The sequence below is a fragment of the Schistocerca cancellata genome, chromosome 1 (genome assembly GCF_023864275.1).
Source record: "Schistocerca cancellata isolate TAMUIC-IGC-003103 chromosome 1, iqSchCanc2.1, whole genome shotgun sequence".
Lineage (NCBI taxonomy): Eukaryota > Metazoa > Arthropoda > Insecta > Orthoptera > Acrididae > Schistocerca > Schistocerca cancellata.
The window spans coordinates 830,056,201-830,632,916 of NC_064626.1; the positions used below are offsets into that span (position 1 = coordinate 830,056,201).

General features: G+C 42.3%; 1 protein-coding gene across 5 annotated transcripts; it reads left to right on the top strand.

Annotated features, from left to right (window-relative positions):
• Positions 1 to 2,388: 2,388 nt before the first annotated feature.
• LOC126188723 (uncharacterized) lies at positions 2,389 to 344,460 on the top strand. 5 transcript variants are annotated; one of them, XM_049930334.1, is made up of 11 exons: positions 2,389 to 2,513; positions 222,183 to 222,306; positions 263,227 to 263,324; positions 263,571 to 264,579; positions 283,251 to 283,525; positions 292,426 to 292,548; positions 298,552 to 298,809; positions 321,605 to 321,871; positions 329,329 to 329,559; positions 340,204 to 340,318; positions 343,088 to 344,460. In XM_049930334.1, exons 1-11 carry the CDS (start codon positions 2,441 to 2,443, stop codon positions 343,251 to 343,253), a joined length of 2,739 nt encoding a protein of 912 aa, XP_049786291.1. In that variant the 5' UTR covers positions 2,389 to 2,440; the 3' UTR covers positions 343,254 to 344,460. The 5 variants fall into 5 exon arrangements, with proteins under 5 accessions (XP_049786291.1, XP_049786299.1, XP_049786307.1 ...); XM_049930342.1 differs by having other exon boundaries at positions 222,183 to 222,302; positions 263,253 to 263,324; XM_049930350.1 differs by lacking the exon at positions 329,329 to 329,559.
• The last annotated feature ends 232,256 nt before the right edge of the window (positions 344,461 to 576,716 follow it).

Sequence of the window (576,716 nt, forward strand, 5' to 3'; positions counted from 1 at the left end):
TTGTTTCTCCCCATATTTCTCTCGCAGTATCTTGTTAGACTGTGATATCATGACTGTGATATCTGTGACTGGAGAACTGTCTTTTCTTGGCGGAGCAGTAAATAATAATTATTAATCTTCGTTTGGTTATTTTTCGTTTTGTATTATCGTGTTTTCATTATCTGTCAACGCGGGTGTCATCCAATAATAATACTCACCTAACATAATCTAAGGTTTTTAATCAACGTAACTGTTGTGGATGAAAGCATCTAGTCCTTAAAAGGAAACCCTATCTGCATCTGATCACGAAGAACTATATAGTAACTTAAACGTATATTCATCCAAATTTACGTCTGGAAGATACACTTCCTGTAGAAACGGGATAATGTGGTTTACTAGTAAACTGTTGTGCACTAAATATATAGGAGGTACCGCAATTGAACATCGGCTGATTCGGGTGTTCATTTGGTATTGTGTCTTCGTCACTGATTTGCGGTGCAATATGCGAAGGGATGTCTGATTTAAAGAAAGTGATTTCCATTTGGACTGTTCTCCTGTGTTTTTAGCATAAATCCAGTTTGCTTACTGTGCTCTGTCGCTCGCACTTCGCCTGTTCACCTCTGGCGTCTTACCAAAGAAAAAAATCGACACTGCCATGACAATATTTCTGATTTTTTTTTTTTTTGCCTACTTGAAATCACGACAGAATTATAAAGTTTACACGCAATTGTTATTTCCTTGCACTTTTCGCAGTGACGGAGAAACAACTATCTTACAGCAAAATTATTCAGATCGCATTAGAGACAATCAAATTCAGTATTTCTCGGCTTCTTTCACACCTCTAGAGAAGATATTCCATCTTTGCTCCTCATCACCATTGCCTTACTTTTCGTTAGTTTGTGAACATGATCTACCGTCTATTATATCGAAACTCTTCCATATCTTGTTCTATTCGCCTTTTAACTTGGCAACGGTATCATCAAATTCTATTAACTATTCGCAACTGTTAAAGTATTATGTGCTTCAACCGCGATAACAACGACCACCATTTTGTACTTGAATACGTCTATACCTTGCTCGTCACGTTCCTGCTACTACCTGGTACATGCTACACTTTCTCAGGTAATACTGGATTGCCGCACGACAGACTATTGACCCGTTAAATTTTGTCTGTAACAGGGATGCGTTGTGAAGCTGGCGAAGTAACGAGTATAGAGAAAATACGTGCCCTTCATTTCACGTAATTCTGAAGATAGTAAAGTTCAGATAATCCCAAAGCAGGACTGCTGATGCAGTACGGGCTTAATTGACTTTGAACCTTTCGTACTTCCGTTTCATCAATAATGGTAACTGTCCTATGTGTGACTGTACCAACAAATCCAGAATCCTCTTTGTTCACTAATTTACAAAGCGCCATTTGTTTACTTATTAGCACAGAGCTAATACAGTTTAACATACATTCAAGGATTCAGTGAACAAGCGAATTACTCCTCTAACGGATAATTATAGAGGTGAGATGATTGGGGACATAATGTTGAAAGATATTGAAGGACAAGCATGGAGGAAGCGGTATGGAACAAACTATTTATCACTCTAAGCGATATGGGGGAACCATTTGTTGCTAGTTGAGGTTTATCAGTATCTGAGTGACTCTCCTTGAAATTAAAGTTCCTGAAGTGTTTCACGTTCGTTGTCCCCTAAAGCCTAGGCTGGTATGGATCTTATACCCTTGATTAATATGCCAGAACAAATCCTCTCATTTAATAACGACGAACTAGCAATAGACTTTCGAAAGGACAAAATTTAGATTTTTGTTAGGGACCTTAAAAGTATAAAAACAGCAATTAGCTATATGAAAACATCTTCATTCACTATTGTTTGTTGCTCAATTATGTCTGACGCGTTTAGCAGCAAAATTCTATTCTCGAAAACCACAATCTATGTTTTTCCGGCTTGCATTTTCGTCAGTTTTCCACATTCCTTTTGCCTTTGCATTTTTCTCGCCTTCCTAGGAGGAAAATCTCACGCATATCTTAAGTTCAAATTTTCGCAATTTTCAAATATTGCCGCATTTTAAACCACGAAAAATATAAACAAACTGGGTGGATACTTTTGTCTCTCGTTGTCTTCTGGAAGAGACGTAACGAAATGCTGAAGACCCTTGGTAACTACAATTTCTCCAAGGTAGTTACAGATCTACGCGAAAGTGGCAGCATTTGTCAGGAGTCGGTCATCGGAATCGCATGTAATATGCCGATAAAAGGGAATCTGCCTTACCGGCGACCACCGCAGCTGCCGCTAGCGAGTTCCTTATAGTTGGGATTTCGGCCGCTAGGGGCGCTGCGATCGCGAACCTCCTGGCGGGCGCCTCGAGTTGTGGACGCCACGAGAGCGAGGCATTGTTGCATGCGGCCGCGCATCGCGAGGTCCACCTGGAAGGTAGCAGAAGTCCCAGGACAGCATGGACTGGCCTGTGTGTCTGCGGCTGCTGTTGCTGCTCACGGCTGCGGCGCTAGTAGGTGTCGCAGCGGAAGGTGAGTTACAGGCCATCAACTTCTGTGTGATTCTTGCCAGCTGTGTAGTACACAGTTAACATCGTGTTCGCGCGTTACAATTTACTGATTGCGGTTCCGTGTTAAGCTTGTTATTCTGAATCCATTTTCAAAGTGTTTAATACCGTGTACAGGTAAAGGGTCTGTGAACTAACCTTATACTATCTGATCGTTTTGTGAATAGTGTAGATTGCAGTTGTTGCATCAAACTCTGGCGCCTGTGTTTTAAGAGAAGAGCTTGTAAACATATCGCAGTAGTTTTCAGCGCTGTTTCTGGCTTGGAATACAGATATATGAACCAGTTCACGAAACGTTGTGGTGTCCTATAAGCTGATTACGTCAAACTGACGTTTGTTTTTCGAATTTCTGGCAACAATTAATTCGATACATCAAATATTCTTAAAGTAAATTTTCGCTGTTCGTGAAATAACGCCTGGTAAACGAATTAATATATCGAATATAGCATACATAAAGTAGCAAAACTTCGCAAACTGATTTTATGGGAAATAGTAAGCATAGATATTAGGTACTGTTTTGTTTGTCGTTGGAGGAAGTTTCATCCATCCAGTATACAGTACTGTAATACACGAGTTTCACGCTAAGGGCATAGATATAGTCCCATATTTCTATGCAGACATCTTTATACAGGCATCGAATCATTCAGAGGACACTTGTCTCCAACATCCGATGGACGGCGTTATTCATTAACAGCAGTCGGCTTTACGACTGTATTGAATGAATGGATAAGTTGTGAACTTGCCGATGTATCTGTGTATACTGTTAATATGTAACACTTAATCAATTACATTTCTTGTTCAGCATTACCGAATGAACAAAAAAAGGTTCTTGCAGCTCTGTGACAGTCACACAGATCTTTTACACAGAAGTTATCTTTATTCATTGCTCTTAAAGTTTTCTACAAAAATTTTGGATATTGTTTCTGATGCGTATGATGGTCGTTCCGATGTTTTTTTGAATGTTGGCTTGAGCCGAGTACTCGGGAAGTCACTTGGCCCTGGCATTTTTGAAGGAAGCATTTCAATATCGCCGGCCGAGATGGCCGAGCGGTTCTTGGCGCTACAGTCAGGAACCGCGCGACCACAACGGTCGCAGGTTCGAATCCTGCCACGGGCTTGGATGAGTGTGATGTCCTTAGGTTAGTTAGGTTTAAGTAGTTCTAAGTTCTAGGGGACTGATGACCTCAGAAGTTAAGTCCCATAGTGCTCAGAGCCATTTGAACCACTTCAATATTCACTTCAAATAATGCCACGTCGAGCTTAAATTTTCCGAGTGGATTATAATCCTGGATCCTTAAAACAGTTTACAGATGACCTAGCACGGCCTGGATAATTGATAGTGTAAAGAAATCAGAAGTACTCACACAGCGAGCGCGAAACCCCGATCGCTGCAGACCTTACAGACATTTGATGATGAATTTGACGAGTAATGACTGTATTATGTAGTAACAACAGTCGGGTGTTTTAGAAAATAGCAAGAGCCATTATTTTCATTTCTTTTTTGACACTAGTCAAGAGCCAGGTTATCGAAACATAAATTACCATGGTAAATGCATTTTATTGATACTAGAGGACTACGTCATTATCTGTTAGTGTCATGTGAACTATAGGGGGTTGCTTACTGTTAACGATGTTTCTAAGACGTATGTTTAGGTGTGCATCACCTCGGCGTCTCATAAGCGCTATCGCTCAAATATATATCCACAGCTTCAACTGTACTCTGCAAGTCACGTTGCAGTGTGTGCCACGAAAACTGCTTCTTGTTATCGCTTCCCTGTTTAGTTTGCTATAGGTGCGTGGGCAAAACGATTTTCAGTGAACCTCCGGGTGAGCTCTGATTTCTCGGATTCTGTCGAGTGATCACTTCGCGAGACATATATGGGAGGAACCAGCAGAACCCACTACTTTATCCTCCGCGGAGAGTGTTCATCAGAGACAAGAGTATCGGCGGGACTGTCCCAGGAGTCACTCTTATTCTCTATACACGCTGAAAAGTCAAATAAGCTGGTACACCTGTCTAATATTGTGTAGGGCCCCGCGAACACGCAGAACTGCCGCAACACGACGTGGCATGGACTCGGCTAATGTCTGCAGTAGTGCTGGAGGGATTTGACACCATGAATCCTGCAGCGCTGTCCATAAATCCATAAGAGTAATAGGGGGTGGAGACTTGTTCTGAAGAGCACATTGCAAGACATCGCAGATATGCTCAGTAATGTTCATGTCTGGGGAGTTTGGTGGCGAGCGAAAGCATCTAAGCGCAGAAGAGTGTTCCTGGAGCCACTCTGTAGCAATTCTGGACGTGTGGGATGTCGCATTGTCCTGCTAGAATTGCTCAAGTTCGTCTGAATGCACAATGGACACGAATGAATGCAGGTGATCAGACAGGATGCTTACGTACCTGTCACCTGTTAGTCGTATCTAGAAGTATCAGGGGTCCCATATCACTCCAACTGCAGAGCCTCTACCAGCTGGAACAGTCGCCTACTGACATGGAGGGTCCATGCATTCATGATGTTGTCTCCAAACCCGCACATGTCCATCCGCTCGATACAATTTGAAATGAGACTCGTCCGACCACGCAATATGTTTCCAAGCATCAACAGTCCAATTTTGGTGTTGACGTGCCCAGGAGAGGCGTAAAGCTTTGTGCCGTGCAGTTATTAAAAGTACACGAGTGGGCTTTCGGCTCCGAAAACTCGTACCGATGATGTTTCGTTGAATGGTTTGCACGCTAACACTTTTTGACGGCTCAGCATTGAAATATGCATCAATTTGCGGCGTCACGTTGAACGATTCTCTTCAGTCGTCGTTGGTTGCGTTCTGGCAGAATCTTTTTCCGGACGCAGCGATGTCGGACATTTGATGTTTTACGGGATTCCTGGTATTCACGGTACACTCGTGAAATGGTCGTATGGGAAAATCCCCACTTCATAGCTACCTCGGAGATGCTGTGTCGCATCGCTCGTGCGCCGAATATAACATCACGTTCGAATTTACTTAAATCTTGATAAGTTCCGTTTATAGCAGCAATAACAGATCGAACAACTGAGCTAGACACTTCTTGCCATACATAGGCGTTGCCGATCGCAGCGGCGTATTCTGCCTGTTTACATAACACTGTATTTAAATACATACGCCTATACCAGTTTCTTGGTTGTTTCAGTTTATAAAGGGTCAGACAAATATAAACGAAATAAGAAAAAAGTAAGTAAATTGTTTATTGTACCAATAGTAATGGGCATAACTGTTAATACATTTGAGCGGTTCTAGGCGCTTCAGTCCGGAACCGCGCTGCTGCTACGGTCGCAGGTTCGAATCCTGCCTAGGGCGTGGATGTGTGTGATGCCCTTAGGTTAGTTAGGCTTAAGTAGTTCTAAGTCTAGGGAACTGATGATGTCAGGTGTTAAATCCCATAGTGCTTAGAGCCATTTGAACCATTTGTTAATACATTATCCCACTGTGAGACAAGACGGCCAATGCCTTCATGGAAAGATGTTTCCGGTTGCCTACGAAACCAGGACTGTACCAACGCGAGCACCTCCTTGCCTGAAGCAAATCGACGGCCACGAATGTCTTTCTTCATATGTTGGTAAGACTGTTTAGACTGCGCTGCAGAAGCTTCGCTGGGAAGCCCTTACGTCTTCCATACAGTCCTGATCTCTCCCCAAGCTATTTCCATATTTCTGGAGCCCCGAAGAAAGACATTCGTGGTCGTCGGTTTACTTCGAAGAAGTGCACGACTGGGTACAATCATTGTTCCGTAGGCAACCGCCAACATTTTTTCCATGAAGGTATTGACAGTCTTGTCTCACAGTGGGATGAATGAATTAACATTTACGGCGATTACTAGGTAAATAGTAAATAGTTCACTTACTTTTTTCTATCTGTCTTCTTTTCATTGGACTGCTCCTTGTACATAAATGATATGACGGACAGGGTTCGCACCAATCTGTCGCTGTTTGCTGATGATGCTGCTGTGCACGGGAAGGTGTCGTCCTTGGGCGATACAGGATGACTTAGACAACACTGCTAGTCGTTGTGATGAATGGGAGCTTGCTCTAAATGTAAGCACTGAAAATTAATGCAGATAAGTAGGAGAAACGATCCCTTATCGTTAGAATACAATTTTAATACATTTACGTCGATTAAGTATCTAGGCGCAACGTTGCAAAGCGATATGAAATGGAGCGAGAACGTAAGGACGGTAGTAGGGATGGCGAACGGTCGACTTAAGTTTACTGGTGGAATTAATGAAAGTGGTTCATCTGGAAGGAGACCGCGTATGAAACAATAGTGCGACCCTTTCTTGACTACTACTCGAGTGTTTGGTTTCTCCAGCATGACGGATTAAAGGTAAACATCGACGCAATTCAGAGGTGTGCTGTTAGGTTTGTTACAGTAGGTTTTGTCAACACGCGATCGTTACGGAGATGTTTCGTGAATTCATGGGGGAATCTCTGAAGCGAAGGGAACTGGCATTTGAAGCTGACTGCAGAACAGTTCTGCTGCCGCCAACGTAGGCCTACATTTCGCGTAAGGACCACAAATGTAAGAGAATTTAGGGTTCGTGCGGAGACATGTGAATAGTTCCTTTTCCCTCCTTTTATTTCCAAGTGGGACAGGAGAGGAAATGATTAGTAGTGAAACAAGGTAAACATCGTGGCTTGTATGAAGATGAACATTCAGATGAAGTAATCCGTTGCGCGACTTTTCCCTGAAAGTACCTTTTGGGTGCTTGCAGTAGAATAGATTTGCCGGCCGGTGTGGCGGAGCGGTTCTAGGCGCTACAGTCTGGAACCGCGCGACCGCTACGGTCGCAGGTTCGAATCCTGCCTCGGGCATGGATGTGTGTGATGTCCTTAGGTTAGTTAGGTTTAAGTAGTTCTAAGTTCTAGGGGACTGATGACCTCAGAAGTAAAGTTCCATAGTGCTCAGAGCCATTTAGAATAGATTTGTTACATTCTAACGAACATGTTTCTTTGCCTCGTGATGACTGGGTGTTGTGTGATGTCCTTAGGTTAGTTAGGTTTAAGTAGCTCTAAGTTCTAGGGGACTGATGACCATAGATGTTAAGTCCCATAGTGCTCAGAGCCATTTGATTTGTAACGAACATGAAGTGCTCATAGCTCTTACGGAATGCATTTAGAGCCTTTATTTACTGAACTATTTTGCTTATAATGATCGTTCCTGTTACATCCTACAATATTGACCATTTCTCTGCTGCAACAATTTACGTGTAAAAGTGACATAGTAAGTCTAACAGAAAACCTAACTGTATGTTCATCACTTCTGAAAATAAATAACACTCTGTCAACTTTATCAAATATTTGTATGCTTCTAGTAGTATCATTCACGCTAAAATCATGTACTCCCCAAATACTTCGGGACGGTTCATTATAGCTGGTTCAACATTCAACAGAATGAAACAATTATAACCATCTACGAGAGAAGCCAAGGGGTAAGAGGACCACAGTGAAACAAAGATGCAGAACAACGATATTAAAGGAGGTTAGAGTTTAGCGTTGCCTCTACGTCGACATCACTAGAAACGGAGCAGTATGTCGGTTGTGATAGGAAATCGACCTTGGCTTCTTAATGGCACCCCACATATGCTGAACACGGTTACATTTTGTGTGGCCACGGCGCCACCGCTCTCGATCTGGAGCTTCAACGACAATAGTAATCTGAATTATTACTCGCTTGAGTTGTCATGTTGCGCCGACAGGCTAATACTGATATACCACTTACGCGTTTTTCGAAGCAGAAAATAATGCCTATGAAAAAAAGTCACTTCTACAAGGTGTATGGCGGTCACTCATAGAGCTATTTCCATCTGCTCTTTTTGACTGTGCGGAACGGCTATGAGTCTAATGTACAGCACACTTTCTCCCCTCCCGAACAACCTGATAATTACCAGCTAACTCCTTTTTCTGTCTTAACGTGTAGAAGAGAAGTGGGCGGTAAAGGAACACGTGTGCATTAAGATGGTTCTGCCTTCCAAGCTTCTTCACGTACTGGGGAAATTTCACGTCAGCACTGAACGTAGCATACGATGCGGCTTCTGTGAGCTTTCCCAGCATTCGTTTTCACTGTTTACAGAAGTTGCAGACGACAGTCCGTTTTTAATCACGTTCGGTCAGAAGTAACCGTTCATTATCGAGAAGCCGAAACAGCTTGAGAGAGTCTTTTGTCACAGAAGTAATGGGAAAGCTGACTGTAAACTGTAATCAGAAATTACCAGCGAACTGTGTCTGTTTGGAACAGCGGCCGAGTCGCCATAATAACACACAGACTGCTGCGTTCACATGCGTCTTGATTACATCTGCCATTATAATCATGCACGCTATTTTAAGGGGCTACAACATGTTACTTACTATGGAAGCATGTCCTTGCAGGATAACAATCCTTAACTGTTGATTTTATGAATACATCGCAGATTTAGAATGCATTCGCTCTAATATCCAGTTCTCCCCTTTTATTTCACTAGGTAATTCTTATACCAACAAAAATCTGCAGCTACAATACGAACATCTTTCTTCGCCCAAGGATTACTTTTCTCTTAAATATAGGGGAACAGGTCAAATGTTTGTTAGCAGTGTTCAGCGGCTATTTCTGCATCCACACTCTCCACAACTTGCCGCAAAACAGGTTTAATGCCTATTTTAACAGTGATAAGTTGCAGCTCCAAATATTTTTATTGTGTTTTCAAAACATCTACGATTTTTCGTTTTTAGGAGGTGTTAGAATCTTTTTCATGCAATAAATGTCATATACAAGGCTTTCCGTCACCGTAAATAGTTTTATCACAATATTAAATTTTTTTAAAAGACAAAGCCAATAAGCTGGCTCGGCTAAGTGAAATAGAACGATACAGGCAGCTAAACAAAGTTACTTTCAACTGTTATACTGTAGATTGATCTTTTTACCTTTTTGCGTGTGTGTGTGTATGTGTGTGGTGTGTGTGTGTGTGTGTGTGTGTGTGTGTGTTCAAATGGTTTAAATGGCTCTGGGCACTATGGGACTTAACTTCTGAGATCATCAGTCCCCTAGAACTTAGAACTACTTAAACTAACTAACCTAAGGACATCACACACACCCATGCCCGAGGCAGGATTCGAACCTGCGACCGTAGCGAGTGTGTGAGTGAATGTGGTGTGTGTGTGTGTGTGTGTGTGTGTGTGTGTGTGTGTGTGTGTGTGTGTGTGTGTGTCTTTGTGTGTGTCATGTGAAACTTCTTGGTTGCTACGCTCTACCAGGAAATGTCAAAACCTAATCAATTTTCACTAGTGGCTGATCAAGTTTTATTGTATCGTAATTCTTACATGCTAATATACACTGGGGTGACAAAAGTCAGCCGGCCTTTGTGGCCGAGCGGTTCTAGGCGCTTCATTTCGGAACCGCGCTGTTGCTACAGTCGCAGGTTCGAATCCTGCCTAGGGCATGGATGTGTGTGATGTCCTTAGGTTAGTTAGGTTTAAGTAGTTCTAAGTTCTAGGGGACTGGTGACCTCAAATGTTAAGTCCCATAGTGCTCAGAGCCATTTGAACCATTTGAAAAAAGCCATGGGACAGCGATATGCACATATACAGATGGCGGTAGTGCCGCGTACACAAAGTTTAAAAGGGCAATGCCTTGGCGGAGCTGTCATTTGTACTGAGATGATTCACGTGAAAAGATTTCCGACGTGATTCTGGCCGCACGATGGGAATTAACAGACTTGGAACGCGGATTGGCATTTGAAGCTCGATGCATGGGACATTCAATTTCTGAAATCGTTAGGGAAATCAACATTTCCAGATACACAGTCTCAAGAGCGTGCCGTGAATGCCAGATTTCAAGCATTAACTCTCACCACGGACAAGCCAGCGGCTGAAGGCCTTCAGTTAACGTCCGAGAGTAGTGGCATTTGCGTAGAGATGTGAGTGCTAACAGACAAGCAACACTACGTGAAAGAACAGCAGAAATCAATACTTTGGGACAATGCGGCGAAATTTGGCGTTAATGGACTGCGGCAGCAGACAACCGATGCCACGACATCGCCTGCAGCGCCTCTCCTGGGCTCGTGATAACGTCGGCTGGACTATGTACGACTGGAAAATCGTGGCCTGCTCAGATAAGTCCCGATTTCAGTTGGTAAGTGCTGACGGTAGGGCTAGAATGTGTTGCAGACCTCACGAAGCCATGGACCCAAGTTGTCAACAAGGCACTGTACTCGCTGGTGATGGCTCCATAATGGTGTGGACTGTGTTTACATGGAATGGGTTGGGTACTCCGCCCCAAGTGAATCGATCATTGACTCAAAATGGTTGTGCTCGACTACTTGGAGACAATTTGCAGCCAGCCATAAACTTCACACTCCCAAGCAACGATACAATTTTTATGGGCGACAATGCGTCCTGTCACCGGGCCACAGCCGTTCGCGAGTGGTTTGAAGAATATTCTGCACAGTCCGAGCGAATTTTTTGACCATCCAGATCGCCAGACGTTAACTCCATCAAACATTTATGGGGATAATCGAGGGGTCAGTTCGTGCACAAAATACTGCACCGGCAACATTTCCGCTATTATGGGTGGCTATACAGGCGGCGTGGCTCAGTATTTCTGCAGCAGACTTGCAACGACTTGTTGAGCCCATGCACTTCGCGTTGCTGTATTACGGCGGGCAAAAGGGGCTGCGACATGATATTAGCAGCTGTCCCATGGCTCTTCACATCATTGTATCCTTTGTGTTTTATGGTCCAGTAACATTATTTTTTGACAATAAGCAGGACATACGTAAGCATAGCAGTTGAATACCGAGCTACATTGTCAGAATCATCGTCAATGATACTCCATAACGATTAAGCGATTGGAAGAAACTACGAACAATATTAATCTGGCAAGAGTTTGTCATTTATGTTTATCTGTTTTTCTTCCAGTCGATATCAATAACATTAGAGAAACAGCACAAGATCTGTGTAGGGGAGGGAGAGAGGGAGGGGTGGACCGTATTTTTGCTCATGGAACCATTGCAGATTTCACATAGAGTTACTTATGGAAACCTTGGAAAACGTAAATCACGTTAACCGGACGACTATTTCAACACATTTCCTCCCGGGTACAATTCTCGTGTCGGTCTGCTGCTCTTCTGAGCACGCGTGTTGCCGCTTACCAACAATGTATTGTCATGAGATCAATGAGCGAATAGCAATACTGGTTATTCCTTTCGCCGATGTTCGTGGTTCAACACGCTGACAATTGTGAAAAGTGAATGTAAATACTCACTGTCAAATTAATAGTAACAGACTAAGCCGTTCTTTTCATGTGTAACTTTCAGTAAGGTGGTCGTCAGAAAGCTTTCATATTCAGACTCTTCGTAATTGTGCAAGCAAAGCCATATTAGGGGGAACATCCTTTCTTTTCTTTACAAGTGAAATGCTATCTGACTGATCCCACTTGAAGCTCTGCTGCACACAAAGTTGCAGAGATCTTTGTTAAATAATGGAGTTCAGTTGTTCACCGAACTGTATGATCGTACCGCTGTATGACCGGAGATCTCATCTGAAAACTTTCTCCGTTCTTCATTAAAAGCTAACCAGCGTTCCATCTTGAATGAAATCACATTCTACGAGATTTCCGCAGCTCATGGCCTAGTGGTGCCGGCACGGTAGCTCAGCGTATTCGGGCGTAAAGTTAGCGGCCCTCTGTAATAAAAAAAACCTGAGTGAATGGATCAACGCAGAACTTGAACGGGTGTCATAGGACGTCCACTCCGGACAAGAGCAACGAACATCAACGAAACAAAATGAGAAAAAAGCGCAGCTACCTCTGATCACGAAGTCCTGGGTTGGGGATTTTCTTCGCCGGGAACTTGATGATTGTCTTATCCTCATTATAATTCCGGAAATAGCGAGAGTGGAAAGTGGCAAGATTGGGAATTCGTATGGGCCCTGATAACCACGCCGCTGAGCGCCTCATAAACCAAAATCATCATCAATCTGCGGATTCAAATGGTTCAAATGGCTCTAAACACTATGGGACTTAACATCTAAGGTCATCAATCCCCTAGACTTAGAACTACTTAAACCTAACTAATCTAAGGACATCACACACATCCATGCCCGAGGCAGGATTCGAACCTGCGACCGTAGCAACAGCGTGGTTCCGGACTGAAGCGCCTAGAACCGCTTGGCTACACCGGCCAGCCACTCTGCGGGACTTGTTATCCTGTTAAGTGTATTTTACTACTGGTCAGAATTACTGTACGCTCTCCGTTCAAATCTGCGCTGGTCCATAGCTAATGGAGTACGGATGTAGATGGGGCTGGGACGACGTTGGAAGTTACTATATCAAGAACATGAATCTGATACGCTTCTATTAAGATGAGAGTGCAGTAAGTTGTATGTTACTTAGCTTTGGTTCCCATTTTCTAGAATTTAGTTGCAAACGACAATATTCAAAGAACTTGGTCGAGAAGGGAAAGATCAGCAAATCATAAAGTTTATTTGCGGTCAAGTTTGGAGAACGGTTGTGAACTTGAAAGACGTTGTGAATGAATTCGTAGAATAAACGATTCTTCCAACAGCTTAGGCCTCCTTAATTTTTTCATTAACAGATGGTCGATAATATACGGGGTGAGGCAGCTAGGATATTCCACCCCAAATATATCCAGAATGAATAAATAAATCGCGGTGCTGTTTTCGTCCAGTTATAGCGGACAATATGGCGAATTTCCTGACCTACTCAAATAATTTTTATCGTTTATAGTTTCCCAGCACCAAATTTGTCATTTTCTAATGGGACAATATGCTTTTATCTGTGGCATTTGAATGAAGCTCCTAAGAGAAGTTCAACGACGTATCTTGTGTGGGACTCGATCAAATGGTATCAAGATAACAGTGCCGCAATCCATTGTTCCGCCGTCACGAGAATAGGTTCCGTATTACACCAAATGTAAGCTAACACGTAACTCGGGTGTGGGTCGTGTATATATTATGACGGCTGTCATAACAAGTGCCCAAAGCTTGACCCTGAGCATTGCTATACGCTATAAATAAAGTGGTTATGGAGAAACAATACTACAGGACGAATTTCAAGTGGAGTTAATGATCTCACAGGCCCGTTTTATAAGGCACTATTTTCGTGCCTTCGGGAGTTTTCGGTGTTTCCTAATAGACGCCTTGTTTTAATTTCCCGCTACAGGAAAAAGATTATAGTTGTTAAACCTGGTCAGCATGCAGAAAATTTTGAGTTTCCTGAAAGGCTGTTAAACTGCTCTCTAAATGTCCTCTTAACGAAATGGGAGGGACATTCGTCATGTTGGTACCACATTGTTTGCCGTTTGTCCAGCATACAGCCGCTCCGATGCTCTAACAGTTTGGTGACATTCGTCATAAACGATATTTACGTTTTCGACTGAAGTATACATCTTGAATCTCTGACTAACTTTACGAGCAACTTATCTGACTGCTACAACAGCAGAACGCAATCTCATTGGCTTCAAGCACGCAGGCAAATACATGAAATATACCTGAGCTGTGTATTTGCTTACATTTGGTATAACAGGTCAGACGTTTGTGGAGCGTCTTCCCTGTCCGGGGACTGTGGTTTCCTGCGTTGTTATATTGATATTATTTGATCAAGTTCCATACAAGTTATCTCGTTGAAGTTCTCCTATAAGTTTCTTGCAAATTCGACGACTATAAACGATGAAAATTACTTGCAAAAGTCTAGAAATTCGCCATATTGTCCGCTGTAACTTGGCGAAAACCACAGCTCGATTTATTTATTAATTCTGGATTTATTTGGAATTGCCCGTTTTAGCTGCTTGACCGTATAAGACCCGTCATGCGCATTTTCTCTGGTGTTTTGGCAGATATTTCAAATTCTGTTTTTACGATGTTGGGGCGTGAGCGGAAGACGGCCTAACGGTGTGCGGGACCGTAGCCCAGCTTCATGGAGACGGTTGCGAATGGTCCTCGCCGATACCCCAGGAGCAACAGTGTCCCTAATTTACTGGGAAGTGGCGGTGCGGTCCCCTACGGCACTGCGTAGGATCCTACGGTCTTGGCGTGCATCCGTGCGTCGCTGCGGTCCGGTCCCAGGTCGACGGGCACGTGCACCTTCCGCCGACCACTGGCGACAACATCGATGTACTGTGGAGACCTCACGCCCCACGTGTTGAGCAATTCGGCGGTACGTCCACCCGGCCTCCCGCATGCCCACTATACGCCCTCGCTCAAAGTCCGTCAACTGCACATACGGTTCACGTCCACGCTGTCGCGGCATGCTACCAGTGTTAAAGACTGCGATGGAGCTCCGTATGCCACGGCAAACTGGCTGACACTGACGGCGGCGGTGCACAAATGCTGCGCAGCTAGCGCCATTCGACGGCCAACACCGCGGTTCCTGGTGTGTCCGCTGTGCCGTGCGTGTGATCATTGCTTGTACAGCCCTCTCGCAGTGTCCGGAGCAAGTATGGTGGGTCTGACACACCGGTGTCAATGTGTTCTTTTTTCCATTTCCAGGAGTGTATGATTACACTGCAGCACAATGTGCACTCGATGTAGACATACGATTATCCTCGCAAGGCAGTGTCTGACGAGAAGCGCGAGTTGCTGTCTTGAATTGACACTAACTATCGTACACAATGAACCGATGAAAATATAACACACTATGTTATGTTATGTTGCAAATAGATTATCGACGGACGTGATCGCTAGACCGCCACATTGCACATTATTCTTATGTGTCTTCTTTTTCGGGGTTTCCCCCTGGAGTAAGACATTCGCTACCTCCACAGGCCTCATTCGTTCCAGTCATCAGGTCTGATATCTATCTTCCATTGTTTCCTGTAAATATTTTTCCCATCTTATTGCTGGCCTTCCTCTCCTTCTTCCGGGTGGCTCCCAGCTTAAAATCTGTGGCTAGATATTCTGTGTACGTGTCATAACACTGCAGCGCTCTATACTCCAAAACTTTTGTTATAGAGCACGTTGTCTCCGTACCTCCTCAATCCAATTCCAATCTTGCCTCGGTAACTGGAGACATCTTCTCTTATAGTCCGTTCCCACTGTTCCAATTTCCTCCATAAGTTTCCTTAACTGAGGGTGCATACCAGCTCCATACAGAACAATGAAATATTCTTCTCTTAGTTTCCTGCCGAATGTCATAAACTCATATTTTCCCACCCAGATCTTCAGTATCCCTCTTTCCCATTGCTATTCTGGAACAAATAATTATACAATGCTGGTCATTAAAACTGCCTACACCAAGAAGAAATGCAGATGATAAACGGGTATTCATTGGACAAATATATTATACTAGAACTGACATGTGATTACATTTTCACGCAATTTGGGTGCATAGATCCTGAGAAATCAGTACCCAGAACAACCACCTCTGGCCGTAATAACGGCCTTGATACGCCTGGGCAATCAAACAGAGCTTGGCTGGCGTGTACAGGTACAGCTGCCCTTGCAGCTTAAACACGATAACACAGTTCATCAAGAGTAGTGACTGGCGTCGTGTGACGAGCCAGTTGCTCGGCCACCATTGACCAGACGTTTTCAATTGGTGAGCGATCTGAAGAATGTGCTGGCCAGGGCAGCAGTCGAACATTTTCTGTATCCAGAAAGGCTTGTACAGGACCTGCAACATGCGGTCGTGGATTATCCTGCTGATATGTAGGGTTTCGCATGGATCGAATGATGAACAGAGCCACGGGTCGTAACACATCTGAAATGTAACGTCCACTGTTCAAAGTGCCGTCAATGTGAACAAGAGGTGACCAAGACGTGTAACCAATCGCACGCCGTACCATTACGCCGGGTAATACGCCAGTATGGCGATGACGAATACACGCTTCCAATGTGCGTTCACTGCGATGTCACCAAACTCGGATGCGACCATCATGATGTCGTAAACGGAACCTGGATTCATCCGAAAAAATGACGTTTTGCCATACGTGCACCCAGGTTCGTCGTTGAGTACACCATCGCAGGCGCTCCTGTCTGTGATGCAGCGTCAAAGGTAATCGCAGCCATGGTCTCCGAGTTGATAGTCCATGCTGCTGCAAACGCCATCGAACTGTTCGTGCAGATGGTTGTTGTCTTTCAAACGTCCCCATCTGTCGACTCAGGGATCGAGACGTGGCTGCACTATCCGTTACAGCCATGCGGATAAGATGCTTGTCATCTCGACTGCTAGTGGTACGAGGCCGTTGGGATCCAGCATGGCGTTCCGTATTACCCTCCTAAACCCACCGATTCCATATTCTGCTAACAGTCATTGGATCTCGACCAACGCGAGCAGTAATGTCGCGATACGTTAAACTGCATTCGCGATAGGCTACAATGCGACCTTTATCAAAGTCGGAAACGTGATGGTACGCATTTATCCTCCTTACACGAGGCATCACAACAATGTTTCACCAGGCAACGCCGGTCAACTGCTGTTTGTGTATGAGAAATCGGTTGGAAAGTTTCTCATGTCAGCACGTTGTACGCCACCGGTGCCAACCTTGTGTGAATGCTCTGTAAAGCTAACCATTGGCATATCACAGCATCTTCTTCCTGTCGGTTAAATTTCGCATCTGTAGCACGTCATCTTCGTGGTGTAATAATTTTAATGTCCAGTAGTGTATATGTATATAATTTCATTCTAACGAGTTGCATGGTCGGATATATAACGATATTAGTATGTACAATACAATGAAATGATTACCTCCAGCCGCATACAGGCGTTGATATAAGACAACGGGGACAATTGAAAATGTGTGCCCCGACCGGGACTCGATCCCTTGATCTCCTACTTACAGGGCAGACGCTCTATCTAGCTGAGCCACCGAAGACACAAGGATAGTGCTACTGCAGGAACTTATTTCTGGAGCGCCTCCCGCGAGACCCACATTCGCATCTTATTGTCCCACACTATATTCTTAGTGCCCCTGCCAATTATACTCATTACTAGCGGGATTACTGCCGATTTCAGTCAGCTTTCGGGTACTGTTTGTGCATCCGCACAGAAGAAGATGGTCAAATGGCCGGTGAGCCAAGATGGTATGTATTCTTTCGGACAAGCAGTAAACATTCTACAAGGTTGTTCTTGTGATAGATTATCATGGCGTCCATTAAAAATTATTTAAATATATCTTACCAATAGTCAAGCAGCGGTCCTCATCACTGTCAATCTGAATGCTGCCAAGGGATCCACGACCGTGCGATAGTTGATGCGTAAGGGACACACATATAGAAGACGTGAAGTGAGTGGAAAGAACATCCGCGACGTGAACATAATCTGGACATGTCCAACTGCAATACTCGCATGAAATCTCTGGCTGTTAGAACCACCTTACGGGGGCTGGACAAAAATACGGAACCGGAGGGAGAAATGTTGCAAGTATCAGTCGTGGTCAGGGAAGTGTCCTGTGTAGTTGTGAGTGCATTATGTCGGAGCTGATAGTAAGTCAAGTAGAACGTGGGTGTGTTGTTGGTGCTGGTATGGTTCAAGTGGCTCTGAGCACTATGGGTCTTAACATCTATGGTCATCAGTCCCCTAGAACTTAGAACTACTTAACCCTAACTAACCTAAGGACAACACGCAACACCCAGTCATCACGAGGCAGAGAAAATCCCTGACCCCGCCGGGAATCGAACCCGGGAACCCGGGTGGCGCTGGTATGATGGGGACTTCTGTTACCAAGATAGCCGGAGTGTTTGGTATTTCAAGAGGTACCGTATCGAAGATTCATACCGCACACAGGGAAAGCAGGAAAACATCACCCAGTACATCACGATAGAGGCAAAAGTTAGTGTTGAGTGACTGCGACAGACGGAGAGTGTTGTGACAACAAGTAAGTCATAGCAGAACTGAATGTTGCACTCGTGAACCCTGTCGGCACCGAAACAACACGAAAGGAGCTCAACAAGCACGGAATTGCAGTGCGAATGGGAACTCCAGAGCCACTGATCAGCGATGCAAATGCCCGTAATCGGCCTAAGGCATAAAACATGGGCTATGAGGCAATGGAAGGAAGTTGTTTGGTCGGATGAGTCATATTTCATACTGTTTGCATCTTCTGACCGAAAGTGAAACACGGCGGGAGTTCGATGATGGTTTGGGCAGCTAGAGAGTGGTGTTCATGGGCCCATGGTTACTCTGCAAGGTCGCATTACTGTCAAGAATTATGTGACCATTTTGCGTAACTAAGTCCATCCCTGTTCAGAGATGATAAAGTCCGTGTCCACAGCATCGCTCAGGACTGGTTTTGTGAGCACGAGGATGAATTGTCGCATCTCCCGTGACCACCACTGTCGCCAGATCTCAATATTACTGAACCTTCGTGGTCTACATTGGAGAGAAAAGGACGTGGTAGCTATCCATCATTGTTACGTGAACTCACCTTTATTCTGCAATACTAATGGTATGATATTCCCTTGAAAATCAAACAAGATCTGTGTTTATCCATTCCGAGACGACAGGGAGCTGTCCAGAATGTTGACGGGTGTCCTACATCGTATAAAGCATGATAATGTGCCGTGTTTTTGGCGTTGGCTTGTTTTTGTCCACCCTATGCAGCTCGTTTTTCGGCAGTGTGGCGCTGTTGCATATTCAGCCCCGTCGTGTGCCCAAATTGTCACTACTTTACTTGTACTGGCTAAAGCCGCTAGCACACGGACCGCATTCGAATGTTGAGTGTGCCGACTTTCTGACGTCAAAACATGGAAAAAGCACATTTGAGACTCTTTCCAGAATGTGCAGAGCAGTATCTGACATAACAGATATTCTGAAGGTGCGTTTGAACGTTGACCAATGGGATGGAAGAACTTGTGTCACAATCGCGCCATCTGTCTTCAGTACAGACTCGCGAGACGCCATATTGGCTTTCAGTTGAAGCCCATATGTACTGTGTATATGCCGTTTGTGAGGATCAGAAAAGTGATGATCTCTCGAAAACCGTCGTTAATTGAGTGATTTCTTTTAACAAGATGACTGGAAACGCCATATTGGTGGTTAACAATTATTGTAATTTGTGTACCATGAAAGTGTGCCGCTGCAAGGCAGCGGCACACTGAGGATCCTTAAGAATGTTCTTGGTACAATTTGTTATAAGTAGATGCCAGTTAATAACATATCTACAATTTAAGCTTTCTGTAGACGTAAGATGCAAAGAATGGCCGTTCGACAATCACGGTCGGTATAGCGCAGTGAGTAGAGTTGCAGAGCAGCAAGGTAACGGTTCACGTGTTGCTGGTGTTTTCTAACAGGTTCTGATACTGTCCTGTTAGTTTGATGAAATTATATTCTATAACATTCGATGTTCTGTGAGTATAAGTGCGTTCTTTCTTGAGGAGTGAGGTAGCTAGACTGGATCAATCTACAAAACAGCTTGCACTACTTGCAGTAAGATATTCTGCACTCTCGTTTCAAGTTTCTTATTTCACATGTTATGAAGACTTCGCTGCAGTCTTCAAGTAAGAATTTACATCGCACTATTTGTAATAAACCTTTTATAAGCCGATGTCCTTACTGACTGGATATGGAACCTTCCTTTCGCCCTATAACACGTCCATGGATACTGAAGTTTTTATTTACACAGACAGAACAACATGACTAGCTTATGGACAAGGATGCAAATGTGCGTTTTAATAGATCTAACGTAGCAGTTTTACGCCCGTCCTTTCGTAAAGAGTGTGATGTGCGAGCCAGATACAGTCGACAACTGCTGCTGGAGCGCGCTGCGATCGCGTATACCACATTGAGAACACGTGCCTTATGCACGAGTCGCTGAGCGTTCACCAGGACGTTGCACTCGGTACACCAACGTTGGCGTTCGATAGCACGTCCAAGAACGAGTGAGTTTGTGGCGTCCTGAGAATGAAAATATCATAATTTGGATATAGTTCGTAATGTCTGCCCTGAAGTCGCAGGTTTCTGTGGAACCTCAAATAGGCTACATCTTCATTCGAAATTTTAGGCATAGATTATAACCTCAGAAAACAATTTGTTCAAGTGCGAAGGGTGGAATATCTTAAGTGCTTATAGATACTGTACTGGATATTTTTTGAGGTAGGTTGTCATTATTTGTCTACAAATTATCATTACTGCTTACCGGCGTTTTATTCCAGTGGGGTAGTGATTTTGTTAACATGACCCACCAGGGTAGCCGAGAGCGCTAACGCGCTGCTTCCTGGACTCCGGTAGGCGCGCCGGCCCCAGATCGACGAGGCCTGGATGTGGTTTTTAGGCGGTTTTCCACATCCCGCTAACTGAATACCGGGCTGGTCCCCATGTTCCGCCTCAGTTACAGGGCTCGCAGACATCTGAACACATTCGCACTATTCCATGGATTCCACCTGACGCAGAAAGTTGGGGTACACTATTTCCGTCCCGGGGCGTATGGGGTGGTGGCAGGAAGGGCATCCGGCCACCCCTTACAGATTAACAAATCCGATTAACTATGGCTGACCCTGCGTAACTGCGGGGCAAGGATCAAAGCGATAGATAGATAGATAGTGATTTTGTTAATATGAAGTGGTTTGCAAATGTGGTGTACGGTATGTATTTCCACTTTTAAGTGTTGAAGGTTATCAGAGTATCTTATGCTACACCTTATGCTAGTCTTTCACTCGTGTGGTAAATGATAGTCATTGAAGGTTAATTGACGTACATCTGGACAACTTTAAAAGAAATGCAGCGAAACACAGTGGTTTATAACTTGCTTATTATGTAACAGAAAGTTCCTTCCGTCATCTCATATATTCGGTTATTCCAATAACTCAGGACAGAGTGTATAGTACTCAGCAACTTCTTTACGGGACAGGAAAGCTCTTTAATAGCAGAAGCCGATATGCAGCATTCGTATCCAAGCACAAAGACGTCGTGATATCCACCTCATTCTAAGAGGTTAAAAGCGGGCCGGTGTGGCCGCGCCGTTCTAGGCGCTTCGGATGGAACCGCGCAACCACTACGGTCGCAGTTTCGAATCCTGCCTCGGGCATGGATGTGTGTGATGTCCTTAGGTTAGTTAGGTTTAAGTAGTTCTAAGTTCTAGGGGACTGATGACTTCCGATGTTAAGTCCCATAGTGCTCAGAGCCATTTGAACCGTTTGAGGTTAAAATCTAACCTACTTCATTCATAGATTCTAGCCTAACCTAACCTCTTTTGACTGTGCCAAAAACTCACGAAGGGGATCTGACGAACCATGACCACGCTATAGGCCGATGTTATTGGCCGATTTTATCGGCCGATGTTATCGGGCGATCTGTGGCGACGGTATATGACGACCGCTGTCAGTGCCACTGTGGACGCAGCCTTAACCCTCTGCTACTCGGACTTTCGGCGTGTCTGACCTCACAGACGCCGCGAGCGCTGTCACTAAGCAGAGCCCTGCCGCGCGGTCCCACACAGTTCCCACAGTGCGACGTGCCGCTGCCAGACGGCCGTGCGGCTGACGCAGTGCCGCGGCGCATGCTGGGGGACAGCGCCCGCCTTGAGGCGCCCGCGGAGCTAATTGGGCAGCGTGCAAGCAGGGCCCGGCGTGCAGCGTGCAGCGTGGAGCGTGACGAGCAAAACGAAAGGCCGCGGTGGTCCGCGCACGCCACGCCACGCCGCGGGCTCCGCGCCTGCTCTCTGCTCGGCTTCCCCTCCCCCACTCCTGTGTATGTGTGTGTGTGTGTTTTACTCCCTGGCTGCAGCGGCAGGAATGCCTCGCGCGTCCAGAACGAATGCGGACCGGACTTGCCCCCGAAGGCCACGCACTCCTCGGCAGTCGGCTAAGCTGAAACACAGGTGGATTCTGCGGTCCTCCCACCGCAACATAAAACCTGGCATTACGGCAGCGGGTGTTCCCTTGCTCCTGCCACTAGCAGTGGCGTCCCCGCATGCGCACTCTACTCGTTGGCTGGTGGGTGTACATCAGTAGAGAAAATCGAAATATGATGGTTAATAATGAATAACTTATGATCGCTGTCAACTTGACCTTAAGCCGTCGGCACACGGACCGTGCTGTCGGACGTTAACGTTGAGCGTGCCAAGTTCAACGAGCTGCTGAACGCTCAGGAACGATGCAACTTGTGCACACGGTACGTGGGCCCCAGCGTGCTATACGCGATCGCAACGCACTCCAGCGGCAGTTGAGGGATGTTTCTAGTTCGTAAATCACACTGTTTACTCAACGGGCGCGCGTGAAATTCCCACGTTAGCTCTATTAAAACACACGTTTCCTCCATCGTCCACTATAAGGAAAGTACCTTGTCCAATCAATAAGGAGACGAACTTATAGAATTTCCATTAAAAACAGTGCGGTGCAAATGTGGAATATTTCTCCGCATAAGATAAACATTATTTCATCATTCCCACATTTTAGTAAAACCCCAAGACTAGTCTTTTGATCACTGTTTCTACCCAGTAGCAGAATCTTTGCAACATGTGAATTACGAAGCTTAAAAGAAAAAGGAGCAACATATCTTTATACAAGTAGCGCAAGTTGTCCTGTAGATTAAGCCAAAGTCACCCCTCAAAAAAAGGTGAACTTATATTTACATAACATCAATTATTATAGCATACACTTACATTAAACTAATAACAAAGTATCAGTACCTAATAAAAACGCGAATGTTAGGAAAAAACGTTAATTGTAGATAATTATGTTACTAACTGAAATTTAATTATAACAAATTGTACCATTAACAATGCGTTTTGGGTGGATCTTCAGTGTGTCGCTGCCTTCAAATAGTCTACTCTCATAATATGCAAGTTACAATCATTCTTTTGCTACAAATATATGATGTTTCTCATTATTTTATTGGTACGAATCACACAACTAACAACGGGTTTTCCAGTGATTCTCAATTTTATGGTGCTCAGAAACGGCATATATACATATAGGCTTGAAATGAATGCCAATATGGCGTCTTACAACTCTGTACTGAAGGGAGACAGCGTGCGTGTGACGTAGGTGGCGTTGTGCCATCTCGTTGGTCAACGCTCAGACGCACGAGAATATCTGACATGCCAGATCTTGCTCTGCACGTTCGGAAGGACTCCCGAAAGTGCTATTCCACGCTATGACGTCAGAAACTCGGCACACTCAACGCCCAACGCTCGGATGCACGGTCCGTGTGCCGACGGCTTTATGGACAACACAGTGTTTAATTCGCCCAACATGTCACTTAATAAAATGATTCCAAATAGACTCATTAAACACGGTGTTACCTGATAGTTAATGTTAGCGATAACACCAGTCGACGTCATTCGCTTGCTGTCGACTGAGTCAGTCCCATTAATCTTATCACCGAGAATCTTCTTAGACTCCGCTTGGAAGTCGAGTGCTATGTTGGAAACAAAATTACACATGAGGGACGTATTAATGAGAGTATAGGAAGCAGAATGGTACAGACAAAGACGGCATTCTTTGCAAAGACAAATCTGTTAGCATCAAACACAGGACTTGACTTGAGGAAGGAATTTCTGAGACCATACGTTTGGAGCGCAGCATTGTGTGCAAGTGAATCATGGACTATGACACCACCTGGAAAGAGAAGACTCGAAACAGTTGAGACATGGTTTTATACAGTGATCTTGAAAACTGCAAGCACTGATGAGATAAGAAATGAGGTTTCCAACAGAATCGTCAAGGGCAGGATTCTGTGGAAAACACAGACGAGAAAATGATACAAGATGACGGGAGTTCCATGATACTGGAGCATGAAATCTGTAGGGAACGACAAAGATTGAAATGTACCCAATATAGCAAAAAAAAAAAAAAAAATTGAGGTCTTTCTATGCAAGTGTTACACTGAGGTAAAGAGGTTGGCACAGCAGAGGAATTCATGGAGGCTCGCATAAAAACAGTCTGAAGATTTACGATCAAAGCGGGCGCCATTCATGCGATAATCAGAGACACGTGGTCGCGCTACGTCCTTTAGCCTCATGCCCCAGCAGCACCCAGTACACGGGTGTTGAAAGGACGCGCATTGTTTCATTTACTGGCGCAGACGTGCCTTTACACGTAGCGTAGAACTGACGTGAAACCTCCTTCATTTGCAACTCACTGTGATCGATTGAATACACAGAATAAACGTCTACGGGCGAGAGCGCAAGACTGTAGCCTACCGCACATACTGTTCTACGTGTAAACTCACCGACAACATTTTATTCATCCTATTCAAATAGTGCACTGGTTGTTGTGGAGCGCTGCACATGGTGTAAAACTGGTGCTAGACAGTAATGCAACCATCCACCGGCGAAGTGGGCGACCAGATTGGACTGGACACAAGTGTGGTGCCTTCGCATTGAAAATAGGTTTCAAGCGCGACTGGAACTGTTCTGTCGCTAAATGGAGGACCATCTCAACCAATTTTGCGAGCGAACATTGCGAAGTGAACTGCATGCAGTGGGTGTTTGGAATCAGGTACGCGGCGACACCATTAGCAACAACAGTACATAAAGCTGCACGTCGCCAATGGGCGCAACAACACAGCTACCGTACAGTAGCTGACTGGACGCGTATAGTATACTCCGCAGAGTCGCTATTTTGCCTCTTTTGAAAAGATGCAAGGCGTCGAATGCACCGGTGGTCCAATGACGCGTTTAACACACTACGTTGGAGAATGTAGTTCAGGTCGGGGGTAATTTCGGGAGTGCTTTTCGTATCACGACAGTCGCATTCATTTAGGTTACCATGTACACGAACCGGAATGTTTATGTCAGCAATCTAGGAAACTAACTGTTGCCCTTTCTTCCATATCCAATCAATCAAATGGAATGGACACCGTCTTCAAAAGGAGGACAGCTTTCTCTTCTTCACGTGTTACACAAAAAAGATCGTTACGTATAAGACTGTATTTACAGATACCAATATCGATTCATAAATATTTGATATTTCGATGAAGATAAGCTTCTGGCATTTTTTCCCAAATAATTTCCTTAAAATCCCAAGGAAATGCCTGCACAGCAAAGAAGTAAAGCCAATAAAAATGTGGATGTTTTAATTTTTATGCAGTAAGTAAAATGTTATCAAAAATGGTTCAAATGGCTCTGAGCACTATGGGACTCAACATCTGAGGTCATCAGTTCCCTAGAACTTAGAACTACTTAAACCTAACTAACCTAAGGACATCACACACATCCATGCCCGAGGCAGGATTCGAACCTGCGACCGTAACAGTCACGCGGTTCCGGACTGAAGTGCCTAGAACCGCACGGCCACGGCGGCCGGCGAAATGTTATCCAAAAAGCTAGGTTTTGAAAACGGATATAGTTTTCTTTACTTTACATGAAACTACTTTCTTTAGGAACGCAAATATGACATGAAATTCCACGTTTTCGAAGGAGCTTGACAGAAACACCTCTGAGAATCGAGAACTTTCTCAAGGCGCCCGGGTCAGTGGCTGAAAGTACGGTGCCCCTAGGAGGTATAAAGCTGTCAAAATTACTTTACGACTGACAGTTACGAATGAGGTCGTGGGATCACTTTCACGAGAAAGGTACGGCACTAATTCAGCCAGTACTACGAGAGCCGTAGCTGCACCAGAGACCAGCGGTTGCCTGACCATGAGCCCCAGACCGCTCGTACTTTGCTGAAGTATCAGGCGGACTGTTGTCCTGCGGAATCGTTCGTTGCGCTCTCAGATTTTGTCTGTTTTCACTTCTAATTATTGACGAGTTCACATTTCGTCAGTTATTAATCCTGCTTGGAACGTGTTGCGTGACACTGTACAACGTCACTCTCTTGGCCAGTGGTTTGCCATAACGAAGAAAGTCGACAGAAATGATTAGCGCGTTACGCGCCTGCACGGTCGGCAAATGTTCTTGATAATTCTACCAACCATTGTGTTGTTGACAAGATGCCTACCACTGAAAAGTGAAAGGAGGAGGTGATTGGTTTCAGCATCGAAGTAAGGAAAAACTTCAAAAAATGTGCTTACGGCTTTAATATTTCTCCATAAACAAGAGCTGGCATACAATAATTAATCTTCCACCTCGTCAATGCCAATCCACGAGAACTGATATGGACCCACATTAAATAATACGTTGACAGCAATGGGTATAATAACAAAAAAATACGCTTTCTGCAGTCTAGGCATTCAGCAACAGAGTTATTAGGAAAGCAGCCCCTGAAGCTTGGAAGAAAGCAGTGCATGATAGAGAAAGCATGCCAGAATGATGCTACTGAAAAAAAAATCCCCATATTTTGTGATAGTGCTGGCTTTCTTTCGTGTGATTCTATGGTGGAACTGGAGAAATTGGGCCCTGTATCTGACATACGTTAATTAATCACTTACCAAAACTACGAATTAGGAATTAAATGATTACTAAGTGAAACAAGAATAACAATTAATTCGGTTTATTCTGTTAAATAAATTTGACAAGCAATGATATTATTACGAGTACATCCTTGGCACATCTGATAAAAGGGCTCTGAGGCCAATATCTAATAATTGTGTATGTGAAACAATTACTGTTGCAAAGTTGTACTGTGATTGTCGTGATGTCAGTAGAAAAGACAGATAGCACTAAATAAGGGAATGCATTGTACTTGTGGTCAGTGATGAAAGCAGGCTGGTAACTGAATCTGAATGCAAGTCTTGAAAGTGAAGCTTTAAAGTTATGAAATTGCATAAAATGGCTTTAATATCCCTAAGCACCATCTCGTGGTTGCTGCCCGATATCACCGTAGTAATTTTAGGTAGAGACTGAAGCTGCAGAGACGGTCGTTGGCGACACACCGACGAACCTCGCCAATGACTAAGTGCAGATCTGTCCGAAATATCTCTTTCTTCAGTACATCCGTTCTGACAGTGTCGCAGTACGGTGTTGGTGAAGTGTGACGGCGGAGGCTCCGGGAGAAATAAGATAAAGCGATGAAGGCACTCTACGAAAATGAAGTAAGAAGAAATAGGCTCGTACAGAGTGTTAGCTGAAAGGAAACTTGAATTTCCGCGTTTTCGCTCTTCAATCTATTGGGATTCGCTGGGCTACAGATATACCAAGTACTGACTTGGGAAAATATTCCTTAGAAAATACTGCTCGCCTTTCCTGGGCTATTGTTTATGCAGTTAACCAGTAACCGTCTTCCCATTTAACACTCAAAAATGTCATCTCGCTCTCTTTCCCTTTATCTCTGTGGCCAGTGCGGTGGGTCCTCGTCAGCACAGTCGAGTTTCTCTGTCTAACCTCTAGTTCATTCATATTAGCCAATCCTGGCAGTTCTTACTTGCATAAATGTTTGGTTTTCGTCAAGTCAGCATCCAGCGGCATCTCCTTCAAAAGCATCCCAAAACTGTCGGCTCCCAATCTATTCGATAGCATCTGTACTATCCAGCGCTTTCTGGAGAAAACACAGTTTTCTAGGTTCTGTGGACGACAGTGTCTTCTTGGACTGCACTAAAAACATCGTCCCTTCTTATTCCACTTCTGTGTTGTAAAAGGGGTCATGCCTGGAGGCTTCATACATCAGGAGACCTTCCCTACGTTTGCCTGAGGTGCTCCAGGCGCCCAGTGGCGGTAACACAAAAGATTGTCCTGTTGCCTGTAGGCCATTGACTTGTGCACCTCCGGGCGCTCTCTTCCAAGAACCGCTCCAAGGGTGATGGCCTACATGACTCCACAGCTTTATCGCCTCGTCCCAGTCTTCTTGCAGCATCTTATTATGAATAAATGAAGAGTAAGTTACATTAGTCAGCTACCAACAATTATTAGTGCTGTTATGTATCACATTTCTCGGTGTCGATTAATCATTCAAATTTAATGGATCCTTGTCTTATGATTTTACGTACATTATGGGACTTTTGGCAAGAAGAAAAGAAATCTCTTAACATCGAACATTGGTTTAAGTGTTAGGAAGCCTTTTCTGAAAGTGTTTGTAAGGAGTGTAGCCCCGTATGGAAGTGAAATACGGACGGTAAACAGTTTGGTCTAGAAGAGGATAGAAGCTTTTGAAACGTGGTGCTGAAGAAGAATACTGAAGATTAAATGGGTAGATCACGTAACTAATGAAGAGTGTTGGAAAGAATTTAGGAGAAAAGAAATTTATGCCACAACTTGACTAGATATAGGGATCAGTTGATAAACATATTTGGAGATAACAATGGATCATCAATGTAGTACTGGAGGAAAGTGTGGGGGGGTAAAAATTTTAGAGGGAGACCGAGAGATGGATACATTAAGCAGATTCAGAAGGATGTTAGTTGCAGTAGTTATTCAAAGATGAAGAGGTCTGGGCAGGATAGAGTAGCATGGAGAGTCTACAGACTGAAGACAACAACCTAGGATTGTTTCTGAAGAAAGTAGTCACGTAACAGTACTGCCATTAAACAACGGCAGTAATAGCGTCACTTCAAGCATGAGTGATGGCGATGAGTCAGTAGAGTTTTTCCGTTGTCACCACAAAAAAGATGCACAAGCTGAGTATTTGTCATGTGTGGTTTATGTACCTGCATAACAAATTACATTTTCTTAAGTTTTGACTATTAGTAAGAAGACTGTTTTCTGCAACTGAGTCCGAATGAAGTTCATTTCAGGAACTCGGTCTCAATCCTACAAAAGAAATCCTTTTCACTGTTTGCATTATAATTGTTGCAGTACTGTGGTAATGAAGTAATGAACTATTCTTTTTACTTCCAAACAGTTAAATTTCCCTGCCTACATTAACAAATTGGTTCAAATGGCTCTGAGCACTATGGGACTAACATCTGAGGTCATCAGTCCCCTAGAACTTAGAACTACATAAACCTAACTAACCTAAGGACATCACACACATCCATGCCCGAGGTAGGATTCGAACCTGCGACCGTAGCGGTCACGCGGATCCAGACTGAAGCGCCTAGAACTGCTCGGCCACACTGGCCGGCTACATTAACAGGCTTAGTATCTTTTTCTATGTTGGAAAGACGAAGAAAGTTCGAAATGAAGACATAATAACGTGTTAATTACAGAACAAGCGTTCCATTTCTCGCAGTGAAACCAAATGGGCAACTGCTGATGTTTTCAAGCAAGAACGCATTCTCATCCGTCACATTCGAATCAAATTATATCGTGTTAGAGATCTCCGACAAACTTCCGGTTTTGAACAATTGGAAATGTAATGTGTTCTTAAGATTTCGTCCACATAATGTGACTACCTAAAATCAATAACAAAAAGGGTTTCCAGATCTCGAAAATTTTAGTAATATCAGGAAACGCATTTTCATAAACTTTGTGTATATAGTCCCAAAAATGTTCTACTACAAATAGACAAATAAACAAATAGTGCAGCTATTCTAGGAGAGACTGATATCAATTTTATCTTTGTACATCGAAAAATATGCGAGTCTGACCAAATTGAATGAAATGTAAGGCCGCGACGGACGTGTCAATTCTGGTCCGCGCCTCCACGTGTTCCTGCCGAAGTCTCAACCCTGAAATATATGAGAGCGAGCTGAAAAGTAATGCCTCAAAATTATTTTTTGTGTAAGCCCTTAAAGATTTTTTAATAAAACAAACATTACTAACATTCTTCGTCTTTATTGTTCATGTCCAGACATTTATTTCTCAACATAGTCACCCCGGCGACGAACACAGTTCTTCCAAAGAGAGACCAGTTTGTTGATACTGTCACTGTAGAATGTTTGAGTCTGTGATGGCGCCACAACGTCACCTCTTCTTGCACCGCTTCGTCACTATAAAAGAGGAGTTGTCGGAGATGTTCCTTAAGTTTTGGAAATAGATGAAAATCGGATGGGGCCAAGTCGGGACTGTATGGTTGACAGTGAGTCCAAGGCGCCGGATTGTTGCAGATATCGCAGCGCTCGTGTGTGGTCTGGTATTGTCATGCTGAAGAAGAGGATGCTTCATTTGCGGACGAACTCTTCTAATTCGTGCTTTCAGTTTTATGGTTGTACCTTGTAGAGTTTATCGTGTCTTTAGGTGTTAATTTCTAATGTACCAAACCTCGAACATCTCAGAACGCTGTGAGCATGTCTTTACCAGCTGATGGCATGACCTTGAACATTTCTGGCATCGGTGAATCTTAGTGGGGGAACTCCATTGGTGCTCTCTTGTTCTTGGGCTCAAAGTAGGGAATCCAGTTTCCATCACTTGCCACAGTATTGTTAAAGAACCCATCACCCTCACGCTCAAAAAGTAAAAGAAATTGTTGACAGACATCCAATCTAGCATTCTGTTTCTGACTCTCCGACATGCTACGTTACACATTGCCTTGTTACACGCTACAAGCCGGAGCCCTCTCGCGGCGGAGGGTTGCAAAGTGCGTCAGCGAAGGGTGAAAGTCGACCGAGTAATATGTATGACATGTAATACCTCAACCGATATTGAGAACAGAATAAAAAAAACTATGAGAAATTATTTTTAGCACGCCCTCGTATTCTTTATTTATCCCTCCCTTTCCTACTAGTTACCCCTTGTTTCTTGCGGATCGAGACGTTGTCTGTTGCAGTAATACACTACTGGCCATTAAAATTGCTACACCAAGAAGAAACGCAGATGATAAACGGGTATTCATTGCACAAATACATTATACTAGAACTGACATGTGATTACATTTTCACGCAATTTGGGTCCATAGATGCTGAGAAATCAGTACCCAGAACAACTACCTCTGGCCGTAATAACGGCCTTGATACGCCCTGGGCATTGAGTCAAACAGAGATTCGATGGCGTGTACAGGTACAGCTGCCCATGTAGCTTCAACACGATACTATAGTTCATCAAGAGTAGTGATTGGCGTCTTGTGACGAACCAGTTGCTCGGCCACCATTGACCAGACGTTTTCAATTGCTGAGAGACCTGGAGAATGTGCTGGGCAGGGCAGCAATCGAATATTTCTTATCCAGAAAGGTCCGTACAGAACCTGCAACATGCGGTCGTGCATTATCCTGCTGAATTGTAGGGTTTCGCAGAGATCGAATGAAGGGTAGAGCCACGGGTCGTAACACATCTGATATGTAACGTCCACTGTTCAAAGTGCCGTCAATGCGAACAAGAGGTGACCGAGACGTGTAACCCATGGCACCCCATACCATCACGCCGGGTGATACGCCAGTATGGCGATGACGAGTACACGCTTCCAACGTGCGTTCACCGCGATGTCGCCAAACACGGATGCGACCATCATGATGCTGTAAACAGAACATGGATACATCCGAAAAAACGACGTTTTGCTATTCGTGCACCCAGGTTCGTCGTTGAGTACACAATCGCAGGCGCTCCTGACTGTGATGTAGCGTCAAGGGTAACCGCAGCCATGGTCTCCGAGCTGATAGTCCATGCTGCTGCAAACGTCGTAGAACTGTTCGTGCCGATGGTTGTTGTCTTGCAAACGTCCCCATCTGTTGACTCGGGGATCGAGACGTGGCTGCCCGATCCGTTACAGCCATGCGGATAAGATGCCTGTCATCTCGACTGCTAGTGATTCGAGGCCGTTGGTCCAGTATGGCGTTCTGTATTACACTCCTGAACCAGCCGATTCCATATTCCGCTAATAGTCATTGGATCTCGACCAAAGCGAGCAGCAATGTCGCGATACGATAAACCGCAATCGTGATAGGCTGCAATCCGACCTTTATCAAAGTCGGAAAGAAGATGGTACGCATTTCTCCTGCTTACAGGAGGCATCACAACAACGTTTCACCAGGAAACTCCGGTAAACTGCTGTTTGTGTATGTGAAATCGGTTGGAAACTTTCCTCATGTCAGCACGTTGTACGCCACCGGCGCCAACCTTGTGTGAATGCTCTGAAAAGCTAATCATTTGCATATCACAGCATCTTCTTCCTGTCGGCTAAATTTCGTGTCTGTAGCACGTCATCTTCGTGATGTAGCAATTTTAATGGCCAGTAGTGTATAATAACGTGTCACTGAGTATGTTTGATGGGACAGGATTGTATGTGTAATGTAATTGTCCTTTGGTCCGTTGACTTTACAATTTGAGAGAGATCTGTTGCAGTCTTAAGGTACATGACTAACAATAAGATACATTTCTGTTTCCAATCATTTTTTCTCACTTTTTTAATAGATGGACAGCTGATTTCAATGTACTATGCAACACCTTGTCGATATTGTGACACTTCGACCTTTACACAGACATCAAAGAATTCAGACAAAAGCCCTGTAAAGAACTTCAATTACTGATCACGACGACGCATCGTTGTATGTCATTTGCAGGCGCCTAAAGTTGCTTCCTTCACGATAAATGACTAATTCCTTATCTGATGGAATTATTAAAAGTGCAGTCGCAGAATAAATCCAACGAAGAGTCGTAGTTACCAGATATTACACAGTCCACTTTCAAAATTATTGATTCATAATGGAAGACGGCGTCAGACCCTATCTGCGTTACCAACATTCCCCCTAGACGAGTTGCGGCAAAGGGTGGAAGTAGCGTGTGACACTATTTCCCATTATGACGTCGGACGTTTGTGCATTTTCGTGCCACCACTGACGGCCGCATGTATGGTAGTGGAGGCTGTGTAAGATACTGAAATTGTTATTCAAACAGTCTGTGCAGAAGTGAATAATCCTGAGAATCAGAGCATAATATAGTGTACGGTCTTTCGTTGCGTTAATCCTATTGTAAGGGATCCGGTGTTTTGATGATTTGTCAAATTAATTTTATTCAGCTTTGTGGCCCGATGCCCCCTGCTTGCCGCGCGGGATTAGCCGAGCGGTCTAAGGCGCTGCAGTCATGGACTGTGCGGCTGGTCCCGGCTGAGGTTAAAGTCCTCCCTCGGGCAGGTGTGTGTGTGTTTGTCCTTAGGATAATTTAGGTTAAGTAGTATGTAAGCTTCGGGACTGATGATCTTCGCAGTTGAGTCCCATAAGATTTCACACACATTTGAACATTTTGCCCCCTGCTTTCATCAAGTACGCCGGCTAATCTTTTGGAACGGAGTAGTAGGTTTGGGACCAGCCCAGTATTTGCCTAAACGAGTATTGAAAACCGCGTAAAAACATTAAGGGGGGGGGGGGGGGACGGCCTCTCTCCACAGCGCTAGTTCGATCCGGGGTTGGCTCACATCTGTGTCTCAGAACTTGCGCACTGCGCTGTAAGCTGTACGGGGAGGTTGAAGTAAAACGTGTTGCATAATCTGAGAATAAAACTTCACCTAATTGAGACGATTTCTTCATAGGAGGAATTTTTTTTTTAACTTTCTGCGGGACATTCATTTTTGGTATCGACGTCCTCACAGTTATTTCAGCCGGCCGAAGTGGCCGTGCGGTTCTAGGCGCTGCAGTCTGGAACCGCGAGACCGCTACGGTCGCAGGTTCGAATCCTGCCTCGGGTATGGATGTGTGTGATGTTCTTAGATTAGTTAGGTTTAATTAGTTGTATGTTCTAGGTGACTAATGACCTCAGAAGTTGAGTCCCATGGTGCTCAGAGCCATTTGAACCATTTGAACAGTTATTTCAACGGCATTGCCGACTTCCGGCAATCTGCCAACATGTAACAGTAAACCTGTGCGAACGCCCAGGTGAGTTAACTGCAGCCTACGTTGCTACGCAGCAACACCGCTATTACGTACAACTTACTACACGAGGTGTAATGTGGCCGGATACAGCATTTTGTCGTACAGTACGGTGACGACTCGGCACTTATGAGATCGGTGCCACCGCTGAAGTGAATGTCTGCTGCACAAACGCTGTTTTCTTGAGCCAGAGGTGCTGTGCTGGCAGCCCCGGCAGACAAAGGGCGAGGCGCCGGCCCAGCGCCGCCCACGCGGCGCCGCCCTATCTGCCACTAACGCCGCGTGACGCGACACGGCGCCTCACAGGCGCTAGGCCGCTGCCGCTGCTGACGCCGCCACCCACGCAGCCGCGCCCTGCGACCTGGCAGCGGCCCACCCTGACCGTTAATCCGACACTTGATTCTCTCTGTCCTCAACCTATTTACTACGTCCGCATCTTATTGCGACGCATGATAACTGTCAAAGGGCAATCATACTGTATCTGATCAAATGTAGCCAGATTCCTATTAGTGGACATTAATACGGGTTTGTCCACCCTTTGAGTTCATGACCGCTTGGTCTCTACTGGGGATACTTTGTGTCTGAATGTCTTTGGAGGGACAGTAGCTCATTCTTCCTTAAGAGCCGAAACCAGAGAAGGTAGTCATGATGGACCCTGGGATGTGGAACGAAATCGACGTTCTAACTCATGCCAAGTGTGTTCCATTGGATTCAGATCGGGACTCTGGGCAGGCCAACCCACTTTAGGAATGTTATTGTCCTCAGATAAATGCCTCCCAGATACTACGATAGGACGCATTGCCATGCTGATACAGACATCTTTCCTCTAATATACGCAGTATAAAATTCTATAAAATGTTTTCATACTATTCCGCATTTAGTGTTTTCTCAAAGGCAATAAGCGAACCACGAGAAACACTTCCAAAAAGTAACACCATCTCTTCGTACCTAAATGTTGACACGACATGTGATAGCACGTCATGTTCGCCAGGCGTTCACCGAACCCAAACCCTCTCCAAATGGCGGAAATTTCGTTCAAAAAATTCAACATGACTGTGGTCCTTACGGAGGAAAGATCACCAATCCCTTTCATCGGAGCCACAGGGGAGAGCGTGATTCATCACTTCAAATGACTCGTTTCTAGTCATCCATTGTCCAGTGTTGTCGTTCTTTGCATCGGCACAAGTATCGCCTAGCACTGATTGCAGAAATGCGTGGCTCATGAGGAGCTGCTCAACAATTGTGACGCATTATTTAACTCCGTACGTCCAATTGTGTTAGTTGGAGTACCGGCAGAACTCTGGAACTCACTCTTGATTGCCGGCCGGAGTGGCCGAGCGGTTCTAGGCGTTACAGCCTGGAACCGCGCGACCGCTACGGTCACAGGTTCGAATCCTGCCTCGGGCATGGATGTGTGTGATGTCCTTAGGTTAGTTAGGTTTAAGTAGTTCTAAGTTCTAGGGGACTGATGACCTCCGATGTTAAGTCCCATAGTGCTCAGAGCCATTTGAACCATTTCACTCCTGATTGTGATTTAATTAATGAAAACAGCAACAGTTACTTAATTTTTGCTGCTTAACGCAACGCGTTTTGAGAATTTACTCACATTTTCAATTGCATTTGTTTAGATGAATATGTTTGGCGATGTTTGCGTGGGTGATTTTCTTCCTCTCTTGCGTTGATTCAAATGGCTCTGAGCACTATGGGACTTAACATCTGAGGTCACCAGTCTTCTAGAACTTAGAAATACTTAAACCTAACTAACCTATGGACATCACACACATCCATACCCGAGGCAGGAGTCGAACCTGCGACCGTAGCGGTCCCGCGGTTCCAGACTGAAGCGCGTACAACCGCTCGGCCTCACCGGCCGGCCTCTCTTGCGTCTTTTAGAAGTAAATGATGATTGGCGTGTGTGTGATATTCTGTATAATGGAGAAGGCACAATACCTACTAACTTCTAAAAGACGCAAGACAGGCAGAAAATCACACATGCAAACATCACGAAACATATTCATGTAAACAAAAGCACTTGAAAATGAGAATAAATTCTCATCGTGTTGTGCCAAGCAGCAAAAAATAAGGAACTGATGCAGTTTTAACTATTTAAATCGTGAATGACACAGTTTCAGGCTTTCCCAGAACATCTAATGTCACGAGCGATTCCTGTCGCTGATTTCATACTTGCGTTTATAACCAACCTCAACAACTCTCGAAGGCCGCTGTACGTTAGTACGTCAGGTCTACCAGATGTAGATTTAGCTGTGTTGCCTTATCGCGTTTCAACTTCACTGTGTCTTCACCAACAGTCCATTTTGGCAGATTAATAGAGTTTTAAATGTCCCTGATGTATTTCTAACTCAGGCGATGTCCAATGACTCGCCCACGTTTCAAGGCACCGACCCATTCTGCTGTTACTCTTCTCTGCTGACAATTCAATACTCTCCCCTCAAATGGTTCAAATGGCTCTGAGCACTATGGGACTTAACATCTATGGTCATCAGTCCCCTAGAACTTAGAACTACTTAAACCTAACTAACCTAAGGACAGCGTACAACACCCAGCCATCACGAGGCAGAGAAAATCCCTGACCCCGCCGGGAATCGAACCCGGGAACCCGGGCGTGGGAAGCGAGAACGCTACCGCACGACCACGAGATGCGGGCACTCTCCCCTCCCCCTCCTTTTATACTGGCGAGCCCGCCTCTCCTGACATCTAGTGGTTAATTCCGCATAACATACGACTGTCCGGATTCTTTTGATCAATGATCCGCGATTTATCAAACTTTCATGGTGTGACTGATAATCCACACTCGGATGCCCAGCAGAGCGAAGACGTTAATGTATAATAAGCACGTCGGGCAAAAAAAAAAAAAAAATTAGTACCCCCTGGATATCACGCTTATACCATGTAACATCATCTGTAGTTTTCATAATGGTCTCAATCTGACAACGAAAACAGTATGCTAGTTTCTTTAGATATGTCATATCCAACTGAAGCAACTCATTTGTGATTAGATGACGTCTAGCTACAAATATGTGAAGATCTTGATTGCTACGTTTCAACCACTTTTCCAAGTAGTTCCAGAAACTTTCTATGAGACTAAGTGATTTAAAGAACTAGGCGAGGTGAAAGAGGGTGTCTTAGCGTCCATCAAGCCAGCAAAGTATGTCTACACCCTTGTGAACATCGCTCTTGTCATTTTGGAAGACGGGAGTGCCCTGAGCATACTCACCATTAAAACTGAAAAGAAAGGGCAATAAATGGTCACCAAAATGTTGAGATAAACATCCTGCTTCATGTTAATGGTGTCCTGAATAAATGGGCCCAAGTCATGGTATGAAAAACACTCTTTCCCACCGCCAAAGAAGATCACAGACCAACCTCTGCCCCGACGTACAATTTCCAAACATGGAGGCCTCATTGGGCCGTCAGTGCACTTGACGCCTTTCAACATTTAAAAACAGTCACAATCGTAACACATCGGATCACATGATACGCCTCCAGCCAGTTACTGTCCAAGCTCTCCTTAGAGCAGCTTAGAACGTCGCTGTGGGCAATGTCCTTTTGCGACTGCAAATGTCTGTTGCACGCAGTGATCTCTGCAATGATCGCTTGGAAACTGGTGGAGATTGACCTGCACTCATTGAGATGGAAATTCCTGTCGGTCGTAAAGCTGATCGTCCCTGTCGGCTATTGATCTTTTTACTACCACTGCCCGTACACCGTGTTACACCATTGCTTTTAGACGCACTGGACAGTGTGCGTTGACACACCAACAAATCTGACGACTTCACTCACGGTGACCATCGATACGCCCAAACATAAGCTATTTTCTGTCATTCTGTCACGTTTCCATGTCGATCAGTCTTAGAGCTCTGATTCCATTCTACTCATTGACACACACACCACTTCGTTGGCATGACTTACGCCATCGGTGGATCTTCACGTAATCGCCGGGTAACAGTTCTATACCATCGGCAGAATTTGTCCTTTTAAAGATGTGATTAATGTTTTGTCCGTTGAACATAATCCGAGGAAAGGCCTCGTCGACCATCATGGGCTGCGAGCGTTGGTCCTAAGTGCTCACTGTCTGGATTTCATAATTTGATGTATTGGTGGTGATGTACTGTTATCAATACTCGAGTTCATTCCATTGCCTGGTAGGTCTTTCGATGTGCATTTGCTTTTAGACAACCTCTCTGGCATTCCATGAAATTTACATCCCGTTGGTAATCACAGTTCTATTCGACGCAATGGTCGGCAGGACATCATAAACTGAGTACTAGATCCAGAGCCTTACTTAAACTGAAGAGGTCATTTCTGTTAATTTGATCTCTGTAAAGTCTCAGATCAGGTAACTCCTTAATTACAATGTACCAGTAATTAGGAACTTGTAGCTCGACACTGGCCTTCTTAACATTATATTTCAAGTAGTGCTCGGTGGTTACTGAACATTACTTTAGTCGAGTGTGTAGCCGATGTTTCTTGAATCGTATTCGAACTATTCTAGACCAGTATCCAGAAGCACCATCAAGCAATAGGGGGAATACTTCATCGACAAGATTTGCAGTAATGGGTAGAGCTTATTCACAAGAAATTTGGAATACGAGTACTAATTGCCCGTAACTTGGTGTTAAAGGACCAAAGATGCGAATTTATTTATTTATTTATTTTTAAGGGTCGACAGACGATTTCATTATATAGAAACAGTTATACGAAGTTTTGGAAAGGTTCTTGATGATTGCTGTTCATGTTCGCTGTGCATCCTAAACATGCTCTAGAAGATTCATATCTAGAGACCCCGATGAATAGTTCATTTGGTGGGTATATTGATCTGCAGGAAATTATTTTTGCAGATCACTTCGATGTGGAAGGGAATTTTCGTAGACAAATGTGCGACGAGAATCATTCTCAAAACAGAAGCGGCATTCACCTGTGAAGAGCACACACATGCCTTCATTTATGCTGCACCTTTGTGTTTCCGACTCTAGGGCTGGCAGCCTCATTTGGCGGACGTGTGGCACTGGGACCGACTGCTCCCAGCCTACAACACTAGAGTGCCGTAAGTTTCGCAGACAGTTTGTTCACAGATGTTGTTGCAATAAAGGAAGATTATGGTCTAACGTACAGTCGATGACGAAGGCATTAATGACAGAGCAGAAATCGGATCATAAAAGGATAGGGAAGTAAATTAGTTCACTTTCAAAGGATCTGTCCATGCAGTTGTCGTAAGTGATTTGGGGAAGCCATCGTAAACCTAAATCTGTTTTGCTAGACAGAGGTACGAAATGTCCTGTCTGACGACAAACAGTTTTATGTCTCGGAACATTTACGAAATTCTTGAAATGTCATTTGATCTTTTGTGTGTTTCGCTTAAAGGCTCCTGAAGATACCTCGGAAAAGGAACCATCCCAGCTTTCACCTTTAGAAAGTCACAGATACCCTAAATAGGGACGACGAGACGTGGATATGAACCGTCGTGCTCCCAAATTCGAGTCGAATGTCTCAGCACAGCGCCATCGATCACGGTGAGTAAATTGTGCGATCAACGTAGATGGTTTCATGACTGACTTTGTGAGTGAAAGCTTGCATTCTCAAATGATGACTTCTTGTTTGCGATCCTAAAAAACACTTACAACAAGGAATTAATCATTTGAAAGGAAAGAATGATTCGGGAGGAGCAATGTTCAAGTTCCCATCTTCCCATTATCGTTTAAGTATCTCGTGTTTTTCCTAAATCTGTCAAGGCGAATGTCGGGATAAGTCATTAGAAAAAGTTTCGACCCATTTTCTGCCCATAACCTGTAGCGCATTTGCAGTTTCTAATTAGCATACTGCAGCTCTTCCAAGATAAAGTGAGGTGTAAAGTAGTCTATAATTCCAATTATAACATTTTAATGACTTCGACCACAAATGAATTAAGCGTATGCCGTAGACTTTCCAAACCAAGCCGACAACTTCGTTCAGATAACGTGTGACGCGTGGGATTAGCCGAGCGGTCTAAGGCGCTGCAGTCATGTCTTTGTGGCTGGTCCCGGCGGAGGTTCGCGTCCTCCCTCGGGCATGGATGTGTGTGTTTGTCCTTAGGATAATTTAAGTTAAGTAGTGTGTAAGTTTAGGGACTGATGACCTTAGCAGTTCCAGGAAGAGTCAACTAGCCACCATACTGATTCTCGAAATATATATTACTTCCTAGTTACTAAGAATTCTAATAATAAATGAAATACTTTTGATTCCATGGTACTTGCAGATCTTTTCATCGACCTCACGATGTGACCCTCAATCCTTGACATAAATCATCTTAACGCGAACGCACGCGTGGTGCAAAGAGAGGGGATGGATGCATACATTTCCTCATCAACATATTTTCCGTCTTATTAGCAGACTTTCCACCAATCTCCTGGGTTCAGTTGCATACGCCTCTTCAATGTCTGAGGGAGTGACAGATTATGATGTTCACTCCGGTGATTACTCATTGCGGTGATCAGCCCATCAAATGCGGCAGCTAAGCTTAGCTGCGCCTGCTCGAAATTAGTAGGCGATGTGTTGGAACCGGTTTTATGGCTTTCTGTCTCTATGGAAGACAGAGAGAGAAGTCCTCAGATTAAAAAGTGCGTAAGGCAAAGCTGCAGCCTATCTTCCCTACAGTTCAAAACATGCGTATACAAAGCAATGATGGAAATTTATGTGTATATCAAGATTGACGAGAACTTGAGAAAGAGGTCGAGCGGTTACTACAGCACACGTAAAACATTAGTCCATTTTAGTAAAACACTTTAATCTCTGACTCTTAACTTAGATACATTCCAGATCCACTTAAAGTGACAATATACGTTTATTAAGTGCTGATGTAGACCGTAATTCTCACGGGAGTCTCCAAAACGGCAGCAAAAATGTCACCGACGATTGTCGTGCTTCCGTATCAAGCAAACTCCCGTTCACTTCTGTGTCAGCAAGGACGCACCGTCGCGTCCTTTTCACCACTCCTGTCTCAACCAAGAAACTTTCTCGTTGGTCGGTTGTTGTCCACTTCTTTACTTAACGTTATTATAGCAGTATAAGGCTCAAATTACTACAGAAACTTAACACGTATTTTCTGTCTTTAAGACAGGACATGGCATACTTATTTGAGTATAAATGTAACATTTCACGGATTTATAAAATAACGTAAAGAGGTTTCCACCGATGACGGGCTTCTTGTCTGATCTTGGAGACCCTCGCTTTCTACATCTCTGGTTGGTATGCAACATTGAGAAAAAATGTTACACCGACATATCAGAACTGTTATAATCTCCACTTCCCGTTGCTGACAAAATATGTCGTGGCAGTAATCTCCACTACCGGATTATAATTGTTAACCTTCCAGTTCTTTTACACCATTTTATTTATTTATCCAGTACAGTTAACAAAATTATTATCTATTCAGTAATACTTTCATAGTTATTGTCTAACAGAACGGATACTTGTCTTTAACATTGTTATTAACTAAAAATATTCCATAAGACAATGAGTAGAAAATTGGCAAATTCTTCCTTACAGTTTCTCACCCATTGAAGCTGATGGTGCTCTGTTGCGAGGCATGCCCAAAAGTCAGGTTCACTGTTTTCTCCATTTGCCAGAATGTAATACACAGTGTGACCTTTTAGCCAGTTCACTGCATTCCTCTTCACTTTGAGTCTGGACTGAGAAAATCCACTGCTGTTACTGCGTGGGGTGAAGTCCTCTTTATACTCGCCAGCTTCTTTCTGAGTCCATATTGATGTCGCATTTAAACCAATCAATCCATGTTCCTCACTGTTGACAAGGTTACATGTGAAGCACAACACTGAGTCGTGAGGTATATTGTGTATAATTTGGAATTCGATGGAATTTTCACTGATTGCGGGTCCTCACACGCGTCTGTAAATGTCGGCTTGCCAGTTTGTGCATCTATTTTTTTTCCTATAATGTTCCCAGCTTTGTGATCCGTTAATTTATGGTATATTTTCTTTACGTGTGTCAGTTTGTTGTGCGGTGTTCTCACTCGTATACAACAATATTCAACAAGAAAATGCATTCACTGATAGAATACGTGCGGTATATGGTTAGTTGATAGGTGGAATGAGGCTAACCTGTGATATTTCATTTAACTAACGCGCGGCTAGGCTAGTAGGCATATGTCTCCACTGCTTAAGCGTGTTGCTGGTATACAAGTCCACCGCTTTTCTGTTGACATCGGTGAAGCGGAGACCGCATGTTTCAGTTGCTAGTGTAGCGTCTTATAGTGGCCTTTAAAAATGTGGCAGCAGCTTATATCCTAGAGCTGATGTCATTCTTTTGGTGATGTCGTGAGTTGGTGGGAGGAACTGTACCACATAGTTAATTTTGAATATTAGCAGTGGCGGCTCGTGAGTATACATTCGGTGTGTTCACAAATTTTTAGATTCAGATAAATGTGAGAGTTTAAAATTAATAGCGTCTGCTGTATAACAGATGTGCTTATCAACGTATTTATACGACAGCCACAGCCAATAATAATAATAATATGCACGCCTTGTTAGAAAAAGAAAGAATTGTTTTTGTGGAATTTTGTTATTTTGTACATAATTAATTACTGTTTAAGGCAAGAACGAAATAATTTTTAAGGTTTCACTACTATCCATTTAAAATTTTTGTTTAAATTGGAGCTTTTTATTTTTTCGGACAAATGTGCTATATCCCTAACTCATTTATTAGTTAACGAATTAACTTACGGGCTGGAAATCAATCTTACGTTGCACCCACACGGCACCTTAGGCTTATTACACACTTCATTGTGAAATGTTCGGTTGTAGAGACGCTTTGTTGATTTCGTTACTTTCTCTGTCAACAGATCTGATCTGGGAGGCCCCAGTTACTTCGCCGCTAACTTTTCCTGTAATTTTCTTTTCTGTTAGTACTTAAAATAGATAAAGAGAGTTCATGTTGACACTTCACACGACAGCCGATTCCTGCACAGTAAACAACCAACACCAAAAACAAACTGCGGTTTGTGTAAATGATTAACTTCACGTATTACTGTCTGCTAACATGGCCACTTGACTACAATACAAGTGAGGCTCTCAGAACCTGAAAGGCCAGAAGCACGCCGTTGTTGATCCCACATTATGTGAATATCATAGAAACCCATTAGACAGCTTTTCATGAATGGTCATGTATATAATGTGGGGCTACAATATAGACAAACCTGACGCACCATAAGATCAACGGATTTCAGAAGCATGAATAAATGCTACTGTCTCACAATCGACGATGATGTGCTTCGTGGTTCTCAGCGCTGAGGCGATTACTGTATGATAAAATCCAAAACTTAATATACCACATCTCATTCAGAATGCCACAAAACAGATTTTTCTATCAGGCAAAAAGGAATACAAACCTCTCAAAAATGAGATCGACAGGAAGTGCAAAATGGCTAAGCAGGGATGGCTAGAGGACAAATGTAAGGATGTAGAGGCTCATCTCACTAGGGGCAAGATAGATACTGCCTAAAGGAAAATTAAAGAGACCTTTGGAGAAAGGAGAACCACTTGCTTGAATATCAACAGCTTTGATGGAAACCCAGTTCTAAGCAAAGAAGGGAAAGCAGAAAGGTGGAAGGAGTATATAGAGGGTCTGTACAAGGGCGATGTACTTTAGGACAATATTATGGAAATGGAAAAGGATGTAGATAAAGATGAAATGAAAGATACGATACTGCGTGAAGAGTTTGATAGAGCTCTGAAAGGCCTGAGTCGAAAAAAAGGCCCCGGGGGTAGACAACATTCCAATAAAACTACTGACGGCCTTGGGAGAGCCAGTCCTGACAAAACTCCACCATCTGGTGAGCAAGATGTATGAGACAGGCCAAATACCATCAGACTTCAAGAAGAATATAATAATTCCAATCCCAAAGAAAGCAGGTGTTGACAGGTGTGAAAATTACCGAACTATCAGTTTAATAAGTCACAACTGCAAAATACTAACGCGAAATCTTTACAGACGAATGGAAAAACTGGTAGAAGCCGATCTCGGGGCCCGGCCAGTGTGGCCGACGGGTTCTAGGCGCTTCAGTCTGGAACCGCGCGACCGCTACGGTCGCAGGTTCGAATCCTGCCTCGGGCATGGATGTGTGTGATGTCCTTAGGTTTTGTGAATGTATGCTTTCCCGGCGTATACAGCTGGCCAGAAGATGACGAGTATGTCACTCGTCGAAACGTCGCAGTTTGAAGACACCGCCACCCGGCTGGAAGCCAGAGAACTCTTCGCCAGTCCTTAGGTTAGTTAGGTTTAAGTAGTTCTAAGTTCTAGGGGACTGATGACCTCAGATGTTAAGTCCCATAGTGCTCAGAGCCATTTGAACCGACCTCGGGGAAGATTAGTTTGGATTCCGTATAAATGTTGGAACACGTGAGGCAATACTGACCTTACGACTTATCTTAGAAGAAAGATTAAGGAAAGGCAAACCTACGTTTCTAGCATTTGTAGAGTTAGAGAAAGCTTTTGACAATGTTTACTTAAATACTCTCTTTCAAATTCTAAAGGTGGCAGGGGTAAAATACAGGGAGCGAAAGGCTATTTACAATTTGTACAGAAACCAGATGGCAGTTATAATAGTCGAGGGGCACGAAAGGGAAGTAGTGGTTAGGAAGGGAGTGAGAAAGGGTTGTAGCCTCTCCCCAATGTTATTCAATCTGTATATTGAGCAAGTAGTAAAGGAAACAAAAGAAAAATTCGGAGTAGGTATTAAAATGCACTGAGGGTGTGCTCGCGATCCTGATGCCAAGTTTCATGTAGTGTAGAGGAGTAGCAATGTAGCACAGCGTGGCAGCTTTAGAGCCGTGTGTGTCAAACTACTGCCTCTACATTACCTTTAACAGAAAAAAAGACAATAAATATGATGCAAGGTCTCAAATGTTAGGGTGTTCATGTGATCTTGTGCTCTTATACAACAGCCCCGCCACTGAATATTAGATACACATTCACGAGATGTATTGTTTTGTAATTATGATGCTGTGATTTTTGATGGACACAGTTGTGTTATTCAGTAACTTCCCGTAATCTTCAGAATCAATGAGGCAGCACTATACTAGGGCGCATTAGCATCGGGTACGGAAGCTATTTATTTCGTGGCTGAAGGAGACAAATTTTGGTACGGAAGAGTCTGTGACGTTCGTGATGACAATATGTGTCGGCGTGGCCCCTCGTGAGCAGGCACTCTGGAGCACAGTGGAGCCGCCGGCTGGGCGAGCAGGGAGCGGCCGCTGCCGCCGTGACGAACCGTGATGGCTGGCCGCCGGCTGCTCTCCGCGTGCGGCCAGAAGCGGACGGCACGTGCGCAGCTGCAGCCGCGCCCTCTGGGACCCGTCTCCAACGTTCGAGAGAGCCACGCTCGTCTCAGCTACGCCGTAACGTGGTGCTGGAGCTCGTCGCCACGGATGTTTCACAGATATATGAGCGGCTCGAAGAATTCATAAGTAGTAGAACACACTATGTTGTCCTCGACGGCGAGTGTTCATCAGAAGTGGCCCAGTGAAGTGCGATAGGACCACTGTTGTTTTCTGTATACATAAATAAATTAGCTGGCAGGTTGGCCAGCTGTCTGCAGTTGTTTGCTGATGCTGCCGTGGTGTACGCTATGTTGTCGAAGCTGAGTCAGTGAAGGAAGATACAAAACAAACAAAAAAAAAAGGTTTAAATGCCTCTAAGCGCTATGGGATTTAACATTGGAGGTCATCAGTCCCCTAGACTTAGAATTACACCACTGGCCATTAAAATTGCTACACCACGAAGATGACGTGCTACAGACGCGAAATTTAACCGACAGGAAGAAGATGCTGTGATATGCAAATGATTAGTTTTTCAGAGCATTCACAAAAGGTTGGCGCCGGTGGCGACACCTACAACATGCTGACATGAGAAAAGTTTACAACGGATTTCTCATACACAAACAGCAGTTGACCGGCGTTGCCTGGTGAAACGTTGTTGTGATGCCTCGTGTAAGGAGGAGAACTGCGTACCATCACGTTTCTGACTTTGATAAAGGTCGGATTGTAGCCTATCGTGATTGCGGTTTATCGTATCGCGACATTGCTGCTCGCGTTCGTCGAGATCCAATGACTGTTAGCAGAATATGGAATCGGTGGGTTCAGGAGGGTAATACGGAAGGCCGTGCTGGATCCCAACGGCCTCGTATCACTAGCAGTCGTGATGACAGGCATCTTATCCGCATGGCTGTAACGGGTCGTGCAGCCACGTCACGATCCCTGAGTCAACAAATGGGGATGTTTGCAAGACAACAAGCATCTGCACGAACAGTTCGACGACGTTTGCAGCAGCATGGACTATCAGCTCGGAGACCGTGTCTGCGGTTACCCTTGACGCTGCATCACAGACAGGAGCGCCTGCGATGGTGTACTCAACGACGAACCTGGGTGCACGAATGGCAAAACGTCATTTTTTCGGATGAATCCAGGTTCCGTTTACGACATCATGATGGTCGCATCCGAGTTTGGCGACATCGCGGTGAACGCACATTGGAAGCGTGTATTCGTCATCGCCATGCTGGCGTATCACCCGGCGTGATGGTATGGGGTGCCATTGGTTACACGTCTCGGTTACCTCTTGTTCGCACTGACGGCGCTTTGAACAGTGAACGTTACATTTCAAATGTGTTACGACCCGTGGCTCTACCCTTCATTCGATCCCTGTGAAACCCTACATTTCAGCAGGATAATGGAAGCCCGCATGTTGCAGGTCCCGTGCGGGCCTTTCTGGATACAGAAAATCTTCGACTGCTGGCCTGGCCAGCACATTCTCCAGATCTCTCACCAATTGAAAACGTCTGGTCAATGGTGGCCGAGCAACTGGCTCGTCACAATACGCCAGTCACTACTCTTGATGAACTGTGGCAGCTGTACCTGTACACGCCATCCAAGCTCTGTTTGACTCAATGCCTAGGCGTATCAAGGCCGTTATTACGGCCAGAGGTGGTTGTTCTGGGTATTGATTTCTCAGGATCTATGCACCAAAATTGCGTTAAAATGTAATCACATGTCAGTTCTAGTATAATATATTTGTCCAATGAATACCCGTTTATCATCTGCATTTCTTCTCGGTGTAGCGATTTTAATGGCCAAGAGTAGACTTTAACCTAACCAACCTAAGGACATCACACACATCCATGTCCGAGGCAGGATTCGAACCTGCAACCGTAGCAGCAGCGCGGTTCCGGACTGAAGCGCCTAGAACCGTCCGGCCACAGCGGCCTGCAAGATACAAGACGACTTAGACAAAATTTCTAGTTGGTGTGATGAATGGCAGCTAGCGCTAAATGTGGAAAAATGTAAGTTAATGAGGATGAGTAGGAAGATCAAACCTTTAATGTTCGGACTCAGTATTAACAGTGTCCTGCTTGACACAGTCAAGTCTTTCACAAATCTGATCGTATCGTTGCAGAGCAGTTTGAGGTGGAACGAGCATGTGAGAACTGTGTTAGGGAAAACAAGTGGTTGACTTTGGTTTATTAGGAGAATTTTACGAAAGAGTCGTTCACCTGTTAAGGAGACCGCATATAGCACGCTGGTGCGATCTGTTCTTGAGTACTGCTCGAGTGTTTGAGATCCGTACCAGGTCACATAGAAGTAAGACATCGAAGCAATTCAGAGAAGGGCTGCTGGATTTGTTACCGGCGGTTTCGAACAACACGTAGTGTTACGGAGCCGCTTTGGGAACTCAAATGGGAATCCCCGGAGGGAAGACGACGCTCTTTTCGAGAAACACTATTGAGAAAATTTAGAGAACAGGCATTTGAAGCTGACTGACGAACGATTATACTGCCGCCAACAAACATTGCGCGTATGGGCCACGAAGATAAGATACGAAAAACTAGGGCTCATACGGAAGTGCACAGACAGTCGTTTTCCTCTCGCTCTGTTTGCGAATGGAAAGGAGGGGAAATGATAAGTATTGGTACATGGTACCCTTCGCCACGCAACGTACGGTTTTCCGAATTATCAATGTAGGTGTAGGTGTAGATGTTTAATTTTCAGTAAGGATTCTTGCCCCACCTCTACTTCTAGCTGTGATACCTTTTCCAAGTCTCGTTGTTGTTCATGAGGCAAGATATATTAAAGTGCAGGGCGATCCAAAAAGGCCCAGTGGATTTGACTATGCACTGTTGTTCCCTGAGTGCAAATTATGGGGACACATGACATTTGTTTTGCGCCTGGTTATCTACTAGTGGAATTTTCATAATCTGCTAACATGTATGGGAAGTTACCCTCTCATTCGTCGGAAGTCCCAGAACTCGTCTAGGAACTGTCTGACTGGACTTATATACCAACCTACCAATCGGTACGTATGCGATAGCATGTGTTACCTAATGCGGGGCGTATTCCAAAACTAAGCTCCGTTTGGTCATAAGATAATAGCCTCACGAGAAAAGATTTTTATTGGCAGTAATATTTTACTACATATGTACTTTCTATTTTTCGACATAATCGCAGTTACCGTCTATACATTTTCTGTAAAGCTGCACCACTTTCTTCAAGCCCTCTGCATAGAAGTCTGCCACCTGCGAACTGAACCAGGTAGTAACGCCAATATTGAGTTCAACGTCGTTTCGAAATCGTTGTACACCCAGTCACTTTTTTAAATCCAAGAAGAGGAAATAGTCGCTTGGCGCAATGTCGGGACTGGTCGGAGGGTGATCAAAAAGTTCCAACGAAAATCTTGGATCTTCTCCCTGGTTTTGGCAGCGCTGAGAGGGCGCGTGTTGTCGTGAAGGAGGATTATGTCAGACGACAGTTTCCGACGGCGTCGATTTGGATCGCACCTCTTAGTCTGGTTAGCATTTCACAGCATACATCAGCCGTCCTTTTTAAATTTGAGAGTGGAGACTGCGTAAATTTGTAGGTTGGGTAGATTTGAATGGTGCCATGCATTGACTGTTATTCGATTCTGCGTTGGTGTACGATATCCACGGTTCCTCACCCAGAACAATGTGGGAAAACAGATCGTCTCTATCTTGTCTATTGCGCTCCAAAAAACTGTCGTGCACTACGCATTCTTTGCTCTCTGTGCTGATCAGTCAGTATTTGTGGAACCCATCTCATACACCATTTGTGATATCCAAGCTGTTCTGTGCTAATCGAGTAAACTGAAGTTCCAGCAAGATTTTGGAATTCATTGACCACACCACTAATCGTCAGTCGGTGATCACTCCCAAATTTCTGGTTTGGTTGATCAACGATGACGTCGGTCCGAATACTGCACCTGCCACTCCGCTGTTCGTCATGAACATTTGTGCCCCAATTTGAAATTCTCGACGCCATTTTCGAACTAGGTGGTCACTCATTATTTCAGGCCCATATGCTAGGATTCATTCACTATGTATTTCAGCAGCTGAAGATCCTTTTGCCAGCAAAACTCCGATCACACCGCGCTCAGCCATTACGATCTGCTCTCACTGACTACAACCATAAAGACTGGAGTTTTCCGGGGCTCATACCTCGGATTCTATTGGTGGTAGAGAGGTAGGCTCAAGTGCTTCGGATAGCCGTTGGGCTAGGGATCATTTGCATACATAACAGAAGGATCGTCTTACGGTAAGTATCCTATAGTATAGGGGCACATTTTGAATACTACGCAGTCCCTCCAGTTGAGGTAAATGGAACAGATCGGTTGGTTCTTTTTGCATTAGGCGTAGTCTACGGTGCTCCTTAAGGAGCTACTGGAGACACCATTTATTTCATGAGCAATTCCTGAGAAATCCCGAAAAACGTGGTTTTGGGGTACCAAAACCGAGCCGCTGATTCCGAGACGGCTATGCACAGCAAATGACTGAAATTTTTGCGATATATTCCTAAGATCGAGAGCTCGAATAACTTTGAAAATTTTCTTGGTATCTTTGTCCGTTTCCGAGATACAGAATAACCCTACCTGTACACGTGAAAAACGTAGGTAAAATCCTGTGAGAGGCGAAAACTTAGTTTATAAAGTGGCGTAACACGAAGAAATATGCTGCAAAGTGTCTCCGTTATCACCAGAAGGGTTCTGGAAACCCCATGCTTTTTTAGTACTGAAGCACATGGAAAACTTCTGTGCATCTAAAATCTGGTCTGAAGTGTAAAATTACATATTTTACGTTATGTCAATCTCACGTAAGTAAACTATCAAAATGACTATAAAATTATTTTCATAATAGTTACTTGTACTGATGTAGGTGGAAAAAGAAGGGAACCAGAGGAAAAATGCTGCTATCGTATAACAAAAAAAAGCAAATATGCCCCTGTTTATTAAAACTGTTTAATAAACTCTTGATTGAAAAGTGGGGTACCAGCTGCATCATTCTACCTGCCTCAGTACTTTTAAAAATATTCCCAAAAATTTTGGCCTGCGAACATATTCGCGCTTTTTTATGCTGAGAGAGAAGGAGACAGAGACAGTGCGACAGAGACGGAAAAGTAATATATATTGGAAGATGATAGACAGTGGCTGTGGTATAGAAAGAGGAAAGCTGCAGTGGCAATGTGGAAGAAAGAGAGGGATGAGAGAAAGAGAGGGACCAGTGGCAGTAGAACCTAACTGACAGTGAGAGAACAGAGGTAGGAAAAGTGAGAAGGAGACGCTGCCAGTGGGAGAGGAATACAGCGAACGAGAAAGTGGAAGTAGGTGAAAGCCAATGATAGTGAGAGAGAGAGTCTCTGACAATGACAACAAGGAAGAGAGAGAGAGAGAGTGACAGCGAGAAGAGACAGCAGCAGTAGGAAGAAATGAATGAGACAGTAGCTGTAAAAGGGAACAAGGGGGAGACAGTGACGATAGAGGAAACAGTAGTAGTAGTACAGAACGATGGAGACTATGGATACGAGGCAGGGGACAGTGACAGTTAGAGAAATACGAAGAGAGAATGACGGTGAGTTGGGTTGAATGCGTGAGTGAGAATGAGCAAGTGGGAGAGGATAGGTAAGAGAGACTTAACAGCGGTCAACGAATGTGTGCGCGCGATTTACAGTTAAGGGAGCTTGGTTGAGTTAGAGCTGAGTTGCACGTTAAAAAGAGCACGAATCTGTTGGCATGCCAAAACTTTGGTAAATTTGTTAAAGGTGCTGAGGAAGGTAGAATGTGGCAGCTGGTACTCCACTTTACTGTCAAAGCCTTTTAATAAACAGGAGAATTTTCGTCTTTTTTGTGTTCCGTTATGAACATTTTTCCAGTGGTAAAAAAAATGAAACAATATTTTAGGACGCGGAGAAAATTCCAAGTAGGTAAATATCAGAAAAAACTAGCATTCTGTAGACTTGTGAAGAGCCTACTTCGCTGTTATTATGTTTGTACGTTCCTTAGGCTGTTCAACAGGTGGATGTGTAATCCTGCTTCCCAAACTCTCTGTGGTTTTCTCTCTTTTAAATGGTAGACTGATACATTACATGCAGCTTCGAAAATTGCACTTAGTGTCTCACAAAACACTTTATGTTTACTCTGGTCCAATCCTGCTCACGTGCTATGCTCTTCAGGCCTACAGTAACAAACTGGAGCAAACAAGAGTGACACAGAGTTATAGCTCGTAAACGCCGGCGGCCTTCTGCGAGCAGTAAACGATCTCCGGAAAATTAGCTATGCAGCCGTTACTTGTCGGAGCGCTAGACTGCAATAGGGGGCAGTAAAATCTGCCCACGTGTTGGACTTCGTGCTGCTAGGCCTCACGCGTCAGACATTTGCGCGTAACGAGCTCGCAACATTGACACACGCCTTCCGCTTGTCGATGGCGGCATCGCCTGGCGTCACACAACACGGCCCTCAGACGCGCAATCTTTGCCGGATAAGCATCCCGTATCAGAGGCAGAAATAGGACATCGCGGGCGGGGCAGCGAGAGTGTGCGCTGTTTGTCTTGTGCTTCACAAATACAGTTCTTACTCAACGTGCTGGCAGTGGTGACTTAACCGCGTATGATTTGACCATATAGTTTCATTTCAGTTTGAACAAAATTCTTTCTGGTGTTTGGGGCAAGTTACAGATTAAAGTAAATCTTACTCCTAAAGATCGTTTAGGTGTCATACAATCCGTTTGTAACAACATTTGCAAAGACTGTTTGTTGTTTTCAACAGACTTTTACAATTATACAAAAGGTAACTGTCTACTGTTAATCGTCATATCGCCGCACTTATATTCAGACTCGAGTAATGCACTAGCTGATGTGTTTGCGCTATAGCCTTCTCGAGTCTCATATTTTGTGGTTGTTACGGCGTGGGCCGTTCACTAATTGTCGAGCTCCTGCGGTTAAACTGTTGCGCAGCCTCTTGATGCGGAATGCTATGTGAATAAACGTCGTCCTACTCGCACTGAAAGCTACAATCCGTACATAATCACACCCTCGCCTCGACTCCCCTTCTGTGCCTTCGTGAATGGTACCTGGACTTAATGGACTGTTGAAATCTCTCAATATTAGCCAGAAGTTTGCGAATTTTATTGTTATGAGGATTACATGAATTACTTGTACGTTAAGAGGAAGCCTTTATATAATGCACAAAGACATTCATACTGCGTCTCTCCCACAATGTAGTTTTGATCCGTAGAGCGCTCTAGAAATATTCTAAGAAAGCCATGGTTCAAATGGCTCTGAGCACTATGGGACTTAATATCTGAGGTCATCAGTCCCCTATAACTTAGAACTACTTAAATCTAACTAACCTAAAGACATCACACACATCCACGCCCGAGGCAGGATTCGAACCTGCGACCGTAGCTGTCGCGCGTTTCCAGACTGAAGCGCCTAGAACCGCTCGACCACACCGGCCGGTCTAACAAAGCCATGATCAAGAGAGTAATTCATCTCTGAATCTTCTCACTGTTGTGTTAATCCCAATTTGGTAAATTAATACAGTGAACCAGTACGTGAGAATCTAATCAGAACAAATTATAACAAAGACATCTTAACACATTCATTCAAACTGAAAATGAAATGTCCTTAATTTGCTCAAACGGAAGGAAAGAACTGTAGGATTCCACTTGCCATAGACAATGAAGTCAGAGACAGAAAACAGATTGGGCACCTATCGGGAACGAAATTGTTTACTCTTCAAAGGAACCACCCCAATGTTTACTTTAGCTTTTCTCTGATTTCCTAAGTCATCAAAGACGAGATGGCTAAAAATGAATTTGAATCCCGATCCTCCATTGCCATAACCACTCTGTCACTGCTCACGGTATTTTGTATAATTCGTTTGATTTACTCTAATGTGGAAATGGAAAACTGCGCAGGAAGTCATACTTTTACGCCTATGCTGTTGGAAAACTGTAATCTTTTGCGTTCCTCGTCTTGTTAACGTATAGCTTCATTTAGATGCCGTGATGTGTATCTCATGCTTGATCACCGTTATCATAGGTCTAGACAACATACACTGATAGAACAAATTGCAACGCCAAAAAATAATTAACGTAGAGTAATGAAATTTTGGGAGTACATTTGTCTAGGTGAGACATTTAAAAGATCAAGATTGCAAGATCACAGGTAACTGTAAGCGCGAGATAAGGCATTGCAGATGCGAAATGCTGTTGCTTTAATACCCGGTGTAACCACCAGAATGTTGATGTATGCGTTGCGTTGTACAGTTGTCGGATGTCAGTTTGTGAAATGTAGTTCCATGCCTGTCGTACTTGATCGGTCAATAAAGGGGCGGTTAATGCTGTTTGTGGATGATGCTTCATTTGTCATCCGATGATGTCCGATATGTGCTCAATTGGAGACAGATCTGGTGATCGAATAGGCCAAGGCAACATCTCGACAGTCTGTAGAGCACATTGGGCTACAACGGCGGTGTGTCGGCAAGCGTTATCCAGTTGGAAAACATCCCCTCGAATGGTGTTCATGGACGGTACCATAACAGGTCGAATCATCAGATTGACATACAAATGCGCTGTCAGGGGGCGTGAGATAACCAATCGCAAACCAGAACATAACTCCAGGTGTAAGTCCAGTGTATCTAGCACGCAGACAAGTTGGTTGCAGGCCCTCAACTGCCCTCCTTCTAATCAACACACACCCATCTCTAGCACCGAGGCAGAACCAGCTTTCATCAGAAAACACAACAGACATCCACCGTGCCCTCCAGTGAGCTCTCGTTTGAGGCCGCAGAAGTCACTAATGGAGTTGGTTTGGGGTCAGTGGAATGAAGGCTACAGTGCGTCTGTCTCGGAACAGTCATCGAAGTAACCGGTTTGTAAACAGAATGAGATTTTCACTCTGCAGCGGAGTGTGCGCTGATATGAAACTTCCTGGCAGATTAAAACTGTGTGCCCGACCGAGACTAGAACTCGGGACCTTTGCCTTTCACGGGCAATTGCTCTACCATCTGAGCTACCGAAGCACGACTCACGCCCGGTACTCACAAATAAAGGAGACGAGATACTGGCAGAAGTAAAGCTGTGAGTACCGGGCGTGAGTCGTGCTTCGGTAGCTCAGATGGTAGAGCACTTGCCCGCGAAAGGCAAAGGTCCCGAGTTCGAGTCTCGGTCGGGCACACAGTTTTAATCTGCCAGGAAGTTTCGGTTTGTAACCGTTTGTTATATCATTGTGGTGCCAACTGCTGCTCATACTGCTGCTGCAGATGCAGTACGACGCACCAGACTCACACGCCGGACAAGGTGGTCTTCCCACTCGTTATTACCGTCAGGAGTCGAGTCTTCTTCCGACCATACCTTTTCGTGACCACTGCTGCCAGCAATCTTGTAAACTGGCTACATTCCTGCCATGCCTTTCTGCAGTACCGCAGAAGTAACATCCAGCTTGTCGTAGCCCTATCAAACGACCAAGTTCAAACTCAGTACGATGATATAATGGCGTTCTTGACTAACATCAACTCACCACGTCCAATCTCAGAGGTAACTAACGCTCACTACCGTTACGGCGTGTAGCGTCATTGGCGCCATTCTTATGCGACTGGTGCGAAATTTGAATTAACGTCACCTGTCAGATGTAGATACATGCCTACCAATTTTCCTTTATATCGTACAACTTCTTAGTGTTGAGATTTTTTTTCCCGGCAGTGTACGTAAGTTTCGAGTTGTGATACTCGATCGACGTGTGGTAATTTTAGTAGAGAAATATTCTGGTGCCTTTTCAGAAACGTGTACTACGTACTTCGGTACTCTGAATTTTCGCTCCCATCTCACACAGGAAAATAAAGGAAGTCAAGTTAGAGGCGAGCGTTCCGTTGACGGCATCCTCAGTTTTATACGACGCACGAGGATCACCTACAAAACATGACAGAAGCACCTTCGGTCTGAACTGCACCTTCCGTACACACTGGGGTTAAACGTCTCATCGGACAGTCGGTGCATTTGACGCCTTTCGCCAGTTGAAAAGAACCAAAATCGTGACTCCTCTGATCGCACTCCACGCCCACAGTCAGCTACTGTCCAGTTTCTGTGTCAATTAGCCCGTTGAAGACGTGCAGTTATATGCGACGCAGTGTGTAATTCCCTTTTCCGTGGTACACGACTCCAAAACTCCATTGGACGCACCTCCCTTCGCAATGTCCGGTCGGAAACTGGTTGAGACGGACCTGCATTCGCTGACGGTAGCAGTTCCTGTCGAGTTAGAAACCAATTCTCACAGGCAAGCCTTGCTCTCGCCTCTGGTTCCTGTCGGTTATGATGTTTTTATGACCGCTGTTCTAAGGGCGTGGTACACTACTCTTTGTAGACACCTTGATTCACCATCAGATCGAGAAACTTGATTTAAGGTCTCGTCTTGGACACGCCCATTTTGGATGACTCATTTCTGCCTTTCTGCCACGTCTCTACCGTGATCCATCTCACTGCAGTGATTCCGTACAAGCGACTGGCACGTACAATCCACTTACTTCAGTAACTCTCGTCAGCGCTGGGGGGCAGATGGCCGTCTGGTACCAGTTGTACGTTATCTACAGCATTGCAGAGCGACCAGAGTGCTGTTTTAAGGAACTGACTAATATTTTGTCCAAGGAGCTTATTTTCGCTTCTTTAAACCAACAGAGTTCGAGTTGTGCTGTAAGCCTGTGAAGAATATACTGGCATTATCTACTGAGGTATAGTTATGAATTGTCTATGTGAGCACTATTCGTACGTATACGAGGTGTTTCCAGAGAGTGAAGTCCGATCGCGTCCAGAGATGGCATGAGCAGTTGGATAGGAATGTGCATGGAGGAGTGAAGAGGAGGTATGTCGGAATAGTGCAGTGCAGTTTGTCTTGAGACGGGGGTCATTACTGCATAGTGCTAGGACAAAATGGCTGCTTTGATTTTGTTTCCCGCCAGCTGCGAGGTTCGTTCTCAAAACTGGTTGAAATGGCTCTGATCACTATGGGACTCAACATCTGAGGTCATCCGTCCCCTAGAACTAGTTAAACCTAACTAACCTAAGGACATCACACACATCCATGGCCGAGGCAGGATTGGAAACTGCGACCATAGCTGTCGCGCGGTTCCAGACTGAAGTGCTAGAACCGCTCGGCCACACCGGCCGGCGGGTTCGTGCAGTTATCCGATTTTTGCATGCCCAGAAGCAATCTTCAGAAGAGATTCATTGCTAGTTGTGGCACATATATGGACACGACATTACGAGCGACGTTATGGTCAGACGATGGTGCAGGCAGTTCGCTGAACGACGAACCAATACTCGCGACGAAGACGTAGTGGCCGGCCGTCCCTAGTGACACCAGAACTGATGGAAAGTGTGCGACAAACAAAGCTGCAGAACTGGCGCCTCACAATTCCAGAACTTTCTCGTCAAGTAACACAGACGTCTCACTCACTGTAGCATGAAACTGTCTCCCCGTTACTCGGTTTCGATAAAGTGTGCCCAAGCTGGCTGCCAAGGTAGCTGAAAGATGAACACCGAACCGAAAGTCTGGCTGCAGAGTTGACATTCCTTCACAGAGGAAGGAGACGAGTGTCCAGACCATAATGACATTGAGGATAAAAGATGGGTATCATATGCAACACCAGAAACAAAAAATCAATCCATACACTGGCAGTACAATTGTTCACCTGTGAGGCCCAAATTCAAGCAGTCTCTGTAAAGAAGAAAAGAAGAAAAGAAGAAAAAATGTGCACTGTCTTCTGGGATGGACGTGGTGTCCTCCTGTGCATGTTTTCACCGCGAGGGCGTACAGTAAAAGTTGATCGGTATTATCCGACTTTGAAAAACATGAGAAGGGCGATCCAGAACAAGAGACATGACTTGTTGACAAGAGGCAATAGGCTCGTCCACAAACAAAGCGAGAGCCAACGCCACACGAAATGTGTGAATCAGTTTGGATGAGAGATCTTCGACCATACATCATACAGCCCCGACCTCGCCCCAAGTGAATTTTTTCTCTTCCGTCTCGTGCGGCGTTTTCTGTCAGGGAAACATTTCCACAACGACGCTGAGGTGGAGACTGAAGTTGCTTCGTGGCTCCGGATGTTGGCGGCAGACTCCTATGACATGAGAAGACAACTTATGGTGCATCGTTACGATAAATACCTCATCTATGGTGGTGACTATGTTGAGAAGCAGCCAGTGAATGTACGTAAATATTCCACAAAAAATTTCTTACTTAGTCGTATTTTTATTTTATTTATCGGTCATCGGTACTTTCTCGATGCACCTCGTATCATATTAAAATACCGTATTCTTCTGTGAAAAAGAATTGTCACCTATGGTGGAGAAACATGGACAATGACAGGAAGGGACTGGAGCAGACTGCAAGCAGGGGAAATGAAATTTCTCAGAGCAGTTAAGGGAAAAACAAGAATCGACAGAGTAAGGAATGTAGAGATTATAAAGGACCTTGAACAAGAAAGTATGAGAGAAGAAATTGAAAAAAAGAGATTAAGATGGTATGGGCAGAGACTCCCCAAAATTATGGAAGAACTAAAGATGGATGGGGAAAGACCTAGAGGGCGCCCAAGAACACGGTGGAAAACGGGAGTGAGAATATCTGCAGAAAGGAGAGGTGTGACCTGGCAACAAGTGGAGGAAGAAAAGTGGTGGGAGGACCGAGCCAAATAGAGAGGACTCCTCAGCACCCGGACCCGGCAGTAGCTGGAGCGGCATTCGGATATAGATAGATTCTTCTGTGAAAAGCTTACAAATGTCCATTTTTGCTTATCAATCGTAAAAACATGCAATGTCAGTTGTGCCAGTATTCGAATTTCATTTTCTTGCAGCAGTGCATTGTACGGACGTGATGGATGTGTTGTGAGCGGCGAGTAAAACACTCCGCGAGTGCTGTTCTGTCACGTCGATGCAGTGCGACGCGGCGGCTGCAGCGCGTGCAGCTGTCGGCGAATCTGAAGGAGGTTGATATACGGCGCGGTCGGGCTTTGACAGCGGGAGTGGCCTGTGTACTCGGCCTCGTTCCTTCCAGCTGCCACGGCGTGCGATTCGGCGGACTATTTATTGCTGTGTACACGCAGACCTGGGTGCAAACAGTTCTTTCCCTGGAAGTCTGTCCCAGCTGACGTCTGTAAGGGGGCGCCATAAAACCTCTGCTAGCTACCCATTCCGTGCACGAATGGACGCGTGCTATTTCCTTGTTCGTATATATATCACTGCGTGAATGTGTGTGCCTTCCTGTCTGCCATCGAGCGCGCACGTTTGTCATCTCTTAAAACTTCGTCTCACTCCAGAGAATGCTCTGCAAGAAAATACGGAACGTATAAAATCCCATCGTACTGACCTCTTTGCCATACGAGGGCAGCGACTTAGCTAGACACTGGCCACACAACGACAGAAGCTCGTCCTTGACTCTCTCCGTGGGGTAGCTTACAACAGTAACTTGTGCCAGTCTGTGGTGTTAGGTATGCTGTTCGTTGTGATAAAAATGAGAGGTAGGGCAGGTGATCAACTTTGACCTGTAAAAAGGCACTGCATTAATAATTTAGAAAATTATGTATTGCAACGAAAGTACCAAGCAAAACCTTACTATTTCGCAACTTAAGCGACTGTGTTTCATGGTAACTAAAACATGCCATTAATGGGATGACTGTTCATATTGTTTTAGTCGCTATAAACGTCAATAAAATCAATCCAAGGGATATCAAAACACCAAATAAGTTATTATTCATAGAAGGTCAAAACAATATACAAGGTGAGTCAGAAAGAACGCGCCTTTCCAGTTACCTACTGTGATGCGAGTGCACCGACAGGTAGTCGGTAAAATTGGAAATGAGCGTTTGGCGTCATTGGCCGTCAGGCCCCTTACGGGGCAGGTCCGGCCGCCTTGGTGTAGTTCTTATTACATTCGAGCCCACACTGGGCGACCTGCTCGCCGGAGGGGGATGAAATGAAATGATGATGAAGACAACAAACACCCAGTCCCTGAGCGGAGAAAATCCCCGACCCAGCCGGGAATCGAACCCGGGGCCGTAGGACGGCAATCCGTCAAGCTGACCACTGTTTTTCCCCTCATTTTGTTCGATGTTGTTCGTTGCATTTGTTCGGTGCAGATGTCCCAGGACACCCGTTCAAGTTCAGTGTTGAGCCATTGACTCAGTTTTTTTATTACAACGGGCAGCTAACCGTCTGACCGAACATGCTGAGCTACCGTGCCGGCTACCACTCAGCTATCGGGGTGGACAAGTAGTAGGTGACACGCTTGTAGCATTGCAAGGGAGTAGGAAATTCATTTACGATGGAAAATAGTATGTGTAAGACCGTATCTGTGTGGTAGAGCTGCGCACAAAAAGGAAGTCAATATTAGTGACCCAAAGAGCTTTACGCAAATTAGACCATAGCAGAGATGTCCCAGATGGTCATACTATACGGAGTTGGATAGCTTAGCAGCGCAGGCATGAGGCAGTGCATGACAGGAAGTCTCCCGGACGACCCCGAAATGTGGGGACACTGGAAAATATCGGTCGCGTTCGGGCGTTAATTCAAACAAGCCGCAGATCGCAAAGGTGAGCTACGGAAGTATTTACAATGAGATTTACATGGACAGATCAACAAGATGCAGGTGTTGCAACGCTTAAGGCGCATCGAAAAGGTCACATGTGTTGGATTTTGCGACAAATTTTTGGAAATGTGTGCAGCTAATGCATGAATTCTTGACGGCTTGATGATGACTGACCAGGCACACTTCCTATTGTCAGGGACAGTTAACAAGCAACATTGTCGTTTTCGGGACACAGAGAACCCACAGCAAGTCCATGAACAGCCCGAAATTGTCGGTGTAGTGTGTACTGCGATCGTCGGTCTATATTTCTCTTGGAACATGTAGTATGACTTCCGAGCGATATGTGTCCATGATTCGGAATTTTACCGTCCGTGCGCCACAATAGTATCCGCATCCAATCACGTGGTATCAATAGGACGGTGCAACTGCACATACAACCCGGCTGTCAATGGACGAACGGTTTCCTGGATGTCTAATCTTCAGATTTGTTGATGTGGGTTTGTCTGCATAGTCACCCGATCTGACAGCTGCCGATTTCTTCCTCTGGCAGTATCTTTTTTAAATCCAGAGTGTTCGAAAATGACTCTTCAGACCTCCAGGCGCAGGAGGCCAATATCCGTAAAGAAGTCGCCGGTATTCCTGTTACTGTACTGGAGAACACTATGCGCAGCAGTTTCATAGGTGCTCCGATAAAGACGGTGCTTTTCTGAGTAATGTGATCTTTAAGAAGTGAGTGCTGTATTCCGTATGAAACTCCAAAGACTTATTAACATGTCTGCATTTGTAAATCATGAAGGCGTGAGTTAAGAGCCAACGTGCAGTGGTAACACCAGTAACCATCGGGTTACGGAAGTTAAGCGCTGTCGGACTTGGCTATCACTTGAATGGGTGACCATCCGGTTCTGCCAAGCGCTGTTGGTAAGGGGCTGCACTCAGCCCTCGTGAGACCTTTGAGAAGCTAGTTGATGGAGAAGTTTTTGTCCGATCACGAAAGCTGGCAACGACCAAGATAGCGGTGTCTGACTATGTACTCCTTCATATCCGCATCCAGTGACGCCTATAGTCTGAGGATGACACGGCGGTAGGTCGGTACCGTTGTGCCTACCGAAGCCACTTCGGATGGAGATTAGTTTAATTTAGAAGATCTGTCATAATAAAGTTTTGGGTGTCGACAGTTGAAAAGGGGCCTTCTTCTCCATCATGCTGCATTTTACTGGCCAGCATAGGCGCCAATGAATTAAAATGAAGATTAATAATAAACAACAAACTAAATTATTAAATTATCCACGTTGAACTGATGCCTGCTCAGTGATGTAACATTGGTGGAATTGAAACAGTAATTACAGAGGAAAAAAAAACTCCTCTGTCTGTAAAATTTGTACCCACACAGTGTCTTTCTTTGCTGGACGTCTGGCACTTCGTTCAAGGGCTGGATAAGTAGTAGTACATTACTCAGGTGCGAGTGTACGTAGAATGTGAGGTCGATGCGTCCACAAATTACTGTTGACATCTTGACAGCTCTGTTCTCTATCAACGACGACAGCCAATTCTAGATAACTTTGTGCAGGAGGAGAAAAAGTCCAGTTACAAAGATTCTTCTAAAAGTTTTCAAGTGTGCGCGCGAATTTCATATTTTTCCTTATAGAAATTTGGAGTGCAGGGGTGGCGACAGGAAGGGCATCCGCCCAGCCCTTAAATTAAGCAAGCCATATCAGTTCATAACCGTGCCGACCCCTCGTAGATGCGGGACAAAGTCAAAGGAGAAAGAAGGGTGTAGCAAAGATACTCTTATTATTTTTAGTTGTGGATATTGACCAAACCCACATTATTCACAGATATAGAAGATCGTCCGATGAATTTTTAATAGAGTTATGAATTACTAACGAACAATTTAAACATCACTGGTGCAGTTGTTTCTCTTATTGTTGCATTTTAGGAGATTTGAGTTAGCTCCAGAGAGAGGATCTGTGACTGTAAATCTGAAGTGGGTGTGTGAATTTTAGATGTGGAAACCTGTCAACGACGTGTCTGACAACGACTGCTCGATAACACGAGCCCATTGCAACAGTGCACCGTGAAATCCCGGTGAGCGAAATTTCAATAACTCCTGAGTCATGCTCTTCCTCCACGTTTCTGAGTTCCATCGCCGCACTTTCGTTAAGTACTCTGTTTCACATTGGCGATACTTCTTGGCTTGTGTGTACGTACGAAGCGATTCCGGTAGTAACTGATACAAATTAATCACTTCTTTAAAATCATGACATTTTTTGGCGAAGTATAAAATAACAGTGAATGAAATCTGACATATTGGATACAGTTAACTTTTGCGAGGGAGTAAACTGAGAAATTTAAGGACTTTTTTTTTTTTTTCAAAGGGAGGCTCAGAGCATAATTTTCATTGGTCTGAGGTTTATGAAGCTATAGTTCATAGTGGTCTGTAATTTGGAAGTGTTTTAGAACAGATCGCACTGTATCTATAAATTCTTCAGCAATCTGCATAACTTTCCAACACCCAAACTGTCCATGGTAGTTCGCCGGAAGCATAAATGGTAGAAGTCTGCACTATTATCACATCAGGGGTATTAAGAATTACACTGTGAGGTGATTGTACAGTGATTGTGTTAAATCATCTTCTTTACACGTGTACACACAACTGAAAGTGACAGCTGAATTGGTACTAAAATTCATAATAACGTATCATTTATAGTTTCTCTCTCTCTCTTGGTTACAAAGGGAAATACGACAAAAATATTTCAAATATCCACCTGCTGTCAAAGAATCTAAGATACACACTGTCAACAGCAAGAAAAGCATTCCTAAAAAAGAGGAGTATGTTCACAGCTAAGATAAATTTAAGTGTTAGGAAGTCTTCTCTGATGGTATCTGCCTGGAGTATAGCCTCGTGCGCAAGTGAACGACAAACACTTCAGATAAGCAGAGAATAGAAGCTACAGGAGATTAGGTTCGTAGATCGAGTAACTAATGAAGAGGTACTGAATCGAAACCCGGGAAAAAAAGAAATTTGTGGCACAACTTAAAGGCGGGAGACCAAGGCTTTGTACAATACGAAGGTTCTGATGGATGTAGGTTATGGTAGTCACGCTGAGTTGAAGGCGCTTGCACAGTATAGACAAGCGTCGCGAACTGCAGCAATCAGTCCTCTCACTGAAGAGCACAACAGCAACAGCAACAAGAACAACAACAACAACAACAACAAGAATTAATTAAAACAGCAATGTAAAAACTTTGATTACTTTTGATCCACGTTGCCTAAAGAAAACATAATTCCAAATTCAATTTATTTCAGGTAATGCACCATTGTTGGATATGCATGAGAACAACATTCCATTTAATTTTAATTTTGGTAAATTTATTTTCACGATATTTCAGGACTTCAAGATAATGGAAAACTCTATTTTTCATATTTCCAGCAGTACGCAGGTGGAGAGATAGTGACTATGTGGAGGGCGTGCAAGGGCTTCCCAGCGAAACTTTTGCATTGGCAACATATGGGCGAGCATTTTGTCGGGCGATTGTTGCGACTTCGCTGGACAAGTTGTCCAGCGAAGCCCTTACATACATTCCATACAGTCCCGATATCCATATATTTGGACCCCTGAAGAAAGAGATTCGTGGCAGTCGGTTTCCTTCGGACGAAGAGGAGCGCCCGTGGGTACAATCATGGTTCCGTGGGCAACCGCAAACATTTTTCCATGAAGGGATTCACCATCTTGTCTCATAGTGGCGTAAATGTATTAAAAGCTACGAACATTATTTTTGAAAGAGTGAACAGTTTACATTCTTTCTCCATCTGTCTCTTTTGTCATTTGACTACCTCTTATATCTCACCCGACGCTTGAGCAGGAGACAGAGTAACCAGAGCTGCCTTGACTGAAAATGGAAAAATTGGGGTACACCGTCTTGCACACGTACTACTTGTGAAGCTGTAAGTGTGCATGAACAAACAGACATCATTAGTCGACAACACTGGTTTCAGTCAGTTTTCACAGTGTTAGTGTTAGCGTACGTTTTGTTTGAAAATTCTAAATAAACATGGAGATCATCGAAAGTTCACAATTTACTTTATTCATTGGCTGTATATGTAAAACAACATCAAAACCTGAAGAGTGCACAGAGATCTTTACCTTCAGACTCAATGAGATTAAAATTTTGTCGTATATGTATGGTAACCACAAAGTCATGAATTTGTCGGCTAGGTACACTACTGGCCATTAAAATTGCTACACCACGAAGATGACGTGCTACAGACGCGAAATTTAACCGACAGGAAGAACATGCTATAATATGAAAATGATTAGCTTTTCAGAGAATTCACACAAGGTTGGCGCTAGTGGCGACACCTACAACGTGCTGACATGAGGAAAGTTTCCAACGAATTTCTCATACACAAATAGCAGTTGACCGGCGTTGCCTGGCGAAACGTTGTTGTGGTGCCTCGTGTAAGGAGGAGAAATGCGTACCATCACGTTTCCGACTTTGATAAAGGTCGGATTGTAGCCTATTGCGATTGCGGTTTATCGTATCGCGACGTTGCTGCTCGCGTTGGTCGAGATCCAATGACTGTTAGCAGAATATGGAATCGGTGGGTTCAGGAGAGGGTAATACGGAACGCCGCGCTGGATCCCAACGGCCTCGTATCATTAGCAGTCGAGATGACAGGCATCTTATCCGCATGGCTGTAACGGATCGTGCAGCCACGTCTCGATCCCTGAGTCATCAGATGGGGACGTTTGCAAGACAATAACCATCTAGACGAACAGTTCGACGACGTTTGCAGCAGCATGGACTATCAGCTCGGAGACCATGGCTACGGTTACCCTTGACGCTGTATCACAGACAGGAGCGCCTGCGATGGCGTACTCAACGACGAACCTGGGTGCACGAATGGCGAAACGTAATTTTTTCGGATGAATCCAGGTTCTGTTGACAGCGTCATGATGGTCGCATTCGTGTTTGACGACATCGCGGTGAACGCACATTGGAAGCGTGTATTCGTCATCGCCATACTGGCGTGTCACCCGGCGTGATGGTGTGGGGTGCCATTGGTTTCACGTCTCAGTCACCTTTTGTGTCGAACCTCTGCCGGGACCAGCCGCACAGTTCATGACTGTAGCGCCTAAGACCGCTCGGCTAATCCCGCGCGGCTAAGTTCTACCCTTCATTCGATCCCTACGAAACCCTACATTTCAGCAGGACAATGCACGACCGCATGTTTAATTTATAATTAGATTAGTACTGTAATTTTTTTGAGTCATCCGTCTTCTGACTAGTTTGATGCGACCCGCCACGAATTCCTCTCATGTGGCAATCTCTTCATCTCAGAGCAGCACTTGCAAGCTACATTCTCAGTTATTTGCTGGATGTATTCCTGTCTCTGTTTTCCTACACAGTTTTTACACTTTATAGCTCCCTCTACTATCATGGAAGCTATTCCGTGAAGTATTACTATATGTGATACCATCCTGCCCCTTCTTGTGAGTCTTTTACACATATTGTTTTTCTCGCGGATTCATCAGGGAAACTCCTCATTCCTTACCTTATCAGTCGACCAAATTTTAAAAATTATTCTGTAACACACCATTCTGTTCCAGTTCTCCCACAGTCCAAGTTCCACTCCAGACGTACATTCCCAGACATTTATTCCTCAAATGAAGTTCTATGTTTGACTCTAGTAGACTTCTCTTGTGGAATGTCCTTTCTGCCAGTCCTAGTCTGCTTTTCACGTCCTCCTTGCTCCGTTCGTCATAGGTTATTTTGCTGCCTAGGTAGCAGAATTCCTTAACTTCATCTACTTCCTGATCACAAATCTTGATAATTTTCTCGATGTTCTGATTTCTGCTACTTATCATTACTTTTCTTTCTTCAACTGACTCTCAGTCCATATTCTGTATTCATCTGGCGGTTCATTCCATTCAGGAGCTCCTATAATTCTTCTTCTTTTTCTCTGAGGATAGCAACGTCGTCAGCAAATCTCATCGTTGATATCCTTTCGCACTGAATTTTAATTCCACTCTTGGACCTTTTTCTTAAATCCAGCATCGCCTCTCCGGTGTGTAGACTGAACAGTAGGAGCGAAAGACTGTATCCCTGTCTTACATCCTTTTTAATCAGAGCTCGTCGTTCCTGGTCTTCTACTCTTTTTCTTCCCTCTTGGGTCTTGTACTTGATTTTCTTTCCAATTTCTGTGATTGCCCTTTTTAGAGATGTCCATTCCTCTTCAACTATACTGCCTACTGAGGTATTCCTTATCGCAGTGTCTAGAGCCTCAGAAAACGTCAAGTGTATCTCTTCATTCCTCAGTACTTCCGTATCACACTGCTATGCGCATTGATTCTTCCTGACTAGTCTCTTGATCTTCAGCCTACTCCTCATCATTACTAAACTGTGATCTGAGTCTATACCTGGTCTTGCGTACGCCTTACAATCCAATATCTGATTTCTGTCTCTCTGTCAGACCACGATGTAATCTAACTGACATCTTCCCTTATCTCTCAGCTTTTCCACGTATACGTTCTCCTCTTCAGATTCTAGAACAGAGTATTTGCTATTACTGACTGATATTTATGGGAGAACTCAATTAGTCTTTCTCCTCTTTCATTTCTAATACCAATCCCATATTCTTGCGTACCCGTTCTTGTATTCTTTCCCCTACAACCGCATTTCGATTCCCCATAAATATTAGATTTTCATCTCGCTGTACGTATTGAATTACCCATTCAGTATCCTGATACTTCCGTATCACACTGCTATGCGCATTGATTCTTCCTGACTAGTCTCTTGATCTTCAGCCTATTCTTCTTCGTTACTAAACTGTGATCAGAGTCTATATCTGGTCCTGCGTACGCCTTACAATCCAATATCTGATTTCTGTCTCTCTGTCAGACCACGATGTAATCTAACTGAAATCTTCCCTTATCTCTCAGCTTTTCCACGTATACGTTCTCCTCTTCAGATTCTAGAACAGAGTATTTGCTATTACTGACTGATATTTATGGGAGAACTCAATTAGTCTTCCTCCTCTTTCATTTCTAATACCAATCCCATATTCTTGCGTACCCTTTCTTGTATTCTTTCCCCTATAACCGCATTTCGATTCCCCATAAATATTAGATTTTCATATCGCTGTACGTATTGAATTACCCATTTAGTATCCTGATACACTTTATTTCTTCTTCACCTGCAGGTTGAGACGTCGGCATGTATACCTGAACTATGGTTGTCGGTGTTGGTTTGCCGTCGTTTCTGATGAGAATAACAAAAGTTCAACGCAATTCATTCTCTGCCCTACCTTCCTGTTCATGAGGAATCCTACTTCTGTTACATCATTTTCTCCCGATGTTGATATTACCCTGTACTCATCTGACCAGGAAGCCTTGTCTTCTTCCCATTTCATTTCACTGATCCCCACCATGTCTGGATTGAGCCTTTGCATTTCCCTTTTCAGATTCTGTAGCTTCCCTACCACGTCCAGACTTCCAGCATTCCCCGTCTCGTCTTGTAGAACGTTATCCTTCCGTTGTTTATTCAGTCTTTTTCTCGTGGTCACCTCCTCCATGGCAGTCCCGTCCCAGAAGTTCGAATGGGAAACTAGTCCAGAATCTTTTATCAATAGGGAGATCGTCATTACACTCAGTTGTCATGTACTGCAGATACACATTATGTCTCATTAATGCATTGGTTTCCATTGTTTTCTACATCCTCATAGCGTTGATCAGTGCTGATTCTTCCGCCTTTACCGTCAGTTTCGGACACCAAGGGCGAGAGAGTGCCGTGAAGCTCTGTCCTCTCCTCCGCCCTCTTCGACAAGGCCCTTGGCTGAATGATGATGACTTTTTGTGCCGGAAGTCTTCGGCCGTCATTTCTAATGATTTTTTTATTCAAAATTTAAACGGTGGCAGAGTTCAAGCGCGGCACCGAGGACGCCTCGATTACTAATCGAAGTCACTACCCCTTGACCATTTCACTGTTTTGCACTAAAATACAATGTACGCCTCTGATTTCTTTCCACATCTCAGAGACCACTGTCCGTGGCGTCCATGGAACATATCTAGTGTAGCCGAATGTGAAAGTATTTTGGACGCGCCACTGCATGCGTTGCATCGCTCAGGGGAACGCGGAAGGCGAAAGGCGTCAGCCACGAGAGCTGCGTGACTCACACAGGAGTGCGACCGCCCACCGGCCAGCGGCCTGCTGGCCCGCAGCCGCCTTGAGTGCGTTTATTCTGGACGGCCGCGGAACACACTGAGTCACGGTACGCACGCTGATTCTCGCAGTGACCCAGCGAGCGTCAGAGAGTGTAACTACTTACAGTTTACTGTAACTATTATTCTATAATGTTATTTTGCAACTATTTTTAAAGAATTAACAGTTCCCACATATGAAACTTCCTGGCAGATTAAAACTGTGTGCCGGACCGAGACTCGAACTCGGGACCTTTGCCTTCCGCAGGCAAGTGCTCTACCAACTGAGCTACCCACGCACGACTCACGACCCACCTTCACAACTTTAATTCGGCCAGTACCTCGTCTCCTACCTTCCAAACTTCACAGAAGCTCTCCTGCAGAGCTATCACACAACTTTAATTCGGCCAGTACCTCGTCTTCTACCTTCCAAACTTCACAGAAGCTCTCCTGCAGAACTATCACACAACTTTAATTCGGCCAGTACCTCGTCTCCTACCTTCCAAACTTCACAGAAGCTCTCCTGCAGAACTATCACTCCTGGAAGAAAGGTACTTTTAATCTTCCAGGAAGTTTCATATCAGCGCACACTCGGCTGCAGAGTGGAAATCTCATTCTGGAAACATCACCCAGGCTGTGGCTAAGCCATGTCTCCGGTTCAAATGGTTCAAATGGCTCTGAGCACCATGCGACTTAACTTCTGAGGTCATCAGTCGCCTAGAACTTAGAACTAATTAAACCTAACTAACCTAAGGACATCACACACATCCATGCCCGAGGCAGGATTCGAACCTGCGACCGTAGCGGTCGCTCGGTTCCAGACTGTAGCGCCCAGAACCGCACGGCCACTCCGGCCGGCGCCATGTCTCCGCAATATCCTTTCTTCCAGGAGTGCTATGACAAAACCACACACAGCTCAACTCATGTCTACATGGCAGTCGTCATTTAAATGCATTTATAAAGGACGTTAAAAAATAAATTCCATATTTCGAGAGGTTTTAATATGGACCAAACAAATACAAAAATGTCCACTAAACATGAGCTCAAAAAAAAAAAAAAAATGTGTGCGAAATCTAATGGGACTTAACTGCTAAGGTCATCAGTCCCTAAGCTTACACAGTACTTAACCTAAATTATCCTAAGGACATACACACACATCCATGCCCGAGAGAGGACTCGAACCTCCGCCGGGACCAACCGCACAGTCCATGACTGCAGCGCCTAAGACCGCTCGGCTAATCCCGCGCGGCTAAACATGAGCTCTAAGTTAATACGTTAAGGGCTTGAGCCCTTGTTTATCTTCGCTACTGTGAGACACATCTCTTCTTCTCCAAGATATTTGCTATTATGAACGACCTACAGAATGCAGTAAACAAACGAGGTCACATTCCTCCGTTATTGCTCAAGCATACGACATATAGTAAACATCTGATACTGTTGTTACTGTGAACCGTATTCTCAATTGCCGTGAGGGGTTAGCCGAGCGATCTAAGGCGCTGCAGTCATGGACTGTGCGGCTGGTCCCGGCGGAGGTTCGAGTCCTCCCTCGGGCATGGGTGTGTGCGTTTATCCTTAGGATAATTTAGGTTAAGTAGTGTGTAAGCTTAGGGACTGATGACCTTAGCAGTTAAGTCCCATAAGTTTTCACACACAATGGAGCATATTCTCAATTCTGGGTAAGTGCAGCGTATACATTAGTTATAATGCAACCAGTTCGTGTTTTGATAGGTTTGTGAAACGCTTTTATACTGTAGCTTCATCTTTGCACTCCACGCCATAATAGAAGCCTATTATTCCATACGGGAGATGAGAGACACGCTGTTAGATCCGTGGGCGAAGCGGCCGGTGGCTGTAATGCACACTTTCCTATGATACTTCTTACCGTGGGTGCAGTATATGCTTCTACTCGCATTTTTATGCACGGTACATCTTTTGGGAAATATGCAGTGTACGATAAGTTCTTACATTTTAAAAAAGTTCCGCGAAATGTTGCAGAAAACCAGTTCGAGGCTCTTTCTAGAACAGAAAAGGTCTAGTCTCCCGTAATAAAAGACAAGACTGCCACATTTAGATATCGCGTTTCCCTGTAACAACGATGCTTTCGTAAAGTGAAGTACCATAAACCCCAAGTGCTAATAAAGACATTTAACGGCAGTTACTTTATGTTGTAGCCTTTAGAGATACGACTCTCACTCTTCGGCGATGAGTGGTTATATAGATATTAGTCTGGGATCATTCCTTGTGAAACTCGTAGGTACTGTTTATTTATCTGTTTACAATTGACGCCAAACGACGCTCATTCGGAAACTATCTACGTTACTGAAACTGAACCGCAAGGAATGGACGATTTTGTCGATGCTCGTTGTGCAAGTTGTTTTCCCTGAGGCAGATCCGAAACTTTTTGCATCTTTTCGCAGCTAGTAAGCCTCTACGGGATATATTCTTTGGCTCACTTGATTGTTGGACTGTTTTCTCATTTAGACCAAGTACCATTATTGCTGGCAGAATGAGATTTTCACTCTGCAGCGGAGTGTGCGCTGATATGAAACTTCCTGGCAGATTAAAAGTGTGTGCTGGACCGAGACTCGAACTCTGGACCTTTTCCTTTCGCGGGCAAGTGCTCTACCAACTGAGCTACTCAAGCACGACTCATCCCCGTCCTCACAACTTTACTTCTGCCAGTATCTCGTATCCTAGCTTCCAAACTTTACAGAAGCTCTTCTGCGAACTGCCAGGAAGTTTCATATCAGCGCACACTCCACTGCAGAGTGAAAATCTCATTCTGGAGACATCCCCCAGGCTGTGGCTAAGCCATGTCTCCGCAATATCCTTTCTTTCAGGAGTGCTAGTTCTGCAAGGTTCGCAGGAGAGCTTCTGTAAATTTTGGAAGGTAGGAGACGAGATACTGGCAGAAGTAAAGCTGTGAGGACGGGGCGTGAGTCGTGCTTGGGTGGCTCAGTTGGTAGAGCACTTGCCCGCGAAAGGCAAAGGTTCCGAGTTCGAGTCTCGGTCTGGCACACAGTTTTAATATGCCAGGAAGTTTCATCCCATCATTGTTGTTTGCATCGTCGGAGCATTAGCTGCAGTAGGTACCATACAACATCTTTAAGAATAGTTTGTCTAGACGCATTTAAATTAAGGCCATCTTCCCATGGTTGGCGCCGAAAGCTGTAACTTAAAGTACGTATTAAGATATGAAATGCTGAGTTGTATGTGGTCATGACTGGTTTCTTTTCAAAAGAAAGTAAATTACGAAGTCTGACTTCAGTAGATGAAATTTTAGTTCAGTGACAAGCCTGCCACCAGATCACCGGCGTACCAAAGGGATTAAAATGGAATGCAAAACTTCAGTATCTGCAGATCTCGTTTGTCCTATATATGCAGGCCTCTATTAGCAGACCTCATGCGGTAGAAGTAGAGCGCAGAACAATGGGAGTATTACCACTGCCGTCGGCACCGGCGGCTCCTGTCGGCGAGGGAGTGCTGTGCGTGTCTGCAGGCCACGCAGTGCGTGGGCGGCGGCGCTGAGTGCCGACCGGTCCAGCCGCCTTCCCCCCTCCTCTGCCCCCGCCGCCTCCGGGGCCTGCGGCTTGGCTTCTAGGAGCTGGCGAGGCGGCGTGCAGAAAGGAGAAGCGACCGGCTGGCTCACTGCGCTGTGCGCGGGCCCAGAGCTCCGCTCGTGGCCGGCCGCCAGCCTGTTTGATCTCCGCACCGTCTGCTGAAGACACTGCCTGCCTCACTGTTTTCACAACCAAAACGCAAAGTATAAATTCTCTCACTCCGTGGCTATAGTGCAGCAACCTCAGTGGTACATTTTCAGTAAGAAAAAATGTCGGTTGCAAATGACAGCAGAAGCTTCATTAACGCGTTTCGCCTTTTTGAGGCATCTTCGGAATTTGTTTGGGAATTGCGGGTAACGCATTAGTCATAATTAACCAATTTTTGGCTGCACCTTCGGCGAAAGCATACAGCGATTCTTAATAGGGCCACACTTATAATGTTTCAAGATTATAAGAACCTTCAACATCGCAGCGCGTCAGCAATCGTTGGTTAATATATTAAAAAACTAGAAACCCGCCTCGATTGCGAAAAAAGCACCTAGTGTTAACCTGGGAGAAGAGCCGACTGCAGTTGTTAGTGAAAGGCACAGGCAAAGCTCTGGACAGTACATCTTGAGTAGTGGCGTCGCCCTTTCGTTTACAGGACGAACTGCATTATTCTCTGACTGCTGGTTTGTTTGAGGCAACTTTAGCTCAGACAGAGGTTCCCAGCTCGTTAAATATTCGTTTTTCTCTTATTCAAACCGTGTCGGGAAGAATTCTATTCGCATGTTTGGCAGTTAAGGAAACGAAGAAAGAAAGACTAAACGCTTCCGTCGACACAGAAGTGGTTAGAGCGTACAACTTCGATTTGTGCAAGGATGGGGAAGGAATTTGGTTGTAGACCTGTTTAATCAACCGGCCTGCGATTTGCTTTGAGTGCTTCAGGGAAGCCATGGAATACTTAAAACAATCAAACAAGAATTTGAAACCTACTCTTCCCGGATACAATCCCATTATATTAAACACTGTGCATCCTCGCACTGTTTCCTCGTCCAGAAGGTTCAGCTAAGATGACGCAAGGACTACGGTATGCACGGACGATAGAGATTTCCTGTTACGTGCTAGAACAGAACGCACCGCAAATCCGACCCAACTACTGCCCTCGTTGCAGACACTGGTAATAAAGCGGTGTAACCAGTCACTTGAGCACTGTAGACCGTTCGCCATGGGCACTATTAAGAAAGCCAAGTAACAACTGACGTTTTTGGACGTAGCGGTACTATGTAGCTCCTTATCTAACACATTTCGGTGTACGGTAAGTAATACCTTCGGATGAAGAATGCTTGTATGGTGTGTGGTCATTGTGAGTGGCACAAGTCAAACATCTCGTGATAGTATTTCCTTCCAGCATCGATGGACTAAAATGTTTGCACTGCAGGGCAGCTTTCTGTAAACAAAGTGGTGGCTAGCGTACGAGTTCTCAGTGTATGAGTGCATCTAAATTAAGGCTCTCTTGCACCTTTCTAAATTCCTATGTCTGACCATTCACTCCTTTGCACATTTGCGAACACTTTTCATTAATGAATATATAGAATTTTCTTTCAGCCAACAATAACTCAATTTTAAACTATGCACGATGATATTTCCCATTTTGTGAATGTAGGTTGACGTACTACACTTTTATAGGCTCAACATTGAGTGTTTTATATGATTTCTTGCTGTTGTTATAAAAAACCATCGTAATTTTTACACGTATAATGTGTAACGTCGATTTTCGCAATACCAGACATAAGGAATCACCTAAATGGACTAATTTATATGCTGTAAAAACGGGAGCACTTAAGCTGGATCCACGGTGTAGACACTGTCATCGTTCATAATAACTTACTCTGGGTAGAAGGAGGAATTCATATATACGTCAATCTGAAGTACTACAGTCGTTGTTTTTCAAAGTTAATAGACAAACAATTTAATTACAGAAAACGTGATGAACCGAGTGAGATGGCACAGTGGTTAGCACACTGGACTCGCATTCGGGAGGACGACGGTTCACACCCGCGTCCGAGCACTGTGATTTAGGTTTGCCGCCGGGATAGTTCCTTTCAAAGGGCACGGCCGACTCCCTTTCCTATCCTTCCCTAATCCGATGGGATCGATGACTTCACTATTTGGTCTCCTCACCCCCCCCCCCCCACCCAAAATCAACGAACCAACCAACCAGTCAAAACATGATACTGGTTCTATAATAAAATTTAGTCGTGGGTTATACATTTACAACATCAATGAAATTACATAAATTACAGTCCACACAGAACACGTTATGTTTGCTTTCAGAAGTTGTTTGTGTACACTCTCGATGGCAGTACTGTACTGTTCTGCTCTATACGTTGGCACCACACGTATTTGGAATTTAGAAACATGGGTATGTATTCTACCACAATGATTTAGGAGGAAAAAAATATTGCGTGTTGCGGCATTTCGTTCCAAGAAGAATCCGCTAGTTCTGGTACTGAAGTGCTGGGGCTATGGGCGTGTCAACTGCTGCATGTGACTCTGGAATTATTATATCGTTTATATATCTCAAACAAGAAAATATCACACATTTGACTGGTCAGAAAAAATGAATATATATAAGTTGGCAGTGATGAAAATATTAGAGACATGTCGTGGTCCTTATAGAGAGAATTATTGTACGAAATTAGGCCATGCTTCAAATGTACGAAGTGAGTGAACCAGCCTTTCAACTTGAATCGTGACTGTTGCGTTCAGCAATACATAGGTTACAGTGATGACCTATGGTATTAATTATAGGCATCCATCATGTTCATTCTTCTCATCAGACTGGTTTCAGTGTTCACATTCCTGCCCTCAATGCCGTGAGTGTCCAGGGAAAGGACTACTACCGGTAGTTCACGCCACTTCGGCGACTTGCGTGTCAATGATGATGAAATGATGGACACACAACACCCAGTACCCTGCCGGGAATCGAACCTGCGCCCCCCTGCGTAGTAGGCGGTAACGTTACCGTTGCGCTCCGGAGCCGGACACTACTACCCGTAACAGGCCGCTCATGAACATTCCAAGGATGATCTATGTGAATCAGACCTATATACTGAACTGGCCACGCTTTGTGTTGAATTGTGTATTGTGTAAGAAGTTCCTCTGAGACTAACGTTCAACGAGCGTTATCGCTTTTCACCCTGAAATCATGAAATATTGTACTGGCACAATTACGTATACGAGCATCGTGATCTCATTTTCATAAATATGAACTGCAAGAACTGCAACAGTTCAACTTGTGAATCATGGTGGTCTGTATATCTACTTCGGCGGAAACCACTTCCATCACACAAGCTTCCTCCTTCCGAGGACATAGCTGAGGTTTGATGAGTGGTTATAGTTTCCAAAAAATGGTTCAAATGGCTCTGAGCACTATGGGACTTAACATTTGACGTCATCAGTCCCCTATAACTTAGAACTACTTAAACCTAACTAACCTAAGGACATCACACACATCCATTCCCAAGGCAGGATTCGAACCTGCGCCCGTAGCGGTCGCGCGGTTCCAGACTGAAGCGCCTAGAACCGCTCGGCCACACTGGCCGGCTATAGCTTCCAGATACTTATAAAGTCTATATAGCGAACAATATAAATGGTAACGAGAAACGTACGTCAGTATGTCTGCGTCAGGCACTACATCTCACCAATGATCGACTGAGTTAATACATACGTCAAGAAAAGTTTTGCATCATCTCGGTTCTGAGAGTTCCGGAACCTGCACAGAAAATTGGAATAGAGATCAACATAAATATCATTTCCACCCTTTTTATCGCTCATGAAAATCACACATTGCACGCTGTACCACCATAAAGCGAGACCTTCCGAGATGGTGGTCCAGATTGCTGTACAGACAGGTACTTCTAATACCCAGTACCACGTCCCCTTGCATTGATGCTTGCCTGTATTTGTCGTGGCAAACTATCCACAAGTTCATCAAGGCACTTTTGGTCCAGATTGTCCCACTCCTCAATGGCGATTCGGCGTAGATATCTCAGAGTATTTGGTAGTCACGCTGTCCATAAACAGCCCTTTTCAATCTAACCCAAGCATGTTCGATAGGGTTCATGTCTGGAGAACATGCTGCCCACTCTAGTCGAGCGATGTCGTTATCCTGAAGGAAGTCATTCACAAGACGTGCACGCTGGGGGCGCGAATTGTCGTCAATAAAGACGAATGCCTCGTCAATACGCTGCCGATATGGTTGCACTATCGGTCGGAGCATGTCATTCACGTATCGTACAGCCGTTACGGCGCCTTCCATGACCACCAGCGGCGTACGTCGGCCCCACATAATGCCACCCCAAAACTGCAGGGAACGTCCACCTTGCTGCACTCGTTGAACAGTGTGTCTAAGGCGTTGAGCCTGCCTCGGTTGTCTAGTTGAAGGCTTATACGACACACATCGGTGGAGAGAACGTGATGTCAATCCTGAACAGTCCATTCGACATGTTGTGTCGTATTTGCAAAGATGGACATGGACGTCAGGAGTGAAGTTGCGCCTCATGAAGCCTATCGCGCACAGTTTGAGTCATTTTAACACGACATCCTGTGGCTGCACGAAAAGCATTATTTAACATGATGGCGTTGTTGTCAGGGCTCCTCCGAGCCATAATCCGTAGGTAGCAGTCATTCACTGTACTAGCAGCTCCAGGGTGGTCTGAGCGAGGCATGTCATCGACAATTCCTGTCTCTCGGTACCTCCTCCATGTCTGAACAACAGGGCTTCGGTTAATTCCGAGACGCCTGGACACTTCCTTTGTTAAGAGCCCTTCCTGGCACAAAGTAACAATGCGGGCGCGATCGAACCTCGGTATTAACCGTCTAGGCATGGTTGCACTACTGACAACATGAGCCATGCACTTCCTTCTTTGTGGAATGACTGGAACTGATCGGCTGTCGGACCCCCTCCGTCTAATAGGCGCTGCTCATGCATGGTTGTTTACATCTTTGAGCGGGTTTAGAGACATCTCTGAACAGCCAAAGGGACTGTGTCTGTGATAAAATACCCATAGTCAACGTCTATCTTCAGGAGTTCTAGGAACCGGGGTGATGTGTATTAAATAAATGTGGATGGCGATATATTGCTAGTTCGTATGGGTGCTTTTCTAAACTCAGTCTTCTAAGTGATTTTTCCTCCTGAAATATGTCTCCGGTTTGGTTGTACATGATCTGTATCAAGAAATGCAGATACCTACAATCTAGCCAGCATCAGGAGCAGGAAGTTCACTGAACGGATTTAATGTCACGAGTGAACAGGTCACCAACTGTACCTCATGCATAATCAGGATCACTGGTTTGTGAGACTTCCTGCACTCGGAAATCATACTACCAACACAACCAGTGGCATAACCCCTTTCCCTTTCTGTCGTTTTGGATTACTATATGCTCTGTTGAAGCTATCAAACACCTAACTACCTTTTCTGAAAATACCTGTATGTCTCTCGTGTTAGCTCGCTGATTGTTAGAGCATACCTGAAAACAGTCGCTGGACAGGATCAGAAATATCCTTGGTCTGTTCTCATTGGATGGTAATGGTGCCAGTTCAGTACTCACGATTCACATTTGATGCCTTGAATCGAAATATGTTGTAAGTCCACCCAGTGTAAACTCCCATGTTCTAGTTGCAGAGACGTATGTAATTACCTATGGAAAATAAACTAAATAATGGGAAACAAGATCTTCTTAAAAGTATCTAGCGTAAGGTAACACATTTTCGCAGACATAGTTTCACGCGAATTTCGTTCACGAGACGTTTGTTTTTCGTACCCTATGAAATGCAGATACTTCTCGCAGCACAGAAATGGAATATAATTCAAGTAAAAGTTTTTACCTTAGGTAGATAAAGAGGAAGTAGTAGTTAAAATGGGTTTCATTTTGGTTTTCATGTCGCAACCGATGGAGGGAGAGAGACAATCTGGGACAGATGAGAGTATTGCCTAATGTCTAATGTGTGTGAAATCTTATGGGACTTAACTGCTAAGATCATCAGTCCCTAAGCTTACACACTACTTAACCTAAATTATCCTAAGGACAAACACACACACCCATGCCCGAGGGAGGACTCGAACCTCCGCCGGGACCAGCCGCATAGAGAGTATTGCCATCTGTAGCGATTAAGAGGACTCGACAGAGAGGAAAGAGTGACATCTGTGTGTGAGTGTGAAAATCTAAACAGTGGAAGGAGTTTTTTTTTAAATGAGTGGCACAGACGTAACTATAATAATTACTAACTATTCTTTGATATGGAGATGTATTAATTTATTTTTCTTAAGAATGTTCAGGTGTTTCTTAGATGGAGAAATCAAATATGCTGTCTCCTTTATGAGAGGTTTAGTTGTGAAGTTTTAAGAAGTAAACTGCTTTGAGCGTCGAAGAACGTACGAGAATATACAAATAACGAATGTATACTAAATAACTAACTGGAATGGTAAAATAGAATAACCAAATTTTACTTTATTACACTTACCAGATTGCAGACGGTTTCTTTTCTTGTCAAACCTAAATCAAAGTCTTTTAGTTTTAAACGCAGATCAGTACAAGAGTGTTTTGCTAGTAACGTAAGAAAGCTGGAGCGAATCTGAAGCCCATTGCACTCACCTGGGACAGATTAAAACTTTATTTTCAGGAAGAAGGGCAGCACGACGTCTATTCTCCGAGTAGGTAAACTGAAAAGCCGTTGCACAAAATCAATCGCATTGTGGCATTTTGCATAATATTTTTACTGTATATCTACAACAGCGAGTGAGAGTGCTAGCTAGATGGTTTTAATTCGATCTATTCACTTAGCCTTTCGTTTATAGATAGTAATTTCAGCCTCCAGTCGGATAATGCGGAAAGTCTAAAGGTTTTTTCAACGAACCTGAATATATATTTTTATCTGTTACCTACGAGGGTAATCCCAAAAGTAAGGCCTCCTATTTTTTTAATAAGTAAATAGACCTGTTTATTTCTACAATGGTTTACATCAGTTTACAGCTTGAACATTTAGCCATTTTTCGACATAACCACCATTTCTTTCGATACATTTTTGTAGACGCTGTGGCAGTTTTTGTATGCCCATGTCATACCAGCTCGCCGCCAGCTCCGCGGCTTTGGCGAAGAAGGATGCCGCCACTGGCGTGATTGTTGCTTGATCTCAGGTGTAACGTGGTATGCCCAGATTTCGTCACCCATGACAACTGAGTCCAGAAAGTTGTCCTGTTCGGCTGCAAGGCGGTGAAGAAATGCGCGGGAAGCATCAACTCGTTGCCGCATGTGGTCCTCAGTCAGCATGCGTGGCACCCATCTTGCGCACACCTTCCAATAGTTCAATGTTTCCGTTAAAATTCTTTGAGCGGTCCTTCGAGAAACCTCAGGAACCAACGTGCAGAGATCATCCAGAGTGATCCACCGATCTTCACGCATGCTTTGCTCAACCTTCAACACTGTCTCCTCAGAAATTGATGGTCTCCCGCCCCTTCCTTCGTCGTGAATTTCGGTCCGACCGGCTGCAAACTCTCTACACCACTTACGAACATTTTTGACATCCATGCACGACTTACCATACACTTCCGTCGATTGGCGATGGATTTCAATCGCGCAGTGCCCTTTGCGTTCAAAACCGAATAACTGCACGCAATTCGCACTTGGCGGTAACACCCAATGGGAGCTCCCTTCTCAACGGCTGCCAAGCCAAGACAGCGCCTTAGCGCGGCGTGCGCATGTTTACACACATCACGTGAAGCGCTCTTCATAACAGTGTGGCCAAATGCCACACAGAGTTCTGTACTTGTAAGAAAACAGGAGACCATACTTTTGGGATTACCCTCGTAAGAACTGTAGCTTAGCACACTAAAAAGCTGGCACTGCAATTTCGAAAATGAAATACCGTGCGTCAAGTGAAATCCAAGTCTTAACTTTCTCTTTTATTACGTTACAGCAGCGAACCCCCTGTACATACTTTGGATACAGTTCTTGGCTCGGTATTCTGGCGACCGATATTGAATATAGACCATTCAAAAGGAATACTTCGTTCGCCTAACGGTCGAAGTCCGATGCACAGTTGTCATTCTGTGTACTAGCAACAATCTGTAGAAACGTAGTCTCTCTAAAGCAAGCAAGACGCGAGCAAAAGTAGATTGTTCAGAGCTATGAACAAAACACGAAAAGTGACTAAATGCGAGAAAGAATCTGCCTTCGCGCTATGCGACCGGAGGTGACTTTATGGAAGGAGATATTTTTCTTGGGAGTGAAGTTAATTTCGTTCCGAAGGCTGCTCGCGCCTCTTAACAGTCCGGACACACACACACACACACACGCACACACAAAAGCGCAGGCTCCTTCCGACAGACGCGATAAGAGGAGACCGCCTTTAATTGAATTCCAGGAGTTATGGCCTCAGCAGAGTAGTTTGGATGTCTCTCTTTCTCTTAAAGTCAGAGGAGATTACAGACAGCGATTTCCGCTTTTGAGTTCTCAGCCATAATGAACTTCGCTTCCTGCCTGAGAGAACCGTATGCGCTTTAGGCTCAGCCTCAAGAGTTGCCAAGATTGCGGGACAGACATTTTCATGTTCTTATTTTTCTTTTATATCGACTGTACCGCTCCGTCGACAGTCAAGTTGTTAGGTTCAGTGGTGTGCATAAATAAGCGACGACAGAGCGGCAAAAGCTTAGGATTTGCGTAAAAGTCGTTAAGGAAAAATACGATAACCCGAAACGCAACGAATATCATCATGGCTCGTTTCAGGTCCGTGTATGCTTCAGGCTATCAAGGTATTAATTTTATTCTTGTGGTATATTGAGCGCATGGTAGTTTACACCACTTTGAGTTATGACACTACGTCCAGACTAGTTGCATGCAGCATGAAGTGATATTTAATAGCAGCTCTTGGTGGTGTACGAAAATAATAGGATTTTCAATATTGTTGTAAGGTCTAAACAGTGTCCAGTCATACTAATGTGACCACCTGCCAATAACCTGAATAACCACCTTTAACAGCGTGGACCGCTGCGACACGTGCAATATGGTTCAAATGACACTGAGCACTTTGGGACTTAACATCTGAGGTCATCAGTCCCTTAGACTTAGAACTACTTAAACCTGACTAACCTAAGGACATCACACACAGCCATGCCCGAGGCAGGATTCGAACCTGCGACCGTAGCAGCAGCGCGGTTCCGGACTGAAGCGCCTAGAACCGCTCGGTCACAGCGCCCGGCTGCGACACGTGCAGGAAGAGAGTCAGTGAGGCTCTGGGAGGAACCGACAGGAATGTGGAGCCATGCCGACTCCAAGTGCAGTGCCCAGCTGTGCTACGGTTCTCGGCTGAGGATTCATGGCGCGAATAGTCTGATCGATGTGCTGTCACAGATTCTCAATTGTGCTTAGATTCGAGGAGTTTGATGGTCATGCGACTACAGTAAACTCGTCCTAGTGCTCTCCAAACAACACACGTATACAGAAAGCTGTGGGCACGTTGCATTGTCCTGCTGGTAGATGCCATCGTGACAAGGAAAAATAAACTGCACGTATGTGTGGACATGGTCCCCAAGGATATACGTGTACTTGTGTCGAGCCATTGTGCCGTTCAGAATAACGAGATCAGCCAGGAAACGCCACTAAAACATTTCCCAACCCGTACATGACGAAAAATGGTTCAAATGGCTCTGAGCACTATGGGACTCAACTGCTGTGGTCATAAGTCCTCTAGAACTACTTAAACCTAACTAACCTAAGGACATCACACACATCCATGCCCGAGGCTGGATTCGAACCTGCGACCGTAGCGGTCGTGCGGTTCCAGACTGTAGCGCCTTTAACCGCTCGGCCACTCTGGCCGGCCAACCCGTACATATTGCAGGGTGTATGCTTTCAGACGTCGCCACTCAGTGGACGTCCACTTGCGCTATTTTAGTGCAAATTCCAGCCTTCGTCGCTGATTGACCGGAGTCAACGTGGGTGCGTGAACCGTGCGCCTAGTGCAGAGGTTCATACACAGCATCGTTTCCTGAACAATCGTTAAGACAACTGTTGATAGTCCCATGGTTCATCTGGGCTGCCAGATACTCAACAGCTGCACGTCTATTCACCTACATACATCTCCGCAGACGTCGTTCATCCCTGTCATGTATGACCCGCGGTGCACCACAGTTGCCTCGGTGCCAGCTTTGGATAGCTCCATCCTGTCATGCATGGTATACTTTAACCACGGAGGCTGGCGAACAGTTTGCAAATTTCGCCGTTTCGGAAATGCTTCCACCCGTGGCCCCAAAGATAGATATCGTGCCCTTTTGGACGTAGGATAAATCGCTCCGTTTCTACTTTATGATAACGACTGCAGTTTTTCCCGCGTCCCCCCGACACGTTTTATAAACCTTCTACTGTTGGTGGTGCTACCTGTCGTCTGTGATTGGCTATTGCACGTTGACGTCGAACATAGGCGGCGGTACATTAATGTGACGGGACCGTGCAGTTCTCGTGTAAAAAGCGTCGATGGCCAATTGAGTAGTCCTGTATGAATGACTAGGTAACAGTAAGATACGTGCAACAAATTCGCTTTTCAAGAGGGTAGCTCGTCAAGACACTTGGTATTCTTAGTTTGTTGCACAGGGAATGAAGTAAAGTTCTAAGCGAGAAAGAACTGTTCGGCCTATAAGAGGACTTCTGCTAAATCTCGCAATTACTGTGGTAAGACACAAGCACCACTGGAAACCTAAATGTGGGTGGTTGGCCGCTACTCCAGCATACGAGCCCTTAACAAGTGGGCCATCTCGCACGGTGTGAAAATCTAGGACGAATAGTAATGAATCGGGCAGACTCTCAACAGGTGGTATCCACTTACTCAATAGAAGTTTTCATCTATACAGAATCCCCCAGTAACGTTTTCTATTCCACGCTTGTCAGCCGCTGCGCTCTGAAGCCCTTCAGAGTCAATATACAGTGAAGAGCCAAAGAAACTGGTACACCTGCCTCATATCGTGTCGCGCTGCGAGCACGCAGAAGTGCCGCGACACGACGTGGCATGGACTCGACTAATGTCTGAAGTAGTGCTGGAGGCAATTAACACTATGAAACCTCCAGGGCTGTCCATAAATCCGTAAGAGTACGAGGGGGTGGAGATCTCTTCCAAATAGCACATTGCAACGCATCCCAGATATGCTCAATGATATTCATGTCTGGAGAGTTTGGTGGCCAGCGAAAGTGTTTAAACTAAGAAGAGTGTTCCTGGAGCCACTATGTAGAAAATCTGGACTTGTAGAGTGTCGCACTGTCCTACTGGAATTGCCCACGTCCGTCGGAATGCATAATGGACATCAATAAATGCAGTGATCAGACAGGATGCTTGCGTACGTGTCACCTGTCAGAGTCGTATCTAGACATATCAGGGGGCACATATCACTCCAACTGCACACGCCCCATACCATTACAGAGACTCCACCAGCTTCAACAGTCCCCTGCTGACATGCAGGATCCATGGATTGAAGAGATTATTTCCATATCCGTACACATCCATCCACTCGATACAATTTGAAACTAGTCCGATCAGACAAAATGTTTCTACTCATCAACAGTCCAATGTCGGAGTTGATGGGCCCCTAGGCGAGGCGTAAAGCTTTGTGTCGTGCAGTTATCAAGGGTACACGAGTGGGTCTTCGGCTCCGAAAGCCAATATTGAAACCGTTTCGTTGAGCGGTTCGCACGCTGACACTTGTTGATGGCCCAGCATCGAAATCTGCAGCCATTTGCAGAAGTGTTGCATTTCTGTCACGTTGAACGATTCTCTTCAGTCGTCGTTGGTTCCACTCTTGCAGCATCTTTTTCCGGCGGCAGCGATGTCGGGGATTTGATGTTTTATTGGATTCCTGATATTCACGGTACACTTGTAAAATGATCTACGGGAAAATTCCCACTTCGTCGTTATCTTGGAAATGCTGTGTCCTATCGCTCATGCTTCGACTATAAAAATCACGTTAAAACTCACTTAAATCTTGATAACCTGCGATTGCAGCAGCAGTAACCGGACTATAACACCTCGTTCAGTCTCACTTAAATCTTGATAACCTGCCATTGTATCAGCAGTAACCGATCTAACAACTTCGCCTGACACTTTTTGGTTTATATAGGCGTTGCCGACCGCAGCGCCGTATTCTGCCTGTTTACATATCTCTGTATTTGAATATGCATGCCCATACCAGTTTCCTTACCGCTTTAGTGTAGATGCTGTTGATCTGGTCACGTGTATGTCTGAATACGGTTATCTTCCGTCTAGCAAAAGCAACAATGCGTGTTTTACGAAACTAGATCCTTTTTGACTATGTTCTTCATAACATACAGCCTGTTTAGAGGCGCCAAGTAATTCGTGTTTCTATGTACACTAGAAAGTTTTCTTTGTAGGAACACCAGTGCGTGGCCTTCTTTTATGGAACTATTTCTCTTTCCGCATAACTTCATAAAGCATTTTAAGTCTCATGCATTGATCAGAGCAGAAGGGACGCTATTCACAGATTACTGTGCTTCCACATAACAGCCAACACGCTCGAATGTGTGTAACATTCGTGAAGTTCAAACATGTCGTCAGCTGCTCGGCCATATGTTAGCAGCTGCCTAGCAAGTTAATTGCGTGTATTCTCATAAGCAAGCAAAAACCCTATCCAATCGTGAGGACACAAGCACTGACTCTTGTCCAGTACACTGCTTACTCACTATTCTTCGCGTTATCTTAAAGATCAAAAGTGGAGTTTTGAGCTGAAACAAAGACTTAAACCCTTTTGTAACATAGGTCAAAAAACACCCGTTAAATTTTCCGTTTGTTTTGAATGACGTCCCTTCATTGTATCGTACTGTTCGTAAAGTATACCATTTTAGGTGCCGGGATTTTCTGCAGTTATGTTAGTTTATTCGCTTCACGTCCGCCCCCGGTAGCTGAGTGGTCAAGCGCGATAGAATGTCAATCCTCAGGGCCCGGGTTCGATTCCCGGCTGGGTCGGAGATTATCTCCGCTCAGGGTTTGGGTGTTGTGTTGTCGTAATCATCATCATTTCATCCCCATCGACCCACAAGTCGCCGAAGTGGCGTCAAATCGGAAGACTTGAACCCGTCGAAAGGCCTACCCGACGGGACGCTCTAGTCACACGACATTATTATTATTCGCTTCACAAGAGCGCTGATTTTCGAGTGGTATCTAACCTAACGCTGTTCGTTCGATATAATTTATTCGTATGTTGGAAACGTATAGTACCCGGTACTTATAAGTTATTTCTTCTCCGTTCCTCTTAACGATAGCTATCAGTAACTTAACACGCACCACGGTACTGATTTTGTTGGACCAACGTGCAGTTGTCTTATGGTGTTTTAGTTTGTAATAAACTACCTATATATGTCCACTGTGTGTACCATGCGTTCCTTCTGGGTGATGCTATGATACAGTGGAGACATTTATTTGGAGTGTTATGTGTTCTTCATATTTTTTTTCTCCCGTTATGAACAACAGTAAAGAACATCTGGCGTTACTGTTGATTTGGTATACAGATAATACTGTTTGTGTATTCATGTCATTCCAACAGATTTGTGAAAAAAAGGTTCATTTATCTAAGTCTGTAGGCTTTTATGGCATTTTTTCTTCACTTTTTGCTTCAAGGAGTAGTGGTTCAAATGGCTCTAAGCACTATGGGACTTAACATCTGAAGTCATCAGTCCCCTAGACTTAGAACTACTTAAACCTAACTAACCTAAGGACATCACACACATCCATGCCCGAGGCAGGATTCGAACCTGCCACCGTAGCAGCAGCGCGGTTCTGGACTGAAGCGCCTAGAACCGCTCGGTCACAATGGCCGGCCAAGGGGTAGTGGAGCTACTCGAGTTTCGACGCATTATAGAGTCTAATTTCTTTTCAGGAACTGGATGTTAAGGGGGAAAGAGAGGGAGGGGATGTTGACAGTTCCAGCAATTGCCTCACAACCAAGGGAAACATGTCTAAAAACCTTCTTCGGAACCTGGGAATGGGAACTATCTCTCTCTCTCTCTCTCTCTCTCTCTTTGTGTGTGTGTGTGTGTGTGTGTGTGTGTGTGTGTGTGAGAGAGAGAGAGAGAGATGTTGATGCGCGGCTGATGCACTTTTCATTCCCTGCTCCGAAAGATAGGGTGCCGTTGGAGTTTTGACCCATTGGGGAGTGAGGGACTTTGCAGCCAAGTACCAGGTGAACTGGTAGTGACAAAGGGAGGCTATTTGGAGATAATTGGAAGGATGTTATCAGTTCCATCATTTGCCCTACAACCAAGGGAAAGACTTGGTCTTATACCAGACAAAAAACGAAACAAAACAGAAAAAAACATGAAAGCATAGTGTACGTAAAGGTGTAAGCGTAAAGTAAATGACTTGATCTACATTTTCGCGAAAGAAAGTGAATACTGTTACAAACAGTGTCTGTGGTCGAGTTACTTTAAATATAAAGAAGAATTTTATGAAAAATCTGCCGGTGTTGTTCATGGACTCACCTTTCTAATGAGTAGCAGATTAATCTTCTATGGGGCCATTTAAATACAGGCATGAAGTAATGCGACACTATTCTTTATCCGACCTACAATGAAAGCGCTTCTTCGGATCCATGCTATGGGAGTCTAGGAAGTGAAGTGGATGACACATTTGTTGTATGGCCGCACAGTACAGATTGCACAATTTCTTAAGAGGTATTAATCACCAAATTTACCTTGGAGGCAGAAAGTCAGGTCGGTCTCCCATTCCTTCTCGTCCTGGTCTATAAGAGACCTGGGAATACTCTAAGGCAGAGTATATAGGAAGCCTACTATCACCATCACTGGATGATTGACTGATCTGGCCTTGTAACAATAACCAAAACGGCCTTGCAGTGCTGGTACTGCGAACGGCCGAAAGCAAGGGAAAACTACAGCCGTAATTTTTCCCGAGGGCATGCAGCTTTACTGTATGATTAAATGATGATGGCGTCCTCTTGGGTAAAATATTCCGGAGGTAAAATAGTCCCCCATTCGGATCTCCGGGCGGGGACTACTCAAGAGGATGTCGTTATCAGGAGAAAGAAAACTGGCGTTCTACGGATCGGAGCGTGGAATGTCAGATCCCTTAATCGGGCAGGTAGGTTAGAAAATTTAAAAAGGGAAATTGATAGATTAAAGTTAGATATAGTGGGAATTAGTGAAGTTCGGTGGCAGGAGGAACAAGACTTCTGGTCAGGTGACTACAGGGTTATAAACACAAAGTCAAATAGGGGTAATGCAGGAGTAGGTTTAATAATGAATAGGAAAATAGGAATGCAGGTAAGCTACACAAACAGCATAGTGAACGCATTATTGTGGCCAAGATAGACACGAAGCCCACACCTACTACAGTAGTACAAGTTTATATGCCAACTAGCTCTGCAGATGACGAAAAAATTGAAGAAATGTATGATGAAATAAAAGAAATTATTCAGATAGTGAAGGGAGACGAAAATTTAATAAATGGTTCAAATGGCTCTGAGCACTATGGGACTTAACTGCTACGGTCATCAGTCCCCTAGAACTTAGAACTACTTAAACCTAACTAACCTAAGGACAGCACACAACACCCAGCCATCACGAGGCAGAGAAAATCCCTGACCCCGCCGGGAATCGAACCCGGGAACGCAGGCGTGGGAAGCGAGAACGCTACCGCACGACCACGAGATGCGGGCGAAAATTTAATAGTCATGGGTGACTGGAATTCGAGTGTAGGAAAAGGGAGAGAAGGAAACATAGTAGGTGAATACGGATTGGGGCTAAGAAATGAAAGAGGAAGCCGCCTGGTAGAATTTTGCACAGAGCACAACTTAATCATAGCTAACACTTGGTTTAAGAATCATGATAGAAGGTTGTATACATGGAAGAACCCTGGAGATACTAAAAGGTATCAGATAGATTATATAATGGTAAGACAGAGATTTAGGAACCAGGTTTTAAATTGTAAGACATTTCCAGGGGCAGATGTGACCTCTGACCACAATCTATTGGTAGATTAAAACTGAAGAAACTGCAAAAAGATGGGAATTTAAGGAGATGGGACCTGGATAAACTGAAAGAACCACAGGTTGTACAGAGTTTCAGGGAGAGCATAAGGGAACAATTGACAGGAATGGGGGAAAGAAATACAGTAGAAGAAGAATGGGTAGCTTTGAGGGATGAAGTAGTGAAGGCAGCAGAGGATCAAGTAGGTAAAAAGACGAGAGCTAGTAGAAATCCTTGGGTACACAAAGAAATATTGAATTTAATTGATGAAAAGAGAAAATATAAAAATGCAGTAAATGAAGCAGGCATAAAGGAATACAAACGTCTCAAAAATGAGATTGACAGGAAGTGCAAAATGGCTAAGCAGGGATGGCTAGAGGACAAATGTAAGGATGTAGAGGCTTATCTCACTAGGGGTAAGATAGATACTGCCTACAGGAAAATTAAAGAGACCTTTGGAGATAAGAGAACCACTTGTATGAACATCAAGAGCTCAGATGGAAACCCAGTTCTAAGCAAAGAAGGGAAAGCAGAAAGGTGGAAGGAGTATATAGAGGGTCTATACAAGGGCGATGCACTTGAGGACAATATTATGGAAATGGAAGAGGATGTAGATGAAAATGAAATGGAAGTTACGATACTGCGTGAAGAGATTGACAGAGCACTGAAAGACCTGAGTCGAAACAAGGCCCCCGGAGTAGACAACATTCCATTGGAACTACTGACGGCCTTGGGAGTGCCAGTCCTGTCAAAACTCTACCATCTGGTGAGCAAGATGTATGAAACAGGCGAAATACCCTCAGACATCAAGAAGAATATAACAATTCCAATCCCAAAGAAAGCAGGTGTTGAAAGATGTGAAAATTACCGAACAATCAGTTTAATAAGCCACAGCTGCAAAATACTAACACGAATTCTTTACAGACGAATGGAAAAACTAGTAGAAGCCGACCTCGGGGAAGATCAGTTTGGATTCCGTAGAAATACTGGAACACGTGAGGCAATACTGACCTTACGACTTATCTTAGAAGAAAGATTAAGGAAAGAGAGAAAGCTTTTGACAATGTTGAATGGAATACTCTCTTTCAAATTCTAAAGGTGGCAGGGGTAAAATACAGGGAGCGAAAGGCTATTTACAATTTGTACAGAAACCAGATGGCAGTTATAAGAGTCGATGGACATGAAAGGGAAGCAGTGGTTGGTAAGGGAGTAAGACAGGGTTGCAGCCTCTCCCCGATGTTATTCAACCTGTATATTGAGCAAGCAGTAAAGGAAACAAAAGAAAAATTCAGAGTAGGTATTAAAATCCATGGAGAAGAAATAAAAACTTTGAGGTTCGCCGATGACATTGTAATTCTGTCAGCGACAGCAAAGGACTTGGAAGAGCAGTTGAACGGAATGGATGGTGTCTTGAAGGGAGGATATAAGATGAACATCAACAAAAGCAAAACGAGGATAATGGAATGTAGTCGAATTAAGTCGGGTGATGTTGAGGCTATTAGATTAGGAAATGAGACACTTAAAGTGGTAAAGGAGTTTTGCTATTTGGGGAGCAAAGTAACTGATGATGGTCGAAGTAGAGAGGATATAAAATGTAGACTGGCAATGGCAAGGAAAGTGTTTCTGAAGAAGAGAAATTTGTTAACATCGAGTATAGATTTAAGTGTCAGGAAGTCATTTCTGAAAGTATTTGTATGGAGTGTAGCCATGTAAGGAAGTGAAACATGGACGGTAAATAGTTTGGACAAGAAGAGAATAGCTTTCGAAATGTGGTGCTACAGAAGAATGCTGAAGATTAGATGGGTAGATCACATAACTAATGAAGAGGTATTGAATAGGATTGGGGAGAAGAGAAGTTTGTGGCACAACTTGACCAGAAGAAGGGATCGGTTGGTAGGACATGTTCTGAGGCATCAAGGGATCACCAATTTAGTATTGGAGGGCAGCGTGGAGGGTAAAAATCGTAGGGGGAGACCAAGAGATCAATACACTAAGCAGATTCAGAAGGATGTAGATTGCAGTAGGTACTGGGAGATGAAGAAGCTTGCACAGGATAGAGTAGCGTGGAGAGCTGCATCAAACCAGTCTCAGGACTGAAGACCACAACAACAACAACAACAACTATCACCCCCAGGTATCTCGACTCCACTTCAGTCATCACTCGTCCCAGAAGCAGGCAGTGCTGAACACTCTTTTTTCATGTGCCTCCCGCACCAGTGACAATAGTGAATTGGAACGAGATATAAATTTCTTAAAGGACACACTCAAGGCCAACGACAGTAGTATTTTGGTAAACAGAGCTTTCGACTAATGTAGTATAAGATGGACATCGGTAACTGGAAGTCATGATAATTAATTTAGAGAGATCCGCTCCAGTTTTACTAGTATTTATTTAAACCACGACCGGACTCGAGATTTTAAAATCCCATTTCAGATGTATGGAATTACAGTATTCGGCAATACATAACAAGCGGTCGGGTCAGTCAGTGCGAGAGTTCTAATCACTGCAAGGGGGCGGAAACTGTCCGCCACTGGGCAGCCGCACTACAGTGTAGTGGCTGGCGTTCCTACTTTATATTCTGCGTCTGTATCTACGACGACTCTCCGCAAGCCACCTTATCGTATATAGCGAGTGTGGGGGGGGGGGGGGGGGGGGAGTGGTGTACTTTGTGTGGCACTGTTATTTTCCGCTATTCCTGTTCCAGTAGCGAATGGTCTGCGTGAGGAACAGTTGTAGGTACGCCTCCGTTAGAGCTCGAATCACACTGATGTAACCTTACTGTATTGGTTTCTCCCACCTAAGTATGCGCAAAGTTACATTTATTCACGTTGAGGGTCAACTACCGACCTTGCACCAAGCGTAGATCCTCTGCAGGTCCTCCAGCATTTCGCTACAATTTTACAGCGAAAATTAAAAATTCTGTGAAAATTAAAAATTCTATTGCGGTATGTCCGAGGTTACTATTACGTCTGAAGATTTCTCTCCTTTAGCAATGATATGCTGTGTTCTGTTTGCTATAAACTCTTCAATCCAATCACACAGTTGGACTGATATTGCGTACGCGTGTATTTTATCAGGCGACAGTGCGGAACTGTATCTAACGCTTTCCGGAAGTGAAGGAACACGACATCTACTTCGGCGTGGGTATTTACTGACTTCTGCGTTACGTGAACGGATAGAGGGAGCTAGGTTTCACACGATCGTTGTTTGCAGAATCCACGTTTATTCCTACAAAGAAGTTTCTCAATTTCCATGAATACTATAACACGCGAGCATAAAATGTATTCCAGAATCCAGAATTGTACAACATACTCTTGTAAGTGACATAATCCTATAATTTTAGGCATATATTCGACGACCTTTCTTGAAAATGTTACAACAGAAATTGATTGCATAACCAAAACTCTTCGGAAAAATAGTAAAGAGACTCCATTTCTCAGTCAGAGGCAAATAAATATTTTTAGGACCTACACAGAAACGACTGTTCGCCTTCACTCAGTGGAGTCTATGAAGCAACTTCTGGCTGTGGCAAAGTGTATATAGGCGAAACTGTGACCACAATAAAAAATGTATTAAAGAACATGAACGACACACGTTACTATAACAAAATGTGAAATATTCGGTAACAGAACACCTTGAAGATTGCGACCAAGATATAGATTTTAATGACATTCACCTACTAGTTAAACAGTGTCACATTTATAGAACGGGATCCAACAAGCAGTGCAGCTCTCTAAGAATGAAAGTAATTTCAATAGAGATGACAGCTAAAGGTTTCTAGCATCGTGGTTCCAAGCCATCAACGAAGTAGTTACCCAGCCACGGTACGCGGGGAATAGAAACAACTACCAAGAAGCCTCCTCTGCGACACGATAGTACCGGCCGGCCACGGCCCACCAGCAGTCTGAAGAATTTTACCTGGTAACTCCTCTCCACTGGAACAAGAGCGGGTGAAAATCCTCTATGTGTGAAGGGGGGCGACACTGGTTTTAGAAAGCGTTCAGCTAACTGTGAACATCAGTAGACTGCTGAAGAAAATCTTAGTTGAGAGGCGAAAAACTTGAAGATAAACAATACTAGAAAACAGCACAGCTCGAAAACATTGCGTCAACGAGTATTCAGTCATGGAACCTAAATGAGACAAATTACAGACACCATAAAAAAGCGATGGGAGGAGCGTGCAGACTGTATACGCCTTCTACAACCCATAAGATCTGTTAGCTTACTCATACTGAGTGTGAAGGGGGTAATCTGTACCTACTTACTTTCTTAGGATAAGAAAAACCTTTTAGCCAAGACAGCAATGAAACACTGTATTGTGGATAACCGGTTTCGGTAAACTATGTTACTATCATCCGATCTTCCTACAGGTTATTATAAACATCTTGTGCCAGACACACACAAAATCTTTCCATTAAATCTCCAGATGCACAACGGCCTTGTGGAGCCCTAGTAGGCATGACGTGTGTTTCTATGGATCCAGTGTTGTGGCGATTTGTGCACTTAGTAATTTTAACTTTTACTTTTGACGTGCCAACACATTCATGTCATATATTGTGCATCTGGAGATCTAATGGAAAGATTTTGTGTGCATCTGGCTCTAGATGTTTATAATAACCTGCACAAAGGTCTGATGATGGTAATATAGTTTACCGAAACAGATTACCCACAAAACAGTGTTTTTTTTTCGATGTTGGCTAAGAAGTTTTTCTTATCCTAAGAAACCACAAAATCTACTTTAGCTGGATGTTGCATCTGTTCTGGTCGTTCCACGGACTGCGGCAACGTTAAAAATTTGACTTAAGCCACTTATTTCTGATAAGGAAAAGTGGAATCCGACTGATCATTGGCTTACTCAAAAAATATTGCGGCTCTTGCAGCGATGAATTCCGAAACAGGTCACCCTCCTTAATTTATTTCCAGCGAAGACATTGCTACAACTATTAACAATACAGCTGCTGTTCTGATGTCCATTTTGTTTCAGGGCACCGTGGACGTCATAACAAATCAATTCAATACAAACAGATTTATTGTTTACACCTTTCAGTTCAAATATTAAATGCAACATAATAATCGTCTCATTGGAAACACATTGTATTCGTTGTGAAAAGACGATATGCTTATTTGAGAACAATTTTATGAACAGTCAATGATCGCAAATAATATTCATATTGCGGTTGCCGATTTCGGTCTTATAGGGCCATTTTCACAACAGTTGAAGTCCTAGATTTGTGGTGACCCAGCATACCGCTTTGTCACGTAATTTTTTTTTTCTCTCTAAGCAAAGTTCACAAGTAATCTCTAACGTAAAACTACCAAGTAACCTAGACTAGGTTAGTGCCAGTAATTTTTTATGTCTCTTATAGTTAATTTTTTACAGATACGCTATCTCTTGTAACCACACTGTAATGCACCATACTGACAATACTTTGCACCACACACTAATCTTAATTTGTGTGCGCAAAGAGTATTGTGAAAGGAGTGAATTAGCTTGTGAAAACAGTTAGTGAATAAGAATCGCTACTTTTGCTTTATAAGCCATTTATTGTCAAGAGAAGAGCCTTAGTCTTTGGCTCAAATAACGAGCTGAACATTTCTTAACTTTGGCTGCCGTTTGATCCGCCACGATTTGCGCAGCCTGTGTTCCCACATACTCTACAGTGTGTATCGGAAACGTTTATACGCTCCATTCGCCCTAGCACTTGTGTGTGTGTTTGTGTCTGTGTGAGTGCCCGTCGGTGATTTATGTAGTCTGAGGCAATAAACATCACACGTAACAAGCGATGCTTGGTACGAGTAGTTAACAATGAGAGACGCTTTCAGAATTCATAGACTTTAACGACTGCCGGGCATTGCGCCAACCTTGGAACCTACACAAGTTATTACGGAGAAGCGGAGAGAAATGTACGCAGTTGAGAAGTTGATGTCGTGACAGCTATAGTAATACATCCATCTAGTGACTGTACAACAAGGGGAAAAAACAGAAAACAGAAAAATTCGAATTTCTAGACCTTAATCCACCGAGAATTAATAAAACGCTTCATAAGTGATTAAATGCAATGCTGGAGGAGTGCCAGAACGGAAATTGTACATAATACCTCGACAATAAAAATAACAAATGAAGAGGGATTGCTCAAAATACTAAGAAACTATGTTGATTCTGAACTGTGTCCTTTCTCTGTGGAAAGTTCAATCGAATTCGGCCAGCTCAGTAGCAAAGGAGACGCACTTGAATTCAGATGTGTTCGTGTACTCCGCGATTAAACGTAAAACATCACGGAGACACGTGACAGAAGCTCCAAATTTGTGCACTTTATATTCATGTTCAGTTAGTGAAGGTCACTTGCAAATTAGGACTCACTTGAGTGCTGATTGTTGTTTCCAGTACTCAACACATTAATGGCTGTCATTGTCTGTGAGGCTGCGCAGAACTATGACTAACAAGGAGATCATCGAATCTGTTAATCACGGAACTCGATGAGTCGTAGGTATATTGAAGAGGGACCTATCCTGAATGCCTGGTTAGCAGCTTCTCGTGTGACGGCTCTAGTTTCCGAGAAAATCGATATCGAAGCTTAGTGCATATCTCCTAGACGTCATGTTTCGACGAAGCGAGCGTAGCACAACGGCTAAGGTTCCTGGCTACCACAATGGCAGTAATGGTTAAATTTTATTTTTTGGATCGTTCTTATGTCTCTTGATCGATAGTTTTTCTGTTATCAAAATGGGTTCCTCCTCGTTCAACATCCTCTTTCCACCAAGAGAGAGTTGCTCTGGATTTAAATTCTGAGAGATCGCACCGCTGTGAACGCTCCAGCTCCATTTTGGATGAGCTGTTGCGAGAGTGACTACCCTTATTTGTACGATAAAGGCTCATAAAGCCCCGGTTCCGATGCGAGTTCTTCGGCAACACAGTCGTCAGATCTCTCGAGCCCCGTCCATTGCAAGTAAATTTTCATACTTTTTCGGTTTGTCAGGAGAAAAAAAAATAGAGAACACTAAAACTCTCTGCCTCATACTCTTGCAGCTCGTCCGTTTCATCAGCGTCTTTTAGTTAATCCACAATGATGATTCGTTTTTCGGCAACAGATTTTGTGTTGCGCTGGAGATCGCGTCTGCAATTGTAATGGAATTAGCGGGAATCGTGCTCGGAGGTGTATTTGTAAGAAGTTTCAGATCGTGACGCCGTCTTTTGGTATATCCATCGTAACGCCCTTGGGTGTATCTGATGGCGTTAGTAAATTCGCCCTTCGATTGCTCATCACATTCCTCTACTTCTGATGGATATTCTTTTGGCTGTCCTTCTGTAGAGACGCTTGCTTCTTCCATTTAACTGTACGCTTTTGACACAAACTGCATTGACGAAGCGTTGCGAATAACTGATGCTGGCGAAAAATGCCAGCTGGCGGTTTACATGGCCTGAGGAATCCGTAACGGTCCATGAGGGAGAGAAGCCACCACAGGATACGAAGTCACGTGTACTAAACGCTTTAAGCGAACATTGTCCAAATACTAGGAATTTTAACTACGAACCACAAACAGAATACACATTTAAAGAAAGTCTAATATAATGATTGATTCATTAATGAAATTACTATGGTGAAAATGCCTATTTTTGGATAATTTTGAATGAAATATTTATTTTATTTTAGTAACATTCTGTTTGATGACGCTGAAGAAAAAAAAGTACACGGCTAGGTTTTGAACCCATGCCGCCATCGTGCTATCCATGAACGTTAACGTTAGCCCCTAGGCATTTACCCAGGGCAGATCCCTCTACAACATACCGAATGCTCCTCAAAGTGCTTGATTAACAGATCAGATGCCCCCCTTCTGACTGCAAGAACACGTCCGTAGTAAACTGCCCCATTAACTTTATAGATTTTGATGAAACTCCTCACAGCCTACGGACGCAATTCACGGTTGTGCATTATTAAGACGGCACCACAAATAAGTCTAAAGAAATGCGAATAATTTCGCTTGAGTTGTGTTCAATTAACGTACCTAACCCAAAGACAAGAAATCGTAAAGCTGTGCAAACGAGACGCGTAAAAACTTGATCTTTTTAACGCACTTCGTAAATGCTACCTAAATGGAAATATCTCAATGTTTGTCACGTTCTGTTCACCGAAGATTCAAGTGCTGTCTCTGAAGATTCACAAACGACAACATATATTTCGGTCACTTGTTAATCTTTGGAGAAAAGAGAAGCAGCCGTATGAACATCAAGAGCTCAGATTGAAAACCAGTCTTGAGCAAAGAAGGGAAAGCTAAAAGGTTGAAGGAGTATACAGAGGGTCTATACAAGGGAGATATATTTGAAGGTAATATTATAGAAGGGAAGTGGACGTAGATAAAGATGAGATAGACGATATGATACTGCGAGAAGAACTTGAAAAAGCTCTGAAAAATCTAAGTGAAAACAAGGTCCCGGAAGTAGGCGATATTGCCTCGGAACTACTGATAGCCTTCGAAGAGCCAGTCGTGACAAAATTCTCCCCACTGGTGTGCAAGTTATGTGAGACAGGCGAAATATCCCCAGACATCAAGAAGAATGTAATAATTCCAATTCCAAAGAAAGCAGTTGCTGACAGACGTGAAAATTACCGAACTATCAATTTAATAAGAAATGTTTGCAAAATACTAAAACGAATTGTTTACGGAAGAATGGAAAAAACTGGTAGAAGCTGACCTCGGGGGAAATCAGTATGCATTCCGGAGATATGTCGGAACACACGAGGCAGTACTTACCCTACGACTTATCTTAGAAGATAGGTTAGTAAAAGACAAACCCACTTTTATAGGACTTGTAGACTTAGAGAAAACTTTTGACAATGTCGACTGGAATACTCTGTTTGAAATTCTGAAGATAGCAGGGTTAAAATACAATGAAGGAAAGGCTATTTACAATTTGCACAGAAACCGGATGGCAGTTATAAGAGTCGAGGGGCATTAAAGGGAAGCAGTGGTTGGGAAGGAATGAGACAGGGTTGAAGCCTATCCACGATGTTATTCACCCTGTACATTGAACAAGCAGTAAAGGAACCAAAGAAGAATTTGGAGTAGGAATTGAAGTTCAGCGAAAAGAAATAAAAACTCTGAGGTTTGCCTTTGGCATTGTAATTCTCTGAGACAATAAAGGGCTTGGAAGAGCAATTGAAAGGAATGGAAATTATCTTGAAAGGGGAATAGTTGATGAAATTAACAAAAGCAAGACAAGGATAGTGTATTGTAGTCGAATTAAATCCGGTGATGCTGAGGGAATTAGCTTAGGAAACGAGACACTTAAAATATGAGACGAGTTTTGCTATATGTGAAGCACCATAAGGGTAGCCATGTATGGAAGTGAAACATGGACGATAAACAGTTTAGACAAGAAGAAAACAGATACTTTTGAAATGTGGGAAACAGAAAAATGTTGAAGATTAGACGGGTAGATCATTTAACTAGCGAGGAAGTATTGAATATAATTGGGGAGACGAGAAATTTTTGGCACAACTTGAGCAAAAGAAGGGATCGTATGGTAGGAAACATTCCGAGACATCAAGTGATCACCCATTTAGTAGGAGGGATGAGTGTGTGTGTGGGGGCGGGGAAGTAAAAATCATAGAGGGGGACCAAGAGAAGGATACAGTAAGAAGATTCAAAAGACGGTGGGTTGCAGCAGTTATTCGGAGATGAAGAGGCTCAGACAGGATAGAGTAGCATGGAGAGCTGCATCAAACCAGTCTTCGGATTAAAGACCACAACAACAATGTAAAACGGTTTGTTTGCTAGTGAAAACCCAACAATCAGTGGTGTCTTGACATCCATTACCCCACAGTCGTAATGTCTAAGGATTCTCGCATCAGTCAAGATTAGAAGATATTTGTGATGCAACAGAAGTTTGTATCGGGGCAATTAGTCGCGTTTTTGTTGAGTGATACTTGTAGCTTTTGAATAGAAATACTAAAAATTTATGTAATTACGGCCGTAGAATTCAGCCCTGTTCCTTTCTTACACCGATGTCTTAACGTCTCTGGCACCTCCTTTCGTGTACAAACGTCCAAGTCTTTTCATCCACCGTGTGGTCTGGCGTTGTACCTTAGAATCATATCGTACCTCGGAATTACAACACATTTTCGACCACTAGGAACAGAACATGTCATTCTTCTTCGGATTGTGTAATGCGTAGCTGCTAATGAACTCGACATAGACACGAGGACTCAATTATTTAGCTTCCATGACTCACACTGCAAAAATGGACGTTGCCATGCGCATTTCTACAGCGAAATGTACCTACTGAGCACAGACGGTTTACCATGGTTGTAACGGTAATATTACGTTGCGTATAGCCCAGAACATAAATTATTTTGGAGTTTCCTATATTATTTATGAAGCTCCCGAATAAATTTTAAATGGAGAACTGGATCTCGATCCATAGTTAACGTTACGCACTCCTGAGAAGTATTGGCAAATAATTTCTGAAACACATGTTAACCAACGTTCTTACCAGCGTATTTGCGTTTACGTAAATAAGAAATAAAAATACGACACTAACTATTGCTTCCCTTTCTATTACGATTACCCGGAAAACATAGCGCTACTGGATGTTTCTAGCTGATATGTACAAAAACTTAGACACACCAAAGATTTTGTATCACCTCCGTTCCGATAATTCCGGAACCTGTACAGAAAATTTGAATAAAGATCAACATAAACGGCATTTCCGCTCTTTTCATTGCTCATGAACACCACACATGGCATGTTGTACCACTATAAAGCGAGACATTCAGATGTGGTGGTCCATATTGCTGTACACACCGGTACCTCTAATACCCAGTAGCACGTCCTCTTGCATTGATGCACCATTTTATTCGTCGTGGCATACTATCCACAAGTTCATCAAGGCAGTGTTGGTCCAGATTGTCCTACTCCTCAACGGCGATTAGGCGTAGATCCCTCAGAGTGGTTGGTGGGTCATGTCGTCCATACCAACCCTTTTCAGTCTATCTTGGCATGTTCGATAAGGTTCATGTCTGGAGAACATGCTGGCCGCTCTAGTCGAGCGATGTCGTTATCCTAAAGGAAGTCATTCACAAGATGTGCACGATGGGGGCGCTCGGAGGATGGCATTCACGTATCGTACAGCCGTTACGGCGCCTTCCATGACCACTAGAAACGTACGTCGGCCCCACATAATGCCACCCCAAAACCTCAGGGAACTTCCACCTTGTGCACTCGCTGGACAGTTTGTCTAAAGCGTTCAGCCTGACCGGGTTGCCTCCAAACAAGTCTCCGACGATTGTCTGGTTGAAGGCATATGCGACACTCATCGGTGAAGAGAACGTGACGCCAATCCTGAGCTGTCCATTCGACACGTTGTTGGGCCCATGTGACCGTGCTGCATGGTGCCGTGGTTGCAAGGATGGACCTCGCCATGAACGTCGGGAGTAAAGTTGCGCATCATGCAGCCTATTGCGCACAGTTTGATTCGTAACACGACGTCCTATGGCTGCACAAAAATCATTATTAAACATGGTGGCGTGGCTGTCAGGGTTCCTCCGAGCCGTAATCCGTAGGTAGCGGTCATCCAATGCAGTAGTAGCACTTGGGTGGCCTGAGCGAAGCATGTCATCGACAGTTCCCGTCTGCCTGTATCTCCTCCATGTCCGAAAATCATCGCTTTCGTTCACTCCGAGACCCCTGAACACTTCCCTCGTTGAGAGCCCTTCCTGTCACAAGGTAACAATGCGGACACGATCGAACCGCGGTATTGACCATCTAGGCATGGTTGAACTACAGATAATACGAGCCATGTGCTTCCTTCCTGGTGGAATGACTGGAAGTGATCGGCTGTCGGACCCCCTCCCTCTAATAGGCGCTGCTCACGGATTGTTGTTTACATTTTTGGGCGGGTTTAGTGACATCTATGAATAGTCAAAGGGACTGTGTCTGTGATACAATATCCACAGTCATTCAGGAGTTCTGGGAACCGGGCTGATGCAAAACTTCTTTGATATGTGTATATGAAACAAAAAAATTATATACAATTGATCGGAGAACAGAAACAATTAGCTAGAATAAAGGAAAATGATCAATTAAATGACGCTTTCAGTGTCACGTTTTCCAGGCGCCCTATCAGGTACCGCACCTTTGACCAGTTCGCACAAAATACAAAACACATCCTCCAAAGCTGATTGTCAAAAATGTTCAAATGTGTGTGAAATCTTATGGGACTTAACTCTAAGGTCATCAGTCCCTAAGCTTACACACTACTTAAACTAAATTATCTTAAGGACAAACACACATGCCCGAGGGAGGACTCAAACCTCCGCCGGGACCAGCCTCACAGTACATGACTGCAGCGCCTGAGACCGCTCGGCTAGGCTGATTGTCATTCTTCGGTGTCACAACATGGCACAGAGCTATAATGCCCAGAATAGCTGTCAAAATGGACGGTGTCTGTACTCACGATCTTACGTAGTTTAAGCTAGAACGTCGATCACATCCCGTGGACTATGAGTACCTATTACATTGATTTAAATGTAATCACATTCGGGAAGACCACAGTAAAAATCCGTGTCCGCTCACCAAGACTAATGTCTCCGTGGTTCCGCAAAATCAGGATGCTGTGGGAATCGTTCCTTGAAAAAGGCTAAAAACACTCTTCTGCCTCAACATTTTCCAGTCTAAGCTTGTGCTCCACGGCCTAGTGGTGGACGGTACATTAAACCCTATCTTTTTTTCCGGCTGCTGCTTTCAGGAGACAATTATTTATATTGTGCGTTTAATAGTTTGTGTACCTTCTCGACTATACCTTATGATAATTGTGTACTATAACGCATATACAGTGTGTGATGGGTACAATTGCAGATATTTGTATTGGTGACGGAGGACGGTGTACTAAACAACATTACATCAGTATTTATGTCATTTGGAGATTAATAATTGTAGCTATTAAGAGTAGTATGTTACATACAGCGAGTCATCTATGATTATTTTCCCGTGGATCAGGTGCTTCAGTGTGAATGCATGGACGCAAAACGGTTAGTCTACACTGACAGGCGTAGTCCGATTACTGGTGCTGTTACGACTGCGAAGAAAATGTCAGGTCGTAAAGTCTGTGAAGGGTTTATGGGAAGACTGTTTGACACAGAGAAAAAAAAAACAACTAACACACTGATTTGTGTACATAGTAAGATACCATTTATAAGTGTGGAAAGTGTTGATCAACATTAACGAGCCACATATTACGAAGAAAAGGGAGCACTGTTGACCAAGTTTTGAGTGACACATATATTCCTGAAAGGTTTGCTGAGATTTTTCGACCACAACCAAGATTTGTGACATACGTTTCGTTGTCCCAATGGCTTTGCTTTTCTCTTACTTTATATTACATTGTGACCAATTAATGAACTTATGGCTCTGAATTTATTCATTTTACGTGCCTGTGTAATTAGGCTGATATTCTTAAATCGTTCGTTACTTAATTCGCTCAAGTGAGAGAAAGTACTCGTGGATTCAAATGATTCAAATGGCTCTGAGCACTATGGGACTTAACTTCTAAGGTCATCAGTCCCCTAGAACTTAGAACTACTTAAACCTAACTAACCTAAGGACATCACACACATCCATGTCCGGGGCAGGATTCGAACCTGCGACCGTAGCGGTCGCGCGGTTCCAGACAGTAGCGCCTTTAACCGCTTGGCCACCCCGGCCGGCAAAGTACTCGTGGAAAAATCTACAGCCATTGGATAGGAGTCAAGTCGGATGCATTTTCTGGGGGCGTTAAATGAGTAACGCAACACAATTTTTTCTGAAGGCTGGTTGGTTTATTCAGGATTCCAATACAAGATATTATTCCCCGCTCTCTTGGCTACAGAATCCTATGTTTCTTCGTAATCGCTGTTCACTGCAACGACCTTACGGCATATTGCTACGAGGGCATCTACACCGTCATCGTGCCATTACTGTTCTACGTCGAAGACAATGTCTTGTTGCATCAATAACCGCCCGATCATCGCCGTACTGCTTACCGCGGAGCTCATCCTTGGTTGGGACAAACAGATGGAAGTGGAAAGGTGCGAGATTTGGGCTGTAGGGTGGATGAGGAAGAACAGCGCAATGAAGTTTTGTGAGCTACTCTCAGGTGCGCAGACTTGTGTGAGGCCTGCGTTGTCATGGAGAAGCAGATGTTTGTTTGCATTTTTGTGCCGATGAACACGCTGAAGCCGTTTCTTCAACTTACTGAGGGTAGCCCATTACGCTTCAGAGTTGAATGTTGTACCATGATGGACGATATCAACAGGAAACCGCCTTCAGAGTCCCAGAAGACCATCGCCATGTGTTTGACTTTACCAGCTGAGCATGCGGCTATGAACTTTTTCTTCGGAGGAGAGGTGGTGTGGCTCCACTCCATGGACTGCTGCCTTGTTTCCGTTCCGAAGCGATGAACCCATGTTTCATCGCCTGTGACAAAAAATTGTCACGATCAGCTTCGTAACGCGCAAGCAGTTCCGCACAAATCCTTCGTTGCTCTTTGTGGTCTTCTGTTAGGCAGCGAGGAATCCAGCGGGCACACACCTTTGAATACCGCAACTTGTGGACGACAGTGACGTTCCGTTGAGCAGCGAAAAATTTTATTGTGATCTGTCGATCACCTCGAATGAGAGTGTCCGCACGTTCCAACATTGCAGGGTTCACGGCTGGCCGGCACGCGGGAGATCGGACACGGTTGCACGACCTTGAGCGATGATGACATACACCTCGCCCAACAACTCACTGTGCTTTTGTTCACTGTCAGGTCTCCGTTTACATTCTACAAGAAACTCAATGACAGCTCTCCGCTTGGAACACACCATTTGAAGGCTACGTATAGTAACGCCATATGTCGGAACTTCATGAAACCATAAGGGCTGAATCGGGAATAGTTCCCAATGTGCCATAAAAAATACCGCTCACTTTCAACCTAAATTGTCGGGGAAAATAATGTGTTGCATTACTAATTGAACGCCCCTCATAACAACAAGGCCATGTCTTCAGCTTTCATAATTACAATAATAATAATTACAATAATAATAATTACAATGTCGATAACGTTAAACAAGCTAGAGCAACCGCATACTCATTCTCCAACGATTCGTTTTAATCAGTTTCAGCACAAAAATGCAGAAGTAATTTTATTCATTTATTTATCGTATGATGATACAGAGCTTGGATCAAATACATAATTTTAAGAGTATATAGTGTAAGAAATGTCAAGCAAAATACTGGTAAAGAATCAAATGTCCAAAGTATTATACTAAATTATGTGCACAGTACACAAGTTCTTAGATTTCTATGTCCAATCTGTTGATCCAGTTGAGCCCTTCAGGTGATGCATGGTGGATGTCATTTATTGATCCCCCGAAGGCTCGTTGCGGGCATGCACCAACAATGTGATTTATTTGGAGATGTTGCCCAGCCCCATTTGTGCTTCAGATATCCGCAGTTCCCTTGTCCTGTTCGGATATACATCTACATCAATACTCCGCAAGCCACCTGACGGTGTGTGGCGGAGGGTACCCTGAGTACCTCTATCGGTTCTCACTTCTATTTCAGTCTCGTGTTGTTCGTGGAAATAAAGATTGTCGGTAGGCCTCTGTGTGGGCTCTAATCTCTCTGATTTTATCCTCATGCTCTCTTCGCGAGATATGCGTAGGAGGGAGCAATATACTGTTTGACTCTTCGGTGAAGGTATGTTCTCGAAACTTTAACAAAAGCCCGTACTGAGCGTCTCTCCTGCAGAGTCTTCCACTGGAGTTTATCTATCATCTCCGTAACGCTTTCGCGATTACTAAATGATCCTGTAACGAAGCGCGCTGCTCTCCGTCGGATCTTCTCTATCTCTTCTATCAACCCTATCTGGTACGGATCCCACACTGCTGAGCAGTATTCAAGCAGTGGGCGAACAAGCGTACTGTAACCTACTTCCTTTGTTTTCGGATTGCATTTCCTTAGGATTCTTCCAATCAATGTCAGTCTGGCATCTGCTTTACCGACGATCAACTTCATATGATCATTCCATTTTAAATCACTCCTAATGCGTACTCCCAGATAATTTATGGAATTAACTGCTTCCAGTTGCTGACCTGCTATTTTGTAGCTAAATGATAAAGGATCTATCTTTCTATGTATTCGCAGCACATTACACTTGTCTACATTGAGATTCAATTGCCATTCCCTGCACCATGCGTCAATTCGCTGCAGATCCTCCTGCATTTCAGTACAATTTTCCACTGTTACAACCTCTCGATACACCACAGCATCATCTGCAAAAAGCCTCAGTGAACTTCCGATGTCATCCACAAGGTCATTTATGTATATTGTGAATAGCAACGGTCCTATGACACTCCCCTGCGGCACACCTGAAATCACTCTTACTTCGGAAGACTTCTCTCCGTTGAGAATGACATGCTGCGTTCTGTTATCTAGGAACTCCTCAATCCAATCACACAATTGGTCTGATAGTCCATATGCTCTTACTTTGTTCATTAAACGACTGTGGGGAACTGTATCGAACGCCTTGCGGAAGTCAAGAAACACGGCATCTACCTGGGAACCCATGTCTATGGCCCTCTGAGTCTCATGGACGAATAGCGCGAGCTGGGTTTCACACGACCGTCTTTTTCGAAACCCATGCTGATTCCTACAGAGTAGATTTCTGATCTCCAGAAAAGTCATTATACTCGAACATAATACGTGTTCCAAAATTCTACAACTGATCGACGTTAGAGATATAGGTCTATAGTTCTACACATCTGTTCGACGTCCCTTCTTGAAAACGGGGATGACCTGTGCCCTTTTCCAATCCTTTGGAACGCTACGCTCTTCTAGAGACCTACGGTACACCTCTGCAAGAAGGGGGGCATGTTCCTTCGCGTACTCTGTGTAAAATCGAACTGGTATCCCATCAGATACAGCGGCCTTTCCTCTTTTGAGCGATTTTAATTGTTTCTCTATCCCTCTGTCGTCTATTTCGATATCTACCATTCTGTCATTTGTGCGACAATCTAGAGAAGGAACTACAGTGCAGTCTTCCTCTGTGAAACAACTTTGAAGAAAGACATTTAGTATTTCGGCCTTTAGTCTGTCATCCTCTGTTTCAGTACCATTTTGGTCACAGTGTCTGGACATTTTGTTTTGATCCACCTACCGCTTTGACATTAGACCAAAATTTCTTAGGATTTTCTGTTAAGTCAGTACATAGAACTTTACTTTCGAATTCATTGAACGCCTCTCGCATAGCCCTCCTCACACTACATTTCGCTTCGCGTAATTTTTGTTTGTCTGCAAGGCTTTGGCTATGTTTATGTTTGCTGTGAAGTTCCCTTTGCTTCCGCAGCAGTTTTCTAACTCGGTTGTTGTACCACTGTGGATCTTTCCATCTCTTACGATCTTGCTTGGCACATACTTATCTAACGCATTTTGTACGATGGTTTTGAACTTTGTCCACTGATCCTCAACACTATCTCTACTTAAAACAAAACTTTTGTGTTGAGCCGTCAGGTACTCTGAAATCTGCTTTTGTCACTTTTGCTAAACCGAAAAATCTTCCTACCCTTTTTAATATTTCTATTTACGGCTGAAATCATAGATGCCGTAACCGCTTTATGATCGCTGATTCCCTGTTCTGCGTTAAATAGTTCGGGTCTGTTTGTCACCAGAAGGTGTAATATGTTATCGCCACGAGTCGGTTCTCTGTTTAACTGCTCAAGGTAGTTTTCAGATAAAGCACTTAAAAAAATTTCACTGGATTCTTTGTCCCTGCCACCCGTTATGAACGTTTGAGTCTCCCAGTCTATATCCGGCAAATTAAAATCTCCACCCAGAACTATAACATGGTGGGGAAATCCACTCGAAATATTTCCCAAATTATCCTTCAGGTACTCAGCCACAACAGCTGCTGAGCCAGGGGGCCTATAGAGACATCCAATTACCATGTCTGAGCCTGCTTTAACCGTGAACTTCACCCAAATCATTTCACATTTCGGATCTCCGTCAATTTCCTTCGATACTATTGCACTTCTTATCGCTATAAACACGCCTCCCCCTTCACTGTTCAGCCTGTCTCTGCGGTATACATTCCAATCTGAGCTTAGGATTTCATTACTGTTTACGTCTGGTTTCAGCCAACTTTCTGTCTCTAGTACTATATGGGCGTTGTGACCGTTTATTAATGAGAGCAGTTCTGGGACCTTTCTATAGACGCTCCTGCAGTTTACTATTAGCACATTAATTCTCCTCTGGCGTCCGGGGAGTGTGAAACCTGGAACTCGCTTGGAAGGCTTTTCAACCAGATGACCGTTGAACACTGACGATTCTTCCCACTGACTGCTCCGTACTTCGTTGTTGTTAAAGTCGGAGGCTTCAAGATGTGCAGTTCGCCAGGAAGGTTTTCTTGACTTCAGACGCTGATGTTCTGTAATTGATATATCGCTGTGTACGGGTATCTGGGGGTTCTTCTGAATGTTTTTCCAGATCTTCAGGAGAGCATCTGATCTCCGTAGAGCTGGAGGTTGGATGTTACTTGAAACCGGTAGCCATGTTGTTTGAGTGCTACGTATGCAGCCTGTGATGAGTCGCATTGTCTGGTTGAGTTGCACATTTATCTTGCTACAGTGAGCACTGTTCATCGAAGTTGTCAACAGTATTCATCGACAGAGTATGATAGTGCCAAAGCGGTTGATCTCAGGGTTTGAGCACTGCAACCCCAGGAGGTACCAACAAGCTTCTGAATGATATTATTACGGGTCTTCACTTTTGCGGCCACGTTGGAGAGATGTTGACGCAATGTTAGGGACCTATCGAGTGTTATTCTGAGGTACTTCGGTGTGCTGCAGTACTGCAAGGTTTGTCCTCGGAGTACTGCAGCACACCGAAGTACCTCAGAATAACACTTCGGTGGATATGTCAGGTAGATCTCCAAAAAATGTAATTAACCCCTCTGGAACAGAGCAGTGCTGAATGAAGAAAGGCGCTACAGTCTGGAACTGCACGACCGCTACGGTCGCAGGTTCGAATCCTGCCTCGGGCATGGATGTGTGTGATGTCCTTAGGTTAGTTAGGTTTAAGTAGTTCTAAGTTCTAGGGGACTTATGACCACAGCAGTTGAGTCCCATAGTGCTCAGAGCCATTTGAACCATTTTTGAATGAAGAAACCATTGGCGTTGATTTCTTTACGTTCTTAAGTTTTCGGTTTTTAGCTGTGTTTAGCTGGCTTGTTGATAAGGCTCCGTATTCGTTATAAAAGCGCAATACTTGCGCACGTGGGGAACAATGTGCATATGCGTATGTAGCAGCCAAGGCCTTGTTGAAGAAATCATCCATGAATTCTTGATATGGTTTAGGAGAAGTAGTGACAGCATAAAATACGATTACTGCACGGAGCTTGGAAGCACGGTCCTTCTGAGTCCAGTGCCGCAGTACGTCGTCGCTCGCTGAGGCTCGAAGTGAGTCACCGTGACCTTGACCATAGACGGTTCGGTGACCTCGGATTTTGTTCCTCTGAACACCACACCGAGCATTTCACCGACAAGCCGCATCAGACGACGGCATCGAACCTGTTGATCCTAAATAAGGAGAGGGCAGGCTGTAAATAGCCCTGAAACGCACTCCTGGATGCGGCAGTAATGATCGCGCTCTTTCTTAGCGCCAGGGACGTGCAGTGGGAAGAGCGGCGCCTACCGGTTTTCCCCCCTTTTTGCAGCGTGTCCACTCCCTGGGCAGCGACTAAAGCGTTTCGGTCAATCAGGGTTAACCGGCGCCGCATCTTTCGCAACCGTGTCGCCGCTCGTGCTGTGGCTGTCGGCTCGCGGTTCTCACTCCGCCGCGCGATCCCTCACGCTGTATACACCGGCCAAAGCGCTGTTTGTTTCCCCGCTGCCGCCACAATGAATTCGGCTGCCAGATACGCGGAGGCCGACGACCCCGCGTGTGGCAGCTGCTGCCGGAATGGTGTTTGGTCTGTACTCGCAGTTCCGGCAACACCTCCTGTGACGTTGCACCTGCCTACCGGCGTACGTACGGTTCCCGTTAACAGAGCTTTTCATAGTGCAGTTTGTTTATAAATAGTTGCTTGATTAAGCCTAGTTCTAAATTAATGGTTAATTCTTATATTTTTCAGTGCAAATTTGTGTTTATTTTCTCTTGCCCTCTTCTACTGAGGATTTTGTGAGATTATAGGTTCTCGTGCAAACAAATGCGTATCATTATCTGAGCCTAAGTTACTGGTTCAGACTTCAAGAAGAATACAATAATTCCAAAGAAAGCAGGTGTTGACAGATGTGAAAATTACCGAACTATCAGTTTAATAAGCCACGGCTGCAAAATACTAACAAGAATTCTTTACAGACGAATGGGAAATTGGTAGAAGCCGACCTCGAGGAAGGTCAGTTTGGATTCCACAGAAATGTTGGAACACGTGAGACAATATGACACTACGACTTATCTTATAAAATAGATTAAGGAAAGGAAAACATACGTTTCTAGCACTTGTAGACTTAGAGAATGCTTTTGGCAATGTTGACTGGGCTACTCTCTTTCAAATTCTGAAGGTGGCAGGGGTAAAATACAGGGAGCGAAAGGCTATTTACATTTTGTACAGAAACCAGATGGCAGTTATAACAGTCGAGGGGCGTGAAAGGGAAGCAGTGGTTGGGAAGGGAGAGGTACAGGGTTGTAGCCTCTCCCCGATGTAATTTAATCTGCATATTGAGCAAGCAGTAAAGGAAACAAAAGAAAAATTCGGAGTATAAATTAAAATCCATGGAGAAGAAATAAAAACTTTGAGGTTCGCCGATGACATTGTAATTCTGTCAGAGACAGCAAAGGACCTGGAAGAGCAGTTGACCGGAATGGACAGTATCTTGAAAGGAGGATACAAGATAAACATCAACAAAAGTAAAAGGAGGATAATGGAATGTAGTCGAATAAAATCGGGTGATACTGAGGGTAGGACACGCTTAAATTAGTAAATGAGTTTTGCTATTTGGGGAGCAAAATAACTGATGATGGTCGAAGTAGAGAGGATATAAAATGTAGGCTGGCAATGTCAAGGAAAGCGTTTCTGAAGAAGAGAAATTTGTTAACATCGAGTATAGATTTAAGTGTCAGGAAGACTTTTATGAAAGTATTTGTGTGGAGTGTAGCCATGTATGGAAGTGAAAAGTGGACGATAAATAGATTGGACAAGAAGAGAATAGAAACTTTCGAAATGTGGTGCTACAGAAGAATGCTGAAGATTAGATGGGTAGATCACATAACTAATGAGGAGGTACTGAATAAAACTGGGGAGAAGAGAAATTTGTGGCACAACTTGACTAGAAGTAGGGATCGCTTCGTAGGACATATTCTGAGGCATCAGGGGATCACTAATTTAGTATTGGAGGGCAGCGTGGAGGGTAAAAATCGTAGAGGGACACCAAGAGATGAATACACTAAACAGATTCAAAAGGATGTAGGTTGCAGTAGGTACTGGGAGATGAAGAAGCTCGCACAGGATAGAGTAGCATGGAGAGCAGCATCAAACCAGTCTCTGGACTGAAGACAACAACAATTAACCGCTGTTAGTGAGGCATAGCGCTGGAGCTATGCAAAGAACTATAAAGGCTTTTTTCCCAGGTCCTATTCGCGGATGGAAGAGAGAAGGAAGAGACTGATAGTGGTACTAGAAGGACCCTCCTCCACACACCGTAAAGTGACGTGCGAAGTACAGTATCTGATCAAAAGTATCCGGACATCCCTATGTAATGCGGGATGGGCCACTACGAGTCACTAGAAGCGGACCCGCCAGTACAGAAGGAGGCGGGAAGTATTGTGTTGATAGTAGAGAAGCTGTAACTGCAGAACTGGTCCTTCAGGAGAGCTCACTGACTTCGAACGTGAACTAGTCATTGGACGTCACCTGAGTAAGAAATCCACCACGGATATTTGAACTTTTATAAAGGTGCCCAAGTCGACTGTTGCTGATGTGACTGCGAAGTGGGAATGTCAGAGAACAACCACAGCCAAACCAAGAGCAAGTAGAACTCATGTTCTGACAGGCAGGGCCATCGAATATCGTGGAAGGTGGTAGTACAAAAATCGCATGAAATCAACGGACCGACTCATTCGTGACTTCCAAAATGCTTCCAGCAAACAGCTAGCACAATGACTGTACATAGGAGTTAAGAAGAATGGGGTACAGTGGTCGAACAGTTCCTCATATACTACATTTCTGTAGCCATTTCTAAGCGAGGTTTAAGTTGGCGCGAGAGCAACGCCACTGTGCGGAGGATGACTGTAAAATAGTGATTTGGATTGAATCACACTCTATATCCTCTGGCAATCCGTGGGAAGGGTATGGATTGCGCGAATGCCTGTCTGGCGTCAACAGTGAAGTGCGGAGGAGGAGGAGGAGGAGGAGGAGGAGGAGGAATTACTGTATGCTTTTTTTTTCTTTTTTAGTGGTTGGGGTGTCGACATAGCAAAACACGTTGTCTACATGGGAAACTATCTTGTGCTCTTACTTCTGCCGTGACAGTTAATCCTCGAGCGGGCGCGCTTGTGTATAAAGTGCGACATTCAAAAATAAAATGATTTTGTGCGGTTCCTTTTTGTTGCACAACCGTAAACCTATACCTATTCCATCAGTATTGCTTCATGTAACACAGCGATAAATTGAATTGTCGTACGTCCACGTGAGCAGCAGTAATATAAAATACAAAGCGACCTAGGCGAGAAAAGATTTACGATCAGTTCAAAAAAATGACCTCAGTTACGAACTAGCAACATAATCCCACATTGAGGCAGTTGTCTACGAGATAGTTAGTGATCGAATAAGCAGCTGACCGAGATATGATACAACTGTACTGCTTAATGCTTCGAATGCGTCATTACTGTCTCTTTAACACCTGTCCTTGGCAAAAGAGAGTGATAGTGAAAATTTATTTAAGTATTGTTTAATAAAGCATTAGTTTAGCTCATATTACGTAAATTTATTTTCTTCTTGTTTAAATAAACTAAGATTAAACTGTGATTTTGATCATACTTGACTTACTTTGGTAACATAAGGAAAGCTATTCTTTCCATGTGTTACGAAAAACGGCACGCCCGCTCGCGGGTTAAGAAGGCAGCTCGAAAGTCTATTCTTTCCCAGTGTTCTATTGCAGTGGCTAATCAAGTTGTTAATACGCGGCAGAGATGAAATTCATTTCAACAAACTTCCTACGACAATCGTAATTTTTATTTCATCGAATACTTCATTCGCTGTGTTCTTCGGAAACATGTCATATGCTTTTTCTTGTGAGTACAAGGTTTCAAACTTTATTGTACTGACAGAAAACGCTACTGATGTTGACAATCATCTCTTTCTAGAACGTAGATTACTGTGTACTTTTTGAGTGCGCAGTCTATGGGGCCCATGGCGCTATATGTTGGTCAAAACAGTCATGCTGCTCCTACTGGCCTGGTACGGCCGTCCAATTTAGTGTTCCCGTCATTCCACGAATTTCCAGATCAGTTTCCTGGGTGTATACCTTTTGTTACTACTTCTCCCTGATGAGTTCATTTTTAAGAACACATTTTGTACAATTAAGTTACAATATGTAGTTGTTGTTGTTGTTGTTGTTGTGGTCTTCAGTCCTGAGACTGGTTTGATGCAGCTCTCCATGCCACTCTATCCTGTGCAAGCTTCTTCATCTCCCAGTACCAACTGCAACCTACATCCTTCTGAACCTGCTTAGTGTATTGATCTCTTGGTCTCCCTCTACGATTTTTACCCTCCACGCTGCCCTCCAATGCTAAATTTGTGATCCCTCGATGCCTCAGAACATGTCCTACCAACCAATCCCTTCTTCTAGTCAAGTTGTGCCACAAACTTCTCTTCTCCCCAATCCTATTCAATACCTCCTCATTAGTTACGTGATCTACCCACCTTATCTTCAGCATTCTTCTGTAGCACCACATTTCGAAAGCTTCTATTCTCTTCTTGTCCAAACTAGTTATCGTCCATGTCTCACTTCCATACATGGCTACACTCCATACAAATACTTTCAGAAACGACTTCCTGACACCTAAATCTATATTCGATGTTAACAAATTTCTCTTCTTGAGAAACGCTTTCCTTGCCATTGCCAGTCTACATTTTATATCCTCTCTACTTCGACCATCATCGGTTATTTTACTCCCTAAATAGCAAAACTCCTTTACTACTTTAAGTGTCTCATTTCCTAATCTAATTCCCTCAGCATCACCCGACTTAATTTGACTACATTCCATTATCCTCGTTTTGCTTTTGTTGATGTTCATCTTATATCCTCCTTTCAAGACACTGTCCATTCCGTTCAACTGCTCTTCCAAGTCCTTTGCTGTCTCTGACAGAATTACAATGTCATCGGCGAACCTCAAAGTTTTTACTTCTTCTCCATGAATTTTAATACCTACTCCGAATTTTTCTTTTGTTTCCTTTACTGCTTGCTCAATATACAGATTGAATAACATCGGGGAGAGGCTACAACCCTGTCTCACTCCTTTCCCAACCACTGCTTCCCTTTCATGCCCCTCGACTCTTATAACTGCCATCTGGTTTCTGTACAAATTGTAAATAGCCTTTCGCTCCCTGTATTTTACCCCTGACACCTTCAGAATTTGAAAGAGAGTATTCCAGTCAACATTGTCAAAAGCTTTCTCTAAGTCTACAAATGCTAGAAACGTAGGTTTGCCTTTTCTTAATCTTTCTTCCAAGATAAGTCGTAAGGTCAGTATTGCCTCACGTGTTCCAACATTTCCACGGAATCCAAACTGATCCTCCCCGAGGTCGGCTTCTACCAGTTTTTCCATTCGTCTGTAAAGAATTCGCGTTAGTATTTTGCAACTGTGACTTATTAAACTGATAGTTCGGTAACTTTCACATCTGTCAACACCTGCTTTCTTTGGGATTGGAATTATTATATTCTTCTTAAAGTCTGAGGGTATTTCGCCTGTCTCATACATCTTGCTCACCAGATGGTAGAGTTTTGTCATGACTGACTCTCCTGAGGCCATCAGTAGTTCTAATGGAATGTTGTCTACTCCCGGGGCCTTGTTTTGACTCAGGTCTTTCAGTGCTCTGTCAAACTCTTCACGCAGTATCTTATCTCCCATTTCATCTTCATCTACATCCTCTTCCATTTCCATAATATTGTCCTCAAGTACATCGCCCTTGTATAAACCCTCTATATACTCCTTCCACCTTTCTGCTTTCCCTTCTTTGCTTAGAACTGGGTTGCCATCTGAGCTCTTGATATTCATACAAGTGGTTCTCTTCTCTCCAAAGGTCTCTTTAATTTTCCTGTAGGCAGTATCTATCTTACCCCTAGTGAGACAAGCCTCTACATCCTTACATTTGTCCTCTAGCCATCCCTGCTTAGCCATTTTGCACTTCCTGTCGATTTCATTTTTGAGACGTTTGTATTCCTTTTTGCCTGCTTCATTTACTGCATTTTTATATTTTCTCCTTTCATCAATTAAATTCAATATTTCTTCTGTTACCCAAGGATTTCTATTAGCCCGCGTCTTTTTACCTACTTGATCGTCTGCTGCCTTCACCACTTCATCCCTCAGAGCTACCCATTCTTCTTCTACTGTATTTCTTTCCCCCATTCCTGTCAATTGTTCCCTAATGCTCTCCCTGAAACTCTCTACAACCTCTGGTTCTTTCAGTTTATCCAGGTCCCATCTCCTTAAATTCCCACCTTTTTGCAGTTTCTTCAGTTTCAATCTGCAGTTCATAACCAATAGATTGTGGTCAGAATCTACATCTGCCCCAGGAAATGTCTTACAATTTAATACCTGGTTCCTAAATCTCTGTCTTACCATTATATAATCTATCTGAAACCTGTCAGTATCTCCAGGCTTCTTCCATGTATACAGCCTCCTTTCATGATTCTTGAACCAAGTGTTAGCTATGATTAAGTTATGCTCTGTGCAAAATTCTACAAGGCGGCTTCCTCTTTCATTCCTTCCCCCCAATCCATATTCACCTACTATGTTTCCTTCTCTCCCTTTTCCTACTGACGAATTCCAGTCACCCATCACTATTAAATTTTCGTCTCCCTTCACTACCTGAATAATTTCTTTTATCTCGTCATACATTTCATCAATTTCTTCATCATCTGCAGAGCTAGTTGGCATATAAACTTGTACTACTGTAGTAGGCATGGGCTTTGTGTCTATCTTGGCCACAATAATGCGTTCACTATGCTGTTTGTAGTAGCTAACCCGCACTCCTATTTTTTTATTCATTATTAAACCTACTCCTGCATTACCCCTATTTGATTTTGTATTTATAACCCTGTAATCACCTGACCAAAAGTCTTGTTCCTCCTGCAACCGAACTTCATTACTCCCACTATATCTAACTTTAACCTATCCATCTCCCTTTTTAAATTTTCTAACCTACCTGCCCGATTAAGTGATCTGACATTCCACGCTCCGATCCGTAGAACGCCAGTTTTCTTTCTCCTGATAACGACGTCCTCTTGAGTAGTCCCCGCCCGGAGATCCGAATGGGGGACTATTTTACCTCCGGAATATTTTACCCAAGAGGACGCCATCATCATTTAACCATACAGTAGAGCTGCATGTCCTCGGGAAAAATTACGGCTGTAGTTTCCCCTTGCTTTCAGCCGTTCGCAGTACCAGCACAGCAAGGCCGTTTTGGTTAATGTTACAAGGCCAGATCAGTCAATCATCCAGACTGTTGCCCCTGCAACTACTGAAAAGGCTGCTGCCCCTCTTCAGGAACCACATGTTTGTCTGGCCTCTCAACAGATACCCCTCCGTTGTGGTTGCACCTACGGTACGGCCATCTGTATCGCTGAGGCACGCAAGCCTCCCCACCAACGGCAAGGTCCATGGTTCATGGGGGGGGACAATATGTAGTATCGGCACAAATTATCAACGTAAACGAAAACCACTTGCACGCCACCAGGTTGATATATTACAATCATTTTACGAAGTGCATTTTGAAGTTTTCCTCCCTGACAGTTTTTTGCAACTATTCAGTTTACTACGAGGGCTGTTCAATAGAGAATGATCATAATTTTTTATGGTCATAATTTCAAGCGCTAAAATTTAATCTTACGATATTCTGTTGGTTTAATGTGCAACAAACACGCCGTAGTAGAGTCATTGTTGGGACTCCTGGCTCCCGCCTGTGAGAGGTAGGCAGTTTCAGGCACGTTCAGTATGGCCTACCGCTGCAATGGAGGTAACACGCAAGGAACAATACGGCTTTCAAATTCTGCTTTTGTCTCAACAAATCTTCAGCCGAGGCCTATGCAGTGTTACAGGAGGCGTATGGTGAGTCTGTTTTTCCCTACAGCACAGCTCGAAGGTGGTTTAAAATGTGTAAAGAGGGGAGACAATCAATTTCAAAGGTAGGTGGACCCGGTGCTCCAGTTACTGCACTTACGGAAGAAAACATCAACACTGCTGCTGTCATTGTGAGAGTGGACCGAAGAATTACCGTAAGATCACTTTCTGAAATACTGAACATTTCATTGGGTGCTACCCATGCGTTGGTGACAGAAAAATTACACGACATTCGCGTGCAGGGCTGCATGCAATTAAAGTTGATGTTAGAGGAAGATCCGGAGTTTCTGTCAAACGTAATCACTGCTGATGAAACTTGGCTACATCATTTTAATCCTGAAATCGAACAGCAAGGTCAGTCTGGAAATCTCCTTCATCACCAACCCCCAAAAAAACAAAAGTGGTCGCTTCTGTTAGAAAACTTATGGTCATACATTCTTTGATATTCATGGAATGGTTTATCAGCATGTTGTACCTGCACACACATCAGTAACTGGACAATACTGCAGGGATGTCCTGAAAACAGTGCAAGTCCATACTGGGCGCAAAAGACCATATTTCCGCGAAGTAGGCTGGATGCTGCACCACGATAATGCGCGGCCTCATATTGCCAATATTGTTGCTGAATATCTTGCAAAAATCAACGTGAAGTGCATCCCTCACCCTCCCTATGGTCCGGATTTAGCCCCATCTGACGTTTTTCTATTCCATAACATGAAAAAACGCCTCCGTGGGAGGAATTATCAATCATCAAAAGCAGTGGCGAAGGCTGCAGAGGCCATTTGGAAAGACCTCTCAAAAAAAAAAAAAAAAAAAAAAAAAAAAAAAAAAAAAAAAAAAAAGTTTCCAGCACGTATCTGAAGACTGGCAGAAACGCTGGGAAAAGTGCATCGCATTCATGGGAGACTACTTTGAGTAGGACCATCAAAATTATGAGGATGAGTAAAGATATGTTGTCAAAAAAAAAAAAAGATCATTGAACAGCCCTCGTATATCCTGCACAAGTGGCCAATTCCGGCCCTACAGGCCATTTTCAATTGCAGTAGATGCCTATCTGTTGTAGAGTTATCCTGTAACTAAACGGGCGACATAGACGTCTGAAAGTGAACATGTTATGCTGATCTGATATATCCACCGTTTAGTAACAAGATAATTCTACGACACATAGACACCTACAGCACTTAAAAAGTTGGCCAATCGTGCAGGTTATAGTAAACAGAATACTCCAAAATACATTCAAAAAATATACGACTGTAGCACCCACATGAAGAAAATAATTGACAGTCATTTCATTTTTCATTGTAGTTACTGAGTTAGAATATTCGTTTTGAATTTCGTTTGGCTGCAATACATTTATGAGTTTGATAAAGCATCACTAATAGTTTATTGCACGGTTTTTCGTGCAAAGACATCCTACATTGAAAAATCATTTTCAGTACAAAAATGAGATAAATACACTAGAGTAAATATATTACTGACGTTCTTTGTAATAGCATAAGCTTCTTCGAAATGATATGTGAAGCTAAAATGTGATGTACTTTCAGCGATAGACTTCAAAAGTTTCCGGCTACATTCTGGAAAAGAGCCACATAAACATTTACAAAAACTAACAGTAGTATCTTGCAAAGTTCCTAATGAAAAGAAATTATTTAAAGAGGAACTGCAGAGAAAGATGATTTGGTATAAGAACCTCCAGGTACGGGATGACAAAGATATGCTGCCGGCAGTAGGGGCTACATTTACCTTCACGTAAATTCTTCCTTTACACTCGGTTTTGCGGGTACAGAGTATTGTGTGTGTGTGTGTGTGTGTGTGTGTGTGTGTGTACCGCTGTGGTGAAATCGGACTGATACAGAACTTTCGGTACCACGTATGTCAGCCTTGTGCAAAAGTTCTTTCAAAACAGAGAAGGAAGCATCGCCAGTCAGTTTGGGATGAACAAGCTACGGTCCGAGCAGTGTGTCAAGAAATCGTGCCCACGCTTTTACGCCAGAACTCCTTTGCAAACTTCTGGGTTAAACAGGAAGGGAATTCCGTTCTTTGTAAATTACGCTGGTTTATATGGTAGTCTACCTTAATTAATGTAGGGAATTAATACTCGAATCGGGAACTCATCCACACATTGCAGCAAGAATGATGTACAAATCTGGCCTTGCGGGGTAATTTTATCTGTATACTATGATGATGTAGAGTTGTTGTTGATCTACACATTAATATGACTCTTTGTGTGCTTGGAATGACTCGCAGACAGATTCCTGCCTGCTTCATAAAGCGTAACATCGTCAGTTAAAGGTACAGAACATCTTAGTTCACCATAATCTTCTCCGTTGAAACCATTAACTCTGACGTATCTGGATCACCAGGTGTGTGGAAACGTCTGGGAGACTTCATGCCGTACTGGTTACTACATAAGGCTGCAAACAAGGTAGGTAAGAGAATCAACAGAAAAGGGTATACAAGGGTAAGGCATAAGGTAAAGTCAATTTTTAAAACAAACATTTTATAGGAAAAATAACTTTCAAAGCAACATCATTTCTCTACCTAATTTCCCTCCACCACTGAGCACTTGGCCCACATCCTGACAAGATTCCTGAGCTCTCCCTGGGAAATGATTTGCGGCATGGAGCACATGCATTCTCGCACTTCCTCCATATCCTCGTTGTCTGACAAACACTTGGATTTATGGAGGTTCTCCTCTATTGAACAAAAAAAAAGGTGAAATTCACTTGGATCTAGGCCACGAATGTACGGTGCGTGCTTCAACAGCTCAAAATCAAGGTTCTGATTGCCATGGATTGGTTTCCTAACTGTTTGAGGGGGGAATTATCCTGAAGCAAAGTCTGTGCTCTTCGTTTTGATTTTAGGTTTAGACCTCACAGTAGCCCACGGTAGCTGTCAGTATTCACTGTTTGACCTTCAGGAATGTAATGAGTTAGCAGTGGACATTTCATGTCCCAACATACTTTCAACATAAATTTCCTAGCAGAAGTTCGGCTATTGAACTTTTTCGACATACGTGAAGTTGTTTCCACAACAAGTCCTGTCGTTTCCTCTGTGATTCTTGGTGACGGCCTCGTCTCATCAACGGTTACTGTGCGACTGAGAACGCCTTCTCCTTCTTTCCAAAATTTCTAAACGTGATTAAAACATTTGCAAACGTTCCTTTCAGTTGAGATAGCACCCAACGAGCACAAAAATGCGATTAGTTACTGATTCGTGAACGACTGAAAATTTGAAACGGTGGTCAATGTTTAACTCGTAGCCAGTATCACCAGCTCTGACACGATCGTCATCACAAATCATTCGCCAGCTGTCTCGATGTTCCTGTCCGTTTCCGAAGGGGATGACGTAACCGAACGCTCTTCGCTGCAGACAGATGATGTATTTTCAGTTCCCAGTGCCTCCACACCGCAGCTGCAAACAGCGAATAGTCTCCCCACATTTAGTGTCTAGAATAGGGAAAGCAAAAAACTGATTTCTTATTTTGTGAAGTGGAACGCGGGACACTGATAACAAAATACTCTTGAAATCATTACTAATACATTTATCGACTGACCAAACGGAACTAACGCATAAGAATAACAATGAGTTTAAATCAGGTCATTGTTGAGACAGTGTAGTCCGCCTATTCAGTATAAAAATAGTCTTTACTTTTTGATTTCCCCTCGTAGTTACAACCGTACAACATGGGGAGTCGGTCACTTGTTTGTCGGTTATACAGATGTCACAGAGATTTAGGAGTAGGGGCGTCCGCAGAATTTTGTCCAAGAAGAGGCAAAATTTCGAAAGTTCCATTTGTAATACAACTGTTCAGTTGAGCTTGACAATGCGTTGTACTCCATGAAATAAATTCGAGAGGATGTACACAAAGCTTGTTGTTATTGTGGTTTCCAGATCGAAAACTGGTTTGTTGGAGCTCTACATGCTACTCTATGCTGTTCAAGCCTCTTCATCTCCGAATAACTACTGCAACTTACATCCTTCTCCATTTGTGCCCCTCTCTTTACCCCCACACTTCCCTCTAAACACAGACCTTATCGTATTTTAACGTCTAATAGTTATCCTTTCAGTATTTCTTTGAAGGTAGAGTACGGTTATAACGTACCTTAAAGAGATCCATATTTCATTAGTATAGCGCATGTAAATCTTTCCATATTATTAATATGAATATAGATGTAGGAAATACTCGAAAACCACCATCATATTTGTCAGTAGAACCAGCTTTTAACACCCAGAAGTCAATCAAAATGGTCTTTGTCTCCCAGGTTTGGCACTTTATCGTGTACACGTGGCAACTGGACTACAGACTTCATAACTCTATGGCTGTATGCCATGCAGGGTAGCATATAGTTTAACAACCAGCTTTTAGACCTTGATATTTCACCATTTTTTCCTCTCGTAGGGCACAAAAATTTGTATTTTTTATGGACCCGGAGATGAAATACACTGAGGTGGCAAATGTCATGGCATACCACCTATCATCGTGTTCATTTTTTCCGGTGTAATGCAGCAGATCGACGTGGCATGGACTCAACAAGTCGTTGGGAGTCCCCTGCAGAAATACTGCGCCATGCTGCCTCTACAGCCACCCATAATAGCGAAAGTGTTGCCGGTGCAGGATTTGTGCGCGAATTGACCTCTGGATTATGTCCCATAAATGTTCGATGGGTTCTGGGTGGCCAAATCATTCTTTCAGGTTTCCCGAATATGCTTAAAACTAATGGCGAACAATTGTGACCCAGTGACATAGCGCATTCTTATCCATAAAAATTCCATTGTTGTTAGGGAACATGAAGTCCACGAATGGCTGCAGACGGTCTCTAAGTACGCAAGCATAACCATTTCCAGTCAAAGATCGGTTCAGTTCCACCAGAGTACGCAGTCCATTCCATGTGAGCACAGCCCACACCATTATGGACAAACCACCAGCTTGCACAGTGCCTTGTTGGCAATTTGGGTCTGCACCACACTCGAATCCTACCATCAGATCTTACCAACTGCAATCGTGACTCATCTGAACAGGCCGCGGATTTCCAGTAGTCTAGCGTCAAACCGATATGGTCACGAGCCAGGAGAAGTGTTGCAAGCGATGTCGCGCTGTTAGTCAAGGCACTCAAGTCGGCCGTCTGCTACCGTAACCCACTATCGCCAAATTTCGCCACACTGTCGTAACGGATACGATCGTCGTACGTCCCACATTGATTTCTGCAGTTATTTCACGCAGTGTTACTTTTCTATTAGCACTGACAACTGTAAGCAAACGCCGTTGCCCTCGGTCGTTAAGTGAAGGCCATCGGTCACTGCATTGTCCGTTGTGAGAGGTAATGCCTGAAATTTGATATTCTCGGTACGCCCTAGACACTGTGGATCTCGGAATACTGAGTTTCCTTACGATTTCTCGTACCTCTAGCTCCAACTACCATTCCACGTTGAAAGTCTTAATTCCTGTCGTGCGGCCATAATCACGTCGGGAACATTTTCCCATGAATGACCTGAGCACAAAAGACAGCTCCGCCAACGCACAGCCCGTTTGTACCTTGCCGCGCGGGAGTAGCCGAGCGGTCTCAGGCGCTGCGGTCATGGACTGTGCGGCTGGTCCCGGCGGAGGTTCGAGTCCTCCCTCGGGCATGGGTGTGTGTGTTTGTTCTTAGGGTAATTTAGGTTAAGTAGTGTGTAACCTTAGGGACTGATAACCTTAGCAGTCAAGTTCCATAAGATTTCACACACATTTGAACATTTGTATGTACTTCGTGTACGCGATACTACCACCATACGTATATGTCCTTATCGCTAACCATGACTTTTGTTACCTTTTTGCAGCATGACCTTATCAATCGTATTCTACTATAATTCCTCTGCCGTGTAAAACTGAATGTCTTAGCAAGTCCTGATGGGACAAATGCAAACTTTCTGTTGAGATTAAGAGGCACGCTGATGAAGAAGCTTTCTTATGGGAATTGGGGGCGGGTGTGTGGCGCCTCTACTGCAGTCATGTTTATACAGTGCCAGGTGTTGGAACTGTCCCTTTCTATAACTAGTTAAGGGTGCACGTGAAAGCGAGAGAGAAAAGATCGAGGATTTTATTTCAGCAATCTTTCGTAAAGATTGAGATCCCCCACATTTGCAAACCAATGCCGAAATTGCCGCCACGTCAAGAAAATGTTATAATTTCACATGAAGAACCTGATAAACAAATAATGTAATTTTTAGTAAAGACACTGTGTTACCTCTTGCATGTGGCTGAGCAGAATCAAAGACAAGTATTCCTAGAACTACAAGAGAATCTTAAAATTTTTAAAAAGTGTACCACGGATTCCACGAGATTAGCAAATGGGAATGTAAATACTTCATACGATTTTATTTGATTTCCTACTGTAATCTGCTTTGCGCTACAAATAATTGGAAATTCGTGTTCATGAACTAAGCCATCGCTCTAAAATACAACTTGTTTGTGGTTGCTGTATCACATTAATACTCCGTAGAAATGTACCTCCATAGAGAAGAAGCGCTGACAATAACGAAACTTTCGCTGCGTTGGTCTGAAGTGACATACGGAAACCATGGAAACTGTAAATCAGAGCAGTCGACAGGGGATGTGAATCCGGCGCCTCACAAACAAGAAAAGCCAATCGCCCTCAGAGAAAGCCTTTATATGGTTCCAGTGGAGTTTTGGTGAAGTTTATGCTCCTTTGTTTCGGTAGGTGGAAGATTTGGCACCCTCGCACATCGAGAGCATGTCAAGTCATAAAGAGCCGTGGGTGCCGCTGCGGACAAAAGCTTTTACATGCCGGACGGGTGCGACGTGCTATTCCGGGAGCGCAATATTTCGCTCCGTGTGCCGTGGCGCGCTGACTCAGAAGCCGCGGCCGGGCCACGCCGTCCATTCTCAACACGAGAGTGACCGGACCAGCGACCTCGCCGCTGATTCCCCCTCACTCACTTTCTTCCTATTTTGGGACGGAGCAGTAGACGCTTATTTACTCGAGTAATTCATGGCCTATTGCGAGGCATTCTAGTTGTCGCCACTTGGGTGGTTTGCGGGTCATGACTCATGAGTACTGAATTGTCCGACAGGTTACCGGGTGTACAGTGCAGAGACTTGTTTGTTTTGTTGAAGATGATGATACTGATAATGATAATTATGATGGCGAAGAGAGGAGGGAGAGGGTTAAGTCCAGCCCACCATATAGCCTACTGCCCGCATCTCGTGGTCGTGCGGTAGCGTTCTCGCTTCCCACGCCCGGGTTCCCGGGTTCGATTCCCGGCGGGGTCAGGGATTTTCTCTGCCTCGTGATGGCTGGGTATTGTGTGCTGTCCTTAGGTTAGTTAGGTTTAAGTAGTTCTAAGTTCTAGGGGACTTATGACCACAGCAGTTGAGTCCCATAGTGCTCAGAGCCATTTGAACCATATAGCCTACTCCTCTAGCACCTCTAGAATGATACCAAGGGGGAAGGTCAGAGCTACAACCGGGGTGCCCCGAGTTCTGGGTGTCCCGCCATGAGCACTCTAGTATTTGTTCTTACTTAATAAAAGTCTGGTTTTCTGCTAAAAAAGAAACTCCAAATTTAGAATTTTAACAGACTCCATTCACGCTAGTTCCGCTGTCGAGAGCACCCTCATTGCTGACCCTATTTTTTCTTAAACCGGGTAACTTTTATTAATACTGCGGCAGTCGTTCTGCCAGTGAAACGGCGAAAATATGGATTTTCATTTCCGTCCCAGTCGGTCGCCGGCCTGGGTGGAAATGCCAGAAACGTTTGATGTCGCTGACCGATGCGGTACGCCTTGCCTGCTAAATAAATTGCGCTGTGTAGTCCAGCGAGCGCTTTGGAATTTCCACAGCTAATCCACGTGCGGGCGCGTCCGAGTAAAGGGCGCTAATGTTTGGGTACCCTGGTTCAGTAACTCAGTCAGGTGAGAAGTACGAAGGTTCAAATGGCTCTGAGCACTATGGGACTTAACAGCTATGGTCATCAGTCCCCTAGAACTTAGAACTACTTAAACCTAACTAACCTAAGGACATCACACAACACCTAGCCATCACGAGGCAGAGAAAATCCCTGACCCCGCCGGGAATCGAACCCGGGAACCCGGGCGCGGGAAGCGAGAACGCTACCGCACGACCACGAGCTGCGGGCAAGTACGAAGGCGCTCTGTCGTCTCTGTCTGGTGATATCGGAGCCTGTGATTTGCTTTCTGCTGGAGTCTAGAATGAATCATAAATACTCGTCAGGTGCCAAAAATAGAAAACGTAGGGGTGATATTCTAAAAGAGCAGTTGCGGCAAAGGTATTCGTCAATAAATTTTGAAACCGAATTGACAGTGTTTCAGTGAATGTGTAGTGTGGTGTGAAAGAATGTAGTATTACTGATGCTTCGTCAGTTGATAAAGCTGAAGAATCGTACGCTTCGTGCAAGCAAGAGCCAGTGGCTGGTGAAATTGTTCCACTATCGGAAAGAACTAAGAATAATGTTGCTGTGCAACAAACCGGAGCAGCCCATCTCCAAAACGAAAGAAAATCATGTAAGGAAGGTAACGGTTCTCAAGTTGTCAATGATAGCTATGCGGGAACCTCGCCGGATATTATAAATGATAATTTTTCGAAAAGAGCAGTTAAGGAAGGCTCGAAAGACATTAGTGAAAAAGAGTCACATTTCATTTGGATAGCGAGACAAGAAGGTGTCTTACTGTTTTTCATCGGTTCCGTCATCTTTCAAATGATGAAAAAGTGAAGCGAAAGTGACATATATTCTTGAACAAAAGATGCTGTGTATTGTTTTCGTTGCAAGGTGTCCAATTCGAGTGTTGGCCCTGCCACAAGAAATAGTTTAAGAAACTGGCAAAGTTTATCAAAAGTTCTTTGTAAGTATGAACTATCCCTCAATCATATTACTGAAATGTGCAAGTGTAAAGAGCTTTCGCAGAGAATTAAAAACTCAAAATCCATTGATTAGGCATCTCAAGATCAAACTGATCAGGAATAAAAGAGGTGGAGATCGCTTGTCTTAAGGTTATTTTCCATAGTATGTTTCCTTACCGAAAATAATCTTCTTTTAAGATTCGACCATAATATGTTGGGAAATCTATGAAATGGAAACTTTTCGCGCCAAATAGAATTAATGGCACAGTTTGATCCTGTATTCAATTATATTAATTGTGTAGCTAAACCTGGAGGGTTGATTACTTACTTAAAGAAATGAAACCATTACCATAATTTCTGGCGAGATTGTATATATTGTGAAGGATACCACACTCAGAAATAAATATTATTTAATAATATTGGACTATATACCATATTTAAGTCACAAGGAACAATTAAGCGTGGATTTAAGAATGGTAGATGCGTTTTCTAAACCATTTGCAACTGAAGATAAAAATCGTAGAGAGAGATCAAGAGATGAACACACGAAGCAGATTTAGAAGGATGTAGACTGCAGTAGGTACTGGGAGATGAAGAAGCTTGCACAGGATAGAGTAGCATGGAGAGCTGCATCAAACCACTCTCAGGACTGAAGACCACAACAACAACATGACATTTCTGGAAAAGATATTACAGAATTGTTATTTCAGATACTATATGACCTAGGCATGACGGTTGCAGGTTGTAGGTGGCAATCTTAATACAACTGGAGCATCATGAAGGCAAGAATTATGGTACTCAAGCTCAAGGGCTCATTACATCCCTTGCCGTCCTCATAGCTTGAACTTGGTTGTTAGTGATGCAGTTAAATCTCAACATATAAAAGGCAATGTCCTGAATGCCTGACTGACTAATCATCGCCCAGCCCAATCTGTTAAGGACAGAAACTTGAAATTTGGAGAAGATGTGTATCTTACACTGTAGGCGTCGTTTAAAAATGGATTTTTCGAAATTCAAACCCTAATTGGGTGAAGTAGGGGATGAATGATTTTTAAATGTCGCTATTAAGGCAGTTTTGTAGATAGACCTACGAAAATTGGTATTTGGTTTCTCTGTCAGGAATAAAGAAACATGCGACTCAGAAATTTTGGAAACTTTCTTTTAAATATATCATTATTAAACAATTACTTAAGTATTTTTAAAGCTACATCTGTAAACATTGATATTTCACTTCTCGGATAGAAAGTAAAAAATACGTGTTTCGGTTTTTTTGGAAACTTAAGCCTAAGGGGGTGAGATTTTTTATGAAAATATTTTGTTACCACCCAAAGCATTTTTACAGTTAACTATATGAAAATTTAAATTTGGCTTCTCAGTTAGAAGTAAGTAAATATGTGTTTCACTGCTTTTGAAATTGAAGCCCTATGTGGATGAAGATTTTTATGGAAATTTTTCATTGTGCAAGCATTTTTTAAGTTAAATCTATCAAAATTTGTATTTGGGGTTGGGGGGTTGTTTTTGGGAGAGGAGGCCAAACAGCGAGGTCATCAGTCTCATCGGATTAGGGAACGACAGGGAAGGAAATCGGCCGTGCCCATCCAAAGGAACCACCGCGGCATTAGTTTGGAACGATTTAGGGAAATCACGGAAGACCCAAATCAGGATGGCCGGACGCAGGATTGAACCGTCGTCCTCCCGAATGCGAGTTCAGTATGCTAACCACTGCGCCACCTCGCTCGGTCAAATTTGTATTTGGCTTCTCTGCTAGATATAAAACATGCGCACGTCACGGTTTTCGGAAATTTAACCACTAGGGAAGTGAAATCGGGGGTGAAAACTTTTATGAAGATATTTCATTGCGAAAATATTTTTAAAGCCGAATATTTGAAAATTGAAGTTAGGCTTTTCGTTGGAGATGAAAAATACTTGTTTCACTGGTTTTGGAAATTCAACCCCTAAGGGGGCGAAATATGGTCGGACTGATTCACAGACTCGTCATCGTCTAGCCCGAACAGTTTAGGAAAGAAACTTGAAGTTTGGAGAGGATGTGGATCTTGTGTAGTAGGCAGCGTTTAAGAAGGGATTGTCCGAAATTCCACTCCTAAGGGAGTGAAATAGGGGATGGAAGGTTTTTTGAAAGTGTGTCCTTATTAAGGGAATTTTGAAAACTGGTATTTGGTTTTTCAATCAGAAAATAAAAAAAAATACGTGTTTCAATATTTCTGGAAATTCGATCACTACGGAGGTAAAATAGTGGATGAAAGATTTTTGAAGATAAATAATTACGAAAAAACTACTAGAAGAATTTTAAGGCAACATCTAGGACACTTTGTATTTGACTTCTCGGTTAGAAATAAAAAAAAAAGTGTTTCAGTGTTTCTGCGAATTCAACATGTAAGGGAGTGCAACAGGGGATGGAAATTCTTAAGAAAATATTTCTTTTCATTAAATGGAAAGCTTAGAAGGCGTTGTAGTTTGTGAACAATATAAAAATTCGATTAAACAAAAACAAAACAAAAAAATCTGTGCAGAGAACGCTAAGCTATTTATTTATAACAGAGCTAAAGTCTTTGTTGTAGGTGAAAGGTTGCTAATATTATTTTCTGCATCTATGAAGCGTTGGGAAGCACTCAAGAATCACGTAAATCTGACTCTGAAGCCGCTGTGTGATACAAGATGGGGGGGACTAGGACTGAAAGTGTTCGGGTTTTAAGATCTGAGCTTAATAACGTAAGACTTGCATTAAAAGATTTAAAGAACGCTTGAAACAATTTTCCGATGTGTTTTAGTGATATATTTAGTATCTTGAAAGAAATCTCAAAATTTAAGATATCTTTGTGCGCTGTAACATGGCATAACGTCCTTTGCCATGTTAACAGAGTCAATAAAGCAGTTCAGCAAGAAGGTATGCAATTACATACTACAATAAATTTAACAAAATCAACACTTACTGTTAGTGAAGAATATAGAACTGATAGTTTTCAAAAGGCTAACAAAGAAGCAGAGGAACTGGGTGCATCTATAGGAAATGCTGAGGTAGCAGAATCAAGACCTACGATTATTAAATGGCAGTTTTCATACGAAAGTAAGGATGAACCCACTCCAGGGGAAGAGAACCTCTTAAAGATAAATTGTTTCTATATTGTGGCAGACACGGCTATTATATCTTTGAAGGAAAAGTCTCAGCAGCTCAGTAACTGCTGTGACGTGTTCAGTCTTATTTTTGTTGTGCGGATGTCAACGGAACGCAGCGCACTAGTCTTCAGGTAAGCCGACCCGAGTGACCGTGCGGCTCTAGGCGCTACAGCGGTCGCAGGTTCGAATCCTGCCTCGGGCTTGGATGTGTGTGATGTTCTTAGGTTAGTTAGGTTTAATTAGTTCTAAGTTCTAGGCGACTGATGACCTCAGAAGTTAAGTCGCATAGTGCTCAGAGCCATTTGAACCATCTTCAGGTAAACAGACCACCCTCACGCAGTCGCTGCGCCACTGTGGAGAGTGAGATTGCTTGCTTTGCAGACCTGTTAAATGGGACTGCAATTATACCAGCTGTTTGGCGAGGGTCCTTTCTTGCCTGTTGCACAGCGTAGCGGTCATCTGCTGCCGTACTTGACTGTGGTCGAACACTTCTGTCCTTTGGGCAGCAGTACCTGTGGTTCGGAACACTCCCCACGCACATGAAACAATACTGTGAGCAGCACGAAACTCCTGGGTTACACTCGTTACACATCACCCTTCTTCCAGTTTCCTGATGATTCTTCGCCGTGTGGAATCATCCAAATGTTGCCTCCGGGCCATGTTTTAGCTGCTCGCTGCTTGACACGCACTACTTTTTCCCCGTTCCTTCAACGGCCCCGTATTGCTGAGCCAGCAGCCTTTGGCGCTATACACACACTGATCTCACGCCATGTGCATTCAGGCTTCCTGTGCAGGACTAGAGGACCACTGGTAACATACTCCTGCAGTTTAATTCATCTCCGTCAAGTTGTTAACATGTTATGTTATCTAGCTCTACCTTAAGTTTTCGAGAGTAGTGTATGTCCTATCAAATTTCTAGATGTTAAACAATTCACTCCACTACTTTTGCATCTCTTGTATTATTAAGAGTGTACATAAACACAAGATATATTTTGTCTCCGTAGGTTAAATACGAACGTCCTCGAACTACAGTTCTACATTTTTGAATAAGGTTGCACGCTTTCTGATGATGAGTAGAAAATCAGCGATGGCACATATAAGTGCACAATGAAGCACTGAGTGCCGTATCTAATAATTCTTTTATTCTGTTTTATGCTGGTGGCAATTGATGAGGCTGGTGGTCCACTAAATCTATACCGCTGAGTAGCTGACAGTGTCCTGCCTCAAGTGCACTATGCCGACGTACGTATCTGAATCACAAATATATTTTTGTGTGGATATAGAAAAGAAGTAGACTTACACGTGAATAACGACTAAAATGATGGTTCTCTTTATACACCACATTAAGCCAAAATACAGCAATCTGTGTATATAAACTTAATATTAGTTTCCCTCTAATGTCGTCCAACAAAAATAGTTTATTTACTTCAGACGCATCCCAGTATCGATGTGAAGCTTCATGACAGTATTACTAATTTCTATTCCTCATAGTACGTATGGGGGCAGTTTTCACTGCGCTCATTACAGTGCACTGTTTCTCTCTTTCTGACTACATTAAAAGGTGAGCAACAGCTGTAAAGATATCTAATGTTAGTATATGTAAATTCAGCTAAATAATCGTTACAGCCGGCCGCCGTGGCCGAGCGATTCTAGGCGCTTCAGTCTGGAACGCGCGACCGCTACGGTCGCAGGTTCGAGTCCTGCCTCGGGCATGGATGTGTGTGATGTCCTTAGGTTAGTTAGGTTTAAGTAGTTCTAAGTTCTAGGCGACTGATGACCTCAGATGTTAAGTCCCATAGTGCTCAGAGCCATTTGAACCATTTTTTTTAAATTCGTACCACTTACGAATGCTGAATCAGACGACTTAAGAACGTGAGGTCAGTTGGCGTAGAAGATCCCAGACAGGTGACAGCAGTGTTGCCATCTTTCAACAGCGAACTTCAGTAGGTGCAGACGAATTAACGCGGACCCGAATACAATTCCGCAGTGCAGAGTGCTCTTCTCGAAAGACCAAATGTCCACCTGTTCCACATTTCCATTTCAAAGAAGGCACACCAGCAACGTGGTGAAGAGTCGTCAATCCAAGTGAGACTTCGGAGAGGCATGGGAGTTAGTGCAGTTTTTGGTGTTCTGTCCTGCGATCATAGCCTGAACACTGCAGTCTTATACATGGTTAAATGGTTCAAATGGCTCTGAGCACTATGGGACTTAAATTCTGAGGTCATCGGTCCCCTAGAACTTAGAACTACTTAAACCTAACTAACCTAATGACAACACACACATCCATGCCCGAGGCAGGATTCGAACCTGCGACCGTCGCGGTCGCGCGGTTCCAGACTGTAGCGCCTAGAACCGCTCGTTTCACATGGTTAACTACATTCTTCTGACGGGAAGTCTTTGTAGCACATGAATTCAAAGTAGCAGTCTGTTGGCCGAGAGCATGATATAATTAAAAAAAAAATACGGAATACGAATTTTTGTTATTACATTTCCGTTAATTTAGTGATAGCAGACGATATTTTAATGTTTAGTGCTGATTCCGAATCAGCGTTTATGAGCAGTTCTAATTCGTTCCGTAAACGGCAGCTAAGCCCTTCCCATGATATTAAGATCATGTAGTTGTCACGTCGAACTTTCCTGGCCTATTTCGTGTCTGATAAGCCCTCACACCAGTCTGTCCCTAACCTCCGTCGCGCCAACACCGTAGCGGAGGCAGCGCTCCGGATGACCGCAAGTGTTAGTTTATGTGTTCAGCGATGCGTCACAAGGAGACCAGAATAATCCTCGTCAGTGCAAATACGAGGGATGGAACTTTAATAGTGGCAACTATTTATTTACAGCTCGTACAAAATAGATACGTGCTTCAAAGTTTTACTGGCCTTCAAAGTAGTCACCAGTATTGTGTATAACCCATTGCCAGCGATGTGGAAGTCGTAGGATACTCTTAGCAGTGCCAGTTGTGTTGACAGTTCGAGCGGTGCGGTCTATTGCCAGACGAATTTGTAGCAGTTCTGAAGCGAGGGGGTGTAGACAAAGGCAGTGAATTTGCGGAGAATCAGCAGAGTGCAATGCCAAAGGAACGACTAGGAATGAAAGTGGATGCGAAAAAGGTACGTTCCCATATTGTTTTAAATGAGATGTAGAAAAAGGTTAAGAAATGTAAATGTGACGTGGTAAACAGTAAGTCCGAACTTAATGTACGCAAAGTGGAGGGTATTAAAACTACTGTAGCATGTGAAGGGAGCCCAACAAAGTAGTTAGTCCAAAAACAACTGTCAACATCGACGGAAGAGGGGATCGAGGCAACTCGGGTCGTAAGGACGTGATGGAAATCGGTACAGACATCACTGAACACTACCCAGGGAACACTCACGAGACGGAAAAGCAACATAGCGAAAGAGAAAATAAAATGAACGAGACATGGAATCCACACGGCATCCACCACACGGCATCCTATTTCTCGCATAAGACGAATGTAATTATAGGCCGAAGATAATTCTGAGCCTCTCAAACAGCAAACACTGGTCGACCGCACCTCGTGTCAGTAGGCAAACTGATCCGTCAGGTTATGCTTGGACTAATGGATGGCATTTTCAGTATGTCTACAAAAAGTAAGAACTGCGTGCAGATAGAGTTCAAATCAGCGTAGTGGTCGAACAGGGTTGCAGCTATTGCAAGCCACAAGTCAGTGAAATTTTATGCGCCTCGTTTCTTTTTCGTCAAGGAGGATCTGATAAGAGACGTAGATTATAACATCACCGATACAGAACTGCCTCCAGAAGTGAAAATTCTTGATGTTCTCCGTTTCTCGAAAAGAAAAACTATTCGAGAAATGGAGAACTTAAATATGTCCCGTCTCAGTCAGTTAAAATTACGTTCGCTAGTCAGAGACTTTCGAAAGCGGTCTGCATTATGAATACGAGCTGCACTGTACATCCTTACGTTCAGAATGACCACACACAGAAACAGTGGCGCAGTAGTGTACGATGTGCAAATTGAATGCAATTTCGAGGGGTTTGTCCCCTACCTGGCCACGTACAAGAGTTCCAATGAATTTCTCACTCAGGAGCGGAATAAGTATAATATGGCGAATTATAACTTTAGAACAGGCGCTGTAGTTGGAAAACGGGAGCTCGTGCGCAGGACGTGCTGGTGACCCCTATCAGTCTTTTGTACCTCCGTCTTCCGCCCCATAGTAGGCTTTCTCGGAGCCGCTCACAACCACCCCACCTGAAACTTGAAGGCCGCCTCGACGCCGCCGCCACCGGGGTGTTATTCCAGCTCAGTTCCACCATTCTCAGCCTGAGATATTCACGGCACCGCTGGCTCGCGCACCCGCACCTGCAACATAAGGACTCCCTCGGCTGTGCCTATTTACATATTAAAAATAAAAATAGTAAACTATTTCGCCTACCATACGAGGATACTGAAAGGGTTCTAAGATACGGCATGATCGTAGCGGCTAACCACAATCATGGACTCGCTCTCCGCCGTGCAAAGTTGTCATCCATTGGTAAGGACAAAAGGAATAGTTATCTACCATACTGAATAGCTGCTGCTAATCACATCTGCACAGAAGCTGTACAGAGGTATCATTTGCGTGTGTCAAAAGCCATGCTGGGATTGTGGGCAATGAGAAAGCTGAGCTGTTGGCTAAGGACAAGACGACGAATGACCCATAAAACCGATGCAGTCCAGCGGATGATATAGTTGTGGTTAGAGACATGAACGAAAACGAATGGAACAAGGCGAGGAAGATCGAAGATCTGCATATGGGCGTCTGGCACAAATAAATCCACCAAACACCCAATGGTACACTCAAAAGTGGACTATGATGTGAAGTCGACTGGTATAGACTGGTATAACGAACGAGACACCGGTTATGACAATTATCGCCAGGTTGACATTCAATAATGGCTGCTACCTTCAATACCTCTATCGACTTCACACCATACTGTCGCTATATTGCGGCTGTGTGGGGGCATGATGTCGACCAGACTTACTTTGGCTGCCCTCGATACAGAAGGGAATCAGACTACTTACGGAGCTGTTCCACATGATTCAAGAACTTTCCGAGAATGTATCATTACATCTTATGAAATGAAAACCACAAGAAAGATTTACATTCAGAGCTGCGGTTGCCCGAAACACAAAGCTGTTAGCATTCGTGTGTACAACGAATACAGACAATTATAAATTTCTTGTGGATTTCGCTTTAATAGTTGGGATTAAATTGTAACACTTTCAGTTCGTGTAAGTGTGTTTGTGCGTGCGCGCGCGCTCGTGAGTAAGTGAGTGAGTGAGTGAGTGTGTGTGTGTGTGTGTGTGTGTGTGTGTGTGTGTGTTTATTTCGGTTTATTAGAAATCTGTTGGTTAACCTAAGGCACCACTGTGCTTATTTGTGTGTTATTTATTATGTCGTTGAATTTTGTTTCAGATTCCTCGAAAATCGTAAAAATATATTTATGCCTTCGAAGGACAGGTAGAACCGTAAATTTCGACTGGTTGTACTGATTTTCTCACCAGTCACGAAAACTGACAACGGCTGGGAGGGGGGTGTGCTGACCACATGCTCCTCCATATCCGCAACCGGAGACGCCTACCGCTGAGGATGACACGGCGGTCGGTCGGTACCGATGGGCCTACCGAGGCTTTTCGGACGGAGTTTAGTCTAGTTTTAGTACTGAAGTACACAAAGGCCAACAAAAAAAAAGTCCTCACATGTCAGATTCTTGAATGACTCCGTTGTAGCAAACATCGCTAAGCATCACCGATGCAGAGTAAGAGAACGAGGCCAGTCAAATAAGCAAGACACTCAAATGGACAGTCTTGTCTAATCCCCCATCTGAAGATGAGGATGATAAATTTCTGTAGAAAGCACTAGCGTAAATGGAAAACGTTACATGATAGACAAAGATTAAAAATCATCCTGATTTATGTTTTCCATGGTTCCAGTGAGTAACTTCAAAGAATAATCAGTGTCTTTTAGACAAAAATCGATCTTTCTGACATTATCTTCGTGACGCGGTGTACGTCCCTGCATAGTACGTCATTATGACAAAGATGTGCGAATGATCAATTTTCGCCTCGAAGACCTCGATTACTGATGAAAGTTACTCCCTGGAACCAGGGAAAAATTAAGTGAGGATGATTTATCATCTTAATTTATACTCACTTGTTCAACATTATTAGTAATGTAGATTAAGCATTACTTCGTCGGTCCAATTAACATTGTTTTGGATCGCATAATTACTCAAAATGTTAATGAAAAGGTCGGAAATACTGGAACAAAAGAAATTTTCATTATACGTCGTGGTAGCTTTGGGCGATTGTTGCCAGAACTCTGATAATAATCAATCGTTTTTTCAGCTATAATAAATATTAAAAACACACGCAGGAAGCAATGTATACATTACATTCTATTCAAAATTTTGGACTGCACATTAGAAAACAGTATTCGCAGTGTTCGTATCCCTGTACATTGAAAAGCAGTGGTATTTGCCAGTGTCTTCACGACTCGCTCTGAGTTGATCCTGATCGAGGAAAATATAACAACAAAGATTTTCTTCTTTTACAGTTTCTTCCGATTTCGTATGCTGAATCGTTTCCTAATAAGTGTTCCTTCAATGGACCACGGATGTGACTTGAGGTAACGGAATAATATCCCAATGGGGAAACAGGAATGGCCATGCCGGAATCGTTCCCTAAAATGCAGGGGCATCGAAATGAAAGAAAAATACGAGTACATATATGGAGTTGTCTGATTCGCAAGCTCTGTTGTCTAACGCAAGATAGCCACCAGCCTTCCGAACAGCAGCAGCGTCATCAGTACAGTATTAGCTTTTCCGCGTGTCTTTTTAGCTATAATAACGCTATAAATTCTATTACATTTATATAGAGAAACCAGGTACATTATTGCTACTCGGGCCATTCTTGAAACGGAAAAATGGTTCTCCTGAACTGCAGCAAGTTAGCCTGAGGAAAAGATAAACCGTAGGATTCGCAGTGCGGCCTATCGCAGAAATAAATGCTGAACGCATTGACCTTTGTGGTATACAGGTAAGCATAGAATGTGTTCTTTCAATCTTCTTTCTTCCGGTTGTAAGTATGTGATATAACGGGAAGGACTGACGCACCAGTCATGGAGCATTCCGTGCCAGATTGACACAGCGCGCCATGGATGAGTAATCTGCCGCTCTGAGTGTGAAAAATTGCCAGACAATTGGAGCAGACGGAATGAGACAACAAAGTGGAGGTCACCGTAAGTGCCAATTTACAGCGACCGAGCCGGAAATCAGGTCGAGTTACAAGCCATCTGCAGAGGCGTGATAGCCTTTTAACGAAACTGGAGGGAAAAAATACTGTACCCCAGATTCATTCAGCCTGTGCCGTGCTTCCGCATAGACGAGCAGCAATAACAGGCTAGAGTCGTGCTATAAAACTTAGTTTTGCTTATTATGATGCACGATAGATTTTGTCTGCATATTCGACATTTAATTCTTTTAAAATGCAGGTGTGAATTAGTAATTCCTGCCCGTTAAGTTTTATATATTACATAAAAAGAAATTCCTCTACGGAAGAGAAGAAGTTTCTGCCTTTCAGATTTTCTGTATCATCCTATAAGAAATCAAAACTTTTGGTGGCAGCTTTGTGCGCCCCTTTTTGTGCGTAAGTCAACCTTAAAGTCGAAGAATGAATGTCTTTTTTTCTTATGGTATTGTAATTAGAAACATCATTGTTCATTTGAACTGTAGTAGATTATTTACAACAAACTTGATTACGGTATAAACATACGGTGAAGCAGTAGTTAAAATATCTAACCCCTGAAAGCACCACATATTTCTCTTACAGCGCTACTTTGAGCAATGAAAATTTTGTTTCTTATAGACGAATTACCCCAGAAAATTATGCCATACGACATTACTCACTCGAAGTGCCAATGTCGCTTAACTGCGCAGTTTTAAGAGTTTAAAACTGGAAAACAGTTTAATTCTCATCGTTATGGAGATCCAGAAATTTTGAGGTTTCAGTTTCAGTTATTATTTACTCAGAATATGTTACCAGTACATTTATCTTCTGTATAATGCCTGTGCTTGTGCAAGTCTGACTATGGTCTGTCTTTTAGAAATTGAGAATGAGATCATTTGCAGGAAATCAGTCAATAATTCTTTTAAGAAACTTATTTACCGTGTCTAATGTTGCTATATTAATGTTGACTGATTACAGTTCTAGTGTCATCTGCAAAAGAAACTAATCCGGCTTGTTAAACATAATATTAAAAGTTACATGAATAAGAAACGACAGTGAATCTAAAATTGAGCCTTGTGAAATTGGTACCCCCTCCCCCCCCCCACTCAGTCAGAAGAATCTCCCATGATTAAACTGGCTACAGACTTTTTGTTATGTATCCCATCAATTCCAAACAACCTCGGTTTATCTAGGCGGATATTGTGATTCACATAGTCAAATGCTATAGGCAGGTCGCAGAAAATATCAACCGGTGCTATATTTGTTATTTAATGATTGTAGCGTTCGATGACTGAACGTGAAAGTGGCATTCTAGAATTGAGCAGCTCTTCTGATATCCGAACAGAGTATTATTGTTGCTCAGGGAGGATACTATTCTAGATTACATCACCTTTCCAAAAAAATTTGGAAATGGCCTCTGCAGCGAAATGCGGTGGTAGTTACGACAACTCTCCTATAGACAAGTAGGATATGAATTCCACGTGAAATCCGGGTATACTAACTGGGGCGCACTTGCACTAAGTACGGTGTAAAGCGATGGATGTTTACCATCATTCGAATATATTTTTGTAACAAAAAGAAATGAAGGATATGTCGTGACTGCCTTGTGCAAGTATATTACTATTCGCCTTTGGTAAGCTCTAGTGGGGGCGTGAAAGTAATTATGGATACGGCCCTTACTAACTTGTTGTTTGATGGTGAAGAACCTAAATGCTTTTCTGATCATAACAGCCGCGCAACATACGTCCGTGAATACAGGGCTATTACAAATGATTGAAGCGATTTCATAAATTCACTGTAGCTCCATTCATTGGCATATGGTCACGACACACTACAAAAAACTCAAAAAGTTTTGTTCGGCTGAAGCCGCACTTCAGGTTTCTGTCGCCAGAGCGCTCGAGAGCGCAGTGAGACAAAATGGCGACAGGAGCCGAGAAAGCGTATGTCGTGCTTGAAATGCACTCACATCAGTGAGTCATAACAGTGCAACGACACTTCAGGAGGAAGTTCAACAAAGATCCACCAACTGCTAACTCCATTCGGCGATGGTATGCGCAGTTTAAAGCTTCTGGATGCCTCTGTAAGGGGAAATCAACGGGTCGGCCTGCAGTGAGCGAGGAAACGGTTGAACGCGTGCGGGCAAGTTTCACGCGTAGCCCGCGGAAGTCGACGAATAAAGCAAGCAGGGAGCTAAACATACCACAGCCGACGGTTTGGAAAATCTTACGGAAAAGGCTAAAGCAGAAGCCTTACCGTTTACAATTGCTACAAGCCCTGACACCCGATGACAAAGTCAAACGCTTTGAATTTTCGGCGCGGTTGCAACAGCTCAGGGAAGAGGATGCGTTCAGTGCGAAACTTGTTTTCAATGATGAAGCAACATTTTTTCTTAATGGTGAAGTGAACAGACACAATGTGCGAATCTGGGTGGTAGAGAATCCTCACGCATTCGTGCAGCAAATTCGCAATTCACCAAAAGTTAACGTGTTTTGTGCAATCTCACGGTTTAAAGTTTACGACCCCTTTTTCTTCTGCGAAAAACACGTTACAGGACACGTGTATCTGGAGATGCTGGAAAATTGGCTCATGCCACAACTGGAGACCGACAGCGCCGACTTCATCTTTCAACAGGATGGTGCTCCACCGCACTTCCATCATGATGTTCGGCATTTCTTAAACAGGAGATTGGAAAACCGATGGATCGGTCGTGGTGGAGATCATGATCAGCAATTCATGTCATGGCCTCTACGCTCTCCCGACTTAACCCCATGCGATTTCTTTCTGTGGGGTTATGTGAAAGATTCAGTGTTTAAACCTCCTCTACCAAGAAACGTGCCAGAACTGCGAGCTCGCATCAACGATGCTTTCGAACTCATTGATGGGGACATGCTGCGCCGAGTGTGGGAGGAACTTGATTATCGGCTTGATGTCTGCCGAATCACTAAAGGGGCACATATCGAACATTTGTGAATGCCTAAAAAAACTTTTTGAGTTTTTGTATGTGTGTGCAAAGCATTGTGAAAATATCTCAAATAATAAAGTTATTGTAGAGCTGTGAAATCGCTTCAATCATTTGTAATAACCCTGTATAACGATTAAATGAAGGGTTCAGTACCACTAGAATCATCAGTTTTTGTAGGTGGTCAGTTTCCTTTCTTCCCGAAAGTCACTCTTCGCTCTGTGAGAAAATCTGAGATGAACGTTACGTCATAGGAAGGGGTGCAGACAGTCTTGAGAGAAACCTTGGCCTGACGACGGACCGTTTGTGCAGCATGTCATTAAGTTCTGCTGTTTTACGACAGTGCTGGCTGCGCTCAGGTAGAACCTGTACGGCCGCACAAAATAAACGTCAGCGCTTTTCCTGCAACGCGCGGCCGATCGCCTCGTTTCCTCCTGGGCGCGTCTTTATCTGTGTCCTCAGCAGCGGCGCCTCGCCTCTACCTCTGAAGCAATAAAGCAGAGATAAATTAATACCCTGACGAGTAATCCGGTCAGCGAAATGGACGCAACGAGGTCTCGAGACACGTTTACAATTTCCTGTCAAGATACTAATCTGAAGTTAACACCGTCTCGCTCCATCTATCCAAGGTCCTTATATCTATAATACGCCGGGTTGTGTCGAATGTAAATTCTTATTTCTGCTCGCATCCAAAGATCTATATTACTAAACGGCTAACCTCGTTCATGTTGCACGGTTTCCAGTTGCAGGTTACCTATCTAACGGACGCCAGGGACAACAAAAATCTGGTTTTCAGTATCTTATATAATTACCGACTGAACTTAAAAAGTGAAATGCTGTTATTATCTATGAGGTGTAATCTCATGTTAAAGACTTAACGCAGTAAAACAAATATTACAGTATGTGACTGTGTATATCATGGGGCAGAGTAACGGCGCGCAAATACATTATATTCATCTAATATTCGAGTATGAGAGCACTTAGTGACTCGCAACAAACTTTACATATAATTTACACTCACACAAAAAGATGAAAGGAAAAAAAAGAGTCGCTTAATACAGTTTCGCTATTAATGCGGTAACAGTGCCGCAGTAGGCATGACGATTTATTACTTCTTTACTACTAAACTCTATTTGCAACGTATTTTGTAAACGGTGTCCACATTCATCACTGAATGTACCGGCAAAATTATATCGTTGTATGACTAATTATTTTTGAGACATGACGTTATAAACATCGAGATGCGTGAGAAACTACTTTTCCCTCCAAACAGGCCTCGGGAGGTCCCAACGGTTCCGACCGATCGCCGTGTCATCCTCAGGCGATAGGCGTGACGGGATGCGGATTTGAAGAGGCATGTGGTCAGCACACACCGCTCTCCCGGCCGTTGTCAGTTTTCGTGACCGGAGCCGCTACTTGTGTATCAAGTCAGGTGGACTCACAAGGGCTGAGTGCACCACGCCTCCAACAACGCTCGGCAGACCCAGACGGTGAGACATCCAAGTGCAAGACAAGCCCGACAGCACTTAATGTCGGTGATCTGACGGGAACCGGTTTTGCCACTGTAGCAAGGTCATTGGGCGTGAAAAGCTAGTTTTTGTTTAAAACGGAGCTCAAATTACCCAGACTACATTCATCCAGAGTTTCACAATGAGAGCACTTAGCGGCATCCTGCAAACGTTAAACATAATTTCATATCTTTTCTAAATTTTACTCGCTTACATGCACAAGATGAAATATTTAACACAGTAACTCTTTTGTTAAATAATCAGTCATTTGGAGCTCATACATGGGAATTCGATTCTTTAAAGAATCAGGGGTTTATTGGTTTTATGCAAACTCACGGTTAAGTTGCTCTAAATGTATGCTGTTCACAGATACATACAACACTTTATTCGCTTATATGCGGAGGCAAAGCGCGACACGCATTCGGCCGTTGTCCCAGCTTCTTGATATGTCTACCAGGAGACGATGCACACCGGTACGACGTAATGGTGCCAGTTTGTTCCTTGCCTGTTACATTTTTTACGTCTCAACTGAAGTATCAGTTTAAATTTTGCTGTACTTTGCAAAATAGCTTGTTAAATTTTACAAGCAACACGTGGACTGTAAATACGCCACTGGGGAGTAACACTTATGAATGCGTTTCGTAGGAATCTGCAAGTGGAAAAACTACGACCTATACGAATCAGTTAATTTAGCTGTGGGTCCAGCCTTACTACTCCCTCCATTGTCTGTATCTCCACAAACTTGATGTTAAGAGGTCGAGGTAATACTCAAAATAAGAAATGATTCCATTAATACTCTGTCAATGTCGGCAATAGCGTGTTACACCAAGATATTTAAGCACAATATTAAACTACATTGCTATGAAAGGAAACAGTTATACAGCTGCGATATATCAGTCAGTTAATACCACAGAATCACCATGTTACCTCCTACAGTCAAAACATTTTTCAAAATTACGCCGCCTCTTGTCACACGAAGTACTTCAGAGGCAAAAACCTTGTAATTATTTAATAATACATCCTCAGCTGCAGTCGGAAGCCTTTGGACACTCTAAACTCAATATCGTTTTCAGTACATTAATGCAAAAAGTTATGAATAAGTTAAAAAATCGTGGTCCTGATCTCCAGAGGAGTTCCCTCGGGTTGCCATTGGCGCAAGTTCCCTTGTATGCAAAAGGTTTCTTGATGTTTAATTTCAGATATCTCTCTGCCTTACTAGATTATGTTATGAACGAAAATTCACATAGGACCCAGCTCTCCTGTCCCTCGACTGGAAACTGCAACAGTACACGGCTGGTGGTGTGGTCGTCTTAGGCAGCTACCGCTTCAGCTGCGGGAATGGCCACAGCTGCAGTTCTTCACGCTGTTTGCGGTAAATTCATACAAAAACCCGCGTTGTTGAATCAGCGCAGCCTGTTAACATGTTTTTAAAAATTAGCGAATGGTTGACGCTCCGTAAAGAAATTCGTTAATCGCATTTCCCATATAGTGCGATACCAAATATTCAAATGGTTCAAATGGCTCTGAGCACTATGGGACTTAAGATCTATGGTCATCAGTCCCATAGAACTTAGAATTACTTAAACCTAACTAACCTAAGGACATCACACAACACCCAGTCATCACGAGGCAGAGAAAATCCCTGACCCCGTCGGGAATCGAACCCGGGAACCCGGGCGCGGGAAGCGAGAACGCTACCGCACGACCATGAGCTGCGGACACCAAATATTCGCTGCTAGAGTTTATCTGTCCCGATTTAGGGGATTAGATGTACGTGAAAAAAAGTAGTCGACGATGGGCGGATAAGCTTGTGGTAGATCACTAGCAGGAAAGCTTCCTGCTGCTAAGAGTTATATACGAAGTGATCAATTGACCGGCTGGGTAGCTACGTCTCTGCACCATTTCTGAGAATATGAAAACGTGTTCGCAAAGTATTCGGCGTATAACGAGAATCTACACTTGGTAACTGGAGACTGAAAACGATTCAAACACCATATACCTGTAAAAACACGTTCATTTACTTAACACGTGGACTTTTCTGTATAGCATCTATTATCAACAAGCGGGTTTAACAGTAAATGTCTCACTACCTTATGTTCGTTTTTTGAAAACCTGCGATACTTGCAAGAAATGTAAGTAACTAAAACTGTCAGTGGACTATTCGACCAACTAACACGCTGGGAGAAAATGAAGAAACACATGAAAATAAAAGTTGTCTAGAGATGTGCTGTGTTTGGAGTACTCTGTTATTTCAAAAGTATTTACTGGGGCTTTTGCATGCCTTTTATGGTTACTTTAAGTTGCTATTCATCATCGAAATTATTAAAAGTAATCCGTGTCCCCCAGGTCTTGGCCACCTCGCCCAACCCCCTACAAATAATCACATGAGCGCACTTGCTCTCTTTCACCGCGTCAAAGGAAATAGCAACGATGGTCGCCGTCTTGACAGTCAGTGATGCTCCAGGATTCGTCGCACTGTCCGCGTGGATACTGCTACTGTTGCAAACACGACCATTTCCTGAGTCAATATCAGTGACGTGGCCGTACCATCCTGCAAGGACGACTGAACAACAGGTCTGTCCCGACACGTGGTTGTTGAGATCCTTCTTGGTGTTCTGTATGGCCCTCCTGAGCTCATCGATTCCATATTCTTCTGACAGTAGTGAGAGCCTCACCAACGCGGGTAGGAATATCGCGGAACCATAAAGCAGTCTCGGTGGGTCACGATCTGGTCGCTATTCGGGTTCCTCCGTACGCTAGTGGACGTTTCTCCTTCTAACACAAGGCGTAATACGATTTTCTCAAAATAACCAACATTAAGTTTCTGATTCAGACACACGCTCCGTAATACTAACCTACAAACGCTTATTCAGCTGCCCCTACCGATGTCGTTTTATGCATCCCCACACAACGGAACAATACTGTTGGCCAGTTCACTCTAGAGATGTGAAGAACATCGTCAAAATGTCTCAGGATAACTGGGTAAGTATACGAGGACATTTTGACCTATTGTACAAATTTTGTTTATGAAACTAGTTTACCGCATTGATGTACCGACTGATATATTAATATTTTTATTGGGTTATACTATGAAGAGCCAAAGAAACTGGTACATCTGCCTAATATCGTGTGAGGCCGCAACACGACGTCCGACTAATGTCTGAAGTACAGCTGGAGAGAACTGACACCATGAATCTTGCAGGGCTGCTCATAATTCCGTAAGAACACGAGGAAGGAGAGAATCTCATCTAAACGGCACGTTGCAAGGCATCCCAGATATACTCAATAATGTTCATGTCTGGGGAGTTTGGTGGACAGCGGAAGTGTTTGAACTCAGAAGAGTGTTCCTGAAGCCACACTGTAACAGTTCTGGACATGTGGGCTGTCGCATTGTCCTGCTGGAAATGCCCCAGTTCGTCGGAATACACAATGGAGGTGAATGGACGCAGGCGATCAGACACGATGCTTACGTACGTGCCACCTGTCAGAGTCGTATGTAGACGTATCAGGGGTCCCATATAACTCCAACTGCACACGCCCCACGCCATTACAGAGCCCCCACCAGCTTGAACAGTCTCCAGCTGACATGCAGGGTCCATGGATTCTTGAGGTTGTCTCCATACCCGTACACGTCCCTCCGCTCGGCACAATTTGAAACGAGATTCGTCTGACCAGGCAACATGTTTCAAATCATCAACAGTCCAATGTTAATGGTTCGCACGCTGACACTTGTTCATGGTGCAGCACTGAAATCTGCAACAATTTGCGGAAGGGTTGCACTTCTGCCACGCTGAACGATTCTCTTCAGTCGTCGTTGGCCCCGTTTTTGCAGGATTCTCATCTCTCGTTCGCCGACTGTAACACCACGTTCCAACTCACTTAAATCTTGATAACCTGCGATTGTAACAGCAGTAACCGATCCAACAACTTCCCCAGACACTTGTTGTCTTACATAGGCGTTGCCGACCGCAGCGCCGTATTCTGCCTGTTTATACGAGTAATTGGCAACTTTGTTGTTTCCGACGGTGAAACACACTTTATAAAACAAATGTTACTGAACTGACACCATGAATCCTGCAGGGCTGCTCATAATTCCGTAAGAACACGAGGAGGGGGAGAATCTCATCTAAACGGCACGTTGCAAGGCATCCCAGATATACTCAATAATGTTCATGTCTGGGGAATAAACGGAATAAACGGAATAAACTTAGAGACCCGTATGATTACACGGCTAATTACACAAAGAAAGAGTGGAGACTCTTGTACAAGTATGGCAGAAGTAAGATATACAGGGTCGAGGGGGGCGGGGGGAGCGGGAAGTAACTACCTGTTGAAATTGACGTATAACTTTTACCTTTGCAGAGTTATTTATTTCGAATTAATACACTATGTATACTGTTATAGGGGAATATGATTGCATATGTTAAAAGTCCCTTAAGTTTCGATCTAGCCACCTGTGGCGTCGACCATCTCCTCAAACGACCTGGAATGAAGCCTGCAGCTTTCTGGAGGAATTTGTGTGGGATGATGTTAAGAACTTCCCGAATCTGTGCTTCCAGTTCTGCACGACATTAGCAAAGTGAGGCGGTGCGCAGTCTTGCATGAAGATAATGTCGTCGGTATTTTCCCATCGGGATACCGTGAGCCAGGGTAGCATTCCTCGTCCATTGTGTCACGCAGGAGATGTGGACCAATGACATATGTAGCCGTCATTCCACACCACACAGTCACAGTTGGGCGAGAATGCATCTGCTTCACCGTACTTCCAGTATCCTGTTCAAAATGATTCAAATGGCTCTGGGCACTATGGGACTCAACTGCTGTGGTCATAAGTCCCCTAGAACTTAGGACTACTTAAACCTAACTAACCTAAGGACATCACACACATCCATGCCCGAGGCAGGATTCGAACCTGCGACCGTAGCGGTCGTGCGGTTCCAGACTGTAGCGCCTTTAACCGCTCGGCCACTTCGGCCGGCCTCCAGTATCCTGTGCCGGCCAGTAGTGGCAATGCTGTCGATTGACGATACCTCCCACATGGAATATGGCTTCGTCACGCCACAGGATGTTGTGATACTATTGAGGCTAATCTTAGTGCCATCCCAACACCAGCTCCCCATTTTCCATTCTGCGATCACAGTCTTCCGAAGTCGGTTGCTGCATGTAGTGGAGTTTCCATGCACGGAAGTTTCATTCTTTATGCAACACCTGATGCACAACGTGCCTTGTGGTGCACTCTGACGGGCTGTCTGGCGTGCTGATTTCCCTGAGCTACGATTGAACGTGTTCTGCACAATCGCCACATTCTCAGGAGAGCGAGCCATGGATGGGCTACGTGTTACTGCTCCATCTTTTACCGAACCTGTGGTCATTTCCTTCGTGTGACAGTTGTTTCTTCTCTACGGTCGAATTCTGGCACTCCTTCCCTTCACCGCACGCCACCATCCCTGTACAAGAAAGATCGAATTCCACACCTCATAGCATGAAGTAATCTGTGATCGTTCTCTAACAATGTAAGGCAATTGTCGATCTTGGATGTTGCTGACAAGGGAGACTGCTCATCGCATCCCCCTCCCCCCCTCCCCAAAGATTTATTGGTGAGATGGCCTCGCGAATAGCCAGTCAAAAACTGAACACAGATCAAGGATGAAAACAGGAAGAAGGTGTACTGAACTGTGAAAAAAGAAGCAAAATAGAAACCGTGAACGGTCCAAGCTCAAGATGTGCAACGTCGAGGGAGTTTGAAGCGCCACGGCGTCGTGGTTATGTGGTCACGGTGTTAGACTGCGAAGGAGAAGAACGGTGTTAGAAACTCCCTCGTGCAGCATATACATTTTTTTCACAAAATTATGAACTGTTCGTCCGGTCATTGACGCGTCTGTTCGTTGTATTCAAATTTCTGTCTGTGTCGTGGTTAGTCTGTTTGCAACAGCGACGTGTAGGGAAGCAACCTCCAGACGTATGTACAACATGTTATTACTCTTGTGTTACGCTTTGGAAGTTTTGACTCTTACGTTTTCTTGTTGTAACATAGTTCACACTCGTTTATTTGTTGTTTTCATTTCTGTGAGAGATCCATGAAGCATTTCACCTGCTCTCACTATTCATCGCATTTACTTGCGACGGTAATATATTCTCACCACATAACTTCTAAACCAATTCTATAACCAATGTACAGTATGACAATTGCTAATTCTACAGAAGGAGAAGACAAGTGAGTCACCGAACGGGAAGTTCATAATACCGTGATTTTTTTTTTAAAAAGAGAAAAGAGCACGAGGAGGGAGGTTTGAACACGGATCTGCTGCTTTGTAGTTCAAAACCGTGCCGCGCGGGATAGCCGTGCGCTCTAAGGCGCCTTGCCACGGTTCGCGCGGCTACCACCGTCGGAGGTTCGAGTCCTCCCTCGGGCACGGGTGTGTGTATTATTGTTAGCGTAATTTTGCTTAAGTTAGATTAAGTAGTGTGTAAGCCTATGGACCGCTGCCTTAGCAGTTTGGTCCGATAGGAACTTACCACAAATTTCCAATTTGTCAACTCCGTGACCACACAACCACCACGCCTTGACTCTGGAAATTTTCTCGACGTTGAGCTTGGACCGTTCACTGTTTCTATTTTGCTTATTTTTCACAGTTCATTACACCTTCTTCGTGTTTTCATGATTCATCTGTGTGCAGTTGTTGACAGGCTACCCATTGGGCCAATTTACCACTAAATCTGAGGATGATGCGATGGGGCGTTACCCTTGTGAATGTACCGCCTGTTGTGGCCACCATTGGTACTATGGGACATGAAAAATCAATATCGTGTTTGATGTTGTGTACGTTTGCGCTGTTTCCGATATTATTCCTCAAATATAAAAGCTTAACAGTCACATGCTTTTTTAACAGTATGGACCCGTTTGCTATTAGTCGCCCAAAGTACTGAGAGGGAACTTATAATCTAGAAAGAGATTTTCACTCTGCAGCGGAGTGTGCGCTGATATGAAACTTCCTGGCAGATTAAAACTACCTTTCTTCCAGGAGTGATAGTTCTGCAAGGTATGCAGGAGAGCTTCTGTGAAGTTTGGAAGATAGGAGACGAGGTACTGGCCGAATTAAAGTTGTGAAGACCGAGACTCGAACTCGGGACCTTTGCCTTTCGCGGGCAGGTGCTCTACCAACTGAGCTACCCAAGCACGGCTCACGCCTCGTCCTCACAGCTTTACTTCTGCCAGTCTCGGTCTCCGTCTGGCACACAGTTTTAATCTGCCAGGAAGTTTCAGGGAACTTATATTAATTGCATGGCTGTCACCTGCCTGGATAGCGTTCCTGGTACAGACGTAGTGCGGGTTGCATAAAACGACATCGGTAGGGGCAGCTTAATCAGCCTGTATACCGAAAGTAGATGGCGTCACTCCTACGTACTTCGTCCGGTTGCGCTGAAATGCTAATCATTTGCATATCCAGGCATGTAGTAGGTTTGATGCTTATCAAACGTTTATTGCATGCCGCCTTCACGCTGTTGCGTTTTTAACGGCCAGCAGAGTAAGCTCTGCAGAACGGCTGCGTCCCCTGCGATGCAGCGCGCCATGGCTGGGTACGCCAGCGCGTGGGCCGGTGCCGCTAATGCAAATGCTCGCCGGTGCCCGGTTTTACGACGACCCGACCCGCCGCACCGCACCGCGCCAGACCGCCTCACCGGATCCTCGCTCAGCTTTCGCCACGGCGCGGCGCGGGCCACTCGCGCACGTGCCCGGATCTTATCGCCGGGCACGTCCCTCGCCGGTCCTTTAAATCACGACTGGGCGGACATTATGACACCCGCGCCGAGAATCGCGTCGATTTATTCGTGTTTCGTCGTTCACGGGGATTTAAACCTACCAGATCTGACAACTCACGGTGCAAGAAGCTGCGCGGTTATTTCAATCCAGAAATTTATTTGTACTGCTTTGGTATAATGCGTCATTATTTTAAGACCTAGAAGATTGAATCTTGCACCGAATAAACCTGAATCGATTCCGCGGCACTTCTTCATTCCTTTCCCAGGTATCATCTACCACTTCCTGCGAACGTTTCTACAGCGTATATCAAAAGAAAATTTATATCAGTGATCGTGAGCAAAGGTTTCAGATTACGGACAGTGAAAATTTATTTCAGATATGTCCGCATCGGTAGCTGTGGCGTCAGTGTGGCTGAATGCCCACTGAACGCGTCCTCATTATTTGAGACTGCGTGTTGTGTTGTCCTCATAATCATTTCATCAGTCGCCTAAATGGTGTCACATAAAAAAGATTTGCAGCCGGCGGCACAGAGATTTCAGACGTGCATGTTTATGATTCATTCTCTTTTATGGTTTTCTTCCGCACCTTATCACCTTTGGCCAGGTGTGTTGTTCTCTTCTTACGCTGTCGTGCCACACTATTACGTCAGTCTCCAAGTATGCCATTATCGTTTCGTAGCGCACACAACAGGTAGACGAGCTGGACTCTATCATCCAGGTGCTGATAGGCTACTACTGATACCTGAAGCCTACATTATTTTTCGAAACCACTGAAGAGTGCGTGGCATAGAATTCTACGGTAGAGCTGGTTTCAGAGACGCTCTGTTAGGTTCCATCTGGGGAATACGGGGACAAGTGAAATGGTATGAAAAGTTGATAATCTTTTCATATTTTTGGACCACAGTCATGTAATAATATGTGAAGCGTTTTCCGCTGTTTAACTGTACAAACTTCTTTATTTTAGATTACTATGAGGGTCACTCCAACAGAAATGCACACTATTTTTGTAAAAATACAGTTTTCATTCTGCATGTGTGAAAGTTTTACAGCGTGTAGATACATCCTTCCCGCTTGTTTTCAAACTTGCTTCAACCTGTTCCCGTGAGTGGCGCCGTCACAGCATGTCTTCAAGATGGCTGCTACACTTGACGTTCGTCAGAAGCACCGTGCTGTCATAGAATTCCTGTGCTGTGAAAACGAGACAGTGGGAAACATCCACAAGAGGTTGAAAAAGGTGTATGGAGATGCTGCTGTCGATCGCAGTACAGTTAGTCGGTGGGCAAGCAGGTTACGCGATGAAAGCTGGCACGGCAATATTGAGGATTTTCCTTGCAGCGGCAGGCCTCGTACTGCACACACTCCAGACAATGTGCAGAGAGTTAACGAATTGGTGACTGCTGACAGACGCATCGCAGTGAACGAATTGTCACGCTCCGTTGGGATAGGGGAAGGAAGTGTTTGCAGAATACCTAAAGTTTTGGCGTTGAAAAAGGTTTGTGCCAGGTGGGTTCCAATGATGTTGACAGTGGCTCACAAAGAAACAAGAAAAACGGTATGCAGCGAACTTTTGGAACAGTACGAGAATGGTGGAGATAAATTTCTTGGAAGAATTGTGACAGGTGATGAAACATGGTTCCATCATTTTTCACCAGAGACGAAGAGGCAATCAATGGAGCGGCATCATGCAAATTCATCCAAGAAAAAAATTCAAAACCACACTTTCTGCTGGATATGTTATGGCTATGGTGTTTCTCGATTCCGAAGGACTCTTGATTGTGGACATCATGCCAAGTGGAACCACCATAAATTCTGATGCATATGTGACGACACTGAAGAAACTTCAAGCTCGACTGAGTCGTGTTCGACCACATCGGCAAAAGCAGGATGTTTTGCTGTCGCACGAAAATGCACGGCCACATGTCAGTAAAAAAAAACATGGAAGCGATCACAAAACTCGGATGGACAACACTGAAACACCCGCCTTACAGTCCTGACCTAACTCCATGAGACTATCATCTCTTTGGGAAACTGAAAGACTCTCTTCGTGGAACAAGGTTTGAAGATGATGACTCCCTTGTGCACGCTGCCAAACAGTGGCTCCAGCAGGTTGGTCCAGAATTTTACCGTGCGGGTATACAGGCGCTGGTTCCAAGATGGCGTAAGGCAGTTGAGAGGGATGGAAATTATGTGGAACAATGAAAATATTGTTCCTAAAGGATGTATCTACACACTGTAAAACTTTCAAACATGTAGAGTAAAAGATGGATTTAACAAAAATAGTGTGCATTTCTTTTGGAGTGACCCTCGTATCATGATTTCGGCCTTTAGCCGTTATCAAGTACAACACCGAAAACAAAATTTTGCAAATCCAGAGAAAGTGCAAAATTGCATATAAAAGCGAAAATTTATTATCAGTATGCCATTTCAGTGTCAATTTAAAAATTGATTGAAATAATAGTTTACATGTTGAGTATAATTAGACTTTGTTATGCGAAGTCATCGTCAAATTCTATTGAACTGGGTGTCCCAACGTGTAGATAAGTACAAAATCATCGAAATTTATGGCAGACAGGAAACAAAAATCTTTTCCAGCGATGAATCAGTTGAGCCGAGAATGAGCGTCAATACAGTAGTTACATGATCTGAAAATATACCATGGAAGTTGCTGATAAACTGGTAGGGTACTCCTTTCGGCATGATGTCATATTTTCGTGCTATAAACATATTGTTTACACTCGGTGTCACTGAAGCCAGCAGTTTCGAATAGAAATGTGTCGGCTAGCGCAAAGGATTTGTAAACAGCTGTCTATTTACTGATAAAACAGTAGTAAGAAACGAGGTAAACTGGTACAGCGACGTTACCTTTGGAGGTTTGACATAATGGTCAATACATGAGTCGTGTTTGGCTATAATTTTTAGTACAGCAGATGGAAGATAATTAGGAAAGGAACATGTCTCGACGCAAGCATAACTACAAACATCTTACGGATTTTTGCTTTTTTACTGTATGTAAGGCTAAATAATTACATTACAGTTTATCTTATCCGAAATACCGGTAGCATTTAAATAGCTTATGTTTATTTTAGGGGGTTTAATAATATAGTATTAACACAAGAAGCTTAATTATGTGCTTTTAGCCAGTTCTGATCGACTTCAGCTTTTCTTCAAATAGTGTACTCGTTATGTTTGCTACCTATCTGTCATACATTTCGATAATTTTTTAGTTATCTATACGCTGGGGCACACAGTTCAATAGATTTTGACGATAACTGCTTAACAAAGGCTAATTACACCCAACATGTTAGTCATATTATTTCGATAATTTTTTTAACTGCCAGTGGAATGGCATACCGATGTTAAATTTTAGTCCTTCCTATGCATCTGCACAAAAAACGTTTTCAGTATTGTATTTGATAACGGCTTAAGGCTGAAACTATGATATTAATATGAAAAGAAGTTTGTACAGTCAAACTACGTAACTACAGTCAGACGGTATGAATTGTGTTCATGCTCTTACAGACATGTGAGGACGCTTTCTAACAATGTGGAATAGGCACTGCTTGTTGAAAGGTGTCGTTCTTCGCAGGGGAGAGAGCCCTCAACTATGGGTGAAACAGATCTTCGGGATTGGATCCATGGGCAAATCGATGGATAGAGACTGCCATCCTACTAAATAGTTCTGCAGAAAGTCATTCAAACTTTTCTCAAGTTGTAACGCTGTTGCTCCTCAATAAGTGGTGACAGAGTCGGTCAGCAGCCGTTCATTTGATAATGACGAGACAGAAGATGTCTTTTTCCGTTGATGCATCGTCGCCAAACAGACATCTGAGGTTAACTAGTCCTCAAGTGCAGCAGCGCTCGCCGATCAGGTGATGCATACGATACTCTCTTTTGGACTGGTAGCATTGGCGCTTAGTGTAAAAAACACAAAATTTCCTAGCTTCAGATAAGATTTACGACTAGATTCAAGACACCCTTGCCTACAGAGCCCAACACGTCACTCTTCATGGAACAAAATCGGCAAATGTAAAGGTATTTTCCGGAGTAGCCGATCAGTTTGTCATTCTACCAGCAAGGAGGTGCACGGCTCGTGTTGTCTGTAGTTCAGCCATGCCTAGACGGTCAATACCGCGGTACGATCGCATCTGCATTGTTACTTTGTGCCAGGAAGGGCTCTCAACAAGAAAAGTGTCTAGGTGTCTTGGAGTGAACAAAGCTATGTTGTTCGGACGTGGAGGAGATACAGAGAAACAGGAACTGTCGATGACATGCCTCGCTCAGGCCGCCCAAGGGCTACTACTGGAGTTGGTGACCGCTACCTACGAATTATGGCTCTGACAGCAGCGCCATATGTTGAATAATGCTTTTTGTGCACCCACAGGACGTCGTGTTACGACTCAAACTGTACCGGTGAGTACAGGAATCTGGACAACCACCTCCGAATGTCTCGCTGTATGGTGGTACAACATGCAATGTGTGGTTTTCATGAGCAATAAAAAGGGCGGAAATGATGTTTACGTTGATATCTATTCCAACTTACTGTGCAGGATGTGTGTACATTTTTTTCATAGGCTGTGCAGTAAAACTCTAGAAAATATTCATATGTTGAAGTTACTAGCCAATGATTGTGGAGGACAAAATAAAAACCAAGTTATGATTGGCATGCTATGGACTTGGTTTGTTCTACAATGCCCACAAAACGTGAAATATGTCAGTCTTATTTTTTCAGTTGTCAGCCATTCATGCATTCCTCCAGACCGCATATTTGGCCAGACTGAAAAGAAAGTACATTCAAAAAGCACTCTTGAACCCCAATGATTATTATGACATTATCGGAAACTGGGATCAGTTTTACATGTTGCCGATTGGAAGACATCGCTTAAAGTTTCCATGACACCTTCCACTGCATTGCACTTTCAGATCAAGCCTTCAAAAAGGATATTATTTAAACATTAAGGTCAGAATACTATTACTATTAAAGGGCAACAAAGCTATAACACTGATATGGGATGTGGTAAAAGTATTTGCAAGAAGGTTAAATCCTGGCTGGTTGTAAAACCAGCATTGATATTTAAGGGTGTTATGAAAAAAAAAGACAAAAGTTAGAGATGTAACGGCCTTTTACGGAACCACTATGGACCAGGCAGGACGGACATTAATGAACTTTTATTCTACAAGAATGTCTGCAAACAGCAGTCTGGAGCTGAACTGGACGATGAATCTGATGTCAGAGAGCTACTTCATGAGGCTGAAGAGCAGATCGGTATCTGATGTAAAAAAGTAGTGGTCTCATAATGATGTTCTATTTTAATATAAAGTTGACGGCATTTGTTCAAAAAACTAATTAATAGGTATGTAGTATGTTATTATTTCTAGCGGTCGCTAATAATTTTGTAACAGAAATAAATATTATGAGATTCCCATGTCACTTTTCATTTGTACCCATCACTTTGAAACCAAAACATTTTTAGAAACCGTTATGTCCGTTGTGTCCATATTACAGTTTCACAAATAGTTATGTTCAAAGTAAAATGTTTATTTTAAATAAAAATATTGTGGAGTGATTTATGGGAAGTATAAATATAAATCGAGAAATAAAAGAATTGTTATAACTAAAAAATAACAATAAAAACTAAATAACAACTGAGTGACAGTCATTTGTCGTTTCTGAAAATTTTCGTTACATGAAGATAATGGATCCCGGAAAAGGTCGACTCAGTTGAAATTATTACATTGTCACTGCTAGGGAAACAGTTTATTCAGACTGCTGGATACTTCACTGGTTTCTGTAGATACTCGTGCTATGATATATTTTTTTCTGTTTTTCCTACATTTAAGTGTGGCGTCATCGCCAGGGTCGTTAAGACTGAAGAAGTGGTCTCGCCCTTGGCAGACAACTTAGGTAACTGTAGCTGACAACAGGAAGCCATTTACTTGTGAAAGGCGACTATTAATGTAAGCAATTTTACCGTTTGCAATAAACTGCACGCAAGAAGTTGTAGGATGTCATTAAGATACGCAAATGTGCCCTCTAAGTACCGACTGGGAGTATTAAAACGCCGGAAACATGGAATTAAGCAGTGCATGAAAGGATGCAGTCTTTTCTTTTTTTTTTTTTTCTTAAAATCTTGGATCTTCTGTCGACGTATTTAGTTCTGTCTCTGATGTGGTATAGAAATGAAACACTTTATAACAGCATGCACGCTATAGCTGTATTCATCTGTTTTCATAAGTATCACTCTCATAAAGAAAAGACTGCGACACTGTTTTATTTATTGAAATCCCTATTAATGTAAATGATTACCAGGTTGTTTATTTATCAACAGTTTGCTTTTTTCTGTTAATGTGAATTCAAACATATGTGGACATATCTGCAGGAAAGATAAATCGATAGGTATTATCTACGCCAGGCGTGTCCCACCCTTAAAATTCCGGGGCTACATTAGAAGAACGCGAGTTTTTTGATCCGCACGTAGCACATTTTACACAATCAATAAACACTGAAGGTGGGGAAAAAAAACAACGGAATGGACCAATGAGGCAACAGCTTCGTGTGGCTGGAGTTTCAAACTGAAAATAGTCAATTCATCATAACTTTACATAAACGTAAATTTATTTATCTTTCTCTATCGATCATGTGATAGATACTTACTTCTTGGCCCACACTGATACTTGCTGCACGCGGTCCGCGATCCGCAGGTTGGACACCCCTGGTCTACGCTATGATTTGGCTACAGAAAATATACGCATTCCTGATAAATATACATAAAAGAGGGACTTAAGGCAGTGAAGAGGGAGAGATTGAGAGACAGGCAAAGCAATAATAAATAAAATAAAGTAGAAAGAAAGGTTCTGGATGCAAGGAATTACGATATGTTCTACGTCGATATTTAATCGAATTGTCTTTTGTCTGTGGGTTCTTCTGTCTGTAACAGTCCTTTCTATGTTCAGTGGAGCGCTTCCTTTCATCTTCCGCTGGATGTATTTTATTAATTTCCTCATCAATTGTTTTAGCTGTTGCATCAGCCCGGTAACTTTGCAAATTTTGTGCTCAGCTGTTAAATATACTTCTTTAAATGTCTGCGACCATTTACTTTCTAACTTTCTTAACCTTCAGTGTAGTGATCTTCTTCTTCTATAGACAGTTTTATATTTGTACGATATTAGTTAATTGCATACAAATATCCTCCTTCTCGCATTGTTCCGCGTCCTGGTTGCTTCAAAGTCTCATCCATCCTCGTCCCAAACTATACCCATAGTTGTAGTTACTCCTTCCCTTTCCAACTCCTCTAGTTTCTCCAACCGTAGTCCAGCGAAAGTCATATTTACTTGCGTCTAGCTGTACACAGTTCTTTGGCAGTCCATACGCACTTAAAATGTTTAATATTCGATATCAAACATAAGCCATTTTTCTGTTCCATTCTCCTGATTAGCCTCACCAAAGCACATGGAACTCTTGACTCCACTCAACCTTTTGCCGTTTCCAACGACGTTTGTTGAAATTTACTCTTCTATTGGTCTTCTCTGCTGTGATTCTTAGCCCTATTTACCTAGCGATCTTTAGCAAGAGGTAGTTTTGTTTGCTCGTTCTTAGGGTTCTTCCGTCCAGTTCCACAAAGCCATCAACAAAAGGTACGCAGTTGATATTATTTCTTCCAGACTTTATGCATAAGCAAATTTGCTCTATTCTGTGACTAGCAAGTTTTGAGTTTCATATCCTCTCTATATGATCTCCAAAGATTCTGTGTTTCATGGAAGTATTGTTATTTTTACATAATCTAGTGAAAAAGAATATCCTGTACGATTCTAAAGAGTCGAGAAATGATCTTTGATGAAGTTCACACAAATGGACACTTTGCGCTATGTTATTGTACAATTACGGTCTTTTGTCTTCTAAGTATCGTACCATCAACGCCATTTCAGATTCAGCTCGTATGCCATCTTAATTTTAAGTGTAATCTCAAACTGCAAGAAACTTTTCTTCTTCTGTTCTTCGATGCTAACGACAGCTTTTTTTATTTAACTTTTCTTTGGGCAGTAACCACTGACGAAACTCGTGGAGTATATGATTTGGATCGTATATTGCTGAAATAAAAATGAATCTAGGAATGTTCCTTCGGTCCCAAATTTTCGCATTCGCTACTGTGAAGAGTGTGAACGTGGTTGTCTATTTTTAAGGTAATGTCGAGAAATGAATATTTCTTTTCATTGCCATGATGAGTAATACAGCAGCAAACAAGTTAATAACACACATTTCTTTGGAGCAGGTTTTTCCAAACTGTGTTCCGCGGAACACAAGTGTTCTGCAGCAGGTGAATAAGTGCTCAGTGACAACTGTTAATGATATGGCGTTTTTATTTCAACATTTTAGCGATACTAAATATTTTTATAGTGTTATGGTCATATCTGTGTTATTAGTTCTGATTTAAAACTGAATTGATTACTGAGTAAAACAAGATTTTTCATTTTTTTAAATTTTATTAATCTTCAAAATAAACAAGATGCTCCATCGAAGTAGCAGGATTCTCAAAATGTTCTGTCAGAGGAAAAGTTTGGGCACCCCTGCTCTAGGGTTGTCGATGACTTTTATAACTGTCTTCATTCAGTCTTGGAGCGTAGTGAAGTAATGATTGACGTGACAAAACAAAGAAAGAATACACCTGCTGAAAAATAATTTTTTTTTTCTTCCTCGCCACAGCTGGTTGAATTGGCGTGTGTGAGCAGAAAGAGAGGTGTTCAAGAATAATAACATTAACTTTTCTCGATATTTTACACTTAGTTCCATTTTTACTACTACCTCCGGCAAAAACACTCTTTAGAAGCAAATTTATCACATATTTATTTCCTTTCGATGAAATTGTTTCGACACAAATGACATTAAGAAGCAAAGTAACTATTTTATTCCTACATCCGAAATGATTATGTAATTGTCATGAGGTCTATTTCAGATATACGGCGGGTTGACAAAATATGGAAACAACAAAAACACAGGACACGACACTGCCTAATACATTGTAGAAAACCCGTTGGCGTTCAGAATAACTTTCAGTCGTCTCGGAATTGATAAATAAACGCCCTGTATGGTTTTCAACGGAATGTTATACCATTCTTCTGCAAAATAGTGGCAATTTCAGATAACAATGATGGAGGTGGATAACGATCACGCACTATTCTCTCCAAAATAGACCACGAACTCTCAATATTATGATATGGTAACTGTGCGGCCAGGGGATATATGAGAAATCTTACTCGTGCTCATGAAACCAGTCCTGGACGATGCGAGCTGTGTGATGAGGGCCCTTTAGTCTTGGAACGCACCATCACCATTGAGGAACAAACACTGTACAATGGTATGGACCTGATCAGTCTAAACGGTCACTTAATGCTTGGCAGTAATGCGTCCTTGCAGAGTAAGCATGGGACCCATGGAATCCCCACCATCTTTCACTCTCGGGACTTAAACTCGGCCAGAAGTTGTAAACAATGTGAAACAAGACTCATCCAAAGAAGCGACTTTCGTCCAATGTTCAACAGTCCAGGTTTTAAGGCTTCGGCGCTGCTTTTTCCTGTTACGGGCATTTGGGTCACTGATGAGTGATTTGGAATTGCACCTCCCCTTGTAGTTTCCTTCCTATAGAGCTCCCGTGTTTTGCTGGTGACATGGTACGCGAGTGCGACAGTCAGTCCTGCAGTGTCTTTTGCAGCTGTCGCCCTTTTTTATTTTTCGTCACGATCACTCAACACACACTTGCGTCCGCGTGGTGACCTAGAGGATGATGTTTTTCAGCATTAACTACATGCGGTATAAATCTCCGAAATGGTGCACCTCGAAACAGCAAAAACTTCGGCTACCTTGGTTACGGAAGCACCCACCACGCGAACACCAACAACTCGCCCACTTTCGAATCCACTTAGCGCTAACATAATTCACTCACAACTACAAAGAACGCTGTTCTGCGCACGAGTGACACGCTGTAATGTGGACACTGCAGAGGTTCCTGTCGAAGTCAAACAGAACAGCGCAACCTGCTGGCTTCGCTAGCACATGCATTTATTTTCAAGCGTGTATTTCTCGTGGTGTTTTCATAATTTTGTGCAACCCCTGTAACTCCCGTCGTCTCTTGTCTGCTATCACAGGCCGGTTACTGCTGCTGACAATTTACCTTTGCTGAGCTTTAATCTTCAAGAAAAAGTAATTTCACGGTACTGATGTTAGAAATTGCCATGACGATGCGTCCGTCACCTGGAGAGAATTACGCCAAGGAGAGTCATCTCGTACCTCGGTTTAGGTTTCGATCGCTCACACCGGAGCCTGTTTCTGCGCCACGCCTCTCCCACGGGTTCTGACGTTGGCTTAATTTATTTTGTCTACTAAGCGTGAAATTTGCTTGTGTCTTAGATTTCATTTATTCCTTCTATACTTGAGTTTAATAGCTTTTGAGCATGGTAATTACCAACAGTAAAGAAAATCCTATATCTATCTCCTAACGTGGAGCCGGCCGCGGTGGTCTAGCGGTTCTGGCGCTGCAGTCTGGAACCGCAGGACTGCTACGGTCGCAGGTTCGAATCCTGCCTCGGGCATGGGTGTGTGTGATGTCCTTAGGTTAGTTAGGTTTAAGTAGTTCTAAGTTCTAGGGGACTTATGACCTAAGATGTTGAGTCCCATAGTGCTCAGAGCCATTTGAACCATTCCTAACGTGGATTCTTCGACGCCAATCGTCTGCCGAATTTCCTTCCACTCAAGTTCCTGGAACGACCCCGTAAATCTTGTATCTAAGGAATACTAGATCAGCAGAGCGAGTTCTATCACTATATCTCTTCGAACTGGTCCCCCTTCCGCACGTGTAGCTGTACATTCTCCCTTCAGTGTCCGTTACGTGCTCTATATAGTATCCTAAATGCACTTCCCTGGTTATTTATCTCTGTCCGAAATGAAATACGTTCCGGCAACTCTTCATTCTAACGCGTTAAATTTCTCCTCGCATGTCTATCCCACCCATACCTTCACCTCTAATAATTACTCCATTATCTCCTAACCATTTCCCTCACTGATGTTCCACCCCTCAACCTCACATCATCTACTTTTGAAGCTTACACCGCAAGCCAGTACACATCCTAAACGTCCGTCATACATCTCAACATACATACATCTTTCTCTTATTTACTATATTCTAAGCACATTATCGATGTTGGCATCACACCACATCTCTCGACCCTCCAATAAGAACAGCACCATCGCCCTGATCATAAAGGAACAAATACTATTAGAGATTATCACAAGGTCACTGCCTACACTTTATGCCAGATGTCAGTAATTGTAACATTTTCACACTCTCGTGGTTTCAATAGTTTTTGAATACACTCTTTTACATTACACGGCTGAGAAACCGCCTCTACAAAGAAAGTCTGACATAACTCAATTAAGAAACGCAAAACCTCTGATTTTTCACGTTGTCTTTTGGTGATTGATTTACTGTGTGTGTTACCGAATGTTCTGCCGAGTTGTTGTTTCCATTTTATGCTCAATGTTTCAACGGGTGACCCAGCCATCTACTTCAGGTGCTGCGAGTTTCGCTGCCTGGGCTCCAACAGAATCTGAACTGTTGTTGTTCTCGCGATGGTACTCGCAAAAACTCCAGATACCCAGTACGCCTCTTGATGTTCTTTAGTTTTTCAGAGCCCTCAGTCATATTGCGTGGAGCGCAAATTCTCTGGTGAGCCCCGCGGGGTAGCCGCTTTGTCTGAGGCGTCTTGTCACGGGCATGCCTCGGGCATGGATGTGTGCGATGTCCTTAGGTTAGTTAGATTGAAGTAGTTCTAAGTTCTAGGGGACTGATGACCTCAGAAGTTAAGTCCCAAAGCGCTCAGAGCCATTTGAACCATTTTTTTTTTTTGGTCCCATAAGACCTTACCGTAAATTTCCAGTTTCCAGATCTGGTGAACGTGATTTCCAGCGAGATCTTAACTGAACATCAGATTCCAAGCTGGGTCAGTCGTCGAAATATTATGCATAAAATAGAAACAACAACTCGTCAGAACACCCGGAAGCACAACATTAAGGGGTAGTGCCTGCTACAAGAAATGTCCAAAGAAAATTATTTGATCGTACTTCTGTCTCAAATAGGTATGTTGGACCTAGTACAAGGAACTAGGGTTTGGAAAGTAAAATGCAGTGAATGCCATTCAACCATGCCGAGTCTACTTTTGACAGGAGACTTAATTACGACTACAGGAAATGGTTCCGTTCAATTTTTGAGTACATGAGGTGACATAGTTTCAAATTCTCCTCTAGCGTGGATGCAAGGGATGGGATTTTAACCGTGAAGTATAGAAAAAGGATGGCTGGACGATTGAAGAAATAGTTGGACAACAATTTGAAAAATATGTGATGGTTTCTATAGCATGCAGTCAGCTTCTCGCGTCTTTTCGCGACGCGATACCTCGCCAAAGTATCTCGTCGTCAACATTAGGTACACGTTTATGGGCTGGACTAAGATAAATACCCGAAAGCACACCATGCATCAGTAGCGACAGCAATACACGAGATTTTAATCCAGAATACTGTTAATCTATATTATACAGTCCAAGACAAAAAATAAAGAAAAAAATCGAAGCTCCAAGTAAGAATTATCCGAATGGGACAGTAATCGGTAGAGGTTACTTAAAAGTACGGACAAACAAATTATTACAGTTTCAGAAAAATTGGATGATTTTTGTCAAGAGAAAGAGCTCCACACATTGAGCAAGTCAGTAACGCATTGGTCCACCTCTGGACTTTATATAAGAAGTTATTCGGCTTGGCATTGATTGACAGAGGTGTTGGGTGTCCTCCTGAGAGATATCAAGCCAAATTATGTCCAACTCGCACGTTAGATCGTCAAAATTCTGAGATAGTTGGAGAGCGCTGCCTATAATGCACCAAGCGTTCTCAATTGGTCAACTGGGGAGAGGTCCGACGACCTTTCTAGCCAAAGCAGGTTTGGCAAGCACGAAGACAAGCAGTAGAAACTCTTGCTGTGTGCGGCGAGCATTGTCTTGTTGAAATGTAGGCCCAGGGTGGCTTGCCACGAAGAGCAACAAAGCGGGGTGTAGCATATCGTCGACGTAGCACTGTGCTGCGGATGGCAACAAGAGGGGTCATACTATGAAAAGAAATTGCACCTCAGACCTTCACTCCTGGTTGTCTGACCGTATGGCGGGCAACTGTCAGGTTGGTATCGCACTCCCATACGAGACATCTCCTGACACGTCTTCGGCCTGAATCGTACTGACTGGAGTAGAATTGTCTTCAATGCTGAGTCCTCTTTCGAACTGAGCCCCGATGGCAGCGAAGATGTGTTTAGAGTCGCCCCAGACTGACTGACGCCCGCCGTACGGTCCGCCAGCCCAGACTGATCATCTAGCGAGCCATTTCTTTTCACAGCAGTACCACTGTGGTTGGCATGTCGACGATATTTTAAGCCCCGTTTTGTTGCCCTTCATGGCAAGTCGTTTGGGATTATATTTCAGCAAGATAATGCCCCCCTGTACACGACGAGAGTTAGTACTGTTGTCTTCGTGCCGGCCGCGGTGGCCGTGCGGTTCTAGGCGCTCCAGTCCGGAGCCGCGCTGCTGCTACGGTCGCAGGTTCGAATCCTGCCTCGGGCGTGGGTGTGTGTGATGTTCTTAGGTTAGTTAGGTTTAAGTAGTTCTAAGTTCTAGGGGACTGATAACCACAGCAGTTGAGGCCCATAGTGCTCAGAGCCATTTGAACCATTTGTTGTCTTCGTGCCTGCCAGACACTACCTTGGTCAGCAAGGTCGCACGATCTCTTCCCAACTGTGGACGTTCGGAGAGTTATGGACAGTACATTCCAACCATTCGAAATTTGTATGTTCTAACGCGCCACTGGACAGAATTTGAAACTGTTTTACCAATGCCAAGCCGAATAACTGCTTGCATACGGTGCATAGGTGGACCAATGCTTTATTGACTTGCTCAATTTATGAAGCTCTTTCTCCTGAATAAATCATCCAGTTTTTCTCAAATTTTAGTAATTTGTTGGCTTCGTACATCACATCTACCGATTTCCGTCGCATTCGGATGACCCGTTCATGGTCTTTTTTGTTTTTTTTTTCTTTCTTCTTCTTCTTAGAGTATACTACACGATCACCTATCTCACTCAGCATCCTCTTCCTAAGTGGATCCGCCTCCCAGCTGAGTGGCAGGAATAACGCTGCTGGCTATGTGAAGCCAGTGTCCCACTTTTTCCCGCCGCTATCAGGTTAGCGCTATTTCGTCACGGCCTCCATCCGAGCTATTCTCTCTCCCACGATTAGCGTTCGGCCGCAGCGGCTTTAACGCCCAGTGCATGACAGAGGCCAGTCGTTGGCGCGCCGTGTTTTGGAACTCTTTTTTCCCCGGGCGGACACGACGGGTCGCGACCTGCTTACGGATTCTGCCGCAGCTCTGCAGACAATTGGTGCGTGCCGCAGCGTGGTGTCCCGTGCCGCGCCTGCCTCAGCTCACACCTCGTCAAACCGCCACATCGTCTAACCAGCGTCCCCGTTTCTGGCGTACCTATTCGCGCTGTCTCCTGCGTTACTGCCACTCCCAATCCTTTAATTACCGGTTGTATAAGCATCTGCCTCCACTAGCATGTGAATATACACTGACGCGTCCGAAAATTATGACCACCTGCTTAATAGCGTTTTAGTCTACCTTTTGAACTCAACACAGCAGCGATCCTACTTGGCATGGATTCGACAAGTCCTTGGGAAGGTTTCCAATTGTACGTAGCATCAGATAGATGTCTGCGCAAAGAGCAGGCAATTCCCACAAATTACGGACCGGTGCTTTGTGGGGCTTAGCTGGCGGCCAGTAACGTCCCAGATGTGTTGCATCGAGTAATGGTGAATTTGGGCATCAACATATCAACATAGTTCACTATCATCCCACTCCAATCCCTGTAGTACGATTCCAGTCTTGTCGCAAGACAGTCATCCTGCTGGAAGATGCTATGGCCGCTGGGGGAAACGTGTAGCAATTTTTTTAAAAATTATTTGTTATTGCTTACAATTTGGACTTCCGTCGCCAGGAATCCAACACAGGTCGTAATCTCACATAGCTACTGAAAGTTGTATACGACTGTTACTAACATTCTCTTCAAGATTTTCAACTTCAGCGTTTTTGATAATTACTGAAAATAATGATAAAGGAAACAGGAAAATTAAGAAATATATATATTAAATCAAAAAGAGCAGCCACAACCCTTAAACCATGCTACTATATTTATTAAACGTCTACACTACCATCTCAGCAGACGGCTTACTGGCAGTTACTTATCTTAACCACTGGGAAATGCAGGAAGATCTGCAGCGGATAGGCACTTGGTGCAGAGAGTGGCAACTGACCCTTAACATAGACAAATGTAATGTATTGCGAATACATAGAAAGAAGGATCCTTTATTGTATGATTATATGATAGCGGAACAATCACTGGTAGCAGTTACTTCTGTAAAATATCTGGGAGTATGCGTGCGGAACGATTTGAAGTGGAATGATCATATAAAATTAATTGTTGGTAAGGCGGGTACCAGGTTGAGATTCATTGGGAGAGTCCTTAGAAAATGTAGTCCATCAACAAAGGAGGTGGCTTACAAAACACTCGTTCGACCTATACTTGAGTATTGCTCATCAGTGTGGGATCCGTACCAGATCCGGTTGACGGAGGAGATAGAGAAGATCCAAAGAAGAGCGGCGCGTTTTGTCACAGGGTTATTTGGTAACCGTGATAGCGTTACGGAGATGTTTAACAAACTCAAGTGGCAGACTCTGCAAGAGAGGCGCTCTGCATCGCGGTGTAGTTTGCTCGCCAGGTTTCGAGAGGGTGCGTTTCTGGATGAGGTATCGAATATATTGCTTCCCCCTACTTATATCTCCCGAGGAGATCACGAATGTAAAATTAGAGAGATTAGAGCGCGCACGGAGGCTTTCAGACAGTCGTTCTTCCCGCGAACCATACGCGACTGGAACAGGAAAGGGAGGTAATGACAGTGGCACGTAAAGTGCCCTCCGCCACACACTGTTGTGTGGCTTGCGGAGTATAAATGTAGATGTAGATGTAGATCAGAGTTAAGGAAGATACATTCTTCAGGAAGTCCTCGTTGCGGAATTCTACATACATGACTCAATCTAGGATTGCTTACTTCCGAGTGAGGCCTCGATTGCCATGGACAGCGTACGAAATCTCTTGAACCGGACTACCAGGAATCCCACACTATCTCAAAACACTTGAGAACTAACCGCGCGTTAGCCCTGAGACAGGGCCACCGGTGAACAGGTGAGCTAGAGCCACAGCCCACAGTCCCAGTGGACTCAACCAATGGAATCTAACGGGTTCACTACATCATCCCTCACACTCTGCCCTTGCTGGGAGATCAACGTAAGTCACCTATAAGTTCCCATTCATTCTGTCAGTACTGCTATAGCTGGCATGTTGTCGGTCACATATCCATTGCTTCTGGTCGTCCTCTGTTATAAATTAATTACGGCGTCGGTGAATCCTCGGTGATATTCATTCAGTCACCCACATTATTCACTTCAGCCTCAGATTCTTTGTCTGTAACAATTTGACTAGTTTCCCAACGCCAGTTATTTGAATCTGCAAATCGTCATAGGTTGTACACTCTAGAACTTTGTGGTGTAGTAATGTATATATATTTTTTCTGGACGTTTCCTTATCCCGTATAAATACTCACGGTATGATCCACAGCCTACCAGGCAGCAAATAGTGTCTCTTGATGGATTTGCATGGCTCATAAGTATCCTCTGCTTGATGTCTGGAAATACGTCATATACCCTGCTACCTGTTGTGGTACTGCCCTAGTCTCTAGGCCACTCACGCACACTCCATAATTTTAATTCTTGTTTGGGTGTTATTTTTGCCCCGATATTTGTCTCACCCTGGGGAGATTTTCTTTCTGAAGCCAAATGTTCAAATGTGTGTGAATTCCTAAGGGATCAAACTGCTGAAGTCATCGGTCCCTAGACTTACACACTACTTAAACTAACTTACACTAACGTTTGCTGCGAACAACACACATACCCATGCCCGAGGGAAGACTCGAACCTCCGGCGGGAGGTGTCGCGCAATTAGTGACAGGGGGCCTCTAACCGCGCGGATTTGTGAATCCAGGGGAGCGGTATTGTATATCTGACAAAACTGACCATTGGGCACACGCCTAATATGACTAATAGTGCCTCCAGCGGTGTTGTCCCACACGCTCATGTGATACCCAGCAGCATACCCGTCTGTGTACGTCTTAGGACACAAAGCAAGAAAGGGTGCAATAGATACCCAATGAGGCCCACGTATTCCACAGCTGTCATAGTGTCTTCGATTACCACCATGGGCCCCATGGAAGCCCAGGTGAGTGTCCCCACGGCATAATACTGCCTCCACAAAAACTAGACCGCGTTTCTAATGCGAAGCGACTGCTGAGTTTTGCTACACACTTCGTATTTGGAATGTTGTAAATCTGTGCCATTTCACATTCAAGATGAAAACAATTTAGTTAGCCTGTGTTTGTTTCTTACACAATCGCCACCGTGTTACGTCCATTGTCCAAGTCGATATGCATTAACGCGATCTTTATATCCCGGTCCTTTTAGTGCCTATTTTGGCCTTAGGCCTTAGATTGAAACAGCGATGAAGGAGGCGCCATCAGTAGAAGTTTATTGCTGGTAATACAGAAGTTGCAGTGCTTTCCGGAAAGGAAAAAGGAAGGAACAACACAGTTTAACGTCCTGTCGGCAAGGAAGTCTTTAGATACAGAGCATCAGCTTACTTGGCCAACGATGAGGAAGGAAATGGGTCTTGACCTGTTCGATGAAATCAACGCGACATTCATATGCAGCGATTTAGCAATATACCGAAAAACCTAAATGTGGATAAGTGGGCTGGCATTTGGACTCCGCACCCCCGAAGAGAAGCTTTGTGCGCCCCGTCTCGTTCGATTAGTCCAGCACTGGCACAGATTCCTAATGATGTGTCGGCAAAAGTGCCAACACAGTTTTGTTTGAGGAGACCGAAATGCACGCTATAAGCTCACGCAGGCTGGCGTGAGGTCTGAAACAGGATACGTAATGAATGCTATAAAGAAAAGTACGTAGCTTCTGGAATACTTAACTTTAATCCACATTTGTAGAACATCGCTGTTGATGATACATTAAAAGAATCTGAATATTAATTGAATACGGCGCCTTGCTAGGTCGTAGCAAATGTAGCTGAAGGCTATGCTAACTATCGTCTCGGCAAATGAGAGCGTAATTCTCAGTGAACCATGGCTAGCAACGTCGGCTGTACAACTGGGGCGAGTGCTAGTACGTCTCTCTAGACCTGCCGTGTGGTGGCGCTCGGTCTGCAATTACTGACAGTGGCGATACGCGGGTCCGTCGTATACTAGCGGACCGCGGCCGATTTAAAAGCTACCACCTAGCAAGTGTGGTGTCTGGCGGTGACACCACACCTACACTACTAGACATAGCTTTCAGATGGAATAAGTCGTGAAACACGGTGTTCTGGCTTAGAAAAAGTGTCAGTATAAAGTGGTGCGATAAAAATATACTGTATAACGGAATACACGATATGTACGTTTCAAGGCGGTATAATAAGAATGGAAGACCAAGAGAGAAACAATCGCATTAAAAACAGAGTCGCCATGAATGCACTACTTTTCCTCTACTATTGAAAGCGTGTATGGAGAAACAGTGGTGAAAATAAAAGAATGATACAGAAGTTGGATTAAAATTCATTTTGAGAGAACATCAGTGATGAGATTTTAAGATGATACCGCTAATTCCTTGCGAAAATGAGGTAGAAATACAGAACCCCAACTGCCTACTGAGCAAAAAATATGGGGTGGCAGTAAGCCAAAGAATGGAGACCGTATTAAAGAGCAGCAGAAGTGAGTCTAGCGACAAACTTGACATCAAAATCGGGAAGCACGTAGTAAACGAAGTGAAAGAATTGGGCTATCTTGGGAGCATAATATCGCATGACTGACGAAACAAAGAGTACATAAGAAGCCAAACAGCTCAGGAACAGAGAACATTCGGGCCCAAATAAGGCTTCTTTAATTCGGTATAGGTCTTTACTCGGAGCAGGAATTGCTCACTATGTACTTCTGGACTCCAGTACTATATGAAAGTGACTCTGGAAAAGAAGACGAGCAAAGTGTTAGAGACGTGGTGTTGCAGAGGGATGCTGAAAATTAAACGGTCTTTTAAAATGAGAACTGAGGATGTTCCCCGGAGAATTGGCGAGCAAGAATATATTTGAAAAATATTAACTAGAAAAGAGACGAAGAATAATAGCATATGCGTTAAGACACCAGGGAAAGACTTCAGTGGAACTAGAGGGAGCCGTAGAAGACAAAGATCGTAGAAAAATACGGACATTAGAATATCTACATCATGTAATTGAGAACGTAGAGTGTATGTGTTTATTATTACATGACGAAGTTGGCACAGGAGAGTTAATAGTAGCAGGCCCCATCGCACCAGTCACGACAATGAAGTAAAAATAAATTACTAGCAAACCAACATTTGTGTCAACCGGGATACGCTGTCAAAATTAACTCGACCATTCCTCCAATTGTTACGAACAAACTGCCAGTTTCCTCTTTCGGAAACAGCACCACCAGACGAATGGATTGGGACGTATACTGAAGCGCCAAAGAAACTGGTACAGGCATGTGTATTCAAATACAGAGATATGTACAAATAGAATACGGCGCTGCGGTCGGTAACGCCTATGTAAGACAACAAGAGTCTGGCGCAGTTGTTAGATCCGTTACTGCTGCTTCAACGGCAGGTTATCAAGATTTAAACGAGTTTGAACGTGATGTTACAGTCAGCGCACAAGCGATGGGACGCAGCTTCTCTGAGGTAGATATGAAGTGGTAATTTTCCCGTGCAACCATTTCACTAATGTACCGCAAATATCAGGAATCCGGTAAAACATCAAAAGATCCTAGAAATTGGAAATTTGTGGTAAGTTCTATGCGACCAATCTGCTGAGGTCATCGGTCCCTAGGCTTACTCACTATTCGCCCTAACTTCAACTAACTTACGCTAAGGACAACACACACACACGCCCATTCCTGAGGGAGGACTCGAACGTCCAACGGGGGAGCCGTGCGAACCGTATCAAGACGCCAAAGACCGCGCGGCTACCCCGCGCGGCTAAAAGATCCTTCAAGAACGAAACCAACGACGACTGAAGAGAATCGTTCAACGTGACAAAAGTGCAACCCTTACGCAAATTGTTGCAGATTTCAATGCTGGGCACTCAACAACTGTCAGCGTGCTAATCATTCAAGGAAACACTCGCGTATCCTTGATGACTGCACGACAAGAAGCTTTACGCCTCGCCTGGGCCCGTCAACGCCGACTGATGATCACTATAAACATGTTGCCTGGTCGGACGAGTCTCGTTTCAAATTGTATCGAGCGAATGGACGCGTACGGGTATGGAGACAAACTCATGAATCCATGGACCCAGCAGGGGCTTTACAAGCTGGTGTGGGGCGTGTGCAATTGGAGAGATATGGGACTCCTGATACGTCTAGATACGACTCTGACAGGTGACACGTACATAAACATCCTCTCTGATCATCTACATCCATTCATGTCGATTGTGAATTCCGATGGATGTGGGCAATTCCAGCAGGACAATGCGACACCCCGCACGTCCAGAATTGCTACAGAGTGGCTCCGGAACACTCTTCTGAGTTTAAACACTTTCGCTGGCCACCAAACTCCCCATACATGAACATTATTGGGCATATCTGGGATGACTTGCAACGTGCTGTTCAGAAAAGATCTCCGCCCCGTCGTACTGTTACGGATTTATGGACAACCCTGCAGGATTCATGGTGTCAATTTCCTCCAGCACTGCTTCAGACATTAGTCGAATCGATGATACGTCATGTTGCGGCACTTCTGCGTGCTCGCGGCAGTCCTACATGATAACAGTTTCTTTGGTTCTTCAGTGTATATCTAATGAATTAAATGTACTGAAATGGAACGAATGGAACAAATGGGAATGAAATCAGTGAAATATAATATCAGCGAAATCCGTTCAAAAGTTTTAAACATGTCTGGGAATCAGCAACTGCGTAAATCTCAAGAAGTTGAAAAAATTAGCCAACTAGTTGTAAAACAAATATTTATTAGCCCTTGACCTAGGTTTCGATATCTCTAAAAATATTTTCCAAACAGACCAAAATATTAATTGAAAAATGTTTGTGAGGTAAGCATACTCACTTGTTACATCACGTGATGGTACATTAGAATAACTGAAGCTATGCGGCTATTGTCGTATATAAAATTGACAAGAACAAGAATCATCCCAAAACATGGCTTTGGACAACAGCCAGATTACACTTAGCGTACTTCAGAATGAATGCTCTCTGGTAAATGCCCATAGTTAGAGGCTCTTGCCAACATAAAATTATAACTGGACTCATAGGATAAAATATTTGCATACGTTAAGTGCACATCATGCCAAAGCACGGGGTCCTGGGTTCGATTCCCGGCGGGGTCAGGGATTTTCACCTGCCTCGAGATGACTGGGTGTTTGTGTTGTCCTCATCATTTCATCATCATCCAGGACAGTGGCGAAATTGGACTGAGCAAAGATTGGGTAACTGTACGGGCGCTGATAACCACGCAGTTGAGCGCCCCACAAACCAAACATCATCACATCATGCCAGAGACAGAGGCCAACTGTTATGAATATACAGGCTCAAGCGACCAGGGAAAATTGGGCTGCAGAGGGAGCTAAATACATGCGCGTAAGAACTGTGCCTTGATTGTGTTAAATGACAGCATTTTACATTAAAGTAAGCATGAAATTTCCTCTACAAGGCTACAAAAATGTAATAGATTCACTCGTATACATTACATATAAAATTACTAAAACATTTGTCATACGGCTGTAATGTAAAATTATGCTACTCTACACCAGCAAGACGCTGTGCTTACGCGCCTATATATAGCGCTCATTGCTTTCCCATTTTCCTTGTAGCTTAAGCTTCTGTAGTGTTAAGCGGAATTTTTTTTTTTCATTTCCCTTTTTCTTTTTAGTGACGTTGTTCAGCTTTTATCTGCTCTGCTTTCTCCATGCATTTGTAACACTGATCTTTTGTAAATAGATCTCTGCTTCTTGCACGCTGAATTTATGTACTGTATTACCGTCAGCAAATGTATTATTAGTTTTATATGTAATGTATACCAGTAAATCTATTATGCTTTTAGTACCTTTGTAGAGGAAATTACTTTAATGTAAAAAGTTGATGTTTAATACAAGCAAGGCGCATTTCTTACGCACATGGATTTAGCACTCTCTGCAGTCCAATTTTTCGTGGTCGCTTGAGCATATATATTCGTCAGTCATTACCTCACAAATATTTTTCCATTAATATTTTGTTATGTTTGTAAAAATAACTTTTGTAAACTTTTGTAACAGGTTATATACATTTTTAGGGTTCGCTCCTTCTGAGGAAGATATTTTTAGAAATATCGAAACCTAGGTTAAGGTTTAATAAACCTTTGTTTTGCAACTATTTGGCTGATTTTTTCAACCTCTTCCGTTCAGAAATGCTAAGAGGGCAAACTAATGATATGCTTGACGAATGAAAATTAGTTCCAAGTAGTCGCTATAACCGTCCGAACACGCTTCCTAGGCAGCCTCAAAAATTCACAGTCTGTTGAATAGTTCTTTTATTTTTTCGGGCAAACAATCGGGTAATGATACACATCTGGCGAAATACGAGTATATTCGCTGAAATGAAATGAATGCAGTCGGTGAGGATGGGATAAAAGAAATTACAGTGACATGAAATACCATCACTGAAATTAGTTGAGGATCGATAAACATGCAGCGTCGTGTATTCGTCGTAACATATGAAAACTTGTACCACACCGTAATTCCAACCGAATCTCGTGCTATAGCGAGCAGCTGCCTTAACCATGCTCACAACAACGTATCTTCAGCATTTCTGAACGGATTTCACTGACATAATTTATTGTCATTGATTTAATTTTCATTGGTTCTGTTTATTTCAGTGAATTTAATTCCGTTTTCATTGTAATTGTCCGCTAAAGAGAAGTTAAGGTAGCTGGGCATGTGATTAAAAAACCAGAGCAACTATAGTTAGAGGTTAAATAACGCTATTGAAGCGTTCAGAACTTGCTTCAGCATGAAACAGATTATGACGTCACCCGCTATCTTCAACAAGACGAATATCAAGGGATGTAATGCAATGTTAATTCCGTTGGTGTGTGTGTAGGGGACTGAGACCTCGAGTAGCCCTACGACTGACTAATAATTTTTGAGCGGATAACCCTCAGAAAGTTCTTTGATCTATTTAGAGATTCGGATGACCGGAGCAGTGAGTACATCCAAAAACTGTATGAAATATGGCAGCAGCCAACTATAAAAAAAAGAGTGCTGACTTCTTTGAAGTGTGTATGTGGCTCGCTTGCCTGCCCACCTCTGCGCTGAACCCGTAACTGTGGGAAGGCCAGACGGTGGAAGTCCACTGAAGCGATGGGTGGATAAGTCGTGAAAGCCGTATCTCAGTTGGGGATCGAGTGCAGCAGGATCGAAAACAATGAAGAACGAAGTTTCTCGTGGCAAATGGTGAAGCTGACACATGACCTTTAATGTTGGTAAATGGCGGCAGGAAGAGAAGAAGAAGAAAATTATGTAGGGGTGTGCCAGCTAAAACAGCATTCAATGGGAAGCAGTTTGTAATATCAGCCAATACTTGTTTGATTGTCAATAAACAGTACGTAAAAGGTATTGCGTTTAGCGTTGGCCTCTGTTCTGAGAAGCGTCTAATAGGGCAGATAAAAAAAAAGGTTTGATATACATTACGGCAGCTCTAAACACGAAACTGCCTGAAGAAGTAAACTAAGCACGTGGCAGTACGGAGGTCTATGAACTCTAAGGATTGATGCGCTAGACACCAGTATAGACATTGTCTTTTTATTTTGATTATTATAATGTCCTTCATCTCAAGAAAATAGTGCCAGATTTAAAGTTAGCAGAGGTCATTTCCATACTAAAGGTTACGTGCAGCAGCTTTCTGACACACCCCAAATCTCTTCCGTAAAACTTGTTATTTCGATTGGAAGTACTATTTTATGACAAGTTAGGTCGTAGCATCAAGATGTGAAAGGCATATCGCTATATGGTTTGGTACCACTATTTGGTTTGGTACTTCGAACTACCAAGAACCTTCGAGGAAATCTGTGGTTATCGACAGACTCTGATAATAACCCGATAAGATTTCATCATTCCGTACTCCTACATTCCTAGAGTCCAATACCTGTTGACAGGAAAAATATGCCATTTCATAACTATTAGAATCAGCAGAGTTACATTGTGTAGATTCCAAAAACTCAAGGGTAGGATAGTCATATGGGTGCGGGGAAATGGTGAGCGTCAGATAAGAAACACTCTTCGTGTTCACTTCTTGCCTCAATACGGCAGATCAACTGGGAAAACATTGAAACTTCTCGTGGCTTCTGATTAATCCCTGTCATGCTGTTCCTATGAAGGAAACATAGTACTATTAGATGCGACATTTCATCTTTTACAGAACTCAATGGAAGTTAATCTTATAGATTATCGAAGGGCATTTCACGAACCTACGAGATGATTCTCGTATGCCTTAGATCGCCGCCCGGAGGACGAGAAACCGTGAGCACTGAACTTTCTGCAGTATTCGACTAGTACTTGGATACTGTGTTTATTTTCTAGTGCTGATTAAGCTGCTTTTCTCAGAAACATCAGAGATGTAACTGTGCTGAGAGTTTCTCGCAAAACGTCCTGCTTGACGCGCATGTAAATGCGGTGGGGCAGGTTTAGACGCGAACGGCGCCGCGCCTCTCGTAATCAGGCGGTATATCTTCTCAGGTGAATGGGAAATGTCTCGCAGCAGACAGCTGCTGCCCCGAGGCCTACGTTTATCCTATATTACCACGTTTCAGACTCATTTATTGCACACTTTGGATCTAGAGAGCTTGTCCAGGTGACATGCTTATAATAAATTAGAAATGAAAACTTTAAACTGACTTTAAATAGTATCTTAATAACGCTCTGTGTCTTAGCCATTTTATCTAAACAATATCGTACTACCCCTCTGTCACACAGAGTTGTTTTAACTGCATATTTCCTGTAATGGGTAAAGTATAAATTTTCTCTTAAAATTTTTGATATTGTTTTATTCTCGACGTACGAGGGCACGGTGGGCTGTAGTGGAAATTCAATTATTTTAGCTAAATCTCATAGTGTTGGAAGTGGGTCAAAGACAGTTCCAAAAGTGAGTATTTGAGACGAAACTCTTGGTTCCGACGTTTGCCGGATAACGAAGGGAAACGTCTCGAGAACCTTGTAACCTTGTTCGGAACTCGGACACTCATAGATCACTTGAATGATAATTTAAATTTTATTTTTAGAAATGATGTGGGATGAGGCAGTTTACGGTATATGTAGGCTTATACGAGAACAGTTTTAACATAAATGATCATATATTACTTTTCTAATGATGCAACGACGTTTAAAAAGTAGAATTATTTATTTCTATTTTTTTACAGGCTACTACTTAACTAAAAGTTCCTTCATGGAGTAGGAGTTGTCCACAAGAACTGACTTAAGATTTAATACCTAGGTCCTTACTTATCAGCGGTTTTATGGTACTGGGCAAATAATCAAAAAATTGTTACTGCATATTGTACTCCTTCTTGAGGCAACAAAGGTCATTTTTTATCTGGCATCGTAGTACGGGAATCACCGTTCTTCTCAAATTGTCATGGATTATTTGCGACGAATTTCATTAGAGAATATATGTATTGTGATGGTCCAGTTAAAATGCCAAATTCCATGACGAGGTACCACGGGTGAACACCTGAGATTACTGATACAGCTCGCTTTTGTGCAATCAGAACTTCCTAAGTGATGAGCTACCACAGGAAATTATTCTATAAGGTATTGTTGAGTGTAAACATGTAGATGGTGTGAGGCTGATTCGTTAAATTCCAGGATTAGCATTTATACGAAGAGCAAAAGTAGCTGAACTGAATTGTTTCAGCAGCTCAGTAATAAGATTCGTGCAGTCCAACCTATCCAAAACTTCAATATGGACTGGAAAACTGGAACTATTGCCCATTCGTTGCATATATACTGTCGTGTTTACTACGAAATAGTTCCACAAAGCAGCAGTATTATGTAGTTGTTACTAGTAAAGCGAATGTCAGATGTATCAAGGTTAGTTTTTATATTACGTGTGTCAGCTAGCCTGGTGTAGCGAACATAACTGGCGCCCAGGACACGACACTTCGGCGCCTCCTCCACCAAATCGGCGCCCGGTGTACAACACTTTATTGGCTTATTGACGCTCCCCCCCCCCCCTCCCGCACCCTGTTGTCCACCCTCCTCGCGCCCAGGGTACGACATTACACTTATTAGAGCCCCTCTACCTCCAGAAACACACATAGTAATAAAATACGTAGAATTTACTCTAATAATAATAATAGTAACATGTTTTCTGGAAAATCTTGTTTGTCTTAGAGGGCATATGGCGCGCCTCTGCAAGTTGCGCCTGGACCATGAGAGACCCCCTTGTCTGCGACCCCACCCGCCCGCCACTGGCTTAATGCGCTACGCCATTGGCTTAGTGATTGGGACACATTATAATGCCCTCTTGGTCCTACTGCTGTTGAATGCTTGATACAGGATTTAAAGGTCCGAGTGTGATAATAACACTCTGAACTCTTAAACTGTAGTCCGAGGTGTAGGCTATGTTGAAAAGTGAATGCTTGGTTGTGAATTGTCAAAACCGATGCACGTGAATATGGCCGGCAGCGGTGGGCGTGCCCTGGTCGGGCACCTGGGGATGGGTAGGGTGGTCCGTGGGCGGGTCCAGAGGAGCACGGCCGGAGGTCGCGCGTCAACGACCTCGCCGCCTGCTCCCTGCACTGTGCGCCGGCTCCGCCTACAAGCGAGGCGGCCCTCCCGGGGTTCAGAGGTGAGGCCGTGGTGAACGAAGTACTTTCGCTGGCGCTTTCTCTCCTTAATAACCGTTCTCTAAACACTGTTCCCCGCCTCCGTAACCGAGGTCCTTGTGTACACTTGTGCGGTGGCCATTGATTCGTAAGTAGAGTACTCGGAGCTTGGTGGTGGGCAAAAAAGTCGCCAGTGTATGGTAGCCTGGAGGGAGGAAGTTTGTCATGGCTAGACCTTGCGCCAAAATCCTATGCTAAATCACAAAGCCTTCTGCAGCTTCTTATTGAACTAAAATATGCTGACACATTCGTCGTTCGGTCGGAGAAGAAATAGGCTGCCGACTTGCAGCTAGTAGACCAGAGTGGAATATATTCTGGGAACGTGTTTCACTTCATCACATACGTTCTTTCCATGCCGGTAAATGATAACATTAACACAACACAGCAATATACGAGCTTTCATCAGTCGTCGAGATGCCTCAGATACGTATATGACTCTTTGTAACAATAAGTTTTTTTATAAATAACTCATTTGCTAACATTCACGATTTTCTTTATTTTATTTTTCGCAAGACGCGTTTTGGGAAATGATTCCCATTTTCAAGTGCGTTTTTTGTGTTTGTTATGTCGTTATGTCAATCCTATGTGATGTCGAAGTGTGAGCTTCTGCTTCATTTGGCTGACTTTAAGTTTCTTTCAGTCCATTTGTCAGAGTGTCACATACACACTAAACATCGCACACAACTTGTTGTTCACTTTTTAAAACATCTAAAACATTTTACACGTCCGTGGACACTTCCCAGACTGAAGCCAAGTTCCATATGTCACATTTGCTGCATCCTTTTGTCATAGTCCACTAAACTCATTACCTAATGCTCGCAACAACTCCTTAATTCCTTAAATGCCCAGAATGAGACATGTACGTAAGTATTACGCGGGCACGCGACGGAATCAACACTGGCCTCGGTCATCGTCGTCTCATTCTCCCTGTCTGGGAATCCAGATAATGTTGCGAACATTAGGTGATGAATTTAGTGGACTGAGACAAACGGATGTAGTCAGTGTGACGTATTGACGTTTAGATCGGTCCGGCGAAAGTGCCCGGATAGCAGAAGTGTTTAAGGAGCTCCGGAACGCCCTATACTTGCAATGTTAAAATAACGCTTATAAATTACATCTTTCCTCACAAAGTATTTGAGGTAGGAAGTTGAACTTTTTACAGATTATTTATTGGAATATGGACTACAACTTAACACAGGGATTTTACAAAATTTTAGTTCAGTTATTAAAGATGATTTTTTTTCAATTGTAATGAAAATTCACAACATTTTCTTGCAATTTTTTATTTATATATTCAAAAATATACAGTTTTTTGGAAAAAGGCTGAGTTAAATTATGCAGAAGGTACTGTGTAACATTTACTGACAGTTTTAAACAAATATGTTTGGAAGATCCTTAGAAAACATGTAATTAGTATGAGAAAATAAAAGTTTTGGGAATCGAGCGACAAAGATTGGATTAACTTTTTAGTGCATTCCAGGTCCATAGGATGGATTATCTTTATCCTCTGCAAACTCCTCCTCCAGCTTCCTCTTGTTCCTCCTCCTGTTTACTCTTGCTTGTATTTCTAGACTTTTTATAGCCCTGTCTGCAGCCCGAAGGCGTTCCTTGTCTAAAGCAAGCATCGCTCGTACCATGTTAGAACCTATCTTCATTCCCATATTTCTAAATACCTTGCACCTTACAATGTTGCCATCATTGAAAGTCGCAACAGCATCATACACACCAAAGTGAAGTGTTTCTATTCCAACAAATACAGTCTTGGGGATTCTCGACCATATAACACTATTTACACTTTCATTGGGGTTTTGAGTTTTTCCGTGAATACACTTTTTCAACAGTTCAGGTGCTGCTAAGTCTCTGAAAATAGGTTAGCCACAACACATACTTTATCTCACATCACTAAAATGTACCTGATGAACACGGACGTTAATAATAACACCATTTGACAGCAGTTTAACAGCGCCACAGTGGGTCACGCCCATGTAGAACACATTTAAAAAAAAATTTAAAAATAGTTGTGGTCTTCGGAATTGAATAAATTATATATCTATTAAAAGGTAATAGTCTGCAGATTCAGAAAACGCAAAAAAGTAAAAATTGAACTTTTCATGATTTTGAGCCTTTCCGGAGCCCCTTAAGGCGCCTATCCGCGATCGGCCGGATATCCGGTTTTGAATCCCGGCCCGACACTACTATTGAGCAGTATACTGAGGTGACAAAAGTCATTTGATACCTCCTAACATTGTGTCGGACCTACTTTTTCCCGGCGTAATGCAGCAGCTCCACGTGGCATGGACTCAATAAATCGCTGGAAGTGCCGTGCACAAATATTGAGCCATGCTGCCACTATAGCCGTTCTAATTGTGAAAGCGTTGCCGGAGCAGATTTTTTGCACTAACTGACCTCTCGATTATGTCTCATAAATGTTCGATGGGGTTCACGTCGGGCGGTCTGGGTGGCCAAATCATTCGTTGAAATTGTCCAGAATGTTCTTCAACCAATCTCGGCATTCGGGAGGACGACGGTTCAACCCGCGTCCGGCCATCCTGATTTAGGTTTTCCGTGATTTCCCTAAATCACTCCAGGCCAATGCCGGGATGGTTCCTCTGAAAGGGCACGGCCGACTTCCTTCCCCATCCTTCCCTAATCCGATGAGACCGATGACCACGCTGTCTGGTCTCCTTCCCCAAACCAACCAACCAACCAATCGCGAACAATTGTGGCCCGGTGGCATGACATGGTTATTCGGGAACATGAAGTCCATGAATGGCTGCAGATGGTCTCCAAGTAGCCGAACATAACCATTTCCAGTCAATGATCGGTTCAGCTGGATCAGGCTCAAATGGTTCAAATGGCTCTGAGCAGTGTGGGACTTAACTTCTGAGGTCATCAGTCCCCTAGAACATAGAACTAGTTAAACCTAACTAACCTAAGGTCATCACACACATCTATGCCCGAGGCAGGATTCGAACCTGCGACCGTAGCGGTCGCGCAGCTCCAGACTGTAGCGCCTAGAACCGCTCGGTCAGCTGGATCAGCGACCCAGTCAACTTCACGTGAACACAACCCACATTGTAGATCACCACCAGCTTGCACAGTGCCTTGTTGACAACTTGTATGCATGGCTTCGTGGGGTCTGCTCCACACTCGAACCCTACAATCAGCTCTTACAGACTGAAATCGAGACTCATCTGACCAGGCCACGGTTTTCCAGTCATCTGGGGTCCAACGGCAATGATCACAAGCCCAGGAGAGATGCTGCAGACGATTTCGTGCTGTTTAGCAAAGGCAATCGCGTCGGTCGTCCGCTGCCATAGCCCATTAACGCCAGATTTCGCCGCACTGCCCAAACGTATACGTCCATCGTACGTCCCACTTTGATTTCTACGGTTATTTCACGCAGTGTTGCTTGTCTGTTAGCACTGACTACCCTAACGCCACTGTTTTCGTTCGTTAAGTGAAACCCGTTGGCCGCTGCGTTAGCCGTGGTGAGACGTAGTGCCTAAAATTTGGTATTCTTGGCACACTCTTGACACTGTGGATCTTCCGAAATGGACTGTCCCTTGCGTCTATCTGCAACTACCATTCGGCGTTCAATGTCTGTTAATTCCCGCCGTTCGGCCATAATCACATGGGAAACCTTTTCATATGAATCACATCAGTACAAACGACAGCTCCGCCAATGCAACGCCGTTTTAAAGCTTTTGTATGCGTTACTACCTCCATCTGTATATGTGCGTATCGCTACGCCATGGCTTCAGTCACCTCAGTCTAGATTGGTTCAAATGGCTCTGAGCACTATGGGAGTTAACATCTGAGGTCATCAGTCGCCTAGAACGTAGAACTACTTAAACCTAACTAACCTAAGGACATCACACACATCCATGCCCGAGGCAGGATTCGAACTTGCGACCGGGGCGGTCGCTCGGTTCCAGACTGTAGCGCCTAGAACCGCTCGGCCACCCTGACCGGCCAGTCTAGATTGAATTGGATTAATTTGGGGGAGGGGACCAAACAGCGAGGTCATTGGTCTCATCGGATTAGGGAAGGATGGGGAAGGAAGTCGGCCGTGCCCTGTGAAAGGAACTATCCCGGCATTTGCCTGAAGCGACTTAGGGAAATCACGGAAAACCTAAAGCAGGATGGCCGGACGCGGGAGTGAACCGTCGTCCTCAGTGTAGATTTATACCTAATACTCCTGATGTCAAGGAATTCGCAGTCATTGAATTAATTTGGAAGTGTTGCGTACAGCTGTAGATAGTCAGAAGTGTGCTTCCAGCTATGCTTGTAAGTCTTTTCCTTTTTCCTTTGTGGGCTCCACGATATTAAATCAGGGATTACTGTAAATGTTTACGCTGTTTATTACTGTTCTCAGAATTAATATTGCACACAGCGAAGCTCGCGAGGGCGTTCGTAACTCGAGTAGATGAGAAGTACACGGCGCAGAAAAATAGGTGATGTCAGTTTTCTCGATCTTTACGCTTCATAAATATGCAAAGAGCAGTAGACAATGTCCTCCGCTCCCATTCATTGTAATGTGTTGCCAGAGGTTAAGGCGGGCTCGGACGCTCAGAAATTTAGTCCGGAACTTTGCATAGAGGAGGTCGTCAGCCCATAAATTGGCCCTCGTTATGTATGTCCCGTGCCAGACGTCCCGAGGAGCAGGGGTGGAGCGAAAACAGGCCCAGGCAATCTAGTGCTAGATGTCTGGCATCCGGAACGGACTGCACAGCGCGCGGCGCGCGAGGGCGTGAGTAATGCGAGCAGTTCATCAGGTCGACAAGCGCCGGCCGAACGCTGCCGCACAGAGGCGGCGCCCTGTGTTCCGCTGAGGAGATGGACGGCCGCGCGCCCAACACTTGCGCCGTCCCACAGGGGCGGACGCTAACATCTGCATCGACTCCCTGCAGTCCCGGTAATACTACCGGTGGCACTCGCTACTCTCTCGGTTACCGCTTTGATGCAGGACACAGCGGCTGTCGCGATTCCATTCAAACGCTTTGTAATTCCTGCTTCTGTATCACATGTCTGGTGTTAAAATGGCTATGACACAAAATTAAACTGAACACAACATATATAAAAATAATGCAAAGGGTTTCCTGTTGAATTTCTTCACTCCCGAGGTAAAGAAAATTCTCAAGATATTTTTCTTTTCACATTTTCCAGCAGACTAATAAACAAGCAGGACAAAAATGGACTTAAAATCTTTCTTTGATGATTCACTAAGCATAAATGGAGGTCCAAGTATGTGGACGGCGACTCTCACCTATCGTGAAAATGTACTAGTCTTTCTTTTCTTTGTATTTTCTTTCACCTTTCTCCAGTAGAAACGTTCTGTTCAGCACATAGTTTGCTGTTTCAAATTATATACATAATTTGAAACAGCGAACTGTATCTGCCCAAACAAGCTCTGAAACAACTTCATAAATGCAAGAAATTAATAATCAAACAGAGATTTCCAGCATGTAGTAATTTGCTACTGCAGTAAATAAATCTTCACGGTACGGTTTACGAAAAACTTCAGAACAATTACTCTTCGCAATATATAAATACGCTTCGGTGACAAAAGTCATAGGATTCCTCCTAATATCGAATCGGACCTCTTTTTTATCTGTGGGGTGCAGCAACTCCACGTAACATGGACTCAACAAGTCGCTGGAAGTGCCCTGCAGAAATACTGAGCCAAGCTGCCTCTACAGCCCTCCACAACGGAGAAAGTGTTGCCGGTGAAGGATTTTGTGCACGAAACGACATTTCGATTATGTCCCGTAAATATTCGATGGGATTAATGGCGGGCGATATGGGAGGCCAAATGATTCGATCGAACTGTTCAGAATGTTCTTCAAACCAATCGTCCTGAACGGGGTGACTTCAACAGAAACAAACGTAACTTCAGGGGTGCCCCAGGGCAACGTAATAGGTCCGCTGCTTTTAACGATTTACATAAACGATCTGGTTGATGGTATTGACAGCGACATTAGACTGTTTGCCGTTGGTGCTGTAGTCTACAGGAAAGTAGTATCACACGAAATTTGTGAACAAATCAATGAGGATTTGCCGAAAATAATTGCGTGATGTAATGACTGGCAGATATCTCTCAACATTAGTAAGTGTAACCTACTGCGTATAACAAGGCGAAAATCCCCATTAATGTACGAGTACAAAATAAATGGCCAGTCTTTGGAAGTGGTAACATCCGTCAAGTATCTGGATGTGACTATTAGAAATTGAAACGTACCCTTAGAACAATTATACACGATTGTGCTTAAACTGACACACAATATTTTTTAGCGCAACGCAATCTGACTTTCAAAAATCCCTACAAAAGAATGGCCCTGACTAACATTAACCTATACCTTTCACAAATCACTTACCTCACAAAAATCTTCGTTACTCGAACTACTGCAATACGGCGAGCGCCACTACTGCCAGCTAAATAAAAGATTCAAACTACTGAAGGCACTAACTACTGATAAGCATAGTTAGCAAATGAAAGATTTTAATAGAGAACAAACAATGTATTTACCTTAATAGTCATCAAAAGTCATAATATATACAGCAGCTCATGACATCCATTTTTACAAATTTCAAAACTCCGCCATTTCTCCCCCCACATCCACCACTGCTGGCGGCGCACCTCCAACTGCGCAACGCTATGCGCTGTTCACATCCAGCTGCCCAACACTACAATGGCAGACAACAATGCAAACTAGCCACAGACTGCACACAGCACAGCCAGTGATTTTCATACAGAGCGCTACGTAACGTTGCCAATAAGAAAACATAAACAGCCTACTTACAAAATGATCTCAAATGGAATGATCAGAGTACACAAGTAGCGCGTAAAGCGAACACTAGATTGCGGTTTGTTGGTAGAATACTGAAGCGATGCAGTCCTTCAACAAAGGAAATAGCTTACAATACGTTAGTTCGTCCAGTCTTACAGTACTGTTCGTCTGTATGGGACCCTTACCAGTTGGGTCTGATTCAAGAGATTGAGAAGGTCCAAAGAAGAGCGGCAAGATTCGTGACTGGTACATTTAGCCATCGCGAGAGCATTACAAATCTCATAGAAAGTTTGATGTGGGACACACTTGCAGATAGCGCGCTAAACGGAAGGGGCTGCTCACTAAATTCCGAAATCCGATCTTCACCGAGGATGTAGAGCATACATTATTACCACCAACTTCCAAATCGCGCAATGATCCCCATTCAAAGATAAGGGAAATTAGAGCTCGTACTGAGGCACTCAGACAGTCGTTTTTCCCTCGCGTGATCCGCGAGTGGAACAGAGGGGGGGGGGGGGGGAATATGACTTTGGCGCGAATTGTGCCCTCCGCCACACACCGCTTGATGGGTAGCGGAGTATATATGTAGATGTAGATACCGAACAATTGTGGCCGGGTGACTTGGCGCATCGTTGTTTAGGAACAAGAAGTCCTTGAATGGTTGCCAAACGGTCTCCACGTAGCCGAACATAACCATTTCCAGTCAAACATCGCTTCAGTTGGACCAGGGCACCCAGACCATTCCAAGTAAACACAGCCCACACCATTACGGAGCCATCATCAGCTTGCACAGTTCTTTCCTGACAACTCGGGTGCATAGCTTCGTGCGGTCTGCGCAACACTCATACCCTGCCATCAACTCTTACCAACTGAAATCGAGGCTCATCTGATTAGGGCACGAGCCCAGGAGATGCTGTAGCCGTTGTCTTGCTGTTAGCAAAGGTACTCGCGTCGGTCGTCTGCTGCCATAGCCTGTTAACGCCAAATTCCACCGCACTGTCCTAACGGATACGTTCGTCGTACGTCCTGCATTTAGTCCTGCGATTATTTCACGCAGTGTTGCTTGTCTGTTAGCAGTGACAACACTGCGCAATCGCCGCTGCTCGCGATCCTTAAGTTGCCTTCTCTGTGGTGACAGGAAATGTCTGAAATTTTATATTCTCGGCACACTCTTGGCACTGCAGATCTCGGAATACTGAATTCCCTGACGTTTTCCGAAATGGAATGTCCCAGGGGTCTAGTTCCAACTACCACTCCACATTCAAAGTCTGGTAATTACCGTGGTGCGGCCATAATCACGTTGGAAACCATTTCACATGAAGAATCTGAGTAAAAATGACAGCTCCACCGATGTACTGCCCTTTGTACCTTGTGTACGCGATACTATCGACATCTGTATTTGTGCATATCACGATCCCATGACTTTTGTCAACTCAGTATACATCCCACATTTGACACACGTCTCTTCTCTTGGAAGTGTTGCTAATTTTTCTGCATTTTGAAGTGCTCTTTGCTTAACAAATTTTGGTAGTTCGACAATAATGTAAAATCTAACTTCTGACATTGGTTGTAACAAGCTCTTCTAGGTCTTTTGTTCACATTTGCTGCAGTATCTAGATCTTCACTGTTAGAGGAATTCACTGTACAGGAACGTCCTCTTCTAGCTACTGTCAAGACATCTTAACGCTCTTATTGTTTACCAGTGCGTTTTATCATTCTTAGTAGGACAATCTTCAGTTAAAACGAGAATTCGTCATCTTCCCTATCAGATAATTCCGAATTGCTGTCATCAAGAAGCGTTTCTAATCGCTCATCGTTCATGTATTGCTGTAGAGTGTAGAAATAACAGTTATTTCAGCATTACATTATCGAAGGCCAAAGGGAAATTACCAAATGTGCAATATGATCTGAGGAACACGTACGACGACGTCTATAAGGGGAAAAATACACCTATTTATGGAGAAAAAAATTACCGAAGGTCCACTCTTTGAGTACCAAGGGAACGAAGACTTTAAATATGTGCCGTGTATGACGCCTGAATGTTGCACCTAGAAGAGTCGTATGGCGCGGGTGTAGCCATGATATCTGAGCAGTCTGTTAAGCCATCCTCTCATAGGACGCGAAGACGTACGTGGACAAGAAGCTGGTGACGTTACAGCGTGGAATTCCACGTTCCAATACACTGCGAAGCGTGAAATCAAGAATCTAGCATGTTAAATTTTTGCATCGTGGAGAGAAATGTGGTTAATGATATTCGGCGACGGTTTTAAGTCATAAGCTGAACTTGGGAGACGCCACATTGTGTGAACTCCGTATTTCCTACTTTGTTTTTATTGTAGGTTACTTGCTATGAATATGAACTGTTGAAAAGCATCAGACGCTAAAGATCTCTCGAGAACACGTCGTTTTATGTACGATTTCTAATAACAAAATGTCAGGAAACTATATATCGGTAGTTAAAGGCTTCAAATTCTTGATGCTTTCAGTTCTATAACTTGTGCGCTATGGAAGTCTACAGTTTCAGTGTTACAGCAAAATGATGATCGATCGAAAGCACAGTGATGACCTATCAAAGCTCGTCGATTTAGTTGAAATCTGTCATTGTTAAATATCAAATAATGCATTTGTAAATACAGCCATTACATAGTGTATATCTTCCAACTGAGCCACTCCTGTCATGTCGAAGCAAGAGCGAAGTTGATAAGTGTTGTTAACTTTAAAGGGAAAGGTACCAGGTTTGCACCCTGCAACTTCCAAAATTTTTCCATCTTTTGTTTTCTAAAAGATTCTGGGTATTTCTTATTAATTTAATAGATTATATAGGACAACAACTGGAATGTTTCCCAACTGGCCAGAAATCTTAACGTTAATGCCGGTCTATGTCAAAAAATAAACACAAGCTATACACTAAGTTTTTGCTTTGTGTAAATATATACACTATCTCTTGATGTGGACTGGCCCATCTCTGTATGTTGGCAGTAAATATCTTTATCGGTGATGGTGAGCAGATTCGAAAAAAAAAATCTCCTTTTTCTTTCGAATGTAACTACGAACCAAATCCCATTCGTGAAATATAAGTGACCAATTACGTTAGGTACCTGAGAGCGATGGTTGTTAAAACAGCAATGAGAACATTGATATTATTCATGCGCAAACTGACTTTCGACACTATACTTGAACAATATTAAATTTAAAAGAAAAAATGAGATGGAGATTCAACTGAATTAACGGGTAACTTCTACTAGAGTATATCTCAGATCGTTGTACGACGTTACATATTGTTCCTCTACCAGCAATTCCCTGTTCAAACCCATCGCCGACAGCAGAATCTTCTTCCAGATTTTCTCCGCTCTTCTTCGACAATGGTTAACAGACGTATCTCAGTTGTTTTATGTGCGTCCATTTTCCGAAGATACTGTGTGAGTTGCGCGCTTTATGCAGCCGATAACTGCCACTGGAGAGCGCTGCGGTCGCAGATCACGATGGGGAGCACGCTGTGTTCTGAGAGATATAGTTGGTGGTTCCAGTGCGTGCAGCAACCACGACAGACTCAACATCTGGCGTGTTTCGCGATGTGAAACACGTCCCATGTGAGGACAGCTTTACAGGCATATGTGTGGTGAACATAGCAACTAGCCACGAGTTAACCTACTTTGTATATGGGATAATAATTGGCGCAAGACGTATGGGAGACGTCATGGAGCAGATTAAATAAGATTTCGGGTTTCTAAGGTAAACAGTGTATATTGTGGATCTTTAGTACCACAGAGACCGCTTTTCCACACTCGAAGACCATTGCACAAACAGCTGAAAGTGTCTGACGAATGTACGTCGCCTTCACAGAGGTCATTCGCGGCGAACGACGTGAAGTGCCAGATTGTCAGTGATTTAAATTTTGTGCGTCAGGAGCCCATTTCCACCAGACAAATACGCCAGACAGGCTGCAGGAGCCGACGACCGCCTCGAGTACCAGTACTTTCATGTAACTTTTCTCCACTTAATTTGTACAGATGCTCTGAGTGCCTTGAATCACATGAACGTAATACAGGACGGCACACGAAATGTCACAATAACTATATAACTGGGGTATCGGCTTTCAGACTGCACATGGACTGTAGTGTCCGTTCATTTTCATGGCATCACACGTGAGTTTTTTTAAACTGTGGTCAGAGGGAGGAAAGTTGACAGCTGCACGAAAAGCGAAGGTTGCCCTGCTATCCTTCAAGGAAAACATGGTCAGAGCGTAACAGAGACTTTTTAGTGTCAGTACACGGTAGACGTCTTACCCGCATACAGAATGCAGATTATCTCATTAACTTCAACGCAGTGGCTGTTTGTCAAGGAGACGTTCAATTAGCCTCTATGCCACTCCGACTAGTTAATGATACTTTGCTATGCCTTTGGTTTTCTCAAGCAGTGCAATTCAAGGCCATTACTGCTGAGTTACATCGCGCGATTTCTGGTTATTTATGTCGGAGAGTCTGAAGAAGAGAAACTTGTTAACATCGAGTATAGGTGTAACTGTCAGGAACTCCTTTCTGAAAGTATTTGTATGAAGTGTAGCCATGTATGGAAGTGAAACGTGGACGATAAAGACAATTAGACAAGAAGAGAATAGAAGCTTTCGAAATGTGGTGCTGCAGAAGAATGCTAAAGATTAGATGGGTAGATCACGTAGCTAACGAGGAGGTACTGAACAGAATTGGGGAGAAAAGAAATTGTAGCACAACTTACTAAAAGAAGGGATCGGTTGATAGCACACATTGTGAGACATCAAGGGACCACCAATTTAGTACTTGAGGGAAGCGTAGGGGGTAAACATCGTAGAGGGAGGTCAAGAGATGAATACAGTAAGCAGAATCAGAAGGATGTAGGTTGCAGTAATTACTCGGAAATGAAGAGGCTTGCGCTGGATAGAGTAGCATGGAGAGCTGCATCAAACCAGTCTCAGGACTGAAGACCACAACAACAATTCGGAGAGTGGTCACCAAATCACAGGTGCGCCTTTATTCATAAGACACGTCAGTTGATCAGGTAACGAACTTACTGAAGAGCAACATTTGAGTAAACACAGTCAACGTTGATCTGTGAACCACATATTATGTCAGTAAAGGCATTTTGGCATATCCTTATGTAATGGATACGGATGTAACAGAGGCGCGACACATAACGAAAACTAGGCAGAGCCACTGGTGTCAGATTTATAATCAGAAAGATAGATAACAGATTCCGTGGCGCAGAAATCAGGTCCTTTGTAGTAGCTTTTAAGACGTTGCTAGAGTTCAAATTCCAAGGGTCTGATCACATCAGCTGGCATGTGATTGCAAGCTATTTGAGGAAGCCGCTCTAAGGCAAAAATAACCTGCTCATAATGAAAAACGTGATTTACTTGCTAATGTTTCTATTCAATTTGGAATAACGACTAACAAAAATTGTATAGAGAAGAATACTCAAGAAACTGAAAGAACAAGACGTTTGACAATTGCTGAAATCAAAAACAATGTCAAGCCCCTGATATCAGAATTAACGTCACTCTTACCAAGCAAACGTCTAAGCGTGCATATGTAAGCTTACACTTTGAGGTAATGGCAGGTAACCAGCCCAGTCAATTAACGAGATAAATTAGCCTTAGAATACTACAGTAAATGTCTGGAAACAATTGGTAAACAAGGCACCATAACACATAATTTCAAGACAGAAAAACAACGATATTGGTAAAAGTAACACATCTGCTGCACAGAAAGGAAAGTCAAAAACAAAGAAATCTAAATGTGAAAAAAATACATTCAAGACACGTTAAATATAGCCTGGAATGAGGTCAGACGGATATATTTCTATCATGGAGTTAGATCTATAGATATAGATAGAGAGGAGCTAGATACATGTCATGAGTCATAGATTTACCTGTACATCATTAAAGTGTATTTGTGCCAGTGAATCTTTCAAGACATCGCTCATCCCTTTACCAATACTAATCAAAACGTCGCTGCTACTATCTACGCGACGGTTTGAATACCGGTGTGTTCCTTTTATTTGCTAACGAATGAAACTATCGTCAAATAACCACTCAAAGAACTCGTTAACCATATCTGACAACTGCAATTTTTTAGAAAATTGCAGTGAACCAAATGCGCTGTAAATCTCTAGCACACATGACCCAAGAATATGACGGTTGGGAGCATTATGCTTACAGAAGGTATATGTCTTTTGAAAACTGGAGAATGAGTCATTTGAGCACATCTGGATCGTCTTCGAGCAGTCATATAGCATTTTGCAATTCTACTCTCGTGTGTGTTGTTCTGTGGGAAGTGGTGGAGGACATACGCTTCACGTACGCCTTCAAAATCTGACTTGACACTGCAGACGAAACAACACCAGAAACTAAACAGCCAAAATAGCCCGTCAGTGAGGCAAATTGCAACTGTAGGCAGCTGGTGCTAATTTACCAGTTTAACTGCGCCAGTATTGAGTAGATCGTATAGGTACAAAGAAAACCACCGAAGCTTCTGTTTTGAAATCTGCAGAAATCTTAAAAGACAGTCTGTCCATTTGTAGCCTAATCTAGTTCTGTATACTTACTGAGTATGATAATAAGCACTTTTCCTGATACAGGATAATTTTATCGATGCCACATTTCTGAATCAAATATGGCTTCCACACATTCAGATACACAAACCAAAACGTCGATTACTGAGAGTTTACAGTGTGTATTGCTACACGAAAAAACAGTTCCCTAATTACTGCAAATGAATGCCGGATCTTTATTCAATGACCTTGTTAACATGCACCACTACTCCATCTCCCGAGTCTTCGTTATCGACGGTACGATAAAACCCAACATACCACTAACTCAGTCAACCCGTGAAACAAATTCTTTTGTCTGTTTTCAGAAGTTGGTGACCCACAGCTCTTATATATTTGAAAAGTGTCATGTTACCGCCTTGAGCTGCTCGTAAAATACTTCATCTATAAAACCAGTTTCAGTCATCTGACCATCACAAGATGCTGTGAATACTTTTAGGAACCTGATGATGGTCAGAAGAGTGAAACTGGTTATGTAAATAAAGCTTTTGTTTACGTCTTTTCAAGTTACTATTTATTTAAACTCCGCCTTGCTTCCCTTACTGATTTATAACCTAACCATGTACTGTGTTTCAAAGTCTGTCTCTGCATCATTCTCGAAGAAAGGCAAAAATATGATTTCACAAGTTTTATGGCCACTCTGACGGTAAACTAATATACTAGTGAACAATCCAGCGACATAATGACATTGGAGAACAACAGGTGCAGTAGTTTTGTAGCAAGGTTACACAGTCTGAATGGCACTCAACCCCTTGTCGTCAGCCTTGCATCTTGATGTGTAACTGCGCACGAAGGCAGGAGGGAGATACAAACGCTCATTGCCGGTGGGCAGTCACGAGTCAGCGATGGTAGATAGCCATTACGGACTCCGTATCTGACATGAAATCACGGACACATCCCACTGCTGCAGCCCATTGCATGCGCGACGAGACTACTCATGCAAGATAGCACTACGCTGCAACATCTTTGGGACTACGCTAATGGAAAGTGACAGCCTGAAGCAAAGGTCCTACATTAACTAAGCATTATTTGTTATAAAGACTACAATAATATACAGTCATAATCATAAATATATGCAGCGACTGAGTAATTGTGAAACAAAGTATTCACCTCACGCACCTACAGATGAGATGTAGTTACAGAAGGCAGCAATATAAGTAACTTCGAAATGGAATAAATAGAAAACTCGAGGAACCTAAAGTGAAAAGGCTGCAAAAAATGTGAAGAAAACAAAAGGAAAACAGCCGTCGGGGGCACAGACTTCGCATGTAGGTTTGCTATCAAATAAGATGTAAACAATAGATAATATTCCTTCGGAATTTCTAAAACCATTGGAGGAGAAGACTGTCAAATAATTAGTAAGAGAATCTATGAGATTTGAGATATACACTCTATCTTTCAGAAGAATGTTATCCATACTGTTCCAAAGACATCACTGGCAAATAAATGCGAGAACTACCGCACAGTCAGTTTGACAGCTTATACAACCAAGTTGCTGACAAAACTAATGGCGTAAATAATGGAAAACGAAATTGGAGATGTGAAGATCAGTTTGGCTTTAGGAAAGGCAACAGAGAAATAGCTCCGTTTATGGTTGATAGAGCCAAGGCTTTTGAAACAATCATAGGATTAGTCGGCAAAAAGAAAACGCTACTGAAATTGTAATATGGTGCAACATGTTTGATATCCTCTGAAAGGCCCGCATCTCGTGGTCGTGCGGTAGCGTTCTCGCTTCCCACGCCCGGGTTCCCGGGTTCGATTCCCGGCGGGGTCAGAGATTTTCTCTGCCTCGTGATGGCTGGGTGTTGTGTGCTGTCCTTAGGTTAGTTAGGTTTAAGTAGTTCTAAGTTCTAGGGGACTGATGACCATAGTGCTCAGAGCCATTATCCTCTGAAAAATAAGTCTACATGATAGGGAAAGAGAGGTAACCACATTGAGGTCATTAGACACGGAAATGGGAATGGAGGACGCAGAAAGAAGTATTCGGATTAAAATGGACTTGGGAAGGCAGGGATGTAGTCTACCGTCCCAATTGCTCAACCTGCACATCGAAAAAACAATGAAAAAATTAAAATAAAAACGTTCAGCAGTGGCATTAAAATTCAGGAGGAAAGAATATCGATGATCAGAAATGCCTGATTACATAGCTGTCGTCCGCGAAAGTGAGGAGTGTCTATAGGACCTTTTGACTGGAAAGAGCTGTCTGCCGAACACAGAATATGAGTTGTGGCTAAACCGGAGAAAGACGAAAATATTGATGGTCAACGGAAGTGAGATTAGCGACAAATGTAACATTACTTGGCTTTACTCGCACCTTGTTTGAATCATACGTAACAATCAGAATGTAAGATGTTGCGCTAAAAAATTCAAACGATATCACAAAGGTAATAAATTTTAGTGAGAGAAATCACAAAAGGAGCCCCACAGGATTCAATTTTGGATCAACTCCTATTCTTTAACCATTTGCATGACCTCCCACTTAACAATCAACAAGCTATTTTTTTTTTTACTATACAAGTGTTATAATAAATTTCATCAGAGAGAAAGCAACAGAAGAGATAATAAATGATATTTTCCAAGAAATTATAAAGTGTCTCTCAGAAAATGGGCTCTTCTTAAATTTAAAATGAACACACTATATTCAGCTCCGTACAACAAATAGTCATACCTATAATTGATGTAGCACACGAGCAGGCTAGCATGCCTCAAATGTTTGGGTGTACATATTGGTGACAACCTGAACTAGAAGAAGCATATTATTGAGCTTCTCAAACAATTAAGTTCACCTACTTTTGCTCTTCGTATTATTGCTAATCTTGGAAACGAACGAGTCAACCTCTTGGCATATTTTGCATATTTTCACTCAATAATGTGTTACGGAATAATTTTCTGCAGTAACTCATTACTTAAAAAGAAAATACTGATTGCACTAAAGCGAGCAATAAGGATACTATGTGCCGTTCACCCACAGACGTCAGGCAGATATCTCTTCAAGGAGATAGGTATTTTAATTGCGTCGTCACAATACATTTATTCGCGAATGAAATTCGTCATAAATAACCGATCACAATTTGAGATGAATAATGATGCCCATACCTACGACACTGAAAAATGACCTTTATTACCCACTGTTAAAAATGTCAGTGGCTCAGATAGAAGTTCAATATGCAGTTAAAATCTTTCATCATTTCGCGAATAAGATGAAATTTCTAACAGCTAGCAAATAAATTTTAAATCTAACTTAAAATTATTTTTCCTGGACAATGCCTTCCATTCTACATCTACATCTACATTTATACTCCGCAAGCCACCCAACGGTGTGTGGCGGAGGGCACTTTACGTGCCACTGTCATTACCTCCCTTTCCTGTTCCAGTCGCGTATGGTTCGCGGGAAGAACGACAACCGGAAAGCCTCCGTGCGCGCTCGAATCTCTCTAATTTTGCATTCGTGATCTCCTCGGAAAGTATAAGTAGGGGGAAGCAATATATTCGATACCTCATCCAGAAACGCACCCTCTTGATACCTACACCGCGATGCAGAGCGCCTCTCTTGCAGAGTCCGCCACTTGAGTTTGCTAACCATCTCCGTAACGCTATCACGCTTACCAAATAATCCTGTGACGAAACGCGCCGCTCTTCTTTGTATCTTCTCTATCTCCTCTGTCAACCCGACCTGGTGTGGTTCCCACACTGATGAACAATACTCAAGTATAGGTCGAACGAGTGTTTTGTAAGCCACCTTCTTTGTTGATGGACTACATTTTCTAAGGACTCTCCCAATGAATCTCAACCTGGCACCCGCCTTACCAACAATTAATTTTATATGATCATTCCACTTCAAATCGTTCCGCACGCATACTCCCAGATATTTTACAGAAGTAACAGCTACCAGTGTTTGTTCCACTATCATATAATCATACAATAAAGGATCCTTCTTTCCATGTATTCGCAATACATTACATTTGTCTACGTTGAGGGTCAGTGCCACTCCCTGCACCAAGTGCCTATCCGCTGCAGATCTTCCTGCATTTCACTGCAATTTTCTAATGCTGCAACTTCTCTGTATACTACAGCATCATCCGCGAAAAGCCGCATGGAACTTCCGACACTGTCTACTAGGTCATTTATATATATTGTGAAAAGCAATGGTCCCATAACACTCACCTGTGGCACGCCAGAGGTTACTTTAACGTCTGTAGACGTCTCTCCATTGAGAACAGCATGCTGTGTTCTGTTTGCTAAAACTCTTCAATCCAGCCACACAGCTGGTCTGATATTCCGTAGGCTCTTAATTTGTTTATCAGGCGACAGTGCGGAACTGTATCGAACGCCTTCCAGAAGTCAAGGAAAATGGCATCTACCTGGGATCCTGTATCTAATATTTTCTGGGTCTCATGAACAAATAAAGCGAGTTGGGTCTCACACGATCGCTGTTTCCGGAATCCATGTTGATTCCTACAGAGTAGATTCTGGGTTTCCAGAAATGACATGATATGCGAGCAAAAAACATGTCCTAAAATTCTACAACAGATCGATGTCAGAGATACAGGTCTACAGTATTGTGCATCCGCTCGTCGACCCTTCTTGAAGACTGGGACTACCTGTGCTCTTTTCCAATCATTTGGAACCTTCCGTTCCTCTAGAGACTTGCGGTACACGGCTGTTAGAAGGGGGACAAGTTCTTTCGCGTACTCTGTGTAGAATCGAATTGGTATTCCGTCAGGTCCAGTGGACGTTCCTCTGTTGAGTGATTTCAGTTGCTTTTCTATTCCTTGGACACTTATTTCGATGTCAGCCATTTTTCAGTTTGTGCGAGGGTTTAGAGAAGGAACTGCAGTGCGGTCTTCCTCTGTGAAACAGCTTTGGAAAAAGGTGTTTAGTGTTTCAACTTTACGCTTGTCATCCTCTGTTTCAATGCTATCATCATCCCAGAGTGTCTGGATATGCTGTTTCGAGCCACTTACTGATTTAACGTAAGACCAGAACTTCCTAGGATTTTCTGTCAAGTCGGTACATAGAATTTTACTTTCGAATTCGCTGAACGCTTTACGCATACCCCTCCTTATGCTAACTTTGACATCGTTTAGCTTCTGTTTCTCTGAGAGGTTTTGGCTGCGTTTAAACTGGCAGTGAAGCTCTCTTTGCTTTCGCAGTAGTTTCCTAACTTTGTTGTTGAACCACGGTGGGTTTTTACCGTCCCTCACAGTTTTACTCGGCACGTACCTGTTTAAAACGCATTTTACGATTGCCTTAAACTTTTTCCATAAACACTCAACGTTGTCAGTGTCGGAACAGAAATTTTCGTTTTGATCTGTTAGGTAGTCTGAAATCTGCCTTCTATTACTCTTGCTAAACAGATAAACCTTCCTACCTTTTTTTTATATTCCTATTTACGTCCATATTCAGGGATGCTGCAACGGCCTTATGATCACTGATTCCCTGTTCTGCGCTTACAGAGTCGAAAAGTTCGGGTCTGTTTTCACTAGGTCCAAGATGTTATCTCCACGAGTCGGTTCTCTCTTTAATTCTTCGAGGTAATTTTCCACTGACGTATTTCTGCGTAAAAACTGGTAGCCGGTAAAAAAAAAAGATAGCCTTGTTTTTAAATGTAGTTACATGGGCAGACCTAAAATAAGTATTCATTAATGTTATCACTTATCATGTATACATACGCTGTAAACTGACAAGTTCCACATAATCTGTGGAACATGCAACATACTAAATAAAATAGAGGGGGCAACATAGTAGACAATGTGAAGGAAATCTGATCCCTTGCGAGCAAAACAAAGCATGAAGGACGAAGCAAATAGGACATAATAAGCAGACTAGCACAGGAAAAGACAGAATTTCTCGCAAAAAGAATTCTGCTAGTATAATAAACCTTAGATTGAGAAGGAAATTTCTGAGAAAGTATGTTTGTAACTTGGAATTATGTGGACACGAATCATGAGCTGTGGGAAAACTGAGAAAGAAGACAATCGAAATTTTCAGATGTGATACTGTAGAAGGATGCTGAAAAGAAAAAAAAAATGTTCTGCTCAGTGTCGTTGATAAATGGAGCATGTGGAAAGCACAGACTAAGAGGAGGAATAGGACGATGGAACTAGGATTAGGTAGGGCAATAGGTATAATGTTAAAGGGGTTCAAGCAGCCATTAAAATTGCTACACCACGAAGATGACGTGCTGCAGACGCGAAATTTAACCGACAGGAAGAAGATGCTGTGATATGCAAATGATTAGCTTTTCAGAGCATTCACTCAAGGTTGGCGCCTGTGGCGACACCTACAACTTGCTGCTATGAGGAAAGTTTCCAACTGATTTCTCATACACAAACAGCAGTTGACCGGCGTTGCCTGGTGTAACGTTGTTGTGATGCCTCGTGTAAGGAGGAGAAATGCGTACCATCACGTTTCCGACTTTGATAAAGGTCGAATTGTAGCCTATCGCGATTGCGGTTTATCGTATCGCGACATTGCTGCTCGCGTTGGTCGAGATCCAATGACTGTTAGCAGAATATGGAATCGGTGGGTTCAGGAGGGTAATACGGAACGCCGTGCTGGATCCCAACGGCCTCGTATCACTAGCAGTCGAGATGACAGGCATCTTATCCGCATGGCTGTAACGGATCGTGCAGCTACGACATCGCAGTGAACGCACATTGGAAGCATGTATTCCTAATCGCCATACTGGCGTATCACCCGGCATGATGGTATGGGGTGCCATTGGTTACAGGTCTCGGTCACCTCTTGTTCGCATTGACGGCACTTTGAAGAGTGGACGTTACATTTCAGATGTGTTACGACCCGTGGCTCTACCCTTCATTCGATCCCTGCGAAACCCTACACTTCAGCAGGATAATGCACGACCGCATGTTGCAGGTCCTGTACGGGCCTTTCTGGATACAGAAAACGTTCGACTGCTGCCCTGGCCAGCACATTCTCCAGATCTCTCACCAACTGAAAGCGTCAAGTCAATGGTGGCCGAGCAACTGGCTCGTCACAATACGCCAGTCACTACTCTTGATGAACTGTGGTATTTCTCGTCATATTTGCCTTACAGACGTTGTGCATAGTGCCTTTATAGAATGTATTATTATTCAAGCTGTTTAACATTTGGAGATGGACTGAGAGAAGTCATATTGTTTGTCTTGTACCAACAGAGAAACATAAAGTGTTAAAACTTTCAAAATTCAAGAATTGAACATCGAAGGAAGGAAGATTAAGGTTACACATCTCGGAGTCGGAGGTCATCAGACGCGGATTAGTTAAGGATAAAGCCAGATATCAGTCCAGGGCTTTTTAAATGAAATGTCACGACATTTGCCTCAATTTATTTAGAAAATCACGGAAAACCTAAATCTAAGGTTCCGGGCCTGGATTTGAATCTCTTCTTGAATTTCACTGAGTCTCTCTCACTCATTCAGATGTTTCTATTATTGCATTTCCTGGCTATTTTATTTTCATGTTACTTATATAATTGCTTTCTGGTCGTGGCAGTTATGTACTTTTTCAATTATAACCATTATGTATCATAAATTATATCATAAATCATCGATTTCTTTACCTCATCGATGTTGACATCTAGCGCATATACTGAGCTAACTACAGCGCATTTTATTATCTCAGTTTTAACTTAATCGAAGAAGATCCATCACAATCGTACTTCCCTCTCCTTTATCAGCGAAGAATGTATTGCTTAAAAGCTGTTGCAACCTGTCGGAGTACTCCAGAAGTCATCTCGTGACTTCTCAGTTCACCCACTCCCCTCCCTCCCCTCACCCTTATTCTGCAAAGCTTTTGCTTTCTTTCTCCTCTCCGTTTATATCATCTCATATGCAGTTCGCTGGTGCTACTTTTCTTGTGTAATAATTGCCTACCAGGAGTATTCCTTATTTTATACATTACTTCCAGGTTAGTTTTACTTCAGTCTATCTACATCTGACTCGAGATTATTTCTTGGTCGCACAATTATCAGAATTTTCAGAGCCTGATTGCGTTTGTAAAGGTGAACTTTCCATTGTCTTTTCAATCATCTAGCATTGAACACAGCGCATGCTTCAGCTCCTTACAGTCCAGTTGTCCCGCAATTATTCGGTTGCGAAGCAAGTAATTTTTATTTAAAATTCATAATTTATTCCAATTTTCAGAGACAATTTTGTTGCGGATCCTTAGCAGAGATAATTTTCGAAAAATAAGTACTCCACAACTACATTTTACTTATCTTAAAATTTTATTATTGTCGGGGTTTTGAGAGTGAAAACATGGTCCAAGGAAGATGTATTCTTTTTACTTTCCGTCGAATTGGCCAGTTTCAACGGTAGGTCATTTTCAAGCACATGTCTTAAGCTTCCAGTCTTGTGCTTGATAACTGACCGGTTCCACGGAACATAAAAAGAATGAGTATAGCCTACTTAGACCATTTTTTTTCATTCTCAAAACACTTTATTTATTTAGTCACAACTAGTTTAAAAGCCGCAGGCTATTAAACGCCACTTTCTAATGAGCATGCGCACTAGATAATGAGGCTTCAGCCTTGAAATTATCGTGACCAAAGAAATAAATTGTCACTGCATAACAATTTATTTAAAGTGTTTACAGCTGCAGGGATGCAATTTAGGCCTTTAAATGGATTCTGTAGTAATTACTAGAGCACAGAAATTTTAATCACTAGACTTCACCAGTTGGTATATACGGTGTACGTTTCTTATTTCTGATAGTCTCCTCGTGAAACACAAACTTCCATAAATGTTACTGATCCGCTGCGACAAATTAGTTCGGAAAATTTACTAGACATTGTTCTTTCGTTTTCTCTGTGGAAACTTATTAACGGTAATCTTGAATCAACAGTACGTTAAACATAGATAGTATAGTATTCCATATACGTGGAGCACGTCTGGACTTTAACATACGGTACTAAAAACAGGATTATTGTACAGCGTATTTATTCGCCAAGAGTAGTACTCTTAACAGTGCGTCTGGTGAATGTTTGTCCAGAAGCGAGAGTTTAACTGCTTAATTTCCTCGGACGCCATCTACCAAAAAACAGAGTACTTTTTATTGGTCACATTCCTCAGGTCCACTTGCATCTTAATACAATGTTTAATTGGAACACTTCGTTTCATTCACAAGACCAACCACATTTGTAAATGCGAACACAATTTAATTTTTTGAAACTGTTGTTTCTCATTACCTACTAAAAAGGCAGTGCAGTGAGAGATAGCGCTGAATCCTATTACGTCTCGTCGGTAGCGTTTCTCATTCCGTCCTTATTGTATCATCCTCGATGAGTAATTCGGTACTTTGTTTACAGTTCCTCGAGTCCTGCAAATTTCCTTAAGTAATTGTCGTATGATACAAAAGCGTAGAAATGCTTTTAGTAAATGAAGTGGAAAGTTCTTAATTTATTCGTTGATTATGTGGGTTTCTGAACACGCCCTTGGTGCTCGCTTTTAATTAGTTACTCGCCCTAATTAAGCAAGAGTAATTAATGACAACGTTAATGATATCCGTAGCATTCTGGATACTTGAGTCTTAGCACAAGTATCAGCATTTTCCACTGCTGTTAACTTGAGCTGAATTTCTAGCAAAACACAGGCTCCCAGAACAACCTCCAGTATCACGCGCCCAGAAAGGCAGTGAGGCAGAAAACACCGTAAAAGTACGTAAACATTGAGAATGTCGGTTATCATCTACTTCGTTTAATTTTATTGTCTAAGAATCATCAAACCAGATATGTATCAGATCATACATTGCTATTAACAATATTAAATGAACTGACATCATACGCTTGTTTTCAAGATGAAGAGTAATTGGTGAATAACGTCGTACAGTATGTGAAACGAAATTTTTGAATTATACATTTATTCCAATGAATTAGTAAAACATTAAAAATTCGTTTCGTCGTCTATTCATTATTCTTAGTATAATTATTGGCGATTGAGATATCGAAAATGTTGTCCCATATTAAGTACATTTCTTGGCATTTGTTTTCTTCAACACTGGTACGATCAGTGAATCTTTTAAGTTATCTGGTCACTTATCTTCCTGATAAATGTTATTGCACAAATGCAGTATTTTCGCCTTTTCCTAGGTTAAACATCTGAGTATTTCAATCGTAATTCAATCTCCGCCCGTTGCTTTTCTACATTTCATTTCCATAAGTGTCATCTCAATCTCTTCCATAATATCTATCAGTCGTTTTTTCTTCTTCGAGTAATTATTTTTATGCTCCGTACTCAAAACATATGGACGATTTCTTGCCTCATTTAGTGCTTGCATTCATTTGTTGTTCCTTACTTTACTCTAATTTCATTACCAGTCTCATTTTCCGTCATCCATATAGTGTTCCTCTTCTTCTTTTTGAAGACTAAGTTATTTGCTTCTTGGTACATCCAGTCGTACTTCCAGTTTTGTTCTCAGTTCGTCAGTCGAGGTTGTCGTGGAGGTGAATGGATGATGTGAAATGGACAAATCGAGTACAGACTGAAGCTGTGTTACACGGGATGAATGAGAAAAGATAGTTCCTGGCAACAGTTAAGAGGAGTAAAAGATATTTTCTGGGACAATGGATCAGAAGAGAATGCATCCTAAGCGATGCACCAGAGAAAATGGTGAGGGGGAAGAGGAGCAGAGGAAGAATAAAATACCAGCTAATTGACGACATCAAGATAAACGCATTAAACCCAATTGTCAAGAGGATGACGGAAATCCAGGAGGACTGGAGAATGCTGAATTTTCAGTGACGGACATGCCTTGTGAACATAACACATTATTATCAGCAGCAGCAGCAGCAGCATCAGTGGTAGCATTCCATTGTGGTGAAACCTTCTAGTATACCTGACAGAGTGATTTTCATCAATCATTTTGTGTTTTTGTGCATATTCTTATTAGTTTAAGTTGGTCAGCTGTTCATAAGACAGCTATCACAAATTGTTTACACTGACGTTGTGTATGGTTGTTATAAGTAGATTCATTCACGTTTCAAAATACATGAGAATAATCTCGTAATATTACTAAGCTACTACAACAAAGTTAAACTGATGTTGAAGGAGAGTACAGGGGGAAAATAATAGACCAAGGTTACAAAGTGTCAAACAGAATATAAAAGGTGTTCAGAGTACATGAGTTGTGAAGGGTCAACAGTAGAGGAAAAGTGGTTCTTTGGGACGTCATAAATGAGAGCTCCCCATGAACCATGGACCTTGCCGTTGGTGGGGAGGCTTGCGTGCCTCAGCGATACAGATAGCCGTACCGTAGGTACAACCACAACGGAGGGGTGTCTGTTGAGAGGCCAGACAAACGTGTGGTTCCTGAAGAGGGGCAGCAGCCTTTTCAGTAGTTGCAAGGGCAACAGTCTGTATGATTGACTGATCTGGCCTTGTAACAATAACCAAAACGGCCTTGCTGTGCTGGTACTGCGAACGGCTGAGAGCAAGGGGAAACTACGGCCGTAATTTTTCCCGAGGGCATGCAGCTTTACTGTATGATTAAATGATGATGCCGTCCTCTTGGGTAAAATATTCCGGAGGTAAAATAGTCCCCCATTCGGATCTCCGGGCGGGGACTACTCAAGAGGATGTCGTTATCAGGAGAAAGAAAACTGGCGTTCTACGGATCGGAGCGTGGAATGTCAGATCCCTTAATCGGGCAGGTAGGTTAGAAAATTTAAAAAGGGAAATGGATAGGTTAAAGTTAGATATAGTGGGAATTAGTGAAGTTAGGTGGCAGGAGGAACAAGACTTCTGGTCAGGTGACTACAGGGTTATAAACACAAAGTCAAATAGGGGTAATGCAGGAGTAGGTTTAATAATGAATAGGAAAATAGGAATGCGGGTAAGCTACTACAAACAGCATAGTGAACGCATTATTGTGGCCAAGATAGATACGAAGCCCACACCTACTACAGTAGTACAAGTTTATATGCCAACTAGCTCTGCAGATGACGAAGAAATTGAAGAAATGTATGATGAAATAAAAGAAATTATTCAGATAGTGAAGGGAGACGAAAATTTAATAGTCATGGGTGACTGGAATTCGAGTGTAGGAAAAGGGAGAGAAGGAAACGTAGTAGGTGAATATGGATTGGGGCTAAGAAATGAAAGAGGAAGCCGCCTGGTAGAATTTTGCACAGAGCACAACTTAATCATAGCTAACACTTGGTTTAAGAATCATGATAGAAGGTTGTATACATGGAAGAACCCTGGAGATACTAAAAGGTATCAGATAGATTATATAATGGTAAGACAGAGATTTAGGAACCAGGTTTTAAATTGTAAGACATTTCCAGGGGCAGATGCGGACTCTGACCACAATCTATTGCTTATGACCTGTAGATTAAAACTGAAGAAACTGCAAAAATGTGGGAATTTAAGGAGATGGGACCTGGATAAACTCAAAGAACCAGGGGTTGTACAGAGTTTCCGGGAGAGCATAAGGGAACAATTGACAGGAATGGGGGAAAGAAATACAGTAGAAGAAGAATGGGTAGCTTTGAGGGATGAAGTAGTGAAGGCAGCAGAGGATCAAGTAGGTAAAAAGACAAGGGCTAGTAGAAATCCTTGGGTAACAGAAGAAATATTGAATTTAATTGATGAAAGGAGAAAATATAAAAATGCAGTAAATGAAGCAGGCAAAAAAGAATACAAACGTCTCAAAAATGAGATCGACAGGAAGTGCAAAATGGCTAAGCAGGGATGGCTAGAAGACAAATGTAAGGATGTAGAGGCTTATCTCACTAGGGGTAAGATAGATACTGCCTACAGGAATATTAAAGAGACCTTTGGAGATAAGAGAACCACTTGTATGAACATCAAGAGCTCAGATGGAAACCCAGTTGTAAGCAAAGAAGGGAAAGCAGAAAGGTGGAAGGAGTATATAGAGGGTCTATACAAGGGCGATGCACTTGAGGACAATATTATTGAAATGGAAGAGGATGTAGATGAAGATGAAATGGGAGATACGATACTGCGTGAAGAGTTTGACAGAGCACTGAAAGACCTGAGTCGAAACAAGGCCCCCGGAGTAGACAACATTCCATTGGAACTACTGACGGCCTTGGGAGAGCCAGTCCTGACAAAACTCTACCATCTGGTGAGCAAGATGTATGAAACAGGCGAAATACCCTCAGACTTCAAGAAGAATATAATAATTCCAATCCCAAAGAAAGCAGGTGTTGACAGATGTGAAAATTACCGAACAATCAGCTTAATAAGCCACAGCTGCAAAGTACTAACACGAATTCTTTACAGACGAATGGAAAAACTAGTAGAAGCCGACCTCGGGGAAGATCAGTTTGGATTCCGTAGGAATACTGGAACACGTGAGGCAATACTGACCTTACGACTTATCTTAGAAGAAAGATTAAGGAAAGGCAAACCTACATTTCTAGCATTTGTAGACTTAGAGAAAGCTTTTGACAATGTTAACTGGAATACTCTATTTCAAATTCTAAAGGTGGCAGGGGTAAAATATAGGGAGCGAAAGGCTATATACAATTTGTACAGAAACCAGATGGCAGTTATAAGAGTCGAGGGACATGAAAGGGAAGCAGTGGTTGGGAAGGGAGTAAGGCAGGGTTGTAGCCTCTCCCCAATGTTATTCAATCTGTATATTGAGCAAGCAGTAAAGGAAACAAAAGAAAAATTTGGAGTAGGTGTTAAAATCCATGGAGAAGAAATAAAAACTTTGAGGTTCGCCGATGACATTGTAATTCTGTCAGAGACAGCAAAGGACTTGGAAGAGCAGTTGAACGGAATGGATGGGGTCTTGAAGGGAGGATATAAGATGAACATCAACAAAAGCAAAACAAGGATAATGGAATGTAGTCGAATTAAGTCGGGTGATGCTGAGGGAATTAGATTAGAAAATGAGACACTTAAAGTAGTAAAGGAGTTTTGCTATTTGGGGAGCAAAATAACTGATGATGGTCGAAGTAGAGAGGATATTAAATGTAGACTGGCAATGGCAAGGAAAGCGTTTCTGAAGAAGAGAAATTTGTTAACATCGAGTATAGATTTAAGTGTCAGGAAGTCATTTCTGAAAGTAGCATGGAGAGCTGCATCAAACCAGTCTAAGGACTGAAGACCACAACAACAACAACAAATGAGAGCTCATCCGTTTACCGTAAGAAACTTTCATTCAAGAAAAGAATACTTAAAACGGTCATCGGTGCACTGATAAGTCTGTGATGCACTGATAAATCTGTGATGGTCCATCACTTCAAATCCGCTATTCGCCTATGTAATAGGCATAGCTAGACAGATCAAATAAATCATGCCCCTATATTTAGAAAAATGCTCTGCACTGTGTCCATGAACAAAAAATTCCTCTGATCACAATTGTAACATCCTTACAGCGGCCTCTGACACAAGATAAAGTTTTTAAACTGAATTATTTTATTTATAGTCTCAAGATAATTCTCTCTCACCAATAAAATAACTAATGCAATCTCTGTGTTACATCTTCCGGGCGCAAAATTGCGAGATTATTTAGTGATCTCTGTATCAATTTGAAATGATGTTCTACTGTAGGTCAATTATCTTCAGTGCCTTTCTTCGTTGATGCACAGACACGTAGGTGCAAGATACTTTATTTTCTGCTTCATTACTTTCATCTCAGTTCGTCTGATGTATGATTACCGTGATTACATTTTCGTTAGTGCAAGCCATTCCAGGAAAAAAACTCAACATTCTAAAAAATTTCTAACCTTCTGTTCATTATCTAATCTAAAATGCGTCCTTGCTTTGGGATAAACTCCTGATTATCTGAAATGTGGCACAACACTTTTTTACTCGAATACATGTCCTCACTGGCCATCCTCGTCATGGTCTACAGGATGATTACCCACAAAAGATTTATCTTCCTAGAAGAGACATTCCTGAAGAATCAAGATGCTCTCTTGGATATGCCTACTGTATGCATCTACTGCGGGTGCAAGTATGAACGTTTTCAGACGAGGTAATTATTTCCCTGAAACAACCTAACCAGTAAATTGCTGGCTTTCAGTTTTAGCTGGACTAGGCTATCCATTCTGCCACTGTTTGCGATTTGAAAGTAGTGCTGTTTGTAGAATAAGAGATAGACAATTGGTGCGTATGTGCAGCGCAGTGATCTGTCGAACTTATAATAATAGGCACTTTTCCTACTAGGCACATTTGGACACAGATTTTTCAAACGTTCTATATTATAAACTCTGATGTGGTCCCTGCATCTCTGTTGAATTTTGGCGGTGGGTTTTCTCTTCGGTCGGTTCCCAGCGGTCCTGGCTCCGGTGCCAGGCACTGCCTCGGCGCCGGCAGAGGAATGGTTAATGGCCGTGTCGGTGGCGGTCGACGGTCCACTACATTTATTTTGTCCTGTATTCGGGAGTCGTGCAACGCTGGCGTCCCTCCCGCTCATATTACTACCAAATTCCTCCGAGCTCGTTTCATTTGCGCTGAAAGATATCGCCGGGGCCATCGGCGAATGTTGATTACTGAGCTTCGGTGCCCATATACTGCACACGCGCCAGTGTAGTTGCCTATTTACGACGTGTTTAGCATCTTACACGTAGTTTTCGAAGCTGCGTGTTCGGAAAATAATTTAGAGGACCAGGAAAAAGCTGCTTCTCGTGAGATGAGTCTGGAGACTTTCTCCCCAACATCTTTGGCATCTGGTTCTCTCCTATTACTTGTTTTGTTCTGCTACCAGTCAGATCATCTATTTATTTTCTTAGCCCTTTCAGACCCTCCGGTTACAATTGTGTGCATTAACTTTTCTGTGTCTTCGTTGCAACAGAAATATTTTTTCCCTATGGAAACCTTAGGTACACATTTGGGTATGTTCAACATTGATGTCATGCGCAAGTGCTGCCAACTGCTGGGCATCACAATGAATATATCAGCAAGTCAATGTAACAGTGAGCTGCAGCTCGTGAGCACCAGAGTACATGGATGTGATCGGCTCGCTGTATTTCACTGTATAATTGAATTCTGTTATTGTCATTTCGGATCGGAATTACTGAATGTTCATTTTACTATCTATTACAATAGAGAATATTTCGTAACTAGTTATTTTAGTTCATAAAATGAAGCCAAATGTACAAAGTATGTTTCGAAAATGGGAACATATTTTTATATAAATCTTCCATCTAAATTCGTTAAAAAAAATCACCTAAGAGCATTACCACATCGTGAAAAATTTTTCTTCCTCCAGAAAAAAATTCAGGTATGAATGGGTTAATTTAATACATTGCTACATGTTTTGCTTGTGATCAGGCGGTTTTGTTTTCTTAAGAAAAACAAAAATTTCTGAAATAATCTAATATCAACTATTTGATAATTTACCAGCAATGTCTAAAATAATTTTGAAGCAGTCGCTTCTTATGAGAAAATAGGTAAGTGGGAGAAACGAAGGCGGGAGAGGTGAAAACGTCGTCCACTGCTGTTTCGATTGTTGTTATTATGTTTAGCTGCATCTTGTTGGTTGTGGAAATTCCTGTGTTAGACGCATTACGATATTTTGACATTAGTTAGTACGTTGCACTAATTATTTAGTATTCCTCTACATGTCAGAGGCTTTGCTTACGATTTATAATTGGAATGCGTAAAAAGTACGTAAAAATTATGACACACCAAAAGGCTGTTAAATAATTTTGGCCGGCCGAAGTGGCCGCGCGGTTCTGGCGCTGCAGTCTGGAACCGCGAGACCGCTACAGTCGCAGGTTCGAATCCTGCCTCCGGCATGGATGTTTGTGATGTCCTTAGGTTAGTTAGGTTTAACTAATTCTAAGTTCTAGGGGACTAATGACCTCAGCAGTTGAGTCCCATAGTGCTCAGAGCCATTTGAACCATTTTTTTTTAAATAATTATGTCGTCCTATGTCCAACACAGGCATTTCCACGATCAACAAAATGCAATTCACAATGAGGCCCCATTTTGCCACAAGAGGTGACTGTCAAGATTATATGAGAAGTAGTTGTAAATTGTCAGATAGTTAATATTAGGTAATTTCCGTAAGATTTGTTTTCTTGTGCATGCAACAAAACCACTCGAAGATGAGCGAAACATGTTATCTCTGGACCCTAAACATAGCCTGTATAACTTGCATACTTTATATTGAGTGTTCAGTGACATTTTTAGCATTCTCGGCTTGTTATTGTCTCTTTCTCTCTCGCTCAAACTTTCGGCACTTATATGTTTACCGTACGGTACGTTGTGACCAATACGTAGTATCTATATTTTCACATCCCTTCCTTCTTTATCAGATGATGACGACGTCGAAACGTGTCACGAGGAAAATTATGAAATAAAACTGCGATCTATACACAAGTTTTGTGTGTAAGTGCTAAAATTGATTGCTGACTCCTTTGCAGATTTTATGTCCACACATCAGACAATTTGCACCCGACAGTTGTCGTGTTGGTTTACAGTAAAGGCATAATTTGTCTTGTACAACACTCCTGAGCTGGTGGTTGCTTAAAGCAATAATGCTACACAGACTAGGTATGCCACATTATGGAAACACAGTGACCGTCCTGTGCGGTTTTCATCATCTACTTCAGCCTCAGCTCACTCGAATGGTATCATTACAGGTAGGAAGTTATTACCAAGCCATCGTTTCGTTTTGCTTTAGGGCGTAAAAACAACTGTGGTCATACGCACCCAAAGCCGTCGACAGATGATCTCTTTAAAAAGGAAGAAACAAGAGTAATAACATTCTAGGAACCTAAATTGTAAATCAAGCTAACTTATATACACAACAATACTTAAGTGAATACGTTACATAGTAAGAACATTGAACATCCCCTTATAATGATTTTGTAAGGAATTCTTGGACATCTTACCATTCATGATCGCCGATAGTAAGACATGATCCAACGTAACATAATAGCTACTGTTCGCTCGTTATAATTCTTGAAACTCGCTTCTGTATGCGGTAGAACTTCAGACCTGTAAGTTGCCAACGGTCATAAAATATCGATTACCTGAAATGTAAGCTTTAAATTCCTGAAGATGACATTAGATGTGCTACAAAACAAGGTAAAGCTTGATCACAAGACTTTCGCAAACAACTGTGTGGAAAACATGAAATTAAATAAGTCGTGAAACAGAAGATATACATGAAAGAAAAATAATACTATATGGGGTGGTCAGGAGCTCAATTAGTAGTCACTCCCGTTCACACCAAACAGGTTCAGGATATATGGAAGAATCCATGGCGGCAGTTAGGCTTCTCTAAACATTCTAGACATACTTCGTATTATTCATGTCCGGAAAACTGTGTGGTGACTACGTGTGGTGGATGTCTTCACCTGCTTGCGACAAATTGGCGCGGTTCCAGACTGAAGCGCCTAGAACCACTCGGCCACATCGGCCGGCAAATTCATTCACCAGAGCAGCTCGATGTGGACAGCAAAGGAAGTCTGTAAGAACTGCACCTCTGGCAAGTCGCATATGTTTTTTCAAGTACCTCTTCTCTGTACCTCTTGGTGTTACTAAGTAATATTCGCAAGACCACCTACCAAGATGTGAAGTTTCCCACACCTATCCTGCGCGGTGCATCGCCAAACTACCACTTCCATCACCCCCATTGCCAAACAGGTCTCCTTTCACTATGATCCTGGCATAGATTAGCAATTTACCTGCAGATAAAAGAATAATAAGATTCATTTTGTAAAGTGGAGAGGGATTTATCTGTAAAGAGCATATTTCTTCAATCATCACCGTCCAGTCTCGATGTTGCTTTCTCAATAGTAAATGCACAGCTCCGAACGATACACCCATTAATGAGCGTTTGTGATTTATCTGAATTGGTACGAGACTGCGATACCCAGTTAAAAGGAAACTGCAGATCCTTGAAACAAGCCCGCAGACAACTATCTTGCTCACATCGCTGGATTCTGTCGTGTATCATTTGAATTAAGGGTCGATAGCTGTCCTGTTGTGGGATGGATGCTATTAGCCGATCTCGAATTGTTTTACGACGAACGCTTCGTGCCTTTTGGAAGCGTTCGCAGAATTTGGAAATAAGAGTTTGTGGCACATTGACCGTTACTTAGAATACCTCTGTGTCTGACCTGCTTCAAGGGGACCGATTATTCTACTCTTGAAAACATGAGCCAACTGATGCCTTACATAGAAAATACGAAACTGCATACATGGTCAAGATTTCTAGATCTAATTCACTGCTTTTCATTGTCTTTCAATTATGTTCTCTGAAACAGGGAGTTATCCTTGCGTGTACACGTAACGTGAATTCGGATGAGAAGAAATTTTTAATGATCATATACAGTGGTTGTTTACCTCTTTTTCTTCTGTTTCTTGTGTTTGGACGCCAGTGTCGATAGTGTCGTCTGTGTATAAACTTGGGAACGTCATTCTAAAGAGGAAACAGGCCCGTTAATATATCGATTACGAGAATCACACAAAACAACTCCTTGTTAAAGAAAAGCGTACGGGAAAGTGCAGGCACAAAGCCTCCTTCAGATTCAGTTCAGCCTTGCACCAATCGGCCATATAACCTGGATAGTGAATTCTACACTGCATATCGCTTCCTGTAGTTATCAAATAGGGTAATGTTTGGACGAGTGAGCACATGGCAACTGAACCGTCATTCTCCTTCAAATATCAATTTCGGTTGGTTACAGACAGGATTAGCGTGACAACCAATGTATTAGGATTCAACAAAAAGACTATCATTTGTCGCTCCGACAGAAAAAGTCTCTCATTGCTGTTAGAAATGTCATGATAATATCGTACCACGGCCTGAAACGTGTATCATTTATAAAAAATTATTCGTGTGTGGCATGCCTTTAATGTTGATCGGAGGACTCGGTGGTGATGTAGTATTTTTTGAACTTGTTGATGAGAATGTTAGACGTGTCTCACTTGCAGTGAGTGCAGAGTACCTCCAGAGACGGACACCTCCATTTGTGAGCTGTGCTTGGCGCGGGCTCGTCTTCAAAAGGCGCCATTCCTGGGAGCGGCCGTGACGCCACGTCGCTGGTGTGAAAATGCGTGGCGCCCTGGCCCCTGACACGCTAGCATCTGTGACCTCACACGGCCGTTCTGATTTCTTACGCCGCTTGACATTTGCATGATTTACTTTTTGCTTCGCGTTACATGTGATGCATTGCACAGTAATGCATCACGCATGCACACTTCCGTCTCTGCAAGAGCTTCTCTCAGCTGGCATTGCTTATATCGCTTCCAAAGACGTCGGCACATTTAAACTCACTCATGCTATGGTGCGCGACTATCTTCAACAGCAGGTAACAACTTTTTATTTACGTTTGTTAATACCAGCAAGCCACTTGCAGTTTTTCTGCGGTTGCTTCAAGTCACAGAAAAATTACTTGCTGCAAAACCTAGTGAAAATGAAGGTGCCTCTTTCTAAGAGTGCTCATGTTTTATTATCGCACGAAGATCCTCAAACATACAAAGCCCATTTACGTTTTCTATGACACTGTAAAATGTGTATATGAAACATGGTGTGCCCGCATCTCGTGGTCGTGCGGTAGCGTTCTCGCTTCCCACGCCCGGGTTCCCGGGTTCGATTCCCGGCGGGGTCAGGGATTTTCTCTGCCTCGTGATGGCTGGGTGTTGTGTGCTGTCCTTAGGTTAGTTAGGTTTAAGTAGTTCTAAGTTCTAGGGGACTGATGACCATAGATATTAAGTCCCATAGTGCTCAGAGCCATTTTAAACATGGTGTTTTATCTGTGGTTGTATTAACACTCAAATGCCAAGGTCTACTGGTTTCCAATCTGTGTTGAGTACTTTTTATTTACTAATTTTGTCCCTGTTTAATAAGTCAAGTTTTCCTGGCTCTACATGCTGTAGGGGAGAGTGCTGTATCTTGCAATACGTTTCAGACTTTCACATCTGAAGTCACAAAAATTCCTCCGAACTGAGATGGAAGGAGGATAAAGACTTATCGTCCCGTCTATGACGCGGGCGTCACTCTCGAGTTTAACGGTTTCCTGGTATTGGTTTTGTACGGTATTTTAATTCTTAGTTCCTATCCTGTTTACATCCCTTCCTCTACGGCACGTCGCATCCTCCTGCCCTGGGCACACATTGCACTTACATCTAAAGACATACTCTACTAACCACTGTGAAGTGCATGGCAGAGGGTACTTAGCATGGTACCACATAGTACATCCCCCATGCAATACCATATAAGACGCGGGAAGAGTGACTGCTTAAACGCCTCTGTATGTGCTGTGATTAGTCTAATCTTGCCTTTACCGTTCCTACGGGATCAACAAATAGTGGGCGGAAGAGATTCTGCACTTAATACTGATTCCTGACATCTTGTAAGCAGGGTTTTCGCGAGATAATTAATGTTCACCTTCTGGTTTCTCAACATTTCCGTTATGCTCTCTAGTAAGTGAAACAAACCTGAGACTATTCGTGGCGCCCTTCGTATATCATCAATATCCCGACTTAGTTCTATTTCGTATGAGCCCCCCATACTTGAAAAATGTTGCTGTCTTCAATCCAAAAACTGATTTGACGCAACTCTTCATGCTGGTTTCATTTCCGTAACTATAACCTACATCCTTCTGAATCTACTTACTGTATTCATCTCGTGGTCTCCCTTTACAATTTTTACCCCGTCTTCAGTCCAAAAACTGATTTGATGCAGCTCTCCATGCTGGTTTCATTTCCGTAACTATAACCTACATCCTTCTGAATCTACTTACTGTATTCATCTCTTAGTGTCCCTCTACAATTTTTACCCCCAACGCTCCCCTCCAGTACCAAATTGGTGATCTCTCGATGTTTCGGAATGTGTCCTATCAACTGATCCCTTCTTCTGGTCAGGTTGTGCCACAAATTTGTTTTCTCACTAGTTCTACTCAGCACCTCCAAATTAGCTACGTGATCTACTCATCTAATCTTCAGCGTTCTTCTGTAGCACCACATTTCAAAAGCTTCTATTCTCTTCTTGTCTAAACAGTTTTTCGTTCACGTTTCACTTCCATACATGGCTACACTCCATACAAATACGTTCAGAAAATACTTTCTAATACTTGAATTTATATTCGATGTTAACAAATTTCTCTGCTTCAGGAACACTTTTCTTGCCATTGTCAGTCCACATTTTATATCTTCTCTACTTCGGTCATCATCTGTTATTTTGCTGCCCAAACAGCAAAACTCATCTGTTACTTTAAGTGTCTCCTTTCCTAATCTAATTTCCTCAGTATCACCTGATTTAAGTCAACTACATTCCACTACCCTTGTTTTGCTTTTGTTGATGTTCATATTATATCCTCCTTTCTAGTCACTGTCCATTATGTTCAATTGTTCTTCCATGTCTTTTGCTGTCTCTGACAGAATTAGTGTCATCGGCAAACCAGACAGTTACTTCATTATAGATAACTGCGTCATTTGCGAACAGTCTGAGGCTAGCATTTGTATACAACATGAACAAGAAGGATCCCAACACACTTCCGTGTGGCACTCTTACAAAGTTCCTTCTCCTTCTGTCGATGACTGTCCATCCAAAATAACATGCTGGCTCTCCTTACCAAGAAATCCTCAGCTCAGTCACAAATTTAGTTTGATGACTATGTAATCTTACTTTCGTTTGTAAATGTTGGTGTGGTACCGAGTCAAAGTCTGGTGATCATGCTTTCTTATGAGAATCTCTAAAAAAATTGCTGCCATTCCATTCAGGAATCTAAATTTCACTGTTAATACTGCAACCACGGTTACTTTCAAGAGTGTGTTTCAAATACTGAACTTCATTGGATTTCCAACAGAAATCGGTGAATAACGTCTCGACGTGAGTTGACGGAACTAGGTCAGAACAGCAAGCCGTGCAGCGCACACAAACACGGACCACTCACTCAGCAGAAGCCCGTATTCTGGCTTAGTCTGGTCTGCGCTTCCTTCATCTCTGTAGAAGTATTAATATCACTACCGCCTGCACGGGATCCATCGAACTGCGCCGGACTTCCTGGCTCTAATTTAAGACGCGTCGCTGTAGGTAGCAGGCGTTATCAGTTAATTGGCTGACTTCTCAGCGTCGCCTCCGCGTTTCTAGATGTTGCTCCACTTTTGACTTCTTTTTCGTACAAATTCCCGAGACTCGCGCGATGTCTCAGAAACGCTCCCGGCAGAGACCAAGCGAGACAGTACATATATGGGTTTTCAGTTCCCATTCCGCATATCGAAACAGGTATTTGGTTCACCCTTTAATGTTCTAAATCAATGCCTGAGTGGTTTCATCAACACGCCTATCAGGATTTTTATCTGCACCCGTATTTTGTGCCTAGCCTCGCTATAAAAGGAACCTTAATCCACCACTCAACAAATTTCTGATGATGGTATATTTGGTTTTTCATTTCCCAATTGGAAACTGACGTAGGTCGTATTTTTCGCTATTATTTATTCTTATATATGTTCCGCACCCTGATTATTAATATGGGCAGTGTGCATTTACATGCAGAAAACAGTTCCAAAAACTGACGCAACTATGCACTAGTTTCTTATAATTTGAAGATACGCCATTATATTAAGAATTAAGCCACTAATATACACCTTAAAATAAGCCATCATGTAGTATAAAAAAGAAATTTAACAATAAAAAGAAAGAAGGGAAGAAAAGCGCGGTGGTATAATGGAAAAAGAATAAACGTATATTCTCACATTTATCAAAATATGTACTGAATGCGGTAACTTATAGCCTTAATTTTTATTAGGACAATGTCTACCATCTGAACTGTTATTTGTTTATTCGCCACATTAATGATTTCGGCTTATCGTGACGAATTAACAGCTTTAATAACAGCTGAGTCTAAAATATTGCAGAATCATGAACTCAAGTAAACATGAAATAATGATATTTTTATGAAATAATACATATTGCAACAGCCACGTGTTGCTAATATTTTATTAGCACAATGCCTTTCGACAGTATACTGCCATCGTCTGGCACATTTACAGATACTTTTACATTGAAATTAATATACAGTGAGGTTAGTTTCCTTTGTTGTGTGTGCCAGTAAGGTTATGTGTCGAAAAAGACGCTCATTCAGGAAGATAAATAAGTTATGGTGTATACATTATGTGATAAACATGATTAGTCACTTTGTTAACGCATTTACTTACATTGTCGTTTGGTAATAATGTTTATCACACAATGTGCGGCCCGCATCTCGTGGTCGTGCGGTAGCGTTCTCGCTTCCCACGCCCGGGTTCCCGGGTTCGATTCCCGGCGGGGTCAGGGATTTTCTCTGCCTCGTGATGGCTGGGTGTTGTGTGCTGTCCTTAGGTTAGTTAGGTTTAAGTAGTTCTACGTTCTAGGGGACTGATGACCATACATGTTAAGTCCCATAGTGCTCAGAGCCATTTGAACACAATGTGCACACTATAATATATTTATCTTCCTGAGCAAGTGTCTTTTTCGACAAATAATCTCGCTGGCACATAGAACAAAGGAAACTAAACTCTGTTCATATTAATTACAATGCAAAAGTAACCGTAAATGTACCTGATGATGGTAGCACGCTGCCGAAACCCGTCGGGCTATTAACATATTAGTAACAAGTGTCTGTCGCAGTATATATTGTTTCATGAAAATCTTACAGTACAGTCACAGTCCTCAACTAACACACATATAACACGGATAAATTTAAAAATAATTATGTGCTTAACTCTGTCAGATGTTAGCTTGTCTCGGTGGTTATGATACTCTTTATCTATTTTCCCATCTGCAGTAGCTTCACGCACATAACATGGATAAATTTAAAAATAATTATATGCTTAAGTATGTAAGATGTTAGCTAATCTCAGTGGCGATGATACTCTGCATACATTTTCCCATCTGTAATAGCTTCACGTGCCTCATGGGACCGTAAGCAAGACAGTGGTGTACTGAGATGTAATCAGTTTCATCGCACGTGTGACAGCGGATGTACTATATATCCTTTGTCCTTTTCAAACTATGCTTTGGATCCGCAGACAACTTGACAGTTTACCACCGCTACTTTCCTACTTTATTTAAATTCTTCGTTCCTACCCTACTTCCATTTTTGCACGGTATATCGTATCCCTCTTCTCCAGATAGCAATAGCCGGTTATCAATCGGTTTTTTCCGCCTGTGAGAAAAGAACTGCTATCGCGTTCCAGAAGCTAAATTTCGCCTCAAATTCATTATATCTTCCTTCTGTCTCAAGGTTTCATTTATTGCATATTCCAGTAGCATGTGATCAGTTGCACTCTTTGTCCACCAGTTACTTCCTTCTTTTATGTGTGCATAGTGCGAAACTGTTACTCGGTTGCAGTTCAGCCCCGACGGTCACGGTGTTCGATCACGCGGCTACGTGTTAAAAATGCCGTCTCGTGTAGTGTGTATTGCACAGCTGCGTTACGCGAAAAGGGATACTACTTTTCCGCTTTCGCAAGTGTCTGAAAAAGTATAAACTACAATGGTAACGTACCGCAGAATATAGTGAAACCGGAATTCGCCGAGCACAACTAGTGGCCAACAGTTCCCGAAATAATTCAGAACTTGTTAACTACCCAAGTGCAACTAAAAGGAGATCAAATAGATAATATGCAACTTAGTACTAACAAGTCATCCTCAGACTTTGTTCTAACTTATTGTATGAGGCAGTGATCTGTGAGTGTGCTGGTAGTTTTGAGTTAACATTAGTAACAGGCCATGTCTCTAAGTTCATCCAATTTAACAAATAGTTCATGTTTTTAACAATCCCTAAGCTTCAAACGAAGCAATAAAACTCAAGCTGCAGAATTATGGAAACACTCATGTAATTAGGAACGAAGTCCGTGCGGCTTTTTATCCGTTCCCGGTCCCAAACGGAATAAGGTCTACCAAAAGTTAGAAAATCCGACCCCATCTATAATGAGTGTTGTGGGCTATGAAGCGTACGTTACATAAATGTGACTCCTCACATCTTTGAGATGTGAAGGCCAGATTAAAGGCGGAAATCTCCCGGTTTCCGGGCACGTGCTTCACCGTTAGACGCAAGGTCCGACGCTACATCAGCTGAAACTAATTTAGTTGCTGTTAATGACGCCGAGACCGTAAACATTACGCTTGAATGCAGTGTGAATGCTTTAAATGAACTTGCATTTCCGGATTCGGGAGCGGTTAGTGAGTTATGACGACTTAGGAACCGTAAATACTGATCCATTGCCTAGGCTATTAATATGGCTGACGATGAAAGCAGAGCTCATACTAGCAATGTGGAGACAACAAACCGCAAACGACACGATTGTAATCAAAGTCGGGCAGCTTACAGCAAATGACTCAGCAATGTCCGACATGGGGGTCGTACAGGGTGCCGCGAAGGGGGAGCTGCTCCCGAGACAGGTCTTGAAACTCATGGAGAACGCGCCATCTATTTGTGGGTTTACCATCTGAAACAACAGAACAGTTACAGTCGGACACAATGGAGTCTGTTGGTACAGAAAAGACGAGTCAAGCTTTTCCCGAAACGTCAAAGAGGAAAATTTCTATGAGTAGTAAAGAAGAACGGAGGGGGGGGAGGGGGGGGAGGGGGGGGGCGCAATGTCAAAGTAGGTCCTCGAGAAATTACAGTACAGGAGGGACTGAAATGGCACAGTTATTCTTTCACTGTTAGCAGACTACAACCTTATATTGTTAAACTATGTTCATATTATTAAATTGCTCTCATATTAACGATTGAACACATAAGGAGAACACGGCAAGTGCCATAACCCAATTTCCCAGAAACTTCGCTCGGTGGCAGAGGAGTCGAAATAAACGAACATGTCTCTGCTTTTCTATAGACGTACCCGAAAAAATGACGGAAAACGTCCTTAGGTTAGTTAGGTTTAAGTAGTTGTAACTTCTAGGGGACTGATGACCTCAGGTGTTAAGTCCCATAGAGCTCAGAGCCATTTGAACCGTTACCTTCGTATCGTTTCTCCTGGCGATGCTACTCGTACAGCATCGTGGGAGAGCCATTTGCGAATTTATATGGACGTGGAAGAAGCCTGCATTAGGGTGAAGCATAGATTTCACTGGAAATTATTTTTGTCTCACTTTCAGGTAGTTAAATATAAAAGATTCAATATATACAGTCTATTATGCAGAGAATTTTGGAATTATATATTTTGAAAAGAGTGCAAAACTTACTAATTCATTCTTTTGTATTTGTACAAGATATAATTAATAAAATGCAGAACGAGATCTAACAACGCTACTAACCAAATGTTGACAGTGTGAGTTTTAGTTATCCACAGAACTTTCGCAGGAAATAGTTACCTTTTTCATTGTTGTTTTAGTAAAGCATTGTCACCCAACATGTTCTCATTAACTTGTAGATAGTCTCTCTGGTAGGCCGAATATACATGGTGGTCAGAAATAGTCTGAAAATCTGGTAAGGGAGTTGCAGGGTAGGTCGTCCCAAGATGTAACTGTTAAGAAAAAATTTCGACACGTTGCGCTGTTTCTGAGTTAATTAGCATTGAAGTTAACCAATCAGATCGTTGCGCGAGCAAAATCAAGCAGCCCGTCAGAGACGCTGTCGGCAAACTTGTTTTCGTTTGGTTTCATAAACCTGAACAAGAGAGCGATACAAAATTTGAACATGGGACGGTAGTAAGGATCGAAACCGACCCGAAGGGTGAGCAGTTTTGCGACGTATCGAATCGGTTACTTGACAATTATTTCTCAGCACAGCTCTGCAACACTCTCACAAGCTTTTCACTGTTTCTGACCATCTTTGTATAGATAAATAAAACCACCTTTAACGCATTCAATACCAAATGAAAAATTTGTATCAATCTAATGCAACATAATTGTTGTCGAATTCAATTGGAACTGAAGAGTATAGCTGCAAATGCCGATACAAATATAAATTGTGATTCACAGGCGCCACGCGGTCCTAATCTGTGCCACAGTCTGTGCAAGAGACTGCAGCCCTCTGTTGATACGACCCACTCACCTCGCCAGCGCGATGTTGGCAACATCCGCCAGAAATTCTGCTTGTGTTTACAGCGCGCCGGAATTTATTTTTCTGTCTAGCTGTGTCTCATGCCCTGGATACACTCCGCTAGAGTACAAAATGTGGCGGATGGCACTTCCACACTCTCTGAATCACCCACTTGTTTAATTACGCTGCGAACTTGTTTCTGGGAGGGTGAGAGTTAATTGGTCTGAGGGTCCTCGGAGTTGTCTGTATGGGATGCAGTTAGAGTGACACTAATCAGCGTGTGGCAAGTAAAGCCTGCACAAAACCTAAGTGGTCCGTGTACTGCAATAAACAGAGGATTTCAGGCTCCGATTGCTCATGTCCGCGCTTCAACTTCAGCTGGTGACATATCGGCTTTAGCCGACCCGTCGCCAAAAGTCGCCCGATAACATCAGCTGATAGTTTCGTCACAGTGCATCCGATCTCCTTCGTTGGTTTTTGGCGGGATCAAGCATGTGATGATGAAAGGTGGCTACACTGAGCCACAGCGCCAGAGAGTTTTGTTCCGCCGCCTCCACTGGCAGTGATTATTGAGAAGTAGCGGTGGGCAGTTCTTGCGGAGAAGATGTAGTGGAGAGTGCTTGTCGAGAACTCGTAGTAGTCAGTGCTTGTCGAGAGGTGGTAGTAGGAGTGCTTGCTGAGATGTCGTAGTGGAGAGTGCTTGTTTCATGTTTTATGCAGTTGTTGATGGGATAGACAGCAGATGTTGATCCAATGGAGATATTGTAATGATTAGAGTGCTTTTCGTCAATATATATGAAGGTAACAAAACTCGCCTTTTTTCTCATTATTTCTATGTCTTGAATAATGCGTCATTACAGGTTTAGTCTACAAAGCATCTGGCTTGTGTTCTTGGATTAGAGTGTAATTCTGGTTTTCTTGCGTAATTATAGTACTTCTATTTTCTTTAATTACTTCAGTATAAATGATATTTAAAATTTCTTGTGTTATTGAAGAAGAACCGTGCCAGATGCGTACGTTGAATCACATTTCCACACACAGAACAGTTATACTTGTGCTTTGGTTTCGTAGGTTTTATAGTTGCTGGGGACTTAATTAATTAATTGTGTTAACAGAAATTTTCTTTCATTCTTTGTTGTTATTCTATGCAGTCAGATTGCGTACAAATATTAGTCAGGGCCAACCGGTTACGAGGCTGCGTAACCGGACAAACAGCGACTAAAAATTAAAATTATTTGCATAATATAAAATTTAATTAAGCCCCCATGCAATGATCTATGGATGCCACAAAGCCTGTGTACTTGGAGACGGGTACTGCATTACGGCTTTTGCTATTGAAACGACACCGAATGCAATGATACGAGCTATACCTGTTCCGAAAAGTACATCCGGAGTACTGTACAATCAGTTATTAGAATGAAAAGACAAGACTCGCAGACACATAAGAGGCCAGAAATATTCTGTTACATGTTCAAGATGATTCATAATGACACTGGAAAGCAAGATTATAAACACCCTGCGCTACTTCAGATAAATTCATCGAAAGAGACACATGTAAACAACCTTCGATTAATGTCATTCAGTGTCTGTGTGAGTGTGTGTGTGTGTGTGTGTGTGTGTGTGTGTGTGTGTGTGTGGAAGACACACAAATTTTAGAATAGGACATTTTGAAGAACTGGGGCATTGAAAAGTGGAAACACACACCACGTTTACAGACCACTTCATACAACAGAAAACCACACTAGTGGCATAAAAAGACCAGTACGCAAAAGGGGTAAGGGTGGTATTGTGGGCCCTGATAGTAATTCGAACCCTCTCAATATATGATGAACAGAGAACTCGATCTGTTGGTGGATACGTCAATTACAATTACTGATTCGTAGTTACGCCTGTAGAGCACCCTCAGACAGTACCTAGTTTTACCAGTGAATCTTGTTTTCACCATCGACAAAAACTTTTAGAGGTAGCGGTTTGAGCCAATATCACTGCAGCAATGCCTTTGTAAATATTCATTATTATATTTTTCTTTTATTTTTCGTGCATCGAGGGTTATGTTGCAGTAATAATATCGTTCTTTCGTTAGATGATAGTAAATTTTTGTTCAGGAAGATGGCGTTGTTGGTATTATCAGCCCCTTGGTGTTGACATGTGAGTCCTCCGTATAAAAGGGCAAAATTATAATCGCTGTAGAACTTCCCTTCAGTTTTTTGGTGCAGAAGCATCGTACAGAGATAACGCTTAGGGGAAAATAAGAAAGAGAGACTTGGGGCAAAGAAGGCGAGATAAGAGCTTTAAAGGCACTATCGAGCAAAGAATTGGCTTAAAAAGGACAGCAAAATATGAGGTCGTCTTCAAGGAAGGTGTGAACTGCAATGTGGGGTCTTGCATTACGCTGTTCGAATATGTCAAAAAAATGGTTCAAATGGCTCGGAGCACTATGGGACTCAACTGCTGTGGTCATAAGTCCCCTAGAACTTAGAACTACTTAAACCTAACTAACCTAAGGACATCACACACATCCATGCCCGAGGCAGGGTTCGAACCTGCGACCGTAGCGGTCGTGCGGTTCCAGACTGTAGCGCCTTTAACCGCTCGGCCACTCCGGCCGGCTCGAATATGTCATTTGGTACCCTGATCATGAAGGGCATTACAAAAGTATTTGCCATTCCTGCCACATACTCGCAAGCATTCGGCTTCCATTAAATAATTACCATATCACTCACGTTATCTTATCAATATCTCCTCACAAAATGGTTCGAGAAGTTGGAGAAGTATGAGTCTAGGGAATCACTGCTTCTTGTGACTTTTAACTAAGTTATCTATGGACACGTTAGTGTCGATCATACCGCCACAAACAGAAGAGAGACTCATCGCTGAACGCCACAGAATGTCCCTCAAAGTCCCAGTTGGCTCTAGCTCTACACGATATAAGTCTCTGTTGTCCACGTTAAGCTGTCGGTGGTAAACGACGTGTGGTAACTCTACAGGGTGTTTCAAAAAGGTACAGCCAAACTTTCAGAAAACATTCCTCACACACAAAGAAAGAAAATATGTTATGTGGACATGTGTCCGGAAACGCTTACTTTCCATGTTAGAGCTCATTTTATTACTTCTCTTCAAATCACATTAATCATGGAATGGAAACACACAGCAACAGAACGTACCAGCGTGACTTCAAACACCTTGTTACAGGAAATGTTAAAAATGTCCTCCGTTAGCGAGGATACATGCATCCACCCTCCGTCACATGGAATCCCTGATGCGCTGATGCAGCCCTGGAGAATGTCGTATTTATCACAGCCGTCTACAATACGAACACGAAGAGTCTCTACATTTGGTACCGGGGTTGCGTAGACAAGAGCTTTCAAATGCCCCCATAAATAAAAGTCAAGAGAGTTGAGGTCAGGAAAGCCTTGAGGCCATGGAATTGGTCCGCCTCTACCAATCCATCGGTGACCGAATCTGTTGTTGAGAAGCGTACGAACACTTCGACTGAAATGTGCAGGAGCTCCATCGTGCATGAACCACATGTTGTGTCGTACTTGTAAAGGCACATGTTCTAGCAGCACAGGTAGAGTATCCCGTATGAAATCATGATAACGTGCTCCATTGAGCGTAGGTGGAAGAACAAACTAAAATGAGCTCTAACACGGAAATTAAGCGTTTCCGGACACATGTCCACATAACATCTTTTCTTTATTTGTGTGTGAGGAATGTTTCCTGAAAGTTTGGCCGTACCTTTTTGTAACACCCTGTATATCTCAATCTAGCGCTGACGCTCTTCCTGTAACCTCTGTCCTGTCGTCAGAGCGAGTCAGTTAATCCTACGATCTTCTAGTCGAGTAGTTAATCTCGTAAACTGGCGGAAATTGCCGTGATACACCATGAAGCACCAGCCGATATTTATCGAACTTTTTTGAAATGTTTATGGTAATAAGTATATTAAATGGTTAAACTTTTATTCCATTCGGAACTGATGTCCATCACCAACTTCAGTACGAAGTGTAATCCTCATGCGCACGAACATACTGTTGCATTTGTTGCAGCATGGAAGCAACCAGACTCTGACTGTCATGTTGAGGAATTACTTGCATGCCTGAAGCATATAGCTGATGAACAATGCCAGATGAAAGTATAAGTCTTCCCATCACATCCCACACACGCTCTATGGGTGATAAATCAGGGGACTGGGAAGGCCAGGAAAGGGTTTGTATATTCCTCAAGGTGTTTATGATGTGAACTACATGGTGGTGTCTTGCATTATCCTGCTTGAATAAGTCATTTACACCCTCTTCGTGAAGCATATTACAACAAGGTTTACCATTCTCATCACATACTCCTCTGGTCATTGGGGCTTAGTCCGAAGCGGATCTCATCACTGAAGACAATTCTACTCCAGTCAATGAGATTCCACGCCGAAGACGAGTCTGGAGACGTCCTGGACAGCTGTGGGATATCAACCTGTCTGTCGCCTGCCATACGGCCCGACAACAATTCAAATGTTCAAATGTGTGTGAAATCTTATGGGATTTAACTGTTAAGGTCATCAGTCCCTAAGCTTACACACTACTTAACCCAAATTATCCGAAGGACAAGCACACACACCCATGCCCGAGGGAGGACTCGAACCTCCGCCGGGACCAGCAGCACAGTCCACGACTGCCGACAACAATTAGTGATGGTCTGGGGTACCAGTTCTTTACATAGCAGGACCCCTTTGGTTGTCATCTGTGGCACCCTTACAGCACGGCAGTACGTCGACGATATTTTCTGCGCCCCATTCTGTAGCCCTTCATGGCAAACCATATTTGGCTTACATTTGAGCAAGGTACTGACCTCCCACACGCGGTGAAATTTCTACTGCTTGTCATCATGCTTACCAAACCCAATCTTGGCCAACTAGGTTGCCGATCATCTCCCCGGTTTAGAACGTCTAAAGCATTATGGGCAGGGCCCTCTAACCAGCTCAGGATTTTGACGATCTAAAGCACCAGCTGGTCGGAATTTGGCACTATATCCCTCAGGACGACATCCAACAACTCTTCTCAATCAATACCATGACGAATAACTGCTTGCGTAGTGCTCAGTTTGTGTAGCTCTTACTCTTGAATAAATCATCCATTTTTCTGCGATTGTAATCATTTTTTTGTCTGAACATATACATCAGATCTACCGATTGCCGTCTCGTTTGGACAGTTCCTTCATGGTGTTTCGTTTATTTTGTCTTCTGGAAGAGGTACACTGATCAGCCAGATCATTGTGACCATCGATCTACTACCGACATAAACCCGTCCAGGCAATAGCAGCGTCAGGAATGACTGCTTGCCAGACACACGCGCAGTGCTTGTAGTATCAGTGAGCGTGCTGTCCGTATGTAGAATGAAGTAGCCATGCGATCCATTTGAGTCTGACCGAGGGCAGATTGTGAGGGCTTGGAGGCTCGGCCCGAGCATTTCTGAAACTGCACGACTTGTCGGATATTGGAGGAATGCTGTGGTGAGTGTCTTCAAAAATGGTTCAAATGGCTCTGAGCACTGTGGAACTTAACATCTGACGTCATCAGTCCCCTAGAACTTAGAACTACTTAAACCTAACTAACCTAAGGACATCACACACATCCATGCCCGAGGCAGGATTCGAACTTGCGACCGTAGCGGTCGCGCGGTTCCAGACTGAAGCGCCTATAACCGCTCGGCCAATTCGGCCGGCTGAGTGTCTTCAACACGCGGTGGAACGAAGGTAAACCGCGTGGAGACGTTGTGGAGTTGGGCTGCCACCCCTCATTACAGATGTCCGGCGTCGTAGGCTGGGCAGACTGGAACAGGCGACGAACTATGATGGAACTAATATCAGAATTTAATGCTGGGCAGAGTACAAGTGCGTCTGAACACAAGTGCACCGAACACTCCTAACGCTGGGTCTCCGCAGCCGATGGCCTATGCATGTGACAATGTTAACACCACGACATCGGCAACTACGGCTGAAATGGGCACGTGACCATAGACGCTGGATCTTGGCGCAGTGGTAGAGCGTTGCATGGTCTGATTAATCCCGATGCTTTCTTCACCATACCGATGGGAGGATGCGAATCCGTCGTCTTTCAGGGAAATAGCTCTTTGGCACTTGTATTGCGGGACAGGCAATTGATGGTGGCTTCATTATGCTATGGGGTACATTCACGTGGGCATCCATGGTTGCAGTGGAGCACCATAACGGCCACGGATTATCGTACACTGGTTGCAGACCAGAGGATCATGCTTCCTGACGGCATTTTTCAAAAAGGTAATACGCCATGTCAGAAACCCAGGAGTGTGATGGAGTGGTTCAACGAAGACAGTGGGGAGCTTCAGTTGATGTGCTGGCTCCCCAACATACTAGTTCTGAACCCAATCGAATACATCCGGAATGTAATTGAACGTGGCGTCAGGGCTCATCGCTCCTCTCCCTGGAATTTATCGGAATTAGGTGAGTTGTGTGTGCAGATGTGGTGCCGCCTCCCTCCAGCGAACTGCGAAGCCTCATTGATGCCATGCCACGATACGTTGCCGCTGCTATCTGTGGCAAACGTGGATATACCGGCTATTAGGTAAGTCGTCACAATGTTCTGATTGATCTGTGTATATATCCAGCTTTAATTCACGAGCTGAAGTATAGGAAACACTTCGCTTATTATGGCTGCAACTCACGTAGCGGGCAACATACAATTTTTATTGCCCGTTAAACATACCGTTACATTGACGATTCGGCTAGGACTGGTGAAGAGCACTGAGTAAATTTTGCGACTTTCAAGCTTTTTTAATTAATTCTGTGTGTTTTTGTACTCAGGGATCGAATTAGCCAATTCTACAGAGGCAATAATGGTTTCTGGACAATCGAAGCAGATGCAACAGCATGCACGGTGTTAGTGCGGCTCGTAGTAGAAGTCGCCGACGCGTCTGTACAGATAGGTCACAGCCACTGCAGTGCTCCAGCGTCGAACCAGCACTATAGACGAATGTTAGGGCCTTGTATAGATGGGTATCATCCCTCATTGTATTCCGGGTACACGGTTTGACAAGTGGTTATTAACACACAGGTACAATATTTTAGAATGAGTGCCAAAAAATCTCTGAACGTAGCATTCCTTTCGTCAGCGACATCCCCACGTTCCTGCACTGTAGTAAATAGCGTAAGTCAAGTCCCTTTCCAGGGGAATTGCTGCAGTATCTGTTAAATGCTGAAACATCGCCTTCTTTTCTTTTTTTCAGAAGACCTGCAGAGAGTGGACAGCGCAGCCTTGAGGGATGCCAGATCACACATTGGGACCACTGACGATACCAAGCCTGCTGATGGTACTGGGTCTGTGGCGTCGTCGACAGATGCCACTGGTGTGTAAGTTGCATTAAGAGCACTACCAAACAAACTTAGACTGGAGCTGTCCATTAACAATTTACAAGGACAATATAATAATTTTTGACAGTGGAATATTTATTTTTTAAGAAGAAGTTATAGTTACCGATGTAGGCTCTTTTTTAGGACTTTGTATTTAGGCTAACGATTTTCCAGCAATTAGGTACAGTTTCTGAACCGCAATTCTGGACAGTACGCAAGAAAACCAACTATGTTTGTCTTAAACTTTTCATTAAACTCTATAAACGCCTTCCAACCACAAAATTCTTTAGATATCGAAGTAAGTGGAACTCACAGGCTGTCAAATTTCACCAACGGGGAGTAGTCTCAAAAATTTTTAGCCTATGATCTCTCAGATTTGTCTGCCGCAAAGAGCATCATCGTGGACATTTACACTTTCCTAGCTTGGACTCACTGCAATCCGCAACGATGTATTGGAGTTGCTCCTAAAGACCACGCCTTCCCTTTAGTATAGCAGCAATATCACTCTGAGATAAATATAGTGTCGAATTAGCAAGAGTTCTGCCCAGTTCATGACCTTCATCTCAACAACATAATAGAGGACCAACGTGATAAAGTTTCTGATGGACTCGTTCATTTAAATGTGGAACATTGTAGTGGAAGAGAACAGTTTGTTAATCTGTACATCAAGTGATGCTTTAATAGTCAATAACAGTTGTAACTTATCGAGAAGTCCTGTGGCAAAGATCTGTGTCAAAGTTAAGCAAATATTTTATTCCTTTATGTAATACAGTGATCAAATATTTCATGTGTTTTAGTTTAATGAGCCCTCTCTCAGAACAATCGAAGAACCCACAGTTGCCGGCCGGCGTGGCCGAGGGGTACTAGGCGCTTCAGTCTGGAACCGCGCGACCGCTACGGTCGCAGGTTCGAATCCTGCCTCGAGCATGGATGTGTGTGATGTCCTTAGGTTAGTTAGGTTTAAGTAGTTCTACGTTCTAGGGGACTGATGACCTCAGATGTTAAGTCCCATAGTGCTCAGAGCCATTTGAACCATTTGAACCCACAGTTGTGTATGAACGATTGTAGTTTCGTCTCGTCCCAACGCTAATGAAAGACGATTTTCTTTTCTTTTGCATCCCATCTCGCTTTTCTATTCAGTTCTCCAGAGCTCTTGTATAGTATTTGACAATTATTGATTTATCCTTCGCAAAGTAGCCAATAAGCAGAATCTTTTTATGCATCCCAAAAAGCATTTGTCATAATTTTTCCTGCTAGATTTAACCTACTGCGACCTATTTCGTACAGGGACGCCAGTTTTCACCGACTTCTGTGGCTGGTGTTCCCTTTCTTGTGTGGAATAGGGAACCCATTTCTTAGCAAGAGTAACAAATAGTGCACCATTATTGCTTTTTTTTAAACGGTCAAACTATTACTAAAGAATTAATTTTCGCTATTTATTTCAGGTAGTATCAAATGTGGCACCGATGGAGCACAAAGCTACTTTGTAGGTAATTCTTTACATTAAATGTACTGAACTCTTTCTCCTCATATGAATATGTCGTCATATTCCATTCGCTGAAAGTGAAAGGGCACCCTCCTTATGAACATTGATCGACATATGAATACGTATCAACCAAAAAGATTTTTGGGCTACATACATATCTGTGGAAGTTTCTGTGCTTAAATTCAAGGAGTGCGGCGAATGCAAAAGTACTCACATGATAAAAAGTTTGCTGTGAAACAATCAGAACCGAAATAAAAGCAGTATGCTTCAAAAGAAAGTTCTTTTTAACACTCTCATTTGCATGACATAAATGATTGATGACTAGTTTCGGTCATATGTGATTATCATCTTCTGCTCTGAGTTTTCACGGCTGGCGTTTGATCATAATCTTTAAGATTAAAGTAATCAACCAGGAGTAACACAATATACAAATTCTAACATAATTTCCAGCTGACTACTTTTATCTACAAGAAGGAAACGTTAAACACGAACTTTCCTTCAAATATATGGAGTATCTATCGCGACGAAATTTGTGAAGAGTTAGATTCGCTGGATGAATCCTAAATAAGTGTAAGTCATCCACGAAGCAAGTCGGTTACAAAGCTCCTATTCCTATTCCTCTTATAAAGTTATGTGACCGGGAGAGGATGGGTGCGAGCAACTTACAGCGATGGACCAGTGGGTGTGAGTGAGTTACAGTTAGGGGAGCTTTTGGGAGTTTGAGGGGAATTACATGTTAAAAAAAGAAAAAAAAGCTAATATTTTCGCACGTCAAAATTTTTGGAAAATTTTTAAACGTGCTGAGGAAGGTAGAATGAGGCAGCTGGTACCCCAATTTTCAGTCAATTTTTAGAAATAAACAGGAACATATTCACATTTTTTGGTGTTCCGAAAGGAGCATTTTTCCTCTGATTGATTCATTTAACAGACACCTCCGGCAATGACAATGACGGAAAAAGAAGACAAACTGGGGCATTTGCAAGCACAGCCGTTCTACACGTGTAACATTCACAAACAGAATAACAAGCATATCGACTGCGGGAGAGGGGGAGGATCCTGTTACATTAAAGCACCCCCTAACACACAATTAGTTTGTTCCAGCAGTACAAGCGAAAATGTTGAAACTCAGTTTTTGCATTGATGAGAGCATTGTTAACCTGACCTTAAACTAGGACTGATGTTGAAATTAGGTCAGAGCTTTATGAGTTTTTCTAATCATCTTTCAGCTAACTGCTAAGACACATAGTGTACTAGTCTTAGAACCAAGGGTGAATCGCACAAAATTCGCTGAACATGTGGATAAAAAATTTATCATGACTTCCACATTTGTAAACTTTCCATTTGTAATTCCTGTTTCTAGTCATTATTCTCTCCAAGTGCTTTTTCTACTGAAGAAATATTTTGGTAGGCGGCTACCACCGTAGCGATCGCGCGGTTCCAGACTGAAGCGCCTAGAACCGCTCGGCCACATCGGCCGGCCGTGCTGGGCAGTACTTACCGATGTGAGCAGCTATTTTCAATTGTAAAAAAAAAAAAGAAATAAATCTCTTGTCAGATCCAAAATTTCAGACATACAGCTTGGATCAGGTTTGAAAGTAGTTACTGCGAATAAATTTTCTCCAAAAATATGGAAGATAGTGGAAACTGAGCTGTCAGCTTTTGAATCTGACATCCTGGTGGCATTGTCTGTGAAGATCACGTAGTAGCTCCTGAATGGCGTCTTACAATTTACAATGTTTTTGAAAGTATAATTCAGATGTTACTGGTTACCCTTACATCATTAAATACACTTAGAACACGTTTCCCATGATTGATGGTATAGATTGTGTTTTTAACCTCTCAGCTTTAAGTAAATCTGAATAATGCCACTTCTGAGTTTACTGCTTATAGGCCACACTGAAACAAATCTTCCATCGCCATCGGAATCTTTCACCTGGAGAACATCGACTACATGCCACATGTTACCACTTAGGTGCAGGCAGATTATACCTGCTCTACACTAGCGTTCAAAAGTTTAGCGCAATGGAAGAATGAAACCAAGATATCAAGATGGCTACAGAACAAAGTAATGCTTAATCGCTAGCTTGTTTGGCATACTATGTATCCAAAAAACATAACTAGAAAAGTTCTTAAACTAAAGATACTCTTAAAAAGTTAAAATTCGGAAAAACATTCACAAATACAAAACAGTAAATATACGATGTATTTATCCAATAGCTGCCACAAGTTCTTCAGTGACTTTATCTCTAAGAGATGACATAGAGAAGGAGCTGAGTTCAAATCTTTGTCAAGTTACCTATATCTACACTACGTGATCAAACGTATCCGGACACGGGGCTGAAAGTGACTTACAAGTTCGTGGCGCCCCTATCGGTAATGCTGGAATTCAATATGGTGTTGGCCCACCCTTAGCCTTGATGACAGCTTCCACTCTCGCAAGCATACGTTCAATCAGGTGCTGGAAGGTTTTCCTGTGGAATGGCGGCCCATCCTTCACGGAGCGCTGCACTGGGGGGAGGTATCGATGTCGGTCGGTGAGGCCTGGCACCAAGTCCGCGTTCCAAAATATCCCAAAGGTGTTATATAGGATTCAGATCAGGACTCAGTGCAGGCCAATTCATTACAAGGTTGTTATTGTCGGGTAACCACTCGGCCACAGGCCGTGCATTACGAATAGGTGCTCGATCGTGTTGAAAGATGCAATCGAAATCCCCGAATTGCTCTTCAACAGTGGGAAGTAAGAAGGTACTAAATATATCAGTGTAGGCCTATGCTGTGATAATGCCATGCAAAACAACGAGGGGTGCAAGCCCCCTCCATGAAAAACACGACCGCACCGTAACACCACCGCCTCCGAAGTTTACTGTTGGCACTGCACACGCTGGCAGATGACGTTCACCGGGCATTCGCCATACCCACACCCTGTCAATGGATCGTCACATTGTGTACCGTGATTCGTCACTCCACACAACGTTTTTCCACTATTCAATCGTCCAATGTTTACGCTCCTTACAACAAGCGGGCGTCATTTGGCATTTACCGACGAGATGTGTGGCTTATGAGCAGCCGCTCGACCATAAAATCCAAGTTTTCTCACCTCCTGCCTAACTGTCATAGTACTTGCAGTGGATCCTGGCGCAGTTTGGAATTCCTGTGTGATGATTTGGATGAATGTCTGCCTATTACACATTACGATCCTCTTCAAGTGTTGGCGGTCTCTGTCACTCAACAAACGAGGTCGGCCTGTTCGCTTTTGTGCTGTACGTGTCCCTTCACGTTTCCACTTTACTATCACATCGGAAATAGTGGACCTAGGGATGTTTAGGAGTGTGGAAATCTCGCGTAGAGACGAATGACGCAAGTGACACCCAATCACCTGATCACTTTCGAAGTCAGTGAGTTCCGCAGAGCGCCCCATTCTGCTCTCTCACTGTGACTAATGACTAGTGAGGTCTCTGATATGGAGTACCTGGCAGTAGGTGGCAGCACAATGCACCTGATATGAAAAACGTACGTCTTTCTGGGTGTCAGGATGCTTTTGATCACATAGTGTAAATCTGTGCTCTGTAAGTGCAGAGAGTACATAGTGTACCAGTGAGCTATCCCAGCAGTGGAGGTGTGCCACTGCTGGAACAATGGGGGCGTAGTTTTCACTGTGTACACAAACCAGCCACTTGCATAATCTAATTTAATGACACTTACCTAAAAAAAAAAAAAAACGTAATTCATGACCCTAAAATAAAAACCTGTCCCTTTGTGCTCTTAGTTTGGTTTTTTAGGATCTAATTAAAGGACAAATGCTTTTAGTCTAATCTCTATAGCTGTCATTTTTATGGTTATAATTTATGATCCAGTATGGCTACCAAGTATTCCACTTGTGCTCTTATGTTTATGAAAGTTTCATTTATGACAAAATGCTTTTAGTTTAACTTTAATTACCATAATTTATGATCTAAAATGGATAACGCCGCACGGGATTAGCCGAGCGGTCTTAGGCGCTGCAGTCATGGACTGTGCGGCTGGTCCCGGCGGAGGTTCGAGTCCTCCCTGGGGCATGGGTGTGTGTGTTTCTCCTTAGGATAGTTTAGGTTAAGTAGTGTGTAAGCTTAGGTACTGATGTCCTTAGCAGTTAAGTCCCATAAGATTAAAAAAAAAATGGATAACTCCCCTTGCCCACTTGTGTGCAGCATTTCTGTTGGTGAGATTTGACTTCTCCACACCATCAAACCCTCTCCCTCCGCCCAACACAAGTGTCTGGGGTACCTTGCTTCGTGAGGTGTATCTAGCGTTCGTTCTCCGTATACTGGTTGATCAACAGCAAATTCAGGTGATATTTGGAATTTGCAGCAGAGTATCATGCTAATACAATATGTTAACACAACAATATAAACAATTTCTGCAATGTATTTTTAACAAGCAATAAACACCTGTTATATATTTTCTGAAAGTATACCAACATATGACCACCTCTCGTCATTGTTATATCGAAATTTTGTCGACTTCTTCCAGTATTATAAAGCCTCATACATAAATATGAGACCTTAAATGTTAAACACTCACCATACTGTGATACTTAAAGAAATTGCACCGATATCCTATGTTGTACAATTTCCAATGTGCGTTATTTAAAAACAAATACTCTCTTGCTATATATCAAGTCTACATTCACTATCAGGAACTTATCCCTGCTCATAAATTAAGGATAATTGCAGAACGTGGTGCCACACAACGTGGCACTACACAAAACTGGCGCTAATAGCATAGGCATATACGGAACAAAACCACACAGATCTGTAAGTCCACGGTACGGGTGATAAGTTGAGAAAACCATACCGAAACACATGTGCTACAAAACACCACTGTTTCCTGCGCATGTACCCCGACGTCAATATGGGATATGATCACCATGCACACGTACACAGGCCGCACAACAGGTTGGCATACTCTGGATCAGGTGGTCGAGCAGCTGCTGGGGTATAGCCTCCCGTTCTTGCACCAGTGCCTGTCGGAGCTCTTGAAATGGTGTAGGGGTTTGAAAAAGTGCAGCGATACGTCGACCGATAGCATCCCAGACGTGCTCAATGGGGTTTAGGTCTGGAGAACAGGCAGGCCACTCCATTCACCTGATATCTTCCGTTTGGAGGTACTCCTCCACGATGGCAGCTCGGTGGGGCCTGTGCGTTATCATTCATCAGGAGGAAGGTGGCACCCACTGCACCCCTGAAAAGGCGGGCATGCTGACGCAAAATGACGTCCCGATACACCTGACCTGTTACAGTTCCTCTGTCAAAGACATGCAGGGGTGTACGTGCACCAATCATAATCCCACCCACACCATCAAACCATGATCTCCATGCATTAAGGGGTTGGTATCTGCTTCCTGGTTCACACCAGATGAAAACCCGGCGAGTATCACTGTTAAGAGTATACATGGCCTCGTCCGTGAACATAGCCTGGGACCACTGTCCCAATGACCGTGTACTGTGTTCTTGACACCAGGCTTTACGGGCTCTCCTGTGACCAGGGGTCAGTGGAATGCACCTTGCAGGTCTCCAGGCGAATGAACCATGTCTGTCCAGTCGTCTGCAGACTGTGTGTTTGGAGACAACTGTTCCAGTGGCTGCGGTAAGGTCCCAAGCAAGGCCACCTGCAGTACTCTGTGCGGCACTGATGGTGAGATATCAGTCTTCTTGTAGTGTTTCGTGTTGTACACTGTGTACGTCCCGCACTGTAGCACCTGGACACGTTTCCTGTCTGCTGGAATCGTTGCCATAATCTTGAGATCACACGTTGTGACACACGGAGGGCCCGTGCTATGACCTGCTGTGCTTGACCAGCCTCCTGTCGCCGTAGTAATCTACCCCTCATAACGTCATAACGTTCTTTGAGCCATTTTCAACACACAGTCACCATTAGCACGTCTGAAAACGTCTGTACACTTACTTGCTGCACCATACTCTGACATACACCAACACACCTCTGCATATGTGGGTTGCTGCCAGCACCACCTTGCAACAACCGGAGGTCAAATGCACTGCATGGTCATACCTCGAGGTGATTTAAACAGGCAAACCGCCCACCAGAGCGTTGTTTCACCACGTATCAGCACTATCCTTATTTATGGCATGAGTGTACATCACTAAATGACACCAATACCCCACACTTGTTCTTCTACCACTGTGGTAAGATGCACATCAATTACAGCTTCATTTAAAAGCAGGTAAAATACTAGGTATCTCGCCCACTGAGCATGCACATCCTGCATGAGCACAGCACTCGAATAGTGCTGCCCTGACTCTGTGCAGCATGCATCACCAGTCACAGCCTTCACCACTACCACCAAACACTTCTACTATTGTTTAGCATTTGAGGGATGCATCCAGCACTTCTTAGATGACTGTAATAAATGGTTCAAATGGCTCTGAGCACTATGGGACTTAACTACTGAGGTCATCAGTCCCCTAGAACTTAGAACTACGTAAACCTAACTAACCTAAGGACATCACACACATCCATGCCCGAGGCAGGATTCGAACCTGCGACCGTAGCGGTCACGCGGTTCCAAACTGAAGCGCTTAGAACCGCACGGCCACACCGGCCGGTTGACTGTAATAGCAAGGCGATAGTGGGGGAAGGCTTCTACCCACAACAAGAGGTAGTAGCAGTGGGCATATAGACAGAAGGCCTGTTGCATACTTGTGCATGCGTGAGAGATGCACCAACTGTTCGATGGACTTGCAGTCTTAAAACAAACGTTAACACTCGAAAATTTGCTCTCATTTTAGCGATGTTCTGTCTGATCAAAAGCACATGGACACCACTAGCAGGCATTAATATGAGAGCTATCTACTGGGTGAACTGCATTAATAAATAAAAAAAAATGTCGTGATAGGCAAATCTGATACATGCTTCCTGGATTGGTGATGCACTGTGTTTCATTTTGAGGTATTGCTGCGTAATAGTCTTTATTAATGGGATCACATGTCAACAGTAACAGTTCAGCGCCGTTTTCTAATCTCTACACGAGCTTTCCCTCCTACCAACATCATGACATATTTTATTCCATAGCAAGACCTACACAGTAGCCATTTTTACCGACTGCGAGATTATCTATGCCTTACTGAAGTTGGTAATATCCACAATAAGAGTTCACATGTGCAAGTTCATTACCCCTCACACTCTGTTCGGATACGCATGTGCCTTTGACATCATCCCACCCTATACCACCCTGGAGCTACCAAGACCTGCATGCTGGATTAAGACACTTGCACTGCACATATGTAGAACCATATGTGTTCCATAGATTTCGTGTTTGTTTTGAATACAGTCAGAGAGAGTCCCTTTAGTCAACCATAGTGCCAGTAGTGCTAGTGTTTGTTTTCAATACAGTCCAGAGACAGGTAGTGCTATTTTCATTGTTTTCTACAAGAAGTGCCTAGCAATCACAGTTTAGTCAACAATCAGCCGCCTTTAGTGAATTAGCAGTCTAGTTAAAAGTTGATTAACTCTCTACAGTAAATTGATTCCTTAGGATGGATAGGATGTGTGACTGCTGTGTACGGACGCAGGAAGAGCTGGCCACTGTTCGCGAACAGCTGAGCGTGTTGATGGCCGCGGTCAGCAGTCTTCAGGCTGCTGCCTCGGAGTGTAGCTGCAGTGGGGAGACTGGTGCGTCGCATGGTACACCCCAGGTGTTACATGCTTCACCCATTGTCCCTGCTGTCGAGACATCTTCGCGGGTACCGGGCGCGGTTGGGCCACCCTCTCCCCAAGGCGAATGGCGGGTTCAGCGGCGTTCGCGGCGCACGAGGCGGGGGGTGAATGTGGAGGCTGGCCGTGTGGCATCGCCCGCTCTGCCTGTCAGTGGACATGTGGCTGCTCCTTCAGCAAGGTCCGAGCAGGCACACGGAGGGAGGGGTTTATTAGTTATTGGGAGCTCCAACGTTAGGCGGGTGATGGAGCCCCTTAGGGAAATAGCGGAAAGGTCGGGGAAGAAGGCCAGTGTTCACTCTGTCTGCTTGCCGAGGGGTCTCATCCGAGATGTGGAGGAGGCCCTGCCGGCGGCGATAGAGAGCACTGGGTGCACCCGACTGCAAATTGTTGCTCATGTCGGCGCCAATGACTCCTGCCGTCTGGGTTCAGAGGTCATCCTCAGTTCGTACAGGCGGTTGGCGGAATTGGTGAAGGCGGAAAGCCTCGCTCGCGGGGTGGAATCAGAGCTAACTATTTGAAGTATCGTTCCCAGAACCGATCGCGGTCCTCTGGTTTGGAGCCGAGTGGAAGGCTTAAACCAGAGGCTCAGACGATTCTGCGGAGATCTGGGGTGCAAATTTCTCGACCTCCGCTATCGGGTGGAGAAATGTAGGGTCCCCCTGAATAGGTCAGGCGTGCACTACACGCCGGAAGCGGCTACAAGGGTAGCGGAGTACGTGTGGAGTGCACATGGGGGTTTTTTAGGTTAGAGAATTCCCTCCCTAGGCCCGACAAGACGCCTCCTGAGACGCGGCAAGATAGGAGTAGGCAAAATGCAATAGGGAATAACAATATTAATGTGCTAATAGTAAACTGCAGGAGCGTCTATAGAAAGGTCCCAGAACTGTTCTCATTAATAAACGGTCACAACGCCCATATAGTACTAGGGACAGAAAGTTGGCTGAAACCAGACGTAAACAGTAATGAAATCCTAAACTCAGATTGGAATGTATACCGCAGAGACAGGCTGGACAGTGAAGGGGGAGGCGTGTGTTATAGCGATAAGAAGTGCAATAGTATCGAAGGAAATTGACGGAGATCCGAAATGTGAAATGATTTGGGTGAAGGTCACGGTTAAAGCAGGCTCAGACATGGTAATTGGATGTCTCTATAGCCCCCCTGGCTCAGCAGCTCTTGTGGCTGAGCACCTGAAGGATAATTTGGAAAATATTTCGAGTAGATTTCCCCACCATGTTAGAGTTCTGGGCGGAGATTTTAATTTGCCGGATATAGACTGGGAGACTCAAACGTTCATAATGGGGGTCAGGGACAAAGAATCCGGTCAAATTTTTTTAAGTGCTTTATCTGAAAATTACCTTGAGCAGTTAAACAGAGAACCGACTCGTGGCGATAACATATTAGACCTTCTGGTGACAAACAGACCCGAACTATTTGAAACAGTTAACGCAGAACAGGGAATCAGCGATCATAAAGCGGTTACGGCATCGATGATTTCAGTCGTAAATAGAAATATTAAAAAAGGCAGGAAGATTTTTCAGTTTAGCAAAAGTGACAAAAAGCAGATTACAGAGTACCTGATGGCTCAACACAATAGTTTTGTCTCAAGTACAGATAGTGTTGAGGATCAGTGGACAAAGTTCAAAACCATCGTACAATATGCGTTAGATGAGTACGTGCCAAGCAAGATCGTAAGAGATGGAAAAGAGCCACCGTGGTACAGCAACCGAGTTAGAAAACTGCTGCGGAAGCAAAGGGAACTTCACAGCAAACATAAACATAGCCAAAGCCTTGCAGACAAACAAAAATTACGCGAAGCGAAATGTAGTGTGAGGAGGGCTATGCGAGAGGCGTTCAATGAATTCGAAAGTAAAGTTCTATGTACTGACTTGGCAGAAAATCCTAAGAAATTTTGGTCTTATGTAAAAGCAATAGGTGGATCAAAACAAAATGTCCAGAAACTCTGTGACCAAAATGGTACTGAAACAGAGGATGACAGACTAAAGGCCGGAATACTAAATGTATTTTTCCAAAGCTGTTTCACAGAGGAAGACTGCACTGTAGTTCCTTCTCTAGATTGTCGTACAGATGACAAAATGGTAGATATCGAAATAGACGACAGAGGGATAGAGAAACAATTAAAATCGCTCAAAAGAGGAAAGGCCGCTGGACCTGATGGGATACCAGTTCGATTTCACGCAGAGTACGCGAAGGAACTTGCCCCCCTTCTTGCAGCGGTGTACCGTAGGTCTCTAGAAGAGCGTAGCGTTCCAAAGGATTGGAAAAGGGCACAGGTCATCCCCGTTTTCAAGAAGGGACGTCGAACAGATGTGCAGAACTTTAGACCTATATCTCTAACGCCGATCAGTTGTAGAATTTTGGAACACGTATTATGTTCGAGTATAATGACTTTTCTGGAGACTAGAAATCTACTCTGTAGGAATCAGCATGGGTTTCGAAAAATACGGTCGTGTGAAACCCAGCTCGCGCTATTCGTCCACGAGACTCAGAGGGCCATGGACACGGGTTCACAGGTAGATGCCGTGTTTCTTGACTTCCGCAAGGCGTTCGATACAGTTCCCCACAGTCGTTTAATGAACAAAGTAAGAGCATATGGACTATCAGACCAATTGTGTGATTGGATTGAAGAGTTCCTAGATATCAGAACGCAGCATGTCATTCTCAATGGAGAGAAGTCTTCCGAAGTGAGAGTGATTTCAGGTGTAATGTATATTCACAATATACATTAATGACCTTGTGGATGACATCGGAAGTTCACTGAGGCTTTTTGCAGATGATGCTGTGGTGTATCGAGAGGTTGTAACAATGGAAAATTGTACTGAAATACAGGAGGATCGGCAACGAATTGACGCATGGTGCAGGGAATGGCAATTGAATCTCAATGTAGACAAGTGTAATGTGCTGCGAATACATAGAAAGATAGATCCCTTATCATTTAGCTACAAAATAGCGGGTCAGTAACTGGAAGCAGTTAATTCCATAAATTATCTGGGAGCACGCATTAGGAGTAATTTAAAATGGAATGATCATATGAAGTTGATCGTCGGTAAAGCAGATGCCAGACTGAGATTCATTGGAAGAATCCTAAGGAAATGCAATCCGAAAACAAAGGAAGTAGGTTACAGTACGCTTGTTCGCCCACTGCTTGAATACTGCTCAGCAGTGTGGGATCCGTACCAGATAGAGTTGATAGAAGAGATAGAGAAGATCCAACGGAGAGCAGCGCGCTTCGTTACAGGATCATTTAGTAATCGCGAAAGCGTTACGGAGATGATAGATAAACTCCAGTGGAAGACTCTGCAGGAGAGATGCTCAGTACAGGCTTTTGTTAAGGTTTCGAGAACATACCTTCACCGAAGAGAGCAGTATATTGCTCCCTCCTACGTATATCTCGCGAAGAGACCATGAGGATAAAATCAGAGAGATTAGAGCCCACACAGAAGCATACCGACAATCCTTCTTTCCACGAACGATACGAGACTGGAATAGAAGCGAGAACCGATATAGGTACTCCAGGGTAGCCTCCGCCACACACTGTCAGGTGGCTTGCGGAGTATGGATGTAAATGTAGATGTAGAACCATCAGTCATACATTATAATTTTGTCAAATGATTTCTTAACTGTCAAGAATGACACATTAACATTCCAGTATCTCGACGTACTATTCTTACCAGCATAGGGTTAAACGCATACTTTGGTCACATAATTTTAAGAGTGCAAAACTCCTGTCCAGTAACAGCATAGGGACTGCAGTGACAACTGCCAAGGTCATAGATCTCCAACAGATTGCATCTACATCTACATCTACATCTGCATGACTACTCTGCAATTCACATTTAAGTGCTTGGCAGAGGGTTCATCGAACCACAATCATACTATCTCTCTACCATTACACTCCCGAACAGCGCGCGGGAAAAACGAACACCTAAACCTTTCTGTTCGAGCTTTGATTTCTCTTATTTTATTTTGATGATCATTCCTACCTATGTAGATTGGGCTCAACAAAATATTTTCGCATTCGGAAGAGAAAGTTGGTGACTGAAATTTCATAAATAGATCTCGCCGCGACGAAAAACGTCTTTGCTGTAATGACTTCCATCCCAATTCGCGTGTCATGTCTGCCACACTCTCTCCCCTATATTACGTGATAATACAAAACGAGCTGCCCTTTTTTGCACCCTTTCGATGTCCTCCGTCAATCCCACATGGTAAGGATCCCACACCGCGTAGCAATATTCTAACAGAGGACGAACGAGTGTAGTGTAAGCTGTCTCTTTAGTGGACTTGTTGCATCTTCTAAGTGTCCTGCCAATGAAACGCAACCTTTGGCTCGCCTTCCCCACAATATTATCTATGTGGTCTTTCCAAGTGCAGTTGTTCGTAATTTTAACACCCAGGTACTTAGTTGAATTGACAGCCTTGAGAATTGTACTATTTATCGAGTAATCCAACTCCAACGGATTTCTTTTGGAACTCATGTGGATCACCTCACACTTTTCGTTATTTAGCGTCAACTGCCACCTGCCACACCATACAGCAATCTTTTCTAAATCGCTTTGCAACTGATACTGGTCTTCGGATGACCTTACTAGACGGTAAATTACAGCATCATCTGCGAACAACCTAAGAGAACTGCTCAGATTGTCACCCAGGTCATTTATATAGATCAGGAACAGCAGAGGTCCCAGGACGCTTCCCTGGGGAACACCTGATATCATTTCAGTTTTACTCGATGATTTGCCGTCTATTACTACGAACTGCGACCTTCCTGACAGGAAATCACGAATCCAGTCGCACAACTGAGACGATACCCCATAGGCCCGCAGCTTGATTAGAAGTCGCTTGTGAGGAACGGTGTCAAAAGCTTTCCGGAAATCAAGAAATACGGAATCAACTTGAGATCCTCTGTCGATAGCGGCCATTACTTCGTGCGAATAAAGAGCTAGCTGCGTTGCACAAGAACGATGTTTTCTGAAACCATGGTGATTACGTATCAATAGATCGTTCCCTTCGAGGTGATTCATAATGTTTGAATACAGTTGTTGTTGTTGTGGTCTTCAGTCCTGAGACTGGTTTGATGCAGCTCTCCATGCTACTCTATCCTGTGCAAGCTTCTTCATCTCCCAGTACCTACTGCAACCTACATCCTTCTGAATCTGCTTAGTGTATTCATCTCTTCGTCTCCCCCTACGATTTTTACCCTCCACGCTGCCCTCCAATACTAAACTGGTGATCCCTTGATGTCTCAGAGCATGTCCTACCAACCGATCCCTTCTTCTGGTCAAGTTGTGCCACAAACTTCTCTTCTCCCCAATCCTATTCAATACTTCATTAGTTATGTGACCTACCCATCTAATCTTCAGCATTCTTCTGTAGCACCACATTTCGAAAGCTTCTATTCTCTTCTTGTCCAAACTATTTACCGTCCATGTTTCACTTCCATATATGGCTACACTCCATACAAGTACTTCCAGAAATGACTTCCTGACACTTAAATCTATACTTGATGTTAACAAATTTCTCTTCTTCAGAAACGCTTTCCTTGCCATTGCTAGTCTACATTTTATATCCTCTCTACTTCGACCATCATCAGTTATTTTGCTCCCAAATAGCAAAACTCCTTTACTACTTTAAGTGTCTCATTTCCTAATCTAATTGCCTCAGCATCACCCGACTTAATTCGACTACATTCCATTATCCTCGTTTTGCTTTTATTGATGTTCATCTTATATCCTCCTTTCAAGACACTGTCCATTCCATTCAACTGCTCTTCCAAGTCCTTTGCTGTCTCTGACAGAATTACAATGTCATCGGCGAACCTCAAAGTTTTTATTTCTTCTCCATGGATTTTAATACCTACTCCGAATTTTTCTTTTGTTTCCTTTACTGCTTGCTCAATATACAGATTGAATAACATCGGGGAGAGGCTACAACCCTGTCTTACTCCCTTTCCAACCACTGCTCCCCTTTCATGTCCCTCGACTCTTATAACTGCCATCTGGTTTCTGTACAAATTGTAAATAGCCTTTCGCTCCCTGTATTTTACCCCTGCCACCTTTAGAATTCGAAAGAGAATATTCCAGTCAACATTGTCAAAAGCTTTCTCTAAGTCTACAGATGCTAGAAACGTAGGTTTGCCTTTCCTTAATCTTTCTTCTAAGATAAGTCGTAAGGTCAGTATTGCCTCCCGTGTTCCAGTGTTTCTACGGAATCCAAACTGATCTTCCCCTAGGTCGGCTTCTACTAGTTTTTCCATTCGTTCTGTAAAGAATTCGTGTTAGTATTTTGCAGCTGTGGCTTATTAAACTGATTGTTCGGTAATTTTCACATCTGTCAACACCTGCTTTCTTTGGGATTGGAATTATTATATTCTTCTTGAAGTCTGAGGGTATTTCGCCTGTTTCATACATCTTGCTCGCCAGATAGTAGAGTTTTGACAGGACTGGCTCTCCCAAGGCTGTCAGTAGTTCCAATGGAATGTTGTCTACTCCGGGGGCCTTGTTCCGACTCAGGTCTTTCAGTGCTCTGTCAAACTCTTCACGCAGTATCATATCTCCCATTTCATCTTCAACTACATCCTCTCCCATTTCCATAATATTGTCCTCAAGTACATCGCCCTTGTATAGACCCTCTATATACTCCTTCCACCTTTCTGCTTTCCATTCTTTGCTTAGAACTGGGTTTCCATCTGAGCTCTTGATGTTCATACAAGTAGTTCTCTTATCTCCAAAGTTCTCTTTAATTTTCCTGCAGGCAGTATCTGTCTTACCCCTAGTGAGATAAGCCTCTACATCCTTACATTTGTCCTCTAGCCATCCCTGCTTAGCCATTTTGCACTTCCTGTCGATCTCATTTTTGAGACGTTTGTATTCCTTTTTGCCTGTTTCATTTACTGCATTTTTATATTTTCTCCTTTCATCAAATAAATTCAATATTTCTTCTGTTACCCAATGATTTCTACTAGCCCTCGTATTTTTACCTACTTGATCCTCTGCTGCCTTCACTACTTCATCCCTCAAAGCTACCCATTGAATACAGTATATGCTCCAAAATCCTACTGCAAACCGACGTCAATGATATAGGTCTGTAGTTAGATGGATTACTCCTACTACCCTTTTTAAACGCTGGTGCGACCTGCGCAATTTTCCAAGCTGTAGGTACAGATCTATCGGTGAGCGAGCGGTTGTATATGATTGCTAAGTAGGGAGCTATTGTATCAGCGTAATATGAAAGGAACCTAATCGGTATACAATCTGAACCTTAAGACTTGCCCGTATCAAGCGATTTGAGTTGCTTTGCATCCCCTAAGGTATCTAGTTCTAAGAAACTTATGCTAGCAGCTGTTCGTGTTTCAAATTCTGGAATATTCCATTCATCTTCCCTGGTGAAGGAATTTCGGAAAACTGCGTTCAATAACTCCGCTTTAGCGGCACAGTCGTCGGTAACAGTACCATCGGCACTGCGCAGCGAAGGTATTGACTGCGTCTTGCCGCTTGTGTACTTTACATACGACCCGAATTTCTTCCGATTTTCTACCAAATTTCGAGACAATGTTTCGTTGTGGAACCTATTAAAGGCATCTCGCATCATGGGCTTTCCCTCACTGATTATACATATCTTTCATTATAGCCACCTACCCCAAGCATTGCAAGAAGAGGTTTACTTACATATAGTTCTGAAGACGGATCTACTGTTAGTACTATCAATTAACATCCATCCTTCTTTCATTTGCGAAAGGTGTATGGAAAGGTTGTCTGTCAGTACACCTTCAGATTACCGGTAGCTCCAGTTCCTTGTCGCAGTCATTTTGTAAGACATATGGAGGAGGAAATAATTGATTATCGTCATCATTTAGAGGAAGTGCCAAAGAGATTGTCCACATTACCCCCGCCTCCACTTTCTTTCTTTCTTTCTTTCTTTCTTTCTTTCTTTCTTTGGTACCGCCATGTGGTACCACTATTCCCCATATTCTGCCATTAAAACCAGAGAAAAAATCAAAGAGGCCTTACTGCTACACCTTTAATTATGCTATGCTTAGTACTCATACATTATCGGATTTTGACAAGAGTATATCCTCCAGTCCCATATGGACACTGTGTGAATTCATCACCCTTTATTTGCATGATAGTGCACTGTGTGATCCACATTATGCGTATGCTATTTGATCGAAAGTATCTACACACCTATGTATGATTTTTTAGGAACTTAAATAATTCCATGGAAGAAATAATAAAATTTTCCAAGACAATCCTAGTGTCTATACAGTCTCTATATCAGTCAGGCACCAGTAGCCGGCTGAGCCACAAGTAGCAAAAGGGAAGAAACCGATTTTGTGACTTTTACGAGTTCCTAACTAGGAGCGAATTTTATAATATCATCTGTGTGATTTAATAGTTTAGTTTCTTGAGTTTCTGCGTGTTTATTTAATATCTAATATCCACAGTTCTCGCGTTTACGTTCGCGTCGGAAAGTAAACCGATTTTGTGACATATTACAAGTTCCTAATCAGGGGAGAATTATTTAGTTTCACCTGAGTGCTTCAATAGTAAGGTTTTTCAATCTCTGCGTATTAATCTAATTTATTAGACACCGTTCCTGCGTTTTCGTCAGAATCTACAGTAGAGTTGCGCAGCACGTACAGATAGTCCATTTATCTGCATAGTTTAGTTTTCCACGGTCTTTAGTATGGACAGGGACTGCGATGGTTGTGTGCCGATGCGAGCCGAGATGGTGACACTTCACTCGCAGCTTCAGGCTGTGATGGCTTCGGTTACACAGCTTGAGGCTGCAGTGGATGGGCACCACTGTTGTGGTCCGGCTGTGGGGATCCAACGGACGTCCAGCACGTCCGAGCCCTCCAATCGGTCCTCACCGGTGACCAGCTCAGCTCGCACTGAGGTTGACCCATCACCTGTGGTTGAGTGGGAGGTCGCCCTGGGGTGTAGCAGGTGGGGAAAGACTTCACAGGTGGCTGCACGTGAAGCCTCCCCGGTTTGTCTGACAAACAGGTTCCAGGTGCTGTCTGTGGCTGACACTGTCGCTGAGCCAGATGCTGTCGCCTGTCCTGTTTCAGAGGAAACCTCTCAGCCTGCAAGATCTGGGCAGTCGCAGAGGATGGGATTATTGGTAGTTGGGAGCTCCAACGTTAGGCGCGTTATGGGGCCCCTTAGTTACTTGGTTGACAAGAAGGGTAAGAAATCCAATGTACACTCCGTGTGCATACCGGCTGGAGTCATTCCAGATGTAGAAAGGGTCCTCCCGGATGCCATGAAGAGCACAGGGTGCAGCCAACTGCAGGTGGTGGCTCACGTCAGTACCAATGATGTGTGCCAGGGATTCTCTCTGGTTTCAAGCGGCTAACAGAAGTGGTAAAGGCTGCCAGTCTTACTTGCAAGATGAAATAAGAATTGACGATTTGCAGCATAGTCGACAGGACCGACTGCAGACCTCTGGTACAGAGCCGAGTGGAGGGTCTGAATCAGAGGCTCAGACGGTTCTGCGACCGTGAAGGCTGCAGATTCCTCGACTTGCACTAAAGGGTGGTTGGGTTCTGCTGAATAGGTCAGGTGTCCACTATACGCAGGAGGCGGCTACATGGGTAGCGGGGGCTGTGTGGCGTGGACTGGGTGGTTTTTTAGGTTAGAGGGTCTGAGGGAAAACACAAGAAGGGTTTCAGTCACAAAGGGTGCAGGCCGAACACAGGAAGAACGTAGATACAGGAACCATTGGTATAACAGTTGTAAATTGTCGTAGCTGTGTTTGGAAAGAAGCAGAGTTCCAAGCACTAACAGAAAGCACTGATGCCCAAATCGTTATAGGCATGAAAGCTGGCTAAAGACGGTGATAAGCTCAGCCGAAATTTTTGCGAAAAACCTAAGGATGTTCCGAAATGATAGACTAAACCGGTTAGCGGTGACGTATTTATGGCTGTTAGAAGTAGTTTATCTTGTCGCGAAATTGAAGTAGATCGTTCCTGTGAGTTAGTATGGGCAGAGGTCATTGTTGGCAACCGGAATAAAATAATAATTGGATCCTTTTACTGACCTCCCAATTCAGATGATACAGGTTCAAAGAAGACTTGAGTTTGATTTCCTCGATATGTTGGCGACAATCCATGTTTCATTCCGGAGGTACGCGTTCTCTGAACATTATTTTGAGCAGTTGGTTCATGAGCCCACGCGAATAGAAAACGGTTGTGAAAACACTCTCCACCTCTTAGCAAAAATAAGCCTGAGTTAATAACGGATACAGGGGTTAGTGAACACAGGGTTGTCGTAGCGAGATTGAATATTGTAACCCCCAAATCCTCGAAAAATATACCTATTCAAAAAATCAGATTAAAATTCACTTGACGCCTTCCTGAGAGACAATCTGTGCTCCTTCCAAATTAATAACATAAGTGTAGACCAGATGTGGCATGAATTCAAAGAAATAGTATCGGCAGCAATTGAGAGATTTATACCAAATAAATTAACAAACGACGGAGCTGATCGTCCTTGGTACACAAAACGGGTCAGAACACTGTTGCAGAAACAACGAAACAAACATGCCGAATTTAAACAGACGCAAAATCCCCAAGATTGGCGATCTTTTACAGAAGCTCGAAATTTAGCGCGGACTTCAGTGCGAGAGTCAACAATGAAACTTTGTCTCGAAACCTGGCAGAAAATCCAAAAAAGATTCTGGTGTTATGTGAAGTATGTTAGCGGCAAGAAACGATCAGTGCCTTCTCTGCGCGATAGCAATAGAGATACTATCGAAGACAGTGCTGCCAAAGCAGAGTTACTAAACACAGCCTTCCGAAATGCCTTCACAAAAGAAGACGAAGTAAATATTCCAGAATTCGATTCAAGAACAGCTGCCAACATGAGTAACGGAGAAGTAAATATCCTCGGAGTAGTGAAGCAACTTAAATCACTTAATAAAATTAATTAGGTTCCTTTCAGAGTATGCTGATGTATTAGCTCCATACTTAACAATCATATATAACATTTCGCTCGAAGAAAGATCCGTACCCAAAGACTGGGAAGTTGCACAGGTCACAACAATATTCAAGAAAGGTAGTAGGAGTAATTTACTTACAGAACAATATCATTAACGTCGATATGCAGCAGGATTCTAGAACATATATTGTGTTCGAACTTTATGAATTACCTCGAAGACAACGGTCTATTGACACACACTAAACATGGGTTTAGAAAACATCGATCTTGTGAAACACAGCTAGCTCTTTGTTCACATGAAGTGTTGAGTGCTATTGCCAAGGCATTTCAAATCGATTCCGTATTTCTGGATTTCCGGAAGGCTTTTGACACTGTACCACACTAGCTACTTGTAGTGAGATTGCGTGCTTATGGAATATCATCTGTTATGTGACTGGATTTGTGACTTCCTATCAGAGAGGTCACAGTTCATAGTAATATATGGAAAGTCATCGAGTAAAACAGAAGTGATTTCTGGCATTCCCCAACGTAGTGTTATAGGCCCTTTGCTGTTCCTTATCTATATAAACGATTTGGGAGACAATCTGCGCAGCCGTCTTCGGTTGCTTGCAGATGACGCTAGTAGGGGGACTAAGTATGTGCCAGCGCACGTTGCATTGTTGCCAAATTTATTCAAGATGGCGGCGATGACGTCATTCAAGATGGCTGCATGTAGACTTGGCAACATCGAATGACATCATCCAAGATGACGGCTTTTGGCGGGAAAATAGTCAAATGGTTCAAATGGCTCTGAGCACTATGGGACTTAACATCTATGGTCATCAGTCCCCTAGAACGTAGAACTACTTAAACCTAACTAACCTAAGGACATCACACAACACCCAGCCATCACGAGGCAGAGAAAATCCCTGACCCCGCCGGGAATCGAACCCGAGAACCCGGGCGCGGGAAGCGAGAACGCTACCGCACGACCACGAGCTGCGGGCGGGAAAATAGTCCAATTGAACTACGTCCACTAACCTAAACTCAAGAAAAAATGGCGCGAAATTTGAATTTTGGCGGGAAAATAGTCCAATTGTGCTACGTCCACTACCCTAAGCCTCCAGAAGAAAAAAAGGCAGGAAATTTGAATTCCAACAGGATAATGCATGCAAAAATTCTTACTTCTCTTTATTATTATTGATTATCATTTATTAACATTCATTATCAATCACTGTCATTTATTATCATTTGTTATCATTTATTATCATTTATTATTATTTATTATCATTTATTATTATTTATTATTATTGACCTGCCTCCACTAGCAAATTCCCTCCAAATTCAAATTCCAACACGTTAATGCCTGCAAAACCTTACTTTTGTTTATTATTATTCATTATTATTTATTAACATTCATTATCATTCAGTGTCATTTATTATCACTCATTATCATTTATTATCATTCATTCTCATTTATTATTATAGGCCTACCTCCACTAGAAAATTGCGCCAAATTCAAATTCCAACACGATATTGTGTCGAAAACTGTACTTCTATTTTTTATTATCATTTATTATTTATTAAAGATGTCCGATTTTCTCGGCGAGAAAATCATTTTCCTTACAACCATAACAAAAATCTATCACAAGTTCAAATCCCAATACCATAATTGATCACATGTACGAGCTTTCTCCATCACTTATCTCTTAGCCTATCATAATCACATCAAATAATAAACTGCAGTTATAGTAACGTAATTCACGTTCTTTGATTTTGCAGGGGGGAAGGGACTGAAGACTTTATGTCAAGCAATACGGTCATCACTTGTTCTCTAACACAGTCAGCACACACATCCTTGATATCGCAGTGCAGTCACCACGACGTCTGCGCTCCAACTGAATTAGTTCAAATCCTCGCCACCCCCAGGCCAGTGTGTGGAGACACTGCTTACGCCTGTCACGTGAGGCGGCCGGCTGATAGTGGGTGGGGGGGCGAGCCCAGCGATCGCTCCCACGTCGTAAACATGTTTTTGCTGGACACGCTGGAACTTGCCGAGTATGACGTCACAGCAGCCCCTTGTCCACTCACCACGTGTATTCATCACCTCCGCACATTTCCTGCCAAAATTGTCTTCCTCGGAGCTCAATCACACAATGGTCGACTGTTTGCTGCCAAAGTTGTTTTCCTCGGCACGTTCAAACCTGTCGATGCCAACCGCTCACTGTCCACCACGTGTCCCTGTGCGAGCGAGAACACAGTGCTACACTTTTGGCGGTAAAGTTTGCTCGACAGTGTAATCCGCCATGACTATATAACAGCACGTTTGGACCGCACTAGAACGCCCGCTAATTGACTCGCTCTCGCGCGCGCGTAATAAATGTACAATCGCTGCGCCGCCACCCCGCTGACCTCACACACCCTGCATACATGCGACGGACTTAGCCTTCTGTAAATACCCCGAAAATGACCCTTTATTTCAGACATTACGGTCATGCAGGTGTGTTCCAACTGACTTCTCCATGCGCATACAGCGAAACTCCAGAGCGCAGCTGACGTACGCGCGGCCGGCTGAGACCGCTCCATCGGCAGCTCCCTGGCCGGTTGACGTCAAGCGACCAGTGGTGCCCTCAGACCGCCATGGCCAGCGCGCCAGGTAGGCGGTGAGCGTCCCCTCAGGGTCCCGCCCCATACGGTCAGCCGCGCTCGCCTCAGAGTCCGACTACGTAAACATCTTTCCGCGCCCGCGAGCACTTAACGCTGGACAGGATGGAACCTCTCGACTGCGTGCCGGACAAAGGATACATTTGGCGCCAGAGTTTGACCGACAGTGGAATCCACCATGACCGTATAACAGCACGTTAGCTAGTCGCGAGAACGCTCGCTAATTCACTCTCACCACCCCGCTATATTAAATAATTAAATTTACAATTACATATACGTATGCAAACGTGTTCAACTCCCTAATTTCAACTACTTTTCGAGGACCAGACCGCCACCTCCTCCTCCTCCTCCTAGGAACCAGCGCCAATTTTGAAATCTGCCAGTAAACAAAGCTCACTTGCGCTTCCGCCACCAACCTAAGATAATTGTTTCACACTAAGCCACCAGCACTCACCCTCTTCCTACACGTTTCTGGTAAATGGACTCACCCTGCACTAGGTCCATGGATGGAGGAACGAATTTACTTTATTTAGGAATGGAGTATATGTATCACACCGACATGTCCCACATCATACAGACCTGCAAAACACTCCTACATAACTCATTTATAATGTTCTAGACACACGCTTGCTAATTGTAAACAGTTAAAAATAACTCATAGCACAGCCTACAGACATGCGAACCACTCATAAATAATGCAAAACATTTACGTCCAAATAGCTAAACAACCGCTAATTTTCGGAAATAATTTCAGTGCATAGGCTGATGTAAGGAGAAACGAGTGTACTTTATTTATTTGCGACATATCTTTTTGAAACTTTTACTTCTCATAGGTTTCGATATGTAAGTCTGACATAAGGCAGTTTCTGAACTCCAGTAGTGCACTACACGTGGCAACACAACCACACCCAACAAGATATTCATTCCAATCCAGACCTCTAACTCCACTACAGATAGCCGGCCGCGGTGGTCTAGCGGTTCTGGCGCTGCAGTCCGGAACCGCGGGACTGCTACGGTCGCAGGTTCGAATCCTGCCTCGGGCATGGGTGTGTGTGATGTCCTTAGTTAGTTAGGTTTAAGTAGTTCTAAGTTCTAGGGGACTTATGACCTATGATGTTGAGTCCCATAGTGCTCAGAGCCATTTGAACCATTTTTTTCCACTACAGATAAATTTGTCCTGTTATTTGTCTACTAACTCACAGTCTGACCAGATTGCCGTTATTGCGCAAAAACCACCCAGACTGCGCTGTGCAGCTCGGGGAAGTAAGGAAGGGCTGCACTCTATTTATTTGGAGCCCTTTTATTTAGTCGTGGAGTTTATTTGTCACAAAACACTCACACTGATCCGACTGTGGTCATCTGACACAGGCCACAAACACGTAAACAACTACTAATTTCACAGCACAATAGCAACAGCTTTTAAATGATGCAGTACACAATATCAGCAGACGAGATCTGTACTCATAAACTCTCCAAATAAAGCACCGCACTGTGCACAGACATGCTCGCAAATTAGTGCAACAGACGCGCCCAAACACCCTCAGCTACCAAACTGACCGAAAGTCGCTGCTCGGCCTCCCCCAAACATGACCTCAACACAGTCGCATTCGCACCTATCTCCGGAGAAATTGATATCGCCTATGCGCCTTAGATTACGCTCCAAGGCAGGCCGCGCGCGCGTGCGGTCTGTGGGGAAGGGGGTTCCAGAGTCTCCAGCCAAGTTCAGCTTCCGAGCGCTCGTGACAGCCGACACATGTGAAAGCTGCATTGTTCTTCTCATGTATACAGCCGGCGTCTCAGGTCTGGACCTGCCTTCACGTCTATTGTCAGAATAGCTCATGGCTCGTTGACACACTCGACTAACGCGGCTGGGAAAACATTTACTACTCGCATGCAACCGAGATGGTGACGGTAAACCAATTACTCTGATCTGTGCAGCAGGCGCGTGTAATAATTGAGAACACTCTATTTATTTTTTTCGAACAACTTATTTAACCATACAGTATAACTATCACGCTATCACAAAACACCAATCCCAGATGTGCCCTGGGCCATGTTGCACAGCCCACAGACACGCACACAATGCATGTACAAAGAGATATAGAAAACAGAGCAAGCGCTCTCCGAATGTGGAGGTGACTGGATACGCCTTTCTTACATTTAGAGACAATTTTAGAACACAGAACGATAACTTAGGTCGTGGTCGCATGGAAGGATCTGGCATAAAATCGAAAGAAATGCGGAAACTGATTAGCGCGTAGATATAAACTAACCTAATATACACCAAAATGCGGTGAAAATGAGAATGTACTTGCTTATCTTCTGGTTCGCAGGGGGGGGGGGGGATTTGTACATGGAGTCAAGTATGCGGCAACAAGAGGAATGCAGGAAAACGATGATCTCGAAGCGAGCCGAATAAGGAAGACAGTCAATTTTTTCTCGTTGAGTTCGTATTATAGTGTATGTCTATTGAGGTAGCAGTGATACACGCGAGTTGAATACTGTATTTGATGCTTTTCAGGAGGACAGAGAATCATTCACGTCTAAACTTACTCACATCTGTGTTACATGATAACAGAGGGCGTAAGGAATGATCGATTGAGACAGAGCTGCAACTAGGTACGATTCAAACGTTGACTCATTTATTCTAGAGAAGGACAAGTTGCTGAAGGTAGATTTTTCCCCAGTATTCTATTTGGATGCTTTAGTCACGTGATAGCGTTCTAGTCGTATGCGACTATGTGTTCAGTATGTGGTTTAAAGCGCTGTCTACTTGCGATCGTTAACGGTGAACCCGTCGGTCATCACAGGACTTCCATCTCATGTGTGATGAAAGTCGACACATTAATCTAAACGCACTTTGATTTACACGATCCCCACCCTGTCGCATGCTTGGTGTAAAATCGAGACTTCAGCGTCATAACTAAGTTAGCTGTGGGTATTTGTGAGGGGCTGTAATCATTGTGTACACACCTACCCGACAGACAGGTGTTTACAGAGTCGGTGACGTGATGACTTGTAATTTTCACATGTTGGACGCTGCTGTTATATGTATCTGTTTGCTTGTAGGATGTACCGGCTGCTAATAACTATCATTTTTTATATAGACCTGATGGAGTAATAGTATTATTTCTGACTCGTGATCTGGTGTGATCATTGGGCACTAGACGTGCCCGCAGGGCTATTGGGCTCGTATCATAGAAAGGAAAAGTTTTACGATTGGGGTAGAGATAGCTCAGCGTAGGGTGACCGGGGAGGAGGATGTATGTTTCACAGGACGGAAAAGTAAGCAATCTAAGGTTATTGCCCGTTTTCAAGTGCTGAACGTTCTAGTCTTAGGAGTGTGTGTGTGTGTTTATGTTCTCTCTCTCTCTCTCCTACCGAAACCTTCGATGCACTGATCATGGACTCTAGAACAATACTTTACACACGATAGATTCGATGATTTGCTTGAAAATCTATCGAACTACGTTGTGTATAAATATTACTCCGTTCTTGTTCTTCTTAACTGTACGCTACTACATTAAGGCACTTTGAGATCTGTTACTATAGATCGATATGGTGTGCTAAGCTCCAAGACTTGGTTACATTTCGAGAAATGCGGTGCACTTGGATGGGTTAGGACTGGGAAAGCTCTATTCAGTCAAGAGAGGTGGAGTGTAGCTGTATTCGTCTGCTCGGTTGAGGAATAATTGGGTAGCGATGTTGCGGGGTAGGTAGGTCAATGCCGAGGTGAGGATGGTCTTTTAACGTAAGAGGACTAGATAGCTCTGTGACCGCCATACGCAGAGAGATTGATCGAGTACTATGCGCGAGGTCTTAGAAATATGTATAGCGTTGTCTGATATAATTTGATCGTCTTTATGTGTTCGAGAATTAAGTGTGAATGGACGTGCTGAGCAGTCATCTATGAATGGTCGCAATGATACTTGTAAAGTAGAGGATGTATGGTTTAGCTATGATACTGAAATTAAGAAAACCAGCTGTCACATGATTGGCAAGTGTTGGACTTACTGTAAAATTTTTCGCAATATCAGCTGTGATGGATAATATTACAGTAGATCGGTGGTGTCTTATCCATCGCATCTGTGCATTGGATACGACATAATGATTGACTGACAATGCTTGCTTGAGTCGGGGGAGAAATTTTGGCTGATGGACCGCAACTTCCAGGGTTGCTAGCACCGAAAACGGTGATCCTGTACTTGTGTGCAAAAATGACCAATCACTAGAAATGGAATGCAGAGTTATAAACTATTCGGTCACTGCGAAGTATGAGTTTAAATGTAGAGGTGGTCAATCGCTTTCGAGGGGAGTCGCTATAACGCCCGCAGGCTCTTCTATTTTCCTTGTGTTGTGGCTGTCCTTTACTTAAAATCATTCAATGTTATGCTATCGACTGTAAGAATATGATTTATTATAAGGTGCAAGGTATAGTTTCCTGTGAGAGGCCATGCATCAGTCCGTACTAACGTCTGTTTAGAATCAGACAATGACTTCGAAGTCGCGGCAGAAAGACGAAATGCTCGGCAGTGTGCAAAAAGCGTATTAGAAAACGCTTTTTGAACAAGGGCCAGAGGCAGCTTCTCATTCGCTTAGAGTATTGGTGATCAAATTTAAAGGGGTCTCTGCAGCTTGTGTGTATATTTAATATGATCTTGTTCATATAGGCATCTGTAGTTTGAGGTGTTGGGTTTGGCGAGCTGTTAGGAATTCTTGGATGGTTGCACTCTGAGTTATTTGGGGGGAGTATTGCGAATTCCGTTTGTCCACGCTGGAGGTGGATCGCATTGGTGCCTTCGTGACTTTTTCACTGTTTGATGGTAGAGGATAAAGATGAGAGGGTGTTGAGGATCTGTTGTACTTGTACCTAGTTTGAGGCGTACGACATTGTGTGCATTTCCGGCGAATGGTCAAAACAAAAACAAGGTCCTCTTGCAGTAACTGAGATCGTTCTGTTTATAGACAGGTTGCAGAAGGTAATAGATATGTCTTTCTCCAACTTAAATTGCAGAGATCAGATGGGTGAAGATAAATGCATACTCATCTGTACTTAGAAAGGGAGAATGCTTTTTTATTATTAAGAGAGTTTCGGCAGGAGTGAATATGGTTTTATATATGCGAGTGGAAATTGTCAGCGAATGGTGAATGACGTCGGGCTCGCTGGCTGGGGGGAGACACTGTTTTCATGTCCTGTTGGAGATGCAAGGGGGAGATAGAGAACTGCGCTATTCAGGAATCCATTTGTGCACTGTATGTCGTTAGACAATAGCTGGAGAGCAGGTATAGGGAGAGCCCACTTCAGCATTCTGGTCCTGGGGCTGAGTCGACGGCTGTTTAGATGGACAGCTATGTGGCTTTGACATGCCGCCTGTGGCGCTCGGACACTCGCTTTGTAAGGCGCTATGGAATTAGTTTGAGCATTTAGTACTTGTTTCAGTGGTTATTGGATTAAGAACTGTAGTATTGAAGGTCATGTCCTCAGCGGGACCGCTGTGTAATTGAGTAAGTGTGTTTACGTATTTGAAGATATGTTTCGCGAATGGTGATGTTAAGTTGAAGTCGCAGTTTAGCTACCACTGTAAAAAAAAAAATAGCTGTCTGCTGCTCAAAGAAAAAAAGAAAGGGATGACTTCGCCGCCAGACCTGATGAATGAGTTATTAGATAAGAGCAAGTGATAGTTGAATGTTACTATGTGTTCCGATATAGGAGTCTCAAAATGGGGGGGGGGGGGGGGGGGGGCGGGCGAGATTTTCTTTTATGTGGAAATTTATGCAATCTATAAATAGTGATATTCGACGACTAGTGACAACAGTTAAGAGCAGAAAAATAGGTACAAATCGAGCGCTGGCAGAATGTTGAGGCAATGGTAATAATATTTCATTGAAGGTGGAGGTGGTAAATATGGACCAGGATTTGAATATTGGTGTGAGTGTCGTATGTGCTTGATTCTCTGTATAAAAGTTTGACTCTTTAATTGCGTTTGGTATTTCTGGGTGTGTGTAAAATTAATTTTACTGTTGAAAGTGTGAGAAAGATGTGTTGATTGGTGTTTAGATAGAGGCTACGTTTGTAATTCGAAAAGAGGGTATGAGAATGGTAAATTGATGATGGACATGGTTTGTGGGGTGATATATGAGTGTCAAGATAGGGGTGAGGACGTTTGCGTATGTTGATGGTGGGACGGGCGTGAGGTTAGGTGTTGTGGAAGGTGTAAATTATATCTTTTTTTTTTAAATGTTGTAAAGTAAGAATAATATTGAGAAGGTGTTTAGATGGCTGGTCACGCGACGAGGCGAGAGCATGGCTGTGTAGTTATGTTTAGTTAAAGGGCCGTGTAATGTCGTGTGAGGAGCAATCCGCAGTGTGCTACAGTGTCATAGGAGGTAAAGACATGTGCTGCTATGATGTGTAGTGTATGGAGGCTGAGCTTTGGAATTATGCTACGTTGATATAAAGTTGACTTTCACCCGCGTTCGGTGGTCGTGGCTCGGGATCGCAGTCCTGGACGGACGTATGTGTGTGCTTTGACCGCTGACGAGCGCGTTGACCGCGCCAACTCACGCTTGTGGAAGCTGAGCAGGAGCTGCACGAGGTGTGAAATCAGACGGATGGGTGACTTCACGATCCTGTGGGCAGGGTGCAGAGTGGCGGTACCTGCGTACGTCTGCTGAGCTATTTTGCGAGCGGATCTGCAAGCTCTGCTATGCGTTATTAGGATAGTTTACGAGTACTGAGCACACATCTGTGTGTGATGTATTATTTAATAGCAGTTTGCTATAGTGTGTACTGAAATTATGATTGGGTGCGTGTCTATGGGCTGTGCAACATGGCCCAGGGCACATCTGGGATTGGTGTTTTGTGATAGCGTGATAGATATACTGATGGTTAAATAAGTTGTTCGAAAAACATAAATAGAGTGTTCTCAATGATTACACGTGCCTGCAGCACAGATCAGAGTGATTGGTTTTCCGTCACCATCTCGGTTGCATGCGAGAAGTAAATGTTTTCCCAGCCGCGTTAATCGAGTGTGTCAACGAGCTATGAGCTATTCTGACAATAAGCGTGAAGGTAGGTCCAGACCTGAGACGCCAGTGGTATACATGAGAAGAACAATGCACCTTTCACATGTGTAGGCTGTCATGAGCGCTTGGAAGCTGAACTTGGCTGGAGACTCTGGAACCCCCTTCCCTGCCGACCGCACACGCTCGCAGCCTGCCTTGGAGCGTAATCTAAGGCGCATAGGCGATATGAATTTCTCCGGTGATAGGTGCGAATGCGACTGTGTTGAGGTCATGTTTGGGGGAGGCCGAGCAGAGGCTTTCGGTCAGTTTGGTAGCTGAGGGTGTTTGCGCGCGTCTGTTGCACTATTTTGCGTTCCTCCTTCCATCAGCCTATGCACTGAAATTATTTCCGAATATTAGCGGTTGTTTGGCTACTTGGACGTAAATGTTTTACATTATTTATGAGCGGTTCACATGTCTGTAGGCTGTGCTATGAGTTATTTTTGACTGTTTACAATTAGCAAGCGTGTGTCTAGAACATTATAAATGAGTTATGTAGGAGTGTTTTGCAGGTCTGTATGATGTGGGAGATGTCGGTGTGATACATATACTCCATTCCTAAATAAAGTAAATTCGTTCCTCCATCCATGGACCTAGTGCAGGGTGAGTCCGTTTACCATAAACGTGTAGGAAGAGGTTGAGTGCTGGTGGCTTAGTTTGAAACAATTTTCTTAGGTTGGTGGCGGAAGCGCAAGTGAGCTTTGTTTACTGGCAGATTTCAAAATTGGCGCTGGTTCCTAGGAGGAGGAGGTGGCGGTCTGGTCCTCGAAAAGTAGTTGAAATTAGGGAGTTGAACACGTCTGCATACGTATAGAAATTGTAAATTCAATTATTTAATATAGCGGGGTGGTGAGAGTGAATTAGCGAGCGTTCTCGCGACTAGCAAACGTGCTGTTATACGGTCATAGTGGATTCCACTGTTGGTCAAACTCTGGCGCCAAACGTATCCTTTGTCAGGCACGCGGTCGAGAGGTTCCATCGTTAACTGCTCGTGGTCGCGGAAAGGTGTTTACGTAGTCGGACTCTGAGGCGAGTGCGGCTGACAGTTTGTGGCGGGACCCTGAGGGGCCGCTCACCACCTACCTGGCGCGCTGGCTGTGGGGGTGTGAGGGCACCACTGGTCGCTTGACGTCAACCGGCCAGGGAGCTGCCGATGGAGCGGTCTCAGCCAGCCGCGCGTACGTCAGCTGCGCTCTGGAGTTTCGCTGTATGAGCATGGAGAAGTCAGTTGGGACACACCTGCATGACCGTAATGTCTGAAATAAAGAGTCATTTTCGGGGTATTTACAGAAGGCCATGTCCGCCGCATGTATGGAGTGTGTGTGAGGTAAGCGGGGCGGCGGCGCAGCGATTGTACAGATATTACGCGCGCGCAAAAGCGGGTCAGTTAGCGGGCGTTCTAGTGCGGTCCAAACGTGTTGTTATATAGTCATGGCGGATTACACGTCGAGCAAACTTTGCCGCCAAAAGTGTAGCACTGTGTTCTCACTCGCACAGGGACACGTGGTGGACAGTGAGCGGTTGGCATCGACAGCTTTGAACGTGCTGAGTAAAACAACTTTGGCAGCGAATGGTCGACCATTGTGTGATTGAGCTCCGAGGCAGACAATTTTGGCGGGAAACGTGCGGAGGCGACGAATACACGTGGTGAGCGAACAAGGGGCCGTTGTGACATCAAACTCGGCAAGTTCCAGCGTGTCAAGGAAAAACATGTTTACGACGTGGGAGCGATCGCTGGGCTCGCCCCCCGTGCTAGTGGCCAGCTGCCTCACGTGACAGGTGTGAGCAGTGTCTCCGCGCGCTGGCCAGGGGGTGGCGAGGATTTGACCTAATTCAGTTGGAGTGCAGACGTCGTGGTGACTGCACTGTGATATCAAAGATGTTTGTGCTGACAGTGTTGGAGAACAAGTGATGACCGTAATGCTTGAAATAAAGTCTTCAGTCCCTTCCCCCCTGCAAAATCAAAGGACGTGAATTACGTAGTTTATTATTTACGCAGTTTATTATTTGACATGATTATGATAGGCTAAAAGATAAGTGATGGAGAAAGCTCATACATGTGATCAATTATGGTATTGGGATTTGAACTTGTGATAGATTTTTGTTATGGTTGTAAGGAAAATGATTTTCTCGCCGAGAAAATCGGACATCTTTAATAAATAATAAATGATAATAATAAATAGAAGTACAGTTTTCGAGACAATATCGTGTTGGAATTTGAATTTGGCGCAATTTGCTAGTGGAGGTAGGCCTATAATAATAAATGAGAATGAATGATAATAAATGATAATAAATGACACTGAATGATAATGAATGTTAATAAATAATAATGAATAATAATAAACAAATGTAAGGTTTTGCAGGCATTAACTTGTTGGAATTTGAATTTGGAGGGAATTTTCTAGTGGAGGCAGGTCAATAATAATAAATAATAATAAATGATAATAAATTATAATGAATGATAATAAATGACAATGAAGGATAATGAATGTTAATAAATGGTAATCAATAATAATAAAGAGAAGTAAGGTTTTTTGCATGCATTATCCTGTTGGAATTCAAACTTTCCGCTATTTTTTTTCTGGAGGCTTAGGGTAGTGGACATAGCACAATTGGACTATTTTCCCGCCAAAATTCAAACTTCGCGCCATTTTTTCTTGAGGTTAGGTTAATGGACGTAGCACAACTGGACTATTTTCCCACCAAAAGCCGCCATCTTGGATGACGTCATCGCCGCCATCTTGATTAAATTTGGCAACAATGCACTGTGCGCTGGCAAATATTTAGTCCCCCTACTGACGCTGTCATTTATCGACTAATAAAGTCATCAGAAGATGAAATTGCAAAACGATTTAGAAAATATATCTGAATGGTGCGAAAATTGGCAGTTGACCCTAAATAACGAAAAGTGTGAGGTGATCCACGTGAGTGCTAAAAGGAATTTGCTATACTTTGTTACAAGAAAAATCAGTCAAATCAATTAAATACCTAGGAATTACAACTAAGAACAACTTAAATTGGAAGGAAAACATAGAAAATGTTGTGGGGAAGGCTAACCAAAGACTGCGTTTCATTGGCAGGAGACTTAGAAAATGTAACAGATCTGCTAAGGAGACTGGCTTCACTACGCTTGTCCAACCCCTTTTAGAATTCTGTTGCGCAGTGTGGGATCCTTACCAAATAGGACTGACGGAGTACATCAAAAAAGTTCAAAGAAGGGCAGCACGTTTTGTATTATCGCGAAATATGGGAGAAAGTGTCACTGAAAAGATACAGGATTTCGGCTGGACATCATTGAAAGAAAGGCGTTTTTCGTTGCGACGGAATCTTCTCACGAACTTGCAATCACCAACTTTCTCCTTCGTATGCGAAAATATTTTTTTGACACTGACCTACACAGGGGGAAATGATCACCACGATAAAATAAGGGAAATCAGAGCTCGAACGGAAATGTATAGGTGTTCGTTCTTTCGGCGCCCTGTACGAGCTTGTAATGGCAGAGAATTGTGAAGGTGGTCAGTTGAACCCTCTGCTAGGCACTTAAATGTGATTTGCAGAGTATCCATGTAGATGTAGATGGACTGTACCGTGAAATCATCTTTGAAACACCAGCATACCACATTACATCCATCCTGCTGCAATGGCATGGTAAGAATGGCTCTTGGCAAACATCCGTATTACTTGTTCCAATCATTCTGCGAGAACTGTGTGTGATGAAGTACTATATCGGCGACAACATACACTTCTCAAATCACAACATACTCTCCATTACTCACAACACTTCTGTCATAGCCTCTACCATAAATACTCTTTGTTGACTATCCCTGCAATATTCTTGTGCCAACTAAATGCTGATCCATTTTAGTAATCTATGACTATCGAAAAAATATTTGTAAAAAAATCGGTCTAACCCTCTTCTTTTGTGGAAGATGAAATACATTCCCTTAAGATTTCTGCAAACGAGTCTGAGACTGCCATATGTTTTTAATTCAGCTCACTCCTAGATATTTTACGTAAGTTAATGTTTCCAGCGATAGTGAAACTGTACAATAGAACATTTGTAGTCCTATTTAGGTGCAACAGTTACATTTGTTTATTTTCAGGTCAACTGCACCCACAGTCGCCGACGCTCACAGGTATTCCTGCAGGTCACTATTGCATTCTTATCGACAAAGGGCATATCTGCGAACATCCTACATCTACATCTAAGCAGATACCCCGCAAACTTCTGTACAGTTCATGGCGGTGTGTATATTTTTAAGCAACATTACCAGTCTCCCTACCATTCCACACACACACACACACACACACACACACTGATCGAGTAAAAAAAAAAAAAAAAAAATTAAAATAATAATAAATTCGAAGATTGTCTATATAACCCCATACATACCCTATCTCCATTAGATTTCACGAGTTTGCAGAAACCATTCTTTCGTGGATGATTTGCGTTTCTCCTAGCTCAACATCTGCTTACTCCTAGGTATTTAACCATAGTTACTGTATCCAGCAATGATGTAATGGAACAGTACTGAATTTCTCCTCCTATGTATGCACATTGTGTTACATACAGTGTCAACACCAAATCTCTCTGTACCAATCTTCTATCATTTGCAATTCTCTACAGTTCATTCCTGACATTGCCACCTTCTTTTTTTTTTTAATAGGCAACTGCATCGCCTGTGTGTTAGGATAAAGAATGTATACTGCAAAATCAAAGTATACCTGCCCACGTTATTATTTATGTAGCATTACTACCCTCACCCTCACACTCTCTTTTGCTTATAAAAGCAGTTCATGATCTACAGTACTTTCAGGGTATTCTTTTTATTTTTTTTTGTCTATGACCTGCCTATTTCCTGCGATTTGACCTACATCCAGGAAATACAAAATAGTACCCCACTCCACCCCACCACTCCATCCCTGAATCAGCAGATTTCAACGAGTTGGCCCTCTCGCCACTCCAGACACATGTGAGTGTCACCACTGGTAGACAGCAACTGTTGGGAGGTGGAAATAGTTTAGATACACCCACCTTGCTACCCATTCAGTTAGCTATCAAAGTGATGTCACTGTGCACCACTATGCATCATTAGACCAACTGGTCAAAGTGTGTTAATGTTGGAATAGCATCCAACAGTGAGTTGAAAATGCAAAATGAGGCATATCTAAATAGAATGGGAGTAATTTTTCAGCAGTCTTGCATGTATAAAGTATCACTTGACAACCATATACAGTCCATTTCCTCTCGATGTGTTTGCTAGTGCGACATTAAAATTAACAGCTTAAGAGTCCTTACAGAGGGTATTTCTTAAACGTCAAAGTGTTGCAAACATACGTGGTTTGCAGCGTGCGAAACGTAGTGCAGCGGACTGACTAAATCAGTTGTGAGTCCATGTTATCAAGCTTTTTGATGATACAGTAAATTTGTATCGTAATGTAAAGATAATGATGACGATGTCGAGTTATGTAACAGTGTTAGTGCATGTGTCGTAAACTCAGTACAAGATAGCATACAAACTCCAAAGGGTTTGAATACAATACATGCTGAATTCAAAGTACACAAAAAACAATTATTTGCAAAATACTGCCACATAATGATAGGGGGTGCTGTGGAATGAAGAAGGATACTACGTTTTAAAGTTGCAATGTGTGGGCAGTGTTGTCGCTAAGTGTACGAGGGGGACTCAAATGTAAAGTAAATTTTTCTCTAGTAGTTGGTAGAACACTAGTTCCGAATTCTTCCGCTAGCTGCCTTCACTAGACCCCATTTTCTATCAGGTGACCTAATGGCACTGGGATGAAACGTTATTGTGGTCACTGTGACGGAGCCACGTGTTCGTCGATTTTTCAATGGTAGACATTAAAAACCTAACATCAGGTTCTGTTTCTTGCTAGGGAAATCAAGAGCAGAAGCAATCGCAATGTTTTTGACGGCTTGTGGGGAGGAAGATTTGAAGCTAGGTGAGGGTTTACGTGCTCAGATTTCAGTTGAAGACGAATCATGATCGGGACGTCTCGACTTATAGAACGGACGAAAGTACTGAAAAAAATCATGTTGCGGTCATGTTTGATAGCTGCAGAACATTCGATGATTGGTGGAAATGACTGGAATATCCTGGAGAACATGCCAACAAATACTGACTGAAGATCTGAGGAAGAAACTTGCTGCAGCAAAATCCATTCCGAGTGTGCTTTTTGATGTTCAGAGAGACGATCGTTTGTGCATGTGCTAGAAACTGAAAGAACAGGGAGAAATTGATACGGATTTTGACGTAGAAGACATTACAGGCGACGAATCGTGGTGTTATGGATGCGACCCAGATACCAAGCAACAATCCAAATAGTGGAAGCCTCCTCTTCACCAAGAGCAAATAAAACAATTTAAGTGAGATCCCACGTGAAGACAATGTTGAGTTTTGTTTAAACATTAAGGCGATTGTCCACCATGAATTTGTATTGCATGGTGTCACAGTTAACTAACATTACTACCTTCAAATGCTAAAACGATTACATAAGGCAGTGAGAAAAAAGTGACCAGGATTTTGGCAATCAGGTAACTGGCTTATTCACAACAACAACGCCTCTGCACACTTGGTTCGTTAGGTTTAAGTAGTTATAAGTCTAGGGGACTAATGTGACCTCAGATGTTAAGTCCCATAGTGCTTAGAGCCATTTGAACCATTTTCCAACTTGGGCTTGCCAAGAAGATCACAAGTATTGCGACTTAGCAAAGAAACACGCACCTGTGCCCAACTGCAATTGAATAGTTTGACCAGCTATCACAAGATCCACAAAGAGTTTGTTAGAGTGGCGTCGCAACGAAAAAGAGGCTACTGATTTCTTGAACTGCCACACTTCCGTACCACACCAGAAGCTCAGAATATACATGTACAGCAACGTTTGATTTCTGTGGGTGTATACTAAAGGTAGTCTTATTTTCTGTAATCGTACCTTTTGAACATGTCCATTCTTGTCACATGAAAAACAAGTTGCTTTTCGTGACGGACATAAGCGACGAATATGTGCTGAGAAACATCGCAGGTAAGACTTCACGTCAGTTCCTTGCTGAGCCCGAGTCGGTCACTGTGCACACGGCTTGGAAGCGGTCTGTTTACGCTGCTGCTCGATGCTACTGCTAGGCGCTACAGCACAAACGTTGACTGTTTACGGTACTGTCACAAGTCTTTATAATCAGTAATTTGCCAAACTTGCAGCTAGGAAGGGTTCGGATACTTGAGACTCTGTCACCTTATTCTGTTACCAGCTGCTTTCTGAGTAATGGCGTCACGTATAATGAGGTCAGAATAATACTTCAAAAATGGCTCTGAGCACTATGGGACTTAATATCTATGGTCATCAGTCCCCTAGAACTTAGAACTACTTAAACCTAACTAACCTAAGGACAGCACACAACACCCAGCCATCACGAGGCAGAGAAAATCCCTGACCCCGCCGGGAATCGAACCCGGGAACCCGGGCGTGGGAAGCGAGAACGCTACCGCACGACCACGAGATGCGGGCAGAATAATACTTGCCACACACATGTTTAAACTTACACTGCGTAGTTGTTAACCCCTTGTCAGTCTGCCATCCACTGCCTACAAGTTCGTCCTGAATGCTTCTTTAGTCTGAAAAATTTAAACCTGGTAGCCGTCTCGCGTACTTTTTCGTCATAGTATCTTCATAGTTCACTACTTCGGGGCACGATGTGCGGAACAATTTGCAGCACATCCTATACACTGACACACTGGCTACTGATAAGAAAAAAATATTGTTTACAATGCCTGGTACTTGGTGTGCAAATATATAAGCTTCAAACTGGGCCAAGTACTCAATCCAGACCTTTTTGTCCTCTTCAAATGGGTGAAACAGAGGCACCAACTATGGCTGCTTAAGTTGTGGCGCTGCTGTAGTTGGTGGCACCTGACAATGATTCTCACTGGATACCATCTGCATGTGAATGAAGCCTCTGTCATCTAAGTAAGCTTCGTTATTTGTTGCGTCTGTAACTGAAGAAGCTGTGTTAGACCGAGCGTTGGTGCAAGAGGCGCTTACAATTGCGGCGCTGCTCAGAGCAAGACAGGTATGCGTGGGGCTTGAGACATGGCAATGCCAAAAAATACTTAAGCTAAATTGATATGTGTCAGCAAAAACAAGTAAACTGAAAAAAAAACGGCAAACACAGATCTGAAACAAACGCATTTCCGAGCACCAAATAGTAAAAGCACAAACCACGAACAAAAATGTCCAGAAGCTGTTAAAAAAAAGAGAGAGAGAGAGAGAGAGAGAGAGAGAGAGAAAAGAAAGAAAGGAAAAAGGGGGCATGAAATAAAACTATGTGGTGTCGTAGATACGGCAAGGCTCGTCACAAAATGATATGATGCGAGTCTGCACAAGTTATGTTCCGAGGAGTCAAATGTTACTTCCTTGTTGCTACTGATAAATGGGTGGAAGGTGGGCCAAGGGAACTGCCACTGTTGCCATCTGGACAGACCAGCAAAAGATTAATTGATACAAGCATGTATCTTTCTGAACCTGTTGCTGAAGAATTGCTACACTGTTGACAACTAGTGGCAGCTGTGGCTAGCTATAAGCGGAGACTGACATTGGAGCGCATCTACGCACACTGAATGTTTGCCAGTAGAGCTGGCTATCAACAGCTCAGTGTAACGTTCGGCATCAGCTAGCAACACGGAACTAATCTTGAGTTAGAAGACTGGTGCCCAGGCACCCATCCCTTATAACACATAACTGTTATTAGTCACAAAAATTGTTCAATTGATCCAACACATATTTTGATTGTCTGTAGCTCATTTTTATAAAACAAGTTCTCTTAGCCTGGCTTGCACAAATGGAGATGCAACTCAAAAGGTTCCCAAGGCTGGGCTAAAGAACAGACTAGCTATATCAGCCAAAGGCTGTGAATGAAATGAATAGAATGACATTTAACAGTAAAAGTGAGAGCACAGGCTGGAGCAAGAGAAAAAACTAAAAGCAGACTGACTAGACAGACTGAAATGGTGCGAGCTTTGACCTTATAAGGACTCATGCTAGGATATGGTTCAACTTCTATAATCTACAATAGTTTATGAATTCTAAAGGCCAGAAAGTTCATTTTTTATTGTCTATTGATTTTGTCATCATATATTTTGTTTTTATATTATTTATCATGAACAGTATTTATTAAAATATGCAGTATTAATTTATGCTTATGCAGTGGGAATCCTGGGTTTATGACCATGTGACCCATCTTGTATGTTAAAGATTTCGGTTTTAATTAATAACCCTTGCTCATTAATATGGATGTCAATACATTCACACAAATTAGATGATTAAAAGTATATCAACAGATCCTGGAAATTTAAAGCAGTTTGGCTGTCATTGGCACTGGAAGTTTTCACCATGTGAAATCTTTAATTAACAATATCTTTTTAACTAATTAAGTTCAGGTTAATGTAAATACTTTACTGAAAAGAGGAAAAATGACTCTTTAATTTGGTAGAGGTCTTTCCTTCCGAATTTATCTATTAGTTCATTAGATTTTCTCTATGGCCACATGTATGAAATTTTATAATTTTGGTACCTTTTGTTGGCCATTATTTCTGATGCAACTAATTAGCGCACTGCAGCTAAGACAACAAACTGTATGATCTGAATAATGAAGTTTTGTGTGTGTATGGTGTTCGTATGTGTGTGTGTGTGTGGGGGGGGGGGGGGGGGTCGGTCAACCTGCTCTGTTATGTGATGTTATCACCAAATGTGTCCAAACAGGACCAACATGCTGTTATTCTTTTCTTGGCTGCAGAAGGACAAACACTGACAGACATCCATCAGAGAATGAAGAATGTACATGGGGCAGCATGTCTGTTGAAAACCACTGTTGCCTAATGGTGCGCCAAGTTCCATGCTGGTTGCAATTTGACACAATACACCGATCAATCTGGGAGGCCAGCCAACTCAAATGGGAGACACTCAAGCACCTGCCCTATAGTCCTATCTCTCCCCATGTGATTATAATGCCTTTGATCCCTTAGAAAATGCTTTGAAGGGTCAAAGGATTCATTGTTGATCAGTTTAGGTTATTCAAGGCCAATGGGGATTCAAGTAATCCAATAGGATAGAGTAACAGCCAAAATATACATGAAATGGTATAAACAAGCTGCTTTTGTTTACAGCTGTTGACTATGTTAATTACATCGTTGAGGCTATTGCACGTGCGTCAGTTGCCAAAACATATGTATCACTCCATTTACAAACATTATTCTTGATTACCTAGTGTATAAGATATCAACAATATAAAAATGTAGTGAGTACAAGTGCTTCTTACTCCAGTTAAGCTAATGGCAAATCATTTACTTGCCAGTAAGTCAGCAGTCACCAGAAAATGACCAGTTATCTTATGGAAGTCTGGCAATCAGTCATACTATTTCTAAATAACATTCTAACTTGATTGTCTTCAGTTTTTGTGTGTCTCTCTTATAACACATTTTATTTATTAATTGGATATATACAAAATCTACTTACCAAGCAGTGGCAAGAAACTCACATATAAAAAAGGTTTTAGAAATGCAAGCTTTAGAAGCCTTGGCTCCTTCTTCCAGCGGATGGGTTGGAGGGTAAAGAAGAGGGGTGAAGGGAAAGGACTAGAAAGATTTAGGAAAATGGGTAGAGTCTTTCTTTCCCATTCCATTTGGTAAGTCTCTCCTGACCCAAGGTTCTGGGTGATTTTTAAGTATTTCCCTAAACCTCTCTAGTCCTTTTCCTTCACCCCTCTTCCTTACTATTTAACCTTTCTGTCAGAGTAAGGAGACAGTGGCTCCACAAGCTTGCATACGTAAAACCTTTTTTATATGTGTGTTCTCCTGCTGCTGCTTGGTGAGCAGATTTTTTTATCTATCTCATTACTTTACATTATCAAACAGTAATTATTTTTGTTGTTATAACATCTTGTATTTGTATTTCTTAATGTATTGTTTCAGTGATGAATTTTGTTAAATGTTCATCTATAACTATTAAGTAATGTACTGGAATTTGCTTGCTTACTTACAGCTGGGATGTTCTTTCTCTTAACACAGAAAACACTCAACTTAAGACACCTTCAGCCAGTGGTATGAGGAATGTGGGAAACAATACATATGCAAATGAAGGTAATGTACCTCCAGTTATATTGGTTTGTGTGACTGTTAAGTCAGATAGATTTAGACAGCAATTAAAATTCAATATTAACATGTAACAATAAATTAAAGAATCACTGACAGTAAAAAGAAAATAATATTATCAAATTGGAACAAGCGTACAGAACTCCTTGTAATGAACAGCCTCTGTTTTTAGTAATTAAGAGATAAATGGGACTTTTTAACTTAAACTAAAATGAGACTGTTTTACCATTTCAGAAGATCCACGAAGTAAAATGAATTTTGGCAGAAAGAAGCAAAGAAGGAAAAGGCTAAGGCTTTCAAAGGCATACAGTAGCAATAATTCATCCACAACTCCAACACCAGTTGAAAAGCTGAATCACACATCGGCACATCACAATAGAAAACAGAACAGAAATAGTAAAACAGCTACAGAAAGAAGAAGAAGGAAGAAAAATAAAGAAGAGAGAAGGAGGAAGAGACTGAGACTCAAATTGCAAGACAGGGATAAAAGAAAACAAAGAAAGAAAAATGAGCGCTTAAGAAGGAGATATAGGAAAGAGAGAAAGAGGAAACTGGCAAGAAAACTTGTAGGAACACCACAAACTAATATTACTTCTTTCACAGCATCCCATCAGGAGAACACAACACACAGTTCACTTGACTTCAATAACAGCACAGTCAGTCCAGAGGTGGATGTATTAAAAAATGTTTCCGAGAATGACTTTATTACTCCATCTTCAGAAAAACCAGAACATACAACCAGTGATATTACAGCAACTGAAAAGATGGAACAGGATAACTCAGATTATCTCAAAGATGATAATTTTCTCAAAATGCAAAATGAAGAACAGAAAGACTTTCATCAAAACGTAGATAATATACTGCTTCCATTTGCAACAGGTCCTATATTGAAGCAAAATCACTTACCTAATAAGCCTACTGAAAAAGATGGTTTTGAAGACAAAATCCACTTTAAGAAATATGAAAACCTTGGACCTCATTTTCCTCACACTGTATATAGAACGAAACAATCTGAAGGGGAATATGCTGAACAAGAAATGGATGAAAATGACACATCTTTGAATGCAGCAAGTTCTGTAAACAGGATAATGGTAACAGATTCAATGGAGGAATGGCATAAAGATTTCTCTTCATATGACTCTGGTACATATCATTACGCAGAGGAACTTGGAGATCTCTCATGCCTTAATGGAACACTTTTGCCTGCGCCAACTGTTGTTCACTCCTGGATAAAGTACATAAGGTACAAAGAACTTCATTCAACCAAAGAAATACTTCTCTCATACAGCATATTTGACCACCGATGAAAATTACAACAGATAGTCATTGAGTTTTAATTATCACCTCAAAAAATCATGATCATGAAACTTGGTAAGAGTGTTAGTTTTTCTCCATGCTTTCACCCTTCCATACAACACATTTTTCCTAAAGATGGATGTCTTGGTGGAGACCTTTACTGCAGAATCCTGCATCTTGTATATTTGAGAAATGTTCCAGCTCAAAAAGCATATCATCATCATTGGGGAAATGCCTGTTTCTTCATCTGAAGAGAGCAGAGAAATTCACTAGGTGTTATATAAGGAGCATACGAGGTATAAGGCAAAATTTTCTAGCACAAAGAAGTAGCATCTGTGACTGTATCTTGGGCAGAATGAGCTACAGCATTACTGTGCATCAAAACCATGACTTGGAGAGCTTCCTGCAGTGCACCTTGACAGCTTACAGAAACATCATCAGCAGATTTAGGTAGCAATGTTCCATAATGATTTGCTCTCTATGATCATAATCTATTAGCACCACCTCACGGCAATCCCAAACAAACACCTAACATCACATTCCTGACGATGTTAAGTCTTCACCTTTTTCAGCGCGTGGTGAATCCGCTTCCCACTGCTTGCTTCACAGTTTTGTTTTGAAGTTGGAATAATATTCATGTTGATTAAGAAGCTAAATAAGTTGTCTATATGAGTCTGGCACAGTTCCACTTTTCCCTTGGTTTGGTGGAGTTTTTGAATACATGTGAACATTTATGGAATCCAACAACTGGCAACCTTTGTTACATTCAAAATGTCATCAAAGATGCTGAAAACTGATTCATATAAGATTTTTCACTTTTTCCCCTTTTCCCTGATTATGGTTCATAGGTCTTAGAGCACCAGGTGCTTCAATTCTCCTGGGCTTCCCAGTTTTTCACATAGAGGTGGTCTGTCATTTCCTCCTTCATCATTCAGACTTGTTTAACTACATTGGAAGTGTCAGTGCTATCTACTCTCTGTACTGTATAATGGTGGATTGTTGTTGTTAAAACTTGACTACTATGCTCCATGGATACATGCCATCATGTATGCAACCCCCCCCCCACCCCCCCCAACACACACACTCACTCCAGATACATAGATAGAGAGAGGTACTTTTGCGTAACCTTCAAGTAATATTATTGTATATTAATTTAAGAACATAATTTATGCATGTGGAAAAAAGTAAAACCAGTCAACACATTTTTTACAGAATGTACTGTTTAAATTTCTGTGATATACACTCCTGGAAATGGAAAAAAAAACACATTGACACCGGTGTGTCAGACCCACCATACTTGCTCCGGACACTGCGAGAGGGCTGTACAAGCAATGATCACACGCACGGCACAGCGGACACACCAGGAACCGCGGTGTTGGCCGTCGAATGGCGCTAGCTGCACAGCATTTGTGCACCGCCGCCGTCAGTGTCAGCCAGTTTGCCGTGGCATACGGAGCTCCATCGCAGTCTTTAACACTGGTAGCATGCCGCGACAGCGTGGACTTGAACCGTATGTGCAGTTGACGGACTTTGAGCGAGGGCGTATAGTGGGCATGCGGGAGGCCGGGTGGACGTACCGCCGAATTGCTCAACACGTGGGGCGTGAGGTCTCCACAGTACATCAATATTGTCGCCAGTGGTCGGCGGAAGATGCACGTGCCCATCGACCTGGGACCGGACCGCAGCGACGCACGGATGCACGCCAAGACCGTAGGATCCTACGCAGTGCCGTAGGGGACCGCACCGCCACTTCCCAGCAAATTAGGGACACTGTTGCTCCTGGGGTATCGGCGAGGACCATTCGCAACCGTCTCCATGAAGCTGGGCTACGGTTCCGCACACCGTTAGGCCGTCTTCCGCTCACGCCCCAACATCGTGCAGCCCGCCTCCAGTGGTGTCGCGACAGGCGTGAATGGAGGGACGAATGAAGACGTGTCGTCTTCAGCGATGAGAGTCGCTTCTGCCTTGGTGCCAATGATGGTCATATGCGTGTTTGGCGCCGTGCAGGTGAGCGCCACAATCAGGACTGCATACGACCGAGGCACACAGGGCCAACACCCGGCATCATGGTGTGCGGAACGATCTCCTACACTGGCCGTACACCACTGGTGATCGTCGAGGGGACACTGAATAGTGCACGGTACATCCAAACCGTCATCGAACCCATCGTTCTACCATTCCTAGACCGGCAAGGGAACTTGCTGTTCCAACAGGACAATGCACGTCCGCATGTATCCCGTGCCACCCAACGTGCTCTAGAAGGTGTAAGTCAACTACCCTGGCCAGCAAGATCTCCGGATCTGTCCCCCATTGAGCATGTTTGGGACTGGATGAAGCGTCGTCTCACACGGTCTGCACGTCCAGCACGAACGCTGGTCCAACTGAGGCGCCAGGTGGAAATGGCATGGCAAGCCGTTCCACAGGACTACATCCAGCATCTCTACGATCGTCTCCATGGGAGAATAGCAGCCTGCATTGCTGCGAAAGGTGGATATACACTGTACTAGTGCCAACATTGTGCATGCTCTGTTGCCTGTGTCTATGTGCCTGTGGTTCTGTCAGTGTGATCATGTGATGTATCTGACCCCAGGAATGTGTCAATAAAGTTTCCCCTTCCTGGGACAATGAATTCACGGTGTTCTTATTTCAATTTCCAGGAGTGTATTATCAGGGGTAAAGGAACTGAAATGGTTGTCACAACACTTTATTTAATAATTGATATACACTTCATTATTGCAACAGTTGCAACTCACTTTTAACATAATTGTTGTAAGTCTATCTCAGATCAATGTTCTTAACATACTCATGTCCAGCCACAAACTATTTATTTAGTTTTTTATTTATCTGATGCTGCAAAAAATATAGGAGGAATATAAACAGTGAAATGCATGAAGGTAATGATTCACTTTATGATGAAAAATTAAGTAGATAAGCACAGAGGCAAGAACAGTAGCATAGTAGCTCAGATATACATAACCAGACTATGTGTTGAGTAGTGGAACTGGTGAGATGAGCTAGAATAGTGGAGGGAAGTGGGGGTGAAAGGAAGAGAGAAGCAAGAGCAATGAATGGGTTCGACAGCAGTGGAAGATGTTAGGAATATGATACAAGAGAGAGTAGTGTGTTGTTATATGGTGAAACAATAGGTGGTGAAAAGGTGTAGTTATGGGTGAAGGACATAACTGAGGAACAGCAATGGAAGAAGAGTGTATGAGGGGGCCAGAATGAAATAATGAGAAATGAGAAGCTTTTGGGAGAGAAAGAGGAGGACAGGTTGCAGATAGATGCCTGGGGGATTGTGAGACGCAATCATGTGTTGAAGGAGCAGTTCTCAATTAGGCAGTTACTGGTTGTAGGTGTTTGGCGTCAGGATCCAAATGGAATGGGTTGGGAGGAAACATACAAGCTAACCAAGATTTTGTTAGATTCACATCCTGTCCACTCAGTGGTCAATTTTGTTATTGGTCATAGTTTAATGGTTAATTTCATAAGGTGGCTTGTTACTGTACATGCCCTTATTAAAATCTGTGAGGAAGTTCATGCAGGGTTACTATGTACTGTCTCAAAAGATTTTTTTTATTTCTTTTATTTTACATGTCTAGTTCCATAGAACCAAATTGAGGAGCAAATTTCCGAGGTTATGGAACATGCCAGTACTTGAAATTACAAATTAAGTAATAACAGCTAAAATAGAATATTTATGCACCCAAGAAAAGCCAATACACAAGTTTATGTAAATGCAATCAACAATATAACACAGGAATCAGCTTAATTTTTCAAGGAACTTCTCGATAGGATAGGAGGAGTGACTGATGAGGAAACTCTTCACCTTCAATTTGAAAGCGCATGGATTAGTGCTAAGATTTTAGAATTCCTGTGGTAGCTTACTGAAAATGGATGCACCAGTATACTGCACACCTTTCTGCAAAAGAGTCAACGAAGTGCGATCCAAATGCAGATTAGATTTATGCCTAGTAATAACTGAATAAAAGCTGCTAATTCCTGGGAATAAGCTGATGTTATTAATAAGAACTGACAGGAAAGAATATATCTATTGAGAGGCCAATGTCAGACTACCCAGACTAATGAACAGGGGTTGACAAGAGGTTTGCAAATGTACACCACTTATTGCCCAAACCTCCCATTTCTGAGCCAAAAATATCCTTTGAGAATGGGAAGAGTTACCCCAAAATATAATACCATACATGATAAGTGAATGGAAATAAGCAAAGTTGACAACTTTTTGCATTGAACTATCACTTACTTCAGATACCATTCGAATAGTAAAAATGGCAACATTAAGTCTTTGAACAACAGCCTGAACATGGCTTTCCATGACTGTTTACGATCTGAACACCTAAAAATTAGAACTGTTCAGTTGTGATAATCATATGCCCATTCTGTGAAATTAAATCATCAGGTTTTGTTTAATTGTGTGTTAGAAATTGTAAAACTGAGTCTTACTGCGATTTAGTGTTAGTTTATTTTCTACAAGCCGTGAACTTATGTCATGAACTGCACCATTTGAAACAGTGCCAACATTACACACAACATTCTTTACTACCAAGCTAGTTTCATCAGCCAACAGAAATATCTTAGAATCACCTGTAATATAGAGCATTTACACAAATAAAGAACAGGAGTGGCCCTAGCACTGAGCCCTGGGGCACCCCCATTTAAGCATGCCCCATTCAGACACTGCATCATAGCCATTCTCAACATTGTGGATAATGACCTTTTTCTGCCTGTTGTTATAGTAAAAAGTGAACTAACTGTGAGCTACTCGTGGTATTCCATAATGGTCCAACTTCTGGAGCAACATTTTGTGATCAACACAATCAAATGCCTTTGTTAAATCAAAAAATATGCCTATCATTTGAAGCCTTTCGTTTAATCCATCCAGTACCTCACAGAGAAAAGAGGGCATAGAATTTTCAGTGGTTAAACCACCTCTAAGACTGAACTGTACATTTGGTAGCAAATTAGTTGAAACAAAATGATCAATTATCCTTACATACACAGCCTTTCGATAACTTTAGTAAACACTGATGGTATAGAAATAGGACTAAAATTACTACATTATCCCTTTCTCAAGTTTTATAAAGTGGCATTACTACTGAGTACTTTAATCATTCAGGAAACCGATCATTCTTAAAGGAAAAATTACAAATATGGCTAAGTACAGGGCTAACATGTGCAGCATAGCACTTCAATATTCTGATAGGTACCCCATCATATCCATGAGAGTCCTTAGTTTTCAGTGATTTAATTATTGATGGTATCATAGAGGAGTATTTCAGACATCAGTCTTGGAAAGGCATTTTCCGAGGGAGTTATATGATTCCCTGTAGGAACTAAGTTTTTATTTAATTCACCAGCAATGCTCAGGAAGTGATTGTTAAATACTGACTACATTTCTGACTTACCAGTAACAGAAATATTTTTACTACAAACTGACTTTATATCATCAGTCTTGTGCTGCTGACCAGACTCTTCCTTCACAACTGACCATATTGTTGTAATTTTATCCTGTGAATTAGCTATTCTATTTGCTTACCACTTACCCTTTGCTTTCCTAATAATGTTTTTAAACACTTTACAATACTGTTTGTAATGGGCTATTGTAACTCAATTGTGACTATTTCTAATATTTTGATATAATTCCTAATTTGTTCTACATGATATCCTTATCCCACTAGGCAGCCACCCAGACTACCTTTTAATGCTAATACTCTGTTTAGAACATTCTAATGGAAAACAACTTTGAAAGAGCATGAAAAATGCATTAAGGAAAGCATTATATTTGTCATCTATGTTATTGGCACTATAAACACCTGCCACTCTTTCGAGGCTTAAAAAACTATTGCCATTGGATTAGCTTATCTACATAGTTTGTAATTATATATAACATTACTTTGAGTACAAAACCCTTTTGGTGTTAAAATTTGCGCGTCATGGTCTGAAAGGCCATTCACTCTTTTACTAACAGAATACCAATCTAGTAATGAAGAATGGATAAAAATCTTGTCAAATTCTCTTCATAAAACAAAAAAATTTTAAAGACATGGAATAGCTAACAAGAACTTACCTTCAGAAGTGTATAAATCAAGTATTGCACTTAAAAAATAAAAAAATTGTATCTAGATTTTGGAACTGTTATTTTGTTCCTCATGAAAGAGATAGGAATAATCTGGGAAGGGATGAAAGGGGTGCAGGCCACTCAGACTCCAGGCTGAGAGTGAATTACCTTTTGTGAGAACAAGGAGAGGTAAAGATCTACATCTACATGGTTACTCTGCAGTTCACACTTAAGTGCCCGGCAGAGGGTTCATTGAACCATTTTCATACTACTTATCTACCATTCCACTCCTGAACAATGCATGGGAAAAAGGAACACCAAAATTTTTCTGTTCGAGCTCTGATTTATCTTATTTTATTATGATGATCATTTCTCCCTAAGTAGGTGGGTGTCAACAAAATATTTTTGGATTTGGAAGAGAAAGTTGGTGATTGAAATTTCACAAATAGATCTTGCCACAAAGAAAACCACCTTCGTTTCAGTGACTGCCACCCCAACTCGTGTATGATATCAGTGACGCTCTCACTCCTATGGCGTGATGACACAAAATGAGCTGCCCTTCTTTGCACTTTTTTTATGTCCTCTGTCAATACTACTTGGTAAGGATCCCACATTGCACAGCAATATTCCAGCAGAGGATGGACAAGTGTAACGTAGGCTGTCTCTTTAGTGAGTTTGTCACACCTTCTAAGTGTTCTGCTGACAAAGCGCAGTCTTTTTTTCGCCTTCCCCACAATATTATCTATGTGGTTTTTCCAATTGAAGTTGCTCATAATTGTAATTCCTAGGTATTTAATCAAATTAACAGCCCTCAGATTTGTGTGATTTATCATATACCCAAACTTTATCAGACTTCTTTTAGTACCCATGTCGATGATCTGACACTTTTCTTTGTTTAGTGCCAATTCCCCCTTTTTGCACCATACAGAAATTCTCTCTAGATCATTTTGTAACTGGAATTGATCATCTGATGATTTTACTAGATGGTAAATTACAGTGTCATCTGCAAACAATCTAACGGGGCTGCTCAGATTATCACCTAGATCATTTATGCATATCAGGAGCAGTAGAGGGCCTATAGCACTTCCTTGCAGAATTCCAGACATTAATTCTGTTCTACTCAATGATTTACTGTCTATCACTACAAAGTGTGACCTCTCTGAGAGGAAATCATGAATCCAGTCACACAACTGAGACGATACCCCATATGCATGCAATTTGATTAATAGTCACTTGTCAGGAATGGCATCAAAAGTCTTCTGGAAATTTAGGAATATGGAATCGATCTGAGATCCCTTGTCAACAGCACTCATTACTTCATGGGAATAAAGAGCTAGCTGTGTTGCACAAGAATGATATTTTCTGAATCCGTTTTGGTTATGTATCAATGAGTCATTTTCTTCGAGGTGATTCATAATGTAGGAATACAGTATATGCTCCAAAATCCTACTGCAAATTGAGGTCAGTGATACGGGTCTGTAATTCAGTGGGTTGCTCCTATTTTCTTTTTTGAATATTGGTGTGACCTGTGCTACTTTCCAGTCTTTAGGAACAGACCTATCGCCAAGTGAGCAGTTGTATATGATTTCTAAGAAAGGTGCTATTGTGTCTGCATACTCTGAAAGGAACCTGATTGGTATACCATCTGGACTGGAAGATTTGCCTTTCTTAAAAGATTTGAGTTGTTTCACAACACCTAAGATATTTACTTTTATGTCACTCATGCTAACAGCTGTTCTGGTTTCGAATTCTGTAATATTTACTTCATCTTCTTTTGTGAAGGACTTATGGAAAACTGTGTTTAGTAGCTCTGCTTTAGTGGCACCATCATGGTTAATATTTCCATCGCTATCACGCAGTGATAGTATAGACTGTTTTTTGCCACTGATGTACTTTACATATTACCAGAATCTCTTCGGGTTTTCTACCATATTTTGAGACAATGTTTCATTGTGTAACCTATTAAAAGCATCTCGCATTAATGTCCACACTAAATTTCAAGCTTCTGTGGAACTTGGCCAGTCTTGGGGATTTTGCATTCTTCTGAATTTGCATGCTTTTTTCATTGCTTCTGCAACAGTGTTCTGACATGTTTTGTGTACCATGGTGTATCAGTCCCATCTCTTATTAACTTATGTGGTATGAATCTATCTATTGCTGTCGATACTGTATCTTTGAATTTGATCCATATCTGGTCTACAGTTACATAATTAGCTTGGAAGGAATGGAGACACTCTTAGGAAGGCATCAAGCAAATGAAGGAGAAGTGTTCAGAAAAAGCAGAAGGTTAAAGATTGTACATTGGTAAACAAGGTGCCAGCTTATATAAGGACAAAGTGAGAAGTAAAGGTGGATTAATAGGAAGGAAGTTGGAGCTGAATGGATATTGTGCTTGTAGCTTTCAGTCTGGAGACTGATGTGATACAGTTCTCCACATTAGTCTATCCTGTACAAGTATCTTGATCTGTGAGTAATTATTGCAAGCTTCATTAATTTGAAACTGTTTACTGAATTCATCCTGTGGTCTTTGTCTACAGTTTTATGCTCCACATTTCCTTCTGTTACCAAAATGATGAGTCCTTGATGCCTTAAGATGTGTCATAAATTTCTTTTTTCCCCATTTCAAAAGCTTCTATTCTTTTCTTGTCTAGATTGTTTATCATCAATGGCTCACTGCTGTACGAGGTGCCCTCCAGACAGGTACCTTCAGAAAAGACTTCCTAACACTTATATTTTTGGTAGATGTTAACAACTTTCTCTTCTTAATAAATGTTTTTCTTACTATAGCCAGCCTCCATTTAATATTCTCTCTACTTTGACCATAACCAGTTATTTTGCTGTTCAAATATCAAAATTGATCTACTTTTCGTGTCTCATTTCCTAGTCTATTTCCCTCAGACTTGCCTGGTTTTATTAGGCTACATTCCATTAAACTTGTGTTACTTTTGTTGATGTTCACTTACACCTTCTTTTCAAGACACTATCCATTCAATTTATCTACTCCTCCCAGTCTTTTGCCACCTCTGACAAAATTATATCATCAGCAAATGACAAATTTTTTGTTTCTTTTCCATGAAATTTAATCTCCTTCCAAAATTTATCCTTGGTTGCCTTTATTACTTGCTGAATATACAGACTGATGGGCTACAATACTGCTTCACTCCCTTCTCATCCACTAAACTGAGCAAGGTGGCGCAGTGGCTAGCACACTGGACTCGCATTCAGGAGGACAATGGTTCATTCCTGCATCCAGCCATCCTTATTTAGGTTTTCTGTGATTTCCCTAAATAGCTCCAGGCAAATGCTGGGATGGTTCCTTTGAAAGGGCATGACCAAACCTTCCCCATCCTTCCCAAATCCGATGAGACTGATGACCTCGCTGTTTGGTATCTTCCCCCCCAAACAACCCAACCTTCATCCACTGCTTCCCTTTCATGTCCTCCAACTCCTATAACTGCACTCTGGTTTTTGTATGAGATATAAATAACTTTTCCCTACTTGTATTTTATCTGTGTTATCTTCATAATTTCAAATAATGTATTCCAGCCAACATCGTCAAAAGCTTTCTCTAAATCTACAAATGTTATAAACTTAGAGCTGCCTTTTGTAATCTATCTTCTAAGATATGCCATAGGGTCAGTATTGCCTCATGTGTTCCTATATTTCTCTGGAGTCCCAGCTGATTTTACCAGAGGTCAGCCTGTACCAGTATTTCTATTCTTCTTCAAATAATTACTGTCAGTGTTTTGAAACCATTACTTATTAAACTGATGGTTTGGTAATGTTCACACCTTCCTTCTCTGGAACTGTAATTATTACATTCTTCTTGAAATCTGAGGGCTATTTTCCTAGTCAGATATATACTACACACCAGGTGGGATAGTTTCATCCTGGAAGTCAATAATTCTAAGGGGACTGCTATTTACACCAGGGGCCTTGTTTTGGCTCATATCATTCAACACTGAGAGTGAACTGTCTTTTGTGATGATAAGGAGAGGTAAAGATGAAGGAGAAGTGTTCAGAAAAAGCAGGAGGTTAAAGACTGTACATTGGTAAATAACGTGAAATCTTATATAAGGAAAATTGAAAAGTAAAGGTGGATTAATAAAAAGAGAAGTGGGAGCTGAATGAATATTGTGATTGTAGCTTTCAGTCTGGAGACTGGTGTGATACAGCTCCCTTGTATAGCTTGTCCTTCTGCCTCCAGACTTCCCTTCTTTGCTTGGTACTAGCTTGTCATATGGGCTCTTTATATTTGTACAGAATCTTTTCTTTCCTCCAAAAATCTCTTTAATATTCCTATAGGTAGCATCTACTTTCCCCTAGTTATCCTTGCATTCATCTTCCAGCCATTCCTGCTTAGCTGTTTAGCATTTTCTGTCAGTCTAATTTTTTAGACATCTGTACACTTTTTCACATGCTTCACTTACTGTATTTCATGGGTTCTCATTTCATCAGTTAAATTACATTTCTTCTGCATTATCTATGGATTTCTGCTAGGAGGTATATTTTTACCTAGATGATCTCCTGCTGCCCTCATTATATCATTTCTCAAACTACCCACTCATCTTCTACTGTGTTCCCCTCCTCTGCATCAGTCAATCATTGGCTAATGCTCCTTCTGAAACTCTCAACAACTTCTTGTTCTTTCAATTTATCCTGGTTGCATCTCCTTAATTTCCTAGCTTTTTTTCAATTTCTTCAGTTTTAATTTGCAGTTCATAACCAATAAATTATGGTCAGAGTCCACATCTGCCCCCTGAAAAGTCTTACAGCAAAAACTGTGCTTTTATGATCTCTGTCTTATGATTATATAATCAATATTAGACCTTCCAGTATCTCCAGGTCTCTTCCATGTGCAAAACCTTCTTACACGATTCTGAAACCAAGTGCTAGCAATGATTAAATTGTGCTTTAAGCAAAATTCTACCAGGTGACTTCCCTTTCATTCCTTTCCCACAGTCCAAGTTACTACTATTTTTTTCTTTTCTTTCTTTTCATTTAACTTAACTAACTCAATAATTTTTTATCACATCATACATTCTTTCAATCTTTTCATCATCCGCAGAGTTGGTAGGTATATAAACTTTTACTACAGTGATGGATGTTATTTATGTCTATCTCAGTTACATCAACACATTCACTATGCTGTTCATAGTTGCTTACCCACATTCTTATTCACTATTAGACTTACTTCTGCATTTCCATTATTTGATTCTGTATTTATAACACTGTACTCACCTAACCAGAAGCCCTGTTTTTCCTGGTGCCACACTTCACTAATTCTCACTATATCTATCTTCAACCTATCCATTTCTATTTTTAATTTTCTGACCTGCCTACTTAATTAAGAGATCTAATGTTCCAGGTTCTGACCTGTAGGTTGCCAGTTTTATTTTTCCTGATGACAACATCTCCCTGAGTAGTCCTTGTGCAGAGATCTGAATTGAGGACCATTTTACCTCCAGAATATTTTACTCAAGAGGATGCTAACATTATAACCATACAGTAAAGCTGCATGCCGCCATAGAAAATAATGGCTCTAGTTTCCACTTGCTTTCGGCCATTCACAGTACCAGCCAAGCAAGGCCATGTTGACTAATGTTCCAAGAGCAGATCAGTTAACCACCCAGTCTGTTGCCCCTTCAGCTACTGAAAAGGAACTCTTCAGAAGCCACAGGTTATAGTGGCCTGTCCACAGATACCTCTACACTATGATCACACCTGCAATGCTATAGCACTTAGACTGCCCAGCTCTGGTAGGTCCATGGCTCATGGAATGAATGGTGCAGATGATAACTAGGAGGAAAGTGGGAAAGAGGCACAAAAATGAAAATAAAAAACAACAGAATAAATAATGAAATCCTACAAATATGTCGGGAAGGGGGGAGGGGGGGGTATGAGTATACACTGGAGGGCAAGTTTCCATCTCAAGCCTACAGAGAAACTAAAGCTGCATGAGAGTATCAAAATGATTTGTATGTGTACCAGGTACACAGGCCTGTGAGTTATGTAGTAGAGTAATTTCAAAAACTGGGAACTATATGTACCTGAGGCAGACAGTTCTTTGTACACATCCAGACACTGAGCCATTTCAGTGGTAGTCAATGTTGTATAAAAATCCATACACTGAAGACATGTTAGTTGTCAAACATGCACAGATTCACATTTCTCTGCCTTTGGTTTGGTAGGATTTACTAGTGATGGGCAAGGAGCAGGCTGCTAGTGAATCATTTCATGAGACAAGGTTTACTGATATAATAGAAACACTGAAGTAGGGACAATGGTCTGGGAATGTTATCTGGTTTTATAAGGATGTTACAGATGTTAAGAGTGTCACAGGAGGTGACGGTGGGTGTTGTGAGAAGGATACCAGGGAGAAATGATTTCATTTCAAGGCTTGACTTCAGAAAGTCGTAGCCTTGGCAGTGTATGTATTGAAGCATTTTTGTCCTGGATGATATTGGGTGGGTGAGAAGGGCAGTGCTTCTGAGTTTGTTGGGAGTTGGAGGATGAGATCACCAATGATATTTGTTTGTGGACAGAATCTGTGGGATACTTGTCAGAGGTGAAAGTCTGAGAGAGATTGTTAATATAGGTGTTGAGGGATTTGGTGCTGGAGCAGATATGATCACCAAGGATTCCTAGGATGAATAGGGAAATGAGATGTCAAATTGTAGGTAATGTTGATTATTGTTTGATTTTATTTGTGTTGACATTTGTTTGTGAGCTTAAATGAGATAGCGGTTTAGACTTTGGATCTTGAAAAGTGTCTAGTGAATTCAAGTTGGAAATGGGATTTAGCTATTGGGCAAATTGGAATAGTTTTCTTTACTGGGAGTCCAGATCACAAATATGTTATAGATAAATATTTACAAACTCAGTGAGCTGGTTCCTTTGTTATGCAAGCTTGATTTTCTGTTTGGTGGTCTCTTTTTCTTCATTTGCCAATATTTTTTCAGTGTTTTGCTATATATTTTTATTGTTTGTTTATTTATTATCATTGTTTAGTGCTCTGCTTTCATTGTTGATATTCTCTCTCTGTCTGGCAATCATTCTTAAATGCTTGCCAAACATTTCCTCTTGCTTGACTACTGTTTCTCACCATTCAGTAATCTTCTCTCATCTCCTTGCAGTCTCCTTTGCTTTCCAGCCATGTGAAGAATCTGTTCAATGACTATCTATTGCTTTACATTTATTTTACTGTCAATTATTTTACACAAGTTCTCCCCACACTCAGCTTGCCTTTGTACAGAGACTTCTTGCTTTATTTTACACATGTTTCTTATTCACTGGTCTATGCCATCTCCAATGGCATTATGTGAAACGATGTACATTCTTTTACCAAGTAACATGTATTCACTGCTTGACAGCTTATTTAGGAATGACCACTACTAATCCAATTGCATTTAAACAACAACAGAAGAATTGTCTGCTTTGAAGAAATCAGTGCCCAGTTGCTGAATATGTCCTACAGCATAACTCAAGGAACCTGAGTGCATGGTATACTACACAGGCTATCAGTATTAGTTTTCCTGAATTCTGCATGATGGAAACAGACTCTTCAACATATCCTCACATCCCACTAACACCCCTCCTCCCCATTTTTTAAATTTTTATCTTCATCTTTTTCTTCCTATTTGGTTTTTCCCAATCTCCTGTGCATTTTGCTTCCTATTTCTTCATTGTGTTATTGATTCCATTTCTCACTTCTCTTCCTCTTAATCAACACTGTCCTATCATCTCTGGACTGAAGTTTCCACAGTGCTTATGAATGTACTGTCTTTGATTTCCTACTCTATAAGATACCCCTCCCTTCATCTCCATATCCCTTATTTTTCACTGGATGTGGAACCCCCTCAACTTGAGGTCTGAATGTTCGACCATGAGGAGGCTATTGTTTCTTATTCATTATCAAAGAAACTAACAGTTCAAAAATATAGATACAGTTATTTCTACATTGAAATGTGAGTATTGGCAGTAATTAGTGTACTATGATTGCTCTGACATGTGACCCTGTCTGACTTAGTAGGGTATTTGCGACCTGTCCTTGTATTGCTTGGGTAGTACTAAATAACTATGGCTGGATGATTGTAATAAATAATACACACGAACCTTCCTTAATAATCTGTCTCTTAGTGAAGACCATGTCAAAATACCCACAGTAGTTCCAGAGATTAGCCTTTACATACAGACAGAAAAATGTTGTGAGGGACTTCAGTTTAGTAATATGTATAGGTGCCTGTGACAGGAGTGTGTTGCATGTGAGTCTTATACACATATAACCTATGTGTGAAGATGTTGGATACAGTGATGGCATAAGAACAGAATAAAACATTTTGTAAGATGAACAGACTGCATAAATACCACTTTTGGAGAGGTGAGAAAGGTGTTAGGCAGGATATTCCTCAGTATATGTTGAAAGTTACTCGAAGTCCTGTCATAGGTTGCCCAGTGGCGATTTCTCATTAACTCTGTCTTGTCTGCCCCAAAATGATGTTGCGCCATTCATATAAAAGATGGAATTTACTGTTTCTTCTTTATTCTCAACAAATGATCAACCCTATTTGCATGAAGGGTTCAAGTGAAAACCCTTTTCCATAAACCCAGTCAACTCATACTATTTTAATCTTCATCAGTCATATCCTATCCCATTAAAGATAGAGCCCCCTGAGTAAGTAACTATGTCATATACCAACTATGTAGTGATTTCTGTATAAGCTTTTATAAGGGGATTATCAACTATTTGTTCACCCTTAGGGTGAATAGTGACTGCAATGTTGTCACTAATGACAAGTTTTAACCACCAAGAACAAGAGTGCAAGCTGTCCACCCAACACTTATTTTGGTCCACAGTTCCCACAGACTCAATCTGCAATAGCTCCTGCTCTTCATCCCCTTACTGGCCCCTCAATCAGTTTCTAGCTCTGGTCCCTTCACCTACTGCTCTGTGACTGGTCTTTCTCCCTCCCTCCGCCCCCTTAAAAAAATCCTGTCCTTTCCTACCTTCTCATCGTATTCATCTTGTTAACTCCCATCCCCTCCCCGTCCACACAATTGTCAACTGCATGTCATATTTCATTCTGATCTTGTGCCCATATTTTCCAGACCAAAATTCTGTACACATTGCAGATTATTATATGTACTTTATTTGCACCAAAGGTAAAATAGGGTGAGCAGGCCAGCTACATTTACCAGTGCTGTGGATTTTCTTCAGTGTGTCTGTATTCTTCAACAGTGTATGAAAACATTCAACACAAGTTTCATCATAACTCATGCCAGTAATTAATATTGATTTCATAGTTTCTACAACAAGCTGTGATGTGTCAGTAGTCCATATAGTATTAATGTGAGAAATACCCTTTGAGTAGTAGCATTAGTGACAGGAAGGCAGAAGAGAAACTTCACTAACTTGACTAAATTTGAAAATGGAACATGATTGTGACTCATACGGGAAATCATTCCAAACCATCTTTGAGGTGGTAAAATGTTATTAGCAGTCCATTCAGACTGGTTACAAATTGTTTGACACAGACATATTCATCATACATTTCATTTCCTGCAAACTGAGCACAAGGCATAGTTTTGACAACTAAAGAAGAAGGTCTTTCAATGTCGTCCCATAAAGGTACTTCATGTAAGGTAACCCAACTGTAGATTTCCAGTTCTATACATGTTCTTCAGTCCACTTACTTTATGTAGGATAGAGTAGTTTCATAGCAAGATAGTACAGTGCTATGAAACGTTTTTACCTCTGCTGGATGTAGACCTGCATCTGTTTCAAGTTTTAAGACTTGTTTTAATATTTGAAGGAAGAAACTGGTCTTCAGTTTTGGACTCTAAGGCAGTCTTCAACTTACTAATACAAGCAATCACTTCAAATCTCCAAGTCCACTTTAAGTTACTGAGAAACTAGAAGCACACATGTTTCATCTCACTTTTCCTTTTGATTCTGAAGAATTAATCTCCTAGATGAATCAAAATTCTTGTTACAGTTTTTCAGTGAAGGAGCGTTTTTATTTCTTTGAACTTGTTCTTGTAAGAGATTATGGTTACTGGTGAATAAAAACAAGTAAACTTAACCATTGCAATTTAGTGTAGCACTAAGCAGCACACAATACAATCTAATATAATTTTGTACATGCAGATGACATGTGGTGGTAGAAACCAGCTTTATGCCTTGTGCACAACAAAGTTAAATGGGTACACTTTGTCTAACAACTTTACCAACTTAAGTAAAACTAGTACTGAAATACACCAATACAGGTGAAATAAATACCTAATTTGGGATAAATCACTTCATTATTGTTAAATCCAGAACAATTAGGTGTCCATAATTACCTTTGATACAGTCAGATGATCTGTGAAATGTATGTTATGCCATGAATACAAATACAATACAATACAATACTGACTATTCTGGCTGCTACTTGAGCTGCTAGTGGCTGCAGTTAAAATATATGCCATAACAGGACTTGAACCTGGAGAACTCTTATGCTAAGTGTAGAACTATTTAATCTCAAGCACATCACTGATGTTTTAGCCAAGTTATACTATCTGTTGTAGAATTTTCCCCAGTGCAAATGATGTTACAAAATGTTGTTAGCATTACTACAGGATTTGGAGACTGTAGAGATGAACTAGTAGCAGCTGAAAGCTCTGAGTTGAGTCCATGAATGGTTCAATTAACAAGAGCACTGCCGACATAAAAAAATATTTAAACTTGAATTCTGATCAATTACAGCTGTAAAACTTGTTAAAATACTCATCAGCACTACATAATGCACAAAGAATACAAACATTTCACCTCAGCATATTTTACATTCTCATAGTAATAACTGATATTGAAGTACATGAAAGAATCCTTTCCGTGCATTGTTATTTGTTTAAATTTGAAAGCCTTTGTTTCTTTCCTTACAGTCTGTTTCATGTTTGGCACAATCTGCTTCTGTTTTTTCAATTTCTAGTCAATTTACACCATGACTCCTTCTCTTTCTGGAGGGTGGGGGTGGGGGAGGGGAGGTGAGGAATACCACCAATTTTCACAGACCATTTCTAAAAGATCAATAACATTTCTGTACATCCATAGTATTCTTAAGAATCTTTCTATAATATGTATAATCAGAAAGAATGTAGTTGAGAAAAAAAAATGATTTGTGAGATGCTTATAGTCAATATATACAAGGTGAGTCACCTAACTTTACCACTGGATATATTTTGTAAACCACATCAAATACTGATGAATCGATTCCACAGACTGAACGTGAGGAGAGGGGTTAGTGTAATTGGTTAATACAAACCATAAAAAAATCCACAGAAGTATGTTTTTTAACACAGACCTACATTTTTTTTAAATAGAACCCCATTAGTTTCGTTAGCACATCTGAACATATAAACAAATACATAATCAGTGCTGTTTGTTGCATTGTAAATGTTAATTACATCCGGAGATATTGTAACCTAAAGTTGACGCTTGAGTACCACTCCTCCGCTGTTCGATCGTGTGTATTGGAGAGCACCGAATTACGTAGGGATCCAAAGGGAACGGTGATGGACCTTAGGTGCAGAAGAGACTGGAACAGCACATTACGTCCACATGCTAACACCTTTTTATTGGTCTTTTTCACAGACGCACATGTACATTACCATGAGGGGTGAGGTAAACGTACACACGTGGTTTCCGTTTTCAATTACGAAGTGGAATAGTGTGTGTCCCACTGGAAACACGTCAATGTATGTGGTATCAGCATGACGATGCACCTGCACATTCTGCAATTAACACTAGGCTGACCCTTGACAGGATGTTCGACGGGCGTTTCATAGGACGTAGAGGACGCGTAAATTGGCCAGCCCATTCTCCTGATCTTACACCTCTGGACTTCTTTCTGTAGGGTACGTTAAAGGAGAATGTGTACCGTGATGTGCCTACAACCCCAGACGATATGAAACAACATATTGTGGCAGCCTGCGGTGACATTACACCACATGTACTGCGGCGTGCACGACATTCATTACACCAGAGATTGCAATTGTGTGCAGCAAATGATGGCCACCACACTGAACATCTATTGGCCTGACATGTAGCTAGGAGTCTGTACTGCTGTGTTTCTGCTCATTTATCAGGTGTTTGTTGTTTGTTTCCAGCAATGGTTTTCTGGATGTGGGAGTTTTCTTACAACTTTAGGTTACAATATCTCCGGATGTAATTAACATTTTACAATGCAACAAACGGCACTGATTACGTATTTGTTTATATGTTCAGATGTGCTAACAAAACTAACGGGGTTCCATTTAAAAAAATGTAAGTTTGCGTTAAAAAACATACTTCCATGCATTTTTTTATGGTTTGTATTAACCAATTACACTAGCCCCTCTCCTCACATTCGGTCTGTGGAATCGATTCGTCAGTATTTGATGTGGTTTACGAAATATATCCAGCGGTAATGTTAGGTGACTCACCCTGTATATACATATGTGACTAAGTATTATTAACTCTTATGATCATAGATGTGGAATAATTTTGGTTTTCTTACTTTTAGGTTATCCACCTCTAATGTTAAGGACCTACTGTTTGCAGAGTATCGATGCAAATTTGGTTATCGTTTAGCACAGCACAGCAAGAGTAAATTGTTGTGTGTCAATCGTAGATGGGTAGGTAATGTACCAAAGTGTTTACCACTTAAAGTACATGAGAGTGGTACAAGTTTCTGTGACAATAACAAAGGAGGTTGTGATCAAATGTGTGTGGAAGCAGCAGGGAAGCCTACATGCCTCTGTTTCAAAGGATTCACATTGAACGGAACTGTCTGCAAAGGTACAGCAATTATTTTCATCTTGCCACACTTATTGTGTATAACTAACCAAATTATGATTGTAAATGATGATCAAAATGAATAGTGTATTCATATTATGTGAACTAGTTGATCAGGATGACACAGCCTATTTCTCAGACTTTTGCAGTTATTAAATCTAAACTGGAATATGCGGGGAAATGAGGTAAAAAAAAAAAAGTGTGATATCCTTTTTAGACTGCTAAGAAATCATTTATCAGCCTCATGTGCAAATAAACTACACTCCTGGAAATTGAAATAAGAACACCGTGAATTCATTGTCCCAGGAAGGGGAAACTTTATTGACACATTCCTGGGGTCAGATACATCACATGATCACACTGACAGAACCACAGGCACATAGACACAGGCAACAGAGCCTGCACAATGTCGGCACTAGTACAGTGTATATCCACCTTTCGCAGCAATGCAGGCTGCTATTCTCCCATGGAGACGATCGTAGAGATGCTGGATGTAGTCCTGTGGAACGGCTTGCCATGCCATTTCCACCTGGCGACTCAGTTGGACCAGCGTTCGTGCTGGACGTGCAGACTGCGTGAGACGATGCTTCATCCAGTCCCAAACATGCTCAATGGGGGACAGATCCGGAGATCTTGCTGGCCAGGGTAGTTGACTTACACCTTCTAGAGCACGTTGGGTGGCATGGGATACATGCGGACGTGCATTGTCCTGTTGGAACAGCAAGTTCCCTTGCCGGTCTAGGAATGGTAGAACGATGGGTTCGATGACGGTTTGGATGTACCGTGCACTATTCAGTGTCCCCTCGATGATCACCAGTGGTGTACGGCCAGTGTAGGAGATCGCTCCCCACACCATGATGCCGGGTGTTGGCCCTGTGTGCCTCGGTCATATGCAGTCCTGATTGTGGCGTTCACCTGCACGGCGCCAAACACGCATACGACCATCATTGGCACCAAGGCAGAAGCGACTCTCATCGCTGAAGACGACATGTCTCCATTCGTCCCTCCATTCACGCCTGTCGCGACACCACTGGAGGCAGGCTGCATGATGTTGGGGCGTGAGCGGAAGACGGCCTAACGGTGTGCGGGACCGTAGCCCAGCTTCATGGAGACGGTTGCGAATGGTCCTCGCCGATACCCCAGGAGCAACAGTGTCCCTAATTTGCTGGGAAGTGGCGGTGCGGTCCCCTACGGCACTGCGTAGGATCCTACGGTCTTGGCGTGCATCCGTGCGTCGCTGCAGTCCGGTCCCAGGTCGACGGGCACGTGCACCTTCCGCCGACCACTGGCGACAACATCGATGTACTGTGGAGACCTCACGCCCCACGTGTTGAGCAATTTGGCGGTACGTCCACCCGGCCTCCCGCATGCCCACTATACGCCCTTGCTCAAAGTCCGTCAACTGCACATACGGTTCACGTCCACGCTGTCGCGGCATGCTACTAGTGTTAAAGACTGCGATGGAGCTCCGTATGCCACGGCAAACTGGCTGACACTGACGGCGGCGGTGCACAAATGCTGCGCAGCTAGCGCCATTCGACGGCCAACACCGCGGTTCCTGGTGTGTCCGCTGTGCCGTGCGTGTGATCATTGCTTGTACAGCCCTCTCGCAGTGGCCGGAGCAAGTATGGTGGGTCTGACACACCGGTGTCAATGTGTTCTTTTTTCCATTTCCAGGAGTGTAGAATTATCAGCACTTTGTTGTAAAATACTGGTTGAGCTCTGAACTGGAATCAGCTGTGATTTCTTAGACTTTCCCAGCAATTCGGTGTCATCTTGTGGAATCGTGTGTACTGCCAGTGGTCTGCATTTTACCAACACAATATTTCAATGCTGAGTTATGACATCAAAATATTTTGTTGGTAAGATGCAGAGCACTGGCAGTACACCCAATTCCATGAATGGATTCATATGATTTAGCATGCATACCACTAAAGCTCATGCCCTCAAGTGGTTGACAGGGTTCCATAACATTTGGTCAAGAAAAAGAAGAAATCATATATATGTCTCTATTCATCACTGAATCCATTTGCTTGGTCACACAGACCAGTAATTCTTTCCCTCAAGCTGCCACTAAAGTTTTCTAACATTTTGTCGAATGGAGCACTGAATATATGCTGCTCTCTAAAAGTTACCCAAATATCGTCCATGTGACTTTTTGTCTGTTTTGTCACCTGAAAGACTGGTCATACACAATTTTGAAGAAGATAGATGCAATACTAAGATGGTAATGGGATGCTTGTTACACCACAGTATCCAGAGTTGTAAGGAACATTGCATCAATTGCTAATAGCTCAAAAAGGAATACAGCTACTTCAAAAATATCAGAAGAAAAAAAAAGTTTGATTCTATGAGTAAATCAACATGAATCATAGAACAAATTTTGTGGGTGAAAAACTTGATCTACACTCTCTAACAGTTTACCATTTTACTATACAAAATAATTTGCAGATCTGCTTTCCTGATCAGTACATGAAGACAGAATGGCTGGCCATCTCTTGCTTTCAGGAGGCAATATTCCACCAATGCTGATGTATTAAAGTAGAAAAAAATATTACCAAAGTTTGTCTCCTTTTGTCCCTAAGGGCTTGCTCTCAGTCTTGTATCTGAGTGACCTACTCCTCCTTCTCCACCATCCCAAGCCTAATCTCTTCCATGAGGAAGGAAGTAACAGTTCTGAAACCTAAATAACAGTTTCTTTCTGCTTTTAACAATATAGGAAAAGACAGGTTGCTACTCACGATAAAGAAGACACATTAATTTGCAGACAGTAATAATTAAAAGACATTTATACAAAGCTTGTGGTCACTGCCTTCATCAGTCAAAGAGAGACACATATCGTTCACACAAACAAGCAAACACACCTCATGCAAACATGACCACAAACTCCAGCAACTGAGGCTGGAATGCAATTAATCACATGGGATGCAAACAGCAATCTTGAGGGGGCAGGGAAGGGGAAGGGATAGTAGTGTATGGTTGAAAAGACAGATGAATGCTGCCTGGTGGAGTGATCAGGGACTAGAATGCCTGCATGTGCATCATTAGGAGGCTGTGGGGCGGGGAGGTGGGGAAAAAAGGAAGGGAGCGGGGAAAGATAGGAGGATGCACTGGCACAGGGCGGCAAATAAACAGGGTGAGAGACGAGACTGGGGAGGAGATGACAGGACAGAGGGGGTGGAAACCGTTGGTTGGAGGGTGTGGAAACAGTATGTTAGTGTAGGTTGATGCCAGGATAATTACAGGAATGGAGAATGTGTTGTAAGGATAACTTCCATCTGTGCAGTTCAGAAAAGCTGGTGGTGGAGGGATGAATGCAGATGGCTTGATTAGTGAAGCAGTCACTGAAATCTAGTGTGTTATGTTCAGCTGTATGATTGTGTATCGTCTACTTTTCTCTTGGAAACAATTTGGCAGTGGCTGTTCATCCTGGTGGACAGCTGATTGGTAGTCATACCAATATAAGAAGCTGTGTAATGGTTGCAGCAGAGCTGGTAAATGACATGGCTGCTTTCACAGGTGTCCCTGCCCGTGATGGGGTAGTATAAACCTGTGAGAGGATCCCTGCCCCACAACCTCCTAACGTTGCACCTGTTGGCATTCTAGTCCCTGCACACTCCACAAGGCAGTGTTTGTCTCTCTCCCCACACGTACACTACTATCCCTTCCCCTTCCCTGCCCCCACCAGATTGCTGCTTGCATTCCATGTGATAGTTGCATTCCAACCTGAGATGCTGGAGTTGGCAGTCATATGTGTATGAGGAGTGCTTGCTTGTGTATATGAAAGGTGTGTGTCTCTCTTTTACTGACGAAGACTGTGGCAGAAAGTTTTATGTAAGTGTCTTTTAATTGTTCCAGTCTGCAACTTAATGTGTCTTCTTTATGGTAAATAGCAATCTGTCTTTTCCTGCAATGTTGATATTCCTACCTGCAGTTTCCATTGTTTGATTTTTCTACTTTTAAATGTTTTTATCAATAGTATTAGATGTTGACCTCCTCCTCTCTGATGGCTCCATCCACACCTTTGTCCACATTAAACCCACCAACCACCAACAGTACCAGCATTTTGACAACTGTTGTCCCTTTCACACCAAAAATTGCTTCCATGCAGCCTGGCCAACTGGGGATGGCGTATCAGTGGTGACAAAAACTCCCATGCTCAGTATGCTGAGGGTCTCACCAATGCTTTGACAGACAGGCAGTATCTCCCAGACTTAATCTGCATACGGATCCCCCATACCCTTTGCTCTCACACCCCCAATCCTCCCACCCACCCCAAAGAACCAGACTCAAAGGAATGTCCCACTTCATCACCCAGTACCACCTCAGAATGGGAAAATTGAACCACATCCTTTGCCAGGGCTTTGAGTATCTATCACCATGCCCTGAAATGAGAGGCATCCTACCCGAGATACTTTCCACCCCTCCTAAAGTGGTGTTCCATTGCCCACCCAACACATCCTAGTCCATCCCTATGCCATTCTCAATCCCAGCCCCTTGCCACAAGAATCACGTCCCTCTGAAGGACCCAGGAACAAAACCTGCCCAATCCATCCATCTAGCACTTCCTATTCAAGTCCTATCACATGTTTATCCTACCTCATCAGGGGCTAAGTTGTCTGTGAAAGCGTCCATGAAATTTACCTGGTCTGCTGCAATCATTGCACAGCTTTTTTTATTTGTATGACTATCAACCAGATGTCCACCATTTGGATCCTTCCATCCACCGCCAGCTTTTCTGAACTGTGCAGATGGAAGTTATCCTTACAACACATTCTCCATTCCTGTAATTATCCTCGCATCAACCTACACTAACGTACTGTCCCCACACCCTCCACCCAATAATTTCCATCCCTCTGTCCCACCATCTCTTCCTCATTCTCATCTCCCACCCTGTTTATGTACCGCCCTCTGCCAATACATCTGCCCACCTTTCCCTGTTTCTCTCCTTTTTTCCCCACCTCCCTGCCCTACAACCTCCTAATGCTGCACATGTTGGCATTCTAGTCCCTGCACACTACAACCGATAGTGTTTGTCTCTCTCCTCACCCATACACTACTGTCCCTTCCCCTTCCCCACCCCCTCCAGATTGCTACTTGCATACCATGTGATACCTGCATTCTGGCCCAAGATGCTGGAGTTGGCAGTCATGTGTAAGTGAGATGTACTCACTTGTGTGTATGCATGGTGTGTGTCTCTCTTTTACTGATGAAAGCTGTGGCAGAAAGCTTTATGTAAATGTTTTTTAATTGTTCCTGTCTGCAATTTAATGTGTCTTCTTTACAGTAAGTAGCACCTGTCTTTTCCTACATTGTTGATATTCCTACTTGGAGTTTCCATTGTTTGATTAAATATTTCTATGAATAGTATTAGAATTTAACCTCTGGAAAGTAAGTACTGTCCAGTCATTCTGTCTCCTTGCCGTTTTACATTTTTCTAAAACTACTGATCCTTCTTACACAATTAACTCTCTTTCTGGTTAACATGTATGATTTAAATTTTTGCATAATTGTCTTGGAGGTTTTGTGAAGATTTCTGTTAATCTGAAACAAGATTCAACTCTCAATCTTTCTGTTTGTTCCAATCCGTGCCTCATTAGATGAAGTTTTTCATCCATTTGGTCCAGAAGATGACTGTAATTTTCACCAATTAATGTTGTTCACACCACAAAGTACAACATTATTTTGCATCCCAGAAAGCATTGTCCACATTCTCTTCAGCAGATGAGATCAGTTTCACATTTTTTATGTACTGCCAAAGACTCAGAGCTTTAACTGCTACTTTGATTCTGGTGTGAAGTGATGGCTGCAAGTCTCATACACACTAACACATTTCTATTTTATCAGAAGACTAGGTACTGATCTTAGAAAGCATATTTACACAAAAATACTGTTTTTTACATACTAGATGGAAGAAGGCTGCTAGAGACGTACTGGAGCTGACACAAAACATTCAAAAATTAGCAGTTCTTTCATCGAGGAAAGAAATTAGGTAAAAGATAGAGGATAGGATGGACTCTGTTCAAGGATAAGGCAAGAGAGTTACACAGGATTAAGGTAAAAATAAAACATAGCAGGATGATAGTGAGGTCAGAAATGAAATGCCAGCAACAGTTGTGATATCAGTAATGAAATGCCAGCAACAGGTGATGCCTTGAAATCAAAGAAGCTAGAAATGTCTGTTAAGGCAGTTTGCAATTTTGAGACAATGGAAAGAAAAGTGTTGAGCCAGAGAGAGGTGATAATTAAGGGAAAGGAAGGAAGACTAAAACATGGTATGGGAATGCAATGTGTGTAGAGGTATACTGAGCAAACTGTCCCACAAATATCTGCACATTAATATATATTTCCACAGTAGTTGTACACAGCAAGAGACATAAATGCAGACTCCTAGAATAACATGGTGGCTCGAATGTCCGATCTCAGTCAAAGATCATTGGTGTTCATGGTCAATATGACCTATTGATGCCACACAGCGCCCCTCCCCCCTCCCCCCTCCCCTCCCCCTCTCCCCGCAGTACGGTGTATCGCAAGTGATGTTGCATTGACAGGGGACACAGCTGCGTGCCCAGGTCTGACAGTCCCATTTTATATTTGTCCAAATGAAACGCTTGTAGACGAGCCGTGTAGCAGTGTGGACACCAGGGTGAGCGAGGTTACGCAGTGTGTCGAAGGCCTGCCAGCGCAGGGGGGCAAGAGCAACGGGCGTAAGGTACTCGTAGAAGAGTCGCACCACACCTCATCCACAATGCTGGGGAATTAAGCTTTGGTAAACACAAGGGATGTTTGAGGGTCTGCGAGGAGAGCTTGTGATTCTTCATCAGAAGCTTGTAGGGCGGCCAGGTAGTGTGGTAGGCGTGGATGTGTTTCTGGCAAAAACGTCTGTAGCAACCACTGATAGCATTGTCCTTGATGTGTCATGAAAACACCACGCACCTGACACGGTCGGTACCGTGGGAACGGGCGGTTGCGTGGTAGGCGTTGGGGTCCTGTAAACTGCCATTATTTTGCAAATGAGGCAAAACCAGCCCAGGTCATGGCTGATAGTGGCTGGGTGCGCTTTGTGGTCATGGTGACGCCACAGTATCTGTGGCACCACAGTAACTGTCGCTGCGGCCTGTTGAGAGTCAAAGTATGTGTAAGTTCGCTTTGAACATTATACGATGGATCGGTAGGTACACAGTTCTGAGTATTGTTCACTTCAAACTTCACACATTGGCGAGCACAGTCTGGTGGCATGAAACCCGAGTCCATTGTTTGTGTTAGCGGTGTAGCACTTGACCATTGCAGAGCGACAAAGTTTGAGATTAACATGGCTGGAGATCGCAAATTGCTGTGAATTAATGTAGAGCAGGTCTATGGCGAAGGAATGAAAAGGTCTGGCAATTGTTGTTGAGCTTCCAAATCTTCGAACAAAGCATTGGGTGAGGCGGCCATGGCGATGTGCACATAACTTGTTGATGCTAAAACACCCGGCACGGTAGTCACGGAAGACATGCAGACTTTGGGGTCACCAGTAAGGGGAACATACTGTGTGTAGAGGTATAATGAACAAACAGTCATACAGACCAGTATGGGAACATAATGTGTGTAGAGGTATAATGAACAAACAGTCATACAGATACATAAATATATATTTCAACAGTAGTTATACACATGTGCACAGCAAGAGACATAAATGCAGACTCCTAGAATAACATGGTGGCTTGAATGTCTGATCTCAGTTAAAGATCATTGGTGTTCATGGTCGATATGACCATCAATGCGACAACTGGATGAGCAGGAAAAAAGGAAAAAAAACGTTATCAGGACCTGAAAAATACAGAACACTGAAAAACTAAGTAAATAGATGAGTAAGAGTGAAAAAACTACCACAGGAAAAATATCAGGACATAAAAAAAATGTGGAATAGAAAGAAGAAAAGAAAATCAGTAAATAGATAAATGCCAAGAAAAGGCCATTTTTCAGCTAGAATTAAAGTCATTGCAGGGGAGGAAGAGGAGGGGGGAGTAAAATGGAACTAGGCAACAGCAAGATGAAATGACACAAGATGAGAAGCAAATGCAGTACATATCTTGCAAGACAAGCTATAGTGTGTGTCTTTTGAGACACTTTAATGCTGTGAGGAAGGATCAATCCACGATGGCCAACATGCTGTATGCCATTATTAATCCACGAGGTCAATTCCATCAGGGGCCAACATGCTTCCCCTTGTCCCAGAAGGAGTGGGTTATTAAATGATTTTATGCATTACAGGCCACTGAAAAAGCAGACGACTGTTTCTGTGTAGCAAGCCTTCAGAAATCCAGAACAATCAGTAAATCAAGAATTTAAATTCAATGTAAATACCAGTATAAAATATGTCAATAGTAAATTTAGAATTTCTAAAAACATGTGAATATTTATACCGGTAACTTTTAGAAATCTAGAGTAATTTAAAACATCATTGTATATAGTCATTCCTGTTATTTGTTGAGTGATAGATACACCATGAAATTAATTTCTAATCCTACAATTACAATGTTAATTCACTTCTGAAGTTGTGAGTTCAGAAGGCAAAATTAGATCAAAATCTCAAACTCCAAATGAGTCACGTAAGCAGAACAGAAACAGAAGGAAACAATTTGAGGAGTAGTTGTGTACTCCACAAGAAACTGATGTAATGTGAAACATCCCCCAATAATGTATTTTGTTTCAACTTGATTGTGCATGTCAATTTGTAAATTATAAATAAATTTTTATGTAATTTTTGTAATTTTATATCTGGGATGTCCTTATTGAAACACACTCATTAATAATGCCACTAGCAATGTGCAGTCTTTAAATTCTGTGTTTATTGTTGATGACCAAATGTATATATATTACTTATGTTGCAAAGTACTGAATGGAACTTATTTTTTCAGACATTGATGAATGTGCAACTTCGAATGGAGGATGTGAATACAAGTGCCAGAATAGTGCTGGGACATACAGATGTCTATGCCCTCCTGGACTCAGGCTAGGGGATGATCAGAAGAGCTGCATAGGTCATATATTCTTTAGTGACTATCTTTCATTCTTGCACATTAATTGTACAAGATTTGTTAATAACTACACCAACAGTTTATGGCACTGTCTAAGTCTCTGTTTCTTTTATCACAATCAGCACTTTTATGGCCACCTTTACTGCACTCATGGTCTTTAAAACCAAGCTGTTTTTCTCTGCCTGAACTTTGCTTGACCTTGTGATCAAAACTCAGAATTTTGTTTTTGTTCTGTGGTTTTCTGTGTCTGATACTATTTCTGTACATATTAACAATGGTGTTCTATTTTGAGTCTACTGCAGATTTCTTCTTAAGGCTATGCCAACTACTTCTTGACCCATCAACCTATTTTTTCACAAAGCTCAACTTCAGAGTTTCTGTTGACAATGTCTTGATTGCAGTTACAATGTTATGATATTATTTAGGACCAGTAAATACCTAATTCCTTAAGGAATGGAACTCCCATTTACAAAAGAGGTTCAGATATCTGATTGCATGTAAGAGAGAAGAAATTTAGGAAAGGTTTGAAAGTATGCTTTAAGTTTATTGGAAGCCATTAAATTCCCTCATTAAGAACCACTGAATGAATACAGTCAGTGCAATTTGTGCTTCATTTTAAGCAAAATCTAGTTTTTCATGCATCTCAATATTTATGAGGCCACATCTCTTGACCAAATGTATCATTCAGTGATATAATTTTACAGATACATTCAATGATATATATAAATATTGTGTGGAAAATGTATTGTGAATAGAATTAGTAAGAAAGATGCAATACATTAAAATGTCATGCCTGATGCTGAAGTTTGACTGCATGAACAATGAATATGTAGTAAGCGATACACTTTGTTCCTTTTATAATTGTGTGAAGCATGTCAGAGAGCAAAAGGTTTCACAATGATTTGGAATTATGTGTAATGTTAGTTGGAAGTCACTAAGTGCTCTCAATCTCTGTGGTGTCACCGCCAGACACCACACTTGCTAGGTGGTAACCTTTAAATCGGCCGCGGTCCGCTAGTATACGTCGGACCCGCGTGTCGCCACTGTCAGTAATTGCAGACCGAGCGCCGCCACACGGCAGGTCTAGAGCGACGTCCTAGCACTCGTCCCAGTTGTACAGCCGACTTAGCCAGAGATGGATCACTGACAACTACGCTCTCATTTGCCAAGACGATAGTTAGCATAGCCTTCAGCTACGTCATTTGCTACGACCTAGCAAGGCGCCTTAGCATTTGATATTGAGATTATAACATACCTCACGCCAGCCTGCGTGGGCTTAATTGCGTGCCTTTCGGCTCCCTCCAAACTCCGTGAATTGGCTCCTGCCAATTCACAACAATCTCAAATACAGAATGAACAGAATCTGGGTATTTGTGCACCGTCAGTTATGCTGCCTCAAGTTAGACACAGTTTCTAACAACATCTTAATGATTAGATTATAACTGCATGTGAAATTTTTAAATTCAGTTAATAGTTATGTATAATACTGAAAATAAAATTTTTGTTGCCCTTGGAAGTTATTAGAGATGACCAGCAATTGGCACTGGGTTCCAGTATAGTGGTTTGGTAATATAGATTATCAGCAAGTTAGGATACACAGTATCAGTTTCATAATCCACCACTTCATGCAGCAGATCACATTGGATTAAACTTAGTTGGATTATGGTAGCTGCTTTTGTATTAGTAGCTGACCAGTGATGTTTTTCATTCAGATGTATCACACAAGTTGATACTTGTTGGAAATTCATCACTGCAGTCTTCTACTAATTTTCAGTTTTCTATTATTTTCAAAGAACAGTTATCATGTCTGTGAATTTTCAAGATTTTTTTCTCTGTCCATTCATTTTCTAAGCCTGTTATTATATCTGAACAGGCCTTGGAAAAGCTGACAGTAGCAACCGGCTGCCATGTCATCGTCAGCTGATAGCCATCACTGGATGTGGATATGAGAGGGCATGTGGTCAGCACATCACTCTCCTGGCTGTTCTCAGTTTTCATGATCAGAACTGCTACTTCTTAATCAAATAGCTCCTCAATTGGCCTCACAAGGGCTGAGTGCACCACACTTGCCAACAGTGCTCAGGATACCTGAACGGTCACTTACCCAAATGCTAGCCAAGCCCAACTTTGCTTAACTTTGCTGATCTGACAGGAACCAGTGTTACCACAGTGGCAAGGCTGTTGGCCTTTTTTCTGTATCCAGAAATTCCACAAAGTGTGTATTCATATGCAGTAAGATCCAGTGAATCAATTCATCCAGAATACTTTTCATTCAAAATATCCTATTTCCAAAATTTCTTCCATCAAAAAGTAAAGTGATATCTGTTTATATTTCTTTCTGCCATGAGGCATCAAGGGATCACAAATTTAGTATTGGAGGGCAGCGTGGAGGGTAAAAATCGTAGAGGGATACCAAGAGATGAATACACTAAGCAGATTCAGAAGGATGTAGGTTGCAGTAGGTACTGGGAGATGAAGAAGCTTGCACAGGATAGAGTAGCATGGAGAGCTGCATCAAACCAGTCTCAGGACTGAAGACCACAACAGCAACAACAATCTCATCAACGTAAGAGTAAATTGTTCTGTCTCTGGGCCTACCCCAGCCCACAAGCAATTTTCTCAGCAAGACTGTGACTGCAAACAGCAAATGCACACAGTAAACTGACCTATAAACTACAACCCAGATGACCTAATGCAGGTTCCTATATCTTGTGCACAAGGTCTGGCTATCATAAAAGTTACTGAAGCACTACTCTGGCCTGTTCTCAATCCTGCATTGCTTGTCAGAAGTCATCTGTGAAATAGATGATGATTTTCATACACTGAGGAGACAAAAGTGGAGACAAAAGTGCAGAGGCATTGTCCATGTCATTCACACGTAGTCCTGAACTGCTCACTAATGACCAGGGCTTCCAATGCAAAAGTAACTCCATTTGAACATCACAGTAGCCATGAAGACAGCCAGAACATGGGGATCCACCAGTACTACCATACATAGGACCACTGAATAGATTCACATCCAGTTCAGAAAGTTATAGTCCATTTATGAAACAGAAGGTCTCTGTTTTGCAGCATGCAGGGTTGGGAATGCTGCAAGCTCAACATTAAGATAATTGTCTTAATTTTTTCCATACAGTGATCTATAGTTAACTATTTGCAATCTCTCTCTCTCTCTCTCTCTCTCTCTCTCGCTCTCTGTCTCTTTCTCTCCCTCCCTCCCTCTCTCTGCAAAACATCCAACCACTCACTCATTTGTAAGTTCTTCCATGGTGTTGGAGTTGTCAACCAGGTATAATTTCAGCTCAGTTCATCTTTGAAGTTAATTTTATTGTCTGTTAAGTTCTCTAATGTTTTATAAAAGTTCTTTTTGTTGTTGTGCTTAAATGTGACTCAAATGACATTAATTGATCTTTTATATGTTGTGCTCTGATCTTTTCAAGACATTTTGATGCTTGTTTTCTTGCTTGTTATATTTTTTCTGTTCTTACCATTTTGTTTGCATTCAAGATATTCCAAGCTTGTTGATTCTTTATAATTATCTCATCATAATCATCATTCCACTGGACATGTTTCCCTTTCTTTTTAAGAGTAGCAGTTTCTTCTGCAGTCTGAATAACATCTGTTTGAAATTGTTCTGAACATTTAGGTATTCTTTTTTCCAACTGCATTTTGTAATAATTTTCTCAAGATAAATTCTGTATATCAAACTTTCTGGATTGGTATTGGTCTTTTTGTTTTTTGAAATATTGATCTAATTTTTAATTTAATGATAATAGGTGGTGGTCTGAATTTAAACCAGCACTCTTGGCAACTTTTACAACAAGTACCGCTAAGTTGTTTTTCACGATTAATCGGATTTGATGATACCCTTGTAGCTTGTTTTTCTAAGAATTTTTCTGAAGAATGTAGATTTTAGTACTATATTATGCTGTATGCAAAGGATAAGGTAATTTTCCCCATTTATGTCGGTTCGTTCATGAGCATGCGATTTTTCTACTATTGATCTGTGCTGATATTCTCTGCCAACTTGTGCATTAAACTCTCTAAATAGTAATACTGTTTTTTTTATGGAATGTGACCTAAGGTTTTCGACACATTTTGCCAAAAAATTCATGTTTGTCTTCCCTGTGTTTCATTTTCCTCCTTTGTTGGTGTATGTGTATTTAAAATTGTATTAACTTTGTTCGATGATTTAAATGTTAGTGTGCAAATTATTTAATTGATTGAAATTCTATTACTCTGTAAATATGTTTTTGTCTGCAATGTAACCTGTTCCAAATTGGAGTACATTCTTCATAAATCTTTTTCCTGAGTTTCCCTGAAATATTCTGAATCCTTGTGAATCGAAAGGATGTTCAACAGTAAGTTCTGTTTCTTGCAGTGCTGTTATCATTATATTTTTTCCTCTAGAAAGTTTATTAAAGTTTTAAGAGTTCCTGTATTTACAAGTGAATTTACATTAAAAGTGGCTAGGTAATTTATGTCTCTGTGTTTGATTCTGTGGGTTTGTTGTTTAAGGCCTGTTTCAGAATGCTCCAATTCATACTTTGCACAATGTCATAGGCCTTCAGGATCTGAATGCCTACTTTCCATTTCCTCTGAAATCTCTTACAAAATCTCTTGCAAAGTGCAACACAATTGCTGTTTGCTTGTTGAGTTAGGGGAACAAGTCTCCTAAAGATACTACTCTGGATTTTTAGCTCTAAGGAATGCGTTTCCAGCCACGCTTCTGGTGAAGAGACATTGGCCTCTTCACCACTTGTTGCAAATCAGATACATTGTGGATTTTTTCTTGTGTTGCTTCTTCTACTAGTTCCACCATTCCAGGATCCATTCTTTGTACTTTCGCTACAATTGAAGTTTTCATTTTAACCCTAACAGGGTGCTATCAACTGGGCCAAATGAGTCTTAGATTTTTAAACAGACTGTCACTCCTTCCCCTCCTTCTCATTTATTAACTTATATTTCCTTCTGCCAAAGGCTACTTTTCATGTCGAAGTATCACTTACTTCACATACCATTTGGACAGCAGAAATGGTATTATAAAATTTTATAATACTTTGCTTATTTTCATTTCCTTACGACATATGGTATTATATTTTGGGGTAACTCTTCCCATTCTCAAAAGATATTTTTGGCTCAGAAATGGGCAGTTCAGGCAATAAGTGATGTAAGTTCACAAACCTCTTGTCAATCCCTGTTCATTAGTCTGGGTATTCTGACATTGCCCTCTCAATATACACATTCTTTACTGTCATTTCCTGTTAACAATACCAGGTTATTCCCAAGAATTAGCAGAAATCCAATCTGCATTTGGATCACACTTCCTCGACTCTTGTGCAAAAAGGTGTGCAGTGTACTGCTGCATCCATTTTCAATAAGCTACCAACTGAATTCAAAAATCTCAGCAGTAATCCATGCACTGTCAAATTGAAATTGAAGAGTTTCCTCATGGGTCACTCCTTCTATTCTGTTGAGAAGTACCTTGAAAAATTAAGTTGATTTCTGCATTGTATTGTTGATTGTGTTTATATAAATTTAAGGATCATCATTTTTTGGCTTCGCAAACACTTTATTTTATCTGTTAATACTTTTATGTTGTAATTTCATCTGCTGGCATATTCCATGACCTTGGAGGTTTTCTCATCAATTTGGTCCAATGGAACTAGATGTGTAAAATAAATAAATAAATAAAAATCAGCTCTGATTTTGATGTTTGTCTTTTGGTGGCTCATGAATAAAGAATCAACTTGTGCTTCAATTATTTTTGACAATCACATCTGACATCTGTTTTTGCTTGGTAAGGAAGAAAAACATGTGCAAAAAGTTTGTACAATGATAAATAAGAACTTTTGTAGCTTATAGACTGTATATTGTTACTTAAAAATGCACAGTGTTGTATAATAATGTACAAATGTTACAGATTTTTGCTTCACAAGAAACATTTTTACATCATTATCTGGCATATCTATTCTTTACTTATTTTAGGTGCATATATTATTACAGATGTAAATGAATGCTTGCTGCGTAATGGTCATGGACCTTGTCAAGATCTTTGTCACAATGAATGGGGCAGTTACAAATGTTCTTGTGGAGCTCTGCCAGGTACAAGACTATCTAGTGACAACCATACATGTGAAGATGAAGATGAATGTGCTAGTGGGAAAGCTGGTTGTTCACATGGCTGCCTGAACACATTAGGCAATGCCTTTTGTTTGTGCCCCATGGGATTCATGCTTGGTCCAGACTGGAAGACTTGTCAAGGTAAAGATTCTTATGGCGTACTGGTACATCAGTTGGCTCCTATATTTTCAATTGGAATGTTTTCTACCCAATTTAGTAATATTTTATGTGTGAAACTGATTAACTTTTTGTGAATGAGTTGCCAATTATTCTGACTTTATGACTGTTCAGATCAAATGTGTATCAACTGACTTAATGGAACAAAACTGCTCAAAGGTAATACACTACTTAGGTTTTTGTGTTTGTGTATTATGACTGGGCCAGTTGGAAACTTTTGGAAGGCCACTCAAGATAAATACTGGGAATTTTCATTATCAATTTGCATTAATGACATACATTTGATGGAAATAATGATATTATAAATAATGAAGCTTATTGTTAACATCACTTATTTCAATACAGGGAAGGTAAAAGGACTAAAGAAGAATGAAGTGCAGGTTCTAATGTAACAAACTAAGATGTTGTAAGTAATGAAAATGTATAAATGTAATAGGAATATGCTGGTGGGATAACACCACACTGTAGAATGAGCTGTTTGTGGCATTGGAGATCCAAGTAACAAAGGCTGAGACATAGCAACTCAACTTCTTTCTATAATAATAATAAACTGGAATTAAATCAAATAATTTAATTCTGATATTTATGTAAAAAATTGAACTTAAGCATAGTTTGTAGACATGGTGTTAAATGCTACATATTCAGGAAAAGACATAATTAATAAAATACTCAAGGCTATTATGCTGTGAGTCTGTGGTAAACTGCCATTTCCTCTGGACTGGCATTCAAACCACAACCCTGAATGACGATTCCTCCATAAATGGGGATATAACTTTGCTTATCTAACAAATGCCAGAAGACTTCAGTGCAATAGACTGAAGAATTTTAGTAATCTTAAATTTTTGACCGTTAAAATTTACATTTTACAACAATCATTAAGGTCTCAAAACACCTACAGCAAACAAATGTAAAAGAATACACACACAAGCTAATGACTAAATCAAGAAATTTGTAACCTGAAGCTATTACACATGAGGTAAAAACTGACTGGGGAAACAAGTGCTTGTTATCATACAGAGAGATGAATATGGACAGCATGGGAACTGGAAACCTTTACTCATGGCACATACTGTATTTGTGCAAATAAAGGTCACACTTATTATCTAAATTTTGGCTTGAAAAATCACGGTGCAGCCTGTAATTGAGGTTTTTTTCCCTCTCAGATCGTAAATGTCAATTTCAAAATGGTATGTACCTGTATCTAGGGGGTTGAAAGACTTAATATGGTAGCTGTTATTAAAAAAAAGAAAAGTGACTTTATTTTACAAAACTGAATCAACTTGTTTGTTCAACTTGTTCATTTTCTGAAGAACAACAGTGTGGTGCATGCAAATGATGTTCTGATATAAATCAAATAGCCTCAGTTGGTATCAACAGCTGTTTCAGCACAGCCAGCCAGACAAAAATGTGTTAAACACATCTACATGCCTGTAAAAAGAAAGCAGTGTACATAACACATGAAGTTCCAGAACACAGAAATGTTATACATGTTTGAATTTGGTATTGTTTAAATTTGATGTGTTCAATGAAGCTACTCTTTTCTACAAAATATGTAGTAGTTACTGCATCAATCAGATTTATTATTAAAGATATGTGAAAGCCATTCTGCTACTTCTAAAGAGGCATATATTTTACCTTACACATTTTGTTTTATCTACTAAAAACACTGTCAATTGTGCATTTTTGTCTGATTTTCACTTACGCCTGGAAATGTTGACTGCTTCCACATTTTTAGTAGTTGAAAATACAGATTTACAATACCTTTAACAGATGAACACTCTAGCCACATACATGAAGAATTGTAATAATATCCAGCTTAGACAGATGGAGGTAAAATTCACCTAATGTTTAACATACTAACAACAAATTTTTATGGCTTCTGCTAAAAATATATAATTATATGTATATTAAATCTGAATATGTATATTAAATCTGAACACACTGAAATATTACACATTGGGACAGGTTTAACACAAGACTACCCATTTTGCCCACACCAAGCACAATCATTTCACAGAATCATCAGCATCTGGTTCTTCATCCTCATTAGACAATCCAGAATGCTGCTCAGAGTCACAGTTATAAAGCAGATCATCTTCAGTCCCATCAAGATAATTGGAAATCCCAGTTTTTTTTTTAATTTTTCATGACAAGTTCTACTTATACTGATCACCAAGCAGCCAAATTCCAATGGCACAGTTCTGATGCAGCACAATGCAAACAGCCTCCTGGCATCAACGTAATCTGTACAGAATTGTCTTATATTAGCTTTGAATGGATGACTGATACACACATTCAAAGGCTGCAACACACTTGTCATGACACCAGGAGTAATCACTAGGTCAAAGTTTCCTTCTTTAATATTTTATTTCACTCCATCACCATTGTGCCTGCAAAAACTATCCAACACAAGCACTAATTCTGCAAGAAAAAGGTCTCTTTGCTGTTTATTCCACACTGCTGAAATCTAGTCTAGGACCAGTTTCTCTGCCATCCATTCACTGCCATGAGATCTTACAAGGATACCAGCTGGGAAGCTTTCTCCCTTGATCAAGGCTTTCTGATTAAAATCCACATACAGAGGCAATTATTATCCAACATCACTGTGCACTGCTGCTTTTTAGCACCACATGTACATATTGGCACACTGCATTTCCATACGTTATTTACTGTGGTGCTGCTTGGCATATCAAAATAGACCTGTGTTTGTCTGCGTTCCCTATCTGGAAAAATAAATAACAGTTTTTGTGTTGAATCTGGTTTACGTAACACTGAAAAGATACTAAACTGTTTTCAATGCTTGAGGCAGTTTTTGCACAATTGTAGGTCTGCAATGAATTATTTCATTGCATAAATTATAAAACCATTCATATGAAACTTTAAATACTGTGGGTAATATGTTTCTTTTGTTTGTTATTTTTCAGCCTTCAATTTGTATCTTTTCCACCATAATGACATATCCACAATTTCTATTTTGAATTAAAAAATCAAGCAAGTGTTTTTACGCATCTGAATATTTGATATTTTGTCCTAGAAATGCACACTGAAGATTCGAACGATTTAAGAATTTCTCTTCACTTACACATCACTAATGAATGTTTTTTTCATTGACATCAAATCTGCATCCAGCTTCCCACTTTCCACATTCCTTTGCATAGCTGATAACTTGAAGTTTAAATTTTGCTATATAATTCTAGTCTGATTAAAATTACTTGATAGTTGCCACTTCAAGTATTGGGCCTCATTTCCTCCAATCAGAGCTCTTAGTGTCACACTCAAACCATTCACCATTGCCAAACCACGACAACAATTGATCAGTATGCTTCCAATTCCTTGTTCAGCATTCTTTCTTGATATGTTTGAATCCACAATCATGGGTCTGGCACTTTTATTTTGTATTTCATAATATGTGATGCTAGTGAAATACACATCTTTCATACACAACCCTAATGAAACACTACTGGATACTTCTACACATCAAGCAATTCAGTATCACATATGCAGTTATCATAATCATCAGGATCAGCTTATATCAGATCAGTTTCACAAATGAACTGAAACCAAGCTTTTGAAGGCTGCAATTCATCATTGTGACTGGGTGATACAGTAAAAAAAAATAACAAATGGACTTGGTGCTCTACTTTAGCGCAATGGCTATTGGAATAACTCACCATGTTGAAGGTTGTATGTTCGAATCTTACCAAATGTCATGATTTTTTTAACTTCTAAATCTAATAAAAATTCTTTATTATTTTTATTCAGTTAATTGGTTTAAATGATTTTTTTATTTCTAATTCCTTACTACATCATTTTAATCTTTGTATTGACTTTTTTATTTGCTTTTGTGCCTGTGTTGTCTATAGTCTAAAACCAAGTGGTAAGGAGGACTGTTCATTGTTTGGTAACATGGCAGCTTGTGTAGCCAATGAGAAGATAGTTTTAGGTAACCAATGATAGCAAGGATTTACAGCTTGCTTGCAGCAATGAAACTGAACTTTTTCCATCTTGAATTGCTCGTAGAGGATAGCTTTAATATCCATGAACAAAGCAAAGTGATTTTAGTTATGCCACAGATTGTTGTCCATTGCTTTCTCTGATGTATTACACATCACAAGATTGTGGTTAGCTTATGACATGAGTTTAAATTCGGGGCTACAAAAGACATCTCTTGCCACAGTTCATTGGTCACTTAAATTCAGCTGATGACCCAACAACTCAAACTTTCGAAATATCTTGTGGTGGCCACTTACAACACTGCTCTGCATTACACATTAACAGGATCTGTGAAGTGACTTGCCATGTTAGCAAGTTACCTATAACCAAGTGGTAGCTGGCAGCTGATGTGGCAACACCACAGTGGCAAGTGACAAATGTTAACTATCAAGTCATTTTCAATGGACTATAGCATGTTTCTTTCCCATCACTGCTCACAAACCAAAGGAGTAACTTTCCTCTCGACCTTAACGTGTCAGGTTTAGACGGCCTGCCACCTTGGCAGAGCTCTTCTGTTCTGTTAACTGTAGTTTTGCAGGAGTTGAAGAGGGGGAGGGAGAGAGATGCTACTTAAAGTACTGCCTACTTGAACTTTCTCATAAATTTAGCAGTGCAATCTACATTTGAGATTTGATTTTTACTATAACCTCATATCAAAAGTTTAAATGCAGCCTATATTTGTGCAAATATGGCAATAAGATAGTGACTATCAGTGGAGTCAGTATCGACAAGGAACAGTTTCAATTCCATCAAATAAATGTAATGGAATATTTGTATGTAAATGTTGGATAGAAAAAAAGCTAAATACACTCCTGGAAATTGAAATAAGAACACCATGAATTCATTGTCCCAGGAAGGGGAAACTTTATTGACACATTCCTGGGGTCAGATACATCACATGATCACACTGACAGAACCACAGGCACATAGACACAGGCAACAGAGCATGCACAATGTCGGCACTAGTACAGTGTATATCCACCTTTCGCAGCAATGCAGGCTACTATTCTCCCATGGAGACGATCGTAGAGATGCTGGATGTAGTCCTGAGGAACGGCTTGCCATGCCATTTCCACCTGGCGCCTCAGTTGGACCAGCGTTCGTGCTGGACGTGCAGACCGTGTGAGACGATGCTTCATCCAGTCCCAAACATGCTCAATGGGGGACAGATCCGGAGATCTTGCTGGCCAGGGTAGTTGACTTACACCTTCTAGAGCACGTTGGGTGGCACGGGATACATGCGGACGTGCATTGTCCTGTTGGAACAGCAAGTTCCCTTGCCGGTCTAGGAATGGTAGAACGATGGGTTCGATGACGGTTTGGATGTACCGTGCACTATTCAGTGTCCCCTCGACGATCACCAGTGGTGTACGGCCAGTGTAGGAGATCGCTCCCCACACCATGATGCCGGGTGTTGGCCCTGTGTGCCTCGGTCGTATGCAGTCCTGATTGTGGCGCTCACCTGCACGGCACCAAACATGCATACGACCATCATTGGCACCAAGGCAGAAGCGACTCTCATTGCTGAAGATGACACGTCTCCATTCGTCCCTCCATTCACACCTGTCGCGACACCACTGGAGGCGGGCTGCACGATGTTGGGGCGTGAGCGGAAGACGGCCTAACGGTGTGCGGGACCGTAGCCCAGCTTCATGGGGACGGTTGTGAATGGTCCTCGCCGATACCCCAGGAGCAACAGTGTCCCTAATTTGCTGGGAAGTGGCAGTGCGGTCCCCTACGGCACTGCGTAGGATCCTACGGTCTTGGCGTGCATCCGTGCGTCGCTGCGGTCTGGTCCCAAGTCGACGGGCACATGCACCTTCCGCCGACCACTGGCGACAACATCGATGTACTGTGGAGACCTAACGCCCCATTGAGCAATTCGGCGGTATGTGCACCCGGCCTCCCGCATGCCCACTATACGCCCTCGCTCAAAGTCCGTCAACTGCACATACGGTTCACGTCCACGCTGTCACGGCATGCTACCAGTGTTAAAGACTGCGATGGAGCTCCGTATGCCACGGCAAACTGGCTGACACTGACGGCGGCGGTGCACAAATGCTGCGCAGCTAGCGCCATTCGACGGCCAACACCGCGGTTCCTGGTGTGTCTGCTGTGCCGTGCGTGTGATCATTGCTTGTGCAGCCCTCTTGCAGTGTCCGGAGCAAGTATGGTGGGTCTGACACACCCGTGTCAATGTGTTCTTTTTTCCATTTCCAGGAGTGTATTTAAAGCCCCATTGATAGCTTATGTGGCCACAAATTAGTGTTGACCTTATATACCACTAATCTAGATAGTCAAAATGATAAAAAAGTGGGAAAGCATCAAACACTACATAGTATGAACTGTGTTATGTGCTTGGATATACAAATGATTAACATTACAGCACAACCACACAAAGTCAGTAGGGCAAATGCCTTCTATATTGTGTGCTTAAGGGAAAAAAAAATACAAAAAGTTTCTCATTTGTAAATGACATTTGAATATGAGTTCTCTCTGAGAGGGTCAATTTATGCCTCCTGTAAGCTGTTCCACCCATAGATTTCATAGGCCCCTAGACAAACTTTTGTGAGAGGCCCCAAGCCTTCTCAGCTCATAGTAGTTAATTTCCAGAAATATTGTTTCTTCATTATGTTTCACACCTGAGCAGTAAATAAATGCTGCCTGCACAGTGCACTGCCAATAATTTATTAATTAATTGAATGTGCTGTATTTGAACAGATGTAAATATTTGTATGCACAATAATAATAATAATAATAATAGTTATCAAAAGAAGCAAACCTAAAACTTAATGAGAAACCTTTGCAGCATACTTCATTATCTTGATTTAAGGACTCTTGTTGAAACTGTCAGTGTCAGCTGAACAATTTCATTCTTGCAGCTGGAGCACATTTTAGAATCAAGTTCATGCTATTGATAATAATGCTAGATGATTAAGTTTCTCTTGGCTTAAAGTAGATCTTAAATGGTTTTTGATTAATGCTAATTTAGTGAATCCCCTCTCACCTGAATCATCCGTCACTGGTAGGGTAATGAAAATGTTCAGGAAACACAGATGGTAACCTCAATTTATAAATTTCATTTAGAAGAAGAAAAGGAAGCCCTTTGTTTCCTGTTGACTTTGTCAAATCCACAAAAGCAGCTGCACTCACCAACTTAAACATTTTTATTTCTTTGTTAAAATTATCATCCATATCATCAGGGTAAATTATAACAAATTTCTTAATTGTATCCAAAGTTGTACTTATTCTGAGAATGGCTTCAAAAGATGGACAAATATTACCAATTTTCTTTATACTGAGAATCCAGCTGAGAAACATTCTTGTTTTTGATTACATCAAAAACTTCTTTTTGAAATTGTTGTTCTTCAATTCCATCTGGGAGTGTGTCAGGTGCTCCACTACTAGCCAAGTCAGCTTCATCAAAGAAAACCTTCCTTGTTCTTTCTCAAATTTTTGAAAAAAAAACTTCCTCAAACCAAATTTTAGTAGCCATATGCTAGATCTGCTTAAGAATTCAAACCACAGAACTCTTATATCTTTGTCTATGGTAAATTGTTGTTGTTGTTGTTGTTGTACTGAGACTGGTTTGATGCAGCTCTCCATGCTACTCTATCCTGTGCAAGCTTCTTCATCTTCCAGTACCTACTGCAACCTACATCATTTTAAATCTGCTTAGTGTACCCACCTCTTGGTCTCCCTCTATGATTTTTACCCTCCACGCTGCCCTCCAATAATAAATTGGTGATTCCTCGATGCCTCAGAACATGTCCTACTAACTGATCCCTTCTTCTAGTCAAGTTGTGCCACAAACTCCTCTTCTCTCCAATTCTATTCAATACCTCCTCATTAGTTATGTGACCTACCCATGTAATCTTCAGCATTCTTCTGTAGCACAACATTTTGAAAGCTTCTATTTTCTTCCTTCTCTTTTTAAATTTTCTAACCTACCTGCCCGATTAAGGGATCTGACATTCCATGCTCTGTTCCGTAGAACGCCAGTTTTCTTTCTCCTGATAACGACGTCCTCTTGAGTAGTCCCTGCCCGGAGATCTGAATGGGGGCTATTTTACCTCCGGAATATTTTACCCAAGAGGACACCATCATCATTTAAGAATACAGTAAAGCTGCATGCCCTCGGGAAAAATTACGGCTGTAGTTTCCCCTTGCTTTCAGCCGTTCGCAGTACCAGCACAGCAAGGCTGTTTTGGTTAGTGTTACAAGGCCAGATCAGTCAATTGTAAGAGCCTCAATTTTTTTATTTCAATATCAAGGCAATATCTTTTGACTACATGATCAAAGTTCTTACAATTATATAGTTTAAAATTACTCTCCAAACATTCCAGAGAATCATTGTTTCAAACTTGGAAAAATAACTGATCAGGACATTTATGTTTACTCATCTGTCTTTTTTGCAAAACAATTACATGAAAATAAAAATATAGTAACATCTAAAATTCTTTTTAACAGCTCATTTCAAAAGTCTCTTTCTTTTGGCAACAGTTTATGAACATTGAATGCACACTGCTACCTACTAGGCTTTACTGATGACATATCCATTATAAATAATTATTTTTATGTGGTAAACTGTTCTTGTGATCAGGATGAATAGAGTATAGCTCTTTCCAAGTTGTTTTCATGTAGACAAATACTTCATATAGTTCCCATAACCTAGCTGACACAGGCTTTTTGGTATCATTCTGAAATAATAATCATGACCAACAAAAGAGCTTTTTTTGGCTGTCCTACACTAGCCAATCTCTTTTCACTTCAAGTGAGCAATTGGAATACAATTGATACTTGGTAAATTTTCTGCTTTATTTGTCTACAAACTGCTGACCTGTTCAAAGGTCAATACTTGAAATGTCGTTTCTAAAAATTCTGTTTTTATCACTGTTATTAAGTAGACATGGCCATTGCAAAGGATCACATGAATTCCAGTCACAGGCACTACATTCATTAGACACAGACTTTTGTTTGGTTACCTCTCCATTTGGTGGAAAAATGTCTATATCAGATGCAGTCAGCATAGGTTTTTGCTCAGAACGATTTTCTGCTTCTTCTGATGTACACACATTCGACACTGGATTATCTTTTGGCAAAAGATAGCTACCTATTGGTCTTTTTTTATTTTCTCTAGCGCTTTCAAAATTTTTTCATCCTGTGTTCAGTTATATGTCAGCTTCTGTGCACCAGATTTATGTACATAGCTCATCATTATCATGGAAATAATTAAAATACCCACTAAAATATGTTTACACGTGTAAGAAAAGCTTTAAATAGCAGTAAAAGTAAAACCACTAAATTAGTTTTCAAATTTTTAACCTACCTCAGATAAAAAAACATTATAAAAAATTGCCTGATAGATTCACAGACACATGTAGAACCCACACAAGCAAAAAAAGCCAAATTTTCCAAAAGACCAAGTTGCAGGAAGTGTTGAAGAGTGAGTACCAGGTCACCAGCATTGTGAAGCCTAGTGCAGGGTTGGCTCAACTGACTGACAGCATAGGGGGGTTATGTAGGAATTTTACGTAGGAGGATCAGGTAATGATAGTGGGTGGAGCAGGGCTGGGGAATATTATGAAGGGGGTGACCTGGTAAAGATAGCTACTCAAACTGGTGGCACTAATGTGCATTTTGTGCAACTGTTTCAGTATCATGATCGGCTTCACCTTAATGCAGCTGTTGGGTGCATTAACATGGGGCTGGGGAGGGTGCTGATGGCAGAGGAAATGGGTCACATCTCAGTGGTACCAGTTGGGTCTATCAGTACATCAGGTTACCTAGGTATGGCCTGCACCTCAATAGGCATGGGAAGGGGAGGCTGGCTAAGCTTAGCAGTGTAATGAGTGGTGGTGGTGGTGGTGGTGATGGTAGTGGTGGGGTCACTCATGGAAAAATTCTTGTAGTAGTTGGTGCCAGAGCTGCACCTTTTTTTGATTGAAGTTAGCTGATAGGTATACCTGCTTAAAGGAAGTCCCTCTAACTAAGTGCTCACCTTCTGAGGATGTAATGTTTCCAAGTAGAGAAGGAATTAGCATATTTCATCAAAATATAAAAGGTTAGTGAACTGCTTATAGATGTTGACTCTGAAATTATTGGTATATCAGAGCACCACTTAATTTGACAATTCAGAGGCTTCCTTTACCAGGATACAGATTATCTGACTGTTTCTCAAGGAGCTCCTTGTGGGGTGGGTTAGTGGCTATATACATAAAAAAACAGAATTCCATTTGAGTCCATAGATGAATCACGACACTGCACTGAACAGATATTTGGGTGTTGTGCAGGAGCAGTTGAATTTAGTGAAACTAAACCTCTAATTGTTGTTGTTTATAGGCCCCCTAACTCTGACTTCAGAGCATTTCTGCTCAAGCTAGGGAGGGTTCTTGATTCACTTTGTAGGAAGTACCAGAAATTAGTTATATGTGGTGACTTCAATATTAATTTTGTATATGATGGTGCAAGAAAAAGTATGTTGGTAGAGTTCCTAAATTCATATGATCTGATGCAAACTGTGTTTTTTTCCAACTAGGGTGCAGAGGAACAGTAGCACAGCCATAGACAATATTTTTATTCATTCTTCATTATTAGATGGGCATTCTGTTAGTAAAAGCGTGAATGGACTTTCAGACCATAAACCAATGTCATATTTAATTACAAACTCTGTAGGAAGGTTAATCCAAAAGCAATAGAGTGTTCTTTAAACCTCGTCAAGGAACAAAAGTGACAGAATGTTTATAGAGCCGATAACATAGATGATAAATACAATGTTATCCTTAACACATTTCTTATGCTCTTTGAGATTTGCTTTCCATTAGAACATTCTAAATGGGGTACTAGCAGTAATAGGCAGCTTGGGTGGCTGACTAGTGGGATAAGGATATCTTGTAGAACAAAGTTGGTATTCCACAAACATGAGTGATACGCACAGTACGTGAGCGTGGTCTGTATCCCCTTCATCGGCAGAGTGTACAACATCTGTATGAAGCCAATGCTGCTGCCTGGCAAGAATTCTGTCAGTGGATCATTACCAATGAGTGATTAATTCCATGCATTCTGTTCACTGATGAGTCAACATTTACCCACAATGGAATCAACACCAAGTGCAACTTTCATGTATGGGCCAATGAAAATGTGCACGCTACTGTGGAAACGAATTTTCAGTGATGTTACTCAGTCAACATGTGGTGTGGTATTATTGATGACTAACTCATTAGTCCAGTTGTTTTAGACAACCATCTTACTGGGACACAGTATCTTGAGTTTCTTCAAATGTGTTACCAGAATACATGGAGGATATCCCTTTGACAACATGAGCTCGTATGTACTTACAGCAAGATGGAGCTCCTACACATTCTGTATAGGCAGTGATACAGTATCTCAACACAATGTATCCTGGTTGTTGGATTGGTCACCATGGAGTCATTGCTTGGCCACCGAGGTTACCCGATCTTATCCCATTGGATTACTGTTTGTGGGGGTGGCTGAAGAGCGACTTCTACATGTGCAGAGTGGACACAAGAGAGGAACTCCTCACTCGTATTTTACATGCTTGTGCTGAGGTAAAGGAATGCAAAACTGAGCTCCGATTAGTGACACAACATCTGTCTACAAGAGCAGCAACATGCATTGACATTGACGGTGGACTGTTTGAACGTCTTCTGTGAGGAAACGTACATGATTAAACAAACTATAACATAACAGTATCTTAATTTACCATCACCTGCACCTTTCCTGTTCCTAGCTGTTTTCATTGGTTTACCTGGAGACAGTTAAGAAAAGGGTATGTATTTATTAGAAGTTTTTTGTTCAGAATCACCAGTAGTATCACCCGTCAAAGCATGTACCTTTTCTCCTGACTCGCCCTGTATATGTTTTGTTCCTATGCTTGTATATCCTTTGGGGGATGGTGGAGGGGAAGGGGGGGGGGGTTGGAATGGAATTGATTATGCAACTAAAGTATATTATATTTTGTACCTTCATTATAATCTTTTATGAAATGATGTTTTTGCATTTATACCTTGCACTTTGTTTAATTTAAATTTAATTTGATTATTCCTCTCATTTCGTAAATTTTAAAGGCTAATATCTTGCCTGCATGAGGTCTGTGTATTTGGTTTATTTGCAATCAGTAGATTACATAAATTGCTCTTTTACAGTTTTGTGCCTGCATGGTTTCTCCATGGCTTTAAGTTTGTATAGTACATAACTGATATACTTTTTGTGTGCTTTCCTAGTGATTACTCTCTCTCATAACCAAATAGTTTCTGTATGGTTACTAAGGTGATCTGTTGATGGCAGTTTTCCTTACCACTGCATTCTCAATATATGGTCAGTTTGGCACCTGGCTCCACATGTATGAGAGTTATATTTTCAGTGCATTATGTGCCCATGTTTATGTGGCTTGTTTTTATACTTTATTGTATCAATGGTAGCTGCTGTTCACAGTGTACACAGTAATTATAATTAACATTCAATGGTAGCTGCTGTTCACAGTGTACACGGTAATTATAATTAAAGTCCCAGTTTAAAAATAATGCAAAAAAAGAACTATAGCTTAGAATGATGTCGAACTTGAACACAATATCATCAAAAAAGGTGGGAACATTATGGATGAGGGAAGGATGGAAGGAAATAAATTTCCCACTAGATGACACTGTAGGTGTTGTAATGTAAATGGGTTTGGCTACAAATGACAGATGAATCACAGTATGATGGCTATAGTGTGAGTTGCACATTAAACCAACCATACTGTGCAATGTGAATGAGTACTAAAGGCTGATATTCAGTATCTGTAGCAATGATAATTAGGTAATCGCATCCACTGTACCAAAGCTTGTCCACCAGATAGGAAAAATGGGTTTTTAATTGTCCTGAGGACAAAAACCAAATAAAAAGCAACAATGAAATTGGGTTTTAACTGTCATGAGACTGGAGGAGGACATGTTCAATATGCTGTCCACCATTTTCTGCTACAAACTGAAATCAAGAAACGCTATTCCATAACAGATCGGAATGTCTCAGGGGTCACACTCACAATGCATTGTGCAATGCACATCATCAGTTCAGCTACATGTGTAATTGGAGCATTGAACACAGCTTCATTCAGATAACACCATGGGCAGAAGTCACATGAATTAGGATCAGGTGATCTGGATGGCCAGGCTGTAGGGAAATAACAGCTGATAACTATAGCAGTTCGAAAATGCCTCTGCAGCAGCTGCTTGACAGGGTGTGCAATGTGCAGGGGAATGCCATCTTGCGTAAAAATGATCCTATCTACACATCCATGCTGTTTAGAGGTGAAATGACTTTTGTATAATAGGATGCTCAAACATTTATCAGTGTTGGTACAGGTAACAGGATCCATCTTTTCGAAAAAAAAATTTCTGCATCACACAGTTATCATTGCAGAATTAAACAGTACTTGCTGATGTGTGAGTGCATTTTAGATTGCTCATATTCTGCATTTCTATGTGTAGACATGTTCATGGAGATGGAAATATGCTTCATCTGTCCACAGTATGTTCTATGGCCATTCATTGTCCACTTCCATATGAGCAAGAAGTTCTAGATCCAACATTTTTCTTACTGCCAGGTCAGCATGAGGCAACTACCAAATGTGGGTGATTGTGTATGAATAGCAATGCAGGACACTTCACAGAGTCTTACGCACTATGCACACAGCCATGTCTATTCCCCGTGCACTGCCTGTTTGCACACCACCATTTGACCACTCCCATAATGCTGTTGCCACATCTTCTAATGATGTAGGATCAATTGCTTTCCTCCCTCTTCTTTGTTGCACTTCAAAAGAATCTGTCTTTTCAAGTTTCATTATCATTTTCCCAGACCCTTGGCAGACATTGGACCAACATTTTTCCCTGACCCCTTGAGTGTCCAGAAATTCTGCAGAACTACTGACTCACAGTCACTGTTTTTGTAAAAGAGCTTTACCTGTACCATAGGGTATTGCACTGAGACAGTTATGCCAAGCATTTCAGACACAAACTGAGGAACTGCCTTGTACCCCATATCTCTTATTTTGGATATTCTGTCACTTACAATGCCATCTAATGCTAAAATTTTCACTAAATTTTGTTTCTGAAACATTTCTGCCATCTTTGATAAGATTCCATTCAAATTTGACATCGTTCTGAACAGTGGTTCTTTCCTCACAGCATGTTGGAACAGGAACTTTAATTGTATGTATTTTCCTGTGGCATCTTGTTATATTGTATTTCTTTGTTTTTTATTTATTTATTGCTTTATTTTGCATTGAGTCAACACAGACAATGACTTTTTCAAATATCAGCATTGTCTTACATCATTCTGAGAATTTCTTTTAAAACCAAAACAAAGCAGGTAGTTGATACAAATAAAAAAAACTGCAATACAACCACACAAAAGAGAACATAAAGCCACAAAAGTGGGTATTTAATTGAAATATGCCTAATTTCCTGTAAAAAGTGTAAGATCACATGTATTCAAGTGAAAACTCAGAAAGTGAGTACAAACATTTCTTTGTCAGAAATCAACCAATGGAAAATCCTAGAAGGAAGGTAACCATATTGGCTGGCTTCAGCTGCCACAGACTGTGGTCACGTATGTGTGTGTGTGTGTGTGTGTGTGTGTGTGTGTGTGTGTGTGTGTGTGCGCACCTTTTGACAAAGGCCTTCTTGGCCAGTCTGGTCAACTGCCACAAACCAACCAACCAACCAACCAACCTTGTTGGCCCAAAGCTCATTTTGTGACAGTATTTTTGTTGTGCCTATCTGAAACTCCATCTTTCTCAGGAATAATTTATGTTTCCTTTTGAAGATATTTCCATCATGCACATATAAGCCTTTTGGCAGTTTGTTAAACCAGATTTGATCACTGATGTAAGAGCTGTGATCCGTTATTTTTAGATTTGTCATTTGAATGAAGCAGTTTGTTTCTAGTATTGTGGTCATGTATAACATTGCATTTTCTCAACTCTTTTTGATGATGTTCAAAAAACAAAATTATCCTATTGAAATACTAGGAATATACTGTAAGGTACTTATATTGCACAAAAACCTCTCTACAAGAATCATAACGACCTAAACCAGGCATTATTATCATTGTCTTCTTCTGCAGAAACATTAATCTATTGAGGTTTATATCTGTAGCACAGCCCCATAGTTCAGTACTATAATTTAGTAAAGGATATATTGTTCCACAGTAGACAGTTTTGACAGTAGGGTTTGTAACTATTTTTGCTTAGTGACTGAATAGATACAATGTATTATTAATCTTCCAAAACACATAGTTAATATGATTTGACCATTGCAAGTTTTCATCTAAGTAGAGGCCTAAGAATGTGCAGCTATCGGTGCCCATTGCTTCAATTCCACATATATTATTTATAGAGGTATGGTTAGAGTTAACAGTCTTAAATGATAATAATTGTGAATTAACTTAATAATTGTGATTTGTTAACATTTACATTTAGATCTTGTTCGTGAAAACACTTAACTATATTTATTACTGCATCTGTTGCAGAAGAAATAAGTTCACAGGTATTTTTCCCAAAAAGCAAGAGAGATTTGTCATTTGCAAAACACACAATTTTAGAGTTTCGTTGTGGGTGACATCAAAGGGGCTGAGAATTGACCCCTGGAGGACTCCTTATTTCATTGTTTCACTAGAAGACTGGGAGATTACAACTCAGTCAATAACTTCATAGGTTAGCTATGTGCTCTGCTTCTGGTTTGACAAGTAGTTGGTCAGCAATAGTATTGCTGGATCTTTTAAGCTATATGCCTGAAGTTTCTCTATTAATATGTCATATTTAATTGAATCAAATACTTTAGTAAGATCCAGTGAATATGCCTGGTGCCAAATTTCCTTCCTCTAGTACACTATAAAGTCTATGTAAAAATTCAGAGATTTCTGTGATGGTGCTGTGGTTTTTCCTGAAACCATGTTGTTTCTGTGAGGAGATTATTTTGTGTGAAATAATCACTTGCCTGTGAAAGCAAAACATATTCAAATATTTTGCTAAATAAGGGGCTTACTGAAACTGGCCCAAAGTTTTCAGCCTGTTTTTTGGATCCTTTCTTGTATGTTGATTTGACTATGCACATTTTTAATGAGTCAGGGTAGGACTTTTCCCTAATACAGCAGTTAATGAGACTGGTAATAAATTTAACTAATTCTTTGTGACACTTCTTAACTATGATGTTAGCTGTCTCATTCCAGCCAGCTGAGAGTTTGGTCTTTATTGTGTTGATTACTTGACTTAATTCATGTTCACATACAGTTCTGAATTCAAAGTTTATACCTTGGAGTGAGCAAATGTTTATCTGGCTGTTTTGCTCAACAAGTTGAGCTGGGATAGCACATGGAGTGATGAAGTATTTATTAAAAATGCCACAGATTGTCCTTGGATCTTCTATTAATGATCCCTCATGCGATATGCTGATTTCTTCTGCATTCATATTTGATGGTGCTTTCTGATATTGATTAATGAGCTTCCAAGATGCTTACACACATTGTCATATTTAACGACTGAATCACTGTGAACCTTTTTCCTGAAATTTGAAAGCTATGTCTTAAACATTTTCATGGCTGTGCAATACTTTTCCTTGAGAATGATGTCCTTTTTAGATTTATAAAGTATGAAGAAGTCATGAACATTCTGCTTGAGTTTAAACAGACTACTGAGTAGTTTCAGCTTTGGATTCTTTCTATGTGTTAGTCCTTTTAACATCTTTAATTTGGCAACAATGATTGTAATGTCTCAAAATTGTTACATAGAATTCATCCCATTTATTGTTTGAGTCTTTTGGCATATAAAGCCTGCTCCATTTTTCCTGGGATAGTTTACGTTTGAGGCAGTTTGTATTATGAGTATTCAGTATTCATTTCTGTCCAATAAAATTTGTTGCTTCAGCTGTGTTTGTATCCATGTACTGAAGAGACTGACAATAGTTGTCTGAGCAGTGAAATTCTACATATATAGCTGTGCTTAAAGGCCCGTCCACACGCAACGATCTGTCTGCGCAAATGTCTGCGCACATCACATCTGCGCATACAGATCATTGCGTGTGGACAGAAGATTTGCACCAACCTGAGGTGTGTGCAAACCTGGAAGTTGGAGTTGGAGGTTTGAGCGAAACCTCTCAAATCTGTGGGTTCAAACCACATCTGCGCAGACAAGTTGGAGCATGTGGACAGGAGATCGCCGCAAATCTGGCGCGAAACAGCTGTTTGCTCATTCTAGTGTTTGTATTTGTGCGCACAGGGCATTAAAATGACTGATATTCGTCAGTGTTCTCGAGAGTTTGTAAGTGAATTCATTGAAATATATAGAAGCCACCCATGTTTGTGGAAGATTAAAAGTAAAGAATATAGTGACTGAGACAAAAAGACAGCACCATTCAATGCTCTAATTGAAAAATTGCGGGCAGTTGACGCCTCGGCAAACAGAGAAACGGTAATAAAAAAAAAAAATTCGTTACGAACTGGCGAAATTATTTGCAGATGGATGTCGAAACTTATAATTATCTGTTAAAGCTTGTAACCCCTCATATTATGAGAAAAAAATACTTGTATGAGAAGGGAAATTTCTTCTCATAAATGGTTGGCGTAACATTAAGATTCCTAGCAACAGGAAGGAGCTACAAGGATTTGGAATTTTCAACTGCAATATCGAAACAGGCGTTGAGTAAAATAATACCCAACACATGTGAAGCTATTTACGCTGTCCTGAAGGATGAGTGCATGAAGGCAAGTCAAGTAAATTAAGTCTGTCAGCGAACTGATTACCGAAAAGAGTTATCCAAAGTTCAGAAATCTAGAAGATCTGGTGTAAGAGTAGATTAAGTATACCAGCCCACGTTATGGTATTTTGATGTTTTTGGCTTTCTTAGTGATCAAGAAACACCAAGACCAAGCAGGAGTACAATTGAAGATGAAATTGGAGTGTCAATGTGCCAGGAAATGAAACACGAGGTAATGTAAAACAAAACAGGTTCGCCCTGCAACTCTCACAGTAAATGTACGTGAGAAAACTGCTTTCGCTTTAGCAGCCACTGTCTACACCATTTTGACCGCCTTCTCTGTTTCCTGCAGTTGGTCTGAATGTTTTTTGCAACACAAGTTGTGAACACAGACTACAACAGAACTTCCTCCTATTCTATATTTCAAAATAACTGAATTAAGTTTTTGACGTTTACGGGGAGCATAGTCGCTTGCCACTGATATTTCTTTTCTACACCGACAGATGGCAGGCGAGTAGTAGATTGGGATTTGTGTCATGTGAACACACCACATTTGCAGCGATCTTTTGCATGTACAGACATCTGCGCCAATGTCTGCGCAGACAGATCGTTGCGTGTGGACCGGGCTTAACACTGTTGGTAGCATGTCTACTGATTATGAAATAATCTATCGTATGCTGGGGGTGTAGTCTGTCACTCTTGTATCAGTGCCTACTATGTTTACAAAGTTGCATAAATTCAGTATATCTGTCAGCCTCCAGTTAGCCATACTGTTGGAGTTTGCATTAGTATCAGATCCCCTAGTACAGTAAGACTACTTGGGACAGTCTAAACTAATTACTAAGCTGAGACTTAAAATCTGCATTTGGTGGGTGATAATTTCCTATTACTTTGTGCTTCATGTAATTACTACCCTAGCCCTTCAGTTCAAGAGTATCCAGTAATTTCTTGATTTATTTCACTGCGGTGTTTATCCAGTAAAGACATTTTCATATTAATCAGTGTGTCTTGAACGAAAATAGCCACCCCCATTGCCTGTATGTTGCTGCCTACAGCAGATGTTAGCTACAGCATGACCCATTAATTTACAAAATTTTAATTCCTCAGCTTTGCAACCATGTTCCATAATCACAATGACATTGAGGAGGGGGGGGGGGGAGGGGGGGCGTGTTCAGACACAAGAACTTGTAAAAGTCTTCATTCCATGAAGGCTTTCGCGGGCGGCATCTTTATCAGTAAAATCTTCCGGGCTAAGTTGCCGTGGTCGATCTGTAGAACTTCTTCTTCCTGACGTTTCGTTCTCAACTACGGAGAACATCTTCCGAGGTGAGTCGACTCACCTCGGAACATGTTCTCCGTAGTTGAGAACGAAACGTCAGGAAGAAGAAGTTCTACAGATCGACCACGGCAACTTAGCCCGGAAGATTTTACTGATTGTAAAAGTCTTGTTTATTTCTGAGGTACTGAACATTAAAGTGCATCAGTTTTTGGGCTTGTATCCTACACACTACAATATTGAGCTGTTCAGACCACCTCGGCTCTCACAAAAAAAAAAAAAAAAAAAAAAAACATGTCTAAAGTAATTGGCATATTAATACTTTTGTTCTGGCCTAGGTCTTTGGCTGGTGTGTGAGGCTGAGGGCTAATTTGTTGATTTACTAGGTGTGCTAGTTTGGATCTTCCCTTTTTGTTCATGTGAAGACTGTGGACAGTAAAACATGACCTATGAAACATGCTTACATCTACTAATTTAACACATCTACCCAACAGCATTAAGATTCATTCTCAGCATCATTTAGCACAAGAAAATAATCAAGCCGTACACAGACTAGTATTACACGGAGGGTAAACAGAAATTTGGTATAACTTACCTAGCAAAAGAAGCGGAGTGTATGCAGGCAATGACTAATGTAACCCAAAGGCATTATGCAGTGGACAGCATTGATAATCTGTAAAAATTCTGAACATTTAATCAGTTCAATAAAATCTATTTGCAATAACCATTTCTTTAAAACAGACTTCCACAACAAATGTCTGTACCGGCATTCAGTGTTTACATATGTACAAAGTAGCAAACTAATGCCCTGAAAATGGTTAAGCCCAATCCAATTGCACCATGCTATCACTTAATGCATGGACGACTCACTGGTTGCACAATACTTTATCAAGCTTACACTACCTGTTACGAAGAGGAAAAGACTCCCAAACCTACTTGCTCCTTCGTCAACTCTGTCACATGACGTACTCCATTGGTCAAAAGGATATCTGTGTGCCTGATCACCATTTTCTTGTTGTTATAGCTGTGGTCTTCAGTTCAAAGACTGGTTTGATGCACCTCTCCATGCTATTCTATTCTGTGCAACCCTCTTCATTTCTGAGTAATTACTGCAACTTACATCCTTCTGAATCTGCTTACAGTATTCATCTCTTGGTCCCCCTCTTACAATTTTTACCACCCATGCTTCCCTCCAGTACTAAATTGGTATCTCTTGATGTCTCAGAATGTGTCCCACTAACTGATCCCAAAGCAGAGCCTAACATTATTGTGTCACTGTAAAGAACTCTTTGTTTTGCCACTTAGTAAAGTGGTATTGTGGTAAGTGGTATTTACTGACAGATAATTTAAATATACTCACTGATGACCACTGACTGATTTGGAACCTTACATGTTAAATTCAGACTACAGTCTCACACAAAGGTTTATATGACATACATACATATAGATACGTAAATATACATTACATTTGCCACAAATTGTGGGTCTTTTTATCAGTATATCAGATATGCTCATTTTATAGTGATTTCAATATCTATTCAGTGGTGTATAATATGCGTATTTAATATGTTTGTATTATTTGTTACTTTTGTTATAAACATTTTTACACATACCCATCAATAGCTTTCACAATATTTGTTGTACAAATATTGTATTACTTTTATTGAACTTGTCTCTTTATTGTGGCTTCATTGCCTTATTATACATCATTGCATATATGAAGCTTCAGTTTTTGGCACAGTCACAATCTTGCTATGCGGCTTAGCATCTATAACCATGCGATGACTCAGTTTTACCCCTTGCTACTTGTGAAGAAATCCAGGTGGTTTGTACTTATTGGCTCACTAGATACCTACCCACTTCCTTGCTCAGCTTGCTGAGGTATCTTGGACCTATGGACTGCTTCCCCTTACCTGCCTGCCTTTACCACTACATCACAGCTTGCCAGCCACATATCACTAAACCAAACTTCCCATTCTTTGATCAATTTATGTTTAAGATATACTGCTTGTGACAAGGAATTATCTTCTATAAACAGTGTATATTGGTTTTTTAAATAAAAAAGATTATTCTGTTCACCAGCATCATTATCCATGCTTCTAATTCTTTTAATTTACAGTGGCCAGATACTCTTTTTAATTTTGTGATCTCCTTTGATTTACATCCTCTTAAAAATTAGGACTTTAAGTGCTACCAACCCACTGTAAGCTTACAAGTTTATTTTTAATGCCTTGTAGGTCTCATAGATCTTTTGATGCTACTACTGCTAGGTGCTATTTATTGTTTTTCAATATGCTAACATCAGTGTGCAGTGAGTAACTTTAATGTTACAGTACAGGTCAGCAGCCCTAGTAGGATCTAAATAGCTTAATAGAAATTAGTAAGTTGCCACTCATGACTAAACAAGGAGCTGAATGATGTACCTTTGACTTTGTAACTATACAGTATATCTTGACAAGCAAATTGACACCATGAACATTTTGATACTAACTTGGTATTTACTGACACACAACTTAAGCATACTCACTGACTGCCAGTGACTGACTAGGAACCTTATGTGTTAAATGCAGACTACAGTCTCATACAAAGGTTTAAATGACAGCTGGATGCAGACTGACTCTGAGTTCTCAGCCAAAATACCAGGCAAGCTGGCAGTGGGGCAAAAGGGAGTCCTTGTTGGGAATATTTGGGAGTGGACTCTCAGTTCCCGGATGTGCCTTACAACCAGAGGAAATCTTGTGAAAACCTTGGTCAGAACTGGGGGATGGGAATTCTGTAGGATGTCTATTTAGAGATGTTCATATGACAAATATAACAAATCATAAAATATGAAGCTATAACATTTTGGATATTAAAATAAAAAGAGGTAAAAAATAGAGCAGAATACTTAAACACATTAGGCAAGAAAACTCTCTTGATTAGCTGCTGTACAGAAATTCTTTAATTGGTATAACTTATTGTCCTCTTTTAAGGCATGGAAGTTTTGGTGTGCTCTTGGACCTACAAAAGTCTGCAAAGAATTTCCTGGAAAGTTAAATTTTCAATCTGAATATCTCATTAATTAACATATTTTTTTTTTAAAGCCTACAGTTTTGGGATCAGAAAATTTACAGTTACAATACAACAACAATAAAATTTCAAATTGGAACATTATGAACTATGATACTATTGAACACAGATAAGTTTTGAATTACACAGTTATCAGAAAAAATTAAACACTGTTGTTTGAATGAGAAACCTGAGGACTTTTTAATAAAATATGTCAAAAGAAAAACAAATAATTAACAGCAAGTTCAAATTTTGAAGTGCACATTGTTTTATAGATTTGTAAATTTAGAATATTTCTCTAAGTAAAATATTTCTACCTAACTATTCATACTGTTGTTGCTGGCAGCCCATAAATTATACACTGAGGTCTAAAATTTTCAAAATTACAGCTCATGTAAGAATTTGAGGATCATATAAAGTTAAAGTACATGTTTTATGTATAAAACAGAAAAAATAAAAAAAATAATTATTTAAAAAGTGGACTTACAGGCCATGGAATTGTTCCACCTTGCTACATTTTAACATGTCATTTTTTCTGTATTATTACTCACGTCAACAATGTAATTCTGTATTAGATGTTTCACCTCCAATGTTTTCAGCATATAGAACAGTTATTTGTAAGTTTATCCAAATATATGAGTGTTTCATCTCACAAAATAATGAATACAGTATTCTTATTTATCTACAGACATTGATGAGTGTGAAGCAGAGTACCTTGACGCAAAGCCCTGTGAACTTGGCTGTGTTAACACTGTTGGATCCTACCACTGCAGAACAGAATGCCCCACTGGATGGGAGATAACAACCAATGATGGAAAACGAAGTTGTGAAGATGTTGATGAATGCAGTAGAGGCATAAGTGGGTGTTCACATTTTTGCCATAACACAGCTGGAGGATATGAATGCAGTTGTCATGCTGGCTATATGTTGGCACCTGATAATACTACATGTGTAGGTAAGGGGTACTTCTGAAATCACATTATTTGTATTTCACTGTAGCTCACTTATTAAGCTGCTATGAATCTCCATTATATGTCATACATGTCTACATTTTTTGTCATAGTTGTGGAGAGACTGGACAGAATAAAATAGAAAATTAAACAGAAAATAGAGGGGAGAAGAATGGTTAGAGTTTCAAATACAAAGAAATTTGCAACAGTACAGCACTGGTGTCAGACACTGCTTATAGATAAAATTAGAACACGAGAGTGACACGTATTAAAAGCAATGTTACAAATAAATTAAATTCCCAATGACCAGGTTTATTAATTGTGTGATTTTCAAAAAGTTACAAGAAAGTAAGAACTGATTAAAATAGTGGTATCCAGAAAGTGGGCAGAATGCCTACCAATATGTCTAAATAATGTGTATATTCAATCTATTGTCTATAGAAAATGGAAATAAGTGCTTTAAGTCATTTTAGTTTCCATGTAGTACCTACATTTAAAATGTGTTCCACCAACTAGTAATGTTATTTGTTGAGGGTTTTCCAAACAAACCTTATTGGCTGTAGATATACCCACACCTTGACTTTCCTATAATACATAACTTCGTGTTTCCAATAGAACAACATATTATTGCCAGTCTATTACATTTCAGAGGCTACATTGGTCTTCTACTGACGTGACATTGTATGAATAAGAGTTGTGTCACCGTAGTACGGAGTGTAGTAAGCATGCCCCTATTAGGGTATATATGGAATTTTAACAAAAAATTGTTCTATACTTCATGTAGAGAACTGTTTCTAATGACTGGAAGAGAGCACAATTCAAACACCTAAATGGAAAGTTCATTGAAATTGATCCACAAACCTTCCACTCAGTATCACTCATTTGTATCACAGAAGGACTAGAACTTCTTGCAGACAGCTCTTTAAAAAGCTGAGTATGCTGACTGTAAGCTAATAATGAATTTATTCCTTTCTGTATTTTCAAGACAGCAATTATTCACAGTTCAACACCAGCACAAATATCCATAAATATGTTTCTACAAGGTGACATGACCTATCCCCATCTTCCACACAGCCATAATGAGGCAAAGAAAGGAGTGAAGTATTCAGTCAAAAACATTTTTGATTTTATGATATAAAAAATTTAATAGGTAATAAAAATAACTTCAGAGAGAAACTGACACTGTACCCAGTTGCCAATTGCTTCTATACAGTAGAACAATTTATAAGTGTGTTATGCATTGGTAGTGTGTGTGTGTGTGTGTGTGTGTGTGTGTGTTGTGTGTGTGTGTGTGTGTGTGTGTGTGTGTATGTGTGTGTGAGTGTGTGTGTGACAGAAAGAGGGGGAGGGGGAGAGGGAGAGGGAGAGGGAGAGGAAGAGGAAGAGAGAGAGAGAGAGAGAGAGAGAGAAAGGTTGACACATGGCAGTGATGTGAATGTTCAGCATGTTGTGATAGATTTCACTTAGAAAGTAAATTATAGTTGTAAAACTGGTTTATTCCACATAATAATAAGGTGTTTGCTATTATAATCCATGGAACATTCAAATAACTATACTTACAATGTTGTGAGACAAACATAATGGACTTCTTCAATACAGAAAGTATGAAGTCCACCAGCACTGGTGCATCAAATGGAAAATCATAAAAAGGCTCATTTATAGTGCCAAGAAGTAAAAGAGAATAAAAGTTAATTTAGCTTCAGCAGTGTGTGTGTGTGTGTGTGTGTGTGTGTGTGTGAGTGTACATTCTTTTCACAATCTTAATTTCTCTCTCTCTCTCTCTCTCTCTCTCTCTCTCTCTCACTCACTCCTGCTCCCCCCTCTCTTCCCACAGCCTCTCTCTCTGTCCCTTCCTCCTCAATCTTCTCCTCTCCAATTAAAGAGCTAGAGATCTTCACTGTAGCCTCACAATATATATATTCACTTATGAAATTTGTTATTAACAATCCGAACGAATTCAAAAGTAATAGCAGTGAACATGGTTACAACACTAGGAGAAAGGATGCGCTTCACTATTCAAGGTTAAAACTAACTTTGGCTCAGAAGGGGGTAAATTATGCTGCCACAAAAGTCTTTGATCACTTACCTAATAGCATCAAAAGTCTGAAGATGGCCATATAGCATTTAAAAGAAAATTAAAAGAATTCCATAATGGCAACTCCTTCTACAGATTAGATGAATTTTTGGATATAGTAAGTGGGTAATTTCCCCAACCCCACAAAAAAAGAAAAAAAAAAGAAAAAATATTAAGTGTCATGTAATATTTTGTGTTTATTTTATTTATTTCGTTTTCCATAGATCCATATGGGAACATGTCCCTGGACATAGAACTAGTCAAGGTTTTTTAAAGATTATTGTTTTGTGCACAGATACATTGATCTTATCATTAGATTAAAGAAACTGTGAAGTTTAGCATATACCCTTACATATTAGTTAAGATACAGGACATCTGAAAGGATATACAGTCATACATATTTTTGGGTATTGTTCTTAAGTTATACAGGTGTCGACATACATAAATTTGGGTATTGTATTAAGTTACACTGTACTTACAGAGTATGATTAATCAATTGTAGAAGTCACACAGTAAGGTTTAAGCACAAACAAGAGGTTCCATGCATTTTTGCTAAGAAATTCATCAATACTGTAACAAGATTCATCTAAAAGGAACTGCTTCAGATTTTCTTTAAACTTTGGCATGTTTGCAACCAGTTCTTTAACGTGTGGTGGGAGGGTATTAAAAATCTTGGTGCCACTGTATAAAACCCCCTTCAGGACCATGCTTTTCGTTTTTAGCTCATAATGGATATCCAGTTTCCTTCGGGTGTTATAACTGTGGTAAGAGCCATTGATTTTGAATAAGTTGCTATTTTTTGAAACAAAGCACATCAGGGAAAAAATATATTGGGCAGGTGTTGTAAGGATTTGTAGAGCTCTAAACAGATCCCTTCATGAGTGCCTAGGATGTACTCCACACATAATTCTTATTGCTCACTTCTGTGCATGGAACACTTTTTTTGCTATTGGTCGATTTCCCCAAAATATTATACCATAGGCCATAAGTTGGTGAAAATAGCCAAAATATGCAGTTTTTATTGAGCTCATTTCCCTAGTGTCTGAAATTATTCTTAAGGCAAACGTTGCTGAGATTAGCCTTTTGCACAGATCTTGAATATGGTGGTGCCACTTCATTTTGCTATCTATATGTAGACCCAAGAATTTGGAGGACTCAACCTCCAAAATCTCGTGCTCACCCATTTTTAGGTTCATTTCATTAGTAACATTTGTGTTAGAAGAGAAATGAATGTAATTTGTCTTTTTTAGGTTGACTGTAAGGCCATTGGTTTCAAACCAGTTTGTCGAATCTGCAAAAGCTTTATTTGCAGCCTCATTTGACACATTCCGTGAGAGATTATTAACTGATAAAGTGGTGTCGTCAGCAAACATGAGTATTTTCCTATATTCTGTACATAGCAGTAAGTCATTTATAAATATTAGAAAGAGCAGAGATACTCCTGCAGTAATGGAGCCCCATTCTGAAGATACCTGGCCACCATGCAGTCCTTCCACAATTGCTTTCTGCTTTCTGCCACACAGATAGGATTCAAGCCATGTGCCTACGGTTCCACCCATTCCTAGGGTCTTGGCTTTACTCAAGAGAATATGGTGACTTACACTGTAAAAAGCTTTTGACAGGTCACAAAATATTCCAACCGTCATCATATTATTATTTATGGCTTCCATAACATTGTCAACAAAGGCATGTATTGCATCCACGGTTGATACCCCTTTCCGAAAGCCAAACTGGCTACTGCTGAGGATGTTATATTTACTAAGATGCTCAACAATTCTGCTATGCATCAATTTCTCTAGTACCTTGGAGAAAACTGAGAGTAATGAAATTGGTCAACAGTTTGTAGCCTCAGTCTTTTCTCCCTTTTTATAAATTGGTCATATAAGCCCATATTTTAGCCTGTCAGGAAAAACACCTTCTTCCAATGACGTATTACTAGTATGGCAGAAGACTGTACTTACTTCTTTACAACAATATTTCAGTAACTTGCTGGAAATGTTGTCAACTCCAGCAGAATTTTTACATTTTAAAGACATAATTATTTTTTCTAATTCTATCACTGTAGTTTTTTGAAGATGCATCTCATCTATTTTGTTAGTTAAGGTGTTATGCAAATATTCTGTAGCTTTCTTTAGAGAACCCTGGCATCCCATTTGGTTGGTGACTGTTAGAAAATGATTGTTAAAGATATTAGCCACCATTTTGGGAGCATCCACTGAAAGGCTCCCAGTTCTTAAGCTAATCACTTCTTTTGCAGACAGGCTTTTCACCATCTCGCTTTTTTAATATATTTCCATATGGTTTTCATTTTGTTATTTCATTTCCTCAAAAAGATTTGATGTTAAATTAATAAATACATTAAATTTTGTGTTGACATCTGCTGAGTTGAATACTTCAGACCAATCTACTAACTGTAGCTTCTGCCTGTATGTCTCCATTGTTTCTTTATTTATTGGTCTCACATTTTTCCAGAAAGCTTTTGGTTTTCTGTTAAGATTTAAAGGGGGGATTGTCAGAAGTATAGCATCATGGTCTGACAGCCCATTTAGGACTTGACTGACTGTCAAGCTACTGTGCCTAGACATATCAACAAACACATTATAGCCGGCCGGAGTGGCCGAGCGATTAAAGGCGCTACAGTCTGGAACCGCACGACCACTACGGTCGCAGGTTCGAATCCTGCCTCGGGCATGGATGTGTGTGATGTCCTTAGGTTAGTTATGTTTAAGTAGTTCTAAGTTCTAGGGGACTTATGACCACTGTAGTTGAGTCCCATAGTGCTCAGAGCCATTTGAGCCAAACACATTATACATCCAATACTCTAATTGAGTACTGGAGTGGTCAGTTACCCTAGTGGGATATTCAACTACTTGCATTAGGTTGTAACAGCTCATTAGTTGCTCCAGCTACATTCTGTCATAACTTACATTCAGGAAATTTACATTAAAGTCGCCTAGTATTATGACTGAAATGTTTTTTCTGTGCAATTTTGATAACATTGCTTCAATCTGTTTGAGAAAGATTCCAAGATTCCCTGCAGGTGCTCTATAAATTGAAAATATGACTACTGATACACTATTTGTTGCCAGTTCTATACCACACGCTTCAAAGTGCTGCTCAATACAAAATTTTCTTACATCAAAAGTTCTAAATACTACATTATTTTTAACATAAATCACTGTTCCACCCCTCTCTGTGTTGGATCTGCAATATTGAAATGCTAAACTGAATCTGTCTAAGCACAACATCTGAATACCACAAGTGACATGATGTTCAGTGAAGCATAGTATATCTGGTTGCTTTTCTCTTTCAATATCATTTATGTTTAGTAGTAGCTGGTCTAGTGAATTTTTAAGTCCTCTTAGGCCAATGTTCTGATAGAAAATTGTGAGAGGTTTAGTCTTTCTTAAATCTGCACCATTTTTACGATTAGGCTTACTTGGTATCAGGGTACTTTCACTGTGGGCATGTAGACCTACTGTTGGTTTGAGCTTCAGAACTTATGCTATATCCTCTTCCTCTGCATTGAAGGATACCAAAAATCCTCCTGGAGCCTGGAAGTTATCTTTCTTCTTGACTGCTTCACCACTTTTATGGTCGCTGCTGGAGATTCCAATGGTTCTGTCTGGCTGGTGTATTGAACACTGTATGTTGCTGGCACCAGACACAGTATTTAAGTGAGTTGGTAAATCAGTGGAGAACGAACTGTTTTCGTAAATTATGGTACTTAGTTCAATCTTTTCTGTAATCAGTTCATTTAATCTTTCACACAAAAATCGCTTCCCCTCATAGTTCAAATGTAAAACATGTACAGTATGCATGAATTTATGTAATGTCCCTATATCCAAAATCGGACATTTTTCACATCTTAAACAAAGCAGTTTAATCCTTGCATTTGTTTTTCTGATCTCTTTGTTAACACATGAATGGTATGTTAAATCATGCCGATGTGGAATGGTAGCAACAACAGTAGTTTTAGATATGTTTTGTTCTAGAAACATGGACAAGCCTTCGACACAGGTCTCAGCTTCATTAAACGCCGTGTCATTTGCGCCTGCTATACATACGATAAAATCATTGTCCAGCAACATTTTGCGTTCTAAGTCTACATTTCCTACGATGTTTTTGGTTCTTGCTCCTGGCTTCACCATGCTGCTTACTTGGATTTTATTGTTTACACTTTGCACGGTTTCCGCTAACTTTCTTCTGTGGCTATCAGCAAGCAAGAGAATATTGCACTTCGATTTGGATTTCGGAGTGAATTTACAGTTGTCATCGTGCAGTTTATTGGGCTTGTTTATCTTGTTAACTTCTTTCCACCTGTGTGGACCGTTTCACTACCTTTAGTTACAGGGCTTCGATTTATGTAGCAATTTTCTTTTGTGACCTGGTTTGTTTTGGTACTCACTCGCTGTTTATGGAGTTCATTGTCCTTAGTGTGTTTGTCACTATTTGTCGACAGTTCCGTGAGTCTGTTTTTTTCGGCGAACACAATATCATTTAAAAAGTTAGATATATGTTTTGCACAGCCTTTCCGCTTCTTGAGATTCTCTACAGCTCCAGTTTGCAATTTACTTACAGTTTTATTGGTAGGAACACAACACACCTTCTGCAGCTTGGTATTTTCATTTCTTAGTTGTGAAATTTCACAGTATTTCCACGATTTTTTGTATACTTGAAATGCGTTCATTTAATTTCGCTATTTCACTGTCACATTTCCTACATTTCCTTTTTTTAAGGCAAAACTGTAACTTTTTTTTGCTTGCTCACTATGAACAACCACACTAGACGCCATCTTGCCAAAGGATAATGTGATATCTTGTGATGTGATGTCTTGTATAGACACCTTTTATTAACCTAACAAGTTCCACATCATTATGAAGTGACGTATTCATGATCTATAGAACAAGTACTAATCTAATCTAATCTACTGTCAAACTACCACTACTACAATTGTTGTTGTTCTTCTGGTCATCAATTTGATCAATCTGAAGACTGGTTTGATGCAGCTCTCCATGTTAGTCTATCCTGTGCAAGCATCTTAACCCCTGTGTAACTACTGCAACATACATCCATTTGACCCATCTTACTGTATTAAAGCTGTGGTCTTCCTCAATAATTTTTATGCACCACATTTCATTCCGTTACCAATCTGATGCTTCCTTGATGCCTCAGGATATGTCCTATCAATCAATGTCTTCTTTATATTAGGGTGTGCCATAAATTTCTACTTTTTCCAATTTCTTCATTAGTTATGTGATCTGTCACAACTATTGACACTAAAAGAACCTGAGCTCTGTTTTGATTTTAGAATAAATAAATTTACTAACTGGAATAAATTTACAGTAACATTATAATGAACACTGATTCTAAATACCTTTTACTCAGATGGGGCTATGAGAGATGTCTGCCCCCCTCTTGACATTCCTCCACATGGATATGTGGAATGTGCTCGTAGTGCTTCTGTACAGCCTGAGCAACGACATGCTCGTGTTGTGAACCATGCTGGTGCTGTATGCGAGCTGCGATGTCCACATGGCTATCGCCAACGTGGAGAATATCGACGTGTATGTGGGCGTGACAGAAAATGGCAGGGACCAAATTCTGGACACTGCATTCGTGAGTACTTGTTTACTTTCATGTTATACAAATTGCAGATCAGAATTTGTATGGGTTCAGGAAAATAACTAAATTCATTAATTAATGCAGAATTATTTACTATAAATTTTCTGTCAATGAATTATTCAGTTTTCAAAACAGTGTTTAATGCAAGTGCAATTCCTGCACATCTTTCATTGGTAACATGTATAGATTGGATCATTTTTTTCTGCCCAGTGCAGTACTTGAATGTGTTCACATTTTGGATATGTGATCCATGCAGACATTTATTATCTAAAAAAAATTATCTGCTGTTTGATAAGGTACAATTTCTTGTTAAATGTTTGATTATAAACTGAGGTTGTGACAACCGTTGAAACAATGAGGTCTTACCATCATCATCATCATCATCATCATCATCATCATCATCGCAACTAACACTCTGTCCATCAGAACTCAAGCTGGGACATGATTTAGATAAAGAACTGTAGAGGATAGCATTATTTCCTTGCACCTCTGCCCTTGCTATTTCTAACTATAAGATTGTCTTATACATTTATGGATCCCTAGAGCTACAAGTTATCTTCCAAAATCTGGAAACATAGTATCCAGGGAATCATATTCTGAAAATTATGAGCAAATACCATGCTGAATTTGGAATATTTGTTAGTCATCCACAGAAAGAGCCAATATAAAATGATGTGTAAATAATTAATACCAATAAAAATGATTTGTTAAAAGATAATTTAAACACATATCTTATTCTTTTCCACAACCTAGTAATTAAAACATTACTGTAAAGTAGGAAGACCATGAAAATAAAAATATTAGTTATATTTTGTTTTGATGTGGTGTGCCAACAATTCCTCTCTTGTGCCAACATTTTCATCCCAGAGTAGCAGTTGCTCTAATACCATAGAAGTTACGTCCTGATGTCTTAAAAACTGTCCTGTCACCCTGCCCCTTCTTCTTGTCAGTGTTTCCCATGTATTCCTTTCCTTGCAGATTCTGCAGAGAATCTCTCCTTTACTTATCTATCAGAACACCTAATTTTCAGCATTCTTCTGTAGCATGACAACTCAAATGATCTGATTTCCTTCTGTTACAGTTTTCTCACAGATCATGTTTCACTACCACAACCATACAATTCTGTGTTCCAAATGTACATTCTAAGAAATTTCTTTCTCAGACTAAGGTCATGTTCGATACTAGCAGTCTTCTTATGGCCAGAGATGACATTTTTGCCAGTGCTAGTCTGCTTTTTATGTCCTCTATCCATCATAGGTTATTATGTTGCAAAGATAACAAAATTCCTTAACTTTGTGTACTTCACATTATCCAATTCTGACATTACGTTTCTCACTGTTCCCATTTCTGCTGCTTCTCATTACTTTCATCTTTCTTCCATTTACTCTCAAACCATATTCTATAGTCATTTGACTGTTCATTCCATTCAACAGATCCTGTAATTTTTCTTCACTTTCCCTTAGGATAGCACTGTCATCAGCAAATCTTATCACTGATATACTTTTACCAAGACTTTTAATCCCACTCTGGAATCTTTCTTTTATTTCCAGCATTGCTTATTCAGTATATAGATTTAACAGTATGGGATGAAAGACTACATCCCCATCTTACATTCTTTTTTAATTAGAGCTCTTTGTTCTTGGTCTTTAAGCCTTATTGTTCCTTTTTGATCTTGTACATAATGTATTACCCATATTTCCCTTAAGCTTACACCTATTTTTTGCAGGATTTTGAATATCTTGCACCATTTTACATTGTATACTGCTTTTTTTCAGATCAACAAAATCCTAGAATGTGTTTTGATTTTTCTTCTGTCTCAGTTCTGTTATCAACCACAATGTTAGAACTCCCTTTCCTAAAGCCAAAATGATGATTGTTTAACAAATCCTCAATTTTCTTTTCCATTTTTCTGTATATTATTCTTGTCAGCAACTTGGATGCATCAACTGTTAAGCTAATTTTCGGATAGTTCTCATACAAGTTGGCTCTTTCTGTCTTCAGAATTGTGTGGCTGATGTGTTTCTGAAAGTCTGATGGTATATAGCAAATCTGATACATTCTACACATCATCATGAATAGTTGTTTTGTTGCCTGTTCCACCAACCATTTTAGAAATTCTAATGGAATGTTATTTGCTGCTTCTGCTTTATTTGATCTTAATTTGTCCAAAGCTCCTTTAAATTCTGATCCTAACACTGGATCCCCTATCTCTTTCCTCTTGACTTCTATATGCTAACTCAGTCCTTGACCTCCCAATAATCTTTCTTCTTCTTCATCTTTTTCCCATGCAGCCAGTTTGCCTAGCTTCCCTGCACTTCCTATTTATTTCATTCCTAAGTGATTTGTGTTTTTGGGTTCCTAAATTTCGCTGAACATTTTTGTACTTCCTTCTTTCATCAGTCAACTGAGTATTTCTTCTGTTACCCATGGTTTCTTTACAGCTACCATCCTGGTACTTAATGTTTTTCTCTCCAACTTCTGTGATTGCTCTTTTTAGAGATGCCCATTCCTCTTCACCTGAACTGCCTAATGAGCTATTCTTTATCTGTTAATTTCAGAGAACATCACGCATATCTCTTCATTCCTCAGTACTTTCGTATCCCACTTCTTTGTGCATTGATTCTTCCAGACTAGCCTCTTAAACTTCAGCTAACTTTCCATCATTACTAAATTGTGACCCGAGCCCATATCTTTTCCTGGTGTGCCTTACAATCCCATATCTGATTTCAGAATCTTTGCCTGACCATGATGTAATATATGTAAAATCTTCCCATATTGCCCACCCTTTTCCAAGTATACCTCCTACTCTTGTGATTCTTGAACAAAGTACTCACTATTGCCAGCGGAAATTGATTGCAGAATTCAATTAGTCTTTCTCCTATCTCATTCCTACTACCAACCCATATTCTTCTGTAACCTTTTCTTCTTCTCCTTCCCCTACAATAGCATTTCAGCTAAATTACTCATTCACTATCCTCATCTACTTTCTCTATCTCTTCGTCTGCTGCTTGCAACATTCATATGTATACCTGAGCTATTATTGTTGGTGATGATTTGCTGTTGAATATAATAAGAACAACCCTGTCACTGAACTGTTCACAGTAACTTTATCTCTGTCCAAGCTTCCTATTTATAATTCATCCTAAATCCTGCCGCTGTTGATATTATTCTATACCTGCCTGACCACAAATCCTTGTCTTCTTTCAGTTTCACTTCACTGACCACCACCACCCTCCATTACATGTAGATGGAGCCTCAGCACTTTCTTTTTCAGATTTTCTAGCTTCCTTACCACATTGTTTATTCAGTTTTTTTCCCCTCATGGTCACCTTACCCTTGGCAGTCTCCTCCTGGAGATCTGAATAGGGGACTAGTCTGGAATCTCTTGCCAATGAAGAGATCATGATACTTTTTCAATTTACAGGCCATGTGACCTGTGGATACACAATGGGTGGCTCTAAGGCAGTGATTTCAAGGACAAGAAAGTGCCCTGAATCTCTGTCCACACTTCTGCCCTCTTTGACAAGGCTGTTGGCAGAATTAAGAAGATACCTTATGCCACAAGTCTTTGGCTGCCATTGCTGCTGATTTTTTATTCAAAATTTAAGCAGTGGTGAAGTTCAAATGCAGGATCCAGCACATTTTGATTACTAGTCAAAGGTGCTCCTGCTAGACCACTAACAATTACAAGCCATATATAGTTTTAAAGGCTCTTCCTGAGAAATAACATTGTAGCAACAATTTTACAGTTTCTTCCAGCATATTAGTTGACTGAACAGTCCATGGGCATACTCCTGGTTCATAGTGGCAAGCAGGCACAATATTTCAGTGATCAAATGTATCACCATTGTCAGGTGTGTTGTTGAACTGACCTTCAGGCACTGCATACTTCCTGTGCCTCCATGGGATGCTCCGTGCATGGTCTGTGCCCAAGAGTGCATATCGGCAATCAAAAAGATGATTGTGTTGGTGGCTGTGGCCAGCCATCAAAATACACATGAGGGACAATTTTCACGACCAAGACTGCGGTTATATTCTCAGCAAGGCTTGGGAACCAGGACAGGCCTAATTAAGATACTCAGGAAAAACAATGAGCTGGTAACCTGACAAATGAAGTGCCTACATCAATGCTGCCACAGTAGGAGTACTGCAGTGTGTCGCCAACCACAGCAGCTAACATGATTACCTCTTCGGCCACTACCACATGTCCTCGGGCACAGATCACGTATCAATTAGCTTGAGGGGGCGAGGCCACATGCCCCCTGGAGGTCAATTCATCAGCGTACTTGATGATAGTGATATGTCTGCTCACTGAAATATTCTGCCTGCTGCACACCATGAACTGGCAGTAAACCTTTGGACTGTTTGATTAGCATTGTAAGGAATGTTTTTAAAGTGTACAACTATTGCTGATCTGAAATATTGGTCTAATGAAGATGCCTCATAGTGGAACGGTTGTCATGTAAATGATGTAAAATTATACCCATTCTTTTTGTGAAAAAAGAACTACAGGTGTTGTCTGTGTATGGACGTACTTTTCCCTCCAGTCATCTGTTATATTAGGATTACAGGGTAATTCCTAAAACCATGTTGCTAACAATGGCCTCTAAAATCAACATAATGTGGCCCATTATTAGCCGCATATCCCATATCAAATGCCTAAAGAGATTATTATTGATTCCATTGCTTATAAAGTTGTGATATTCTCTCCTATTAGCTTTATTATGGGTTATTTTAAATTATCTGAAGTCGCCCATCAGGCTCTGAAAAAAATAAAGTAGTTATTTTGGTTGCATTTCTCTCTTAATATTCTGCTGGAAAGATTAATTTAGATTGAAATATACTTATTTTGAAACCAACTTGCTGTAGAGACAGGAAATTTAACAAAAATTGTGTAACTTTACTGTATTCAGCATGGAAGTGGTAATAAAACTGTAAAACAAATACACACACAAAAACAAAGAAGCAGCAAAATTGTACAAATATATTGTGTTTCCCAGAAAACTGGAAAATTAGTAGCCAGATGTAGGAAGAAACAAAAGTATTTATCTGTGCAGTCACCTAAACACCAATACTGCGGTAAGGAAAATGTCAAGACAGGTTGGTGCCTGCAGTGTCCACAACAGCCCAGTTCAGATCCCGATTTACAGTTGTGTTGTAAGCATAAATGTCACTAAATAGCAAGCTTCTCCTTGGGAATGTGGTTATTAATCTTTCGATGATGATCAGACAAACTAGCATTATGAAGCATGAATGGAAAGACCTAGAAATATTTTTTACAGAAAGTAACAAGGCACCAAATAAGATTTTATGTTCATAATTTGATGTTTCAATGACTTTTTCTTTATGCTCAGTTGTTCTCATGTTTTTTGGTGTCTTTGAGAAATTTTGCAAAACAGACATAATGTCTGCAGGGATACCGCAATCACTTTTTATACGATGTTACTTATAATCCGTCTTGATTGCAAAATGTTTATTCACACGAGCGGTTTTGGTTCCTCTAGAACCATCTTCAGATCTGAAATGACAATGATACTGATTTACTATTTCACAAATCAAGCCTATTTCATCCTAACTGATCAACATCAAATGTACCAGAACGTACCTGCAATTTTGGTTACAGGAGAAACCCACCCACACTCAACAATCTTCACATGCAGCATCACATTAAATTGTTTGGCAGAAGGCACATCATCTGTATTAATTATAAAACTCTTACCGACAGGTGGCGTCTGGTACATTTGTTACATTCCATATGCACATACTGTTTTAAGTTGATTTTTATAATTTGCTTTTATCTCTAAAAATACTTAGTTAATATCTATAGTTGTCAAGGTTAAAAATCTATACTTATTAAAATACATAATAAAATTATCATTTTTCTACAATCAAAAACAAAGGGCGATTTCTATATCCACGGTGCTGGTGTAGACTTGTTTTCCTTCATGTTCTGCTTCCATGGTTCCTGCTATTTCAGTGTTGTGCCGTGAGACGTTTGGACATCTGATGTCCATCGCCATTGGTAAGAGGGCTGTGCAGGAGGGCCCCGTCAACAACGCTAGGTGCTGTATGCATCTTCCAGCTGTTTCCCCATGCACCATCTCTCATCCCTCGGCTTGGACTTCTATACGCAACAGTGATCATTTCAGTAAGCCGTCATAAATACTAAAATAGGCATTATGACTGAACTCGCATTGCTTGTTGAGGATTAAATCTGGGTCTTTCTTTTTGTGGGTGTATATTTCAACTTCTAAAATGTTAAGAAACTGTCCCTTATGAGCTCTATGTAGGATTTCTAAGTTTTGTTCAATGTTTGTGACTGAGTGCTTTAAGGCAGCCATATGCACCCCAAACACAGTTTTGTTTTGAGAGTAGGTGTGCTCCCCAAATCTAGTTTCAAAGTTCCTACCAGTCTGCACTATGTATTGTTTACAGCAGTCATCACATTTGATTTTATATACACCTGAATCCTGAAATTTATTCCTACTATTACATATTTTGTGCTGGAGCTTCAATTTTAGCATGTTATTTGATCAGAACCCTTTTTTAACGTCGGATTTACGGAAGCATCTTTCAATCTTATCTGTAATTCTTCCACTGTAAGTGAGAGCCACATATGTTTAATGAAACAAATAGAAGGAAGTCAAGTCACAGTTAAAAGGAAGAAGAGAAAATATTTTAGTATTTATGATGACATCAATGTTGCGTATAGAAGTCCAAGCAGAAGGATGAGAGATGGTGCATGTGGATACAGCTCAAAGATGTGTACAGTGCCTAGCGTCATTGATGGCAACCTCCGGCACAGCCCTCTTACCCATGGTGATGGATATCAGATGACCGAATGGCTTGCAGCACAACACCAAAATAGCGGGAACCATGGAAGCAGACCATGGAGGAAAACAAGTCTACACCAGCGCCATGGATATAGAAATTGCCCTCTGTTTTCGATCGTACAAAAATGATAATTTTATTATGTATTTTAATTTTGACAAGTACAGATTTTAACCTTGACAACTATAGATCTTAATTAAGTATTTTTAGAGATAAAAGCAAATTATAAAAATCTACTAAATACAGTATGTGCATATGTAATGTAACATATGCACTAGACGCCACCTGTCGGTAAGAATTTTATAATTAATATAAATGACGTGCATTCTGCCAACCAATTTAATGTGATGCAGCATGTGAAGGTTGCTGAGTGTGGACGGGTTACTCTCCTGCAACCAAAATTGCAGGTACGTTCTGGTACATTTGATGTCAATCAGATAAGATGAAATCGGCTTGCATCTGTGAAACAGTAAATTAGTATCACTGTCATTTCAGATCTGAAGATGGTTCTAGAGGAACTGAAACTGCTCATGTGAATAAACATGCTCATGTGAATAAACATTTTGCAATCAAGACGGATTATAAGTAAAATTGAATTTGAGAAACATGTTTGTTATTTCCTTACAGCTGACTGACATCTTACCAATTACTTCATTATAACTGATATTTTGCTAAACACAGTAATGTTATACACTGAAGCACCAAAGAAACTGGTATAGGCATGTGTGTTCAAATACAGAGATATGTAAACAGGCAGAATACAGCACTGTGGTCAGCAATGCCTATGTAAGACAACAAGTGTCTGGTACAGCTGTCAGATCAGTTACTGTAGCTACAGTGGTAGGTTATCAAGATTTAAATGTGTTTGAACAGGGTGTTGTAGTCGGCACAGTAACACATCAAATCTCCGGCATTGCTGCAGCTGGAAAAAAATCCTGCATGACTGGGATCAACAGTGACTGAAAAGAATTGTTCAGTGTGGCAGAAGTGCAACCCTTCCACAAATTGCTGCAGATTTCAATGCTGGGCCATCAACAAGTGTCAGTGTGTGAACCATGCAACAAAACATCATCGAAATGGGCTTTCGGAGCCGAAGGCCTACTCGTGTTCCCTTGATGACTGCACGACACAAAGCTTTATGCCTCTCCTGGACCTGTCAACACTGACACTGGACTGTTGATGACTGGGAACATGTTGCCTGGTTGGATGAGCCTCATTTCAAATTATATCGAGTCGATGAACGTGTATGGGTATGGAGACAATCTCACAAATCCAAGGACCATGCATGTCACTGAGCGAGGTAGTGCATTGGTTAGCACACTGGACTCTCATTTGGGAGGATGACAGTTCAATCCCACATCCAGCCATCCTGATTTAGGTTTTCTGTGATTTCCCTAAATCGCTCCAGGCAAATATCGGGATGGTTCCTTTGGAAGGGCATGGCCGACTTCCTTCCCTGTCCTTCCCTAATCCGATGAGACTGACCTCGCTGTCTGGTCCCCTCCCCTAAACAGCCCTGCATGTCAGCAGAGGCTGTTCAAGCTGGTGGAGGCTCTGTAATGGTGTGGGGCATGTGCAGTTGGAGTGATATGGCACCCCTGATATATCTAGATATGACTCTGACAGGTGACACGTACATAAGCATCCTGTCTGATCACCTGCATCCATTCATGTCCATTGTGCATTCTGAAGGACTTGGTAAATTACAGCAGGATGATGCGAAACCCCATACATCTAGAACTGCAACAGAGTGTCTCCAGGAACACTCTTCTGAGTTCAAACACTTCCTTAGGCCACCAAACGCCAGAGACATGAACATTATTGAGCATATCTGGAATGCCTTGCAAAGTGCTGTTCAGAAGAGATTTCCACTCCACCGTACTCTTACAGATTTATGGACAGCCCTGCAGGATTCACGGCATCAGTTCCCTCCAGCACTACTTCAGACACTAGCCGAATCCATGCCACATCATGCTGCCAACCTCCTGCGTGCTTGCGGAGGCTCCTACACGATATTAGGCAGGTGTACCAGTTTATTTGGCTCTTCAATGTATGTGACAATGAAAAACTTTATCATTTGGATGTCAATTATTTTCTGTCATGATATTTCAGCACACAATATTCTGCCCATCTTCAGATGTGCACTGGGAAAGCTCTATTAATCTCCTGTTTCTGAGATTCTTACAGTATACCTGTGGTGTACTTCTTATGTCAGTCTGCGTGCATTATTTTCATGTAAGAGCTGCTGCTATGAGTCTGTGTGCTACTCTGAGCAGTTTCTATGGTGGAAGTTGGGTTTATCAGTATCAGACTGATAATCTTCTTTTGGTAAAATCACTGCAGGATATAAGCTATGCATAACATAAAGTTTCCCAATCAAAGGATTTCAAACGATGTCTCTGTCCTGATTAATGAGGTTCTCAGACAACTGATGATGGAGTCCTAAAAGTTCAGTTTATGGGGCACAAATTTTGTTGAATTGTCTACTGAATGACTAACACAAATACAATGATTTGTTGGGTTGTGGGAGATGAGTATGCTGCCCCTGCTCCTACAATGTGCTCTTGATGTGTGTTGTTGGTTTCCCTGCACAAGAGTTGATGCACTTGGGTGGAATCTTGTAAATGATTGCCTTATGTGACACCAGGAACAGCCAAGTTTTCTGCTGGAGTACTGAAGTCCACTTTAACCTGATGTTTCCAGGAAAATTATTATTGTTGCAGAAATATTCCCAATATATGGGGTATCAAAAGCTCACTCATACAGATTCATGAGCTAACAGTTACCACCATCTGGCACATTGGCTTTCTCAAGACCTTGATTCATCAAGATCTTACCATCTCAATTGCAGGAGCCTGCAGAAAGAATTTGAACATCTGCAAAATGTGTAAATACAAAATGGATATTTATCTTGTCAGGTACAGACGGCACTACAGACATCTAAGTGATAGTACAATGATACAGATGAGGCCTTCAAGATGGGAGGTGATATGTCATTTATTGAGATTGTTACAACAAAATTATGTAGGGTACTGAGTAAATGTATGCACCAGTGGTGTGTTAAATAGAGAAGTTCTGTACACCTTTTCCAGTATACATCTGAAGATGTTCAGAAGACTGTTTTGAAATATTATGACAGGAATTTACTAACACCTAGAAAGTAACCAATAACCTCATAGAACAAACTATTTGCTAGGAAATTTTTAAATATCGCAACTTATGACAAGCTTCCAATAGTTTCTTTCATGGACTAATGGCTGGTACCTATTAAATCTTAGAGAAATTCCAATCTTAAAATATTTTAAGCTGATATAGTGTACCTACAGGCATAACAACATTTTGTAACCTAATTTAATGATCTAATATTCACTAAGGGAAATATTATGAAAAGGATAATTGCTACTACCATATAGTGGAGATGCCAAGTCGAAGATAGGCACAACAAAAACACTGTCAAACAAAGATTTTGGCAAGACAGACATCCATCAGAATAGACAACACAATGTTGTCTATTCTGACGAACATCTGTTTGGCCAAAAGCTTAGTTTGACAATCTTTTTATTGAGGCCTACTTGTGACTCAGCATCTCCGCTGTATGGTGAGAAAAAACTATCATCCTCATAGTACTGTCATTATTCCATCCTGGATTTTCGAATGTTTGCTTCACTGAGGGAACAAATTTATGCTTCACAAAAATACATATTTTCTTGTGTGTAATGTGTATATTTGGATGCATTTTGTTAGTGTAAAACTTTTGAAAGCAGTGACAATCTTTTAACATTTCACATACAATTCTTTATATTCCAGCATGGCCAGTGCCAGTTATTCAGTGTCCAAAAAATGTTACATATTACTTGGATCCTGGAAGGAGTACGGCCTATATTGAATTTCCAAAACCGAGAACAAGTGTTGACTGGTCACGGTATGTTATTTTAGATTTTACATCATTTGTTTTCATGGTTATTTTCAATAAGAAACCTATGGAACAATGAACTGCAGTTTTTTTATGTACTCACTGTACCAATTAATAAATTGGGCCTTAGATGGGTCTTCTTTGCCAAATGTATTTCTAAGCCAATCTTCATAATGTTTAGGCATTAATGAGAACTTAAAATCATAAAAAAAATCAGTGTGGATAAGTAACAAACCATTGGAGCAAAGCAAACAAACAACATGGCGAGCAACTTGCAAAACATTAGGAAGTAGTTGTCGTATAAAAACAATTTTCATTCATTTTTAGAACTATGGCAGTCTAAAATTTTCCAGAGTCTCCCTCGTACTGACTGCCTGTAATGCAGATAAATATTGAGAACTAATGGAACAACTTAACTGAGCAAGATTGAAAATTAGCCTAAAAGTCAACTGTACTTAAAGTGAAATAATGTACAATGAGAACTTTGAAAAGAAACTAGACAAATTAACAATGAAGCGAAGGAACCAAATGAAGAATTCTTGTGAGTTGAATTTGAATACAATTGGATATACAGCCAAGGAAATAAAAAGAAGTTTAAAAAATGACCTGGATTTCTTTTGGTAAACAAAAGATCTTCAAAACTATGCTTCCAATTTATATAACATATGGCAGTGCCACAAGAACATGTAATGCAAAAAGTATTTGAAGTTTGAAGGTTTTTCAATAAGCAATGGAGAAATCCATCTTGAGAATTTGTATAAGAAACAAAACATTCTCCTCCAAGACTGAATGCGAAAATCTGTGGAGCAAAGGTTTATGTAATTAGTATGTATTCTTTGAGTTACAAGAATATTAGAAGTTAAGATCTCAGAGATTTATTAGCATCACAAAAGCACCACATTTTGTAAAAAAAAAAAAAAAATAGCATTCAAGCTTGGGGTGGAGCACACAGTCATTCTTTTAACAGAGCAACAAGAAAGTGGTTGGTAACCCATGCTAGCAGGTCTACAGTAAAACCCATTTGCTGTTGATGAGTCACTTTTATGTTTGTTGTGTAAGAGCGGATACCACAATTTATGAAATTAATAGCATTCAGACTTGTGGTGAAGCAAACAGTCACTCTTTTAATGGAGCAGTAAGAAGGTCAGTTAGTTACCTATGCTAGCAGATTAACATAAAACATATTTGCTTTTGATGTCTCTCTTTTATGTCAGCAGTGTAAGAACTGAACATGTTGCTGCAGAGTGAAACACCTCCCATGAACCGAGTTTGCAAGGGAGCTTCTGTAAAAAGAAAGTAGGTGAGAGGTACTGGTAGAAGTCAATCTCTGAAGGCAGGTCACGAGTCATACCTGGATAGTGCAGTCAGTTACAGGATTGTCAATGAAAGACAAGGTTCCAGGTTCCACCCTTGATTGCACACACTGATTTACACTGCCAAGAAGTTTAAAAAGAACTTATGGTTTGGCTATAGTGGTTTCCAAGATCTTAAGTATCTATGATTTGTATTGACAATTACTTGATCTGCAGTAATTTTCATTATCTCAGTTTCCATAGTACGTGGTTTGGGAAGGCCTGTATTGATTTAATGCAATAAGTACTTGTCATAAAGGCAAAATCAAACAATGGAAAATATTTGATGGAATAATGACAGTATTATGAAAAGGGTAGATGCTAATCACACACACACACACACACACACACACACACACACACACACACACAGTCTGCCAAGGATTCTGATAAAAGACTGTTTGACTGAAAGCTTTGTTTGACAGTCTTTTTTTCTGTGACTATCTATGACTCAGCATCTCCACCATATATTAAGCAGCAACTATACTTTTCATAATACTGTACTTATCCTAAACTATCACAATGTTCTCAAATATAGACATTTATTCCATTTAAGGAGCTATTTATTAATGATTTTCTTTGTGCATATCACCTTAGGAATAAGTCTGATTCTGATTGTTATAATTACAATTCTTGTTTTGCTAATTGGCTCACCTTCTTTGTAACATAAAGAAGAGTTGTCTTGAGATAGATGAGCCACTTTCACAAACATTGTTGCAAGGTGAATACCTGTCCTTTTTCCCCCCTAAGGTAAGTCTTTCCGTTTCCAGGATTGGAATGACTCCTTACCCTCTCCCTTAAAACCCATATCCTTTCATCTTTCCCACTCCTTCCCTCTTTCCTGATGAAGCAACCGTGGGTTGCCAAAGCTTGAAATTTGTGTGTGTGTTTGTGTTTGTTATTGTCTCTATTGACGTACCAATGCTTTCGTGTAGTAAGTTACAGAATCTTTGTTTTTAGGTATTTTTTTCCATGTGGAATATTTCCCTCTATTATATTTATATGTGTTAAGATTGTTTGCATTAACCTATTTACATATGTCTGTTAATTCACATAGTTTTAACAATTTTCCATTTCATTTAGACCATTAGATTAATTATATTTCACAATGTGGACAATCTTTTGATGGTGTCTTGATTTTCTTATATTCACTTGCATAGTGTACAACTTCAGAATATGATTGTTATTAACCCCCCCCCCTCCCCCCCCCCCCCCGCAGCAGAATACATGTCTGTCCTAAAAGTAATTGTACCTTATACATTTACTTTTTGAGTCAGGCTTGTGTCAATAGTTTGATGACTATAAAAATGTGTTTATGGATACTAAAGTGGTTCATCTTCTTTTCAAGTTATATTTTCTAAATTGTTGGTGGTTTACAGTTCTTTCTTGTTTATTATGTAGGGTAACCAATTTTTTTTTTCTTCAGGAACATAGAGTCTTTCCCCCAATGGGGAAAAGATTTAGAAGCAGACCTACCAGAAGGACACTGGGAAGTGAAATTCATTGCCAGGCATCCTGTATCTCATCATGTCTCAGATTGCACTTTTTCCATAAATGTGGTCAAAAGAACATTTCAAGTACCTGTTCCTTGATTCAATAATAGTGTAACATAAATTTCAGCTAAGATACTGCCTTGTGTATGAAGTACATTTTCTCAAGATATGAGACGTGATCACTGCCAAAGGGACAGAAATATGTTATGTACAGTTATTAGCTCTATTTATTTATGACATACTTTCTGTCCACAAAATGTGTAAAGATATTTATTTTTTACTTCTGAGTTTTTTAATTTATAAGAAAACTGTAAAAATGTTTACTAAATATTACTACACTTGTACATAAAATTTTTTAACTGTGCATAAATTATTGAACTCAAACAGTTATTAGACCTTTCCACTGAACTGAGCTTATAATTTCATTCCTTGTAATCAATGAGAAACATTTGCTGTTATGATATTTTTTTAAAATACTGTAAAAAATGCTGTATGTAGTACCATAAAGGCTGCAGTATAAAAGTTTACCATCCTTGGTACTTGCTACACTAAGAAAATCATAATATTTGTTTGTATAAATCTCTACGGCAGATAATGACAAATGTATTATCATTTTACAAATTGTCTAGTTAATATTGAGTGAGATTTGACAAGAGATTATGATAACCGCGAGAATGGATATAACAGTTTTAGGATAACTGGCATGTTCAAAATTATTGATCAACTATAAGAACTGTATACATTAACAAATGGAAATATCTATGGAATCTAGTAAAATAAGGAATAAATTATACATCCCTTTTTCCCATTTTATCCACTTCACAAATATAGTACTAGAACATGAAAATCTAGAAACGCCAACAAACAATAAAATAAGAATGCATAATGTGCAGTCAGTTTTAAAATAGTTTAGACACTGCAGAGTGACACATGAGAACCAAATGAAAATACCTGTAAAAGCATGTGTAATAGTTTTAGACGTACAAGGATGTTTAAAAATGTCCATTTAATATTAAAAACTTTAGACGCTATAAATTACAAATATCAATAGGACTGTTAAGAGATTAAAGTAATAAATTATGCACTCCCTTTTACACATTTATTGTTTTCTATCCATAACACCTGTATTTCTTAATTACATATGATACATAGAAATGTGCAGATGACTCACATTTTTCACTGTCTCATATACACAGTGTAGTTTCAACTAAAGAAGCCCTCAGCTTAGTTTTATACAATAGTCTACAATGCTATCATCAGAAGAGGTGTACTAAAATATTGACTCAATCTTTCAAGACTGTATAAATTTATGTTGACGATAACAAATACATGTTTGGTTCCTTGGTCCATGGTAATTGCCGGTTTCTTCTCCTCTGAGGATTTTACCAAGCCTAATGACTTCTTTTAGTAATATTCACAATAACAACCTGATCAAATGCAATATTTACCTTACAACATGCTCTCAAACTGCTGCAAAAATGAAATTACCGAGACAATGATGCACTTTTTTAATTGATGCACTTTTTTTAATTGGTTCAGTCTCATTGGAACAGTGAATATCTGACTAATAGTGAGAGATATTCACTGCAACCAAAATATGTATTCTGTTCAGGGTTTTTAAACTCCTCCCATTTTTGCTACTCCTACCATTGTTTGCTATAGTACAGCGAGGTCAGTCAATGGAAAATCTGGATAATTGAGAAGTCTGAGGGAACTGAGTTTTATGGGATGATCAGGGAAATGTCAGAATACTAAGACTCTAGAGCAGGTGTACAGACTTGCTAGTACCATGGGCTGCAAACCCCTCATTGTCATCGCATAAGGGCAACAGTAAATTTCATACTTTTCTTATACTGAAACTGACTGATTATCATGTAATGAAGGCTTATTGGGTCACAAAAATACATAAAAGTTTTGCTTACCTTCAACACAAAAAGTTCAATGCAAAAATGAGTATTTTGATGAAGCTCAGTGATACAAGGTATGTACTGTACAATACACAAACCACTGACAACTAAATAGTATCATTCCTGCAGGCCCATGAGCAGTTCTTGTTGTTGTGACTGCATTGCTATGCAAGTTCAAAAATAACATGCCATAACACATATTATTATTCTGAATTGGGATCCCCTTGCCACAATTCCACATGGGCTATTGCAGCTCCAAAGAACTATGTTCTACAAGAGCCACCTTTTACTTTCAGGGAAGGAATGAAACATGACTAAAACAATAAATTTAAAAGGATAATTGGTAAGGGACATACCACCATCAGATCAATGACAGACCATATGTGACTTGCAGGCCATATCCAGCAGGTGATCCATGCTCTAGAGGGAGATGAACTGCTCATTGATGGAAATAAAAATTATGAATTATTTTATATCTAAAAACAAAGATGATGTGACTTACCAAACGAAAGCTCTGGCAGGTTGATAGACACACAAACACAAACATACATTATCGAAGATGAATGCTTCCTGTAACAGTCTGTTCTGCACGGACAATTTAACTCCTTCATAAACCATTCACTCATGTTACCTAGTAAAAATTGGTGATATTCTAACGTTCCTGATATTATTTTAGGTTTTGGCCACTAAAAACTATCACACATACTTTGGTAGCGTGTTCTCTAAACCCAAAATAGTAGTTTGTGACTTCCAACAGGTTGTCCAAATGATTTATTCAGCAATCCCAAATTTGGCTGAATGCTCAAATACTGCCTCTATAACACCTGCATCAGGCACCTCCCCAAAATTAAACATAGATTGCTACCCCTTTTCGTTCTAAGGCATCTGTAGGATGTCCCAATAAACTTCTAAAAATTCCCCAATTTACACTGAGGCTTGTGGCTGAAACCTACAATTAACAGAGGCACTTTTGACAGTAATATTTCTAAACAAATGGTTTAGCTTCACGTCAGTTACCCTTTTGTTGAACCCAATTTAAGTGTTCTTGAAGTACTTTACTCGTCGCTATAGGTTGCACTGCTTGCCCAGTTTTGAATAGTTAGTTCGACAATCAGAGCATACTTCTTCGTTTGTGTTTTACAGTGCTCTTTGAATAACTGCATTTAATTATCACACTCATTTTCCAGTATTCCGACATCTCACTTTCGGGTATCTTCTAGAGATTGCATTCTATTTTCAAACTGTAGAAATTGCTGTTCATGTTGACCTGTACTTTGACTAAACTCAGTTATCAAATATGTGAGTTACTTTCCACTTCTGTGATACATGGCAAAACAAAAGTGTGACAGCCACTTTGCTTGAAGTGCCTTACTTGCTGTGATATCATTAAAGTTAAGATCACACATATGACAACACCTTGTAACAGAACAACACAGTGCCCACATGTAATTTTTTTCCTGCTTTATTAACTATATGCATTTAAATGAAGTCTATAATTATGTTGTATATATTATTGTGATGTTAACAGGTTTTAATAGTTTCCTGTGTGCAAAATAACCAATGGAAACAAGTACCTGACATGATCCTCTCTGTATCCCTAACTAACCGGGTATGTCATTTAATGAACTGAAAGTATGTCCGGCTGCTTAGCTGGATGTGCTTGTCTCCCATGCAGCTGGCGCGGGTTCGATTTCCGGACCGGTTGGAGATTTTCTCTGCGACTGGGTGTTGTGTTGTCCGTATCATCATTTCATCCTCATCACCGGCCCGTGAGTTGCCCATTGTGGGGCCGAATGAAGACTTGCACTTGGGCGGCCGTACTTCCCCGGATGGGGCCTCCCGGCCAATAATGCCATATGGTCATTTCATTTTTTTTTTTAGATTTGCTAATTAAGTGCTATTATTGACAAGTAATTTGACAAATCAGTATATTTAACAATACTTCATGTTCAGGCAGTTTTGATGAGATCTAATTTACGTAACAATTAAGTCAAAGTAGCGAACTCTGTAATCATTTTGAAAACCAGTTATTATTGTAGAACAGCCAATTTAATTACTGAAATTATTCTTTTCGAAAAGTTTATCTTTTGCAAAACAGTTTAATAGCAGTTAGCATTACGGTGAGAAACTCAGTTCAGTTATTATGTGACTGGTAGTGTACAGAACTAGTAATTAATTTCATGAAGTAGTTGCAACTTTGCTTTTGTCCATGTCTGAAATTTTTGTGGGTGATTACTGTGTTTTGATAATGAGCGCGAGTCAGAGCCTTTGCGACTGTTCACGCCTGCCAACATGCTAGAATATTAAGGTAATTTAATTCCAAAGTCAAGAGTTTTAACTGATTTCGCTCATACTAAGTGAGCTGACGACCGTTGATTTAGAGTAATTTCCAAACAGAGCCAAAATTAATTCATCATTTCGGACCAAAATTCCACTAGCTAGTTTCCACATTATTTTGTGCATTTTTTATTTTTGCCGATAGTTATTGAGCGATGTAAATCGACAATAACAGTCAAGTTATGACAGCACATGACTTCTTTCGGGTAATACATTCATTTCGGATTCGATGCTTTATCCCAGATTAATATCAAATCATCAGCAACACAGTAATTCTTCAATTAGTCAACCACCTGGTGAAGAAGGGGCTGTTATAGCCTACAATAAACCCTAAATTTTCTAATTCGTTCACTGTAAGCGAGTGTGCTTCGTGCTTTGTTCGATTCATCAGTGGTATTGCTCACTTAGAGACGGGCATATCTTACTTCTCTTCTGCTACCTTCTAGCTTTGAAACTTTCCACTCCACTTTCCCATCGAGTATCTGAAAGCTTCTTCACTGTTAAAGTTCGTATCTGTTCAATAAGATTTCCTACCAAAAAATGTGATTGCTTTTGCTGTAGATTTTGCTGCATCTGGTAACACAAGATTAAGACTGTGGCTAGCAGAAGGCATACAAAATGCTGTTGGATTAGGCTATGCTTTAGGATTCGGGCCTTAGCACCACTTCGAATACCTATTCATATTTGCGACACATAGTTATTTTGGGCTCTTCAATCATGAATATCAAGACCTAGTCGATCTAGTTTCAACAAAAGAGTTTCAGTTAAACTTCCTCCTATTGTTGAAGTGACGTCAGTGAAGTAGAGGTAGTGTTCTTCTTCAGTCACCGCATCTTCTGATAAGTTTACAAACCTAACAACCAATGTAATTTGTTCATTGTGGCTTGTATCAGGAGTACAATCAAATATGACTGAAAAATGCTTGCTTTCTTTTACAGAATAACGATGCTGTTTCTTACTTTATTGGCTAGCAAATTTATGAGTTCATTTTGAATATTTTTTCGAAGATAGGCTAATGGTCATGAATTTCTTGAGTTTTTATCCACCGTAAGTGTTTCTGCAAAGCAGGGTTAAATTCTGCTATCATTTCAATCAAACCAAGAAATTACCATTATTATCTCGATAGAGCTTGTCGCTGGTTCCTCTTAAGGACGTAATATGCTGAGCAACGTATATGACGGCGATTATAATTCCAGACGCTGACGCAAACGTTCCTTCTCTTTTTCCTGTAGTTCAAGGTCAGTTCGAGCAATAGCACTTTTTGTGTCTACTGTATCTCATATTCTCCCCTTTTTTGTACACTCTGTGTGGTTAAATGATTGTTCATACTCTTGAATCCGATTTTCTAAATGAACCAAATCACAGAGTTCATCACTTGATAGCTTGTTTGAAGGAGATGCAAATAGTTTACAACTATTACAAAAATCTTTACAGGTAGATTTCGAATACGCAAGCCATTTTCGGTCCTTTTTTTCTCCACTGGTTATAGTTCTAAAATGAGTTGAAAGTTTCCTCTGTTATCATTTAAAGGATAATAAAAATTCACAATTTTAATGGAGTCTCTGTAAAATTTCATCTATCATGGATGATGCTAAGTGCCCGGGTCCAGATTTGTGATTATTTCACAGTCGCTACCAGAAGGCCTAGCTGAATGGGGGATAGCAGAAGGTTTGCACCCCAATACTTCGTTTTCATTTTTATCTAAAGCAACACATGATGAGAGGCTACTGCCAATGCCATAGACGTTTAAGCATAACTTCAGTTTGTTCTTAATTTGTGAAGAAGTTAATTTAAGAAACTTTTCGAAATCACCGTTTCTTGAGTCCAAAAATTCTTCATGATGTAATCTTTTCTTGTTATTTTGAGCACCTGAATCGTTTTCCCTAAATGTTTCCCTCTCACGAGACATTTCCCTGTCGGTATTTTAAACTTCACAACATAGGAAAATACTATTTAATACAGAACGCACACACGATAGATGAGACGGCGTGACCGGGAAATGTAACTTAATCTCACGATAATGAACAAATTATTCTGAGAGAGACACTCGCGGGTTAATGAATGTAATAATTTTAATTTTAATGTTTCACAGCCTCAGTTGCACCGTTTACCTAGAATTTACCTAGGTTTCAGTCGGGATAACCCAACCTTCTTCAGAATAACCGTAACTACCGTTTGTCCTTAATTGACATCGTCAAGCTAAAACTACAAATCCATAAATCATCGTTAGAGTATAAAACTTATCTGGAACTGCCTCGGCTCTACTTTGCGACCGCGATGCGGCAGCCACTAGTGCTGTACTGGAGTTCCAAAATAATCCATGACAAAATAATGACCTTTGCTCCCATCTGTCAATGACGCTCGATATCTAGTGTCACTAAACCCCGACGCACTACCTTTGGTGTCAGATAACCTTGGCTCTATTTTGAAGCGCACGTGGTAGGGAATTTGTGGTACAAGAAATTCGTAACACCATCGCCAGCGACAGGCCGCGAACAACACACAGACAGCGACGACAACCTGCAGCTAGAGGACTGTATTTCAGTATATCGCTGAGCGCAAAGTGGTTCCAGATGTTTTTCCTTTTCAAGTATCACTTTCGCGGTGTAAAAAACAAACGACGTAAAGCTCTCATTCTTTCAAATAAATTTGATACTAGAGAGTTTCTTTTCAGATGGTGTTGGATGTTCGTGTTATTTTAATCGAAATTGTAATCAGATTTCTAATGTTACTTGTTATACGGCTGAGTCTATGTCCTTGTGACCGAGCGAAGTATATTTGTGGGAATAACCATTTGTTAAGCAGGAAAACATTACAATGATCGACAGTAAGACACAAGGAGTTTCCACCCACAAGGCTACTCAGAGCCTACTTAATCAGGTAGCCCAATTCAGGTGTGACTAGGTTATCCGAGTATAGGTCGACATCTAGTGCAACCCCTCCCATACTAGATTCATCAGTAGCCACCCTTGTGACTCTCTTCTCTGGCAAATCAAGCGCGTATATAGAAGCATTTTTTGCTGATTTGTTGGCAGCCGCTAAACTTGTTCCTGGTCAAATGAACAGTTGTTGGAAATGACAAAATTACGTTTAATCGGGGAAGCTAAGGTGCACCTACTATATCGTGAGGAATTACGAAATGCATTAACTTTTGAAGAATTGAAACAAGGTATGCTCAAAATGTTTAAAAAGCAGAACAGTTGCTGTTTTTATAGGGAACAGTTGAACACCATGTCCAAAGGTACAACTAGACAATAGAAAGCTTTGTGGATAGAATACGAAAAGTAAATAGTAACACTTACCAATTGTCAGCCAATAAGTATCTCCTACAAGAAGCGGAGAATAGGGCCTTAGATACCTTTTTGCGAGGACTGCCACCAGAAACATCGCACCGTATTAGTGCAGAATTTCCGAAGAATTTAACTCAAAAAATGGCTCTGAGCACTATGGGACTTAACATCTGAGGTCATCAGTCCCCTAGAACTTAGAACTACTACAACCTAACTAACCTAAGGACATCACACACATCCATGCCCGAGGCAGGATTCGAACCTGCGACCGTAGGGGTCGCGCGGTTCCAGGCTGAAGCGCCTAGAAGCGTTCGGCAACAGCGGCCAGCAAGAATTTAACTGATGCAGTGAACATTGCTACAGCATTAGAGGAAATAGACGCCGCGACGTGGTATAACGAAAGAAAAAATGTATTTTCCACATAGATTCGTTGTTTCAGATGCGATCGGCAGGGACACGTCACGAAAAACTGTTGCCAACCATAGTGTATCAATTGTCAAAGGGTGGGCCGCACATATCGTAAGTGTGACAGTACAGGGGAATTTGAAAACAAAGGTCCGTTAAACAGAAACGGGAACCTGGACCCGTCGCCAGGCGTTCCTATTAAAATTCCATGCTATTAGAGCGCATGCAAGGGTGGAGTGCTGGATACCAGGTACTATTAATGGTAAAACACATAGACTATTAGTTAACACTGGGGTTCATGTGTCAGTCATAAGTAAACAGTGCACTGACATCAAGAGATATGACTCTCCAAGATGTAAGTTAAGTGGTATAGGTGGAGGCGTTATACGTTTAGCAGGCTGTACGTCATTGAGCTTTCACCAGCAAACAGACATTGCCCCAGAGGACAGACTGCTTTCCCCACCCCTTCAGGTCATTGGCAATTTATAAGGATGTCTTTCGGATTAAAGAACACCTCCACAACATTCCAAAGATTGCTAGATTCCATGAGGTTGTGGAAGTCGTATCTAGGGTAAGTAACGAGAATGATGCTATCCTAGGGTTAGATTTCCCGACTAAACATCAGGCCATAATCAACATCGGGTAGCAAACAATGGACATTATTGAAACATTGTTTCGGTTAGGTAACAAAATGGCTCTGAGCACTATCGGACTTAACTTCTGAGGTCATCAGTCCCCTAAAACTTAGTACTACTTAAACCTAACTAACCTAAGGACACCACACACATCCATGCCCGTGGCAGGATTCGAACCTGCGACCGTAGCGGTCGCGCGGTTCCAGACTGAAGCGCCTAGAACCGCTCGGCCATTCGAAACTTTGAAATACAAATTAACACACAGTCCTGTATTAATCTATCCAGATTTCAGCAAAGGATTCATACTGTCCTGCTATCGGAGCAATTTTGGGTCAAAACATTAACAGTGCAGAACATCCAGTAGCCTAAGCATCCAGACAAACATGGCAGAAAAGAATTACTCAGCAACGAAAATGGAGATACCGAGTGCCATCTATAGCGTAAAATATTTCAGGATAATCACGGACCATGTGCTCTCAAGTGATTACTTGGGCTAAAAGACCCATCAAGTCGTTTGGCGCGTTGGTACCTATGCCTCTGCGAAATGGACTTTGAGATCATTCATTCAAGACACAGGCTTCAGATGCAAACAGCAAAAGATATGCGACATAACGACAGTTTTGCCTACAGGATGGGGTCTTATGTCGAATAACTGGACTCGGACTGAGAATCGTGGTTCCCAAACACGTCCGACAGGCCAATACAACGTATTCCGTGACTAACAGTTGAGCCTGTAAGCTTAGCGGAAAGACAAAAATTCATCCCGACTACCTCACAAGTCGTGCCATTAATGATCATTCTACTTTCCCGAAGCTCAAGTTTTTTCAACCCTACCCGTCTGCCTCCTTCGTAGCAATTCAACCACACATTTTCTGGTGCGAATACGGAGTATAACCAATGAGTAGCCAGTCTTTGGAAGTACATTCGGGCTGGAAGAAGCTCCTTCCCACAACTCGTCCATTTAGTTCCCCCGGAAACAAACTCGCTTCATACACTCCTGGAAATGGAAAAAAGAACACATTGACACCGGTGTGTCAGACCCACCATACTTGCTCCGGAGACTGCGAGAGGGCTGTACAAGCAATGATCACACGCACGGCACAGCGGACACACAAGGAACCGCGGTGTTGGCCGTCGAATGGCGCTAGCTGCGCAGCATTTGTGTACCGCCGCCGTCAGTGTCAGCCAGTTTGCCGTGGCATACGGAGCTCCATCGCAGTTTTTAACACTGGCAGCATGCCGCGACAGCGTGGACGTGAACCGTATGTGCAGTTGACGGACTTTGAGCGAGGGCGTATAGTGGGCATGCGGGAGGCCGGGTGGACGTACCGCCGAATTGCTCAACACGTGGGGCGTGAGGTGTCCACAGTACATCGATGTTGTCGCCAGTGGTCGGCGGAAGGTGCACGTGCCCGTCGACCTGGGACCGGACCGCAGCGACGCACGGATGCACGCCAAGACCGTAGGATCCTACGCAGTGCCGTAGGGGACCGCACCGCCACTTCCCAGCAAATTAGGGACACTGTTGCTCCTGGGGTATCGGCGAGGACCATTCGCAACCGTCTCCATGAAGCTGGGCTACGGTCCCGTACACCGTTAGGCCGTCTTCCGCTCACGCCCCAACATCGTGCAGCCCGCCTCCAGTGGTGTCGCGACAGGCGTGAATGGAGGGACGAATGGAGACGTGTCGTCTTCAGCGATGAGAGTCGCTTCTGCCTTGGTGCCAATGATGGTCGTATGCGTGTTTGGCGCCGTGCAGGTGAGCGCCACAATCAGGACTGCATACGACCGAGGCACACAGGGCCAACTCCCGGCATCATGGTGTGGGGAGCGATTTCCTACACTGGCCGTACACCACTGGTGATCGTCGAGGGGACACTGAATAGTGCACGGTACATCCAAACCGTCATCGAACCCATCGTTCTACCTTTCCTAGACCGGCAAGGGAACTTGCTGTTCCAACAGGACAATGCACGTCCGCATGTATCCCGTGCCACCCAACGTGCTCTAGAAGGTGTAAGTCAACTACCCTGGCCAGCAAGATCTCCGGGTCTGTCCCCCATTGAGCATGTTTGGGACTGGATGAAGCGTCGTCTCACGCGGTCTGCACGTCCAGCACGAACGCTGGTCCAACTGAGGCGCCAGGTGGAAATGGCATGGCAAGCCGTTCCACAGGACTACATCCAGCATCTCTACGATCGTCTCCATGGGAGAATAGCAGCCTGCATTGCTGCGAAAGCTGGATATACACTGTACTAGTGCCGACATTGTGCATGCTCTGTTGCCTGTGTCTATGTGCCTGTGGTTCTGTCAGTGTGATCATGTGATGTATCTGACCCCAGGAATGTGTCAATAAAGTTTCCCCTTCCTGGGACAATGAATTCACGGTGTTCTTATTTCAATTTCCAGGAGTGTATGACCAAATATCACCCGGACAGATTACAAATTACTCTATCACCGCCTCTCTCTTTCCGAGAACGCACAATCCACAAAAAAAGAAGAAAAAAGAAAAAAAATACAATATCAGCAGTTACGACATAAAAAACTAACAACTCTGTAAAAAAAGAAAAACAACAAATATCCCTATGACAATAAAAATAAATACTCCATGATATACTAAAACAAATAATAAAAAACCAACAAATTACAATTATACAACTTACTGAGCGACCTTAACCTGTATGAGATATCATGCATCTTGCGTTGGCCACCAATTCCAGGTTCCCTCTTTTTGCTCTTTGTAACTTTCACCTCCTGATTGGCTGCCGATAACCATGATATCCTCTCTGCCATTCCTCTAAACGGTTTTATGTGACTGACGTGTATAACAGAGATTTTGTGGGGAACTGTATCTTCACGTTGGCGGGTGAAGTAATTTCCAGGACCTGATATGGTTCCTGGTATTTTGTTAAAAATTTCTTCGTTTTTCTCTTTGACGTGTAAGGACTAGTGACCATTACCCACAGCTCCACGTGGTATTGCGGCAATTTCCCCATAAACAAATGTAAATGTCGTGTGACTAGGTCCTCCCGTCGGGTAGACCGTTCGCCAGGTGCAGGTCTTTCGATCTGACGCCACTTCGGCGACTTGTGCGTCGATGGGGATGAAATGATGATGATGAGGACAACACAACACCCTGTCCCTGAGCGGAGAAAATCTCCGACCCAGCCGGGAATCGAACCCGGGCCCTTAGGATTGACATTCTGTCGCGCTGACCACCTTTTTTTATTTATTTTTAAAATTTTTCTTAAATCTCATTTTGTTCGCTTTCGTTCGTTGCATCTGCTCGGGGCGGAAGTCGCACGACACCCGTTTAAGTTCGTCGTTGATTGGTTAACTCAGTTTTTTTTTATTACAGAGGACAACTAACCCTCTGACCGTACACTCTGAGATACTGTGCCGGCAACCACTCAGCTACCGGGGGGACAATCTGCCCATGCGTGTGCGTGGTTGTTCCAGACGTTCTAGCGCCTTCATGTTTGCCTTTTGCACATTATTCCAAACTTCCCTAATTCTTCTGGCAGATTTCCTCACCAACTCGCCATCCAGCCCTAATTTAGGAATCAAAGAGTCAAAGGGAGAAGGCATTTTCATGCCGTACACCACCTCCAATGGCGACAAGCCCGTTGCAGTGTGAACCTTCGAATTATAGGCGCACTGTACATGAGATAAATAGGCGTCCCAATCTTCGTGTCCGGAGCATACGTATTAGCCAACATCTTTGCAATTTTCTTGTGCATGCGTTCCCCAACAGAAAATGGACTGGACGCGTCTGGTAACTTTTGCAACGGCACAACGTTGACCCTTTGCACACGTGGCACACAGTCCTTAACATACTGCTCCACGTCACGCTTCCTGTTTTCCGTCAAAACTGCTCTGCTACACGTCGGTCCGTCGAATGTCGCCCACCATGGTCTGACAACATACGGTCGTGAGCTCGCTGCAAAACTTCTTTCCGAAAACCCTCTGGAACCACCACACGCGGTCCCCACCTCGTTGTTCTACCCAACAAACCCTCGTGCATAACGAAATGTGGCTGTGATTTAAATGTCTGGCGCTCCTTATCTCTTGCCCGTCCCCGCTGCCACTCTTCAACGCTCTTCTCTAGCGTGCTTAACATTTCTGCCCCGTGGCTTAACGTATCTTCCTTTGCGTGTGATCTCTCTGGCTGATGTGTTACGTCGGACTCGAATTCACTAAGCTTAAGTGCCCACCGAGCTACATTAAGTCTGTGCACTAACTTGTGCCATGTTACGGTCTATCTGGACTGCGTTCCGGCTATTGAAGCAAACCCGTTTGCGTTAAATGGCCGCTTCCCTTGCCTGCGCTTTCCACCCTTCTACACTTGAATGCCCTGTGGTCCACTACGCCACATGCATTGCACTCTGGTTGCTTACACTGATTTCTTATATGCCCCTCCCGACCACATCTATAACACTTGACTACAGAAACAAAACGCGACGATCCTGTACTTGCTTTGTGGCTATATCCACCTCCTCTATAAGTATTGCGAGCCTAAGAGCTTACTCCAAGTCTTCTGGATTTTCCATCCGTACGCTCCGTGACATTTAAGCGGGTATATTATGCGAGAAAAAAAAAGTCCATCGCTCTATCTCTGTCTCTTGTAACAGTGCCCTATTAGTTCCTGCATCCTGGGTCTGTATATATGTCTTTGCGTTTAGCTTACGGATTCTATCTTGTACCCTAGCTCATACAATTAACACTGACAACGAGAGCTAACATAAAAAACAATATAAAAAGACTTAGATTCACCGCACCACATTGTGCTGAGCTGTTATATTCGCTAAGTGCCATAGCCTCACTCACCACTCACCAATACCTACCCTCGCACCAAAAAGTACAGGGTGTTTCAAAAATGACCGGTATATTTGAAACGACAATAAAAACTAAACGAGCAGCGATAGAAATACACCGTTTGTTGCAATATGCATGGGACAACAGTACATTTTCAGGCGGACAAACTTTCGAAATTACAGTAGTTACAATTTTCAACAACAGATGGCGCTGCAAGTGATGTGAAAGATATAGACGACAACGCAGTCTGTGGGTGCGCCATTCTGTACGTCGTCTTTCTGCTGTAAGCGTGTGCTGTTCACAACGTGCAAGTGTGCTGTAGCCAACATGGTTTATTCCTTAGAACAGAGGATTTTTCTGGTGTTGGAATTCCACCGCCTAGAACACAGTGTTGTTGCAACAAGACGAAGTTTTCAACGGAGGTTTAATGTAACCAAAGGACCGAAAAGCGATACAATAAAGGATCTGTTTGAAAAATTTCAACGGACTGCGAACGTGACGGATGAACGTGCTGGAAAGGTAGGGCGACCGCGTACGGCAACCACAGAGGGCAACGCGCAGCTAGTGCAGCAGGTGATCCAACAGCGGCCTCAGGTTTCCGTTCGCCGTGTTGCAGCTGCGGTCCAAATGACGCCAACGTCCACGTATCGTCTCATGCGCCAGAGTTTACACCTCTATCCATACAAAATTCAAACGCGGCAACCCCTCAGCGCCGCTACCATAGCTGCACGAGAGACATTCGCTAACGATATAGTGCACAGGATTGATGACGGCGATATGCATGTGGGCAGCATTTGGTTTACTGACGAAGCTTATTTTTACCTGGACGGCTTCGTCAATAAACATAACTGGCGTATATGGGGAACCGAAAAGCCCCATATTGCAGTCCCATCATCCCTGCATCCTCAAAAAGTACTGGTCTGGGCCGCCATTTCTTCCAAAGGAATCATTGGCCCATTTTTCAGATCCGAAACGATTACTGCATCACGCTATCTGGACATTCTTCGTGAATTTGTGGCGGTACAAACTGCCTTAGACGACATTGCGAACACCTCGTGTTTTATGCAAGATGGAGCCCGGACACATCGCACGGCCGACGTCTTTAATTTCCTGAATGAATATTTCGATGATCGTGTGATTGCTTTGGGCTATCCGAAACATACAGGAGGCGGCGTGGATTGGCCTCCCTATTCGCCAGACATGAACCCCTGTGACTTCTTTCTGTGGGGACACTTGAAAGACCAGGTGTACCGCCAGAATCCAGAAACAATTGAACAGCTGAAGCAGTACATCTCATCTTCATGTGAAGCCATTCCGCCAGACACGTTGTCAAAGGTTTCGGGTAATTTCATTCAGAGACTACGCAATATTATTGCTACGCATGGTGGATATGTGGAAAATATCGTACTATAGAGTTTCCCAGACCGCAGCGCCATCTGTTGTTGAAAATTGTAACTACTGTAATTTCGAAAGTTTGTCTGCCTGAAAATGTACTATTGTCCCAAGCATATTGCAACAAACGGTGTATTTCTATCGCTGCTCGTTTAGTTTTTATTGCCGTTTCAAATATACCGGTCATTTTTGAAACACCCTGTAGTTTTGATAGTGCACAGACACTTTCCGACTCAACGTAATGTGTTGGAAAGCGAAAGGACTACTTCCTGACACCAAATTGTTACAACCCACCTAGCTCAGAGATTGCAATGAGTCAGAAAGACCGAGAGGTGTCGTTTGGGAGAGAGGGTGACTGATGCCGAAGAGTGCAGAGAAACACAGGAAAGTTTGTCACTGACTTTTTTACATCGGAGGTACACGGCCGGCCTTGCGCTAAACTCGCTGTGCAGCGCGCGTGGGTCAGCACCAGCGCGAATACCGGAATCTGCAGCGCGGGCGTCCGGTTGCCCAGCCTTGAGGACGTACCAATCCTACACGCACCACTGCTAAATGGCCGCCACGTGTATTAACTATGCCCGTGGCCCGGAACACGGCTGACTGCTCCCTCAAGCGCGACTCGTGAACCCCATGTAGAACGCCGAAGGGAAGCAGCCGACCGCCGTCGTTGTAGTGAGCCTTAGTAACTCCAGCCGTCCACCCGGGCAGCTCGTTCAGTATACAAAGAAATTTCTGCATTCGGGAGGCGGGAGTTCGCGCCCCGGCCCCGCCCCAGCAGACGGCGGCTTGCAGTGCGCCTGACGACGCCATCCAGAAGGCGGAGCCCTCTCGCTCGTTGCACTGGAGTAGCTCGAAGGTGTGACGTGCCCCGCCACATCAATGACGCGTCCTTGCAGCGGAGGTTGGGGGGTAGCTTCAGGTCGTCGGGGTTGGCCTGCAACTTAAAACAATCGTCATTCTCTCCGGTTCTAGACGCAGACGAAATGGCGACACGACTTCTTGCTTTGAGCGTCCGGGCTCACTTATTTATACGTCTTTTCTCTATGCGTCTGACGTAGTTTCTCTGGAAGGGACAAATGGCGTGCTCTTTGATAATTACAACTTCAGCCTTCCTCAGTCCATTTCGGCTCTCAAAAGCAGGTCACTTTACGCCGTTGTAAGTACAACGTATAGGTTCTTCGCAGCATGCCGGTGCTCTTTGCTACCCTTAGAGAGCTTGTATACAGAGAGAGTGGCCATAGGTGAAGTTGCCCGTGATTGGTTGATTAGCTTTGGCAGAAAAATGGCGCCAAACGTCTCTCGCGCTTCCTATGTTCGCGGTGCTTTTGTGTTGAATTGAAGTTCAGAGGACTTTTGGAAACGATTAAAATGTATTTGAATTATTGAGAGACTTGTTATGCGTTGTGCATGCATGTTCGATTTAGTTGTATATCGTTTTTAGTACGTAATTAGCGTTTGCGATCTTAAATACAAGTTGAAATAATGAAGCGTTTTGTGATGAAGTCGGTAGGCCTACATTTTTGAAGTAAACACGTTAGTAATTGTACAGTATTGTTTTTGACATCTGTAATTCGTTCTGCAGACGTTCGTAAGCGATGCCCGGTTGTGCTGCATTTGGTTGTTCCAATAGAGACGAAGGTGAATTTCGCATGTTAGCATTTCCACACAATGAAGAAAGACGAAAGCAGTGGGCAGTCGCAGTCAACAGGGCTGACATAAATCAAACAGGACCCTTGTGGAAACCAACCAAGTACTCTTATCTATGCGAAGTAAGTCGTTTTTGCTTTTTACTACATATAAAACAACTTGCAATATACATAGTTAAATTTGAAAGCAGACCTGTAAATTGGCTGTGTGAAAATTACTATAACGCATTATTCTTATAAACAAAGGCATTTAAAGAATGATTTCGCCATATTGTCTTGTGCTTTTGATTCGGCGAGTGTGTACTCCACTACTCCACTACTGGCCATTCAAGAGTCCCGACCGCAGTTTGACAGAAAAATGGCCGCCGTATCGTCCGGTTGGCCACTCTCTCCCTATACAGGCTCTCTAGCTACCCTGATTACTTCACATTTGTATACAGTGCCTGCCGGGCCGTTCTTTGTAGCCTGCAAGCGGCGCCTCGCAGAATCGTTTGCAAAATATCAACATAGCCCGCGCTTGCCATACGATGTGCCAATTGGTCCCTTAAGTACCGCCTTCCAGCCACAGCTGCACGAGATTTACAAGAATTCCCCACATCCATGCCTGTACTTATTCGTGGCCTAGCAGCGCTAAGTAGTTTTAGAAGGGAGCTACAGTGATAAAGCATCACGGAAACCCGCAATTACAGTGTTGGCGTCACGCATCCTCAGAAACAAGACAACACACTGTAATAAATATCTTTAAACACCAGAAAGGTACAGTAACCTTTTCAAAACAAAACAAAACGTACTAAGTGAATGGCAGGACTTAAACGTGGGTGAATGCCCGTCCCATAAAAGATAGGCACAGCATGTGGCCAAGTAACAAGGTCATACAAATGATTATTAATTTATACAAAACACTAGCCCAGTACTCTTGGCAAACTTAAACACACCTAGAGATAAGCGATGATATTAAATTCCTGCTGGAACTTACAGTCCTGAATACTGGTATAACAGCTGGTTAATCGACAAGGCAACACAATGTAACGGTTCTCTCAAGTACCTTAAAGAGTCCAATAAATACTTCATAGAGAATCGCCTAACAGTGGTAAACGCGACAAAAAGGTGGTGACAGTAATACGGGGCTTCAGCGTGATTAAATAACACTCGTGCAGCCACATGCAATTCACATTCAGTATACAAGCGTGTTCATGGAGCTCATTACCAAAAGAATAAACTACCAGGAAAATTTCTTCAAGACGTAAAGCATTAAGGAAACACACCTTGAAATACTTAGTCAGAAAGTGCATAGTCTGCACGAGAGCAGTCTTAAAAAAAAAGAAAAGAATACTAGAATTAAATACACTTCAGAAACGTACACATTAATGGCATTTATAGCTAGGAAGACTGAGCAGTGAAGCCGGCCGGTGTGGCCGTGCGGTTAAAGGCGCTTCAGTCTGGAACCGCGTGACCGCTACGGTCGCAGGTTCGAATCCTGCCTCGGGCATGGATGTGTGTGATGTCCTTAGGTTAGTTAGGTTTAATTAGTTCTAAGTTCTAGGCGACTGATGACCTCAGAAGTTAAGTCGCATAGTGCTCAGAGCCATTTGGACCATTTTGAACTCAGCAGTGAAAGCGATCTGATCATTAATAAGTTCACTACCAAATCGTCAGTGGTAGGAAATTAATAGTTCCAAGCAAAAATCGAAATGAGGTGGACTAACCGTAGTGCAAGCGGTCACAGAAAAAAACGGGCACACACGCTCACAACGACTGTCATGGACTTTTTTCTGGTGAGCACGAAGCATTAACAACGAGGAAAGTTCTCTATGTTGTTCGTCCAGCATAATGCAGACAGATCATGGCGGGGATGAAGAAGCCCGCAGCACCCAGCATCATACTGTATACACGTTATGGAACTACTCCCCAAGACAATGTCTGGTGGAAGAATCCCACGGAGATTAACCACCAATGTCTTCAAACTGGCGAGATGGTTCAGCCTCGATTCGTTTACGTTGTATTTACTAACTGCCGCCAAACCACACCCCACATGCTTGTACTACATACCAGGCAACAAACCTTGGGATCCACCAAATGGGCCCACGTGTTCAAAACGCAGATCAACCCGAGCTCTACCTCCATCATCTTTAAGACAACCTCTTTCCCCCATCCTTACTCCAAGCGTCCTCACGTCCCAGACCCTTCTCGTCTTCATCATGGGCCAGGCCTCGTACCCACTCCCTCTTGCTAAAAAAAAAAAAAAAACAATTTCTAGAGCTTGACGCAAGGTACTGAAACAGAATGTAACTCCCCAGAGAATCTGAAGCTCTCCATGGTCAGGTTCACCTTGACCTTTAGTGTAGGCAGTAATCACACCCAGTCTCTTCATGGTGGACCCAGAGCGTCACTGGGATGGACGCCTCAAGCACTTTGCAGGGCCCCTGGTTAGTACGACCTCATCCATCAAAATCTTTGATGAATACTATGTCCCCAACTTTAAAATTGTCAGGACCCCTGTCATAGCTACACTGCGTTACTTGCCTTTTATGTGCCACTTCTATATTGGACCTAGCCCTATGCCAATTGTCCTTCAGGAACTCAGGGGTAAACTTCTCAGGCAGAAAATCTTGGATAATGGGAATTTGAGAGGGTACGCAAAAATTAGAGAAGCTGGGGCTGTCTTATGTGTCTCGTGGTTAGTGGTGTTAAATATGAGGTTTAACCATGGTGCCGGCTGAGGTGGCCGAGCGGTTCTAGGCGCTACAGTCTAGAACCGCGCGACCGCTACGGTCGCAGGTTCGAATGCTGCCTCGGGCATGGATGTGTGTGATGTCCTTAGGTTAGTTAGGTTTAAGTAGTTCTAAGTTCTAGGGGACTGATGATCTCCGAAGTTAAGTCCCATAGTGCTCAGAGTCATTAACAGTAACCATGGTAAGGGATGGTTCCACTTTCACTGAGCCTCTGCGTGAAAAATGATTAAAGTACATTTCAGATTCCTATTAATCCGCTCCGTGAAGGAAGGCGGCATGTTTGACCCCATTCTGGAAGCAGCACTTCCGGAATTCCCTCGACGCAAAGGAGGAGCGCTGTCACTAATCATCTTAAGAGGACCAAACAAGGAAAATATCTTAGTGAGATGCCAGATGCTTTGCCCACTGTCACTCCTCTGTTAGGCGCAAACCACGGGAACAACGTGAAGCCATCCACTAGAATGAGGCTGTGCTGGCGTCAGCCTTGGGTGTTGAGGCAGGGCCCCACATAAACGACGAAAAAGCGATCCATGCGTTTGTCAGCCCAAGTGGATTGAAGCAAACCCCTACGCTCATTCGGACTAGGTTTTGCCACCTTATAGAACTGATACTGGTTGGCCATCCTCCTTACGTCATGGTACAGCGATGGCCAGGTCAGAGACTCCCTGATTTTGTGGATAGTTTTGTAGATTCTGAGATGACAATCTCTGAGTCGTGGTAAAACCTAAAGATGACTTTTGGGAGACAGATGTTCACTTCCCCGTCCTGGCACATGCGACAACAAAGGAACCCCTTTCAGAGTTCATATCCTGGTACCTCCTCAACCTACCTAAACCAGTACCTGGTAGGACCTAACTCTAGATCTTGGTCCTGCTATTTCTTCATGTTCCCGAACAGAGCTGGCACCTCCGTGAGAACAGCACCTGCAGCCTCTGCCACTTCCGAGTTAGAGGAACAGCCCTCTTCTTCCTCCTCAAACATGCAGCTAAGGGTGTCAGCTACAACTTTATCTCGTCCTCTTACATGGCAGAGAAGCGAAAAGCCGAGATCCGCACAGCCCAGCTTGCAGCTAGTCTCACGAGGTCGCACCAGAACCCAACTAAGTGCCTGGTTATCCGTCTCCAGGGTAAAGTCTCGTTGTTCTAGATAATACTTGAATTTTTCAGTGGCGAAGAGCACAGTCAATGCTTCCAACTCATAGGTCGAATATTTCTTTTTCGTGGGCGACAAGCACCTAGACGCATACACTAAGGGCCTTTGCTTCCCGTGCTGTTCTCTACACCTGACTTAGAGGCGTCTGTCTAGACAATGAAGTGCTGCTTGAAATCAGGGATTGTCCAAAGAGGAGTGTTGATTAGAGCTGTCTTCAGACACCAAACACGGCTTGCTGGCTTTCGTAGACCGAACGGTTCCCCATTCTGGCGCAATTGGTTCAAGGGCGCTGCTATCTCGAAAAAATTCGACACAAATTTACGAAAATAAGTTACCATGCCGCCGTAGCCTGTTACCCCCTTCTTGTTCCTCGGGGGGGGGGGGGGGGCGGAAGTTGCATATGGTCCTGGTCCGAGACTGGTCTACCCTGACTCCATCAGCTGAGACTATGTGGCCGAAAAAGGAGATTTCCCGACGCGCCATATTCACCCTCGACGGATGACGATCAGACTTGCTTCCCTCAATCGCGCCAGTACCTCTCGCAAATGTTCCGGGTCTTCGGAAGATGACTTCATTTATATTACTACGTCATCGACGTGGTTGTAGATGTATTTAAACTTGATATCTCCATCTACTGAATAGAGCAATCTAGACAACACCGCTGCCTCAATGGATAATCCAAAGAGCACGATATAAGTTCCAGTTCGTAGTGAACGCGATAACTGATCGCGATTCTTCAGCTAATGGAATTTGGTAGTACGCCTGGTTGAGATCGAGTAGAATGAAATACTGGGCCCCTACAAACCAGGAAAAACAATTTGGAAGTACATGAGGGAGCTTGGTGATCTACAACTGGCCTATGATCACCACCATTACACTTGGTAACTAAATAAATGGAGGATGCTTATGGTGATGTGGGTGGCCTGATAACCCTATCCCTTAATGTCTTATCTACCGATGCCGGCTTCATCTTCGTCTTAGGTGGGGACAATCGGTAGGGTGATTGTCTAACATGCACCTCATCGGAGTTGCATAATGTACTGCATCCTATTGGTGACCGCTAGCTTATTAGTTAATATCACAGGAAACTCCCATAAAACTCTAAGGAAACCGTGTGCCTCACCTGACGACAAATGCTCTACTTCAAATTCACCGGAGTCGACGTCTGTCCTACACACGTCTTAACACCTGACTGCCTGCATACTTTAAACTTCCCCCAGAATAAGCTAAAGTTAACCATGACATTTTTACAAATCACACCCCAACAAAAGAGCAGTATGTAACGCCGGAAATGAGTATCCTCCTATTTCCATCTATTGTACTATAATTTTTTTCCATATTTTGTTACCTGAAGATATGACATTTCTGTGTCTTTATATATTGTAATTGTTTTATGCATTTATGTCGATGTATAATTGGTTTGTTTTGTAAATATTATTTGTATTTTTTCGCTGGGTCTGGCCTAGGGAAAACTATGCTATCGAACCATTATATCGATGGGTCGTGTGGAGAACCAAAGTGTTTACGATCTTTGGTAGTGTTAACTCTGCCACGTGGAGCGCGGGCAGAGCAGAGTCTGGCTGGAGTAGGGCGGTGGAACAGGTGTGTTGTGTGACGCTCCCGCGAGTTGCCGCGCTTTCGGGGTTTGGCAGCATGTAATTGCACTCGACTTGCTACGATAGTTTCTGACACGGTGTCGCGGACGGGAAGCATTAGCTGGCGCACATCAAAATGGTTCAAATGGCTCTGAGCACTATGGGACTCAACTGCTCTGCTCCTAAGTCCCCTAGAACTTAGAACTACTTAAACCTAACTAACCTAAGGACATCACACACATCCATGCCCGAGGCAGGATGCGAACCTGCGACCGTAGCGGTCGTGCGGTTCCAGACTGTAGCGCCTTTAACCGCTCGGCCACTCCGGCCGGCTTGGCGCACATCAAGAGCCCGTTTCGCCTGGTGACCGTGTCGAAAAGAAGGCGCGCCAACATCCAGCTTCTGCAACAACGACGGCCGACAATGAGTGACTGTCGCCACCTCCCCGATCGACGACTGCGAACCTTCAATCAACCAACAAGGAAGACTAAAAGCACGTAAAGTTTTAGAACTGTAATGCAGACCTCAGCTTTTCAAACTGTCGCATCACAAAAAATTCAGCAACTTAGCATGAACCTTTGTTGCTCATTGTCCCATTTGCATTACCAAGCAGGGTCCCTGCCTTTTCTGGAATGAACCCGAGTGTTGTTGAAATTCATACGCCAGCATTAAAGTAATATCATTTGATTTCACTGCTTTAATTTCAAAGTTCAGTTAAAGTATTCATAGCTGGCTACAATATTTAGATTACACAAGCAGGAATTAAGAGTGCGAGTTTTGTTAGTATATTTTAGCTTACCTGTGACTGCAGCTCAGCTTGGTATGTACTGAATTTTTCTATTGTTAATTGTTCAGAATCATTTAATTCAAGTTCAAAGTTAAATCTCTTATTTCTAAATTGCGTAGATTCAAATAGCTTTTGAAATGATTGTTGAGGTAGCCCAAGACTAACCTTATTTTATTGAATTTCGATGTGCTTCAGAAACAAAGTTCTCTATTAATTTCAGTCACTAAATTAACTTTCAATTTTCCGGTTTTATTAATTCTTTTGCTAAATTAAGTCAGAGTGTAGCGAAATTTATTACTTCTGACAAACATTCAGTTTTCACACAACACATGTCAACTTTGAGTTGCCACGCTTTTAGTACTAATTGTATGTGCATTAATCTTTCATTTTCAGTTATTATAGTAGTTGTCCATAGGACTGGCGACCGTAATTTTCCCAAATCTCAAATATCTAATTAACGCCTATTAATTGTTAACGTAACGAACGCACATTTACTTTCTTTATTAATTTTACCCTTTTCTCAAAATTAATTGCCACCAATTTCATTTGCATTTTTCCTTTCATTTAAATGTAACCCTTTCCTCCCTCCTTACCGACAAATTAACTTCGGTGACGATTGCTTTTCCCAAATTTCCATTAGGTGCACGCGGTTTAATTTTTCACTGTCATTAAGGTCGGTAAGTGAGGGGGAGGTTACAAGTACTCAAATTCTCCGCCACGAAAACATCATTAGGCCACAATTTTTTTTTAATCTTACCGGACACTGTCAACAATCCCACCAAGGGAAAATTCACTGGTCTATAAGTTTTAGCCACAGATATGTCAGTGCTAAGAATACCACTCGCGGCTTGGAAATGAAATGCTACTGCCAGACTTCAACAGGGCACCTAGGGACTAATGATTGAAACTTACACAGACGAAGGGGGCTAATCACCAGTCACCGCCTGACGCTATTGTACGCATACGACAAGGCGAACACTAGGCATCCAGCCATTCCCAATGGCGTCAACTGTCCACGCTCTTCTTCCAGGCGAAAATACCAGGGACCCCACAACGACAACAATGTGTCTTAGCAGTACCGATGTTGCTGACTGAACCCTCACTCTCGTCATATCGATCCGGCAGTTGCACCTGGCACTCTCGCTTTTGATTAGCCTGTTTGACCCCTTCCACACTGCTGACCAACTGATCTAAATCTTTATAATTACGAGAACAATACATGGAACGATCCTCCGGCTTTATACCTTTTAAGATATTAGAAACCACCACAGATTCAGGTAGATTCAAGTGTAACGCAATTGCCGTCTTACGTGCCTTACTGGCATACTCAGTCAAGATTTTTATGCAAGTTGCATACGAAAGAAATACTGATTCATTGAGTCGCTTCTAACCCTTGATGACTCTTGCTGTCTCAAAACTCTGGCACGCAAGTATCCCAGCGCTCCAGAATGACGCTCATCACCTTGGCTAATGGTCTGCGACACAATGGATGTAAAAATTGCAAAATAATTTCCTGAGACATCTCAAATACTCTGACCTGCCTTGCACTAGCAGTTGCAAGGTTTTAATAGCAACGAATTGTATTCCCTGAAAGACGGTCAAAAGAGGTGAGCCATGGCTGTCTCATATTATGTGTTGGATTAAACCTTGATTGCTATTCTATGTTTAGTCTCCCGCGGTTATCCTCTCTCTCCACGAGTGGCAGCAGCGGTGTGTATCGATATTCGCACCTTGTACTATCTTTGGCCTGGCGCTTCTAGTGTCCGGCTGTGCTGTGTGCGAGCAATTGGTCGGTTGGCGTGGAGCAGCGAGGAAATCTCTGCGGCGCGTAGTTTGGCCGAGGCTGCTGGCGGCGTCCACGCACGGTTGGAGTTTGTGGTGCTGTTCCCATTGCTATAAAGCCTGTGGCTCACCGATCCTGGACAAGAAAGTTGAGTTTTAACTTAATCTACCGGCAAGTCATGACTATTCACATTGTGTCGTTTGGATTTCGTTGTTGGCTGTTGGGACATTCCCGCGAGCAACAACGTTTGTTTTCAAGTTGGCAAATTTTAGCCACCCTCCGGTGGAGTTTAACTGTACTTGATTGTTTTGCACTGAAGTGCACCAGCGGAATCTCCTGCCTTGTGGCCGTTAACGTTCCGGTTACCTGCCCTGGCCGTTGACTTAGTTCAGGCAGTGTATTTTCCTCATCGTGTTGTCGCTGTCCAGCACCGTGTGTAGTTTGACAGCTCAATGTATAATTGATTGTGGGCGCCTATACCTTCTACGTTGTTCCATTGAAATCCTTGTTGTGTGCTGGTCGGGTGGAGCGGAAGTTATCTTGTCGGTGGGTCCGCTGACTGTCTGTTGGGTTGTCGGCGGATCGAGAATGGTTGGGCCGACTGCCTGTCTCACCTAAGCGAGCGTTAGTGTTTGAATTCCAGGCCGACCCTCGGAAACTTCTGATCGCCGTTGGTTGTACTCTCTTTTCTTATTTGTTCTTGTTGTTTGTATTTGTATGGCTTTCAGCCAGTTTTTAAATTAAGGTTGTTTTGCCCTCAAGGCGTAAGATTGTTTAGGCCTTGGCCTAATTTGAAGAACTGTTTTAAGATAGGGCGTTTTGGCCTTTTAAAAATTTATTTTGATTTCAGTCTTAAGTGACGGGCCTTCAGCCGATTTTTAAACTTAAGTTGTTTTGCTCTTAAGGTGTCAGATTGTTTGGGCCTTCAGCCTAATTAAAGATTTGTTTTAAGATAACGCCTTTTGCCTTTTAAAAATTTAATTTTGGTTTGAGTGTTAAGACATGGGCCTTCAGCCGATTTTTTTAAAAGTTGTTTTGCTCTTACGGTGTTCGATTGTTTGGGACTTCAGCCAAATTGAATGAACTTATAGAGATAAGACCTTCTGCCTTTTAAATTTCTGATTTTAGTTTGAGTCCTAAGTTATTGGCTTTCAGCCGATTTTAAATTAAGGCGGTCTTGCCCTTAAGGCATGAGATTGTATGGCGCGATCAGCCGGTAATTAAGTTCCAAAAATTAATGCTGTGTTTTTTTTTTTAATTTTCTTGGCTCTTGTAATGTTTGGTCAAATAACTAAAGTTGTATGTTCGAGTGTAACAGACAGCAGCTTATTTTGGCACCTTTCCACAATTTAAACTACGTGTCCTGTTTTGCGGGTTTAGCAGGGCGTTTCAAGAGGGTTAGGTAATTTAGAAAATTAGGTTCAAATGGTTAAAATGGCTCTGAGCACTAAAAAAAATGGTTCAAATGGCTCTGAGCACTATGGGACTTAACATCTGAGGTAATCAGTCCCCTAGAACTTAGAACTACTTAAACCTAACTAACCTAAGGACATCACACACATCCATGCCTGAGGCAGGATTCGAACCTGAGACCGTAGCGGTCGCGCAGTTCCAGACTACAGCGCCTAGAACCGCTCGGCCACACCGGCCGGCAGCAAACTAGAACAGATTATCCGAACTGCTACTTCTAGCCCCGGGAGAGCAACCAAGTCCAGAAGGCTTTCCTCCCCATTCGCCCCTGGCTTATGGCTTATTGCCCCACTCGAAGGCACTTAACCTGAGCTGAAACTGCATCAGCTGGGCCCGTAATTCAATCGACTTCACTTTCGAATCAGATACCATCAAATCCAAATCCTCGATACGGTTAATCCAATGAGCAATCTTGGTTTGAACACGATAGACCTGCCCACGGGATGGGCTACTATCTTGCAGGAAGCCTATATTTTTCTCTAAGTCGGAAAGGGAAGCGATGCAGCCGCCCGCACACCTGCGTGCCATCCCCTTCCTCGGACTGCCCACTAATACCATGTTCGTAGCGTAGCTGTTCTTTCTTGGTAACCTACTTCCAGCACCACTCGAGCGCCCATGGGATGAGCGAGTACACCTAAAAATAAACAGCAAAATACATTCTGACAAAATACAAAACACTATTGTAAGTGTTGGTATCGAAACGCGGCAGGGCTCAGGCTCCTTGATATAAATATCATCAAAATTCAGTCCCTTGTTGACCAGTCTCGTGCGGAAGTTGAAGATAGGAAAACGAAAGCCGAAGTTTTAAACTGAGCGTTCAGGAAATCGTTCACTGACCATCGCACAGACTCCCATATAGACGACATAGTGATCCGTATCCGTGGCTTAGAGAAACAACTGAAAGATTTGAAACTAAATAAATTACCAGGTCCCGATGGAACCCAGTTCGATTTTACAAAGAGTACTTTACGGCATTGGTCTCTTATCTATCTTTCATTTATCATGATTCTGTCACCCAGCACAAAGTCCTAAGCGACTGGAAAAAGTATATAAAAAGGGTAAAAGAACGGATCCGCAAAATCCCAGACCAGTATCCCTAACTTCTGTCTGCTGCAGAATCCTTCAATATATTCTCAGTTTGAATATAATAAATTTTCTTGAGACTGAGAAGTTTATTTCCACGAATCAGCATGGTTTTAGGAGGTATTGCTCGGGCAAAACTCAGCTTGTCCTTTCTCACATGATATATTGAGAACTATAGATGAAGGGCAACAGGCAGAGACTATAATTCTAGATTTCGAGAAAGCGTTTGACACGGTGCCCCACTGCAGGCTGCTGATGAAGGTACGGGAATATGGAATAGGTTCACAGACATGTGGGTGACTGGAAGACTTTTAAATTGTAGAACCCAGTATGTTGCTCTCAACGGCGAGTGTTTGTCAGAGAAAAAGATTTCGTTAGGAGTGCCCCAGGGAAGTGTTGTTATCTATATACATAATTGATATGGTGGAGAGGGTGGGCTCCAATCTCAGATTGTTTACTGATGGTGCCGTGGTGTACGGTAAGGTGTCGAAGAAAGTCACTGTAGGAAGATACAAGACGACTTAGACAATATTTTCAGATGGTGTGGTGAATGGCAGCTAGCCCTAAATATGGAAAAATATGAGTTAATGTGAATGAGTAGGAAAATCAGACCTGTAACGATCGGATACAGTATTAACAGTGTCCTTTTTGATACAATCAAGGCATTTAAATATCTGGACATGACGTTGCAAAGAAATATGAGATTCAAAGAGCATGTGAGAACTGTGGTAGGGGAGGCAAACGGTTGACCTGTTTATTCGGAGAATCTTAGGAAAGAGTGGTTCACCTGTAAAGGAGACCGCATGTACACTGAAGAGCCAAAGAAACTGGTACACATGCCTGACATCGTGTAGGTCCTCCACGAGCACGCATAAGTGCTGCAACACGACAAAGCATGGACTCGACTAATGTCTGAAGCACTGCTGGAGTGAACTGACACCACGGATCCTGCAGGGCTGTCCATACATCCGTAATAGCACGAAGGGATGAAGAGCTCTTCTGAACAGCATGTTGCAAGGCATCTCAGATGTGCTCAGTGATGTATATGTCTAGGGGAGTTTGGTGGCCAGCGGAAGTTTCTAAACCCAGGAGAGTGTTCCTGGAGCCACTCTATAGCACTCTGTATCAATTCTGGTCGTGTGGGGTGTCACATTGTCCTGTTGCAATTGCCCAAGTCCGTCGGAATGCACAATGGACATGAATGGATGCAGGTGATCAGACAGGATGCTTGCGTACGTGTCACCTGTCAAGAGTCGTATCTAGACGTATCAGGGTTCCCATGTCACTCCAACTGTACACTCTCCAAACCATTACAGAGCCTCCACCAGCTTGAACAGTCCGCTGCTAACATGCAGGATCCATGGATTCATGAGGTTGTCTTCATACCCATACACGTCCATCCGCACGGTACAATTTGAAACGAGACTCGTCCGACCAGGCAATATGTTTCCAGTCATCAACAGTCCAACTTTGGTGTTGACGGGCCCAGGCGAGGTTTAAGGCTTTGTGTCGTGCAGTTACCATGGGTACACGAGTGGACCTTCGGCTCCGAAAGTCCATATCGATGATGTTTCGTTGAATGGTTCGGACGCTGACACGTGTTGGTGGCTCAGCACTGAAATCTGCAGCAATTTACGGAAAGGTTGCAGTTCTGTCGCGTTGAACGATTGTCTTCAGTCGTCGTTGGTCCCGTTCTTGCAGCATATTTTTCCGGCAGCCGCGATGTCGGAGATTTGATGTTTTACCGGTTTCCTGATATTCGCTGTGTAACTAGGCTGTTTAGGTTTTTATGTTGGTAACGCCATGTAGCGCTCTACATGAAAATCACAGGCTGTACTGTGAGGCCGGCCGCGGTGGTCTAGCGGTTCTGGCGCTGCAGTCCGGAACCGCGGGACTGCTACGGTCGCAGGTTCGAATCCTGCCTGGGGCATGGGTGTGTGTGTGATGTCCTTAGGTTAGTTGGGTTTAAGTAGTTCTAAGTTCTAGGGGACTTATGACCTAAGATGTTGAGTCCCATAGTGCTCAGAGCCATTTGTACTGTGTGCAGTCTGTGGCTGGTTTGCAATGTTGGAATTTGCTATTGTAGTGTTGGGCACTTGGCTGTTAACAGCACGTAGCGTTGCGCAGTTGGAGGGAGCCGCCAGCAGTGGTGTTTGTGGGGTGTGAGATGGCGGAGTTTTGAGAGCGGATGATCTGGACGTGTGTCCATCAGAGAGAGTAAATTTGTAAGACTGGATGTCATGAACTTCAATCCAGGGATTTCCATTTGAGTTCCTGAAGCATTTCATTTCTTTTATGTTATGGAGTAACTGACATGTTCTCCTCCCTTTTTCCGCACTATCCCAGGTTTCATGTACATCTCCATCGATACTCAGCAAGCCGTCGCACGATGCTTCGTGGAGGGTACCCTGTACTACTACTAGTCATTTCCCTTCCCGTTCCACTAGCAGATAAAGCGAGGGCAAAATGACTGTCTATGTGCCTCCGTATGAGCCCTAATTTCTCGTATCTTATCTTATCTTCGTGGCCCTTTCTCGCAATGTATGTTGGCAGCGGTGGAATCGTTCGTCAATCAGCTTAAACTAAATTTTCTCAATAGTGTTTCTCGTAACGAACGTCGCCTTCAATCCAGGGATTTCCATTTGAGATCCTGAAGCATCTCCGTAACACTTACGTCTTGTTCGAACCCACCGATAACAAATCTAGCAGCCCTCCAACGAACTGCTTCGATGTCTTCCTTCAATCCAATCTGGTACACATCCCAAACACTCAAGCAGTTGGTTGGTTGGTTTTGGGAAGGAGACCAGACAGCGTGGTCATCGGTCTCATCGGATTAGGGAAGGATTGGGAAGGAAGTCGGCCGTGCCCTTTCAGAGGAACCATCCTGGCATTTGCCTGAAGTGATTTAGGGAAATCACGGAAAACCTAAATCAGGATGGCCGGACGCGGGATACACTCAAGCAGTACTCAAGACTAGTCGCACCAGCGTCCTACACTGAAGCGCCAAAGAAACTGATATAGGCATGGTAGAGATATGTAAACAGACAGAATACGACGATGCTGTCGACGATGCCTATATAAGACAACAAGAGTCTAGCGCAGTTGTCAGATCGGTTACCGCTGCTACAATGGCAGGTTATCAATATTTACGTGAGTTTGAACGGGGTGTTGTAGTGGGCGCATGAGCGATGGGACGCAGCATCTCCGAGGTAGCGATGAAGTGGGGATTTTCCCGTACAACCATTTCACGAGTGTACAGTTATGAAAAGTCTCCTTAGAAAAATTAATGAGTTACTGTGCTGATAAACCACTTACGTTATTTTCTAATCAAACAGCTGAGAAAAACTGAACGTACTCAGACATTAACTAAACTGACACACAATATTTTTAGCGCAACGCAATCTGACTTTCAATAATCCCTACAAAAGAATGGCCCTGACTAACAATAACCTATACCTTTCGTGAATCACTTACCTCACAAAAATCTTCGTTATTCGATATACTGCAATACAGCGAGCGCCAATATCGCCAGATAAATAAAAGATTCTAACTACTGAAGGCACTAACTACTGATAGGCATACTTAGCAAATGAAAGATTTTGATAGAGAACAAACAATGTATTTACCTTAATAGTGTTCCAGACTGAAGCGCCTAGAACCGCTCGGCCACTCCGGCCGGCGCTGATGTTACAGGAGGAGCATTGTGCGTCATTGTGTGGTCATTGTTGAAATCCCCAGAGCGTATGTTCCTGGAAGAAACAATCAATAGATTTCTTCCCGTTACGTATATCTCGCGAATAGACCATTAACGTAAAATTAGAGAGATTAGAGCTCACGTGGAGGATTACCAGCACTCCTTTTTCTCTAGCACCATTCGCGTTGGGAGCAAGAAAGGGGAGAAATGACAATAGTATACAAAGGACCCTCAACCGCACATCATATCGTGGTTTGCGGAGTATAGATTTCGACGTAGAAATAGATTCAGTTATCGTTAATTAGTGATAATGGAATCTTGACGGATGGTCTATGACGGGAACGTATTATTGTATCTCATTACCAGCCAGTGCGTAGGTGTGCTGGAGTTAAGGATTCATGACGCTGCGAACTCGGAACTAAAGCATGTTGCCGAACAGAGAGCGGGAAAGCTGCTGGCAGTGGCGGCGACGTGTCTGCTGGCGATGCTGGCTGGAGCGGAGGTCCAGCGTTAGTGGCTCTTAGCCGTACTGGCTGACACTGTGTGCAGAAACAATATCGTGAGAGACTTCTGAGTTGTAGCGACGTGAGTACCACCAAGGCAAGTTTTGAAGTCTCTTCACTGAAGTCTAGCAGTGAAGACTCCACTCTGCATTCTTGAAGTGAAGTCCCACACTAGGATTACCTCTGTCACGGCGTTCTGCGGAGATTTCTGTGAGTATGCACATATATTAGACTGACAAGGTCATGTTTTCCTTCTCATTTACAGAAATATTTTACGACAACTGTCATAGTTTTTGTTTCGCCCTGTATACCCCTTTCTGAAAAGACCACACCCGCTCGTGAAGAGAGTCTTTTCAGAAGATACTTTGACGTTATAAAACGTGGTGTTTTCTCGAATACTTGCAAATGTATTCAATCCTCTGGATCTATCCTTTTGTTATCTGTCTGCGAAAAGTGCTTTTATATCGGCAGATGGCTGCTTTTGTTGGGACCCAACAATACTCGTTGGACTCACATCCTGTTGGCCCCATTCTGGACACACAATAGGAGGCTCGGTCGTGGCAGAGTGAGCAGGGGGGGGGGGGGGCGAGGGGGTAGACGGCTTTCTGTGGCGTCTGTGTCAGTGAGCAGGCCGGCCCTTGCGGGTCAAGCGGCAGACGGCTATTGTATCTGGACGTCTGGCGTCGTCTCTGTCTCATTCGTTGTGTGGCGTCGTCAGAATGCCTCGTCTTCCTCATTTAGCGAGCTCTGGCGTCTGTCCCTCTATGTCTGTGCGGGAAGCGTCTCTTGCCTGGCGCCTCGTTTGGTGGAAACATAATAGAGTTCTCGTAAACACACGAACAAGTAAACAAGTTGAAGACCATTAACGAACACAGTCTGAAAGCAGTTATTGTTAACTCCCACACAGAAACAACGACATGCCTCCTACAAGAACAAGCCCAGCAAAACTGTGCGATGTTCAAAGCAAACGACGTGTTGTCGGCAGCTTTACTTTTATTATCTTCAAACTTCGAAAAAATATCCTATGGAATAACAGTTGTCCAGAAGAACCTACGCTTAATTTCAAATTTAGCCTTGCTGTCAGGCATTTTATGCAATTACTAAAAGAGCAAATGTTTTGTTAACTGGTAGCATTATTAACCTCTTAATAAAATGATAATCATCTTCTTCCACTAGTTTAATTTGTTCATTTTACAGTTTGTTTCAGGGGGCTGGCTACCCTTATTAGGAACCTACCAAACAAAAAGAAACTTGGTGAAAGCTTGACATCAATGGTCAAATTCAGTTAATTAAAAATAGAATATATACAAAATTAGGCCAGATTTATGATCATAGCAATAATTAACCTGCCTCCATAAAGGCGAATAGAAATCTGTTTTTGACGAAATAACTGGTACAATATCTTTTACAACAACCAACACAAAAAAAGTGCTACAGAAGCTGCGACGCGTTATTGATATTTAGCTGCCTGTAGCGTACAGTTAAAGAGAGAATAATGCTTTTGTTTCACATATGTTTAGGAGCCATTTGGAGTTCAAAATAAAGAAAATACTTCCCTTAAATACTCCATTTTCAATACTGACAGTTGCCTGTATTTGTGCCATACTCAGCTTCGACTGAGCTCTTCGAGCAACCTCTTTGCATGGTCACTAAGGCCATTTCGCGTCTTTGGGGGAGTCAGTTTTCCATTCAAACAATGTGAAGCCTTCAGCGGTTAGAACCCATGAGGCCCTCTTTGTTTGAATTAGCATCGCTATTCTAGTTCTAGTTCTAGTTCTTTTCTTTGTTCTGACACGGAGCTTCCGTATTTTGGCTTGGGAGGAAGACTGCCTTTGTCTGGTGGAGATCTGTGCTGGTGCGGAGATTTTACAGTGACGAAAGAATCAAACGAGATCATTTCAGTTATTTGCCTTGCTGAAGCTTAGGCCAAATGGTTAGCTTATTTCGGCGCTGCTTGCTCACTATTGCTCACCGATTACCCTTCAGCGTTGTAAAAATGGGAATTCGTAGGTTTCTCAAGCTTGATTAAATGGAACGAAATTATACCGATGAACCATATCTTTGCAATCCGTTGTGCTGTATATTCAAAGTTATTATCCTCTCCTGTAGTATGAAAAGACACCGCAACTCTAAAGTCCATACTGTGAATCTGTTATTTCGATCAGTCATTGTGAAATTGAGTTTTATATCTATTGCTTTGAGAAGCTGTGTGAACTTGTAAATAAATTTCTTTCCCTTAGTAATAACACATGTATTTACTAACGGAATTCTTTTGGAATTATTTCCTCCCAAAACATGTCGTTTCTCTCTCACTTAAGTTTACACTACTGGCCATTAAAATTGCTACACCACGAAGATAACGTGCTACAGACGCGAAATTTAACCGACAGAAAGAAGATGCTGTGATATGCAAATGATTAACTTTTCAGACCATTCACACAAGGTTGGCGCCAGTGGCGACACCTACAACGTGCTGACATCAGGAAGGTTTCCAACCGATTTCTCATACACAAACAGCAGTTGACCGGCGTTGCCTGGTCAAACGTTGTTGTGATGCCTCGTGTAAGGAGGAGAAATGCGTACTATCACGTTTCTGACTTTGATAAAGATCGGATTGTAGCTTATCGCGATTGCGGTTTATCGTATAGCGACATTACTGCTCGCGTTGGTCGAGATCCAATGACTGTTAGCAGAATATGGTATCGGTGGGTTCAGGACGGTAATACGGAACGCCGTGCTGGATCCCAACGGCCTCGTATCACTAGCAGTCGAGATGATAGGTATCTTATCCGCGTGTCTGTAACGGATCGTGCAGCCACATCTCGATCCCTGAGTCAACAGATGGGGATGTTTGCAAGACAACAACCATCTGCACGAACAGTTCGACGACGTTTGCAGCAGCATGGATCATCAGCTCGGAGATCATGGCTGCTGTTACCCTTGACGCTGCGTCACAGACAGGAGCGCCTGCGATGTTGTACTCAACAACGAACCTCGGGGTACGAATGGCAAAACGTCATTTTTTCGGATGAATCCAGGTTCTGTTTACAGCATCATGATGGTCGCACCCGTGTTTGGCGACATCGCGGTGAACGCACATTGGAAGCGTGTATTCGGCATCGCCATACTGGCGTATCACCCGGCGTGATGGTATGGGGTGCTACTGGTTACACGTCTCGGTCACCTCTTGTGCACAATTACGGCACTTTGAACAGTGGACGTTACATTTCAGATGTGTTACGACCAGTGACTCTACCCTTCATTCGAACCTTGCGAAACCCTACATTTCAGCAGGATAATGCACGACCGCATGTTGCAGGTCCTTAACGGGCCTTTCTGGATACAGCAAATGTTCGACTGCTGCCCTGGCCAGCACATTCTCCAGATCTCTCACCAATTGAAAACGTCTGGTGAATGGTGGCTGAGCAACTGGCTCGTCACAATACGCCAGTCACTACTCTTGATGAACTGTGGTACGTGTTGAAGCTGCATGGGCAGCTGTACTTGTACACGCCATCCAAGCTCTGTTTGACTCAATCCAGTTGTATCAAGGCCGTTATTAAGGCCAGAGGAGTTTGTTCTGGGTACTGATTTCTCAGGATCTATGCACCCAAATTGCGTGAAAATGTAATCAAATGTCAGTTCTAGTATAGTATATTTGTCCAATGAATACCCGTTTATCATTTGCATTTCTTCTTGGTGGAGCAGTTTTAATGGTCAGTAGTGTACTGTGCCACGTTGCATGAACGACATCTTGTAACCCGTGGATTCGATTCACGGCCCATTAATACTCTGGTACATGAGGGACCACATACAGAACCGCAATCGCAAAAAATGGCAATAAGTGTTTCTCTTTGCTTGGTATCAAGTTACAGATGCAGGAAATGTAGGTCAACGAGAGAAATTCGGACGATCGTTTCCCGCTGAATGTATTGTAGGATCATCGTACACATTACTGTATGCTATGTGGAAATGATATTCACATGTTTCGTCGTGACGTTGATGACTCAGTTATTGTTTTATGCTTGAAGTTAGTGATTACAGAACTGAGGAAGCATTCTCATTCGCTCTATTGGACGATGGAAGCAAAAGGCGAATACCAATTCTTGGTGCCTTTCTTGCTGAATCATTGTTCATTGATCAGTAGCTATGGACCGGGAACGCACATCGCGAGGGGTCGCCTTACCATCTGGATATCCGTGTACGACTGCTAGCCAGATCCAAACTTCCATACGTCGTCAGTCATGCGTCTACAACCTTAAACTCTTACATCCACTACGTATGTTCCCTTACAGGTGAGACATTTTACCTGAATGTCGTTTGGCCTGTGTCGGCGGATAAGTTGTGACTCGTGCACGGATAGCCAACCGGTAAGGCGACCGCTCGCGATAAGCGGAAAATCCCGGTTAGAGTCCCGCTCCGGCACAAATTTCCATAGTAGTCATTTCATTATACAGCTGACAGTTGTCCATATTCGAAATTGCTAATAAATTTAATGTATTTCATAACGGCTGTAATCACCGCAGTACCTAACACAATTCAGAATAGCCGGCCGAAGTGGCCGAGCGGTTCTAGGCGCTTCAGTCTGGAACCGCTCGACCGCTACGGTCGCAGGTTCGAATCCTGCCTCGGGCATGGGTGTGTGTGATGTTCTTAGGTTAGTTAGGTTTAAGTAGTTCTACGTTCTATGTGACTGATGACCTGAGATGTTAAGTCCCATAGTGCTCAGAGCCATTTGAACCATTTTAGTCAATTCAGAATAGCACAGGCACTGCAATGTCGTGTTTTCTGGGGCATAATTACTGTCAAGTAATCATACTGATAAATGCGAGTGGTCTGTCCTAGCAGGGGCTACACAAGCAGAAGACAAGTCAATGATCGTGCATGTGTACCGAACCGACAGGCGGCAGCATGAACACCACCAGAGATTACTAGCCGCACAGACCAGCCTTCCTCTGGGATCACGTGATCGCAAATAGTTCCTGGTGTCGCCAGGATATTTAGGCCAGCACTGAGTCGCTGAGGGCACACTTCTCCTCGAGTGTTCCGGGCCGGGAGCCGACTAAACCTGCAGTCCATCATTCAGAGCTCTAGCGGGAAACCTTTGCACCCACCGATGACATGCCGTTCGCCAGTCACCGCTGACCGTAGGAGACGCCAAGCCAATGACTAGCTCAGGCATCGCCAGGACGTTGGCATCTAAACCAGAGACTGCAAGGGACTTAGATGTTGGCCATTGACGTTGTCTTTCATTGTATTGTTCTACTTTTGAAGTGATTCTTAGAGTTTTGATTTGTCCCTCACTGAGACCATCTGTCCACTTACGTACTTGTGTAAATTCAGTGTTTATCCCGAAGTACTGCAAACAGTTCTCTTAAACAACTTTCTCCAAGGAGGAACTTTAGTTCACTTACTTTCTTATAAATCTGTTCTACATTATTTACCTGGGCTGTGTTCTCATAAAAATTAGAAGCGACGAGATATTTTTCTACGTACTGACTTTTTTAATCGTGTCTGCACCCCAAGTAGACAGTGTTTGTATGTGTGTGACTCCTATGTAGCGAACATGTTTATAGTCATTTTCCATTAAAATTTGTTCAAAGCACTCTGTCTAACCCGCCAACAGCATTTAGCTGCCCTACCCTCTCTCCATCTTGTCCCTGTATGCTCCCATAAGCAGCACTTTACCGCCCCCCCCCCCGCCCTACCCTACTCTCTCTCTCTCTCTCTCTCTCGCTCCCTCCCTCCCTCCCTCTGCCGGCCTTTGGTGGCCGAGCAGTTCTAGGCGCTACAGTCTGGAACCGCGCTGCTGCTACGGTCACAGGTTCGAATTCTGCCTCAGGCATGGATGTGTGTGATGTCCTTAGGTTAGTTAGGTTTAAGTGGTTCTAAGTTCTAGGGGACTGATGACCTCAGCAGTTAAGTCCCATAGTGCTAAGAGCCATTTGAACCATTTTTCTCTCCCTCTCCCCTCCCCCCCCCACCAACCACACTCACCATCCCAGCCTTCTCCTCACCGCCACCACCCGGTTGCCTCTCCCATAATACGCTGCTGCTCGCAGGTTGGCTTCAGCTGCCAGAGTCTGTGGTTATGTGTTAGTGTGTGTGTGTGTGTGTGTGTGTGCGTGTGTGTGTTGTATATTTTTGGCTACCCAGGTATTGCTGCTCCTCCAGAATATGCAACAGGCCATGCTTGCGATTATGGAGAAGATGGCTACCATCACTACCTCCAATCCGGAACTTTCTAACCGGATTTCCTGCATCGAATCACTCGTGAAATGCTTCTGGAAAGCGTCTCCGCCACTCCAAGTGTTAGACGGAAAGATGGAGCCATAGGCGAACGAACAATGTAAGACGTATGGAGCAACAGTCTTTTTTCCATGGTATCACGGGTGATGCTCAGCAGCATACGTTCTTTTCGATATGCGCACTACCGGAAATTTAGCGTCTGCTACAGGAGCCCAACCCCGGAAGTGGAACCCGAAGCTCTCTGTTATGAACGATTGACCATCTTGTCTTTTCGAATATTTTGATTCCCAAGTGCATGTTGCAGTGGTTCATTGTGAATTTTTTACCTGCTAGGAGCACGGTGGGAATGGATAGACTGGTTACGAGGTTCGTCCTGAGACTGCCGTTTCCAGTGAACCTACGCGAGCAATCTTACGAAATGAATTACGAAACGTCAAAGTTGCACAGATTTTTTTTTTTAAATGGCGACCAGTTTCGGACTTTAGTCCATTCTCAAGCCATCCACGTAAGTCCTACTATGGCACCATAATGTGGGAGCGCTGGCCACATTGCTGGCATGAATGGCTAACTGCAAGATACTATTTGCGTACGACAGTCTGGTGCATAAAGCACAATGATCGACAGAACAATGTCGTTCACGTACATGATCGACCAATAGCGAACTCAGCTGATCACCGGCATCTTTGCTTGAGCGCCGTACTACAGACACACAGCAGCGATAAAATGGCAAGCTGACAGGTTACACCCTTTACTGGTGAACCCACAGCGTCCGTCTAGGCGCAGTATTCGGTTCGCGGCAGTCTGTTCGCGATGCCTGTTGCTCCACAAAATCCATACGCCCCCGTCCTCCGTCCATGACACCTGAAGAGGCAGGCAAACAAACAGCCTACCCTCCTTGCTCAGCGGTCGCGGCCACAACTTCAGTGCACAAATCGACCGCTCTGCTGAAGGCACTGCCTCGAAACGTGTCTTTCCTCATTTGCAGGTAGACTAATGACAGGCCGCGCACCAGCCAACGCTGCTCGACTTCTGCCTCGGTCACAGATCACCAGCGCTTCTACGTATTCGCGGTAAACCTCTCTGATATCGATTGACGGAAACGTGTTAGCACGGCTCACTAGGGTGCAAGTCACTCTCTTAACAGCAGCGAAACTTCAGCTCAGCATATAAATTTGACCACAATAATCTATGATGGTAGAGCTCCAAAAGCCGTGAAGTGCATTAATATCTGTTTGACGAATAATGTTAATAATAGCCCTCCGTGTCTTATCAACCGTATCTACAGGGTGCTTTACAATTCATGTTACAAATTTCTAAAGGTTGTAGACGGAACTTAATAGATCAAGTTTTACATAGCAACCACTATCCGGAAATGTCATGCAACGATGCTACAAAGCGTCAAACTTGTAGGCGCCGACGCCTGTAAATGTAAACACAGGGCGATTCCGTGATGACGTTACAATCTTTCAAGGATGATGGAGCCGGATAAATGTATAAATTTGAGGTAAGAGTGGCTGCACCGGGAACGAACGAGTCGAAAGTTATAAGCGAAAACCGTTTTGATACCTCTGACAGTGGAAATATACGTTCCGGCACTGTTGTTGCACCGAGCGAGGTGGCGCAGTGGTTAGACACTGGACTCGCATTCGGGAGGACGACGGTTCAATCCCGCGTCCGGCCATCCTGATTTAGGTTTTCCGTGATTTCCCTAAATCACTCCAGGCAAATGCCGGGATGGTTCCTCTGAAAGGGCACGGCCGACTTCCTTCCCCATCCTTCCTTAATCCGATGAGACCGATGACCACGCTGTCTGGTCTCCTTCCCCAAACAACCAACCAACCAACTGTTGTTGCTAAGACTGTATGACAGACAACTTTCAGAGGTGGTATTACGGACCAAAACAAGAAAAATATCTAATAAATTTGCTCTAAAATGATTACCTAAGGAGCTATGAGCACGTGTTCATCGTTGGTAGCATGAAACACATCTCCTCCACCGAACATGTGCGCATAGCTCCTCAGGCATGCATTTCAGAGCCCATGTTTACTAGACATTTTTTCTTCACTTGGTCTATACCACCACTTCTGAAAGTTGCATATACTACATTCTTAGCAATAACAGTACAGGAACACGTATTCCACTTTGACGTTCTGTAGCGTCGTTGAAGGACATTTTCGGACATGGGCTCCTATGTAAAACTTCATCTACTAAGTCCCTTCTACAAGTGTGTAACACGAATTATGAAACACCCTCTATATGCGCAGGTAGAAGAGGAAAATAAATCCTGTTTAAGATTTGTGCAACTAGCAGTGTGTGAATACGAAGAAACTGCAAACCTTTTATTCTAAGATATGCTTAACAAGAGGCAGCTAAGAGTTGCTCATCATTATGCCCAAAATTCTGTCAAACCTATCGCTTGATACATTGTAACGAGATTTCTGTTCGACTGAAGGAACTCCTCAACATAACCACAACCCAGTTTTCTTTGGAAGTCTCACAACTGACCTCACTACAACAGCATGTAGGCGACTAGCCTACAACAAATAATTGCATAGCCGTCCGGTATAATGAGTTAACGGAGTACAATTTATTCGTGAAAAACTCACACTGAGAAGAAAACTAAAAACAACAGAGAAGTAACAAAAACTAGGAGATTCTATAGTCTTACGGCAAAGATAAAAAACAACACATGACTAAAAAAAACTCTCGCGCACTTTTGATCTCACTTTGCACTAGACATGAAAAATATCACTGCCACACAGCCCCCCCCTTAAAGTGCGGAGCCCCAGGGATATCTTGATACTTGAATTTTATTTGACGTCCAGCTCTGGTGTGCGTCGGATGTCTCGGGGGCGGTGACGTTGTTGTTTGTGGTGGTGATTCACCTGTCTCAGACGATGTACTGAGCGGTGTTTGGGTATGCTCTGCGTCCATCAGGTGTTGATGCACAGCCGTGGTGTCAGAGGTCGGAGAGGTTAAAACCCATGCTGGCTTGACACGTTCAATCGATACCTTTGTCGGAACACCATTGTACATTATGTCCACGGTATGCTTATTTCTACTCAGCACCTGAAATGGGCCCGTATATGGTGGTTGTAAAGGCGATTTGACTGAGTCTGTTCGCAACATTACGTGAGAGCAATTGTACAAGTCTTTGTGTACAAACACGTTACGGTTACCATGGCGAGAAGGTGGCGGGCAACGTATATTTGTGCAGTGACGTTTTAGCTGCTGCACCCAGTGTGTGAGGCCCTCTGATCCAGGTAGTAAGGTTGGTACTAAATAATCTGCAGGAATCCGTAGCGGCTCGCCGTAAACCATCTCGGCAACTGATGCACCAATATCGGGTTTGTGAGCTGTCCGCAGGCCTAACAACACTAATGGTAATGCTTCCGTCCATCTCTCTTGATGACACATCAATGCTGCTTTGAGTGTTCTGTGCCATCGTTCGACCATACCATTACTGGCAGGGTGATAGGCAGTCGTGTGGTGGCGTTGGAAACCGCACATTTTGGATAGCTCGAGGAACAACGTAGATTCGAACTGACGTCCTTGGTCAGTTGTGACGTGAAGGGGGCATCCAAAACGGGCAACCCACGTACACAGAAACGTCTTAGCAGTAGTTTCGGCTGAAATATCGACTATTGGAGTCGCTTCTGCAGTTAATGTTCGACGTAGCTAACGAAAGATTTAAAGTTCCTTAATCGGAGGTCACCAATTATGTAGGCGACTAGCCTACAACAAATAATTGCATAGCCGTCCGGTATAATGAGTTAACGGAGTACAATTTATTCGTGAAAAACTCACACTGAGAAGAAAACTAAAAACAACAGAGAAGTAACAAAAACTAGGAGATTCTATAGTCTTACGGCAAAGATAAAAAACAACACATGACTAAAAAAAACTCTCGCGCACTTTTGATCTCACTTTGCACTAGACATGAAAAATATCACTGCCACAAGCACATGCAAATGATCCAATAACCTTATTAACAACACGGTTAATAGTATATAAGTTTATATGACGAGTAACCGATGTACAGCAAAAGCTGGAGCATAATTAAGCTCATAAGAATAGAGAGACAGTTTCACAAGAGTTGCTCGATAGGTGTTGCGACTTATACTTCCCTTTGAAAAAAATCCGGAAACGCTTAAAGTAGCTTGCGTACTATTCTGAGCTTGTCGCAAAGAGAAGCAGTTGAACCGCATTAATGTTATACTATCACTTCATAACCCGAATCATTGCTTTCACTTGCGAGAGCGCAGCATTGTCAATAACATCGTTGGCTTGTTAGCGTTCCATGATTTTTAACACACTTGTGTATTCCTTGACTTTACTAATGGTTTTTTCCTGATAGTAGACTTGACTACGGAAAGAAACGACAGCTGCAATTGCTGCGAGACATAAGAAAATATTAATTTTTGTCAACATACGCTGCTGTAAGAAACTGAATATATGCTGTAATAGTTAAGCACTGAGAAGAACGTTTTTATGAAATAATAATTGTTATCTTAAAAGGTAAAATTTTTCCCATTTTTGAAGTGAATATTATACTCATCCTTTCTCTCCTAGTAATTAAGATACAAAGTGCAAGCAAGTAGATGACTTAGGAATTTAAATTTTAGGTAGTACTGTGCGATCCCTGTTTAATATCGCGGCCTTTTGGAATGAACAGAATGATTCTCTTTTGTGGAAAACGAAAATTTGTGGAACTTGCCCTACCGACACAGACTATCGTAGTTGTTCAGAATCGTATCCGTCTGACTTTCTCTTCAATAACAGCGTCAAGAATTTTTCAGAGCTACATTACGAAGCAGATCTTGAAAAGCTGTTTCTTACGCTGGCTGCTAAGAAGAAATTTAGCTCTGAGTGCGCTCGATTGCACTCCGGAGACGCCAAGCATTACTGAAAAATTAATAATTTACTCTTTTTCACCCAAGGACACAGTAATTAAGATCCACAGTACCAAATATTTTAATTTAGATGAAAAGGTCAATTTCAATTTTCAAATTAAAAACCAACACGAAAGGACAGATGTATTTAAATCATTTAATACTAGGATGGAAAGAGGACCTGGTAAGAGTAGGGAACAGTAGTTACAATTAATTTTGCAGCGGAAATTTTCGAGGCTGCCTGTCTGTTTGTTATTTTTGCTCTTATCATGAATATTCAAAAATATTTCTAGTGGCCCAGCGAGGTTCATCAGAAAAATTGGCGACCGGCTTACCAGGACCTCTTTTATAGGACAACAATGATAATATTAATGTATGTATTGTATTTATTTTATGTGTACTGTAACATTTTGTGTATTTATTCTGTTGTATGTACATCCACTGGACGAGTTGTGTGGCCAGCTGTATGCAGGGAGGCCAATCTATATGCTGACTGATTCCAGTAATGAAAACTTCAGTCAACTCTACAGAATAAGGCAAGAAACTGCAACCATTCCGAGTCCGTGACACTCAGTCTTCTTATTGTAGTCTTTTCCTTACACTATTGGTAATAGACGTGTTTTTAGTTATATGTGTACTCTTGTTTGTGTCCTAGTGTTAAGTGTCGTCTGATAAGTTCTTGTACTATGAATATTTTAATGGTGATTACACGTAGTATGTCTAAGAAATGAAAGAAGAAGCCGCCTGGTAGAATTTTGCGCAGAGCATAACTTAATCATAGCTAACACTTGGTTCAAGAATCATGAAAGAAGGTTGGTTACATGGAAGAATCCTGGACGTACTAGAAGATATCAGTTAGATTATATAATGGTAAGACAGCGATTTAGGAACCAGGTTTTAAATTGTAAGACGTTTCCAGGGGCAGATGTGGACACAGACCACAAACTGTTGGTTATGAACTGTAGATTAAAACTGAAGAAACCGCAAAAAAGGTGGGAATTTAAGAAAATGGGACCTGGATAAACTGAAGGAACCAGAGGCTCTACAGGGTTTCAGGGAGAGAATAAGGGAACAATTGACAGGAATGGGGGAAAGAAATACAGTAGAAGAAGAATGTGTAGCTTTGAGGGATGAAATAGTGAAGTCAGCAGAGGATCAAATAGGGCTAGTAGAAACCCTTGGGTAACAGAAGAAATATTGAATTTAATTGATGAAAGGAGAAAATATAAAAATGCAGTAAATGAAGCAGGAAAAAAGGAATACAAACGTCTCGAAAATGAGATCGACAGGAAGTGCAAAATGGCTAGAGGACAAATGTAAGGATGTAGAGGCTTGTCGCACTAGGGGTAAGATAGATACTGCCTACAGGAAAATTAATGAGACCTTTGGAGAAAGGAGAACCACTTGCATGAATATCAAGAGCTTTGATGGAAACCCAGTTCTAAGCAAAGAAGGGAAAGCAGAAAGGTGGAAGCAGTATATAGAGGGTCTATACAAGGGCGATGTGCTTGAAGCCAATATTATGGAAATGGAAGAGGATGTAGATGAAGATGAAATGGGAGATATGATACTGCGTGAAGAGTTTGACAGAGCACTGAAAGACCTGAGTCGAAACAAGGCCCCCGGAGTAGACAACATTCCATTAGAACTGCTGACAGCCTTGGGGGAGCCAGTCCTGAGAAAACTCTACCATCTGGTAAGCAAGATGTATGAGACAGGCGAAATACCCTCAGACTTCAAGAAAAATATAATAATTCCAATCCCAAAGAAAGTAGGTGTTGACAGATGTGAAAACTACCGAACTATCAGTTTAATAAGTCACAGCTGCAAAATACTAACGCGAGTTCCTTACAGACGAATGCAAAATCTGATAGAAGCCGACCTCGGGGGAGATCAGTTTGGATTCCATAGAAATGTTGGAACACGTGAGGCAATACTGAGCCTACGACTTATCTTAGAAGAAAGATTAAGGAAAGGCAAACCTACGTTTCTAGCATTTGTAGACTTAGAGAAAGCTTTTGACAATGATGACTGGAATACTCTTTCAAATTCTGAAGGTGGCAGGGGTAAAAAACAGGGAGCGAAAGGCTATTTACAATTTATACAGAAAGCAGATGGCAGTTATAAGAGTCGAGGGGCATGAAAGGGAAGCAGTGGTTGGGAAGGGAGTGAGACAGGGTTGTAGCCTATCCCCGATGTTATTCAATCTGTATATTGAGCAAGCAATAAAGGAAACAAAAGAAAAATCCATGGAGAAGAAATAAAAATTTGGAGGTTCGCCGATGACATTGTAAATCTGTCAGAGACAGCAACAGATTTGGAAGAGCAGTTGAACGGAATGGACAGTGTGTTGAAAGGAGGATATAAGATCAACATCAACAAAAGCAAAAGGAGGATAATGGAATCGGGTGATGCTGAGGGTATTAGATTAGGAAATGAGACACTTAAAGTAGTAAAGGAGTTTTGCTATTTGGGGAGCAAAATAACTGATGATGGTCGAAGTAGAGAAGATATAAAATGTAGACTGGCAATGGCAAGGAAAGCGTTTCTGAAGAAGGGAAATTTTTTAACATCGAGTATAGATTTAAGTGTCAGGAAGTCGTTTCTGAAAGTATTTGTATGGAGTGTAGCCATGTATGGAAGTGAAACATAGACGGTAAATAGTTTGGACAAGAAGAGAATAGAAGCTTTCGAAATGTGGTGCTACAGAAGAATGCTGAAGATTAGATGGGTAGATCACATAACTAATGAGGAGGTATTGAATAGGATTGGGGAGAAGAGAAGTTTGTGGCACAACTTGACCAGAAGAAGGGATCGGTTGGTAGGACATGTTCTTAGACATCGAGGGATCACCAATTTAGTATTGGAGGGCACCGTGGAGGGTAAAAATCGTAGAGGGAGACCAAGAGACGAATGCACTAAGCATATTCAGAAGGATGTGGGCTGCAGTAGGTACTGGGAGATGAAGATGCTTGCACAGGATAGAGCAACATGTCTAAGATGGAATCTAATAGAGTAACCACGGTTACTGTCCAGTCAGTGGAGGAAGTAGTATCAGCTGAAGTGTCAGCTGTAGTTCCCACCACTACTGTTTGTTCTGTGGGAATAAGTTTACAATACTTTATGATTAGTATAACCCAAAGTATCCAGCAGGTAAGTTTAACCATACAAGAAGTATCTACTAAGCAGCATAGCATGGTTAACAAACAAGATGCTTTAGCCAATGAGGAGGCTAATCTGATCACTGAACAGGAGAAAGTAGCATTAATTGTGACAGTTGCTGCAGAACAAGTGAGTCTTACAGCTAAGCAAGATAGCTTAGTTCAGGCCCAAGAAATCTTACTAAATAAGCAGGATAGCTTAGTTGCTAAGCAGTCCCACATGTCTGCCACTGTGACAGACTGAATAGTGAAAGTATATTCATTGCCTACCAAGGCTGATTTCCAAAACCTCAAAAGTGAAGTAGACAGACTGACTTTACATCTAATAGATCTGGTTACCGAAATAGCAAACTTGAAATTAGCTGAGGAAAGAATCCCTAATGATATTTCGCAAACACAGAGTGACTTGAAAGACATAAACTATAGACAGGAATCTATGCAAACAACCGCAGATTCTTTAGTTGGAAAGCTCAATGAAGTTTCATCTGGCTGTGTAAATGTCATAGAGGGAACAGTATCTCAATGTGTTCTGGAACAACTGCAACAAGCCGTCCAAACTGTTCGAATGACTGATCTAAGCGAACTAGAAACCGAAATTAATCTTGTTTGCGAGGACATATGCTCTGATTTCGCGAAATGGAGAGATGAGATAGCAAAGTTGGTTGATAAATGCAATCAGAGTGTAAGGAACATTCAAGTAGGTGCTTCTGACACCCATGTTGTGTTCTCGGGCGAAGAAATGCCGATTACGACTAATACAACAACTATTACGGGTAGTTCAAGAACATATGCTGAAAGTGCACATGCTGTGACGGACCCAAATTTTGCGAATACTCCATCATCAAACGTATATGCTCAGATGCTGATGGAGGAGAAGTTGCTCATATACAGGCGATTTCAGATCTCTGTACCGGAGAAGAAAACAGTAAACTCAATTGTCTTTATTCGTGTTTTCCATGGTGTACTTCCAAGAGAATGGTCCGATGCACAAAAGATGTTTCGTGGCAGGGTTCGTACAAGGAGAAGCAAGCTCGTGGTGTACTGATGCCATGGAAACATGTAACACTAATGATGAATTTGAAAAGGTATTCCTCAACAGATATTGGTCTAAAGGGATCCAAGAACGATTAAAGAAAGAGGACCTGGTAAGAGTAGGGAACAGTAGTTACGATTAATTTTGCATCGGAAGGTTTCGACACTGCCTATCTGTTCTTTTTGCTCTTATCAGGAATACTTAATAATTTTTCTAATGGCCGAGGGAGAGTCATTAGTGGGTTTAGACTTTTTTAGACGTATTAAACCTAAGATTCAGTGGTATGCAAAAGGAGAAGAAGCACTGAAAACTCTCTCAAAATTCCAACATTTTTTTTAATTATAGAACAGTCTCAAAACAACAGCTTACTCGAACTACGCAAATGGTATGTAGTAACCTGTTACTTAGGGTGTTAAGCTGGTTACGAATAAAGTGTTAATAATTTCATCTTACAGAGTTTTACAGTTTACAGAATCTGCAGAGAGAACAGTGTCTGGAGTTTCATCCAGCGCTAAACGATGCAGCAGCAATAGTAATAGTAGTAGTAGTAGTAGTAGTAGTAGTAGTTTTATTCATTCGGGATGACAACCACCAGTGCCAGGAAAGACACCAAGTATGTAACGTGACACATTAATAGTGACTGTGTTTCTAAGTTGTGGCCATTGTTAACATAACAGTTAGTTGGTTTCAAATTCAGTAATTACAACAATCACGCTGGATTAGTCTCTCTCTACAGATGTTGACAAGAGCTACGGGAAAAACTATAACTAATCACAAAGTATTGTCATGATTTGCTAATTCGCTAACCAACTTCAGAAAAACGTCATGTGGTTACAGATGGCTGTATGATATAGATGGCTGTATGATAACGTAAAGAAGGTGCTGGTGCTGCAGAGTCTAACGTTGTAGGCAATACGGTAGTCATTGCAATAGATATAAAATGGATTTTGACTTATTTTTCATCTGAATAATTATCGCGTTATTATGTTGCAATTTCTAGATTTGAATAAAAGACAGCCTCTGATGTAGACACAGGCGTGAAGGAAGAAGTTTGGACAGTAGAAAGACAAGCTGTTTGAGTGATCAGGTAGAACTAAATTCTCATAACTTGTTTTTAATGAAGTCCAAATCATCGTCGTCGATGCGCATCTCTAATCTGCCCTCTTGTTTATTCTGAATAGAGTACCTTGAATATGGTTCATGATCGGTGAATAAACATACAAACTCTCGCGAAGACTGTATGTGATTCGCTTTGCGTCTCTCATCAACACTAAGATGGAGCCACAGACTCAGACGAGCACTTACAGATTGAGAAACTAATATTTGTGTAAATTTTACCTAACATTTTTGTGAATTTTAACAGCATAAAATAAACAATCACTTCGTTTTATTCGTTAGGTCTTCTTACTATGAAACTGTGGATTGAATTGTCGATGTATTTAGTTTTGGTGTAACGTTTACAAAAGTAGTTTTGGTTTCATTACCCTCATGGGCACGTTTCAATTAAGAATATTAACGAAATGGTCGACCATGCTAGCAGCTTAGCAGCCCAATCAATAGTGACCAAAAGAATGCCGAATTTCGGGAATAGTTCGTGTAGGCATAAATGGAAGGAGAAAGTGTCATGAACAACATACTGCACATCGTGACTGGTGAGGGATGAGTGTGGGGATGAAGGTGCATTTGTAGGTCACTTTTGCACATTTTTCTTGAATAACTCGAAAACCGTGGCCTCGAGCGAAATCGAATCCCAGTACAAAATTTAACTACATTAAATTTGCTACAAAAAGGGCCTCTATATTTTTTTGTCTGTAGGACTAAAAGTTTGCACGTAGCGAGTAGGAGAATATGAAATTCTCTGGTGTGGTTTTTGAAGGCCAGGTGCAGAACAGCGGGTTGCATAAAACGACAGCTGAATCACCGTGCATACTAAGACATACCTGAGAGACTTTTTCCATGCTTTGCCACTTGGAACCAGTCTAGGGACTTGTAACAGAATACCGAGAAGACAATGGCGCTGACAATGCGTTTCTGGAAGAAAGGTACTTAAGACGTTTCCCTTTCTACTCTTCAAATACAGTTGGTTACAAAATACCAGCGCTGCAACACCCTTCCCCCTCCCTGTCAAAATAAGAGGTCCTAAAAACGTCTGCCATGCTGTTTCAAAAGTAAGCAAATAGCTAACTCTGATCCGGTTCGCCATTTTTTTTTTCTAGCTGTCATGTCAACTCCTCAAAATGTTTATCTTGAATACTGAAACATGCCGTGAAGCGATTCCGAGCAGTTAATGCTGCTCGTTGAATTTCACCTGGACTTACCACAGGCCCGTGCTATGCCATTTACCGACTACAGTAAACTGTTCCCGTTGTTCATCACTCATATTGTTCTGATACAGTGGGTGAAAGGTGTAAGTGCTATGTCTGGGAAAAGCATCACAGTCATAGGACTAACTATAGAGACAAACTCAACCAATAAAAATGATCGACAGTCATCAACACGAGGACATCTTACACCACCGAGGGCTGACCGTTCTCCACACAAGTAAGCTGGACCACATTCCAACTAGTTTCCGGATAATTTTTACGGCTGCGTAGCTCAATAGGTGGAACCCTTATATTATCACTCTCTTGTCTGTCCGACTATTAAAAACGCTTTTCCTCAGGAACTGGTAGATGTATCGAGCCGAATTTATGCCAAATACTAGGGTCTACGGTCACGTAGGAGCGTAAAAAAATTGAAGCTTCTGAGTCAATGCTATCGAAAGCTATGGCCATATTTTGATACTCGCAAACTCACACATCAAAACTTAAACAGTACTTCCAACAATAGAGTACACAGTACTTCCTAGTGACCTGGAGTCATTAAATTTGACAAGAAGCAAGATTTCACGGTGCAACTAAAGGAAATCATCCTAAAAGTGTTAATTTGTAATTATTTCTCTTGAAAAAAAAATATCTTTTTAATCTGTCATCCGATTGTCTGTCCGTCTGTTAAGACCTCTTTTTCACATGAACGGATGAATCAAATTGAAATTTGTCACACATTAAGGTCTGTTGCCCTCGGCAATACAGAAACGTTAAGCTTCTAGGTCAATGCAACAAATAGATACGGAGTTTTATCTCACGTATTTTGGTGCTCGCAAACTCACTCATCAAAACCTATAGGGTACTTCATGTTGACATAGAATCCTGAAATTGGACAAGAAGCAAGGTCTGACAGTACAGGTAAAGGAAATAATCAGAAGGTTTGTAGTTTGTAAGTGCATCACACAAAAAGTATTTCTTTTGTCACTGACCTCAAACGTAAAATTAAAGTGTTCTCGAAAGTCTTTTGATGCCCTGGACTCATATCTTGCCAGTATTAATCTAGATAACATACAAAAATCGTCGAGATTCTCGATTCACTGAATGGATGAACTGTTGTATGTACAGTGTGTCTCAAAAAAAACACTGACAAGCTCTAGTGGCAGATTCTTTACAACAACAACAACAACAAACAAAAAACTAGAAATAATGACTAATGAGCTGTAAAATGCGTACCTTAAGAACTATGAGCATTTGTTCATTTGCGATACTACGAAACACATTTCTACTGCAAGGACTTTGTTTCCATACTTTGGGAGGTGGTAGTATGGACCAAACCAACAAAAAGCTGCCCGGCAAACATGGAGTCTGAATGTTCAAATTTGTGTGAATTCCTAAGGGACCAAACTGCTGAAATCATCGGTCCCTAGACTTACACACTAGTTAAACTAACTTACGCTAAGAACAGCAAATACACCCATACCCGGGGGGGGGGGGGGGGGAATCGAACCCCCGGCGGGAGGAGCCGCTCAATCCGTGACACAGTACCTCAAACCGCGCGGCCATGGGGTCTGAAATGCATACTTTAAGAGCTAAGAGTACTTGTTCATTTTCGCTAGTGTGACGCACATCCACTGAACAAATGCGCATAGCTCTTCAGGTGTGCGTTTTAGAGCCCATGTTTACTGGATTTTTTTTCTTATTTTGATGTAATGAACCAATCCCCAAGGCTTGTTGGTACTTTTTGGAACACTCTATACCATTAAGTTTGTGTGGAAACGTCAAAGCGCAAATCCTACTCGCACCTGATCAATTTTTTTCTCCTGCTATGACTAATTCTGTAAAAAATATGGGGTACTTTTCGTTTGGATAAGCCGAGTGATAGGTGAAGGTTCCGGTGTGCGTTTTAGAGCCCATGTTTACTGGATTTTTTTTCTTATTTTGATGTAATGAACCAATCCCCAAGGCTTGTTGGTACTTTTTGGAACACTCTATACCATTAAGTTTGTGTGGAAACGTCAAAGCGCAAATCCTACTCGCACCTGATCAATTTTTTTCTCCTGCTATGACTAATTCTGTAAAAAATATGGGGTACTTTTCGTTTGGATAAGCCGAGTGATAGGTGAAGGTTCCGCTACTAGAAGGTATAGGAAAACGAGAATTGGATGTGGGGATTGTGCTGCTGCCAGTAGTGTGTTGTTTATATTACGAGACCGCGCCAGTGGACGCGACATAACGTGGCGCCTGAGGCTGCAGCCGGCCAGCGATCGATGGCGGCTGTGGGGCGCAGCGTCGGCGCGGCCCACCAGAGCCATCACGCCGCGGTTACCATGGCGACCTACCTGCGGCTTCCCGCAGCTTGGTTCTAGGTCAGTGCTATTCACGCGCCAGGTGCACGGGACGGCGAAGGCGACCTGTCTCCACTACTACCGTTTCGAGTTCACTCCTGCAAATACCACACTTCTGGGGATATTAAAATTAAGCTAACATGAAGTAGTTCACGGCATACTACCAATATGACTTACATATCAACAAAACTTTGTTACGTTGTTACACGTTGTGCGTGTTTCACCCTAGCGGAGATGAAATACGAGTTTCATCCACAGAACAGTTTTGTTACACTGAGATGACGAAAGTCGTGGGATAGGGATATGCACTTACACAGGTGGCGGTAGGATCACGTACACAAGCTATAAAACGGCTGTGTATTGGTGGAGCTGTCATTTGTAGTAAGGTGATTAATGTGAAAAGGTTTCCGACGTGATTATAGCCGCACGAGGTGAATTAACAGACTTCGAACGCAGAATGGTAGATGGAGCTAGACGTCTGCGATATGCCATTTTGGAAATCGTTAGGGAGTTCAGTATTCCGATATCCGTAATGTCAAGATGTGCCAGGAATACCAAATCACAGACATTTCTCCTCACCATGGACAAGACAGTGGCATTCACTCGACGATCGCGGACAGCGGCGTTTACGTAGAGTTGACAGTGCTAATAGACAAGCAACACTGCGTGAAATAACCGCAGAAATCAGTGAGGGATGTACAACGAACGTACCCATTAGGACAGCGCGGCGAAATATGGCGTTAATGGGCTGTGGCACCAGACAACCCATGTGAGTCCCTTTGTTAACAGCGTGATATCGTCTGCGGCATCTCTATTGCGTTCGTGACAATATCAATTGGACGCTGGACTACTGAAAAGCGTTGGCTTGGTCAGACGAGTCCCAATTTCAGTTGGGGTTCGAGTGTGACGCAGACCCAACAAAGCTTTGGACCGAAGTCGTTAATAACGCACTGTGTAAGCTGACAGTGGGTTCATAATGGTGTGAGCTGCGTTTACATGGATTAGACAAAGTCCTCAGGTCCAATTGAATCGGTCATTGACTGGAAATGTTTATGTTTGGTTACTTGGACACCATTTGCGGTCATTTATGGACCTCACGTTCCCAAAAAAAACGATGGAATTTTTTATGGATGACAGTGAGCCACATCAACGGGCTGCAGCTGTCCACAATTGGTTTGAAACATTCTGGACAGTTCGACCAAACGATTTGGCCACCGCGATCAACTGATGTGATGTTCATCGAACATTTATGAGACGTAATCGAGGGATCAGTTCGTGCACAAGATACACACTGACAACACTTTCGCAGCTGTGGACGGCCGTAATAACAGCATGGCTCAATATTTCTGCAGGTGCCTCCAACGACTTGTTCAGTCGATGTCACTTCGCGTTGATGCACTACGCTGCCCAAAAGAAGATCCGACACTATGTTAGGAGATGTCTCACGACTTGTCACCTCATTGTAGGATGGCTGTTAAGTGAAGTTCAGTCTTGTACGTTTCATTCAAATGAATAATTTACAAAGCTATGATTTTATAGAAATTTTGTTTCATGTAACTTGGTGTCCACGTAAATTCCTTAAAACTGGTTAAACCATATAAAGAGTCTACGTACCCATATTCAACAGTAACTTATAACAGATTGGTGAACTGAGGGGAGTTGGAACGCCCCATCCTGAGAATGTTAATTTTAGTGACTTGGCTTTCCTGTATTACAGGAACCACTGTAGCCATTGATATGAAACTTTTACAGGACATTAAACTGTATGTTCTGAGTCTACTGAACTGCAATAATTGCATTTCAGCCACTGCTTTCGGAAATAAAATTTTTTAATTACACGGTCAAACTTTTTGTGTACCTTTTTGTACGTTATCCTAAATAATTTTAGTTAAGCTTAAAATCATGTTCTTCTTTTAGTTCAGTAGACTCAGGATATGTACGTATTTACTCCCTGAAAATTTGAATACTCCACTTGAAGTAGTTTCTGAGATTTCTGGAAAAATGCAACAGAAAATGCAAATTTTCAGGAACGGCTTCTAAAGTTTCAAAAGACTGTAACTCAATAATGCATAATTTTTTATTTTTAGTCATTCAGAAGAACCCTGCACCGTACTGTATATCATCCTATTGATATTTTCCCGAGTTTTTTCTTCTTTCTGGACCCCGTAGTGGCCAACTGTGCTGCATACTATGCTTATCAATGCGAACCTTGTCCATCCGTTCAAGTTCTCTGATGTAGACTGCTCCAGGATTAATTCCCATATGCTGTAGCACTTTTACTGTTCCAATGTTGCCATCATTAAAAGCAATAATAACATCACTGACTCCACACTTTAGTGTCTTCATTCCAACAAAAACAATTTTAGTAAGCGTGTCCATATAAGATTATTGAACGACTCATTGGGATTTTGAGTTTTGAGTCTGACCACGCAGACACTTCTTCCGTCATTCAGAATTTGCCAGGTCGCTAAATAGGTTTTATGATATCCATGACTGCTGCTGGGATGGAATGTTTATGGCTGTATGAACTGTTGTGTACTGGGCATTGTGGTAATTGCACCATGAATCAGGTCCAGGAGGGCAAAGGTGGTGTACTGAGTTTTCATCAGTTGACAGTCTGTGGAAGAAGGTAGCCCATACTGCCTGCTTCATTTTTAGCAAATCCTCAGTATTATTTCTAATGGCCGTCTCATAATACTGCTGTAGTTCATCCATGATTTTGTCTGTCAGCCTGCCTCTTATGCTTTTACCATCAGAAAGTTTCTTGTCTCTCAAACTTTGTTTCAACTTCCTCAACCAGGTGCCCGTCCTCTTCTGGAGATGGCGAACATATTCTAGTTTTGTGATAATCTTTTCACAAGAAGGCGGAGCGGCTACTACACTGTTATATGCTTTTGAGTCTCCATCACCTAAGAACTTAGTGTAACACACTCCCCTTTCGTTCACAGATCGACTAAGAAGTTCAAAAGTTCAATAGCTGCAGAGGCCTCCATACCACCACTTGCTCCTTCATAATTTCTGTCACAGATATTCCCTTCTTCATTCCATGATTTACACTTATAACAATGTTTGGTTAAAATCTGGAAATCTATTAGTTTTCCAGTATCCTCACTGGTCACCATAGCAACAGAATTCTTAAACTGTAGCCGTGCTTCTGCCAAGAGACATCAAAAGCTACTGGTATGTCAGTCATACCATCATTTACTTCAACAGCTTCGTTTGCAACACCCTTCATTGACTCACATGCAACATATTCCACAGCAGCTCCAATAAATCCTACATACTTGTCGATTTTACAAGGTGGGTGTGACATATTCATCACGGCACGCATTGTTTCTGCTGCAGTGTGTCCTTTGCCAATAGCTCTCGATCCATAAAACCACCTATCATTTACTTCAAAATAATTATCTTTACCCTTATCAGAATTCCAAAATGAATGAGTATATTTACAACTGGTACAATTAATGGTAAGTTTCCTGGCAAGTCACATTGATACCTCACTTTCTTCATGTAAACTAACTGGCCCTCCATATATTTTACAACACACACATTCACCTGACACCCTTTGTTAGGATGTGTAAATCTATCAGAATATAAGCTGACCTACCATTTACATCACTTTTGTTTTGAGAAAACTATTTATCACAACGTTTTATTTTAATCTTCGAAGCTCTAACGGGTGTTTCTTTAGATACTGACGAGCTTGCCTGTATTTCATTGTCTGTAACTTCACACGCCACCGGTTTATTCGAAAATCTATTACCATGAAACCCGCGTTTCTCAAAAAACACTTCGTTTTGGCGTCATACTTTACTTTTTGAGAGATTTACCAATTTGTTCGTCACTTTTCCTCGGAAAATCGTTTGCACTTCGATATACAACGAGTGTTCATACTATGAAACGATGCGATACTGTTTTTGAAAGTGCTATCAAGACAAACACGTTATTTAACCTTTATAACACAGCAATCCACAGCCTTCTATATAAAAAATTACAGATTTGATTAGATCTTTAAGTAATGCACGTAAAAATTTTAACATTTTCAAGCGGTTTATATTATATTTAAAAAATAAAATAAAATAATTCCCATGTGAGTTTGTAAGTGACATAAGTGATATATATTCAGAAAATTGCAAATTTTGTGTTGAGGTAGAAATCCGAAAATGAGAAAAAAAATTCCCGTTCTAACTCCCCTTAAAGCGCGAGCGTGATTCTCAGGATAGACATGAAGAACGGCCTAAAACTGCTCCCATGGATGGAAACATTACGAAGAGCAGAAAATGATATAGTAAAATCGGTAAAATCGCCACAGACGAATCACGAAACTAAGAATAATTCTTATTTAGCAGGAGTAATAAAGCGAGACAAGCCAGTGTGCAAGATTCGTGCAGCAATTGCTGAATGCTGACAAAAAGCAAATGAAAAAATGAATGTTTGGATCACTTTAAAGAGAATTCAGCAGGTGATGTGCATCCATTAGTTGCTATGTTTGAAATGAAGATCCACCACTTCATGCCATAAATAAAACAATACTCAAACCAGTTGCCCCGCACCAAATGCGGCGAAATCTATCAGCAGTCGGACGGGTTGTGGCCCGAGTTTTCTGTGAATCTAAAGCAACTGTGATCATCGATTACACCTTAAATTGTGTGAGAATAACTTAGGAATACTATAATGTCTTCCAGGGAAATCGAATGAAAATAAACGTGAGAAGAGTCTTGTTAAAAAAAAAAAAGATATACAGGGTGAGTCACCTAACGTTACCGCTGGATATATTTCGTAAACCACATAAAATACTGACGAACCGATTCCACAGACCGAACGTGAGGAGAGGGGCTAGTGTAATTGTTTAATACAAACCATACAAAAATGCACAGAAGTATGTTTTTTAACACAAACCTACGTTTTTTTAAATGGAACCCCGTTAGTTTTGTTAGCACGTCTGAACATATAAACAAATACGTAATCAGTGCCGTTTGTTGCATTGTAAAATGTTAATTACATCCTGAGATATTGTAACCTAAATTTGACGCTTGAAACCTCCGACGTTCCGTTGCGTGTTGTAACAAACACGGGCCACGGTCGGCGAGCAGCATCTGCAGGGACATGTTTACGATGACGACCGTGTTTACGAGTGTGGCTGTAGTGCACTGTTGTGGTTTGGTCTAGCTGTCGCTGTGTCTGCATGTAGCGCTTGCTGCTATTGTTATTCTGCATTCGTCTCCGCACGCAGACCAACTGTAGTACACCGTGTTACTCGACGTCTGTGATAGTGTAGTGTTATAGGAACTGTGACCATGGTGTATTCGAACTCTGAAAAGGCGTAGATGATACTCATCTATGGCGAGTGTCGACGAAATGCAGCTGAAGCCTGCAGGGTGTATGCAGAACGGTACGCGGACAGAGAGCATCCAACGTGCCGCACATTGCAAAACATCTACAGCCAACTGTATGCAACAGGTATGGTCGTAGCACGCAAACGGGTCCGTAACAGGCCCGTCACAGGAGAAGCGGGTGCAGTTGGTGTGTTAGCTACTGTTGCCATGAACCCACACATGAGTACACGGGACATTGCGAGAGCGGGTGGACTGAGTCAAAGTAGTGTCATGCGCATACTGCATCGTCGCCGCTTTCACCCGTTTCATGTGTCGCAATATCAGCAATTACATGGTGATGACTTTAATCATCGAGTGCAATTCTGTCAATGGGCATTAACAGAGAATGCGTTGCAGTTCTACCTGTTTACCGATGAAGCGGGTTTCACAAACCATGGGGCAGTGAATCTACGGAACATGCATTACTGGTCCGTGAACAATCCTCGCTGGCTCAGACAGGTAGTGCGACAGCGACCGTGGACAGTAAATGTATGGTGCGGAATCATTGGCGACCACCTCATTGGTTCTCACTTCATTGCAGGGGCCCAAACAGCTGCAACATACATCGCGTTTCTACAGAATGATCTGCCAACGTTGCTCGAAAATGTCCCACTGGAAACGCGTCGACGTATGTGGTATCAGCATGATGGTGCACCTGCACATTCCGCAATTAACACTAGGCTGACCCTTGACAGGATGTTCGACGGGCGTTTCATAGGACGTGGAGGACGCATAAATTGGCCAGCCCATTCTCCTGATCTTACACCTCTGGACTTCTTTCTGTGGGGTACGTTAAAGGAGAATGTGTACCGTGATGTGCCTACAACCCCAGAGGATATGAAACAACGTATTGTGGCAGCCTGCGGCGACATTACACCAGATGTACTGCGGCGTGTACGACATTCATTACGCCAGAGATTGTAACTGTGTGCAGCAAATGATGGCCACCACATTGAACATCTATTGGCCTGACATGTCGGGACACACTCTATTCCACTCCGTAATTGAAAACGGAAACCACGCGCGTACGTGTACCTCACCCCTCATGGTAATGTACATGTGCGTCAGTGAAAAAGACCAATAAAAAGGTGTTAGCATGTGGACGTAATGTGCTGTTCCAGTCTCCTCTGTACCTAAGGTCCATCACTGTTCCCTTCGGATCCCTACGTAATTCGGTGCTCTCCGATACACACGATCGAACAGCGGAGGAGTGGTACTCAAGCGTCAACTTTAGGTTACAATATCTCCGGATGTAATTAACATGTTACAATGCAACAAACGGCACTGATTACGTATTTTTTATATGTTCTGATGTGCTAACAAAACTAACGGGGTTCCATTTAAAAAAACGTAGGTTTGTGTAAAAAAACATACTTCCGTGCATTTTTGTATGGTTTGTATTAATCATTTACACTGGCCCCTCTCCTCACGTTCGGTCTATGGAATCGATTTGTCAGTATTTGATGTGGTTTACGAAATATATCCAGCGGTAATGTTAGGTGACTCACCCTGTATATGATAGAGAGAGACAGAAAGACAGAGAGGACAGCGCAAAAGGCCTTTTGTAATGGAAAAACTGGAGGAATTGAGGTATAGATTGTTGGGATATCCATCCAATCCTCCATATATATTATAATTTCCACCTATTGGTACAGTTATGGTCAAAAGTATCCGAACGACCTGAATTGCATTTCGCCTGATTCGCATACAACCCCCATAACGTAGCTGTCTAGCAGGTCCTTCAATCGCTCCTTGGTACAGTCGTTTGACTATTGAAAATGGTTTCAACAAGTCACCACTAGAAAACACTACTCTGTATCGCAAAAACTCTAGATGTAAAGTAATACTACGATACTAAAAATATCAGGGAACACCTTATCACAGGTAAGATTAACCTTAAGGCATGTAAGCTCACATCTATTACAATAAGTGACATACCTGAAAAGTTACCACTCTCATTATTACGTCAGATAGGTAATGCACGTAGTAAGTTCGTCGTATTCATGATTTCCTCTTCGAAGTAACATACCGTACTTACTGTTTAACACAAAATGACATTAAAAATTTAAGTTATTCACGAGCAGCTAGTTGAGAATATGTATGAACATCAAATGACACGACGAACCGTCTCGTTCTGCATATGCATTCAAACCCAGGCCATGAAGACTAAGCAAAGATTTCGTTACTGACGGAAACTAACAGTCATTCCTGATTAGGCATAACTCGATTTTAGACAGTATCAATTATCAAATACCAACTTTAAATTACATATCGCAAACATTTTTAACGGACCCGAATTCCTACCCAGCACCTATAGCCCTGTTAACGAACTACGAGAGATGTTAAATATTGCGTCTTTACAAGTAACTTATAGATATCGAAGCACAATCAACTGTGACATATCGCATTTTCTTGGCAGTAGCTAGATGTTTTAACTGAAATGACGAGACGAAACATTAATTTTTTCCTTCCCAGGACTCCAACCCGGCACCTACTGCTGTTATATTCTAGAGAAAACGAACGTTAAATATGGGTTTGTTGCACCAGCAGCGACATGTGAGCATGTTTGAACTAGAAATAATATGACGAAGAGTTCAGTGCTGACTGGGAATAGAGCCCCACACATATCGTTGTTGACTACACGCAAAGAGACGTCAGCTACCGAACGTTTCTCCACCAGCAACTCGGAATAACATCTTGAACTTACAGTGATCTCGCAAATAGTTCTGTGTCTCACTGGGAGTAAAAAACGTCAAATATCGTTAGTGTTGACAACGAATGAAAATACATTAAAAATCGAAATTATTATCCACCAGCAGATATGTGTTCTCATGCTAGATCTTGATAATACATAATGAAATCTTTAGTGCCGGGCCAGGATTCGAACCCATTCACGCGCAATATGTGGAGAAGTTGAGGAATCTGCAGTTTTGAACAAACAACAAATTGTAGCCGAGCTGTATTGTCACGAAGGGAACAAATTCGCGTTAAGGGCGATCTGAGTTGCATTCCCAGTTCAGAACCAATTTTTATGGACATACAGGAGCTCAGATAAAAGATGGAATAAGTGTCCTGTGAGCCTACATAGCGTTTGTTTCGTCACTAGAAATAAATAACTAGTATAAGAAAGGTTACTGGTGATAGAGTTTCTACATGTCGCCACTCCAGACTTTATTGTGGCTCAACCTAAAGTCTAGTTGGTAGAGAAGGAATATCATTTTTAATGTGAATTTCAGACCACAGTGCCATTATATCTTCTTCACTTGGTGTAGCCAGAAGAGAAAGGGAATCTCTCTCTCCCTATCTAAAATCAATGACCGAAGTTGGAATCGAACCCAGACCATAAATATATGAACCTCTCATCAGCCCAACAGACCACCAAACCCTCTGCTCAGTGGCTCATTTTTCTATCATAACGCCGTTGTGCCACACTGGCTGAGAATTCTGGCACACAGGCTCCCTGTAGCAATTTGCAGCATGTTCAGTAAATTCATTTACGTGGTTGACCGAATCACCATGAACTAGCTGCCTCGGCTACCCAGTGCATACATTCAAATTTATTTTGTAATCACCAAAATAAAATCACGTAACTGTCACCAACACAGAACTGCCAACAATGTAGGATGCAGAAATTTAAATAGGAAGTGTTCCTTTCCACTTGAGCTACTCTATTGCGCTATCTGTTGGTTGAAAACGTCGTGCAGTGCAAAAGAAAAGGTATAACTGTTTGTCTCTCGTAAGTATTGACCTGGCCATATGCATTATCCCACAGCGGAGTGGAATGCAGAAGATCTGGAGGTGTTGTTCTTGACTTCTGGAGCTGATACACCTATGTGTCGGCTAGTAGCGTAATGGTAAGTATCTTGCGCTGTCGATAAGATGTCGCGAGTTCGAGTACATTCACTGCTATGTTTTTTAAAACGCAATTCTGCTGTCTGCTAAAGTTATCAATCTAATGGAACTTGTAACAATTCCCTTCACTTCTCAACCCAAAGTAGTCGTATGTGGAAAAAGGGCTAACTTCTGCGACATTTCGTTCATTTCAGGTTTAACAGACAGCCAGACAGTAGATGCATCTCGAAACTTTTGTATTATGTATGGGTAGAGCGCATCGTGCCAAAATACGTCGGAAAAGTATTTCCTACATTAGCTGTCGTCTGGAAGTGGCATTTTATTCTTCTTCAAGCCTTGTTTGAGAGCTTTAACTCAGAAAAAATTTTCTACATGCATGTAATCAATAAACCTTATGTGCATTTTCAGACTGTTATAGATAACATCAAAGAATTCGCATATATTCTTGATGATTAATTTCTCTCTCATGTTTACTATTGTTTTAACAACACCAAAGGAACCTTACGAGAATTGTGAGCTGTATTATAAGAAATGTAATAAAACTACCCACAATAACCTTACGACAAAAGTCTGTTTTAATAAAACTGAGTATCTGTACACAAGTGTGCCTCTATCGACACGAATTGGTAAAATACTACTCACTTAGATTTTGATTGGGTCCGTGTTAAATTGGTATGCTGTGTCATACTCAATATGTATGCCATTGTGGCATTTCATAAATAAAGTTATGTATTCCTAGAAACCCAAAATTTGCTTGTCAGCAGCGGACAGAGGCGTTACCTGTTGTGCAGCATTGTAAGTTTTTCACCATTGCACTATGAGCCGAAAGTATTTTCTTGCGATTTCCTTATCGATGTTTGAACTGACTGATTGTATCTCTTTCATAGAAGGGATAAAAACGCTACACTCAGTGAGACTGGAACTGTGAACCATAACAGACGCTGTTCCACAGGTCAGCACGTTACTACAGAGCTGGCGAAGAAGTATGTGTCTCAGCCTCCTCATACGAGAGTTATAGTGGCCAGAACTCGTAAAGCGCTATTTGAAGGATGAGATTAGTTGCGATTTCCACGTGTAACGACTTTCCTGGGCTAAAAACCGTAAATTTACAATCTTTTGTTACACCTCAAGCGATAATAACTCAGATTATTCAATGGAAACGACAGGTAAAATCAAGTGAACTTTGAGGCTTAATTCCGTGCATACCAGGAAGCAACTCGTCGTTCACAGAGTTGCCAAACATACATTGCCTTGTTGCCAAATCTCAGTTACAATACCAGTAGGAAGAAGACGAACCGATGTGATCTTACAGCGGGCTGGGAAGTGAAGGAAATTCATTCACAGACGTTTCCGTGCCTCGCCGATAGTCGATCACAACAAACAAATAAAAGTAAAAAAGAATGTGTTTGTGTGTGTGTGTGTGTGTGGGGGGGGGGGGGGGGGGGGGCGGGGGGTATAGAGAGAGAGAGAGAGATAGAGAGATAGAGAGAGAGACAGAGAAAGAGATAAAAAGCAAAAAGGAAAAGAGAGCGAGAGGGAGAGAGAGAGAGAGAAATTGTAAAGTAATTGAATCATGGCATGTAAAGTAATCATTCATTAAAATGTTCCACATCGTTGCGAAATATCGTATTCATGATCTATGAAACAAGAATTAAGTTAATGTAATCTAATCTAATCATATCATATAGATGAGTAGCCATGAAGAGTAAGGACGTACCGAAATTTTTGCTAATATCAGTACCCTAATCTAAACTTGAAAATAAAAGAAGTTTTTGCAATAAACCGGGACTTTTATCAAGATCCTTTCGTCCCTGTTAACTAACCACGAAAGAGTCTGATATACCTCTATTCTGAAGTAACAAAGTGTGCATGCATTTAAAGATGAATTGCATGATGTGAAGTTCTGTGACGGAGATGCGAACCCAACACGTAATCGGATTGTTAACTATGTAAAATCAAATTTTTCGTATCGGTTTTTCTTACCAGCTGCTAGGTGTTTAAATCTAAAATAAGGATACAAACTTTTGCGCCTAAGCGACAATCGAACTGCACACCTACCGTGCATCCACGAATATAGCTTAAGTATCAGTTGCTTACGCACCAATAGTAAGATGTGTGCGTGTTTGACCAGAAATAACGACACCTATTGCGATTGCTGGCAACACATGAACAGACACTAAAAATGTACGTTAATTTTCACTAACAGGCCGGTGTGGACGTGATAGGGCTTGAAGTGAAGTTATGAATATTTTTGTACTGGATCAGGATTCGGACCCACATACTTACCTTTGGAGGAGACCTATAGAACATTGCAGTCTTGAGAAAAGGAACGAAATGATTGAACTATACTGTTCCGAGAGATTCAGATCCTCGAAAGAGGAGATACGAATTCGAATCACAGTCCAGCACCAAATTTTTCAACGTCTCTAGTTGAATCAAGTACAAGTAAAGTAAGAGCCCTGTTCCTTTAAATGGCTATTGGTTCATCAAATAAAATAAAATTTTCTAATGTAAGTAAGTTTACTGGCGACTATATTTCTGTTTACCATGACTTCCGCTATGTCATTTCCCAACGTAAACCGGCTCTACCCAGTTGGTAATGAAGGAACGTGATGTTTAATGCGGATTCTGGATTATAACGTCTTTCTCTTGATGTTACCAGGGGTAAAGTAAATCTGTTTGTGCCTCTTAAAAGTAAATACCTGAACCCATGCATTACACCTGCGATAGTTCGTTCCGCCAGACCATTGTGGCCACATTTCCCAGCCCCAGGAGTGTGCTGTAACAGATGATGATCTTAGCTTACAAATTTAGTCACGGTGGAAAAAACGCGAGTCTATTAAATGGTTAAGTAGAAGCAAGCTTCTGAAGCGGAGATTATGCTATTCTCATGTCAGCAGGATGTAAAGACTCTGCTAGGCATCATAGGCTCGATGTGAAGCCATTTTGAAATTTTCACAAATTCAGCAAATTTCTTAGTTCGAGAAAATCCACTGGGAAGTGTGAAGTTACCGAATAATTCGATTGTTACCGTCATTTTTACTATCATTTTCTTCATACCGCTGCTGGAACACTGCACTTGAAGATCATGTGATGCCTTTTGGTCACTATAGAAGTAGTTTCCCAAGAACAGGTTCTTTCCCTGTCTACGGAATCCTTTTCATGTTAATATCAAACCTCAGCAATTACTCGTAGTTGATGAAGACGTTACTTGGTAACAAAAACGCGGTGCCTTTCTTCATTTACTTGCGCCTAGAAATGGCTATGGAGTACAGCCAAACCCAACGGCAAGAGATCTTACTGCCTTCCGATATACGTCGCTGTCAGTTCTTCTATATGATTTGGTCGACATGACATGTTTCAAGTTGTATATGACAGACAATGTTTTAGAAAATCAATTGTTTTCCTTTGCAATAAACAGAAAGATTTTCATTCTAAGTAACCAAGTACAAAATTTTCGCAATATTAGTTCAAATTTAATATTCGCTTCTATAATGTAGGAAAGTATTTCACAGTTGCAAAACACGCATCCGACTCATTGACCTTACACTTAGTCGCTGACCATATATTCTAGCTCAGAGTGACACCAGATTAAGTAACCTAATGTAGCGAAGACTTGTTTGCCAGTGCTCTTTCTCACTGGAAAATGCGGAATTCACTCATTGGGCTCCATAAGTACACCGTAACAGTAATTTCTGTGTGTATGCAATGCATACGGATTAGAATTTAGTGGTGCTCTCTCTTCCACGTCTGTATACAATATGCCTGACCTAAGTGGGCCTTTTATCATTACAGGCCCTGAGCAGTGCAACATCATACTGACAACAGTAATGTGCTTATACTGACAACCTGACTGTTCGTTTTACCTGAGTTTGTAATCATTTAAATAAAACAACATGACCTTCCAGTGGGAGACATTTCGTCCCCCTTTTCCTTCCGCTACGGTCGCAGGTTCGAATCCTGCCTCGGGCATGGATGTGTGTGATGTCCTTAGGTTAATTAGGTTTAAGCAGTTCTAAGTTCTAGGGGACTGATGACCTCAGAAGTTAAGTCCCATAGTGCTCAGAGCCATTTGAACCATTTGAACCTTTTCCTTCTGTGAAATTTGTCAGTAAGCTTTTTGCCTTCCAACCAGTGAAATGCGGCTGAGTTCGGCCGGTAAATGATTCACAAACGACGATTTAGTGCCGCTAAGACGGTTTATTTAAACGTCACAAGACTGCACATAGGTACAATCGATTTTGAGGAGCAAAGTGTTTGTTATCTTACTTTGCTGACAGGTGGGCATAAGTGACTTCCAAAGACTTTTTATTGTACTGAAATAATATTTTGTCACAAAGTAACAAGGTAAGTGTTTTATCCATATATATTTTGTAGGAAACTGTAATCGTGATGGAAGATTATACACCTGAATGTTTGACACAACTGGTAGGAGTAAACGCTGCATATTAACCAAACCCCGCGCCTCCTCTCCATATCCTCCTATGACACGAGCACTGGATTCTCCTCGCATACCGCTACAGAGCTGTTCCTAACACAGCTGAGAATTCTCAACATCGTCACAAACATTAGGCAACACTGTGACAGTGCAATCATTTCCGCGTATGATACTGAACTGACTCGCTTAATTCACTTGATATTCCCTTTCCATTTTAATGACTCGTGCTATATAATCCTCATGCAAACTAAGACACTGAGACAGAAAATTCAATTTTTTGCCTAAAGAAATGCTATTCTTCACATATGTGACAACTTTTATTATCTTTCACGATGCGTTCTGAGGCTGAGCGACAAATACCATGAGAGTGGCGTACAGGCAGCAGTGTGTCCGTAGCTCAGTGGTACCGCCCGTGTCTTGGGTCAGAACGGCTCAATCAATCGTTAGTTGTAACCTCGGTAGGGGCCAGCGTATGCGAGCTTTTTTCTGATATATTTTATGGAGCTGAGAATTTCCAGAAAAAATTCTGTATCGAAATCGGAAGAAAACCTTTAGACATCAAATCCTCTTGGAATCTCGACTCAGTAAGTAGTGTTATGGTCATATTGGTCATAGATTTTGGCTTTCTGACTGCCAAGCTGCTTCGCAATACCAGCGGCTCTGAAGAAATTCGAATCGACCATCAGCGATACGAATTACAATATTGTTCTTCACTTAAGACTCACATGCCAGGGTGATAAGTATGAAGGAAATGAACCTCTTGATTATTATAAGGCATCTATGCTAAATTTCCATAGAAGCAATTAGGAACTCCCTGCAGACATTTGCTAACAGCGGCTCTAGCAACTTACTTTTTCTCTGGCTAGCTTCAAATATGGGCAATTTTGTCGCCTTAAATCCAATTGAATATTTTAAATATCACTTGTGAACAGCGTTCACTTCTCCATTAATTAAGGTATAGATCTCAAAACAAGCAATTTGCCTGAGTAGCTATAGAGCAGGTTCTGATAGGTATTAACACAATCTTTTGCATCCATTTACCATAGAGAATCAAAGAAAGAAATCAAACACATTACATTGCATTTACTCTCTGTGCCTTGACTAACACATATGAATCCATGATAATAATAAAGTATTTGAGGAACCTCCCGTTAAAGGAAAAAGAACAGAATGTGACGCTTTAATTGTAGTGCACTGGATCAGAAACAACGAAATTAATTCTGTGCCACATTGATGTAGTGCATTCTAGTGTAATAAAATAATCATCAAATAAAAACGGTTTTGTGCCGCCTTTGCTATCAAGAGTGAAACACAAATCGTAGGCGCTTCAGTCTGTAACCGCGTGACCGCTACGGTCGCAGGTTCGAATCCTCCCTGGGGCGTGGATGAGTGTGATGTCCTTTGGTTAGTTAGGTTTAAGTAGTTCTAAGTTCTAGGAGACTGATGACCACAGATGTTAAGTCCCATAGTGCTCATAGCCATTTGAACAAATCGTAAACAGATTTTATGGGTCACCATTCAACAACGTTAAAGCATTTTACATGGTCGAGAGTGCGGTGTGGAGCAGACGTTGTCGGCAGAAGGAGAGACAATGCAGTGCCTCAGCCCCCGCCGGTAGGCAGCAAACGGGTCCCAGAGAATTCAGACGCATGCGTTGTTCAGAGGCAGATGGTCGGCAAAGAAATCTTTCGCTAAAACATTGTTGGACCAAACTGTTATTACCAGTGTGACAGAAAGCGAAATCTATTGTAGATTCGTTTGAATTACACTCATAGCTTCAGCACCGAGAGGAAAGGGGCGATAAAAACTTTGTCGACGTGTGCTTTTAGTTACCAGACGTCGTATTAGCTAGTCTCGCGTTTTACCTCAAGACTACGGTCGTAGTCAAGAATAAAGTACTAAGACTGAAGTCAAGACTTCCTCTGAGAAGTGCCGCAGTCTACAATGTTGCCAGATCCAGCATATTGCCGGACATAGGATTCTGAGAGGAGAACGACTGTATTGCCCACCTTACGTGAACGACTCGGCGGTCAATTTTTTGTTCTAAGACTGTGTCTACAACACATATTGCACGCTGAAGACCCAGAAGTATTAAAAAAGAAAAGTAGTTTATGAGGGCAACGTTAACTACAGCGTCGAAGTATTCATAGTATTGTATACGTATATGTAAACGCCTTCCAATGGCCACTCAAGGAAGACAAGGATACACAGTCTAGCTTCGATATTATAAATTCGCCTCAGTTTGCGGATGAACTCAGACTTAGGTTGATAATCATTCAGAATATTTAGCAGTACTGTACCCATTGTTGTTAAACTCGTTTTCAAGCAATGGTTGCCACAGCTACAGAACACTACTTGTGATATCTCATAGACCAAATACTTACGCAGTGCTATCAGACGAAAAGATCATCCAGCACAAACCGTGAGAAGTTTGTTTTACAACCTTCGTACCTGGATAATGAGCTTTTTCCTATTTGAGATGTCTGTGAACATTGCTGACTGAGACGATTTAAGACGAAACTAAATTCCTTCAGCTACGACAATGTTTAAAGTAATCGTCTTAACGGCAATAAATTGTGGTTTGTGAATCGTTTACCGGCCGTACTCTGCCGCATTTCACTGGCTGGAAGGCAAAAAGCTTACTGACAAATTTCACAGAATGGAAAGAGGGACGAAATGTCTCCCACTGGAAGGTCATGTTGTTTTATTTAAATGATTACAAACTCAGGTAAAACGAACAGTCAGGTTGTCAGTATAAGCACATTATTGTTGTCAGTATGATGTTGCACTGCCCAGGGCCTGTAATGATAAAGGGCCCGCTTAGGTCAGGCATATTGTATACAGAAGTGGAAGAGAGAGCACCACTAAATTCTAATCCGTATGCATTTCATACACACAGAAATTACTGTTACAGTGTACTTATGGAGCCCAATGAGTGAATTCCGTATTTTCCAGTGAGAAAGAACACTGGCAAACAGTCTTCGCTACATTAGGTTACTTAATCTGGTGTCACTCTGAGCTAGAATTTATGGTCAGCGACTAAGTGTAAGGTCAATGAGTCGGATGCGAGTTTTGCAACTGTGAAATACTTTCCTACATTATAGAAGCGAATATTAAATTTGAACTAATATTGCGAAAATTTTGTACTTGGATACTTAGAATGAAAATCTTTCTGTTTATTGCAAAGGAAAACAATTGATTTTCTAAAACATTGTCTGTCATATACAACTTGAAACATGTCATGTCGACCAAATCATATAGAAGAACTGACAGCGACGTATATCGGAAGGCAGTAAGATCTCTTGTCGTTGGGTTTGGCTGTACTCCATAGCCATTTCTAGGCGCAAGTAAATGAAGAAAGGCACCGCGTTCTTGTTACCAAGTAACGTCTTCATCAACTACTTTAGTTTTAATGTAATCTACGAGTAATTGCTGATGTTTGATATTAACCTGAAAAGGATTCCGTAGACAGGGAAGGAACTGTGATGGGTTCGTATCTCTGTCACAGAACTTAACAACATGCACTTCATCTTTAAATGCATGCACGCTTTGTTACTTCAGAATAGAGGTATATCAGACATCTTCCGTGGTTAATTAACAGGGAGGAAAGGGTCTTGACAGAAGTCCCGGTTTATTACAAAAACTGTCGTCTTTTATTTTCAAGTTTAGATTTGGTTACTGGTATTGGCAAAAACTTCGGTAATTGATGACTCATCATGGCTAGTCATCAATATGATATGATTAGATTAGATTACATTAGATTAATTCTTGTTTCATAGATCATGAATACGATATTTCGTAATGATGTGGAATGTGTCATTTTAATGAACGATTCAATTACTTTACAATTTGTTACTCTCTCTCTCATTCTTTTTGATTTTTCTCTCTCTCTCTCTCTCTCTCTCTCTCTCTGTCACACACACACACACACACACACACACACACACACACACACACATTCTTTTTTTATTTTTGTTTGTTTGTTGTGCTCGACTTTCGGCGAGGCACGAAAACCTCTGTGAATGAATTTCTTAGTTTTGAGTACACTTACGAAAGAAATATAAAAACAACTATGAGAGTTACTGATTTATGTTGCTTAGTTTGCAGTCAGTTTTGAGTATTATTAGTAACTACGCTCCAGTCCCTAAACCTAGTTACAGAAATCAGACGCATTACGTATTCCAAGCCGTTGCAGCCGCGACTTGGAGACACCAGCTATGGTCACTTCCCAGCCCGCTGTAAGATCACATCGGTTCGTCTTCTTCCTGCTGGTATTGTAACTGAGATTTGGCAACAAGGCAATGTGTGTTTGGCAACTCTGTGAACGACGAGTTACTTCCTGGTGTGCACGGAATTAAGCCTCAAAGTTCACAGGTAATGTCATTTCCATTGAATAATCTGAGTTATTATCGCTTGAGGTGTAACAAAAGATTGTAAATTTACGGTTTTTAGCCTAGAAAAGTCGGTACACGTGGAAATCGCAACTAATCTCGTCCTTCAAATAGCGGGTTACGAGTTCTAGCCACTATTACTCTCGTATGAGGAGGCTGAGACACGTACTTCTTCGCCAGTTCTGTAGTAACGTGCTGACCTGTGGAACAGCGTCTGTTATTGTTCACAGTTCCAGTCTCACTGAGTGTAGAATTTTATCTTTGCTATGAAAGAGATACAAACAGTCAGATCAAACATCGATATGGAAATCGCAAGAAAATACTTTCGGCTCATAGTGCAATGGTGAAAAACTTACAATGCTGCACAACAGGTAACGCATCTGTCCGCTGCTGACAAGCAAATTTTGGGTTTCTAGGAATACATAACTTTATTTATGAAATGCCACATTTGCATACATCTTGAGTATGACACAGCATACCAATTTAACACGGACCCAAGCAAAATCTAAGTGAGTAGTATTTTACCAATTCGTGTCGATAGAGGCACGCTTGTGTACAGATACTCAGTTTTATTAAAACAGACTTTTGTCGTAAGGTTATTGTGGGTAGTTTTATTACATTTCTTATAATACAGCTCACAATTCTCGTAAGGTTTCCTTTAGTGTTGTTAAAACAATAGTAAACATGAGAGAGAAATTAATCATCAAGAATATATGCGAATTCTTTGATGTTATCTATAACAGTCTGAAAATCCACATAAGGTTTATTGATTACATGCATGTAGAAAAATTGTTCTGAGTCAAAGCTCTCAAACAAGGCTTGAAGAAGAATAAAATGCCACTTCCAGACGACAGCTAATGTAGAAAATACTTTTCCGACGTATTTTGGCACGATGCGCTCTACCCATACATAATACAAAAGTTTCGAGATGCATCTACTGTCTGGCTGTCTGTTAAACCTGAAATGAACGAAATGTCGCAGAAGTTAGCCCTTTCTCCACATACGACTACTTTGGGTTGAGAAGTGAAGGGAATTGTTACAAGTTCCATTAGATTGATAACTTTAGCAGACAACAGAATTGCGTTTTAAAAAACATAGCAGTGAATGTACTCGAACTCGCGACATCTTATCGACCGCGCACGATACTTACCATTACGCTACTAGCCGACACATAGGTGTATCAGCTCCAGTAGTCAAGAACAACACCTCCAGAACTTCCGCATTCCACAGCACTGTGGGATAATGCATATGGCCAGGTCAATACTTACGAGAGACAAACAGTTATACCTTTTCTTTTGCACTGCACGACGTTTTCAACCAACAGATAGCGCAACAGAGTAGCTCAAGTGGAAAGGAACACTTCCTATTTAAATTTCTGCGTCCTACATTGTTGGCAGTTCTGTGTTGGTGGCAGTTACGTGATTTTATTTTGGTAATAACAAAATAAAGTTGAATGTATGCACTGGGTAGCCGAGGCAGCTAGTTCATGGTGATTCGGTCAACCAAGTAAATGAATTTACTGAACATGCTGCAAATTGCTACAGGGAGCCTGTGTGTCAGAATTCTCAGCCAGTGTGGCACAACGGCGTTATGATAGAAAAATGAGCCACTGAGCAGACGGTTTGATGGTCTTTTGTGCTGATGAGAGGTTCATATATTTATGGTCTGGGTTCGATTCCAACTTCGGTCATTGATTTTAGATAGGGAGAGACAGATTCCCTTTCTCTTCTGGCTACACCAAGTGAAGAAGATATAATGGCACTGTGGTCTGAAATTCGCATTAAAAATGATATTCCTTCTCTACCAACTAGACTTTAGGTTGAGCCACAATAAAGTCTGGAGTGGCGATATGTAGAAACTCTATCACCAGTAAACTTTCTTATACTACTTATTTATTTCTAATGACGAAACAAACGCTATGTAGGCTCACAGGACACTTATTCCATCTTTTATCTGAGCTCCTGTATGTCCATAAAAATTGGTTCTGAACTGGGAATGCAACTCAGACCGCCCTTAACGCGGAATTTGTTCCCTTCGTGACAATACAGCTCGGCTACAATTTGTTGTTTGTTCAAAACTGCAGATTCCTCAACATCTCCACAAATTGCGCGTGAATGGGTTCGAATCCTGGCCCGGCACTAAAGATTTCATTATGTATTATCAAGATCTAGCATGAGAACACCTATCTGCTGGTGGATAATAATTTCGATTTTTAATGTATTTTCATTCGTTGTCAACACTAACGATATTTGACGTTTTTGACTCCCAGTGAGACACAGAACTATTTGCGAGATCACTGTAAGTTCAAGATGTTATTCCGAGCTGCTGGTGGAGAAAAATTCGGTAGCTGACGTCTCTTTGCGTGAAGTCAACAACGATATGTGTGGGGCTCTATTCCCAGTCAGCACTGAACTCTTCGTCATATTATTTCTAGTTCAAACATGCTCACATGTCGCTGCTGGTACAACAAACCCATATTTAACGTTCGTTTTCTCTAGAATATAACAGCAATAGGCGCCGGGTTGGAGTCCTGGCAAGGAAAAAATTAATGTTTCGTCTCGTCATTTCAGTTAAAACATCTAGCTACTGCCGAGAAAATGCGATATGTCACAGTTGATTGTGCTTCGATATCTATCCGATTAGGTTCTGGGTTCGAATCCCGCTCCAACACAAAGCTTTACTTCACGGCATTTCAAATAAGTTACTTGTTAAGACGCAATATGTAACATCTCTCGTAGTTCGTTAACAGGGCAATAGGTGCTGGGTAGGAATTCGGGTCCGTTAAAAATGTTTGCGATATGTAATTTAAAGTTGGTATTTGCTAATTGATACTGTCTAAAATCGAGGTATATCACTCTCTGTATGCCTAATCAGGGATGACTGTTAGTTTCCGTCAGTAACGAAATCTTTGCTTAGTCTTCATGGCCTGGGTTTGAATGCATATGCAGAACGAGACGGTTCGTCGTGTCATTTGATGTTCATACATATTCTCAACTAGCTGCTCGTGAATAACTTAAATTTTTAATGTCATTTTGTGTTAAACAGTAAGTACGGTATGTTACTTCGAAGAGGAAATCATGAATACGACGAACTTACTACGTGCATTACCTATCTGACGTAATAATGAGAGTGGTAACTTTTCAGGTATGTCACTTATTGTAATAGATGTGAGCTTACATGCCTTAAGGTTAATCTTACCTGTGATAAGGTGTTCCCTGATATTTGTAGTATCGTAGTATTACTTTACATCTTGAGTTATTGCGATGCAGAGCAGTGTTTTCTAGTGGTGACTTGTTGGAACCATTTTCAATAGTCAAACGACTGTACCAAGGAGCGATTAAAGGACATGCTAGACAGCTGCGTTATGTGGGTTGTATGCGAATCAGGCGAAATGCAATTTAGGTCGTTTGGATACTTTTGAGCACCACCGTACATTTGATGGAATGTGTGATTTTGAGTCCAACGAAAAGGTTATTGCATTCATAGTCAATTATTTCCCGAACTGCACTTTCGGAATAGGATCTATTCATTGGAGCAATTCGGAACAAAATCAGCTTCATAGAATGGTTAGAGTATTTTGACCTAAAAACCACAATCTGTAGTGGCCATTCTAGAAACATTTCACTTTGACTTTGTAACGTGTTCACGTCCGTACTAGTTCGCCATAGAGAAACAGATGATAACATCTGTTTTTAACTACAGATATGGCTGCTTACCTTAGAACGGAGTTAGTGGAAACTTCTTGATATTGTGCATGGATAATATTCAGTATTATAGGATGTTTTAGTTGTAAGATTCGCTATGTTATCAGATGCATCAGTTCTGTGTTCTCTTTATGGCATCAGATGAATTGTTGGCGTTATGTAACATGACGTGCGCACCCTGCTATTTGATGAGCTGCATAATTTAATGTGTGTATGATTCGGCGGAAATATTAATTGCACGTAACTGTTTCACTAGGTGCGCCCTGGAAATGTTTTAATTATCGGTTGATAAAACGATTTCGATAATCCAACTGTGTCAATTCTGGTTAAAATCTCGAACGTTCAACAGTCGAAAGGAAACTGCTGTCCTTTTCATTTCGCTTAGATTCATATTATTTGCAAGTTGTTTACCGCCGTATTTCTGACAAGTCCATGTAAATATACTTCTAACTAAAATTTATGTGGCGACAACAGTTTATTTTCGCAGGTGCAATGGGAAAAACCCGCTTGAGTACCAGAAATAAAAGATTAATCATGAGAATGGTTTAGTCACACAAAAAGAAATGTCAACTCTGGAGCGCATTTATTATGAACTCTTACTGTAATGGAGATGTAATTATAGTTAATCGTCAGTGTCCTGTCATGCATATGTGCGTTCATTTTGCATAATGCGTAAAAACTCTGGGCATAACGGTGGCACACAAACAATTTCTGAATACAAAACCATTTTCTACGTGAGAATTTATTGAGAGTCCATCGGTAGGGAGTGCTGGCTGTACTGTTGCATTTACCATTAGTGTCCCGTATGATTACTTTCCTAAAAATGCGGAAAATCATAGCATACTCGTAACGTTGCAGAATATGCCAAATATTTGTGGGTAGTGCATGGATTCATAGTATGGCCTGCTGCAGACCGTGATCTTACATAAGCACGTGGTTGAGGGGAAAACAAAGATAATTTCGGGAAAACAGTTATATACGTGGTGTAGTCGATAAGCGTAGTGGTGGCACTTGCTATCGACTCCATAACGATGCTTCGGAGCGTGTCTGGCGACAAGAGTTACACAACCAGTTAGACTCTCCAAGTCCTTGCATGTGTGTGTGCTTTTTGTCTTTGAACAGTGGTACGAGAGAGTTTCTACTGAACGAACAGTGCTTCGAGGAAGTAGAATAAGGGTGGTATCAGCGCACATTGCTGGATGCCTACGTCAGGGGCAAATATACATTCAGGGGCAAACTTATTAGCCGGCCATTGTGGACGAACGGTTCTACGCGCTTCAGTCCGGAAACGCGCTGCTGCTACGGTCGCAGGTTCGAATCCTGCCTCAGGCATGGAGGTGTGTGATGTCGTTAGGTTTAAGTAGTTCTAAGTCTAGGGGACTGATGACCTCAGATGTTACGTCCCATAGTGCTTAGAGCCTCTTGAACCATTTTTTAAGCATACTTATTGTTCTCTTTTGATAGACAAGTCTTTAGCCTATTGTTCTGCTAAGAGGATATCACCCCTGGGGATAATCCGTCGGTAGCCTATTGTTCGATTAAGTTGTTTTAGGTGTCACCCTTTATTAAACTGATTGAAAAAGTTGACACTGGAAATAGCTCAGTTGTGTCATTTTCGGTATTCACAAGTTGCTTGAGGTTATTCGAAGAGCCTCCCCCCTCCCCTTACCACTATATCAGTTGGAGTGACCAATTAATTAAATCAATATCTTTCAGTTTTCCTTGCCCCTTTCTTCCAGAGATATTGATTGGTGGGAACTCTATTCCAACACAACTTTTAGACTGGTTCATCAATGTTTATAGATGTACATGCACTCTGACCCTCAGTCAGAGTAAATAAGAAATTGAATAGCAAAAGATAAGTGTTAATTTTAACTGTTAATATATTACGATTCTTAAATTTTATGCGTGTACTAGTCTTGTCATATACCACCTGTTCAGAACCCATTCATTTGTGACAACCCCTCACAACAACATGGACTCCAGTTTTTATAATAACCTGAGCTATTAGAAAAACTGTTCCTTTTACAGAGCAAGCGGATGGCTACCTAAGGTCACTGATCAACATTGAAATCCAAACGCAGCACAGTAAATAAGTCACTTTACGGGACACGTTATATGTTGTCAAGAAGTCGGACTGATTTGTTACGGAATGAGGGGAGGTTTGCGAAAGGGGATGGGGGGCAGGGGGAAGGAAAGAGCTTGGAAGCCAATAATGCGTGGATATTTCGGTTCACGTGGGCACACGTCCCAAACCCATTCACGGAAACTAGGTTCTGGTTTCAATCACGATACCATTGAAAATTGAAAGATTTATTGTACGTAATTGCGACATCAGAAAAATAAATTCGTCCTAAACGAGTGCAGTTGAGCTTAATTGCAGTGTGTCGCTTAAGCCATAAGCATGTATCTCTCACACCCATAACTGCCGCAACATAAAATGAAAGCAGCACAGTGACTGGCAAACGACAACTGTGCTTCCGACCAGATATAAGGCAGAAGGAAGTGTATCCAAACGTCGAAGTGTAACTGAAGCAACGACTTTACGGGGTGTCCCTGGAGGAACGGTCAGCACTCAGGGATATCACAGGAACGGTCATCTGAAAAAAAAAAACCTTCATGTGGACTTATGTCCTATTCCGAATGGTTCCTAAGATAGAACACAGCTAATGTACATTGTTATTTATTTTCTCTGAAATTCAGAACATTGTCAGGTTCGCACGGGTACACACGTACATTAGTAAACATTACAACAAACGTTTTACAAAGTAATATATCAAACCAAAGATATGTGTTATTAACAAATTCACCCCTAATCATTATGGTACAGTCCCTTTACAACTGCTGTACAGTTCACACAATAAATGTTCCAATATCCCACCGTCGGTTTCAGTGCATTTGTGCACTCTTGGCGGACTATGATGATTTGATTGTCTGAGTGCCTCCGCACGTTTCTTAATAACGGCATCAGCGTCCATGACGCGACCAAGCACTATGTCACTCGCAGCACACCGTGGACAACTTCGCCTTCAAAGGGCTAGTGTTATGGTAGAAGGATATCTCAAGCAAAGTGGTTGAAAGCAAATTGGTTAGAATAAAACGTCAAAGAAGTTGGGTAGATAAGAGACGTGTGTACACGCCACTAAGCCAAAAACAAATGTGCATTAAATGTGTTCTCGGAAACCGTTCGGAATACAGCGAAATTTTATACATCAGGCGAGAGTTCCTGTCATATCGCTGAATGGTGGCCATTCCTCCTAGGACGCCCTGTGTAAGCAACATAAACTGGCCAGGCGCTTCCATACTCGAAACTAACTGGAAACTTAGCCACCGTGTTTTACAACGTCATGTTGAGTAGTACTAATTGCCTGGTAGTACGCCATCATTTCGTTTTGTTTACTATGTTGTTGTTGTTGTGGTCTTCAGTCCTGAGACTGGTTTGATGCAGCTCTCCATGCTACTCTATCCTGTGCAAGCTTCTTCATCTCCCAGTATCTACTGCAACCTACATCCTTCTGAATCTGCTTAGTGTATTCATCTCTTGGTCTCCCCCTACGATTTTTACCCTCCACACTGCCCTCCAATGCTAAATTTGTGATCCCTTGATGCCTCAAAACATGTCCTACCAACCGATCCCTTCTTCTAGTCAAGTTGTGCCACAAACTTCTCTTCTCCCCAATCCTATTCAATACCTCCTCATTAGTTACGTGATCTACCCACCTTATCTTCAGCATTCTTCTGTAGCACCACATTTCGAAAGCTTCTATTCTCTTCTTGTCCAAACTAGTTATCGTCCATGTTTCACTTCCATACATGGCTACACTCCATACAAATACTTTCAGAAACGACTTCCTGACACTTAAATCTATACTCGATGTTAACAAATTCCTCTTCTTGAGAAACGCTTTCCTTGCCATTGCCAGTCTACATTTTATATCCTCTCTACTTCGACCATCATCGGTTATTTTACTCCCTAAATAGCAAAACTCCTTTACTACTTTAAGTGTCTCATTTCCTAATCTAATTCCCTCAGCATCACCCGAATTAATTTGACTACATTCCATTATCCTCGTTTTGCTTTTGTTGATGGTCATCTTATATCCTCCTTTCAAGACACTGTCCATTCCGTTCAACAGCTCTTCCAAGTCCTTTGCTGTCTCTGACAGAATTACAATGTCATCGGCGAACCTCAAAGTTTTTACTTCTTCTCCATGAATTTTAATACCTACTCCGAATTTTTCTTTTGTTTCCTTTACTGCTTGCTCAATATACAGATTGAATAACATCGGGGAGAGGCTACAACCCTGTCTTACTCCTTTCCCAACCACTGCTTTCCTTTCATGCCCCTCGACTCTTATAACTGCCATCTGGTTTCTGTACAAATTGTAAATAGCCTTTCGCTCCCTGTATTTTACCCCTGCCACCTTCAGAATTTGAAAGAGAGTATTCCAGTTAACATTGTCAAAAGCTTTCTCTAAGTCTACAAATGCTAGAAACGTAGGTTTGCCTTTTCTTAATCTTTCTTCTAAGATAAGTCGTAAGGTCAGTATTGCCTCACGTGTTCCAACATTTCTACGGAATCCAAACTGATCTTCCCCGAGGTCGGCTTCTACCAGTTTTTCCATTCGTCTGTAAAGAATTCGCGTTAGTATTTTGCAGCTGTGACTTATTAAACTGATAGTTCGGTAATTTTCACATCTGTCAACACCTGCTTTCTTTGGGATTGGAATTATTATATTCTTCTTGAAGTCTGAGGGTATTTCACCTGTCTCATACATCGTGCTCACCAGATGGTAGAGTTTTGTCATGACTGGCTCTCCCGAGGCCATCAGTAGTTCAAATGGAATGTTGTCTACTCCCGGGGCCTTGTTTCGACTCAGGTCTTTCAGTGCTCTGTCAAACTCTTCACGCAGTATCTTATCTCCCATTTCGTCTTCATCTACATCCTCTTCCATTTCCATAATATTGTCCTCAAGTACATCGCCCTTGTATAAACCCTCTATATACTCCTTCCACCTTTCTGCCTTCCCTTCTTTGCTTAGAACTGGGTTGCCATCTGAGCTCTTGATATTCATACAAGTGGTTCTCTTCTCTCCAAAGGTCTCTCTAATTTTCCTGTAGGCAGTATCTATCTTACCCCTAGTGAGACAAGCCTCTACATCCTTACATTTGTCCTCTAGCCATCCCTGCTTAGCCATTTTGCACTTCCTGTCGATATCATTTTTGAGACGTCTGTATTCCTTTTTGCCTGCTTCATTTACTGCATTTTTATATTTTCTCCTTTCATCAATCAAATTCAATATTTCTTCTGTTACCCAAGGATTTCTATTAGCCCTCGTCTTTTTACCTACTTGATCCTCTGCTGCCTTCACTACTTCATCCCTCAGAGCTACCCATTCTTCCTCTACTGTATTTCTTTCCCCCATTCCTGTCAATTGTTCCCTTATGCTCTGCCTGAAACTCTCTACAACCTCTGGTTCTTTCAGTTTATCCAGGTCCCATCTCCTTAAATTCCCACCTTTTTGCAGTTTCTTCAGTTTCAATCTGCAGTTCATAACCAATAGACTGTGGTCAGAATCCACATCTGCCCCAGGAAATGTCTTACAATTTAAAACCTGGTTCCTAAATCTCTGTCTTACCATTATATAATCTATCTGATACCTACTAGTATCTCCAGGATTCTTCCAGGTATACAACCTTCTTTTATGATTCTTGAACCAAGTGTTGGCTATGATTAAGTTATGCTCTGTGCAAAATTCTACAAGGCGGCTTCCTCTTTCATTCCTTCCCCCCAATCCATATTCACCTACTATGTTTCCTTCTCTCCCTTTTCCTACTGACGAATTCCAGTCACCCATGACTATTAAATTTTCGTCTCCTTTCACTACCTGAATAATTTCTTTTATCTCGTCATACATTTCATCTATTTCTTCATCATCTGCAGAGGTAGTTGGCATATAAACTTGTACTACTGTAGTAGGCATGGGCTTTGTGTCTATCTTGGCCACAATAATGCGTTCACTATGCTGTTTGTAGTAGCTAACCCGCACTCCTATTTTTTTATTCATTATTAAATCTACTCCTGCATTACCCCTATTTGATTTTGTATTTATAACCCTGTAATCACCTGACCAAAAGTCTTGTTCCTCCTGCCACCGAACTTCACTAATTCCCACTATATACTATACAACGCATTTTTTCTTTATTTACTACTCGCACGACGCCTTTCGGGAAGTAATATCCAATATGAGGTGTGTTTTTCGTGTATTGCGGCATCTCAAAAATAATGTTTGTCATGTAAACAAACATTTTAAGGTATGCAATTCAGCGCTCATGTTTCTTTTTCCTATCATATCCCTGAATATCTATCATTCCTCCTTGGGCACTCTGCATGTGCTCTTTTCGTCTTAGGGGTGCTGGTCATTTCTCTTTTCCGGGAAGGCTTGATTATCGTCGCTTTTGAAGAGGATGCAAGTTATCTGGGCTAGAGTTTTTTGTTCTAGCGTCATGTTTTTTGTATGGCTTTCAGTAGTTCTAATCGAAGTCATGTCATGTTTCATGTCATATTGAATTAGGACTTTTGTTTCCCGGAAAATAGAAATTACCAGCACCCCTGAGACGAAAAGAGCACATAACAATGTCCGAGGAGGAATGATAGATATCCAGCGGTAGGAAAGGAACACCATTCCGAGGAAAAAGTTCTCGCAAACATCGGCTCTAAAATGCATACATTAAGAGCTATGAGCACTTGGTCATCTTCGCTACCGTGAAACAGGTTTTTTTTATTTTTTATTTTTTTAAATGGCTCCGAGCACTATGGGACTCAACTGCTGTGGTCATAAGTCCCCTAGAACTTAGAATTACTTAAACCTAACTAACCTAAGGACATCACACACATCCATGCCCGAGGCAGGATTCGAACCTGCGACCGTAGTGGTCGTGCGGTTCCAGACTGTAGCGCCTTTAACCGATCGGCCACTCCGGCCAGCCCGTGAAACACGTCTCTTCTACTGAACAAGTGCTCATTATTTCATGGTGTGCATTTTAGAGTCCATTTTTACCAGACTTCTATTCTTGTTTTGGTTTATACTACCTCCTTCCAAAACGCAGAAAGCAAAGGGCTTGCAATAGAAGATATTTATTTCATAGTATCGAAGATGAAGAAGTGCTCACAGTTCTTAAGATATTCGTTTTAGAACCAATGAGTACTAGACTTTTCTGCTTCGAATAGTCATTCCTGTCATATCCGTGAACACGAACCATTCTTCCTCGAACATCCTGTATAACTATACTGGCAACTTGTTCCCGCCTTATAATGATTACCTATTTTTGTATTAGCTACTTGTTTCTCAAAGGGATTCTGTACAAAAAAAGACAGACTAGCTGACTCAGAATTTATATATAAGGAACAGTCAAATGAAAACGACATAGATGGGAAAAAGTAAGTACCTAAACTGTTTATTATTTCAGTAGTACTCTCCATAACTGTAATACTTTTATTACACTGTGAGACAAGACGGTCAGTACCTTCGTGAAAAATTGTTTGCAGTGGCCTACGGAAACGTGACTGCCTCCTTCGTCCGAAGCAAATCGACAGCCGCGAATATGTTTCTTTGGGATTAAAAAAAAGTGATGGGGGGCTGTATGCAGGATGTGTAAGGGCTTCCCAGCGAAATATCTGCAGCGTATTTGGGAACAAAGTAGGCAGCACGTGCGCACCACGGATTAGTCCACACCTGGCCACCCTTATACAATCTTTTCCTTTGGATTTCTGACGTGTCTCACCTTATGCACATGTCCGTCTATGTTGAAGCAGCAGGACAATATTCTTCGTAGGATACACTTCTTTTGTTTTAGTCTATAATCACAAAACTTTTTGGTCCTCAGTCTACCGGTTTCGGTGAGCGCTGACCGTCTTCACATCTACAGCAAAACTTGTGAAAATCTAGTAACCTACTGGAAAATACATATTAAAACAATAAAATATATTGTTACGAAAAATGTACTGTCATACACGTGGGAAATAGGCCTTAAAATATGACGAGTTCTACCAGTTTTAAATGATGACCTGATATAATGAAGCCATAGTGGCATCGTCTAAAAATACAAACTAAAACAGCTTAGCATCGTCACACATATTTAAAATTCTGTGTAAACTAGGCCACAGATTCGGCGGAGTCACCCTATTGATAGTGCTATTGTTCGTAATAAACTGAGTTACAGCCACAAAGTATGTTTGAGGAAATTTGTGGTAAGTTTCTATGGAACCAAACTGCTGAGGTCATCGGTCCCTACGCTTACACACTAATTAATATAACTTAAACTAACTTACGCTAAGGACGACACACACACACACACACACACACACACACACACACACACACACACACAATGCCCGAGGGAGGACTCGAACCTCCTTTGGGGGGACCCGCGCGAACCGTGTCAGGGCGCCTGAGAACATTCGCCTACCAATGCGGCTATGTTTGTGGCTTAAGCTCGTTAGATATCGCTATTGCAGGTCTACATACATTCGTGGGCTATACAATTGAACAAAATTCAATAAAATGAGAAGTACAGTAAGTAAAAAACTATTGAGCTTATAAGATGTATAAATTAATGTAATAAATTAAAAACGGAAAGAAAGGTTAAACTTACTTTACATCAAATGTTAAATGTGCGAGACAATGCTAAGCTGATTTTGTTTGTATCTTTAGACAATAAGATTAAGACCTCATTGTACTGAGATATGTTTCAAAACAGGTATGCTTCGTCATACTTTAAGTTAATGTTTTTCACGTGAATGAAATATTATTTTTCGTTATGGTATAGTTTGTTGTTTTACGATGTAGATTCTCCAATACTTGTATTAGGTTTTCCCATGTTTTGCTGCAGTTATGAACACGGTTATCACAGATGGAAACTGGTAGTCTCAGGATCAAAATTACTTGTGATTATAGGCGAAAATAAAAGAAATTTATTCTACGCTTTTTGAATCACTATTTTACTCTCCGCTATATCGCAGCTTGTGAGTGGAAGGAAAGTGATTTTCTGTACAAGGACGACACGTGAGTTAGGATAAGGGTAATTTGGAGCAATCAGACAGTCAAATAGGAACATGTAATGGCTTGTGACACTACTGCGGAAAACAATTTACATTCCTGGGGGACTTGTGAGTGCAAAAATTCGTATTCAAATTTCCTTCAGGCTGCTGAATTTCTGATGTTACAAGCTGGCTGCAGATATGAGTATGTTTTTGAGGTAAATGGAGGCATTTAAAATTGCAGGAGCCGTCAAGAAATTTCATACTTTGGAAATATCTGTAGCACAAGACAACACAAAACTGGAATAGTTTTGTATATGTTGAAGTCGTATACTGTGTACTGCCTCCAAGTGTGTTGCGTCGCCTTCCTAATCTGTGATGTAATTTACGTGGCTACTTGCTTGCTGGAGTCGTCTCATTTGGCCTGTAAGTCCGCCGACGAACATTTGTAGACTGAGTTCCATCTGGAAATTGTGTATAAATCGAACTGCAGAAATTAACCATTTTTCTGGCGTCATTTACTGATCCCTGATTATCGAAAGCAGCTTAACTTGAATGTTGTTCGTCCGTCTTAATAACTGGAGTGCCTACTCAAGTGAGTAATTTCATTTTAAGCAGCTAATTAAATAAGTTCATTCTCAAATTTCTCATTTTATTAGCGTATTTTAGTTTCTGCGCGCTCTTCTGATTCCGCTGTTCTAACCAGCATCGGGAAATGAGTTTCTTTGTTTCATTAAGCGGCTTATCGACTGCCAGAGTGTGCTCAGAGCTGTTTGATATTTCCTCTCCTCCATCACAGATTACTTCTGTGATAATATTCTTAACGATGTATATGGAATTACAACTATTTGCACTCTCTGAATCTGCGATTTCAGGCATAATAATATAATAACCTACAGTATGCAGGAATGCCACCCAAATTATATGCCGTTAAAGGGTAAGACATTGCTGTGTCTTATAAATTGAGGTAGAAAATTATTAATTTGAAACACATGCTTTACGTTGCCCTTGTAGCCGCAGTTAGATACTCAGTGAACACCTATCACCTGTTTCAATGCAGTTTACAGTAAGTCCGTGATTCTGTGTATGACAGACAGAAAAAATATGTTATTGCATAATGTGGATAATTATTTCCCGATTACTGGACAATGTTACGTAGTAGTAATGCTATTTGTACTGTCGAATGCACACTGCTTTCCAGTTCGTAAGTTACTTCGTGTCAATAATTATCTGATTTAGGGTTGTACGGTGCTCGCTCTAAACTGGATATTAATTTGACTGCATATATGTAAATCGGAAGGCTTATTTTAATAGAAGTAGTGTGTCACCAATCCAACGTATTTAATTGCTTGATATATGAATACCCGTTTTCAGGTCACTATGTTGTCAGTTTCATGTAGCACTCTGGATGATGAAACTCAGGGAGCTCATTAATGAATTGCTTCACTACGAACTGTAAAAACGTCTCGATATTGCAAAAGCATACGAAATTCTTCAAGTGTTTTCTTACAAATGTGGGTGGTAAGAATTCGTATGGCATTCGTCCTCTTCATTGTAACTATTTTACATATAATTACATATTAAAATGTATTACTTCATACAATCCATTTCCAGTAAAATTGGTTTTTGTTCGCTGTGAAAGCCATCTCTATTGTATTCACTCCTTTTTACGTATAGCAAATATTGGGACATATCTGTTACATTTCACAGCAAACACAAAAATACATAGAGAAGTATAAAATTGTGCTGGTAATTTCGAAACACGAAGCGTGGGATTTGCAGACAGTTCGCAGTAGACACACTAGGAATAAGCACATTAAAGAGGCGCAGCGTATTTTTAGGATTTGTCAGACTGCTTCAAATGAAGACGCTTAAACTCGCCTGATTACGACGTCCCGCTGTCCAGCTAGGCAGACTCCGACGAGTTGCACAGAAACAGCAAATACAAGCATACACATGCATCCCCCTTGCGACCACTGACCTTTCAACGCGTAAAACACAGGAGACAGACAGATAAGGAGAGAGAGAGAGAGAGAGAGAGAGAGAGAGAGAGAGAGTTCACGAAATCCGAAAGCGGATAAGAGCATTGAGACTCAACGTATGCAGGATTCCTTTTAAGGAAAGTACTTTGCAGTTGGCGCTTTAAATGTATTCCTATTCTTAAAGTCTTAAGAAACTTTTAGTGGCTTGAGGCAAGTCTTTTGGTCTGACGGCGCTCTGCGAAGTTCCGTACTTATTTATGCAAACAGGTCGTCACATTGTCTGACGACTCCGACGGAACACTACTCCACAGTAACTGCTCCAGTGAAACTACGAGCAATCAGAGCAAATCCGAATTGAGCCGCACTGAATTAGTAACAATTAGCGACATCAACCGTGACGTCTGTCAAACGTGCAGTGTAAGCACCCAGGCCAAGTTATCAGAGTTTTGAAACCATGTACGTCATGGTTGCCACGGACCTCAATGATGCTGTCGCTCGGTTTAGTATATGTTGCACCGGGCTCGATTGCAGTAGTACGAGATAACATATTTAAGAAATGGCATCTTTATTTTTAGTTCTGTCATAGTTTTTATACACTGAAGGAAATGGAAAGTGTTACACCGTGAAACAGGTCCGATATTTAGGGGGTGGTTTGAAAAGTTTCCGACCTCAATACTCCAACAAAAGTTGGCGGATTTATTTACGCATGCCTAGTAAGGCACTCATCAAAATTTCAGCCAGTTTGGGCACGCAGTTGGTTGACTCATTTTAGTGAGTTGACGCGCGTGATTTTGTGGGCATGGACTAAATCGAGTCATTAGATCTTTGTTTTTGAAAGCAATAAGCCTATGTAAATAAACGACAGTTGAGCGCAGTTTACGAGGACTTTGCACTGTCATTTACCTGCGTGAAACTTTTGTACAGCTGACCTTCAAAGTGGCAATACTCGATTGGGTGACGAACGTTCGAAACGGAAAGGAACTGCAACCATTGACGACAACATTGCTCATATTCATCAAATGGTGCTACAGAACCGTAGAATTAAGTGAGAGAGGTAGCAGAGGCTATGAGCGTATCTGAAGAATGTGTTTGTCACATATTGATCGGAAATGTAGGGATGAGGAAGCTTGACCGCACGCTAGGTGACACGATTGCTCATTCTGCGCCGCCTCACACCTCACCATGGCCAAAATCCACGGCCTACGGTTTCAGCTGCTTGACCACCCCTCTTATTCACCAGATCTAGCCCCAAGCGACGTGCTTTTGTTCCCTCAGTTAAAAACTGAGCTCGGAGGACAAAAGTTTTCGTCGAATAAAGACACCGTCACCGTCGTAAACAACTATTTTGCAGAGAAAGACATTAACTATTATTTGGACGGATAAAGAGATGTGTCCATCGCTGGGCACAGTGTGTAGACTTACAAAGAGATTATGTTGAAAAAGTGAATATTAATTTGAAGAGAATAGTTTCATTTCTTTCTTTCGACTACCCTTGTATTAAATTTGATGAAAATGTTCGTCACATAACATATCAAACATTCACTCAGTTAAGAGCTGATGCACATCATGATCAATATGTGATGCGATCCGCCGCGCTCCTCCCCGCCCTCTTCCCCCCCCCCCCCCCCACCTTAGACACCAATACACTCTTGTATTCGTTGTGACAGCAAACAAAACAGCCTCCATTTGTTGTCATTTTAAGGAACTTCTTCTTATATCTGAAATTCGTGGTGCGACAGTTCATAACGATGGCTGAATGGAATCTTCTATGAAAGTATACGTCTTCCCATCGCATTTGAGACATGTTCTATGGACCTTTCACTATCGTGGCGGATGTATGCAATTTATTACTCTGGTCATGAAAGTTATGATAATATGGTTTACTACGCTTGCCACGTTCTGACGAGCATTCAGCCACCATTCAATATTTCCAAACCTACTGGATTCCAGGAATTGTACGACTATAGGGATGGTTCTCGGCTATCACTGCTTTCTGTAACCTTACAGCAGATCTACGGACACGTTGGTGTCTGTCTGACAACCACAAACAATCCCGAGACTCATTGCAAAACACTAGAGACTGTCACTAATTTCTCCAGCTAACTGACCGTGCGCCATGCTGTGGTGTAGTGCCGGTGGTAAAGAACGCGTGTCACTCTGATAGTTCAACCAAGCTTCCAGTAATCTGTTTCCAAAGATCCGCGGTGGCACTCTTCACGTAACCTCTGTCCGGGTTTCAGTTATCGTAATCCGTCTTTTCTGTCGGGACCAATCGAACAGTTATTTAATCATTTCGCGTCGTAGCCCTTCTAAAAGGACACATGCCTCCTCTTCAGATCACACACTTGTCCTGAGTCCATCTCATTACCACTGGTTCTGTAGTCATTGCACTACAGCTAGCTGTCTGTGCGATCTGTCGGTATGACGCTCCCATGTTGCTCATGCCGGTAATTCGACCTTTCCCAAAGTCCGGAAGATGTTGATAAGCTGCACGTGCACGTCCCCTGGGCATACTGTGTTATCATCTCCAACTGAAAAGTTCCATTAAAGTTAGACATAGCTGTAGCCATTGTATGATCACACCTTTCTTCATCTGTCGTCATTGGTTCTTGCTGTGCTGACACTCAGCTCGCATAACAACAAAATTTTAATCAACATCTCGCACACGGATGGAAATACTGGAGTGTCAATTTTGTAGCGTTCGGTTTAAGTGTTTTTTTGCGGTGAAACGCTTTCCATTTCCGTCAGAGTATATACGATGTAGTGAAGTTGTCAACATTGGGTGTAACGCCCGCCGACACCGATGGAAGCCTAATGCCCATGCCGAAAGCTTTCTATTAGGGGAAAGGAGATAATATCGAAGGCTGCCTCAGTGATAGCAGCGGTATAATTTAAACTTTGCTTTTGTTATGTTGGTGTACGTTGTTCCTACTGTTCAAGCTGAGCTGCACAATAGGTTTCAAGCGGCTTAGTTGTCATTCGAGAAGGCTTTTAACCCTCAACGGGTGACTGTGTGGTGTGCAATGTCCAGTCACGGAATAATTTGTGCGATATTTCCTGGTGGCACGGTGACTACTGAACGATACGTGAAGGTTTCGGTAGATGATTTCATCCCCATTATCCAAACTGACCAGATTTCGAAAAGATGTGGCTTATGCAAGACGGAGCTCGACCCAATCGAAGCAGGAAAATGTTTGACGTCCTGAATCTTTGGGGACCGCATTCTGACTCTGGGGTGCCCAGAAGCCACTGGCATGGGCCTCGATAGGCCACCATATTCTCCTGATCTGAACACATGCGACTCCTTTTTGTGGGACTATACTAAATACAAGGTGTACAGTAATAACCCCAAAACCATTGCTGAGCTGAAAACTGCCATTCAGGAGGACATTGACAGCATCGATGTTCCGACACTTCAGTGGGTCATGCAGAATTTCGCTATTCGCCTACCTCACATCATCGCCAATGATGGGAGGCATATCGAACTAGTCATAACTTAAGTCCGAATATCTGTAGTGAAGTTTGCATATAAATGTGCAATAAAGTGTATGAATGCCGTAGTTAGGAAACTAATTTACGTTATTTTTCATGTAGTTTAGTAATTGTCACACTGTATCTGCTTCGCATACCGCATCGCCGATTCATCTGATTTACTGTAATGCCGCTACATCTATCTTATGTGTTATCTCTGATGCTACCACCGAAGCAGCCCCTGGACGGTTGAGGATTTGGACCTTCAGGTAGCTATGACGAAATTATTTATCATTTTTTCTGGCTTCATTTGTTCCAGTTAATCTGTCTGATATCAGAGCCTGATTTGCTGATTTTTTTAACTTCATTAAACTTTTCCGGTATAGGGTTGTTAGCCCGGAGAACAGCCACCAACCTCTGGCGGGGGAGGGGGAGGGCGGGGAGGGGGAGGGGGGTAGCGGGAGGGGGGGGGGTGAAACTAAGAACTGTTCTGTTGGGGCTGCCATACCCTAGACGAAAGGATAGTTTTAAGATGTCAGTAATTCCCTTACCCTTCTCACAAGGGATAAGATTTAATGGCTTCACACACACACAGATGTCATGTCTGCCAAAAACTTGAATTTTATCTTATCCCGTTACATCTCCTGATTTCTCTTCCAAATATTCCGTCGGTGTAGGAGGCGTGCAACGTCGATAGACAAAGGGAAACGGCAATGCGGCAGGGCATGGCCAGAGCCCGTCCGGAAAACATTCGAGGAAGGATTAGGGTAAATGATTCGATGATAAATGTTGAAGTTTATGCTGATGTCGACTATTTATATACATTCATCAAATAAATTTATGGCTTAACTGCGATTAAATGTAGGATGTGGTTCAAAAATGATTCAAATGGCTCTGAGCACTATGGGACTTAACATCTGTGGTCATCAGTCCACTAGAACTTAGAACTACTTCAACCTAACTGACCTAAGGACATTGCACACATCCATGCCCGAGACAGGATTCGAACCTGCGACCGTAGCGGTCACGCGGTTCCAAACTGAAGCGCCTAGAACCGCACGGCCACACCGGACGGCTAGGATGTGGTGCAACAATAATAAACAGGAGTGTATCTGAAGTATGACTTCACGAGAGAATCATTATAACTACCAGTACCTAAACCAAATAACACACTATGGTTTTATGTCAAGTGGTTTGAGCAGCTGCCAGAGAGCTATCTTGAAGCGCCAGGGAACGGTGGTTTCTTCACATGCGCAGTCATAATGATGTATTCACTGTGAGCTCGGTGTCTGCACAGCTTAAACGCTTCTTGTCTCGCCTCTGCTTGGAATTACGTAGATTGATCACCTGTGGCACTAGTTTTCAACGTACAATTTATTTTTACTCACCGTTGGTTTCCACCTTTCCAAAACTAAAATGCCACGTTTGGCAATTATCGTATTACATACTGGTTACGGAGGAAGACTCTTCACAAATATATCAGAAGAACGTTATTTTTGGTGTAACTTTTGGTAGTTAAAGTCTGGAAATGCGAAACTGATGTCTATCACTGCTCACATTCCGTATCAATCAACTTTTAATCTACGACTGCGCTTACAATAGTGATAATATACCTCCAGAAAGCACTTAGAGTAAGTACATTCTTCTAGCAGAGCGGAAAGGTTTTATCCGTATTTTATTTGTGTTGGCAAGTTTTATATTTGAATTTCTTGATGAAAAGGACATTAAGATTTCTGTTGTATGAACAAAGCGATTCTTTTATGTTATGTACTTTGATTATGGACATTTAATTTTTTAGTTATTACTTCCAACAGAATTAGATGATCATAATATACAGACACTGCTAAGATGGAAAACAGGTGAATACTTGGAAAAGAGGTTTTCCGTATTCATAGGCTTTGTGCAGTTCATTGCTCTATTCTGAGTGAGAACAATGTCTGAGATAGCTGGAGAGAGCAAGCGCAACACGTATTATGCTATTAAAACAGACATAGTGCAGTATCAGTTTCTGGTATTATGTTGTGTTACGCACTAAAGTACTCTTAATTCCTGTTCTTAGATATTAAAGCTTAGAGAAGTTTTTCTACGTAGTTTTAAGCTGAAGTTAATCTGATGCTCCACTGAACTTTCTGTATTCCTATACGTCAGTCAATTATGCAGAGCAATAACAGAAATAACTGTTAGAATATATGTTCTAAAGTTTTTTTCTTTCCTTTGTTAGTGTGATTAACGAAACCAAGGTGAAAGTGACGTGTCTGAAGGTGTAAAAACTGTTCACCTAATATATCATACATATCAACCAACGAAAATGTATTACAATGATAAAACATGATATGCTGCCAGTCGATTATTTACCAAAGAATGACATTCTGTAAATTTAAAACATATACAAAACGAATTAAGAAATAACGTGAAGCGTAGAGGAGATACCAGACAATCTTCGAAACGTGTCTTGTGATCGGAAACTATTGTGTTTCGCTGAAGGACGACGTGTAGAAAGACCACTTATTCAGCTAAAGCTAATAATATATTTGAATCGAAATTTTTTATTCCATACTACTGACCAAATTCGCCTGCTTAGTCACCGACAAGTGAAGATTAACGAATGTTCGTAGTTATAGCATTAACAGATAAAAGAAACAAAGCATCGGAGAATATACAAAAAGTATTTAGCAAAGCAAACAGAATTTCGTAAAGCACAGTAAAAAGCATAATTTGGTTTAAAGTACACTTTGGTATATTCAGATTCACACTAAAGTACCTGGCATTAAACTTTTCATTGTGGTTTTTGGGATGCCAATTTTGTTGGAGTACTCTCTCATGCTTGGTTGTTTATTGTGGCATAATATGCAATCTGTTAATGCTGTACTCACGAGAAAATGAAAATGTGCACCTGAAATTGAGCGAACGATTGAAATCAGCCAATAGCGTGGAACGAAACATTGTGTTTCAAATAAATTCACTGCCTGAGCGGAAGAGAACAGTTCACTTCAGCTGATTAATGTCCGCCCCCAGTAGCTGAGTGGTTTTGCCGGCACGGTAGCTCAGCGTGTTCGGTCAGAGGGATAAAAAAAAAATGAGTAAACGGCACAACACTGAACTTGAACGGCTGTCATTAGACATCCGCACCGAACAAATACAACGAACAATATCGAACAAAATGAACAAAAAAAAGTGGTCAACGCGATGGATGCCAATCCCAAGGGCCCGGGTTCGATTCCCGGCTGGGTCGGAGATTTTCTCCGGTCAGGGACTGGGTGTTGTGTTGTCCTAATCTTCATCATTTCATTCCCACCTACGCGCAAGTCGCCGAAGAGGCGTCAAATCGGAAGACTAGCACCCGGCGAACGGTCTATACGACGGGAGGGCCTCGTCACACGACATTTACATTTTAGCTGATTAATAAGAGCCAAATATCTTTAGCAAACCAACAGAACTAACTTAAATGTTGTGCAAGAGGATTAATGCTGCTAATAACGTGGAAATCGGGTCAAATCAGAAAACTGAAACTAATAGCATATTATTTTAGTTTTCCACAGTCATGTGAATGTATTTTAATTTATTTGGTAGCTCCTTGCCATAAAAGTTCCATTTGTCGTGAGAGCTGTACACTGAGTAGAACAGAAAACACCAGTATAACGAAACGTTAACATAGGTCATGTGGATTTACCCCCACTCCAGTTCAGCTCTGTGCATGCGCAAATCTGGCACCTCGCGTGCGCCAGAAACAGTTTTCCAGGTAGCATCTAGCTGCTTGCTATTCAGTGCTCTGACAGCTAACAGCCATACTCCAGGTAGCCAGAAGCGGAAGAGGTGCTGATGAGCCCGCCGGTAACTGCTAAAACGAACCTTACGATTTAATATCCAAACGTGGTGTGACCTAATTAATTATGAGTTCTGCCGAAATAGTCCAACTGCCTATAGTACTGTAATCCATGGGCGAAGGCAGGCTCCTGAGCTTTAAGAGTTTCGATATGGTGACATATGCATAACGCAACACGTTTTGCAGACATTATCCGCATACACGGTGAGCTTTTTTTTATTTTCAGACAACGAAATATCTCAAACTACACAAGAATTACAAAACGCAAAAATACATGTTCAGTATGTTTAAAATGGTATCCGGTGATACCAATGTTGACATCCCTGTCACAACCACAGTATGGTGGGGGAGGAGGGGGGGGGGGAGGGCGAAAGGGGCAAGTTTGAAATCTTAAATACGAACTTCCCATTTTTATTGTAGATCCGGAGTCTATGAGAAAAAATACGTAACATTTGTATGTAATACTTTTGTCGTTGCGTGACAAAAGGGTTGTAGTTCACAAATACCAGATGTGAATTGGAAAAACGGTGTTATCTCGACAAAAAAGCACGGGATCAAAAAAGAGAACCAGACGTTTTCAGTAACAGCGAAAATAAGCTTGTATGAAGTGTGTACTTTTACCTCTCACCAACGGGATGCTTATTTGAAAGAATATTCCACAATAAATGCTCAAAAATGTGGCTCCACTTCGATACACTTGTTTATGTGTACATGAAACGATTCAACTGAGAAGCGTTTCGAATGTAATCTGCTGACATACATTGATGATACGCTGAGTAATGTTATATCGCATTGTTGGCACTTCATACGAACTTCACTCGTCAAGTAACCCCAGAAACAAAAGTCGAGGGAAGAAAGATCTGGTGATCTTGAGGGCTAAAACACTTGACCGCTTCTTCCGATCCATCGACGATTGTACAAGTGATCTAATACTGCCAATGCTGCTACAGATAAATCTGCTGGACAAGCATCACGATGAACCACATTGTTTGTCGAAATTCCAAGGGAAGACCTGCAAGAAATTCCGCAAGATCGTCCTCCAAAAATCTATACCATTTAAAGTGTAATCGATAAAGAATGGACCAATCGCTTTGTCACCAGTTGTTCCACACCAAACGCTAACATTCCACGGACCTTAATGTTCAACTTGGCGTAACCAGTGTGGGTTTTCCACATTCCAGTGGCGCATGTTGTGTTAGTTAATCATATCATGGTTCGTGAAGGTCAACTCGTCAAGAAATTGGGGTCTCTAAGTATTTGTTGAAAACACACCTGAAAATGTTACTCAGTTTGGAAATCATTGCCACGAAGTTTCTGTTGCAAGGGATGATACTTCTAGGTTCCAGAATTCAGCAAACAGTGTTCTAATCCCCGATTCACGACTTACACTACTGGCCATTAAAATTGCTACATCAAGAAGAAATGCAGATGATAAACTGGTATTCATTGGACTAATATATTATACTAGAACTGACATGTGATTACATTTTCACGCAATTTGGGTGCATAGATCCTGAGAAATCAGTACCCAGAACAACCACCTCTGGTCGTAATAACGGCATTGATACGCCAGGGCTTTGAGTCAAACAGAGCTTGGATGGCGTGTACAGGTACAGCTACCCATGCTGCTTCAACGCGATACCACAGTTCATAAAGAGTAGTGACTGGAGTGTTGTGAAGAGCCAGTTGTCCGGCCACCATTCACCAGACGTTTTCAATTGGTGAGAGATCTCGAGAATGTGCTGGTCAGGGCAGCAGTCGAACATTTTCTGTATCCAGAAAGGCACGTACAGGACCTGCAACATGCGGTCGTTCATTATCCTGCTGAAATGTAGGGTTTCGCAGGGATCGAATGAAGGGTAGAGCCACAGGTCTTAACACATCTGAAATGTAACGTGCCATCAATGCGAACAAGAAGTGACCGAGACGTGTAACCAATGGCACGCCATACCATCACGCCGGGTGACACGCCGGTATGGCGATGACGAATACACGCTTCCAATGTGCGTTCACCGCGATGTCGCCAAACACGGGTGCGACCATCATGATACTGTAAACAGAAACTGGATTCATCCGAAAAGATGACGTTTTGCCATTCGTGCAGCCAGGTTCGTCGTGGAGTACACCATCGCAGGTGCTCCTGTCTGTGATGCAGCGTCAAGGGTAACCGCAGCCATGGTCTCCGAGCTGATGGTCCATGCTGCTGCAAACGTCGTCGAACTGTTCGTGCAGATGGTTGTTGTCTTGCAAGCATCCCCATCTGTTGATTCAGGGATGGAGACGCGGCTGCACGATCCGTTACAGCCATGCGGATAAGATGCCTGTCATCTCGACTACTGGTGATACGACGCCGTTGGGATCCAGCGTGGCGTTCCGTATTATCCTCCTGAACCCACCGATTCCATATTCTGCTAACAGTCATTGGATCTCGACCAACGCGAGCGCAATGTCGCGATACGATAAAACGCAATCGCGATAGGCTACAATCCGACCTTTATCAAAGTCGGAAACGTGATAGTACGCATTTCTCCTCCTTACACGAGGCATCACAACAACGTTTGACCAGGCAACGACGCTCGACTGCTGTTTGTGTATGAGAAATCGGTTGGAAACTTTCCTCATGTCAGCATGTTGTAGGTGTCGCCACCGGCGCCAACCTTGTGTGAATGCTCTGAAAAGCTAATCATTTGCGTATCACAGCATCTTCTTCCTGTCGGTTAAATTTCGCGTCTGTAGCACGTCATCTTCTTGGTGTAACAGTTTTAATGGCCAGTTGTGTAAATGTCAAGTGATAATGTGAGGATTATGATACACTGCAGCTAATATCGAAATTTCATTATCCTCTTCAGCAATCTCGGTTGCTGGAATTTTTATGATCTAATATTTTCCAATTTGTGTTGTGCCAGTTTTTCCACATTTTGTCAGAGTAAATGTCAACAAAGTTACTGGTTTAATTGTGGTCCAGTCATTTTATTAAAATCCCATGAGGTCGTTATAAAGAAATCTCATTTAAAAGGTTCTTCAACGTCTTGGCGTGGAGCATTGCTTTAGTGCTTGAATGAAGTAGGGTCTGGCACCTTAAGAAATAGCTTGATGCATCCTGTAGACAATTTTCCGACCGTGGCCTACATTCTTTGCTGTCCATTCGAGAGATTGGATGCAGAAATCAGATACCCTTGCGGACTCTCGTGTTTTTAGCGGAACCCAAAGCCACAAAAGACCGAATGCATTGCGTATGTTTGGATTCACTTATTCATTTCCATTACTTGACCACAGGGGGAACACTAGAGAAATGTAGGTGTATGCAGAGAGATTCCGACGACTTCTGTATTGTGTAGGATTCAGAGGTTGCCATAGGAAAGGAATACGTGGTGAGCCGCTTCAAACCATTTAGAAGACTATTTCGCGTGGTCATTCATGCGCTGAAGTAAAATAATTTACTAATCAGATTGACAGATGGCATTCCTTAGCATTCAGGCAGACTATGTATAGTTCGCTTTCGACAAGTAATGATGAATAAATGCTTCCGTCATATTTATATATACACCTTCTGCATAGAAACACTTATAGTAAATGGGCTGTAATATATGTTACGTCTCGTGTGCTTTTAGGGGAAGCGATGTGAGAGGGAAGGGCATTATCTAACTCCTCAGCTACAGGTCATGGCCAGGAAATACTACCCCCAGTTCGGGAGACGGACCCTCAATAAAGGATCACAGTTTGCGTGTACTGAAGCAATGGGAACAGCCAGTGCGTGCTGAGACCTTCGTGGCAGGGGTGCCACCTTGATTGAATCACTCCGTGTCGGTATCTGTGCAGTGAGTACTGTTTCCAACTATAGCCTGTGGAACGCAGTTGGTCAAACTTGCCCACTGTAGAGTCCAGATTTCCTGAGGCTAAGCAGGTGTTATCGAACTACCCCAAGTTCCCCTGACTTATTAATAATATGCCAAGTGCCTGACAGTCTGGATCCGGAAATGTACTTACTCTCATTACTTTTTAAGAGTAACGGTTGAAGGCACTTGCACGTTACACGTTCCATACATCTTATACTGCCTGAGAACGCTTGTTGCCCTCCCCATCAGGGACAGAGTAGTATCAGGCAGTTTTAGGGGTAACCAGAGTGCGGTCTGCCAAGGGGTTGCAAGGTATCCTCAACTCTGACGACTTCTCCAGTAGTTACCCCACGTTTCTCTTTTAGGTCGGAATGTACTCGTGTCAGTAACGTTTCTCCTACAACGTTTGACCAGTTACTGCCGCGGATGCTTTCGCATTACCTCTATCGCACCTCTCAGTTCATAATATAGAGCGCACATTGTCCAGTCCTTTGGGATCAGGTAGTTCCCGATAGTTTTGTAATTAAAAACTATGGAGTCTGCCAAGAAACTGCGGTTTGACAACACAGGGCCTCAAATCACGCGCCATAGTGTGATCAAAATTCTCAGATGACTGTCCCAGCATTTACCGCTTGTCATACATGGGTAATCGTTACCTCAAACTTTTTGAAGCCGTGGACTACTTACTTTTGCAACTCTACTCTCGTGTTATGTGATGAGTAATCACCGAAAACGAAGCTATCAGTGCTGTGCAGGGCCGCCTGCTACCCTAGCCTACGTTGGCTGGTTGATTGGGGGGAGTTAAGAGAGTAAACAGCAAGGTCATCAGCCCCTCGACCCTGGGGTAGTACATCTGGAATTAGTGACATCCGCGAAGTACAAGTTTTGATGATCAAAGTATGTAGGAGCAGTAAGACCGAGGCATTGTAGGCAATGCTGAAAGCACAGCTGAGACTGAGTTTACGAGGAAGTGTATGGATGAGGTCAGCACGTAGGTCACAGCAGACGAGGGGTCTTCCACGTCTCATCAGATCTGGAGAAAAGCCCCACCGCGCATCTGCCACTATCTTCTGCCAACCTGATGGAGGGAGAAGATAGTTACAGAGCAAAAAATTTCTTCAAGTCGTCGGATTCCGAACAGTCAATTTGCGAAGGCTAAAAATGTAATGAACGTCATTTGGGCCGTCAGTGATAAAGTAACAGGAGAGGAATGGGTAAGGCAGCAGGTTCCTGGGGCTCCGCATGTGACGGGAGTCGACCCACACACAGCTGTTGCACACCCACTCCAGTGTAGTGAAGGAGTTAAGGAGGACTGACTGTTTAACAGAGTGCTACGTAGTAGCAGACACGCTGAAACTAGGGATTGGATGGTACCTGACAGCTTTATGGATAGTGGTCGTGGACTTTTCCATGGTTGCATCGTGATCGATGTCCTTAGGCAGGTGGCACGAGGTTACTAGTGAATACCACGAAGAAATCGTGACCCGGCTTCCCAGGAAACTGCTCCAGCCGAATTGCACTGATTCCGTGGTGCAATTCAATATATTCATCGGCAGCTCCCTATTACGGGGAGCGTCTTCTATTCACCACCTTGGGATCTATCCGGTGGCGCGGTGCGCCTGCGCTAATATAAAACTCATTAGGTTGCCTCTCATGCCGGGGTCTTACAGCCACGATGACCAGGCACTCAGGTGAGGGGAATCAGAAGACTGATAAAACAAGTAATAAAACTAAGAAAAGCGATCAACTACGAATGAGACAAGAAGATAGGTCAGTGACTGAGGTTGGCTATGGAACACTCGCCTCACATCGCGCGGTACTTTCCGGAGTACGGTTACAGATGCAGAGACTGAGGTACTTCAAAGGTTTGACGGCAAGCGGCAGAAGGTGGAGCCCTCTCCTTTAAGCGCCCGCCTGCTGCTCACCTGCTTGGCGGCAGATGGGCCAGGAAAGGCCGCAGGAGTGGCCGGCGCAGCCGTCGTGACGATTTAATGAGGACCCACCCGGCCGCGCACTTTGCTCTACGACCACCGCCAAAAAATTCCCTCTTGTAGCGACCTCTGGGACTGCCGAGAAACTTCCCGGGGAACCTCCACTTGTAAACCCCAAGCGTTATTTCCGACTCAGCAACGTTTACAGAATACAAATGATGTTCTCCGCAAGAAATTGCGAATTCTCAGATGTGGCTGGTGCGAAACACAGCAATTTAGCCCATCGTGAATGAGGCTCATATCGCCAGTGTTAGCTCTGATGAAATGCAAATCTGTAAGGGGAGTTTCTCTTGGGACCGAATGTGCTTTCTGTTGTAGAACAATACAAGTACTCCTTGAACAGTGCTTCACTACGATATATATGCCTTTAGTCTAACGGCGAAACTTTACTTCTGGAGTTATTTATTATTATTATTATTACGTGCGGTTAGACCCTGTTGGATCACGGAAAGCTTCTTGACTCTTTTTCCATTTTTTCCACAGTGTTCTCATTTTTTCTGCATGGGCCCCCTTCCTTTCCTCTGTCCATTTTGTTACTGCTTTCTTCAGAGCTTTTCTCTGACTTAATTTCCCATCTGTCAACTTTCTGCTTAAATATATTCCTGACCAAAGTATCTAAATAATTTATCTGAGCTTTTTGTAGGTCCTTTTTGACCTTTGTACCCAGGGTATAGTTTTAAGTCCTTCTATGTATTTAAGAATTTTGTGCATAAGTCTTGTTTTGGGAAATCCAGAGACGTGCCCATGAAATTTTAATCGCCCTTTTCTAATGTCTGCTGCAAGGTTGGACAATTTCTCAGTTGTTTGACAAGATTGTACTCTACAGCCCTCGTCTGTTTTCCTTGGCCCTAGTATCTTTCTGATGATTTTACGTTCTTCCTTTTTTTCTAGGTCACCTTTTATGTGAACTGTCAGGGTTTCACTGCCATACAATACTTCAGGTTTTAATATTGTATTAGAGTACCAAATTTTAATGTTTTTGGACAAGCAGTTTTTACTGTACACCTTGTAGGTTCTTCCATAGAGTTTGGAGGCGAATGTTTTGTGCTATTTTCTTTCGCCCCGTAGGTTCAAGGGCTTCACCTAAGTATTTAAAATATGGGGCTCTATTGATATTTAAAGTATCGGACTCTACTGTAGTCAAGTTTTGGGTGTCAGTGTTTGTGGCGATGAACTCAGACTTTAGGAAAGATATTTACAGACCAACTTTCTCTGCACATTCTTTAAGGGTTTCAACCTGTTCGACTGCTGTTACCTCATCATGCGCTAGTAAGGCTAAGTTGCCAGCAAACGCTAAACATGAAATTCTTATGTCATCCTTGATTCGCCCCATCTGTATAGATTTACAGCAGTTTTTATTCTTCAATTCCTTTAACCATTCAAGGATGACCTTGTCCTGGAGTGGAGACAGACCATCACCTTGTCGGACGCCAGTTTTGATCAGGAAGGGCTCGGATATTTCACCCATGAATTTAACTTGCAAGTAGTATCAGTCAATCTTTCTTTGATGAGGTTAAGAATTTTTGGATCCAACCCTTGTTCTTCGAGGATATCAAAAAGTGCTTGTCGGTCAACTGAGTCGTATGCCTCTTTAAAGTCAACAAACGTGCAAATTATTGGGCTGTTTCTGACTGCTTTATATTTTAGCACCGTCTTTAGATTGAAAATTTGTTGTGTGCAGGATCTACTGCGGCGAAAGCCGCCTTGGTATACACCAATTTTGTTCTCCAGTTGCTCTTGTGCTCTTTGAAGAAGACAAATCACTTATCAATGTGGACGGCACTCTAGGTGCTTCGACATCTTCTGCGAAGGGTAAAAAGAACGAAACGAGAGGAGTTGGTAAAACTACTCAATTTGTTCTTATTAATGGACCTACTTTATTTTGTGGTGCAAGGTTAAATTTTTCTTTAATGAAAGTATCTTCTTCCTCTAGTTTGGGTAACGGGTGGCTAACTGTAGCTTTCGTTGTTTGTAACAATGCAAGTAGACAAGGTTTGGAATCTTTTGAAACTAGAGAGATCTTAGCTTACCGGACTATTCCTGTTTCTGAGATTATCATTGCTAGTGAGGGTTCGTACCTTTTTCCGCACGGGAGTTTGTCTTTGTCTTGTCGTAGACGTTGTAAGATAAATTCTGACTGTAGCGTTCACTTATGGGTGAAGGCGAGTGGTCCTTCTTCTTTGAAAGATTGTCGCATTGTGGGTGATTGTACTTTATATAATCATTGAAAGTAGTAGTTCTCAACAAACTTTGTATGCCACCTGAAGCAGGGATATTTACATCGGATGTGTCTCCTTTTTTGTGTAATGGGTGAATAAGCGCACATTTCCATTCCTGGGGTAATTTTCCTGTCTCCAAAATATCTGCAATGATTTGGGTTAACACTCTGAGAGAATTTGATACTAGAATTTTCAGTAGCTCAGCAATAATCCCATCTTCACCAGATGTTCAATTTATATGTTTTTTAATTTAATGATGTGTGTGTTCTTTTTGTGTTGGTGGGCATTATTCAGGGTGCACGTAAGTAGGTCTTTCTTTAGGAAATCTCGAAGATGGTTCCGGACGATTAAAGAGTGTTGAAAAATAATGTGCCAGTTCCTTACTGTTTTCCTGGTTAGTGAGGCCAAGTTTTCCATCAGATTTCTTGAAACATAAATTTTGTGTGCTGTATCCGTGAATTTTTTCTGGGGTTATTTATTTTACACATCTCATTAATTACATATAAAAAATCTATGAAACAAACATTAAGTATGCTTGTAAGATTTACGGGTTGACATCAGACCTTTTGTGCAGCTTAACAAAAATCAAACATGTGAAAGGACTGGCCAAGCGTTTTAAGTGCATATTATTAACCATTTGATAAAATTTATTACCATTTAAAAAGCACTATACAGGGTGATTTTTTCCACCGTGTACAAACTTTGGGAATTGATCGATGAGAGAATACGGAACAAAAAAATGTGTAGTGAACTTGTGTCCGGAAATGCATGCTAGAGACTATCTATTTAATCATACTTTGTTACAGAGACTGCGGTCTAAGACGCGCTGTACCATGCAGCCTCGGTTAAAGTATGCATGGTTTCCTCCCTCTGTACTGTTCCTCATATGTCATGCCCTGTAAGGTGTCAGGCAAATCCAACACCTTCCATGAAAACCCTGACATGAGAGCAAATCTGGCAATATGTCATATAGCTCCGAATAAATCCTGACATTAAATTAACCAAAGTAATACGATCAACGAGTGAGCAAATGGAATACCACAGACTAACACAAGAACGTCTAAATGCATGTCATACCTTCCCACCATGAAACAGAAGCAGTTCCGAGGGGAGAAATGAGAAGACGAGAGCAGAGCCGTGTAGGCTAGAAGGCCCTACAAGAAGAGTGGGACAATGGGACACCCGCATCGATGGCTGATTGCCAAGAGCTCCATCCCCAGCCCATGTTAAAAGATAGAGCCCTCCAGAAGAACAGTATAGATCTTACGATAACACTAAAAGGGCCACACCAGCTGCAAGTTTTAGCGTGAGACTATACGCGTCTCTGTTACATAGCAAACATTAAAAACATTGCCCCACCAAGAAAAGTATAACGTTTCTCACTGGACAGACAGAATTTTTGTAGGCGGAGCTTAAGGTTAACATTGAGAAGCTAATTGGTCAGTTGAAAACACAGCCAGATACCTTTCTCTTACACCAACTTCGGTAAAAAGTAGTAATGATAAGTTCGAGAGAGTTGCTACCGAGACGGCGAGGTGTGTGGAGCTGCGCTGCCAGCCGCCCGTGACGTTGCCTGACCACTGAGAAGGTAATTAACGCACGCGATGCCGTATAAGAGCGCATAAGGCTTCACTCAGAACTGCAGAAGTCTCATCTGTTACATTCCCTTTTTACGTAATACTTGTGTCGATCGTCAATTAAACTTCGTGGTATTTACATTTGATACTTGAAGTTAAAATCTGAAACGCGATGATTGTTGTGTTATATAATTATTGAGAAGCCACATCAGCCACTGTAATTTATGACAAGTTAAATAAGTAATTAAAGATAATTGAGGGTCACTGTAGACCATTTTTGATAGTTTTCTCTTTTGTGAAACTTAATTTAAACCTATATTATACACTCCTGGAAATGGAAAAAAGAACACATTGACACCGGTGTGTCAGACCCACCATACTTGCTCCGGACACTGCGAGAGGGCTGTACAAGCAATGATCACACGCACGGCACAGCGGACACACCAGGAACCGAGGGTGTTGGCCGTCGAATGGCGCTAGCTGCGCAGCATTTGTGCACCGCCGCCGTAAGTGTCAGCCAGTTTGCCGTGGCATACGGAGCTCCATCGCAGTCTTTAACACTGGTAGCATACCGCGACAGCGTGGACGTGAACCGTATGTGCAGTTGACGGACTTTGAGCGAGGGCGTATAGTGGGCATGCGGGAGGCCGGGTGGACATACCGCCGAATTGCTCAACACGTGGGGCGTGAGGTCTCCACAGTACATCGATGTTGTCGCCAGTGGTCGGCGGAAGGTGCACGTGCCCGTCGACCTGGGACCGGACCGCAGCGACGCACGGATGCACGCCAAGACCGTAGGATCCTACGCAGTGCCGTAGGGGACCGCACCGCCACTTCCCAGCAAATTAGGGACACTGTTGCTCCTGGGGTATCGGCGAGGACCATTCGCAACCGTCTCCATGAAGCTGGGCTACGGTCCCGCACACCGTTAGGCCGTCTTCCGCTCACGCCCCAACATCGTGCAGCCCGCCTCCAGTGGTGTCGCGACAGGCGTGAATGGAGGGCCGAATGGAGACGTGTCGTCTTCAGCGATGAGAGTTGCTTCTGCTTTGGTGCCAATGATGGTCGTATGCGTGTTTGGCGCCGTGCAGGTGAGCGCCACAATGAGGACTGCATACGACCGAGGCACACAGGGCCAACACCTGGCATCATGGTGTGGGGAGCGATCTCCTACACTGGCCGTACACCACTGGTGATCGTCGAGGGGACACTGAATAGTGCACGGTACATCCAAACCGTCATCGAACCCATCGTTCTACCATTCCTAGACCGGCAAGGGAACTTGCTGTTCCAACAGGACAATGCACGTCCGCATGTATCCCGTGCCACCCAACGTGCTCTAGAAGGTGTAAGTCAACTACCCTGGCCAGGAAGATCTCCGGATCTGTCCCCCATTGAGCATGTTTGGGACTGGATGAAGCGTCGTCTCACGCGGTCTGCATGTCCAGCACGAACGCTGGTCCAACTGAGGCGCCAGGTGGAAATGGCATGGCAAGCCGTTCCACAGGACTATATCCAGCATCTCTACGATCGTCTCCATGGGAGAATAGCAGCCTGCATTGCTGCGAAAGGTGGATATACACTGTATTAGTGCCGACATTGTGCATGCTCTGTTGCCTGTGTCTATGTGCCTGTGGTTCTGTCAGTGTGATCATGTGATGTATCTGACCCCAGGAATGTGTCAATAAAGTTTCTCCTTCCTGGGACAATGAATTCACGGTGTTCTTATTTCAATTTCCAGGAGTGTAGATGTGATATGGCATAGGTCATCCTTCGACCCATTATAGAACTTTGAAACCCATTCAGGGAATATTCGTTCACATTTTTGTTGAAAACAGTTGGTTTTTATCATCCCGTATTAAAATATTTCCTTTTATCAATAGTACAATTTATAAACAATGTTTTGTGAGTAGAATAAAAATTCCAATGGTAAACTTAACTGCTTTTTCGACGTTATTTTACCAGCTAACTAAAAAATAGGGAAGCCTTGAACTCCTTCCACTAAATTTAGTTAGTATTAAGATTCTTTTACAGGGAGTGCATTGGAGCTGACGTTGAATTCATTAAGTATTTGATTATATCATCACTAGTCTCACTGAACTCTTCTGAACCCTAGATGTCATGTGTGGTCTGGCGTCTCCTTACCAGCAACAGGTCCCAGGTTGAAATTAGTCAATACTCTAAAAAACACGCTCAGAGCGTCTTTGTGCGAAAGTGGTAGGGAGACACAACTTAGAACAAACAGACACCACGCAGAATGTTAGAGACCTAGTGCCCTCTTCTGCCGTAGTAATTGGTAATTTTGTGTCAGATTCACTTCTCTTGTGGACTCACCTTGTAGTGGATTATGATACAGTGTTATAGACAATTCCGTATTCGAATCGAGAGCTTGCCGACTTGGAGTTTATGTACGAAAAGGCAAATGGCAAGGGGCGGAAGTCGGAGAGGTTGTATCAGACGACCTATCCCCGCCGACAACAACCATAGCATACAATGTCTGGAACAGTGTTTCACTCTTTACCTGAGACAGGGTCGATTCAGGAAGCAGGAAATCATGGGGGACGTACCCGATATGTTCGCACACCAGACATGGAGGAAAATGTGATTAACACTGTTTAAGGTGACCACCGTGTCAGTACCGGGCAGTTTGCCCGCCAGTACAGGGTAAGTTAGACGACCGTGTCGAATGTTCTCCATTACAGTTGCTGCTGGGCATATCACTTACAGCTTGTTCAGGGCTTACTAGCGACAGATTTTCCGCATTGGGAACTGTTTTGTCATTGGTTTCTTCACCAGGCAACCAAGATTCCGAGATTTGTATCATCTATTCATACATGAGGCCACCTTTACGCGGTGTGGTATCTTCAGCTTTCACAACAGTCATCTGTGGGATAGTATGTAGAATCATCAACATCCGAGCAACCGAAATGTGCGGGCCGGGATGATTGGCGACCTAATTTGGGAAGAGCCTTCTTTCCAAGTCGCCTAACATGCCGCCCGCATCTCGTGGTCGTGCGGTAGCGTTCTCGCTTCCCACGCCCGGGTTCCCGGGTTCGATTCCCGGCGGGGTCAGGGATTCTCTCTGCCTCGTGATGGCTGGGTGTTGTGTGCTGTCCTTAGGTTAGTTAGGTTTAAGTAGTTCTAAGTTCTAGGGGACTTATGACCACAGCAGTTGAGTCCCATAGTGCTCAGAGCCATTTTGAAGCCTAACATGCCGGAACTAGCGGCGTTTGTTGTGGGTGACTGACTCCCCTGCTGGAAGGAGTACCATTGATGATTCGAAGGGTTATGTGACTGCTATATAATAGTGCTCCAACCCCGTTCACCTGATCTCAGCCCGTGCGATTTCTGGTTATGGGGCCATCTCAAAATTGTCATGTATGAAAAGCCCATTCCAGATGTGGGGACACTGGAGCAACGTATTCATGCTGCTTTTGACGCTGTTCAGATGCAGCCTGGCCTATGTGAACGTGCGTGACAAAACATGCTACGGTGCGTACACATATGCGTTGAGACACATGGAAAGATGAGATGACTGAGATGAGATGATTCATTAGACCGTTTTAGTTCCGAATCCTCTCATCGATCAATCCAGGGAGTTTGTAAACAGAGGAAAAAATCACCCTGAATATACTAAGAGAAACAGTTTCTGCGATCAGCAACGAATACTTTAAACAGTTTGGATTCCAGCAGCAGTTATAAAATGAAACAGGATCTTTTATCAAATTATAACTCTTTACAGACAAGCACATAGAACTGGGAATCTCTAAAGTCAAATTACGATCAAATGGTGTCATTTACACCACAGATTCTATATGTTTTAACACGGGCACAGCTTTGGAGAACAGTAACGGGTGCAAACAAATCAAATAAAATTTTCCATAACCATTGACAAGAACGTTACAAACTTGCCCCACTGGGCTGGCTCAACATTTAAAGAACTATGAAACTAAGGTGCAAAGGCCTCAATTTTGGAATGCAAGAAATGACGAATATGAACTGTCAGGACTAGGTGCTGCCACTGTCTCTGCAACAAGAAAAAAATTCGGGTGCACGAGGTTTAAAGCACCTAATGTGGATTATATGCTTTTCGTTTTAAACGAGTCGACTGGTAACTCCAAAAACACTAAATAAAACCCAACAGTGCGATATCTCGACCAAATACGGAGTAACTAAGAGCAATCTGTTTGCATCTAGGCACGACACCTACAAAATATAGCCGTCTGTGGCCAAAGAAAGTGCGAGGTGTCCAAGACTGCTGCCTTTACAGCCCACGACATTAAAAGAAAAGGGGGGGGGGGTGATTGTCAAATTAAACAAACTACTGTAGAAGAGGATGAGCGGTTGACAACAGGAGTAGCTTCCCCTTGCCCAAGTTTAAAGAACATTTTACACTTTCAAAACAAGGGTACCAGACTGGTGTAGAATAACTGGTCGCTTAGGTCCTTAGAACGGGAGCCGGCCGTGGTGGCCGAGCGGTTCTAGGCCCTACAGCCTGGAACCGCGCTACCGCTACGGTCGCAGGTTCGACTCCTGCCTCGGGAATGGATGTGTGTGATGTCCTTAGGGTAGTTAGGTTTAAGTAGTTCTAAGTTCTAGGGGACTGATGACCTCAGAAGTTAAGTCCCATAGTGCTCAGAACCACTCCTTAGAGCGGGAGAAACAGCAGCTACATAAGTTACCAGTTTACAGTTAGGCAAGTTAGCGAGTGGCTACCTCAAATGACCGCTTGCGCCTTCAGAATGACAGAAACTGCCGTTACATGAAACAGTTAATAGATTACAATTGCATAACTTAGCGAACGGCGCTTCCTTGGCGAAGATGGTGCAGGCCAGCGTGGCATGTACAGGGTGTTTAAAAAATGACCGGTATATTTGAAACGGCAATAAAAACTAAACGAGCAGCGATAGAAATACACCGTTTGTTGCAATATGCTTGGGACAACAGTAAATTTTCAGGCGGACAAACTTTCGAAATTACAGTAGTTACAATTTTCAACAACAGATGGCGCTGCAAGTGATGTGAAAGATATAGAAGACAACGCAGTCTGTGGGTGCGCCATTCTGTACGTCGTCTTTCTGCTGTAAGCGTGTGCTGTTCACAACGTGCAAGTGTGCTGTGGACAACATGGTTTATTCCTTAGAACAGAGGATTTTTCTGGTGTTGGAATTCCACCGCCTAGAACACAGTGTTGTTGCAACAAGACGAAGTTTTCAATGGAGGTTTAATGTAACCAAAGGACCGAAAAGCGATACAATAAAGGATCTGTTTGAAAAATTTCAACGGACTGGGAACGTGACGGATGAACGTGCTGGAAAGGTAGGACGACCGCGTACGCCAACCACAGAGGGCAACGCGCAGCTAGTGCAGCAGGTGATCCAACAGCGGCCTCAGGTTTCCGTTCGCCGTGTTGCAGCTGCGGTCCAAATGACGCCAACGTCCACGTATCGTCTCATGCGCCAGAGTTTACACCTCTATCCATACAAAATTCAAACGCGGCAACCCCTCAGCGCCGCTACCATTGCTGCACGAGAGACATTCGCTAACGATATAGTGCACAGGATTGATGACGGCGATATGCATTTGGGCAGCATTTGGTTTACTGACGAAGCTTATTTTGGCTTCGTCAATAAACAGAACTGGCGCATATGGGGAACCGAAAAGCCCCATGTTGCAGTCCCATCGTCCCTGCATCCTCAAAAAGTACTGGTCTGGGCCGCCATTTCTTCCAAAGGAATCATTGGCCCATTTTTCAGATCCGAAACGATTACTGCATCACGCTATCTGGACATTCTTCGTGAATTTGTGGCGGTACAAACTGCCTTAGACGACACTGCGAACACCTCGTGGTTTATGCAAGATGGTGCCCGGCCACATCGCACGGCCGACGTCTTTAATTTCCTGAATGAATATTTCGATGATCGTGTGATTGCTTTGGGCTATCCGAAACATACAGGAGGCGGCGTGGATTGGCCTCCCTATTCGCCAGACATGAACCCCTGTGACTTCTTTCTGTGGGGACACTTGAAAGACCAGGTGTACTGCCAGAATCCAGAAACAATTGAACAGCTGAAGCAGTACATCTCATCTGCATGTGAAGCCATCCCGCCAGACACGTTGTCAAAGGTTTCGGGTAATTTCATTCAGAGACTACGCCATATTATAGCTACGCATGGTGGATATGTGGAAAATATCGTACTATAGAGTTTCCCAGACCGCAGCGCCATCTGTTGTTGACAATTGTAACTACTGTAATTTCGAAAGTTTGTCTGCCTGAAAATGTACTGTTGTCCCAAGCATATTGCAACAAACGGTGTATTTCTATCGCTGCTCGTTTAGTTTTTATTACCGTTTCAAATATACCGGTCATTTTTGAAACACCCTGTAGAAGCACAGAGGCAAAGCCACAACGGCCCAAGAGTCCTATAAGACGGCGTACAACACTCTGCATGACGCTGTTAAAGGCGCGTCTGAGTCCGGGTCACCACTGCACGCTCGACACTGCCGCAGTTACACCGCTCAGCGAGTAAACGTGTTATGGTACTCACACGCTGTGGGTATCACAAAACAAGATGACAGAATGAAAACGTAATTCCAGAATTACTGCCGCGCATGGACTAAGAAAACTAAACAGCCAGAAATTTGCAACGCAACTCGTCGATTTAGGAAGGTAGCGGGAATGAGACAAGTGGGGTAATGAGACAAGTGGGGTAATGAGACCTCCACACTGCCGGAACAATCACTCTCACTTGTCAAAGTCAGATTTACGCTTTGAGTCAAGAAGAGGTTTTCTCTGAGCCAAATTTCACACTAGGCGAACGAGCAACAAGGGGCTTAATTCCGCGGTCACGAATCAGCTACCATACGCAACTAGATTATCACATTGCAACTTAAGGGGACCTGGACGTGAAATGACTGAAATTTTCGAAAAAAAATTTTTGTCACCATCTGAAAGACAATTTTATCCTGTTTCTTAAAATGTATTTTTATCTACTTTTCAGCTTTGATTTGATCTTAAACGCTCTTTCAACAAGTGTCTGCAAACCAGCCACGCTCATGCGACAGGCAAGGAATATCACCCTAAACATTTCTTGCGTGCCATAGTCATGGAAACAATAAAGCCAATATGCAGTGACCTTGCAGATACAAAATTACTTAGGAAATATCTACATGGCTGTACACAAAACCCTAATGAAAGTTTCAACAGCTGCGTGCGGCAACGAGTCCCAAAAACAGTGTTTGTTGGATGGACAGTACTCAAAATGGGTGTGATGGATGCTGTCATCTGTTTTAATGATGGTGTAATCAGCAGGACAAAAGTAATGGACAAATTAGGCGACAACTCAGGAAATAATATGAAAGATGCTCTGACTGAAATAGATCGTCAGCGACTAGTTGAAGCTGAAAGATCTGTGCAAGCGACTACTAAAGTGTCCAGAGTAAGGAAAAGGCTTTGAAGAAGTCTACAGAGGATAAAGAAGCAGGTGGCCTGCAAGAGTATGCTGCAGGAATGTTCTGAAAGAGGCATACGGTGAGTCAAAATCACTGTGAACATTCTTTTATCATTTTCTTGAAACTAAATTTTCAGAACATTAGGTACATATAACTTCACAATGGTTTTATCCATGTCACCAAATTTCTCTCAAGTGAAGAATGGGATAGTATCTTTGTATTATGCCTAATACATCACAGAAATGATCTATGTTTGCCGTTCTGTATATAATTTTAGCGGTATTTTTTAGACAAAATAATAATGTGGTATGTTAAGGATTTTTTTTATTTCCTCAGATAGACTCCAAACTACAAAAAGAGAGGCATAATGTGTTCCTACGAATGTTGACAGCAGCCTGCCACAGTTTGAATGCTATTAGACTGATGAAGGACCAGAAAATGGTACCAGAATGGGAACGTGTATTATAAAAACATCTATTAGGCAAAATACTGTAATTCTTAAACTATAACAGATATTTAAATAAATTTCCTTTTACAGTTTGAGTTAATGTCATTCATTGTCGGTAAAAAACAACAACTTCCTCCGCATTGTAGATCAAGAGTAACGTGCACTGAGAGCGAGGTATAAAAAATGCAGCCCGTTCACGTCCAGGTCCCCTTAATCAGTTCAGGAAGACTTGAATGAGCTCTAGATAAAGAAATCACTTTACCCCGGAAAACCGTTATACAGACATCTCAGTATCCAAAGTAAGTGTGCGTCGCCACAAAGTCGAATCACGCGAACCCCTGACACGGAGACAGGAGGGTGTCGCCGTCGAGGCACCACTGGTCCCAGCTCTCTGCTCCCAGCGGCCACTCCTCACTTCCCAGACTGCGACGCCATCACCACGCCCCCAAGTTGAACAGCGTACTAGCTACCGCGACCGCAAAATCATGCGGACGAGGCGGGCAATTTGTAAAATGTGAGAGAGCCAACACAGCTGACAGGTCTTGTAAAAAGGAAAAAAATAGATATAAAAATGCGTATGTCCATGTTGCTGACATATTCTACCGCCTTTTCAGTAGCATGCAGGAATTCAGAGAGGTCACCAGTGAAGAAGGCACACCAAAGAATGCGGTTTTTGGCAGAACACTTCGGAGATGCCACAGGTCTCGCAGGTTCGAATACTGCCTCGGGCATGGATGTGTGGGGTGTCCGTAGGTTAGTTAGGTTTAAGTAGTTCTAAGTTCTAGGGGACTGATGACCTCAGATGTCAAGTCCCATAGTGCTCGGAGCCATTTGCAGCAGGCCTACTAAAGAGACTGCCTACACTACGCTTGTTCGTCCTCAGACTACAGTACTGCTGTGCAACACGGGATCCTTACCAGATAGGACCGACGGAGGACATCGAAAAAGCCCATAAGATGGAAAGTCCGTTCTGTATTATCGTGAAATATATTATACGTAAGTTGGGATCGAAATGATTAAAACAAAGGCTTTTCTCGTTGGGTCGAGATCTTTTCATGAAATTTCAGCCACCAACTTGCTCCTCTGAATGTGGAAATATTTTACTGTCGCCGGCATACACAGGGAGAAATGATCGCCGTAATAAAATGAGAGAAATCAGAGCTCGTACAGAAAGATTTAGGTGTTCATTTTTCCCTCGCTGTGTTAGAGAGTGGAACGATTGATAAATAGTCTGACGGTGGTTGGAAGAACGCTCTACCCGGCATTTAAGAGTGACTTGCATTGTTGGTGGTGGTCATTTAGATGCAGATAAAGACAGCCAATGATTAGTCTTCAACTGTAACCCGACAAAAATTTTAAGCGGCATCCATATCGACCTGGTCGCCAAACAGGGTACACTGGTATTTCATTAGTGAATTTCAAGCTTTGGATATTCCATGACTAAATCTTTTTAATCTGTTGAGTCGTTAATTAGTAGATATACTGGTAAAACAGATAAACATGATTCTTAATGAATAAGAAAGCTGTTTATCCTGTAGGTGTTTATAAACAATCTCCATTTAGGATTGAAAACAAAAAGCCATTTAGATTGCCACTTACACAGCAATTTTTGCTACTACAAATAATACATGTAAAAGCAAAATAAACGCCTGCAGAGGGTTACTAGTATTCTTGAACGAAGAAGTTTAATGTTTAGATCAAGTTCAAGGTGGCTGGTGATCGGAATCAATGAACTATGGCACTGTATATCAAACGCATTCGCGTTTTTCCATTTGGAATATTAGTCGGTATAAACAGGCACTATTCTTATATACAAGCTGAGGAAATATTTACATGTTGATAGCACTGATTCATCTATCAAGAGAAGAAGATATTCCCCATGTTATTATCGTTTACTGCTGTATACATCGATGCCTCGTCGCATTTCTGCTTTGCCTTGGAGACTGGAGACAACGTTTGCTACAGTCGCTGAACTCTTGAGCATTTGTGGCTCTTAATCTACACGAAGCATTAAGGCGTTGGGTATTTATAGGCTACAACTCCAATAGTTTCTTCCAGTTAAATGCCATTCGACACATTACCGTCAGTATGTGATGGAGTGAGACACATTATTTCAATTTGCTGTTACTTAGAAAGGGAGATTTCTAAGATAAAACATGCCACAGACACTGGGAGTTATCCTCATTGCAGATGATGGTTACAGGCAAATGGTTATTCTGTCTTACACGACCTGAAAAGTATTAGATTCATGCATAAGTTCGTAGCGTTTCTTGTTTTGCATGTTGGTATTCTGGTTACTATGAGTTTTTTTATCAACTGCAATTTTTTATTTGTTGTTCAATGTTGCTATTTGAGTTTACATGTTATCAATTTGTCATTTAATCATTTGGAGATGCCGGCAGCAGTGGCCGAGCGGTTCTAGGCGCTTCAGTCCGGAGCCGCGCGACTGCTACGGTCACTGGTTCGAATCCTTCCTCGGGCTTAGATGTGTGTGATGTCCTTAGGTTACTTAGGTTGAAGTAGTTCTAAGTTCTAGGGTACTGATGACCTCCAATGTTAAGTCCCATAGTGCTCAGAGTCATTTGAACCATTTTTTCATTTGGAGATAGGGAATGGAGCTGTGGACGCTAGAAAACGGAGTGCCAAGTGGAGAAATCGGGTCATTTCCTACATATTCTCCTGTTTGAGTTCAGAAGAGGGATGACAGCAGCGTAGGCATCTAGAAATATTTGCACCGATGTGGGGATACCATTGGACAGAGCACGACAAGATAATGGTTTTCTCGTTTTAGGGAGGATCGCTTTGACATTAGTGACTCTCCGCGTTTAGGAAGACCTTCGGGGTTTGATGAAGAACGTTCAAACGCATTAATCCACAATCACCAACTTCATTATACTCGATTACTGGTAAATGTGATGAAGTGAGGTCACTCCACCATTGTGCGACAACTGCACACAATGGGGAAGGTTAAAAAATCGGGTGTATGGCTACCGCATGCTCTAAGCCAGAATAACGAAAATCAGCGGTTGGCCATATATGCATCACTGCTTACCGGTCATTAGTTGGCTCGTAAACAACACCGGGCATTCCCACCCTGTATCGGTACTGGTGAGGAGAAATGGTGTCTATATGTTAAATAAAGGAAAAAAAGGAATGGTTGAGCCCAAACAAAGCAGCAGTTCCCCATGCAAAGGCCTGCTCGCATCCGCGAAAGATATAGTTATGCTTCTTGTGGGACAGGGACGTTGTGGTCTACTACGAATTGCATCCCAAGGTGTAACTGTCACTGCTAACATTCATTGTCAACAACTGCAGACGCAATCGAACAACGACCAGGAAGACCGCGTGAGGTGATGCTACTCCACCCGTAACGCCCGCACGCCTTCAGCTGGACTGACAAAAAACACTAATTAGGAGAAGGTTTGGGGATTTATCCCGTACCCACCTTATTCACCTGATCTTGCATCAGAGAGTTTCACCTTTTCCGCTAACAACCTTGAGGGAGCTTTCTTTCCAAATGAAAATGCGTTTCGAACATGGCTCGACGAGTTCTGCTCCTCAAAATCACGTGATTTCTACAGTCGCGGAATAGGAAAGTTACCCCAGCGTTGGCAGACTGTTGTAAGTAGTGTAGGAGAATATATTTTTGATGGCTGAAAAAATGGTTCAAATGGCTCTGAGCACTATGGGACTCAACATCTTAGGTCATAAGTCCCCTAGAACTTAGAACTACTTAAACCTAACTAACCTAAGGACATCACACACACTCATGCCCGAGGCAGGACTCGATCCTGCGACCGTAGCAGTCCCGCAGTTCCGGACTGCAGCGCCAGAACCGCTAGACCACCGCTGCCGGCTTTGATGGCTGAAATCTCTCTTATGTGCATCTGTCGTGCTTATTAAACTTGTGTAAAAACGCTACGAATTTACGCACTAACCCAATATGTATAGACTGTAATGCCTTTAATTAACTACGGACTAATTAAAAAACCAAAAAGATTTAACCTTTCATGGAAAGAATTGATGATGGGTCTGAGCACTATGGGATTTAACTTCTGAGGTCGTAAGTCCCCTAGAACTTAGAACTACTGAAACCTAACTAACCTATGGACATCACACACATCCATGCCCGAGACAGAATTCGATCCTGCGACCGTACTGGTCGCCCGGTTCCAAACTGTAGCGTCTAGAATCGGTCGGCCACTCCGGCCGGCAATTGATGATGTTTCTTCCCGAAAATCTTTCACGAAGTATACCGGAGCAGACAAAATAACCGAACTATGTCAAGTTCAGTAACTTACCATGGTCAGGTAATGAAGAGAATCGAGTGCGAGAACGAGATCACATCTGACTACCACCCATTTAGGAGGATTAGAGAAAGACCAGCCCATCATATTCGGACCGAATAAAAAATGTCCTTCCTCTTCAACCAGAAACTGGTCCCGACGACCACAACAGCGAGCAGAACTAGCACACAAGCTACGACAGACTCCGCTACGTTACTCAGTGATATCGCCATATCAGCGCCTTGTTTGAACCTTGCCTTATGAGTGCCTTCGTGTTAACTGAGTATATTGCCACCGCGTCACTTGACAATAAATCAGTGTGCTTACATCCTTCTGTACGTTTTCGCTTTGGTAATCCAAAAGCGTTTGTTGCTTGTTACCAGAAGTATAAAGAGCTGTTATCAGCCACCATGTAGTCCATATGTTCTTACATAAATTTGTCATAACTATTTGCGCTGCTGACTTAATGGCATCTATATCAAAGATTAGTAAATAATCAAAAGTAGAAATACTGGGTCTCCAAATTCCTCTACTCACAATCCACCCATAAAAATCTAAAGAATCACTTGCTCTTTCATGCTGACCAATTTTGCTTCTGTCCCTACGACTCTTCCAGTTACCACTCTGTACACTTAATCCACTTTCTGTTTTCCATAGGTTTTCCTAAACTGCCTAGGGAAAATGACCGGCTAGTTAGTTCCTTTGAAGAGGAAACACCCGATTTTCTTTCTTGTCCTTCGCCAATCTGAGCCCGTGCTTCATCTCTAATGACTTCGCCGTCGACGGTACGTTAATCACCGTTTGCCTTACATCACCCCGAGAGCATTTAACCCCCTCATGAAGGCTTGCCGCAAAAGTGGTCGAAACGTTGGTACAACCCAGAAACATCTTATGGAGATTAACCTTCACTGTAGCAATATACTCTTAGCTGGTACACGTCGTTCCTCTACAGTAAAAGGCAGTGCTTCCTCTAAAATCTTGCAAAACTGTCGATTTAAACCATCTTCGTAATTTTAAGGTACTTTATTTCTCCTCTTAAAGAATTTCATATCAGCATTTCTGTTTTGAAACAGTTCGCTTCGAGAGCGGAGTATCATACTGTGCCAACCCATACTGACGCATTATGCGATATCTTATAGAAGTATTATGTAGTGTTACGATGTTACAGTGTTTTCCGTTATTAACTAAGAATGTTACAAACATCATAGGGAAGTATACTACATCCTTACAGTGCTTCCTGCTAAAGCAATTGAAGAAAGACGTGAGAAACCACATAGAGAATGACGTCCCTTGTGATCAGGGTGGTTTTTAAGTCGATATACAGAAAGCCTGATGGTGTGACAGCACAAGATCATTGTTATATAAGACAAAAATTATGTATTCTTGAAAATACGTGCAATGGAAATCCAACAATAGAGCGGCAGAAAATGTAAATGGTATGAATACTGTTTATCTCTACAAAGGACGTTCTACCTATTCATGAAGTCCAAAACTCAAAGAGAGCAAGAAAGGCAGAATTTACTGCAGAATCGGAGCTGCAGATGACATCCACGAAGAGTCTGAATAGCTACAGTAGTGTATTGAACTGGCGTACCGATTTCCTTTACAATAATTAGAAACTGCAGTAATTTAGATGCCAAAATTGCCTTATCGGGTGCACTGTTAGATGAATGAGAATCAACAGAAGAAACAGAGGAACTTCGGTTTTAGTGCCTAGAATTTTTCATATTATTGTATTATATTTTGAGTATTCTGTGATTTTATGTAAGCCGTATTTTATTTTCAGTGGAAATGTGTTTTGAGCATAGTACGAAAACTAGGTTTGTTTTTCGGAATTGGTGTATTATTACAAATCGCCCTTGTAACCAGACCCACCGAAATTGTGCAATTAATAAAATTTAAAATATTTTCTCTGGACACCATAGCAGTGATAACAGAAACCTGGTGAAATCGTTTCGAGGAGAAAAACGTTTATGTTTCAAAGACAGTTAAATTTTTTATAGAAATACACAAAATTATCATTCACAAAATTCCTCCCGTTCGGCGCGTTAAGTTGATAAACAGTTTTCAGAAGAGCTACAAAACAGTTGATATTACATTGTTATCCATTTTTAGTACATATTTTGATTTACATCAATACCCTATGTAGCGTCGTGAGAAAGACTTACATGTAAAGAATTTGTGAAACTTAAGATCTCGTGCGCAAGGGCCGTGTTCGCTGCGTGCCTTTTTGATGTGCAAAGAGCCTGTGAACCAGTATCCACTGCTCTCTGCCTCTCCTCCAATCACGAGAGTCTCGTTTAGGTAGCGGCGTAAAAGTTCGGCACAGACGAGCTGAGGGGTAATTCAGCGGAATGAACCCTGCCCTGGAGAAAACAGGGACGCTGCAGGACTCTTCACCAAGGCGTGTCCGTGGGATGAGGTCGTTTTACAGGGGCAGCGATGAGCGACAGGCAGGAGACAGGGAAGCGTTAGCCTTTGTAACATGGAAGCGGTGTTAAATGAAGTCATCAGGCACTTTCAAAGCTACTTAATTACCCCTGGGTTGGGTGACTCTGAAAGCGCCGCTACTCTACAGTCGCAATCATAGCAAGTACAGTATATTAATCAAAATTAAAGCTCTCACAGAGCAGCTTTAATATCTAAAATATACTCCAATATTTAATTTCAGCAGTTAACATACGTGATATGTAAACAACATAGAATTAAGGATACACAAGAACACTTGTTGTATGAGCTAGATGTCTATGCAGGAAACTGGGTAGTCCGTTTGTAACCTCCCCCTCACTTATCGACCTTAATGACAGTGAAAAATTAAACCGCGTGTACGTAATGGAACTTTGGGAAAAGCAATCGTCACCGAAGTTAATCTGTCGGTAAAGAGGGAGGAAAGGGTTACATCTTAATGAAAGGAAAAATGCTAATGAAACAGGTGGAAATTAATTTTGAAAAGGGGTAAAGTTAATAAAGAAAGTAAATGTGCGGCCGTTACGTTAACAATTAACTAGCGGTAGTTAAATATTTGAGATTTGGGGGAAATTACGGTCGCCAGTCCTAAGCACAATTACTATAGTAACTGAAAAAGAAAGGTTATTACACATATAATTAGCACCAGAAGCGTGGCAACTGAAGGTTGACACGTGCAGTGTAAAAACTGAAAGTTTGTCAGAAGTAATAAATTTCGCTACACTCTGACTTAATTTAGCAAAAGAATTAATAAAACAGGAAAATCGAAAGTTAATTTAGTGACTGAAGTTAATAGTAAGCTTTCTTTCTGGAGCACATCGAAATTCAGTAAAATACGGTTAGTCTTGGACTACCTCAACAATCATTTCAAAAGCTACTTGAATCTACGCAATTTAGAAATAAGGGATTTAACTTTGAACTTGAATTAAATGATTCTGAACAATTAACAGTAGTAAAATTTAGTACGAACCAAGCTGAGCTGTAGTCACAGGTAAGCTAAAATATGGTAAATAACAAAAATAAGGGAAACAAATTTATAGTACAATAGATGGAAATAGGAGGATATGCATTTCCGGCGTTACACGTTCAAAGAATTGGCCAGGAAGTTTCACACGATATGTCGGCTGTATTGTCGCCAGTGATCCAAATTCGGTGGGCAAGTTCGTAGCTCTGCCGTCGGGTTGAAATGGAATATAAGATCACATCTGGAAGGCCACCTGAGACGAACAGTCATGGCAGGCCGCACAGGGGCTGCTCCACAAGATTAGAACAATGTAGCACGCGAAACATGAACCACCAGCACCAGTTTGCTGGAAACTGGGCTACGAAGAGTACCTCTTCTCATATTTCATCACTGCACAGCCTATGTAACAAGAGAAAGACAGAATTTGAGGCAAGAATCGAGCAATGTTGCGTTTAACAACGATAACAGGTTCGGCCTTGTCGACAGTTATAGTCGTTTATAGGTGTAGCTTGGGCCACAACAGCAGAAGCCACTGAAGAGTATCAGGCAGGATATTTTTAGTGTCGGGCACGGCATACTCTCAAACGACCAGCCAATTCAGGTGTTTGCTGAGAGTGCAGGGTAGACTGCGTGCAGAATAACGTGGGCGGTAGACGTGCAGTTAGCAGGGCATACATGAGGAGAGCGGTAGTGGTGGCAGTTGTGCACAGGGGCTGTGAGAGAGGTGGGGGGTGGTGGTGGGTCCGGGGGGGGGGGGGGAGGAGCCGCCGAGCGCTAGAGCGCAAGGGTCCTTCTAGACTGAAGCCTATGCTCACATTTTTTTGTAAACATTAAGTGGAGCCCCTACACGACTACACTTGAATGGTGACCACTGAAAAACATCTACTGACACCTCTGCTTTGCTTAGTACTTAGAAAAAATTCCTCTGAACATGCAACGAAAACAGCAATTTATTTTCGCGTGGCTTGTTAACCCTCTGTAGCTTTTAGAGATGCACCATGAGTGGCGAATTTTGAGTAAAACATGTATTTCTCTTGTTTCCATGTCAACATTTCCTTCTTTTGGCAAAACACAGTGGCGTTTACACATTGTCACCTCACTTAAATTGCGAGAGAATACTGAAACCACAGTTTGTTAAGCTTTTTACGCGGGGAACTGAGTGAAAGATTATTGCAGGGCACGCAGGCTGCTGGAGTGGTAGGAGTAAGCCCTACTGAGGATACAAAATGCATTTAAAACTTTATTTTTAAAATCACAGCACTGAACACACACACTTATGAAAGTATGTATAAATTTCACTGAACTTAATTTATTATAACTGACACTTACTTAAAGATTTTGCGATAAAAAATTTAACATCAAGATAAATGTACTGAAAATTTAGACTAAGGCAAAATATTGGAAAAATGTTTCGAAGAATATCAGACAAACTGACAGTCAGTTGCTGCACCAAAATTCGTTACAAAAGAAGCAAAAACTCAAGACACTTTCTTTCAGGAGTGCTAGTCCTGCAAGGTTCGCAGGAAAGGTTCTGTAAAGTTTGGAAGTTAGGAGAGGAGATACTGCCAGAAGTAAAGCTGTGTGGACGGGACGTTAGTCGTGATTGGGTAGCTCAGATGGTAGAGCACTTGCCTGCGAAAGGCAAAGGTCCTGAGTTCGAGTCTCGGTCCTGCACACATTTTTAATCAGCCAGGAAGTTTCTTATCAGCGCACACTCCGCTCCAGAGTGAAAATCTCATTCTGGAAGCTTAGACTCAAATTAACTGCAGCTCTAATCACTATTGGACTTAACATCTGAGGTCATCAGTCCCCTAGAACTTAGAACTACTTAAACCCAACTAACCTACGGACATCACACACATCCATGCCCGAGGCAGGATTAGAACGTGAGACCGTAGCGGTCACTCGGTTCCAGACTGAAGTGCCTAGAACCGCTCGGCTACCCCCGCCGGCTAGAATTTTATCTATTGCACCCAATTCGGCCTGAAGGGCCAAAAAGAATTTCATAATTTCTAAGAGAAACCAAGACTGTATCTTTACAATTATTAAGAAAAACACGAATAAAGTAACACTAAGAAAACACTAAATATTTTATGGTGGTGCACGCCTTACAGTATGCCTTCCAACAGCAAGGAGGCCCTCACGAATATTCTGGTGGCAACAACACCAGCCACAGCACCATACACACAGGCCAAATTAGATGTACTCTGAAACGTAAAGAATAGATATTAATTACAAGCCAAAAGAGGCGACACTTTCAAGCCGTTGCGCTTAAGAAAGGGAAGGAGATAATATTACACTGGCTTATCTAGGCGGAATGCAACTTAGCTCTTTGACAGTTAGCTTAACTTACTGCATGATCATACAAGCGAGGCTACTTTGAACCTCCAAGCCAGTAACTACTCGTGATATTAAAAAAAGGGTAAGCGCATAAATGGAATCTAAATATATAAATTCATTTATCTTCAACTTAGTGCAACGCATAACAGACTAAGCAATATTAGGATTCGTAACCTGGCACTGAGTTTCATCAAAAATAACATTTAGTATAGAGCAATGAAGTTATTGATTAAGTTTCTTGAAACACTTTCGATAAATACGTGCGTCTTTATCGGATGACAGGATTAACCTAAAGGAAAAACACACACACACACACACACACACACACACACACACACACACACACACGTAGAAATCATAGTATGAAGGTTCGGGTTTGAATTCAACTGAACCAAATGACACACATTTTGCAAATGCACCGTGAATAAGCAGTCACCGACGCCTAACACAATTTTACAGTCTGGCGTTGCACTACAAGCTCGAGATGCTCACCGTCTGAATAATCCCAACGGCCCCAGCTATTGTGAAGGCGTCAGACACGGTGTGCAGCTGCAGGTGACGTATCGGCGTGTACCAGCACCGATGGCCCATGGACAGCACTGCTCCTATCGCGCCCATTGCTAAACCCAATTCTGCAAGAACAGGCAGGCCCCTTACATCCGCCGTCCAAACAGCTGAGCTCCAGGCTACACCATGGCGAGCGCGTCGCAACTGCCTGTCCCACTTGGCAGCACTAGTCATGAGGGACTTCCCAACTCAGCCACAGCGACACAGCCCTCTCAAGGATAGCACCGGTACACTAAGGAAAACTAAGGTCAATAGCTTATGTACAAAAATAAACATGTCATCACACTGTTCCGAAATCCGCAGCTTTTCTCGTTTCACCAGCCATCGACGGCCCTTAAAAATTACATTCTTTCATCCAAAAAGCCGGTAGTTAGTGGAATAACACGATAGATAATGTAGTGTTTCATAACAACCATAAGGCAAAGCGTTCTCCTCTTGGTGTGCTATCATTTGCCAAAATCTCACTTTGACATCTCAAACAGTTTACGAAACATTAGGAATACCATGGATATTTCAAATGGTTCAAATGGTTCTGAGCACTATTGGACTTAACATCTGAGGTCATCAGTCCCCTAGACTTAGAACTACTTAATCCTAACCAACCTAAGGATATCACACACATCCATGCCCGAGGCAGGATTCGAACCTGAGACCGTAGCGGTCGCGTGGTTCCAGACTGAAGCTCCATTCTGGCCTTATGAATGGCATGCGCGGTCGCAAGTGAGTGTATGCTACACCAGATTAATTTTCTCGAGACTGGTGACAGATAGTGACCGCCTCCCAAATCTAAAGAAAAATTCAGTACACCAGGCTAAATTTCACACACAGTAACATAATATGTAATATGCTCCAAACGCAAAATCATAGCGCCCCCTATTTTTCATTGCAAACGTTTTCGAATTCCAGGAAGTGTCCTACTTAATTGCAAATATCACGATAACTATGACCATGAACGAATTGCTGGGCACGCCATCATGAAGCTGACATATAAAGCTACATGTAACGTAATTTCTGTAAAATCGTTCGAGGAGGACTGGTGTTCATGCGCCTTGATTATCCTATTACAGCGCACTGCCGACCGGGCGAGAGCGGGCACACAATGTCGGCCTCTCCGTCCGAAGAAATGAATGAACTCGCTCAGCGCAACGGAAGAAAATTGGTCACTGCGCTTCGGCCACCACATCCTGTGCGGTCTCTAGATCCCCGCCTCACTTTATAATTTTCACTGAACTTGAAGGGAATGTGCTCTTGCAAATGGAGCATGGTAGGGATCACTTTTCTTCCGTCGTCAGACATGTATTCCGAGATATTCGCCAACTCCGCTGTCGGCTACTGTACGTGTGTTGGAAATGAGGCGATAGTCCTTGGTCCGGTCTGAATTGCAGGCAACACTCCACTAACTGCGTCGACAGGTGGAAGAACTGTGCACCATTACATGACAAGGCCAATACGACATCTCTGTCATGTAGCCTATGCAGGACTGCTGGATTACATGTTAAGCTGCAAATGCCACAGGTGTGTAAGCCTGTGGTTATCATAAAATGCTGCGTACAATCTGAGTGCAGCAGTATATAAATGAAACTGGATGCATGCGAGAGAGTTGCTCAGAGTGTTAATTTTCATTTTGCATGAGTGTAACTGCAGTTTGTAACGTGCAGTTAACAGATGACGTACTGTTAGCATCGCAGATTTGTGAGCAGTGATGTGTGTACACCACAGTGCAGAGATGGTTCTCTATGGTAAACTTACTTACACATTGTAGTTGTTCAGTATTAAACTGAAGAGTGACCCGCTGCTCTGCCTGTTCGCTATTACTATACAACTTGTCCGATGAAGACCATTGCCATCCATAAGGTAGTAATTGTGGGACTTCAAGCGACAGTTTCATCCGAATCAATGTGCTGTTTGTAGAGTCCGTCCTCACAAGTGCAAACAGATCGTCTGTTTATATTTCCATCACATGCCAAGGTGACTTTTGCTACTACCGATGGCCTGTTTCTCTAACATTCTGATCTATCTACTAAATGAGTGTGTTGAAACGTAACGTAATGTCAATTGCAAGGGTGAGGCAATTACACGTCTGCGACTTGAGAGTGAAATACAAGGAAATCTCTACTGAAAATTATATCTCTATTACATTTCTTTCGAATCAATTCTTTACGGAAGGCACAAAACGCAGAAGAAAATGAAAATTATTTCGTCTTTGGTTTATGAAATGCACGGTTAGCTGCTCTGCGAAAGAATAGCGGTGTTTATTAATCTTAACAATATGAGCCTTTGCAGAAGAGTTATATCGTCGCACCATGAAGAACTAATAGAATGAAGGAGTTCTCGATTAATCGGTTTTGACACACTATTTCATATGCGAAGAGGAATTCAGCTTAGTCTGTGAGCTCGGGTATCGGCTGGTATATCTAAATTGAAATGTGGCACTGCAGTGCATGTGGACGGGCTGAAATTGCGAGCTGTCCTCTCTGATAAATGGAACGTGGCAGGCGGTGCGAGTAGTGGGAACGGGCCGCTATCGTGCACACTCCACACAAGTGTGGAGAAAATGCAGGCCGTTCCCGTCTAATCACGTACCCTGAGAAACCGCACTAGCTAACATTAAAAGGAGACATTATTTTTGAAGATTACACACACGCTTCTCTTTACGTGTCACGCTGTCTTTCTCTCTTGCATCTATTGTATACTTTGACTAAAATGCGATTAAGCGTTGTTACTAAATCTATAGTTGCTATCCTGGGATCCTAGCTTCACTATTTTTCATAGGTTTAACGGCCATATAGACTTCATGATAATGAGTTCTAAAATAGTAACATCCATGTTTAATAATCCTTGACTTTACCGGTGCATGTGTTGCAGTGAACACATCGGTAGGTGATTATCTGAAACACAGCATACTGAAAAACTTATAGTTTTATACAAAAATATTAATTTATTTGCTGCCACGTGGTTCTTATGCCTGATTATAGACGGAATAATTATGAAATCTTAACATATTAGAGTTTACTGAATGGTAAATGCTACTCATATCTTAAACGCTGGGTGCCAATTACATATCGAAAGTTATTTGGTACTACTTCGGTACTGTAAACAATTCCCATTCCTTATTGTTTCAAGGTTCCATATGTAGACCAAGTTGGAATGCACGCATATTTTTAGAACTACTTCAAAATTTTAAAAAGGCCTGTTTCGACTGTTTATTTTACTGTAGCGAAAGTAACATAATATTACACACATTTACTTGCAACTCTCAGTAATCCATATCCGACTTCAAATATTAATTAGCCAGTTCATACCTCATTCAAAAGAGTTAGCAACATTCGTTTGTAAGATTTTATATAAATAGTGAAATAATTAAGTTAACATAAATATCAACTTTGGTTAAAATCAAGCACATTTCTATAATCAGGAATTAGTAATTTTCCTGCAAAAGTTTATTTGTTAAGTGGAAATTTTTAGTGCACTTGATATTTATTAAATTCTAAATATCAGTATCTTCTGTGAAATGTATATTACTTGGCAAAAAGACACTCATGCTCATAAATTAAGGATAATGCTGATACATGGTGAAACAACGCTCTGGTGGGCGGTTTGAAGGTTAAATCACCTCTGGGTGTGACCATGCGGTGCATTTGACCTGCGGTCGCCGCACGGTGGCGCTGGCAACAGTCCACATACGCAGAGGCGTGTTGGTGCATGTCAGAGTACAGTGCAGCGAGCAAGTGTGCAGCCGTTTCCAGACGTGCTAATGGTGACTGTGTGTTGAAAATGGCTCAAGGAACACATATTGAGGGGTAGAATACTTGGGCGACTGGAGGCTGGTCAAACACCGCAGGTCGTAGCACGGGCCCTCTCTGTACCACAAAGTGTGATCTCAAGATTATGGTAAAGATTCCAGCAGACAGGAAACGTGTCCAGGGGCTACAGTACGGGACGTCCACAGTGTACAACACCACAATAAGACCGATATCTCACCATCAGTGACCGCAGGCGGCCACGGAGTACTGCAGGACCTTACCGCAGCCACTGGAACAGTAAGTTGTCTCCAGACACCAAGTCTACAGACGACTGAACAGACATGGTTTATTCACCCAGAGACCTGCAAGGTGCATTCCACTAACCCCTGGTCACAGTAGAGCCCGTAAAGCCTGGTGTCAAGAACACAGTACATGGTCACTGGAACAGTGGTCCCATGTTATGTTCACGGACGAGTCTAAGTATAGTCTGAACAGTGATTCTCGCCGGGTTTTCATCTGGCGTGAACCAGGAACCAAATACCAACCCCTTAATGTCCTTGAAAGGGACCTGTATGGAGGTCGTCGTTTGATGTTGTGGGGTGGGATTATGATTGGTGCACGTACACCACTGCATGTCTTTGACAGAGGAACTGTAACAGGCCAGGTTTATCGGGACGTCATTTTGCACCAGTATGTCCTCCTTTTCAGGGGTGCAGTGGGTCACACCTTCCTCCTGTTGGATGATAACCCACGGGCACACCGAGCTGCCATCGTGGAGGTGTACTTTGAAACAGAAGATATCAGGCGAATGGAGGGGCCTGCCTGTTCTCCAGACCTAAACCCCATCAAGCACGTCTGTGATGCTCTCGGTCGAGGTATCGCTGCATGTGTTCAGACCCCTACGACAGTGCAGGAGCTCCGACAGGCACTGGTGCAAGAATTGGAGGCTATACCCCAGCAGCTGCTCGACTACCTGATCCAGAGTATGCCACCCCGTTGTGCGGCCTTTGTAAGTGTGCATGGTGATCATATTCCATATTGATGTCGGGGTACATGCGCAGGAAACAGTGGCGTTTTGTAGCACTTGTGTTTCAGGATGGTTTTCTCAACTTATCACCAATACCGTGGACTTACAGATCTGTGTCGTGTGTGTTCCCAATGTGCCTATGCTAGTAGCGCCAGTTTTGTGTAGTACCACGTTGTGCGACACCACATTCTGCAATTATGCCTCATTTATGAGTATGAGTGTAGCTACGCCATAGGGTCAACATATCAGGTAGGAAAGCAAGTTTTAAATCTAACGTAAAATCATTTCTCTTGGACAACACCTGTTCCATTATCTAATTTTCGTTTAGAAATTGGTAGCCCGTAAAACAACTAGTTTAAAGGGTAGCTGCATGAGAGGGACTAAAAACATTTATCTTCAGTTAAAAAAAAAAGCACTCCGTCTTCAGGCCACAAGTGGCACATCGGGACCATCCGACCGCCGTATCATCCTCAGTTGAGGATGTGGATAGGAGGGGCGTGTGGTCAGCACATTGCTCTCCCGGTCGTTATGATGGTTTTCTTTGAACGGAGCCACTACTATTCGGTCGAGTAGCTCCTCAGTTGGCATCACGAGGCTGAGTGCACCCCGAAAAATGGCAACAGCGCATGGCGGCTGGATGGTCACCCATCCAAGTGCCGGCCACGCCCAACAGCGCTTAACTTCGGTGATTTCACGGGAACAGGTGTATCCACTGCGGCAAGGCCGTTGCCTGATCTATAGTAACGTTAACACTAATTACATGTACATATATTGAAAACTGACAGCATCCACACCATTTCGACTAAAGAATAGTTCAGAGTCTATGGAACATGTAACTAACTTACCAACTATTTTAACTGCTTGATTTCTTTGTACACGAGATAGGTCAAAGGTTCTAAAGCGAATATCCCATCTTGAAGGTATATTAGTCATGTTTGCCTAAGCAAATTCTCCATTTGTAAAACACTTGCAAGAGGTGCTTTTGGAGCACGTTGCAGAATTTAATTTGGTCAGACTTCATACGCAGCTCGAAAGGCTGTGAACTATTGCGAATGATGTACAGTCATGTAACGTGTCATCTGTTGGGAGAAAAGTGATTACTGAAGGATAGGATTTAGAAACTGTTTCAAGAAGCTCTTCGGCTACTTATGACTGTTCCAACATCGTCAGCTTTCTCCGAGATGTCGTTCAGCCCCTTGCGGCTAAAGGACTAATCCATCTACTATTTGTTCTTACCAAGCTAGAAGTGGGAAAATTATTCTTGTTGTCTTTATGAAATAATTTCTTTTCCGATGTGACGAAGGAAAAATTATGTTTGCGAATTGTATGTAAATTCTTTAAATCATAAATGAAACTGTATAATTATCGTCTTTCCAAAAAAAGAAAAAGAAATGTTTTTATATTATGCATCAGTGCGCAACGTTTTCAAGAAAGTAATAGTAAGAACATTATTCAAAAATTTCTTTATGGCCAAGTAATATTGCAGTGCAGAATAAATTTAATCTCCAGTTTCTAAGTTGTCTCAGAGATAGGTAGAACTAATGTCTTTGAAGGTATGCGACGTAGGTTTTTACTATAAATTTAAAATAAAGAAAAAATTGCTCCAAAGACGCAAGGCCCATAAAAATGAGCCCATTTCAGCGACTTGTAATCTTGGGAATTGTTTCTCAATCTAGAACAACGTAGTACTGAGTATAATATTAAAAGTTGTCAGATTTTAGTACTGCGTCATTCTTTCCAGATTATTCAGATCCGACGTTTCAGCCTCCTTGCTAACGCCTTCTTTCGGGATGTGACTGGAGACTGTGGCGCACTGCCATATGTCCGCAAACATAAATACAGAATTTCTCTCATTTATCACCTTGAATATTCACGATGCGCTATTCAGTGACATTGCCATAACAGATATACTGATGTCTGGCTAACAGTCCTTCCCGGATTGTTGGTAAACGTGCATGCTTAGCGGTTTTTGAGAATCGTGTAAGACTAATTCACATTAGGTGAAACCAGTGAGCAGGTTTGGAACTCGTCCTCGCCGCTCCCCTCCTCTCCCCCAACACGTGCACCTACTAAATACATAACTGATACGTCATTGTTTGTCACCTCTGCTAACTCTAGTATTTTTGGTTTTTCTTGTACGGTTCAGCTGCATTCGACCTACACAGCTTATAGTTGTGCATGGGTCTCTGGATCTGTTTCTTCTATGCAAATAGCCCGTGTCGGCTCCCTCCTTCATTCTCTTTTTTGATTTCTTAACGTCATAATTTTTTTGGGAGGCTCGTATCTGATTGCTCTTTTGAGTGTGTTATAAGTTGTCTCTATACCTGGAATCCGGTTAGCATATGTCAAGATAGTTGACATCAGAAAGAGGTGATTTTCTGTTTTGTTGATATTTTCACACGTCGCTACTGTCTCTTGACATCATTGGGCTTACAGATGATTCGTGGATCCACATGCCCCATTGCTACACATGCGATGTATCAGTAGAACATTCCACCTTTGACCATTTAAATAGAACGGAATGTGTTTTTTTTTCCAAGTCTGTGCGCACTACGACAACACCACTAGCATACTGAAAATTTATCTCGAAACCTGGCAGAAAATGCAAATAGATTCAGGTCGTATGTGAAATATGCTAGTGGCAAGATACAGACAATGCCTTCTCTGCGCTATAGCAATGGGAATACTATCAACGACAATGCTGCCAAAGCAGAGTCAGTAAACAAAGCCTTTCGAAATTCCTTCGCCGAAGAAGAGAAGTAAGTATTCGAACAGCTGCCAACACGAGTAACGTAGAAATAGATATCCTAGAGGTAGTGAAGCAATTTAAACTATTTAATAAAAGTAAATCTTCTGGTCCAGACAGTATACCAATTAGGTTCCTCTCAGAGTACGCTGATGCAATAGCTCCATACTTAACGATCACATACAAAAGCTCGCTCCACGAAAAATCCGTACCCACAGACTGGAAAGTTGCACAGGTGACACCAATATTTAAAAAAGGTAGTAGGAACAATCCACTAAATTACAGGTCCTCATAATTAACTTCGATATGCAGCAGGATTTTGGAACATACACTGTGTTCGAATATTATGAATTACCTCGAAGAGAACGGTCTATTGACACACAGTCAACACGGATTTAGAAAACATCCTTCTTATGAAACATAACTAGCTTTTTACACCCAGGAAGTGTTGAGTACTATTGACAAGGAATCTCAAATAGAGTCCATATTTATTGACTTCCAAAAGGCATTTGACATTGTACCACAAAAGCAGCTTGTAGTGGAATTGCTTGCTTATGGAATATCGCCTTAGTTATGTGACTGGATTCGTGATTTTCTTTCAGAGAGGTCACAATTCGTAGTAACTGACGGAAAGTCATCAAGTAAAACAGATGTGATTTCTGGTGCTCCCCAAGATAGTGTTAAACGCCCTCTGCTGTTCCTTATCTATATAAACGATTTAGGAGACGATCTGAGCAGCCGTCTTAGGTTGTTTGCAGATGATGCTGTCGTTTACCATCTAGTAAAGTCATCAGAACATCAAACCAAACCGCAAAACGATTTAGAAAAGAAACCCGAATGGTGCAAAAATTGTCAATTGACCCTAAATAATGAAAAGTGTGAGGTCATCCACATGAGTGCTGAAAGGGATCTATTAAACTTTGGTTACACTATAAATCAGTCTAATCTAGAGACCGTAAATTCGAATAAATAACAAAGAATTACAATTACGAACAGTTTAAATCGGAAAGAAGACGTGGGGAAGGCAAACCAAAGTCTGCGTTTTCTTGGCAGAATACTTAGAAAATGTAACAGATCTATTAAAGAGACTGCCTACAGTGCGCTTGTGCTTGTCCGTCCTCTTTTGGAGTACTCAGTATGGGATCCTTAGCAGATAGGATTTTCGAAGTACATCTAAAAGCCCAACGAAGAGCAGTACGTTTTGTCTTATAGCGAAATAGGGGAGAGGGTGTCACGGACATGATACAGGATTTGGTATGGACACCATTAAAACAAAGGCTTTTGTCGTTGCGGCGTAACCTTCCCACGAAATTTCAGTCACCAACCTCCTCCCCAGTATGCGAAAATATTTTGTTAAGGTCGACCTACACAGGGAGAAATGATCATCATAATAAAATAAGGGAAATCGGAGTTCGCACCGAAAGATATAGGTGTTTGTTTTTCGGCGAGCTACTCTAGAGTAGAATAATAGAGAATTATTGTGAGGGTGGTTCGATGAACTCTCTGCCAGGCACTTAAGTGTGATGTGCAGAGTATCCATGTAGATGCACTGAAAATTATTATTTTGACATTTTCTCTGAGGATCTGCAGTATTATCCTGTATAAGGACAAAGGGAATCATACATACATTAGTGAATTAGAAAAGTAAGTTGTAATGTTCCTTCGCCTCAGCCGCCTCTTAGCTTCCGTAGCGTCTGGTGACGTCCCCTCGCTGTCATGGCGCACACTTAACGCGGTGCGGTGCCACGTAGAGTTCCTCTGAAATGTTTGTTGGTGCACATGTATAATATCTAGGCCTTGCTACACGCTTGCTGTCTAGTTAAACAAGGATCGCCCCCCCCCCTCCCTCGCTTAAACCCGCGAGATAGGATTAAAACAATCTCTTCCTCCGACCCACTACTCAGTACCCTGTAACCATCTGACTCCTTTCCGAAGACACCAAGTCCGACCACCGGACTGGACAACAAGTACCACAGTCGGTCACTACGGTATCACCAAACAGTTTCTATCATTTACTCTGTAAGTTACACAGGATTACTGTCTAAAGATCAAGATGATAGGGGCATATACAAGAACTCCACACATCAAATTTATCCGCTAATATCCCTCGCCAAGTTTACTTCGTTCATTACACAGCGCCAACAGCTCACAGTTGCACCACACTGTCTTAGGCAGCTTCATCCGAAACAGTCAGTGTACGCACACTACACATCAACACCCATCTCGAAAACAGGCACCAGATTAAGACCGAAATGAAATTTTCACTGTGCAGTGGAGTGTGCGCCAATATGAAACTTCCTGGCAGGTTAAAACTGTGTACAGGGCGGCGACTCGAATCCAGGACCTTTGCTTTTCGCAGGCAGGTGCTCTACCAATTTTTTTTCCTTTTTGTTCGTTGTTGATCGTTGTGTTTGGTCGTTGCGGACATCACATGACAGCCGTTCAACATCGTTTGTTGATCGTTCCACTCAGTTTTTTTTTCTTTTTTATTACAGAGGCCAACCGGCTCTCTGACCGAACACGTTGAGCTACTGTGCCGGCTACCAATTGAGCTATCCAAGCACGATCCACGACCAGTCCTCACAGCTTTACTTCTGCCAGTACCTCACTTCCAACATTCGAAACTTCACAGAAGTTGTCCTGCATGGCCTGCGGGTCTAGCACACCTGGAAGAAAGGCAAATGCCTTGGGTTTCAATTCCGATCCGGCACGCAGTTTTAATCTGTAAGTTTCATGTCAGCGCGCAGTCCGCTGCAGAGTGAAAATTTCATTCTGGAAACAATCCTCCTACGATGTGGCTAATGAACGTTTCTGAAATATTCTTTCCATGAAGAGTGCTAGTCCCGCATATTAGGCAGGAGAACTTCTGTGAAGCTTGGAAGGTACGAGGTGAAGGTACTGGAGGAAGTAAGGCTGTCAGGGCGGATCGTGAATCGTGCTCGGTTAACTCAGTAGAGTACTTGCTGGCGAAAGGCAAGGGTGCTGGGTTCGAATCCCCATTCAGCCCACAGGATTAATGGGCGAGGAAGTTTAATAGACGGACACATTCTGAACTTTCAAAAAGAGAAAACAACTTTATTGATAATCGGTATCATTTTGAGCACCACTGCTGAGAAATTTGAATGTTTAATGAAAATGTCCTGAATAACCACGCATCTATTGTGCTACTGCTGGTTTCGTTCTCAAAACATCTGCAGATTGCCGAATAGTGCTAAAGTTATGATATAGATGGTCTGCTTGTCGTATGTAATTTATGATTCGGTAGGGAGGTGGTTAGGGATTAGTAAGGTGTGTGGACAAAATTGTATATTCTTAAACAGTTGTTTATTGTAAAAAACAAGTGAACACTTTAAATTAGTAAAATACACAATTTAATAGTGGGTGCACTGATGACTAGTTAATAAGGCAGTTAGACCCAAAGCTCACCGCATCAATAAATACAAACGTTTAAGTGCATATGTGGTAGGTGATAATTAAAAAGAAAGCAGAGATCGCTGCACGTTGTCGGACACAAAATAAAATCGCTTTCCTCTCCTTGTCAAACTAATTTAAAGAAGTAAGGAGTTGAAGCAAGAATTATTAATTTTCACATGGTATTGCTCGTAAACAGATAATTACAGGTCAAGAATTTCAATTGATCAAATAAAGAGCCACGCTTAGCAACTGCACAGATGGCTTAATGCCCAAAGATAAACAACTACCACGGTGAAGCCCTTTCAAGTAATTAAATTTTACACATAGGGTACAAGGTGCATCGCCCATAAGGACCAGTTTACGGCAAGCCTGACTAATCTTACGTGAATAAAATTTCTCTACTCAAACAACTTTCATAACATTAGAGACAGATACACAGTAAGAGAATCAACAGCTGACGGCTATGGAAACCAGTTTTACAGTGGGCAAAGGTGCTTTAGGTTTTACACGAAATTTGCTTGAGAATACGAGATGCCTATTAATAATTATTTTCAGGGACCATTAGTTTACGTCCAAACACGCATCCGCGGTCAGGTTTATAAATACATTTACTTAAGCGGGATTTAGAAGAAATCAGCTCTTGTAAATCATAAAGGAAATTCATTGTAAATATAGAGACCCCCCCTGGCCGGTATCATATAAAATTAAATCACAGAACACTATAGTACAAGATATATACTAGGTGTTTTGAATGCACATCCATTCCCAAACACACAAATCTTTCAACTATACTGTAAGATGGCAAAAACTATGCCCCTTACATAAAGGGGTTACAGGCAAGCAAACAATGGCAGTAGCCTATCCGATATACAGAAAGAGTTATCTAACCCGGGCAAACAAGCAAATCGCAATATGATTGGTACATAGGTGACTAATTCGGCAAACAGCTAATAACAGATAATGAGGCTACAGTAGAATCAGCTGACCAGCTGTCTTACAAAAAATAGATACCTTTTCTGGAAGTAAAAGGAATTTTAAATACCAAAAATGATCTGATGAAGGCACATAACCAACTACAGTATACAATTAGGCCCCCTTTCTGCGTTCTTTCTTGAATTCAATAAACAAGATGTTAAATGACGGCTGATCTGTCTTGTAACACATATACACATAATCAGATTTGCTAATGCTATGCTAATAAAATGTAAACCATCAATAAACAGAACAAGGCTGACAGGTATTTAATGGGTAATACACTAGACAAGTAGGTAACAGAAAATGTTTAGCACTAAGCGCTGGCTTGCGTACACGATCAAGCAAGCCACGCTACCCAGTAGCGTGATAAGTAGGAATCAAAATCCAAATTACAATCCACGTTCGTCACGTACTGCGAATATGTCTGCAGAAAATAGCCTGGACATAGCCTGGTAGAAAAATACAAAGGAGCGCCTTCGCTCACAACAGAATGTTTGAGGAGCTACCACAAATGTCAGACAGGTCTCCGAGGAAGCAATCTACAGTTGGTTACACGTCAGTTAAGAACAAAACTGCTGCCCATTACAGAAAAGGCCTCAGCAGGGAGTCCACAATACAGTCATACAACGATTCCCCATGCAGGTTCGCTTCCTGCAACAGTCGAGCAGCTGACGGTTAAACTGCGCTAGTAACACTCCACAGACTAGACTGCCGCCTTCCAGCTATGTTCGACCTTACGGAGCACACACACATTTTCGGTGAAACTGGGCCTCCAACGCTCCACACCGCTGCCTGCAAGTCACTCCCCTCTGCTTGCAGCGCACTCCCCTGTATCCCCACCCACGGTTCTCACGCGCCCTCCTCGAGGCCGACGTCCTCTAGTTTCTCAGAAACATGGTATTACACAGAGCAGGTAATTGTGCGCCAAGGATGTCAGATGGGCACGGTATAGTTTTCTCTTTAACATTATATACAACAACCACGCCATTTGCGTCATGATTTTAGCACAAGTCGACAACATAAAGGTGCTGTTAAGAACGAAACCACTCGCAGCACAATAAGTGTGTAATTATAAAAATGACGTAGTTTTCATTAATCATTATAACGTTACTGATCCTTGATTACAAACTTCCGAAAAACACCGTGGCATCACCTCTCTGCACAAGCCCTCAATTGCGCTATGTACTTATAGCTCCGCGACATTCTTCCAGATGTGTAGGTTCCGGCCAGTCAGCCTTCAGACCACAAAGTCGACGCTCTGATTGGGCATTTCCTGCTAACGGTCATAATAACACTGTGAAGTGCTGCTGTCTACCTTCCCAAAGGATACTGTGAAATGGCAGCCATTCTATGGGAAACACTCATCTTTGAAAACCGGTCTGTCGGGCCAGGACGCAAACCATTGACCGGATTAAGCACATCTTGCTTCGGGCTTGAGAACAGTTCCCATCCCAGGGCTTCAGGAAATCGACGTTGTCGCTCATAACATCATACGCCAACGGTAGAAGTCTGTAAATAAACCATTACATTGTTGTATCGCACGGTGTGCAATCCGAGGTCTGCATATGTGACTAACACTTTATTTATGTTTTCCACAGTTGTTTTGAAACCTACAATTCTTTGAATTGGTTCAAATGGTTCAAATGGCTCTGAGCACTATGGGACTCAACATCTTAGGTCATAAGTCCCCTAGAACTTAGAACTACTTAAACCTAACTAACCTAAGGACATCACACACACCCATGCCCGAGGCAGGATTCGAACCTGCGACCGTAGCAGTCCCGCAGTTCCGGACTGCAGCGCCAGAACCGCTAGACCACCGCGGCCGGCCAATTCTTTGAATTCCCATACAATTGGTTCACATACATCATTACACACCGAAGCACCAAAGAAACCGATACAGGCATGCATATTCAAATACAGAGAGATGTAAACAGGCAGAATGCGACGCTGCGGTCGGCAACGCCTGTGTAAGACAGTGAGTGTCTGGCGCAGTTCTTAGATCGGTTACTGCTGCTAAAATGGCATGTTATCAAAATTTAAGCGAGTTTCAAAGTGGTGTTATAGTCGATGCATGAACGATGGGACACAGCATCTCCGAGGTAGCAATGAAGTGAGATTTTCCCGTACTACCACTTCACGAGTGTGCGCCTTGAATATCAGGAATCCAGCAAAGCATTCAGTCTCCGACATGGCTGCGGCTGGGAAAGATCCTGCAAGAACGGGACCAACGACGACGGAAGACAATTGTTCAGTGTGACAGAAGTGCAGCCCTCCCGCAAATTACTGCAGATTTCAATGATGGGCCATCAACAAGCGTCAGTGTGCGAACCATTCAACGAAACAATATTGATATGGGCTTTCGGAGCCGAAGGCCCACGTGTGTACCCTTGATGACTGCACACACAAAGCTTTGCGCCTCGTCAGGGTCCGTCAACACCGACAATGGACTGTTGCTGACTGGAAATGTGTTATCTGGTCGGACGAGTCTCATTGCATATTGTGTGAAGGGGATGGACGTGTAGTATGGAGACAACGTCATGAATGCATGGATCCTGCATGTCAGCAAGCGACTGTTCTTGCTGGTGGAGGCTCTGTAATGTTGTGGGGCGTGTGCAGTTGGAGTGATATGGGATCCCTGATAGGTCTAGATACGACTCTGGTAGGTGGCTCGTACGTAGGCATCCTGTCTGATCACTTGCATCGATTCATGTCCATTGTGCATTCCGACGGACTTGCGCGAGTCCAGCAGGGCAATGAGGCACCCCACACGTCCGGAATTGCTACAGAGTGGCTCCAGGAACACTATTCTGAGTTTAAACACTTCCGCTGGTCACCAAACTCCCCAGACATGAACATTATTGAGCATATCTGGACGCCTTGCATCGTGCTGTTCAGAAGAGATCTCCACCCCCTCGTACTCTTACGGATTTATGGACAGCCCTGCAGGATTCATGGTGTCAAATCCCTCCAGAACTACTTCAGACATTAGTCGAGTCCATGTCTTGTTGCGGCACTTCCGTGTGCTCGCGGGGACTCTGCACGATATGAGGCACATTTTTGGCTTCTCAGTGTATAAATGGCGTTGGTAAATAAGTCGTACTTCAAACCGACCACTTCATTCTGATTCAATTGAACTGTCCTAACCATTCATGTGTGCTATTTCAGTCCGTCCTTATACAAGGGAGAAAACAAAACTCGATGTACGTCTGCTAACTGCACTTGCCCTGGTCACGTTACAGCGTACTTTTAGTTGTCGGTGTCGACCTACGTGCCACGTGCCCGCCCTCATACGGGCCGCAGCTCGACTCTGACAGTTGAGTGCTCTCTGCATTAATGTCTACCTCAGCAGCAGGAAGTATTCTGCAGAGCCACACTTCCTATTTGTGTGTTATTTATTTGTGGCTGCAGTTTGTGCATTTCACATCTTACATTACCAATGAAAAATTAGTCTTTGTTGAAATTTGTGTGATTGATGTTACCAGGAGAAAATTTATGGTGAACTATATTTTCTGGTGCAGCCATGAAGAGCACGGCGCTGGGTATCCCGTTGTGGGGCGTAAAGCACACATTTAACAAGATGGTCCAGTCTAAATTACTGTTAATGCAAATGTATAAAATGCTGAGAACCTCTGAGAATTATTTCTTTCTACTGAAGTATGTGAAACTTCTCGGTTTCTTCAATAAGCATATATGTTCTGCACCTTTCCATGAAAACAAGGAAAATGCAGTGGTCATAGTACTTCCAGATATTTTCCTGCAGTTTATTAGTAGCTAATAAAATTCTGTCTCAATCGTATTACCTCCCCAGAGTGGAGTGTTCCATTCCTGTTCTCCTCAACGTTCGTTAACCGAGATATTACAATTCTTTTTCATTTTACTGACAGATAGTCTCCAGAGAACGTTGGGTACAGTTCGGAATAGAGAACCAGATAACAGAGCAGCCAATTACTAGTCTCGATAAGTGAACTGTGTGATTCCATAGTCTTGGTTGTTTATTCCAGGTAAAGGAATACATGAAGGATTATGAGACGCTGCACTCAGCATGATATATTTTGCCACAGCTTGTAACTTTATTGAGAGTAGTCACTAATAAATGAAGTCATACTGCAGATTCTTGAAGGTAAAAAGCAGTCATGGACTTTGCGGCTGATCCCGGCGGAGGTTCGAGTCCTCCTTCGGGCGTGGGTATGTGTGTGTTTGTCCTTAGGATAATTTAGGGTAAGTAGTGTGTAAGCTTAGGGACTGATGACCTTAGCAGTTAAGTCCCATAAGATTTCACCCACAGTTTTTTGAAGGTAATAAATTCTGTTTTCTGTGGAACCTTTCCAGAAACGTAATCTCCTGAAACTTGGATTCATGATTGGGAGAACCCGAGTACATTTTGACTATCTAGGTATGAACTTATTTTATTTTCAACTCACTAAAAAAGCGTCTTCTTACGATGCTATGGAGCGTCCCTTGAGTTCGTCACGTGGACTTTGCAGGCTACCAGTTTCCATTAAGGAATCAGACAAACTGCGCGTAAAACTCTCCGAACGTTGGAGAGAGGGCTAAGTGTCGGTGGCTGACTTTCTACGATTGCCCTTAAATACGTTTGAGAAAGCAATCTATAAATTTTTTATCCATTGCAAGTTTGTCTTTGCACTAAAAAGTAATTTGGTTGATGTTTAGCATATCTGATAATCTTCTGAGTATTCATACATAGACCATGTTTCATATATTTTCCTCAGATTACTTTTGAGAGCTATAATACTCCTATTCCCATAGGATATTTAATGACGTGTCCCGATCATATTCAGCAATCTTACACTGTTTTATGCCTTTTTGATTTCTTCTGCAAACGTCATCGCAGATAGATGTAAGTGACTGCTACTAAGAGACAGCTACCCACGCGCCTGCAGGTGCAAGCTGTGACCCACCTCAGCGCCTCTTCACTGTCCAGCACTGCGCGTTGCCATGGCCACGGTAATCCTCTCAGCGAGCAGCCGGCGAGTCCCATCCCGCGATTGGCCGGTCGGATAGAGCTAGAGCTTCTGCAACGCATCCACAGGTAATCCTGCATGCGGAATGATCACCTGCTAGAGTGGGTAAACTGTTCCCGTTAGAAGCTATTATTCAGCAATGGAAATTCACATTTTCATGCAAATGTTTTGTTTCTTTTTTTGTGTTTTTTAATGGTTTTATTTTCATCGTCCTTTTAACAGGTTTTCCGTACAGTGCTGGAAACAGGGGCAACAGGGAGACTTTGAACAAATAGTAGGGAGAGTATGAAAGTGATACTACGTATGACTAATGTTGTACATAAGTTGAACCAAAAACCATAAAAAATAATTGTTCGAAAGTATTTCCTAAAGGAGGACGCAATTTTTACCAGAATACATTGAAATTCATAGTTATCTTGATAATAAAAAATATATTGGGAGAAAAGCTATTTTTATCGCTGACAGATATAGTTTCAAGTAAATCGTTAATTTGTATAGAGGAATGACACAATAAAGGTGAAAACATTCTGTGTGACAGGCATCACTTAGGAAAAAATTCATCAGAGCAAAGTCACTATAGATGGTTTCAAGTGTTGTACCTAATACATGTTACGAAAAACCCTCCTTCACGTGGGCAGTAAGGACGGCCGACATCGTACACTTGCAACAGAAAATGGCTCCATAAGAAAAAATAGTAAGCTGCAGGGGCTGGAGATTATGGTGGTCATTCCAAATTTCGATTAGACTGGTGGCATGAATACCATGCCCTTTTCTTTAGTAATCAGGAGGGTTTTCGAACAGGGAAAGGAGCTGAAATGTTCTCATGTATCTACTCAGCGACATAAAGACGCTTCAGTGAAACCGCATAGTACTACCTTTGTGTCTAGACTTGAGCGGGGTTTACGATAACGTAGTACTGCTAGCGCCAGCCACAAAACTAAACGAGCAAAGCGTACACCAAGAATTTGCAGCAAACATGTAATCCCTTCTCTCTGTTTAGTTTCTGCACTGGTGTACAAGACGTAAGGACGAAAGTAAGTTTCATGCGATGTGTCATTACCAGCAATAAAGCTCGATGAAATTTGGACCATGCATAGACGAAACTGCTGCATTACAGTACTGAAGGTAATTGAAATTAATAAACAATAAAATGAACAGAAATGACACTTTTGTTCAAAGTCGATAATTAAATTAAAGATTGGGCGATGAGTGGAGGAGATGAGTTAGAGGGGAGACATGGGGCTCAAGGAGTCTTGTGATCGGCACCAAACCCTTGTGGGGGCGGTTGTGGGAGTGGTTTTGCAGAGTGTACAGAGATTTTATGGGAAGTAAGAAGAAGAGATACTTGGTCTTCCGATTCAGACACCTGTCTGGAGTGGGTCTTCCGATTCAGACTCCTGCCTGGAGAGGATACTGGTCTTGACTTTTGTTATGAGTGGGGTGCAACTTGGGACACTTGTCCTGACTAAGCACGAGCACTGGTCTTGGCTGGGGAGCCTGTGGTGAGGACTTCACTGCACCACAGTTTAGACCTCACCGTCTCAGACAACTCGCTGTGCCGAGGGCCACCTTTTTCATTACAGGTGTGCCAGTCTGACATTTGATCATCTTGTGTGCACTGCCGTATAAACGAGTCTAATTGGTCCAAGGTATGACCAGCGAATGGGAGTGTTACACGCTGGATTCTGCTGAATTTCAGGGCTCTGTTAGAGGATAATTGCGATCTGTCCAACAGATTGCCAGATTGCATGATTTGTGCCCGTGATAGGGACTTACAGGCACCGCACATACTGCTCCGCAGACGCTTGAACCATGACTGTTACCTGAGATAACACGACATATCGAGAAAAGGGTACTATATTGCTGCTCTGGCTTGTTAGGACAAACAATATCACGATCTCGCCACTTGTTCTCAGCTGTACCAACGTCTGTGTAGAATAAATCCATCAAGGTCTTTTCAGTGTTAGATAATTTCAGATTGTTTTATCCATATTTTGTGCCAGAGTAAATAGTTCAATGAGACAAACCCTAGTATTTGCCAACCAGCCGCCACATAGGGTTGTTAGCTGTTGATTGCATATGCGTGCTGCCATCAGATCATGTTTTACTTGTCACCACGCTTAACATGTATTTCTGTCCAATTTTTGATCAATAAAATTGTGCCATTCCTTTTATGAAAGATTTGTCCCATGTTGATTTATTAATCACCCATCAACAACTGACAAAAGTAATGACAGGACCACGACTTCATTAATATTATTTCAGCATTCACGTTCATTTAGAGTCTGATAACAGATTACATCTAATAACGGCTATCAACAAGCACAGTTAAAGGGAAAATCAATTTAACAGACACATGGGGCAGGAATTCAAGTGGAAGGTTTACTAGTTACAGTCACTGCTGTCAGGGCGGTAACTCAGAGTCGCCTGTCGCCTACCAAAACATACCGCAAGTCCAGTGTAGTCTTGTATTTCTAATGTTCAAAGTACCATCATAAAGCAAGATGACTTCAGTGCAATTATTGTCTTTGATATAAGTGTCATTTCTGTTCGTCTCAAAGTGTTTTTCTTTCAGTTAACTTCTGCAGAGCGCTGTAACAGTTCCTTCTATGTATGGTCCAAGTTTCATCGCACAATGTTGTTTGGCAATATCATGCGCTAGTTAAGTTTTGTACACCAGTGTACTTGCCACAGACGAAGAACATACAGTAGGACCACAAGCTACGAGTTTGAGGTGAGGCACAGATCTGGTGTGGCAACTCCACTGCTTAATATCTACACCATCGACTTACAATGTATACTCCCAGAAAAGGTTAGAGTCCTGCAGTAGATACGAGTATATTTTGAAGATTGCAAGGTAAAACACATTACGGCAATGTTCACATTCGAACAGGATCTCACAAGAAACGGATGGAATTATCCACTAAATGAGCTGCAGTATTGTTTTCGAGTTGGATAGTGACACTACCAACGATAGTTGCACTAGGCTCGTACCACTTCCCTGTTAAGATAGTTGTGAAACATCTAGCACTCATCACTGGCCATAAGCTAACCCATAAGGGGTATACAAAATATGTTATTCAGAAACGCGAGATGGCTGTCTACACGATCACGGTTATGACGGAATTTGGGTGAAGTATGAACGGCGGCCGGCAGTTGATCGGTTCTAGGCGCTTCAGTACGGAACCACGCGGCTGCTACGCTCGCAGGTTGAATCCTGCCTCGGGCATGGATGTGTGTGATGTCCTTACGTTAGTTAGGTTTAAGTAGTTGGAAGTTCTAGGGGACTGATGACCTCAGATGTTAAGTCCCATAGTGCTCAGAGCCATTTGAACCATTTCTTGACAGATAATTGAAATGTCCTCGAATCTGTGTTCGATACCCTCACACAGCTTAAATTTTGAATAAAATGGTAATCAAGGTAGCGCGAAGACATCTTGTACGAGGAGTCTGCTCTTTTTTTTGTCAAAGTCTTTGTCAGAAAGGGCGGAAGATCGGGAATTTTCAGGGGTTCTTTTGCCATGGGACTGGGAAACTGTCCCTAAGAGGCAGAAGAATCGGCATTGATCAATGGCAGAAGGATGCAGAAGGAAACTGAAACCACTGCATTAAAGATACATAATATGCATCCACAGTATGGATGGTCTATAATTACGAAGTGTGGTGATGATCTCTCCATTGGTAAAAGATTCCGGTTAGTGCCTCATTGAATCTGCAGGATAGGAATGCCGACTGGAAGGTGACCATTATAAAAAAGATTGAGTAACCACCGACAGGGTATTATTCTTTGAGTGAGAATGTGGAACATTTGAAAGCGGTGGGAAACTCTGAAAAGGGGAATGCAAAGGCTCAGGCTAGATATAGAGTGGGTCAGTGAATGAAATGGAAAGCAAAGAAGGATTTTTAGTCAGATGGCTATAGGATCAACAGAAGAAAATGGTATAGCAGGAATAACATTCGTCATGAATAGGAAGGTAGTGTAGTGAATGACTTGCTGTGAACAGTTCAGTGATAGAATAAATTATTCTCTTGAGAACGCGTAGCAAATCATTGCCAACGACACTATTTCAGGTGTACATGTTAACGCTACGAGCAGGAGATTAGAAGGCTGTGGAGAAAGACTGATCAGGCCGTTGGCCTGACAGCGCATAGAGTGCAGACTTTCTTCGTCACAGCACTATAGCCCGTGTTACGTACGATGGCGCTTCCGCGTATGGAGGCTGAGCGATAGGCAAGCGTAGAGGGGATGAGTCTCTGCATGCATGGCGGCAGAAAGCGGGCAAACAAAAAGTCCACGTTGCCGACCTGCATTGCTGCGATCAGTGGGCAGATTCATTTGCTTATGGTACATTGTGTTATACGTTCAGCTGTACGAAAGGAAGAGTTTTAAAAGCGATTTCGATCAATCGTCCACATGAGAGAAATCTTACTTCACGTCTTGACGTTGCGCCCTCTGCTTCACAGCGTTAGTCGGCGTGATGTCGGAACGCAATAACATTTGATGCAACTTTAAGAAGACGTCAAGACAATTTTCAGAAAATGACTGGTTGCGATAATTGTCATTCATTGCGATTTGGACTGTGTAACGTCCTTTCAGATCTTTGGTCTTGGCTAACACTCAGTGGTAAAGCAATGAGATTGTTATTTCTCATGTATCGGTATCGACGTTACAAACAGAACATTGATGAAAATTCGCGACTTGTGCGAGATATTTACTTCACCAAATGTCGTAATTAAATTGTTTACAATCGATGGTTTATCAGTTGCTATTTAAATTAATGAGAAGTTCAAATTAGTTCCAGCTACACCACATTCCCTATATGTGTTATTAATTCCTAACGTCAAGGAGTTTCTATATAAACGCCGAGCGCTTCAGTCAAATAATATCGCAGAACGTTATCTCTATAAATAATTTTGTAAAACTTGAATGATAAGTGTGTGAATTGACACGATATGCTGATTTATTACACAATATTAGTCACTTCCTAACAGACCCGTGAGGAAGAAACTTTCCCAGATGTTGGGGGAATTATAAATTATATACTTCGTAACTATCGCTAAGTTCCATAGTCCATTAATTATTAGAAATGAAATTGTCTATCTGTGTTCACTTCCTAAATAGTGTTAACTTCAGGTTATCTAATTAAAAGTCACTTTTGTCTAATATATGCAAGTCCTCTATCTGAATTCTAAATAACGTAAGATTTGAAGTCAAAGTATAGTTTCATTGCGTCATAGTAGTAATGTAATTGCGCCTGCATATACGAGCATTCAAAAATATGACCTGCTTCGGCTAACTCGCGTAACGTAGTGACAATGGATTGAACTATCCTTAGCCATTACTCACGAATCTCAAAGAGTACTCACACGGAGTATTGTTTGGGAACGTTGGTTCTACTTTGCGAATTTTTTTTATTTTTTTATATTTTTTTATTTGGCCTTTGAGTGTGTACTCAATTTAGCCATCGGCAACACATAGTGACAATGTACACATAATTGAATAAACAAATACAGAAATGCATATTTACGAGAATAAAAAGCTTAACTGTTACAGTTTTGTACATACTGTTTTAAAAATTGAATTGAATTGGAAAATAATTAAAAGTGTGTTGGCTTACAATTCACACCACTTCTGAAATATCTTCATCGGCAACACATATCTATAATTTATGTACACCATTAAAACCTACAGATTGTAACCAGTACTCTTGATGAAGTTAACTATCACTTTATATAGACGAACGTCTTTAGTACACAAAAGAGAAGAAGCTGATTGAGGAAGATGGTAGCCCCTACTCAGCAATGTCTTCAGAAAGACCAACCGTTCACGTTCAAATTTGGGGCACGTAAATAAGATGTGGTTGACATCTGCTTCCGACTCAGGATCACACTCACATGCTGGTGAAGTGTAAACGTTGATCCGATGTAGATGTTGTGGGAAAGAGGCATGATTGAAGCGGAGTCTTATGATGGTAGAAATCGTGGATCGGTCCAGATGTGTCCTCATGAACCACGGCTGTGAAGGAATCCGAGGTTGTAGCACTGCGTAATAACCGCCTTTTGTCTGTTGAGAAACGTTCCACATTTCCTGGCATTGTTGTCTTGCGTGATCCTTGACGTCACGCAAGTAGTCTGTATAAGGAAGGTGCAGATCCAGGACGGTGCCTAAGGTTGCCGCTTGTTTGGCTAATGCATCAACTTCATCATTATAGATGATACCAGAGTGGGAAGGTACCCACAACAAATGGATCGTCCGGCCCGTGCGTGTGCTGCGAATATATTCAGATATCACATCCAAGATATAACTGTTGGTTGTTTTGTTCCATCGACTGTACTGAATGTTTTTAAGAACGCTTTGCGAGTCAGATACTATCAATATCTTGGGGAAGGAAGTGCTAGAGACAAACTTAAGTGCTTCCAAAACTGCCACTGTCTCCGCCGTAAAAATAGAAGTGCTCGTAGGCAGTTTGAAGGTTTTGCGGATCTGGATCTGAGGGCAGGAAAAAGCGCATCCTGTACACTCTTCTTGCGGAATTTTGGAGCCATCGGTATATACACAGAGAAAACCCGGCCATTGTGCTTGAACGAGACGATTGAAGCCAACGTTGACATTAGTACTGTCCAGCCAGGTCGTACTTAAATAATGGACCGAGATCTGGGAGCAGAGCATTTGAAAATCATATTCAAAAACGGGTAGATGCGCTGAACGCCGTATAGAATGTACGACAGGTGACCAAGTGTCAAAGCTGGCACAAACGGCTGGCACTTTATTCCTTCTGTGGGGTGCAATCCACAGTCGATAAATGCAGTCTCTACTTTGATAGACGGAACTGTCCATAATGGCCATGCCTTGAATGTAGATTTTGTCCGATAACATTTGCTCAAGGGCATCTCCCCTGCTTCTATTAAAAGGGCGTTGGTGGGCGTCGATCGCATGGCTCCAAGACAGGTACGAATGGCTCTATATTGAAGAGTATCTAATTTGGAGAGATGAATCTTTGACGCAGTGTGGTAAAATTGACAGCCATAGTCTAATCGAGATCGAATTATCCCTCGGTACATGGTGAGTAAAACACTCTGGTGCGCTCCCCACCAGACACGAGTGAGTGATCCGATTACATTTAAACCTTCTTCACACTTGGTAACTGTGGATCGGATGTGGGGCGCCCAGCTTAACCGAGAGTCAAAAATCATCCCCAGAAATCGAGCGTGAGATTTTATTTGGAAGGTGTACTTGCCGTGGTAATGTGATCTTCAGTGCGAGCTGTCGTCGACTTGGAAAAGGGAACGACTGCTGATTTCTCAGCCGAGATCTCCAGCCCATTGATAGAGAGCCACTCATCGATGTGTGCGATGGTTGTGGTTAATGCCGTTTTAGCCTGAAGATATGAAGCAGCAGTAGAATAAACACATATATCATCAGCATACTGTAGGATTTTTGTGGGGGGAGTAATTATGCGTTCTAGGTCGTGCGTATATAGAGAGTATACAGGAGAGAATTAAAACTGCACCTTGCTGCAAGCCCTGGGAGACATAAAAAGGTCCGATCATGGTACCTTTGAAACGGACGTAAATCGTTCTTTGAGTAATCAGGGTTGCGAATATTAATTATAATGATTTTGCGATTTCCTATGATTATGAATTTTGAGTGTGATTTTACTGGAATCGTATCTTTCTTTCGTACGTTAATAAATTACTAAGTATTAGCTTCCTGATTCAGTTACTGGTTAATAGCCAAATAATAGTGTTAACTGGAAATTTGTTTGCTTGTTCATTTTTAATTGAATTTGGAACTTGTTTTGGGTAAATGTTTGGGAATTTTGGAGCTAATTTTAGATTTTCATTTCTCGTCCGAGGAAGTGGCATTACAACTGTATTATAAGTTAAAATGTAATACACAAAAAATTAACTTTAAAGTCAAATCGAAATCATTATATATGCTTGACAACTCTTTCTACTCCACAATTTTTTTTAAAATGAATGTAAAATGTGTATGTGGGTCTGTCTCACTGTAGTTAAATGTAAATGATTGTGCTCAAAACAGAATTACTTCTCGCAAAGACTAGTGCAATAGAACTTCGTAAAAATTATGTGCTATCAAATTTTTCGCTATCTACAGGCAGGAGTGTAAACTAACTTCACAACGAGAGACCACTTTTATGATCCAATGAACAAGCAAACAACTAATCATCTTCTGTGAATAACTCGAGGGAATGCTGAACGGTAGCGTCGAGAATCTCCAATACCTCGGCAGGCAAACCTCTCTGTCATTTTAAGGCACTCATGCCTTGAAAATGATAGGTATTACTTGTCAAATATATAAATTTTTGACTTACTTAATGAAGGTAATAAGTTCTAGGTCTATCTCAACGTTATTTTGATATCGTTGAAACTTTGTGTTTTTTAAATTGTTATATGCTGTACAGTTTCGGAAGTAATCGTTCAAGTAGAACTAACGAATATTCCGTTTATATATCTCTTTTAAAGATGTAATTCTGTGATTTTTCTTTACAGAGACAATCAAGAAGATCACGTCGTCCTAAAATCCTTTCTTTTTCATAATTTATCATGAAAGGAAATTCACTGAAAATTTTTTAACCTTCAGTGAAAATCTATGCCTTCATTTTCAACAGTAAAGGCATGGGCAGCCGGATTCAGATCAGGGTGCACTTCTGTCAAAGGTGCTCTTAAAAAGGACGTTTGAAAAGCGCAACTAGAGATGAACAAATCGAAGAAATACATGTGATAGTGGACAACACATGACTAAATGTGTATGAAATAACTGAAACCACAGACAACATAAAAGGGCAGTACACTAAATATTACATGAAATGTTAGGTATGAACATATTTGTGCATGATAGGTATCGTATTTTGAATGTTGATGAAAAGGCGAAAACGAAAATTTGGATCTTTCACGATAGATCTAACAGGTTTAGTAGTTCAGTTTGTTACTGTAGACGAGGCTCGGTTCCACCATTTCTCGTGAGAAGTGGCGCATCTCGTCGCGGTAACAGACGGTCCTGCGACGTGTAAGGTCAATTACATTTCATCTGCTGTAAAGGTTGTGGCTATTATATCTGGTATATACTTGCTTACCGTTTACCTTCGAAAGAATATTATAAATGTCTTTTGTATCAGATAGATGTGAAACATACACGAGAATAAAGCTGCACTTTCATAATAACAATTTCCACCATCTCAAGATGCTCCTAAAGGAAGAAGACTATCTAGAAGTAAGTGCATCCTCGACCTAAGAATACAGTCCGTCAATACCACGGCAGGATCTGCTCATTGTGCCCTCGTACACTGGCGCAGCCTGTTGTAAATGCGTCCGAAGTCATTTGTAATTTGTTATGTTCTGTCAGACCATGCGTTTTTTTCTTTTTTATAAATATTTTCTGTACTGGCTACACGATTTACTCCTTATTTTACGACACAGGCTATAGTGCAGTTTTGTGAATTAGTCTGCCAAAAAAGTAAGCAGAAAAATATTTTGTTTGATTATTTTTCAAAAGGCGATAGCATAAAGATATTATTTTCACTCTGTGGCAGCACAATCACTTCCAGCGGCAAAATACGCAAAGAAGAATCAGAACCAATAATAGAGCTAACATACTCTGTGTTGTAGCGACTCACTAATTGTTTCTTTGTCTGCGAAAACAAACGTTTCACTCCGAACGGTGTAATAATGGTAGCTGCAACTCTAATTCACAAAGCACAGTTTTCTTTAATGTGGTCGTTGGTAGGTGAAGAGGTTGCAGGAAACGTCGAACAATAGCTTCAGGCTACGTAGTACATGGATCCTACTGTCTTGTAACTTTCTTTTACTGCCAGAACAGAACAGCGTAGTTTCGTGTTGGCATTTCCTTATTTTGAATTTTATTGATTTTTTCTTTTGTTTATTGGTGAAAATGCCGGTTGTGGTTTCGTGATTCGTTTATAATTTATTACTATTCTGGGGACATTTTGCATAGCTATTTTCAAAAGAGAGGTATTGTCTTAGCACCTCTTGCCTTCGACTACTTTCCTAATATTGTAAAGGACACCATGGCAACCGCTTTATATAAGGCTGGAGAACTGTTTTTCTTATCTTTGCCAGTCACTTTCATTACCAGTAGCACAAACATAAAAATATTGAGTAAAGTAGCTATGGTAACAAACTTTATTAGTTTTATTTTCACCTTTTGGTTGGCAAGATTTGGCTTTCGGACGTAGTCAGACGTGAAGAACACTATAGAGCAGCCCAGATTGCGAACGCGGCAGCGAGTCAGAGTTTTGTGCGGCAGCCGGCGTGTGACGAGGGAACAGTGCCCCTCCCCCTGCCGAGCGGCGATAAATTTCCCAGCTGCACCTGTTGCGTTCTCCGCGAGGCGTCAGGGCTCGTGACGGGCACCAGAGCGTGTAGCGTGCCCTGTCACTGGCCTTTTGCTGTGCGGGGTGGCCGCTCGCCAGTGCACGCGCCGTGCGCAGGCAAGAAGCACATCTTGTCCACAACGTTAAACCGCTACCAAGGAAAGGATAGGGATCTGGAGAAGCGACAAATCTGAAAAGCAGTGAACAGTTTCTAATACTGAGACACAAAAGTTACATTTTTTCGGCACTGAAGTACAAGCATAACGTGCATTTCCATGTTTTCGCCTGCATCTGAAGATGTCTGTGGAGTTACAACTCTTCGGACTACATGCATGGTACAATGTGGGCCAAATCGGATGGGGTGCGTGAAGTGGCCACATCGAGACAGACTGCAAAGTCTTCGAAGCAAGTAACTGTTGTCGAGATCTGGAGGATGTTACGTCGCTTTTAGGCAAAGGGCTGAACACGGATTGAAGAGATGAAATAAGATGTGTAGCTTGCCGAGTTGTTACGAAGTCTCGCCCGTAGAAGAGTAATTATCTGTGGCAGAGAGGGCTGCACTACGTAAGCTTTGCCATGATGTTTAGGCGGTTGTTCTTTCACGTGATAAAGGTAATGCCACTGTTTTAAAGTCTCGTGACGACTATCATGACAACATGTGTGGTTTACTGAATGATAGCACATGCCGAAAGATCAGTAACACCCCACTAATTAGGTGGTCACTAAAGACCCCACTAGGCATGGGGTTACGAAGACTTCTTCGCTTGTGAACGCCTCCCCCTTTCCGCCAGAAATTTTGCAGAAATCAAATGGTGCGGTTCCTCCGAGGTTTTATGGACTTCCAGACATTAATAAGAAGGGTGTTACTGTGGATCCAACAATGAGTAACACTGGCTGTCCAGACTATGACTGTGCGAAACACTTTACGTCGTTAGTAAGGCCTCTTGCGGAAAACGTGCTCGTCACATATGCAACTTGGCGGACTTCGTTGTAAATGTACAGTTCTGATCTATTAGTCACTTTCGAAGTGGTGTCGTGATTCACAAGGATACCCTTTCAGAATCCTTACCTCTTTTTGGCAGAAGTTTTTATAAAGATGATTCAGCTTTTTTCAAACATGTTATGACCATGATATCCTTTTTTATTTAACTACGAAATTTTTGAACAGACTGACGGTGTCGCAATAGGTAGAAGCTCGTCACACTTGGTGACAAGTTTGCTTATGGAGGACTTTGAGGAAAAGGCGCAGGAATCTGCTAGCTTGATTCCCACACTATTTTGGAGATATGGATTTCCAGCAATGACAAATCCAGTTTACAACGGAAATCGAAATGGAGGGATACCTTTCATTTTTGAATGTTTTGTCCCGATGAAAATATGCTGTCGCTTTGGGACGTGAAGTATATCGGAAACCGGCTCATATGGATTTATATTTACGTGCAAATAGCTGCCGTGATGAGTGTTCTCATAATCTTGACACACAGTGCACACGGCATTGTTGGCGAGATCAATCCGCAGGACGAGCTTTTACACCTAAAGAGAGATTTTGAAGCCGATAGATAGTAGATAAGTAAGACGCTACGAATGAAGCCAAAGAAATGCAGAAGAAAACACAGAAAGATTTAAATCCATGGCTTTTCTGCCATATGCGGGAAGCTTAGAGTCAGAAATAGGTCGGATCCTCAGCAATCGCAAAGTAAAAGCGATTTTTCGCTCCCCATTGAAGGCAGCAGCACTCCTCGATTCCGTTAAGGATTATTTGACGCTCTGAAAGACTGAGATTTACAAGACCCTCTTTGAGAGTACTCTTCATGCACCGAACGCACGATTCACACAATAAATGAAAGATATACGGAACACTGCAGGTACACTCAGCTCAATTCATCCTCTGTGACAGAGTATTTATTGTGGTCGCTAGATGTTGCGCGAAAACGTCGAAATTTTAGCATCTGCTTCATCTTTTTGGAACTCGGCGGTGAAAGCAGCAACTGAAATTCATTTGGTGGTGAATTAATAAATACAGATAGCAGCTTTACCTTGGATATGCCATGGAATCCGGCGCTGTCTGTAACAAACTTACAAATACGTCGTCACACTGTAGCTCACAGTGATACATCGCTGTGGATCGGCCTCGCAGCCACAGATGAAATTCGTGGATATGTCTCTCTCTCTCTCTCTCTCTCTCTCTCTCTCTCTCTGTGTGTGTGTGTGTGTGTGTGTGTGTGTGTGTGTGTGTGTATTGAAACGACACAGACGCTACGTCCCCGCCATAGCCCTCAGTGGTTCACAAACCCACAACAGGCTACAGCAGTCCACTCACCCCACCGCCGCCCCACACCGAACCCGGGGTTACAGTGCGGTTCGGCTCCCAGTGGACCTCCTCGTGAACGTCTCATACCGGACGAGTGTAACACCGCTGGCCGCTGTGACCGAGCGTTTCTAGGCGCTTCAGTCCGGAACCGCGCGACTGCTACGGTCGCAGGTTCGAATCCAGCCTCGGGCATGGATGTGTGAGTGATGTCCTTAGGTTAGTTAGGTTTAAGTAGTTCTATGTTCTAGGGGACTGATGACCTCAGATGTTAAGTCCCATAGTGCTCAGAGCCATTTGAGCCATTTGAGTGTAACACCAAATGTTTGCGTGAGAGAGTAATTATGGTGTACGCGTACGTGGAGACAGTGTTTGCGCAGCAAACTGAGGCAGGTGGAAAACCGCGTTAAAAACCACGCGCAGACTGGTCGGCACACCGGACCTCGACACTAATCCGCCGGGCGGTTTCGTGCCCGGGACCGGCACGCCTTTTCGCTCGGGAATGGATTTGTACACTTCTTTGCTACCGATGAACGTTTCTGGCCTCAGGGCACTCGTATCTGTGGACGCATGCACAGTGGCGCGGTCCGCGAGTGTAAAAGGACGGAGCGAATGCTGGAGCGCCAAACTTTCGGTCCACCCTGAAGATAGCTGAACGATATATTGCTGAAATGTTACGAGAAGTAGCGGAATTGAAGAGTCTGCACGCTCGAAATTTAGTGGTGCAACTTTAAAAAAATGGTTCAAATGGCTCTGAGCACTATGGGACTTAACATCTATGGTCATCAGTCCCCTAGAACTTAGAACTACTTAAACCTAACTAACCTAAGGACAGCACACAACACCCAGCCATCACGAGGCAGAGAAAATCCCTGACCCCGCCGGGAATCGAACCCGGGAACCCGGGCGTGGGAAGCGAGAACGCTACCGCACGACCACGAGATGCGGGCGGTGCAACTTTAAGTATAGTATTTGTGTTATAGTATTTGAAACTGTGTCGAGGATCACAGTCAAAATAAAAGACGTGGGAAATATGTCTAAAGCGCTTTGTCACAAGGGGGTACAAAATATGAGATTTTAGTGGCTCTAGGAAGAATTGTGAGATGTCGGCAGTCCAACAGCCATTGATAATGGAGATACTGATTTAAAAAGCGCAATCGAGCTTGTAATATATATATTTAGGCTTATAAAATCTTACAATACAAGCAAACCAACAAGCTTATACTGCCTTTTAAATTGCGTTCCACTTTGTTTTTACACATCCATATATTCTCCCTTTATCAATTTCTTGGTTGTGAGCACCATGTTTTTATGTTAATGTCCCACTGGCAGCTACACACAGCTTCGTCACAGAAAATATATGTTCACTGAGTAACCCCACAGTGAAACTGAGGCCAAGTGAGAATTTTCTACAGCCTGAAGTACGCGATTTGTCAAAAAATAGAGAGCGAAAGAGATTTTTCTCGAATAGGATAACGTAACGGTGAATTTGTCACTCGATTGGACACGAATCCTCACAACGCCTAGTAAATTTGTTACTTTAATTTAGTTAATCATGCAAGTTACGTGCCACAGCAATTGAAGACTAAACATGTACTCTGTGCCCGCCTGAGCAAGCCTATTTACCCAGTCGGCTGACTCCGTTGTTAAAGAGAATTTACTTGTTGTTAAAGAATGACTTTAAACGATGCCCTGGATTTCGTTTTGAACGAGCAGCCACTGTAGACAGCCTAGGGCATCCGACCCGGTTCGAGACTAGTAGATGCTACTAATCAAGTTCTGTTTGGAATAAGAGCCCTCGCTCATTCGACATCCAACAATTGCGTGAAACACGCTTCGCAGTTGCGTCCATAATATGAGAGCTCTCTTACCACACCGTGGCGCACATCTTATTTCCTATTAATATCTGTGAATACTACATATGTATTTCTTTTGATATTGGTTTCCACTCTGACGTTTGAAGCGTTTCTTGAGATTTTTTTCTACTCCACTGGGCTGTAAAATTTCTCCCTGGTGTTTAAAATGTGGAACTCTGTTTATCCGTCCATATTTTATAGTGAGGTTCTGTATGTTTAAGAGTGTACACATAAATTCCGTTTTCTCATAAGAAATTTGCAAGCCACCCTTCTCGGCGCATTCCTTGTGTATTTCTATTTGATGTATTGCATTTTGTTCACTGTATGTCAAAATTGCAACGTCATCGGCAAAAGATAGGCTGGTGACTTCAGTTTTCCTTCCAAAGTTCATTGGTGGCCTATAGAAACCAATGAAGAAATTATATTTATGAATTAAATAATTTCTACGGGCAACAGGTTTTATGATGCCCTTCAAAAACATTCAAAATAACTTCTTTCTGAAGTAAAAAAACTGACAGTGAACTTTAATTCTGTGGTTAGGCTGCATTAACATCCTAATGGATCATTCCTTTTATATCATTTATTCAATAGTTGTAATAAACATTTCATATTCATTTGTGTGCTTTTGTATGCATACTCACTGATTGTTCATTAGGCTGGGTGTACGTTTAAATGTTTTAATTAGGGCGCAATGTATCAGTGCACAACCAAACTCCTATGTATGCAGAAGAGCCATAAAGAGATTCTCAAAGCTACGTATTCGCCCTCTGACTGTTAGGTAGGAACAAACTGATTTCAGTTAATGATCTGACAATATTTCTCTCTTTCTTTAAACTCCCCATTCACACTGCTATTGGGGCTCATCTGGGATAAATTAGATGTAAATTGTTACGTTGCGATTGGGACTCACGTGGGATAGGACTATAAACGCAATTCGTTAAAAAAAATTACGATCGTGCGGAAAAAAAAGTTTAGGCCATTGTACTGCTAGTCTGGAAGCTGTCAGCTTTTGGTAATACAAATGGCTCTGAGCACTATAGGACTTAACTTCTGAGGTCATCAGTCCTCTAAAACTTAGAACTACTGTAAGTAGGCTGTTTATGTTTTCTTTATGTAAGTAGGCTGTTTATGTTTTCTTATTGGCAACGTTACATAGCGCTCTGTATGAAAATCACTGGCTGTGCTGTGTGCAGTCTGTGGCTAGTTTGCATTGTTGTCTGCCATTGTAGTGTTGGGCAGCGGCAGCTGAATGTGAACAGCGCATAGCGTTGCGCAGTTGGAGGTGAGCCGCCAGCAGTGGTGGATGTGGGGAGAGAGATGGCGGAGTTTTGTAATTTGTCATGAACTGCTATATATATATTATGACTATTAAGGTAGATACATTGTTTGTTCTCTATTAATATCTTTCATTTGCTAACTATCCCTATCAGTAGTTAGTGCCTTCCGTAGTTTGAATCTTTTATTTAGCTGGCAATAGTGGCGCTCGCTGTATTGCAGTAGTTCGAGTAATGGAGATTTTTGTGAGGTAAGTTATTTGTGAAAGGTATAGTTTAATGTTAGTCAGGGTCATTCTTTTGTAGGGATTTTTGAAAGTCAAATTGCGTTGCGCTAAATAATATTGTGTGTCAGGTTAAGCACAGTCGTGTATAAATTGTTCTAAGGGGACGTTTCATACTACTTAAACCTAACTAACCTAAGGACATCACACACATCCATGCCCGAGGCAGGATTCGAACCTGTGACCGTAGCGGTCGCGCGGTTCCAGACTGTAGCGCCTAGAACTGCTAGGCCACCCCGGCCGGTTGGTAATACATTAGCAGCAACTGTAGTAGCAGTGATATTGTCGTATGTGATACACATTTAATATAGCACTGAGGAGCAATATACATAGTACTGCAGTGTATGTGTCGGTTCCATACAGCCACATATTTTTGGTTCCGTGTTTGTGCCACACGCTTCATGCCACAGTATTCGCAGGGCTGCTGTGTTTGTGTCGCCACTTCCTGCCAGTGCTACAGTTCTTTGCTGGGCCGAGCAAACAGGTGCCACTGACTGTACACAACATATTTTTCGCAGGGTCACTGGGTCCACACTGCTGCCTGCCAATGCCACTGTGCCTTCACTGGGCCGCTGCCTCCATTCCACCATTTGATCACACCCCAGCTTTCGCAGGGCTGTCGTATCTCGTATCCACACCGACGTCTGTACAAGCCAAACTGCCTCAGCACCATCATGCCTGTCGATGCCTTTGCCTTAACGCGCTGCAGCCTTCGTATGCATCTGCACTGACACCTGTCTCCCCACACCACAGTCGTCGCACGGCTGCTGGATCCACACTGCTACCTGCTCTCACCGCAGCCATTTCACTGCTGCTTCATCAGTGTCTCCATCCAACTGCCTCCCTGCCATGTCACCGTCACGCCACTGCCTATGTGCCACCTCCTTGGCATTGGGTCTCTGTGAAGTGACTACTGGGCTGTATCATCTCTGTGTAATCACCTCTGAGCCACATCACCTCCGTGCTGCTTCCTTTCCATACTGCAGAATCTCATCATCACAAACAGCAACCTTGGCGTCGTCATCTGCAACGTGATGCACTGTAGCAGTGAATGAGAGAATTTTAAGAGAAGTACAGGAGAAGTTGCATTTTCTTGTTCGTGTTTCGAGGTAGATGCCATGGCCCATGAGTTTAAAGAATCGCCAAGTTGTTGTGGCGCAGAAGGTGCTGGCAGTGTAGGGAATCCGAGTACCCACTGAGGAGAAGTGGAAACAGAAGGTCGATGGATGGCAGGGAATCATTTTTCACTACTTTTGAATGCTATGAATGATTATTATAAGAAAACAGAAACGAAATTTGAAGACAGAAATTGAAGAATAGTGATTATGAAGTCTGAATTAATTGGGGAGTTAAAATCAGCGTTTAGGACTGCTACTGAGAAACTAAAATTAGAGCTTGGGGTAAAATGAGGGAAGTAGATGACAAATTTTATCAGTTGAAAACCAGATACGCAGAGAACGAATGTTAGCCTGAAGTTAATGTTTCGTTGGTGGAGGAAGTTAAGCAGAGGGTTGATGGGGTAGAGAAAGGATTAATTGACAATTGAAAGCTGGGCAAAGTGTCTTGTGCTACAGTTACAAGCACAGGAACAAACGTATAAAATATATGAAAGACAAGCCTATGCAAGTCCACCAAGGTGGAAGTTGTGAGTGTCACAAAGGAATAAAGAGCAATAAGGAAGAATTCTAAGGGGAATTAAACATTTTCAGAGAAATTTTAATGGTGTACCTGCAAGGCATAGCAATTTCATGTTAGGACATTCAGTGGGGCAGGATTTCATGACAGCCGCGCGGGATTAGCCGAGCGGTCTAGGGCGCTGCAGTCATGGACTGTGCGGCTGGTCCCGGCGGATGTTCGAGTCCTTCCTCGGGCATGGGTGTGTGTATTTGTCCTTAGGATAATTTAGATTAAGTAGTGTGTAAGCTTAGGGACTGATGACCTTTGCAGTTAAGTCCCATAAGATTTCACACACATTTGAACATTTGAACATTTCATGACAAATCTTTTATTGGAGAGAACAGGAGGATTACTAGACATTCTGGCCAGGGATTTGCTGATGTCAGCCTCAGCTTTTCTCGAACTAATGACATCATCATCAACATTCCCAGACCTGCTGATGCTAGCAGACAGTTGTACTTGTTATATTTCACTGACAGCAGCGTATTATAGCTCAGAAATGGGGATCACTACACTTTTTGATAACTAATTTTACCGACTTTTCAAGGTCACCCAACTATCCTCGCCTCCCCCCCACGCCCCCGATCAGGAATCTGAAATACATGTGTGTATATTATCGCAAATAGGAAATTTCTTAGAATTTTGGGCAGGTTGGCGAATAAGACAAGCAAATGTACTCGTATAAATGCTTTACTAATTTGTGCATATACATTTACGCATAGAAAACAGTCCCTTGATTACGTTTATTTTTAATAATATGCTGCTCTGTATAGAACGTAACTTTTACAAAATAATGTCAATTACATATAGCTATTACTTGGTTTTAAGCTTCTCAAATGGCCCTCTGTTGCTAGGTGCACGACATCCAGCCTGTCACACTTAGATAAAATGTAATCACTCATTTTAAGCCAGTCCACATGGGAATGGATGTTTATAAACACATTTTTTGTTTATCCTTTGATGGAGTAAACATTCCTGACTCCATTGATATCAGCCAGCACTCCAACGTGCGACCATTGGTAGATACTGTAAATGCATATACAGGGTGGTAAGAAACAATCTGAAATGGTGTTGTAGGGTAGGTTGTGTCGGTAATGTTCTCTATTCATAACCAGATTTCCCCACACGCTGTATTTAAAGGAAAATGTAAACCTTGCCTGCACATCTGCAGTACCTGCTTCTTTTCCCAAAAGTAGTTTATAATCTTTCTTCATGGCAATTGTTATTTATAGCTAAGGAGACTTTCCGTTCGACCTCTTCCACAACAAGTTTCCTTTTGCATGTATACAACACATTAACTGCACTTAAATGTATTTATTTAATGGGGAATGTTTTAAATCTGCTCGATACATTTACTCTGGTTTGTCAGGGTACCAGTCTTAACTCGAAAAATTTATATTTGATTGTATCGTGGAGAACAATGCCCTTGACTGAGAAAAATATGTTTTTCTTGCTTTAATATAACACTTTAACATAACGTTTATATTATCGTTGATGGAGTTAGTGCTAAGAATCTCCATAAAGTTAATATGCAGTTAGAATGTAGTTTATAAACGTTTCTCAGTCTTTAAAAAAGACTTGCACACCAGCCAGTTTTCGGGTATTGTTATCGCCACTGTAAACAAACTGAAGGACACTGTTTAACACCACACAGCAACAATTATGTAAGTTATTCGTTAACGGATTGTACATGGAAGTAATTGGTTCAGAGTGCAGTGGAGTATGTCGGTTTGTGTTTAATACATTTAAGGACGTACCTCAGCTTGGAAATTTCGAAAACCATTTTTTTATTTGGCTAAAAATTTTCTTGGGGATATCTGATTTATAGTAGTGTTCACCCCAAGTTCGCCAGAAATTTCGCTACCGACTTACAACGTGATTTGTGAAAAAGTGTCCCCGAAAACCATTCACAGTGGGAAAGAAATAGCTGACTTCATGGGCAATGTAACAGCATGTAACTCCAAAAACGGCCTAACAGGCATTATAAAAATTATAAAAGCGTTCGAACTTGAGGTCGGATTAGCGTGTTAGAGGCTTTGCGGAAAAGCGAACGGTAAGTGTATCGAGCGAGCAGCGCAGCGGATGACAGAAGCTACCGAAAAGACCCGCAGGGACTCCATACAAACAAGAAGGGGGAAGAGGACCATCTTTAGGGTTTGGTAGGATTTCTGTACGGTACATGGGTCAATGGCTAGAGGTATATTTTAACTTAACTACAAAACATGTAATCAGAAACTTTAAACACGTTTTTCTCGACACTGTATATTTCAAATCATAACCTGATAAGGAGACACACGATTTTGATTGGAACTTGATACCAGCATTCTAAACTGAATTGTCAATCAGTACACGTATCCGTTTTGCGCTGTCTTCAGAAGTATCGATTTTGTGGGCGAATAAAACGACATTTGTTTCAACATGTCATTTTCTTAGAACTTAATAATTTTCTGTTATTCTATGTATGTTGATAGGAAATTTCATTGTTTTGGGTCGAGAAGTGCTAACAGAACACAGAGACGAAGAATGAAAAAAAAATTTATTTCGTAGCAGAACGTTTACATTTTCTCGTTATTCACATCTTATTATACTTCATTCCGGTAAGTTTTACTTTACAGGGAAACTTTTATACACCGATAACTTTTTTTCATAGCAAAGCTTTTATATTATTTCCATATTTGCATCTAATTATGCTTCTTTCCAATACGTTTCAGATGAAAACTTTTACATTATTTTGTTATTTAAATGTAATTATACATAAACGATTCAGACCAAAATATATCTAGCTAAGTAAGTAATTATTGTAGGAATCATTCTAAGATCACTTATTATATCTAAAGCAATTAAGTGCAACATTATTAGTTAAGAAACGAAGATAAAATTTTGTTGCAAAATATGCGTGATATTTTATTCAAGCTAAAAGATATTTATTTACAAGATAAAAACTGGTGAACCAGCAACTGAGCAATGGTTTCTGCCAACGTTAATAAAAAATGAAATTGACTTTTCAAAACGAAGCTTCCCACACGTCTGAAAAGGAAAAATTAGAATTTTCTAAAGCGTGAAAAGCCAACAAAATGAGCTTTATTCCTCTAATATTTGTTAACTGTGGATCCGTTTTCAGCTAATTAGGCCATCATCGGCTCAGCAGTTTCGTGATTATATCCTAATTACCCGACAGCCATTTTGTAATGAACAAATATTGTTCCAAACATCGCATTTTGTTTGCTTTTCACTTTTAAACATGAATCTTTTCTTCGAAGAAATGACGGAAAAATACATTAGCATGAGTACAATGTAATGCCGGTTTTGAATTCTGGCAGTGCAACATGAACTTTCAAAGCGGAAACTGTTCATAAATTGCCATTTTCTCACCGATCAGGGAAAATCCAATTCCAGAAGCAAGCTGTTGTTAGTTTCCATGTTGGTCAGATGAATATTGATAAGTCTTTAACATTACATTACGCGTAATATTCATGTAGCTGAATAGGAATTTGCAATCGACAACAGTAACCATAACATCAGGTCACAAAGAGTTTTCTGTAGTTATAGCAAATTTTTATCTGATTTACACCGAGGAAACAGTGAGTACCCTTGGTAACAGTTGAGGAAAATACGTTGATATTCTGATTCCTTGCGGAAAAGATTTATAATCTTCAGCAACGAACGATAAATTCGCACTGTATTAAAGTCAGCTGAATAAAATATTCATCTTAATCTGGCATTAAGATCACAGACTTTACATGTTCGTAAAATATCAGATGTCCGTTGCTTGTCTAAAATTCGAGGGGCAGTAACCAACTGCAGCTCATAGATTTAGGAAGTTGAATTGGATGTTGACAACATCTGTTATAAGTTTAGTTCTTTTCAAAAATAGTTGCTTTTTCATTAACGAATGTGCACTTGGTGACATGTATTATGGTGTCATACTTGGATCATTTGATATGTGGCATGAGTAGTTATTTCAATTACTTTGGTCGTGCTGAAAGGCCAGTCGACGCTGTATAAAAGTTTCAACAGCCAGCAACAGCCACATTTGGGCGTTAAGAGCAAATAAAGGACGAAAATTACAGACTATTAGAACTGCGAACTAGCAAGACATGAGCTTCCTTCAGATGAGGACGGAAACTACACATCATAACTATTATCCAATGACATTGTGTTTTTATGTAACAATGTATGAAAGAATGAAGAAAGTTTACCGCTTAGAAAAGAAGTGATAAGAAAACTACCGTGAACATTAATCGTGATGACCGAATGAAGACTATTTGACAATATTAAGATGATATATTACTTATATTAATTGGGTACAGGGCTCTCCAGATAAACAACGGAGATAGCAAGAGGTATTCGAAAAGATGTGGGTTCCGATCGTGACTCAGACAACGAAATTCAGATTTTCTGCAAGTTTTGGAAATTACCTTACTCCGATAGCATAATGATTCCATACTTGGGCTGTGGCTGCTTTATTTCCTAGTTCTACATTTCAAGTGCAGACACGTACATTCGTAGTGACACGATGAGAGACCATTTCATGTTTACAAAACTCTCTGCAGGGGCACTGCGCCGTAATAGATTTGAACTAGTCAAGGGTTGAGTATGAAACGCGCAAGCAAACATTGCGCCTGCGCACTGTAAAATTATGGGAAGCGAACACTGATGCCCACAGCCAATAATTTAACAACTAAATACAAGTTTATGCGGCCACTCACTCCTGCACAGCGGTATGCCGTTATTTAGAGACAGATAAAGAAAATCGCAAGCCGTGGTGGCGTGTGATGCCGGGTGCAGCGGGCTGCCGCTGCATCGACTCGTATGATGGGTCGCCAATAACGCACGCGAATCCGCAGCGCGCGTCGTAAATTTTTATTACAGCGGCAGCAGAGGTACAGTGCAGAACACCATAAGTTCGCCGCGGGATGAAGCTTGTTTACATACACTGATTTATGATACGAGCTGAGGGCCGAGCCGGCCAGAGTGTAAATCTACGCAAGTTGTTGCAGCGCTGGCTGGTTCTCTTCCTGTCCGAAACCTTCAGAGTTCCGCAGTGGTTCTGTATCAGGCAATGAATTATTTTTATGTCGCTCACTGCATTTGTTGCTTGAGAATATGAACAGTTCAAGGAGCAAGCATCTTACAAATAATGAAATCATTCAGTATGTTTGTTGGGCAGTGCTTCTTTTCTACACGAATAATTCAGATTAATTAAAAACTGCCACATCAAAATTTAGATATTAAAACTATTCTAGTTGCGACCGTTGAGCTTAATGACCTCCATGGCGCAATACAAGAGGCTTAAGGTAAATGTCGGCATGGAAATTCATCCTCTTTCTTTTATCATCGAGAGCACAGTCAGAAAATTACATTCTATGCACATCCTCTATACTGAACAAATATGATCCAGATAGAGCCTATGGAAAAACGACGCCATTGTGTGCGACAGAATACGATCTTCCCAATTAAGGAAGAAAGCTTCAAGTGCAGTGTCTCCTGTAGGGTTCACTTAGCGTTCTTATCTGCGTATTGTTGTTTGTTGTTGTGGTCTTCAGTCCTGAGACTGGTTTGATGCAGCTCTCCATGCTACTCTATCCTGTGCAAGCTTCTTCATCTCCCAGTATCTACTGCAACCTACATCCTTCTGAATCTGCTTAGTGTATTCTGCGTATTGTATGTGCACTCAATTGATATGGGATAGGACGAAGTCCCGGTGATGTAAGATGGCTGTGTTCTTACATGAACGTTAATGATGTTTGTACTTAGCTTTTGAAGTGTCGTCTTCATTAAGTTGTGTTGTTTGCTCCAGGTTCATTCATATTGTGAAAGAATCCTTGGGGAAGTTGTCTCTGTTGTTCTTTAGTAAAGTAAAACTGTTTTTGTACTGGTAAATATTAGAATTTATTGTCTGGTAGCTTTTCTACAATCCAGTTTTTAGTTTGCAACACATCTGTTAACATTGCGCAATCTGGTTACAGGGCCAAGTACACGTGTGTCTGATCTTAGAACATTCACTTAACAAGTGTCTCTCACTTCAGAAATGCCTGGGGTCATTGGAAAAACGTCTAAAGACAACTGATTGTTAAATAAATGTCGTGTGACGAGGACCTCCCGTCGGTTAGACGGTTCGCCGGGTGCAAGTCTTTCTATTTGACGCTACTTCGGCGACTTGCACGTCGATGGGAATGAAATGATGATGATGATGAGGACAACACAACACCCAGTCCCTGAGCGGAGAAAATCTCCGACCCAGCCGGGAATCGAACCTGGGTCCTTATGATTGACATTCTGTCGCGCTGACCACTCAGCTACCAGGGGCGGACACTGATTGTTTAAAATATTAGTTTCGAGTACAAGTGTTAAGTAGAGTTTTAAATGGGTGTGAAATTTAGTGTCAATATTGATGTGATTTCTACATAAATCGGTGCCTAACTATGCAGATCTGTTATCACAAATTCTTTTGTAAGTAGTACAAAAAATGGTTCAAATGGCTCTGAGCACTATGGGACTAAACATCTGTGGTCATCAATCCCCTAGAACTTAGAACTACTTAAACCTAACTAACCTAAGGACATCACACACATCCATGCCCGAGGCAGGATTCGAACCTGCGACCGTAGAAGTCGCGCGGTTCCGGACTCAGCGCCTAGAACCGCTAGACCACCGCGGCCGGCTAAGTAGTACATGCAATTTAATTAGCATACTGTACTTTGGACGATCTTGTCAACACTTACTTTTGTTATATGTTTCTCCAACCCGTGGTGTTTTCCGTGCTATTTGATTAATCTGACAGTAAAAAGATATGCTTTGAATTTTGAATGTGGCAAAGGTGTCAATCAGTTGAGTTTTGAATAAGTTATTTACGACATAATAAAAATCGTACTTGTGTCGAATAATCGTCAGTATAGTAAGTTTGAAGGAAAGTAAGAGTTTTACCAGATTTTCCATCGTCTGAGCTTTCTAGTAGGATATAAACTTCAGCAAAGGTAATTAGTTTTTGATTTACGAATTTCTCATATGTTGCATCACTTGAAATGAAATGTTGCTTCCATAGCATTTTAGCGAATGCTATTGTATGACTGTGTGTTTCACCATTTTCTACACTTGGCTGAAAAAGGTGGACTTCCAATCCATAATCACTGGAGCCACTACATAAGGAAAATGGTAAATTCCTCAGTTAAATAAGGGTTGTTTTATTTTGCCAAAAGCTTACTGATAAGCACAATCCCATTTCCAGATGATATTCCTCTTAAAAAGATTACTTAAAAATGTAACATTCAGTCATTGCCTGCACATATATTTCCAGTAAAGCCGAAACATCCGAAAGAAGTCCGTCTGCTCAGCTGGGTGGTTACGTGTTCGCCTCCCATGCAGCGGGCCCGGGTTCGATTCCTGGCCGGTTTGGGGATTTTCTTCGCTCAAGGACTGAGTGTTGCGTCATCATCATTTCATCCTCATCATCAGCGCGCAAGTCGCCCAGTGTGGCGTCGACTGGCGGCCGAACTTCCCCGAATGGGGAATAACTAGAAGAGCGTAGCGTTCCAAAGGATTGGAAAAGGGCACAGGTCATCCCCGTTTTCAAGAAGGGACGCCGAACAGATGTGCAGAACTATAGACCTATATCTCTAACGTCGATCAGTTGTAGAATTTTGGAACACGTATTGTGTTCGAGTATAATGACTTTTCTGGAGACTAGAAATCTACTCTGTAGGAATCAGCATGGGTTTCGGAAAAGACGGTCATGTGAAACCCAGCTCGCGCTATTCGTCCACGAGACTCAGAGAGCCATAGACACGGGAATGGAGAGAAGTCTTCCGAAGTAAGAGTGATTTCAGGTGTGCCGCAGGGGAGTGTCATAGGACCGTTGCTATTCACAATATACATAAATGACCTGGTGGATGACATCGGAAGTTCACTGAGGCTTTTTGCAGATGATGCTGTGGTGTATCGAGAGGTTGTAACAGTGGAAAATTGTACTGAAATGCAAGATGATCTGCAGCGAATTGACGCATGGTGCAGGGAATGGCAATTGAATCTCAATGTAGACAAGTGTAATGTGCTGCGAATACACAGAAACATAGATCCTTTATCATTTAGCTACAAAATAGCAGGTCAGCAACTGGAAGCAGTTAATACCATAAATTATCTGGGAGTACGCATTAGGAGTGATTTAAAATGGAATGATCATATAATGTTGATCGTCGATAAAGCAGATGCCAGACTGAGATTCATTGGAAGAATCCTAAGGAAATGCAATCCGAAAACAAAGGAAGACGCGGCAAGATAGGAGTAGGCAAAATGCAACAGGGAATAACAATATTAATGTGCTAATAGTAAACTGCAGGAGCGTCTATAGAAAGGTCCCAGAACTGCTCTCATTAATAAACGATCACAACGCCCATATAGTACTAGGGACAGAAAGTTGGCTGAAACCAGACGTAAACAGTAACGAAATCCTAAACTCAGATTGGAATGTATACCGCAGAGACAGGCTGAACAGTGAAGGGGGAGGCGTGTTTATAGCGGTAAGAAGTGCAATAGTATCGAAGGAAATTGACGGAGATCCGAAATGTGAAATGATTTGGGTGAAGGTCGCGGTTAAAGCAGGCTCAGACATGGTAATTGGATGTCTCTATAGGCCCCCTGGCTCAGCAGCTGTTGTGGCTGAGCACCTGAAGGATAATTTGGAAAATATTTCGAGTAGATTTCCCCACCATGTTATAGTTCTGGGTGGAGATTTTAATTTGCCGGATATAGACTGGGAGACTCAGACGTTCATAACGGGTGGCAGGGACAAAGAATCCAGTGAAATTTTTTTAAGTGCTTTATCTGAAAACTACCTTGAGCAGTTAAACAGAGAACCGAATCGTGGCGATAACATATTAGACCTTCTGGTGACAAACAGACCAGAACTATTTGAAAAAGTTAACGCAGAACAGGGAATCAGTGATCATAAAGCGGTTACGGCATCGATGATGTCAGCCGTAAATAGGAATATTAAAAAGGGTAGGAAGATTTTTCTGTTTAGAAAAAGTGACAAAAAGCAGATTTCAGAGTACCTGTTGGCTCATCACAAAAGTTTTGTCTCAAGTACTGATAGTGTTGAGGAACAGTGGACAAAGTTCAAAACCATCGTACAATATGCGTTAGATGAGTATGTGCCAAGCAAGATCGTAAGAGATGGAAAAGAGCCACCGTGGTTCAACAACCGAGTTAGAAAACTGCTGCGGAAGCAAAGGGAACTTCACAGCAAACATAAACATAGCCAAAGCCTTGCAGACAAACAAAAATTACGCGAAGCGAAATGTAGTGTGAAGAGAGCTATGCGAGAGGCGTTCAATGAATTCGAAAGTAAAGTTCTATGTACTGACTTGGCAGAAAATCCTAAGAAATTTTGGTCTTATGTCAAAGCGGTAGGTGGATCAAAACAAAATGTCCAGACACTCTGTGACCAAAATGGTACTGAAACAGAGGATGACAGACTAAAGGCCGAAATACTAAATGTCTTTTTCCAAAGTTGTTTCACAGAGGAAGATTGCACTGTAGTTCCTTCTCTAGATTGTCGCACATATGACAAAATGGTAGATATCGAAATAGACGACAGAGGGATAGAGAAACAATTAAAATCGCTCAAAAGAGGAAAGGCCTCTGGACCTGATGGGATACCAGTTCAATTTTACACAGAGTACGCGAAGGAACTTGCCCCCCTTCTTGCAGCGGTGTACCGTAGGTCTCTAGAAGAGCGTAGCGTTCCAAAGGATTGGAAAAGGGCACAGGTCATCCCCGTTTTCAAGAAGGGACGTCGAACAGATGTGCAGAACTATAGACCTATATCTCTAACGTCGATCAGTTGTAGAATTTTGGAACACGTATTGTGTTCGAGTATAATGACTTTTCTGGAGACTAGAAATCTACTCTGTAGGAATCAGCATGGGTTTCGAAAAAGACGGTCATGTGAAACCCAGCTCGCGCTATTCGTCCACGAGACTCAGAGGGCCATAGACACGGGTTCACAGGTAGATGCCGTGTTTCTTGACTTCCGCAAGGCGTTCGATACAGTTCCCCACAGTCGTTTATTGAACAAAGTAAGAGCATATGGACTATCAGACCAATTGTGTGATTGGATTGAGGAGTTCCTAAATAACAGAACGCAGCATGTTATTCTCAATGGAGAGAAGTCTTCCGAAGTAAGAGTAATTTCAGGTGTGCCGCAGGGGAGTGTCATGGGACCGTTGCTATTCACAATATACATAAATGACCTGGTGGATGACATCGGAAGTTCACTGAGGCTTTTTGCAGATGATGCTGTGGTGTATCGAGAGGTTGTAACAATGGAAAATTGTACTGAAATGCAGGAGGATCTGCAGCGAATTGACGCATGGTGCAGGGAATGGCAACTGAATCTCAATGTAGACAAGTGTAATGTGCTGCGAATACACAGAAAGATAGATCCTTTATCATTTAGCTACAAAATAGCAGGTCAGCAACTGGAAGCAGTTAATACCATAAATTATCTGGGAGTACGCATTAGGAGTGATTTAAAATGGAATGATCATATAATGTTGATTGTCGGTAAAGCAGATGCCAGACTGAGATTCATTGGAAGAATCCTAGGGAAATGAAATCCGAAAACAAAGGAAGTAGGTTACAGTACGCTTGTTCGCCCACTGCTTGAATACTGCTCAGCAGTGTGGGATCCGTACCAGATAGGGTTGATACAAGACATAGAGAAGATCCAACGGAGAGCAGCGCGCTTCGTTACAGGATCATTTAGTAATAGCGAAAGCGTTACGGAGATGATAGATAAACTCCAGTGGAAGACTCTGCAGGAGAGACGCTCAGTAGCTCGGTACGGGCTTTTGTCAAAGTTTCGAGAACATACCTTCACCGAAGAGTCAAGCAGTATATTGCTCCCTCCTACGTATATCTCGCGAAGAGACCATGAGGATAAAATCAGAGAGATTAGAGCCCACACAGAGGCATACCGACAATCCTTCTTTCCACGAACAATACGAGACTGGAATAGAAGGGAGAACCGATAGAGGTACTGAAGGTACCCTCCGCCACACACCGTCAGGTGGCTTGAGGAGTATGGATGTAGATGTAGATGTAGAATGGGGCCTCCCGGCCAACTAAGCCATACGCTCATTTCATTTCATTTCATTTTATCCCAAGGAAGGTCTTTAACTGGTTCCTCTTTCTGGGTGTGAAAAACTCTTAAATAGCCTTATACTTACCAGGGCCTGCTAGGAGATATTCCTCTGATATAAAATGTCCTAAAAATTTCAACTGTGTCACCACAAATTTACATTTTTCTAGTTTCATACTCATCTACTCTTGCCTGAGTCTATCAAATGTCTCCTTTATGGGCCAGTAATGGTTTTCTCAGTTCTTACTGCACGCAAGGATATCACCTACGTATATGGTTAACTTAGGCCTCAGCTCTTGTCCAAGTACACAGTCCACATCTCAAATGGACTTTGTTAGTGAGACTGTCTATCCAAGTGGGACAACCTGATATTGATGGCGTTTTCTATTGTGCAAGAAAGCTGTGTACCTTCTTCACTTCGAATATAATGCTTTCTGATAAAACCCTGCAGTCAAATCTAGGATAATCATTAATTTTAAATGCTGAAATTAATGAAGTAACACTTCAATGTTTTCCAGTTCATAATTTTTCCGTTGGATGCATTTATTCAAAACACTATAGGCTAGCGCTAGCCTTACTCCATCATCTCGCTTAGCAACTAAAACTAATGGATTGTTTTATTCACTGTTACTCCTTTCAACAGTACAAAAGCTCTCAAGGTTCTGTAACTCTCTCAACAGCTGGCCTTTGTGCTACAGGTTTTATATACGGCTCCTTGTAACATGATTTACATAGCTTTTACATTAACACACACTCAAAATTCCTTATAGTGCCAGGAATATCACTAAATACATCCCCACAATTCTATATTAATGACCTCAAGGTTTTCCTTTTATTTCATTTGAACCGTATGCTAGGTACATATTTTCTTCAGTTAATTTCATGAAACTTTTTGTGGCTTCTTCATCCTGCTTACTTCATTATTTGTCATCCTTATTCAAGTATCCTTCTAAATATAATCTATTTTTTGTAAGAGCTTTACTTGTGTTATGTTAACACTTTGGCCTACAACGTAAAGGGATTTATCTTTCCAATTTACTGTTGTATTAGCTTCGTTTAAACCATCACCGCTGATGATGGTGTGTTCACTAAGTTCTGGTGTCACAAGGAAACCAACTTTAAGTACTGCCCAACTGATATCAAATGTTATTAATGATTGATATTTGATTAGTTTGCCGTGTCTCCTAGTGGCTCCCATGACTTTCACTTTCATCACTGGCATTTCGAGTATTAAGGTTCTTTCTTCAGTTCTTTACGAAGTGCCCTTATATACCAGAGATTTGGCTCTCTCAGTGTACCAGGCATCATCCTTCCCATGTTCCAATTCTTACATTGACCAAAGGGTTTCCTGTAGACTTACAGGGTTTGTCATCTACAGGTTCCTGAAGCATGTCTTTTCTTTGCTACCAAAATCATTTCCTTGATTTCTGCTGACAATAGTTACTTTCTAAATTAATTTAATGGTATTCCTCAGAGATGCGATCATCCTCTTCTCCAATACCACCTGCACTTGTGTCTCTACAGTGTTCAAATTTTGGTTACAGAGGTGATTCATGTGAAATTTTTGGTTACAGAGTCATCAGGTCCTTAAACCAAGCCTCATTGTTTCCTTTCGAGTAGCCTACCCTTTAAGGCATAAGTTGGGGTTAACTCACCAAACGCTTGGCTTAGATGGACTCATATTCTAGTTGGAGTCTACAACATTCCTTCATCCCGCCATTCTGTTCTGTACGGCATGTTGCATTTAGAAATTCACTTTTAATCCGAGCCTGTTCTGCCTCAGACCAAAATACGCTTGTCTCTCAAGAAACATTATCATAAATTTAATCTATAAAGCATCACTCATTCCTGGGAGGTAGTTACCTTTGCAGCGTTGTATAGGATCTACAGGGTGGAATTTTCTGTCCTCACCCCCTGTCGCCAGGAAAATTTTTCACAGCATATTAGACCAATTACTGCAGCGATATTAGTAAATGTTTTTGAAGATGCACCTTATTATAATAATCGTAGTTGTTTTTGGATAGTATTAACATTTGTATGTAAAGTAGGTACAATAGCTTGGCAGTCTTCGTCTACTTTAGATCCCCAGGTTTCAGTTGTTGTTAGCTTCGATTTCTGTCTTAATTTCTAAAATTTCCTTTATGAGGTCCTTTTCTACATCATTCACTTCAGTTCTGTTTGTTCCAATCCGGATTCTATTTCAGTTGCCCTTGTCTATGTTTTCCGGTCTTTCATATAGGTTTTCTACCTGGTCGATTTGTTGTTGCTGTGGTCTTCACTCCGAAGACTGATGTGATGCAACTCTCCATGCTATTCTATGCTCTACAAGCCTTTTCATCTCCGAATAACTACTGCAACTCATGTCCTACTTACTTTATTCACTTCTTGGGCGTCCTCTAAGATTTTTATTCCCCCCCCCCCCCCACTAACCTCCAATAGTAAATCTGTGATCCCTTGATGTCTCAAAATGTGTCCTATCAACTGATCCCTTCTTCTAGTTTCTGCCATAAATTTTTCTCCCTTCTTCTAGGTTGGGCCACAGATGTCTTTCCTCCTCAGTTCTACTGAATAACTCTTCCTTAGTTATGTGATCTACCCATCTAATCTTCAACATTCTTCTGTAGCACCACATTTCGAAAGCTTCTATTCTTTTGTGGTCTGAAGTTTTTATCGTCCATGTTTCACTTGCATACATGACTACACTCCATACAAATACTTTCAGAAAAGATTTCCTAACACTTAAGTACATATTCGATGTTAATAATTCTTTCCTTCAAAAACTCTTTTCTTGCCATTGCCAGTCTACATTTCATTTCGTCTCTGCTTTGGCCATCATCATTTATCTTCCTGCCCAAATAGCAAATCATATTTGCTACTGTTAAGTGTCTCGTTTCCTAATGTAAATCTCTCAGCATCATTGGATTTAATTGGTCTCATTCCATTAATCTTGTTTTCTTTTTGCTGATGTTCAACTTATAACAATCTTTCAAGACGCTGTTCATTCCCTCCAACTACTCTTCCAAGGCCATTGCTGTCTCTGACAAAATTACAATGTCATCAGCAAACTTCTAATTTCTTTTTCCTTCCACCAGAACTTTAGTTCCTACTCCAAATCTTTTTATTTATATATTTTTTTACTTCTTGCTCAATGTGCACACTGAATAATATTGCGGATAGTCTCCAACCCTGTCTGACTCCCTACTCAATCACTGCCTTCTTTTCATGCTCCTCGACTCGTATAAATGCCGTCTGGTTTTTGTACAGGTTGTAAACAGCCTTTAACTCCCTGTATTTTACCCCTGCTACCTTCATAATTTCGAAGAAAGTATTCCAATCAACACTCAACAGCTTTCTGTAAGTCAAATAACGCTATAAACGTAGGTTAGCCTTTTCTTAACCTACACTACGTGATAAAAAGTATCCGGACACCACCAAAAACATCCGTTATCATATCAGGCGCATTTTACTGCCACATACTGCCAGGTACTCCATATCAGCGACCTCAGTAGTCATTAGACATCGTGAGAGAGCAGAATGTGAGGCTCCTCAGAACTCACGGACTTCGAACGTGGTCAGGTGATTGGTGTCATTTGTGTCATACGTCTGTACGCGAGATTTCCACACTCCTAAACATCCTTATGTCCACTGTTTACGGTGTGAAGGGACACGTACAGCGCGAAAGCGTACGGGCCGACCTCGTCTGTTGACTGGCAGGGACCGCCGACAGGTGAAGAGGGTCGTAATGTGTAATAGGCAGACTTCTATCCAGACCATCACACAGGAATTCCAAACTGCATCAGAAGCCACTGCAAGTACTATGACAATTAGGCGGGAAGTGAGAAAACTTAGATTTCATGGTCGAGCGGCGGCTCATAAGTCACACATCACGCCGGTAATTGCCAAACGACGCCTCGCTTTGGGTAAGGAGCGTAAACATTGGACGATTGAACAGTGGGAAAACGTTGTGTGGAGTGACGAATCACGGTACACAATGTGACGATCCGATGGTAGGGTGTGGGTATGGCGAATGTCCGGTGAACGTCATCTGCCAGAGTGTGTAGTGCCAACAGTAAAATTCGGAGGCAGTGGAGTTATGGTGTGGTCGTGTTTCTCATGAAGGGGGCTTGCACCCCTTTTTTTGCGTGGCACTATTACAGCACAGACCGACACTAATGTTTTAAGCACCTTCTTGCTTCCCACTGTTGAAGAGTGATTCGGGGATGGCGATTGCATCTTTTAATACGATCGAGCACCTGTTCATAATGCACAGCCTGTGGCCGAGTGGTTACACGACGATAACAAGCCTGTAATGAACTGACCTGCACAGAGCCCTGACCTGACTCCTACTGAACATCTTTGGCATAATTTGGAACGCCGACTTAGTGCCAGGCCTCACCGAACGACATCGATACCTCTCCTCAGTGCAGCACTCTGTGCAGATCGGGCTGCCATTCCCAAAGACACCTTCCAGCACCTGATTAAACGTATGCGTACGAGAATGGATGCTGTCATCAAGGCTAAGGCTGGGCCAACACCATACTGCATTCCAGCATTACCGATGGAGGGCGCCATGAACTTGTAAGTCATTCTCAGCCAGGTGTCCGGATACTTTTGGTCATCTAGTGTATCTTGTAAGATAAGTAGTAGCGTTAGTATTGCTGTCTGTGTCCCCACATATCTCCAGAATCTAAACGATCTTCCCTCAAGTCGGCTTCTGCTAGTGATTCCATTCTTCTGTAATGAATTCATGTTAGTACTTTGCAGCCATTAATTATTAAACATATAGTTCGATAACATTAACACGTGTCAGCACAAGATTTCTTTAGAACTGGAGTCACTATATATTTTTTTGCAGTCTGAGGGTACATCGCCTGTTTCATGGAAGAGTTTTGTCATAACTGGCTCTCCCAAATCTATCAACAGGTCCGACTGAACGTCTTCTACTCCTGGGGGCCTTGTTTTCACTTTGCTCTTTCAATACTCTGTCAAATATTTCATGTCTCTCATCTCTTCATATGTCCTTGAAACGTGGTGGTGAAGGGAAGGCAGGATTCGGTTACGATTGTGAGCGAGGCCGTAATCGGTTACAATTGGTTGCCTTTTACAGTTACACACAATTTATTTTAAACCAGTAATTCCAGAATCTACAATAAATAAAACATCACACGTCATTAATGATGGAATAACAGTTGTGTAAATAATTGTGTTTTTAGTAAGTTACAATTTAGCAAATACAGCAGATAATGTTTTAAAAAGAAGCCACAGTGATCTGGGCAGAAGGCCTTACACGCCAGGAATGGCAATAAATTAAGAATAGTTTAAAACTCGCTGCAACTCACATATTAAAGGTATTAAAATATTAAAGGCATGTCGCCAAAAACACAGCAGAAGGCATCAGATGGCAGGAATGGCGGTAAATAAGGTTTTAAGGCTTACTGCTAAAATACAAATAAGAAATTAGAATTTTAAGGCAAATGACTACAATCACGGCTGAAGGCCTTACATAAAGAATTTAGAAACCAGCATATACACTAGCAAAGGTTATTTTAAAAAAAGCAAGCAACTGCTCACCCAACGGGTGAAACAAGAAGATGGTGCCGGCCGTTGTGAACGAGCGGTTCTAGGCGCTTCAGTCTCAAACTGCGCTGCTGCTACTGTCGCAGGTTCGAATCCTGCCTCGGGCATGGATGTGTATGATGTCCTTAGGTTAGTTAGGTTTAATTCGTTCAATGTCTAAGGGACTGATGACCTCAGATGTTAAGTCCCATAGTGCTTAGAACCATTTGAAAGATTTTTAAGATGATGGTAAACTTTGTAACACAACCCTTAACATCCACTGAAGACTTCAATGCTAGATTTATTCCACGAGGCAACCGGAACTATTAATTAGACTTATGTAACCTTTAATGTCGGGATTACAAAGTATTGTAATAAATAATACAATAATGAGACACAAGGACCAGTACATAAGTTCCTTAAAGGGTACTGAGGCAGATTATACCCGCAGAAGGCGTGGACTGAAGGAGCGTTACACTGAACTACTGGCCATCAGACCTTCTTTTAGAACACACATGTCTTACAAGAACCAAGGGGCCACAGACGGTGCCCCAGGAATGGACCTCTGAGAAGGTCCGGCAACAAAAGCTTTCGCGAGCGATGAGATAGGCAGGCAAGAGTTGCATTCACTTCACAAGATGGTAACTCAGACTAGTGGAGTCTAACAAATGACTAATGATAATCTTGTTGAAGCTACCTGATGTCCGATAAAACAAATACAACAATGGAACAATACGCTAAAGCCGGGCCGGCGGTCTGCACTACGTCCCCAGAATACTGTGTTTAGGGTGCCCGGAACGAGAAAGGAAGGAAACGTACACTGCCGTTACATACAATAACCCCCAGGGCAGATAACTGGGGCGCTAGACCCCAACAGGCAAGAAAAATTACCGCTGAATGAACTTAAATTGTAACTAGTTGCATGTGGTAAATAGTAATAAGAAGTCGCGGAAAGCTAATCAGATCCGCCATCCCCAAACACTCCACTCTCTGATCTTTTCCTCGGCGAAATGGATTGGATTGAAATGCACTCATCTTAAAGCTTGCTGTATCCGGTTTACGACGAGGTCGTGCACCCTCGTGACCACAGCCCTTCCATCCGGCAGTCCATGCGTGCCGCCCGCGGTCACGTCGTGTTCTGGCACTACATACTCCGCAAGCCACCCACGGTGTGTGGCGGAGGACACTTTACGTGCCACTGTCATTACCTCCCTTTCCTGCTCCAGTCGCGTATGATTCGCGGGAAGAACGACTGCCGGATAGCCTCCGTGCGCGCTCGAATCTCTCTAATTTTACATTCGTGATCTCCTCGGGAGGTATAAGTAGGTGGAAGCAATATATTCGATACCACATCCAGAAACGCACCCTCTCGAAACCTGGACAGCAAACTACACAGCATTTCAGAGCGCCACTCTTGCAGAGTCTGCCACTTGAGTCTGCTAAACATCTTCGTAACGCTATAACGCTTACCAAATAACACTGTGACGAAACGCGCCGCTCCTCTCTGTATCTTCTCTATTTCCTCTGTCAACCCGACCTGGTACGGATCCCACACTGATGAGTGTTTTGTAAGCCACCTCCTTTGTTGACGGACTACATTTTCTAAGGACTCTCCCAATGAATCTCAACCTGGCACCCGCCTTACCAACGATTAATTTTATATGATCATTCCACTTCAAATCGTTCCGTACGCATACTCCCAGATATTTTACAGAAGTAACTGCTATCATATAATCATAGAATAAAGGATCCTTCTTTCTATGTATTCGCAATACATTACATTTGTCTATCTTAAGGGTCAGTTGCCACTCCCTGCACAAAGTGCCTATCCGCTGCAGATCTTCCTGCATTTCGCTGCAATTTTCTAATGCTACAACTTCTCTGTATATTACAGCATCATCCGCGAAAAGCCGCATGGAACTTCCTACACTATCTACTAGGTCGTTTATATATATTGTGAAAAGCAATGGTCCCATAACACTCCCCTCTGGCCAGAGGTTACTTAACGTCTCTAGACGTCTTTCCATTGAGAACAACATGCTGTGTTCTGTTTGCTAAAAACTCTTCATCTGCTCGACGACCCATCTTGAAAACTGGAACTAGCTGTGCTCTTTTCCAATCATTTGGAACCTTCCGTTCCTCTAGAGACTTGCGGTACACGGCTGTTAGAAGGGGGGCAAGTTCTTTCGCATACTCTGTGTAGAATCGAACTGGTATCCCGTCAGGTCCAGGCCCCAGAGGCAAAAACAAATACGAGAGTGTGCTGCGTCTCTAATGACCTCGTTGTTGACGAAATGTTAAGCCCCAGCATTCCTTCCTTTCTTCTCCGCCGAACTGAGTCCACGCTCGAGGGTAGATATCACGTATTAGCGTGATATCTCCTGGGTGTGGCAGAACCTTTGCTACCTTTACCATCCCCTACAGGACATTATTATTTTAGAATCTTGAAAGTAAGCCTAAAGGAATCTATACAGAGCTGTATGAAACCCATCACTGAACAAAAGATGCGACTGACTCTGCGATTTTGAGGACAATGGACGACCGCAGTTTTTTTCAAGTGCATACAAATTAACACACTAGCAAACAGACGAGGCAGATGAATCAACGAGAAGGAAATTACATATTTTCATTACAGCCTGTGGTCGGCTCCCTACTTTGGTTGTAGAACAACGAAAGCTGCAGATACTCCAGGAGAAAATGAAAACAGCTGTTTGGATTCCCACTGATTTATGTGGGAGAGGTATCAATCGTCCAGCTTATGTAAAGACTGTTGTTAAGGAGCGTACTGAATCATTCGTAGTTTACAAACAGTATCTAAATACTTGTTCCAAGAACTGAATTTGTGTAAAATATATAGGAAAAATCCCGCACATTAATGTAAGCAAACACTTATGTGATGACATTCTTAGACGTGACTAAAATTAAAAATTAGGACGTCCTGGAGCAGTCACTTGAAACTGTTTGTGGAACACTGAAAAGCGATTGAATATTAGCAAAGGCGAATAAAGGTTTTATTGTGTCAAGATCTACAGTAGGTCTCCTCTTGCCCAACATTACAAATTTCAGGACTCTACTTCCAACGTCAGCTTTTCTAACACAACGTGATAGTTAATAACCTTGGAAGGTAAGTGTGCAAATAATGATCTAAAAGAGGATCAGATGAAGATATGACAGAATTCCTTTTGTTATGTTATCAAAGATATGTCGAAGCATTCTCTGCCGAATGACACGTTTACACTGGTGAACCAAACATTATGACCATTGCCCATTGCGATATGGAATGCCGCTGGTGACACTGCAGACACGTGACACAGTGAGGGCAGTATGTAATCGAAACAGAGAGGAGAATCATTCTAGCGAGGATACGGACTGCAAAATGGTGAGATCCGCTGACACAAGCGACTTTGACAAAGAGCGAATTGTTATGCCCCGGCGTCTGGGAAAGAGCATTTCGGAAACGGCGAAGCTGGTCGGCTGTTCGCGCGCTGCTGTTGTGAGCATCTATGGAAGTAGTTAAGGGACGCTGAAGCCACGAGTGAGGGACGAAGTGTTGGACGTCCTCTCTTCATCACAGAACGAGATCAAAGGCTTACCCGCTCTGTAAAGCAGGACAGGTGCTGATCTGTGGAAGATCTGATGGCAGAGTAAAATGTTGGTGCAGGCTCAAGTGTTTCGGTTTACGTTGTTCAGCGCACGTAAACATAGGGTCTCGCAGCAGAAGACCCTACGCGTTCTCATGCGGTTTAAAGACATCGGTGGTTACGACTGCAGCGAGCTCGGGACTACTACAGTTGAACTGTGGATAAATGGAAACGTCTCACCTTGTCGGATGAATCACGTTTCTTGGAACACCAGATCGATGGTCCTGTCCGGATACGCCGTCATCTAAGCGAATGGCTGCTGGAAACATGCACCACGCAACGGATTCAGACCGATGTCCTCAGTATTTCGCTGTGAGGGAAATTAACGTAGGCTTTCAATGGGACTTTTGCTAGTAATAGAAGCCACCATGACAGTTGTGTACTGCGTGAACATATTGCAGTCCATCTGCATCCCTTCATACCTGATGTCTCCCCGAAGACGATGGCGACTTACAGAAGAATAAATGCGTGTTACAAAGCCAGAATAGTGCTGCATCGGCTGAAGAACGTGACACAGTGAACGTGACACGTCTTGGTCACCAAATTCGACTAATATCAACCTGAAGGAACCCATCTGGGACGCTGCCTCGGTGCCCAAAACCCTCTGGCCGGTAATTTATAGGAACGCTGTGACCTGCACGTTAGAAATATGGCATCCCAAACCTTCGGAAACCTACCAAGTACTCTTAATTTCCTGGAAGACTATAACTGTGTCCGACCGGGACTCGAAACCAGGACCTTTGCCCTTTGTGTCCTGGCCCAGCAGGCTAGAAAGTTTCATCTCAGCGCACACTCCGTCGGAGAGTAAAAATTCGTTCTGGTACCAAATACATGTCGAATACATACCACCCATGATCGCTGCTGTATTGTGTTCCAAATATATACCAACATTACATTACACTGTGGTCACAATGTTTTTACTGATCAGTATTTATACATCGGTAGCCATAGTCCAATGACTGTCTTCGTACCAATATCTGTGTCCTTTATCACTTGTGTACTGAGTGAGGGAAAGTGACTGCCAATATTTTTCTATATACCCCATAATCTCCGTTACCTTGCTATAATGATCTCTACATGGGGTACACGACGGCGGCAGCAGAATTGTCGAAAAAGCTTCCTCGAATACTCCTCCTGTAAATTTACTAAACAATGTCTCGTGAGACTCTCTGCCACACTAGCCTCTTGCATGCTATTTACTTTACAGATGCACTGCACTTCTCCAGTATTCTTTCAACTCATATGACATTCCCCTTCGCTGAAACTGATTTTAGATGTTCATGTCGTCAAATTATATCGTTGTTTGGTATTTACCCCCAAGTCTTCAAACGATGCATAGTTCGTCATATTTGAAGTCCCCGGACGGCTCGACCGTTTGAAATCTCTGGGTTATTAATATGTATTAATTACAAGAAACCACCTTGTACCTATTGCTGTGCCAAGAATCTAATATGAAGATCTCTTTAAAAAATGGTAATGACATTCAGAAGAGTCGAGCATACAGGGGGTCCCAGGAGGAATAGCAAATATGCAGGGATATGACAGGAACGATCATTTTAAACGAGAAATGTAGTAAACGTGGGCTCTAATGTGCATGCCTTGAGAGCTTTGGGCATTTGTTCAGTAGAAGTGATTTATTTCACAGTTGCGAAGATAAACAAGAGCTCTTAGCTGTTAAGTTATGCACTTTAGAGCCCATGTTTATTGGACATTTTTTCTTGTTTTGTCCCATACTACCGCTTCTCAAACTAGGGAAGGCAAAGAGATTGAGACAGAAGAAATGCATTTCATAGCCTCGAACATGAATTGCTCATAGTTCTTAAGGTAAGCATTTTAGAGTTCATGTTTATAAGACTCTTCTGCTTCGAACATTCCTTTCACATCCCTCAATAATGACCATTCGTCCTAGGATAACACCTATCAGATCAAAAATTTTCGTTTATCGTAAGATAGCAGAACAAGTAAAAGTTTTGAACTATTTTCGAAATCAAATAAACTGCTTAGAGGATCAAGTTGCAAAAAAGTTACAAAATTCCAATAATTACCTTAAAAATAATTAAGGAAAGAAACTGAAATTAAATTATACAACTAAGTTGGTTCCTGTACCTCTCTCCAGTAGTGAGATATGGACACTTAGAAACAGCAGAGAAATGAGATTCAAGCGCATGGAATAGAAGACCCGAAGACAGACAGCATCAATAAGGCTGCAAAGAATTTAAATGATGCGATGAGCTCTACATGTTCACCAATAATCTTGTAACTGAGTACTAAAGAGTTCTTAGTACTATCTTACATTTATCCACATTTAATGAGAGCTGTCATTCATTATGTCAAGTGCAAATTTTGCGTAGGACTTTCTGTATTTCCAGACGATGGTTGAATGTCGATATTTTTCGGTGGATTGTCAGTGAAAAATACGAAATTACTGCTGATTGTGTCCGATAAACTGATTTGGGCAGTGAGGAAATTAGTGATCGTATTACCCTTCCTTCGAGCACCTCCGACGTCACTTACGTTTTAGTCGCTCTGTCTTCGTGTAAACAGAGAGAATGTGAATAGTTTGCCTGACTGCTCCGTCCTTTGCACCAACACATCAGTTCCCCTCCCACAGTGATCGCTATGTTGGAAGAGACTTAGGTTCGATGTTGTAGGAGGTAATCTGATTTGAGTTTACCATAGAGGAAAATAGCAAATGTTTCGTCAGAGTTGCTTGAAAAGCAAGTTGATTTTACTGTAGTTTATTGAGGAGTCCCCTCTCCAAAATATTTCATACATTGGCTTGCGACAAGAAGGGAGAGGAATGCTTAAAAACTATTACATTCTGTTGATGCTTAGAACTTATGATTTACTGCTACCTGCCACCAATGATTTGCAAATCAGTGAAAATAATTCACTTCATCCATCAAATTACATACAGAGAGTAATAATATCAGGCTAATGAGTGTCGGTATTCGTCATACAAGAGAAACCTTCCACAGTGTTTCTGTTCAGTGTTCTAAGCTTATAGACGACTACTAATTATACATTTACCACGTGCAGCTTCACTATGCTTTGGCCAACGCCTGTAGTTATTTTGTGGTGTCGTGAACCACTTGTTATGATGCCTGTGACGGCCATCCTATAGCGCCATATGTCAGTGTGCTGCAAGCAAGATTATGCACGACTGAACTGGTAAACATTTATTAAAGATAAAAAGAAGTCTCAGTAGTTCGTAGGAGATGTGTAGGTTGGCCATTATCGAACTATGTGAAAAAAAACGTAAATTAGTTACAAACTATGGCGTGCACAGGCTTTATTTAAAAATGTAAACGTCACTACAGATATTCAGATTTAGGTTATGACATGTTTGATATGCCTGCCGTTTTCAGCTCAGAAATGGTTTTGGGGTTATTGCTATACACCTTGTCTTCAATATAGCCTCACAAAAAGGAGTCGCATGTGTTCAGATCCAGAAAATATGGCAGCCAATCGAGGCCCATGCCAGTGGCCTCCAGGTACCCCAGAGCCAGAATGCGGTCCCCAAAGTGCTCTTCCAGGATATCAAATACTCTTATGCTTCGACGGGGTCGAGCTCCGTTTTGCATGAACCACATCTTGTCGAAATCAGTCACTTTGGATAATGAGGATGAAATCATCTACCAAAACCTTCACGTAACGTTCGGTAGTCACCGTGCCATCAAGGGATATCGCACCGATTATTCCGTGACTGGACATTGTACATCGCACAGTCACCCGTTTAGGGTGAAGAGACTTCTAGATCAAGAAATGCGGATTCTCAGTCCCCATATGTGCCAATTTTGCTTATTGACGAAACCATCGAAATGTTCCCTGGCCCTGGGGCTTAATGGCTGATGAGTTAATTTTGTATGGGAAGAGATGAAGCTCTTGAACAACAACTTGTCGCAGTATCTCTTGGTTGATTCCCACCTGTCGGGCAGCTCGTCTGATCGATTTCCTGGGTCTGGTTTGAAACACAGCGCGTGTCTTCTCGACGTTTTCAGGCGTTTTCACCATTTCTGGGCGACCGACATTACCAACAATGTCATCACGAACACAACCCGTTCTCTCAGTTTTGGGAATCAAATTATTTATTGATTCTTGGACCGGTTGTTTTCAGCTTGAACGTCGATCGCAAACTTCCTTTGAGCCGCAGCTGGGCTGTTATTACTCACATAGTAGCCCTTCGCAAGCTCTGTTCGCTATACACATGAGGCATTTTCAAGTGAAAATGGCCGATAACAATAAAGCTCATGCTCATGAGCATACCATGGTGTCCCACGGCCAACCGCGCAGTTTGAACGTCCGAAGGCAAACCGTTCAGAAGTTATGACGATTTTATTACATATATTTCAATAACTGTCACCCTGTATTTCTGAAATGGCTATCAACTTAACAGGTTACACTCACGTTAACAGGTATGTTAGAATCACTATATCAGAAATTATTCTTATTGGAATTATTTAATGACTTGCTGAAGGCATCTGACTAACACTAGATATGGCTGGTTCATGTAAGTAGTGTGTAACATTTCCATATAGTTAAAGCAGCAAGTTAAGCATTGAATGTGAAGGTCGTGTATCACGAGTGGAACCTGAACTGGAAAATCCACAACTTAATGGAACACACTAGTTCAAGTACATTTACAGTAAGGATGATTACAACCTCAGGGGATATAAAAATTAAGAAATGTGTGTGTCATGTGTATTTCAATTCACTAATGAGTTACAGAATATTTTTGTAGAGGAACTCGACATGGAAGGATCTAAGGATTGCACACATATTAAAATACATTATTCGTTTATGTTCTGTTACGCTGCCAGTACTTCGAGAGAATGCTTTATCATTGTTATGTTTGTGATTAGCTATAAGATAATTAAAAAAAATATTTAATTGAGATGAGAACCATAGAAGGAAGAGCAGAGGGTTAGGGTATAACGTCCCGTCGATATCAAGGACGTCAGAGGCGGAGCACAAGCTCGGGTTGTTTGAAGGAACGGGAAGGAAATTACGCATACCCTTTCAAAGGAACCATTCCAGTATTCCTCATGAGCGATTTAGGGAAATCGCGCATCCCGAGACACCAGGTCACCTTAAGCTTGCGAGAGTGAAGTAGACAAGCAAAGGTTCTGAATCTGTTTCAGTTGGCTTGCGCCTCTGGTACATTTTTTTTTTTTTTTTTGCGCAACTGACAAATTTTATTCACACGAGAGCTCAAGAATACGAGACGGTTGATGGAGGAGTGTTACGTTTTTTACGAGCTCCTCTCCAGTCCCTGGAGGCTGAAGGAATGCCTGCCGGCCGCCGTGTCATCCTCTGCCTTACGGCATCATGCAGATGCGTTACGGTGTGGAAGGTCATGCGGTGAACACGCCTCTCTTACAGCCGTTTCGCAAACTTTCCTGACCGTGGAGCCGCCATTACTCGGTCAAGTAGCTCCTCAACTGGCGTCATGAGACTGAGTGCACTCCGCCCAGTCCACACAACACGGAAAAATCCTTGTCAGTGGCTGAAATCAAACCCGGGTCCTTCGCAAGGCAGCCACCTACGACAACCACTCAGCTACGGAGGCACACAGGGATATTACATTCATTACATGATATATTGTGCAAAAGATGATGCTGGGATCTATGTGAATCGTTAAGAAGAGACTGTGTCTCAATTACCAGAAATAATGAACGATTATTGGATAAAAAGTTCTCGGTAAACTTGCCACGTCAAATTCAGACATGGTCCCCTCGACGATGATTGTGGTACCTTGGCATTTTATTTGAATTTGACGTGTCAAGTTCACTGAAAACTTTTTACCAAAGGACTCCGTCACGAAAGACTTCGTGTCCACGAACATTTATTGTCGCTAAACACGTACTACAGACACCAGTCTTCACAATAAAAGGCAAATAAGTACGTCTTCAGCCAAAAAACACGGACAGCAAGGAAATATAGTTACTATTTACAAGGCGTCCTAAAATAATTCATAATTCACATTCAACAACACGGTGATGCTACTACAGACATATCTTGCTTTATATGCACGGTGGATAGTTAGAGTGGTGTGGAACAACGCTAATGGAGCAGTTCACTCCAACTCACGCAAATTATCATACCAGGATTCAAAGGTAGATGTACTAAGAATCTAAAGGTGTTGAAATACAACAATCAAATGGACTAGGGTAAAATCAGGACGAGTTCTAGTCAGATTCCGAACTGGTGAAAAACACCTTGATTTCTATAAATGTAGGATGAGAAAAATTTTGTTAGGAGTGTGGCATTTATTGGACATCTGATTTACAATTTTATGTACGAAGATCTGAAACATAGCATGCCTTGTTGGACGCAAAATGAAGGACACGTGGCAGCTTGTGCCTATTTTTTTTCTTTTTTGGAGTCATCAGTCTTCTGACTGTTTTGATGCGGTCCGGCACAGACTACTCTCCTGTACCAAGCTATTCATTTCAGAATAGCAGTTACAGTCTACGTCCTTAATTATTTGCTAGATGTATTCCAACCTGTGTCTTACCCTACAGTTTTTACCCTCTACGGCTCTATCTAGTGGCTTGGAAATTATTCTCTGATGTCTTAACAGATGTGTGTCCCTTGTCAGTGTTTTCAATACGTACTCTTCCTCGCCGAGAGCCTACTCATTCCGGCGAGCCTACTCGTTCCTTACCTTATCAATCCACTCAATTTTTAAAATAGTTCTGTAGCACTGTATCTCAAATGCTTCGATTCTCTTTCGTTCCGGTTTCCCCGCAGTCCATTTTTCACTACCATATGCTGCTGTGCTCCAAAGGTATATTGCCAAAAATTTCTTTCTTGAATTAAGACCTATGTTTGATACTATTAGACTTCTCCTGTGCAGGAATTCCTTTTTTTTCAGAGCTAGTCTGCTTATTACGTACTCTTCATGAAATTGTATGGGTGAATCGGCAAGGTTTAACTGCTGTCAGGAGCCGTGATGTCATCTTGGGACCTCATGTACCCTTGTTGGGAGGTGATGTAGGTGCAGACTCGGTTCTGGTGGACGATAATGCTCGACCTGATAGAGCACGGGTGGTTGATGTTTTCCTGGAAACGAAAGATATTGCATACATGGCGTGGCCTGCTCGCTCTCCCGATTTCATTCTCATGGAGCACGTCTGGAACGCACTTGGGAGATGGGTTGCATCACGTCAGCATCCACCAACCACGCTCCAAGACTGCAAGCAGCTCTGCCAGAAGAATGGGCATTGTTGCCTCAGCATGAGACTGATGACATCATTTACAGCATGCCCCATCGCTGTCAGGCTGTATTGCGGCCAGAGTGGATAACTCCCCATACTGAGCACATTAACTAGCTGTAACTAGAGTGCGCAAATCCATTAAGTTGGAAAAAACGAACAACATTTTTGTCTGCTGTTGCGCATGTTGCAGTTGTTTACGTTCTGAATTCTTTGTATTGTTTCTACTTTAATATCACCTGTTTATACTGTTTTGTGGCAAAATAAAAGCAACGTTGCAAAATTTCAGTCTGTTCCTTGAATTTTGAACACAAGTGTATTTGTAGGTTGACAACATGTTATGCACGCTGACATCTTCGTCAAGGGTCATATTTTTGTTCATTTTCGAAATAAGTGTGTATGAAATTGACTATATTACTTTAAATTAGTGGCACAGCATAGAGTACCCGATTTATTCTGAAAACAGTGAACTCAAGGACATCAAATCCTGGATGAAGCTAACGAACCCAAGGGAAGTATTTACACAAATGTACATTTGGACCATATTGCACTTGTGGCGTTTGCGGAATATATTTCGTCGCAGTTTTTAAGTATACTGGCAGATTTTCAATCATCTTGTGAAGATACTTCGTCAATGCAATTCACATGAGATACGCGATGGGTCGTGCGAAGTAGACATCACATTTAAAATGTCGATATTATTGTGTGATTGGATTGTTAACATACTACCCACTACCGGTTATTCATTTTAGCTAGAAATAGGACGTGTATCCAATGAACATTTATGAACTGGAAAAATTTGCTAACAATCTTTTTCGGGACTGAAGGAACTGCGGGGATCTCCTCTTGCGTACTTCATACGTGATCCCACTTAAGAGGTTCATAGGTTGAAACTCAAGTATGTGTAACGATATGACTAGTGAAGCGTATTTACTGTGGGAATGAGAAGCGCATGTTATCGTCTGCCTGTCGCTACCGCAGTACAAGTAAATCCAGTCTGGAGGGCAGTCTGGCGCGACGACGGCCCTTTGTTAGCGGCAAGGCAGAGGCTTCGAAGTGAAACAAGATCCAGTGGCGAGATTGGACGCCCGAATTAATGGCCAGAGGGCTGTGCAGCTGCTGTCCCATAGACCTGCGGCCGGCCTCAGAGGAGAGGCTGCAGCCAGCGTCTGCCGGGGTGGGGTGCTCGTGACGCGGTGAACAGAACGGCTTCCATTCGACGGAGACAGTATGTTGCTTCCTGGTGCGATCTTTGGAAAGTGCCATCAAAGACATTGGTCGATGAGTGATTTATTTTTAGGGCTCTCTGTGCAATTAGTATGCTGGTGGTAGTTATGGACACGATCTATACTATGTTTCTAGAACACTTGTACAAATGTGTGATGTTTGTTTATTAAAGGATGAGTGGTTATCTCATGTCATTGTGAGGACGGGTCCAAATGTGATGCTATTTCGCGAGTATACACCTGATGGCCGTAATAATAGCACCCTGACAGTAACAAATACGAGTAGGTTTGTGGCATTTCCTCCTGCTGCTAATGAAGCTGGGGGCCTTGCTCTGCTGCTGTCTAGCCGTCTCTCCTTTGTCTTTTGCCCGTGAATACTCAGAGGAGAAAGAGGAGGCTGTTAGTTGTACGCTGTTCCAATGTTAGGCGGATATGTTCGGTAAATAAAATCACGGGAGAGAATGGACCCAAATATAAATTTGATGTGCATCCCGTGAAAAATTATTTTCCAGGTGAAAGAAGCAATCCAGGAGGCAGCTGAGAGTACAGAATGCAGCCAGTTGCACGTCAATGCACACCAATGACGTCTATCGCCTGGGTTCTGATACCATTCTTAGTTCTTTCCGGATGTGGCGTAGAGAGCTAGCCTCGCTTGCGAGGCTTCTTCGCAACTATCGATTTGCAGTATCATGGCAAGAACTAAACGAGGATTTCTGGTCTGTAACCGAGTACAGGTCTAAACCAGAGGCTTCGTAGGTTCTATGGAGAGATCAGATGTATTTTCTTTGTCCTAAGGCACATACTAGAGACTTGAAAAATCGCACTGAGTAGGTCAGTGTGCACTCTACACCGGAAGTGTCTTCTCGTGCAGCAGAGTACGTGTGGAATATACGTAGCAAAACCAGCATCATACGAAACAATTATTTCAATAAAGCGGGTAGCAAACATGTAGAGTAAGAATCTTACGATATTAGCCGGAGCATTCGCAGCAAAATCCAAGAACTCAGGTCTTTCAAAGGATGCAGCTGCCCCGCATTATACTAGGAGCAGAAAGGTGGCTAAACGCGAAGTAGAGAGTAGGGAAATTTTCAGCAGCACATTGAACATACACTGCCTGACAAAAATATCAGGTACCAAGAATGGGAGTAGGTAACGAAATTAAACTTCACGGGGTGACACAATAAGTGATGTTATGCCCGTTATCACAAAATCGAGTCAAAGAACTTGGCAGTACGAGTCCACTTATGGGTATTACGTTGCACCACTTCTGGCCTGGATGCACACACCGATGCTGCTGTATGTCATAAAGTTGTTGTATGCTCCTCTGAGACAGGCTAGCCCACAAATATTTCGACTTATTTTTGATAGCCGGCGTACTGGAACTGAGACGTGACGTCCTATCTGGTCTCGCATGTGTTCTACCGCAGATGGATCTGGAAATTTTTGATGGCTATGGGAGTACATCTCATCAAGAGGAAAACTTCCTGTGTGGACGAAAACTCCTCTGTTGAAAGATGGCACCACAATACTATTGTGACCGAGCGAGATGGCGCAGTGGTTAGCACACTGGACTCGCATTCGGGAGGGCGATGGTTCAATCCCGCGTCCGGCCATCCTGATTTAGGTTTTCCGTGATTTCCCTAAATCGCTCCAGGCAAATGCCAGGATGGTTCCTTTGAAAGGGCACGGCCGACGTCCTTCCCAATCTGATGAGACCGATGACCTCGCTGTCTGGTCTCCTCCCTCAAAACAACAACAACAGTGCTATTGTGTGAGAGGTAACACACGACAACGCAGGATGTACCACTCTGCTGTCAGAACTTCGTCAATCACTACCAGTCGATGTCTCAAGCCATACCCGTCGGCTCCCCGCACCGCAACGCCAGGAGTAACACCTACGTGCCTCTTCAAAACATTGGAAAAATGTTATTTCTCCCCAGGTCAGCGCCGTGCTCACCGACGATGTTCACTTGGGGCAGACTCCTAATTATTCGCTGAACACAATCTGACGGACATTCATCACTAGTCTATGATTCCCGTTCGCAGAACCACTTCAAAGCAGCCTTTATTGTTGTTGTGTAAACGAAAGTCTATGCATGTGAGTTCTTCGTCTGGCTGATGTTACACTCCGACCACTGGTGAGGGATGACGCGGAATGTAGCAGACAGACTATTACCTGCTCCGCCGGCCGGAGTGGCCGAGTGGTTCAAGGCGCTACAGTCTGGAACAGCGCGACCGCTACGGTGGCAGGTTCGAATCCTGCCTCGGGCATGGATGTGTGTGATGTCCTTAGGTTTAAGTAGTTCTAAGTTCTAGGGCACTGATGACGTTAGAAGTTAAGTCCCATAGCGCTCAGAGCTATTTGAGCCATTTATTACCTGCACTCGCATCATAGATAAAGATGTGAAGGGGCGATGATGTGCTTGTTGCATAATACGGTGATCTACCATAGTGCTAATCAGGCGTGGTCGACCAGAACCTTCACGACGGATATGCCTGCCCTCACGTTTCCATGCAATCCTTCATTTGGGCCACTGTCACATATAAAAGCCTCACAAATCTGGCTATTGTACGTCTTTACCACCTGACCGAATGGACGCCCGTAACGAGACAGCTTCGAAACACTTGCAGGTCCCGCTAATGTTATCTTTCATACTGATTACTCAGCATCGAGCTTGGGTAGCTCAGATGGTAGAGCACTTGCCCATTAAAGGCACAGGATCCGAGTTCGAGTCTCGATCCGGCACACAGTTTTAATCTGCCAGGAAGTTTCATATCAGCGCACGCTCCGCTGCAGAGTGAAAATTTCATTCTGGGAAGTTGGAAGAGTTTCGCCAGAAAGCAATACCTTAAAGAAACTTTATTAGCAGGAACAGGTAATGGCCAATGAAAATGGATACATCCTGCTGCTGATACAGATTGGCTGGAATGGCTGAAAGTAAAACTTCGTAGAGCGGTTTTGCTAGCTCATGAAATCGGCAGTCGATCTACAGTCCTCCCGAGGTTAGTACAGGAGTTGTAGGCCATGTGGTCAAAATTAGCGTTTCAAAAGTATTGCGTGTATGAAGTCAGAAGTGAGCGAAGCTTGGTGACAAAGCTCTTATTCTACTACGGCAAACTGAAAGAGTTGTGTTTCCGGTCTATGGATGTGAAGAGCTCATCTGTTTTTCGGTTACGGTGAGAAAGGATGTGCCATAATGAGCTATCACTTGGCGGGTAGACTGAAGTCTTATGTCAGAATGTGGATATCAGCTAGTTCGAGGTAGTGTTGCATAACGAGGCATATTTTATGAGGTCGCATACGAGAAATAAATTTTATATGTTCCAGTGACAATCTTGCTGTGTTTTCATGTGTGTTCTTCATCTTTTTAACTTCAGATTTTTATCTTGGTTTGCTTATGGAAGAGATGCTAGAAACCAGTTCGAGACGGTGAAGTCATATTAGTGGTCCTTATTTCCATTCGAGTGTTCGGATGTGAGCGTCCGATCAAAGTCGATGCGTTGCTGCAGAGCACTGATCAGTGGAATGCAACAAATGATTATTTTAATCGTCTCTTACGGGTCAAAGAGAGGCTGGTGAACCTTATTTAGATTGACATATATGTGCAGCACTGCTTAAAAATAATCCGTCTTTGTCAACAAACGTTTAGGGAAATAATTATGAAGCAAGAAGTTGCTTGATTTTTCTCATGCACCACATAGCAATACTGCTACGTCCTACGCGAGTGACGGAAGTGACCGACAAAGCACAATAGCTTCAGTTGAAAAAAACACAGCCGCGGGTACAGCTAGAGTTGTGTCCTAGGTTGTCGACATCCATGCCACTGCTGGTCGTCTGCTGCAACCAGTGAAGTTTGCATTCAGATGTGTTCGAATCTTGTCACTGCTGCACGATTGACAGCGACAGTGACAGCTATGAGGCATTTCGGCGAAGTGCTGGTGAGGAGGGGTCAGCTGCTAAGCTGCTATCATCCAATTTTAAGAAAACAACTGCGTCAAAAAATTGAGTCTTTTGTATCCTAAAGCTTGATATCTTAGCTCGATGATGAGCTGAACTTTTCGTTATTCGTCATAGTTAGTGTGATCAGAAAGGTATCTCCCTTAGTTCTCAAGATTTTGGATTTGTCTGATGTATGAGCCGTGTGAAATTGACCAGCGAGAGAACTAGTTTTTCAAAATCAAAAGAAAAAATCTCTTCAAGGCCTAGCTTATTTTTGCATATAAAAAGATACAAAAGGCTTCCTTTGGATCAAATACTAATTTCAGGACATTTCGGGGAAAGAAGACGCCAGGAAGGCAAATGAGTTGTCAACAAAATCGTGGTTTTTGAATGAATCTTGAAAATAAAAAAGGAAAGAAACGTCAAATGTTTTGTGATATGATTTGTTTAGCAGTAAATATTAAAATAATTAGAGAAGCATTTGACGTGCCCTTGAATGACACTCTAATATGTAGAGCAAATGAGTTGCATCAAATGTTTCTATAATCTGTTTTATTTCCTACTTTCAGATAAAACGTTTCACAAAACATTGAACTTTTTCAAAAACTTTTTGTGCTTTAATTTTGCAGACTACAGAGATTAATTGAAATACTTGTCATTACCATAGATTGCTAATTTCCAGAAATCAAATATCAATAAAATTTCTCGGTTGTTCAATATGTTTTATGAAATTAATGTGTGTGGTATATTGGGATACGTACACATAACTGCAGATAATGATATAGTATAAGAAAATATACTCTGAGATGCAGTGTAAAGCGTATAGGTGATAGAACTGCAGCTGAGGCAGTTAGAATGTCAGACACAGAAGCATCCACACCCAGGAGACACGCCAAAGTAGATTACTAGTCGAAGACGCTACCGCCAGACCACAGATATCTCATTGCTACAGCTGGAAAGTTCGTGATCAAATGGGAACACCCGTCTTTAATTGATTGATGAGACAGGGGAGTGCATCTTCGCTCATACTTGTATGCTAGAAGAATTTATCTGGCAATCCTCGTAGCTGACCATATCAATGATGAAATTCTCCATGGAGATTCCTCCCTTTGTAAATTTCATGCAAATCGCTCTTGTATCGCCTCATTTTTCTACCTTAAGGTAATTTTTTGCCTTACTCTTGAGCTACAAACTTCCACTATTCATGGGCGCCATTTTATAGAAACAGCTGGTCGCATCTAGTAACCATGTTGCAATGCGAGTTTGTCGTTTGCATGTATGACATCAGGGCACGTCGCCTGACACTGCTGCTTGTGACTGGAATATCGCTCATCAGGGTGTCACGTGCTGCCTGTCGCCTCGTCGCTCACGTAGGACGCAGCCTAAGACTAAGTCCTGGTCGTGACCACTAGTGAGACTTTGCATAACTCTACAGTAGTTTCGAGGGGCGGACGAAAGGAATGTTTCGCTTGCGATCCTGCCAGGATTGGATATACCGTGGAGAATGCAATCTTTACCCGCCAGAAGCATCGACTGTCGTCTGCATAGCGTATGAAAACCAGCAACATAAATCGTTTGGCTTTGAGCGACTGTTGGGGTGGGTTGCTCGGATTTGTGCTTGTGTCGACTGTTTTCTTTTGTGTGATGGATTTCTGGAGCCTTTTTTACTGGGTTGACCTTTTGGCAATGTTTGAAAAGAGAGCTAGGTTATTTAATTCGAATTAGTTTGCAAGAATGAAACACCGAAAGGAAGTAAAAGAAGTTAGTGCAGATAAAGTGGATCTAACAGCAGAAATGTTGCCTCAATGGCAGATAAGGAAGAGAGGGAGGCAGAAAAGGAAAAGAGCTAGGAGGGCACAGAAGAAAACCGAAAAGGAAAGAGACAGTTGTCTCAATGGTAGAGAAGGAAGAGAGGGAGGCAGGAAAGAAAAAGAGCTAGGATGGCACAGAAGAAGGCCGAAAAGGAAAGAGACAGGACCAAGAAAGACCGCAAGATGTACGTATGGGAGGAAGAAAGAAATGAGTTGAAGGTATATCCACGCAGTTAAAATTAGGGCAGCCAGAATGTAAAACATAATTAAAGGGACAATTAAGACGGGAAGGAGAGGATTTGGAACACCGAAACTGCAAGCCACTATCTGGAGGAAACGGTAATAATGTGCCGCGCCGAACGGCACTTTTGTCTTGCCTGCGGCCAAAGATTCATGTTTGGCACCTTGTCGTGGTGGCGCCACAAAAGCGCAGGCTGCACTCGCACCATGACTGCCGAGAGCTCTGCTGGCCTCAATGAGCCCCAGAGCTGATCGAGTGGAAGTCATTGGGTTTAAGAACGGGAAGCCTCCTTCAAGCTGGTACACCAAGGAGCTGTCGACAGGACATCGGCACTGGTCAGCGTAGAGCGAGACTTCTGTGTGGACGCATTCAACCCAATAGAGAAGTTGGCGTCTTATCTGGGCCTGGAGGACGGCGATTCCTGCAGAGGCATTTCAAGAGGAGCACTTTCTAAGTACTTTAGCAGCCTATAGCTGCTTCTTGGTTATTAATAGTCCCAATAAAGGTACAGCGCAGAGTATAAGCAGTACAACTGGCATCTTATAGTTGTGTGATGGTGAGAGGCATTATGATTTTCTTAATTACATGCCATCAGGTAGAGTGATTTATATCAACAGCAGCAGAAAATGGTACAATGGGAGTAGGATTCGTTATGAATAGGAAGGTAGGGTAGAGATTGTGTTATTGTGAACAGTTCAGTGATAGGGTTGTTCTCATCAGAATCGACAGCAAACCAACACCGACAACGATAATTCAGGTATACATGCCGACGACGCAAACTGATAATGCAGAGAGAGAAAGTATATGAGGATACTGAAAGGGTATTACAGTACGTATTAGGAGATGAAAATGTAATAGTCATGGGGAAAAGGTTACAGGAGAATATGGGCTTGGGAAAAGGAATGGGAGAGAAGAAAGACTAATTAAGTTCTGTAATAAATTTCAGCTGGTAATAACGAATACTCTGTTCAAGAATCAGAAGGAGCTATACTCGGAAAAAGTAGGGTGATACGGGAAGATTTCAATCAGATTACATCATGGTCAGACAGAGTTTCCGAAATCAGATACTGGATTGTAAGGCGTACCGAGGAGCAGGTGTAGACTCAGATCACAATGTAGAAGTGACGAAGAGGAGGCTGAATTTTAAGAGATTTGTCAGGAAGAATCAATACGCAAAGAAGTGGGATACGGAGGTATTAAGGAATGAAGAGATACGATTGAACTTCTGTAAGACTATACATACGGAAATAAGGAATAACTCAGTAGGCAATACAGATGAAGAGGAATGGGAAATCACGGAAGTTGGAAAGAAACCATGGGTAACAGAAGAAATACTTCAATTGATCGATGAAAGAATGAGGTACAAAACTGTTTAGGAAAATTCAGGAATACAGAAATAGAAATCGCTGAGGAACCAAATAAATAGGAATTGCAGGGAACCTAAGACGAAATGACTGCATGAAAAATGTGAAAAAACCGCAAAAGAAATTACTGTCGGAAGGACTGACTCAGCGTATAGGAAAGTTGAAACAACCTTCGGTGAAATTAAAAGCGCGGGTGGTAACATTAAGAGTGTAACAGCAATTCCACCGTTAAATGCAGAGGAGAGGGTGGATAGGTGGAAAGACAACACTGAAGGTCTTTATGAGGGGGAAGATTTGTCTGATGTGACAGAGAAAGAAACAGGATTCGATCTAGAGGACATACGGGATCCAGTATTAGAATCAGAATTTCAGGGACCTTTGGAGGACCTAAGATCAAATAAGGGAAAAGGGATGGATAACATTCCATCAGCATTTCTAAAATGATCAAAGGAAGTGGCAACGCCGGCCGGAGTGGCCGAGCAGTTCTAGGCGCTACAGTCTGGAACCGCGCGACCGCTACGGTCGCAGGTTCGAATCCTGCCTCGGGCATGGATGTGTGTGATGTCCTTAGGTCAGTTAGGTTTAAGTAGTACTAAGTTCTAGGGGACTGATGACCTCAGAAGTTAAGTCCCATAGTGCTCAGAGCCATTTGAACATTTTTGAAGTGGCAACAAAACCACTATTCACGTTGCTTTGTGGAATGTATGAGTCTGGCGACATACCATCTGACTTTCGGAAAAATATCACCCACAGAATTCCGAAGACTGTAAGAGCTGACAAGTACGATAATTATCGCACAATCAGTTTAACAGTTCATGCATCAAAGTTACTTACGAGAATAATATACAAAAGAATGGTAAAGGAAATCGAGGATGTGTTAGATGACGTGGTCTCGCGGTTCTAGGCGCTCAGTCCGGAACCGCGAGACTGCCACGGTCGCAGGTTCGAATCCTGCCTCGGGCATGGATGTGTGTGATATCCTTAGGTTAGTTAGGTTTAAGTAGTTCTAAGTTCTAGGGGACTGATGACCACAGCTGTTAAGTCCCATAGTGCTCAGAGCCATTTGAACCATTTGTTAGATGACGATTAGTTTTGCTTTAGGAAAGGTTAAGTCACCGGAGAGGCAATTCTGACATTGCGGTTGATAACTGGAGAAAGACTAAAGAAAAATCAAGACACCTTCATAGGATTTGTCGACCTTGAAAAAGCGTTCGACAGTGTAAAATGGTGCAGGATGTTCGAAGTTCTGAGAAAAATAGGGGCACGCTATAGGGAGAGACGAGTAACATACAATACGCACAAGAGCCAGGAGGGAATAATAAGAGTAGACGACCAAGAGTGAAGTGCTCGGATTAGGAAGAGTGTAAGACAGTGATTTAGTCTTTCGTGCTTACTGTTCAATCAGTGCATCGAAGATGCAATGATGGAAATAAAAACAAGGTTCAGGAGTGGAATTAAAATTCAAGGTGAAAGGACGTCAACGAAAAGTTACGCTGACATTGCTATCCTGAGAGAAAGTGAAGAAGAATTACACAATCTCGTAAATGGAAGGAACCCTCTCATGAGTGCAGAATATGGACTGAGAGTAAATCGAAGAAAGATGAAAGGAATGAGAAGTAGTAGAAAAGTGAACATCGGGAAACTTAACACCAGGATTGCGCTCACAGCGTAGATGAAGTTGAGGTATTCTGCTACGTAGGCAGCAAAATAACCTATGACGGACGGAGCAAGGAGGACATCAAAAGCAGACTAGCAGTGACAAAAAGGGCATTCACTGCGAAAAGAAGCCTATTAGTGTAAAAACATAGACCTTAATTTGAGGAAGAAATTCCTGAGAATGTACTTTTGGAGCACAGCATTGTACGGGAGAGAAACATAGACTGTGGATAAACCGGAACAGAAGAGAATCAAAGCATTTGAGATGTGGTGCTATAGACTAATGTTGAAAATTAGGTGGCCTGCTAAGGTAAGGAATAGGGAGGTTGTGCGCGGAGTCGGAGAGGCAAGGAACATGTGGAAAACACTGACCAGGAGGAGGCACAGGATGGTAGGACGTCTGTTAAGACAACAGGGAACGATTTGCGAGGTACTAGAGGGAGCTGTAGTTTGCAGAAAATGTAGAGGAAGACAGAGATTGGAATACATTCAGCAAGTAACTGAGAACGTAGGTTTCAAATTCTACTCTGAATTGAAGACGTTTGCACAGGAGAGGAATTCGTGGCTGGCCGCATCAAACCAGTCAGAAGAAATTTTTGGAAATTTGTGGTGAGGTTCTACGGGACCAAACTGCTGAGGTCATAGGTCCCTAGACTTACACACTAATTAATCTAACTTAAGGACAACACACACACACAGACACACACACACACACACACACACATACACACACACACACACACACACACACAAACACAAACACAAACACACGAAGACACAAGGTGGTGCTCTGTGCTGGGTGAGATCACCCCTCTTATCCTCTATCTGAGCTGCTTGTCGCCTGCTGAGGGGTGTGCTTTGTCCTTTATGTGGAATCGTTCTCTGACCGCCTCAGCTATACCGCGGGAATGGGATCGTGCGCACGCCGGCAGCAACGCAACCTTTGCCAAACGATGTTTATAAACTTTTCGGTAAAAAATCTGGTTCTCACGTATCTCATAAACTCATTTATCACCTTCATGATGAACTGCCTATCATTTGTTAAGGGTCATAGTTATTCTGATATTTCTATATTAAGCAAGGTACTACGCAATGAAAAATAGAGGTCGCTATGAATTTGCGTTTGGTGCATACGAAATGGAGATAAGGTATTAAATTATTCTTTAAACCTGAGATGGATCTATATCTATTGCCAATCTTGAGAAAATGGTTTTATGTGGTGCACTCACTTCTGATGGTGTGCACAAACAATGAAGGGCAAGTGAAAAATTCATAACATCCCTCATACCTCGTAAACGGGTCGAGACACCAAAACGAATTCTGCAAACGATAGCATGCCAAGGGGAGAGTATTTTTCTGTGCAGCTAACATGCAAAATTTTCTTATCTACTATGGTGTAGTAGTGACTTCACATTTATTCAATGAAATAACGTAATTAGTTTAAGAGCCATCGAGTTCTCGTGAAATGAGAATTGGTATGGGTTGGTAATTTTGGAAATTTGTGGTAAGTTCTATGGGGCCAAACTGCTGAGGTCGACGGTCCCTAGTCATACACACTAGTTACTCTAACTTAAACTAACTTACGCTAAAGACAACACATACACCCATGCACGAGGGAGGACTCGAACCTCCAACGCAGGAATCCGCGCGAACCGTGGCAAGACGCCCTAGACCGTGGGGCTACCCCGAACGGCTATAGGTTGGTATCACCTGGAGGAATCTTATTTTTATTCTAAGCACGAGTTTTTCATAAGCTATTGACCTATCTGTCTTCAGCTGTTTTATTAATACTTGACTGCTTCAGCATTCTGTCGCAGTTGCAACTGCATTAGGATGTTAGTGACGTGAAAGTATATAAAATCCGCTGTGTTTTTGAAAAAGAATCTGATTTTAACATGACAAATGGAAACAACAGAAAGCAAATAATTATTTAATATAAAACGATTTTCAAATGGGCTGGAAAGTATAAAGTACTACCATGTAAATAGTGCTGAAAATTTGTGCATCTGAATTTTTCGTAACTGTTACAATACTTCTTTATCTAAAACGAAAAGCGCGGCGCGCATGTAACAGATAATTGGTGCATGAATAGTTCACCTAAGTCACTAACCATTTTATTGCACTGCATTCAAAATGAACTATTTTGTGATCTTTCTCAATGACAGATCCTTTCTAGACTCCATGCGACACTGAAGCGCCAAAAGAAACTGGTATAGTCATGCGTATTCAAACACAGAGATATTTACACAGTAGAATACGGCGCTGCGGTCGGCAACGCCTATACAAGATAACAAGTGTCTTGCGCAGTTTTTAGATCGGTTACTGCAGCTACAATGGCAGGTTATCAAGATTTAAGTGAGTTTGAAGTGATAATAGTCGGTACACGAGCAATGGGACACAGCATCTCCGAGGTAGCAATACAGTCGGGTTTTCCCCGTACGACCATTTCACGAGTGTAACTTGAATATCATGAATCTCGTAAAACATAAAATCTCCGACATCGCAGTGACCGGAAAAATATTATCCTGAGGGAACGTAACCAGTGACGACTGAAGAGGATCGTTCAACGTAACAGAAGTCCAATCCTTCCACAAACTGCTGCAGATTTCAGTGCTGGGCCATCAACAAGCGTCAGCGTGCGAACCATTCAACGAAACATCTACGATATGGGCTTTCGGAACCGAAGCCCCACTGGTGTTCCCTTGATGACTGCATGAAATAAAGTTTTTCGCCTCGCCTTGCTTTGTCAACACCGACATTGGAATGTTGATAACTGGAAACATGTTGCCTGGTCGCAAGAGTTTCGTACCAATTTGTGTCTAGCGGATGGACGTGTACGGGTGTGGAGACAGCCTCGTGAATCCATGGATCCTGCTTGTCAGCAGGGGACTGTTCAAGCTGGTGGAAGCTGTGTAATGGTGTGGAGCGCGTACACTTTCAAAATAGCTACAGACTGGTTCCAGGAACATTTTATTAGTTTAAACACTTACGCTGGTCACCAAACTCACCAGACATGAACATCACTGAGCATATCTCAGATGCCTTGCAACATGCTGTTCAGAAGAGACCTTCACCCCTCGTAATCTTACGTAATCTTATGGATAGCCCTGCAGGATTCATAGTGTCAATTCCCTCCAACACTACGTCAGACGTTAGTCGAGTTCATACCACGTCGTGTTGCGACACATATGCTTGTTCGCGAGGCTCTAAACGATGTTAGGTTGGTGTACCAGTTTCTTTCGCTCATCAGTGTGTTGTCTACTGTATGTGCCTCACGTTTTCAGTTTTAATTTTACAAGTGTTGTCACAACTATTATAAATAGTTGCAAAATTTTTCAGGAAAAGTTGTATGCGGTTAGGAATCTGTATGGGGTAGAAAAAATCTTTCTTTTAGCCCATTTTAAAAACATTTTATTTTAATATATTTTGACTAAAGTTCAGTCTTGATCACTCATGTATGTTTTAATGATATAGGTAACCGGTTTCGGTTCTTTCTACAGAACCATCATCAGACCCATGGCTCCCTTAGGATGGAGGCGGAGCTCTCCTCGCTGCTACGCAGTCATTTATTTTATTTTAACGTTTTTATTTACATAATTGTTTTCTGATTTTTAGTCTTGTCTGTGTGAATTTTTTCAGTCGATTTCAAACATTTGATGAGAATACGAGGAATATATATAGTACATTTCAGGTAAATTTCAGTTGCTTCGTCGTCCATTCTTATTATTCCATCTTGCTTCTTGTACATATTGTATATTATCCGTCCCTCTCTATAGCTTACTCCTATTTCTCTCAGAATTCTCTCAGACATCTAGCACCATATTACATTGTCGAATGCTTTTTCCAGGTCGACAAATCCTATGAACGTGTCTTTATTTTTCTTTAGTCTTGCTCCCATTATCAACTGCAATGTCAGAATTGCCCCTCTGGTGCCTTTACCTTTCCTAAAGCCAAACTGATCGTCATCAAACATATCCACAATTTTCTTTACCATTGTTCTGTATATTATTGGATGTATGAGCTGTTAAGCTGATAGAGCAATAATTCTCGCACTTGTCGGCCCTTGGAATGTTTGGAATATCCGAAAGTGAGATGATATGTCGCCAGACTCATATGTTTTACACACCAATGTGAACAGTCATTTTGTTGCGACTTCACCCAACATAAAGTTCTGACGAAATGTTATCCGTCCCTTCTCTCTTATTTGATCCTAGATCTTCCAAAACCCTTTCAAATTCTGTATCTAATATTGGATCTCTTATATCTTCCATAGCCATCAGACAAGTCCCCCCCCCCTCATAGAGACTTTTCTGTATGCTTAGTTAGTCCTTACGACAGTCACAACCTTCTCTGCACTTCCTCTTTATTTCATTCCTAAGGGACTTGTACTTCCGTATTTCTGAATTTCCCTGAACCTTTCCTGCCATCGATGAACTGAAGTACTACTTCTGTTACCCGTGGTTTCATCACAATTACCTTCTTTGTACCTATGTTTTTCTATCCAAATCCTGTGGTTGCTCTTTCTAGAGGTGCCCATTCCTCTTCAACTGAAGTGCCTACTGATCTATTTGGTATCGCAGTATCTAAGCCTCAGTGAACTTCAGGTTTATCTCTCCATTCCTTCGTACTTCCGTACTCCCGTTCTTTGCGCAGTGATTCTTCCTTAGTAGTCTTCAACTTACTCTTCATTACTATTATATTGTGATCTGAGTCTACATCTGCTCCTGGATACGCCTTAAATCCAGTATCTGATTTCGGAATCTGTGCCTGACCATTGATGCAATCTAACTGAAACCTTCCCGTATCTTCCGGCCTTTTCTAGTTGTATTTCCTCCTCTTGTGTTTTTGAACACAGAATTCACTATTACGAGCTGAAATTTATTGCAGAACTAAATTAGTCTTTCTCCTCTCTCATTCCTACTACCAAGCCTATATTCTCCCGTAACCCTTTCTTCTACTCCTTTTCCTACAACCATAGTCCAATCCCTCATGGCTATTATATTTTCGTCTCTTTTTGCCTACTGAATTATCTGTTCACTATCCTCACATACAATGATCAGCCAGAGCATTATGACCACCCACATAAAAGTCGGTATGTCCACCTTTGGTAGGGATAACAGCGGCGACGCATCGTGGCATCGAAACAATGAGGCTTTGGTACATCGCTGTAGGGAGCTGGCACCACCTGTGCACACACAAGCCAGCTAATTCCCTTAAATTCTGGGGGTGGGGGTGGGGGGAGGGCGATGAGCTCTCTCGCCAAGTTCATTCACATCCCGGATGTGCTCGATCGCGTACAGATCTGGCGAGCTAGGCGGCCAGAACATCAACTATAACCCGCTTCTGTGTTCCTCGAACCACTCCATCACACTCCCGGCCTTATGTAAGGCGCATTATCTTGTTGAAAAATGTCACTGCAGTCGGGTAACTGAGCGTCATGAAGGAGTGTACTTCGTCTGCAACCAGTGTACGATACTCCTTGGTCATCGTGATGCCTTACAAAAGCTCCACTGAATCCATGGATGCCCTCGTAAATGTCACTCAGAGCGTAAAGCAGCCGCCGCCAATTTGTCTCCATCCCGCAGTACAGATGTCAAGGAGCTGTTCCCCTGTGTAACACCTACAACGCCTGTCGGTGTTAATAAACCAAAATAGCTCCCAAATTAGCTCCCATGCCCTCGAAATATAAATTCAGAAAATGTTCCAAGCCCCTCCACAAGTAGTAATTAACGAAATAGAAATAAGAAGAAAATAGAGGGAAATCTATAGTAGAAAAGAATTTTAATCACAAATTTTGGAAGCATTGGGGGGGGGGGGGGGGGGCAACGATAGAAATGGTTAAATTATTAGTTATTCTTATATATGAGAAAATCAATATTATAGTCACAGAACGTGGGTCTTGAACACCAAAGATAGCGTTTACTAAAGTATAAATAGATATACAATGCAATTATGATACTCCAGTCTCTATCATGTAGTCTGCTCGAAGTCAATTAGGACGTACAGCTTTAGGAAGCAACAATAGGAGCTTTATTAAACCAGGGAGGAAGAATAAATCGCAACGAGGTTGTTTTTTGGGAAGCATTAATTTCAGATCAGAATTAGAACTTTTTTCGTATTAGAGGGACGGGGAGGTGATCAATAATCTCTCTGACTTTAACGTCACTTCGTGTGAAGATTTAAATATTTTACGGAATTAACGATTTTTGGACTTTATATTGTGATAGTGGAAAAGCTTTACTTCACGCGACTAGTAATCATAGTTCGTGACAGTTTATGGATATTAAACGGGAACAATCTTTTTATCTAAACGGACATAACATTGTTTAGTATCTCTGATATTGACGGGATTCCAGATTAGATACTTATTCAAAGAACCCCTTTGAATGCGATCGTGTGAATGAACTGATTTATTAATAAATATTGTTAAATAAAATAACATATTAATTTGAAACTGACTATTCGTCTTGAACTTTACTTCGATTTAGGTTCATAAATAATTAGGTTACGTGATTTTCACCAAGAATAAACTGCAGACTAGTAACTGAAACAAGTGAACGAGAATCTATTGAAAACACTAGTATTAATTTACTTATGGTTTTTTCCTTCAGAACTGGGAAGACAATACGTGTAGTGACTCACTGGTGTTAATTTAAGAACTAGCCGGGATAAAACAAAACCCCTCAATACCAGTCAATGTATAGATAAATTAAAATTCTTACTTTCATGCAAGATACGGAAGTCGTGATAGAAAAAAGGGTCGCTACAAACGTATATGGCGCCCAACTTGGGGGATTGTCTACATGTAAAGATACTGGTTTCAATTTTTAAGGCCGGCCGGTGTGGCCGTGCGGTTAAAGGCGCTTCAGTCTGGAACCGCGTGACCGCTACGGTCGCAGGTTCGAATCCTGCCTCGGGCATGGATGTGTGTGATGTCCTTAGGTTAGTTAGGTTTAATTAGTTCTAAGTTCTAGGCGACTGATGACCTCAGAAGTTAAGTCGCATAGTGCTCAGAGCCATCAATTTTTAAATTAGGTAAATAACCTTGCTGCATTCGAGGTTCCGAATCCCAGCCAGACATTACATAATTTTCATTCACTTATGCACCAAATTTCACCCTTTTCTTCGGTCTAAAATTAAAATCATGGTCAGAAAAGATCTTGGTTTGCATCACTCCGGTATCCAATCTGTCCATTCCCTCGTCAGGAATTTCATTACTAGAAACTTTGGAATTTGAATTTAAATGTTGTTTCGATGCATGCCCTCCCATTGGCATGATGAAAAAAGTATCGAGATTCATCAGACCTTGCAGCCCTCTGCCACTGTGCCAACGTCCAGTACCCTGTGTTACGTGCCCGTTCCAGCCCTAGTTGCCTATGTCGTAGTGTTAACATCGGCACGTGCATGGGCCGTCTGCTGCAGAGGTCCCTCGTTAAGAGAATTAGGTGCGCTGTCTGTTCAGACACACTTGCTTTCTGCCCAACATCAAGATCTGATGTCAGTTTCGCCACATTTACCCGCCTGTCCTGTTTTGCCGGTCTGCCCAGAGTATGACTTCCGATCCGTTATGAGGGTGACCGCCCAAACACACGACTTCTATACGTGGTTTCACCTTGGTTTCGCCACGTGTTGAAGATATTCACCACAGTATTCCTCGAACACCCGACAAGTCGTGCATTCCCAAGCTGCTGGGCCACCAGGTCATCATAATCTGCCGATAGAACTTATAGACATATCACGCGCCTTCCTCATTCTACACAAGGACAGGACACTTACTGATACCACATATAACGTGCGTGTTACAGCAGTTATTCGACGCAAAGTGACACTGCTATCGTCTGGACTGGTTTATATCGATAGTAGGTCGGTGGTCGTAATGTTCTGACTGATCAGCGTACTTTCCCTGACTCTTCATATTCCACATCCGACGTCACCATCTATACTTGAATTATTGATGTCGTTCTGATAAGAACAACCACCATATCACTGAACTGTTTACAGTATCTCACCCTATGCCCTACCTTTCTATTTACACTGAGGAGCCAAAGAAACTGGTATACCTGCCCAATATCGCGTAGGGCCCCCGCGAGCACCCAGAAGTGCCGCAATGAGAAGTGGCATGGACTCGACTAATGTCTGACGAAGTGTTGGAGGGAACTGACATCATGAATCCTGCAGCACTGTCCATAAATCTGTAAGGGTAAGAGGGGGTGGAGATCTCTTCTGAACAGCACGTTGCTAGTTTTCTCGGATATGCTCAATAACGTTCATGTCTGGGGGGGTTTTGTGACCAGCGGAAGTATTTAAACTCAGAGGAGTGTTCGTGGGACCACTCGGTAGCAATTATGGACGTGTGTGGTGTGGCATTGTACTGCGGGAGTTGCCAAATTCCGTCGGAATGCACAATGAACATGAATGGATGCAGGTGATCAGACAGGATGCTTACGTACGTGTCACCTGTCACAGCCATATCTAAGCGTGTCAGGGTCCCATATCATTCCAACTGCACGGGCCCCACACCACTACAGAGGCTCCAACAGTTTGAACAGTCCTCTGCTGAGATGCAGGGTCCGTGGATTCATAAGGTTGTCTCCATACGCATACACGTTCATCCGCTCGATACAATATGAAACGAGACTCGTCCAACCTAGAAACATGTTTCCAGTCGTCAACAGTCCAATGGCGGTGTTGACGGGCTCAGACGAGGCGAAAAGCTTTGTTTCGTGCAGTCATCAGGGGTATGCGGCGGCGCGGTTCTTTCCGTCCCTTTACGACGAACCTGCACCTACCTGTGAACACTGTCTCAGCAGATCATCAGTAGGGAAGCCGAGTGAAACCTACTGTACTTCGACGTGAACCAGGCTGCAATTTAAGTCACTAATCTACGTTTCGGGAGAACGTTTTCACACAAATGAAAGGTTGGAAATTTTGTCTTCAATTAATATATTCTGAAACTTAGGTGATCAAGTATCACTGTCAAGCCCTTGCTAGTCTTAACACAGTCACTCACAATCCCTTTCACTCACGTTAGCAAGTTTTTGGTGTTGTATTTCCAGAAAACATAATAGCTACAAAAATACTGATTGTTTTTGATTGAGAATGCTCGCCAAATATTAAGTCTGTAGGTACCCAATGCAGTCACAGTTTTTAGCCACCGACCTACTCAATACACCACGCGGAATATATGCCTTTTCTCGTCACAAAATTCACTTAAAAATTCCGAAATTTCTACACACACATAGGAATAATTATGCCGTCACTTTCCAACACTTTTGATGTATGAAACACTGCTAGATCCGGCAACTTATCGTTTCCATCGGAACAGCTACTACACACGTCCGATCTGTTTCATGGCTAGGCTTCGACTCTTCTTTAGAATACATTCAGTCTTCTCTACCAGCAGAGAAAGGCGCGCGAAGAATATTGCTTTGCCAATAGCAAAACAACATTCTCCCGCGTCAATCCGCGCTTTTCATCAATAACCAATCGCAAAACAGTAAACCTAACGACTGCACTTTTTACCGACGTAATTATCTAATATGCTGAAGTTTTGTTTATGCATAAAGTTATTTACTATTGTTATTTATACCTGAATTAACTTTCCCTTTACCATAAACTTACTTTACAAATCTATTCAACAAAAATCCCCTTTGTTCATATTCATACTCCCTTGAAATGTTCCCACTCTAAATCCTACTACACAACTCGTTAATCAATTATCTTCATATTAACCTTAAACCACAAGACTCACGCATCATTCATACTGCTAAAACACATTTATAACATTTTACATACACAAAAAGACATAATAACACTTTATGAAAATTCTAGAACAGTTTATGAAAAACATTCTATTACTTTAGTGCACTCTAGTGGTCACAATCAAAACTAAAATCACAGTCCCCTTATCCAATATTGTCCTCTATCGGCTGATACATAAACTACATGCGCGTCCAGTCTCGCGTCACCATCTGTCACTATCCAGATCTGAGACTACTTCCACTTAAAGCCGCCAAGGCAGGATCGGTATATGGCGCTACGCCTCAGGTCCGAAAGCCCATATCTATGTTTCGTTGAGCGGTTCGCACGCTGACGCTTATTGATGGCTCAGCATTGAAATCTGCACCAATTTGCGGAATGGTTGCTCTTCTGTTTCAAGATGAGAATTTAAAACAAAACAATTGTTTCCTCTGAGGGTCAGTGGGGTATTTCTAAAGGGATTTCCCACAGTAAAAAGAGGTGGTCGGTACTAGCAGCTGCTAGTGCCCTAAGGATAAAGTGAAATTTGTCAAATCTGTCGCTGCCCCAGCAGGAATTAAGGCTAGATTATCACGTAAGTTGCATAAAACAATTTATCAGCTGTGTAATAATGAATCGACATGTGCTCCACTGGACATGGGCAGGTCAGTGACTGGAGTAAGGGAGAAGTATTTTCATACACAGCAGACAGTGAACTGGTGTTCGAATCTGAATTTGGGTGACACCGCTTACGTGACGGCCTATTTAAGTGCCTTCTGAATATCGGGATGGGTCATTATTAAATTAAGAAACAAATTGAGGATAGCAAAGGGGGCCATATATTGAACTGATTTTGCGGTAGGATGTAATTAAGAGAACTGATTGATCTCGAATTGGGCACAAGGTAAATTCACCAACCAGTTTTCCGAAAAAAGGACATTTTCGTTTCGTCTTTATTCTGAAGCGCCAGTAGTGGTGGTACAGCAGAGGGAAAGGGAAGGTGGTGCACAATTAGATCATCTATTATCGAGAGGGAGCAAGTACAGCAAATGTAGAGAGAATATGGTGATGTGTTAATGGATATGCTAGGTTTGACTAACCTGATTGTCATACTGATTAATCTATACTGTGCCGGCGAGAAGAACTCTGTATCGTCTGTTGCCACTGGGCATGAAAGTTCAGGAGAAGAAATGTTGCAGTAAGAAGTTATTCTCCCTTCCAAATTACTTTATTCGGCTCGTGTATTTCTTGTAGCAAAACCGTCTGGAAAACCGAGATTAGTGGATCATTACAGAGACATTCATAAGAAGTTAGTCCGCTGTTTTATTCCATTGCCAGATTTGCATATCTGTTTAGGCTAGTGCTCAGGTGCCTGTGTTTCTGCTACCTTGGTTTTGAACCAGTGATGCTATCCAATTCCGTCGGATTTAAAGTTTGTTTGGGAGCCTTTTGATCTCGCCACTGAGCCAGCTCTGTTTTGACAACTCTTCGATAAATTGTTTTCCGGTATCCAGTTGAAATTCGTGAACCATTATTTAGACGACGTGGTGATTTTTAGTGAAAATTAACGGAAGCATGTGGAACACTTGAGGGAAGTACTCACACGCCGAAGGAAGGTGGAACTTACGGTTGCACCAGAAAAAGTGATGTTTGGTTTCCCTGACATGTGTTCTAGGGCATATCGTGTCAACGAGGGCATTCAGAACTGATCCTGAATGTGCTAACGCCATTAGAGTATGCCCCCCGCCGATAAATGCTAAGGAAATACCAAGATTTGTGGAGCAACTCCATTATTTTTTGGAAATTTGTACTGAATTTTGAGCAGATGGCCAGGCCATTGAATGAGTTACGAGAAAAGGGCTGCAAAGTGCAGTGAGGTGAATCCCTACAGGCAGTGTTACAGTGCTTGAAGGAGACCCCGGTGTTGGCAATGCCATATTTCTATAAAGAGTTAACAGGGCAAACCATTTTCTCAATGGCTGGTGTAGCGTCTGTATTACTTCAAGAGTAAGCACAAGAAAAGCTAGTATCATATACTTCTAGAGGCCTAACACCGTGTTAGTTGAAGTACTTCATTTACGAGCTTGAGGTGTTATCAGTTAACCCTGAAAAAATTCAGGTTTCATCTAGAACATAGGTCCTTCCTGTTAGAGACCGACAGTTTTTCGTCGTAAATACTAGAGTGAAGTTGTAAATTCATATTATTTATGATAATTTGTTAAATATACATCCTTTTCTTGTTAGTGTAATTTTTGTAATGTTTTCCTATTTGAACACTGTCATTTTCGTGTCTTACGTACAAACAATATCTGTGTAAGTTGCACATCATATTTATCTGTGTTTGAGACATTCAGTTGTCACCTGAAAATGGTCTGAGATGCAGAAATTCGTTTCCAGACCAAATAAATATAATTTCGCAGAACGTTAGAAAGTGTTTCCGATTTTGATATTTTTATCATGTCCTGCCAAACACCAAGGCAAATTCAATTAATTTTAAAGAATATTGTTTCGTATATAATTGTTTACAGGAAAAGTTGACTATTATTTGGCCTTGTAAAGCAATAGGTTCACTACTGAAAATTGCCGTTGAAGGTGGCAAGCCGATACGCCAGTTATATTTCAACGTTAATTAGGGATTCGGAAGCTCTGGTATCCACTTGCAAAGCCACGTTCATAGTGATAATGAGCAGACAGATAATTAGCTAGAGCTGAGTTTTGGTATCGGGTGTTGGCACCGACGCGAAGTTCTTCTGTGTGCTACTGTGCCGTTTCGCAGACTGCGGGCAGCTTTGACTGGCGGCCGACACGTGCATACGTATATTGTTAGTAAAATACATTGCACTGCGCTGTGGGCAATTGCGCGACCTGTGGCTGCAGGAGTTCATTGTCTTTGCTACAATTTGCGAACTATTAATACTATAATTAGGATTACTACTACCGAAATTTTTGTCCACTAGACGTCATATTTTTGAACCGACACCGAGATGCGCATTTTGAACTACATTCGTAAGAGGTTTCTTTGCACCTTTGTTGTGGTGTCGTGGAATCTACATTTTAAACGTTCTCCCGTCATCAGATGACTTGACGGAAAATCAGATGCACGTCGTTTTGTTGAGTCAGCGTCAAATGGTCATTATACCATTGCCGGAAACGGCTAGATAAGTAAAGAATCTGCTTAGAGTAGTAGCACTATCCTGAACTCCTTGGTCGGTAGCTAGGCGCAGAAACGTTTGGATGGACATGCATTATACACTCCTGGAAATGGAAAAAAGAACACATTGACACCGGTGTGTCAGACCCACCATACTTGCTCCGGACACTGCGAGAGGGCTGTACAAGCAATGATCACACGCACGGCACAGCGGACACACCAGGAACCGCGGTGTTGGCCGTCGAATGGCGCTAGCTGCGCAGCATTTGTACACCGCCGCCGTCAGTGTCAGCCAGTTTGCCGTGGCATACGGAGCTCCATCGCAGTCTTTAACACTGGTAGCATGCCGCGACAGCGTGGACGTGAACCGTATGTGCAGTTGACGGACTTTGAGCGAGGGCGTATAGTGGGCATGCGGGAGGCCGGGTGGACGTACCGCCGAATTGCTCAACACGTGGGGAGTGAGGTCTCCACAGCACATCGATGTTGTCGCCAGTGGTCGGCGGAAGGTGCACGTGCCCGTCGACCTGGGACCGGACCGCAGCGACGCACGGATGCACGCCAAGACCGTAGGATCCTACGCAGTGCCGTAGGGGACCGCACCGCCACTTCCCAGCAAATTAGGGACACTGTTGCTCCTGGGGTATCGGCGAGGACCATTCGCAACCGTCTCCATGAAGCTGGGCTACGGTCCCGCACACCGTTAGGCCGTCTTCCGCTCACGCCCCAACATCGTGCAGCCCGCCTCCAGTGGTGTCGCGACAGGCGTGAATGGAGGGACGAATGGAGACGTGTCGTCTTCAGCGATGAGAGTCGCTTCTGCCTTGGTGCCAATGATGGTCGTATGCGTGTTTGGCGCCGTGCAGGTGAGCGCCACAATCAGGACTGCATACGACCGAGGCACACAGGGCCAACACCCGGCATCATGGTGTGGGGAGCGATCTCCTACACTGGCCGTACACCACTGGTGATCGTCGAGGGGACACTGAATAGTGCACGGTACATCCAAATCGTCATCGAACCCATCGTTCTACCATTATTAGACCGGCAAGGGAACTTGCTGTTCCAACAGGACAATGCACGTCCGCATGTATCCCGTGCCACCCAACGTGCCCTAGAAGGTGTAAGTAAACTACCCTGGCCAGCAAGATCTCCGGATCTGTCCCCCATTGAGCATGTTTGGGACTGGATGAAGCGTCGTCTCACGCGGTCTGCACGTCCAGCACGAACGCTGGTCCAACTGAGGCGCCAGGTGGAAATGGCATGGCAAGCCGTTCCACAGGACTACATCCAGCATCTCTACGATCGTCTCCATGGGAGAATAGCAGCCTGCATTGCTGCGAAAGGTGGATATACACTGTACTAGTGCCGACATTGTGCATGCTCTGTTGCCTGTGTCTATGTGCCTGTGGTTCTGTCAGTGTGATCATGTGATGTATCTGACCCCAGGAATGTGTCAATAAAGTTTCCCCTTCCTGGGACAATGAATTCACGGTGTTCTTATTTCAATTTCCAGGAGTGTATTTCGAGAATTATATTCTGCACATTTTGACTTCGCTTCTCTAGTGTCGTGCTACAGTACTGCCGTACGAGGATTTTGCTGTGAACCAGGACTGCTTCCCCCTACTTACACCTCCCGAAGAGATCACGAATGTAAAATTAGAGAGATTCGAGCGCGCACGGAGGCTTTCCGGCAGTCGTTCTTCCCGCGAACCATACGCGACTGGAACGGGAAAGGGAGGTAATGACAGTGGCACGTAAAGTGCCCTCCGTCACACACCGTTGAATGGCTTGCGGAGTATAAATGTAGAATGTAGAATGTGTATGGCTGCAAACAAAAAGTTAATGAACTTTAATTTTTTCAGGTACTAATTAAAAATCTTTGACTACCCATCGTACTAGGTTCTGCAAGTGCTTGTAGTCTGTGAACCAGTTCGCAAATTTGTCTTCAAGAAGACCATAATAAAGCAGGTTGAATGTAAGAGTAAAAATTTACAAAACCGCTCAAAACTGCAGAAATCATTAGAAATTGTTGTTCCAAAGTCCTTCGAACCTGGTAACACTGATGCTGACAATCATTACGAAGGTACCGGAGATGTTGCTGCTGTTGATGGAAGACTGTAATGCTTGGCAATGGACTTGAGCATGTCGTTCTGGTGTTTCCGTGGTATCTTGAACTGTCTCTGAAATTTCTTGTTGTTGTTGTTGTAGTTGTTGCTGTTGCTTCATAAGCTGCAGCTGTCCACTATAAACTTTGTGCATGTGATGCACTAATAGCACATCGTCACCGTCATGTCGTAGCGTGACACAAACTGGGCAGGTCATGACAACATGGCAGCTCACACTTCTTTTACATTCTCATCGGAGTACCCACGAACTTCAATTGCAGGCCGCGATTACCATCTAGTGTAAGTGATTACGGCCGACCAATATGGGGGAGTTGTGTGACTCACAATACCGGTTGAATTTTAACATGACTTAGCTGTAATGTACGGCAATTCGGCGAGCAACTTTCGGTACTGACAATCATTACTGGCGATAGTGATGTAGTCCTTATGGACTCCTCAAGGTACTCTATCTGATCAGAAGTATCCGACACTCCCGTGTAATGCGAAATTGACCACTAGATGTCACGAGGGGCAGACCCGGCAGTATAATGGGAGAGGGTGGGTACTGTGTTATCAGTAAAGAAGCAGAACAACAGGAGAGGTCGCCCAGGAGAGCTCAGTGACTTCGAAAGTGGTCCAGTCATTGGATGTCAGGTGCGCAACAAATCGTCAGGAGCATTTCAACCCTTTCTACAGCTGGAGAAATAGACTGTTGGTTGTGTGACTGTGATGTGTAAAAGCGAAGGAATGAAGATAGGTAAACAAAGACCGGGCAGATATCGTGTATTGACTGACAGGGGTGGTCACGGATTTCGGAGGGTAATTATGGATAAGTACATGAAACCAGCGAAAGGAATCACTCACGTATTACAAAGTAGTACCAGCAGTCCAGCTAGCACAAGGCGCTTGGGGAATTACAGAGCTGCAACAGTCGAGAACCTTCTCATAGTCCCACGTTTCTCGAGTCGGTGCTACGTGACGCTAGGTGTGGTGTAAAGAGTGGATAGCTGGAAACGAGTGATTAGGAGTGAATAATCAGGCTGTGCCCTGTGGAGACTCGACGGAAAGGTTTTGGTTGGTCAATTCCTGGAGAAAATTTCCCGTTATCGTGTGGTTCCAACAATGAACCAGGGACGAGGTGGTGTTATTTTTGTGGTTACGTTGTGGTCTCCTTATTGTGCGTAAGAAAATGCTAAGTGCGGAGGTATGTGAACACACATGTGAATGCGGGCTCTCTCGGCGTATACTGCTGATGGAAAGCTCTCAGATTTCCAGATGGATGGCAGTGTTAAAACACCGCTCAACACATCTTACAGCATTGTGTACTGCATACAGTAAGTAACGGTTCGGAGACGATGATTGTAGCAGAATGACAATGCACGCTCCCGTAAAGCGGCTCCTGGAAGGCAGTGGTTTACGGGCAATACCATTCCTGAAATGGACCGGCCTGCCCGTGGCCCGACCGGAACCCAAAGGAACATCTTTGGGATGACTTAGAACGTCGACTTCACTCCTGACCCTAGGGTCTAACGTCATTACCTGACCTGACTTCTGATCTGAAGGAAGAATGGACTGCCATTTCATCTACATCTAAATCTACATCTACGTGATTACTCTCCTTTTCACAATAAAGTGCCTAGCAGATGGTTCAATGAACCACCTTCAAACTGTCTCTCTACCGTTCCACTCTCGAACGGCACGCGGGAAAAACGAGCACTTAAATTTTTCTGTGCGAGCCCTGATTTCTCTTATTTTATCGTGATGATCGTTTCTCCCTACGTAGGTTAATGCCAACAGGATGTTTTCGCAATCGGAGGGGAAAACTAGTGATTGAAATTTCATGAGAACATAATGTCGCAACGAAAAACGCCTTTGTTTTAATGATTGCCACTCCAATTCATGTATCATGTCTGTGACACTAACTCCCCTATTTCGCGATAATACAAAACGAGCTGCCCTTCTTTGTACTTTTTCGACGTCATCCGTCAGTCCCACCTGATGCGGATCCCACACCGCACAGCAATACTCCAGAATAGGGCGGACAAGCGTGGTGTAAGCAGTCTCTTTAGTAGACCTGTTGCACCTTCTAAGTGTTCTCCCAATGAATCGCAGTCTTTTGTTTGCTCTACCCACAGTATTATCTGTGTGATCGTTACAATTTAATTTATTTGTAATTGTAATCCCTAAGCATTTAGTTGAATTTACAGCCCTCATATTTGTGTGACTTATCGCGTAATTGAAATTTAGCTGATTTCTTTTAGTACTCATGTGAATAACTTCACACTTTTCCTTATTCAGGGTCAATTGCCAGTTTTCGCACCATACAGATATCTTATCTAAATCATTTTGCAAGTGGTTTTGATCATCTGATGACTTTACAAGACGGTAAATGACACCATCATCTGCAAAAAATCTAGGACGGCTACTCAGATTGTCTCCTATGTCGTTAATATAGATCAGATATTCAGACACCACACATAGTACCTCCGGCAGAATTCAAGCCTTAATAAACGCGAAATGTGAACCCTCTCCTCATGTTTGGAGTACGGCATTGTATGGTAAACGATCATGGACTGTGGGAAAACCGCAACAGAAGAGATTAGAAATGAGATTTATTGCTACAGAATCAGGTGAACTGATGAGATAAGAATGAGGAGGTTCGACGCAGAGTCGCTGAAGGAAGGAACGTGTGGAGAAAACTGCCAATAACAAGGGAGAGGATGACAGGATATGTGGTAAGACGCCAGAGAGTAACTTCAGTAGTACCAGGGGATAAAAACTATAGGGCAAGACAGATACAGGGAAATATCCAACAAACAATTGAGGACTTTGGGTGTAAGAGCTACACTGAGATGTAAAAGTTGGAAGAAAAAGACGCGTCCGGATACTGTTGATCAGCTTGTGTGTACACGTAGACGAGTGTCCACTTCAACCGGAAGCTAAAATGTGCTCTTCTGAACTAGAATGAGAATGTTTATTTTTACCTTAATTACACAGGTGAGTGCACGTAGCGATTTTCTGTAATCAAAAGAGTATTAAAAAAGAGGCTTACGAAGAAAAGGGCTATGCCAACGTGAGGGTGGTACACAACAGTATTTTGTCACGTCGACCATTTTATATCCCACTATAACTTTTCACTTCTTCCGTAACAAGGAAATGAACGGTAACTGCGAATTTTGTTGAAATTTCTGGCCATTAACGAGTCTCGGGGAGCGGAGATTTCGGTTGCCTGCGGCACAGTGAGGGAATTTTTGAGGAAATATTAGCCCACAGCTGGCGGCGGCCAGAGATTTGTGCGGCGGCCGGTGCAGGCAATTTCGGCGCTCGTGACGCAGAGAAACGTGCGCCAGCTGGCGACCAGCAGCGCGTAAACTCGCAGCGCCGCGTCGTGCTGCGTTCGCCGGGCTGCCGGCAGCACAGGCGTACAGCACAGCACAACACAGCACAGAACACCACGTCAGGCAGTAAGGCAGGTCGCGGATAACGCGCCGCCAGCGACGCATGGCACATTCTATCGCAGCTCCCCCACTACAGGATGCTAGTTTAGCGATGTGTGTCTGGGTGTCAAAGCTCTCTATGGTTCCAAAATACTAACAGTAACATCTGGAATGCAGTCATTAGTGCCGAACTAGAAGGCAATTGCGAGTGACGTTAGCATATTTTTTGCTTCGTATTCCACTCCGTGCTGATGGCTGACTTGATTTGTAACTAAGTGTTGTATGTAACACCACAGGTACGTTATCACCATAGTACAGAGTGATCAAAAAGTCAGTATAAATTTGAAAACTTAATAAACCACAGAATAATGTAGGTAGATTCAAATGGCTCCGAGCACTATGGGACTCAACATCTTAGGTCGTAAGTCAATGTAGGTAGAGAGGTAAAAATTGACACACATGCTTGGAATGACATGAGGTTTTATTAGAACAAAAAAAAATCACAAAATGACCGACACATGGCGCGTGAAAGATCTCTTGCGCTCGTCATTTGGTGATGATCGTGTGCTCAGTATCCACTTTCGTCATGCTTGGCCTCCCAGGTCCCCAGACCTCAGTCCGTGCGATTATTGGCTTTGGGGATACCTGAAGTCGCAAGTGTATCGTGGTCGACCGACATCTCTATGGATGCTGAAAGACAACATCCGACGCCAATGCCTCACCATAACTCCGGGCAAGCTTTACAGTGCTGTTCACAACATTATTCCTCGACTACAGCTATTGTTGAGGAATGATGGTGGACATATTGAGCATTTCCTGTAAAGAACATCATCTTTGCTTTGTCTAACTTTGTAATACTAATTATATTCTGATCAAATGAAGCACCACCTGTCGGACATTTTTTGAACTTTTGTATTTTTTTTTGTTCTAATAAAACCCCGTGTCATTCCAAGCATGTGTGTCAATTTGTACCTCTCTATCTACATTATTCCGCGATTTATTCAGTTTTCAAATTTATACTGACGTTTTGATCACCCTATACATGTGACACATGCCACGAGCTCTAAACTGCCAAGTACCCCGCACCAGCCATGACCATTTTTAGGTCGAAAATTACCCATTAACGACATCAAAATGAAAATAATAACATTTTAGGTCTATTTACGTATGAGTGTGTAGTATTTTTAAAGCTGTGACGTAAGATTACGGGTATTTTCTAAAAAATGGCTCTGAGCACTATGGGACTCAACATCTTAGGTCATAAGTCCCCTAGAACTTAGAACTACTTAAACCTAACTAACCTAAGGACATGACACACACCCATGCCCGAGGCAGGATTCGAACCTGCGACCGTAGCAGTCCCGCGGTTCCGGACTGCAGCGCCAGAACCGCTAGACCACCGCGGCCGGCGGTATTTTCTAATATTTGAAAGATAAATTTGATGTAATTCAGTTTTGTTAAAGCACATTTTTGTATCACAAATTAGTACAAAGCTTGATTCATATTTTCCTATCCACTATGGTCTGCTGTGCATGATTACTAACATGTGGTACAATATTGTCCATAGAGGTGATTGATCTTACATTATAAAGAAAAATCGTTTGTTGATAAGTAAGCCTACCCACGCACCAAAAGATGTAGGCCATAGAGCAAAACAATCATGCCACTAAAATATTCCAAAAGTCTGATGGCTGTTCGTCTGAATTAAGTTAAGTGATCTAGCTCACTTAGTACAGAATTTGCGATCCTATTTTGTATTTCTTTCACTAATTTCAGTTCAGTCACAGTGCCTCTTTATACTATCTCTGCCGTGCTTCAACACATTTGACAAAGTTTTCATTTATCCATTAATGTTTAACCCATTCATGTACGGCAGTATTCTCATTGCCTCTTAATGATTGTTGCAGTGTTAGCTTTACAGCTGCCACTACTGAAGACGATATAAATGAGGCGTTCCCAAAGGTGCACTGTGATGTCTTACTGTGCTGCACTACAGAGTGTGTTGAAAAATATACTTCCGTCCAGGGTCTAAATCTTACATGTACAATACATCACATTTTACTTTTTAATGTGAATTGTAATAATTCATAATCACATTATGTGCAAGTGAGCACCTGCAACACTACGCAAGGGGCTATTCCACTTACCAGTAATCAGAGTGATAGTAAAAATACAGGAATTGAACAGTTGCCCCACTAAGTAAAAACAAGATTGAGAGTACTCTGGCCACTTTTCCAGTCTCAGTATATACACGACCTAGACAGATATGGTCAAAAATATTTATTTCGATTTTATGATTTACAAGTCTATGAACCGTAAACTGATTTTTCTTACTAAGTGAAGGTGCGAGCCGCCACTGGGTTTAAGGCTAACCCTCCGTGGAACAAGGCAGTGATCTGCATACGTCTCGAAATGCTGATCATCCACTGCGATTCAGATGTATGGAAATGAAGTGTGCCGAAGGAGACAGAATGGATGGGTGGCCCTGACAAATGAACCAAATGTCTAAAATTAACAATCTTGAACGTAGCAGAGGGGATTCTTACCTACCGAAATTAAACAGGAATTCCCAATTATCATAACCTATTGACAAAATTAACAGAATGCAAACCAACACAGGGCAAGTAAAAGCTAATGAAGTCATGTCTCATAGAGCAGATGGGAGCTATACGGACGCTGAGTACTAGGATGTAATTACATTTATATTGTGCGATAAGATTGGGAAGATCATGAAAGGATAAATAAAATGACAAATAAACTCTCAAAGTATCTAAATGAATTGAAATGCGAGGTCACATCGGTTATCATAATTCTGACGATTTGATAAGTAAGGGATACAAACTTTAATGAAAACCCAGCAACAAAGTCATGGTCAAGAGAGCAATACAGAAAGCTTGATCATCAGCGTTGCTGAGAACACTAAAACGTGCATATTGCCTCGTGAGTACTACCGACTCGGCTCATTGCTGCGGAAGTTAAAGTTACGAAGTTACGAGTTACGACTTACAACAAATGGTAAATAACAGTTCCTATGTTTTGTGAGTGCTTACCAATCGGACCTCGGCCTGGGTTTCTCCCCACAACTCCACGCGCCACCATGGTGTCGCCATATTACAAAGTTGGCCCTTAGCGGTGGTGTTACGCGCTTCCCTCATTATGAACTCATTATGAACAGCGGTAAGATGGCACTGCAGCAGATGATACCCTGCCAAGTGCCGTCGCACATCTCTCACATCTCGAACCAATGTCTCTCCCAGAATCAGAGTCCAAAGAGAATCAGAATCAGAATGCGACTCCTAACAGAAGCAGATTTAGAATCCTAATCTAGTGACTTGAAAACTTGCACTCTTCCGCTTCTGCCCTCAGGAAGCCACCAAAATGACACGTAAGCCAATCTGAAGGATTGTCTTTGCCAGTGGGAACCCTAATCTCAAAAAGTGGTGCCCTCACTATGCAAAATTACTCGACCACTTTCAGAAAGTAGCGAGTTACAACAAATGGTAAATAACAGTTCCTATGTTTTGTGAGTGCTTACCAATCGGACCTCGGCCTGGGTTTCTCCCCACAACTCCACGCGCCACCATGGTGTCGCCATATTACAAAGTTGGCCCTTAGCGGTGGTGTTATGCGCTTCCCTCATTATGAACTGGTCGTACCACGCCAGGTCGCTCGGAGCCGCTCGTTGTTAACAGCATGACGTCTGGTCGCCCCCATCCACTTTGCGTGTGACCACCGACAGTTGGGAGACGCACTATAGAAAGCTGTCTCTGCGTCGTGGATGTTCTGCAGGCTACTAGCGAGGCTAAGCCGACCAGGCTCCCCAGTTCGCGGAAACGGATTAATCCTGCCACCTGCCCAGCTGAATGAGAGGGATGAAACGCCGCTCGGCCAAGGCCGTGCAAAGGCATGTGGTCCAGCCGGTTTCTGGAGTCCTATCCTAGCCTCCTTTCGAAATGTATCAATGGGACCCCTTGGCATTGCATACCACCTTACCGGATTAATATATGTGCTTAATAAAAATGAATCGCCAGTCATATGCGTTTCAAAGGGAGGTAATGAGAATCAGTTGTGACAGGTAGCTCGTGCCTGAGTAATGCTGAATATATTTCTCAGATAATGGTTCAAAATCATAGTGCAAATTACTGTTACTACTTAAATTAAGGGAAATAGAATTGAAATTGTATTAGACCATATCCTAATATATTATGTGGAAGTAGAAAAATGCAAAATGGTTCAAATGGCTCTGAGCACTATGGGACTTAACTGCTGAGTTCCCTAGAACTTAGAACTACTTAAACCTAACTAACCTAAGGACATCACACACACACACCCATGCCCGAGGCAGGATTCGAACCTGCGACCGTAGCGGTCGCGCGGTTCCAGACTGTAGCTCCTAGAACCGCTCGGCCGCCACGGCCGGCAGAATAATGCAGCATAAATATTTATATATATAAGTATTTCAGCATAGGGGCTCAGAAAACAAGAAAATCGAAGTTTTTGACATGTGGTGTTAATGAAGGATGTTGAAAATTAAGTGCAAGAAAGGAAGCGAGATAAGCCTGTAACGTCCCATTGCCCTCAGATGGGGAAGGAAACCGGCCGTTACCCTTTCAAAGGAGTTATCCTGGAATTCGCCTGGAGCGATTTGGGGAAATCACGGAAAACCTAAATCACTACAGTCTAAAGTGGAGTTGAAGTGTTATCCTCCCGAATGCGAGTCCATTGTGTTAACCACTGCACCACCTCGCTTCGTGGGGAAGTGATAAGAAATCAGTGGTTTCTTCGTAGAATCAGTAAGGAGAGCAACATATGGACAATGTTGACAAAAGGTATGGTGGGGCTTGTGGTAAGACATCGGGGAAATTCCGATCAGAGAATAATTTCCATCAGCGTCCAACTTCCATGGTGCTACAGAGACTCTAGAGGGGAAAACGTAGATCGGAATATATTCAACAAATAACTGATAACGTTGGATGTATATGCTACTCTGAGACGAAGAGAATGGCACAGGAGAGATAGTCGTGGAGGACTGTATCAAACAGGTCATAAGACTGAAAGCTGAAAACGCAACGCGACTTTAAACTTGACTTGCAAAGTGCAGACAAGTCGTGACTCACATGAAGAAATCGGTTTCTGACAATACATACATGATAGCATGATAAAAGTCTGGAATAATTATGAATTACTTGAATGTTGTTTCATTTATCCGCTCGACACCGAGATCGTTAAAGGCGTTCTCAGGTTGCACAAGCTGGCGTGCGAAATCAGCGTTTCGTTAGACGTAGCTAACCCAAAATTTAACTGAGAAGATATACTGAAACAACGGAAAATCTACATTTAAATATTTGAATCCCGTATATGCTTATCATCAATGTGGTTCCTTTTTTCTTTTCTAATTCTCTACTCCAAGGTTTGGTGTAAGCTGGTTCAGATCTGGCTCGTTATAGAACCATGTTTAATTTAATTTATTACAACGTGTGCTGGGAATGGAACTGAAGGCCTTTCAATTAGTTTCAATTAGGAATAAATTGGAGAGGATTACAGGTTGCAGCGTTAGCTTTCGAACCGAGGAAACCTGCTGAAAACCTTGGTCTGATCGCGTAGCTCTGTCGAACATGGCAACTGTCTTTTTTCTTTATTCTGACATATGGCGTTAATTTGGACGGTCAATTATGTTCTGGTTAAATCTGGAATAATGTACACTACAGTCTTGATGAACAGACAAAAGAAAAAGAGATGTGAAATCAAGTATCAGTCTCGTAATATGTTTGGCTGGATCCAGCAAATGTTCTCAAGCGTCCCTCTTAGGTGTGTTCGCGTAAAAACACTGAAGTATTGTGGTGCTCCATAATGCTGGATCCAAAGCTGAGTTCTTCTGTTCGAAAGTTCCGTAAGTTTTACATGTACATGCTAAAGGTAAGTTACTTCAGTTACGCGGACTAGCTGTATTGCAGGTCCAAGAGGACGCAAATCATTCTGACCTAAACGCAACAGCCGGCCGAAGTGGCCGTGCGGTTAAAGGCGCTCCAGTCTGGAACCGCAAGACGGCTACGGTCGCAGGTTCGAATCCTGCCTCGGGCATGGATGTTTGTGATGTCCTTAGGTTAGTTAGGTTTAATTAGTTCTAAGTTCTAGGGGACTAATGACCTCAGCAGTTGAGTCCCATAGTGCTCAGAGCCATGTGAACCATGTAAACGCAACAAAGATTTTTTAGTGATAATTTGCCATAGTCCCTAGTTCTAACGGCGGGACAGCGGTTTGCGGCGCTATTATCTTGATATTATTTCCTTAAGTCCCATACATGTTCTGCCGTTGAAGTCCTCTTAGAAGTTTATTTCAAATGCCATCGAAAAACATAAATAGTTTCATTACAAAAAAGACAAAGTCGGTGTCGTAATTCTGTGACTATAAACGATGAAATTTCTTGTGAATGTCAAGAAATTCGCCATATTGTCCGCTATAGCTGGAGGTAAATCGAACCTCGATATATTTATTCATTCTGGATATATTTTCGGTCGGATGTCTTAGCTGGACCCTACGTACACATCAGTACCTCTTTAATATGTTTTTAATATAATCCAACCACTGTTAACGAATTTTGTTTATTATCTTTTTTGGGAGGAGTGGGGGAACATAAAGTACCTCCTTGGTAATGCATGTTGTGGAAAATGCCTTCGTATTGCTTGGGTTAATCTCAAAAGTTAATGGAATTATTGTGTACTGTGTATTCCTCGGCTTCCATGTACTGCATAGAAGACATATTAAACTGTAGAGTGAAAATTTCATTCTAGAAGACATATTGTTGGTACACTTTGTTGTTTGATGTAGCTCTCCACACATCTATCTAGGGCAAACTTCTCCATCCTTGCAACCTACTGCATCCTACTGCAACCTACATATTCTTGAAACTGCTTACTATAGTCAAGCCCTGGTCTCCACATGTAGTCTCTGACTCATACTGTTTCATCTACTATCAAATTAATTATTCATTTATCCCTCTGGATGTTTTGAAACTGTAACAGCTGTTTTACCACCATCCACAACCATGGAAAATCAAGTGTCATGAAGTATTTTACTATCCGTTAGCTTCTTTCAGTCAGTTTCACTTTTTTTAGACTGCACTCCAGACAAATAACTAAAGAGAGGCCCTTCTAACGGTTAAGTTTTACTAGATATTAAAATAGTTCTCTTTTTCAAGATAGCTTTTGTTACTATAGCAAATATGCACTTTATATTTCCTCTGTCTCTGCCATTATAATTTATTTTGCTTCCCAAGGTGCAAAATTCGGTTACAACTTTCAGGTGATCCTATCCTAATTTAATTCCTTCACAGTCACCTGATTTAGTTCGTCAGTAATATAGGTATGGGCATTCTGGTTTACCTAGAATCCTTAAAGACACATACCTTTCGTTGAACTTCGTTATAGAACTTTTTTCAATGCCATACATGATGTCATCCATGACTTTGAACTAGTGACATCAATCAATAAATCAATCATGTAGTCATTTAATGAATAATTGAAAATGATATACTCTCTCCCAACCCCTCCCCTTACCATTCCCTCCCCTTCCCCACCTATCATCAGCCTAACGTAGTCCAGTATTAAAAATCTAAGATGGAGGAAATACCCCAATTCCGTTACTGGAAAATTAAAAATCCCACCTCTTTCCAACCAATCATAACACAGTATTTGAAAAATCAAAGTTGGTGGAAATAGTCCAATTAGGTTAGAGGAAAAAAATTAAAAATGTGTTCCCTCACGCTATCTCCAACAATTCCTACAGTGCAGTAGCACTTAGTGCCATCCGATCATTGTGCAGTATTAAATCGGAGATGATGGAAACGGAACATTGCGCTGTATAAGTCATGGCCAACTTCTCTTTTCAATCATTTAGAGCACTGCATTTTAAGGGCTGTAAATATTGTGTAATATGCCACATATACACATATTTACCTCTGACATAATATTAAGGCGACTGCAATATCAAAGGTGTTGTTGTTGTTGTTGTGGTCTTCAGTCCCGAGACTGGTTTAATGCAGCTCTCCATGCTGCTCTATCCTGTGCAAGCTTCTTCATCTCCCAGTACCTACTGCAACCTACATCCTTCTGAATCTGCTTAGTATATTCATCTCTTGGTCTCCCTCTACGATTTTTATCCTCCACGCTGCCCTCCAATACTAAATTGGTGATCCCTTGATGCCTCAGAACATGTCCTACCAACCGATCCCTTCTTCTGGTCAAGTTGTGCCACAAACTTCTCTTCTCCCCAATCCTATTCAATACTTCCTCATTACTTATGTGATCTACCCATCTAATCTTCAGCATTATTCTGTAGCACCACATTTCAAAAGCTTCTATTCTCTTCTTGTCCAAACTATTTGCCGTCCATGTTTCACTTCCATACATGGCTACACTCCATACAAATACTTTCAGAAATGACTTCCTGACACTTAAATCTATACTCGATGTTAACAAATTTCTCTTCTTCAGAAACGCTTTCATTGCCATTGCCAGTCTACATTTTATATCCTCTCTACATCGACCATCATCAGTTATTTTGCTCCCCAAATAGCAAAACTCCTTTACTACTTTAAGTGTCTCATTTCCTAATCTAATACCCTCAACATCACCCGACTTAATTCGACTACATTCCATTATCCTCGTTTTGCTTTTGTTGATGTTCATCTTATATCCTCCCTTCAAGACACTATCCATTCCGTTCAACTGCTCTTCCAAGTCCTTTGCTGTCTCTGACAGAATTACAGTGTCATCGGCGAACCTCAAAGTTTTTATTTCTTCTCCACGGATTTTAATACCTACTCCGAATTTTTCTTTTGTTTCCTTTACTGCTTGCTCAATATACAGATTGAATAACATCGGGGAGAGGCTACAACCCTGTCTTACTCCCTTCCCAACCACTGCTTCCCTTTCATGTCCCTCGACTCTTATAACTGCCATCTGGTTTCTGTACAAATTGTAAGTAGCCTTTTTTACTCCTGACACCTTTAGAATTTGAAAGAGAGTATTCCAGTCAACATTGTCAAAAGCTTTCTCTAAGTCTACAAATGCTAGAAACGTAGGTTTGCCTTTCCTTAATCTTTCTTCTAAGATAAGTCGTAAGGTCAGTATTGCCTCACGTGTTCCAGTATTTCTACGGAATCCAAACTGATCTTCCCCGAGGTCGGCTTCTACTAGTTTTTCCATTTGTCTGTAAAGAATTCGTGTTAGTATTTTGCAGCTGTGTCTTATTAAACTGATTGTTCGGTAATTTTCACATCTGTCAACACCTGCTTTCTTTGGGATTGGAATTATTATATTCTTCTTGAAGTCTGAGGGTATTTCGCCTGTACATTTCATACATCTTGATCACCAGATGGTAGAGTTTTGTCAGGACTGGCTCTCCCAAGGCCGCCAGTAGTTCCAATAAAATGTTGTCTAGTCCGGGGGCCTTGTTTCGACTCAGGTCTTTCAGTGCTCTGTCAAACTCTTCACGCAGTATCGTATCTCCCATTTCATGTTTATCTACATCCTCTTCCATTTCCATAATGTTGTTCTCAGGTACATCGCCCTTGTATAGACCCTCTATATACTCCTTCCACCTTTCTGCTTTCCCTTCTTTGCTTAGAACTGGGTTTCCATCTGAGCTCTTGATGTTCATACAAGTGGTTCTCTTATCTCCAAAGGTCTCTTTAATTTTCCTGTAGGCAGTATCTATCTTACCCCTAGTGAGATAAGCCTCTACATCCTTACATTTGTCCTCTAGCCATCCCTGCTTAGCCATTTTGCACTTCCTGTCGATCTCATTTTTGAGGCGTTTGTATTCCTTTTTGCCTGCTTCATTTACTGCATTTTTATATTTTCTCCTTTCATCAATTAAATTCAATATTTCAAGGATTTCTACTAGCCCTCGTCTTTTTACCTGCTTGATCCTCTGCTGCCTTCACTACTTTATCCCTCAAAGCTACCCATTCTTCTTCCACTGTATTTCTTTCCCCCATTCCTGTCAATTGTTCCCTTATGCTCTCCCTGAAACTCTGTACAACCTCTGGTTCTTTCAGTTTATCCAGGTCCCATCTCCTTAAATTCCCACCTTTTTGCAGTTTCTTCAGTTTTAATCTACAGGTCATAACCAATAGACTGTGGTCAGAGTCCACATCTGCCCCTGGAAATGTCTTACAATTTAGAACCTGGTTCCTAAATCTCTGTCTTACCATTATGTAATCTATCTGATACCTTTTAGTATCTCCAGGGTTCTTCCATGTATACAACCTTCTATCGTGATTCTTAAACCAAGTGTTAGCTATGATTAAGTTGTGCTGTGTGCAAAATTGTACCAGGCGGCTTCCTCTTTCATTTCTTAGCCCCAATCCATATTCACCTACTACGTTTCCTTCTCTCCCTTTTCCTACACTCGAATTCCAGTCACCCATGACTATTAAATTTTCGTCTCCCTTCACTATCTGAATAATTTCTTTTATTTCATCATACATTTCTGCAATTTCTTCGTCATCTGCAGAGGTAGGTCGCATATAAACTTGTACTACTGTAGTAGGTGTGGGCTTCATATCTATCTTGGCCACAATAATGCGTTCACTATGCTGTTTGTAGTAGCTTACCCGCATTCCTATTTTCCTATTCATTACTAAACCTACTCCTGCATTACCTCTATTTGACTTTGTATTTATAACCCTGTATTCGCCTGACCAGAAGTCTTGGTCCTCCTGCCACCGAACTTCACTAATTCCCACTATATCTAACTGTAACCTATCCATTTCCCTTTTTAAATTTTCTAACCTACCTGCCCGATTAAGGGATCTGACATTCCACGCTCCGATCCGTAGAACGCCAGTTTTCTTTCTCCTGATAACGACATCCTCTTGAGTAGTCCCCGCCCGGAGATCCGAATGGGGGACTATTTTACCTCCGGAATATTTTACCCAAGAGAATGCCATCATCATTTAATCATACAGTAAAGCTGCATGCCCTCGGGAAAAATTACGGCCGTAGTTTCCCCTTGCTTTCAGCCGTTCGCAGTACCAGCCCAGCAAGGCCGTTTTGGTTATTGTTACAAGGCCAGATCAGTCTATCATCCAGACTGTTGCCCTTGCAACTACTGAAAAGGCTGCTGCCCCTCTTCAGGTACCACACGTTTGTCTGGCCTCTCAACAGATACCCCTCCGTTGTGGTTGTACCTACGGTATGGCTATCTGTATCGCTGAGGCACGCAAGCCTGCCCACCAACGGCGAGGTCCATGGTTCATGGGGGGATATCAAAGGTATGCATTGTATATGTAAAATGGCGAACACACACTGCATAATGTTCCACCTCTGTCTCTCCTCTTCTGCAAAGAGGCTGTGCTCAAAAGCATCCGAATGACCTAAATTACTTATCAAAAAATACGTCACACACATCTCTCCTCCAGTCAGAGCCTTGTACTACCATTACAATCTAGCCCCATTGGGCTGTACTCAATACGTATCTGAAATAATTATCAAAAAATACTACAAAGTATCTGAATTGACTAAGATACCGAAATTTATGAACTGTTTTTGCATTACTGACTTCCAAAAAAATCATTTACAGGTTGGCTCATCAGTCACATTGGTTAATTTGATCCGAAGCTACAAATCATTCATTATCGAATACTGGAAAGAGTATACACATTCCCTGTAAATAATTAAGAACCAAAATTTGCTTATAAAATATTAATAACAATTAGGTGTATATAGTTTCGAACATGAGCTTTAGCTTAAATACTGTTCTGTAAACCCTGAAAACGTGGAGTAAAATTAGTTCCTGTTTCACATTCCAGTTACTTATTTCCACCAACAGATGGCTGTATTGTTAAAAAGCCATAAAAGTTCTATCTCTTTACTACGAGTTGTTCTCACTATTACCGAAAGATTTTCATACTGGCTAAAAACGTTTTAAACTTGATCTATCGACAGACTTTTAATGACACCTCTCTTTTGTTGTGGATGGTGATTGGAGTTTTTATGGGAATACCTGTCGGTATGCGTTACTTTCCGAAAAACTTATGTTCCAAACTTCCATCGGACCGTCTGATAACTAAAACATCCGAGAAAGATATTTTATTATCATTTTCCATTTCCACGGTGAACTGGATTCTTGGATTAATTTTATTTAAATGATCAAAGAATTCGTCCAAAGCCTTTCTACCATGGGACCAAACCACAAATGTGTCATCTACAAACCAATAGCAGGGAGATGATTTCTTATTTGCTTTGTCCAGAGGTGATTGTTCAAATTTCTCCATATGTCTATCTTGTCGATAGAGCCGAGCGGATATGCACATCGGAACAGCTGGACCCTGAAATAAAACATTTGAAGCAGACCTTCGAGAAAAACGGATACTCAGGAAAAGAGGTAAAGAGAATTTTGCGACCAAGGAACAGAAGACCGAAGAACAAGGATGAACCACAACAAGAGAAAAATACAGTTTCTCTCCTTTTTATTAAAAAAGTAACGGATCAGATCGGTAAGATTTTAAAGAAACATGACATCAGACCGGTCCTTACACGAACAAAGAAAATCAGTCAAGTACTCCGATGTGTGAAGGATAAACGCCCTCCTCCTCTGTCGACATATGGTGTATACAGCATTCCTTGTACGTGTGGTAAAGTTTATATTGGAACTACCTAGAGGAGCGTAAATACATGCCTAAAAGAGTACCAAAGTCTTTGCCGACTAGGAAAAATAGAGAAATCAGCTGTAGCAGAGCAAGCTCTACAATCAGGAAACCACGAGGTGAAGTTTTATGAAACAGAAATTTTGTCTACAGCGTAAAATTATTATCCACGATTATGCAGAGAAGCCATTGAAATTTATAAGCATCATGATAATTTTAATAGAAAACAGGAGGCCATGAAACTTAGCGACATATGGACAGTAGCTCTGCAGAATCGCTAGACAATTTAATCTTTGACAAGAAGACAATCGATAGTTAAGTTTTATGTTTCACAAGGATTATCTCTGCTCATCACGTGTTACTTCGACCACACCCCCTTTCCTACAGCACCTATGTCACTCTCGGACGTCCGACCAGTCAGTCGGCAAGACTCAGAGGAGGAGTGCCTCTGAAGATGTCCAGCGCAGTCCTGGACGAAAGGACGGGAACAGAAGAGTTTCTTGGACCACGACCTCACATCCCGAAAGGTTTACCAGCAGCTATGTCATCCGGTCGGGAAAGCCTTCATTCTATGATTGCAACATTCATTTTTCTCCGTAGTAATCCACGAAGGAAAGTAAGATTGCAGCCGGACACGAAGTACTTGAATGATGATAACAAAACCAGAGGCTGTATTTGAGTCCAACGTCGTTTGTTCTTTTTAAAAGATGCTACCAGTTTCGGCACCAAATGGTGTCATCTTCAGCCCCTGCATATGGGAACACACATAACATGATAGAAGAGTATGACAGCACGGACAACATAAATCACTGTTTATGACTAAAAGGGGATAAATCATATCATAAAATTACATTTTTTTTCATTCTTTTTAATACACCAATGACGTAATGGACTTGAGGGGAATACACACGTACAATGAGTTACACCAGAAAAGCGATTGCAGTCACATACATATCTCACTTGAACACCTACAAGTATGAGATATATCAGCAATAAAAAAAGAAAATGAAACAAACTAATGACATAATACTAACTGGCCGGAGTGGACAGATGCAACACAAACCTAATGAACAATCATTCGCTGGGAAATACAAACCCACTGACGTACCAATATATACTCTAATACCCCAAAAACAAACAATGTAAAACACGGTCTAAAACCTGGTGTGCAAATAGACACATGCTCCAGTGATATTACTCTACAGCAATCCAGTCATAGCTCTAATGTCCACGAAACAGGCTTAGCAAATCTGTAACTTATCTATATGAAAGAGACTGCATGCAATAACTTCAAAGAAACAACGAAGCATGTCACCAAAGTTCCTACTAATTCTAAGAAATCTACCGGGCATGAAACGAAACATTAGTAACAGCTACCGTTAATACGTACCCACAGGATTAAAAGTAGTATAAATGATATATGTCAACAAACTATTTCCGAGGAACACCCCGTGCGGCAAATCCGCTATGTGCGTGTAACAATAGGATATAAAGAGTAACATAGTAAAACTCAGTCAGTAAAACCAGTAGCCACATACGTGCAACTACACATACCGGGCTATGAACTTAGAAATGCCCATATGGAAAACCAGCAGAATAAAACCAAGAACATGTACGTATTAATGCACAACAAAGGGACAACGAACGCCGAAGATTCCATAACAATGGGAACCTCGCTAATAACTTTCACGCCGGCCGTTGTGAGCAAGCGGTTCTAGGCGCTTCAGTCCGGAACCGCGCTGCAGCTACGGTCGCAGGTTCAAATCCTGCCTAGTGCATGGATGTGTGTGATGTCCTTAGGTTAGTAAGGTTTAAGTAGTTCTAAGTCTAGGGGACTGGTGACCTCAGATGTTAAGTCCCATAGTGCTTAGAATCATTTGAACCATTTGAATAACTTTCGCAAACGTGACAAACGTTGAGGGCATCCACAGATGCTCTAGACGAAACGTATAATTTATGTCTTAAAAGTATGCACACCTAAACTACACCGTTTTAGCGATACACCAGTGTAACGAAACTGTGCTCGCAAAAAGCGATTTGTAATGAGAAAATTGACTCTGAACCCACTCTCAGTTACTAATGAACCCGATACAATCATACAGTCAAAACAAAAATAAAGTGGCTGTTGAAGTCATTTATTACATAGCATTTCATCAACCGCAACAAAGTCACAATCGAAGACAGCAGAAACATAAAGTAATGAAATAGCCAGCAAACCACATGCTCACGCCACTTAAAAACAGGAAGTGTTCGTTCAGTATTCAGACTGAACGGTGCACTCAAACATAAAAAAGACACAAAAGAGCCCTAAATATTCAAGCCGGGAACGGCAACCCCTAGGATACACATACGTACTAATAACACAGAACGATGAAACATTTGAATGCCTGCACAGTAGCAAATGCTACACATACAGTCATCCGAAGTAACAACAGAACGGTACATGCGGAAAATATAGTGACATCACCTAGTACAAGGAATTGCTCACAACACAATACTTCGTGACTACCATCAACCCAGAAGCATTCGAAAGTAAGAGACCAGCAGTATGGGACATGGATAGTGCAGTGCGACAAAACAGGAGGCTATATGTACACATACACCTCATCTAAGACTCAGGAAGCACAAACGTAGCCACAAGCAAGAACGTAGTAATCACCGCTATTGGGACAACTGTAAAACACAGTAGAAGTAACAGCCATAGCTGTACGGCTACACAATGCAAATCGCACTATTTGAAATTTGGATTGAAATACAGCTTCTGGTTTTGTTATCATTATTCAAGCACTGTTTTTTTCGTCCAACTTCGATTGAAAATATGCGGAATTTGTTGTAGGACATAGCAGAATATTCAATCTCCAGTCTCTATAGTATCATGAGGCTCAGCTACGTGGTGGCAAGGTTCATAGTCTTCAAAATGGCTGCTGTAACGGAAACACGTTCCAAACACAGAGATGCCATGGAGTTTCTTTCTGCAGGCGCTCGAAAATGTTCTCAGGCGCCTGTAGAATGTCAGTGGAGTTTTGTCAGTGATCAAAAGCAGTGCGAGTCGTTAGTCGTGGCGGCTGTCATCACCGCAACATCGTCACGCAAACCGATACGATCTTCCACGTGCCGGCCGCCCACACAAAGCTGTGACTCCTCCAATGTGGAACGCGCGGACACTCTCATTCGAGGTGATCGACGGATTAATATCGAACACCTCGCTCTGTTGGTAGTCTCTATTGGTAATGCTGACACATTCCACAATCAGATGGCATGCGCAGAGGTTTGTGGCTGCTGGATCCCTCACCGCCTAACACAAGAATTCCATCTGTTTAGTTCAATGATGGATACATTTCGCCGAAAGCAGTACTTGGATGATAGCGAGGTTATTGATGCAGCAAGACGTTGGCTCCGACGTCGACCAGTCGAGTGGTACCATGCGGGCATACAGGCCCTCCCAGTAAAGTGGCATAATCTCGTCGCATTGAACGGAGATAATGTTGAAAAACAGGGTTCTGTAGCCAAAAGAAAATGACAGTTTTGGTACATATGTCCACGTCACAAGCAAAAGCTGAAGAGATAGAGAAAGCATATGAGGACACTGAACACGTGATTCAGTACGTAAAAGGAGATGAAAATCTAATAGGCATAGAGGATTGAAATGCAGTTGTAGGGGAAGGAGCAGAAGAAAGAATTTCTGGGGAATATGGGCTTGGTACTAGGAATGAGAGAGGAGAAAGTAACTGAATACTGCAATAGTTATCACTTAGTAAAATGAATACTCTGTTCAAAAATTAGAAGGAGATATACTCGGAAAAGGTTGCTGGGATACGATATACACAATACTGAGATGAAAAGTTGTCCCTCGCTTCCTGCATTCCGATTGAAAGTCCGTGTCGACACACACGAAGAAGTGCCAAGAGAATTGAATGTGAAATTGTTGGAACAATTGTCATCTACGTGATCCCCGAATGCCGCCAATATGAGGAAAGTACCTTCTTGAATTACTGAAGGAGATCTATAGTAAAAAAATCCTGATGTTGAAGAGTGAAAGAAATTTGATGTATTTTAAGGAAATATAATTTTTTCATAGTAAAATGTAGAGTTGGAATAATTTCTTGTTTATAAGTTTGATTGCTCACCCCTGTAACATATTATATAAAGAAATGATTCATTGTTGCTATTTCATTCTGACGAGAGATTGCTATTGTTAGTAACTGATGTAGTACTCAGCATGAAAGCTGGGCTAGCTGAAGAGCTGCATCGCTCAGCTCACAAAGTTTATCTGAGAAGATCCGTTATCACAGAAGAAACTGATGATCTTCATGAAGCCGATTTTGCTGACCTGATTCCATACTGCAAATACAATTTAGGCTGTAAATATTTATTAGCAGTAATTCATGTGTATTCCGAATATGCTTAGGTTGCCGTATTAAAAATTAAAATTGGCTCTGATGCTGTAGATGAAATTTAAAAAATTTACAGAAAGAGTCATAGGATACTAAATTACTTACGAACAGTGTTAGGTAAGTAATATTACAATAGCCATTTCAATTTCCGAGCTTTAAAGCTTCAGTTGTGGAACGATTCAACAGAACTCTTAAATGAAAGAAACAGGGTTCTTTTAAATTGATTGATAGGGCACAAGATCTAATAAGTTAATACTATCACACAAAACATAAAAAATTTATATGAGACTTGTTGATGTGAAAGGTAACACCCTTTTGTCTTCTGTGTATAATAAGAGCAAAATGATAGATGCACAAAGAGCTAAATTCAAAGTCAGTGATTTTGTTAGAACTAGTAAATCCAAGGCAGCTTTCGAGAAAGGCTATACCCCTACTGAGATATTCAAAATTAAAGTAGTTGCGGAGATTAGTCCGAGAACGTATATGCTACAAGATTACATGTCACGACCTGAAGCAGGAGGTTTCTACTGCACAGAACTTCAAAAAACCAGATATCCATCCACTTACCTAGTTGACAATATCATTTGAAGGAATGGAAGCAAAGCTTTCGTAAAATGGCTTGGGTTTGATGAAACAAACAATTCCTGGATTATATTGTAAGAGAGAGAGAGAGAGAGAGAGAGAGAGAGAGAGAGAGAGAGAGAGAGGGAGGATCAGATATGCTTTTAAGAAGTATAGACTTCGACATACTAAGTACAGAGGTATCTGTACATGGGTATACAATGCATATCCTTGACCTTGGAGTAAATTTTAATTGCTGCACTGAAGTTGTGAAGGTACATAGCTTGATCTCACTTTAATGTTGTGTATAAACTGTGCGTTAATAATGTAACATAACACCATTTTTGCTGTAAATAGTGCATATTCTTTGATTATCAAGGGAATATTTAATGTCTTTGACAGTCAAGTGAAGGTTACGTAAATTTTCCTACATACGTGTCACAAAATTTAAATACTACACTCTGCCTTGTTGGAAACGGGAGGGTGCATAAGGCACACACCATCCGGTATGTTTGCATCACCTCTTACATTTTTAATACTGCGCTGCCATCTGCTGGAGATAAGGAGGTAGAGGTGGCATGACTTGTTTTGTACATCAGGAGAAATGTCATCTGACACCACTTTTACACATTATTTCAATACTATACTCTCACTGGCCGAAGATATAGAGGAGGGGTGTGAAGTATAAGGCACAAACTTGATTTGTTTCTATCGTCTTGTGTTTTGAATAGTGCATTATGACTAGGTGGGGATATCCCAAGATTGGTTGGAGACAGGTGGAAGGAGAGGGGTTAATTAATTTTTCCACTAATACGATTAGGCTATTCCACTATCTTCGATTTTTTTGATGATTGACTAGAGATAAAGAGTACAACACTGTCTCACTGGTTGGAAATCAGAGGATGAGAGGATTTTTTAACTTTGTAGTAACACACTTGGACAACTTTCGGTATCTTGAATTATTAGTATTGCACTATGATTTGTTGGAGGAGGGGGTTGGGAAGGGGGTAGGAAAAAGGGAGGAGGGAGAGGAATGATGCTTTTCATTTCCAATTATTGATTGACAGATTGATGTCATCGTGAGTTCAAGATCATCGATGACCTTGAAAAAGGTCAGTGGCTTAGTTCAACGTCAGGTAGTGTGGCTGTAAGGATTCTAGGTAAACTAGAATGCCAAAACCTATATTACTTTCGACTGCATTCCATTATCCTTGTTTTGCTTGTTTAGATTATAAGTACTTTTAAAGACATCGTCTTTTCCGTTTTATTTAACTGCTCTTCCCAGTCCTTTGCTATCATATCATAATAACAATATAATCATCAAACCTTAAAGCTTTTGTTTCTTCTCCCGGAACTTTAATTCCATTTCCAAATATCTTCTAGGTTTGTTTTACTGCCTGCTCATTGTACATACCGAATAACGTCGAGGTTAGGGCACAACACTGTCTCCCACTCCTCTCAATTGCTGCTTCCCCTTATGTCTTTGGTATTTTCAGAATTTCAAGGAAACCATTCCAGACAACATTGTCAACCGCGCGGGGTAGCCGCGCGGTCTAGGGCGTTTTGTCACGGTCCACGCGGCTCCCCCCGTCGGAGGTTCGAGTCCTCCTTCGGGCATGGTTGTGTGTGTTGCCCAGGGACCGATGACCTAAGTAGATGCCGGCCGGTGTGGCCGAGCGGTTCTAGGCGCTTCAGTCTGGAACCGCGTGCCCACTACGGTCTCAGGTTCGAATCCTGCCTCGGCCATGGATGTGTGTGATTTCCTTAGGTTAGTTAGGTTTAAGTAGTTCTAAGTTCTAGGGACTGATGACCTCAGATGTTAAGTCCTATAGTGCTCAGAGCCATTTTTTGAACCTAAGCAGGTTGGTCCAATAAGATCTTACCACAAATTTACAAACCATTGTCAGAAGTTTTCTCTAAATCTACAAATGCTATAAACATAACTTAGCCTTTCTTCAGGCTATCATCAGTATTCCGTTATGTGTTCGTACATTTCTTCAGAATCCAAACAGATCTTTTTGCAGGTCGGCTTCTATCAGTCTTCCCTTTCTTTTGTAAAATATTCATGTCAGTATTTCACAAGTGTGATTTATGAAACTTATTTATTTTATGTATACACACCTCAAAGAACTCCCCTTCTTTGGTATTCTGATTGTTAGATTGATCTTTTAAGTTCGAGGGTATTTCGGCTGTCTCATATTTCTCGCACCAGTTGAAATAGTTCTGTCATGGTTAGTTCTTTGATAGATATTAATAAACATAAGCCAATGTTCTCTCCTTCAGTATCCTTGTTCTGAGTTATGCTTTATACTATTCTGTCAAATTTTTCTGCCGGCCGTTGTGGCCGAGCGTTTCTAGGCACTTCAGTCCGGAACTGCACTGCTCCTACGGTCGCAGGTTAGAATTCTGCCTCGGGCATGGATGTGTGTGATGTCCTCAGGTTAGTTAGGTTTAAGTAGTTCTACGTCTAGGGGACTGATGACCTCAGATGTTAAGTTCCATAGTGCTCAGAGCCATTTGAACCATTTTTTGAACCACATTTTTCTTGCAGTGTTGCAGCCTCATACGTTTTTATCGTAGAGTGCTTCTACACTATGCACAAAAATACCACTTTTTTGAAACCCTATAATTGTCGCCCACTGCGATGTGTAAATTTTAAATTTGGCTCATAAGTGCCTACAACCTTGCTCTGCAATGATGCAAAAGTGTGGCTCCCTGCGACCTCGCCGTGAGATTCGTGACACTTCAAACCGTGTGGGGGTCGGCAGTCACACCTAATGGGTGTTGCCTGCACTCATGTGCTAGAGCAGCCTCTAGGAGCCAGTCAGCTGTACTGGTGATGAGGTCTCCGACGTATACATTCATAACATGGTCAACAAATGTGTGGGTTGCACCTAGGGTTTTCTCGAAGAGTGGGGGTTTAGAGAGACCCTTCGCCGTTTTGTTCACGCACATGTCAATGTTGCGTCATTATGTGATCACGCCACAGAAAGGCACGAAACAGGAAGGGTGAAAGTATAAATAACTTTTGCTGCTTCAGATCACGTTCAAATTTCGTCAAACGGTCGCTAGTGGTTCCATACTGTATAGCAGAGCAAAAATTGCGGTCTCACTAAACTGCAGAGTGGTCAGATCACTTTTTGTGGGGTTGCAGCCCCACGGTGTCTTTAGCGTAGGGTTGATCGTGCGGAGGGTATCAGCAGTGTCGAACGTTGCCAAGAACGTCCTCCTCTTGCTAACTGCTCCGCGAACCGACGTTTCCGACTGCAAAACGTGTGGGAATCAACTACCCGAGGGGAGGGATGGTTCAAATGACGCCCATTACGCATTCTTCCGAGAGCTTTTCGCGGTAGTTCTGAGCGGCGGTGTGTGTGAAATGTCTTCCTCAGCCACTCGTAAGAAAACCGGCTGATTTCAGCGCTGGGTGTCGCAGTTCTGGAAAATTTGGAAGTTTGTTGTAAGATCTTATGGGACCAAACTGCTGAGGTCATCGGCCCCTTAGCCTACACACTACTTAATCTAACTTAAACTAACTTACGCTGTGGGAAACACACACACCCATGCCCGAGGGAGGACTCGAACCTCCGACCGGGGCGAGCCGCACTCGCAGTTCTGACTTCCATCGCAGGGGCGTCAAAATAAGGGGTGAAAAATGGGGAAGAGGGCGTGTGACTACCTTGGCAGAGTCTGACATGTCTACGACGGCGTTGAGCAGAATTGTGGTGAAATTTGGCGCCAATGTGACATCTTTAACGCACCTTGTACCTCACACGAACTTCTTAATTGTGGCCACTTTTTTCGCAAGTGTCGACACTTTACTGTTTTAAGCGGCGTCGAGCCCAAGGGTGACGGTGTAGGGCACCAGGCTTTTACACCTTTACAGAGAAAGATTTCAGGCACCTTTGAGCCAAATTTAAAACTTATACATCGTAATGGGTGATAATTACGGCGTTAAGAAAAAGTGATCATTTAATTATGTTGCGCATATTTGTGTAACTTCATATTGCAGCTCTACTCACTCCAGCTTAGCAATTTGCACTTCCTGTCATTTTAATTTTTTTTACGTCTATGTTCCCTTATCCAAGGATTTCTATTAGAGCTTGCCTTTTAGCTTAGTTGGTCCTCTGCTTCTCTTACAGATACCCATTCGTACCGTGTTGTATGTGTTTCCCCTGCTTCAGTGAATAGTTGCTTCATTCTCCATTGGAAACTAAAGAGTCTCTGATTCTGTCAAGTTATCCAGTTCCAGTCTTCTTAGCTTCCTACCTTTCGGCAATGTATTCACTTTTAATGAGCATTTCATAACGAATAAATTGCGGTGTGGGCCAACATGTGCTCCATGAAATGTTTTGTACTTCAACATTTGGTTTCGAAATCTCTCAGTATGGTATCTGAAACCACCGGTATCTCCAGGTTTCTTCCACTACTACAACCTCCTTGTTGTTATTCTAAAACCGTGTTTGCAATCATTAAATAGAGATCTGTAAAAAATTTTAGCAGAAAAAATTCCTTTCATTTCTTTTCCTCTGTTCACGTTCCGTTATTTTCCTTTTTCTTCCTTTTTCTACTATCGGCTTACACTGATCAGCCAGAACAGTATTACTACAGCCAACCGCGACGTTGGATGCCGGCTGGTGGCGTTGCAGACACGTGACGCGGTAACAGAAATATGTAAACAGAGCAGACACGGACGGGTTTCACCCTAGCGAAGATATGGGCTACAAATGGGGAATTCCATAGAGACAAGCGATTTTGACGAATGCCATATTATTATTACATAGATCATGTGAAGGGGTATCTCTAAAACAGAATGAACTCCGGGAACTGTTGGGTTTTTACAAGACTTTCTTCCAGCGTCTGCTACATATTTCGTGTAACGGCGTTTGTGGTACTACGATTGTGCTAGCTACTGTTTCTTGTGCACATACATTTGCATGAGAAACTGGACTGAGATTCATCATTACTCTTACCTGTATAGCTACTACTATTCTTTGCTTGGTCCTTAGTGTTATCCCATTCTTCTTCTAATTTCTCCACTTGTGTTTCCATTTGTGTTTGCACGCGATCTTTCCACTTGGTAGATCCTGTGTAAGTTTTCTTTGTATCTGACCTAACTCCGTTTGTATCTTTAATAATGACGTACTCTGCTCTCTGTTCACACATTGGTAATTGTATGCTCAGCAGTCTTGTGTAGCCCTATCTCTCACCTGTTATCAATTACAGTGTCTTTCTCTCGTAAAAAGTCATCAACTCGTTTTTCATGTTTTCTTGTTATGTCATCTAAGTGTTTGACTACCTGTTGAACTGTGGACTGTATTCTTGTGTGCTCTAGCCGCATTGTATCAAAATCATCTGCAGTTTTTTAATAGTTCTGGCATGTCTTTTACAGTAGTTTTCAGTGTCGAAATATCATTAATTATTCGTTCTAAGTCGCGGCGTACCGCTTCAGTGTCGAGAGTCTCAATGTCTGTTTACAAAGTGTTCTGATCTCAGTAAGATTACTAACATCTTTAATCAAAGCCTCTAATATTGCTGAAATGTTGTTTAAGCTTTAATTGTCGTCAAATCTTTTATCAAGTTTTTGATTGTTTACATCAAATTATTGACTGAGTAAAGCTTGCATCTCTCTATACGATTGTACAAAACGGTCA

Coding starts and splice junctions, on each gene's coding strand:
- LOC126188723 (XM_049930334.1), top strand. CDS start 2,441: ATGGACTGGCCTGTGTGTCTGCGGCTGCTGTTGCTGCTCACGGCTGCG. Junction 292,549..298,551: donor TGATCAGAAGAGCTGCATAG/GTCATATATTCT, acceptor ATATTATTACAG/ATGTAAATGAATGCTTGCTG. Junction 321,872..329,328: donor TGATAATACTACATGTGTAG/GTAAGGGGTACT, acceptor CCTTTTACTCAG/ATGGGGCTATGAGAGATGTC.